The 568,079-nt window shown below is 51.7% G+C and overlaps 6 protein-coding genes and 4 long non-coding RNA genes across 25 annotated transcripts; 3 read left to right on the top strand and 7 right to left on the bottom strand.

Moving 5' to 3' along the window:
* Positions 1-28,172: 28,172 nt before the first annotated feature.
* Positions 28,173-30,135, bottom strand: LOC135329576 (uncharacterized). The gene is made up of 2 exons (XR_010391130.1): positions 29,136-30,135; positions 28,173-28,436 (listed from the first exon to the last, which is right to left on the bottom strand). It is a non-coding gene; the product is annotated as an uncharacterized LOC135329576 (long non-coding RNA).
* Positions 30,136-49,009: 18,874 nt separating this feature from the next.
* On the bottom strand, positions 49,010-50,632 carry LOC135329521 (uncharacterized). The gene is made up of 2 exons (XR_010390954.1): positions 50,522-50,632; positions 49,010-50,324 (listed from the first exon to the last, which is right to left on the bottom strand). It is a non-coding gene; the product is annotated as an uncharacterized LOC135329521 (long non-coding RNA).
* Positions 50,633-86,130: 35,498 nt separating this feature from the next.
* On the bottom strand, positions 86,131-93,454 carry LOC112980803 (uncharacterized). Its single transcript, XR_010391131.1, has 2 exons — positions 93,133-93,454; positions 86,131-93,053 (listed from the first exon to the last, which is right to left on the bottom strand). It is a non-coding gene; the product is annotated as an uncharacterized LOC112980803 (long non-coding RNA).
* A 136,338-nt stretch (positions 93,455-229,792) lies between these two features.
* On the top strand, positions 229,793-269,986 carry LOC112980813 (relaxin receptor 1-like). Of its 6 annotated transcripts, none has more exons than XM_064518485.1 (22): positions 229,793-229,890; positions 240,742-240,862; positions 241,082-241,257; positions 242,441-243,756; positions 245,320-245,590; positions 258,527-258,673; positions 259,550-259,639; positions 259,751-259,856; positions 260,524-260,595; positions 261,452-261,523; positions 261,926-261,997; positions 262,822-262,893; positions 263,046-263,120; positions 263,222-263,293; positions 264,245-264,316; positions 264,429-264,500; positions 264,647-264,718; positions 264,834-264,905; positions 266,267-266,496; positions 266,932-267,342; positions 268,038-268,253; positions 268,627-269,986. In XM_064518485.1, exons 5-22 carry the CDS (start codon positions 245,452-245,454, stop codon positions 268,812-268,814), a joined length of 2,250 nt encoding a protein of 749 aa, XP_064374555.1. In that variant the 5' UTR covers positions 229,793-229,890; positions 240,742-240,862; positions 241,082-241,257; positions 242,441-243,756; positions 245,320-245,451; the 3' UTR covers positions 268,815-269,986. The 6 variants fall into 6 exon arrangements, 4 of the variants coding, with proteins under 4 accessions (XP_064374555.1, XP_064374554.1, XP_064374556.1 ...); XM_064518484.1 differs by having other exon boundaries at positions 229,804-229,890; positions 239,983-240,862; XM_064518486.1 differs by having other exon boundaries at positions 229,804-229,890; positions 239,983-240,862; positions 243,535-243,756.
* Positions 269,857-376,252, bottom strand: STARD8 (StAR related lipid transfer domain containing 8). Of its 11 annotated transcripts, none has more exons than XM_064518479.1 (16): positions 376,080-376,252; positions 374,054-374,586; positions 349,450-349,483; positions 293,219-293,290; positions 289,323-289,404; positions 283,503-283,566; positions 279,139-280,520; positions 277,583-277,756; positions 276,885-277,044; positions 275,726-275,924; positions 275,208-275,421; positions 274,814-274,928; positions 274,030-274,245; positions 273,320-273,537; positions 272,786-272,962; positions 269,857-272,061 (listed from the first exon to the last, which is right to left on the bottom strand). In XM_064518479.1, exons 1-16 carry the CDS (start codon positions 376,180-376,182, stop codon positions 271,944-271,946), a joined length of 3,861 nt encoding a protein of 1,286 aa, XP_064374549.1. In that variant the 5' UTR covers positions 376,183-376,252; the 3' UTR covers positions 269,857-271,943. The 11 variants fall into 11 exon arrangements, with proteins under 11 accessions (XP_064374549.1, XP_064374550.1, XP_064374551.1 ...); XM_064518480.1 differs by having other exon boundaries at positions 275,208-275,418; positions 376,080-376,251; XM_064518481.1 differs by lacking the exon at positions 376,080-376,252 and having other exon boundaries at positions 374,054-374,667.
* Positions 333,461-337,538, top strand: LOC135329525 (uncharacterized). Its single transcript, XM_064517938.1, has 3 exons — positions 333,461-333,468; positions 333,900-337,046; positions 337,416-337,538. Exons 1-2 carry the CDS (start codon positions 333,461-333,463, stop codon positions 334,897-334,899), a joined length of 1,008 nt encoding a protein of 335 aa, XP_064374008.1. The 3' UTR covers positions 334,900-337,046; positions 337,416-337,538.
* A 5,548-nt stretch (positions 376,253-381,800) lies between the features above and the next one.
* Positions 381,801-389,782, bottom strand: YIPF6 (Yip1 domain family member 6). The gene is made up of 7 exons (XM_026096047.2): positions 389,660-389,782; positions 388,690-388,818; positions 388,099-388,177; positions 387,645-387,687; positions 385,409-385,534; positions 385,151-385,308; positions 381,801-384,549 (listed from the first exon to the last, which is right to left on the bottom strand). Exons 1-7 carry the CDS (start codon positions 389,705-389,707, stop codon positions 384,431-384,433), a joined length of 702 nt encoding a protein of 233 aa, XP_025951832.1. The 5' UTR covers positions 389,708-389,782; the 3' UTR covers positions 381,801-384,430.
* Positions 389,783-392,570: 2,788 nt separating this feature from the next.
* Positions 392,571-479,664, top strand: OPHN1 (oligophrenin 1). Its single transcript, XM_064518487.1, has 24 exons — positions 392,571-393,023; positions 426,106-426,201; positions 431,464-431,525; positions 434,539-434,610; positions 442,553-442,654; positions 443,662-443,772; positions 444,529-444,633; positions 445,430-445,559; positions 447,855-447,955; positions 450,127-450,218; positions 452,427-452,505; positions 453,831-453,864; positions 456,325-456,387; positions 457,646-457,720; positions 461,057-461,141; positions 461,506-461,564; positions 463,515-463,620; positions 465,199-465,358; positions 470,707-470,854; positions 472,232-472,540; positions 474,778-474,943; positions 475,983-476,033; positions 476,875-476,925; positions 477,334-479,664. The coding sequence occupies exons 1-23, from the start codon at positions 392,870-392,872 to the stop codon at positions 476,915-476,917; spliced, it is 2,403 nt and encodes an 800-aa protein (XP_064374557.1). The 5' UTR covers positions 392,571-392,869; the 3' UTR covers positions 476,918-476,925; positions 477,334-479,664.
* Positions 396,933-402,727, bottom strand: LOC135329577 (uncharacterized). The gene is made up of 2 exons (XR_010391133.1): positions 402,428-402,727; positions 396,933-399,790 (listed from the first exon to the last, which is right to left on the bottom strand). It is a non-coding gene; the product is annotated as an uncharacterized LOC135329577 (long non-coding RNA).
* Positions 479,665-485,812: 6,148 nt separating the features above from the next.
* On the bottom strand, positions 485,813-552,125 carry AR (androgen receptor). The gene is made up of 8 exons (XM_064518488.1): positions 550,947-552,125; positions 525,748-525,899; positions 515,875-515,991; positions 507,392-507,679; positions 496,530-496,674; positions 494,534-494,664; positions 493,822-493,979; positions 485,813-492,283 (listed from the first exon to the last, which is right to left on the bottom strand). Exons 1-8 carry the CDS (start codon positions 551,864-551,866, stop codon positions 492,128-492,130), a joined length of 2,067 nt encoding a protein of 688 aa, XP_064374558.1. The 5' UTR covers positions 551,867-552,125; the 3' UTR covers positions 485,813-492,127.
* Between the last annotated feature and the right edge of the window lie 15,954 nt (positions 552,126-568,079).

Here is a 568,079-nt window from a genome sequence, read left to right on the forward strand (position 1 = left end):
GCGACGTTCACGAGCTGGCGCGGGCGGCAGGAAAGGATTCCCGTTCCTGAGGAAGCTGATGAGGCCCTGGGGGCTTGCCGTAAAAAAGGGAGAGGAGGAAAGAGGGGGAAAAAAGAAAAATCCCCTCCTCTCAACTCTTTTTTTCCCTTTTTCCCCCCAAGTCAGAGCTTTCTAATTGCCCCGAGCTCTGCAGGCGCCTCAGACCCCTGCCAGGCCCCCGGCCCCGGTGCGCAGCCCCGCGCGGTCCCAGCCCGGTGCCCCACGCGTCATCCGCGGGAGCCGTGGCAGCGCGAGCCGGAGGAGCCGGCGCCTGCTCCGCCGCTGCCTTCCCGTGCCGACACACCGGGCCCGACCCGCAGCAGGGCTGGAGGTGCCCGGGCTCGGCCACGGCGTGCGACAAGCCAGGATGGCCCCCGAGCCCCCGCTCCGCCGCCCCGGGACGTGTCTGCAGCACCGCTCCTCTCCTTTCATCTCCTGCCTCGCTCCCACCGGAGACATTTACTTCTGCACAGATATGACAGAAAAGGTGGAATAAATAATTGCAAAGGTCTGAAAAACATTTTTGTGGTGGGAAATACATTCAGGGAAAGAGTGAAAAAATAAATACGAAGGAAAGGTTTTGAACTGATGAAGAAAACAGGGTCTCGTCAGAGTATCCCAGAGAGACCCCGTTTCCCATTAATGGAGAAAGCAAATTGGAGGCTAATTGCTGGATTTGTAGAGGGTTTTTTTACGATATATGAAACAGGATCTGTGTTATGATTCATGTGTTCTGTGGAATAGGCGAGCGACTTAAAGAGACAAGCTGCTTTAGCAATCATGCGTTATTGGGATTATTAATGCTAACAATGTCTTCGGTGGTTCATTACCGTGGCACCAGGAGCGTGCTGAGGGGTGGCTGGGAGGAGGGTGGACCAGCTTTGCTTTTCCTTTCCCGGGGAAACAGGTTCCAAGACCCACGAGCAGGGAAAAGAGGGAACGAACGCGAACGCAGCCAGCGGCATGGCTGTGCCTGGCGGCCCCGGCGCCTCTCCGCCTCTCCCGGCCCTCAGCCCGGTCCTCCCGGGCCCTTTCGCCCCAGCGCGGTTTTGCTGTCCTGCAGGTCAGGGCTCACGTAAATACAGGTGGGGTGGAAGGATACTCAGGGTCTAATTCTGGTGCTCATTCACCAAATCTGGCCAGATCTCTTCCCCACCCTGCACATCCGTACCCTTTCCGGGAAGCTGGGCTAATCGCAGTCGCCTGCTCCTCCTGCAAGGGCGCTTTGAGGCGTCGGTGATGCCTGACGAGCGATCCGCGATCGCGTCTGGAAGCGCCGCGGGAGACCTGCTCCCTCCGCGGCGGGAGCGAACCGCGGACGCGGGGCAAGCGCTGCGAGGGGCAGCGACCTCGGCTGGGTGAACGGGTGTGAGGTGGGATTTCTTCCTTTGCCACCGCTCCTGGGTTCCTGCGGTGCCTGTGGCAGGGAACGGTCTCCATAGGAACGGCTGAGGGAAGGGAAAGGGGATACGGCAGCGCCGAGGGGAGCTGCGAGGCAACGCGGGGAGGATGCGTCCCGGCATATTTATTGCTCTTTCTCTTTGAAGAGAGAAAGAGTTAAAAGAACATCGAGGGCAGAAAGGGATGGAAAAAGGAAAGGTGGATTCCGCTTGCCTGGTGGCTGAGTGTACTTTAGTTCTGGAGGCTGCTTTTCACCCGGTGACATCTCTTGCATAAACGGCTCCTGGGAAGCAGCCCCAGGGCACCCGGTGGCTCTCTCTGTGGCTATTGCTTGAGCATCGTGCTCGCGCGCGCGGTTATCTGCAAGGCCGAGCAGGAGGCCGATCATCTTCGCGGGGGAGCCGTTCCAGAGCCTGCGTTTTGCATGCTCGCCTCTCCACGCTCTTCTGCCCAGAAACCGCTGAGCGAATTCCAAGGCTCCGGAAAGTGAGGCCGAGGTCGGTGTCAGATGGCAGGTGTCCTGCAGACTGCCCCGCCGAAGGCTTCTGGAGCAATTCCCGCCCGGGAGCTGTTCCCGTCGGGCACGCAGCTGCAACCCTCCGGCACACGTGGCCCCCCAGCCCCCGGGGCCGGCCATCCCGCACGGCTCCGCGCTCAGCAGCAGCGCCGGGGTCTCGGCAGCCGCCCGGCTCGGCCGCCCCAGCTCGCCCTGCTCCCGGCGGGGACGGTCACGGCACGGGCGTCCGCGGAGGGCCGGGCTGCCGCAGCCCCAGCCGGCAGCACCGACCCCCCCGCAGCCGCCTGAGGTGCAGACTCGGGAGTGCTGTTGTGTTAAATGGGAACGGGAAAATATTTTATGCATCAACAATATGTTGGCAGGAGCCTTCGAATGCCCTTGTTAGTGCTTATCTTCGTGCAGGAGGCTGGATGCGATTGGCCTTTGGACTCGGAGGCTTTTTGTTCGGCGTACCAGGCCCACCGCAACGAATCTACAGCCCACTGCTAGGTGCTGCCGCACAGGAAAAAAATATAAATACTAAAAGAGGAATAAAACCCCGTGTTGTCTGCTACACCCACCAAACAGTTTCTGTTCTTAAAATAATTGTATGTATGTTAAATGCTGACTAATAAATGTGCACATATTTAGAGAAGGATTAACAGCAATGTAATCAATGCAGCTCTATTATGGCTAATTATGTATGTGTATCTATTACATACATCCTAATCTTCTATAAATATGGTTTTTATAATCACTTCGTTAGCAGGTATCTAAAGTAATGCAAAGAATTTGCAATACGAGTGAGATCCTGGCTCAGTTCCAGCTCAGGTAATTACAGTCTGGCCTCACTCAATCCCCCTGCAGCTTCCATTGGGAATATATTTATTTTTAACTTCCTATCCTAAAATGTCTAATAGCATCACTGATAAACATGTGTCGTGTTGCACCCCAAAGGGCGCTTTGGCATCTCAGCAGAGGATGGAGTGAGTGATCTCTCTAGAGTAAAGCTCAGAACACGTTGTGTATGTTTAGTCCATCAAAAATTGAGATTAGGTTATTATTAGTCCCCACAGTATATCAGTAACAGCTTTTTAGTCTGGGGAAAAAGATACAGTTAAATAACGAGAAGGATCTGAGAAGCTCATTGGATTAAATCTATCAATCTGTCTGTCTAGGCTTGTACACCACACTCATCGCTACACTCCACCAGCTCCGCTTTCCTCTGGAGGCCAAAGCTCAAATCCCGGTTACGTTACAGCTTGTGCTTGGTCTGATCCACACCAACATCACAGGAACACTTAGGGAAGGACAAGGTTCGATGGTTTTGGGGCATTTGGGCCCAGCTGAAGCCGTGGTCAGGAGGACATTCAGCTGATCTGCTGAGGAGCGGTGGGGCAGCCCCGGAGCCGGAGGGAGGCTGGGGCACAGCAGCTTTGCAGAGCTCCAGGAGGGTTCATGGGACTGGGCTCACGGCAACGCTGGCCGAGGCACGTGGAAGACGGGTCCTGACAAGCGCGGCAGCCGCATGTCAAGAATTTTCTTTCCACCTCCTTCCTGGCTGTGATGTTGGCTCTGGGTTTTGCAAGCACCAGTCTCTGTTGCTTTTTTTCTTTCTTTCTTTCTTTTTTTTTTGAGAAAATGACCTTGGGAAGAACGTGATGGGGTGAGATCTGTCACGCACGGTAAATGATAAAGAGGTGGCAGCTGCATAAACGTCAGGCTGTCCAGAGGGCTCAGGAAGCAGAAAACAACATACATGTTTCACCACAATTCCAATTACATTGGGGTTAAGTTTGGCACTTCGGTAGTCAAAACATCTTTCAAATGTCTCCCCAGGCTGGAAATCCCCCTCCAATAGCCACAGAAAGAAGGAAGCGTAATCCAATCTGCTGCTCCAGATTATTCAATGTTCAACCATGTAATTGAGATTAATCACTTCTTCTTGCGATGCCCAGAAACACCTTTCATGTCTGGAGCACTCTTCCCCGGTCTGAGAGACTTGAACTTCGGTAGTTGCAGGGCCGTGCAGATGGAGGGAGGGAGGGAGGTCAGAGTGGGCATCCATCAGCCTGGGAGTCACAAGCGCGTGCACAAGCAAAGCAAGCCCTTGCCAAGCGTCTCGTGCTGGCCTCATAAAAGAAAAGAGTGCTCACGCAAAAGCCTCGAGCAAACAGCTTCTCCGCTGCCACCTTTCCCCCTGCTCACGTTGTGTCACATCATCCCAGAGGTCCACATTGTGACAGTCAGGGGTGAAATGTCCTCCAGTGCACAAGCCAGGATGTTGGGGAGAGCTGGGATCGGAGATGAGGTTGTGACTGAAACTCTCCATCATGGGGCTTATCCTTGGGGCCTGGGCATTTCCGTGCCCCAGGCAGGCGCAGGGAGGGGAGGGAACTCAGGTATCTACCTCGCCGTGGTAGTTCTCCAGGTCAGGGTCAGGTGGGAGCCAGGTGTTCTCATGCATTTCCCAAAGACACCGTCATAGCTTCTTCTCTGGCTCTGTTCATACACAGATCCATAGTGACCATCACAGATCTGTTTAATTGACCTTCCCTGTGCCATTATCCCCCCCGGGAATTACTTGGCTGCCCAGCTGGCAAGCCCATCTCATGCAAGCCTTCCAAGTACTGCAGGAGCTCCAAGCCAGGCACGGACCATCCCTCTCTCTGCTCCAGCACGGGGGATCATACAATTAAAGTAAGTTCTGCTTTTTGGCATCCACTGGGCAGCTCTGTGAAGCTGAGGAACCCTGTCAAAGGCAAGAGGAAAATAAGGCCACCTCCAAGAGAAGTAGTGCAAAGGAAGTGCCAGGCTGCAGATAGGTAGCTTTTCTCTTATAACCCTCTAGGATCTGGTAACGTTAATGTGCAATAGTCTGAAAAGCTGTCGTGGTTTCCCAGCTTGAAAGAGGTGGGAAATTTTCTTTATTCTTCATAAAAAAAGTATGCATGACCTTGTTTCTCTTTTCCCTTTTATTGCCGCCTAGGGGGTCTAATAGGGTTAAATCATGTCCAATAGGGGCCGAATAGAAGGATGCCATTCATATAGACAATTTGGGCTTGATATTAAGAACATGCCAGCCCTCTGAATGGTGTCACCTCGGGGATATGGTGGAAGGCCAAAAGGCAGAACCACTGAAAGCAACCTGACGAGGAACGAAGAGCCGAGGTGTCACAGCGCTGTGATATGAGCTCGTATTCCTGGTGCAAAAGGGTTATGGACCTGCTGGGCCTGTGAGGTGGGCTGTGCTGCCAGCACGGACATGTGTGCAAGCTTTGCTTTTCCATTTTAACCTAAAGACCCTAAAATATTGTGTTCCAGCTGACAACTAATAAAAGCTGTCGTGTCCTGTATCAGAGCAAACATCTGCCAGCGGCATGGCTCCCAATGGGATAAAGGCTCCAACAGGAGTTCAAGGGCTTTTTGGGGGGCTTGCTGAAAGAGAGCACAGGGAGAAACAGGAGCGTGCAAGCCAGAGCTTCGTCTCCGAACAGAGGGGCTCGAGTGCCCTCGGCCAGCCGTGCAGGAAGGAAGCTTCAGACAAAGAGGGGTCAGACCCCAGAGAGACTGCCCAAAGGTCAGCAGCATCCCGACCGCGGGAGATGCGTGACACCCGCTGACGGAGTAACTTGAGAAGGAGTTAGCTTAGCTGTTGTAAGACGCAGATCTAGCAGCATTTCTTCCCCGGCATTAGGTAGGCCGCTATGTGTTTATTGGTTCTGCTCCCAGGATGGGATAAGCTTGCGCATTACTCCGGCTTGCACAGAGCCTCAGAGCCCCTCCTTGGCATGGGCAGCGCTCGCTCTTTAGTGTGCTTTAAAGCTAGGCATATGTGTGTTTACACGAGAAAAGCCTCAGAAGACAAGCACCATAAGTGATACGAGGGACGAAGACAATCCTCTGTTTAGACATACGCCCCTTATGTTTTATAAATAAACACTGGTAGCGCAAATCACCGCCCCTCCCTCAGCCTGGCCCTCCCCTTGCCACCCTCCCGGCTGGTTTCCCAGCAGCCGCAGCAGCACGGGGCCCTGGAGGAGAGTCCAGCGGGGGAGAGCACAGCCGCGCGGCTTGGGAAGTGGCTTCCCGAGGCAGAAGAGCAAAGGTGGCTGTGGCGGGAGCAAGCCGGCGGCTGTCGAGCCTCCTCGCGCAGCGGCCGCAGGGAACGCTGAGCAATCCCCACCTGGCAGCACCACTGGGCACCGCGAAACGGAGACCCGGTGTCCAGCGCGGAGGTGGCTCCCCTTCGTTGTCGACTGTGTTTTAGAGCATGTAGCACGGTTATGGGGCAGGGGCGCTGGAAAAAGGCAGTTTTGAGAGTACCAAAAGCTTCCTGCCAGAGCTGAGAAGTCGCGCGGGAGACGGTGCATTTCACAAGTGTCACCTTGCGGCATTCGTCTCCAGCCGGACGCCGCAGTCCCCAGCTGCGCGGTGGCTGCCTGCGATGCTCCGTCCCGCTGGGGCAGGGCTGGCACGAGACGCTGCAGCGAAAGGCGGCCCGGCCACCGGTGCAGAGCTCCAAACGCAGCCTTCAGCTGCAGCTGCCACGGGGAAAAACACACAGTACCGGGCTAATAAGGAAAACCCAAACAAAAGCAGTGTGTGGCAGCACCACAACTGTGTGTGAAGGAAATGAGTAAAGACCCTGCAGGACTCACTAATGGCTTCCACCGCGTGCCTCTGTCTCTTACGAGGTCTTCTCCATGCTAGTTTGGACACATCCCGTATCCCACAGACCCTCATTATCCTACTCGTGTTCACCGCAGTTCGCCATAAATATTTTATAAGCATCCTCTTTGCAAGCCTTTCTTTGGATTTGCCCAGTGAAACCAGCTGCACTGAAAGGAAAAGAGAAGAGAGGGGAAATGAATAGGAAGAATGATCATGGTAAGGAGTGGGGGGAGTGGAGGGGGTGGAAGGCAAGAGAAACCCCTTATCTCGCCTCGATAACTGGGTTGTCTTGCTGATGCTGTTGTTCGATAATGGCGAGTGCAGCTGGCTCCCTTCATCACAACGTCCCTGCGGAGGGTTGTGTTCGGCACGGCTTGGCCTCCTCCCCGCTCTCTCGCGCACACCACCCGGGGGGACACGTCCCAGCCATGCCACGGCTTCCTGGCGCGGGGTAACCGAGAGCGAGAAAAGGAAATTCAGCCCTGGTGTTGCCTCTCCTCCGCCGTGAAGGCTTGTCCAGCTGCCGAGCAGCATGTGGCTGCAAGGCTTTTCTGGCCGGGAGCTGCTCCACAGACCCCAAGGAGCCCTGAGAGATGGGAGTGTTTCAGCACACCTCACAGTGCAAAGGCCAGCTTTGGTGCGAGCCCCAGCTGCACGGTCCCTTGGGAGCGCTCGGCACGCAGCGTCCTCGCAGCCGTCGCCCCGGGGCAGCGGTGCAGCCAGCGGCTCCTCTCCCAGCCGGCTTGCGGACGAAGCCTTCCCTCCCCGGGATGGGGTTTGCTGCTCCCGCCGCGGTCCTGGCGCCCTGCCCGCCTCCCTCTCCCCGCTGCTGGGGCACCATCGCGGCCCTGGCTTCCTCCTCCGCGGTCTGCAAGGAGCAGCGCACGGCGAGGGCTGAGAGCCCTTTTCACCACTGCTTCTGACAAGGGAGTACCTCTTGCAACATGCCTATCCTTCTACTTGATGCGTTTCGGACCAGGGCTGGCTGGGAAACAAGAATTCCATTTAGAGAAAAAAAAACGGAGGTTTTGATATTTGTTTTCATCATAATTTTGAAGGGAGAGCGGGCTGTTGATGACTACAAGGCAGCGAGGGAGCCGTCGGCGCTGCCCTCCGCACACCTCTCACGGCCGAGCAGCCGCGGTCCTGCGCTGCTGCCGGATGCCCAGGGCCAGAGGGACACGAGCTCTGAGGCCGGTCTTGGGTCTGGAGCAGGTTCAAGACCTCAGGCAGGTCTCTAACGGTTCCTGGGCTCTTTCCTGAGAAGTCCCATTGTGGACCCCATAAATCTTCTCAGCTGAGGCGCTATCAAGTTTGATAACATTGCTGTCCCAGGTGAGAAGCTGTAGTGCAAAATCCCAGATCTGGTGAAACATTTCCCAGGAAGAGGTGAGCTCAGGCTAAAGCCGGACGGTGTGAAGGGTTATAGGAAGGCTGGAGTTGCCCCATCGGATCAGACCAGTGATGTCTTTCATCCAGAATCCCAAATCTAAGAGCAGCTTGCGGCTTTTTACAAAAGGCGGCACCTTGCTGGAGGCACAGGACCGTACTGCAAAACAGCCGGGGAAATCCTGCGCTTCCCTTTCCAGCTGACAGACCAGCTTTGCAGCTTCCCCCGGAAAAGGGACTCGGGTCACTTGGCCATTGGCATACCACGTCCGTGGACAAGTCCCAGGGCTCAAGGCTAGCCGAGGCCTCCCTGCAGCCGAATGCCTGCTCTAGTGGAGGAGGTAATCAGAACAGGAGCCCCGCAGAAAAGCAATACAGGGACTGTTATCTGTGATCCTTAGCGGTCAGCCTTTCCCCCCTATGGCCGTGGAGGCCACACACTCACACAGACTCCTAAGGAGACCTTTACTTCCCAGCTTCTCATCTGTAAGAAGCTTTGCTGAGGTATGTGTTTAATGAATCAGGAGCTGGGCTTCCACCGTTTCCTTTGCAAGACATTCAACAGCCCGCTGGAGCTTGCTGTTGGGGAATTTTTCCTGCTGAGGTACATTCCTAAATAAATAAATAAAGCCGTTAAATAATTTCCTGTCTAATTGGTTAGAGGACGAAATAAATGACCTAATCAGCCTTTTCTGTCTCTGATTTCAGTCTATCTAATTCTGATGTTACTTGCCCCAGCTGTACAGTACAGTAACTCCAGTGTTTGTGATGGACTTACTCCCAGTTTACACTGGAGCAATCAAGAGGAGCATCAGGCCCTCAGAATATAAATTTTCCTCAGCTCATTTTAATCCCATTAAACCTTGGACCTTACCTGGAACTGCAAAGGCCATAAAGCATTTCTATGCATCCTTGTTCTGCCTGCTACGACGCTGCTACAGCTGTCAGGAAACATGCCAATCCAGGATTCTTGTAAAGGTGCCCACAAAGCTAAAAAGGCATCAGACTACCCAAAAAAAACCTTGTCCCATGTGACCCACTGCAGTTTACACTTGCTGCCAAACGACATGGTCAGAATCCAATCCAGGCCAGAGAGAAGAAAACCACTCCAATATTTATTTGTTACTAAGAGGCATGAAAAATTAGTAACGCCTTCCGGAGGAGTCGGATGGATCCCGTTGCCCGGTAAATCTCAATGGGCAGAACTAGAACCAGAATGAGATTTCTGCCCCACTTGGAATGAATTTGTTATTTTACAGCTTGCTGCACTGAGAGTCCCTGCCCTTGTGCCTGGCCCAAGGCTGCAGAATACCTCTGCCCGCCGGTGCGCCGGTCTCGTGGCAGTCCGGTGAGGAGGTCGCTTTCCTGGTGGGCCTTACTGAGCTGCGCTGAGCAAGAACGACGCATCTGCTCTGGGACTGGACTGGCACCAAGCAGCAGGAGCAGTCTCCCAGGGAAAGACCCTCCTCAGCGAGCGACGGGCAGGGCAAGGCAGCGTGCTTTTTACAGCCGGCTGGAAGACTGAATACCCCTCGCTGCCCCAAGCACTTGTATTGCACGATGTCATGGAGAAGTGCACTTTTCCTGTCCAAAGGATACAGCTTGGGACAAGCCCTCCATCTTTGAGCTGCTGCCGTATTTTGTGATTTCTTTGTTGAGTTTTGCAAGAGGGCTTCCTCCATAAAATATAAACAATGGTTTTGTGGACTTTTTTTTGCAGAACCTGGTACCTGAGTGGGGGAGGAGGACACAACTGCGTGTCCGTGTAGAAGAAGCTTCAAAAGAAAACAGGCACAGGTGCATTGCTCACCTTGCATTTGGCGGAGCAGGGCAGCCTGGCCACAGAACAAGTGCACATGAAAAATGCCTGCAATAAAGTAAGGAAGCAACATGCAGGAAAGAAAATGGATGCACCTCCAAACTGAGGCTAAGGCTGTGTCGCCTGTAAATGAAAACAGCTGTGTCAGTGTGGCACAAAGCAAATGTGGGATTTTCTTTGAAACAGAATAGGTGGGCTTTTGATTTGAAGGAGGTTCAAAAGCACTCTCTAGATCTAAATGCTGCCTAGGTGAGGTAATTCTTGTATAGAAGCTGCTTGAGATTCAGTGAATTTGAAGTATTGTTTCAATCAGTCTGGCTCTGCATTTCCTGACTTACAGTTCAACGTGGATGTTATCCGTCCACCTCTCCACTTGGGCAGGGACATACAGGGTTTATCTGAACTGTGTGACGGCTAATACACACTGACCTTTTTGGGGAAACCTCTGCTGATGGACACCTCCACTCTCCTTCAATGGCCAATGCTTGACATACACGCTTTGGCATGGCAACTCCTTCAGCTTGGTGTAGACCGACCAGGCTGGCCAGGTCTAGGCAGAGTGCTGAGGTTGCTACGTTTCCCCGAGTATCTGCTTCTTAATGCAATTCTAAATTATCCTTAGTTTCCATGTTGCTCCCTGGATTTCCTGCCTCGCTCCCAGTTCTCCTTCGATCCCTCTGCCCATGCCTGCACACGCTCCTCCTTCTGCAGTGCTCCCCACGAGCTCCACTGGCGAGTGCGGGGAAGGAGCCTTTCCACGTCCCTCCGTGGTGGGGGGACGAGGCGGGTGGGCACAGCCGCGGGGGAGCACCGCAGCCAAGGCAGGGGTGCAAACCGGATCTGAGCAGAGACCGCGGCAGGGTGGCAATGAATCCTGGCTGACCTTCCCGGGAGGGTAGGAGAAGGAGAGGTGGGAGGAGATGGAAGTTCAGAGTCAAGAATATCTCCCAGATTTTTTGGCATAGGGAGTGAAGAAATGATCTGAGTTAAGGAGACAGAGATAGCAAAGCCAGAAATAGATTCTCTGGGGAAAAGACCCTGAGATAATTCATGCATCAGGTCATGCCACCCGTTCCCCGTGCCGTCTCCCACCATGACCAGTGAACGGCTGCAAGTTTACAGTCCATTTTTTAACATTTTAAGATTATTCCATAGTCCCATAGAAAAAATGTTCTCAACTCCTTGATGACAATTCTCACTACTGTGCCTCTCTCTATTGGATTATTTCCCTGAAATTTATCATCTATTTTTCTTTCCTTAATCCCATCCTCCTAATTGCACATTCCTGTACCTTTCTAAATCATTCCCTCCCTTCTGTTTGCTGACACCCTTTAAGCTATTTGAAGGTCAATGGTAGTATATTTCTCCCTTGCTTTTCAGTCTTCACCACCCCAATATAGGTAAGTTGTGGTCTTTAGAATTTCCTCATGGTATGTTCTCACCCCAAAGCTGATTTTTCCCTCCTGATTTCACGCCCCAAGAATTGTCTTTCTAGCAACCGGTTGGCAGGCATCAACTGAAAAAGCCATCAAATGAGTTGCTCCTCCACACAGCCCCTGAGGTTTCTCAAAACAAGGGGACAGCAGATTCTCTTGGTTCCTGTCTTACGCTCGCACTTAGGTGCAGGATTTGGGATAATCCTACACCTTTCTCAGCACTGTTCTAGGAAAGATATTTTCATTCTAGCTTTAATGTCTCCTTGTCAGATGGATGACGTGATAGGCCTCAGGGCATCCCATGAAGATCCAGAGAAAGGCCTAGTAGCATGGTTACCTCCTTGGAGAAGAGATGTCCCTCCTGGACCCGTGTTATGCTGTCTTGGAGGGTGACCACCCGTGTGAGCATGTCCCCTGTGGCGCAGCTCTGCCGGATGCAAGCACGAAGCCCAGAACAGGTCCTTCTTGCTACACACCTTGTCCACTGTGCAACTGCAGCTCGGGAGGCTGCGACACTCCCTGTTGCTGCGGCAGCTGCACAAGGGCAGGTCTCGGAGCTCAGGGTCTCCACACTGAATCAGCTGGAGAATTTCCTCTAATGCTCAAACCTCTGCACTTTGCAAATGCAGCTGTCAATACTTGGAGGTGTTCAGTGAGGAAGGCAGGGAGGATAATTTGGGACACTGCATGGATTATTCACGTTAAGGTGTTGTCCCTGGACAATCCCAGCAAGTTAGAACATCTGCCAAGGGATCCAGATGGTCTTCCTCTTCCTCCTCTCCAACCCTGCTCATGCAAGACTTCTTGGGCTCTCTGCTGTCTCATGTCTCTGAACCAATTCTTGGATTTTAGTGGCCTATCTCTCTCACTCTCCTTATGTTGAAAGGCTAAATTCTTCTGTGCCTGTTTGTTTTTTGTGGTGTGTTAACTGTTGTGCTTAAAAACAGAAAGGTCTGGTTACTAGCGGATCACATGCAGAAATGAATTTGTGCTCAGGAAGGAAGCGTGCTCCATCATGGCTGCAGGCTACACTGCCTCGGCTTCAACGCCCACTGAAACTCATCAAGTTAATCCAATTAGGACATTTCTTACTTCTACCTTCTCTTTCCACCACTGCCCTTTCCCTCTTTTGGTGCCTAATGCCGTGACTCCCCCAGACGGTTGGCTTATCTACATGTCATTTGTTATTCGTCGTGCATCCACAGTCTGTTTGTTGCTGCGTGAGACAGGAAAATAAAGTCAGTTCTGGCCTCGGGGGACCTTGCACTCTGAAATGAGAGGTATACAGCAGAAGAGAGAGGCTGGGAACTCAGGAACGGGGATAACTTGGGACTTTTTAACAATGGTTTATTTATTACTAGCTCATTTCCTATGGATTTGATGGAAGGAATAAAAGACTAAGAACAACTTGCATGAGTCTAGAGGATGCAGAGGAGGACATCTGCAAGGGGCAGCACTGGAAAAGTCGGTCCATCAGCTGCCCGGTGCCAGGCTCGTGGTGCCTGGGGGCCAGCAGATGAAGCAAGTGGCAGGTTTTGTCTGCAAGTTTCTGTTGAGATGTTTCTGGTCTCTCCACCGCAGGGCGATGGGCCTCCCAGACCCCAGTCACACCTCGGGACACCCTCCTTCCTGGCAAAGTGTCTCCTCCTTCCTGGCAAAGTGTCTCTGGCCTACGGCTTCTCAGGCTGGGGGTCTGTTTTCAAGGGCAGAGGCAGCATGCCAAAAAGAGAACTGGTACTGAAAAACAAATTCCTGAGTCTTATGAGGTAGCACAGAAGAATCTAGCTGAATAATTCAGAGGCACAAACCTATGACAAGAACGTTTTTGGCTCTGGATACTTTATTACTTTGATTAAAACTTTCCCAGGATGAGACTACTGAGACTTCCTAAAACAGATTACTCTGCCTCTTCCAATAACCTTCCCAAACAACTCCAACCACCAGCTTTCTCAGTGGCTGGACATCAGTGCGAAACCAGTGCTAGGAGAGGTTCTTCTCTGATCCACACCAGAGACAAAAGGTCATGCTGCTTATTTTCTGCCATCTGCATAGCAGGACTCACGAAGAAGAAGCTGTTATGAAAGCTCCCCAAAGCCAGGCTCAGCCACCTTCATTTTTGTCCTACTGTGGCTCTAAGAACGGAGCCCTCCGTGTGACGGAGAGCGAGTGCGAGACATGGCAGCAAGCGCCACTGAGCAGCTGGTGCTTGGAAGAGTTTTCAGACGGGAGAGTCAAGTTTTCCCCAATATTTAGAGCTAACTGGTGACATGCTAACCAGTCTCGTTGCATGTGGAGAAGGATGATGCAAGGGAGGAGCATGCGGGGAGTACCTGCCCCGGTACTACTGGGTGCAACAGGAGAGGGGTACAACGAGCCCTCTGTAGAGATCACACACATTTTATCAGCCAGACCCTCTTTTCCCAGAGGAAACGGTCTCCCTGTGCTGTTCAGCCCCACTAGAGCACAAGAAAAAGCAGCTCGTGCTGGAGACAACGCGCCGTGGCAGGTTGCTGTTATGACATTTCCCTCCACTCCTGAGCAGAGGCTGCACAAGCTCCTCGTGGCTGCTCGGCTGCTTGTGAGTTTATGTCTCTCATGAAGATGAATTTCAGAGGAGGGACCATTCATCACACATTATACATATATTTATTTTGGTTTGGTCTTTAAGCATTTTTGCTTTTGACAATTTGCTTTGCGCTGGGGAAAGATCAGAGGGGGAATGAAAGTGCAGGGCCAGGCTGAGGGACCAATCTGTCAGAGTGCACAGCACGCTTCCAGCCTCGCAAGGTGTACGGGGAAAAAAAGGAAAAAAGAAGAAAATAACCACCCCGAACTGTGCCATTCTCCGCTGCCGAGCTGTTACACCGAGAGGCAGCCGTGGAGAGGAGCAGAGAAGGGGCCAGAGGGCAGCCTGAGTTTAGAAAACACTCTCCTTACACAAACTATGGGATAGGAATTTGAGAATCCAGACCTCGTAGGAGCAGAGCTAGAATGCAGAGCCGAGGAAGCGGCCTGGGAGCGCGTGCAGCGTCCGCAGTGCGGAGCCGGAGCCCCAGGGCAGAGCAGAGCTGGGACATGGTGGTGCAGGCAGGCAGCGCCGAGCGAGGTGTCCCACCGGCGCGAGGCTGGGGAGCTTTCTTCAGGGCAGCCCATTCGCGGTCAGACTGCGAATTGAAAAACGAATTCCACAAAAATAGGACAAGCCACAAAGACAAAATAAGCAGGTCCATTTTTTTTTCTTTAAGAAGTTCACATTCTTTTCGACAAAAACAAAGCAAACAAGTTTTGAGGCTTTTGTTCGTTCAGGTTTTGTTATGGCTGGTGTTGTGTGCGTGAATGTGTGTGCGTGTGTGTGTGTGCGCGTGTGTGTGTGGAATCTCGCTCTCTCCTGCTTTTTTCCCAAGGGAAGACAAAGTAGGGAAATAAAACCTAAAGTGATTTTTTATCGTTGCTGTTGAGAAACTAAACAATTTCAGCTATGCAAGAATCCTTACATAAAAAAAGGTAATTGTGATCACAGAGGCTTTTTCACTGCACAGACGTTTTGATGAATATTTTTCGATTCACCACTTTAGGAACTTTCTTTTAATTATTTTTTAGCTCTGTAGCAGAAGAGTTTCTCCAGAAACAGGGTTTTAGGATGCCCATTCCCAGCTGCCCAGCCTCTCCTCCCAGGCGGTGAGGACGTGGTGAGCCGGATTTGCTCAGCCTGACCCCGGCACGGCGTCGGTGCTCCGCGGCGGTGTGAAGGCTTTAGCTGCCGTAGGCTGAGCGCGAAGGGAAGCTCTGCTCCAGCGCCGGGAGAAGCCGCAACAAGAGAGGATGCATCAAAGCTACTGATTAAAGTGGCATCGTGTGGCTTGTGATCTGACTGCCGGAGGAGAGAAAAAGAAAGCGAGCTTGGCCAAAAAGTGTAAATAAACAATGACATATGGTTCCCGGGACCCAGGCAGGGAAACCTCTAATCAGCTTCTATTTGACAAATTTTCCAAGTAACACCATGAGCTCATCGGCTGCAGGAGGCCGATCAAGCCGCTCATAAACGCGCGGCGAGGCCTGGGAGCCCGCGCGGTCGCTTGCGAGAGCGTCCCGAGGCGCCGCGGGCCGCGCGAGCCCGGCGAGCTGGGGGTGATGGAGGTGGCTCCGCGCGGTGAAAATTCATCCATGGTGGAAAAGAAAAAAAGAAGGCAATTCTAACAGCATGCGGCCACGCAAGCCTGTGCTCGCGTAGGGAAAGGGCCCAGCGCGTACTCTACACACAGAGTGGAGGCTGGAATACCCTTTTTCTGACATTCAGGCCAATTTAAGATTGAGAAGTTTTTAGGAAACTTTAATATCAAGAAACCATAGACTCAAACCAGCCCCACCATGCTCTACAGACCAAGGATGAAATGAGCTCAGTCTGCACGGCCACTTTCTCTTTGGTTCACTCCTCTGCCGGGCCAGGAGCAGCACGTTCTCAGCTCCGAGGATCGTTGCTTCTTGAGACCCGCGTGGGCAAGGCCAGCTCCAAAGAAACCTCCCTGAGCCCAAGCGTGTGCGTATGTGTTGCTGTGGATGATCTGCGAGAGGCTAATCCACCGCAGTCTTGTACCCATTTTCTGTGAAACCAGCATTGATTTTCAGGCGTTTTCCTGCCACCCAACCTCCCCAGCGTGCGAATACGCTGTGCCTCCGTGCAGCCCCGGCCTGGCGCTTGCACGTGGGTTGCCGCAGCACCACAGCCCCATGCTGCGAAAGCAGCCCGGTTCCCGCAGCCCCTTCCCATGACAGGAATTGCCTTTCCGAAAGCACCCCGTTCCAGCAGCACGGGGGGACGCAGTCATCCACCCAGGCTGGGTGCCCACAGAAGCCCCATCCCCACCCCGCTGCAGCCCTGGACATCTCCTAGCATCTGTGGACTGCAGTCTGTTTCTGTCCATGCCAAGGACTGGCCAAGGCTGACCAGCCCGTTTCCACACTAAGCGAAGCAGGATTGGAGCCTTTCACGGAGAGGGGACGGGGGGAGAAGCCAGAGCCCTAATCCCTCCACGCCATCCAGCTCCTGACACTTTTTTTATGTATCCTGCTTATACCTGGGACAGGAGTTGCAGACTGGCCACTTGACACGACTGGAGATAAGGGTCTTCTCACGTTACCTGAAACTGCCTTTCTGCGACTTGATAGCATTAATTATGACTTTTTCTAATATAAAAGAAACCCTTCAGAAAGTTTTTCCCCGCTTTGCCTCTATGCCCTAGTCCACCATGAATATACCCCCACCCCTCCCAGGCTCCCCTTCCCTAAGCCCACAGGACTTCCCAGTTTTCAGCAATATGAGATACAGGAGTTTCTTTGAAAACACTGCACGCTGGCAAGTTTCCCACCACAGTCTCAAATCTCACTGGATAATATTCTCCATATTCCTTTATGGCAACCAGAAATTCTATCTTTTCTACGGGCTTGACATAACATTGTGCACCAACGTGCAGCATCAGTGCGCTTACAAGGAACCGAGGCCAGGGTGGCTTCTTCAGCGGGCACAGTCGTTGCTAGCAGTCATAACGTAAAGAAGCTTGTTGTAGTGATGAGTGAAACTTTTTTGACAAGTATTTTGTTTGCCAGAAAGTGCACTTTCAGGTCAACCAAGACGATTTGCTAAATGGCAAGTCATATTGTGAAAAAAAAGAAAAAAACAGATAAAATCAGTGGAGTTGAAACATTTTGTTATGATGGTTTTGCAGGAAAGCATTTTGACTTTTTTTGTTTTGCTCTGAAATGATGCTTTCAGTCACAATTTGCCTATGTTTAATTCAAACCCACTTAAGAAGCTTAGAAAAAAGGAAAGCTTGCGAAAGCAAATAGACTATTTGTTTTACGACTGAACAAAACATTTTGCTTGACTTGAAACAGGTTTGAGAGGGATTTTTTAATTTTGTTTTTCCTTTTTCTGAGTGCAAGCTTGTTTTTGTCACATCTCCAAAGTTTCCTATTACCGCTGTGGAAAGAGGGGCTGGCAAGGGCTGTTGAAGCCACATGCTTCACCCCTGGCATGATTATTGAAATCATACAGTCCCTAGAATGGACATGTGACAGCAAATAATCAGACAAGTTCTCCAGCTCTTAGGAATTTCCAGCTTAAGTAATAAAGGATTATCCTAAAAAGACGTGCTGTCGAGAAGGGATGTGTTGAGGCAGGAAGGGAACAATCCTTGGCTCTCTGGTCTCGGGATCCTTGGAGAAGGCACTTGGTCTGTCTCGGTTACAGACACGGTGACAATGTGATGTTCTCCCAGGATGTCAGTGAAGCTTTGGGCAGGCTGGGATAGTATAAGTACGGGGATAACACAAGCCTGGTCTAAACTGGTGTCACTGGCTGCACCACAGGTAGCTCCCCGCAGTTACTGGGATCACCATGCCGTCTTCGGAAAAGCGGGTGGAAGGACGGGGCCGCCGCTGCAATCCCGAGGGAAACCATGGCGCAGTGTCTTCTGCAGGGATGGGGTGCAGGTAGGTGCCCCCCGTCTGCAAGCCCTCCCTTTCGAGCAGTTACCATCGCTCTGAGCCAGGCACGAGACGACTTTGGCCCCTGCTCCATTTCTCTGTTAAGGCCACTTTCCGCCTTCCTTGCGACTAGGACAAGCAACGCTTGATCGAGCTGAGCAACGGAAGAAGAAACAACCTCTTACAGTGGGAAAGTGGGTGTCACGGCCTCTGCACCCATCCTCCGAAGGCAGGGGAGGGGAGTACGCAATATTTATCCCTTAATGGAGCAGTTTAAGACTGCGCTGCTCGTTTATGTGCCAGCAATAAAAGCGAAAAGCCAGTCGCAGGGCTGCTGCCTGGCTGAGCATGACATGAGGTCTTTCGTTTCCATATAATTTATCAACAGTGTGTGTGCATGTGTACAGATAAGCAGGGCTGGTGCTCCGCAGCCCCCCCGCAGCGGGGGGGGGGGGGGGGAGCTGCCCTGCCCTTGGGGAGACGCCGAGGGGAGAGCGAGGGGAGCGGAGCGGTGCTGAGCTCGGGGGAGACGAGAGGGTAACGTGCCCTGAAACGTGGGTGTGACGGCAAGGCTGGGTGCCCCTGGGCTGGACGAGAGCTGGCCCACCCTCAGTGAGGTCGCCCTCGGGGACGGGGGGAAGGAATGACAGAGGGAGGGAGGGAAGGAGCTGCATAACCCAGAGCAAATTGGCTTAAAGAGCCCTTAAAAACCTTCAGACCATCATTACCTGAGTCTTGTTCACACAATAGCTGTTTTGCAACAGCCAAAACTCACTCGCTTGAAGGCTCCTGTCCACAGCCAGGAGGGGAAAGATAACCCTGGGGGGAAAGAAGGGTCGGGGTCTCCGGCGGGCCGGGGCCGAGGTGCTCGCGAGACAGGTGCGTGCAAAGCCGGAGTCAGCCCAGCTAAATGAACATGTTCCCTCCCAGCCCTCCGAAGTGTAACTGCCAGGCTTCCTGCTGCTCTTAATCTATATCACATTGAGTAGCTAAATATATTCGCCGTATAATACAGCAGGGCCTTGCTAATCTGCCCTTCATCATTTGGACACACAAAAATGGCTCTCTCCGCATCTCAGCACAGGTTTAATAGCAGAGCCATCATACTCAAGGTCTCCTATTACCAAGACTTCATCGTTTTGGCAGGGGTGACTAGAGCATGCTCGCTAGGACATTACAGAGGATGCAGATCAGTAATTGAAACAAAACTGCAGTTGTCAAAATGAATGAGCAAAGTGTGTTTCCTGCTGTCCTAACCTTGCCCTTTTCTGATTGTGTTTGTTTGAGAAACAAATTACATTTGTTAATTTGCAAAACAATTCTCCCCGTCATTAGTGCGATCAGCTCCTAATCCCTGGTGTATTTTTGCTGCAGCTAACTTGAGCACCAGGCACGTGGGTCTGACCCCCCTTCCCGCTGCCCGCTGCCCAGCTCCGTGTGCGGGACCGTCCCGGCTCTTTCCGCGCGGGCTCGGGGCTGTCGGGGACCCATCCCGAGCGAGCTCCCTTGGGCCAAGTCTTCTGAATCAATTACGGGGCAGCGTTTCTGTCCTTTTGTGTGGGAAACCACAGGATGTCCATCAGCCACTGAGTGATTTTGCCCGAATCCCTGCTATAAAAGGGATGTTTTCCAGGCTCAAAGGCAGCTGTCTCTAACCCACACACCATGACTGGGCCAGATAACTGGCTTCAAACAGCAAATCTGGGCAAGAAATTTTCTTCTTTGTGGAGGGTAGGAGTAAGCTTGAGAGCCTGGCGTTGCGTGTGGTGGAAACCTCCCCTCATTCGGTGTCGGTCTCTGAGCACAGCCCCAGCCCTGCTGCCAGGTCTTTCAGGCAAAAACCCAGCAACGCCAGGCCCAAAGGTGCCGGCGGGGCTCAGCGTGGGGCAGCCGAGGCTCTCGGTTGCGCTTTGCCGTGCGTAGCCAGCCCGCCCCCGCCTCCCACTCCCTGTCCCTGCATTAGCATTCCCCAAATCCTTTTAATGCAGTGAATCTGATAAGGGATCTGCCTGTATTGGATTTTTTTTCCCTTTGACACATAACCCAGCTGGCTGGGTGGCAGTTCAAGGAAGAATCAAACGTGCAGTAACAAATGAGTAAATCAAGTTACCATTTTACATCTCTTTAAGTTGTTTCCCTCTAAAAGCTCCCCAGATTTTATCTCAGGTAGCTATAGTTCGAAGAGGACAGGGTGGGCTTCTCAGCGTTCGCGAGTCTTTCCAAGTGACGGGAAGCCCCCACCAGGTAGGAGCAAGCTTTGCTGGAGAAAGCTAGCGAAAGGGAAGGGGGAAAGGCACACACAATTTATTGCATCTTGTGGGAAGGTCCAGTAAACAGCCAGGAGTCCCTGAGTCACAGGGACCGGGTAGGAGATGGCCTGGGAGCGTTTCCAGCCCCGTCGCTCTTGGGGGAAGCTGAGCCTCAGCATGAGGACGGAGGAAGCTGCGTTTGGTGGTGGGCGAGCGCGGCGATGGCACAGCAAACGCTCGTGCGGGTGACCGGTTTGCACTTTCCCCATTCACCAGCTTCTCCTGTGCATCTTACAGTGCCCACCCTGTGCTCAGATTTTGCTAAGGGGCTTTTGTTCCTCTGTCTCTGGAGCTCAGAGAGGCGAAAAGGTAACTTTTTCCAGGATTGCGCCTTATTCGTTCCCATCTCAGACTCCTTTGCTCCGCAGCACCAGCCCTCTCTAAACTGCAAAGCTGTGATGGACCAGGATTTGCCTCTTGGAAGCGGGAAGTTGCTCATCCAGGCAAGGGCTGACCAGCTGTCACCACTAAATAAGGACAAATGGGCATGTGGCCGTTCCTGGTGTCCCGTCCTAAGCTCCATGCCTGCCACAGCGGGGGGAGAAGCTCCCGTCCTTTCTCTTGGGCTATGAACTGCACATCCTTCAGGCAGGGGACCCAAGAGGCCTGTTTGCACGTGCCAGTCTGTGCACAGAAACGGGCCTTCCCCTTGCGTGTGGGCAGTGGGCAGAGGTGCCCGTTTCGGCTGGGTGTTTCTTCGGAGGGAAGACTGGGGAGCTGTTACTGAGCTTTGCCATTTTCTTCTCCTGAAGTCTCTTTTTGTAGAAATTCACCAAGATTTCCCTAATCTAAGAGATAATAACCTGAGGAATTTCTAGTCAGGCTTCATTGGCCATGGCATTTCATTGCTCTTTCAAAAATCCCTGATGTTTTCCTATCCCGAAACACAGAAGAAACAGAAAACAAATCAATCCACGTAACAACAGCATGATCAGCTTTTCTCCAGCACTGGAGAGGGGGAGAAAGACAGGGAGGAGAGGAGAGATGGAGCGATAGGGAGAGAAGGGAGAGAAAGCACAGGGATAAGGAGGGGCAGCATTTATGGACTCATTGGAAACCATCAATCATTGTTAGAGCAATAGGCTATTTAGAGCTGGTGAGTATTAAATTCCAGAAGAATTTGATGAATAACAGGAGGAAAAACATTCCCACTGTAGAAGAATAAAAACAAGAGTTCCCTCTACCCCCGTACTGCAACCCCAAGCCAAACATTCCCAACCTGAGAGAAAGTACTATGGGAAATGCCGTGTCTGAGAGGGAAGCCGAGGAGGAGGAGTGCTGAAGAAAGTGTGAGCAGATAGCATGGCGAGGGAAAGCAAAGCGGCCGGGAGGGAGGGAGCTCAGGGCGCTCAGACGCACTGTAATGGGAACCTTAAGGACCTCATTTTCACAACCCAAACTTCCACCCGGGGCGGGAGGCAAGGGGGATGGTTCATTTTGCCTTAATTATAACTCCAGCCCCTTGCTAATTATTAGCAACTGGAGCAAGTCTGCTCAGATAAGATAAGGCTACAGACTTCCTCGGAGCCTCAGACCCTTCGGAGGTTCGAGCGCATTCCACGCAGCCGCGCTTGCTGCAGGGCCGCGTCCGCAGGCGTCCGCAGAGGCCCGGCTTGGCGGCGGTGCTCCCGGAGCATCCTCCCCGCGCCGAGCCCGGCCCCGGCTCTGCCCGCGAGCGATGCGGTGCCTCGCGTAGGCACCGGCCGAGTGTCCCCGGCCTGAGCCGCAGCGCCGCGTGCAGCAACACGAGCGGTGCCGAGGGACGCCCTTGCACTCTGCCGTGCTGTGCGTGCCGTGCCTGCGGCTGCTCCGAGGACCCAGATCCGACCCTAAAAGGACAGAGCTTGGTCCTTTCCAGCGGATGACGGAGATTTGCATTTGTTGTATTCCTTCCACTGCTCACCAAAAGAAGTCAGCAACCGCATCTCGCCTTAATTAGACAGGCTGGTAATAAGGGCTGAGGGCCCTAGAGGCTTGTCTGACATCACCAGGTATTGCTGTCAAGCAGATGCAGAAAAATGTGCTGAGATTCAGCCAGAACATCCCCAGAATTAAGGAATTTGTCCTAAAAGCGAGGTCTGAATGCAAAAGCTGGTGGTTTTTTTCTTTTTTTTTTTATTTGATGTCTCTCAATAATGGAAGAGAGAGATGGGAAAGGAGAAAGGGAGGCATCTTAAACTAGGCATATTCAGAAAAGATCAAATAATTGCATTTGGGGTATTCGGTTTTATGATGAAGAATTAATTTGGCATGAGTGTAAATTTGAAAGGGAAAGGCTGATACAGCTCAGGTGACCTTTTCCTGGAGCTGTGTGGGTTGTCGCAATGATGAATGGGATGCGTGAGCGCTGGCACAAAAGGGAGTCACCCAAAGGTCACCTCAGTTTGCTGAACAAAAAGGGGGCTGCCCTGAGCAGCGAAAGCCCACAGAGTCCTGAGCTGGCCCAGGAGGAAGGACCACGGTGTCCCCTGGCTCTGAGGATGCTCTGGGATGGGCCTTTCTGGAGCTGGCCAGAATCCCTCTTCCCACATTTATTAGCTCCCTTCCTCAAGAGACGGAGGGACAGCAGGCACAGCCAGAACTGCAGGTCTAGAGAAGGAGTCCTCAGTTGGTCAGTCGTGTTGTTGAGTCCCAGGCTCTGACCCACATGTCCCTCCTGTCCCCAGAGGAACCTTTGCTGCTGCGGGAGCGGGTTGCAAAGGAGCGGGTCTCTGTGACGACGTTGTCCCACAAGGCATGCAGCACCCGTGGGAGAGGCCAGGGCTCTCCGTGCACCACGTGGCACCGTGTCTCGCTGCTTTGGAGCCGTTTCCACAGCAGGAAGCTGGAAGCGGGGTCTCTCCAGAGCCTGGTCCTGTGGCCCTCCCGGAGCAATGAGGCGGTGTGCAGAAGACGTCCCTGGCACGTGGCAGCCGGCCGAGGACCACTCGGCGATGGGAGAATGACTCACACGGACTCCGCTGCGGGCGTGTTTCCTATTAGGGCCGTTAGAGTCTCCACAATTAGGAATGTAGCTCAAGCAGAGTGTGAATCCTTAATAGGAAACATCCCCCAGATGCGCATGAGAGGGCCCTGAGGAAGATGCCAGCCCTCGGAAAGGGCCCTCTCCGCTCGTGCGAGCGGCCGGGATGGCTCCCACATGACGCAGCATCGAAGGGGGAGGCTGCAGTCCCGAGGTCTCTACGGCCAGTTCTGCCAACTTTGATCAGGGTTTGTCTTCTGACTCTGAAACATTTTTTTCACACTTATTTCCCAAGTGCGAAGAGTCTGAAGCCATGCTGGAAACTCTGAGACAATTTCGGATTCCGTTACAACAAAGCCAAGACCAGGACAATAGGACTTTGAAGTTATTGACATATTGGTTCAGAGTTTCCTTGTTTCCATTTCCCAGCATTAGGACAGAGCATAGGGCTGCTTCTTTGCTCTGTTTAATTAGTTAATGTTTGTACAGTGCTTGGAGAATATAAAGTGCTCAGTAAGTGGAAAGCGTTATCCTTATTATTATGCCTTCCCATATTCACTGGCTGCATTCAGTGGAGCTGCAAAAGCTTTAAAAGGAAAAAAAAAAGGTCAAATGAGTTTATTTTATTTTATTTAAATGTGAAATAAAATTTTAGTGCTAAGCAGAGGTAATGGACTGACAGCCCTGGGGGGTGAAGTCTGCTCTTTATCTCCAGAGCAGGGACAGAAAAGATTGTGCCAAGCTATGTCTCCTTCATATTGTCACCCACTGCCCCATCACTTCATGTCTCAAGTCTGACTGGGACAGATCCTTCCTTGGAGGCAGAAGGACCCTATTCAGCTCTTGGCCTCTCCACTGAAAACTACTAACAGCAGTTAATTGGTGCCATTCAGGACGCTCATTTGTCATGTGGACATCTGTTAGCTATGAACTGGACTGAAACCCACTAACTCATTCCATACAGGGGCCACCAGGCCACCACTGAACGGAAACCTCAGTCAGCCGCCGTTAAGCTGGGCTGAAAACCTATGGGCATGGTCCAAGCACCTGCCACTTCCACAGACCGACTCCCCGTGACGTTGCTTGGACCTCGCTGCTTGGGGCCCTGCAGCTCTCATCGCACGTGGCGGGGGCAGCCAACGCATGAAGCAGCATCCCTCATGGACGGCAGAAACTGTGCAAGCCAGGAAAACATCCGAGACTTGTGTTTGATTGCTTTTTAATTTCTTATTACCTGCTTATAAGGAGTTTAAAGACGTCCTTTAAAACATTCTGAACGTATAAGCACAGGAAACCTTCCGTATTTGCAGCAACATCAAGACATTGCCCCAGCCCCACATCCTGAAAAAAGACTGGCAGATGCTCCGGACGAGGACAGGTCTGTGTGTGGGCAGTGCCCCAGCTCAGGGCCACCCCCTGATGTCAGATTGCCAAGGGAGACCTAGAGCGAGGAGATGTCGCTGCTGGCCTAGGCCTGGGAAGTCTCCTTCTTCAGCCAGCCCTGAGGAGAGCCGCTGGGCTGGAGCAGCAAGACGTCCCGGGGAAGGGTTGGATTTTGCACGGCCTCTCCCGAGGGGCTGGATGGTCTCTCGCGGGGGCTGGCGAGCTCTGCCTCGCCGCGCTGGGAGAGCCCTGCAGAGGGGACGCAGCTACCCGCGAGGGCTGGAGGAAAGGCTGCCCAGCGTGACCTGCTGCTGCTGCGCTCTCTCGCCCGGGTTGTTATTCCTTTTCCTTTTTCCTTGAGTGAGATTTACTCTCATTGTGATTTCATTCCTTGCTGGTGATAAAATGTTTGATGAGATACACTAAAGGCCCAGACTCCAGCAGCCCATATCGTCCCTCCCACCCCAGTCTCTCCCCTGCCAAATATGTTTGTATTTTTAACATTTTAGGCAACAATCTTAAACCAAAACAGATGTGACAATGAATATTTATCTGCAGCATCTCAGTATGGGATTTTCTCTTAAACTCGATAAAATAAACTGCTCATGATACAGAACAACATTTCCCCTAATATACAATACACAAGGGGCAGGAGGGGAATTAGCAGATGAACTCAGCATTAAAGCTGTTCAAAATCAAAAGAGCAGCAACATTTACATGCGAGGAGAACAGTTGGTTGCTTTCAGTGAGATCCTGGGGTTTTTTCTTTTTTAATTCCTTGAGGCACGCAAACTCTAGGCAGAGAGGTTACTGCGAATGTTGAGCAGGGCAGACAGGACGGGGTCTCTCTGCAGGTGGGGAGAGTGGGATCATCCGGTCCTGCGTGGAGCAGGGTATCACGTGCAGCCAGGAGAGGGGAGCAAGGCTCGGGCAGGCCAGGAACATCCAGCAAGAGAAGGAGCTGAACAAGGAGGAAGGGGGAAGACTGAGGCAAGGCACGAGAGAGGAGGAGGTTGCCGTGTCTGGGTTTCCTCCTCGTCCCTTTTCTAAGGGCTGTGCTGAGTGAACACTGCTCCCTCCATTACTCCACCTATCTTTGGCCACGCTGCTTTAGAGCCAAGTCAGCTTCATCTGAGCTCTCAGTATTGACTTTATTTGCTTTTATTGCCACTCATCAGGCAAGTGGAAGCCGGACTGCAATATTTCCACCCCGCCGGTTTCTGCCACTGACGTGTGTGTGATGTGTCTCGTTGGCCCTAAAGCATGCAGGATCCCTCGTGCCACCCGGGCCAGGACCTCCTGGCTTCCAGGAGGGGCGAGGCTGGGTGCCACCAGCCTGGCGCGCTGGGGCCTGGGCTGCCGTGACCGTGTCACCAGGGGCCTGGCACCCCGCGAGGGCCCTCCCGGTGCTGTGCTCCCGAGGGGGCAGCTGGGCCTCCAGCTCTGTGCAGCAACAGCAGCAAAATGCACCATGTGCTCTGTCACCGTGAGCACACTTCACCTCTACTCTGCTCTTCCACGAGCTTTCCGCCAAGGCCTTGTCCTGGTGTTTGAGCTCTAAGTGGAAAGTGCTTAAAAACTGCCTGAAGCAACAGGATGAAGGCTAACAGCTCTTCTCCCCACCCTGCTAGACGCAGCGGGACTCTGCCATAGGGCAAGAGTGAAACCATGCTGGAGGCAGCATGTTCTCCCCCAGGAGCCGAGGCCATTTCCAACCTTGACACATTTTGCTCAAAAAGCCAGGCACATTTCTCCAACCTGCTGTCTCTGACGCAAATCCAGAACAATATGCGGATTAAAAATAACAACAACAACAAAAAAGCACAACTACCAAAACAAAGCACTCCACCGCACACGTACCTCTCCCCTGAGGAGCGAACAAGAGAACAAACAACACGTGGCAGATGTTAGCCCAGACACTTAACGCACTGATGGAAAGCGCTCAGCCTGCTGCGAGGAGGGCAGGGTAAGGATCCTCAGCCTAGATCCTGTCCTAGCTCTAGGATCGAGGCCAATAAAACACCTTGAGCTGATTCACTCCTTTGCCACGCCACCAGATGAGCCATTTGGTGTGAACCAAGAGAGTTGTGTGGTGGCAGCTACTCTTTACGAGCTGCCCAAGAGCCATGGCAGAGGACTGAAAGCAAGGTCTACCCATAGTACACGACCCATTCATAAGCAGCATCCCCTAGTCCATATGCTGCGCTTTGATGTGTATATGGGACAGAGAAAAGTGAGTGTCAGGGAGTTACTGTGGTGTAGGAAATTGTGCCTTTAAGGCCTCAGCTTTCTGGACTCAGCATTTGGGCAGGATGCAGTGAAATGCGTGTGATTCTCATGACCACCCAGCTGGAGCTGCGGAGGAAAATGCCAAGCTGCTGCAAGCGCCTTGGGCGCTGAACAGTCCCTGAGCATCAGCGCTAAAAATGAGCTCAGAAAACACTCTGAGCAGAGAAACATCCCACCAGCATCGAAACGCCCTGGAAATGTGCAGAGCAGCCAGAAAACACACAGACATGCTGTGTCTTCATCAGTGAGAGGCAGCATACAGGGAGGAGCAAGGCCATGCCCAGGAGGAATCTGCAGTAGGTCCCTTGGTGACCCAAGCAACCACCCACACCACCACTCACTGTCGCTTCTTGTTCTTCGTCCCTTTGGGACTAGATGCCCTCCTGGTTCTCTCCTGGAAAGGGAGGGCTCTGCGAGGCATCCACCACGGTTAGAAGTGATTGCTAAATGACAAGTCCAAGGGACAAGAGCTCTTTTGTTCTGGGGAGACCACAAATAGGAGCCAAAAGCACTGCCTACCAAAAAAAAATGGTGACTTCCAAAGGAGAGAGGAGAATGACCATCATTGGTGGCAGTTATATAATGCCAGTGAATAGGATATAGACCGTTTCTATCCCAGTGAAGACACAACAAGCACTAGCAATATTTAAGTAGAAAGACTATAGAGTTTGATGGACACGAGTAAGGTGACAGGTCATGCAAGGATGGTACATGCGGATATACGAGTCTGAGACACAGGGTTGGGCTGCTTCGCCAGACCCCGCAGGAGATGCCAGCACGCATGAAACGGCTCCCAGGCTGCTGCTTCTCAGAGCCCGAGCCTACGGCAGAAGCTGCCCTCTGCCTGGGGTCTGGGTCCTGCAGGGACCTCGTGTATTTTTAACCTCGGCAGCCCAGCACACTTCAACCTCATGCGGGAGCTGTTTTGTCAGCTTGAGCACCTGCTCTTGCGTAGGGCACAGAGGGGCGTGCAGAGGCCCTGGGCTTGGGGCGTTTTAAAGCAAAGCATGAAAGGGCTCCTGGGAGCCTTGCAAGATCCCCTTGCCAAACCCTCTCAGGACCCTGAGGTCCTCTTGCTCCTGCTGGCATGCCGGGCTCCACGCCGCCCTCAGCTCCTCCCCACCACGCATGCCATATCGACCACCACCGCCTTAATCCGCGCGGCTTCCAACCCGGAGTTTTGCCAGGTCCAGCCTCCTGCTCGCCCTTTGGGTTTGCTCAGCCTCCGGCTTGGAGCTCCTGAGCCCATCCACGGCAGGGAATGACGTGCCGTTACCAGGCCACAAGCTGTCCGGCATCCCAAGATAAGCTTGTTTCATTCCCCAAACTACATAAAAGTTGCCTGATGTTATGCCGTAGCCACATAGCATTCCTTTGTAAGGAAATACAGTGTCAGTGCCACAGCTGTGAAATATATGCGCAGCGCTCTCTAATTCAGTAGCATGAACCGGGCAGAGCGAAGCAGCGGGTTCCTGTTTAGGTTTTCGGTTACTGTGTTTGTAAAATATTTATTTTTCTTGGTGTTTCTATCCTAGCCTTTTTAGAATCTAAATATTTGGACGATGGAGGAGTTGTGGCCGGATCCAGCGAGCGGCCGTGGCATTGCGCTGCTCGCGGAGTTACAGCATGTGTCAGGCATGCCGATGGTCTTGCCTGCACTTTCTACCAACGCTCCCTTCGGTCCTTGCCTGCAGATCAGGCGGTGTTTAAATGCAGTCTCCAGGGGTAGAGAGGGTGGTATGAGGCACTGAAAGGCCTGGTAGGGAAAAAAAAAAAAGAGAGAGAGAGAGGGAGAGAGAAAAAAAAGAAAAGCAGCAGTGTATAAATGAATAAATAATAGTAATAAAAAAGATCATTGGGAAGCAAAGACATTCTTTATGTTGCATTAATGTGTTTTCTCAGCTGCTCTCTTGACTCTCTACCAGTTCTCTCAGTTCCTGTCCTCAGGACACTTTCTGCGGTCAGCGGTGGGCGCAGGAAGATCTGCAGCCCCCGCTGCGCCCCGGCCCCGTCTCCCTTTGCCCTGGAAACTCCCGGTTCACACGGCTTGCACCGCGGTGGCTGAAGAAGGCCGAGTCTCGTGGTGAACAGGGACCCTTTGCCTCCCTCTTTTCCCCATGGCCTTCGCCCCACGCGTGTCTCGCAGGCCAGGCTCTGCAGAGCTGCTGGCACACAAGGCACATCTTAAAACGGGGCCCGCTCGGGCCACATGCTGCAGGAGCGAGGCCTCAGGCAGTGGCAGGACCGGACCCAAGGACTCTGCTGGACAGGAAAGCACAGCAACAGCATCTGAAGACCTGCTCCCTGGGGAAACGCGGTCCTCTGGCTCTGCACGGCCTTCCGTGCCTCTTACGAGCCGGAACAATTCACTTCACCCCCCTCTTTGTCTGCATTTATTCATGAAACAGGGATAACAGGACTGGCTTTGCTCTTTGGGAGAACCTGCCATTTGCACCTGAAAAGGCCTTCGGGTGGGCATGCAGCGGGGAACACGGCATGTCGCAGCTCCTCCGTTCCCGTCCTGGCTCTGCCGCAGCCGCTTCTCCTGCGGGTTCCTTGTGCAGCAGCTCTCCTGCCTCCGCCACCGCAGCCAGCCTTGTGGGAAGGGATCTGGGCCAGAAGCGCATGCTGGAGTATCAGTCACACAAGGAAGAGCTGCTTATCTGTCTGCTGACAGCAGTGTCACCACGCTGTGATGAGTGACGTGGGTGTTGTCCCACCTGCTCCTAGCACTGATCATGGGGTGTTGCTGCTACTTCAGAAACTCCCAAGCTCTTACACTCACCTCCTTTTTCCTTTCTTCCTTCCTTTCTTTTCCTTCAGATCCTCAAAAGCACTTCTGAATTCCCTTACATTATGAGCCAGGAGCCAATGGGCCCTTCACTGCAGCCAAGTTCCTGCCAAACCCAGTGCTCTGCGGCGATGCACTCCCGCCTTGCAGAGGGTGAGCTGGGGAAACCTGCTGCCTGGGGCCAAGTCCTGTCCTGTTCGTGACAGAGGGAGCAGGATTTGTCCCCCAGTGTTTGCAATGCGCTACGAGCTTATCAGCTGCTCCAGCAAAGCAGGACAAAGCACTATGGTGATTTTGTTTTGCTGGCTGCTCATCACCCATCTGCTTATTTCCTTGAGATTTTCTTCTCCTAACCCATTTTGACACCTGCAGCTCTGCTGATGAATTGACTTAAAAGCTAAGCTAACTTTGCAAATCTCTTTTATGCATGACCACAGGGAGAGCAGATGCTTCTCACTTCACAGGGGCTGCTGGGTCCCACACGAGGAGGGCAGAATCAGCCTTGTTTCTCTTTTGCAAAGCAGAGGCATCCAAACCGGGAAACAGTGAGTCCTCAGCTCACAGGGGTCTGGCCTCTTCCAGCAGCATCATGATAGATGAACACTTGGCCTGCTCCGGTGGAGCATCCTGGGAGAGGGACGATAGAGCTGGCAGGACTTCCTCTGCCTCCCTCTCAGCCAGTTAGGATCCATTTGCATCACTATGTCTCATTGCAAGCCACCGCAAAGCCTGCGCTGGCACAGATTGCACTGTCCTGGGGCCGCTCGGGGCCTGCACGGTGCTCCTGTCCTGCCCGTCCCGCTTTCCCTGCCAGCTGCTGAGCGTGTGCTGGCACACGCAGGCTGCCAGGGCTCTGCGAGCTGGGCTTGCAGCTCTTCCCTCCTCTCGAAATGCTGGCCGCCGAGAGCAGGACACAGGGCAGCTCCATCCCGGCTCTCCAGGCCTCCTCTCGCCTGCCGTGCTGGGGAACCTCGCTCCGAACTGCAGCGGCCTCTGCCCGCGCTCACCCCAGCTTGGGTGAGGAAGAAGAGGAACCAGACCCAGGGACCAGAAGAGGAAGGGCAGCTGCAGTGGTGGTGGCTGCGTAGCAGGGACCTCAGCTTGACGGGATCAGGGCACGCTGTGGAAGAAACGCTTTTTGATGTGCAGCACAGAGCTGGCGACCCGCAGGGAGCCACGGGGAGCCCGGCTGGCCGCGGGCAGCAGCCGAGCGGCAGGGACAGGGGACGGTGGAGGCAGGGCACAGTCTGCTCCCGCCCTGCTTCTGGGTATGCACCAGAGTGCAGAGAAAATCACCTCCCGCTGGTCCCCTCCCCATAACGCCTGTCCCAGGGGAGGTGGCAATGGGAAACGCTCTCCAGCAGTGCCAGCCCAGGCTCTCAGAAACGCTTTTGTTCTCTGTGAGGCTGAACCGAAGCTCCTGTGAGGCTTTCTGTGAGGAACGAGTCTGATCCTCCTCCAGGGCACAAGTGCCAGTAATCTGCTGATGAAGGACATGCACATGGAGCCACGAGACCCACGTCCAAGGCTTTTAACCTCCATTTACAGAGATCTTCCTTTTCCATAGCCCTACATGCAACACAGTCCTGCATCTTAACGATATCTTGTTTCCCTCCTGACTTTGTTCTATTGCCTTTATGAGCTCCATGTGCAAAAACAATGCCCAGTCCCTTGCTTGCAAGGCTCAGCTTTGCAAAACTGGGGCACTGTTTGCCAGAGCACGACAGCCCCGGGGTGTTGCAGCAGCGGCAGCCGCCGGGACAAGCTGCCGTGCAGCTGCGGGAGCCCAGCACGCGCCTGGCACCGGGGCTCGCGGCACCGTTGGCCTCTGCCCTGCCCAGGGAAAACGCCCTCCCCAGCGCTTGCCTACGAGCAGCGAGCAGGTCGGCCGCGACACCCGCGCAGGCTGCCTGTGAAGTGCCCACGAGGGCATTTTTTGTGGGGCCGTCCAGCTACTCTTCTGTATACACTCTGCAGATCAAATCAGCTCAACGTAAGAACCAAGGAGACATTTATTAATGGGATTTGAACTGAAAGTCAACCCTTTCCCCAAAATATATATATATATATTCCTTGAAATTGAAAAGTTCTAAACAAACCTGACTTGAGAGTCATTTAATGCCCTGTCAGCTTCCCTTTGCACTGCTTCTGGGCTCCGGCGGCCGCGGAGGTGTGCCGTGTCCCTGGGCGCAGGCCCTCAGCCGGCCTCGCACGGACAGAGTCCTTCACTCCCACTTTACCTGCTTTGAAAAGTGCAAACACAATCTGAACTGCAGATGCCAGAGTTGCTGACCCAGAAACATCCTTCTGGAGCGCAGTTTTGTCTCGAATCCCAATTGAATGCCAACCCAGGTCATGTCACAATTCACTCGCTTTGATTTCCATTGGCTCTGTTATGTTTTTCGCTTCCTGTCTTAAATTGCACAGCAGCTGTGCAGTAGATGCCACCTTCCACCCCAGAGGTAGCTGCATTTCAGTGGGGCGTGAAAGCTCCTGGATGGAAATCGGAGTGGAGCAGCCTTTTCAGCATCGAGAGAACTCAAAGCTGGGCTGTTCTGGTTGTTGGTGCTTCTCCAGCCCCGTGGTCCATGAGTAACCTTCCAGCTACCCTTCCTCTCTGCTGTAACCTCTCCATCGTGTTAGGAGTCAGTTCGGAAAGGCTCCTGAGCTTCACTGAGCTAGCACTGACGCTGAGCTCTCCTCCCAGTTTTGACTTGACCCCTAAGGGAGAACGTGTGGAGGGTCACCCTTGCTCGTCTGGAGTCCCTACAGAGCCATCCTCGTCCTGCTCTCCCTGGGGACATCACACATCAGCACAGACCAGGCTGCTGTTAACTTGGGCCAAGCCTCTGCCCTGCTCGGTGCCCCTGTGTCCTCGTCTCTAACATAGGGCTGGTTTTAGTCATCTACTGATGACTCAGTTGCTAAGGTTGAGGGAACTACTTGAGCGATGACCCATGCAAAGTGCTTCGTCTGGTTACACATTCCCTAGTAAATGCCCGTTCTCACCCCTGCTCCCACGACACAGAATAAGACACGTCAGACAGGCTGGGTTCCCAAAACGCCAGCCGTCCCAGGCCCTCCCACTGCCTCTCTTCTCCTCTTTCCTGCCTGGTGCCTCTTCTTCCTACTGGGCCCAGCATTACAAGGAAATCAGGGGTGAAGGGGGGAAATCTTTCCCTCAGTCCTACGATTTCTTACACCTTTGACAAGTGTATTTGGAATGAGCCCTCTGAAATCCAGATTTTTGCACAAGGTTGGGGAAATGACTTTCCCTCTTTCTGTCCTTGTACCAGTGGGGACAGGCGGAGGGTTGCTGGGTCGGGAGGAGCAGACCGGGCCTGGGCGCTGGCTGGAGGAGGCAGGGCCCCGCTGGTGAATGCAGCCTTGCTGCGGGGCCTGGACCACGGGGACATGAGCACACACCACTCCTGCACTTCAGAGGTGGTGAGATTACACCTCCAGCTGCCGTGTCACCCTGCGCTGGCTGAGAGCCAGCGCCCTGACATGAAGTCCCCATGGTCCCGTGGCCCCACAACCACCTCCCCACCTTCCCCCTTTCCCTACCTCCGAGAAGACATGCTGGGGCAGCAGGCATCTCGGCGGCCAGAGCAGGTCTGCACCACCAGCTTCCCCTGGGCACAGCAGCCCTGCCTTGCCCGCCGGTTCCTCGGGCGCAGACACCGCTGCTCCGGCTCGCTGAGGGCTCTCCAGCCAGCCCCTGCTCCCGCTGCTGCTGTCACAGCTCACCCGGCAGCAAAGTGGCCGTTTCCCCACCCCACTGTGTCACCTCCGGCAGCTGGGGATCAGCTCAGGCAGGAAAACCCTTGGGAAGATGTGAGGGTGGAGGTCTCTTCTGCATGTGTTTTATCCCAGGTGAAATTAAGTTCCTATATGATCGCTCTTATAAAGAAAGACCCATGGTGTCTTTCTTTCCTTCCTTCCTTCCTTTTTTCCTTTCCTTTCCTTTCCTTTCCTTTCCTTTCCTTTCCTTTCCTTTCCTTTCCTTTCCTTTCCTTTCCTTTCCTTTCCTTTCCTTTCCTTTCCTTTCCTTTCCTTTCCTTTCCTCTCCATTCCTCTCCTTTCCTCTCCTTTCCTCTCCTCTCCTCTCCTCTCCTCTCCTCTCCTCTCCTCCCCTCTCCTCTCCTCTCCTCTCCTCTCCTCTCCTTTCCCTCTTCCTCTCCTTTCCCTCATCCTTTCCCTTCTTCCTTCCTTCCTCTCTTCCAGGACAATAACCAGGCGCTCTGGACGCGCAGTCTTCTTAGGCTCGATCTACACCTAGTGGCTGCGCCGCGCTATGGGCTGCGTCGTGTCCAGCCCGGCGCGGGCTCGGGCCGCGCTCGCCGCGGGTGGATGGTTTCCTGCCTCTGCTCCCTCCGTCCGGGCCCTGGCCCCTGAGCCGTCCCGACTGGTCCGCTCGCTCCCTTCGCATCCTTCCTGCTCCAGCTTCACAGCCCTCGATGGACCAGCTCCAGATTCCAGCTCTCCTCGTCCCCAGGTCTATGCTCTGGTCTGCCCTGCTCTTTTCTTTTCTGTTTTTTCCCTGGAGCATGAGTTAAAGATATCAGCCTGGGTGAACTCTCGGTGAAACTTCACGGAAAAGCAACTGGCTGTTAAAATTTTTGCCTTTTCCAAGTGCAAACAAAGAAACACCACGGATCTTTCACCCCGTAAGTGATTTTCAGCTATGAAGACGCGTCTCGAAAGCCCTTACTGCTCAGCGTGGTCTCAGCCATCCCAACCGCAGGCAGGGGAGCCTGGAGCTAACGGCTTCCATGCTTCACGGGTGTCTGTGCGGACCGCCCAGGGACCTCGAGCTGGTGGTGTGCGTGGCACCCAGCGACGTGCTGTCTGTCACCACGGCCGGGCAGACCCAGCCGCCACCTGCAACACCAGCGCTGTGAGCAGCTCCGGGCACTGGAGCCTCCTCCTGCCCCGTCGTGTCCCCTGCGCTAGGAGCCGTGGGGGGGCCGGCATGGGGGGATGCAGAGGGGTGCCTAGAGAGCAGGGCACAGGCAGGCTTGGCCCCAGCTCAGCGCACAGGGAATAACCAGGTAATAACATAACCCCACGACATAACAGAGAAGAAACTTCCCATTTGCGCCGTTCTCCTCGGAGTTTACCAGTGACACCAGCTGACGAGGAAGCACTCGCAAAAAAACCCACCGCAAGAGCAGTTCTCCTGGACGCACCGTGCACTGCTGCAGCAGGCTGTGGACTCTGCGCAAGGGGAAGGGGAGCTGGGCTGGCTGAGGGTCTTCCCAGCCCGTGAGTGAAAGAAGGGAGAGGGAGAGGGAGGGGAAGAGAGAAGAGGGCAGAGCCAAAGGCAAATAGGGAGAAGGATTTAAAAAGAAATGTTTTAAATGATGAAAAACACCCTAGCAGTGTTTCCCTTCAGGTTTTATTTTGCTCTTCAGGAGCTTGAAAGGCATCTAACTCCCAAGCCCTTGTAGAGCAAGCATAGATTTCACACTATTAAATATAAATAACCTGATTTTGCTGCTTGGTCCAAGCCATTGAAATCTCTTAAGTTTTCTCTCTGTGGTGATTTGTTACAAGCCAGTCCGTAATACATGGCTTAATAAACCCCAAACTCCAGCGCAAGTGAGGTGGGGACGCAGGTCCCAGATGCTTGGTCAGCAGGGGACAAGGAGATGGGAAATAGGAGGGAGCAGCTGCAGACGCCGATTGAGCTCCTCTCCTCGTTACCGCCAGCAGAAGGGCTGCCGAGGGGCCTGCTGCACCGTTCGGGGGCTGATAGCAGGCAAGAGGGTCACGGGAACCGCCACTGCCCGGCTCTCGGGAGCGTGCAGGCGGCTGGCCTGGGAGGAAACACTCGAAATTCCTGCACTTTCATGAACTTTGGGCTGCAGGATTTTCCATCCTGAACATTCGCAGGAGGAAGTCCATTATCTCCTGGTCGATACTCATCTGTTTTATGATGCTTCAGCTCCCCAGGAAAGGAGCAGAAGCAATATCATGTAACCAATTATGCAACACGTGCTTGAGGACATCTGTATTCAGAACTAGAATGAAACACGGATTACAAGCAACAATTCATAATGAGTCAGGCTGAGGCTAGATTTTCCAAACAGCCTTGTCTTCCCATCGTAACTTCTGCCCTAAAACACAGGGGATTTTACTCCTGCTGGGTTTTCACATGCATGCACAGTGCGTCAGACTTCAGGTTTCTACCCATAATTCAGAGAAACCATAAGATGATACCCAGTGCGAGCAAATGAAGAGGTAGCTGGCATCAAGGGCTAGATGCAGAGAGCGGGGGGCAGGCAATGCTTGCGGGGCCGCGGGCAGCGTGCGACGCACGCGACATGGCACGTTTGCACCGCAGCGCGGGAGCTGCTCGTCTGGGCTGGGCCAGCCCCGTCTCCCCTCTCCCTCCAGCCTCCTGCCCATGGCAGCCTCCTCTCTCTGTCAGCAATGAGCAGTTAGAAGTATTAAAAAGCACTTGAAGGAAGTATTATGGGAAGTCCTTAAGGACTGTTTTATCTTAACCCCATAGGTTAGTGGTTGGCTTATGTCCTGAAGCAGCAGGGCTTGCATGCGGGAGGTGTTTATTCCTGTCTAGTGCCACTGTGGCTTTCTCATTATTTATAGAAATCTCCAGTGGCTTTTTACATGTTGCTGTTCCCTGGGCTGGAACAGGCTGGTCTGGACTGGGTGCATTTTCCGAACCCCAAGGGCCCACCCAGAGCCCTGGCATGGTGCAGACGGGCCCCAAGGCAGCAATGGCTCCGGCCTGGTGCAGCCGGGGTTGCTCTGAGCACTGCTCTGTGCCAGCACCCCCGATCCGCGCGGGATGTGGCAGAGCACAACAGCGTCTTGGCTGAGGTCTCACCCATTTCCCTGCCCCAGCTTTTTGTGCCTGCTCATCAGCACGGGTGGGAGGCGGCAGGAAAGCAGCAGAGCCTACCCCCAGGCTGCCAGCATCGGTCACCTGCAAGCGTTGCAGGCACCCCGTGGTAGAGGCAATGACAAGGCAGCCCCCTTCCAGCAGAAACGACAGGCTCCTCCGAGGAGAACCGCCTTTTAGAGACTGGCCTGCCCGAAAATGGGAGTTACAGTCTCCATCCTGCTGCCTGCCTGCCGGGAGGTCCTGCACGCAGCCGCATGCGCTCTCCTGGTCATGGATGCTCCTCCTTTCCATGCCCTCTTTTCCGTATCCCAGCGATGGCTCAGTCTCAGCATCTCAGTGCTGCCCTGCAGCTCCCCTGGGCATACCAGTCTCTTGATTTTTCCGAGTGCGCTCACAAGACTGCCTGTGCCCGTGCCAGGCAGCGAGGCCACATCTCTGCAGGCGGAGAGCCGCTGTCACAAGCCTCTGCGGCGGGTTGCGGCTGCCGGGCCCCTCTGCACAGGTGCCAGTACATGGCTCTAGCTTGCATAACACAGGTCTGTCAAGTTTGTGTATTATTAGTAGCTGAATGTCTGGACCAAACTCTACACAGGGATAAAAATAAAAAAAAGAAAGGAAAAACAACACAATTGCATGTGTCGCGGAAGCAGCCTGGAGAACAGTCCGTGCTGCTGAGTGAGGTGAATTAGAGTCACCATGAAAAAGAAAGAACAGAAGCACTGTTACTATATCGGGAACTCAGCTGGAAGCTTTTTCTCCATTTTGCAAGAGACCAGATCTCCTACAGCATTGTCTTAAAGCACCAAGTGCCTTGCAAGGTGTCCGGTCGCCCGGGCTGTGCCGCAGGCCCTCACCCCGCCGTGGGGACGGCTCAGGGTATCCCTCCTCCCCAGGAGGTCGCAGTGCCGAGGGCAGCTGCTGGTCTGCGGCTCTGCAAGGACGTGGCTACCAGCCGGTGCTCGATGGCTAGTGCCGTCAGCAAGGGGTGCAGCCGTGGGAGATGCTGGGGAGCAGCAGATCCAAAGGCCGCCTGCGCGTCCTCCAAAGTCCAGAGGCTCTGCCAGAGGCAACAGACAAAAGTGAGCTCAGAAGAGGAAAATCTTGGCTTTCCTTTCACCATGGGGACAAAGGAAGGTAGAGATGTTGTGACAGAGCAAATAAACCCTGTTCATCGCCTGGGCTAATGCGCTTGGGCATGGTGCCATGCAAAGACACCCTGCTGCCGCTGCCGCTGCCAGGGCTCACGTGGTTACCGCTGCCCGGGGAGGAGGAAGGGGCTGGTGCTGTCCTCTGCTTCTCCGCAGGGCGAGACCTTCCCTGGAGACCACCACGCCTGCAGGCACAGGGGCCCCAATTAAAGACCCCTCTCTTGTCCCTCGTTGCTGCCCGAGTGCTCGCTGCTGCCCGTTAGCGATGCTGGGGACAAGGGACAGACCTGCCTGAGGAGGATGAAGACATTAGATGTGCTTTGGAGGGAAAAGGAGGGAAGGACAAAGAGGAGCAGAGAAAAGGCTGTCCCCGGGTGCATTTCGATAGAAAACAGCCTTGTTTTTTTTTTTTTTTTCCAGACCCTGTTTTTCATTTCAAATCAGCCCTGACACTTTAGCTAAGTTTTTTTTAATAAACCAGGTTTGTTCATTAAAATCCATTCATCTGAAGTGTCACAACCAATTTCAAAGAAAAATAACACTTGAGGGAGAAGGAACCCCCCCGTGCCGTGGTGCCCATCAGCCTGCTCGGTGACAGAGGCAGGAGAGCAGCGCGAGGGGACGTCCCAGCAGCTGCCCCCCCCTCCGAAACGCTGCGGGGTGATGGGGGTTTGCAAGCCTCAGACGAGGCATGTGCAGCTTCCGCGTTCGCCTCGCGGGCCCTGCGACGGAGCAGGGCTGCCAGCCCCACCCGCGAGGGGCGGCTGCGGGGAGCGGGGCCGGGAGGTTGTCCCCGGGGCTGGGAGGTTGTCCCCAGGGCTGGGAGGTTGTCCCCGGGGCTGGGGGGTTGTCCCCAGGGCCACCAGCCGCCCCCGCTGCCCCCAGCCCCAGCCGGAGCCGGGGAGCCGACCCGACCGGCAAGGCCGCCCTCCTGGGGCAGCGCCGGGGACTTCCAGCTGCAGCCTCCTCCCGTCTGGTGCCAGCGCGGGGTCCCCTAGGTGCTGTTGGGACCCCTTCGCCCGGGCCGGGATGGTCCCACATGGGAGCCCGTGGGCACCGCAGCCCCCAGGTCCCACGCAGGTACTGCCAGTGGGGCTGCGGCGATGAGCACCCCCTAACACCCCGTGCGGTGCCCACCCGCCCGTGCCGGCCCCTCGCCCACCCGCCTCGAGGGGATGGAAAAGGGAGGAAGGCGGGTGGAGGGGAGAGCGAAAGGTACAGGAGGGTAAAATCCACCCAGGGAGGAAGGCTAAATCTGCAAGTTTCTTGAAGGAAGAAAGTCACAACCAGAAACGCTGAAAAAAGGATGAAATGTGACAGAAAAGTTGGCCTGAGGGAAACAGAGGGAGCTAAAAATAACCATCCAAAGTCTGCAAGAAGAAAGAGAAGGGGAAGTGCTGCTAACAAGGAGAAAAGGGGTTGCACTGGGCTCTTGCATCGCGGATGCTCCTGCGGAGCCTCCCGGCTTGGCCCGGCGAGAAGCAAGCCAAGGGGCCCGAGCGGGGAGCCAGGAGGCAGCGGGACGGCAGGGCCACGGCAGTGCCCAGCAGCACAGTTTCCGCTCCGCCACGCTGAAAGGTGCCGGGGGGGTGTCCCGAGCCCCCGGCAGCCTCACGGCTGGAGCCCACGCTGCCCTGGCTGCATCGCGTTCGGCCGGTGCCTGCACCGGGGAGCTCCCTGCCCGCCCAGCGACACGCGTGCCTCCCCGCCTGCCTCCTCCACAGCTCTGCTGTCTTCCCGACTTGAGCACAGAAATCCTCTTTGCCTTTCGTTTACCCAGGGACTTCACTGGTATTTAATAAACTCAATTAAGCAGCTGCCTTAATTTGCTTTTGCAATGAAAACATAATTGTTTCTGCCGTTAAAATGCAGGGACTCTCCACTGCAAGTGGTGGGTGCTGAGGAGCAGGGTAATAAAACGCAGAAGAGCCCAGGACTCGGGGAAGTGATGTGTGCTTCCCCCTAGGAAATACCCGCGTTATCCTCGCCCAGGGCCGGCTGGCGCGGGGGAAGAGCGGGGACGGCGGAGCGGCCGCTGCAGGCTGCTGCGTGACTTCACAGCCCTGCTCCCCTCTCCCTGCTCGCTCGGGCTGTCGCACATTCAGTCCCTCCCCATGGAGACACACGATCACCGTGCGGCTCCGTCAGGCATCCCGCGTAGAAATGCACACGTGGAAATACGTGTGCACACGCTGGTGCCCTCTCACAGGCATATGTGTACATCTGTGCATGCACACGCACACACGCACACACGCACACACACACACCACACACACACACACATACACCAGGATCTGGCCGGCATCCGCAGGCACCCGGGGCTCTTCGTGCGTGCACACGCACCCCTTCGCACTCAGCATCCCGAAGAGCTGTGTACCTCAGCACCCAGGCACACGTCTCACAGCAGCCTTGCTACAAATACATGGGAAAAGAGGTTATTTTGCAAACAGTGGGTGTCATGGTTACTCCCCCCCACGCACCCTGCCCAGGTGAGAAAAGCCCTGGGGAGAAGGGGAGAGACAAATTATCAGCTGTGCTGTCTGTATGTCGTATGAAGTCTCTACAGAGAGCTCCAAAGAGGAAAAAAGATGGCACTTTTATAAGGTTTATGCTGAGATATTTGTTATGATTGATGATTTGGAAAGTACCACAGCCACTTTGAACCGACGTGACTGGCCCAGAGGTCGCTGCAGCCAGGAGCTGGGTGAAGACCACGGTCCGGCCGCGCGCGCTGAGGAGGACTGAGCGGAGAAACGACCCTGCGTCTGCACAAGCGGCAGGATAACTTGTGCAGAGAGCAAAAACGGGAGAGAGGAAGAGACAGATGGTCCTATTTTATACAAAAAGGCAAAAAGGGAAGATGTAACTGGGGAATCTCCCCAGAACAAAGCCATCTGTGAGGTATAAGGCCTAGACTGCTGCCGGTATAGCAAGGTAGCCAAAATACTACAGCAGCAAAACGTGCTTTGCTACAGAATTGCATTTCATTACTTTCTTCTCCTTATTTTTGACTTTGAGGTTGCAGATATTTTAATGAAGAATTTAACCTTTTCTCTTTTTTTTAACTGGAATAGATTTGCACTCATTGTCACACTTGTCAGATGCTAAGCAGGCTGTGTGGGAACTCCTGTGGGTCCAGGGTGATTCCTTCTGCAAATATAGGGAACCCAAATAAATGGGTGTTGTGGACAAATGCTCTAAACCCCTAGAAATTAGGCACCGATTTGGAAATCTCCTGAGCCAGCCTGTGTTTCACGCTGGAGCTCCAGCAGTCAATTTAGGAGCTGGTGGCATCAAGTGCAAGGAGATCTTGTTCTTCCAGAAGGGAAGTGGCACCATCCGTCTCTTCTCCAGTAACCGCGGCTGATCCAGCACCGCTCTGGGGATGGACTGCCCCGCTCAGGTCTCTCCACCGCAAAGTGCACCGCAGGCCAGGGATGTCCCCGCTGGGGAATGCTGGATCGTCCACATGGCAGAAGTGCCCCACAGCCTGGATTGTCCCCTGCTAATGCTAACAGCGAGAGAGGGCAAACGAGATCGTCAGTCCTTGACACCTCGACCTTCCTGCTGCGGCTCTGCCTCTTCAAAGACATCCTCCCCTCGGACCGCTTCCAGCGCTGACAGATAAACAGGGGCATAAATCTGGGCAGGGTCACGCTCTAATTGAGAGCCCACCCATGCGCAGGAATGCGAGAGACCGAGGAGGTGGGAAGGGACCTGCTGATAACGCTCGGGCTGCCTCGCTGCGGGTAGTGCCCCGTTATTTGATGTCACTGACGTTTCATTAATCACGCTGCAGATCAGACGGGCCCCGGCGCTCCGGCTTGGCGAGAGGCTCCCCACCACCGCGTAGGACCGGGGGGCCGTGCCGCCACTCCCATCAGCACCCCGAGTTCGGGCAAGTCCCACCACGGCAAAGCTGCAACAACACGGTCAAGGCAGGGATCTTCTTTTTCGAGAGGTGGCTGGAGGAGAGAGAGGATGGAAAATGAAAGAAGGTCAAAAAATAAAAGAAGCCACCCCTATAAATCACTACTATTAAAACAGCCTGAAAGGGCTGGTGCCTTCAAGCGCCAGTAAGGGCCGGGTGGGAGTGCGGGGGCGTTTGCTGGCCCGGCCGCTCGGCTCTGGAGATACAGAGCAGGTCGTCCCGACACCTCGTTACTGGCTTTCCTACGCCGACTTGCGCGGGGATAAACTTGGGGCTGGGAGAAAAACCACAGCGATTCCTGCCAGCCCTCGTGCTGCCGCGTGCCGCCCCCCCCCATGGACCAGGAGCACAGGGGAAATTCATTGCATCGCTGCTGCTACCGCCGTCGGAGGCCTCGCCGGGCTCGGAAGAGGAGCGGGAGTCAGAGGGCTCATCCCGACGGTGGGATGCGGGAGGGAGCGAGGAGCAGAGGGAAGGGGGGCGATGGGGGAGGCGTCAGATGAGGCTGAGAGCAGCTGATCTGAGTAAAATGATAGTTTGATGCATTGGTAGGGGGAAAAAAAGAAACTTCAATAAAACAAATTGAATTTAAATCCTCCAGTAGAGCCAGTTCCCAGCGAATCAGCGTGGGGAATGGACAGCTTATGTTACACTTGCACAACCACGCGGCTTCGAACGCGCCGCTCGCTAACGAGGGCCTCGGCGGGGGGGGAGAGACGAGCCGCCCGCGGTTTGGGGCAGCGAGGGCGGCCGCTGTCACCCGCTCAGCCCCGTTGTCACCCCAGGGCTGGCTGCCGCGGCGGCCCTGCCCCAGCCCGGCGGCTCACCTGGGGCACCGGCGCCGGCCCAGCCCGCGGCTGCTCCCGCGCAGAGCCGGGCGGCCCGTCAAGGCTGATTACGTGATGATCCGTGGAGGTCAATGGACTAAGAGGAGAAACCACCAGGCTCATTTTCACTTGTCATAAATAGGGTTTGATGTCAGGTCTCTGGAGAGGTGAAAGCCTCCTGCATTATCTCCACTACTGCCAAGTTAACTACCCATAACATTAAAGATACAATCAGCAATAAAGCCTAAAAATAGCCCAAAGCAATTGTCAGCAGTGTAAATAAAGATTGCTGAGCATTGTGGAAAAGGGATAAATACATGGGATTCACGGTTCATCTCTCTCTCATGGTCAGATGCTCCTGCTTACAGGGCGGCTGTTTAGCAGCAGTGATCACTTCTGCTTTGGAGAGCTGTCCAGAGACCTTGTGCGGGACCTGCGGTAGGCACAGGGGCATCGTGCGGCATTTCTACAGCATCTCGCTGTTTTATGTGAACAACCAAGCAACTCTTGAGCAGAGAATGGCTTGTCTAAGAACAGCTGCAAAAAGAGCATGTGCTGCTCGCTCTGGGCCTGTGCAAATGCTAAGTAGCCTCTGCAGGATAATTTCCCTAGCAACTTCTAAGCACTTTGCGAAGGGGCTGCTTCTCTGGGCAGCAGGATGAGAGCATGTAGCTTTAGCTCCTGGTAGCAGGGATTTAAGATCTTGGTCAAGGCTACCCTCAGTGTATTGCCCGGGAAAGCCGCGGCTTTCGCAGGCTGCATCCGCTTGCTGCATGTTGCTATAGAACGAGGCAGATCGATACGCTGCCCCAGCACCTCTCAACGCGGCATGTGGAAAGCGCTCCGGGAGAATGTACGAGTTGTGACAGCGAATTGCGTATTACCCCCCAAACCAGGAGACAGCAATAGTGGGGGCTCTGGGGGCAGGGGGGCAGCCAAGGGGTGAGGGCAGGCGGCTCGTCGGGTCCCACAGCCACGCGTGCCAACCCAAAGCGAAGGGCCCCAAGGGTATCTGGTGGGGAGGAGAGGACACGGGGCAACGGAGCAGGACCAGGAGAGAAGGGAGGCTGCTGATGGAGGGCCAAGCTGCAGGCAGCCCACGTGTGAAACAGGATTTTGCATCTGCCGAACACTTGTTTGCTTCTGATCTCGGTGTGCCCAGGACAAGGCTGAGGCTGCGAGCGAAAGACCCCGCGCTCATTCTCCTGTGCCGCAGCCGGGTGCGTTTGGCACCGCCGACCCGCCGGGACGACCCCGCTCCCGGGCGACTGACCCAGGCACCCAGCAAGGACCTGGCCCAGCTCCCAGCCTCAGCGGCTCCAGCTGCAGGACTCGTCCCCGGGGTTTGTCCGGGCACGAAGGACCCCTCCGATGCCTTTGGAGCTCACTGCGAGGAGCGTGTGTGGAACACGCCGTATGCGCAGCACGGCACGGCACGCTCCTCCCCTCCCTCCGCCTCGGCCGGGCCGCTCGCACACTGAGAGCTTCGGGGTTTTAGTGGCATGAAGAAAAATCTGGAAGCTATTGCGCTGGTGCGTTTCTCAGATGGGAATGCCATGCCCAGTTCATTTCCTTTAAGGAAACACAACCCGAGGGGATAATTAGAGCTTCTTTGCGTACACAATCCCATATTGTTTATCCAACACAAATTAAAAAACGTGGTCCTCAAGAGCGCGGGGCTGGGGAGATAAAGACGTGATCGGCTCCCAGCCGGGTTTCATTACTGCCTGACACGCTGGGCCCCCGGACCTGCCTTTGCGTTTCGGCACGACGACGCAGGCAAGGCAGGGCCGCGAGCACCCGCGCGCGCGGGGCCGTCAGCGATGTCCCTGCGGTGGCACAAGCAAACAAGCGCCGGAAGATCGGATGGGTCTCTGCAGCAGCAAACATCTCCGGTGTCTTTGCGCCTGCCGGCTTGTGCTCTCAGGTCCCAGCCACGCAGAAACCATATGAAAGCCTTGTTATAGACCAGGAATTGCTGAGGACGTCACTGTGATTTGGGAAGTGCTGAGGGCAGGATAAACTAGGGGTCTGTATCAACCCCTCTGTTCTCCGGCGGGTGGAATCGGGGTGCCTCGGCCCGGGATTGGCAGCCGCTCGGCCCTGGTAGCAATGAGGAGGCTCTGCTGGGCCCGGAGATGCGGCTTGCAGGGAAGTGAGGAGGGAGCTGGGAAAGGAGCTGAGCCCCATCCTTGCTGGGCGCCTCGCCGGTGCCACAGCTCAATCACAGTAGTTTTCGCTCTGTCAATATGTTGGGGGAAGGCTAAACAGGGAAAAAATGCCATCTCGGGTCTCACTTAAAAACGCTTTTACAAGCAATCAGATTTTATGACAAGCAATCTCGTAACGATGTGATTTCTGCATTGATTTATGGTGGAAGGGCACAAGCCTGGAGCAGCTAAGCAGCCAGGGTGGCAGAGCGCCTGCACCAGCCTGGGCGGCAGACGGTGCAGAGCCATTGGGATCCCAGTGCCAGCATGAGGGGAAATCTTTTGCCCCTACTTGAAATCTCTACTAGTAAAACTTGCATCTCTTCGAGGGACACAGGATCCATATAAACATTTTGCCCTGCACTAAAACAATGGGAATGTGAGAGACCAAAACCTCTGGGATCACATGGGAAGTTGCGTGCAGCATCTCCAACATCCATGAACCATGTTCGAGGGCTGAAACCAGATGAATCTGCCACGGGGAAGGAGCTGGGAGCAGGGCATGGGCACAGGCTGCTTGCAGGGCATGGGGCCCTGGCCCGAACGCAGAAACACGTGGCAGCGGTGGCATCCTGTTCCAATCACTCCTCCCGCCTGCTCCAAGCCGGAGCTCATTATGGGCAATGCTGTTTGTTTGTTTTGTTAATCGACACCGAGGGGCCCCGTTTCAGTTTGCAATGCTTAACGTTGCTCTTCGGAGTCGGAGTCCCGTCTCCGTCCCTGACAGCAAGTAATTCGAAGCAAATTTTCCAGTGTGGTTTCTGTGGCCTGGAAATGTATTTCAGGATCCTTATTTAAAGACCTCTATCAAACCTCTTCCATCTCCCTCTTCTCTCTCTGCCTCTTCTCCCCCCTTATTGACTGTGACAGGACTGATCTCCTTCAGATACGGTCTCCTCCCAAACACCCACTGGGCCGGTACCACCACGAGGAGGAAAGACAGCACCCGCTGAAGACCTGACGGCACTTGCGGGACGACGCTACGTATCCCTGATCATGACCGTGGGGTGGGCACTTACCGAAGGCCCCAAGCAGAAGCCATTCTGCTGTCTTGCTTTATGCTGCCCTTGCTCTGGCAAGGCAAAAACTTATCCTTGTCCTGGAGCACCACACAAACCCCACACCTCTCACCGGCCACAGTGATGCATTTGCTGGAGTTACCTGAGGAATAGGGCAATATTGGGAGCTTAGATAGATGCTCACCAGCCATCTCATAGATAGCCCTTATCATCTGGAGATTTCTTGCAGGGACCAGTGGGAAATCATTCCTGAAGTCATCATATTGGTGATTTTACAGTCTTGTTTGGGGCAGAATGGACACATCTGAACTCTGTCAGCAAGGCAATAATGGACAAAACAGAAAGCAATGTGCTGAAGTAGAGGACAGGCGGCTGAAGCAGAGGACAGGCAGCTGAAGCAGAGGATAGGCGGCTGAAGCAGACATCTACAGCAGGGCCTACGTGCAGCAGGGACATCAGCAGGTGACCTAGCGTGGGAGCACTCCTCTCCCATGAGCATTTGTCACACGGGGAACTGAGAATGAATTTGATAAGAAGCCAAAGTAAAACTGAGACTCTCATTTGCCACCCTAAGCCAGCACTGCTGTGGAAAGAAGCTGGATTGCTCCCATCTCCAACCCCTCATTTCTTCCCCCATAACACCTCCTTCCTTGCGCTGGCACAAACGTTTTTTTGTAGCCAAGAGATGAACAAATTTGGCTGAGAAAAACATGTTTTAAACAAAAGCCACTACTGCTTCTTTTGGCTGGTTTATCCTTGCTCCAAATGTGTGTCAAGCAACTGGTCCTCCTGACCATGTCTGCATATAACTCTGCACTCTTCCACATGTGGATGCTGTGGGAAGAAAAATAAAGGCCAATGAAATCTATCAGGTGAGAAAATCTTTTTGGAGTATGAGAGTGGAAAGAAAAAGCTTTACTCAGCACCCCCCAGCCTCCCTCCACATGCACAGCCGGAGGAGCATCTGTCCCGCTCTACATGATTTAGCAAGTGAGATGGAAAAAGCAAACATGCCACATGAAGGAGGAAAAGCCATTGGCATGTTTAGCATTCTTTCCATTTTAATAACCTTGGCTGGAATTGGAAACACAGGTAAAGGGCAGCAGGGGTCTGGCTGTGGCCACTCATCCAGATGCGTTGGCGTCCATCAGTGACCAGAGCCAACCTGCAGCAGGGAGATAGATCCACAGCCCGAACGTGTCTGCAACAGCTCGAGACCTGGCCCTGAAGGCGATGCTCCTGCCAGGTCAAGAAGTGCCCCCATGGCTTTGGAGGACGATGTTCTCCCCGTTTGGAGCGATGGGGAGCTCAGCGAGCCTAGAACACATTTCCGCTCTGTCCTAAGGCTCCGTAAAGCCACTGCTTGGCTCTCCCTTTCCTGGTCTGTGAGCTCAGGGAACATGTGTCTAGCAGATTTTTATTAACTGCGTAGCCTTCCCTTGCTCGCTTTCCATCTCTTTTTTTTCCTCTGCCTGCTTGCTTGACAGAATTTAGATTAGACAAAACATGAGATCATTTCTGCCTGCAAAATCAAAATGGAAAAAACAAGAAGAAATTGCCTCTCCTTCTCTGCACCCCCATTCTACCTCCACCCCACCATCACCCCCACCCCAGCCCTGTCCCTCTTGCTCAGCGGGCACCTTTCGACTTTCCGGCCGTCATTGAGATTAACGGCAGACCTGCTGCTCGCAGCCACCTCATCCTCAAACCGTCCCTCTCCCTGCGCTAACGGAGCCGCTTGCTCACCTTCCCGGCTGCGGGCTGGCCCGGATGGCTCCACGCCCGGTGCTGCGGGGAGCCGCGCTGGCGAGGGCCGCGGAGAGCGGCCAGGCTGCAGGTTCCTGCTCGGAGCCAGGCCGTGCCGAGGCAGAGGCACTACGGAGGCATCGCGAGGGTTGCTGGCCGTCATGCCACGGGGGTCCTGGGCAGCACTGCACCTCCTGCCTTCCGCTGCAGCTTTCCTCCTGCTCCCATCTCCCACGGGAAAGACGGGAGCGAGAGCCAGCCTGGAGCGCACCGGAGAGGGATTCGCAGCAGCAAACACCCTGCGGTGCCTGGGGGACACTGGCCACCTGTAGCTGCCCCGAGGGTCCCCGGCCAGAGCGAGGAGCCAGGACGGTCTGGGGGTGCTTCGCTCGGCCATGGTGATCACCCACCCCAGGGCTCCTCTGCTCCGGCCTGCCACCGTCTCCAGGCTCTTCTCCGGAAAAGGCACAGGCCAGGGAGGCGCCCGTGATAGCTGCAAGTCTCTGCCCCACCACTGCTCCCTTCTCCATGCAGGGATCTGCGGTCAGTTTTATGGGCACCTGGAGAAGCTGCAAAAATGATGAGACATCTCCAAGGGCCTTGCAGAGATGGAGGGAGGCGTGAGAGAGGGGGCGGCAAGGCAGCTCCTCCGCTCAAGCCATGTGGGCAGCTGGGAGGTGGGCGGATTTTCCGCTGTTCCCTGGTTTCCAGAGGAACTTGCCTTCTGGGCGGCGGGAGAGGTCTGCAGCTCCTGCTCGCACGGCACAGTCCAAAAGCCCTGCGATACCGAGCTCATGGCACCCGCATGCTCGGATGGGCCGTTTCTGTCACCGCGGGCCCCGCTGCCGCCCCGGCTGGGTCGCTCCCTGTCCCTGGGCCCAGGGCGGCTCTTCCTCCGCAACCACCAGCCCCGGATCCCAGCTCCCGGGGACGCGCGCCCTGTCCGAGGGGAAGCGTTGAGGGCTGTGGGGCAAAGCACAGCACCTGGAAATGCTGCCCTCCTCCCCCGGCCACGGCCGCGGAGGTGCCCTCCCGCCGCTCCTGTCCAGCCCCCACGGCTCGGGAGGGGGAAGGTGGGTTTTTCCTTTAACGGAGAAACGGCCTCCTCCAGCCCCAGAAGCCGCGCGGCCGCTGAGGCTGGTGCGCTGCCCGCAGCCCTTGTCCACCCGTCTCCGGAGGGCCGTGTTCTGCAAGCAGCGAGGCTGCAACATTTTGTCTCCAGTCCCTGATAAAGACGAGACAACGGCCGCGTTTTGTCTTCGGCGGCACCGGGAGCTCTTTGCAGCACTAAGCAGCGCGGCGGGGAGCCGGGCTGGCAGGGCCCTGGCAGTCAGGTTCGGTTATTGAGAGATCCTGCTCTTGGCAAGCCCGAAAGTCGCTCAGCGTGTGCAGCTACGGCGGGTCTCAGCCGCTCCGCCAGGGAAAAGGGATGAGCCGGTGCTAATCTGCCGCTTCGGGGCCAGGTGAGCTCTTCTGGCCTCAAGTTCAAGTTGTCAGTGAAATAATCGGTTCAAGCTCTCAGGTTTTTATCCAAAGAGCTTGGCTTACACATTACTGTCCTTTTTCAGTGATGGTCCTGCTCTTGGCAGCGTGTGCACACATGCACACACGCACGCACGCACACACACACACACTGCATTCGTTAAGCCTGTGGGTAACCAGGACAAACGTGTTTGCGTCCCTGGGTGCAGCAAAGGCTGCACCTGTGTGTCTAACGGGCTTGCTTGTGCTTCTCTTCCACTTCCTTCCCTCTCCCTGACCTTCCTCTCGGACAGGACACCCGTACGAGTAACTGAAATTTAATAAAGACCCTGAGTAGATAAACGCAAGCCCAGATTACTGTACTGCCATCAGGACAGAACGCGTTTGTGCCTCTCGAGCCCAGGCAACGTCCAGGGGCAGTGCTGAGGACTCTGCGTGAACGTCATTTGTGTGCTGGAAGAAAGAAAAGGTCCTGCAGAATTAATTGGGAAGTTCACAAATTTAGCAGCACTGAAGTTCAATGAGCAATGTCTGATTGACTTGTGGTCGTATTTCTAGCACAGGTGACCTCAGAAGGAGGAAATCAAACGTTTGGCCCAGCCTGCAATAACACTCTTGAGGAAGAAGGGAGGCTCTCGTTTGGGTTAAGGGGATTTTGTTCAATAACACCACAAGTACAAAAGTGCAACGCCAGCAACCCCAAGAGTTTAGAAGTCAGGGCTAACCCAAAAACAGTTTGAAGGAAATCTTAACTTGCAACTCATGAGACGCAGCAGGAATGACAGGTTTCTTCCCTTTGCCTTTCAGAGTGTTTTCAGTAAACCTTGCTCATATTTCTCAGGTTTTTTTCCTGTGGTCAAGAGGATGTTTTTAAATCCAAGCCTTCTTTTCAGACTCCTGCTCTACCCCAGGATCTGGAGCTTTAAGAAACAAAGCAAAACCTGTGAAGTACCTCAAGATGTTACATGACCAATGAAAATCAGCTCAGTGTCCACTTCAGATAATTCTGATCCTTTGGCAGCCACTAACTATCATTTGAATCTCCCTCTTCCACTCTTCCTGATGGATTTGTGTGCTGTTCAGAGGGCGGCATGGTGTCGGCCCCGTGGGGTCAGCTGGGGAAAGCGTAGGCTGCACTAAACCGCTCGCTAGATGCTTCCAAAAGGCACCGAGTGCTGCTGGTGTATTTGCTGTTATTGCAACAGAGAAACATCCTCGTTACAGAGACGGAGACATCCCGAATCCCGGGGGAGCTGGCGGGACGCGCAGTCAGGTCACACGTGGAAGCGCAGCCCGATGAGTTATGTCCCACCATGACGTCAGAGCACCGTGAAATGCCAAGTGCCTGGTACATCGCTTCACCAATATAGCTCAGCGCCAGCTACTCGTGACAGGAGCAGAACGTCTTGAATCCTGGAGTTCCTGATACGTTCCAGCTCTTTGGAAGCCCAGTAACATGTCATGTGCTTGTCTGCAATATAAAGGGACATCGCTGAATGGAAACCAGCCCAAGTCCTGGTGAAAGCTGGTAGATTCATTCTGCAGCTGATGTTTGGGGGGATGTTACAGCAATGGTAGGTGTTTTGTGAAGAAGTGACATGTGTTGACATGTTGGCCTGGTGGAAAAGAAAAACAATCTGAATGATTTTCAAGGCACCAAATCCAGCTGGAACAAAACTGCAGCACCCCACTGCACGAGCACACCCCTTTCAGCCCCACAGTGGGTGGTGGCCTCGAGTCATCCCCGGCAATGAGATCTTCCCACAGAGATGCAGCAGGGAATTGTGGAGAAACTCCCAAGAGCCTGACTCACCAAAAGCTGCGGAGAAACACAGGCATGTGCGGAGAACAGCGAGCACCCAGAGCTTTTTACTGGTATATTTTATTTCCTCCTCCTCCTCCCTGCTGGGCTGCTGTGCCTCGGCGTATGCTGCTGGAATAAAGAGAAAAAAATCCCCTCCTGCCCAAAACAACACAACAAGCTCAGCCCTTTGTGGTAGCTTGGCCTCCTTACCAAAACCTGAAGCCCAGTTCTCCACACATACATTTTCTGGAGGGTTTGCTTCTTAAAAGAGCTTTGAAACGCATTTATTGCAGGCTGCTCATTTCCTCTTCCCTCGTGCTCGCTGGCCAGGGCAACTCTCTTGCCCCAGGCTGACTCCCAGCCCTGCTCGGCGGCTGCTGCACCCGGGTCCAGCCGCCGCGGCCCGGGGTGGGGAGGCCTCCTCCCAGCCCCGGCAGCCCGGCAGCACACAAGTCTCCCATTATAGCTTATTAGAGGCCTATAATAGACTCACTCATTTAGAGAATTACTCATTTTTTAGGCCTTTCAGGAACTTTAATGAGTTGTTTTAAACACATGCAGCAGCAGCAGCAGATGTGGCCTTGGGATGAGCTCCTTTGAAACCCTCCCTCCCCCAACTATTCGGGCAGAAGCAGGCAAAACGGCTGTGATGCTTCCTCGCCAGGCAGGGAGCAGGGCTGGCAAGGCCTTTGCGCGGGCCCCTGGTCCCCGCCACGGCAGGGCACCCCCCGGGAGCACCCCGCTTTTCACAGGGAAAACAGAAAGGTGGGGAAGGATGTGGGTGCTCGGGCTGCTTGGGGCGGCGAAGCCTTTCAGCCCTCCTGGGGCTTCTGCCTTAGGGGACCTTCTTTCAGGGAGGGAAGTGAGTGGTCCCCGGTGTGTCAGGGTCAAGCATCAAACGCTGCTCCAGAAAAACCAGGAAGGCTCAGAAGAAAACGGGGGTTTGGCATGCCCATTGGCTGATCGTAGGTGCAAAAAGCTCACATGGCTTCTTGTTCCCATCCTTCTCCCTTCTCAACCTCACCCCTTCCCAGAAGCCACCACAGAGGATTAGCCTGTAATTTGCTGAGCTGGCGGATGATGCAAGGCACTTCCCCGTGAGAAAAGCAGCCTCCAGGAGCATGCAGATACTCTGCTCTGCTCTCTCCCTCCCCTGAGAAAACTCTCTAGGTTTTTTTTTTTTCCTTTTGGATATTCAATGACATATTTGCAAAACCTGGACCAAATTATAGCCCATTACCCAATCCAGCCCGTTCCAAATCCCCTGCATTACTGCAATCAATAAAGGGGAAGCAAGCTCGTATCGCAGCTGTGACCACGAGCCAAGCGAGCCGTTCCCAGCCCCGCTACAGGTTCCCCCCTCGCACACTCACCCGCGTTCTCTCTTCTTCCAGCGCAGGACGTTTCGCTCCTGCCAACCCGCAGGCTGCAGAAATCAAGATGGAGTTTAACAAGGGGGGGCAGGAAAAAAAGAAAGAGAGAGAGGGAGAGGAGAAAGAAAAAGGAAACCAGGAGCTTTGGGTGCAGGGAAAGCTCCAGACTGCGCTGGAATGCAGCCTCTAAATGGAATTTATTTTAACTCCTATAGATTACAGGTTGCACACGCAAACCAGCTTCATGTGCACGAGGCACTCCCAAAAAGAGATAGCAAGGGAAAGGCAGAGATGGGAAAACACACTCGGCTCCAACGCACGTAACCGAGGTCGTGAGACGGAGCCTGGCTGCGAGGCCGCTCTGCCGAGGCGGGACGGGCCCCGGGCTGCCCGCGAGGCCCCGCGGTGCCGCTCGGTGCCCCCCTGCCCTCCCCCTCCGAGGAAGCCTCCACCGAGGCCTTGCGTTTTGCACATGCAACCAGGTCGGAGGAAGGCGAAAACGAGCTGGCCCAGGGCCAGGTAAATATTTACTCGCAACTAGCAACTTTGTTGCAAAAGCAGAACTCGAGGAGTTACAATGTAGCAGCCCCGACGTGGGGGGTCTGCGCGGCCTGGGCGGAGGTGTCGGTCCAAACCGCCTTGACCCACAGCCGCCCTCGGAGCTTCCCTGCGGGATCTGCTCCGGTCCAAGCACAAGTCATGGAGCGTGGAAGTGACGGGCCAAGGGAGCCCGGCGCTCCCACCCGGCCGGGGAGCCGGAGCCCCGTCTTCGGCAGCGCTCGCGCCCCGCGGTCACCGGCAGCACCGGCACCGCGCTGCCCAGGCAGGCGTGGGGCTTAAATAGTCCCCAGACGTTCTTCCCTGCTGCAAGCGAAGGAGGAGGCGCAGTGCAAACGGGCCGGCTGCAGCTCAGCCGGGAAGGGGTCCGTCTCCTCCCGCCGTTGCAGCACACTTCACCTCTGCACCGAGTTGCCGTGAGCTGGCAAAGCACAAGGACAAAACAGCGAGCAAAAAATAAATAACTATTGTGCACGGCTGCTAGCCTAGAGAGGATCAGTAGGGAGAAAACGACCCATCGCAGAGCCCCGTGGCGAGGTGGGAGGGTCGGGGAGGGAAGGGTCGTTATCCCAGTCGCTTCCACAGCCAAAAGAAGTTAAGGGGGAGGAAGAGCTGTAACTCCAGGCTACAGTTCAGAGCTGCCTCGCCATTTCCCTCTCTGCCCTTGGGAAGGCACAGCCCCCGTCTCCCAAGCTGAAAGTGGTGCAGAAGCCGGTGGCCAAGGCGGGCCGGCTGCGAGTGGTCCCTGCGGGTGCTCGGACCCGCGCTGGGTGCAGGTGGCCCCGGGCAGCCCAGCATGGGGCCCGCTGTGCTGCGGCCACCTGGGAAGCTAACGCAAGACAAGCGTTTTGCAGGAACCTCATTTAATGAAGTGCCCTGCTTCACCTGTTCCTGCAGCCTCCAGGTTAGGTAACAGCAGCGCAGGCTTGGCCAGTCAGCTCTAAAAATACATGCCCCATTAACCCAGTTACATGCCAGCGGTAACCGTGAGCAGCAATCTGACTCAATTTCCCTCAGCAACGATGTTCTCCCATCCCCTCCCGCTCCCCCTCCCCAGGAGCTCACGCGCAGAGAGTACCCAGTGCCCTGGGACGTCTGCCAGGAAAACATAATAAAATGTACACCAAAACTCGCTCCCTAAAAGCACAGCTTAGCCTGGTTTCTCTTACATCTCCTTTTCTACACTGTCTTTTGCTTGTTTTTCCCTTTCCCTGTGGCTCAGGCAGAGGTGCTAGAGACCCGTCCAGTGGCTATTCGATATTTTGCTCTCCCCCAAAGCTGCGTCTGCCCCCTCTTTTCACACCACCTCCTGCACTGGGGTGATTATTTCTCCATCTTCCTTCCCCTCCCTGGAGCCTTTCCCACTTCTTTGGACTAGTGGAATAGCTTGAATTAAATAGGCCCTGACCCAGCTGAACGTGGCCTGACCTGAACTCCGAAGCCTTCACAAGCGCTGTAAAATGTATTTCACACGCGTTTTACCCAGTCGGGGGCTGGACGGGGCTTGTGTCGGCGATGTCAGACCCTGCAGGGACGGACCACGAGCCCGGAGCAGCCGGGGCAGGAGCAGGGTGCCTCGGAGAGCACGAGGCCATCGCCGCCACCGCAGAGCTGCTGCCTGGGAGCGGGACGCGGTCCTCAGGCCTGGGGGAGGAGCCACGTAAAGCACCTTCCCTGGAAAGAGGAGAAAAACTCGGATTTCAGTGCTCAACCTGCGATGCCGTGCGCCAGCCCGGGAGGCGAGGCGGCTGCGGGTGGTCTCTCTCGTTTCTCCCACAGGTTAATTTAACCAGCTCTAAGGTTCATCAGCCGATGAGAGAGGCAGGGTAGCACGGTGATGAGACTGCCAGTTTAAGATTAGAGGGACCAAGGGTCCAAAGCCCTGCCCCTGCCGAGGCCTCCTGGGTGACCTCAGACCCCAGCTCCTCTCCGAAACCGGCCTCTCTCGGTTACCACCTCATCTCTAAACAGGGATAACGTGGCCCCACGTCCGCAGGCGCCGAGATGGGGACGGCGTTCAGCGTGTAATGGGCACTCGGACACCGTGGCTTTGATTGCGCTTGGTAAAACACCTGAAAGAAGGAAGGAAACCCTTCAGCTGGAGAAGGGCTCGGCAGCGGTGAAGGGGGCCGGGGCGAGGGGCGAGGGTGGGTCCCGCCCGGTCCCGGGGGCAGGAGCTGCTTGTTTGGTGGGAACGGCTCCGGGGCAGTCGCTGGCTCCGGCTCCCTGCGGAGAGCGGCCGGCAGTGTCCGACCCGCTGCCGCCCGTCCCCGAGCCGAAGGAGCCCTGCGCCTGCTTTCGGCGTGAAAACCCGCAGGCGAGAAGGCGTCGGTGCCGCGGAGGCTGCGCAGGCTCAGCCAGGTCCCCTTCCCCGGCCGGGGCTGAGGCGGCTCCCGCACGTGCCCCGTCCTCCGCCAGAGCTGCACGTGGCCATCCAGGGAGAGGAAACGATTTCCAGGAGGGCAGCGATCTCGGCACTCAGCTGCGACTCCCTATCTGCCCCCATACCCCCCCGGCACCCCCCACGCGCATTTTTGCAGCCCCCCCATGTAGGCGAGGGCCCCCCCGGCCGCCGCGACCTGTCAGACCTCGTCCCGGGAGACGGAGGCGCAGCGGGGAGACGCGATGGGAGCCGAAGCCTTGCTGGGAGCACCAGGGCCTGGGAGGAGCCGGTGGGGAGGGGGGACACGTGGCCCGGGTCTCTGCTCCGCTCACACGCCAGTTCTGCGTCGTGGGTGTCTGGGACTGAACAGAGCTAAATCGGGTTCAGACTGAGTTACATACCGGGCTCCAGCGAGGACATGAAATGCTCAGCTGCTCAGCAGCGTTTTCCTCCTGCCTGTGGGAGCCGAGTTCAACCTCTCCACAAGAGCAATGCAAAAAAGGCTGTGGACGTTTCCTCTCCCTGCTCGCAGAGCTGGCAGCTCTCCTGGCTCTCTTGTCTTGCACCAGGGCGCAGAAGGGTTTTTTTTCCAGCATGAGGGTTGCAGCTGGAGGCCTATGCGTAAATAATAAATGCATAAACAGCGAAGGAGCAAAGCAGGAGTCTGTGGAAGAAACCCCACGCAATTGGGAAGATGTTCAGCGAGCAGGAGGGGGAAGTCCGAGAGTGTCATTTTAAATAGAATACAAATATACGAAGTTGTACAAATACATAGAGTGGCCTCATCGTCTCCTTGTCCTGGGGAATGCAATTCACCTCGTGAGGCTCACTACTGAACTCAGAATAATTTGCCTTTTGTACAGGGCACTGAGCAATTTCTGGATGTGCTGAGGAATTGTTCTGCTTTTCCCACAAGCCTTGGATATTGTCTGCAGCCAATATATGGGCCCTGATTTGTGACTATAGCTCTTTTTTCAGAAGGGACTTTATTCTGTCACTTCATCTTCCAGGAGATGAAGCTTTTAGTGAGAGTGGGTAGTCTTATTTTATATCAATAGCTGCAAAGATAACCTCCTATTTTTAATATAGTAAACTAATAAAAATTGACAATAGCATCTGTTCCCAGGGTCTGATATGCATATAGATCAGGAATGCGGTGATTCCAGCCGGAGGAAACGAGAACTTTGATGAGAAAAGATAAGATGGAAAAAATACCATCCGGAAAATGAAGGCAGGAAAGGTTGAGGCCATGACAGTAATGGGAGATTTAAAAAATTACAAACCCTAAATCAGACCAGTCTGGGATCTTACCTGGGCTCTTTGCCCATCACATGAGACACAAAGAGTTTCCTTACGGGCTGTTTGGAGGAGGTTTCTCAGCCCTGCGCAATGCCTGCTTAAGGTCTGTTTCAGTTTCTGCTCTCCAGTTATGTCCGTTATGTGAACGCAGGGGAGGGGAGAGATCATTATGTTTTGCATTTGCTCCAGCTATGGGTTTTTTTCTCCTTCTGAGCAGCAAGTTCAAGGAGAGACGCAGTATTTGAGGGCCTGTCCAAGGCTCAAGTGGGGACTTCACAATAAAAAATGACTTGTGAAAGTGCTGCCTTGAAGAGAGGAGAAGCAGTAGGCAGAGGAAGGGAACAGAAATTGAGACAGAAGCTGCCCACAGATGTTAAAAGGCGTGGAGCAGCTTTCTATTTCAGACAGTCTCTTTGCACCAGGCAATTTTGTGAGAGGTTTCTTTACCTCTTATTTCATTCTGAAAGGGTTTGGATCTCTGGGAGGGCAGGGTAGGAATTTCAAGAGGAGTTTTCTGCCTGTAACTGCTGTGCGGATGGTGCGTTGTAGGAATGCTGGGGTTTAGTCAAGTTTTTGACCCCCCGTTGTGCATCACAGACATCCTTGGCCTCCCAGCATGGCCAGTGCAATGAGGCAAGTCCCAGGAACGAGGCTTTGCTGCAGACGGAGGGACCTCTAGGAATAGCCGGGCATGGGAGAGTGCTTCAGTGAGAACCGCGGCGAGGTTTGGACGCCTTGCAAGCAGCTAGACTAGCTGATCAAAACAGTCCTTGCTGCCCGGTAAGATCCATGGCTGATTTCCCTGATCTTTAACCCCATCTCGACAGCGTCCTGAGCTGCGCGGCTCTGAGCCTCCGGCTGAGCTGCCCCGGCCACCAGCCTGGGCCAGGCTTGGTGGGGAGCTGGGGCCGCTCCCAGTGCGCAGGGCTGCTTCGCGCCGTGCAGCGAAGCGGGGTGCGATGGTGCAAGGTGCTTCCTTCAGAGGCCACCGCGCATCGCAAGCAGGAGCCGGCGAAGCCGCTCGCAGCCTCACGTGCTGGGACTGACCTCGCGGCGGGGCACCAGCAGCGCGAGATGCCAGATGAGAGCTTCAGAAATACTGTGGTCATTTGCATGCAAATATCCCTAATGACAAGGAGTGAGGGGGGAGCGGAAAAGACAGAGAAAACTGATGTGTCAACAGAACTGTTTCTATACAGAATATTTTTCAAAGACTTCAACAAGGCAACAGCAGCATTTGAAAAAGGGACTACCAACAAAGAAAACACAGCTGCGTCTTCATTCACGAGGGAAAGGAGGTTGGGCATGGGGCTATCAATCTTGGCTGGGTGCAGGGTGAAACATCAGGGACAGACTGGGATAGATAATGTAAGTATTTTTCTGCAAATATTTGAAGGTTCAGATTAGTTTGCTTTAGCTGCTTCTCCCCCCCTTTGTGTTCTCGCTCCACAAACATTAGCACTATCAACTTTTGCTGGCCAAAGTGCTCTCGGCGGGAGATTTCAGCAGCTGATTCACGGAGGATTTGCAGGAAGCAGAGTTTAAAGTGAGGTTCGCATCGCGAGTGCTTCTCACGTTCAGCTAATCAGGGAACACAAACAATAGCAGGGGACTTTTATGGCCAATTACAGCATAGCTCAAATAGTAGCGACCAAGCCAAGGGGTAGAAGTTTTCGGAAAGGCGTTCATCGACCAGATCGGGATCGCGGACGAGCCCGTGGCTCTCGTGCGGTGCTCTCGCAGGGACACCCGCCCGCCGGTGCAGGTACCGCGGGGGCCTTCCTGGGCCTGCTGCAGCCCGGACGGCGCTGGGGGGGCGGTTATATCGGGGTGAATTTGGCTGACCGTGAATGCATTGCCAAGGAGAGAAGTACAAAGAGCTGTCGAAGCGCCGTGCCTTGGCATTTATTGGTGTCCTGCGAGCAGATACCCCGTAACGCCGTAACGGCCTTGGAAACGCTGACAAGCTAACTCTGAGGAAGCGCTGACTTGAGACAAGACAAAAGTGTTCACAGAAGCATCCTGCAGCTCAGATGACTATCCTGAACCTTTCTGATCTTGCATTCACTCTGAAACCACTGCACAGAAGTTTTCCCCTGGCGTTTGCATCGCACCGTGATTTCTGTTTGGGCTGCAGACCCCAAGAACTGTTCCTGGCTTCCTCGCACAGTATTTTCACTTCTCATTCTGCGCAAAACCAAGAGGAACAGAGAAGCCTGGGGGAAGAATATTAATCAGGATTGACAGCCTCCTAAAAACATCCTGAAGTTAAGGTTTATGTCTTAAGCAGTGGCTCAAGTTAAGGCCGGGGAGGAAGTCACGGATCTGACGTTAGGCTTCCCCATCCTTTCTGGCTTGCATCACTTAGTGATTATCCAGGAAGAAACTTAGAGTATTTTGCATCTTGAATTTCTGGAATAACTTCAAGGTTCTGTATCGCGCACGGCCGCAGCGCAGCAGGGCACCGCTCCGAGGCGCAGCACTCCTCCTCCGCGTTCCTGCGACTGCACCTGCGTCCCGGCCCCCGCGGCGGGAGGTGGGGGACCGTCTCCGAGGGGCCGATGCCGCCACGCGAGGCGGGAGCATCCTCTGAGCCAGCACCGTGCTTCCCCTGTTTGTCCTCCCAAGTCTTCCTCAGTTCTTCTGTTTTTCTGCTCCTACTGCATTTTCTTTATATTCCTCTATCCCCCACAAACTTTTCTTCTTTGGAGCTGTTTAAGGCTGAGTTCCACAGGGTCTGTACTATTTCTTTCAATTAACCTTCATATCAAAGCGATCGCACAGTGTGCAGCAAATGTTTTTGGAGTAAATGCTGAAAAACCACTATCCTGATTTTTTCTCTTTTTCTGTTATGCCTGGTGGCATCAACACACGCCTGTCACAGCTCTTTCATTCCTATAACAGCTCCATCTCTAACGCGTATTTCTTTTCTCTCTCTTTTCTTTAATTTTAATTTTATTGTGCAGCCACTTATATTCCTCTGCCTCCTTTTTCTGATTTCTTAAAAATATTTTCCCTTTCTAACTTCCTACCTGACAGCAACAGGAACCTCTCCGCGCTCGGGGGAAATTCTATCGAATCCTCGTCTGCTGCCCTGGAAGCATCACGCTCCCTTTGAAGCCACGGCACAAATTCTGGTAGATATTGTGAAATGTTTTCTTTTCCATGTGAGTCCAGTGCTGGTCTATCGAAGTCCCGCACAGCGCCCGGAAGGCCGCCCCGAAGGCCCCGCGGACGGGACGGCAGCGCGGCTGGGGGAGGCGGCGGGGGGGGGGAGAGGCACCAGCCCCGGGGGGAGCAGGGGCCGCGGAGGGAAAAGCCCAGGAGCAAATCCCCAAAACGCCCAGTGCTCCGGGGGCAGCAGGTCACTGCAAAGAGCAACTTCAGAGCTTTTAGATGAGTAAAACTTAAAAAAAAATTTTTTTTAAGGAAACCAGTGTATCTGTGACGACGAGAAGCTGCTGAGCACCTTGGGAAACGTGGGCATGGCCGCGGGCACAGAGGAGAAATTGTTTACCTGGGTATTTTCCCCCCTTTTAATTAAAGCTGAACTAAAATACAGGCTATTCTGCAGTGGAGATAATGCACATAAACCCCCCCACACCCTTTGCGTACCTGACGCCTGGCCTGTGCTCCCCTGCAGCGGGGACCGAGCGGGGCCGGCATGCCGTGGGGGGGACAGCGGCAGCCCCGGTCCCGCGTGTCCCCACCTCCCTTCCCTGCCCGCGGGATGAGTCCCCGAGTGCTGCTTCCCCGCCGGCGCCCGGCGCGGCCCCGGGAGGACCCTGCCTCCAGGCTCTGGGTCCCAGTGGGGAGCAAACGCGTCGGTTCACCTAACAGATGCATTTACTGGTGAGTCCAGCCCTGCGTTCTGCCAACCATGCGGGATCCCAGACAGCTTTAGTAAAAGTAATTACCTCGTTTGGGGTAAAAGCGCACGTGAAAAACGCGCCAGAAGAAGGGAGCGCGTTTCCGCCAGACTCGTGCCCCCCCCGCACACAGAGCCCATCAGCAGCTCCTCTTATTTGCAGCTCTGATCCCGGCGCTTGTGGGAATTAATGGCTGTAGGTTTTGAAATGCAATTATAGGCTTTGCAGTGGTAATTTTGTTTTTATTTCCCACTGCGTTTGCTGTTGCTCCGTGGAGAGGAGAGGCTTTAGTTAAAACTCATGTAACACAAGCGTACCTACGATCTGTTTGCTTTTTCTGGAACTTTTTTCCTTGCCTTTGTGGACCGCTGGTCCGCGGGATGTTTTGCTTCTGTCTCAACACAAATAAATGTGCAGGACCTAGATGGTTTGTGCTGGTAATAGGATATAGAAGCTTTCACCTCTAGGTCATTCGCTCAAGTCCAGCGCAGACCAGTGCAGAGCAGCAGCTCTTGCGCTCTGCCAGCTCTGGAGAGGCCAGCGACGGCGCGAGGTGGGTTGGGTGGCTCGGGCAGGCTCGCTGGGGCTGGGGCCAGGGCTGGGGCCAGGGCTGGGGCCGATTTCTGTGCAATGAGCTGGCGGTGTCTCATGGGTCTGATCTTTGCTCTCGAGCATCCGGCGGTGGTGGAGCCCGACGCCAGCCCAGCCAGCGCCCGGCCGGGGCCGCAGAGGAGCGCTGGGACACGGGTGACCAGCAGCTCCTGCCCCGCCATCCCCTCCCTGCCTGGCCCCACCAGCTCCACGCAGACCCGGCCCGTCTGCTCCACCAGCCTAACCCCGGTGTGACGCCATCCGGGACAGGGATGCTGAGCACGGCTGCACCGGCAACGACACCAGCCCTGCTAGGACGGGCAGGTGCAAAGGGTTGTCGCCTAAAGCTGCCAGAGGGAGAAAACAGAAATCAGTTGCCCGTAATGGGCTTCCTCTGTAGAGCTGATCAGGTTGTTTGATTTTTGGACAAAATCAATCAAAACTAAAACTGTTTGGGAGAACAGATTGGTTTCAGCACTTGTCATAATTTATTTACTTGATCCATGTCATAATTAATTTACTTGCTCCATTTTACCATTTGAAAGGAAAGGTTTTTGTTTATGATTTTTCACTCATCTATCCTGGAGAAAAACAGAGAGAATCAACACCAAAAATGCAATGAAAACCCAGAACATGATGACAAACCTGAAGTAAAGCCCTTTGCCATTCTTGAAAGATTTCAAAATCCACTGAGATGTTTTCTTTTGAGAAATCGAAGAAACAGTTGTTTTAGGTCCAAGAAATAGCTTGAGATTTATTAGGTCCAAACTTTGTGGTTGGTTACGATTTCTACTTTTTCATCCTTCTGAAGGATGGGAAATATCTTCAACATTTTCTCCAAAATGTGGTTGCAGTGAAGTAACCCTTGCCTGCCCAGTTTGGCGTCTGCTAAGCCAAGAGCCCTTTGATGATGAGCGTTGGCCTCAATGTCTAAATGCACTAAATGTCTTCAGTGCAAGTTGAGTGAGACTTGAAGGCCATCAGTGACAGTCTAGCATGTCACTGGCTCAAAAGAATCATCAAAAATATCCATTAGGGTTTAGTAGATCAAAAACCAATAGCTCTACACTCAGAAATTTCACTTGTATTTAAGCAAAAGGCTTAGCACGGCCTGTCACTCAAAGTACGTATCACTTTCCGCCAATATGTTTCTTTTCAGTGGGTTCTCACAGTCTCTCTAAGTCAGCAAGAACTAGCAGTGCTGGAAACGTGCCGCAAGAAAGCCCTGTTCTCCCAGGGACCCCGTTACGCCACGCGAGGAGAAGGGAAGACCTGCCCCTCCACCCCGCACTTTGCCCACCGAGCGCTGCTCCCCGTCGCCCACCCCGGGGCCTTTCCCCCCGCGCCTGGGGAGCGTGGCGGCCCCGCTCCCCTACCTGGTCGGCTTTCGTTGTGCCGCTGTCAGGATCCGAGTCTTCCCCCCTTGTTAACACGCCACATCACTGCTGGCACCGCTCCGCGGAGCCCCGCCGACTGGCAGGTACTTTGTGCTGGATTAATCATGCATTACCCAAGCAGCAATTTGTGATGGCATTGAACATGTCACAGCCCTGGGAGGCATCAGGAGCACAGTAACTTCATTATGTATCTCACTGAGTCGAGCGACACATGCTGAATAAGAAAATGTCTCCCACATCTTTGCATATGGCTGTTCTTCCTTCCTGAGGTGGGGGGACCAAGGAGAGGGGGAGCACAGCAGGGCTCCGGGACCACGGAGGAGCAATAATAGTCAAGGTCTGCCTGGAGGAAGAGCTTGAGCTTTTGTTTTTAAATTCCGTCATTTTTGTCTTTCCTTCTTTCAAGCGCCAGACAGCCCCGAGATCCCGTTCTCAGCCTTCGCCTTCGCGGCTTTCCGAAGGCAGCAGTGCTGAGGGTGAGCGGCCAAGCAGCCAGCAGCTCCCGTCGCAGCCGCGGCCGCGTGCACCAGCCCTGCTGCAAAGCCCCTGTCAGACCGCGGGTCTGTCTCCACCGCACTCTCCTCCTTTCCAAGGAAGAACATTAAAACCTGTTATCAAATGGATCTGAGAAAGGCCTGAAGAAAAACCTTCAAAGCTCTGGCTACTCCAGCAGATCTTCCGCTGCTCCTTTTCTGGCATGCTTTAAAAAATGCCTTGGGATGAGATGACCAGTTTAAGTGAAGTTAATCCAGACAGTGTCTAGACAGCTGCGGTTCAAAAGCAACACACCAGCCATCCTGTTGCTCTAAGAAATTGCCCTTCTTTAGCTGTCCTCAGCTTTTGCTCTAGATCCCCTCGGACATCCTTGGATCCTGCCTGGCTCTGGTGCCCGCTCGGTCCCAGCTCAGTGCGGAGCCCCTGGAGCACCGCAGCATCGGTGCCGGGCAGGACGGCCGCCCACGGCCCGGGACCACCACGCACCGCAGCACCGCTCTCCTGCCCGGCTCCGGTGCTGCTGGGTGGGACGCGCTTGCCTAGGTCAGGCCTAGGACGCGCTTGCCTAGGTCAGGCCTAGCAGCTCTTGCCAAGCCAGAGCACATCTCTTAACAAACAAAAGTCTGGAAGCCAAAAAGAAAAAAGAAAACAGGAAAAGAGGAGACCAAGAAGAAAGAGCCAGGAGCAAGAGCCAGGTGAAGCAACGCGGCTCCACGCCGCCGTTCGCAGTCGGTAGGTGCTCACGTGCCGCGTGCTCCGAGAAGAGCTGCTCATCTGACATTCCCAGCACAGGGCTCATTAAACGGACCCCGCGGTGCACTTCCCTTAATAGCTAAACAAAACACAGCAATGTCAGTCACAGCTGTTGGCAAAAGTCTTTCAGAAATGTCCTTCTGGGGGAGCAGAGGGTGTCAGCAAGCCCGGGGACCCAGTGCCGAGCACCGAGCACTTCACAGGCGCGCGGGGCTGATGGGCGCCAGGCTGCAGCTGCACCAGGCTGCGGACGGAAGCTCATTGCATCTCCTGGATGTGCTGTGGCATCGCGTGTGCCTTGCTCCTCTCGACTAGGGAAAGGTGCTGTTCCAGCATTCAAGCCGAATACCGGAGGAGTGAATTAAGCCAAGAAAAGCATGTCCTTGGGAGGCAGAGAGCAGGAGAAATGCAAGTTCTCGGCACTTGGTCAGACACCACAGTATGCATGGGAATAATCAGAGCCAAGCCGTCTCTGCCATTTGCTCGGAGTGCAGTAAAACACTGACAGCAGAAAGCCGCTGCACAGGTGTGGACTGAAACTCCTTCTCTGGGAACTTTTAAACACATCATTCATCCAGTCCGATCCCAACAAGGCTCTTACCGCGGCCAGTCAAAGGCCAGCAGCTCGTCAGCCGCTCGCCACGTCAACGTGTCACTGCGCGCGTTTTAAAACAGCAGAGAAAGAGGCTTCAGGGCAGGTGAAACTTTTTTTCCCCTTTTCTCTGTTACTCAACCTGCTGATCCCCAGCGTTGTCTCCCAGCGTTTTAACGCCCGTCCGTCAGTGCGTCGGACAGGCCTGGTGCTCCGGAAGCCTCTCGTTCGGAGCCCACGATCGTCCCAGATGCCGGGCGGGAGCAGCGCGCGCAAGCTGCTGCCGTCGCCCCCTCTCCTGCCCCACTCCCTGCTGCCACCGCGGTCCCACCTCCGCTATTCCCCATTCCCATCGGATCTGGGAGAGGACGCGTTTCTCCCGCAGCTGCTGGCGCTGCCCGGGGCACGGCTGGGCTCTCCCCGCTGAGAGCAGTCGCTCGCCCTGGGGCCGCTTTGCGTCAAAAGCAGGAGCAGCGCTTAGCTTGGGGACAGCGCGGTCTGTCCCCAGCAGAAGTTGAGCAACCTTGACAAAACCTTTCCTTGTTCTGCCTCAGCGGCAGCAGAACGCAGTGGATGTGCAAGGGATCAATACTGTACAAAAAAAATGGGGACAGTATAGATCATTCATTATCGAGGCAATACTGACGAGATGAGAATATTTAGTTTTTATACACTGGAAAATGAAAAATTGGTGATCACGTTGTAAAGAGCCTGGCAACACCCTCCTGCAAGCCCTTTGTCGTGCTCAGCCTGAGCTGCCACATGTCCATCCCTGCAAGCTTGGGGATAGCTGGCGAAACCTCACGGAGAAGTCCTGAGCACGTGCATGGATGCACGAGCCCCTCTGCAGCACGTCTAAGCATTAGTAAAAAAATATCTATCTCTACAGAAACTCATTACAGCATGCAGCAAGCTGCAACTTGTTTAAAGATGTAACAAGTTTCTGGGTTTTTTGGTTTTTTTGTTTTTTCTGCCACAAATGCACAGCGAGGCAATGCTGCGCGTTGGTGTGCCGGCGCCTAGCCCTCAGCGGGGATTTCGCCGGTGACCCCCAGGGCCGCAGAAACCAGCTGCTGGCAACTGGGATCAATGCGAGAGGGGACGCGTAGGAGAGACCCCCCAAGACCCTTCGCAGGTAACGGCCTCCTTTGTTTTCCAACTCCCGGCCACTTAATACTCTTGTCTTGTTCGTATTGCCTCGATAATGGAAAACCAATACCAGCCGTGTTCTCTGAAACCTCCGCTGCGTTACATGCCCGCGTGTGCTAACACGCCTGCTAGAGAGCCTTCCGCTTAGATGCACCGGGTGAAAAATCACCAGAGCCGCCGCTGCTCTGGGGACGGGGACAACTCCTGTCCCTGCCGCGGAGGGAGGTGGCATCGTGGGGACGACGGAGCGACCGAGCCCTGCCCGTGGCTCCGCAAGGCCGCTTGTCCTCGGCTGGAGCGCAGAAACGACACGTGCACCTTCCTGCAGCCGGTGCGCTGCCTTCGACTGGTGTTTTTTTAAGGTTCAAAGGCTTTTTCTTTTCCTCTCTGCTGCTTAAAATAACAGGGTCAATGTATACACACTCCTCATAATAACGGTAATGGGGGCTGCCGGAGAAACGCAGCCTCCAGATGAACTCGAGACACAGACAATCAACTGGAACTCAGGGGTAATTTTGGTTTCTGATCAATCTAAAATCATTTTGACCCAAGGTATAATTTAAAATGTTCCTACCTCGGTTATTATAGCCCCGGGGCACTGTTGATTGTTTTCGCTCACTTGCCCGCTTGTTCTCTCTCTCTGCTTATAAGATCCAAGGAACAGTTTAATGAAAAATGAGTGTGTGGCTGGAGGGGTCAGTGGTTAGTCATTCTGGATCCTTTACAAAAATTGGGTCGGATTTGGTTGTGGGCTTTTAAACAGGGGTTTTCACACCGGAACGCACTTGCAGAAAGAGAAGAGCGTTTATTCCCCAGTCAGCTCTTCTGGCTTTTTTTTTTCCCCTCTCTCGCCGTGTTCTTCTTTTCTCCCTGTCACCACGGAGCACGGTGCCCGTGTCCCATCACCCGGCGGTCCCTCGGTGGGCCGTGGTCACCGCCGCAGGTCGGGGTGCTGCGGGCGCCTGGCGAGGCGAGAGACGGGGGGCAGCACCCCCCCCCACCATCCAGCCCAGAGGCCTCCGGATAACCGGGAAAGGCACCAAAGCATGGAATCAGCCTTAGTGCTCGCTGCAGAGCCGGACGGGCCGGCTCGGTCCTGCTGCCGTGCCCTGGGCCGTGTCCTCGAGATGTCCTCGCGGGACAGCCCGTCCCCGGCCGCCTCGGGCAAGCAGCGGTCCAGCGCGAGCCCTGCCGGCAGCGGGCCCCGTCCCGGGGGGCCTCCCTGTCGGGTCGGACCGGACCGGCTGTCGGGCTGGCCCGGCCTTGCCCTCTTTCGGCACCAAACGTTGCAATCCTTTACGCGGAGTCGTCAAACCTTGGGGTCTTGCCCAAGAATCGGCTGCTCTTCCATCCCTCCCCTAACGCGCGCCAGCCCTGATTTTCCAGGCCTTTTTTCCGAAGAAAAGACGCAGCTTGGTGGGAAACGGGAAGAAACGTTAACAAGGACGTGGCTGACAGAGAAGCCAATAAAAAATGAATCAGCACAAAGTCCCTGACAGGCTGGAGCGCGGAGCAGTGCTGGAGGCTCGGCGCAGGCTCCAGGGGTGCAGGGATGTCAGAGCGAGCGGTTGGCAGGATAATTATTGCAGGCAGAAAACAAAAGAGAGTGACAATTTTCCTGTGGATGGATTCAGCCCTCACGCTTCTTAATTCCCATCGAACAAAGAGCTATAATTGTTCTCAATAGCGAGGAGGGGAAGAACCTAATTTCCAATGTGAGTCAGAGAAGCTTTCAAGCAGAGGGTGGGTGGAAACTATTTATAAAGGACCATTAGGGAAAATCAGATTTCTACGCACAGTAAACAGAACACACACAAAAAATCCCTATTTATATTTGAGTCTAGAAAGCATGTCCCAAGCAGCAAAATATAACAAAGTTCACAATGAAACCCTTAACACCAACACTGAGGTTTCACCCCTTGGTGATGCTGAAGGTTGTGGCGTATCTCCATCCTTCGGCGGAGCTGGCAGAACAACGCCTTCTTCCCCGCATGCATTTCAAGCAGGCAAACAAACAAAAGTGAATTTGCTGGGTCCTTTTTGTGTTGCCTTCGGAGAGGGAGAAAAAAATGAACAACTGGTTTCATTTGGCCAAAAAACTGTGGAAAGCAAATACCAAAATGATGTGCCAAAGTAGTTGTAGGAGATGAGCTCCCGATTTATGCAACATTTGCTTGTGCAGGTAAATTTGCGCCCTTGTGCAGTCAGTATACACGCAGTATTCACAATTCTTTATTCCCAATGTAGACAAAAAACCTCACTCTAAAAATAAATACCAGTAATGCTGGAGAAATTGCGGTTGGCTCATTGGCTTTTCAGGGCAGAGGGTTTTAATCCACACAGAATGTTTTCCTTGTAATTAGTTGACTACCTGAGCGTATGGGTTAAGGAGCCTTAGTGACGTGGCAAGAGCTCCGTAGCAAGAAGGGAATCGGCTCAAGAGCAGGCAGAAGGTCCTTGCTGCGAGTCCACGACATGGCGAGCACGTGTTTTGCTCCCAGAAGAAACACGATGATGCTTGTGGCCCCAGGGAGGCCCTTCAGCCCCGTGTGCTCAGCGGGAGTCGGTAGACTTCCCTTAGGCGAAACACCGGTTCTGGTGTAGGGCAAGCTGTCAGGTCGGCTTCTGGAGAGGAGAGCTGGGGACCAAAGGCTTGGACCAGCGAGTGTCAAGGAGCCCTTTGCTCCTTGTAGGGCCACTCTCCAGGTGATTTTCCAGCGACAAAGCAGCACTGCAGCCTCTCTGAAGGCAGAGAGATGGGGGGGTCACGTCGATACTACAGCAGCTCCGGCCTCTCCGTAAAAGATGCCTTCCAGCCAGTGGGAAGCACATCAAGCCTGGGATATTTATCTGACATGACCCCACTGGGTCTCATTAAGCCATGTGTGCAAATTTCTGCACTGGACTGGAAAAATATCGCTGTCCAACAGCCCACCAGAAGCAAAAGTATAGGAAAGAAAAATAGTTATGTCACAGATGAGTAATTTGGGCTTCCTCCTCCTAATGTCTCCAAGCTGGAATTCTCTTCTAGGGCCTGAATCCGGCCTGAGTAGAAGTCTGAGGAAGGTGTACAGGCTTGGCCTGGATGATAAGGACACAAGATAATCTAGGTGATAGCCTACTGATTGGTACTGGCTGATACTTAACAGGTATCCGGCGTGTTCCAGCTGTTACTGTCAGAGCACTGCACCAACTGCCTTAGTGGATTTTTTTCCTATTTTATGGGGCAGTAACTGGAAACAAGTGGACGGAGGTGACCCACACAGTTATCCCATGAATGTCTCTCCACAGAGCCCTTACTTGCCTGCAACCCACCCCTGCACGCTGCCTTTTCCTTCACTAATGCTCATGACTGGATGATATGGACTTTGCCTTTGGAGCAAAACCCAGTCAAACGGGATGTGTGCTTTAACCGTGGAGCTGGTGCTCCCCAGGCTTGGACCATGAAGGAGAGAAGAAGTGTTCCCTACGAGATGTACTTTGCGTGCGTGCAAACCTGATTTATATCTCTTCCAACAAGCCGTTCGCTGCTATCATGAGCCAACAGGACCCACAGGGTGTTACAAGACATATTACATGCAGCCAAGAGCTTTAATCCCCCTGGGGGAGTGATTACAAACAACTACACACGTCCCAGCGTTGCTTAATCACTGTTAAGATATTTCTTTATAATCTGAGTAAATTACTTTAATTACTTGCAACTACCAATTAGTGTTTGAATGCTTCCACTGAGAAGTTTGCAGGCATTAATCTGCTCCCTTGGAATGCTAAATCGCCGGCTGGAAGGCGGCTTTCGTCGATGCAGCACGTCGCAAGCCGCCGGCCGGCCGGCAGCAGGCAGCCCTGCCCAGCATGCCCCTCCGCAGCTGCCTTTCCTTGGGCTTTATTTATTTATTAGCTTGAAAGGAAAGTTCAGTCCTTCAGTGAGTTTTAGCAGCTGGAGATATTTGCCAGATCGCCAGCCCCGGGAAAGGAAGGTCTCCCTTTAACCCCGTGGTGGGTGCAGACGGCCCTCAGCACCGGCCTGCTCCGAGCCACCCCGTCCGGTGCCGGTGGGACCAGACCCTGGGAATGGGAGCACGGACACCCGCGGCATGCAGTTCTCGCCTCCCAGGTGCCTCTGCCCGCCCGAGCCGGGTTTGGAGGGCTCCAGCCCACCTCTGCAGTCTCGTCGCAGGGCCTTGGAGATGCCGGTTGTCTCTGGGCCGCGGATCCTCCTCCACCGCCTCGCGGAGATGAGGTCTGCTGCCCGCAGGCACCTGCACAAGTGCGGTGCAAAGCTTCCCACCCGGGAGCCTACGGACACCGAGGCGCCCAACAGCCTCTTAACCGACACGCGTGTGTTTGTGGTCCCAGCTCATCTCCCGACACAGACCCCGCAGCACAGACACTTCTTCTCCAGCATCGCGCGCTGGAGGCCGTGGCTTTCGCTAGCTGCCGGGTCTGGGCTGGACCTGCTGTTCAGCTGCGAACACCAGTGAGGTCTGGACAAGCACAACTCCATTTCTAACTTTCCCACTAGTCACGACTTACCATAACTCTCAGGCTTTGAAAGGTTAGTGTCGAGGTCTGAACTTGCTTTTCTGGCTGCTTTCTAGTCTTTACTAGCATGGCTTGGATTCAAACCATCTTTTTCTTTGATATTTAGGCCTGGGGTGGCTGCACTCATCTTATTTCTGGTTGCTCGTCATTAGGAGTGTGCTGGTGTGAGGAGTCTGGGCAGGAAACCAAAATGCCCTCGACTGCCCTCGGCGCGGCGGAGAGGCTGCTGCCGCCACGGCAGCCGGGTTGGTGCGGGCAGAGCCGCCCCGCAGAGCAGCGCGGGGGTCCCCGCAGGCTGCCCGCCTTGGCACCGTGGCTGTAGCTCTGCGTCGAGCGCGAATAGCCAGGTCCAGGAGCCAGCAGGGCCAGGAAACTCTGCAACCCGTGGGGAGGAGAGGCCGGGAGAAAGGGAGACTGCGGCGCTGCAAGGGCTGGGGAAGAGCGTCAAGAGGGAAGACTCTAAGTTAGGAAAGTGCTGCAGCATGGGAAGGAAGGGAGGCGGCAAAGAGGAAGGGGACAGATTCTATCCTCCTTGGCCTTGGATCAGCTGTCCTCTGGGAAATTTCCATCGGATTTCCCCTGGAATCAATGAGATTAGCTTCACCTCATAAAAAAAGACCCATTATGTCAGATACGGGAGAGCTGGGAGACTCCATAGTTCCCACGGTTTGACCTGGGACGTGCAGAGGACGTTTCAGTCTGGGCATAATTTTAATCTTGTAGAAAGCACTAGGGATCTTGATAACTGCAGTATCTGTGACACTGGTACGTGTTAGTCTTGGTACCAAAACAACGTCTTGGTCCCTCCCTTTTGCAAAAGTACACCTGGCACAGGAGGGGAACATGTAGGTCCACAGGAAGTGACAAAGTCTAATTTTCTGCAGTTTTGGGTTCTGTCATCATTTTTTTAGATTGGCCAATAGCTTCCAAAATTGCTGGGGAAAGGAACAAGGTGGGAGGCAGTAGATGGTATCAACATAGCATGATTGCCTAAGACGCCTTTTCCTGGGAACCCAAGCTGAAAACTGGAGTTCAGTGTCTAGAGTGGGGGACTGGGAGTCACAGTGGTGTTTTTCTCTTCTTCCATCTCCCATGACTCATGGTGTGCTTTGAACACATTGTTTTGCGTTTGTGTGTTTCAGTTTCTCCATGCGTAAACTAAGCATAACGTCTGCCCATGTAACGAGCCATTTTAGACTCTAGTATTGGAGCACTCTAGTATTGGAGCAAGCCACACCAAAGCTATAGGCTGTGACCACTCGTGGTAGCTCATGACAAGCACGCCTTTTCCGTACAGACCAGCTTCTATTTAGGAATAGGAATTCTTTTTTTCCTATACAGAGGCACACTGACATATATATATATATATATATATGTATATATTCCAAATGTATTCATTTTATAGGTGATAAATAAAAAAATATTGCCAACCCCTGAGTAGGGAAGCTTGCTTTGCTTGTTTGGATTTAAAGAAAGCTTTGCAGGAATGCTCCATCTGCATGTTTTTGTTACAAATCCCTTTCTCTGCCAGTCCCTGGGCTAAATCCATTGAACAGTGACTCTTCATCCTGCAAAGCATTTAAACGTAGGCTGGGGTACGTCTGTGAACTGCCGTCCAGGCTGCGCGGGCAGGGCTGAGTAGTCTGTTCCTGGCTGTGGATGGAGGCGAGGCAGCTGGTCCTGCTGAGGCCAGCAGCGGTGGGGTGCCCTGGGACCCAGCTGCGCTTTCTGCCCAGCCCCACCTCTGCCTCGCTGGTGCCTCTTGGAGCTACCGTCCCCCTCTACCCGCAAACTGTTCTTGGGAGCTCCCCCCTTCGTTGTCAGAGGCACGTGGAGCACGTCTCGTGGTTGACCGAAGGGAGATTTTGGGAAGCAGCTCGTAAGGCCAGCAAGGTTCTCCCTACGCCCTGGAAGACATGAGCTGTTGCACAGGGTTTTCTCTCGAGCTCCAAAAGGCAGTCATCCACCCTCTGGCTCCATAGGCACCTTGCTCAGCTCCCAAGAGGCGTTTCCCACACGAGCACCCATGCAGCGTTCTGGGCACTGCTGGGGACCTCAGGGGACACCACACCATGTCATCTACAGCCGCTCACCAAAGAGCTCCATACATGCAGGGAGGTTTGGACGAGGCGCTTGTGTTTGTCTCTGCTGGGCAGCAATGGTAGTCTGTCTCTGTGGAGGAAAAGCTCTGTGGTGTATTGATAATCACTTCCCTTGGCTTCAGAGAAACGTTTACATTGCCAAGCAATTCCAGGCCACTAAAACCGGGAAAGCTTACAATCAGACTGTAGGAAATGAACAGCTTCTTAAGGCAACGGCTAAAATAATAGCATACGCAAGCAGAAATCTAGCTTGAGGCCTTAGATGTTTGTTTGCACCTGGGAAGCACTAATATTATGGGTTTTTTTTTTTTCTTTAGGGAGACCACTAGTTGTTCTGTGAAATTCAGGTGGGAACAGTAGTGGCTAAAAGTTTGTTAGCGTAAGAAGCAATCCGACCCTGGTGCCTTCCCCTGGCTTCCTAATATCCTCACTAGATCATGGCTGAGCTGCTACATCTGCTGCTTGTGCCTATGGCTTCCACTCCTCCGGACCACGCGCCTGGTTACAAACCGAGTCGTTATCGTTTGAATGTTCAGCTAGAGACAACGATGAGCCCCAGCTCATTCCACTGATAACCTCAACTAAGGCCCGTAGAAAAATCATGTTCCTCCATCAGCAAAATAAGGCAGCTTCCTAGCTCCAAAACAGTCTGCACTGGAGAAAGGACTGTTTGTAAAATAATAAAGCGAGTGGGGACCCTAATGCAGGATCTATTGATATACAGCGGCAAGTAGATTATACTGGAGTGCCTAAATGAGATGTATTAAAATCCCACTTGGAGACAAAGCACTGCGGCTGGGAGCTCCGCAGCTGGCAGAAGTGTGAGAGAGCAGCTGCAGAGGTGGAAGAGCTGAGATGGCAGATCCAAGGCTCCTTTTCTCCCAGGAGGAACCAAGGTCTCATGGCTCTGGGCATGTGCTCACAGAATAGGGTGTGCAGTGGGAGTGGGAAGAGCTATTATCTGATTACACAGATTCCCTGCCTTAATCTCCATACCCCAAGCTAGGTAATGAAAGCCAAACTGGAGATAAGGGAGGAAACGAGAGGCCCAGGATGACTCATGCTCACTGGAGCCCAGTGACCAGGACAGAGATCCAGTTTCCTAAAGCCTGAGGAGCTCCGGCTGGAAGACAGGGTCCCTCGCCGTCCAGGTGTTCGCGTCCCACCTCCACTTCACTCCTCCGCCTGCATCCGCAGCAGGCCGCCCAGCAAAGTCCTGCTGGCTAAGGGCTGGGGACAGCTGCTCTGGATCTTGCAAAGGAGGCAAAAAGGGCAAAACAGCAGCACAGGAGAAATCCAGTCCTTGGCCCTGGCCCCCGAGGGAGCAAGAGCTGGGGGATGGCGGAGGAACAGCCTTGTGCCATGCAAAGGAGTCTGCTGCCCGGTCCGTCTCCCAGCCCTGTTCCCCACTGCTCTCCAAGGACCGGGCAAGGTGCCTGGGTCACCTTCCCGGGCCGTGTGCGGGCCGGCAGCAGGCTGGTGACAAAGCACCGGCTCCTTTGTCACCAGGGGTCATACAGCGGCATTGGTCCCGTGCTGCCTCCTCTTCTTCCTCCTCAGGAACACGGGGCAGACGGGCGCTGAGGCAGGCTCACGGTCCGCATTCCCGCTGCCGAGCCTGGGCGAGCTCCGCGCCGGGACCGCAGGGCAGCAGCGCGGGGCTGACGGCCGCTTCCAGGGCTGCGCTGAGGACTTTGACACGACACGTGGTGAATTCCCCCTCCCTGCCTCCGCGGCACCGTCCATCCCCCCGCGCAGGAGTGCCCTGTGCGTCCCCCCTACGCCAGGCCACGCAGCTCCGCTCTCTGCCACTCAAATCCACATCGCTCACAAACCGATATTCCTATTTCCTCAGATACATCCCTCGGGGAGATGTCAGCTTTATACAAGGCTACGAAGCAGCATGGATGCAAGCATCGAGGCGCACAGCCACGTACTGTCTGTCAGTGTTTCTCTCCCTGACACACACACACACACACACACACACACACACGCACGCACGCACGCACGCACGCACGCACAGAGCTGAGTTTCCCCCGGTGTCTTCCCGAGGAAGGCTGCAGCAGCTCAGACACGATCAGGTCAAATCCCCCTGTGCCCAGCCAGCCTGCACGCACGCACGCACGCACGCACGCACGCAGCCCGTGCATCTCGGGGTGCAGCGGGGGCTCACTGCCCCTGGAAACGCCGCGGATGTGAAACCTGTGTCGGGAGGAGCTGGGTGGAAGGAGGCGGGTGGCCGCGTCCGCTGGCCGTGCCCCAGCTGGCACCTCGTCCCCGCTGGCCTCTCCGGCGTCTCCCCTGCACCCCGGAATGATTTTCCACTCCCACATCGGCCACTGCAGCGCGCGTGGGCGGGGGACAGACCTCCGATGGCCTCCTCCCCGCAGGGGGATGGCGGGTGGCTGCCGGCACGTCTGACACCAGCGGCTTCACTGCGCCTGGCTGCGTCTTGGACGCGTTGCAGCCGCCTGGGCGGGGACCGGGCTGCCCGGACGGCCACGGGGGTCCCGGTCCCGCGGGGATGGGATGCACCAGTCTCCCCGGCACCGCCCCAGTGTCCACCACCGCGGCCGGAGGCACAGCGTGGAACCGGGCAGAGCTTTGGCTCCGGCCTTTTCCCCTGCCCTTGGCACCTCGCTCCCCAGCGCGGACGGTCCTTACGGAGCGATGCTCCGATCTGGGAAAGCCAGCTCCCGGAGCAAACAAAACACCTGCAAAGCACGGGAGGGATGGGGAGGGTTGGTGGCTGCAGGCCGGGCTGAGGGGAGACCGGTATCGGTGACAGCGGCGCGGGGTCCCGGCACGGCCCCGGTGGCACTGGGGACCTGCTGTCCACGCAGGCTCGCTGGGGCCATCGCCGGTGATGGGCACTGCGCTGTCAACACGGGCCGATACCGTCTGCACATCGGTGCCCGCACGTGGACTCACCAAAGCTTGTTACCCTTCCCACCATAACGAGCAGAACCTGCGTACATGTCCCAGATTTCCTCGCCGAGGCGGTTAGTCCCCGTGACACCGCTGCCCTGGCCCGGGCCACGGGGCCGCTGGGCCAAGCTTAGCCGAGCAGGAGCGGAGCTGGTCTCGCCACGGCGCGCCCGGCACAGTCCGCTCCCAGCTCGTGTTTACCCGTTGTGATACTTTCACATGAGAAACAAATAAAGGCTGATGATATCTGCTGGAAGAAAGAGCTGAGGTTACTCCCCTGACCTGATTAATGCAAATAAACTGAAAGGAATCCTGTCGCCTGGGGCCTGCAAATTTAATATCTGTTAAACTGATTCATTTCATGCTGTTTTAGCCTCTCGCCCTGTGACTGCAATTACCTCCGATGCTCTGTCTAGCCTGTCGGTGCTGACCCCCCCCACCCTCCTCACGTGATGCAGTTGGGGTTGGTTTTGTTTGTTTTTTTGTTTTGATATTTTTCTTCTTGTGGTTTAATTTCCTTTGAGTTTATTAATTATGGCTTGGGGGCGGGGGCAGGAGCGCTGGGATAACGTTCCTCCTTTGCATGGTGTGGCACTTCAGCCATATAATTCCCCGTTTATTGGCTGCCCCGGGACGGGATTAGAGGAAGTGGATCCAGGCCAGACGGTGGGAGGACGATGGGAACCGCTTTCTTCTTTTCTGCCTCTGAGCCCGGCCTATCTCCCCTGCATCTCTCACCGTTTCGCCCTGCGCTTCCCGGCTGTCTTCAATCACACGAAGCGATTGCTTTGTGGGAGGCTCAGACAACATGTTTCAAACTATTTAATCGCAGCAGGAGCTGCCGTGCCTCGGCTGGGTCCCTGGAGAAGGCAGCCGCGATGCCGCGTGTCCCCCGGGCCCGAGCGCGCGGCTGCCGCTCCCGAACACGCCGAGATGCTCTGGACCCGGGACCAGGTGCTCCGGCACCGCCCCGCGCAACGCAGGGATCCCGCTTTTATTCAAACCCCAATTGCAACAATTAGGACCTGAACCCGTAACGAATCGTGACGGCAAAGGTCCGGCGAGAGCGGCAGGTCTGCTTGCTCTGGGGAGACAGGGCTTCTCCCCCCTGCGCCCCGCAGCCGGAGCGAGGAGCCCCGCGGGAACGAACCCGGAGCCCGGCCGCCCCGGCCCCCCCGCGCAGCCCCGGCCCCGCGTCCGCCCTGCGCACAGCCCGCTGCTGCCCGGCTCGGCGCGGGGGCCACGGCGGCATTGGGGCAGCGGGTTGCAGCGCAGGAGCCCCGCGGGGCGCGGGGGGTACCCGGGCTGCGGCAGCGGGGCGAAGGGGGGGCACCCGAAGGGAGGGTGCCCTTCGGTAAGGGTGGCGTAGGAGACGGATGAGGCTGAGCCCGTCAGCCGGGTCCCAGCTCGCTCCTCGTCCCACCCAGGCGTCAGGGAGCACTCGCTGAAATTAAACGGGAGGCCGCTTCAGGCGGGTGAAGGACGCGGTATTTGCAACACCGCGGAGGAAGCTCGTCCCCGCGGGGTATTTCTGGAGCAAAGAGCAGGTTGAATTGGGCAAGGCCGAGCGGCTGGGGCCCAGGCGTGCCCCGCGGAGGGGTGTCCACGCGAGGCGTAGCGGGGGCCACGGGCGAGGGGCCTGGCCGGGAAGGAGCACTCGGTGCTGCGTGCTCCGGACCCCCGCGCTCCCCCGCGACGTCTTGCTCCCCGGCAGCAGCGAGGCGACCAGAGAGCCTCGACTTCTGTCCTTCCACCCCAGCAAGTTTCCAGGCTGCAACAGCACAGGTGAAAGCTGAAACACGAGGTGCGAGCAAAGGCTGGGAAAGCAGAATACACAGAAAAGGAATTCATTTATCTCCCGAAACAAATAACAATAACCTCATTGCCAAACCGCTCTCCCAGCAGCCTCGCTCAGGACTGCGTTGGCTCTCGGGGGGAGGCGGCAGCGGCGCGGGGAGGGACGTGGTGCCTTCGCCTGCGCTCTGCCTGCGCGGGGGGAACAGGGGGCTTCCACGCCGCTGTCAGCCCATCTTTCACCAGCCCAAATCCATTTCAAAGAGAATAAAAGAGCGCCTGTGAATGGCCCTTTATAATGCACGAGCAGGACGAGCAGGGAGGCTGGCGCGCCCTGTTTGCTTACATCTTACTTGGGGTTGGGAGCTGTCAGAGGAGGTGCGAACAGAGGGAAAGCGTGAACACGCACACACACACATGCACACACACACACACATGCACACGCCCAGCCGGGCAGGCTCGCACACACCGCCACACGCTCCAGAGTTTATTTTGCATTTCTTATTCCGTTGCAGGCACCAGAGGTGCCAATCTCGCCGTGTTTCCAGTGCCTCTGTGCTGAGCCCGTCACGCTGCCTCAATGGCTGCATCCCCTCGTGCAGCGCTCCGACACCCTCGGCTCCTTCCGTCGGCGGTGGAAGCCCGCCAGCCCCTGACAGCTTCCTCCAAACAGATCACGGCGCGGCTGCGACCTGGAGATGTGACCGGCGAGCTGGCGAGCGGCCACGCTCGCGGGATACCCGGCTCTTCTCTCCTTCTCCAGGCCTGGCTGCATTTGCGCAGTGGCCTTGCAGAGCGGCTTGCTGGAGCCGAGCAGCCGCCGCCGGGCCCTTGGGGCCGAAGCCCACGGCAGTGCAACGCGCTCAGAGCGGCTCTGCACGAATCTGGGCTCAAACCCCCGGCAGCTTCGGGCCCTTGCTCATGCACCGACCCCCGGAGACCGCCCGGGGCAGGAGCAGGGCGAGCGCAGCTCTCCCAGCAATAGGGAATGACGTGGTATTTCATCATTCTGGGGCCCAGGCTCTCTCCTGCACCGACAAGGGAACAGTTTGTGTGATTCAAAGACTTATTCATTCTGTTGGCCTGTTTTTTTTTTTTCCCCTCCAAACCACCCACTTTAAGTTTTGGGTGAAGGTTCATTTTCATTTTTGTTATTCCCAGCTCATTTGCCCATCCCTAAAACAAACATATGAGAGCAAGTACATGGGAGGGAGGGTGCGTTAACCAAACCAGAGGGTAGGTGAACCTCGCACACACAGAAAATGACAATATACCACGTATTTGCATAATCCGACGAGAAAGCTTTCTTGCTGAAAAGCCAAAGCTACCGGCACAGAAAAGCGTATGCCAAACAGGAGCTCTGGTTCTGGACAGCTGCAGACGCTGGGGGTAATAAATCCAGGATCTGGGTAAAAACACAGCGGTTCCAGCATGCTTTCCAGACTTTGCATTTGGTTTGCTTTGAGAGAGGGCCCTATGCTGCGCGCTTTGAAGTCGATGGCCAAGCTCCCTTTGACGGCAGCAGGAACAAGCCTCGACCTGCAGAGCAGGTGCTCGAGTCGGCGCTGCTCTGGAGTCGAAACCCGCCAGCGATCAGCGCAGGCCTCAAGCAAATGCTTCCAGACGAGGAGAGCTGTCTTGCCAGCCGATACAACCAGAACAAAGCCCCGAGCACCGGTGGAGGGTAACATATGCAATTTCAGGGCTAAGAAGTCCAGGGAGGGATTTAATAGCGGTTGGCGTTTTACAAAGGAAATAGCTATTCCTGTAAAAGAATGATTAGAGTTACATATTAAAGCACACGCTTTTTAGGCGTGCACTGGCTGGCGTTCCCCACTTCTCCTGGTTGACCTTGGTCAGGTTGTTTCACCTTGCTGTGCTTGGTTTTCTGCTGAACTTCTTCCCCAGAGGGAGAATTTTCCCTGCTTCACAGATTCGATGTGGCTGCATTTGCTGATATTTATGCATAGTCTGAGATCCTCTGATGGGATGTGTTAGAGGAAGGGAAGGGGAATGAAGATCCAAATGGGATCCGTTCCTGTCCGGGGGGGATGCAGAGGCAAAAAGGAGCTTTAAGGACATGTGCCAGCTGCCTGCTGGGATGAGAAGGATGCAGATAGTGTCGAGGGCAGCAGCAAGAACCATCGGGAGGTCTCAAAAACATGACCTGTGTTGAAAGATTTGGGTCTGTTTAGTCTAGAGAACAGAAGTCTGAGCAGAGAGGAGACAATGGTCTTTAAATATGTACGAGGAAGCTGAAGAAGGGGATAAATTGTTCTATGTATTATGGACATGTAAATAATGGGCTTAAATGGCAGCAAGGGAACGTCAGGCTGGAAACCGGGAAAACCTTTGTACCAATAAGGCCGGCGACGCATGGAGAGGATTGCCTGGGAAGAGGTGGCATTGCCAGAGCCGAGCAAGCACAGCAAGGCGTCGCAGCCCGCTTCCAAGTCCCGTGTCATTCCCCATCCAAAAATGGACCAAGAAACCATGCTAAACTAGACTGCCGGCTCTGCAGAGGTCCCAGCTGCGAAGCCGGGGTCTGCAGCGGCCGCGGGGCAGGCGTTGCCGTGCTCTGCCCCCTTCGCTGCTGCACGGACCCGGGTGACCCGACCCCGCTCCCAGCACTTGCTCCGCTTTCTGCGGGTGAACCAAGGGCTGCGCATGCGAATAAGCCCAAGCGCACGCCTAAGCGCTTGCAGAGCCGGAGCCTGACTGCCCATCCTGCGCACGAGTGGGTACCGCCATATGTTTCCTTCCCCTGCAATTTTATGGCTGAAGGTATTTGATCAGCCCAGTCATTCACTAACCATCTGTCCCTTGCACAAATACAGCTGATTCTTGTTACGACTCTCTGATGGCAAATGCCCTTCTCCGGCGCGGTGGGAATGTGCTCAGGTTAACAGCGTTTCAGCCGTTTCGGAAAATGCCGCTCTTGTAAGAGCCGGTGCTGTCAGGCGTCCGCGTGAATGGCAGCCGATGTCTGCGCTGATTACGGGGGAGGATATTTAAAGCCCATTCTGCAAATCAGTGCCTTGGATACTAATATAAGTAACTTTAAAAAATAGAAAGAAAGGAAAGCGAGGAGATAAAAACCCTGTCATTTACATTTCTAAGGAATATGAAATTGTGCTTTGAAAAAAAGCAATTTGTAAACTTTAGATAGCAGCAAATTCCTTGTTTTTTGGATACAATACCAGCTTTGCATATGCACTGAAAGAAAGAGGGAGAGAAAATAACCCTGAAGCATCCTGCCCACTGCATTAGCTTTTAAAATAAAATCCATTTATATATAAATGTTGGCTTTTTTCCCAGTCTCTGTAGAAAAGCTTTTCTATATTAAATGCTACAATGAATTAAATTAACCATAATGATTTCTTTGTGAATGGAAACCCTTTTTCCTGTGTGACATGTTTTTGATCATTTTTTTTCCCGGTTACAACAACCCGTACTCCTATCACGTTGAGGATTTTGTTTGTTCTGCTATTTGCACAATGCAATACAATTATTATTTGCACCTTTTGTTCTTAAGAAAAATAAATCACAGCTACTTCATGTGCCGCCTCTCTGTGCGGAAAGGCAGGAGCCTCTCGCCAGAGCCGCTCTCACCTGCGGGCAGCACGGGCGAGACCGGTCCATCGGCTCCGGCACGCAGGCGCTGGGAACGAGCAGTCCCGGGGGGGTGACGGGGAGCTGCGGCCCCTCTGCCCCCCCCCCGACAGCAGGGCCGACGGTGCAGATCGTTCCCCCGTGATCCAGGGGGGATCATGTGCCATGAAGGGGCTCGGCATGGTTCATTTTTCACATGTATATGTTTTTTTTAAATGCCCTTTTCACTCCTGGCGCCAGGCGGGGAGGGGGATCCTGCCCCGAGGAGCGCTGAGAGTCGCTGGAAAGGAAAACTAGGTCACGGGTTTGATTTGAGCGATCTGGACGGCATCCCACTTTCTCTGGATTTCCCCTAACAAGTGACTAGCTCGCGTTTTCCTCCCAGCTCACTTCCCTGTCTTCTTCTTTGCTTTCCACCGTTTCGGGAAGAGCCTTTCCCGCGCCCAGGCCAGCGGCAGCCGTGGCCCCTCGTCCCGGCTCGTCCCGCGGGGCGTCGGGAAGCACCGTGGCTGGGCTGCGTGGGGCAGAGCCCTGCAAAACTCGGTGCAGAGCAGCGGGGGAAAAAGGAAAAAACCCCTTGCGCGTCTGTCTGTCCATCCCTCCTGGCACAAGCTGCCTTCTGCCCCCCATGGCAAAGCAATTACGCTAACGAAGGCAGAGAGCGAGCAGCAGTGCTGCGTGTGCGGTGCTGGAAGCCTGAGCGCCCAGGCAGCGTCTCCTTGAAGACATTAAGGTTTCAGCAAGTCCGGTCAGATCGTCACATCCAGACCAGGGGCCTCTTGGGGGTGCTTTTACCGAAACTCCGTCATTTTGGAGAGCAGGAGGTCTGCTTTCCTCCTCCTGCGGTTTCTGGGCATCCGGGGGCTCAGCTGGGACGTGCTGTCGGGGCAGACAAACGTCCTCCGCAGCGACACAGGGGCTTGCCGTGCCTTCCTTCGGCACCGCCCGCTCCTCCCGGCCTCTCCTGGAGAAACCGGCGGATCTCGTGGCTTTAACCAGGCCAAGCCTGAAGCCACTTATAAATTGTTCCCTAGTGTCCAACGGCCCCGTTGGCACAGTCTGCGTCCAGCTCACTTGGGAAGCTGTTTCGGTCCGACAAGAAACATCGGAAGGATTTTTTTTCCCCTGACATTCAGTCCTAATTTACTTTGGCTGGATTTAATCTCATCGCTCGTCTCCACGTCCCTTGAGCAATGCCCCTCTTCTCTCACTTCATGTCATCGCATGTTCTTGGGCAGCTGTGAAACCCTTGTCCCCCAAACCTCCCTCCTCCCCATCTTCTGAGACACTTGAGTCCAAGAGACTGTTAGGGCAACTGCATTTCTCTAGGATAGAGCATTGCCAAGGGCTCAGTACCTAATAACCCAAGCCCTATATTACAAATGCTAAGCAAAAATCAGTCAGCTGGAGGTATTTTAATTGTTTGCTTTACAGCTGGCACTTACAGACAAGTGCAGAAGTCTCTTACTGGAGAAGAAAAAAATGTTGCTGCAAAGGCATCGCTGTCTCCATGCGTGCCACATGTGCCTGGTTCCTGCGCGAGCACCAGCCTCTCCACAGAAATGTGTGAGCTCGACTGTCTGATATGTCACTGCAAGCTCTGTGTTTCCTAGGTAATATTGTATCTCTCATCTCGGTGATCAGCATAATGAACATTTTTGTTCCTGCATAAATAGCACCTGAAAGAAACCCCATTTAGTAGAGAATTACCAAACTGAGAGAAAATGCCTGACACTGAGAATCCCCTCAGGACTTTCCCTCAGGACGGAGATTGGCTGATGTTCCTGAAAGGACAGATTTTTCAGCTCTTGCTGGAGTGATAAAGTAATTGCGGAGTGAGTAAGAGATGGTTGCATCAGTTCCTTGTGGGAGTTGTGGATTGCAGAGACGGGAATAATTTCATTGAGGGTCAGAGTTCCCGCTGCCATTCACAAAATCTGTGCGCGCGTTCAGAAGCGGGTAAGGGTTGTCCCTGGGAGGGGGAAATCAATTCTCCTGGATTTGAAGTATGTTTGAAAGGAGGGTTAGATTTGTTATTAGCTGCTGCCCCTTGAAATTATTCCTGATCTCCCTGCCGGAGGCGGCCTGGCTGCAGGCTGCCAGGAGCACCAGGGCCACCAAGGAGCTTGGCGACGGCGGTGCCCAAGGCAGGGCCGACGGCTCTGCTGACCGTGTCTGCGGAGGGGCATCTGCAGAGTTCGCTCCCTTGCCATTTCTCTTCTTTCCATGTATGACCCGGTGCTCACTGGCGCATGCCCTCATTGCACGTAGGATGTGGCTTAACGCTGCTGGCTTGTCTTGCAGGAGCGCCCGTGTGTATCGGAAGCGGATCCGCGCCCGCCGTAGCATCGCCCCGGCGTATTGCAGGTTACGGCAATAGCAGTTCACCCTTCTCTGGCCACGTCTGCACAGTAAAGGATGGCAAATTCCCCAAGGGGAAAAAGCTCAGCTCCATCGCAGTCACTTCTGGAGGCAAACGCGTTGCAGACAGCCAGCTGCAGGCAGGTGATGTGCCCTGCCGTGGCTCACCGAATGAGCCCGCCGCGGAGACGGGGACGGGCAAGGCCTGTCACCAGGGTTTTGGCAACGGCCAGTTGCGAGGCCCTCTGCACCCCGGGATGTGAGCCGCGAACTCCAGCAGTGTGGTGTGTCAGGGCAGGGATGGCAGAGTGATTGATATATGCTGTTGGCAGTCGCATTGCACCAGCAAAGTTAGAACAAGAAGGTGTAAATGAAACATTTCAGCATCATCAGGATGAGAGGAGAAAGTCAGACCACGCTTATTTTTCTTGAAACTGATGCTCTTGGAGCAGCAGGATTTCCATACATCTGCCCTTTCCAGCGACAGGGCGGTCACTGGGTGCAGGCTCAGCCTGCCCTTGTTGTAATGCACGTCCCTCCACACACCGCCACAGCGAAAATGGGAGTTTTCCAACTGTCTCGTAAAATAAAAACAAGGCAGAAGGAGGCCTGTACCTGCAGACCAGTGATAACCTTGAGGACAGAAACCCAAAGTCAGAGAATAAAGCAGGACCAAGAGCCTGCATTTCAGGCATGCCAAGGAAGTCATCTAACCAATAGGTTGTTGGCTATTCTGGTGCATCAGTCACTCTCTCCATCCTCCTCCCTGGTCCCGAACCCGGGACAGTTTTGGCAATTGAACTCTGCTCCTCGCTGAGCCTCTGTGATGCCTCGTACGGGCTCCCTCCTTGCAGCCATCAGACTTCGTCCACCAGCGTTCCCCATCCGCGCAGCCCAGAGAGGGAAAGGTGAACGGATGGTTGTCACCACAACATCACCGGCTCCTTCTCCAGCTGACCCAGAGGGAGGGCGTGGAGCCAGCTCGGGCTGGAAGCAGCCTCCGTTGTCGAGCTCCCGCGTACAACGTTCAGGGAGATTCCTGCAGCTCCCTAAAACCCACCCACCGCCTGAGCTAACGCAAAGAAATAGATCCCTGCTTAAGTTCAGTCTCAGGACTGTAAAAAACCAGGGGTGTTATGATTATTTGCTATGAGACAGCGGCACCGCACTGTCCTCAGAGTTTTAATTTAGATGATTTAGGGTCTTTTTATTTAGTTTTAGCCCATTTACAATTGTAAAGAGGCTGTGAACCAAGGAGCTGGTCTCTGCGTGTATCAACAGGGCTGATCAATTGCCTATTTCTAGGGGTATGATGTGGTTAGGCAGGAAAAAACCATCTTTTTTCCCTCCTAATTAGGTGCCTCGTTTGGCTCTGCAGGCACATGTGTTTTCAGTGGCAGGGGTGACATTTTCAGCTCGCCAGGGCGATGACGGGGGGAAGCAGAGCGTACCGAGAGCTGGGGGGAGACACAGGAGCTGAAAAAAACACCTCCCTATCACCTCAGCGTGTTAATCTAAGACCCCGTTTAGCCGCAGCCTCGCATCGCCGAGGAACCCTGTTGCAAGCGCTCGCTGCTCTAGCAGCAGCCCGCGTTGCGGCCGCGCGTCAGCCCGGCAAGCGCCGGGAGCCGGAGGCTGGCGTGGGCCACCGGGGCAGGGGGCTGCGCGGGGAGGATGGATCGTGCGGGAAGGGTGGAGAGCTCCCTGTGCTCTGGGACCTGACCTGGAAACCAGAAGAAGGAATTTGTGCATCAGCAACCAGAGAGAAAAATAATCATGCAAACAGGGAAAGCTGGAGCAGTAAGAATGAAAAGTGCTTCAAATGTGAAGATTAGAGGCAAAAATACCAACATCAGCGAGTCGGTTCCATTATCGTCCCCTCCAGACTACCTTAATATTGCCTGTGTGTCTTTAATTAACTCAGCCGCTTTTAAAGGCAGGATATAGACTCCCCATCCATTAGTCTGTGCAAGCTGCACCCCAGCCCGGGGTACGGCGATGCCGAGCAGCCTCACAGGCGGGCTGCGGTGCAGGCGGCTCTGGGAAGGACTTTCTGCTCCCCTTCCACTTCCCCGGTGCCGTTTGTCTGATCTATCCACTATTTGCCCAAATGATCTGTAAGAAAGCCAGGCCAAGGCATCAGCTGCATCTGCTGAGGTTCTGAGGCAAATCCAGCGCCTTTAGGTACCTCTGTTACAGCACAAGCTGGGAATGCTGATGTCAGCCTCTGACTCAGGTTTCACATTTGGAATAGTTTTATTCATTCATTTCTGTGCTAAATTTTAAATACTGCAGTAGATCTGAGAGCAGTGCTAACATTCTTACTGTCACTAGTTTGGAAAAACTTTCTGCAATTTGGACAAACTTCAGGGATCTGTTTTCATCTACTCTTTAGCTCCTTCTTCCATGCAAACAGACCATTGCCCAGAGCTTCCTGCATTTTTACCTTGGGAGAAAACAAAACATTTTGCCATGTGCGCACGTAACTGCTTCTCAAATGCTCTGTGTAACGGGAATGAAGCACCCAGCTCCTAATGAGAACCACGGGTTGCAATCTGGGCAGGAGACAAGCAGAAGTATACCCAGTCTTTGGGAGTCTGAACCAGGACGTGCGAGAGCTGGAATTTGGCTGCAATACCCTGTTGAACTACAGTTAGATCTGGTTTGTAACCGGGGCAGAACCACTCGGCGTGAAGGTTGCTGTCCTGGATACGGACCCCCGAGCCTCTCGAGCCGACTGCTCGAGGGCTGAGTTAGCAGCACAGCTTTTTAAGACAACTCACATTTGGTAACTGGTTCTTTAATGCTGTGCACTGTGAACTGAGGGACACGGTGGAGAGCCGGAGGCTGTAATGTCTTCAGACATCCCAAATTAAGCTGGCCTTGCAGGCAAATCTTAGCGGCTATGACCCAGTATAGCAGAGCGCAAAGAGCTAGTGTTGGAAAGTGTTCGAGTCAGCAGAGAGCCTAAGTGTTATCTGTCTTGTGCAAAAATCTCCCTCATGATTATTCTGGCTTAATGCAATAACAGGAGCTTTTAGTTAAGTAGTACCAAATGCACCAGATTGTCTCAGCCTCGCTGTGGACCCCTGTCAGGCTTGGCTTCTGGCACCAGCATGGGAAAATGTGTGGGGTCAAGGCAAGGAGAGCATGATTATCTCTCTGACTGCAATCCGGCGGTGAGATACGCTGAAAGGTAGCACACAAGAAGCTGCTGGTGTTGTTGTTCTTGGTTTCCTCTGTTTTTTTTCTTACCATCTTCCAGATGCTGCAGAATCCCCAGATGCAGCCACAACAAAGTTCTTGCATTTTTAACTTTAAGAAACATAATTGGGTAACTGAGAATAATGACTAAACAACGCAATAAATCATGTCTACACCTGGCTTGGAAACGGGGGGAAGGCAGTTCAGGGAGAAGTGCTTCTTCCCTCATTAACGAACAGAGCTGAAACATAGACACAAAATGCTCCCAGAGTCAGCAAATCTGCTCCAATTTCCGCCCGGGAGCCCCTCGCGGCTCTCCGCGCGCTCAGGCTGCAGGAATCCGGGAGCGGGAGCGTCGCCGCCGCCCCGGGGCCGAGAAGGGGCTTCTGGCGGTAAAACTCCCCGAGCTTTTCCTCAGGCCCGGGGAAAATGGCAAATTTAGAGGAAAATGTTACCACCTTAATAGCTGAAGACATTTTTACGCCCCAGCAATAATTTTCGACTGCATGCTGCCACTCTCACCTTTTCTGCTGTGTAAACACAGCGAATAACAATTGCTACACTGCAGTGTTTAAGACGCTGTAATTATCTAGGACAGGAAACTGTGATAACTATGTAGAAGTTGTTAATGTTCATTTTATTTGCTCATTTATATAGCTAGCAAGACTTGCAAACCTGCCTTCAATGCAAACTGCCCCTGTCAGCAGAACAGGCACATGCGGGCACGGCAGACCCACAGCTCTGCTGGGTCCGGGGGATCTGCTGACCCGAGGTGCAGGCACCTCTCCCGGTCGCTGGACCCGCTGCCCCATGTGCAGAAGCCCACCCTCGGCTTGGGCCGGAGCAGCAGAACGGCGTTTGGCTTCCTCGGGCTCTTCCTCCTCCTTGGATTATGCAGAAATTGCCAGCCGGGGTGCAGATTAGGGAATCCCAGTCTCCTCTTCATGGAGTCCCAAATGACCACGTAGACCTGAGCAGAGCAAGCAAATGTGGAGTCTTTAGAGACGCCCGGGGCTTTCTCTGTGCCCCAGTTTGCGCTGGCCTAAAAAGGGGTATCTAGATGCATCCTCTCCCTCTGGGACCCCCTGCCCAGCTGCAATTAAGCGAGGTGAAAGAAATGCAGCATTGCACCGTCCGTGCCAGTCCGCCAGGGCTCTTGCAGGTCCTTTCCTTGCCCTCCTCCTCCTCTTCCTCCTCTCGTCGTGGTGGGAGGCGAAGGGTGACTCCGCCGGGCGCCGGGCACCCAGGAAGCCTCGCCAGGGGCAGAGCACCGGGTGCTGCCCGAAGCAGTGCGGGAGCCGGCCGGGCAGGCGCCGGGAATACTAATTTTGTGGCATTTTCTGCGTCCTGGTCCCGGGCGCAGCAGCCGGCGGTCTCGGGACAACGGCTCCCTCCCCTCGGGCATGCAGGGCACACGCTGCCTCAATTAAAATGGCATAACGAGGAGGCGCGGGGGAGACGGGGGATGGAGGCAGCCAAGGGGGAGCGGAGCAAGGGTGCCTCTCGCTATCAAGAGCAAAACAGGGCCACAGCCCGCTGGGTTTTCTAATTTTATTTCAAATATACTTTAAATCCAGTTAGCAAACTTTGTGGCTGGAGAATCTCCCTGTTGACAGTTCAGGATGGGTCCTTCAGCACAATTTTTGGTGACGTTTTGCAGCCCATCCTTGGTGCCCTGAGGCTTTGGGTGGCAAGCAGGGCAGGGTGGCCGTCAGGTCTCAGAAAGAAGGGTCTCAGATGCAGCTGTCCAGGCTAAGAAAGTCCTTCTGAAGCTCTCCTGGTCTCCCCATCCTGTGGTTTGGCCCTCAGCCCTGAACCCCGCTGGGCACAGGAGTCCCAAGACATGCTGAATCCCCGGGGCTCCTCTTTCGGGCTGCAGCTCCCAGCAGTCTCTCAGGAAAGGTGCACAAAGCCACCCCAGCTGCCTCCGTGGCCCATGGTCACGGACCCCACACAGTGAAACAACACTGTATAAACCCGACAGGTGATGGGGGAATAACTGACAGACCTGTGTACACTGCTGTCCACGTGTATAACCTCACCCTCCTTCAGCAGCCTGAGTGTCACCATCGTTACAGGCGTTATAGTCATGTCCGTGGGAAGGTACGTGGGCCTACAGTGACGGTATAGCTAAATATATATTAAATAATAAAATTTTAAAAAGAAAGGAATTTTTGTCAGGTTTTCCCCAGCGACTTGCAAAAGGCAGTGGAGGGAGGGTGGTAGAGGCCTTCTGCCACAGGACGAGTCGGTCTTCTGGCTGTTGAAGTCCCAGACTGACCAGCTTCAGACACAGAAGGATGGAAAGAATATCAGTGCTGTAGTTTGCTTTGTCTCCTAAACTCGTCTTTGCCTTTTTCAGGAGAAACTGGTGGTAATGCAGGAAAGCGGAGGGAGGCTGCAGCTGGAGGAGAGATTGCCTGGGACAAGTGGGGGAAATCGTGACAGCCTTTCGTGGGGGCAACAAGCCTGTCTTCTTCACTGCTGTTTGACTCACCATTTTCCTCCTACTCAGTCGAGATAGTGAATCATGCGACATGTTAAAGGAAGCTGTGGGAATGATGTTACAGCAAGATGGAAGATGGCTCGCACTGGTTATCGGCACAGGATGCTGAGGGATAGCCCATGTGCACGTCTCCAAAGAGATGTCTGTACGCCCAGACTCAGGGTCATACTTGCTAAAACGCTTTGGTGATACATTCTTCCCATCAGGGAAGTTTATCTGCTGGTTCAAAATGAGATTCTTGTCTACTCAAGCCTCTTCAGACTGACAGATGGGTCTTATCTCTGCTGCTTTTTGAGTGCTGCCGAGGCTAGGAAGTTTGTGGCAAAAGCGCAAGAAAGTTTTGCTTTTGGAAGCCTAGGCCTGAGGTTTCATTTTGAGTCCTTAACTTGGTCTTAATTGTTTAGACTTTCCTTGACAACACTATCAGCCCAAAGCCTTCAAGGACTCCACAGCCATTTCTATATTGCGTGGGAATGGGAGCAGTTCCCCTTTTCCAAAAGCCTTACCCACTCTTGAGCACGCTAATTCATGTTCCAGCCAAGACAGAGAAGTGGCATGTGGGCACATGAATGCCGCAAGTCCAGCTACGGTTGTTTCCTTCAAAAAGCCAGGGCTCGCCCGAGCGTGCGAGGGGAGATCCAGCCCTGCGACGGGTGTCACTCAGCTCCCACCCTGCCTGCTGCATCAGCCACCACGTCCTGATGGAACCAGGGGCCTTGGCAATGCCAACAAATGGCTGATATAGTCAACCACTTTCGGAGGGAAGCGCTTGAAGACCTCACAGTGAGACCCCAAGGACATAGGCTACTGCTGGGTCAGAGCATTTGCTCCACATCCCTTGGAGCACGGCCCGCTCTGTGCCAGCCTCTCTCCTCAGGGGCAGCGCAGAGGTGCTTCCCAGGCGGACGGTCCTTCTCATCAACAGCCAAACTAAGGCAGGGGGTCCATGGGCTGCCTACCCCAGGGGAGAAACTCCATCAGCAGGCAGTCAGAGGGTTTGCTCTCAGGAGCTCTCCACAGCGAGTAAGGCCATTTAGAGACATTGTTAAAAAAAACGCAATGGAAGCTCAAAGTTTCACTGATGGTCGTTTAAAGGCCCCTCCATCCATCTTTACAATTGGATATTTTGTTCTTTGTATCCTCCCAGGTTATCCTCAGCTCTGTGACTTCCGTGGCTTTTTTTCATGGCCTTCTCTGTCCGCAGGCAAATAGCAAAGGGTATTTGAGAGGATGCATGTATGTGCTCACGTGCAGCCCCTCAAAGCTGCAAGGAAGAAAAATAAACACATGACTGAAAAAAATAATTGAAACTTATAATAGCACTAATGAGAGTGTTTTCTTCTTGGCCAGCCATTAAACCTCAGGAAACACCCCTAAGGCCTCTGTAATTATGGCCTAGACACAACTGAGGGAAAATTTCTACCATCAAACGTACCCTTAAAGAGTTCATGCTTCCACCTGCTTCCCTTAAAACACCACTTACCCAGACTTTGCCCACCCAGCAGATGCAGATACAACTTTCCAAGACCCAGAGAGTACCGCCTAACCTCAAATAAGAAAAAATTTTCAGATTTCCTCAGAAGAGCTTCGTCCCATTAACTCAGCCTCATATTGCTCTGCTGCCCCAAAGCAGCCTTCATGTCAGAGCAGGCCACAGCCCCAATCTACCTGACGAGGCCTGTGCCATCGCTTGGTCTCAACTATTTTGTGTATCCTGGAGCATGCCACAGGAGACTGTGCTAATTACATGGCTGCAATCCTCTAGACGCTTCTCCTTCTCCCCTTCCCGGTCAGTCCACACCTGCTTCAAACCGCCTTTCGGGTTGGGAAGTTTTCCAGGGGATAGGGAATTTCCCAGGCAGCATAAAACTGCCCCACGTGCTAATTGCTGGAGCAGAGAACATGCCCTGGGCACTGCTGATGCTAAGCTGTATTAAATATCGTGGCTCCCCTCAGTGGCTCTTCGGGTGCTATCTGCAGCCAGGAGAGGCTTCTGGTAGCTCTGAGACTGCTCTACGAGGCCCCGGAGACCAATAATCCCAGACAGCCGCTGTCGGACGAATCGAGCACTGCTCTGGTGCACCAGGGACGCTGAGCCCCTGGCTTTCCTGCAGCACCTAGATGCAGGGTCTCTTCCTCCTCCTGCCCCTCTTGGAGGAAGACAAGGGCAATGTGCAGCAGAACTATACGGGCCACATGCTGCCTGTGATCCTTTTCAGGGGTTGAGCAGGTGTCGACAAATTCATCTGTCCTTCCCAGGGCAGCAAATTATGGACTGGAGTTCGAGACCGGGCTGTGAGCCCCACTCTGCTGTTTCTTCTATCCAAGTCCTGCATGCCGTGATGCTCAAACTCGATGAGAAAGCTTTTTAATCACGTCTTTGAACATCGTAGTCTTACCCAGTTCTCCCTGCTGTAAAAAGGGGACCCGCAGGTTCACCTATCCACAGAAGCACTGAGAGCCGCAGCTAATATGACATTTTCTGAAATGACTTGAGATCCTTTAGCAACAGAGCTTCTGAGAGCAAAGCATTGCTGCATCTATTGTATTTATAAGCTTGTTAGTTGATTAACCACACTCAGATGCTGGCAGACCAATTGTTTCACTGAGTGCCTTCAATAGCAGTCTGGAACAATGAGATACACACAGACAAAGGTTTTAATGGATAATTAATTGTTCCAGTGTGTAAAGTTTCTGTGCAAGGATCCTGGTGAATCAGAGTTTCCAATTTCCACCCCCTTGTACAATGTGACTAAACAGTGATACAGAAATCATGGACTGGATCAGAAGTGTTTTTAAAGGAGAGGACCAGAAATGGAGGAAACTGTAATGTCTGAATGCAAGCAGTTCTTGCAAAGAAGCTGGGGATGGTGGCAGCAGCAAGACCGGTCCGTGGAAGGCCTGCCATTATTTTTTTCTGTTGTCAGGACTGGAAGAGTACATTTTCCTGTGCTTGTCTCCTCTAAATCTTTATAGCCAGTTAGTTTACACTCCCACCTCCAGCTTCCTAATTAAAGGAACTTCCAGCAGTGTTCAGCTCCGAGACTCGAGCTGAGAGTGTAGGATGGTGGTAAAAGAGGATTTATAGAGCGCCTTGGGACAGGTTCTGTGTAATGCGAGACATTTCAGCATTTATAGTCTTTGGGGGACTTCTCCGTGCGTCTTGTGGGCAGTCTCAGGCAGCCAGGCGCTGGGGAGAAGCCAGTTAATCGGTTTGCACCCCGGGCAGGTACAGCGGCGATCAGCTGCATTCGGGGAGCGAGGACGGTGCTGCGAAGGCGCGGAGCAGCGAAATGGCCCGGCCTGCGGGAAGAACAACCCTCCACGCTTCCGTCCCGCAAGGCTGACACCGCAGCCCAAACCTGGCTCTGTTCCCTTTGGGAGCAGACCAAAGCAAAGGGAGGAGCTCCGCGAATCCGCAGTGCCGGCCGGAAAGCGAGGGGCCGCAGCCGCTGGGGGTGCGAGGGCAGGCTGGCAGCAGCCACGCGCACGCCTCTGCCGCCACCGGATCTCATCGCAGCTCCGGCCGTGACCAGACAAGTAGATTTGGGTTGGATTTGTCTTGCTGTTATCCCGGCCTTGTAATCATTTTCCAAGACAATTCAGGATTCCACTGCAGGACCGGGAGGCAGGTGTCTCCGAGAGCGTGGAGACCAGCTGCCGCCACCTTCCCGGGGAGAGCGGAGGGACCGCGGGGCCCCACAGCTCCTGCAAGCTCCGACTTGCTGGCTGTCGGCCAGGATTTACCTCTGAGGGAGGGGACAGGGCCGTTTGCTGTCGGTGGCAGTAGGAAAGGTGAAGCAGTAACAGCCATCACGGCGAGTGCTTGGGATGAGTTTGCACAGACCAGTTTGCTTCCTGCTCTCCGAGGATAAAAAGGGGGAGCAAAGTAGGCAAATGGTGAGCCTGCGGGTTGCCACACAGCAGCCATTAGGCTCTGATATCTGCCTGGGAAAAGCCTCCTCGCAGAAGGTGGGAGCTGATAGCATGGCATCTTCGGAAGTGTCTGGAGTCAGCGCTGGAAGTGTAATTGACCCTGTGAGCTTATTCGGTGCTCGGCGTCCTGGTGCGTGCCGCTGCATCTCTGTAATCGCCTCTTAATCCAAAAGCGGTCTCCGGGCTTTGCACGCTTGGGGAAGGTGCCTCTTCAAGGAAGATTAATAAAGCAAGATGAGAGAAAGCAAAGGGGCAGTCAGGGCTGTGCATCCCTGCAGAGGACACGCTGCTGGCTGCCGTAAAGCCCCAGCGGGGTCGGCCACTGTTACCGTCCCGCTGATTCACCCTGCACCATGCAAACCACGCTCATGTACCCTAAACACGCAGACAAGCGACGCAAGCACCTCGCGTTCACATCCACACACACATCCACAGAGTGCTGATCTTCAAACAAATGCACATTTCTGCCCATTTGCTAGATGCATTTTGACACCTAACAAATGCATAACTTGAGCACAAGTGAATGCACCCATGCAACACGCTCAGCATGGGCAAACACATAGCCCCCGAGTCACTGGTACGAATACACATGCTCACACATATATTAAAGGCAGACACATACTAAGCACACGCACATGCATATTAATCACTTTTATCTGTCTGTCTCCCTCTCTCTCTTTTCTAAGCTGTGCTTAAAGCCAAAGAGATTAGCTGATCATAGCCAAATGCATGCTACAAAGCAGACTTCAATGGAGTCTGAGTACAATGGTAGATTACATTAGAGAGAACAGACAGACGTGTCCTTGTCATCCCAGGTTAATATGACTATAGATTAAATGCTGTAGCTGTTGATTGTTATGGAAATCCCTCCATTTAGCTCGTTCCTAAAGCACTGACAGTTCTATCCTTGAATTCGGAGCAGGGGTGGAACTTGTTAATGGATTTCGTTTTACTGCAGGAAGCCAAAGCATTTAAAGGGAGAGAGAACGCAAATTTGCTGACTTTCTGGAAGTGTTCCAGCATGCATCCAGGCCGTGTGGACATTTAATCCCTTGTTCAGATGCAAAGCAATGCAAAGAGCCATGTTGGTCTTGTCTCTGCAGGAAAAAGGAGGAATTCAGGTTCAGGGAAGTAAGCCTTCCTGAGGTTCTGGCTCTTCTGAAAGCATCTCCTTACCCGGTACCAAATGTCTCAGGCACGTCCCCTCTCTCCTTGCGCAGACGTGCCCGTCGCTGCACCCGCAGCCGGGTGTTCCTGCCGTGGCTGGCTGACGGATGCCAACTCGGGGCTCTGCTGCGTTGTCCCTCTGCTTTGTTGTCAACTTGTCGTTTCTGTGTCTGTTTGCTTTCCTCCCCCGAGCGAGAGGGACTGCTCCAAATCCCAGCAGTGCGGCTCAGCCGTGAAGCGCTCTCCCTTTACAGCATTCCTCCTCTTTCATCGCTTTGTTGCTGTTCCCCAAGCAATAGGAAAATATTTAACTATTCCTGAGCGAACCCAGAATCTCTCAGTACATCCCTGCCCTGATGAATTATTTAGTTCTCAGACTGCGACTCGCGGGGCAGTGGACATGCACGCTCCAAAACGGAGCGGTGAAGAGCTCTTCAGCATGCGTGCAGCGAGCAGAGGGATTGCAGAGGCAGGGCCACCCTGATCTGAGCTTTGCCTCCCAGATATTTCTGGGGTTTTATTAGCAGTGTCATCTTCCCCTTCCTCTCTCTGCTCCCATTCACTAGCAGGGTTAATTAGTCCTTGCAAGTTTGTCGGAGGAGCAGAAAGTTGCTCTTTGGCACTTTCAGCATCACTTTTACTGCCTGCTGGGGAAGTTCAGTGATGTTTCGTGACAGACCAAAAGGTCACCGCTGCCTGCGATAAATGATGAAGTCCCACCACTCCCCCCCACCCCCTTCACAGCAGCAAACCAAACGAAATCAAAATAAAACCGTAACAAGGGCCATTTTTTTTACGTGGTGAAAGTGGTCATTTTCAGTGACGGCACAAATTTTAATACCAACCTTGGTGAGGGGTTAGAGCAGCTTTTGGGGGTGACTATGAGCCCCAGTATCAAGGATAATTGTGTGCTCTCCACTTTCTGCAATACCCCATGTTTTAGGGGAGATTGCCATAAATTAGAGTAAACCCCTCGGAGACAAGGACCCTTTTTTTTACAGTATTTTTATACATTCCCAGCGTACAGGACACCTGCATTTGATTGGAGCTTTGGGATACTCCTGCAGCACACGCAGGGAATGATAACAATGCTCGTGAGTTCCCCCTACCCTAGTTGGTGCCTATCCCGAGGGGTCACAAGTACTCCCTGTCCCCAGCCCTGCTCGGTCCTCTCAGACTTGCTCCTCCATAGGAATTCTCCCTCCTCTCTGCCCCATGGCCTGGAGCACAAGCGGTCGCTGTGGAGATGCCTGTGGTGCCCCACACGGGACCGTGACTTCAGGTGGAGCAAGAAGCAGCAGGAACAGACGAGAAGCCGGAGAAACAAAGCTCCCCTTCTCATGCAAATGTCTCTCCTAGTGACGGAGAATGAGAGGGAGAGAAACCCAGGGGCTCCAACAGCGGCTAGAGATGCTGCATTGTTTCTGATTAATTAGCATGTTTTTCAAAGCTTTCCACAAGGCCTCAGCAGCCTTTTAAGGGCATTTTGCCAGCGAGCATTTAAATGGAAATCCCCCTGAGATACAGTATACTCTTTGCAGGGTCTCACTAGAAGGTAGATTCTTCCCAGGGGAAACCGTCCCCTACCTCCTTGTTTAATTTGTGGACTTATTTAGATCTCAAATCTGGGGAGATTATTGTGTGCTCCAGTGTGGGACCAGCATTCCTGACTGACAGCTTCTCCCCTGAGGCTCTCCCTTTCCTCCCTTCTAAAATCCTCCTCCCACGTGAAAGCAAGGAGAGGCTTATGGGTCGCCTCTGTTCACCTCCATTCTCTCACACACAAACTTTCACACCCAGGCAGGCTCTCCGACGCGTGCATGGACACACACGTTGACTTTCTGCTAGAGAAAATGCACCTGCCCTTGGCAGATCCCAACAGACAGACCCAGCACATCCCCATAACAATATCTCACAGCAGTTTTTTCCAGCTCTCTGGTGGAGGCTGCTGTCACTTGCTAGGTGTTCCTCAGACACCTTGCACCCTGCCACAAGCTGGAGCGAAAGGCAGATGCTATCGTCTGGATGGTATCATGTGCCTCCCAGTAGATTTGTCAGATTTATTCCTCATCTCTTCCCATCTCCTAGGCTTTGGAGTCTAAGCAGGCATTTGCAGTAGATCAGTGTCCCAAAAGGAAATGTGTTTGAAACTGCAAGTTTTAAGAGCGTAACCATTCCAGGCTCATCTTCTCCAGTTGTGATTGTGAATTAAGCCTCCCAATGGATGAGTGAGAGCAAACACTAGCAAAGGAGATTTTTGAGGCTGAGCTTATTGTCCCATGCACGCAAAGTGAAAGAGCTCTTGCTTTAGGCACTAAATAGATGGGTGTATTCGTCACCCACACTCTTTAATTTGCCTGTAATCACTATGATGCCAAATGTGTGAAATCAGCTAAGGTGGAAAGAGAGGTCCCAAGTCTGAAGAGGCTGCACGAACTTAACAAGTGCAAATGACAGCAACGCTTTCTTCTGTGGTGGATGAAAAGAATACAAGAAACAGTGCAAGATCTTGTGTTGCTGAGAGGTTAAAAATGAATGTACAATTCAGCAGGTCAGCCATGAGAGTTCCTGATGATTTACAGGTTGAAACCATGCGCTAACATTTGATAGTCAAGGTTATCAAAGCCAGGCTCCTAAATCAGCATTTAGACATGCAAATAATGCGGCCTGATTTTTCAGAAGCGATAAAGATTCTCGATTCTTATTGACCTCCCTGGGAAGGCTGCACGTTCTCCAGCTGGGCAGCTTGCAACCACACCTCTCCCAAACCCAAAGGCAAATTTACCTTTTCATATACAGCTTTAAAAAGTTTGGCCAGTGACTACAGATCCTGGCATCAGTCTCAGTGATGGCAAAGCAAGATACTCTTTTAATAGATGAAGGTAGTTCTGGAGTTTCACTTTGCCCTTGCCACTTTCTTTCCCTACCACGTGGCAAGTCAAACGTGCCTTTCCAGATGAGATGATAACTTTCCAAGCTGAAGGTCTCAATGGCATGCCTGAGACCAAATTGCCACATCTGACTTGAACACACACGTTTCCCTATACAAAGGAAGTTGCAATTTGCTATTTTCACCAAGGACGTGGAATTTCAGATTGGTTTATTGTGCGGGCATGCATTTGTGAGATTTTCATGGCCCTGTGATTTATGCTGGGGCCTGAGTTATAACTCACATTTCTGTTTAAAAGCTAAACACTCTAATGGTGGTGGCTATTACTGTTATCACGTACGAGCCGCACTTCTGAGATTCAATCTAGCCAAAGCTGGCCTACATGATATTATCTGTGTATTTGACTGCTTGATGGAGCCTCCTTTATTTTTTCTTTCATATATTGCTGTCTCAAGGACTGTTTTCCAAGCAGCAATTCATGTCCCCTTCAGTCATCAGTGAAAACAATCAAGCTCAATTTTATTTTTGCCAGAAATCAAATGCTAAATGAGATCTTAGAATCATAAACAAGAAAGATGTAGACAAATAGGAGGGAATTCAGAGAAGAACAGCATAGATGATTAAGGGGCAGGAGGGACTGACTGATGGGGACAGATTAAAAGAAGTAAATACAGCTAGGCTAGGAGAAGACTAATGGGGAACATAATAGCTGTCTAGGAATATCTGAAGGGTGTAAATACTGAAGAGGCAGAAATATTGTCTAGGGTGTAGCTAAGAATAAAGGTGATGAAACTCAACAAAGCAAAATTCAGACTGAACACGAGGAGAGATTTTCTCTATTTCTGCTGCTACACAGTACCATGGACTTTCCCAAGGAAAGTGGTATGAACACTGCCGCTCAAGTCTTTTGAGCCTACAGAAGAGAACATCCCTTAAATAAATAATTGGTACTGGAACATTTTCAGCTTTATGCTATCTTTCTTCGTAACTAGTCGAGATGAATGAATAATCCATGATGGATAGCTTACTCAAAGAATTTTGCTGCTGACATTGCTCACAGTTTGTCAGTGAATACATCACACTTTCCTTCAATTCATCTATTACTTCAGGTTTTCTGATTAATTTTTTTTTGGCGAGCAGTTTCATTGTATGGACTGACTGCCCACAGTGAGCTGCCGGTGTTCAGTGCGCGGCATTAGAAACTCGGGTTGTGCTGGACAGTAATGGTTGCTCACACAAATCGCGCTCCTGCTTTGTGTTTACACACAGCTCTTCTCATCAGAAAGAGGGCTTGAAGGAGGCCACTGGAGGTTTAACTCTGTAAGGAAGAGATTCCTTTAGGGAAGGAGAGTAGATAAGCAGAAATAAAGTATTTTACAAAATGAAAGACCTTTCCCTTCTGGGTGATGCAGAGCTTATTGAGTAAGGAAAGAAAAAAAAAAACAACCTAAAGGTATTGGTTAAAAAGTTGAATTGCATTGTTTCTCTCTGCACTCACAGAAAGACAAATGGTCCTCTTTTTGCGGTATGGCAGGTCTTGCTCTGACTTACACAAATAGTCTCTGGTGAGACCATTCATTCCTCCTTCATTAGAAGGCAACAGCCCACCTACACAATCTGCATGTGATGGCCCATCATTTCTTATTGTCAGTGGGAGCGAGTAGGTGCCTGTCAGTAGAGTGTCCATCCCCGGTTCTGTAAGGGGCTATTGCTCCCTTTCTGGTTTGCTTGCTCGGTTCTCTCTTGCGGGCTCTGGAAGCAAGGCTTGGAGAATGCTGCTTCTGAGCTCCGTTAATCAGTGTCCTGTAAAATACTGACAGCTTTAATTGCCTGGTAAAGCATGCGACATAAATAAGAGTAGTTGTAAAGGCAAGAGGCTGAGGAGCATGGCAAGCCTCAGGTGTGTTAGGGCCCAAGGTGTTGCCTGATTGCTGCTTCCAGTGGTTCTTATTTCCAAATGGGTTTTCGCTGGTGCAGAACCCACCAGCCACAGCGGGAGACAAATCTGGACAGAGCAGATTGAGGATTAAATTTGGTTCCAGTTTCACAGACTCTTCCTCCCCGGCTTTGGCTGGTTGGTGTAGCTGATCACCCTGCACGCGCATGAGCTCGTTAGTGGCTGCTCTCTGAGGGCCGCCGAGAAGCAGCGCTCTGCCTGTCAGTGCCATGCAGCCATCCCCGGGTTAAGTCTGAAGCTGTCACAAACATCTCAGCAACCACAAAATGGTTTGGGACGGGAAGTGAAGAACGTTTTGTCCTATGGCAGGATGGATTTAGGAGGGCCTGAAGCTGAGCTCGGCCGTGTCGGTGGTACCAGGCAGTCTGGCGAAGGGCAGGAAATACTGACCATCTCTGAGGCAGTAGCACATACCCCATCCGTGACTGCTTCCCAGCGCCTGTCCTTCCTCTTTGCCCTGCCTCCTTCCTCTGTTCCTTCTCCTCTTCTCAGAAAGAGAAAATAGTGTGTGTGTGTGTGGGGGGGGGGGGGGGGGGGTTTAAACACAAGCTGGCAGAAGTAGCTCTGAGCTAGGCACTAAAACATCCCGGAGAAATGCTTGTCTAGGGCATTTCACTAGACCATTTCAAAGGAAACCGTAAGTTGCTGAGCTGTGGAAAGACGCTGCTTTGGAGAGAACGGGTCATGATCTACTCTCCTGTACACAGCTGTAAATCTGGAGTACCGCGTCTGAAGTGAATGTAGTTCACTGGGATTTACAGCAGCGTGACAGCGAGCAGGATGTTGCCCCGGCGCTCACTGAACTAAACCCACAAGGTCAATTCTCTCTTGGCAAATCTGGAGGATTTTCAGCAAAGCCACCAGCAGCAGAACCACCGCTGTCCTTAAAAAAGGAAATGTCCCCTGTCCTTTGCACCTCCAACGCCTCTTCCAGGACGCAAGGATGCAGAGGGGAGATTTAGCTTCTGAAGGAGTGTTAGTCCCTGCCCCAGCTCACGTTGCGTCACGAGACCCTGGATGTAAGGTCTGAATGAGATGTGCAATCTATAGTGGCAGCTGTTTGGATGATTTAAAAAACTTAGACGTGGGATGGCTCCCTGGCACTGCTAATCAGCAGGCAGCCAAAAACCCCTGCGCCAAATAAACACTAGCCAGGACCCATCTGGAGCCCAGCTAAGATGTGCAGAGACCTTTGGGGCCAGTTGCTCCAGACAGCAACGAAACAGGTCTCTGGCGTGTCTCTCCTCCAAGCCCTGCAGCCTGTTCCAGGCTGGGGTGCCAGGAGCCTCCCCGTATCACTGTGGGCCTCGTAAATGAGCTTCTTCCCCCCCTTCACACTCCTGCCCCATCCCTTTCCTTTCCCCCGCCAGCAGCAGCCTCGCCACTGGTGCTCCTCAGCTCTGTCTCACGCTCCCCTGATGCTCCCGCTTTACTTTGAGTCAGGAACCGAGCTCAGGAACCGGGACGCTCCACGGTACCGGTGGCAGACGGAGAAGGGCATGCCTGGAGCGGAAAGGAAGGGGTCGACTGCCCCTCACAAGGTGCACAAACCACTGGAGAATTCAGGTTTCCGTCGCACTGAAACTCGGTACACGCTGTGGGGAGGACAGATGACAAAATCAGCAAAGTGCTGAGAGAGAAGGTGGCAGTGGGAAGGACAGCGAGCTGGACAGACCAGGAAGGAGAAGGACAGAAATCCAACCAACCTGGTCCCTAACGTAGCGCAGGGGACCAGGACAGCCCTGACCTGGGGTCTGGCCAGGCAGCACGTTTCAGGAGCAAGTACCGGGCGCTGCTGTCTTGTGCATCGCTGAACCTGCTTCAACCCGTTCTTGCGTTGCAGGTTTGCCATGTTCCTCGCTGCGCTGCTCCGCTGCCCAGGGAGCCGCGGTGAGCAGGGAAAGGGCAACAAAGAGGGAAGAGCGAAAACGAGACCTGCCGGTGGGAGGGTGTCCGTCCCCGCCGAGCTCCGGGCCGGGGAGGGGAAGGTGGTGGAGACCCCGAGCAAACACAAATAGAAAACACATTGGGGACCGGCGGTGCAGATAACAGCAGCGGACGGGGCCCGGCCTGGCCTTGATTACGGCCGAATCACTGCAATCGCGGCTGCTCGCGATTCCGGCAGACGTAATCTTTTTCCTTCTCGGCGTGTTTTCTCCTTGTTTGTGTCTGGGGTTTTCGCCCCCGTCATCGTGTCGCTAAGGGGCCTGGACGGGCAGCGCGGGACCGCGCTGGGGCCCGGGGGGTCGCCGTGGCCTGACCTCAGGGCAGGGTCCCCCAGACCTGGGGCCTGGGTCTGCTTCAACTCCCAAAACCGCACGCATTTATTTTGGTTAAACAAACAGAAACGTCTCGTTTGGTCTAATGTATCCCGGATGATTGCTAGCGAGATGAGGGCAGTGGCCGTGCTGCTGCCCCGGGAGCATCTCACAGCAGAAGGCTCCTCAAATAACCCCTCCTCCGGTACGGTGGCAACTTCTTCCAGGGCCAAGAGGTCCCACCGGGTTGGCAAGGGTCGCCAGCAGGGTTGCATCCTGCGCAGTACCTGCTCTCGTGCCATTTCTTTTACCATCGTGCTGAAGTAAACTGGGTGAAAAAGCAGCAGCTGCTTTTTCCCAGTTCCAAGTAAGATTTTCATCTGCAGCATGAGGAGACAAGGCATACGTGTGCTCATGTTTTCCTTTTTTTCCGAGTAAACACTAAACACCACTTGGGGAATCTGGTAATTTCTCGAAGGAGTTAAAAAGCTCCTAGCAATTAAGACACCTCCCAGACAGCCTGGTGTCCATGCAAAGAGCGTCTTCAGGGCCGGTTCCAGTCAAGTGGCTTTGCAGGGGCAGAGCTCACCCATCTGCCGCGCCGCAGCGATCGCAAGGGCGGGGGCTCGGTGATCGGCTGAGGGTCTCCTTCATTCGGCAAGCTGGCAGAGAGCAGGCTTTGAAGGTGGAAGCTACCAGCTGGACTGATAATCCCAAATGCAGCTGTGCCACTTGCAAACATACCAAAGTATTACAGGATGGTGAGCGTAGGGGCTCTTAGATCGTTTTAGTTGCAGGATGGCTGTTTACATCTGAAGATAGAAATAATGAGCACTATCCTTCCAGCATAGGGTAGAAGAAACAACCATTAACTTTGCATGAGGGTCAAGCAGGAAAAAAAAGAGGACCCCCCAGCTTTCTGGGCAAGAGTTCGGCCTGAAAAACAGAGCCTTCCCCCATTACCTCTCCAGCCATCCCTCCCTCCCCTTTTGTTTGTCTAGATCTATTTTGTTTTTCTATTCATTTGTCTCTGCAATCTTTTCTCTCTCCCTCCCTGTCTGTCAAATTCCCCTCTCCCTTCATACCTGGAAAGACTGAATTAAAGGGTTTTGAAAAGCACTTTAAAAGACAGCCATCACCCATTGTTTTTCCAATGGCATATGGTGATAATAACAGTGCAGCAGCCCCAGACCTCCTGGCTTCAATTACTTTACAGGATCAGCTAATCCCAGTTAAAATTACCTATGTAACTGAAGAATAATTGTAAACTAGGCTCTCTCCTGGACTCTGGTTTTCTGAAAAATCGTTATTGAGTTGCTCCCTGTGCCAAGGCTGCAGAGGGATCAGTGGATGAGGAACAGGTTCTGGGAGGGAGATGTTGTCCGAGAAGATTGGTTTCTTTTTCTTTTCAAAGCAAACTCTAAACAGATGGCCTTCTCTTTTTTTTTTCATTTGCTACAGCTCTATGGAATGGATGGGCTTGAAGTAACAGAGGGAAAGGAGAGATTTTAGAGGTTTGTTTATCTGGGTAGAGCTCAAAGGATTGAACTTCTCTTGGGATAGTCGTAGCTTGACAGACCTCTGATGAGGAGACTGATGTGGAAGTTTGCTTAGAAGAACTCTGCCAAAGCAACTTCTTGATGTAATGCGGGCACAAAGCAATGTTCTCCAAAAGCCAGGTGTGCTCCCCAGAGTTGAGACAGGTGGCTGGCTCAGATCAGATAGGAGACAAACAAAAGCATGGACCCAGGTCTAAGTAAACACTGCGTGAGGCTTCGAGTTCAATGGTGGGATTATTCCTGTCAGTCATCAATTCTAACTTCCTTTGTAGTTCTCAGTTACAGGCAGAAACAGGGGTAGAAATTAATAGAAACTTATTTATAAATAGATACTGCATATTCTTGCCTATGACATGTTTACTTGTGATAGACGGGGACTGGATGTAGCATCCCCAGGAGATCTCTTCTCTTGCTAGAGTCTCACTGGGATTTTTACCCGGGTTTGCAGTCTCAGAAAGTCTCTTTGGTACTTCCACCAACTAAATCCACTGGCTACCATGACAAGACATGATTCTCTTTAGATGGGAGATGTGTTTTATTTTGATTGTTTTTGTCCTTATGATAACTCTTGTGAACGTTTGCTGCAAATGGACCTATTTTAAATCTAAAATTTCCTGGATTTAACCCAGCTCTCAAAGAAGTCATCTCCTCATAACCCCACCCCTACTGCCAGCTTTGCCCAGGTATTTGGCACCCTACATTATCTCACAAGCTGCCTTTGATAAGCAAATGTGTTTTCCCTGGCAGTTTTGTTGTAGGCCTTGATGAAGGATCAGGCAGACACTGATGGCTGAAAGACTCGATAAACTTTATTAACTCCTTGACAGACTGCTTAAAACACTCCTTGGAAGGCTCCATTATAGCCCCAGGTTTCAGGCATTGCTTGGAGTAGCCAGCAGAGAACCCCAGTCCTGACATCATTTGGTAAAACTTGTCATCAGCTGTAGATCAGATCACTACAAAAAAATTGAGTCAGGTGTATTCCAAGAGATATCATCGGTTCAGGTACCGCCAAGAATAGCATGCATTTAATCCTAAGCAGTGCGCATAATTCTTACAGCCTGTTGTAGTCGACATTAGTCACTCCAGAATAACAAGTTGCTGTGGAGCTGTGTCACCTTTGTAATGTAGATACTATCAAAGCAGTTCTGGCTGCCCTCTGGCTTCCCAGCCAAATGACTGAGAATATCTTGACATGCTTGAACATGCCTTCATCTCTGCATGGATAGCTACACTGTTCTGTCAGAATATCAGCTCTGCCTACCTGTTCTCATAGTGAGGGCAGAGCTGCAAAATTTAAGGCTATTCTTAAGTACCGTGGCAGGATCAGTACCGGAGCCTTACTGTAAGCATCCCCTACAGGTACATTTTCCCCTCTGGGGCTCCCTGACTCCAGATTTTTTTCGGTTTCATGGCCCAGTGCTCGTAGAGCATCAGCAGTGTGCCACATGTCCTTGGAGCATCGCGGCGTGTGTCGGTATCCAAGCGCATTCTCCAGGGTCTACAGCACCAGCCCGGGCAGACTTTGCGCAGTGTCCAAGGCTGCATAGCACTAAGACGAGTCCCACAGCTGACGCAGGGATTGTTCTTGGAGCTGACTCCCGGGTTTGTTCAGCAAGCAGCCTTCAGGCCCTCTGCTGCAAACGTGAGCGAAGAGGAGAGCATCTTTGCACCTCTTCTGGTAGGAGCTTTCTCACCCTGCACATCCCCAGGCCCACTGCTTGTTAGAGCCACACTTCTCCCTTCCAAAACAATGATTTATCAGTGCAGAGGAGAGGAAGGGGGCTGCCAGTACGATTTAGCTAACTGAAACAAGGTTTATCTCTAAGTAGCATAAGCCCACTTGAAATGCAAAGAACAACAGAACAGTGTTCAGCATCTAACTGCACTGCAGCTTAAGTAGAGGTTTGTATAGTTCGGAGTTAGCTGAATACTTTTGCAAAGAGAAATAAAAATGGGAAGATAGTGGCATGATCAATGTCACTATTTGGTCCTCCTCAAATTGTTTTTCTTCTGTAAGTGTAGCCCGGCGTTTCTGTTACCATTATTACTCTCCCTATTTTTCAGTCTGGTTTATGAAAGCTATTGATCCATCAGATGCTTGAGGATCCTGCTTCCCTGGCTGGGATGTCTCATCTGAGGCCATTATAGACTCTACACACTGCAGTGGTTTAAGATCAATATAGTTATACGGGCACTCGCACGCTAGCTGAAGTGTAACTTAATTGATATGTTGGTTAGAATACGCTCAAGGATACTCGTACTGCAACCAGCATATCTGAGGAGAAGGAGAAAGTATGTCTGCTGGCTTGAACTGCATTGTGCGGGCGTGTAATTCTGACAACCAGCATCCGGTTCTTAGTTGTTAGACTTACCTTAATGATGTTTGATTTGCTGGTAACCAGCAGATAAATAATTGTACGAGGCCTGGAGCTTACTCAAAGGGAGAATGAGGGGAAAGGCAGAAAAATTTTCCAATTTCCAGTTGCAAATTTGTGACGTTCTTTAGGGAGAAAAGTAAAGCCATGTCCCCACTGGGGACTGTCTGACTTCCAGTCTGACAATCTTTCCTTCTTTCTCAGCACCCATCACGGAGTAACTAAGATGTGTTGATAATTGTTTTGGGGGACTGAGGGGATTTAGAAGACATTTACAAGTTACCTGGTATGGATTTATGTGAGTTTGTTTTATACACAAATCCCAGTGTGTTTTAGCTAATTCTGGGCCATGCTTTTGGGTCTGAACAAGCTGCAGTCAGTAAGGAGCTCAGGAGGGAGGAGAAGGTGGCTTCAAGCCATCTTTGCATTCCAATTCGTATGGAATGACTGGGTACCATTCAGATTGCTCTTCATTGCACGTATCAGAATAGCCCCAGCAAGACTGCTGCCAGGATCCCTGGCGATCTGTCCCTCTCCCGCCCTCAGCCACACGCTCTCATCCTCCTAGGAATGTCCCTTGCCCCTTGGGAGGAGCAGGTGCCCTAGATCTGATGATGCCAAATCCATACCACCCAGAGATTTTACATTATAGGCTGTATCTCCACCTGTTCGGGGTTAGGTCCCTGTCTTCATGCAGACATAATTTTGCACATGTGGAATAATTTATCATGAAAGGGCACATGGCTCCTCTCCAAGTCCTGGACCACTGTTGTACAAGATGAACAGTCCTTCTCTCTTCCCTGTACGTCTTCAGATGTTTAGGATTCTTTGACATTTTTACAGATATTTCCTGTGAACATTTCTGCATTTTAAACTGATCTCTCTCCAGGCTCTTGGCCAAGACTTTGGAATAAACAAAGCCAAACTTACCCAGAAAATGCATCTTAGATTTTCATTTGGTCTTACTGTGCTGGGACAGGAGACTGTGAGGTGCTTTACTTCAGAAAGGGATAGATAGCCCAATCTGAGTCTGTGTGAGTAGCGAAGTGCACATCAGTCTACATTCATTTTGGAATTAATATTAATTCCAAGCAGATGAGACCAAACAGAAGCTAAACACTGGGGTTATTTGCAAAGTAGATTGAAGACTTGGTGACATGAGGACACTTTTGAGCTTTAATTGCCTTTGCTACTGCTTCCTCAGAAGAGGACATTGTCATTTGTGGGTCAAATGAAGGCAACATAAATCTGTGATATTGTCCCTCTTTCGGTATCTGGGAGAGCTGAATGGCATCTTGAGAAGGACAGGGAGAAGGGGCTTGCATTGGCTGGAAGAAATATTAAGAGCTCGGAAAGGAAGGCACTTCCCCCCACCCCCAGAATTTAGGAAACCTAGTAGCTTTTTGAACATAAATGATCTTTCATCTGCAGTGCCGTGCTGGTGCTTAGAGGACCATGGCATAAATACGAAGGCAGAGAGCTAGAATGACTTGTCGAGACCTCAGTAACTCTTTGCTGGCTCGGAGGAGCTAATGCGTTTTTTGCCTGTGGACTGGCAATATTCTATTCACTGCTGGGGGTTTCTAATGGGATCCCCCTCAGTTCTGCTCCCAGCCTTTCAAACCAGCAGCGTCCTTTTGTCTGCAGAAAAAGACAAGTGCCTCTGGAGAGAATGCACATTTGTAAGGATTTTTATCCTCCTATTGTGTGTGCTCAGGGAGCCAGCGGGAAAAGTTGAAGAGTTTATGGAATTGCGTTTTCGAGAGGATATATGCCAAGTGGTGGCACCATATTTAGCCTCGCTGCCTAGAGGAAAGGGGGCAGAGGCAAGGCAGGGACCTCCCTCCCGTAGCTTGCGCAGAAGTCATTTGAAATCTCCGTGCGTTTAGAGGGAGAAGAAAAGGACGGGCCAATCGCCGTAGGTATGTTACTGCTGCTGCAGGCAAGCAGTGGTATTAGCACGCTCATTAGCAAACAAATAGATAAGGGAAAACAGAGTCCATGAAGGGATCTGGAGCTCCCAGGGATATTTCCTTTAGCTTTAGGAGCTAATGGCACAGAGAGCTCCATATAAGAAGTATATTTTGATGCCAAATATATATCCTTTTCTCTCTTTCACTCATACACACAAAATACATACATTTTAGTTTTGTTTGGTATGTATATACAAAAATTCCCTCTTGCTGGCAACGCAGCAGCAGCTCATTTAAGAGACTCCTGTGACAGCAGAGCTCGGATCCTGGTGTGAACGCTGGGGCAACGCGCTCGGCAGCGGCAGAGCTGGGCTGCCCAGGGACGGGCGGCGAGACGCTGTCAGACTGCACAGACGCATTTCACACGGGCACATGATGCTATGTTCCTGTTGGCGTTGGATTGTTCTTTCAGATATCTTGAATTTTGTGATTATAAGAATATTCAAAGCCAAACCAAGGGTCTGATGTATTTTTGGCTGCAGCAGAAATAATTTTCTCCTGTTCAGCCCGGCTTCTGAAGTCGGTAGCTTGTAACAGCTGTCTGAAGAATTAGTTCCAAATGCAGAAAGCTGTATGGAGGGAGAATAGATATGTTGCTCACCCAAACTGCAGTGGTATCCACCCACCAAAGGAGCAAGAAGAACCTCTTTTGCACAGAGAAGGTGTCCTGGCGTGGGATCGAGCTGGCAGCGTCCCAGATCAGAAGCATCTATTAGCAGAGCCTGAAATGATGTCAGGCAGGGGCCAGGCCAATTTCACTTTCCGAAACCTTGCTGGGTTTCTGCCTAAAATTCCTACCTTAGATAATCGGAAGAGAATGTCAAACTTTATCCACAAATATGAGAGCATACTTGCAGAAAGCGTAATCTGATCGCATTAAAAAAGGGAGAAAAATGGGGGGGGGGGGGGGGGAAGCCTTGCAGCGAAGTAACGCGATCCACGCGGGTCACCACGCACCGTGACACGAACGCTTCCAGCGCAAACCCTCCTCGTGCCGAGCAGGGGGACACCGGGCGTGCTGCCGTCTGGGCATGACGGACCCCTGGAAACGAGCCCGTGCAGCCGAGGGGCAGGAACAGGGCCTGCGGCTTGTGTGCCCCAGCATAGCCAGCCCGTGCCCCCCCCAGCCTTCGTGGTCAGCATTTGATATTCACACTGCTCAGGAACAGGCCACAGGCCCGGAATTATTTTATTTTATGTTTTTAATTACATCATGAAAATTGAAAGCTGTTCATAGGAAATTTTCAATCTGAAACCAGGTAGAATTATTCTATTAAATAGGTTACTATGAATAATTCACTCAACTCCAGAGGTGAAGGTGGCATCTATTATAAATATCGCAAGGGTTTTGCTAAAGAGGCAGAAGTTTGAACTGTGATGGGAGAATAGTGCCCAGAGTGCCCAACCCAGCGGCCACCACAGGTCTCAGAGGTGACACGTTTTTCCTAAATTGCTTGTGTACGTCAGAATCATACCGCACCTACAGCAGCTGACCGACAGCTTTCCTCACCCCTCCCTTCGCCACGGGCAGACCAGCGAGGATCGCGTCTCTGATCCAGACTGACAGAAAAATCTGACTTGACTAACTCGGGGAGAACCTTGTTGCACAAGGTGGCAATTAAAATTTTATGCGCTGAGTTTTCCCTGAATGATTTTTAAAACATCTTTTCTGATTACTTCTTAGCAGCAAGTTGAGTAAATTAGAATCTGAGTGCAATCAACATCCTTAATTCAGACGCCGGTCCAGAATCCAACTGGGAGGCTGCATCTTAGCAAGTTCTGGCTTCCTAAGAAGGTCAAGGGCTGGGTATCCTCGGAGGCTTTGCCCTTGGAGTACAGTCAGTAAGAAAAAAGAAATACCAGAAAGTAGGACACAGTCCCCCAAGTAGCACAAAAATCCCACCCTGCTCAGCAAACTTTACTTTTTTCCCTCATATGTATGTTTTCTGTCACATCTTAGGAGATGTGACTTTGATGATATATGAATAAAGAAGCTTCAGATACCAGCTGTAACAGGAGCAGCCAGCTCCCCTCTGCATGGCTCCAGGGAGCGGGATGGGATAAGTGTTGCTCATCCCCCAGCGATGGAGCTAAGGATGGCTTTGGGTCATTCCTGCCTGCCGTCAGCACCTGACGGTCGCTTGGCGCGGAGAGCAGGTCCCTCCCTCTCCTCCTCCGCAGACGGCCACGGGATGAAGGTGCCTGTCGCTCCAGCTTGCTCCGTGCTCCCATATCCATCTTTCTGCGTCAGGTGACACCAGGGTCACAGGGAAACGATACGGGCTGGGTTTCAGCCTCCGTGTCTTTCGTACTAACCCTGTGCACCGCAAGGAAGCACCTGGCAGCAGGGCTGGTCCTTGGGTTTGTGCTGCGAGACAAGACTCGATCAGCAGCCCGGGCTCTGCCCCGGTGCCAGACCGTGAAGTCCTCAGCCGAGAAGAAACCAAGCCGTGTTCACGGGCCTGAGGGAGTCTTTCCCGGACGCCTTTGGCTAGCGGAGGCCACCGGCTCCGATACGGCCACGGTTCCAGCTCGCGCCTGCTCCTGCCCGTGCAGTGTCCCCATCTGCCCTTGTCCTCAGACGGGAAGCAGTTGCGAAGCTCCCCGGAGCACAGCCCCGGAGGCAAACCTTTGGACAGGGACGGCCCCACTGTAAAAGCAGAAGGGTGGGAGAGTTTGTCTTTCCAATTACAAGCTCCCAGGTGCTGATACGCTGCAGCTGCAGAGAAGCTGGGTTTCCCTGCCCTGGCGTGTGCACACGCGGGGCTGTGACGGGCTCAGCCTCTAGCAAACGACGCAGCGGGAGCGCGCGGAGGTCAGGCCGGTGGCTTTCAACAGGCCGCGCTCCTCAAAGCAAGTTCTTGTGTGCTGTCAATAAAACTCAGCTTTACAACCTGCGCTGCCCTGCAATAACGTGGATGAAACCCATCCGCAGCAGCTCAGGGGCCAGCGCCAGCCCCACGTCTGGCCACGCGTTACCTCGGACCATCGGCCGGGCCGTAAATTCCCCCAGCAGCGTGGGGACCCGTCCCGGGAAGGGGCTGGCCGAGGGGGCTGGGGGCTGCCCGGTCCCAGGTGCTGCCCCGACTTGCCGAGGGGCAGCGGAACAAGCACCGGCCCCGGGAAGGGGCACGCGAGGGACGTGCAGCGGCACCGCCGCATCCATCCGGCTGCGGGAGGGGACAGGGGAGGAGTGGGGAGAGGAGGGTCTGCAGCCCCTGGGCCTGGGGGTGAGATGCTCTCCCAGATTATCCCCGTTCGGTGTGCACTTAGGCCGGTGTTAAAGTATGGGGTGGATTCCTGCACGGTGACCTTGGGCCATGCTGCACACGGGGTCAGGCAGAGAGCAGCGCGCCGGGGCCATCCGAGGAGCGGCAGGGACGGGGGGCACGGCCCAGGGCAGCCCCCCGCCCGCCCCCCAGGCTCGGCCAGCCCGGCACCGCGGGAGCCCCAGGTGGGAGCCGGCGGGAGATGGGCACGCAGCTGGGCAAGGCGACACGGCTGCCATCAGAGCCTGGGACTGTTCCAGCTCCCACTCCTTCTCCTCCGCTGAATGAAAGCTGGTTTTGTTCCCCCTCCCGTCTGGAGCCCAGAGGTGTGTAAACAGGAAGAGGCACTCCCCGCACACCGGGAGAAAGGGGGGAAAACGAGGTGTTGAAAGGATGACAACTCGCTCTGCCGGGGAAGTCACCTTGTCAGGGAGACGGGAGCGGGAGGGGGGACGGGGAGAAAGCGGAGGCGAAAGGAGGGGACGGTGGGGAGGGCTGAAAGAGAGGAGGAGACACTTCAAAAATTTTATCTTTTGTTTTGGGGTGGGGGAGAAAACATTCTCCACAACTTCCTGCCATCAAAGGTCTTTCACTTTCTTCCACCTTGAAAAAATAAAGCCAGGGCCGTCTGTCTGATGAGAGATGGAGGGGCAGCGGCAGAGCCGGGGCGGGCGGGAGGACGGGGCAGGATGTAGCGTATGAAAAGCTCTCTATGCAGCTCGGCTCTCCTGGGGGCAATAAGGGCTGTTGAAAAGCCCAGAAAGAAGCTTTATCATGGAGTGTTTATCGCTGAGGTCATTTCTGTCCTCCCCGCTTTGCAGCCTCCTCCTCCTCCCTTCCCCTCCGCCCTGGACGCGGCGGCGGGTGTCCTGGGAGAGCAGAGCATCGCCGGCCCCTCGCCCATGGCCGCGCGCGAGCGGCCGGGGAGGCCAGAGCTGGCCGTGGCCCGGCTCCGTCCAGGGCCACCGCTGTCTGCCAGGGCTTCCTGCCGATGCCCCTTCAGGGAGGACCCACTCGGGGCACCGTCACCTCCACGGAGTGGGGTCGGTCCCGCGTGGCGTGGTCAAAGCTCCCGCGTCGGACCGCTGCAACCTGGTGCTAGTGCAACGGCCTTTTTCCCCTACGGCCTCTCATTCATTCCACCGTGAAATTTATGATCAGTGGCAGGATGAGATCCTTCCATCCTTAAAAAAAATCTGCTGTTTCCATGTCATAATTCCGGGAGAATTCACACTCTTTTGCAACACTCTGGAGTTGGATGCTCTGACACATGGCAGGACGGGTGCTTAAAAGCGGCCATCCAAGGTACCGTGACGTCGGGGACAGGCAGTCTGCGATGGCACAGCTGAGATACGTGTCGTTACCACCTGGTGGCACCAAAAAAAGTCGTCTGAGGAGGAACTAATTAATACCAGTTGCGTTACTTGGCTTGGGAATTTCAGTGCAGTTTTAGTATCTCTGTGGTTCTCTGTGCGGTTGTTAAACACCAAGTCATGTTTTATAGCTAGAGGGTTAATGTCTGTGGGTTTGAGTCTCGCAGCAGGGGAGGGGTTTAGGCTCGAGCTGCGCAGCACAAATAAAAGGTGGGGCAGTGCTCTGCCCGGGGAGAGGAACCGAATTCCTCCGTGCCCTCCCTGTGCACGGCCCGTGCGGATGCTGATATTTAAATGGCGATGCCTTTTCTCGGGGGTGCAGTACGCCTGCCCAGGTGCTGGGCTCGCTGCCTGCGAACGGCAGACGCGTTGTCCTGCCTGGTTACAGAGCTGCCGGGATCGGCCCGGGCCTATGGTTTGCGTGCGCGGAAGAGTCAAATGCAAACCAAATGCTCTCCTCCTGTCCTACTGCAGATAGGGCTTTAATTTTCCGAGTTCAAAGCCTGACTTGAAAAGTTGTGCGATCTCTCCAGACTTCATTTATGGTAATCTAAAATCCGCCGCAGCTTGGTCTGATTTGTCATCCCTCGTTTGGGAAAGGCCCAGAAACAGAAGCCGTGCGGGAGGCGGGTCAGCTGCAGGGGGGCTGCGCGGGGCAGAGGCACCGGGGCAGGGAGCCGAGGAGCACGCGGGCCCGCTCTGCAGGGCCGCAAAGTGCAGGGGGGCCAAACCCCCCCACGATCTCGAGGGGAAAGCTCGGCGACGCAAGAGGGCCAAGTGGCTGCTGCCTCCCCGTCCTGGCGCGTGCCTCCTGGGTCCCAGCCTTCCCGGGTGGACGGTGCTTGGCGGCTCCCGTCAGCACCTTGTGCCGAGAAACCCCTCGCTCTGAATCAGCGAAACCCTTCTCTCCTGGCTGTGTCACTGACAGACCTTGGAAAAATACACCAGGATACAGTGGCAGACCCGGAGTGATGTTGACAAAGCAGCGGAGATTTAGAGCCCCCCTTCCATATTTAGACCCGGCTGCCATCAGCAAGACAGATGGATGCAGGCTGAAATTTTTCTTCAGGTCACTTGAAGATTGATCCGTCAGCCGTCCTCCGCCTCCAGCGCTAGCCTCAGCCTGGGGAGACAGCGGAGGTAAATTAATGTCAAAGCGAAGGCAGCGCTTTCCTCCTGCTCCCGGAGCCTTTCCCTGCCACAGCACCTTCTTTCTCAGCTCTATTGCTCCATGATACAGTCACCTCTGTGCAGACAAATTCAATAATCAGCCTTGGGAGCCGTTTAAAGGGAAAACAAATAGCAAAGGCAGCCTCAGCCCTGCTCAGGGAGATAAAGGCCTCTGCTTCACCCAGAGCGTTTTTTTCACCAAGGCTATTCTTTTCCTGAAAGAAGCAGCTGTGGTTCATTTGTGACGACCGGAGTTTTCCTGGCAAGAAATCAGACCGTTGTGAGCCCTGTTTGCGAATGCACGTGTGGCGGGGGTCTGCGGGAGCCCGCGTGCACGCGTGACCGCCTGCGTGGGGAAGCACGGAGGTGCCCGGGTCAACACGCGGGGCGAACGTACAGGCTTGCACTGTTCTTCGCGACAACGTGCATCGGCATGGCAGCACGTGGCGAGGAAGCGCTTTGGTGTGCGTTGCAACCGCGGCGTCTGACTCGTGATGCACCCGTCCAGACGTCACGTCAGGAAGCACCTTGCACCGAGGCAGGACTGTCGCGAGGAGAAGAGCCACGCAGGGAGCTGGCGAGGGGCCGGAGCCTGGCTGGGCCTCCCCCGTGCTGTCCCCCCGTGCTTCCCCAGCACATGCTTCCCATCTGCAGCTTCTCAGAAAAATCCCAGACCCGAGCGCCTTCCCTCAAAGTCCAGCGCTCCGGCAGCGTTTCGTGCCAGGGAGACTCAGCTGCATGGCCGGGGGGATTGGCGAGGACCCCCCGCAAGCAGAAGGCAGCAGGCCCCGAGCACCAGCTTGGGAACACGTAACAGCAGCTCCCCGGTGGTTTCCAGCGGGAGAACATCAGGCGCCAGGGTGGATCCGTGGGTGGGAAAAAGCAGAGGAAATTCCTCTCTAGCCGGGAGGAAGGCTTCAAAACTCCGGCCTCCTGGGGTGGAGACCTCCAGGAGAAGAGGCCCGTTCCCTTTGGTGGGCTGTGCTCGTGGCTTTGCTGATAGCAGCTGGCTCTCATGGATTCTCGAAGCGACCCTTAAACTGTCCAAACAAACTCTGATCTCGCAGCTTTCCCGGCCGATGTATAATCTATCACTGGGTCTGCTTTATTGCAGGCTGGAAAGTGGTGTGTGTGTCGCATGAGCCGAGCACAGCTGCGGTGTTCCCTGTCCTCCAGGGAAGACCCTGAACGCAACGCCGGGAGCAGCAACATTCATGGCAAGGGCCTCCGAGGAGCGTGCCGGGCACGGAGCGAGTGCCTGGGAAGTGCCAGGAGGGCTCAGGCTCTCCCACGTCAACGCCCTCGTCCCTCTCTGCACAAGCCGTCCCCTCCGGAGGCTTGTTCCTTGTCGCTGAACACGGGTGGGAAGCCACACGGGAGATGGGTCCTTGTCTGTTCCTGTGAGCATCGCCAGCCTTCATCCCCTCTGCTTTTGTCTGTAAATGCGCTTTACTTTCTGTGCAACCTTGCTTCCCTCCTCCTTACTGTGTCAAACTTACATTGCATGAAAGCCACCAGTTTTCAGGGCACTTTTCCAGCTTTTTTACTAGCAGCCAGTTTTTCTCCAAACCGTGAGGCTACAGTGAGGGCTCCAGGAAAGACCGGCTCAGGAGGACTCTGCTGGGCCGTATTTATGAATTGTGGTACGCCCAGGCCAGCCCGGTACAAGCCTGCAGAAGCCTCCCATGTCCTTCCTTTCCCTGCAATATTGCTACGCAGGAGGTAAATTCAAGGCAGGAGACCTGACAAAAGAGAATTTAATTGCTTCAGGTTTCATTCATAAACATAGCTTAAATAAAGTGTGGCGGGATTGGAGGAGAGAAGCTCTTGGTAGTCTGGGAGATTTATGTGTTTCAGCTGCTCCTGATCAGCCCCTGCCACCTCCAGCTCCCCCTCGCCTGGTCTCCACCCTCCCAGGGTTGCCCCGTGTGTTGAAATGTCTGGGTGTCTCAGGAGGACTGAGCCTTGGCCCCCGTTAATCCCTGCTTGCTAACCCGACAACAGGGAGGAAATTGGCTTCAATTAGCTGTGTAAGGTTTCATTTCCCTTTGAAGTGCAGAGCAGCACAAGAGCCTGCTCTGAGCAAGTCCAGAGAAAAACCAGATTGAACGGGGCCCAAAGCCTTAAAACTAGCAGAGCTGCAGAGTAGAGATGGGCTTATCATCGGAACCAATCCTTAGTCCATGGATCTTTATGACTGTTGGGGGGGAGGGAGGAGGGCAGTTCCTGTCTGCTTTTTGTTTTGTTTTCCTGAGCAGATTGCCTACATTTCCAAAGCAGCACCTAAGCAAGGAATGCACCTCAGAACAAAACAGTGGAGAAGGGGAGAGATGCAAAGATGTGCAACCAATATGTAGGCACTAGAGTCATTCCAGAGAAGGGCTGTGCCATGAAGGGGCTTTGCAGAATGGTCCTTCCATGGTGACTTTAGCCTGAGCTTCCTTCTCATCTGTTCAGTGGGAATATAAACATCCTATGCTTGGGGATGCTCGAGTTTGTGCTCACTTCCTTCAAAGACGTAGAGATGGTATCTGGGCGTGGATTTCTCCAGAGAGTGGGAGTGATGAATTCTGTGCTCAGGTCCCTCTCCACCTTGAAGGGTTTCTCTCACCCTCATCAGGGTGAAACCAGGCCCTCAGCTTGCACAGCATCCTTGCAAGCCATGTGGGAAGGAGCTCAAATCTGCTTTGCAGCCCCTGTCCTTATGAGCTAGCAATTTCCTGCTGAGGGAAGATTTCATCCAACCCACAGACACCGGCTGTGAGCTTAGTGAAATGAGATCTAGAAGCACCCAGCCGCATTTTCTTCAACTTCTGGCACACTGTGGGAATAACAGATCACAAGCTACTGCTTGTCATCCATCCTGCTTATTTCCTGCGCGAGACCTGATTTATGCTTGCATCTCTTTCCTTTATGCCATCAGTGCATGCTGATAGATGGCCCCTTTCTCTGCTCTTGCTGTCCCCTCGTGCTACACCAAACCATTAATTCTTTGCCAATGTAAACCTGTCTTGCCTTCAAGACTTTAATTTTGCAAAAGCATAAACACCTTATAATCTGTCTGTCTTTATCTAGCTAGCTCTGGAGCTCCTTCGCTCCTCGTCCATCTTAGGTTATCCGGGGTAACAACAGGGCTGCGAATGTGAGAGGACAGTGGCAGCCCTGGCAGCAGACATGGCCAGCAGGCCTCGTGGATCTCAACGGCACGGGTCATTTGGGAAGGAATAGTGAGTCACGATCCCCTTAGTTTGTCTGAAACATAAAACAGCCTGTGCGTCTTTCTGGAGAGATACGGAAGGTTCAAGTAGGTCCAATAAGCCATTAGATCCAGGGGTGAAGTGCTTCTCCACGAGGCAGGCCAGTAAGGGGTCTGAACCCAACTTCGAGGGCTCTGAACATTGCCCAGACCTTCTGTGCAGGGAGAGTTTTCATCCTGAATGAACAGATTGACCTTTCTTGGGCTTATTGAGACAAGATGAGTTTTGAAGAGTGCTCAAAGACCTGCACCAAATGATAGGAGTCAGGTTCTCCATCCAGCCCACTTCCTCGTTGTCCCAGACTGTTTCTCCCCCATTCTGCTCTCCTCAAAGCTTGGCTTGATGGTGTCAAGCTCATGAACAGATCTGTGGGTGGGAGCTGCACATCTCTGGTCCAGACTCATGCTCACAGCTTATTTCAGGGTAAATGAAGCTGCCCTGAGGTTCCTTCCATCAGTGGCAGTTTTAGCATGCCCGGAGAGAAAAAGCAAAGTCCAATAAAGTTAGAAAAAGACGTTGCATTAGTCTTGGGGTTGTGCTAAGAGACATATGTGTCACTTCCCTTTTGCACAATGAAGAGTGTGTTTGCTTTTAAAAAGAGGTATATAACAAACAGGGCGTCTGTGGCAAATCTACTCAGATACTACAGTGCAGACAGCAGAGCGAGCACAGGAGCAGAGGGACGAGGAGGGTTTCTCTTGAGGGGACAGGGAAGGAGACTGCAGCAGCCGAAGTCCCTAAACAAGTCTCATGCTAAAGCTCAGACACGTAGGGTTCACAGGGGCTGCCGCAGCAGGAGAGGTGGGCAGGCCAGACGCCGCTAAGCAAGCAGCTAACAGGCAGCTGTGAACGCCCCTACCCTTGGCACTCAGACAGCTCCAGAGATGCACTTCGGTCCTGCAGCCCAGGCCTGGTGTCTCCTATACAAGCGGTTTAGCCTGACAACTTCGCTTCTTATCATCACGTTTTCCAGAGACATCTCTCTTCACTTCGTCTCGCCCTGCACAGTAGTTGCAGCGGTTGCATTCAGGGTGCACCTGTACTCAGGGGGTGGGAGAGCCCAAAAGCGTGTGAATCTTGCCTACCAGGCAGGCCAAGTCCATTGCAAACCTCCCTCGCACCCAAAGCCCTAACTAAGGCTCCAGTCAGCCCTGCAGGGTTTTGCCCTTCCTTCCCTCTCTTTTCTCTTTCCCCTTTTTGGTTCTTGTTTGAATCATTTGTCCTGATCTTTGGTGACTCCTACAGCACATAAATGATGTGCCATTTCTCCCTTTGGGGAACGATGTGAATTTGGTTTCACGGCTGTAATCCATTTAGTGCCAGGTTATTAAAATGAAGATATCTTTCAGGACTACAGACCTGTTAATCAGGGGAATGGCTTCAGAGGGCTTTTGCGGGCTCTGTTAATTTGTGCTGCGTTGAGCCACATAGAGCTGAGAGGAGCATTAGGGACGGGACTGAAGGGAATAAATCAATAAAGTGGATTGAAGAGTGCTCGGCTGGCTTGCAGCTCTGCGGCTGCTGCGTTCTGACTTAAACACTCCGCATCCATCACAGCCCTCAGATGCAACGCAGCCTCACAGGCAACAGGCTTGGCCCTATAAGGTGTGTGTCGTGCAGGTTCACATGCCTGCGAAGTGGCCCTGCGCCACGACCTCCTGCCCAGTCCAGCGGCTGTGACTCCGTAGCGTCCTTTGCCCAGTCTGGTGAGGTCTTCCTTGGAGGCTTCAGCCAGCGAAGCACACCGAAAGTGCAATTTGAAACAGTGAATGTAGTGTGGGAATGGACTGAGGCACCTTCCACTTTTTGCCTGCTGCTATTTGATGTATGAACCAATGAGTTGCTACTGAAGGCTGTCAAGTAGTTTATGCCGTATCGAGCTTCCTATCTAGATTCTTAAACTGTATTTCTGGTATCTGGGCACTTTGCATTATACCATTAAACCATGCAGCTATACATCTCTCATGTGCTCTTTGTTTTCTCAACTACTTTCTAGGACGGTGCTGTCCAAGTTAGAGATTCCCAGATGCTGATGGCTTCCTGCCCAGATATATCATTTTGCTGTATTTTAGTAGAAATAGTTAAGACCAGCTAGCAGGATAGTCAGTAACAGTCTGCAAATGAATATGAAACTCTGTGTTCCTGCCCCGTGCATCCAAACTGGGCATCTATGCTGGAGTTTGGTCTCCTTCATAGCCACTTGTAGAACATTGGAAGGGCTGCTCTGCTGGGTGCAGCTCCTGGCTTCCAGGTTAAGACCCAGTGCTGGGGAGATGAGGCTTGTAATTCGTCTGCTCTTTCAGCTCAGCTGTGGTGAGTGTAAACAGAAAACTTGGGTCCTCTCATCTTTCTGTTTGGCACTGTTCACCAGCACTTAGAAAATGAAAACCTTGAGCACAGTCCGCGGGAACCTCTATTGCTCTGTGAAAGGAGAATAAAGTCACACCTTTCCACTGCAGTGCCTCGTCGGCTCCACGCTTGTGAGCGGCTTTAAGGGAATTTGGGGGAGTTTGATGACGGAAGTTAGGCACCAAAGAGGTGGATCAGGATTGTTATCAAGTCAATAGCGCTGCTTAGAATAAATGTTATATACAGTTTTGATCTGCCTTTAGCAGTGGAGCTAGAGATTTCCTACCCAGTGGCAAGAAGTTTGGAGTGAACGTGTCAAAGGCCAGATGCAGAAAACCCTGGAAAGTGATGAGACTCTAGGAGTGAGCTCAGGTGACAAGGAGAGAGCATCTGGGAATGAAGTCTTTTGCTTTAGGGATGCAGCTGGCACATCTAGAGAGCCAACTCACAACATTAGGTGCTTTCTTGATAACCGATGGAGTTTGCAAGTCTCAAAGTTTTGCAACAGTAATGTATAATTAACAATTTCATTTTAAAATGTACTCACTGGCACTTGCTCACACTGCAAACAACTGAAAAATGTATTTCCATTACCCAGATTGAACTGGTTGACATGTGGCATTTCAAAACACTGTTAGAAGACTTTTCCTAGAGGAAAAAATCTCTCAGCTTTCAGACCCAAAAGTCTCGAAGTTGTCTTTATCTATTTAATCTCAAACTTTGAAGCAAAACTATCCCAGCTGGAGGACATTACTGAGAAGTTTCAGGTTGGAAATTAGGTTTGCCAAGAAAGTTTGGAAGATGCTTCAGCCAGGTTCACGCTGAGAAGTTAGTTCTTACTTAGCCTCTTAGGAAGGCACCGTGACCGTTCTCACATAAGGACAGAATTATTTACCGGCTGGAATGCCTGGATAGCTCGGGGGATAACAGGCTGCTGAACAGCCTTTCACCAACGATATTTTTGCTTCTCACCTGCTCCTGGTATCTCGTATGTTCAAATACCATCATATCATCAGATGTTGCGATGGCTGTCCAGTGGCCTCAGACATGGAGAAATGGGTAGAAAAGAAGGGATTTGGCCTTCTTACTTGAAATGAGTTGAATGATGCTCACTACGTACTGAGAAGTCAAGTCTTTACTTTTTGGACACAAAAAGTTGTCCCAGGCTCAAACCTTGCTGTGGGCATACCCAGAGAGACCCCCCAGAGAGGAGGTAGGGCTGGGCATGGGGGAGGAACAGAAAGGGGCCTGGGGAGGAAAGGGCTGCCCAGCTGCGGGTCTCGGGCAGAGGCAAAGGCAGCCGGCTCCGCCGGGACACGTTGCTGCCGCGGCTCGGGGCACCGGGGCCTCGCACCCGCCGCCAAATTGTGCCACTGATTTGCAGGAGGCCACGGGGGACGGGGTGGGGGGTCGGGGTGGTGGTCATTCCCTTCTGGGAGGGTCCTGCTTTGTTTTGCGTTGACTGAGGATGTGATGAGCAAACCTATGAAATTTGATTTGGGGTTTTAAGTGGTGAAGAAAGCTTGTGGCGCCTTGGAAAAGACATCAATAGCTGGCATGCCTGCAGTCCTGCCCTCTGCCCCCCTCCCCCCAGCCACAAGAGAGCAAACGCATGAAGCAGCGAAGCTGAGGTTATGGAAAATGTTCTTTGTCAGAGGAGGAGAAGAGATTTTCATGCATTCTGTGTACATTCCTCCTGGGCTGGCTCTTGCTTTGTATTTAAAAATCTCCCGGTAACTCTCTTTCTCTGTACTGTGTCTGCCTTTCGGCTTTTGGCTTTTTCTTCCGTGTTTTCTTTTTTCTCTAGGTCAGTTTATCTCACTGGTTCTCTTCTCTCCCTCCCCGTACCCTCCCCAGCCCCTCCTCGCGCTCTTCACTGTGTCAGGAATGCCATCAGCCATTGCAGCGATGCAGCAAGACGCGGCTCAGGTGCGGCACTCCACCCCGTTCACCTGGGAAGTGGGATATCTCTGCCTGAAAGCAACAACAGGAGGTTCAGAGCCATCAAAAAATTGGAGAAATGCTCTTCGTTTCAGTTTCCAGAGGAGCCCGTGGGGTGTGGATCAGAACAGCAGCTCCAGGAGCCCCAGCCAAGAGAGGAGTGTGGTTGGGGCAGGTGATAGGGAAGGAGAAAGGGTCCCTGCCGTAAGCGTGGAGACGGGGTTGAATGTGTGAGCCTGAGGCACGCAGGGCTGACGGGACGTTGTCAAGGCCACATAGCAAGGCAGTGACAGAAAAATAAGCAGAGCAGAGCAATCCTTAAGCACAAGGCTAAAATACCTCCCCTGGAATGATAAATCTTTCAGTCCCAGTTGCAGGGCCCCTGGGCTCTTCTCCGTGACTTTGTTGACGTGTAGGAAGTCAGGAATCCAGCACGGTCTGTCTCCTATCCCATTCTGAATTCAGTTTGACAAATATTTTGAAGTTAAGAGCCATCATGGGATTAAAAAAATCAATATGCTACATTTCAGCCAGGTTATCAAAATGATTCTTTCTTTCTTCCAAAGAAAACGGCAGTAACATATTTCTGTGGAAAGGAATATTCCTATTTTCAATGAAATAGTGTTGGGAAGTCATTTTGATATAAAAACTTACTGATCAACTCCATCTGAGAACAAAAAAAAAGAAAAGAAACAGGGGCCTAAACGTTCTAGTCAGGGAAGCATTAGAAATACCCAAATCAGAGACTGCCAGAGGGTCAGTGCAGTGTTTTGAGTTTCTGCAGGCTTTGGGGTCTGTCATTTTTCCGACTCAAGGTGTCTCTTGCTCTTCCTCATATTCTATCCCAACACTTTCTCATTCCTGGCTTTATTAGCAGAATTCAGATCCATATGATGTTGCTACCACCAGAAAAGGTGCCTTTCTCTTGAAAATACATCTTCTGCATTATTTTCAGTGTCACTGTAGTAGTCTTTCATTTAGGGCTCTCTTTGAGCAAACTTCCAGCACGGCTTGTGTCTCCTAAGATACTGCTCTCCATCTCACTGAGGAACCTCGGTCCTTCCTAACCTGTGGATGAAGAAGAAAAAGTTGATTTTCCCTTCTCTCCATAGCATTTTGTAGATTTGATTTGTGGGCCCTTGCCTCATCCATCCAGACTCTGTTGCCTTATTTTTTTAGCAGGCTCTCTTCATATATATGATAAACGCCACCCAAGACTTGGCCATTCTCTTCATGCCATTCACTAGACCGTGACACCAGGCTTGAGCTGCAAAATCCTGTCTGGGTGGCAACCTAGAATTAGCCGTGATGTATGAGAGTCTCCAAAGTGTGATACTGAAAGATAAGTTGCTGAAGAGGTTTAAAAAATGAGCTGTGAGGATTCACAGTAAAGAACAAGCCAGTGTCTGTCAGAAGAGAGGCAAAAACCATGCTGATCTTAAGAAAGCCCTCTTCATGCAGCCATTTGCTTGAGCAACATTAGTCCTGGTGTCTGCACAGGTCCGAAAAGAAATTTTTATCAATTTGGTCTTCTTTAAGGACTGCACACAGTGCACTTAATTTGTAGGCCCCATATAAATCACAACCACAGTTTATTTGTTTTTAAATTCTCATCAGTTGAGTGATATGTTGTTTTGTTTTTAAACAAAGAAAGCCTAGTGTCTGAACATTGTTTCTCACTGTATTATAACTTATTGTGTGGGACAGACCAGAAAGGGCAGGTTCTCTTTGAGTTAAGACAATATTTAAGAGTACTCTCGTTTTAATAAAGCTGAACGCTGCTCAGTGCCAGCTCCTAATCTGCAAAAGCATAGTAAATATTTCAGCATTTAACAGTCTCTTTTCCATGCTTCAAAGCTTGGGGGGGAGAATACATTTTCATAATTGTACTTCATAATAATGAATTTGAATACATTTTGGGAAATACAAAAAAGCAGATTCTGGAACGAGCACTCAGCTGAAGTACCCCCTGGTACCACATGGAAACTAAGGAATGCATCGCCAGCTGAACTGCTTGTGAGGACTGCTAACCCCGAGCCTGCACCGCCCTACTGCCCCTCTCTCTCCCTGCAGACACCAGCATTATAGCTCTTTAATTTCATTCTTCTTCTTCTTCTAGGCTTGCTTCCTGGGTCAGCATAGGCCTGTAGGCAGCTCTTCTGTCTCTGGGAGAGAATTGGTAGTTCAAGTGAAGAGTAGGAATTCGGACGTTTTGCATTGCAGATGCTTCTGCCACGCACTGCTCTGTGCTGGGAGGAGTGGAGACCGGCCTGGAGTTAACTGCGTCATTCATGGCCCTGCATGTAGAGACGGTACCAGCGGTTGCAAAGCAGTCCCAGCTCTTTTCACCAGTCCTAGTGCTCATTTCTTCTCCTGACACCAGTGTTACCCCTGTGCCCCAGGGATGCACATACCCAGAGTCACTCCGGCTGGGTCCCTGGTGAGCGGAAAATCCGTGGGGTTTTATTGACATACAAACATTCAACTTGGCTGACAAGAAGCGGTCAAAGAGGATGCGTAATCTCTTGCCAACACAAACATCCAGTTCCCAACAGGCAAGACAGTCACAGCCAAATGCCCTCCTTCAAGCTCAAGGCAGAACACAAATTCTGATACTAATCCAGCTCCCTATCTCCTAAATGCAACTGTACAGAGACCTTTGCTGAATCCTAAACCAATATGAAAGGAGGGTGGCTCAACACATGCTTGCATCTTAAGAGAATGATTCGAAAAAATGTTTCTTGTCAGGACACAACGTGACGTTTCACAACTTGTTTTCTCCTCAGGGAAGGTTTATGAGACGCTGTATGAAAAATAAACTAGGTGGCTGTGTGCAGAAGGTGTTGCTGACAAATGGTGGGGAGGGAGGTGGAGAGGGAGCTGGCATGCGAATGTCTGCAGATGACTCCAGGCAGCGGTCTCCATAGCAAATGGGGAGGTTATCAAGTCAGAGTCCATCACAGCAACAAGATGACGTTTCCAGGGCATGGTCTGCGAAATCCTCAATGTGAGACAAGTCACATGAAAAAAAAAAGTCTCCTAGCACTCAAGGACAATCTGCCATCTTTTCGGTTCTAGTATCTGGAATGGGAGTGACCTTGACAGGGCTCAAGCTAGGTAAGATGACATGGTTACTTCCAGGACACTCCAACAGCAGGAACATTGACTGATTTGAAGACAGGAAGGCTCAGCCCCTTTCTTTGTCTGTGTGTCACATTTTTAGGGGCTCGTTCAGCAGCCTGACTGCTTCTGCTGTCCTTGGGAATGCCGAGAGCCAGGAGATCATCTCCATCAGGAGGCTTCTGATGGTTGAGGTACATCCTCCTTAGCGTAGGCATGAGCTCAGCTGATTTTCCTAGAGTACCTTGACCATGGATGTCAGTCTATAAACCAAGAATCTCTAGACCTCAAAACATTTTTTTACCACTGAAAACTTGACTCTAAAGCTAAGTTTTCCATTAGATATTGTTGAGTGCAGTTCTTGGCTCTACAGTTGTTGACTTGTAGGCCTAATATGAAACTCATTAGTTGCCTGGGGTCTTTGTCGTAAACTTTGAAGGCAAGGGAACAGTTCCATTAAATAATATGACATAGTCTTAGCACATAAGCTTTGCAATTGACTCCAATTAACAAATGAGATACTGCTTTTAGCTGCTGTCTATGGCCCAGAGACAGTGGGATAGGCATACACTGTATGGCCTGAAAAATCAGTTCTCTATTTTATGTATTTAGAAAGGACTGGTAAATAACTAGAATAGATCTTTATATATTGGGAAGATTTTGAAGAACCACGGAAGCGCCAAACGCAGAGGAGTGGGTGGCTGTGATGGAGGACAGCCTTCAGGGGAAAAGGGAGTGCTGGCTTGCAGGATATCCTGGGCAGATTCAGAAATAGGGAAGAGTGAAGCAGCTATTGCCGGTCTGATGGCCTCTGCTGGAAATTATTATAAAATCTTTAAAGCAAATAAAGTTCCTTTAAATTGAGAAAGGAATTTTGGGGGTGCTTTCTCAAAGAAAAGATTTAAACAGCATGATCTAGTCTGTCTCAAAAATGTCACGAAACGTTTATACAGCTGCTCACTTGGCACTAAAATTTTGGTCTTCTAGAGGAGCATGGCAAATAGGTCTGGGTCACTGGGATAAGTCCAAGACCCCAGGCAAGGAGTGACTGGGGATCTCTAGCATGCGACAACTGCTGCATGGGAAGCGGGTTAGTGGTGTCAGGGCAGCTCCTCGGGAGCAGGTGAGCATGGTGCAAAAGGCAGCCGGCACAAACAGCACCCTGACCACCATTCTCCATTTCAGCAGAAGAGCTGGAGACCAGCTTCCCTATAAAATGCTAAGGACTGCTTCAAAAATTGTGGTGTCCAGCAGCACAGGCACTGGAAAGGATGGAGAAAAGAAGCAAAATAGGAGAGAGGTCCAAACACGCTCAGAAATATCCTCAGCTGTGAGAGTGGTAGAGCAGGGCAGGAGCTCCTGGGAGCAGGGCCAGCCCTGAGGAGGGCACAGCCTCTTCTCGTGGTGGAAGTTAGAAAAACGGATAGCAGCAAGTTATTTTCAGAGAGCTGGTTACATCACTAGAAGTGTAGACACTCTCATTATCTGCTGATTAACTCCTCTGTCCTCACTTCGCTTGTCCTCCTCTAAGCAGCCTGTCTGACCTTCCTTGTCTCTCAAAGCCCTTTTCTCTCTTCTTAGCATCCTGAGATGCCAAATCTTGCTTCCAAACACTCTCATCGCTACCCCAGCACCTCATGCTGTGCTCTGCTCTGCCACCAAGCAATCGCTTCAGATGCACAGAGGCAGAGGTTGCTACACTGCAAGCATCACTGCTATCTAAATAATAATCAAGAGGAGGTGCACGCAGAGATGCGAGGGTGACTGCATGTGTTTATGTCTTCCGTCCCCACAGGAGTTGTCCCAAACACTCATTAGCAGCCCACTGCTTTCTCCCAGCACAGGCAGTTTTTCTTCTGCCCGAGTGGAGGAGGCCTGTGGCTTTTGGTGAATATCCGGTCTTTGATCCCTGCTCATGGCTGTGGTTCTCTATTTACACAGGCAACCACAGCTCTTTGTATTTGCATTCATTAACTCTTCTGAGGCATTTTTTGACTGCCGTGATAAGGGTCCCAGTGTCTAAGCAGGGACCGAACCCAAATCTCAGCATTTCCTATCTTCCCCTGACAGATCCCTCCAAGATTCTCACAAGTGATTTGGATATGTTGATCGTGGCTGCCATCCCAGGCAAATCCAGCGGGGGAATGGATTTTTCCTTCCAGGGCAAGCAAGCCTTTTGTTCTCCAGCAGGCAGACTTGCAAGGAGACCTACCTCGAGAAGGCTGTGCAACAACGAGCTGCGGGCCGCGGGCAAGAACCCTGCAGGTAGAGCTCCCCCGTGGAGGACATGCCTCAGTTACAGTAGTTCTCCTTTACGTCCATTAGGGGTTTTGGGGGGTTTTTTGGGTTTTTTTTTTTTTTTTTTTTGCTTGCTTTTATCCTCCTCGCTTTTCTGGCAAGCTTTTGAACATACATAATGACTTGGAAGGTACAGCAAAGGTTCTGGCATCGGCAGAGTGCGGCGGGAGCAGAGCCAAGACACTGGGCCGCACAGTGGTTTCATCCCATTTGCAAACTATAAGGCTGCCTTTGAGCAGAGGGGGGCAGTGCGAAAGAACATGTGCTAAACATCATGTCGGGAAGCTTAGCGCATTAAGGGGAACAGCGTGCTGGCTACGGACAAATGGAAATGGTTTGCTATTTGTTATAGGAAAAGGGGAGGCAAGGAACAGTCTCTTTTGATTTAGGGTTTAGAGAACAGCTCTGGCAGGGCAGGTATGATGGTCTTCTCCAGATATTTTAGCCAAGCAAGTGTCAGAGTGGCATAAATCAGAGTATTTTACCAAGCCTCTCAACCGTTTGAGAAGAACTCCTTGGTATTTGAGAGCTCCCATACAAAGAGGGGTACAGACATAAGGTAACGAGACGGAAAGAGAGTCTTTGGGAAAATAAAACCCAGACACCAACCTGCACCATGTGCTTCAAGCTTGGACTCTGAAGGGCTTCTCTCAGCCACCTGGGATGGCACAGAGTTGAAGCTGAACTGTTTATGCTGAACATTATTGTGTCCTTAATGACGTTGCAAGCAAGTGAGACAACTCCAAAGTCAATGACCAGCTTGTCAGGCATTAATTTACCCATAGTATTTCTGTAGTTTCCTTCTTGCTATAAGAGCCACAGCATTTGACAACCTATGGCAAATCTAGGCTCACCATTTAGGCTGCTCTAAAAACCAAAATACCTGCAAGGCTGAAAGAGCCAATCCGTCATCATGCTCCTTGGGATGGTGGTACGGACGGAAGAGTAAGCTTCAGAGCTGGCACTGTGGGCGCTGACTGATGGGATCAATTGGTCAGGTGCCCTGGGATTTGGGAGGAAGGTTCAAAGCTGCCGCTAAAAACCAAAATCTACCCTTCAAAGAAATTCCTAGCTGTCCCTTACTTTCTCCCCCCCAGTCCTGCAGGATACTGTCTTGTCAATGCTGGGACAGTGGGCAGGACCCTGATGACAGCTGCAGTGAGGTCCTGCAGAAACAGAACTGCTTTTCCAGACCTTTTAAACTCTAAGCACCCAGAAAATGAAGTAGCTAGGTATCAGTTTTGGGGGAAAAAAATGTTGAAAGGCTTAAAAGAAAGAAAGCTCAAAGTTTTTCAACAGATAGAGAAGGGATGTTTGCATTGCCAGGCTTAGGGCAAGCACAAGCACAAAAAGCTCCCTTGCACACCTCATTGCTGAATGCAGCCCCTATGTAGCTTTGCCTTGAAGTATCCTCAGTGCCGTTTGGAAGGGCCAGCTGAGGATATCTGCCAGGTCTCTGGGCTATGGCGTGTTGGACAAAGCCAGGCAGTTTCTCTCCACCCCATGCAAGTGAGAGAGAAGCTGATGAGAAAGCACCAAGTATGCAGGGGCTCTGCTCCTCCACCACCAACTCCAGAGATCCGCCACACTTAGAGGGATCTGGATCTAGGACTGGACTTGGATCCTGGCTGTGCTGGCACTGTAGATGTCCCGGGGTCCCCCGGGTGCTCCATGTCGTGGTGCAGAGAGGTGTACATGTTCCTGGCTGTGGGGCAGTGAAGGGTCTTCAACAGCATCTTCATGGCAGGTCCAATCCCCCGCCGCAGCCTCCCTGGCAGAGGGGACAGTGCGTGCAGCGCTGGCAAGCAAGGGTTGCACAGCACCCCCGGGACACCTTAAAAATACGCATCCTCTGGGTGCCCAACAGTCCTGCTTTTGAGAAGATAGATTAAAAATGGATAAAGATTGCCTTCAGAAATGAGCCTAGCCAAATTTCTTTGAAGTCTAAGTAGCTTCTTATCTGTTGTCCCAGTCTGACCCCGTCCCCATTCACAACTGTCTGACAGATATCTTGAGAGAGCATCCCTTCATCACAGCTTCATCCATCAGCCCGACTAGCAGAAGTGACACTGCACGTCTCCCATCTTGTTCTGCCGTGTTGCTGATAAAATGGCCAGCAGTATCTGGTTGGCTGTCAGACAACCCAAATCGCCTCCACGGCTGCTCCGACGGGAACTGCTGCGGGACAACCATACTCCCTTTGCTTAAAAACTACTCCGGTAATGACAGATGCAAAATCCCAGCTCACACTTTTACACAGCATTGCCAAAATAGTACCAGTCCTCTGTGATGCTGCATCACTGGGGGCTGAGGAGATGTTTGTTCTGGAGTGTGCATTCGAGTGGAGTCACTCGAACGAAGGAAGGTAACAATTAACTGCGAAGCAAAAGAGCTGCTTCTTTTTTTGTGTGTAGTATCCAGCACAATGGCTCACCAGCCTGCTTTGCTGCTTTGCAGCGCTGCAGATATAAATGTTTAATAACCAGTAATACAACACTGGCTAGGTGGTGACATACATCAAAATATGAGGCATACACCAGACTATTCCTGAGAGGGGAAAAGCTTCTTCCCTCTGCATCTCTTCCAGCTTTAATGGATATAGCAAATAAGTCACACCCGACAAGTATAAAAATCGCGTTTCCCCTCTGTGATCTCACTGGGAGGCCAGAGCTTGCCGTTCTGACATCACCGCTAGTGAAATTAATGTTGCATTGTGAGAAGGAGCTGGCACTGCTTTAGCATGATTCCACCCAACAGGACTTGCCTGTGTAAAAGGAGTGGTAGTCAAACGCTAGAGATGGTGAACGGGACACTGCTGAAGGCTGCACCAATCCCATCTGATCCCCTTTCCACCAGCAGCTTAAACGCTTTGCTCCACCAATTTCTACCCCCCCCCTTTTTTTCCATTTGTTTGTTCATTCTTTCTTTATTCTCTGCAATTGTCCTTAATGGAAACAGCATCTCAGCAGAAGTCACCCTGCAGGAAAGCTACAGCAGAGAGGGATTTTTGTAGATGGCTTTAATAAAAACATTGAAGGTCTGTTGTTGTTACAGTGCTGTGTGATCCATTAAGTCTATTAAATACAACACAGGGAAACTGTGAAAAAAGCCAGAGGAAGCCATGATGTCACGAAAAACAGATGAGCTGGGCTGCTTCCCTGGTCTTCTTCAGTCAGAGCGCACCAGAGCTCTGCGCTGAGCTTCCCGGTGTCCTCGGGAAAAGAGCATCAGACCCGCATTCGCTTGCCTTTCACGCGCCACGCGTGCAGGCGTGTGGGTATTTGGACACCCATAAATGCGTAGTTTGTAGATGTGAAAGCTGGAGGATAGTAAAGCCAAGGACCCCAGGAAGGAGATCTCCTGCTCTTCCCTCCCGTATGTAGCCTCCCGTACAACACACGTGTGCTGCATAGCTGTTAGCTTGTGCGCACGTGTGTGCACAGGTGTCTCTCGATGTGAGCACGCTAACGTTTTTGGGTGGCCCACATCAGAAACAGGGACCCCGTGTGTTCTTTCCTCCTCATAAAACACTCATCAGTTGCAGATAGAGATGGACCTGAAGATCTATGTTCCCTCTTTCGCCTGCCAAAGCTCGGATGTGACGCCAGGCTTCAACCTGGAGCCTCATCCAGGCTGAAATCCAGCCTTAAGCTTAAGGATATATTTTCCAGCTCGCTCAGTACAAAGTGGCCATAAAAGGGTCAAAGGAAGATACACATAGAAGAAAGGTTTCTCTGCTGGAGAGTTCCAGAGTTGGCTGCCCTGCGTGAAATGTCTTCCACAAAGGAGAGAGGCAGAAGGTCTAAGTAAAGGCATGGCTAGCAGCAGAAGTTGGAGTCACTAAGTCCTGTTTCCCTGGTTCAGCATGCAGAGCAAGGCACAGAGGGAACAGGCTCTCCCATTGCACATCTTCCCTCACTCCTCTGCTCTGATGTGACCATGGCAAGTTGCTCCCAGGCTTTCTGAAACACCGCATCTCTGCAAAGTGCTCAGCAAATGTAAAGGCTGGACCTCCTGAGTTCAGGGTGGACGTATGTGATAGAAGAGGGTCCTCAGTCCTATGCTATGTGTAATCACCAGATCTCACTTGCTGATTGCAATGATTCATTATTGTCTGGAAAGTGCTTGGAGATCCTCAGATTGAAGAGTACATGGATTATGTTTGTATGTAGGTCTTTATCTTTCATATGTCTGCACATTTCCTGGCTAGACTCTGTTCTTATTCATAGGGAAGGGATTTAATGAAAGCCAAAGGTATGAGGAAGCCTGGAGACCGTAGGTCTGTGTTGTGCTGTTTATCCATAAGGTAGGTAGGAGAAGCTTCTTGCAGGTACATGCATGATGTGAATGACTGAACGTCCCCACTTGCTTTAGCATGTAGCCAGCATGCAAGCAACCAGCTCACAGCCTGGGAAAATGATCTGGAGGCGGCTTGCTCCGAGAGCCCAAGGCAAACAGCGGGGCGGGCTGGAGCCAGCCCCCCGTGGAAACAAGCACGGACTCCCAGCAGCGCCGGGGAGTGCCCTGCACCAGGCAGGCATTCCAGCAATTCCCTGAGCAAACAACTCTTCCTCTCGGAGAGCAAACACGGGATAATCCATCTATTCTGTTTATTTGCACAAGATAATTTTTTTGTTGACATTCGAGAACCTTTTTCCTCTATTCCCCCCTTCCCTGGTGTTGCTATAAAACATTAACCCCCTGGTCTCACGGCAGCACACCACAGCCCTTGGAGTATCGGATCAGGGAAGCTGATGAGACCTGGACAGGCAACATCCAGGAGCTGCTGCGGTTGTGGCCCCGCTGGGCAGCCCGGGCACACACCCGGGGCTGGGGCTCAGGCACAGGTCTCGCTACGTGCGCCTGGCGGCAAATCCTCGTCTGCTCCTCCAGGACTGGCACTGGGCGAGGCGAGAAGCGGAGACCTCACCCTCTTTCCCCTCCCCACTGCCGTGGCCAGAGACCTGCTGGGGCAGTGCCACGCTCACCCTCCCGTCACCTGCTCAGCGTGCTGCACGCTCTCTCCCTTGCTCCCTCCCGTTTCTGACTTCGTCTTGCCTTCTTTCCGTGAAAGACCTCAGTTATCACGGATGCTGACAGCTGCTGACAAAATACTGGGTCTCACCAAGGCGTACCTAGTCCGACGTCGTCTTCTCAGCCCTAGCCAGACCTGGCTTCTCGAGGAAGCGCACAAGAAATAAGTCATACACGGAGTGGTTGCATCCCCTGTACATCCTCCCACGGTCTGCCAGTCCGTGGTTTGTACTGCCAGAGCTGCTTAATAACCCCTCTTCGACCTGCCTCCAAAGAAGTAATCTAAACCCTTTTTGAAACCCTGTAATACCTTCGGTTACTACAATATTTTGTGGCAATGAATTACCATGTGACTGACCAGTCCTTTCTGGCTTTCTGGCCATTTTCAGTGCATGATGATTTTAAATGGATATGCATGCTAAAAAAGAAAAAAAACCTGTTAGCCCTGTGCATTCACTGTTCCAATCACTAGCTATTATAATTAAATTCACTGACTGTGGCACTCAGGTAGCTATAGACAATATTTGGGAACAAAGATAGCAACAGAGAAAAAAGTCTCTGTACACAGACTCCAGCATAGAAACAATTTGTAATTCTTCTGCTGTTGTTGTCTTGGCACACAAGGGAAACACCGTTTTCTTAGGAAGTTGTGCTAAAACATGTTCAAAAATATCAGCTCTGGCTTTTCAGGTAAAAAACAAGTAAAAGGAGATATTTCAAAACGCAGACACCCGCAATGCAAGTTTGGATGGCTACTGACCAGACTATGATTTCAAATACCCGAACACAAGGAATTAGACCTTCTTGTGTTTATTTCTTGTGCTTTCTATGCTGTTTATTTCCTTACATAGTTTTTTTATAGTCTTGCTTTCATCAGTACCGTGACAGACCATGGGACACCCAGGATGTGCAATGTGGCTCAGCTGATGTTAGCATGAAACGTTCTCCACGAACCTAAACTTATTCGCTTCCTGACTTCTCATGGCTTCAGTTGTTAATCATAGCATGAAATGAATGTCAGTGTTTTTGTTTGAACATGGCACAGAAAGCTTTGCTAGCTCTCCAGGTCTGGCTGAATGATGGCTGCAGACAGATATATCACTCACTGTACGAGCACTTCAAGGAAATGCTGGTCAGCCTGTTTTTATTCAACAAAGCGAAAGGCTGGAGTGTCTAATTTTGTGCTAAATATACCGCTGAATAGAGCGCGGGATGTGCAGGGGCAGGTTTGTGCTACCAAGCACCGGCCCAACACCAGGCCATGATCTTGCCTCGCTGCAGCCTGCGGTCAACACGCACAAGGAACGAGCTCTCTTAGGAGGGCTACTAACCGCCCCCAGGCACCGAGAGGCCTGGCAGAGGTCCCCAGGGCTTTCCCGTCTGGTGAATAACAGCAATGACAGGTAGGAAAAAAAAAAATCCACTCCTTCTCTCTAGGCTGATGATGCAGACGAGTTACTAGTCTGAACATTTCTTATGTGGCACCTCTTCCCATGCGGTTTGCTGTCCTTCGCTCAGGTGAAACACACTCTGATTGCACTGAGGGAAGAAACTCAGAATCAGCATCCTCAACCCACCCAGCTGAAGCAGCCCTAAATATCCACTGAAAATCCATTTTCAGTAGAAATATTGGTGTTTCCTATTTGTTTCTGACATTATCCTCAAAACATGTTTGGCTGGTTCTTGTCCATGTCCAAAGATTAGGATTGCATAAAGCTATGAAGGCTTTTTTTTCCTTAAGCTCACTCCAGTGGACTAAATGCAAGTCCATCTTCACAGTTCTTGCTCAGACCTAACTCAAGCAGGAGATTCCCTTGATTGCCAAAGACTATTGTCAGAATTGGGTCTGAATAAAGAAGTCTGGTCTTGGAACAATAATATTCACAGCAATAGACTATATTATATAATGTACCATAAAAGAAGATATTACGATATTACCAAGAGACAGGAATGCAGAGGGAAGGAAGGAACAGACATGACAATGATAAATAAATCTGGAGAAGAAATACCAAATGTAATATATTTTTTGCCTCTTTATGCATGAGACGCTGATAGATGTTTCCAGGTTCAAATAATAGAGCTCACAGGAACATTCTTCTGCTCCTACTTTCCTACTTACGCATTAAGCTGATTTTATTAAACCACTCAGTAAACAATCATTCCAATGTATCTTTCCAATTTCCCCCTGACATTTCGCTGGCAGCTGTTGTACAGATGTCCACCATTGTTTAATAGAAGTCGCTGCACTTATAGGTAAGATAATTCATCCTAAAATTACTCTTGATGACGATAATGTGGGACTTAAGGAAGCTGATAATAAAATTGGTTCTAAAGATAGTCAATTAGAGACCAAATGTTAAAGGAGGTGAAAAGGGACAGAGTCTTCCTGACACTGAGCATCAGACCCCAGCTGAAAGACTGCAGTTTCATTTGGTCAGGACAGGCGGCAGATCTGGAATGCAAACTTCTATACTTGCCATATTGCCCCCAAATTTTAGAGTGGCATTTTCTGCGATAAGAGAAAACATTACCTATCCCAGAGATTGTTTTACTGTGATGGCTATAGGGTGATTTAACTTTTGATGCCTGCATTCAGCAAGGGGCTTAATCACCTGTCTAATTTTAAACATTTAAGTAAATCCATTGACTTCAATGATTTTCTTCAAAGGAATAACCCAGAAATGTAAAGTGGCAAGCCCTGCTGAATCAGGACCTTGGCTATTTTCCCAAGTCTTTTCAGTTGGTCTTCAAACTGACCAGTCTCTTTTATGTAGTTGTTTTTTAAAAAAATCTTTGATGCTGTTAATTTACTTTTGCTATGACTTTTAACCAGTGGAAACAAGAGCACTGTATTTTTTTTTAACTGTGGAAATTAAGAGGAAAAAATGGCAACCTGTGACTTCATCAAAAGGTATTAGGCTGTCATTTCGTATCACATCTGCCAGAGTTTCACTTCTTCTGCCATACTGCTCTGACCGTGCATTTTAATATGAGAGCTAAGGAAAAGAGGATATAACTACTACTGACTGGAACTGCTATGTTAGAGAATATTAATCCAGCGTTACTAAACTATTTCAGTTGGATTTCAGGCTTCCTCACGTTGCTTTACGGTGCGGCAAGGCGCGAGGAGCGCAGGGATGCTGCTGGGGAGGGAAAACCTGGACGCGGCACAGCAGCAGCGGCCTCTGCGCGAGCGCTCGGCGGCCTGGCAGCTCCGTCGCTCGTCCTCGTAGCTGCTGGCTCTGCAGATTCTCTTCTTTATTGCATAAATACGCGTTTTGGGGACAGCCGATCAATGGCAAACCGACACGGACAATGAAGGCAGGTTAGCATAGACAGCCCTAATTTCTTTGATGGTCCTTGACCCCTGAAGGCTCTGGTGGGTAATTATGATTAACAACCAGGAGAAAGATGACTTTAACGGGCTCCGACTTTTCCTTTTCCTTATTTATCTTTACCCAAAAAGCGACATTTATTTTCTTCTTCTTTTTTTAATGAGCCAGGGAAAATATGAGTGATTGCGCTGGCACCTCTCAGCTGGTCCCCAGTGGTGATCAATTCAGCAAGACAAGAGCCAAAAGCGAGAGAATCAGGTCACTGCTGTTTACACAGGCTGTGTCTAATGCAGTGGCTCTTGCTGCCTGCATAACGCGTCCTTTGCTACCGGGTAGGAAGAGCAGCAGCAAGAAGGAGGGAAGGGGGAGAGGAGATGATGAAGGGAGAGCTGCAGGGCTCAGGACGGGTTTCACCCCGTGTCTCCTCGATGGGTCACTGTTGTCCGCAGACTGACCCTAGGTGCTCTTTGCAAGCTCAGATACTTCACATCCCTCCTCGGATATCTACCCTTACCTGGATCTCCAGCTTTTGTCCTCCTCTTATAGGGAGGAAAATAAATGCACAGAAACACATGCCGTGAAGGCCCCTTGCTTCTCTCTTTCCCTCTCACTTCTGCTGTTCGGAGTCTCTCTCAGCTTCCCTTCCCCTCTCTCTGCTGTTTTCTCTTTCTCTTCTATTTTTTCCATCATGACTTTCCCTCCCCGTCATCTCCACACATGCCCCCCCTTTTTTATCTCTGGATACCAAAGAAGATTAGACTTTCTTTAATTATATATCTGTTTGTTGGTTGTGTCTCCAAGCTTTGCCTAACAGCCGAGCTGGCTCAGATGTTACTGCGTGCAGGCTTTCTGCTTGGTTACACTTGTTTATTACTCGTTCATTAGCTTTTTTACATTGCTGGAGATCTGAGCCACTCACACAGCAAAGGAGGCTCGAACTGACAGCAGGAAAAGCCTCTGCTAGTGAGATTATAGCTGCTTGCTGGCTCGGTTGGGAGAGATGGAGAGGGCAAGGGGAGAGCATTGCCTTTGTGCTCGGCTGAAAGGCCCCTGTCACAGTGTGTCAGGCAGCCTCCTGGAAACAGGAATTCTCCAAAACCCCATGAGAACTAGTTAAATTAACCCTTTCCCCGACAGTCACCCCGGGAAGCACCTAGCAGAGGCGGGGGAGCTGCCCGTGCCCGGCCCCGGGCCCCGGCCTTGCTGCGGGAGCAGGCGCACGGTGTCGGGGGGGAAGGTGGGACCGGCCGGCGTACCTTCACCCCTGTGCTCAGCACAAACCTGGTCCCTGCATTTAGAAAGGGACAATTTTTCACATCAAAAAAAGAAACTTCAAAAGCTTGAAATGAGCCAAGTAGAAAAACTGAACAAAGAAAACCAGCTCCATCTTGTCCTTATAAAGCTCCACCAATTTTTTGGCTGCACCTGAAACAAACCCCCCCAGGGCTGAGCCCAGCTGGCCAGCTTATCCACACTTCTGCAGCCACACCATACTGCCATTTAATTCTTTTATGCCCTCGTTCCTCCAAGAACAGGGCAGGGGAGGGGTGCTGAGAGGACTTCTAGCCTTGCCCCATGCCCATGTGCATGTGCTTGCTGGAGCTTAGTGGATAGCAACGGAGCATGTTTTGATTAAAAACAAATTCTATTTAATTGCAGAGGAATCCTGAATTAATGGAGCACAGTGAACTGGCTGGGGAAGAGGCTGAGTCGTCCTAATTGGCTCTTCCATGACAGACTGCACCAGCTCTCTGTGGACAGCCCAAGGACGGCTGGCTCCTGAGTGGAGGAATAGCACTCACGAAGGAGAAATGCACCTCTGTTTCCATCCTGGGACCAAGGTCCCCCCAGACTCCACCACTGGACACAGCCACGCAAAGCCAAGGATATCTGGGAAGGCGACGCTGGTTGTCCTGTGAGTGGCATGAACACACTCTGCCTGCAACGAAGCTCAAGAGGGCTTGTCTGCAGCTCTTCTGGGGAGCTATATCCTAACTGCCTCCCGAGACGGAGAGCTGCGGGGATGTGACACCAGCGGCGCGGACTTTCTTCTGCCTCGCTCTTCCCGGGACAGGGGAGCAGGCCCGCGGCGTGGCTGCCGGGCTGCAGCAGCCCTCTCGGCGGAGAGCACCCGGGTTTCCAGCGCTCGCTGGGCCGCCTCGCGTTGCATCCTAGGGTGTTTTGCAGCGGCGTAATTCATCGTGACAGTCAGTTTATTTCTAGGCAATTCCAGCAATCCTCCGGGCCTGCTGTAAGGCACCAGGGCGAAGAGCCCCAAACTACCCGAGAAGTGTTACAATTACCCTGAACTATGCTCCCAGGAAAGGGGCTCACTGCTACTGCGACGTGGGTGTTTATGTTTAAACCTAACAGATCGGCCTGATCTGCTACTGTTTATACAACATCTCCGAGAGGCAACCAGAAGGCCCCAGCCAGCCCGCAGCAACTTCCAGAGAGAGCTCGCCTCTTCCCTTTGAGTATCGCTTCCAAAGCCAAATCTTTTGGGGCTGGTGAATTTTGTGATGAGACTCGGGCTGCCCTTCAGGTGCATTTGCAATTCATTCCTCTTCGTCAAACACAGACTCTTCCAGATGGCAGCTTTGTTGGGAGCTTTGCGGGATTTTCAGAAGTTGTCGTTATTTGCAGAAGCCCTCAATAATTACCAGCCATTCTTCAATAACGAGAGCCTGCGGTGCAGCAAGCCCACCTAGAGCTCTGACCACCCGCCTACACGCGGTGCAGGCTGTGACTTTCCAGCCAGCTTTCACCGTTTCATGATGAAGGTTAGCGATCAGTCACGGCCATCCATGAGCATGAGAGCTCTGTGCCCTGTTCGCTACCTACCCCGTATTCCCAGGGATCAGTTACTGCACATGATCTGTACCTTCCCGTCATGAACATTTCATACTGAAAAACTGTGAGGCCGGTCAGTCTTCACAGCACAGACAATTTGCCTAGGAGGTGAGGTGGGAACCTTGGCGGAGGGAGAGGAAGTTTCAAGGAAAAGCCTCTTTTTCACAGCATACATCATGTCGGACAGTCGAGGAGGGAGGAGTAGAGAAAATGCTGAGGTTTCAGGTAGCAGAACCGGCAGGCAGAGCCATCACCCGTGATCCCACGAAGGCAGGATACAGCTCAGGGAACAGAGCAGGCAGGAGAGGGAAGGGAAAACAATTCTGGAGGACACGGATCAAAGCAAATTGTGTCAAATCATGCACAGTGGATTAAATACCCTAGACATTAACCAAAGCTAGACAAATCCCCTCCCGTCCCTTGGCGGCGGCGGCGTGATGGGTACGCGGGGCAGCACGGCCGCCTCCATCAGCCCAGTCGTTCGCTGCTGCCAGGCTGGTAGGGCTTCGAGAGCCACGGACCAGCCCGGGACACGCCATCGGCCATCATCGCGGCCTCCAGGGATGAGCGGTGCCGTCTCCACCATGCCATCCCTTCTCACACTAGCACTAGGGTGGGGAGCTGAACCTCGGACCGCGCCTGCTGCCCCAGGCTTGGTGTCTACCGTGTGAAAGGAGGAAGCAAATACACTACCATACCCATGGGAGCAAGCGACCCTGAATAGTTTTTCAGGAATTACTCAGAGCAGTGGACAGCTAGTGGTTAATTAAGATATCGATGCCAAAAGGCAGTTTACCTTTTATTTTCAGACTGAAAGAACACTTGCCTGCACCGCCCTGAGGTGCCTTATCCCAGAACTTGGCCCCCAGAAACTAAGAAGACGGAGTGCGAATGTCTCTTAAATACCCGCTGAAAGCCAAAAACACTCTGAACCTGTTCAAGCCTTCGCCTGAGTGTTACTGGGTGTCCCTGAGGGATGGACAAGGCAAGGCTCCGCGGACGTCCTCTCGCGTGCAGCCCCGCGGGAGCTTAGGAAGGGCGAGCGGGCTTGTGCAGCCGCTGGGGCGCGAGACTCCCAGAAGCCAGGGCTGCGCACGCAGCAGGGCACGGGTCGTCTCGGCAGGAGACCGGGCAATTTTTATTAAAACTTCTCTCATGCCTCCCTGCTTCATTCTTTTTGACATTCATTTTGGAAATGGAAGTCACGTCTGCCAAGCTTTCTGCAGAGACTACGGGGGAAAGCCAAGGTCAAGCCGACCCATATATACAGACACATATACAAAAATACACGCGCACACACATACATATATATATATGTGTGTGTGTGTATATAAATATGCATATAGAGAGAGAGATACATACATATCTATATAGAATATAGATATGTATATATATTAAAAAATGCATGTGTGTACATTATATAAAAGCAAAAAAGCCAGAGGCCCAGGGTCGGAGCATGGAAGAAACGGTGCCAAGGGGGAGCGACGCGCGCGCCCCGTCCCCGCACACCGCGGGAGGTCCGCCTGGGGCCACCCCACGAGGCCGCTGCCGCGGAGGCCGTGCCATCCCCGGGCACGCGGTGCGCAGGGCAGCGGTCCCAAGCTGCAAAATAATTAATATTAGAGTTATTCTTCAGCTAATCGAGCCGTGGCCAGAGCAGGCCCCGGGCGGGTGCGATGGGCTCCTGCCGGTCCCGCAGCTCCGTCGAGGCGCGTGCTGGTGCCCCACGGGCCGGTGCAGCCGTGGCCACGGCCACTAGCTCTAAAACGTTGGCTGCCGTTAAACACTTTACCATCAAATACGTTGCATCGCTTATTCCCAGCGACGAGCCCCGTGCGGGAAGGCACCGCGCTCTGCGCCCCACCGCAGCAGCCGGGGAAGTTTCCCCTAAGTAAAAGAACAGCAATATGTCAGGAGCAGCAGAAGACAGACCCTGACGCTCTGTTTCTGCAGCAGCGCTTTGTGCCGCCTCCCTGCTCTCCGCCGGTGCCCTCCGCGCCTTCCCCAGAAACAGCAGCTTCTAATGAGCGGAGCCACTAATGGGCTAGAACATTTTTAATTGCTTCCCCGCCGCCGCCACGGCCGCAGCCGGAGCTTCGGGGCTCGGAGCGAGGAAGGTTTCCTTTCAGCAGTTGCATTGTTCCAAAGGAAGCACTTTTTTTTTTCCATCTCCTAATGAATATTGCAAATTCCAAGGGCTTGAGGAGATAAATACTGCCAGGCCCAATCGTGCTCTGCAGAAACACTTTGTCACTAGCTGTTCTCGTCATGCGCGCTTTAAAAGCCTGATAAATTCTAACTCATGATTATGGACAGCTAATGTCTTCAAAGCCTGCACCGACAGAGTCTCTGGTTTCAGGTCATGGAAATGCCACTGTCACTTTAATGTCTGAATGTCCCAAACACGTTGTCAATAGGGATGTGAAATGCCCCAAGTCGAGGGAAGGGGGGACAAAGGGGAGCGGGTCAGCGGGCTGCTGCGCCGAGCCGCTGCAAAGCCCTCGCTGCCGTCGCGGGCGCTCGGCCTCCCTCTCCCCAAGTCGGGACGTTTGCGGAGGGTCGCTCAGGCACCTGATCCTCGGCACTGGAAAAAAACAATGAGCCTCGAGAAATCTCGGGTTTGATTTAACCCCTTCCGCCTCAGTTTCCCCTTCCTTGCGCCTTCGGGGGCTCCTGCAGGAGAAGGTTAGGGGGTCGTCCCACCTTGGGGCCTGATTTGTATAAAAATGGCATAAAAACTAGAGGTTTCAATGTAATGCGTTTTTTTCTCAGAGCTGAGTGGTTTTATTTTGTTTTCCTCTGCTGCCGTGTGGCGTCTATAAAACATAGGAAATAGCAATCTGGGTGAAGAGTGCAGCCGGCGGAGGGGACTTCTGCACAGCTCGGTAGGAATTTGCTTCCTATGTGCTTTATTTGTCCAGGACCAGACGGGTGTCACGCTATAGAAAAGGGGAAAAAATACAAATGCAGCATCTCCCTCGTGAATATTTGTGTGCGTGCAGTTGTGTGTGTGCACAGGTGTGTGCACATGTGTCTGTCTGCACATGGTCAGCACAGTGCAGCCACTCATCGAGGCTTGGAAATGTTTCTCTGCTCCAGTCTGTGCACAGTGATACTCAGAAATTAAGGCGACGGGCACCATCCCCAAAAGCTGTTCAATCTTCATGGGCGCAGGCATGCTAATTGCATGGACAGAATACAAACACCAACCCAGAGGACAAGCGCTTTAGAAATAATGGTAATAATGATGATACCTTTGGAAGTGGAAGAACAGCTCCTTCCCAAGTTAGCAAGACTTTAAGCAAAGCCAAAACGGACTTGACAGTGCATCGGAGTTCTTTTAAATTAATCACTATCTGCCTTTGCTGCCTCTTTTTCAGCTGAGCCAAATAATAATATCACTTAATCTCCAGAGGTAAAATGTTTCTCTAAAGAGAAGAGATGTGAGGGAAAGGGCCTATTGTACCTTACTTAAAGGTCAGGATTTATATTAATAGCATCCTGGTATCACCGGGTCGCTATAGGCTTGTAGGTAATGAAAGACCTGCTGATGAAAAGGCAACTCGGGCGCGTTGTCTCTGAGAGAGTTAATTTGTGAAGAACTATTTTTAAATGTCAAGGGGGGGGTTAAAGTGAAAAGAGTCCTATTCCCCGAGCTGCTCTATCGGGGAAACGTCGCGGCTGAGCAGGCTGGTTTCGGAGGGAGAGACCTGGGCGCAGCCAGGCCGGCGGGGCTCGGTCCGAAAATGGGACTTCTGCTTCGTGGGGAGCGTCGGCATTTCCACATCTGCTCCGGCTCTGCTGGAGCAAAGCCCCAGATTCCTGCAGGAGGAGGATTTAAAAACTCGAGACTGGAATTACTGCCATGTTCCGTTCAGATAATGTTGATATTACCTAGACAGCATCTACTGATAAGAGCTAGATAATATTTTCTCTTTCATAGTGTCAAGATGTCACATTTTACGATAAACCATTATAATTTATTTTTGGTAATATGTATTATATATTGTACTCTTTACTATTCATTTAAAAGTCAATATATTTAAACATATCAATCGGGCATTAAAGCACACAGAAATGTACTTCACGTTTTTGGAGTATACTTGTATATTGCCATTGATATTTATTAAAAATTCCTAAAAACACTACAACAAGCAAGTAAAAACCAACTGCTTCGGCTTAGTTGAACCAAAATGTTTTGTCATTTTTGGAGCAAACAAGGGAGAATAAACAATTCGGTTAAACCTGTTTCCCTGCCAACAGGTTTACGGAAGTGAATTTCTCTCTTCGAAACCTTCGGATTTTGTCAAATCATCATTTTTCCTGGGAGAGCTGCTCGATCGAGGAGCCCCTTCACTTTTCCCCAGCCGCTGCAGCTGCGGGATGGAGACCCATCCGGGCGCTCCGGCCCATCCCGCCGCTCCCGCGGCGGATTTGTTATTCACCAGGAATAATTATCTCCTCATCAAGTTGGCAAGAGCAAGGAGTTAAATTCTCCCAGGATTTTACCAACGGGGCAAGGGCCAGGAAATTCGGGGGAAAGCAGCCGAGGGCCTTTCCCGCGGCGCTTAGAAAATAGGTCCAAGCTGAGCCAGGCTGGCGACGGTTTCAGACACCTTTGGATAAGTCCAGCCTTTGTCACTGTTGTTTCTGTGCGCTTTCTACCACCAGCCATCCGGGTTTAGTAAAAAACACATGTTAAGAATAATGCTCATTTTTGACCTCGTGCATTTTTCGTTGTGCTTTACGCTGCCGTTTGGGATCTCTCCTCTCCGTTTCATGCTGATCTCCTCGCAGATAGTTCAAACGCTTCCAGCCTGCAGACGCTCTCCCGGGGTAGCAGCAGCCAGGCAAGTCGGTGTAAAACCCTCCGCATCCTTCACTTCCTTCTTTTATTTAATTAAATGTTTTTGCTTTAAAGCTGTCAGTGCAAAATGAACTGCAAAGCAGAGTAGCTGCAATGCCAAGAAGTAAATAATTATAAACAAAAAAAGGGGCTTCCACGTTTTGCAGCAAAACCGGGCAAGAGCAGGAGCAGAGGGGCAGCGGCAGCGGCAGCGCCCCGCAACCCGCCCCGCTGCGGGACACGGTCCCTCTCCAAACACCCAGCACCAGCGAGCTTGCGTTGTTGTTAACCAAAAGGAAAATAATTTAAGTGAAAAATTGCTCATGGAAAGAAATCCTCGGGCAGCTCCTCTTTGCGAGGCGGCGGAGCTGGGGCCGGGCAGCACCGCGCGGCAGGCGAGGAGCGCGCAGGGAGCCCCACTGCCGGTGCGGAAAACGTTTCTTTGGGGAATTCTGATTTTTATGTGGGGAGATTCGCAGTGAAATCATTTGTTTCAATCCTGGTAAAATCAAGTTTTAAGGAAGGAACACAAATATTGGTTTTCTGTTTCACTTTTTTCCCTAATGAAGTGAAAATGCAATAGACAAAGGGCAAGAACCATACAAAGCCTTATATTAAAAAAATGCTTTGAGTCAATTGCCTTTGAAATTAAAACAAAGTATTTCAGACCACACCAGTAGTGATCGTACGGAAATGCAGCTCTGGGGGTGTGTTGTTGGAAAAAACCCACGTGGCGTCCAAACATGAGGGGTATTTTCATCTTGGTCCATATTTTCGGAGGAAATAATTCCACATTTTCCTTCACCTCTAGGGCTCAGGTTAAGCCGCCTGGAGCACGAAGGGAACCCGCTTCGATCACGTCCCTCCCCGGCGCAGCCCCGCGAGGCACCGCGTGTGCCGGACCGCAGGCAGCGCCGGGGGAACCTGGGCGGTGACGGCTGCCGCTGCTGCAAGCAGCACGCGGATGCAGAGCACAGGCATTTGCAGGGCTGCGAGCGGCATAGTTATTCGTAGCGGTCTGGAGGCCAACCGGGGAAAATAACAATTTCATTTTAGCAAGAGCTGAAATTTGCGGCATTTCCCAGCCGACACGGGGGTGTTTCCGTGGACCGCTCCACCAGCTCCCCGCCTGTCCTGGGGAAGGTGTCCCAGCTCGGCGGCAGTGGGGACACTCCCGCAGGCCAGTCCCGCGCAGCCGCTGCTCCTTTAAGGCCGTAACTGGGTCACGGCGGCGGTGACATTCCCGCGGTGACATTCCCGCGGCGCCGCGAGCGGGGGGCGGTGGGCGCAATGAGGTCGCTTTCACACGGCTCGGCTCCCGCGGCGAGCTTGTCAGGAGCCATCGCTTCCGAGCGAGGAGGCAGCGGTCCCCGGCGCGGGGTCCCGCCGGCACCGCTCGCACGCCGCAGCCCCCGGTGCCCCAAAAAGCGGGTCGCCCCCGATGCGCAGCCGTCGGAAGCTGGGGCTGGGTTACAGGGCATGGACCGAGTTAGGATGCTTAACGGAGCAAATTTGGGCAAGCAAGGCTTGGCGGTCTTGGCTGGGCTCAGTTGACAAAGTGGAGTTGCTCCTGTCGATGGGATGATCAGCGAGCGATGGTGGGTCTCAGCTCGGTTCTTTAATAGCAGCCCCCCAGGCGTAATCCTGCTGCAATGGCCCTGATTAGCTCCCGCTGACCGTGAGGCATCGGGAGCTTAACTGGCTCCTGGGATTAAGTTCCTCTCATCCCCAGAGATGGTCTCTCCGATCAGGTCAAAGGCGGACTGGCTGGCAGCACACTTTGTGGGAAGGAGCCTGCAGATTTGCTGCTAATGATGGGCTTGTTCCGAGATTTCCTTTAGAGCAGCTCAGGTCACCCCGAAACGTCAGGCGGTGATGCAGCAGGAGCCACGCGCACGGCCGCGCATGCCCACGCCGTAACGCACGGCGGAGAGCTTTCAGATGGAAACCCTGCGCGTCGGCACCCACGCACCACCCCACCCTAGCACAGCCCGGGGCCTTCTCCTTCCACACACGTCCCGGAACTCACAAATTCTCTGCATGGAAACAAGGCTTTACTGACTGACACATCTGGATTATTAGTGGGACACACAATTCTGCATTCACAGGGTGGAGAAGGGGGCAGCACCCACATGCTAGAAATAAACGGAGTTTTGGAGATGTCTCCCAAAGTTTGGTCAATTCTCCTCATACATCCCCTTCTCCTTGACGTGCAAATCAGGGTGGGATTTCAGGAGAATAATCTTTCAGGGAACATTTCAGGTATTTCCAGGAGCCGCCTGTACTGCTGTCCCTGCCTGGATATTTTTCAGTGCTGTCACCGCAACGCAGAGGGAGTGAAACCTCCGCAGCCGCAGCCGCAGCTCCTCGGCTCAGGTGCCCGTGCAGACGACTCCCCGCGAGCCGGCGCCTCTGCGCTCCCCGGCACCAGCACCGGCACCAGCACCAGCACCAGCACCAGCACCAGCACCGGCACCAGCACCGGCACCAGCACCAGCACCGGCACCAGCACCAGCACCAGCATCGCTGCCGCGGCCTCGATAACGCGCGCTGCGGCGTAGCACCGCCTCGGAAAGGCAGCTGCCCTAGTTGCTCAGCCCTAAAAATGAGTTTTGACTTTGCAGACAGATTAAGTTTGAGTCCTGGAGCTGAGGGTCGGGATAGTTGTTTGAACACAACACGATTCATTTTCTCTGTTTTCCCTCCTCTCCCGGGAAGATCGCTGCTGCTTGCTGGAGCCGTCCTTGGTGACAGCACCCAAAGGGACCACAGGGAACGAGCGCAGGTGGAGTTCAAAGACACAAGACTTTCTCCTGCTTCCATGCAACTGCTGCAGGCAATAATACACTAGGGAGGAAGGCCAACGCCTGACCTCCGTGGCGGAGGAGCCGGTCGTCCCTAACGAGCCCTCGCGGTTCTCCGAGGTACCCGCCGCAGCACCCTCCAGCCGGACCTCCCTCCGGCACCGGCACCATCCCGGCTCCCTCCGGAGAGAGGCCGTGTTCGGGTCGGGGCCGCAGCGGGGGGCCCGGGGGGTGCGTATGCGCGGAGGCATCTCCGGACAGTGCCGGTGAGGAGAGAGGAGCATTTTGCAGCACAAAAGCCAGCGTTTCTGCAGTGCCTGGCGCAGAGGGACGTCTTACACCGTGCTGCCGGGTGCAAACCTGCATCACTTGGCCTCTATATTATCCAGGTTATTTCTGGAGCACGCAGCCAGTAACGCAGCGTGTGATGAACGGGCTTGTGCGTTGCGCCCGCGCCGCGAGCCGGCACAGCCCCAGGCTCCCCGGCAGCCAGGCCACGGCGTCGCACGCGCTGCCTTCGCCAGCCCCGCAGGTGCAGGCAGAGAGGGGTGAGGACGTGGATGCAAGGCCCTGCGAGGCCCCGCGCGCAGCGACGCCTCCGTAAGTGGAAATGGCATGTGCCAGACTCGGTAACTCTCGCTGGCTGCACCTCTCAGTCACTCCGACACTCGTTGCCCCGGCTTGTATTTTAAAGGAATACGTTCCTCCAGCCAGCACAGCCTTCGCGTGGGCTGGAAATGATGAGAAACCTGGTGTTTAGACTTGCCGGCACGGGAGGACTGTCCCCTCTCCCTGCAAGCCCCGAGCTGCTGCCCCGGCCCCTTCCCCTGCGCAGGACCACCAGCACCCCCCCCCCAGGACCAGTGCCGGAGGGGACGGTCTCCAAGCGCCAAAGCACGGGGCATCCGCGCCGAGCCCCTTCGCCCGGTGATGCTGCAGGGAGGGTCGGGGAGCTCCCCACGGCCCGCGCGGTCTGGAAACCGGGCACCCAGGGCAGCCCCTTCCCCCCGCTCCCGGTGCACCGCCTGAGTGTTTAGCATGCGCGAGCCGGGAGCCGGGAGCGGGTCCCACCGTCTGCAGGCGGGTGCAGCGGCTTCCAGCACGTGTTTGCGGACTCGCGCACTCGCTGCACGCTCGTGAACTTTTCCCTCTCCCCGGCGCTGCCATCCTTCCCCCCCCCCCCCCCCCCCGGTCTCTCCGCCATACGGACACAGCTGAGCAGCTACTAGATATTCAGAGCCGTGAAGGTTGATAAACAAAAGTGAGATAGGACATGGCACCAGAAAGACCTCGGCTAATGGAATTTTTAAGCTACTTAATTTGGGGGCTTGTCAACCCTGACAGCAGCCTTTTAATAAATGATGTGTTGCAATTTGCACCGCGTTCGCTAGGTGCGGGACCAGGGTGCCGCGGCGGGAAACCCACGGAGTGGAAACGCTGCCGAGGGCTCGCCGCACCCACGCTCCCACGCCGACGGGGTCCCAGCTCCCCGCGGGGTCCGGCCCAAGTCGCTGCGCTGCAGCCGAACCCCCCCCAGCGCTGCCGCCCGTGCGCAGCCTTTGGCAACGCCTTAGCGCTGCGGAGGAGCCCCTAAGGCCGCCCGCGTGGAGCAGGATCCGCGCTAATCCCACGGCCCCGCTGAGACCTCGCACGCTCATCGCAGCTCCCGCCTGCCGCCTCCCCGAGGGGATCGCGACGCCCCGTGCCGAGGAGCGCGAGCGCCACCCAGCGCCGAGCACCCGCCAGCGCCGAGCACCCGCAGCGCCGAGCACCCGCAGCGCCGAGCACCCGCCAGCGCTGCCCGGGGTCCCGGGTGGACGGCGCGGTGCCACAGGCCCTGGTGCCCGGCGCTGGACCGGAGCATCCCCAGAGCCCGTCCCGCAGCATCCGACCGGCTGCAAAACCCAGCTAAACCCCCCAGGCCGGCAAGGACCTGCGAGCCCCCATGTCCCCCCCAGCGCCTGGGGGACCTGCTCAGGGACGTCCTTGGAGGAGGCTGCGTGGAAGCTGCTCTAACCAGCGTCTTGGCTGCCTCCAGCCCTGGAAGCCTGTTCCCTCTTTCGCGACTGGCTGCGTCGGGCCGGGTGCTGCGCTCGCTCGGACTTTCCTTCTGCTCCGTCACTTCTGCGAGGCGGAGGCCGCGTGTGGCACACCTCGGTCGTGGGCTCCAGGCAGGCGGAGCTGAGCGAGGGAAGCAGTGGCGCAAGGCTGTGAAGCCCTGACACCCGCCACCTCCCAGCTCCGCCGGCCCTTCCGAAAGCCTCGCCCTCGTTTTGGGTCCCGAGGGCCACCTTCCCTTCTTCCCTGCCCCGAGGGAGTGACTCGGAGCAGCCTAACGAAAGCCAAGCGGCGAGGTCTGGAAAGCCGCCGGGAATCGCCTATGGGCTTCCCAGGGGGAGAAATTACAGAGGAAAGAGAGGGGTAGAGAGCTGCACCTTCCCGTTGTGAGGGCACCCAGGGCAGCACCCCAGCAGGGGCCCGGAGACTGGCGCTGGTCCGCTGATGGTTCGGAAGTGGCATCAGCCAGGCCTCGACCTTCGCTGACCACACTGAAATTAGGAGAGAAGCAAATCGCTAGGGAGAAAGTGTCCAGGCTCCAAAAGAGCCAGATGGCAGAGGTGGCCGGGAAGCAGATGGGAGATGTAAAACGTCCTGCGCATCTGAGCGCTCTGTGCCGTAGGGCCCTCCGGCTGCGCTGGGCCACGTGGAAGGAGAGTCCTGCAGCCCGGAGAGAGCCCCGGGCCTCCGGAGAGCCTTGGGCATCACCGGGCCAGCGAGGACGTCACGAAGGGACCGCGATGCCACCTCTGCATCGGCTGCGGGGTCCCACGCGTGCTGGAGCGCTGACTGGGAACCAACGCTGGGCGACGAGCAAGGAAACCGGGCAGAGCCTGGCTCTTTTCCTTGGGAAGGTGCTGGATCCACCTGCACGGGGACGTTGGTGGCAGAAACACTAACGAGGCTCCGCTGCCGGGGCAGGGGGAGGAGGAAAGACCCAGCAGGACGGTGCAAAGCCTCTGGCGGCCAGGGCTTGAGAGGCCCGGGCCTCTCCTCCCCGCCGCTCACTAAATCTGCCCCTCCTTGCAGCAGCAGCAGCAGGACTACAAGCTGCCGAAGGAGGGACGCTCCTGGGGTCTGCTTTTAGCTGATCGCTCCGAGGTGAGGCCGCTCCCAGAAGACGTTGAGGCGGGGCTGGAAGAGGGTCCCCTCTGTCTCTGGGGACACCCGAGCCCCCGGGCTCCAGGACGCAGCGCAGCCTGTCCTGCAGCTCCAGCCCTGGGGTGAACATTGCTCCGACAAGAGCTGTTCAGCAAAACGAGCTGCAAATCCGGCAGAGGTGTGAGGCGACTGAAATCACATTTTAAAACAAATTTACTATTTGCCAAATCACTTCTGCCTGCCTCTGGAAGCGTGTGCAGGAGGCCCGGGCTGGCTGCCGGGGCGCGGGGGTGCGATGGGAGCCGGAGGATCCGCTGGGATCAGCAGCGCGGGGGCCGGGGCGCTGGGCAACGATGCGCCTGGGCTCTCGGGCTTGGGCTGCTGGGCCAGACGTCGCCGAACGGCTCGTGCGCACGTATCGCCGCGGCAGAGCCTGCCCTGAACAGAAGCGGCCGGCCGAGCGCCGAACTGCCCACTCCGGAGCCCTAGAGCCAGCGAAACTGATTTTTCAGCAGTCCCTCTATGGCCTCCGGTAGCTGGCATTTGGCTGAGAAGCCGGATGGTCTCGAGCCGCCCGTCCCTGCTTGCAGATGGCAGGATGCAGCCGTTGCGCAGAAAACGCTGGGAAATCGGCGTTCCCTGCGGGCAGGGGAGGGCGAGCGGGGGGCTCGGGGCATGGGATGGAGGAACTGCGGTGTGCACGGGAGTGGGTGGATGCACCGCGGGAGATCCCACAGTGCCGGGCGCTCCCGGCTCCCGCCGGCGGACGGGGAGCAGAGCGAGGGCAGCTCCCGCAGCACGGAAACGCCGGCGCCAGGTTATGAACAGAAGTCCAAACCCCTCATTACCAGCCGCCTCCAGCATCCGACTGGGCATTTGCAAACACTCGGGACCAGGGTGGCTTGGTGATCGCGTCTCAGCTCCGCACCGGCCGCGGCTCGCTGGGAAACCCCGGCGTCCGCTTTCCCAGCCACAGCGGGTCACGGCACGGGGGGCAGCAAAACCCTGCCAGTCCCAGCAATTACTCCAGGTTTTATCATTCGAAACTAAAACCAGAGCCCGTAAATAACTAGCGTTTCTGCCTTAATAGCTGCATTTCAGCGTATTTTTAATTATCATTTTATGAATGGGTGCATTAGAGTATATTTAAATACTAACTTAGCAGTGCTGTTAATGAGGCAGGATTGTTACCGGCCAAGTCTAGCTATATATTTCACTGGTATATACATATGCCTCGACATTGCATTTAAAAATTAGCTATTTCAAGCGTAAAATTATAATTGGTTTGTCTAATAAAAGGATAAATAAATATCTATTTAACTTCATTACTGTCAAAGGCAGGAGGCTTTTCTCCATTGTCTCCTTGGGGTTTTACGGCACAAAAGCTAATTAGCCGTAATTGGGTGGATTGGTGGTGGCGGCGGGGAGCGGGGCGGCCGCGCGCAGCCCCGGCGCCGGGAAGGAGCCGTGGGAAGGAGCCGGGAGCGGGGAGGCTCGGGATGGACCCCGGCTCCCGGCATCGCCGACCCGAGCCCGGACTTGCCGGCGGCGGCGCCGAGACCCGGCGTGAGCCCGCCTGCGAGAGAGGGCGAAGACGGCCGCGTCCTCAGCGTGGAGGATGTTGTTTGGGTTTTGCTTATCAGTTCTGCTTGTTGGGTGCATTCCAGCGACGGAGGAAACTCCGGCAGACAGCGTGGAAAATTAATTTTTAATGCCTTTTATCAGTGCTTGAGCCATCCTGAGAGGCTGAAATAAGCCGTGTTTCGGTGGCGTGGCAAAGGTCCCGGAGCACTGTCGGAGGCTCGGGCCCACGCAGCCCGGCTGGGATCCGTCCCCTGCCTTTATTAATCATGCCGCCGTCGAGGACGACTGAAATGCCGCTTCCCATTCCCTCGAAAGCCTGGGAGCACGAGGCTCCACGCACACGGGGGTGCGGATCCTCCCCTGCCTTACAACATATCTTACTATCTCATATAGTTATAAGTTATATAGTGTATATTATATAGTTATATAGATATATCTTGTATAGATATATCTATATATAGTATATAGTTATATAGATATATAGTTATATAGTTATATAGATATATCTATATATAGTTCTATAGATTTATCTTATATATATCCCAAACAGGCCCACGATGAGCACCGCTGCCCCGGCAGGCCCAGCGCTAGGAGCCCGGCAGGGCAGGGATGCCGGGACGGCACCGAACACGCGCACGTGCCACGTCCCAGTGGGACCTGGTGGGCTCCGTGTTCGGGTCCGGCTCACGCACGTGGTGAACACGGAGCTGCCCTGCCTAGGCTGCAATTTCCCCTGCAAGCCGCCTGCCCGCGGCTGCACCGCCGCAGGAAAACTTCAGCCAGAACGGTCCAGCCTTTTCCCAGAGCGAGAGCACGATGCTTTTTTTTCTTTCCCTCTCTGCATGTTTAAAGTCATCCTGTGACTTCGTGGAGGAATTACTATGCCTGACACTGCGGAGCGGCAGACCTGCCTGGCCGAGGGCTGCCCCGGTGTCGGAGGGGCGATCCCGGGGGAGGACAGCACAGGTTCGGGTAATTAAATACTGCAGCGCGACACATGCTTGCAAGAGGGCTGCTTCAAACTGGTACAAATGACCCTTTCTGTTCTTGTAATGTATGCTTTCCTTCGGCGCGCTTCTCTTTCGGTGCATGCATTAAGCGCTGTTAATATATAGTCTGCTCTCCTTTGGTGAATTTTAGCTCCGTGCGTGCACGCGGGTGTCTGTGCTTGCACACTGGTGTGGGGGTGCAGCAGGCCCCTCGCACGGTGAATTTTAAGGTTTCTCTCCACATTCAGCCCAAGCACAAATCCCTTCAAAGCATCCGCCCAGCGCAGCAGAACTGGTTTGCAATGTCACCGAGGTCAAGCCCGGCTTCCCCAGCCGCTAACCTGCCTCTCCAGCTCCGCGCTCCGTGTTTATTTACCCAGGCACATGCTTATTTAAGCCTCGGATCCCGCTCCGGGATGGGACGCGGGGTCTGCGGAAGGGCGGAAACGTGCCGCTCGCAGGGCCCGGAGCGGCGAGGGACGACCCCGCCGAGGGGCTTCGCCTTCAAAGGTGCCGGGAGGAAGAGGAAGAGGAGGAGGAGACCTCAGAGTGCCGGCTGTCCCACCCCGCTCTCCTTTCTAGTTTTTCTCATGTGGTTCCTGTCCTGCCTTTCCTGTTAGGACAAGAACGGCTTTTCCTCTCCGAGTTAGATCTTTGGCTGGCTTAAATCAGCGTGAGCTTACACTGGTCCATGAGGCTGATCTGCAGGAGCTGTGAATCCCCCTGTATTTGTCAGCTTTGGCTTCTGCTCCCCGATGGATGAAAGTTTAGGGACTCGGGGGATGTTTCTGCACGTGCATTTCTGACAGCGCGTGCTCGTTTGCCCATTTTGTGTTCTGCCCCAGCCACCCTGGAGGAACGTGAGGCTTTGGGAACATCTGGAGCCAAATCCCACCAAGCACCACCTAACCTCCGTTCCTGCCCTTAGCTTACCGCTTTCCTTAGCATTACTCTAGCTTTGAGCTAGTCCTAGATAAAATAAAAATCCAGTTTTCCCTGTTCGCCTTCGCTATGTGTTTGGAGATCCCAAGCCTGAGCCTCCAACCAGCCCCTCGAGTGCTCCTGTGCCCAGAGACAGCAGCCACCCTTCCCTCCCAGACGGGGTGGACCAGCCTCATCTGCGCGGCGTGGAATAGCTCAGTCCCTGCAAAGAAACCCACCATAGGAAACCATGCTGGGGCTGAAAAAGCCCCTGAGGTCGCCAGTGTCTTTTAAATGTTTTTCTTTTTCTACGAGGAGGTGTCGATTAGAAGATTAAAACCTCCTGCTGGGACATGCCTGGGCCCAGCTGGGGCTGTCTCTGTGTTAGTGGGTCTCCTAGAAAGGGGAGCCCCAGAGATGTGCTCAGGTCCCTCTGAGGGGGAAATTTGGGCTGTGGGGGGGTTGGGAGGGGCTGACTGCTCCCACACGGGTCAAACCAGAGCTTCTCCAGCTCTGAGGAGCTGCAGCCAGCAGAGCTGTGTCTGCTCTGTCCTGTCGTGCTCTGGCACCACTCGGATGGCAGCACGCTGGAGAGGGGAGGTGGGATGGATGTTGTGTCCTCTGCTCCTTGTGCAGCCCCGGTCCTGTCTCCCGCGGTGCCTGGAGGAAGGTGCAAGGATCCTGGAGCAGGTAGGAGGGAAACATCCTCGGAGAGCAATGTCTCCTGCTGACTGGTAGCTTGTACACACTGTGCAACAGGAACTGACTTTTATTTTTATCCTCTTTATTTTTATCCTTATTGCTCATTTACATGTTTTATCCAGGGTTGTGGAACTGGCTAGTTTGTGATTTTAAAAAAAAAAAAATCTGGCAGGGTATTAAGAGTTCATAGTGACTTCAAACTAGCAGGAAGAGCTGAGACATATGTTGTGGATGAGGGAAGAGGAACTTATTTGCTGTGTCTTCTGTCTGCCGTTTTTTAAAAGATGTTTTTTTGTTTTTTCCTCCTCCAAAGCAAGCACCTCTAGGCCAGGGCAATGCCAGCCCTTTTCTCTCCTGTGATATTCCTTCTTTTGAAATGCACCCTGTTTTGTGATCTACTGTGCCAGGAGTGCGGATGGGACCAGGCTGGGAGCTGACCCTAGCAGGCTGGAGGCTCTGCGTGGCTCGTCCCCGCTGCCCGGCACGGCCTCCCTGCTCCCTTTTTCCTCACATTGCCACTCGCCCGGGGCCGGCAGCACCGTTCCTGTAACTGCCGCGTTGTCACGAGCTCTGCTGCACTCGGTGCCCCTCGGTCTGGCTGCGCTTTTGCTTGCAGCCAGGAGGATGCAACCACGGGAGAAGCTTGCTTCATCGCTAAACTAGTAACAGCAGCATGCACAGAGGGTGAAGGAGGAAAAAAAGCAGGGGGAAGTGGGGCAATCTCCATTTCCAGGCGAGCATCCCTCTGTGTCCGGTGCGGCCGGGAGGATGGAGGGATGTGGTGGAAGGACCCTCCCCAGGGACACCAATGCTCTGGCTGCTCTTCTGCAGCAGCAGCTTTGGGACTTCTGCACCAGGGAGGCACTGGCTGCACGGGGACCGCTGTCTGCTTTGCCGGGGGTGCTGGCTGCCTTTGCAGGGTGCCTGTGATCATCACGGGGCTGCGGAGGGAGGTGTGTGGCTCTCGCTGGGGTTAACGTGCTGCTGCTCCCGGTGAAGGAGGCTCGGAGAAGCCGGGAGCGGCAGTGACAGCGGGAGCGTGCTATCAAACCGTGCCAGGAACAAAAGACAAGACAAAAGGTTTTGAGGAAAAACACCTCATGTCAGCAAAGCTGTCGGTGGTGAGATGAGAGCACCTGCCCTGCTCCCCGGGGGCTGCGCTACGGCTCCGCGAGGCAGGAGGTCCTGCAGAGACGCGGCGGGGAGAAGCGAAAATAGATGTACCGGCTGGTCTCCTGTAAAGGACCAAAGCGGTGATGTTCTGCCCGTGTCCTTCTGCATAACTTGCAACGGCTTTGTCTAAGTCAGGCCTGTGCTGTGTGTCGTGCCCTGCTGATGCCCTCCTGGTCTGGCCTGTGAAACCCCCTCTAGCTTGGGCTTTGCAGCCTTGAGCTGCGGCACCTCGGCCTCCAGCCCCGGCGGGTGCTGTTAGGCAGGCTTGGAGGTGGCAAACACCAGAAGTGGCTCGTGCAAAGAAACCCGCGTTGTCGCGGGCATCGCACGGAGCAGCGTGGGGCCCGGCCTCCGGCTGCCGCCTGCCCTGCCGGGGCTCCACGGGGCGCCGGGACCCCTCGTCCGCGTCGCGCTTGGCACAGCGCGGCTGCCCGTGTGCGCCGGTATCCAAAGGCATTTTACCCATTACCTCATCACACAAAACACTACAGCATGTCCAGAAAGGTCATTCCTCGCAGATCCTCCGCCAGCTGCGCGAAAGCTCAGCGTGACGCGGTTAGGAGGACAGCTGGTCCTGCCGACCGCCGGCGCCGGCTGTTAGGGAGGAATCGTTTCCTGAGGAGCAGAAAGAGCGAGTCCTCCTCACCTCCTAGCCCGTGCCGCGAGCGGGGCAGGGAGAGGGCAGGGCGGTGGGAGCGATGGCACCGAGGGGGTCTGCAACGCCGCGGAGCCGCGCGGACCTGCTCCAGGGGCCGGGCGCTCCGGTGGGAGCCGGCGCGGATGGGTCCGACTCCCTGAGTAGCCTCCACTCTGGTAACGCTGCATATTGCAGAGTGAACAGGGGCTGGAGAGCACCCAGGTCACCGGCTGGAAATGTGCAGAAGATAATCCAAAAAGGCAGGTGGCTGCCAGCCGCTCAGGTGTTAGCAAAAGTTAATGAGAGTCTCGGTGTCTGATCTCCTGCAATCAATTCCACTTGCTCTCGTTCTGGGAGAGGGGAATATCCACGCAGCAGTGATGTTGTTAACTCCGGGTGACGAGCCCGCTTTCAGCTTTGATGCCAAAGGAAATTGCTGGATAACAGTTCTGCGGCACTGGAAGCAGGGTTTAGGGGGTAAGATTATTCTTCTGGATAGCCCAGCTCAATGGGAAGGTTTCTATTTGAGGCAAAATCACCTCAGAAAACCACTCCCTTGCCCTCTACAAAATCAAATCTCTCCTTGGTTAGGAGAAAATGTGCGAGATGCTCGGGGAAGATGGATGGAGGAAGGAGCGCGTACGGGGGGAGAGGCGGTGAGCTCAGCGCTTGTTTACTGAAAGCAGGAGTCCTGCCAATTTTTCTTCTCTGAGTGCAGACTTGTTTACAGAGCTCTAACCACGGCGAGAGATCCTTAAACCTGCTCCGTGCCGCTGCTCCCCCAGTGCCGCGGCACCGTCTGGGTTGAGGACCGGGAGCCGAGCTCGCCGGGATCCTGCTGGAGAAGGAGCTGCTGGGAGGCTGGGGAAGCCCTGGCAGAAGGGTCCCTTCCCGAGGGCACTAAAGCCTGCAGAAACCCCCCTCGCAGAGGGCAAGGGAAGACGCATCCCTCGGTTTGGGCACTGATGACTTTGCTAAAACAAACCCTGGGATGGGGCGTTGTGGTGCTTAGCGTTGGTCGTTGCTTCGCCAGGCTGGAAACGGGACCTGCGGGCGCTTGATAGATGGGCTGAATGTGTCGTGCTGCATCCAGCCCTGGCCACCTGCTCTCCCAGGCAAACCCCAGCGAGTCAGATTGCTGCAGGTCGCCTTGGTGTGCCGCAAGAGCCGCGGAGCGGCTGCTTTGCTCCTGCACCAAGGGAAGGCCGCCGGGTCCCACAGAGCCGCGCATGTCCCAGCACTGCCGCTCTGCCGGGGTGCTGGAGATGCCCAGCCCTGGGGCCGGGAAGGCACCGGTATGGCACATCGAGGGAGGAGACAAAACCCAACACAGACAAAACCCCGTGCCTGCCCGTGCGCTGTGTGCGGGTGCAACAGCGGCGCGGAGGAGCGATGCAAAATGGGGCACACTGGCTCCTTCAGAAATGCAAACCCGACCCGGCTGCACCGTGCTGATGGCAGCAGTGAACGTCTCCTGGTACAAGACAGCCATTCTGTACACAAACCAGCACCAATTTGCTCCTGGTTAACACTGCGGGTGACATCTTTGATGAGGTCTGAGGAGAGCAGAGCAGCAGGCAGCTCCCAAAGTGCAACCGGGGGCTTTGCTAACGAGCCAGCTGCCCCCACTGCCACCTTGCTGCAGCAGGGCGGAGCTGGGAGGCTGCTGGTGTAAGGGACAGGTGACAGAGACCATCACAAGATGAGAATAACATGTACAGAGAAGCTAGACGTCCATTTGCTCTTTGGGTCCTCCCCGTAATGTAAAACCCTTGCTCTGAAAGAGGCAGAGGGACAAGCGTGTTCCTGGTGTCACTGCAGAGATACCAGTGTCTCCAGTGTCACCCACTGCCTGGTGATGTTCTCGCCTAACCAAAGGGCACTGTTTATCTCCCACGTGAATAAAGAGATCCGTGTGATCTTCTCATCTCCAGTCCCCAAGGGCATCTTCCTGCTGAGCTGGGGAGGAAAGAGGAGGAGGACAAGCCCAGGGCTTTTCTTCCGGGCCCCAAAGTCTGCCCTGGACGTTGTGGGGCTGGTGCTTTCGCTTCCCTGCAACGCTGGTGAGAGCAGCAAGGGTTCGCGGTGGACGCGGGCAGCCTGGGGCCGTCCCCGGCTTTTCCCGGCACTGTGGGCATCTGATGGACGCTGCCGGAGCAAGAGGCCGGACAGCACGGCAGCTGCGGCGAGCAGCCGCGGAGGTGACCGAGCGGAGACTGCCTGGGAGATGCCTTTTCCCACAGCAGTGAGTGGCCGAAGGAGCGGCAGCGGGTGCCGCGTCCCCTCTCTAACCTCAGCAAAGCCGGAGGTCCTGGAGGGAGGCAGCGATTTGCGCTTGCTCTGGCAAGTGCTGCGGAGCACCGTCGTGATGGAGAGAGGCAGGGAATGACGGAGCAAAAACCAGTGTTTGGGGGTTTTAATTAAACAATAATAAATGCAGGGCAGGGCGTCTGCTGGGGATTAATGGGAGGAGCTGATGGTACCGCAGAGGGACCTGAGCACTCATTAATCCCCAGGATAGGCCCTGTGCTGAGGTTATTACCGTTATAATCTGGAAATGAGAGAGAGCACACACAAGTGTGTGGATTTGTTAAGGGTGAAGCTGTCTCTGTTGGTCTATGCAATGCATTTTTGGAGGATTATCATCCTGTCCCTAGCCGATTTTCTTACCTGAGTCATCATCCTATGGCCCAGTCAGTTTTTGACTGCCTTTTTTTGAGTAAAGTGTTTTTACTTTAGCCTTTATAAAGTATTTTTCTCCTGGGAAACCAGATGAAGAGAGAAGTCGCGTCTGAACGCAGATGTCTTGGACATGTTTGTGCTAGTGGTGCTTAACACTTCATCAAGGGCATCTCAAGGACCTGGACCAGTGAAGGGCTGCTCCCCACCTCTAAGAGGGAGGGACACCAGCAAGCTCACCCCCATTGGAGAGGGACCCTCCGGTTGCCTGGGACGCACATCGCACACTGGTTAATGCAAGCTGCAGCCAAGACTGACCTCTGGGGACAGAGGGACCACAGTGTCCAGACATTAAATCCTTCAGACCTGGTGACAGTTTCCAGCCTGGACTTTGCTACTCCTTGGCCTTAGCCTCAGACGCCTGCTTGGGCACAGGCCTGGGTCAGTCTGTAGAGATGCTGAGTTGCTATTGCAATCTTTTCCCTTCATAGAGAATAAATTCTCAAAAATCTGTCCTTTAGGTAATCTGGAGTGCTCAGGGGCTGAGACACCCTTCCGAGAAGCCCATCCCACGTAAGAGTCTGCTTCACCTCCTCCCGTTTTGTACTTGAGAGATTGTTGAGAGGTTGTTTAAGCCTTGAGAGACTGTTTAAACCAAACTGCTCTGGTGAAAACCTCAGGAATGCCGTAAAGACAGGTCCTGGCTGAGCTTGAGCTCCCCGCGGCCGGCCTCTGCCGGGGCTGCCCAGCTTGGGGCCTCATCTGCTGTCCCTAGTGCAGGCGATGAGGAGGCTGTCCCTGCCCTCGGCATCGTGCTCCCCCCGCCAACGGCTGCTGCCGTGCTGCAGCCCCTCTCCCCCGCCGTGGCAGGACCTCTTCCCGCAGGTCCCGGCCAGGCACGTCCACGACGGCCCCGCCACGGTGCTCGGAGGAGCTCAGCCCTTGCATGGCTCCAGGTTATTCCCAATACTGACTGGAGGGATGGGGGCGGTTAACCCAGGTGGGTTCTGGGAATTACTGCATTTCGATGCCTTCAGACTCTGTTCCTGCAAATCCTGCTCCATGTGACAGAGGAGCTCCAGAGACAGCGACCCGTCGTTCCCAGGGCTGCATGGCAAAAGGGACCGGTCTGTGCAGTGGAGCAGAAGGGGAAGCGGCCGTGCAGCCTGAGCCGTCTGCTGCTTTAGGTTACGCTCCTGCTGTCCTTGCTTTCCAGCTGCCCGAAGCCTTTTGTCTCAGGCTGTCGCCCTCCCTCCCACCTCTGCCCTGGGAGGAGGTAGGTCAGTCTTCTGCAAGTCTTACACCTCTGCGGTTTTGCTGCGGGGAGCACGGGGCGGCGAAGAGGGCATTGCCCAGTTTGCGCATTGCCTCCTGGGAGCCTGAGGCTTGCTGCTTTTTCTTTTCCCTGCAAGGTCTTGTTCCTCTCCTAACTGCATGTCCTTCTCCTGAGGTGCCTGAGGCCTCCCGGCTTGGATGCTATGGTGTCTCGTGCTGCTGTGGTCTCCTGCAATGAAAGCAGGGAGGTTCGGTTTGGAGACAGGTGACAGTGAGCTTTATTTCGCACCCACTGCTGCGAAGGCACGTCCGTGCCAGGGCTGATCTCGGCGGGCTGCCCCGCACCTCTTGGCTGCTGTAGCGGAAGAGGCTGCAAAGTCCTCTTCTCCCCTTGATGAGTCCTTGCAGGCCTGCTCTGCACAGCCGGACTGAGCTCCCAAAGCCCTGTGATCATCTCTGGGTGTCCCCAAATCGCTCACTCTTACAAGCTGAACGGTTTAACGAAATCCAGCCAGGATCAGCTTTTCCCTAGCCGCAGGGTACGGGATAGTACCGTCGATGGCCCAGTTAGTTTCTGCAGCATCCGGTGCAGCCAAGCAGCTCTCTGTCGCCTTCTGGAATCTGAGACCTTTCTGTGCCTTGGGGTCTCGGGCCAAACCGACACAAGAGCAAGGGCCAAATGGTAGAAATTGCCATTAGTTCCACCAGCTCTGTTTTTACTAGCAGAGAAACCAGCCCCTCGTCTCTGTGCTCTTCCCACTGTTCACAGCTGAGCAGTACGTGGGTCCCCAGAGCACCGGTTATAATTTGGCCCCATGTTGCACCATAAAGAAAGTCTGGGAAGAGGCGGGGGGAAAGCATCTTTATATATGTACATATATGCACATATAGATGTGTGTGTGTATAAAAATGTTTAGCAGAAGCCAGTGCTTCATCCAGCACAACCCCCAAGGGTTAATCACAATAAACAGAAAAGGGAAATAATTTCTGCTAATGTGGGTGGAGGCGTTGCTGTGATGGAGGATGAGGCCGACGAAGGCCAGAGCTCAGTCTCGTGCCATCTTTCCCCCAGCCCAAAGCTGGGCTCTGCCAGGGGCGTGGAGAGCCCCAATGACTTGTAAAGACTCGTCGGGGACCTGGCGAGGAGCGCTCAGCCCTCAGTGCCTCGGCCGCCTGCCAGCACCAGCCCGGGACCTCGAGGCATCGCTCCGACTGCGTGGCAAGAGCCGGGGAAGGGCACGATGCTCCCGTGCTGGGATGGGAGGGCGGCAAGGCTCGGCACTGCGAGGACGGGCTCGGGGACAGACGGACAGATGGATGGACACACTGCTTCGTTAGCGGGATATAGGCGTGCGTTGCAAATGAAAGGGAACCTTTCGCTTTCTCCCATTTTGGGCCCGTAAAAGAGGCGCTGGCAGAGTTATTTGGCAGGTTGTAGCCGGGAACCCGGGGCTGAGCACGTGGCCCTTTGCCGGCCGGGCTGCGCCGTCCCGGCCCCACGGCCTCTCCCAGGTCCCCAGGGCGGGAAGAGGAGGAGCGAGAATAAAGCGCGCCTTGCTTTCCGATAGCAGGATGTGCAATTTTATCACATTTTACTGCATTTTGCCCTGGCAGCTTGTCACCAGCCAGGCTGTTAAAATTCCCTTGAAAAATGAGGGATCCATGGCAAATTACTGATTGCAGGATAGGGGAGGTAATCCTGCCGCGGACGATGGACGGCTCCGACGCTGCAGCGCCGGGTGCCCCGGGAAGCCCAGCGAGCGGTGCGGGCGGCACCGTGCTGCGGGACCCGCGCGGCAGTGGGGCTCTTAGGGGCACGCGGACAGACAGACGGACAGTCAGGCTGCATCGGGTGCGGGACGAAAGGACGGACAGGAGCGGCAGCAGTCCCCATCGCGGTCATGTCCGGAGCGTGGATTACGCAGCACGCGGGCAGTCACGGTGTCCCCCGGTGCCAGGGTGCCCTCGGCTCGTCCCCAGCTGGATGAGGCCACCGGGGACAGGAGGGACTGGGGCAGCGATGCTGGTGGGAACCGCATGCGGGTCCCAGCCCTGACCCATCCCCAAGCCAGGGGAGTGAGGACAGCGGACGAGGGGGCAGATGCTGCTGGGGCCATAATGCCGCACCTGGGCATTGAATTGCATCCCTCCCCACCAGCGAAGGCCGTTAGGAAGGTGGCCAGATAAAACGGCATCGAAAGGAAGGGCAGACCTCTTGGAAAAGTTAAAATAAACCAGGAATAAAGGCACTTGTGGCAATTCAAAGTGCTGCTTCATATATTTGACCACACCGATCCTTAACAAAAGAAAACCCAGGCTCATTACATAGAAACATCAAACCAGCCAAGATAATTATCTCTAATTAGTGCTAATTTAAAAGTGAAGTCTTTTCTATGGCTGGATTGTTGCATATTTCATTAGTTCATTAGATGCCGAACAGACAATGCAGATAAGAGAATCAGTTCAGCGGGACGATACGAATTTCATCCTCGCTTCAGCAGAAGCAGCTCGGGGGTCTTCGCAGCACAGACCGTGCGCTGGGCAGCGCGGCCCAGGCGGGCAAGCCCGGGTGGCTCAGCGGTTCATCCGCTGCGGAAAGTCCATTGAACACTGTGTTAGCTTGGTGGAAACAAAAAAAGGGGGGGGTGAAGGGGAGAACAAGCAGTTTGTCAGCCCGCTCTATTATCCTGCTGTCTCTGCAAATATCCATCAGCTCCGGGCGTCTCTCAGTGCCTGGCTGGGGAAGCAAAGGGCAGCGCACCGCAGCTTCACCCCCGTGAAAGTGGAAAGTCACCCAGCCGGGGAAGAGGCACCAGGCGAGAACATGCGTTGGGCCGTTATTGATCCTCCTGCAAGCTGGGAGGAGCAGGAGCAGATGCAGCCGCTGTGCCAACGGGGGCTTGTGTCGCCTTCCCAGAGCCCGCTGCCCAGCTTAGCCTCCTTAGGCCGGACCCTCCAGCGGGGTGGGCGAGCGCAGCTCCCAAGGCTTTTTGCCTGTACGAGCCAGCAGAGAATCTCACCCAGGCGTGTCAGCAGTGCGGGACGCGCTGACCCTGCCACCGCGCCGCTTCCCAGAAGCAGCCTCTGGCTCTAGCGCGGCCCCGGGGCAGATCGACCCTTGGAGCAGGGGTCCCCCGGGGAACCGCTGTGCCGTTGGGAGACCCTCTCCTGGCCTGCTGCTAGTCAGTGGGGAAGAACTGCCCGACCCGTGCGCATGTCCTCCGCTTTGTGCTCCCTCTTTCTTCCCCAGGTCTGGATGAAATAGGGGACAGATGATGGTCCTACCTTCCTCCAGCTGCCCCAGGTCTATCTGATCTGGCCCTTTGGGTTTTATCCGTAGGAGCAGTCTTCTCCATCACCTTTTCCGTGTCTTGGCAGACCTGCTGGCTCTGCAGCAAGCCCTTCCTCCGAGCACCACCAGCGCACGGCCCTCGGCTCTGCCGCGTGCCACGGCGGGGAACGTCACGGTGCCTGGGGAAGGCACTCTCGTGTCAGAGGAGCCAAAAAGCGGGGAAGGCGAGAGGCCAATGTTATTGGGGAAACAAACAGCTGGTTTGTAAAATGCTGAATTTTCAAAACCTCGCTCAGGCTCGCGCCGGAGCTGGGTGCTGCGGGGCTTGCGGTGAGCCCAGAGGGGGAATTGTGGAGGATACACGAAATCACACCAACAAAAAGGGCCCTGTGACCGTGGGGCTTCCCAGCGCAACAGCACTGTGCCTCTCACAGATCAGAAGTGTTTACTTTGGTAATAAACATAACTGCTGACTCTTCTCTGCAGAGCTGTCTGGGGATGAGCGTGCTGCGGCTCGGACTCGCCGCGCACATCTGCCACGACGGACTCCAGATGCAGAGTCCCTGGGCCCGACCCACACATTCGTCACACCATCTGCACGGCTGCAATCCTGCCAGGCCCCGGGCAGCCGTCACTTAGGAGACAAAGATCGAAAATCGGCACTTCGGGGATGATGTGTGAGCAGGAAAAAAGCTTTTGACTTTCAGATCCACTTCAAGATCACAGGAAAATAATCCTTTCCACTTGTAAACTATACATGAGCTGGAATCCTTGTGAGACAGTAAAATACCCCTTTTCTCCACATTACAGGTTTCTAATCATATTACCCTCACTTTAGGATGCTTTCAGGTGTGACTGCTGGTGGAGTGGGGGCCTGGCTCCATGCAAGACATTTTCAAGCAGGGGAACTTTTAATCCTCAAAAAGTTACTGAGTAGGAATACAGTAATTGAAGAAAGTTACTGCAAGTGTTTGAAGCTATAATTAATCTTTGAGGAAGAGGGGAAAGCTTCAAGTTCTTTGAAGGAGCAAACTTCGGAGCTTTAAAGCATTTCAGAAGAGTAAATTGAATGAGGATGAAATATGCAGAGGGAGAAATGATGCTGAGAAGTGCCGTTACAGGCAGTGGCTTTGTGAAAAATGAAACGGAGAAACGTTGCAACTGGGAGAAAGGTGGGGGAAACCCCTCCTGGTCCCCTGAAATGGAGGAGACCAAGCAAACAGGCGCAGGGACGGGAAGGTGCCTTAATGCCTCGGCAGCGGGGACGGCTAACCGAATTACCCGAAAGCAGCATTTATCAGCGTGCTCCCGAAGTGGGAACCAAATCCCAGCATTGATTAGCTGTGAGGCCCTTGATGCTGAAATGCTATATGTTTTCAGGATTGCCGCTGGAGAGGCTAGACATGGCTAAATCAGTAAATCCCGGACAGGAAACATGAGACAGCAAGGGTTTTACTGGAAGCAGCACCAGAAGAGGACCAGGTAGAGAACCAAGAAGAATCAATTAGTTAATTGCTGCCATTATGGACAGACAAGGCTTGTGGAGATTTAATGAACAGTAATTTAACTTATTGATTAATCAGAAAGCCTTCCACTCTCGCTAGCATTCCTCTTGTTAGGCATTAGGAAGGGCATCCCCTTCCCAACAGGTCCCTGCTTCCCCTCGCATCGGCCTGACACAAAGAGCAGGAATTTCGGGAGCCAAATCCCCGCTGCTCAGGGATTGGGTGCAGCACCAGCGACTGGTGTTCGGTCCAAGACCCCTTTCAGTCCCCCTCCTCGAACACCCTCGCCAGGGCTGCTGTGTTCTTCCTACCCCCGCATTTCCCCTCCCTCCGCAGTGAGTTACCCAGAAAACCTCTGCCTCCTCGCTAAGACCCTTCTTGACACCATTGAGCCCTGTGCAGGGTCCTGCCTTTGCCCTCCTGCCTAGGAGATTGCCAGTAGCTCATGGACTGAAGCTCTTCAGGTTTTCTCACCCTCACCTTGTGAGAAGGGGGTGTTCATGCTAAAACATCTTGATTTTGTAGTATTATGCTTTAAATATTTGTATTCTGAGGTTTTAGCTGCAGAAGTTGCAGTGCAGGAAGCAACTGGAGGTTGAGAATGTGCCCAGGCTTGTGATGATCGCTTAGATTTGGGGGAACAGGCTTGAAACCAGTCTCTAAAACTGTGCTGGTTCCCATGCACGACTCCTACCCTTTCTGTAGGGAGCTACGTGTTGATTTTGGAATTTTAAACTTCTCAATATCTTGGTCTGAAGCCACCAGAAAGAACCGAGAAGGTGTGTCAAGGGCAAGTCCAAGTAGCAAGCAGAGGCTAAGGCTGATACAGCAACACAAGCGGTCGTGGCCTGGAGGTGATAGTGCTGTGCCTTGCTCTGAGCTTTGGTACCGATCTGAAATTTAGCTGCATTCGCAGCCCTGATGTAAGAAGCAGAAACACCAGGAATGTTTGAAACGCGAATTTGTTTCATGCCCTGTCCCGCTCGAAGTGAGGCACCCGCCGCTCCACGCCTGCCTGGTCCCAGCCATCGCTCTTCTCCAAGCATCCCTGCTCTCCTGGGGGTACGAGATTGTCCCGCTCCGCCTCCTCTGATAGCCTTCGTTTTATCTCTTCATCAGCTGTCACCAGACACCAGAAATAATGTTTAGATTTCATGCTCAATATTCTTGATGAAAGTCTAACATCAAAACCTCAGCAGGGTGCCTGGGAAAATCTAAGGGAGGATATCAGGTAAGCTGTTTCTACAAAGAAAAAGAAATCAACAAAGACTGTTTTTGGCGATTTTTTTTTCATCCTGGATCATAAGTACAAATAATAAGTTTAGTCTTGTGTTTTTTTTATTATTATCGCCCTTCTTGATACCAATCTCTCCTTTTCATTATAATAAATATTGATTTGCGCTGTTAGAAAACGACTTCTCCTATCTGCTACTTATCTTTTCTCAGGCGCACCAGTGAGGACGTTAGACAGCAAGATTTTATTATCTCTGGGAACACCTGTTCTGCCACTTCACCACCTCCAACCACAGAAATCTGTGTTCCCACAGCAAGAAAACTGCCCTTCTTGTAGTATTTTTCCTTTTTCTGGTGGTATACCACCTCTTTTTTCTTTCCTGGTCCACATTACAACAAGGCCTGGTACCATCCCAGAGAGGTTTAGCTGACTTCTTTGTTGATCCTAGACCCAAGGACTAGTAATTCTCACCTGCAATTCTTGAAAGAGTTAGGAGTTTTAAGAAACATCAAGTTAGTGTTGATTTCTTCCTGATGGATCCAGCCTGTTAAATCATGGATGACATCCTATGTGTCTGGAGGGCAGACTGAAATAGTCCCCTGCAGTATAGCTTCTTCTCTTAACCATCCTGCCCTGTGGCAGGACAAACACCCTTGCAGACTGCCGATGAGGGGTTTTCTTGTTGGTGAACGTTTTCCTACAGTGACGTCCCCAGGGCAATGGCCTCGTTCTTCCGATGAGCCCGTGCACTTCCAGGCACAGCTCTTGCACTGCATTAGTTACCGTCCACACGGAATTTGTTTCATGCCAGCAGAAATGTGCTCAGGTTAGTACAAGAAGTGAAATAAAAATAGCTCCTTTCCCCAGAAGAGCGCTCTGGTTATACAAGATGGATCAGCAAAGCCCAGAGCGCAGGGAAGGGTAACGCCAAGGGCGGGTTTGTAATGTCAGCTCCTCGTGAGCATCACAGCAGCAACCAAGCTGTAACGTGGAGGTAGATTTGGAAAAGGAGGCAGCTGGGAGAGCCAGGAGACAAGAGTGCTGCTTGGGAGAAGAGAGTCACACGGTTGGGAAGAGGAGGAGGATATAACTGATAATACTTAGCGGTTTCTATCGCTGAACAGGGGCCTCGATCGGCAGCCAGGAGGGATCGGTGTTCCATCCCCATGGGAGAGCCGAGGCACTGCTGGCTGCTTGTCGCCTTCCTGCCTTCCCAAAAGCAATGGCCCCTCCGAGCTCGTCTGAATGGGGACGCGGCAGACAAGGTCCCCGTCACCAGGGGAGGGTGAGCGGAGGATACGGACAAGGTCCCCATGACCAGGGAGGGTGCTGAGGATATGGACAAGGTCCCCATCACCTGGAGAGGTGTCTGGAGAACACTTGAATTTCCTTTGCTGGACCACTGCGGAGGAAAGGGAGCTCAGAAAATTTTTAGCAAAGTGAAGATTTCCAGTGTTGGCTTGGAAAATGCCATGAGAAAAGTATTTACCCTCATATCTCAGTGCTTACAGGCTTGTTCATGAATACAGCCAAAATCATTTTCATGAGATATCAACAAGATCTACATGAATAAAGTATAACAATGTTTTCTTAAAATCCAGGGAGTCTTTTTTTAAAGCCAGAGCCTTAGTTCAGAGCACCTGCCAGCCTCAGAGCAAACCACAGGCAATTTCTGCTAGGGGAAAAAAAGCAATCCTGCTTGTTCCGTTGCCTATCTTTGCCCTGAGGTGCTCTCAGGCTGCACCCAAGCCTGGGGGGCCAGTTGGGAGGGAGGGAAACCAATTGTGCTGCATTTAAAGATGTGATTTTTATCAAAAACCGCCTTCTATTTATCAGGTTTTTTAAAGTGCCTTCTCCCAGAGTCATGGGGTCATGAGTTAATCTCAGCATTCAATTAAATAAAAACATACATCTCCCACCTTCGCAGTTGAGAGGTTAACAGAAATGAGAAGAATCCCACAGTGTTTTCTGTGCTTAGGGCCGGGGTCTGGGGGAGGTTAACTCCTTGCTTTTCACAGCTCGTAGTGGCGAGACCAAAGCCAGGCTGTTTGCTCGTGTTCCTGACATGGCTTGATGGCTTTTGCTCACTATTCTGGATGCGGGTTTGTGCTTGCTCTCACGTTAGCCAGACCAGATCATCGTCCTTTCCCGCAGCAATGCACATGAACGTATCCGTGCATCCCCGTCCCCGACCCTGTGCAATGCCGACTGCTGCCGGATGCACTCGAAGTTTCCAGAACGGATTGGGCTGCGTATAAAGTTTATCAAAAAAGGGGGGTTTTTTTTGTTTTTTTTCCCCAAAGGACTCCTCCACCAGCTCCCTACTAGCAAACGCCCCAGGAGGGACACGAAGCGCTCGGCAGCGCGGCCCCGCACCCCCCTCCACCCCCACGGCCCCCCGCTGAGCCCGGCCCCCCCAGGGCCGCGCGGGTGCCGATGGGCTGTCGGCACGGACATCCTGCACGGGCGGTGGGGGCTTCCCTCCCCGAGAGCGGCACCTCCAGCAGACGCCTTCGCCAGCAGGTTTATTATCACTGGGGAGGAAAAGGAAACCATGTGGAGCCCGCGCGCGGAGCCCGGGAAAGGAGCCGGCCACTTGGAGGCAGACGGGAATTTCCTGAAAGGTGAATATGGCACAGCATTAAAAGACAAATAAATAAAAACACCATACTTTATTCCTCCGTCTCAGCCGTGCTCCAGCTTGCCTTAAAGCCCAGATAACACAGGAGCGGAGGAGCTGCGGTCACGGGCGGGAGCGGAGCACCGCTGCCTCTGAGCACCCATCGGTCCCGTGCCGCTGCCGGGCGCTGCGGGCGGCCCAGGACGCCCCATAAAAGCACTGACAGGGCAGCTGCACCCATGAGATATTTTCATCTCGCTCCAGGGAGCTGCAGGATGCTTCAGGAGCTGAGGCAGAAGGGTTTATACCCCCTTATTTTTCTCCCGTTTGCCTACGCGGCGGCACTGAGCGGTCCTCGCGGATCCATAACAGTGCTGCTCGTAAGCGCTCGTACAGCTTTTTATTTCTGACGTGTCCCTGCCCAGCAACCGGTCGCACCTCAGCTCACATCCCGGAGGTGGCAGCCATCCCGCGGTCCCTGCGGACAAGGACCCCCAGGTCCCACCGGGTGCCCCGCGCCGGCCCCGTGACCGAAGCACCCTGCCAGGGCGCACCCAAAATCTGAGCATCTGGAAGGGCAGAGCTGCAAAACGTCCCAACAGCGAAGGGCTGCTGGGACTCTCGTAACTCCTCCGCTTTTATACACCGCGGCCGCTTTCGCCCTGATGCATCCTTGAACACCGCCGTGCTCCTCCCGCGGTCTCGCCCGGCAGTCGCGGGTGGTCGTCGCGCTGTGAAACACCCGTGGGGTTGCCGTCCACGTCGCCCTGAGGACTCACTCGCTGCCCTGGGGTGGTTTTACCCTCCAGCAGCAAGCAGAAATGCTGCCACCGGAGACGGGACCAGCCAGCACCCTTCCCGGGACGTTAAGAGCGGTGAAGATCACTCTACTAGCGAAGCACAGCGGTCGGGCGCTGGCTATTGACTCCCCATAGCTCCTGTGTTTTCCCTGTCCGTGTTTCTCTGCAGGATCATCTCTGCTCCCACTGCCTCTTCCCGGCCTGCCACATTGAGCCCAGATGTCTCCTTTAAAGGGGAACTGCAAAGTTTTGTTTAAAATAACACTATTTAAAAAAAAAACAACCCTTCCAAGATTGCTAGTAATTAATCACCTCTACGTGCAGGCTCCAAGCTTGCAAACACATTTGAAAGCAAACTACTCGAAGCTCAGCTTCCCCCCTGCTCACCTGCCAAGCCCCAGCACTAAGCGTTTGTGCATTCGCTGCCAGGAGCTGGTTTTACCTCCACCAGAAGCGGTGAGTTAGATCCCAGCGTCCGAACCCAGGCAAAGCTGCGAGGGATGCAGCGCGAGGGCTGCAAGACTGGGGCTGGCCTGGTCCTGCACTCCTGCTGCACAGAGCTTTAGACGTTAAGCTGAGCAACCAGGAGGAGCCGAATGTCAGCAGTGGCCTAAACCAGAGCCCTGGCCCCACGCTGCTGCTGCGCTCCACCGTAGGATCAGTTTTAGGCCCAAAGGGTGAGAACCGGGTCTGCTTCCCTGATGCAGCCTCAAGTCTGAAGAGAATTGGCCGAGACGCGGTGGGACCAGCTCGCTGGTCCGCAGGCACGAATCAGGTCACGGGTCTGCTCTCCTCAGCGCTGCACTCGGCTGACTGCTGCCAAGCCGTCCCGACGCGCGGCTCTGCCCAGGGCTGCTCTGCGCCCGCTCGGCGCGGCCTCGTTAGCACCAGCCTCGCAGAGCTGCCGCGCGCCGGGCTCCTTCCCCCCGCCGCCGCAGGGACCCGGCCCCGGCCCCGACTCCCCCCTTCCCCGGCCGCCGTCGCCGGCACCGCCATCTCCGAACATCCCCCCCCCCCCTGCCCCCCTCCCCGCCCCCCCGCCCCAAGCTTTAATTTATCAGGAGAATTATTAAAACAGCCATTTCTCAGCTGTCTGATGTTTCAAACCCCTGCGCTCATTCATCTGGTAAATATTTACAGAGCTTGACATTGTCTTCAGCTCATTCGCTTTTGCGCCAAACAATCCCAAACGCTCGTTTCCCTTCTCCCACCGCTCCCAGCAGCGAGCTCGGGGCCGGCACTCGCCGCACGCTGCCCGATGCCAGGCGGAGGCACCGCCGGCGTCTCCATCCGCTCCTGCTCCCGCTTTCCGGAGGTGGCCTGCGCCTATTAAGCAAGCGGGATGCAGAGTTTCTGCTTGCAGAAGCAGAGCCCGTCACAGCATGTTCTTCCACATCTTTTTTCCACATTTCGCCGCCCCCTTTCTCAAGCAGCAGCTGGGGCCGAGGTCCCTCCTTCCGGGACTGCGGAGCCCTGGGAACGTGGGGCCGTGCGGAGCAATGCAGAGCGTCCGCGGAGACGCAGGGAAGAGGGCAGCAAATCCTCCCTCCAGCTTCCCTGACCTCCTCCAGCTCGCTCCACACCCAGCTCCGAGACTTTCGCGGGTGCTCCTGGAGCGCCCGGCGCTCCCAGCCCGTGGCCTCCGTCACAGCCGATTCCCGCTGGAGCACGAAGCCCTGGGAACAAGCAGATACGGGCACCACTTCTCCTGCTCGCTAAAGCCAGGCTGGTAAACCCCGCGGGGCTGAGCCCTGCCTACTGCTGCCGCCGAAAAAATGGCAGTCGAAACCATCACCTCCCCGAGAAGCCTTTCGCGATGAGGTTTCGTGCTCTTGCTCTTCTGTAATCAGTCATTCGCCTCTGCCGTGCTAGAGCAGCGAGGATGAACTGGTTGGAATGTTTCTTGACCAAGTCTATTTTTGTCTAAATACAGTATTTCATCAAAAGTGGAGACTCTTGTGGAGATGCATTGATTTTGATGACATTTCAACAGGTTAGATGGAGGACTCTGTGGTCACTTCTGAACACAGAGAGAGAGACAAATCAAAACCCCAATTCTTCTGATTTGGCAATGGATGTTTCAACACCATCCCATTTTGCAAAGCCATGCAGGAGGTCAGATTTTGTTTCCAGCCAAAAGAAACAATCAATTTTGAGCTCTTGAAATTGTCGGGAAGCAGAATTGCCATCCCCTGCCAGTTTGATGATAACATAATAACTTCATTCCACCTATTTTTCACGTTAAAGAGATGAAGTCCCTTCTTCTACTTCTTCCTGAAGCATTTTCGGGGGGCTGCATCACAGGCGGGCAATGCTGAGGGGCTGTTCAAGGAGTCGGAGGTTCCTGAGTCAGTGTCTAGTGCACGTTAATATGAATTCCTCCATCCCCAGTCCGTCCTTCGGCCCATTCTTGGCCATTCAAGAACATGCCCCCATGAGACGCCGTGGGATGGCTGCTTTCCTGTGGAGAAGCTGGAGTCCTAGATTACCCGACACCTAGACGGAGACCTGTGGGGTTTCTCCTTCAAGCCACACAAGGATGTCTTTAGCGGGCCTCAAAGTAATAAGACCGCTAAGACCAGTCCTACTGCTGCTCTCCAAGAATCCCACCAAAACAATAAGTGGTTTTTAAAAAAATGCACTCATTGTTTAGTGAGGGTTTTTTTGTTTTTTGGTTTTATTTCTTGCAAACAAGCTTGCTGAAATTCCACTCCCTCTTTCATTCCTGGGACTGTGCGGTGACATTGCTATGGAATTAGCAATAAATCACTCCCAGCACTGACAAATGGAAGTGCCAGCCTGGAGCTGCACCAGCGGCTGGGACCTGCCAAGTTGCCGGCAGAATAGCTGCTCCAACGCGTGGGAGCCGGGGAGGCAAGAGGCACCGTCCGGGCCCGGCTGAGCCTGGCCGTCCCCTTGCACCGGTGCGTGAGAGCCTGAGCGAGGACACAGAGGCTGGAGCACGTGTCCCGTCGCACGCGCTCTCCTCTGCAAACGCTCCGTCTGGCCGCCTGGCAGATGCGGCCGTTCCCGCACAGCAGACCCTTGCAGCTCTCCTCAGAAGGGCACCAGCAGCTCATCCACGGGATTTCCCGACCATCCACCAGTGCTCCTTCCTAGGGGGTCAGGGAGCGAGAAAAGGAGGGACCACGTCTGGGGAAGACCCGATGGTGCAAGCACACCGCGAGCCTCCGTTGTCCCAGCCTGGCGCTGAACGGACCTGCCTGGGTATTGCTGAGCGGCGCAGAAGCCTTGGCCGTCCCACACGTGTCTGCGAGCACCCGAGGGAAGGCCCGGGTGTCCCTCAGCTGCAGGGTGCCCTCCCCAGCGCTAACCCTGCCCCATCGCTCCCTGCCCTGGGCAGGGATAGCTGCTGTTACGCCAGTGCCAATGCTTTCGGCAGCGCCTGGGCAAGGCACAAAATGCCCCTTGGTGGCCACGTACCGTGAAACCTGAAGGTCTTTGGACTTAAAGGAAGAAAAATCTAGTTTGTCATCCGAAGACCCTTTGCCAAGCAGCGTGGGACATGCGTGCCAGTGACAGAGCACGGGTGTCCCTAGCATCCATCTCCCAAACATCCAGCGTTAGCCTGGCCCCTCCGGCCCGAGGGAAAAGCAGATGTTTGGCCCACGTTTGCTCTCGGGGATCATGTACGCAGGTGGCACAGCGTGCGGCTCTGAGGCCGGCATCCAGCAATTCCTCATGCGCCAAAATGCTTCCTACCCGCACAAGCTCCATCTCTGACACAGATGATGAACTAAAGTCTGCTTAGATGGTAATTCATCTCAGTGCTTAATCCCCATCCAGGTTTATTATAGATTTTCTGTGCTATTGAATGAGGCTTATGGCTGCATCCCACGAGACCGCCACTCACACAGAGCCAGCGCCGAGGCGGCAGCGGGTCCCCGCCGCTGGCAGCCTGCACGGGCTCCGCGGCGGCTTTGCAGGCGATTTCCACCCCGCTCCCGGGATTCGGCCCCCTCCCCACCCGCGCGCATCCCTCCAGAAGTCAGTCAGGATTTGCAGCTGTAATAGGGCTGTGACAGCGGGAGACAAAGCGCGTAACCAGGGCACTTATGGGAGATTTTCTTTTAAATACGGAGCACTTCAGGAGCGCGTCTGACTGACAGGCCCCGAGAAACGCAGTTCAAACTCCTGGGGATGCCTTGGGTGGTGTCTGCACTGGGTGCCCGGTCGCTGCCCGCCTGAACCCAGGCCGTGACCACCACACTGCATTTTCCAGACTTCTTCGCAGGAAGCCGGGCTGGATTTTGTCTTTTCCCCCAAGCATTCATGCATGGTGAATTGCTAGCAGCACGCCTTATATTTTCTGCCTTACAATAACTAAATAAATGCCACATGCATGCCGCTCGCCGCAGCCCGGCCCTTACGTGCGTGTTTGCTATAGATTCCCGGCATTGCTGAGTCGCTGAGCGAGCGGGAGCGGGGAGGAAACTGCGGCGCTGCGCCGGGTGCCCGCGCCGAGCCGGGGCCTGGGGCTGCCATTCGGGAAGCAGGGCACGTCCCGCGGGAACCGAGCCCCTGCTGAGCCCGTTTTCGGGGGAGGCTCCCGTGTTCCCCCAGGGCAAGCGGCAGCATTTGGGGGGGAGGCGGAGGGGGAGCCCTTTGCGGGGGGGAAGTGGGTGCATTTTGGGGGGACAGAGGGGTCCCTGCGGGGCAAAGCAGCTCTGTAATCTGGGGATCCGGGGGGGGGGTCACAGCTCTCATCCCAAGGCGGGGGGGGGGGGGAGGAAGGGGGGATGGTGGGAAAATTAAAAATGAAACATATTTGTTACTGGGAGCGGAGCTCTGACCTTATAATAAACGGATTAGAGGGGTTTCCAGGCGGAAACGAGCCCGCGGCTGCCGGCGGGTGCAGAGCCCCCACGGCTCCATGCAGTGCCACTGCCCCCGCGCGGCCCCGGCTCCCCGGCTGGCCCGCATCCCGGCCTCTCCCGCATCCCGGCCTCTCCCGCATCCCGGCCTTGCCCGCATCCCGGCCTCTCCCAGCCTGGAGAGCAGGCAGCGCTGCCAGGACCGCACCTCTGCCGGCTGCTGCTGCCGGCCCGGGGGAGAAAATGCACTGCGGCTGCGCACGGGGAACGCCAGCGAGGCACAATTTGAAGGCGATTAGTGTGCAGGGTTTGAGCTGTTTTTATAGGTTTTTAGATAAATATAAATTAGTTTTTAATGGGATGCTATTAAAAGCGCCGCCACCATTGCCGGCTGTGACACTGGCCGGGTGTTGGGGTGGGGGCCCCCCACCCCCAGCAGCCTTTCCCAGGACTGGTGTTCCGGCAGGCGAGGGAGGGGGAAAGGGCAGAGAGGGGCTGGTCCCTGCCCTGCTTGTCCCGGCCAGTCCCCACCTGACGGCCTCCGCACACCGGGTCCTGTCCCGGCCAGCCCCCATCCCACGTCTGCACACCCGGGTCCCCTGGCTTCCTACTTTCCCTGCAAGCTTCACTCCAAAACTCGTTGTCTGACACTCAGCGCCGTCATTGCTCCTCTGTAATTAACTGCAGCTAGCGCCCATAACCACGCGCTTACACGTGCATCCTCCACCCCGACCCCGCCTGCTCGGGAGGCCGGCTCAGCCCCGTGGGTGACACCTAACAAGACACCTGTGGAAACAGGGCCATCAGTCGACGCACACTTTCTAGCCGCAGATTGGTATTTGCAGCACTGAAGTGATGTCTCATCACTTTGCTGTAGTGATCTTGTTAAATGCCAATTTAAAACCTGATCACAAAAGACCGGTGTGCAGGATTGCACCCGGAGAACAATATATCGTCGGAAAGCGATAGCCGAAGGCTGCTCCGTGGTCCTTCACTGCAATGCCACAGGGAGAAGTGAAAAAGGCCTTTTTTATCGTCTAGCCTATCCTCCACGGGCCAATACAGCCCTGTGCATTAACCCCCAGGGCTTCTTTCAGTGTAAATTTAAATGGCTCAGGGTTTCCATCACTCCCCTTAGGAGACCGCTCTGAAGTCTGCTGTGAAGTTTCCGTGGGAGGCAGCCTAAACACTTAATTTCTTTCCTCTTTGTCCTAATTGCAGCTAGAAAAAATAATGAGAAAGTTATTTACAAACCATTCAAAGCTAAAATGTGCACACACAGATTATGCCCTGATAGCACGTCCGTGGGGCGTGCACGTGTGACACACACATACATGACCCACGTCAGTGCACGGTTCAGCTGCCCTTGCTCATGTCCCCTCGCCAAGGACCTTCCCAAGCCGCCCAGCGTTCGCACCTCCCAGCGCTTGGACGAGCCCTTCGGATCCACCTCCAAGCCCTCCGGAGGCTGGTACCCGGGCACGGTGCGCGGTGAAACCTGGTGCCCACCAGCCCCTCCGCTGCCTTTAGGCTGGTGCGAAGGTGGGAAAGGGTCTTGGCCATCCCAATTGCTGAGGAGCTCCTGCAGCAGCGGCTGGAGCGAGAGCGGCCCGACTGGGCTGGTGGGCACTGCTGGGGCTGGGCGAGGACGGGGCCAGGCTGGAGGGACTGGGCCAGGCTGGAGGGACCGGGCCAGGCAAGACATAGACCAACAGGCAAATCCCCAGGAGCCGGGGGGACGGTGCCGGTGCCTCGACGGCCGCAGAGCCACGTGCGGGTTGCACGGGGACTTGCACGGGGACTTGCAGGGCAGCTGCGAGGTGCTTTTCTCGCCGCGGTTTGGAGCACCGGCCTCATCGCGAAGGGGGTCGCGGAGCTGGGTTTGGGTGTGCCAGCAGCACTGGGACACCGCTGGCCTCAGAGCCCCCAGGTGCACATCTACGGGTGACGGGGCCGACCCTGCCCCTCTCTCAGGGCCCCGCTCACCCCAGCGGCGTTCCCCCCTTTGGAGACCGTCCCTGGAGCCGGGGAGCGTGCCCCGCGCCTCGGGGAGGTGACCGCGACGCCTCTTAGCAGGAGCACCAGCCAAGCCCCCGCTGCAGCCGCGCAGGGGGTCGTGCCCCTGTCTGGGGGTTAATTATGTCCCTGTCACGGCAAAACACCTCCCGAAGAAGACAGCGGGCAGGATATGAACGCGCTGCAATCCCCCCGCGCATAGCAGCACCATGTGCTGCCCTTGAGTGGAGCGGGTCTGCGGAGACTTCTGCTGCAAGCCCCGCTTTCAAAGGGTTTTATTACATACTTAGTCATAAAACTTTGCCTGGGGCTGACTTGGCAAACGGGGCCTCGGCCCGGAAGCCAAACCCTTTTCATTTTTTAATAACATTTCATGAAAATCCATTTGGCCCTTTGTAACTCAGACAGGTGGGAAAACAATAGAGCTTTCTATTTCCAGCTCCGCCGCCGTGCCGGGCTGCTCGCGCCGGCGGCCGCGCGTCTGCGGCTCGAGCGGGACAGCAAGGCGCTCGCTGCGCAAGAGCCCTCGCGGTCGCAGCTGGTGATGTTGCCGTGCTGGGCTCCGAGGACCAGGGCTGTTTTGGCAAAGCCCCGTGTTATTAAGGAGACTACGAGAAATTAAATGCTAAATCCAAAGCTTCCAAGTCAGTCTGCTGGGAGGTTGTTTTTTCCCCACCCCAGAGCTGACTGCATGGGGCAGAGCGGCTTTGGCCAGCCCAGGTGCTCCCCGCGCCAGCTCTCCGCCGGCTCCACGCTCCTGGTCGTCTCCAGCACCTGCCCGTGAATCCACATTTCCCACCTCACCTCTCCAAGCAGCGGGCTGGGAGCTCCCGTCGGCTGTTCTCCCGCAGGGTCGTGGTCCCGGATGGAAGCGGTGCCGTGAGGACGGCCCGGGCCCCTGCCAGGGCCAGAGCAGGCAGGATAGATAAGAGGAGGGGAGCAGGCAGCGGGACACCTTGTCTCAGCCCCGGTCTTCCGGCCGCTATCCCTCCCCAGAGCTGGGATTAGCCCCTGCCTGCGGCAGCTTTCCCCTCCCGAGGTGCCCGTCTGTGCTGGGACCGGTGGCTCGGAACGGCTGTCCCCACGGCTGGGGGTCTCCTGGCGCGGTGAAAGCCGGCTGTTCGCTGGGGCACCGCACAGCCAGGTCCCCGGCTCCGGGCTTCAGGGGCCACCTCCCGCCCTTCCAGGCCACGGAGACCTCTGGTCCGCTCCTCGCCCACCTCATGTCCACCTTTCCCAGACATCCTCCCTCCTCTGCTGACCAAGATTCAGCCTTCCAGCCACGCGAAGCAGAGGGGGACGATGTCCTAGCGCCAAACGTCCCGGTGCTACGGGGACGCGGGCTCTGCCCGGGAGCTCGCACCGCCGGCGGACACGGGACACGTCCGGACGGGACCAGGCTCAGGAGGGCCAGGAGGTGCCGTGACTCCGTCTCCCCTGGGCTGCACGGAGCGACCAGGAGCATTTTTTTGCAGAAAACCGTTTCTCTCTGCCCTCCTTGGATGGCAGCACCGTCCTCGCATCCCCTACCACCGCTCCCACCGCGGTGCCGGGTCCCGCCGGCGCGTCCCCATGCTCCTTCCTGCCCTCGGGGGTTCGGAGGCGCGAAAGCCGGCTCGGCACCCGGGATGAAGCCGTCCCGGGAGCCGCGGGGAGAGCCTGCAGCTGCCAGGAGGCTGACATAAAGTTCAAAGACGTGTTAGATGGGGCTCTTGGCATCAGGCTCTGTTTTTACAGCTTGTGCGTTAATGCTACCAAAGTTTAAACAATTGCAAGGGACCGAAAGCCGCGAAGGGAAGCTGCGTGCCGGGTTTGGGGCGGCGGGATGGCCGAGCGCCCGCGAGCCGAGGCTGCAGCCGCCGGCGGAGATGGGCCGGGCGGGGAAGCGGTGTGTGCACGGGTACCAGCCGCAAACACGCACCCGGGGAGAGGGCTGCTTGAAAGGGTTCCTGTCACCCCTGCAAGGTCAATGGAAGGGCAGCCGGGTGCTCTTTTAACTGAAAATATTTTAAAAAATCACATGGCTAAATCTCAGCCTGGGTCAGTCCTGTCATTGCTGGAACCGACATGCTTTTTCCATCTATGAAAGCTTTGGTTTTGACCGAAAAGCATCCCAACAAAACGTGCAGGTTTTTCCCAAGCCGCATGATCCCGGCGGGATTCCCGCGGGCCGGGGATGCCACGGCCGGAGCTGGCGCTGGAGCAGCCGTGCTCGGCGCTGGGCAGGAGCGTGGCACGTCTCCTTGGAGCTCCTCTGCCTCCCGCCCGCGTCGCCTGTGCTCGGCAGGTCTCAGCCACCTCCAGCACCCGCGGCGTGAAGCCCAGCGCGGTGTCTATTTTGTGTCTATTTTACATCTATTTTGGCATAAAATACCCGGCAGGACCGGCGCAGCCAGCACGCAGCACTGTCCCCGGCGCGCGGCGGGTTCGGGGCTCGGCGTCGCGGGCCACCGTGCCGTTTTCTGCCTGTGCTGCGCTGATGCTTTTAAAATGATGTCACTCGAGCGCCACTTTTTAGAGGGCTTTAGGAGCAGTTTAATGCCAGATCTGTGTTTGAAAGGTCGGAGTTATGAGTCTGTCAGCATTTCCATTACAGGGCCTGATTAATCTGGGGGTACGGGGCAGGGTTAGGAGTTGTCATTCCAGATGTGAATTTTTGTTTTAATTCCTCTTAAAAAAATAAAAAGGTTTAAATCCTCTAACTTTGTGTTTTCCCTTTCAAAGCAAAGAAAATATGTGCTGCCCGGGTCTGTTTTGCTTTCGCTGCATAGCTGCAAATGCACTTTGCCAGGTTCACGGCCAAAGGTGCTTTCGCTCGAACCGGGCTGGCTCGGCAGGATCCCCCCGCTCCCGGCCTGCGGATCCCGCCGCGGGCTCCAGAGGTGCCGGGAAACCCGCCGGGCTCCGGCGCGGAGCAGCGCAGCGCTGCAGCGGAGCGGGGGGACCTTTTCCCTGGAACAATCTGCAGCCCCGGACTCCCAGGTCCGGCAGCCCCGGTGCTGGATGCCTCAGCCAAGACGCAGCAAATCCCGCGGCAAAGACGCACAGGACATGGGAGAACTTTCTTCCTAACCCCATGTAGCCACTGCTCCTTTTAAATCTTGCACAAGGGGAGAGTTTTTCCAAGACGTGGCCAGGGGGATCCTGTGAGAACGACTTCCTTGGAAAACGCAGGTGTCACAGTTTTCCATGGAGAAGCTTCCCGTGGGAAAGCACCCACACGAAGCGCTGTGCTTCGAGGCGGCTGCGCTCCCGATCGCAGCACAGCGAGGTCCTGCTGGAGGTGAAACACGTGCTGGGACCCGGCCGGGGACGTGGATGGCGGCTGCCGGAGCATCCCGGCGGATCTCGGGCCAGGCCACAGGTGCCGGCGCTGGGGCCGCGGGAAGAGCACGGGATGGCCGGGGCAGAGCCAAACCGAGCCAACCTTCCTGCCGGGGCGGGGCGAGGGGAAACGTCGCGGTTCCCACCGATGGTTTAGCCTTGCTGAAAAGCAAATTCTCAACGCATCGTGTTCAAGATAAAAACAGGAGCTAAAATAACGGACTTTCCCCAGGAGGGAGGTTCTGGTGTCCCATGTTGTCTGCTCATGTCAAGGGGGGGGGATGCTCCTGCCCCCCGGCACCCCGCCGAGTCCTCTGCAGCTCCGCTCCGTCTCACTCGCATGGAAAGTCCCTCGTGTTAATTGTGTCCTCTGTAAAACGCATTTTCTGTTAACATTTATGTCTTTCATCTTCCTAAATGCTCCCCCGACGCCTTTCTCTTGTGTTTCACATCACAAGAGCAGACAGGCGCTGGTACACCTCGTTTATATCTGTGCACTGTCTACCCCCCGCCCCAACGCGGTGCGTTTCCGCTGCATCCCCGGCAGCAACCGTGCTGCGGCGGCCGGCGAGTGGAAAAGGACGGCGCTCGCAGGCCCAGCCCGGACCCCAGCCGGTATTTTGGGTGTTTGGGAGCGCTGCTGAGATGCGTCCTCCCTCCGCGCGGGGATGCTCGGGTTGCCTGTTGATCCCGTTCTCCCGGGGCAGCGGGAGGCGAAGGGACTTGCCCAGGGCCGGGCAGCGGTGTCGGAGCTGGGGCCACGCCGAGGTCTCGCCCCGCGGCCGCAGCACCGCCGGCCCAGGGACCTCCTTCAGCGGGAGGCCTGCTGGTTTGCATGACCTCATCGTTACAGGGAACTCAATGTGCAATGAAAGCAAGGTGCGAGAGAGACGAAAATACGTTTCTTGTCTTTAATAGCAAAACAGGCGACGCTTCCAACCCACCGGCCGGAGGGCCTGAGCCCACGCGCACCCGCTCCCCACCGCATCCCTGCGTCCCAGCCATGCACCACCGCGGCCCCGGGAGAAAGCCGCTATCGCTGCCCGTGGCCTGGGACTCGGATGGAGAGGTGACGGACTCGGGGTGCGAGAGGCGGGCGCAGAGCTCGGCGCAGGTGGATGCAAAAGCACCAGGGTCGCTGCAGCTGCCTGGGAGCTCAGGGAGGGGCTGAGGGATGCTGAACTTCCTTTCATCGCCATCTTCTCGCTCCAAAATCTGCCTGGCGGCTTTTCAGCTCTTTGCACGGAGATTGTTGTTGTTGTTGCTGCCGCCGCTGTTGTTGCCAGGGAAAAAGTTGCAAATAATCCTCCGATAAAGGCTGGCTGGGTACCGAGCGCGGCGTCAGCGGTTTCCTGCGCAGCCCCGTGCACGGGCTGGAGGTCCTGTGTGCGGGCTGGAGGACCCGGGTGTGGGCTGGAGGACCCGTGCACGGGCTGGAGGTCCTGTGTGCGGGCTGGAGGACCCATTTGCAGGCTGGAGGACCCGTGCACGGGCTGGGGTCCACAGTCAGAGGTGGAAAACCCAGCTACCTGCAGGGGAGGCAAGACAAGCTGGAGGCAGCAGTAAACGTGCCCCACCGCGCACCACCCCACCGACAGCGATGGCCTCCGCGGCCTCGGCACCTGCCTGTGTTTCTGGGGGAAAAAAGAGCATCTCAAGGACTTGGCTGGGGTCAGAGGGAGAGAAGAGGATGGTGAAGGTTCACCGCGAGGCAGACAGGAAAACTGCTGGTGCAGAGACAGCAGGGCCAGCTGGGGAGCCGCATCCCCCACGCGCTCTTTTTACATGGCCGTGGGCTGCCCATGCAGCCGGATCCATCCCTGGAGCGGTGCCAGCGCTCCCGGGAGCCGCCGGGATCGGGGAGCATCTGCCTGGGAACGTGGTGGCCCATCACCCCTCCATCCGCCGGCAGGGTCACCCGAGATGGGCGCCCGGACCTCCTTCCCTGGAAATTCGTGCTCCCTTGTTCGGGGAACTGGAGGAATTGCTGACACCAAGGAAAACTGCAGGGAAATGCGGTTAAGATATCAAGGCAAGAGCAAGGAAAGGGAAAGGGTTTCCCAGCGCTGGGTGTCGTTGCAGGATCTGACAGTGCCCAGCGGGGTGACGGCTGCTGCCTGCTGCTGCCCACCCAAAGTCACCCAAAGTCTCCCAAAGTGGCCGTTTCGCCAAGGTGATGGTTGATAAATCGCCGGAGCCGCCTCGGGGGTGGGAGGGGAGCTCGCCCGCCGGCCCCCGCCGCTAATCCCAGCTTAGTGGAGGCGAGCTCGTGTGCCGAGGTGACGGGTCCCCAGATAGAAAATGAAATTTCCAACTCGTGTCACACGTTTTTTCCACAGCTCTTGTGCATTTTCCCGTCTCCCTTTTTCTGCCGGTTTCCTCCCCGAGGAGCACGGGGAGCAGATGTGGGGGGAAAGGGCGGGGAGGGGGCTCCGGTCGCCGATGGAGCCGGCCGTGGAAACCCAAGGGAGGGCGCGGGAGCAGCAGGGGATCCGGCCGGCGAGAGAAAACGGGTCGTTTTTCAAAGTGATGAATGGGAGGAAAAGAAAGTGGAAAGGCGAACAAGGGAAGGAGAAGGGAACCGATCTGCAGATAAAGTTTTCGGGACACTTAAATAAACATCTCAGGCAGTGGCGCAAGGGGCGGGAGACGGAGGGGGGAGACGTGCGAGCCGGGCGATGCTGGGAGCGTTTCAGCAGGACACTTCAAATAAACAGCGTTTACAGAAATGCACGCCGGCCGGGAGAGGGGCTTTCCTCCGGGATCCCACCGCGTGATTCCCACCGTGTCTCCAGCCCGGCCCGCGGTCCGCAGCCTTTGCAGCGCCGGGACGAGCCGGTCCCCGCCGCGCAGCCCCGGTCCCCGGTCCCCGGTCCCCGGCAGAGGAGCGGAGGTGACGGAGCGGCCCGGCCCGTCGCACGCCGCTGCCTCCTGCCACGTCTGCTGCCTTCAGAGAACAAAAGAGCAAAGGGGGAAAGGAGAAATTGCCGAGCCATTAAAAACAAAAATGAAAGCCCATCAGTGAATTAATACAGCATTAAATGTTAATAATTAGGGGACTGCAAACATTTATGGGAACAGATTAAAGCCAAGTTCTGCTCCATTAAATTGCTCACGTGGCCTGGGCTCTGCACCCACCTCCAGAGAGGAAGACGGGGGAGCAGAGCCGGTTTGGCCACGGGGGCTCTCGAGCCTCCCCCCTGCACCCCCAGCCCGGCCAGCGCCCAGCAGCTTCGGCTCTGCCCTGGGACCCTCCCGCTGCTCCGGCCGGGAGCCCCCGGCTGAGGAGCTGCTTCCCCCTCGGAGACGGCCCCGGTGGCTCCGCTCACGGTGCTCTCAGCTGCAGGAATAGGTGGTAAAGCGAGAAAATTATTAAAATTATTTAAAAGGCAGAAATCCTCGAGTCGCCCAGTGTGGGATGAGGGCCCAGGCGTCCGGCCCCAGCGCCCCTCCGCTGAGCTGTGCTTTGCAAGGCGCTCACCTTCCCTGCCTCCCGTATCCTCTGCTCCCTGTCGCACCCCGGGCTGTATTAGTTCATTTTGGGGCTTTCATTTTTGTTTTTAATGGCTCGGCAGCTTCTGCAAGGTGCTGCGCGGCGGCGGCGAGGGCAGGCTGGATTTTAAGGAGACCTGACCGGGCTCCATCAGCTCCGGAGCAGGCGCGTGGATGCAGCGAGAGGCCCCGCTCGGCGATAAACCCGTCAGGATGCGACAACCACCCCTTTCCACAGGGGCGGCGGGGAGCCGGGGTCGGAAATGTCGTATTTTGAGCGTCTGAGCAGCAATAATGCCACAATTAATCACCCAAACCAACCCAGCGATCCTTTTTATTTATTTGTGTTATTTAGGCAGCGTTTGAAGCCAGGCAATGTGAGAACATGTGTTTCAGCATGCCAAACGCAGTTAGCATATCTCCCGAACATCTAAATTACCTTTCCATGTGTCCACGCATTGCTGTTCTGTACTCGGGGTTAATTAGCGCACCAAGAAAACTTTATTAGAAATACGCGGAGGACATATTATAAAGCGTTGTGCTGCAAGAACCATGTTCTGCATCCTGCAGCAGCATTTATACATGGCTTTTTTCACATTGGCACGGGTTGGGAAAAACTTTGGAAAAGGTAGTTTTCAGAGAAAGAAAAAAAAGAAAACCTTGCCCACGGTTTTCCTCTCCTGTTTTTCCATTACTTTCACCCCCATTTTCCGAGGGGAGCAGAGGGGCCGAGGCGATCTACCCCTCTCCGCTCGGCGAGCGCGGGCAGCAGCGGCTCGGCTCAGGCAGCAAACAGCCCTCGCCTGCCCTCGCCGCGCGTCGGGGAGCAGCCCTGGTCCCTCGCAGCCCCGCGAACGCGAGCTGCTACGCTGCAAGCTTGGCAGAGACGGTGGGTGCTTCTTCCTGCTCACACAGGATAGAAAATGTTTTATTTTTATCATTTTAATCAACATTTCTCAGGAGACAGTCTCTATTTTTTCAGTGAAACTGTTCTTAACAGATGCATTCTTCTTTTAACCAGAAGCTCTTTAGTTTTTTTATGCCAAACCTTTTCTGAAAATGTGATTTTTCGGGAACATGTCTTCATTTACCAAAAAGCACCCTGAAAACTCTGCACCAAAATTTTTCCTGTTTCAGTGAATTACTTTTTGAATAAACAAATGTAAGTTAACCTTAGGCCTCTGCCTCGGCACCACCTGGCCCTGGGCCTCCTTGCTTCGCTCCGGAGCTGGCTTCTCTACCCATTGCTCATGGTTTCTCCTACAAACAATCATTTTTTTCAAGTCCATGACCAAATCACCCATGGAATTGGAGGAATTTGTCAGGAATTCATGCTTTGTTATGAAGATCTTTGTCTTCAGACTAATTCCCACCGGCAACTGCTATCAGTCCTTCATCTGACAGGCAGAACAGCCACGTCCCGTAGCCATCGCTCTTGCTCCCCAACTAAATCCCTTAAGCCTCATCAAATGCTTGCATTTCCACCCAAAAAGCAGCTTCTTTTCTCATAAAGGCGAGACAAGGGGCATGCCTCGTGCAGACCTGCTGCGGAGGGCGTTAACCTGGCATGGAAAAACCTTAGTTTGATGCTACCAAAGTCCCCGTCTGGGTATCCGGGTGCTTCGGTCATGGATCTGGAGCGGATCATGTAGGAACAGGACAGCTCCTTCCCAGACAGCAGTGCACAGCCCGGACACGGCCCGGACACGAGCAGCCTGCCAGCACAGCAGACCTGCAAAACGCCGAGCTGTGCAGTAAGAAACGCACCCAGGACATAACACGTTAACGTCACCTTCCCACCAGCTCCCGCCTGGCCTGGACCCGGGTCTGCGTCCTGCAGGGCCGTTGCAGCCACGGGGAAATACTGCCGGCGATGTAACACCAATAACGTCGTGTATCTGCTTGGGGTCACTGCTATTGCCAGCAGCATCCGTCCATCCGCTGATACACCGCAGCTGCAGAAGCGGTGGTGGTAGGCACCTGCTTCTCCTCCTTTAACGGGGAGTAAATCTGCGCCTGTGGTCACCTCCCGCCAGCAGCAGCCTGTGCACGAGCTTCGCGCGGCCCCTCCGTTCCTCCGGGCTGATTTAAAGCTCGCCTCACCTACGGACGGTGCTTTTCCTCCACGGTAGCTTAAGCTTTAGCGAGAAAACCGCCCTGTTGCTGGCTGCAGCCAGTGCCGCCCTCCTGCCCGGGCACCGCGGCTTGCTGCTGCGATGGGGTGGGGTGGGGTGGGACGGGGCGGCTCTGCCCCTTCCCGCGGGATGGGCGCACGGCGCTGCCGCCCCGCCGGAATACCCCGTCTCCTGCTGGGATCTCGCGCCGCGGGCGGCCGGCGGAACAAGGCCGGTCTGTGCGGCCGGCGGGAGCGGGGGGCACGTGGGCCCCACGGCTGCCCGCGGCCCATCCGCGCCGGGCCGTGTTGTTCTTGGCCGCGCCGTGCCGCGGGATGCGGCGCGGGGTGCGCGGCGGCGGGGGCCCTCTGCCATCGCAAGCTTCCTGCTGAGGACCGTTCAAGGGCAGCCCTTGTAGCAGATCTAATTATACAAACAATTTTGTTCTGCTTCTCCAAATAAACACAGCGAGGTCTGCGGGACACGGCACGATGGGAAATTAGAAACGAGAATGCCTGCTAATGGGCTCCTTAGCTGCAGGGGTAAACAGACGATCTGAAAAGGCCCCGGCCGCCCCTCCGACATATCCACCCGCTCCTCTCCCCTCTTTCCTCTCCACCTCCTTGCTCCCCCCCGTTGCACCAAATATTAACAAAGCTTGCAATTTAATCAAATCCCTGAACTGTGAAAGGAGACTTCTGTAGATTTGATTTCAAGGTTTTTTCCCCGTTAAGATTTACATTGAGAAAATTAGATTAAAATCCTGCATGTGAAAGGAAGGGGGGTGGGAACAGGCATGGACGGGAGGGGGAGGAGGAGGAGGGGGCGAAGAGGCGGCCGACGTCCACCCGGCCGAGGGGAGCGGCGGTGGGTGCGGGGCGAGAGCGGGGTGCCCCCCCCCGCCGCCCCACGCAGCCCCGCTCTGCCCCGGGGTGCAGCGCCCAGGGTCCCCGTCGGAGCCGGATGGACACTGGGGTGATACTGGTGGCACTGGTCAGCAGCCCCGCAGACCCACCCACGTTAGCACCGAAGAGGGGTGCGATGTGACCCCAGCCCTCCGCAACGCCGTGCTGCGGCCCCGCTGCCCGGAGGCTTCGGTGCCTGCTCCCAGCCTGGCATCCCACCGTCCCCACCGGAGAGGGGCTGGCGCTGGCATCGGGAAGGGATATCCAGGCTGCTCCTGGGCATGCCTGGCTGAGGACAGACACACTCATGGCTGAAATGAAGCGGCTCCATCTTCATCCCCGTCCTTACGCAGCCATTGCAGTCCCTCGTGCAAAAACAAACCCAGGGTTGGTCTCGTATTGACCACGCTTCATTCACGGTTAGGAGACAAGGTACAAAACACGTACCCAAAGAGGGTGGTCCGTTTACATAGGGTCCTAAACTGTCCACAGCCTAGAAGGTCCTAGGGGTTTGTCACCGCACGAAGGGCTTGATCCTGCCTTCCTTGTGCACAGCGAGCCTTTGCCATGAGCGGGGCCGCAACATCAGGGCGGGATGCTCTCTCTGCTCCTCCCGCAAAGCAAGCGTCCCACCTGACGGCACTGCCAGGCCAGGCCACCACGTCGACCAGGGCCGTTTATGGAGGCCTCGCACGCATTTTATCAACCATTTCCTACAGCTGAGAAGCCCCGACCTGTAACAGTGAAAGCGTTGTTAGAAAGCGCTAAGGCAAAGCTCCTCCAGCTGCGGTGAGAAATCAGGCTCCAGCTGCTGCTGCGGTGCAGCCATCCCGGGGTGGCACACAGCCCCCTTAACGACACGCTGCAGCACAGGACTTTGGGACACCTGAAGTAAATGAAGCTCTGAGGAGGGGGCGGCTTTGGCAGAGGAACGGAGCTCATTCGTTCCTGAAATGGGAGAATCTTTTCCTTGTGCGATCCTTGCACGGATGCCGGGGGCTAACGATGCTCCCCGACGGCAGCTGCTGCTGGGGGAAGCGGTGCTCGAGCCAAGCCCTTCGGCACGACGTCGCGTCTCGAGAATCCCCAGCGCTGCTGGATGCTCGTGCCTGGAACAGCGTGGCTGAGACCCCGGCGCAATCCCGCGCCAGGTCCATCTCGCGCACGTTGTCCGCAGCGCTCCCATCGCGTACACACACAAACGGCTTCTATCAACACCCCTTCGCGAAAGGAAATCTAATTCAAGGCAGGCTCCCTCGATGGCGTCTTGGCAGGAGCACGCTGTTGGCCAAGGCTTTGTTTTCATTACTACTCCGTGTAATTTGTAATTGTATCAAAACCAAAGACCTAATTGCAGTTGCCGTCCTGCTCCGAGCCTCAGCGCCGCTCCAGCACGGCTGCACCGGGAGCCCCCGAGCCGCTGTCTGACAGCACCGAGCAGCGGAAAGGCTCGTCCCAGGCGGAGGGACGGCGTCCACGTGCTCCTGCCTCCGCGGGAGCCTTGCAGCCGGGGAGGCCCCTGACCCCCCCAGGCACCACCGTCCTCCGTGCTCCGGAGCGGAGGGTCACCGAGCATCCCACGAGCTACCCGAGCCCTGCCGGCGCGTGGAGAAGGGAGGTATCGGCCTCTTCATCCCACCCAAGGGGAACAACAGCGCAGAAGGGTGCTTAAGGTCAGAAGTTTTAAACTCAGTTACCTGAAGCTAAGCCTCTATATCCAGCTTTAAAGAATCTCAATAACTATCTTACTTGGGGAATTATTTAACCGTTGGGAAATGACTCCGATCAAAAGTTTTTCCTCTGCAAACTGCACCAATTCTGCACTTCCTGCATTCATTTTGGTCATACTGAGATTTTTAATTAACATTTCCTTTTCCAAATTAAGAGTCTTTATTCGACACGTTAACAATGAAACATGTCAGTTTTTCCATTCAAAATCCTTTGCTTTTAAAGTGTCCTTCAATCCTACTTTTGGAAAATAATACTCCAGAACAAAGAAAAATATTTCACTGCAAGTCAAATGAAACATTTAATTTAATCTAAATCAATTCCTTTTTTCGTTTTTGATTCTCTAAGACCGGATTTTTGTCCTCTGCAGCTCACACCGAGGCCCTGCACTGCCTCAGCAGCACAGCGTGGGGAACTTCCAGGGAGCAATGAGTATTTGGCACCTCTGAAAATGCGGCTTCCTATTTAAGAGCCTAAATACATGTTTAGGAGCCAAACTTTGAGTAGCCATGTTTGATATTTTAAGATAAAGTCGCACACTGAAATGACAGACTGAGGACTGCAAGACCGAAGTGGGATCGACACGCAAGCTGTCCAAGCGACCAGCTCTGCCGGGAGCCCTCGGCGGGGCACCCACCTCCTGCCCTGTCTGGAGACGGACCTGGGCGATGCGGTGGGACTTGCTTACTAAACACAGCCACACTGCGAAACTGTCCTCACGGTCCGGCTCTGCCGCGGGCGAGGAGGGACCGCTGCCACCGGCCGCCTCGGGAAGAGGCATCGCAGCGGCCAGCACAGGAGCGAACGCTGCAGCTGCAGCACGGGGCAACGCGTCCTGCTCCAGCTAGGTCGGAGCCGGGACTCACGGAGCTTTATGTCCCCTGCATAGGCGGCCTGTGTTTAAAGTTTTAACTCTCTTGTCAAGTTAGTTCATTTTTGCTTCGCTTCTTGGCCGTTATTGCAGCTAATGCAGCTTCTCCCAGCCATTTTGCAGCGCCTCAGATTACACCGAAGCCTGTTCGCCACCACGCTGCTGTCATGTCCAGTCTGGTCCACGGTGACTTGCTGAAGACTGGTTTGTCTGCTGAAGGCTCCTGCGACTGCAGAGCCCCAGCGGCGGGTGGGAGGGGTGAGGTCCATGGGCCCTGCCACGCTCGTCACACTTGTGCAGGCACGTAGGTTTGACCATCAGGATTCGGCAGAGTCTAAAGCATCCAAGGGAATGATGTTCCCCAAAATGCAGTGCGGCCTCTTTGATGAGAGGATGTGGCTTTCTCCTTCATGACCCAAGCCGGCACTTTCGGCTTGCAGCCCCCCACCCCTGACTCGTGCTGCTGTCTGCAGCCCCTTCCCAAGGTTTCCCCACCGGCTCTCCCTGCCAGAGATCCCGCCGGGCTCCCGGGGTGTTACAGGTCTCGGCACCTCTCAGCATCGGGCATCGGGGCCCGGCCATGAAGGACAGCCCAGGGAAAGCCATCCGTGCCCCAGGCACGCTCTGCGTAGGCTTTAATCCCGGGCTCACGTCCTGGGGGAGGACTGGGGACCCGGCCCGCGGGACCCTGCCCGCTGCCAGCCATGAGCGCTTGCTGCCACCAGCCCCTCGGCCGCCTGCTCCCCAGCTCCCCAGCCCAGACGGCAACTGGTGGAAAGCCGAGATTTAGCACCGCCACCCTGGCACCCCCCCCCCGCACACACGCTTCGCCGGGGGGGGTTCGCGCTCCCCAGAAGGCCGGGTTTCTGCTCTCCGCCGCTGGCAGCCCCCCAAACGCACCTCCGTTCGACAGCAGCCGGGGAAGCGCAGGGCACGCCGAGCCCACGAGCCAGCAAAATTCAGCGTGAAAAAAAGCCCGACGGAGGGAAAGAGGAGCTTTTAGAGGAAATCCAATCTGCCGATCAGGCGAGGCTGGACGGCTGAGCCCCGTCTGGGTCCGGGGCTATTGAATCACGGAGCTAAGTGGTTTCCTCTCTGCCTCGCAGGGGAGCTGCTTTTATGTTCCCCTGAAAAGGTATCCTCCTCAAACAAGCCGAGACATAATGGGGAGAGCATCCATTAAACAGGAGGAAACGAGGGCATGTTAAACATGAAATATTCATGGGGGCTCTTGCCAGCTTGTTAATGCATCTGTGTTTGCAAAATACCTCTCGCTCAAGAGGCAGGCGAGGGAGGGATGTCGGTCTGAGGGGATCCTGGGTGCGGTCTGGGGATGAAGAAATTGCAGAGAGGGAGAGGAAAAGAGAGGACAAAGGCGATTTTTGCCTGGTATGAGAATGATTTGTTCTCAAAAGACCTGCTTAAAATTTCAGAGGTAAATAAAGGCAGGGAGCAGCTCCTATTCACCGCGCTCTCGGCCCTGGTAGCAGGTCCCTCGCTGTCGGGTGCTCGGGTCCCAGCACATACCCGGCTCTGGAGGCTCCGGCAGCATCTCTGCTCTCACAGCGTTTCCCGAGCGGCTTCGCCTGGGCTCAGCCGGGCGCCGGGGCCCCTTAGGGCACCCTTGCCGGGAAAGCTGCCAGCTGAGACTCCTCGCTAGCCAGGCTGATGCCACCGGACCTCGCCAGCAAGCCAGGAGCAGCACAGACCCAGGGCGCGGAGGGTGCACGGCTCCGGTCCTGCACCAGGGCCAGCAGCGAAGGACCCTCACTCCAGGGGCTGTGGGGAAAGCGGAGAAGGCTGGAAGTGGCCTTCCTCCAGCTGTAAGATCAGGCCCCTGCTAGCAGCACCCAGGAGAGCTGTCCAGGAGCCATCTCCTCACTAAGGTGTGCAGCAGAGCCGTTCAGACATGCACAACCCTCACGGCTCCCAGGAGAACCACCCTTGGTCACCACCTTACACCCAGTGGCCCTAGAGCTGTGGGACCTCGGTAGGGAAAGGATGGATACGGGAAAATTTTTTATGGTGTGTATTTCACAGTCCTTAGCACTGCCGCAGGTGAGCAGGCGATGGTGGAGGGCAGACGCTAGCATCCCCACGGAGGGCTCTTCCCTAAACCGCTGAGCACACCAAGCCCGGGAGCAAGCCCGCAGCATCCCGGTTCAGCTTCAGCGTGGATTAACACCACGTGCACCAGCCGCCAGCCTCCACGGTCAAATGCCTCCACTCCACTTCGCCGCGACACGGCTGCTCCTGCTGCGCTCCTCGGCCGCCTGCCTCCCGGCCCGGCCCGTCGCGGGCCACCGCCGCAGGCCACCGTGTCCCTGCTGCCATGGCAGTGGCCCAGGGGCACGGCGTCCCGTGGCACGGATGCACGTGCTCTGGAGCGTGGGGCAGAGCAGGGCGAGTCCTCGCCGTAGCGCCTCGCCAATCCGCACACCGTATAACCCGTGCTGAAAAACGCCTGTCTCCCCCGTCCGCCACGACGGCTTCAGTGCATTTCTCATTGATGTCCTCGGGCCTCATATTACAAAGACCTCATTGCTTTTACAAAATGTACTTCCATATATTTACTGGGACATTATGAGATAGCATCAATAATTAAAAATAAACTACAATTGTCAAAATGAGCGAACAAAGTGCATCTGGTGATGGATTACCCTCCCTATGTAAAATGGTATTTGCTCTGTTGCTTGCTAATCTGTAGAATTCATTAACTCACAATGGGTCTCCCAGTCATTTAGCGCAAATTAGGGGAGCTCTATTTTATTATTACTGTTATTATTATTATTATTGTTTTGTAACAGAATCTCATGGGTGAGTGTCACTAGCAGGAGCTGCACTCATTCATCTTGAGAAAAGAATTGACCAAATAAGGCATGGTGCTATCAGAGGATGGAAAAGGTCTTCAGAGTGAGAGCTCAGATGTTTCCGAGGGAGGCAGCTGAGTTATCCCGGTGCCTCTCCGCGGCTCGGGCAGCGCTTCCAGGGCACGGAGACGGCCCACGCTGCCTTAGCGCTTCCTTCCCCCTTCCTCCTATTTCCATCCCGCTTGCCTCTCTTTCTGAGGAGGCTTTTACTATCCAACCGCAGAGGACACACCGCGAGGCTGAGGGCAGCTGCTTTCTGGGCTAAACCAGGGCCAGAGCAGCTCGGTCACTCGGTAAGGCCGGACTTCCAGCGCCCTCGAGGGCTCTGCAGATCCCACCCCAGAGGTGCCGGGCTGGTGCTGCCGTCTCGCTCCGAGCGCCGCAGCTCCCCGTCGTTTCTGCCCGCTGCCCCGCGTTAGTCGGGCGAAGCCCTGACGCAGGAGAGCGTCGGGAGCCTCTGTGCCGGGCTGGGTGCTCGTGAGCACCTTTCTGGAGGGAAGAGGAACGACACAGAGAGATGCAGAGGAGGAGGAAAAAGGCGTCTGAACGGGCTCTTCACGCAGAGCAGAATAATCGGATGCAGCGCCAACAGACAAGAAGGGCAGGAGAAAGAGAGCATATTTTAATGAAAAACGATTTTTAATGATAGCTATTTTTCATTCCTGATTAATGAAAAAAGGCATGGGACAGACAAGCAGGAGCAAGACAGAAAGAAGGATTAAAGGCACTTTGTTATACGCATTACTGACATTGGTTGGTTTCTGAGAGCCTAATGGTGGAGGGGGGAGAAAAATCAGATAGACTCTGCACCCAGATGAGTGTTTTACAGAGGGAAAAGTCAGCGTGCAATAGAACTGTAAAAATGTCCTTAATGCATTTGTTTGTAAAAATCACTCCCACTCAGAGGAAGAGGTTGGGGAGAGAAGGAGTCTCATCAAAAGAGAAGAGAGGATGAAGAATCCAGTTTCTAGAATCGAGGACTGGGAGGCAAAGCAACAGAGATTTTGCCCAGCATGATAACGAACCATTCACAAGTGTGAACTTCTAAAGCCCTGAGTCCTGGGGAAACTTAACCAAAGTGCAAAGGCGAAACTGTTTATACAGACCAGATTTATGCTGTGCAAATACATGCTTTTTCTGAAGGGGAAAGGATTTGATTATTTCAAACTGATGCTCGGGGTCATCATCTGAGCTCCTTCCCGTAGATGTAGCTCCAGCCAGGTTCCTCTCCCCAGCTCTCAGCATGATCCCGAATCCCATCAATACACTGGGACCATATTTAGATATTTAACTGCATCAGGATGGTTTATCCTGCCCACAGTGATTTTGCACAGCTCACTAAGGTACAAATGAAGCTTATTGGAATATTTATTTCCAGTATCTCCTTCTTCATTTCCACTTTCAGCTAAATCTACTTCTGAGTACATTGCACACAGCTGTCTTAAGCCACTGTCTGACCGAGCAGCCGCCTTGCCCCGCGCCGCTCTGCCAGGCCCAGCACTGCCCACGGCCGAGCGCAGCCCTCGCACAAGGCTCTCCGGAGCAAGGAGTGAGCTTGGCAGCACCGAAGCATCTGCGGGATTTGCTTTAGCTATTCCTCATTCTTCATGGGAGAGACAAGATGAAATATTCTCTCCCAGTGTTTTTAAGAGAATCAATTCATTATTTTTCCATTTTTAATTACAATGCATTTTCCTCTCCCCTCTGTTTTATTTTATCCTTGAAATGAAGAACAATAAGGACAATAAATTCAAAAGGAACCTTTTGTTTGCTGTGGAAATAATGTTTCAGTTGTGCCCGAATGGCTCAAATACCTGCCTTCTCCGTAGGCACTGCCCCAGTCATTAACTTCTCGGAAAGGCTGAAAAGCATTAATTACATCAGGGAGCACAACAAGCCAAGCTGCAGGAAGAGCAGACGGAGCAGGAGAGGGAAATATTCAGTGCGACTTCAAATAGCAGCAGCGGGCTCTGGGGCAGGGCCCTTGCAGCAGGTCCGTCCAGCCGGGCGACGGGTCCGACTGCTCCGGCCGGGAACCGCTGCCCTGAGGTCCGTCAGGTTAAACCGCTGCCGAAGCGCCGGGCTGGCTCCCCGGCCTGCAGAAAGCAGGGGAGAGCTGCGTCTGCTCCCCCCCGGCACGGTGTTTCCCACCAGCTTGCTTTCACGAGCGGGAGCCCTCCAAAAGCCCCCCGAGAAGAAGGCCAGGCATCCCGCCCGGGCCAGGCGGCTGCGGTGTCCCCGGGATGCCGGGACCGTGCAGCGGACGGGGAGGCCGGGACGCCCGGCCGGTCTCCCAGCGCCGTGCTCGCACCCCGCCAGCCCCCCACGCAGACCCCCCTGGTGCCACTACAGCGCTCCGTGCCTCAGTTTCCCCATTACCCCGTCACAGGCCAAGCGCCTCGGCGGCCACCGGGGCAAAGCAAAATGCCATTTTTACACCACTGTTTGCTCTCTAATGGTGGCACTTTGAACGTTTCCATCAGCAACAGGAGGCCAACTCAACTGCTGCCAACAAAACCATCTTCTACAGACAGCCGAGTGGGAAGAGCACAACTTTGAGGGGTGCCGGGGACGGCGGCGGCGGGGCTGGAGGGGCAGCCGGAGCCTCGCTGACATCCAAGCACCGCCGCCAGCCGCTTCCCTGCCGGCTCCGGAGAGGGAGCGCGCCGGGTTTAGACCAGGTCACGGAGTCTGTTCAAACAGGAGGCAATCCCACACTGGAGTGAGATGTTAATTTGTACTAATTATCTCTGGCTCATTAGCACCAGGGCAAAGGCAGGGAGGTTTCTCCAGCAAATCGCGCTGCATTGGGACCTCGCTGCGATGGCTCTCTCTCTCCCTGGAAGTCCCTTGTTTTTTCTGACTCGTGTCTCTCCGAAGAAAACCAGCCCTGGGGCCCCCCCCTGCTGCAGCGGCTCATCTGCCATGGGGATGTCAGGCCCCGACCCAAGGAAAAAACATGGAAAACAGAGGGCAGCAATGGGGAAGATTTATTGGTTCATAGGATCTAAGCTAACCCCCCCCAGACGTGGAGTAAGAAGTTGGAAATGCGATGAGGTCTGTTGCTTCTGCCAAGCCAGGTCCAAATTTGGCTTAAACGGCAGTGGGAGTACCCTGACGTGGCCAGGTCCCCGCCAAGGGGAAGCCCTGGAATAGCAAAGGCCCCGGGAACGGGGATGGGGACACCTGGACTGGCATGATGGGCGGCACGAGCCAGCCAAGCTGGGAGGAGAGGGCAGGACAGGCAGAACGGTGCCGGCTGGCGTGACAGCGTGTCCTGTGAACCCCTACGTCTGGTGGCTGCACGTTTAGGGACCTATTCGTTTAAGTAGCCTCTGGCCTCACCACTGAGCTTGAAACCTTGCCTGATGCTTTTGCATAATCTTATCAGCTGAAAACCCCCCTGCACCTCTGTCCCAGCCCAGAGACACGTCCCAAGCCCTCCCCTGGGAGAGGCACCCGTTAAAAGCGGGTGCCCCACGACCCGCGGTGTGCTCCACACAGCCCTCACACCACCGACAAGCACCCGCCGTCTCCACGGCTTTTCCCAGCCGCTGGGCTATGCCCGGCCGGGGAGACCCGGCTGCACCTCCCCATCGCAGCCCGGCCGGTCCAGGGGTCCCCTCGCCCTCGGCCCCAGCCCCTCCCGGACCCGCTTGTTTACTGCAGGGCTTAAGTGTTCTTCTTTCTTTCCCTTTTTTTTCCTGCCAGTGGTATTAAGAGTCTAAAAATAGCTGTGCTTTCCATCTCAGCCTGTAATGTAAAACCAGGTTAACATAACTGCACAATGGAGCAGCAGCCATCTCCTTTGCTCCGAAATCAAATTTATTAAAGCATTTGTCTCTCTCTCGCTCTTCCCCCCCCCCCCCCATCACAATAAACACACATTTTCCTGCAGTCATTGCTGCCACCTTACTCTGAGCAGAGCCCAAAGGAGGCAATTTCAGGGCGACAGGGCTGTGACTCGACAAGGGGCAGCCCAGCTGCAGCAGCCCCATCCCGGTTCCGCCGTCTGCAACGGGTGAACGTCGCGGCCACGGGAAAACCGAGCCTCGTCGCTAACGCGGAGGAGCCCGGGGCAACGTCTTGGCACGTGGGCTGTGCCGTGGCCGGCACCCTTGAGCAGATGCAGAAGGATCCCCGGAGCCTCCTCGTCCGGCTCTGTGCTCAGGAGAGGAACCGCTGCAGTCCTCGGGCCCGCGGCGTGCAAGTGACGGGCAGGGGTTTACCAAAACGGCTGAAACGGTGTCCATGTTCTCGGCCCTCCCGCTTCCTTTGCCGGCTCCTCCAGGATGGGACGCTGGTAACCCCAGCACTCCCCACGCTCCCCACCCTGCACCTCTGGAAGTTTAAAAAATAGACGTTCTTGCCCCAGAAACAGCAACACGCTGCTCCTTCTCCCCCGAGGCAGACCTCCGCACTCTGACCAGCTGGATTAATACTTATTTCCCCTTCTCTTTCTCACCCTTCCTCCCCCACCACCACCACCCCGGTTGCATTAAGTGGCAGGTTAGAGCCACCACGAGAAGTTCGAAGACAGGGGAGGGCAGGAATGGGGCTGAGGAAGGGGAGACAGCTCAAACCCCTGCAGTAGGACTAACTACAGCACGGAAAACACTCCTCGCTGAGAGTCGGGGCCAGCCAGGGCTACGCCTGTCCTGCCGAGCCCGAAACGCTGGTCTTAGGGAGCGAAAGGGAACGGCATCCAGGGAAGGAGATGAGGAGGAAGCTGGGGCGTCACGAGCACGAAGGGCAAAGCCTGGTACGTATCTGAGCGGCTGGGATTAGAGAGCCTCTCCATGGCTGTCAGACGGAGGGATTTGCTGGGAGAGTCGGGGAGCCCCGAACAGCAGAGATCCAGCAGCTCGAGTCCAAGGCTCTAAATCACAACTGCCCTCAAGGAGGGGAGGGAATTGAGGAGAAATCTGCAGAAAACTTGCTTTGGTTTAAAGGTGAATAACGGGGGAGAGAGGAGCCTGTCTTGCTCTGTGTCTCCTGGTAGCAGAGGAAAGAGCCATAAGCACGCAGGGAAAAAACCAAAATCCAGAGTGATGCTGTGAAGCCTGAAACGCAGCAACCCCAGCAGAGACCCCCGGGAGAGCAGCCGCAGGGCTCGGAGCTGGGGGCGATGCGGCTGCCGGAGGAGCCGCTCCGGTTCCCGGGAGGATGCGGGAGGCTCTGCCCGGGGGCACGAGGACACCCTGGAAGCCGTTCCCGCGGTGGGGGGACCTCACCGGTATCGATGGGTTTGAAATCACTTCTGAGGGTGGGAGGGGGCCCGCGAGCCCTGCCCACGGCCCTGCCGCGGCTGGGAGCGACCCCGCCACGGGCACCCCCGTCCCGCAGCCGGGCCCGTCTGCACCAGCACCAGGGGCCCCGAGCGGAGCGCCGGCCCGTCCGCGCACAGCATCCCACCCATCCTGCTCTCACGGCAGAGGGACGAGGCGGTGCCCTAAAATAAGGTGACTCAGGCAGAAGTCAAGGCTGGACCCTCGCACTGATTACAGAGGCTGTGTGCGAAACTTTGTGTGTGCTCAGACTGCAGGTCATTACAGACCAGCGGGATCCCTTATAAATAATGAACCAATATTGATTGCCTTTGCCAGTAAACACATGGTGACCTTTATTAAAAATACACGAAAAGCGCACTTAGGAAAACTCACTGACTTGTTGCTAGAGACAGATTTACACAAAAAGCTAATTTATCTGGAAATGTGGCAAAGGAGAGGGGCCAATGGAGCAAGCCACGGGCGAAGCAGGCGCTGCTCCCCTGCGCCGGTCCCACGAGCTCAGGACCCCTGCGCCGTCGCCCCGCGGCACGGCTGCTCTGCAGAGCTGGCCGTCACCGCAGCGGGGACCGGGGCGCGGGACACGCAGGTCTCTTCCCTGCAGGCAGCAGCAGGACACAAGAGCTTAGAACCGATGCAGTTATTGGGGACGGGCGAGAGCTCAACAGAGAAGGGGGGAGGACGAGTCTTTAAACTCCATTTTAGACTGTATTTCACAATAATCCATTCAGGCACTTCTGATTTAGTGGTTTTTGAACTTGCCTTTGGATTCTGCAATTTGCTTTAAATTGCCCATTCAGCACCCACCATTGTGCTTGTTAAATGCTGAGCGCTGGACATCACTTACTCAGCCGAGGGTGGTGGAAGTGGCTTAAGGCACTGTATAAATCTGGGAATTTGCCTCATAGCTGCCCTCCGTTTGTCTGATCTCTTGGGGATTTTGCAACAATTAATTATCTGCTATACAATAGAAAGATCATTCCTTCTGGCCAAGGTTAAACATCCCAGCGCTGCAAAACAGCATTCATTTAGCTTGAAATAAATCTTATTTATTCCCTAGGCAATGCTGTTGCTTCTGATTCTTTGTCCATAGATTAGAGAACTGGGCAACAGAGTGGCTCCAGACACTGAAAGGGAGATTAAGAGCTTCTCACCTCGTGGTCACCACTCAGGCTATGAATTACTGCTTGGGTCCATCCTGTCTGCAAACTGCTTATGGCCCCACAGCAGTTTTTACAAACATGTGACTCCGCTGGTAACGCTCAACAAATACTGGAGCTCATAAGCTCTGCCACTGGTGGCCTTTTGAGCACTGTGTATGCATTGGTCAGTGTAACCGGCCAGGCACGCTGCATGGCACAGACGCGCGTCTCTGGATGGGTGGCACGAAACTCATGACAGGCAGGAGAATGACCTGGCAGAGCCCTGAATCTCTCGGGCAGGCTGTCCTTCGTTAGGAGGAGAACAATCCTGGCACCAGGATAAAATGGGCCTCTAAGGTCTAGAGGCTGCACAAAGAAAAACAAGTACAAATGCCACTAGATACTTGGATTTCCAGATTTGAAAGCATCTGGTTCTCTTCTAAAAGAGAGGAGGAAATCAGATGTACTCACTGTCTAGCAGACTTTACATCTAGTTTTCTCTTCTCGCACAGTAATAGCCTGCACATGCAAAGCGACCGGGAGATATTTCACTCTTTGAGAGCCATTTTGCACAGCACTTATTTACATGGGAATGTGTCTGCGTGTGCACAAATACAGACATTGCCATGAGTAAAAGCATTTCCCCAAACTCTGAGCAAAACATTTTTTTCAAGAAATGCATATGGAAAACTGTACAAAGGCAGGGAAAAACACACTCCAGTTCAGATTCAGGGAGTCCACTGCAGGATTTGCCCAGAAACGGTTATGGGTTCTCACCAGCCTTAGCCGGTAAAAGCAACTGGGGGGAAAAACCCTCCACCTACCCCATCCTGACCCTGTCACACAAAGGACCACAGGAGCTGATACTCTGGAAGGTCAAGACTTGAATAAGCTAAAGAGACCAAGCGGTTCTCCTGGGCCTTGTGTCCAGGAACATTAGCTCCCCTGGGGTCAAACAGAAGCAGAAGAAAGTCTCTCTATGTCCCATTTTGGTCTCAGTGAAGGGTCTGTAAAGTTTGCAGGCTGTTCTGGCCACTTTGCTGGGGAACAGTAAGTGAAACTGTGCAGTGTAGGCTCCTCCAGAAGATGTATGATGCTAAAAAGCCAACATGGGTCAGGGCCAAGCGAACAAAGGTTTTATTAATTGGAGTGCATGTGGGTAAGTAGCATTGATCACTAAAGTCAAGGGAAATATATTACGTACAGCTTTTGAACAAATGCTCCTGGAGCAAATATGTCTGGCTACTTAATTGATTTGGGATATTATTTTATTTATTTTTCCCTCCACTGTTTTGACAGAGACATGGCTAGGTGCATAGCATCAGACACCTATACTGCGCCGTACAGGTTCTTCACATTCAAGTATCCCATTTCACACTCTCATTTCTTCCTCCCTTATCACCTCTTAAGTCCCAGGAGGAAAAGTGCAAGCGAAAGCCAGTCTGGTGTCACGTTCCATCCCAGGACTGTGCTGGTACTTCGAAGAGCTGGGGCAGACATGAGAGGTGCCCTGAAAAGGGCCTGTCTTGATATGATGTGCCGAGTTGTTGGACTTTCAGGCTCTGACTCCCTTACTGTGGGTTTGACCTGTTCTGACAGACGGTTGCCAGTTTGGGAGGCATTTTCACACAGTCAGCCCTGAGCGGTTCACGAAGCAGAGCTGGAAAGAGCTGGGAAAGGATCACTACACATCCTGGGAAAGGAGCAACAGCTTTGCTTTCTGATGACTGCGATCGCCAGCTCATTTGCTAGACTCCAGCGACCAACCCATCAGACACCACTTTCGCCCTCTGATATGTTACATTAGCTTGGAAGGGTAACAGATCCTCAAGACCTCCTACATCACTCAGTTAAGGAACATATTCTAGCTGAGATGAGGCACAGTAGCACAGCAGCTTTCCCCCACACAACCCTCTTAGCCTCTACTACTTTATACTTAATGTCAGCGCCGCCCAAACAACACGGACATCCAAGAGCTAAGTGCTGGAGCGTGTTTCTACAAGGCCAGGCTGAACTGAATCTTGGTGTCCAGCCAGGACCTGCCAGGAGTCAACTGCACTTTTCCCTGGGAGGTTGGGGTGGAAGAGCTTATTCCCTGAACTGTTCAATAGTCCATCAGCCTGACAAGCACCACACCACCTTCCATTACTGCTGTACACAAGGGACACCCTAAACCCTGCTCGTAACTGAATCCGGGAGTCCTGACAGTAACAAAATCCATAGCACTGCCAATAAATAATTCACATCAGCAAACTGGCTCTGCTCACTGCCCCTGGATTCAGCAGCAGCTCGATGGGTGCCAGGATTGCCCCAGAAGGGCAAGAGGCACACGCTCCCTTGCTCTGCCAAGTCGAGCAAGCAGTGTCTCTCTGCAGCTCATCTCCGGGCACGAGGGGGTGCAGAACTGAGGCTCTGAATGGAAAATGCTTTGTAATGTTGGGGAAGAAAGGTCTCTACTGGAAATGAACAAAGCGGATATGGGAAGGAGAAGCTCTGGGGATTTCAGTCTCTTGCTAACCACAAAAAGGGACGTTTTGGACGTCTGCTCCACCCTGAGTTGTGGATCCTTCTGTGGGAGAGCTGCACGCAGAGAGAATTTGTTGCACTCAATGTGCGTGCCTCCTCAGCAACCTAACCTCACGGCTCACGGGGGAAAGGGCAAAGCAGTGTTGGTCTGTGCAATATGAGAACCCATTTACTGGGATTTGGACTGGCGATGCATTACCACTCTGCAAATTTTATTTCCTGTGGCTGCGGATTTACCTTTGTTATCAGTATAGGTCCAGGTATCGGCGATGCCCTACGCTGAAAAAGCTCTGTGTCCCAGCATTGCTACATCAGCGTTAGTAACTCCATCGTGCTTGGGTCGGGTTTTACACATAATTTCAGCTGGATCAAAGTGTGAAGGAGTGGCTGGGTCATGAGCGTGCCCCTGAAGACACTGCACTGCTTTCTCCACACAAGAGCTTCTCCGGGGATTCAAGCAGAGGATCTCCAAGCGGGCAGCCTGCTCCAGGGTCCTACCCTGGAACGACGCGGGGGAGCAGAGACGGCGTGCCCCGCCTGGACGGCTGCGCACCACCTCACATCGCCAAGCAGACGGGACAGACCGCATCAGGCTCTCTCTGTGCACTCATCCTCGGTCCGGTCAGGCTCCCCGATCTTGCTCAAAGCTCCAGGATTACTCGGACGGTGCTCCTTTAACGTCTGCCTTTTCCTGCAGGACTCCTGTTTCAAACAGCAGCTCTGCCTTCAGCCGGAGCCATGGAGAGCAAGCGCGCTGCTCTCCACAGGTGATTCGTGCTGTTACCCTGGAGAAGCCAGTTAACAAACTGGATGAGGATATTATTGCACCAAATAAAAAAGGCTGGGGTTTTTCAGCGGCTTGTTTTTCAGCTTGCTGTAGTAAGGCACTGTCTAACTAAGGTTGCCCTAAGGAGAGCCCCATGCTCGGTGTTACACTAAAAATAGAGTTCTGAAGAGAGGGGGGCATGGCTCATATCTTACGGTCCAGGTAGCCTTCAAATAGCTCTTTCTGTTAACCTGGTCACTCGAAAGATACATTATCTGAAAGCCAATGTTGACACAATCTAAACTGGGTCTCTTTCTCTCTATATATATTCATACATTTACATGACTGAAAAGTTGGAAGGTTTCTAACCAGCAGAGAAGTGGTGCCTTGGGACAGCTTCCCCAGAGAAGCAGCGAGCGCAGAATATTCTCAAGTGGATCTAATATGAAATTTAATTAGTTTTATAAATGGAAACACATGACACCATCGCCTGAAGTGAGGGAGGGCTGCAGCTGAAGGAGGCCTCCTGGGCCATCCTTCCTCCGGCCGGCGCAGAGGAACATCCTTTCCCATTCCCGGACGCAGTTTTGCCGGTGGGATTTCAGGAGAGACCCTGACAGCACCAGCGCCCGACTGGGAGAGGAGGAGCAGGGACCAGCCCTATAGAGAAGATCTTCAAGTTTTGCTTTGGTTTTTTTTATTCTTCTTTCCAGACACCAGAGAGAAGAAGATTGTTTTAAGGGCTTGTGCTTATTCATGTATACAAATGTAAAATGAAAGGTAAACAGGCGCATGGCTCTAATGGTCAATAATTCTCTTAATTTGTATTGCTTTTATACCCAACACTCTTAAGAGAGATGAGCTTAATAAATATCTAGCAAAATGATCAGCCTATTCTCAAAACACCTCAGATATTTGGGAAGATTTGGATCCCTGGGGTCATATTTGCCCCTCACCTATCTGACTTGCATTACAGTGATATTAAAAGTAGAGATGGCAGAAAAATGATACACGCATTTTCAGAAAATGTTGCAACTTCATAGGTTTTCCTCGACTTCCTGCAGAAATCTTTTGACAGAATGGAAATCAAGAAAAAAAGCTTTTTCTCTAGAATCTTCAAAATGTTCAATTTTGGAGTAGTCAAAGCACATTAGGAAACAAAATACACTCACCAATCAAAATCCAGGCAGGAAGGCTTGAAACAAACGGATGTGAGCATAAAATGTGATGTGCAATAAGATGATATGAAGTCCCTATCTTATTTTCGCCCATTATGGCAAATTATTCATCAAAACACTTCGCTGAAATCAGCTAGCTCAATTTTTTGTTAATTTTCTCCGCTTCAAAAAAATCAGACTTTGGGGGGAAATGACAAAAATAGATGTTTAACTAGCTCTAGCTAAATGGTCCTTGAGTTTAGCCTGTCATCTTCAGTTATTATTTCGCTTATATCCCCAAGATAATTTGGGAACAGTTTCTCTGAGCTGAGAGGGGAGGGATGGGGGAAGCAGATAACATCCTGCCTGTTAAAACATTCTGGATATTTTCCTGGATGGCAAGTAGCAGCCCGGATTAAGTTCTTATCCTGTGAAGAGGGTTATTAAAATATGACTGAGCAAATTCTTTTCACGGACACAAGATTATTTGTGTGTGCTGCATAAGGGGTTCATGTGCTTGGGATCCTTCTCCTTGCCCCCAGCCTCTGAAGCAGTCCTGCCCTTCTTCTGAGCTGCCAGGAAATAAATAAATGAATAAATAAAAATAAAAATGAACAAATCTCAGTTTTCTATGAATACTAAGTTCTCTTCATTTAGCAAAAGGAAGATCGACTTCCAAGTGAAACCTGCTCAGGGCCTGCCAGCCGCTGTCCCGCGGCGTGACGGGGGCACAGAGCGGCTTCGGCAGTGCAGGTCCCGGAGGCCCCGCCGGCCTCAGCAGCACGGCCCTCCACGGGGCCCGGGAGCCTTTCTGGAAAAGCCAGCACATTTTCAATATGCAATCAGGGGGCAAAGAAATGAGAGCGATGTTTGAAGACGCTGTTGATTTTCAAGTATCAATCGCAGCCTTGTTTTGTTTGACTAAGTTGGGTGCTAGCTCTTGTTTCTTAGCAACCCTAATAAGCTAATGCTTTTCATTTCCCCGGGAACTGCGCAAGACAAATTAAGCCAGAGTATTTCTGCCAGACTGTCCTTTGCACATCTGTCCAGGTGCATGAGAGAGGAGCAGCTCCTGTTCTGCAACCGTGGGACGCCCAAGCCCTGTACCCCCGGGCATCGCATGTGAACCTCTGCCTGTCCCTTCTGCCTCCCAGGGCTGGCAACAGCAGCCCGCAGGGGCCAGGAACGCCAAAAGGAGCCTGCATTCTTCAACGGTGACTTTATTTTTCTTGCCTATGCTTGAGCTTTACCAATGCTGGAATATTTGTCATCCTGATAACTCCCTGGGTTTGCAAAAGAGTCTGTTCAGAGTTGATTTCCAGTGGGCCAAGTGCAAACTTGCAACCTCCCTGCTGTCTCCTTGCCTTTGGCACACCGTAACCGGGACCTGCACATGGTACCGCTGCTAGTGCTCTTCTCACCCCTCGTTCATGGCTCTTCTCCTTGCCCCCTTCTCACAACCATCTCTGCCCCGCTAAGTTGAGGACTTGTATTGCTTGACCATAATTTCCCCAGTCCTTCTTTCCTGCGCTTCCTGTTACTTCCAGGCTTGGCCTCTTCAGAGCAAAGACAACCAACCAGGCAGAACTGCTGGGCAGGGTCGTGTTTTATTTTCCACGTTGTAAAATGTCCCTGAAAGGTTGCATTGGTCTCGCTTCCCCTGCACGGTCTGCAAGCACGGGACGGCAGGTGCTGTGCAGAAGTCTCAGAGCAGCCACCTCTCCCTGCAAGCGGGAGGAGAACGGCTCTGACGACCCAGCCCGAGGAAAGCGTTTGCAAGACGGCTACGCAGAAAGTGGGCATTCGCTCAGGAGCATCTTTGCTTTAGCAAAGAGACTTCAGAAGTGTGCCTTGCCCCACAGAAGCAGGCCAGGGCAGCTCCCCCTCACAGCCCATCCGGGCTATTTTACTTATTTAAATTTCAAAAATCAGTCAAAGCCAAACCTGCTGCCGTACACATCTCTTGGTGACTCTGGATCCGCCTCAGAGCAAGAGAGGGCTGCTCAGAAGTCCCCTAAAGCAGCTTAGGATGTTTTACCACCACAGTGAAGCCAGAAAAGACAATCAGCGAAGGATTGTAACTTGAGCCAATTAAAGGAATTATTGAAATTATGAAGGAGAGCCCGTGCTCATCTTGGTGCAATTCTGGACTTCAGAGCGCTTGCACAAAATCATGGCTTGCCTTTGTATAGTTTAATTCTCTTTAACTAACATTTTAAAACAAAAGTATATACATTGCTTAATCTCCTTTCTGCCATTTCAGATGGTTGGTATTTTGCTCTTCTCTCCTTTAGGACAGTGACTCCAGGCCAGTTGGTTTCATGTTCCACTTATTTTTCATGTTTTCATATTTTCATGTTCCACATTATTTTTATTCTCCATTTCTCCCCTCTGCTAAGGTCAGTCAAATCTATTTTGAAAACAAGCACCTAGACATGATCTTTAAAATGAAGTGGAATTTCTTCTCCCCCAATGTCTACACCGGGCCCTGCTTGCATGGCATTAAAAAGGAGCCTGTCATGGCTGGAGAACGTTATCCAGTTGTCCACCCCCCAGGCCCTCGTGCCAAGCCCCTGCCCATGCATTTTGGATCACCTGGATGTCAGGTACCTCTTAAATCAAAAAGGCAGCTTGGCAACCTTTAAGCACAAGGCCAGTGAGTCTGCTCCTCCGGCCCTTCGGGGCCACATCTGGTCACAGCAGCCATTTGCTCTGTTAGCAGACCCGGGGTAAAGCAGGCCCAATGTTTGCAGACGTGTTTCTATTTACGACGACTGCCCAAACATTTATATAAGTAGATGCTCACCTGTGAATGGGAGGAGAGGGGGAGGTTTAAGACCTGCCCACTGAAAGTAAATGTCACATAACGATTTGCCACTTGTATACCTTGGACGTGTTTTATCTTCTTGACTGGATGAGTGAAATACGTGAAACCTGAGAACAACTCATGTCTTTTCCATTAAGCCTTTCCAGCAGCACCATTAACTGTGCTGCAAGGTGCGGGAGCCCGTGAAACTCATTAAGCCTCCGTGATGAAACACTAATGTTCTTTGTTAGTTCCCCAACGCTTAGTCAGTCAACTTACTCCAAAGGGTCCAAAACCACGAGGCTTTGCAATATCCCTAACAGAAATGCATTTCTGTCTCTTTGTCCTCTTTCAGCCCGGTGATGTTCTGATGATGAATGTGTCGCTAGGTGCAACCACAGTGCAGACAAGTATTTCCAGGCATGATATAGTCGTTTTTGTCAGTTTTATTCAGGAAGTCACTGTGGACCAGTTTTAATTGTGACTTTCAGCTTAAACCGGGGCTCCCACTTCCACCGAAGGATCAGGACATGGCTGCGGGCTAAGAGGATGAAGGGCCTTGCTGCCGGCCAAAGCGGGTGGTGGTTGCTGCCTCCCGGGTCCCCAAAAACTAACTGCCCTTCCCCAGCCCAGGCTTGGAAATTTCAGGGAAGGGGTCCAGGATGTGCCTAACGTTGCTGCCTTTCTGGCAGCTCCAGGGAACACACACCGATGATATTGGCTGATTTACTGTGATTCTCAGCTATTCTTGATTATAGAAACCACAGCTGTGAGCAAAGCCTGGACTTGCTGCCTGGGAGGCTGGGACTAGCTCAGGACTTTCATGCTCAAATCTTTGATGCTAATGATGACAGGGGAACTGGAACAGGCAGAGGCCAGCATGTAAGCAGCAGGCCAGGGGTAGTCTCTGTGCAAATTTGCATGTTTCTGGATACCACGCCGCAGGAAAAAAGGAGATGCTGGCCCCATTCTTTGCAAATAAGGCAGCTGGAGAGGTATAAGAGGAAAAGAGCACCTGGAATGTTACAGGGAGAAGGAGAAGCCAAAGAGTAAAAGCAAGGCAGGCAGGACTTCCTGGGAGCTGTACAGGCTCTAAGAGTCTCTCCAGTTCTTGGCAATCTAGATCCACTCTTCTTGAAAACATATGTGTACGTGCTGTAAGCGTGGGCAATGCTGCGACTGGGGAGTTCAGCGCGCCTGCATCTTTTCTGTCATCTTCTTTGCTCCCCTTGCAGTTCTGGGCCAGCTCCCGAGGGCCACTAGACGTGACGAACCGGCTGAAGCAACGATTGCAAGACGAAGCAGGCGATCTGGTTTCAATAAAATTAGTGAATTGTTTCATGGCTGGATGGGAAAGCTGTGAGGCTCCAGGATTTGCTCCTCTCGCAGCTGGATTCTGTTTGTCCATCACTGTTTCCCTCGACTGCGGCTCCCGCCCCACCTATGTCTGTGTACTTTGGTGCGGGTACCAAGCCCCAGCGCTGGATGACAGCTCCGAGAGCGCTGCAGCCCTCGCGAGGGACCCAGCCGGGGCAGCGGGAGAGGCAGCGCCATGTCGCACACCGCGTCTGCAGCGACCGCCCGGTCCTGGAGCACAGCTGCGGGCACCGGGCTGGGAGTCAGGGGGCCGAAGCTGCTTCCACCTCTGCCTCTGCCTCCGCACCAGACTTCGGCCAATTCACTGCTCCCTAGCCCGGTCCAAGGCTCTCCATCTTCAGCAGCTCTCCGTTCATACCTCTGAAAGGACCTAGCACGCCGGGGGCCCCGATCTCCTCTGGGAACTCCAGACAGCAGTATAAAGCAGACAGTGATAGTCAGGTCTGAGTGCTAAAGGCTCCTGTTATTTATCAGCTTTCTAAATGTCAGAAAGTCCATAAAGGTTGGACAGAAAAAGGGTTCTCCCCTGTGTGTGAGTTTATGGGGAGAATCTGGGCTGCCCTCTTGGAGTCACCAACAAAGTCCTCGCAGAGAGATTCAGCGAGGGCCGGTACTCGGCAATTTCCAACCTGCAATTTCCAGCGTGCAAATTAAACCTGCACGTAGGCTTTAACAGCAAATGTGCTAACAAATCGTGCAAATTAAACCTGCACGTAGGCTTTAACAGCAAATGTGCTAACAAATCCTCTTGCTTACTTAACAGGAGGGCATCTAACACATAGTTTTAAGTTACAAATGATGTGGAGAGCTGGACTTTGGGATAAACTCTGCTGTCATCTCCAAAAAAAGTGTAGATGCCCCAGAGCTCAGGCGTATTTATGGAGTACAGCAGCCAGAGATGCGGGAGCATCTCCTGGCTTTGACTCAGCAAAGCACTTAAGTGCATAGTTTTGATGGGAACACTAAGCATATGCTTAAAGCTGAGCCTGCGCTCAAACGCTCTGCTCAGCTGGGGTCCCAGAGAGTTAATGCAAACCAAGGTAGCTGAGTACTTTGAAATATCAGGCAGTTTTCTAGATTACATTTAGCCTTTCTCTGTATCTTTAAATTCCAAAAGCAATGTGACTTCTCAGGAAAAAAACAAGCCTTTAAAGCAGTAAACAGCTGTTTTCCCTCTTTCTATATAAGAGCAATTTTAAAAAGCACTAAAAAATTTAACAGCCTTATTTTTTTCAGAGTTCTTTGTGAAGCAGGGCCATTTCAGGGGTCTGTCAAGCATACCCAGTAACAACGTGACATAGCCAGTAACTACATCACCAATAACCATCTTGGCCTTCCTCCCTAGCTCGCCTTTATTACAGTCCCTAAACTACCCCAATAGGAATTTCTGCTGCGTATTTAAATGAACTTGTAGGCAGTAAAGGAATATGTATAAAGAAAGGGGTGAGCGTTATGTCAGTTTTGCATATTGTAACCCTGTTACTTACAGGCTTTATGTCTTCTAGATTCTGTCAGGGGCAAAAGCACTAATTTATTCACTCCCACTGTCTCTGTTCCCTAAATATGCGGTTAATCCCAAATCTGAGGCTGCAATATCAGCTTTCTGTTCTAACCAGGACAAAAAAGCAGAGCAGGACAGACCATCTGCATTTAGTGCCCCATCAGCTAAATTTCAATGAAATCATTTTGATTAATTGTTTAGGAAGGGAAAAAAGCCCCATTAACTGTACATTTGCTGTTAATTAATAGCCTGCTTTTTTTCCTCGTCTGCACAGCACTTCAGCACTGTTACACGCTCCGCAAGCCCAGTCCCGCCCGCGTGAGCACAGCTCCTCTGATCGGCATCTGAAGAGCGCGTCGGGGATACGCAGGGAATTCATTACAGACGTCAGCTGCAAAAAGAGACAAGTGGTATCAGATAAGACCCAAGAAAGCAGACTCCTCCAAGCCAAAGGCCCTGCTCTGAAGAGATGATGGCAAAGCCGTGCAGACATGTGAGCGGTGGGAATGCCAGAGCAGTGTTAAAAGCTAATGGCCTCTCTAGCACTTTCCTCCGCTGCCAGCAATTTCCCCCTCCAGGGATCGGTGCCGAGCTCTTCTTGCTCCACTCCCTTACTTGGATGCAAGGAGCATCTGTAGGTGGCTACGCAGTGTCAGTGGGGCAGGCAAGACATTCCTCAGATCCTTAGTTTTATTATTTTTAATAAATTCTCTTTTCTTGTATTTATTTTCTGTACATATCTTGTAAATATCTCTGGAATGTTATTTTAGAGGAATGTTGGCCAATATCCCCCAGAAAACAGATGTAAAAGTTACTCTACGAGATCCTCATCCCTCCACTGACCTGACCAGTATAACCCTGTGCACATCAGGTCAGTGCTGGGTTTATACAAGTATGTTATATATCTGCTCACCCACACTACGTACCCTGTCAGCCCTGACCAGAGTTTAAATACTTGAGTAGCAATATAGACAGTAGACAACTTTAATGAAGGAAAATATTTGGTAAATCATTTTCATTCAAAATTAAAATTTTGATGTGCCCACAGGACATTTCAAGAAACAAAATATAGGGCAGAGAACTGAACACTTGCAAGACAGAGTTTTTGCCTGTGTCCTACATTATCTTTCTCAATAACATAGCTGAGTCAATCCGTGCGAGTCCCTGCCAGAAAAGCATTTTGCTACGCTGCCCTTCTCCCACAGCGGGGAAACATGCTGCCCTATATGGCTAATTTACTCTGTCACTGATTCATGGAGCAGAAGAGGCAGATTTTACCTGGAACCCTGTTTCCAAGTCTCCACAATCATATTTAAGGTCTCCGCAAATATCTTTAATTTTGTATAAAACTCTTCTTCACATATTCACTGTGTTCTTCGGTAGGCTATTCTCTGAGATGCATCCTTGTGTTGCCCAGCTTTGTTTTAGTTAAGATATTCTTTTTCCATTGAGACCTTCTAGGATAATATATTAATGAAGCAAAGTCTGGAAAGTATATGTAAAAGCAATGGTACCGAGGCTGGACACGCAGTCCTAACTAATCTGTGCAGTTCCACGCACAAGTTCCTTATGTGATTCTCTGTTTTTTCTATATTTATAGTATGGCATCAAGCACAAGCTAATTAATCCAGAAACTTTAATTCAATTTCAGTTCAAATTTACAAGAAACTAAAAGCTGCAAATATGGGTACTTCCAACACACCTGTGCAAGCTTAACTCTGCCCTGCTAGAGGACACGTGGAAAACTGTAGGAGTTTGGATAAGGTGTTACAGTAATTGCTTTACCCATTTTTCACAGAGAAAAATGCCAGCTCCAGCACCTCCAGAGCTGGACACCTTGTGACAGAAAAAGACCAGATACGTAACATCATCATTAGAATAACTCCTGGGTATTAATCTCTGAAAACCAATGTGCAGTAGCAGTTCGAACACTTCTCCTTTCCAAACATACAGATCTAACTGACACCAAGGATGCAAAACCAACGAGCAGAAGCAGTGACGCCTCCCACAGAAGAGAACTAGGAAGGTACTGGACCCACTTGTGAACCTCTGAAAGCTCATTATCTCATCCCCAGCCCACCGCAAACCCGGTGCTGCAGAAGGGGGACCTGCCAGATCAAAGCGCTGCACACAGTTAAAAAGAGCCAAGTGCCTGCAAGCCTGAAGTTTCTCTTCTCCTTTTTCCAGCCATGTTAGCTCTTCTAATAAAAGAGATTACCTCTACCCACAAACTTTGTCTCACGGCTGTCCTCGGGAGATTGTAGCTACAACAGCACTACCATTGCAACATGGAAAGTATTGAAATTTGCTGCTTGAAATGGCAGCTCCAGCACAAGGAGGAAAAAGCCCAAACTCCCCTTTGATATATAACTTCCTAAACTTATGCAAGAAATACAGCCCCACAGAACTCACCAGCCATAACCCTTTAATCATAACTCCCAATATGTTAAGCCCTGAAGAAAGACTCCTGCTCTTCTTTATTTTCCACCTCCTCTAAGTGCTCTGCTGCCAGGTACTACCCCTGCCAGGCGAGCTCACCTCCCTTAGCGTCTGCGCCCATCACAGCCACAGCAGCTCTCCCTCCGGAACGGGCACCCTCCGGGGCAGCCCAGTGAGGAAGATGAGCACGGGTATAAATGGTGTCTGAAATGTGCCAGCCAAGTGGGTCTGCCCACATCCAGGCCTGGAAGGAACTGGGGGGAGCTTTTCACTCTTGGTGGGTTATTGCTTTTCAAACCTGTCCACTCTTCACAGTTTTTGCCCCCTGCAAATGCTTTACTTCGTGAAGTGTCTGCACATGGGCTAGCGCCTCTGCAGTGCCAGCGGCAAATGCATCCAGCTGGCCAGGCCAGATCAGGTCTGCTAAGGGCTACACCCGGGATGGTGGCCCAGGACAGATGCTGGGCTATCACCTGGAAAGAGCTCTTGGCCCAGGACCAAGAAGGGGGGAAGGCACTTAGGGAGGGGAGACAGTGGAGGGTGCAGGACACCTGTGACCGGTCCAAGGAGCACCAGCCCCTCGCCATCCTCGGCCCTCCTCGAAGACATGGGCCAATGAGGGGCTTCATGCAGGACGTCATCCCTTCACAGGACCACGTTTTGTGACTCCCAGAGCCACCAGCTACTCGGGTACCTCTGCAAATGATGCTGGTCCATCAGAAACTTCCAGGGACTAGGCATAAACCCACCGGACCTACATCCCAAAATTAGTGTGTATGCTGGAAAAGAGCAAAAGCCTGTGTAGGGGCAAGGTGGTATGCTCTGGGCTAGACACACGTACAAACACAGCCAATGCTCCACAGTTCACATCCTTCAACGGTTCAGGCAAAATGGAGAAAAGGAGGGAGTGGTACGTAGGTGGATTGAAGGCAGCTTGCTTACTTTCGGCTGTGACTTTCCATTCTTTCAAGTGTTTGGGTTTCCTGTAAATAAGCTGTGGATTTCCTGGGGCTTTTTTATGCTCCTCAAACTACCACAGCCTCCAGCTTGTGCTGGCAGATCTTTATGCGTGTACAAAACACCACTGATGTCAGCCAGAGCTCCAAGTCTGTGCAGGGATCATTATAGGTTTGGGTCTAAGAACTTCCCTGGGGGATTTCTGCCCTTGATTTTTGATGTGTACGCTCAGTTTATGCTTCACCTTCAGGAAGTATGTTCTCTGGGTACCCCCAACAACAGTAAGCCTTTGTCCTGGCATCCAGAGGCCGTGTACCACCCCGTTTTCTGTATCTGGGCCACAGATGTTGGGGCCATGAGATATCTATGTAATAAGTTCCTATAAAAAACAGGCTCTGTGTCCCTCTGAGTCACCACCTCAGCCCAGAGGAAGAAGCTAATCTGAGTCTTTGTAAAAAGAAGGAGTCATTCACTGCTGTGCCACATGCTTAATTATCCTGACTAGAAAGAAGAGCCCTAGTAACATTTGGTCCAAATTAATGATGGTTTGTTTTGAAATGCAAATAGTTTTTAATCAGAAGGGGAAAGGTGGAAATAGACACTACTTAGCTTCTACATTTTAATTTTTTTAATGAAGGCGTGCATCTGTGTTTTTTTTTTAATATATATTTCTTTTAATATGGAGAATAACTTTTGTGTGGGCTGAGTTAGCTCTAAATGAAAGCAAACACGGCATAATTAGAAACTGGTTTACTTTTTTCTTCTGTTTCTTTTCCCCCGTAACGGCAGTATTATAATAAGGTGTGCATCTGGGAGTGAAGGAAAATCACCCAAGACGAGGGCGTGCTGGTTTTCAGGGGAGGCCTGTGTTTGAGGCTAGCAAGGAGAAGGATGGGAAATGTGCTGTAGAAACATGATTTGAAAGGGGAGTTGGGCTGAACTGAGAGCTGGACAAAAGCCTGGCTTCATCCCAACTACTTTCAGGCACCCGACTGAGGTACCTAGATTAAAAAAGAGGGGCACAGCCAGAGGGAAGGACTCAGACCTCGGTGTGTGCCTCTCTTCTCATTGACTACAGGTAGACTCTAAGGTGGCTGGATCCCCAACACAACACCCGAACACAACACCCCTACCTCAGGTATACAAAACAGACGGGCTGAACCCGGGCCAGAGAGTGTCTGTGGGGTGGGCTAAGCCAGCCTGAACAGTTTCTGGAGCTGGAGATATCCCACAGAAGGCCAGTGCCCAGGGCGCTCGCGCGGAGCAGCTCCATCTCTGCCCACGTGGAGTGAGGATTACCTCCTTCTCCGTCTGCTTCTCCCGGTCACCCTGGAGATACAAACTGCTCTGCACACCCACATATACCCCTCTTCCATGTTTTTACTAGGGTAAAATGGGAGTAAAGGAGCCCCATCTTCCCTTGCCCTCAATAGTGTGCTTTGCCAAGGCCATGGACTTCTGTCCTGCCATGGGCTGCTTCCTGCTGCCCCCAGCCCTGCATTAACCTACCCACACTTTATTAGAGATAAAGCCCTTCCAGGGAGGCCTCCCAGGGCTGCCGCTCCTGAGCCTGCCCTCGGTCTTTGCCATCTGTGCTGCAGGTGCCTGCGGGGTCACTGGATCTCCCGATTTTCACATTCAGACACCTCTGACCCCTGGAAGTTGCTCTATGAAATGGCACTGTGGAATAAGAGGATTCACTTTTCCAAATATGGCTCTGTGTGTCAATTTGTAAAGCTCTAATTTTGTTACTGCATGAGTTTCCCTTTAATATGGTACCATGCTACATTCTTTCTCTATAAAGAGACCTCATTTAACTCTAGGCGTGTTTATACATCTAATTAAAAATTGGCCATATTTAATTGATTGCATATATCATTACTGCCGCCTCACTGCAAACGAGAGCACGGTCTAGCAGGAAGGCAGCAGCTTGGAGTCACAGAGCTGCTTTCCATGTTGTAGCACTGGCACAAAAATGCCTGCGAGGTCCCAAATAGTTTCTCTCTGTTTTGTCCCAGTTCTGCTAGCAGCGTCCCTATACCATACGGTGTTGCCTCATCCTCTGTGCTCCCGCTGCCTGACACACCTCACTGGCACAGTGGTTTGCTTTGCTTTCATTTTTTTCCTTCCAGTCACATCAGTCTTCCCTCTCTTAATGCTGTTCATCCGACTGTCCCCTCGTCGCAAACACACAAAGCATCTCACCGATGCCATTCCCAAATGCGGTCTCTTCCGAGGTGTCCTCTTCCCTCCTGACAGACCCTTCAGCAGGCCAGACCGCTCACGAGGGCAGTGCTGCTGAAAACACTCTCCAGGGAGCATCTGGCCGGAATAGGAAGACCTGGGAGGAAAGCACCTTGCCAGAACAGTTTGTGGCTTTCCTACAGCATAATAGTGCACACAGAAAATACCACTTGGGGCTGGTGGTTTCAAAATCCCTCGGGGCTGAGGAGGAGAAAGCTATTTTCAAGACAAGACAAAACCTGGAGAGCCCTCTTCTGTGTATCTGCCACTATTGCACCGTGCCTCGAGCTGAGCCCAGCGCTGAGGTCGGGCTGGAGCAGGGCCGTGCTGCCCTGACCCCCCCGGCCCTGCCTGCTCCGCTCCGCTTGCCAGGGAGCAGCGTCACAGCAACTGCAGTCCCGCTCTGATGTAAGAGCCTGGCTTTAAAGGACACACCAGCTCAGTTAGGCATGCCTCTGTCTAGCTGCAGGAATAAGGAGGGAGCACAGACAAACAAGAGGGCACTTGTCTGTGTTTGGGGGACAGCTGCTACCCCAGAAGTGACAGAGAGGTCTGACTTCTTGCATTGCACATACACACCCTTCCCTCCCCACTCTGTCCTCCTTCCACCCCTCCTCAGCCCCGGGAGGGTTGCTGACCACCTCGCCCGCACCAGCCTTCTGCCCAGACGAAGGGCCGCCCTCCCATCGCCGAGGGTGCAATGTCGCAGACGGACTGGGCACCCGCTCATCCCCCTCCCTGTCACACCTCTGCTGGGTAATTGAATAAAATTGTCAGCAAAGAGGGGATGATGATTCAGCTCCCACCAAAGGCTAGGCTATTACCTAGCAGCTTAATAATGAAAACTGTCATCATTCCTGCAATAAGGAAAGATAAATAAGTTATTAAATGCAAGAGCCCGCCACCCTCCCCGGGCAGGGCACCATGCCAGAGGAATATTAACTTCTGGCCACAGCCTATCTGTTATGGGAACGGAGAGGAATACCCGAATGCTCAGAGAAAGAGCTCTTTCTCCTCCAGACGGCTTTTAAAGGGCGTCTGATTGCTTTGTGTTCCTACTGTGTGCTTAGGAAATGAAGGGCCATCGCTTCCCTACTTGCCCTCAAAGGGCAACGGACAAACACAGTCCCAGAAACATGGAGAGAAGTGGGGAAGACTGAGGTTGAGGGAGGGGTAGAGATGGGTCTGAAGATGCATGCTATTCACGCAGATGTGATAACCCCTAGTTTGGAGTAACTGAAGCTTTACTGAGCAGCGTCAGTGAGGACCCTGTTACAAAATGGCTAAAGAGTGATCGACACCATGCGTCTCTAGGCAGCTGTTGTGCATCGCTGAGCAGGGCAAGGTCCGAGTTCATGCTGGACCCAGATTTGCTTAGCCCTCAAAATTGGTTTCCTCCTCCTGACAGGCCTGGCCAAGTTAACCTGGTTGTTGCTCAACTATAGCACAAGTCAATAGGTTACAAAATGAAATGCACATCTGATGTGGAAAGAAAAAGGTGAGAAACAGGAAGGAAAGGAGGAAAGAAGGAGTGACCTTTTTTCACAGCTGTATTTTACTGGGAGAAAACCCACGAGCTATTACGTGATCCACGAGGAATTACATGGAGCAAGTCCTGGTCCTGCTCAAACTGTAAGCGCTCCTGCAGCAGCTGTGCACTGTGGAGACCTGTAGATGCTATTCTGCACAGCCAGCCATAATAAATGACCTTCATAACACCTTCTCTCTAAAATTCTCAAACTTTCCTGCTAATAAACGACGTGGTTGTCTAGGCAGTCCAAGCCTTTTATCTAAGAATTGCTCCTTTCCTTCCCTGCAGAACAGTCATAGGATCTTCCACAGAGCCTACAGCTACATGTTCTCCTCTCCAGCCTTCTTCTAGAGGTGAGTTCCTCTCTTTTGCCCTTCACCTTCTCCTGTTTCCCAAGCTCTGATCCCTTCCCCATTGCTGTCAGCTCCTAGAGGATTAAAAAGAAAAATATTTGCTGATGTGGAATTTCTCTCTCCCTGGGGTATCTCAGTGTCATGTTTAGTCTTAGCACAGCCCCTGGAACCATTTTTTGTTTTAATCATTGTGTTTACATGCACTTTCTGGAGGCTGCTAAAGTGTCCTGACAAGTTTCTGAAATCAAAGGCTTGGAGCTGCCCCAGAGGCAGGGACCAAAAAGAAATCATTACCTGAGCTGCTGCTGGAATTGCCCTGGAAAGTATGCAGGAACATGCCCTGTGGAGCAGGGTGGGCCCTCTTCCCTGCAACCTGCAGCTATCCTCTGCTCTAATTATCGAGCCACCCACAGCGGCTGCAAGTCCTAACATGCTATGTCCCATTTTCACCCAAGCAACCCAAGCCCAGAGATGCCATCAGAGACCACAGGCAAGTTTCCATGTTTGGCCATAAAAGAATCCATAAAGCTAGTGAACATCTTAAAAATTAAGCATCTAACAAGCACCATCTTGAAGCCAAGGGCTTGGTTCCAATTTGGCACTGGCTTAGTATCATGCCCTTCCCATAACGGTAGACGGCTCTACTCGACTTGTCTGCTGAATCCCACAAAAGCCTCTTAGTACCTTCTCCCAGGGTCCCAGGGGGCCAGTGAACAGTAGGCAGGCCCTGAGGGTGCCATCGGTTAGGTGGTGGATGAAGGCAGACAGGAGGAAAGCTGGGAAAAGCAAAGTGGAGGTCTGATGTGACCTGAGTTCTCACGCTTTGAATTATCTCTGCATTCAGAGACCCTTGCTCTGTGAATCCCTGAAACATTTTACTCCCTGAATATCCATTTTCAGATCCTGTACTATTGATGGCTTCATCCCACTGCTTGCAAGAACAGGTAGCTCTCAATAGAAGTGCATTCACCGGCACTCTCAGACTGAAACTAAGGGCTTGTCCGTGTTATGAGTACATTCATGTCATGCATCAGCATTGCCACAGAGCAAAGCCAGCCCTTTTCAGAAAAGCAGCATCAGTGAAATCTGCAGGCAGCCAGGAGGGTACCTGAAAGCCAGACTGACGACAGTTTGTTAGAATGCTCCATAGCCCTGCACTTTTCTGCTGTTAATAATGCAGCACGCAGTGAGTGGACAAAGAGGACATCAGATATATTGGCCTTGTAGCACAGGGGCCATGAAAGCTCTGTGCTTTCACAGCTTTCAGAAAGGCTGCAACATGCCAGCAGCTTTTGCAGACCCTCTGTGATGAACATTACCATGGGCCAGGCGGGGAGTGTTTTTGTGCCGGTTTCCCCCAGACTTGAAAGAAGTCATTCTGTATTGCGCTCTCTGATTCAAAAACCAGAAGAAGCAACTGGCATTTTTCCTCTTGGGCCTTGAAGCAGATCCTTCAAAAATTAGCTCACAGGAAAGGGCTGGTTCTCTCCTACCCAAGCTTGGGTGTAACTTAACAGGAGGGGACAGCCTCTTCCCCAACCTACAATATGGTGTTTTCCCTCATCTATCCTCACCAGGCAAAGCTAACAGGCAAGATGCCTCCACTTCAACCATCCCTCCTTTCCCCCCATGAATCTGCCTCTCCTACTACACCCAAAGTCATCCTCACCTTCCACATAACCCCACTAGTCTCAAAATCGTCCTTCTTGCTTACACCTTGGAGTCTCATCCCACTGTTAGAAAGGAGTCTCTCCTCTCCTACAGCTTCCCTGCTGCTGGCCAGCCTTCCACCATTAACTGCCCTCTACTGCTCTCTTGTCTACCATTAAAATATATATAATATATAACATTGTTTTATGACGTACTATAAAAAAAAAATCCTGGAACTACAAGACACGTGCCAAACCTCAGCAGCACATGTAGGAATGCCTTTGTTCCAGCTGTTTCCGTGTTGCCTGAGCTCTTCCCAACAGCCTCCAAAAGCTCTTAGGGACAGGGACCTTGCTTTCTTGACTTTTTGTTTTCTGGAATGGGGCAGTAGCAGCAGTTGTGGCTATACATAGGTAACACTGTCTGTCCTTTACATAAAGGCCCTTAGTGTCCCATTTCCCGAATCACTGCCCAGGACTCAAGCCAAATCAGAGGTACACATAGGTTTTAAAGTGTGAGTATATCCTGAGCTTGAAAGTGCGAGTATAGGTGTGGGCGTGAAGGAGAGATCTCTGATTTCTTACTGAGGATGCTGTGTATGTTTATTGCTCCTTAGATCTTGTCACTTCCTTTGGTAGTAAACCTCTCCCTCTCCCCCTTGCCATGAGCTTCCCTCCATCCGAGGAGAGCTCGTGCGCTGGTTCTGGGGAGTTTCGCTCACAGCTCTGAGCCTGTCAGTGCAAGGAAATCGCCGAGCTCTTTCTAGGGTTTCACTAACGTGCTGCCTCTTGCGTGGCCACTCTAGAGGAACCCGGTGCTCAGGGAACTGTCTGTGTTTCTTATCAGAGCGCAGGCCAGACCAATAAATCACCGGGGGATGCGGTCCAGCCAGGCCGCAGGGCTCACCGCTCCGGCAGCCTTTGTGTCGGGGCCAGCTCCAGTGGCGAGCAGACCTGATGCCAGCAAAGCGTGGGGAAGCGGGGCAGGAAAACCTGCCCTTCCCAGGGAATGGGGGTCAGCGATGACAGGAAATGTGCCTGGAAACCTTCTCGGGAGCATCATCTGCCGGTGCGCTCGCAGACGAGCCGCAGAGGACGCTCCACACATCCACGCCCTCGCAGCCTGCACACTCACCAGTGCACATGCACCTTCGCATCCCATGGGGTGGTCACAGCAAGGGACAGATGCCCACTCAGGGAGACCCTCCTCTGCAATATTTCCAGAGTCATGCTGCACTTGGCCCCTCACTCATGTCCCCCCTACAGCTCTCAGGAGCAGGCTGTTCTTAAAACGAAGACATTCAAGTCTTTCTTTGAGCTTAATGACACAGACCCATCTTGTCTCTTTGACAACGCTTCTCACCCTTAACACACTGCACCTCCAAATACCTTCTGCTTCTCCTGAGTGCCTCAGAAAAAACACAGTGCCTCATATCCTCCGTGTACTGCACCCAGGGAAAAACCTCCCACCTCCTGCTCCCCCCCACCCCCAGCATAGCCTCATTTTACCCTTCAGCGGGAAGTTTCTATCCTAGTCCCCCTCCTCATACCCACGCCCCAAAGTGCCAGCCCCCTGGCCCTCGTTTCCCTCCCTCTCCTGGGCTGGTGGAACTTTCTTATAAAAACTGCAAACCAAGCTCCATAAAATTCCCGATTCATTCTGCAGATATTTCCTGCACTGGGGCTTTCAGCAGCATCTGCTGGTTTGAAGTGTGCTTTTTATTCATCCTGGGGGCACCATTACTTTCAGCTTTAGCAGTTTTGCCTGCTCTGTAGTCTCTGCCAGGCTCCATCCACGGAAGAGAAAATTGGTGAAAGAATAATAATTATGATTGTTATAAATATATATTTCATTGTGGTGGCCTTTTGTGCATGTGTTCATCACTGATGAGGAGACCAGAGCGGAGAACTGGTGAAGCTAAACTCCTAACAGACTCCCGGCTGGCAGATGCCGTGTCCTTTGCCAGCACGGGCCCTGACCCAGCCCAGCAGACACGCAGAGGACTTCCCTCCCTCCTGCAGAGGCACCTGCTAGGGGACCCCATGCCTTTCACCCCCAAAAGGTCCCTGGTGGATCACAGGGCACAGCTCCAGAAGGGCTACAAATCACTGGAGGTGTTTATCTTGCCTTCGCTGCTAGGGAGGTATGTTACGGCAAAGTTTGGGGTCGGGTCACGTTCGAGTTCTTCCAACCTTCCGGATGGAAGGAGGATGAGGAGAGGAGATAGCAGTGGGGCTGGGAGGGGGAGCCTGCACTCCATACTGGGGCAGAAGCCTTGCAAAATGGGGCACAGGGGAAAAGTGCATAATCATCTCATCTGGAGTCTGCCTCAGTTTCTCAGTAGATGTCTGCTGTCTTCCAGCTGAATGCAAAAACAAGGGACTGGCAATTTAGCCTGTAAAGGATTCACACAGAAGGCTGGTAGTAAACACGATTTCCTCTCATCAGGGAAGTATCTGAACATGGATTTTGCAGGTGAGTTTATAGGATCAGCCTGGAACTTCCATCCTCAGCTTCTGCAGCTCACGTCCCTCTCTTTCTTCCTCTGCCATTCGCCATCCCAAATCCAGTGCTCCTGATAAGCCAGGGCCTTCTCTCCCTGTGAGAGGGACTCTAGATACCCCAAGGAAACTAAAGAATCCTAATGAATGATTTAAATTCTCTTGGATACAAGGAAATATTTTTTTCCTTCTTTCATTAGCTAGGGATGACTGCCTTCTCTCTATATTCCTGACCATACAGACAGATGGGCCTGAGGATGCTCCCTGTGCAAATGTCCAGGCCCCTCACAGCCACTGAACCGTCTCAGCCTTCATTTCCTGTTGCAGAGCACTTTCGAGGTATTTCCTGTATCCATTGCAAATTTCCATGGGGATTTCTTCATTTTATCCTCAATGGGTTGGCCACTCCCCTCTGAAAGCCGGACTGCTAGTTTTGCAGAACGTGTTATAAGATTTTGTACAAATAAGCAGATCCTGGCTAACTTTTTCACTGTCCTTTCCACCCTAAGTAGCCCTCCCCTCCTTGTATCAGACTAGATAATCATAAATGGTCTCTCCTGGTTTCGAAAATGAGTATATATATGCAATTCCATTTGTGAGTGAATCTAATATCACTTTTTTCAGATCTTCCCTACTCCTAGACTGCAGCTCCTGCCAGAGACTCTCCATACTATGGCAGCTGCCACTGGGACTTCATTCGAACATATAGAGAGAAAGAGCCTACGGTGGATACTTCTAGCTATATATGAAAATTCATCTCTGAGCTACTTACTCTTCGATAAATTCATTTGCTGTAACTCCTCCAGGGGACCTGGAGCACAGTGCTGTCTTTTGCCTTCATAGCAAAATGGAGAGGAGATGGGAAGAAATTCTCCCCCACCCATTTTATCCTTGCTCTGTTTCTACCCATGAGGAGCACACACAAGCTCCCGTCTGATCTCGCAGGAGCCCCACGCAAGAGCAGTAGGAAAGCACGGCCTCGGAGCACCCAAAGGCTGCCGGCAACATCCCCCTCTGAAAGACAAGCAATGCCAGCTGCACAGCCTGCGTTTAGCCTCTCTAACAGGTGATGGTGGGTGAAGAAGGGAACAGATGACACTCAAGGTGAGGTGATAAATTTGACAGATATTAAAATCATTTTTGGAAACTGGATTGCCACAGCTGGGATATGAATGCAGAGGAGCCCAAGTCCAGTTGGGATTTGGCGTAAAACTCATGCCATTTGGTTTCAATGACTCAGAAAACAGCCATGGGCTTGGGTCCTTGAGTATTAGCAAAACCTTTAAGACTTTGTATTTAAACTCCTGTCTTGGAAGATTCTCCGGAGTAGATGTCAGATTGTCCCTCAACACCCACCCCCTCATGCACAAATAAGCATCCCAGACAGAGAGCCTCGGGGAGACATCGGCAGGCAGGTCCTCCTCCAGCCAGAGTAAGAGCAGGCTCCCTCGTGGACCTGCCATTGACCTGTTCCACGGTGTGCGCTCCCAGCCTGCCTGGGATGGACTCCAGCCAAGCTTTCAGCACAGCACTCCAGTCAAACCACAAATGCCTTTCTAGTAACAGCAGTTAATATTCCCAGGAACTCTCTGTAAACAGGGCCAGCCTGATGGGAACCGGAGATAGAGATGCTGGAGCAGCTGGTCTGCGGCAGTTCATACTCCTCCTCTGGAGCTGAGGTCTCATCACCCTCCAGATAAAAATCAAACCCCCTCTCCACACCACGTATGTTTCTTAGGTTTTCTACAGCACCTACCACTAAGGTGCTGGGACTCTAGATGTTAGTGAGCTACAAAGAAATAGAGATAGACGAAAGTTTCAGCACATTTCAGTTGTGCTCATGTGGGAAGAGACTGGTGTGAGAAGCAATTTGATTTTTGTCAAACCAGCTGGTGTTTAGAAGAACGAGCAAACAGGCAAAATGAAATTCCTGGCAACGCTACCAGCTCCCAGAGTACAAGAGAAAATGGGAGAATTCAAGTCCAGAAGGCCGAGACTTGTACGACAGCTGGAGTTTAGCGAGGGACTCTGCTACCACAACAATCCTTGGTAAACATACCAAGCAAGAGAGACAGTGAAGCACTGGGGAATAATTAGCAAGAGCCCTGGGGACATTAATTCCTATTGAAAACAAGTGTAATGAGCTAGAAATGTTGGCTTAAGCTAAGGTAAAAGAATAGAGAATTTGGCCATTTGCTAACACGCACGCAGATTGTCCCCTTCAGAGCAGACTGTTGCTCATCCATGTGCCCGACCCGAGCCCAGTGATTCATGCTGGGGTTAACTTTTCACACTCAGTCAGCTCATCAGGTAGTGCTGGGATGTCCTGGGGCTCCTCCGAACCTTCTCCGAAGCCAGGCTGGAAAGCTCCTGTGACTCTGCAGTGATTCATCAGAGCTGTGGCAGCTGGAGCAGGGGAAGAAAGGAGTCTCTTAAACCCGATGTATTCTGGCCCTTATTGACTGAGGTCAGGAAAGAAAAAAACCAAAAATCCAATGAAAATACACTAACAACCAGAGCTTGTTCAAATGCAGCACTTCATGCTGGATGCAAAATCTGGGACTTGTTCTTCTGGGACTTTATCTTCTGTGAGGTCAGTCACAACCTTTGGTCATATCCCAGCTTGGTCAGAGGAGAAAGACCTGAGTCACTGGCCTCCTTCCCCACTTCGTATGCTGGTCTCGTGCGCGCATCCCAGAGAAGGGAAGCCAATACTATGCAAAGTCAGTGCGTCCTACTGTGGACATTTCAGCACCAGGCCTGCCAAGACAGCCTTCCCAAACACTCCGATATCTATCTTCAAATGTAAACATACATTTCTATAGAAAACTAGCAGCTCAGATCAAACAGTGGGTCAGGAATGTTTGCTGAAAGCCTCTTTTCTGAACCCACAGAGATCCCATGCAGCCCAAAAGGTCTCAGTTTCCCTTGTTTGCACACAAGGAAACTGTTTCTTATGGTAATTTGTGTTTCAATAAATGTAAAATAAAATTAATTCTGCCCTTTCCCAGCTGGCGTCATCACCATTTCCCTCTGTTTATCACATCATAATCATCACCCAGGCAACCACCGGCCACGTCACAGGCGGGGAATTTGGGCTGCAGGTGGGGGGAAAGCAGCGGATTCACTCTTCATAAACAAAGATCCCCTTTTCACACAAATGTCTCTAGTGGCACGAATGGGAGGGGGAAAGGGATAGCGAAAACCAAACACAAGATGGGGGCAAACGGCTTCTACAGAGGATGCTCCCAGCAGTGGGCAGGCACCGTCCCCGGACAGGCACCCACAAGCTTCGGTCTTCATTAGATGCCCGTGTCTTTCGGAGGCGTCTGCCCAGGCGAAGCAGGAGGCACGGACATCTCCCCTGCCCAGCTCGGCCGCCTGGGATGAGGCCAACTCGGAGCCCATCCCGCGGGGTACCCCGCTCCCAGCGCGGGCCATTGCGGCTGCCCTGCTTCTGCTCTCCTCCCCACCAAGCCCTAGTTCATCCCTCTGAAACCACGCCCAGAACTTCATTTTCCAGGGGTCTTTTTTTTCTTTTAACTGTGTATTGATCTGATTGCTGAACTTCCTTCACAAATGAGGCAATGATTTCGGCGAGCCCTCCAAAGTACTCCTGCTGGACAATGCACAGCCGGCACGTGTCCTTCTGGGCCATCCCATGCTCCTGCCAAACTGGGGGAAAACGCCTCGTCGCCGTAACTGACACCCGCCACCGCCACCGCCACCCCACCGCTCCCGCCGCCCCCTTCTCCCGCCAGGCGCCGGCGCCGCCTCACGCCCGCCCCCACCCCGCCCCGCGGGCCCCGCCCCGCCCCGCCCCGCCCCGCCGGCGCCGCGCGCTGCGCAGTCCCCGCCTGCCCCCTGCCGGCGGGAGCCGGTTTGGACCGGCCCCAGCCGGCTCCGCCCGCGGCCCGCAGCGGGGAGGGAGGCCCCGCGGGCGGGGGCCTGGTGCCGTCCTGCCGGGCCGTGTCCCTGCCGGGCCGCGGAGGTGCCGCCCGGGCTGCCCGCCCCAGAGGCGGCCTAGACTGGCCAGCAAAGGGAAGAACTCGTTAGACAATATAGATATTTTCAAATCAGCTGGTTTTCATGAAATTCACCCCCAGGTGTGCGAGCGGTTCCAGTATTCCTGGTAGTTCTCCTTGAGGGCCTGCTGGTGATGAGGAGAGATGAAAGAGGGCTGCAGAAAGGCAAAATCTCACAGGTGGGGAGGGAGGAGTCAGGCAAGTGTGCGCCAGGCAGCTTAACTCTGATCGCTGGAAAAATACTGGGACAGATTCTCCAAAGAGCTTGTAAGCAGTTAGGAGATAAGGCAATCAGAGCGGTCAACGTGGGTTTTTCAAGAACAAATCATGTCAAACCAATCTAATGTTTCTTTTTATGACAGCAACAGCCACATGGATAGAGAGAAGCAGGTGCTGTCCTATATTTTGTCTGTTAATGCTTTTTGGTGCTCTCTGTCACAGCACACTCATAAGCAAGTGAGAGAGAAATTGAAATGGTGAAGAACGACTGGGTGCTCCCTGCTTGAAACCTGTGCTGATGGAGAGGTTACCACCGCTCGCTGCCAGGCTGCTGGCGCGCACCGAGCAGCGTTTCGGAGGGGCGCTCTGGGCTCATGCATTCGTTAACGGCGTGCTCGGTGGAATAGAGAGCATGCCTGTTTATTTTGCGTATGTGATTGAGCAAGAAGGACACAGGAATAGCATTAGAAATTGAGATGATCTTGAGAAATAGGAGAAATGGTCTTGAGGGAAAAGTGAAACACAGTTCAGCAGGAATAGATGCAAAGTTCTACCCTTAGGAATAATCAAATGCACAAAAACGGAATAGGAAATGACTGGCAAGGCAGGGTCTGAGAGTTACAGTGCATCTCAGACTGAACTTGAGTCCACAATGCCTCGCTGCAAGAGAAAGTCAAATATTGTCTGGGGTGCATAGACAGCAGCAGCATTTCTGAGATGCAAGGAGTGCTGGCTCTGCTCCACTCTGCCCTGGAGTGGTGCCAGGTCAGGAGCAGTTTAGGGCATAGCAATTCAAGAAAGATGTGGGAAAAGGCCAGAGAAAAGAATGATCAGAAGGAAATGCTGAACTAATGAAGATAATTTATTCAAAAGAGGAGAAGGCTGGAGAGGGGACATACCAATCTCTAAAGACATAAACTTTCGGGCTCATACCAACCCGACATCAGTCCAGCTCCTTTAACTTCAGCTACTTTTGCTGGTGTAAGAGAGATGGGTCCCACACACACTGAGAACAGAACTGTCTGGAGGCCTGCAGACCTGGCCTCAGCTGAGCCTGGACCTCTGCAGACAGTTATACCCTTTCCCTGCGTCTCACTCTAAGAAGCCTGCAGGCAGCAGACCCCCACCATGATGTGCCGAGGCAAGATGCTGGCACTCTACCAGGATGCTGGCAGCCGGGGGAGAGGTTTGAATGCCGGGATCCCCAGGGGACCCTTGTGCAAGGCTCTTAGCTGGCACAGACAGTGAATGAAGATTAAATAGCCACATAAAGTTGCTGTGCCTCTTATCAAAGAGCTGTTACTCTCCCCTCTACTTGGAATGACTCATGCTCTGCTAGAACACTTTCCCCAGCCTCATCTGGGATATATTATTGCCTTGGACCCCACTCTGTTTCCTTGCAGATGTGGATTCTCTTGGAATGTCTGCCTCTCCCTCTCTCTTTTCTAGCTATTTTGCTCCTTAAATGTCCCCCTCCACAGTTAACACGTTTGCCTAAGCACAGCCCCCTTTGCTTGCACCCAGCTCTCAGAAACCTCTTGACACGTGTCCTGGAGCCAGTGCTGGCTCCCCTGATCCCTACTGACCAGGCTGTGGGCACTCAGTCCTATCACAGACCCTGGCATATTTCCATGGGGGAGCTGCGAAACTGTGGCCTGAAGCTGCACATCACCAGAGACAGATTTGGAAAAACCATCTGGGCAGACAGAATGGGCCTGCACAGGTGACAGCAATGCCAGGAGCATCTCTCCTGGCCTGCACATGCAGGAAGGGATGCTGAGGAACCACAGTCCCATCCAAGCCCTCTGCTGAGCTACTGGGGCTCTCCCTGGTCAGTGTGGTGGCCTAAGTGGCCAGGAGGGCCCTTCCCTCCACAGTGCCCTGCCTTGTTCTGCCCTGATAGATGTTAACTGGGAGACCTTGTGGCTGAGCTCAGCTGGGGTGCGAGGGGCTGGGTGGGCTGTGCAGAGGAGGAGGAAGATGCTCTAGCTGGGACGGCGTATGTGAGCAGCTGGCCTCACCTCTGCCCTTAGCGGTGTGCTGGTACTGGGAGCTCCATCCTGAAGTGCTCCTAGAAATCTGGATGAGCGCACCAGGCAAACTGGCACCCTGCTATGGGAAAGGGTGGGTGGGCAGCGGGGTGCACCACGCTGGCAGCCCTTCTGCAGGCTGCCCCTGAAGCAGGAGAGGAGTCGTGGCTGTAATTAGCAGTGGATGTTCATCCCATGAACAACAGAGCTAGAGTGGAAAAGTCAAACAATCCTGGCAACAGTGAGAAGCAGCCAGGAGACAGTCTGGGATGTGACAAGCTTCAGTCATCATAAGCACAAAAGGAGAGAGAATTTTTGCCACAAGGTATGACACTCAGATAGATCAGATCTGAGGGATTATCTTCAGTCCCATCTGGAGGTGACTTGGTCTGAGGTTTCCCCAGCAGGCAGCTATAAAAAATAACCCCTCCCTGCAGAGAAGTGGTCATCCACTGCAGTAATTTTTGCCTTGCCAAAACAGTACAGCCTTTTGGAAAGAGGATGCTTGCCCAACACTCCCCCTTGTTTGGAGGCCAAAGACTGGGAGTGCAAAGAGGAGTGTATGTACTTGTGTACTGGCCTGCAGGTCTGCTTGCGTGGGGCTTGCTGCAGATTCCAGAGCCATGATGCTCTCCTGGGGCCAGTTCAGTTCTGACCTATATAGGGGAGAGAGGAAGATATTCACAGTCAAGATAGTAAGCAAAGATTCATTAGATCTTCCTTATAACCTGCCAGCTGACATTTCGGAGGGGGGTGATAGTGGTACCCTTCCTTTTGGTAAGGTTTAATTTAACTGCCTCAGAAGCCTATACATCTTTCAGTGCCTGGGACAGTGGTGACTCAAGGAGGCAGCAGAGCTAAATCAGATGCCAGACACTGATTCTTCTGCACATCCCCAGGGACTGACAACTAGAGTTACTCTCACCATCTGTCTTCCCACATGCAGCCCCTGGAGAAGGTGCACTAACTCCAACTAACAGGGAAGACAGCAAAAGGACAAATGCTTTAATTTCCAAGTGCATGGATTTTATGTTCAGGTATTTCTGGAATGCACTGCATTAGGGGAATGTTCCTCTCTGTAACGGGACGTAGCTGTTGCACTTTTCTTGTAACAGGTGTTACGCTATGCCCATGGCTTACTGCATGTCACTGATGGATTGACTGACTCCCACATTCCTTACCCAGGACATCTCTTCGAGGAGGTGTATTTGCGCTTTGAGATCGTCTGAGGAAAAATGTCACTGAAGTGCAGAAATTGTATTTATTGTTCCTCATGGTCTTGCAATTACACCAAGCAAACTTAGAGACCAAATGGGTTGGGCAGAGACCTGGGACATAAGATGAAAGCATTTTGTTTCTAGATAGGATATGTCTTCATGGGAATGAGTTTGGTATTAATAAACCATAACCTGGCAGCCAGGTTTGTTGTGTTAACTCAAAAGCAATGAGGTGGTTGTGAATCACCAGGAGTCTGGGAGTCAGGAGGGAGTCAGTCTGGGACCAGCTTAGAAAAGTACTAGATTGGACCAAAACCTGGAACTGAACCATTTTTATTAAAGGTTGAAACTATTTAATAGTTGACATTCTTCAGATTAGTTTTCTGTTTTACACTTCCAAGAAAACAGGAGGGAAAACCCCAAGTACCACAGAAACCCTCTTAGCCCAACTGGTTTGACTGATCCTTCTGGCTCCTTGAGGAATCTCAGCGTGGGCTGAAGACACCCAAGTGCTCATGGGCCTGAGCTGTGCTCCCGCAAGCAAAGTGTCCTCCCAAGGTCTTCCAAAAGCAGCATCGTTGTCCCAGCTCTGAAATGAACTGGCCCAAATTGTCTGCGACTGGAGTTATTTATGATTCATGCTGCTCTGCCAGAGGTCTCTGGGATTGACTGGGGAAGGTGATCTGTGGCCTCTGCTGTCCTGTTGACCTCCTGTGGCCTGATCCTGGAAACCAGAGCGGGGAGGCTGGAGCCGGGCTGGGTCCAGGTGCCATGCGGGTACATACAGGAGCTGGGGGTGTGCTGCCAGGCTGTTCGGATGAGGTCAAATCTGTAGCTGGGCCCCAGAAGAAGCAGAATTGCAGCAAGGATGGAGAATTTTTTTCTGAGGCCCCCAACGAGCATGGTTCTGCTGGCACACACGGGGCCACGTCACATCTAGTGACCCCAATTAATTGGGGTGCCTGAATCCTTTAATGTCCAGTCATCACTTGTTTCTTGCATGCAGATATCTGCAGGTCAGAGCAAAACCAGACAGGCTTTGTGCCCCAGCTGTCAGATGGGATTAATTCACCCCCCCCAGCCACATTGGTGACATCTTCTCTGCCAGAGCTGCCTGGCTTTCACGTCTCGTTGATGCCAGGATGACATTTGAATCAGAGAGGAATTCTCACGGAGAGAGGGAGCTTTGGTGGGAAACCCATTCTCTCTAGCTTTGCATATTCATTTATTATGATTAACAAGCTAATCCAGTGCCTCTCCCTCCCGTCTGACAACCTCAATACTCATCTGCACTTCAAATTATCTTTTTTCCTGCAAAATCTGGCTGTAAAGACCACCCACAGCATTGCCAAAAACTCCTTCCTCCTGCCCCGCTCCTGCTGTCTCCCCAGAGAACTCCCCTCCCTCCCCACATCGACCTGGGGTGCCAGGTCTGGCTGGAGGCAAAATCCCAGCTCCAGACACTCCTGTGCTTTGGGGGAACTCATATCCAAATCCAGACAGCTCGGCTTGGCCTCTTCTCTGCTTTTATGGCTTCACGCAGTTCTGCCCCTCGACACTCTTGATCTAAGCTCATGTTTTCTTCCCGTGCTCCACCCAAAACTAATTTTCTGGCAGGTTGTCCTCATCTTCCTCGTTCAGTGACCCCTCAACGTCTCTTCCTCAGCACCCCTCAGATGTGCCAGTCTTTCCATTCGCACCATCTATGTAGGACAAGGTGGCACGGTGTTGCTAGCCCTCGCAGGAGGAGAATGCCACCTTGCAGAGCTTGTCGCATCCAGCTGTGAGATTTTCTTCCCTTCCTCCCTGTGGACGAGTCTCTTTCTTGCAGCGCTGCACTGACATCAAACTCCTGCTCTTCCCCCGTTGCAAGGTGAACTGAGGGTTACTGACCTTCTCCTGAACCGGTTCCCTGTGATTCTGCTTGGTCTGCCAGCTTTTCCACAAGCTCTAAAATACGAGCTGCTTGTCTCATTTTAAACAGCAGACCTGCTTTTATCCACGCTGGTACAGGTCTGAATAAAGGATCATTTTCCCTCAGCTGGTCATCTGCATACACGCACACACGTACCCACTTATTTAGCTGTGAGGTCAAAACTGCAGCCACTAATCACATAGGCAACACCCAAATTCACCAAAAGTATGCAGCCGTGAACATCCCAAGGGTTTGGTTTAAAGCTCACGAAAGTTGGTGGAAAGGTATAGCCTCACTGCCTTTAAACTCGTGAAGCCCTTGTGTTTGCTTCAGAGATGCTCTCTGGGAGCTGTTAATCCCAGAGCAATGGAGGTTAATCCAGCTTCTTGTGGGTGAGCAGTTAAACAACCAGGAGAAAGAATATATAAGCTCTTCCAAGTTGTGAAACATAGCAAACCCACTGGATCAAGCATTTAAAATGCACCATTCTGACCAACAATGTTTTATTCAGTGCTAATTTGCAAGTCTTTGCATTCAAGAATGATATTGAAATTACTCTAGTTTCCAACAACAGTAAAACCAGGGTTTATGCAGACCTGGACAAAGCTCATCTACTTTCCTGCCAGCTTGGCTCCCATGGCATTTCTCAGAAAAGCGGAGAACAATTCTGCAACTATGAAGTGAAAAGCGGCATATTCTCCCTCCTTTGTTTTCACTTCCATCAGTTGAAATCTTCTTCTCTAATTCCTGAAAGACTCTCATTGTAATTAACTTTACCAGGAACATGTGAGCAACACGATGCTCTAAGTTCCTCAGCAGTGGAGGCAGCCAAGCAGACAAATTTGCAGGAAGCCAAGATTGTGTTTTAGTAATAATCATCCTCATGGCTCTCATTTGTCTTGTGCATTTCATCACGACGTGTTTCGGCACTTTGCAGGAGCGTCCGCGCGGCAGCGGCGTGCAGAGCCGCTGGAGTCGGCCGATACAGCTGCTCAGCAGCACAGAGCGATGCGGCAAAGCGGCGGGAGGGAGCCGGGGCACGGGGCACTGCCGCGGGGACGTCGGGGCAGAACGACCCCTCCGACCCGCAGACCCTGGCGCGAGCTGCTTGATGGCAGTGCCAGATGAGGCACCGAGAGCCAGAGCCCTGCCTGAACGTTTAACGCTCCAGACAGCCTGGGCCACAGCTCGCGGCTGCACCGGGGCTATTGTCACTCCTCCAGGTCCTATCTCTCGCTGTCCTCCATGGTATTGTTAATTGCCTGTACAATTTTTATTGGATTTTGTTAAATTAAACATATGATTTTGTATTATCTGACCCAAGGTCTGAAATCTCCCAGGCACAAGTAAGCTCTGCTGTCTCAGCTCTCCATTTACATGTTTATTTACTGCCTTTTAGATCACTGGGTTTGCACTGTGCAGCCTCTGATGAATAAATAACCAGTGCCCTTGTAGGCCAGATTGATTAAATGTATTTAATTAATGAGCCCAGCTTCCCTTGAGGACTTCCCCAGCTAAAATACTGAAACCAGCCTTTTCTATATGACACCACCAGGACCCATTGATTTGAAACAATATGAAAGAGGAATAATTTAGTAACTTCATTGATTCCATAAAAAGTATATCCCAGAAGGACCGGGAAAAGCTGCAGGTGGGCTGGTCCCAGGCCATTTACACGGGGCTTGCTCCCCCACGCCCCTCAGCTGGGCAGTTCCTGCAAACATCTTTGTTTCCAGTGGACAGTGGCTCTCATCCTCTGCTTTCCCCCTCTCCCACTGTACCTGCACAGATGGAGGGAACAGGCAGTGGAGCATCAGCACTTTCTGCTTGCCCTAAAGGGCTTCCGGGGGTACACGTATGTACTGAAAACAGTGGGGAGAGAGGAATTGTCCTCAAAGGGAAAAAATCTGCTAGAGTTCAGAAGCTGTTTATTCTGTCACTCAATCCACAGGTCAATAAATGGTGATTCAGGGAAACAGACAATAGAGAAATACTTTATAAAAGGAATACAGAAAAATTGCTCCAAGCCCTGGGAGATGTGCTGGAGGAAGACTCACAGGCCATCTAAGGACCACGGGACAAAGTCTAGAGGACTGTGGCCCCGGCTCTGGCAGAAAACCCAGGCTGGAGATGAGCGCTACACAGAGCTGTAATTCAGGCTAAAACAGTGCTAGTTTCAAGGACAGTGGGGTTTAAGGACGCTGCGTTGTCTGCAGCCTGAGTGATGAGGCAGCCTGCGTGCAGGGCCTACGGGCACGGAGGAGAGGGAGGCTAACAGCAGGTAGCTGGCAGGATGAGGAAGGGGGTGCAGAGAGGGTTTCTGGCCCTGCTCTTCCTCACTGACAAACGCCTGACCTGCAGAGCCTCGTGAGCAGCCTCTCTAAAAGCAGCCCACAAGAATCTTCTGCCCTAATTCTCCATTAGCAAATGCAATGACAGGCAGATGTTATAAGAGCTCCCCTGGGCCACTCCTCGCCATGCAGGTTGCTGAGACATCATGATCCAGGGCTCGAAAGTGGCTCTGAGCAACTCTGAGCACGGACCCGCAGCAATTTATTCCCAGGCATAGGCTTGCTGAGTTGCTCCCAAGGGAAGCAGGGCCAAGGTGGCTGGGACGGGGGGCTGTGGGGAGCTGTGGGGCAGGGGCTGGGCTCGGGGGCAGCTCAGGAACTGCTGGAGTGCTGGGGTGAGGGCAGAGAGGCTTTGCTAGCGTGCAGGAGGTCACCCCGCGTGGACCTGGGTTCCCCAGGTACCGCTGAAATTACCCTGGGGCTGCTCCGTATCGAGGTCAAACCTAGAGCTTTCTAGGACGAGGGAAGCTGTAGAGCAGGACTGAGGAGTCCACACAGAGCTGATGCAGGGGAAACTGTACAGAGCTGATCTGAAACAGCCTTGCCCTGGAGATCACGTAGCTAAAGGCATCTGCTCGCAGACGAGCAGTCAGGATGTCAGAGCAAGCTGCCTCCCCGCTTCCCAGCTTTTCCCGTTCAAAGGAAGGAAGATGGCAGGTCCTCTCGATGCCTTCACTGCACTCCCTCACTCGGCCTCAGACCTTGCCGAGACTTAGCGGTGTCCTAGAGAAGTTGCCTCGTGGGTTTATTAATTAATTCATTAAATTATTGCTGGAGCTAATTGAGACCCGCATGTTCCTCTCCAGCTCCCTCCCCACTGGCCTGCAGCTCAGGCGGGGAGACACGGCGTTACAAAGGATCACTAGCGTGCAGCTAATTAGCTGCCGTTCAGTGCCCATGGGAGCATCCAACGCCAAGCTTGCCGCGTGTCCTCCTTGCCGTCTGACACAGACGTCTGCCAGGCTCGTCTCAGTGACGAGCATCAGGTTTTAATTAGTCTCAAGCATGCTTCCTGTCGCAAACACTCTGCTGGGGGCTGTTTGTTTTAATTTGATCAGGGACAGGCAAAGAAAGGGGGAGAAGGAAGGTAATTAAATTCGACTAAAAATCTCGGCATGCCATTAAAGCCGGCGCCCTCATTTGCATAACCCTCTACCTGCAGCACAGGAAACTTCGGCGCTTTCAGATGCCTCTGCGTGCGCGTGCGCTTAGGGGCGCGGAGCCCAGGGGAGCAGCGTCTCCGCGTGCCCCTAGGTGGCGCTGCGGGCGCGGGGAGCCGCGGGCCCTGCGCGCTGCCTGCGCGGCCGGGTGGCCTCGGCGGTGGCGGGTCCGCGGCGGGTGCTGCAGCAGGAGCCGCGAGAGCCTGGGGGCGGTGACTGCCCGGTAAGTGCAGGCTGCTCCCTGCTGGGGGAAGGGGGTGTGAAGGGGCAGCAGCGCTAGAGGAGGTGGTTCGGTGCTGCAGGGCAAGGGCTGCTCGCTGTTTCGAGCTATTTTGTGTGGGGGTCGTGAAGGGCTGCTGCTAGCAGGACTGTCGAGCCCTGGAGGTGGAAAGGTGCCGCTTAGGTGCAGCAGTCCTCTTGCAATAGAAGAGGAAGATGGGAATTTGAGGGAATTCCGTCTCTGGAGGTTTCTAAGCAGTGTGTCTGTGCTGATTCTTATACCAGGTGGGAAAAAAAAAAAGGAGGAAAAAAAAAAAAAAAAAAAAAAAAAAAAGGAAGTCCTTGCTTGCTTTCAGCAAGTTCAGGCTACCAGGTGAGCTGCTTCCCCTCCTAAACTCAGGGCCCCTCCTGTGTCATGACTCAGGGCTGTGTTCGAGCTCAGCGTACCCGGAGCTGTGTGGAGGCAGGACGTGCTGCAGTCGGGCTCCCTGTCGGAAAGACCCCCTTTCCCCAGCTTCCTAGTCGCATCTTTTCTCCTGCCGCCCTTTCCTTCAAATGCTGGCTCTGCTTTCCTAGCGCTGCTGTGTGGGCACGTGGTGGGATGCTGCTGCAGGAGGGGCCTGTGATAGCCCCTGTCACCGCAGGTTGCAAGCGTTTGGCTATGTAAGCATTAAACTATGTCTGAATGTCTTTGTAAGGATTAGACTACGTCTGAAAGAGAGACAAAGACCCTGTAGGACCAAATTCCTGCAACCAGTAAACTGGAGGAGAGTTTTTTAAAATGCTGTTTTTACGTCCTTGCCTGTTCAGCATAGGAAGAAACGAGAGTGGTTTGTTTTTAAAGAATGCTGCAGGAGACAAATCGGTGTCAAATTATCCCTGGGAACAGCGATGGTAAGAGGGGCAATATCCCGGGAAGGTTGCCTGGGGATGGTTGCAGAGGTGCTCTGCCTTAGCCCTGGAACTTGGGCAATGAACAAGTATTTGCCTCGTACTGTGAATTTTTGCTGGAGCAAAGTGCACCAGAGATCTTTCGAGCGCTTGGGCAGAGCCTGGCAGAAACGCCAGAGCCCCAGCAAAGGGTCATGGGGAGCAGAGTGGTGCCAGCTCATGCAGTGGGCAAGACACCAGAACAAGAGGCAAAGAGACAAGCCAAAGTTGTCTGTGAACCCAGATTCCCAAGGTCAGGAAAGGCTGAGTCTAGTCAGAGCTGGGATTGTGGTTCCCAAGCAAGTGGTGGGTCAGTGTGGGATCAGGCTGGGGGGTTCTACAGCCAGCCCTCCCATTGTGTGGCCTTAAACAAGTCCTTTTGGCTCATGGTGCTTCTGTTTTCCTGCTTGTGTTTCCTTGTTTAACCTGGAGAAAATACTATTCCTAATTTCCCTGCTGGGCTGTCCATAAAGCAATTATCTGCTAATTATTTCTGCTCACTGGCAAGATAGTTCTAATGATATTTGCTAAACATTTGATTATTATTGCAAACACCACTTTTGGATTTGCAGTCAGAGCCATGATTGCTAAAGAGAGTTTCTGGGAGAGCTAGTCATTACAGAAAATTGGGAGGTTTTTTTGCTTTGGTTCGGGGTTTTTTTAGGGATATCACAGTCCGAGCTAGAATTTGTGATGCTCTTAGGTCTTTTGCTTATTTAGGTAAAATAATTAAGGTGATATGCTTGATGATTTATAGAATTAGTAAAAATCCTGGACAGTGTGAGAGGAAACATGGGGAGAGAAAACAGGAAAAGGGAAGCATGATGTTGGGAGAAAAGGAAGGGGGGCTCTTGCCTGTCTGTCCCTGGGATACACATTTGCAGCCAGACGAAATCCTGTGGCAGTTTAGAGCAGGAATACCTGCTGCTACCCGTTCCCCAAAATCCCTCAGCCTGCAGCAAAGGGAACTTCTTGAAGTCCTACTGAGGGAAGACGTTTAATTTAGAAAAAATGGATTCATTAGCCAAATGTTACTTCAAAGCAGGGAACCAAGTTGCAGGGAAGGCAGTGAGTGTCGGGTGGAGGAATGCAAGCCCCTGGGGACCTTCTCCTAGCAAGCGGCAGGTGAAAAGGGAGAAGGAGGTTTGTGTAGAAACCCAGGCTCTTAAAAGCTCGGGTCCGTTGAGCAGCGTGACAAGGGCCCCCGCTGCAGGCATGAGGCAGGTTTCCCGGGCCGGCAGCACGCTCAGCACCCGGGAGACAGGAGCCCTTGTTCTGCTCACGAGTGGTAGGGGTTAGGCACCTGCAAACTGCGCCTGACGCTGGAGAAAACAGCCTCATTTCCGAATCCGTAATTAAAGCGGTAGAGTGGGAAGTGCTGGGAATAGCCTATGGCCCTCCCCTATTCCAGCAGGGCTGCGCGTAAATCTCGGCGTGGGAAGTCTGCCGAGGACGTGCCTGGACGGTGCCTTTGGAGGGGGCCCTCCGTGCACCCCCCGGTGCGCTGGGAGGGCTCCTGCTAGCCCAGCCCCCTGCAAGTGCCCCCAGCAGCAAAACTGCCACCACCGTGGCCTGGAAGGGGAGGCTGTCACGAAACGTACAGAGGGAGCTGGGACTCCAGCCAGCCCAGCCAAGGCACAAGGACCTCATATGAAGCAGCTCAGAACGGTCCTTGCTGCCTAAGCCTGCAATTTTGGACATTTCTTGGAACAGATTGATTCATCTCCCAGCACAGATCTTTTTTCAAGCCCTGGTTTTGCCTGGAGACCATTGTGCAGAGCTTATGAAATTCTATTAAAGGCCTTTCTGGATGATTTTCTGTAATCAGCGACTTACACCAGGAGCCGTCAGAAGAGGAGAGGAATCATCCTTAAGCCAAGCAGTGCTTTTCCACGGGGGTTTTGCCCATGGCTGTTAGCCGTTTAAAGGAACACAAGCTTTTCTCACATTGCTGCCTCTTACTGTACAAGCACTGATGGCAAGAAGATCCCAGGAGACATTGCAGGGTGGGTTAGAGTGCTAAACATCCAGGCAGCTGCTGAGGATAACAGAGAAAACTGAAGAAATGCTTCGCTCCAGCCTCCAGATGGGCTCTATGGGGAGGAGAAAACATCCATAGAGGGACGTAGCTACCCAAATGGCCCTGGCTCCTGCTTGCCTGGAAGATGGAGTCCCCCCTAGCACTATTTGGCATTGCACCTTCCCCACAGGCTTGCTGGGAGTAAAAACTCGGAGTGAAGGAAGGAGACAAACGGTGCAAAGAGATGGAGCTCCAACCACGCTGGGAAAGCCAGGGATTACCAAGGCAGCAGTTTGGAGGCGTGGTTAGGCAGAAAAGGCCCTTACAGTACAACCAGCATGTAAAAAAGAGGATAGTGGAGGGAGACAGAGCTGTGTAAAGAAGTTAAACTATTACAGAGCCAGTGGGGAGAGAGAAAGTGATCTGTGCAAAATGTAGGAGGCTTCTAGCAGCGGAGGACAGTCTGTACGAGTCTGTACCACCTCCAGAGGGGTAAAGGGGATATGATGGAGGGGCATCATGGTTGCACTTTGCAGCATGTGCAAGGATGTAAGAAAGCTAAAACCACACCTGCTCTCAGCTGGTCTCCACGGGCAGCAGACACCTCTGGGTACAGCACACAGGGAAGAATTACCTCTTTTAGTGGCGCTGTGGAAATTGGTCCTCTTCTTGCAACACGATAAAGCTGCCAGTGCCCGAGATGAAAGACCAGGCTCACACCAAGCAGCACATTAGGGTCTTGTGTGCTGTCGTAAGAACTGTCAGACAACATCACCTTTACGAGGTGACTTGGTGGCGTTCCTTTTTTATAAAAGTAATGGATTGCATTTATCCTGGGCTTCAGCAAAAATAGAATGTCATAAAAATAAATTGCATTTGAGAGCACAGTAACATCTGTCATTACTATTGACGTGCTGCTGGAACTTTCTCGGAAACAGTGCCAGTTACGACTTCAGCAGTCACGCACATCGATTATGGATCAGCCAAAGGTACTGAGAGGATATGATCCTCTTTTATGCCTCTGCAAAGATATCATAGGATCTGCAAGACGTTGTCCTCCTGTCTCAGAAAACAAGCAACTACTGACACATGGGCTGTCGCCAAGAGGAGAGCTGCTACATCCTCTGAGCACTTCTGAAACACCTCTCTGCAGCCCCTGTACCATATCTTACTTTCTCTACTGCCATGTGCCTGAAGCATGAGGTATTTGCCACATGGCTGGAGAAGCATTTGCATCATCCAAAATAAGCTGCTGTTGCTATTTCCTCTTTTCCCTCAGTATTCAGCCATATATTTTGCATCGTTTAGCTTATTTCTTGCATCTTGCTACCTTCCTTGGATCATGCAGTTAGAGGGGGCTCCTCAAGTGCTTTCCCTGCCCTGCTGCTGTGGGATTTTCCACAAATGAGCCACCTAAGTATATGCAGCTCCTTAGAGTGCTGTAAAACAGGCATAATGTGCACAGGATTGGGAAGGGGGATTAGCATAAGAATTTGCAATCGTTCAATTAAAGGCAGCCCAGTAGTTCACATTCTCCCTGCTTTTGGGTCCTCTGCAGGCCTTCTCCTCCTGCAGATTTCACATTTGATGATCTGTCCTTGCATATTCAAATCCAAGAGTTTCAGGCTGCACAGAGCAGCCAAGGGGGCAGATGTCCGAGGATGCTCTTTGATGGTATTCATCAGAACCAGAGAAATTTCAAGAGAAATCCTAGTATCGCAAGAAAAATCCAGACCTGCAAGGGTAAAGCTATCAAGGATAGGGAAGGATGTGTTTTTCAGTAGCAATAGGAAACAGTCTCTTAAAAGTCATGCATAGCACTTAACAAGTGGCTGGTCCCGCCCAGTAAAGCCCAGAGTTGGCTGAGTTCCCCCACACCTCGTGAGCTTTGGGGAGCCAGTTATTCTCCGGATGTGAAAATCAGGGTGTCCTTGCTGGAATCGCTCCCAAAAATCCTCCTACGTGGTATTTAGTGAGCTATATCTTTCAAGATGCCTTAAGCAATAGAGAATATGAACCCTAAAAAGCAGCATAGCTCAGTATTCATGCCTAAATATCCAACATCAGAATAAGGTGTTCTTGTCAACCTTCATGTCTGCTTTAAGGTTGGCAATTTCACACAATTTCAGCATGACTTCTAAAAAGCAAAGGCCTTGATAGCCCAAATATTTTCATGTGATTTTTTCTGCAACGATCTGCAGAAGTAAGAAGCATCAACGTTTGCAGAATATGGAAGAAACTGCAGAGTGTGCCAGTTTAAATAGCTTTAGCAATTCGTTCCACTTCTTCCCAAAAATTGCATAGCCCAGATCAGTTATGGGCTGTACCAGCTCTGCCCTGGTTAATCACTGGGGAAACAATTTCTGTTTCTCTGGCAGAGTTCAAAACATGAATGAGTGGGCTAATTATTTTACTTCAGTACTTACGGCGTTATCGCCTGCAGCCGTATTTCTGTTCAGTCCTCGGAACTGTCGGGAGGTGCTGCGTCTCCCCTTTCTTTCCTGGTCTGAGCACTTCTGCATGGTAACGTTGCTAGAAGCTCATGAAAGTTCGGGGGTCAGAGCTGCTTTATAACGTGAATGCCAGCTCAGGTCAGGTTGCTCTCTAGCTTCCACCGTGCATTTCCTTTTTAGAATTCTTGTATCTTCCTGGAGTCCAGTTTTTATAACGTTTCTGTTATTCCTCTCAGCGGTTGTCCCACTAAGGTAACGTTATGCTTTCGTGGGAACTGCCCACGTGGCAGAGGCGATCTCTGACAGTGAGGATTAACTTCACCAAGGGGCTCGAGTTTCATTACAGAGGTCTTGAACTGGGTCCTGCTAGACTCTCCGCTCGGAGCGGTCCAGCAAATGGGCAGCATGGGACGTGCTGCATCCCGGTCAGGTGTGGGGGTGTGTGTGTGTGTGTGTGTGTGCGCGTGTGTGCACACCCGCGCTCGTGCAACACCCGCTGTAATGATCAGGCCTGCGGGTAGCAGCTGCAGCAGCTGCTGGGGCCGGCGTGGGGCCGCACAGGAGGCTTCACGTCTTCGCGCTTCAGCTCCTGTGCTGACACGGGCTGCTCTGTCTGTAGAAATCTGTCTGTTTGTTTATGCCAGGGCCCCCAGAACAGAGGAAAGGACCGTTTGCCGTTGTTCCCGAATGTGGGCTTCCAGAGCCTGGCCTGACGCGGACGGTGCTACCCCGTCGGGTTAGCGAGCCGTTACAGCAGGCGATGAGCAGGCAAAGCGGGTGGGATGGGAGCTCCAGGCAGCTCCCGTGAAGTGCCATCGCTTCCTAGCACTGTAAAGAGCACGTCGCGATCATCCAGTACAACGCTGATTTCCCGAGTATTCGTGGACTGTAGGAGTTTGACCGTGTAGGTCTGCATCAGGGTCAGTTCTTCCTCCTGGTTAACTAGAGCACGTGTTTGATTTTAAACGTACTGAGTGAGAGGTTTCCCCACTGCTGCATAGGTGGTTCTGGTTGTTAATTAGCCTTGCTATTGAAAACACTAGCTTTATTTCCAGCCTGAATTGGTCTCATTTCCCCTCCAACCACTGTATTTTCTTCTTGTTTGTCTGCTGAATTAAAGAGCTGACCTGCGGCAGCTGCTTTCCTTCCCAGGTGTATCCTTGCTCCCTTTCCTGTGGCAGAGGGCAGCACTCGGGCTTGCCTGGAAGAGAAGTGCCCAGGAGGGAGGTGGGAGCGGCTGGGGCGAAGGCAGCAACCGCTCTGCACGAATAATTACAGAAAACATTTGTAATTTTTGCCAGCTGTAGCATAACAAACCCTGTTGGTACCTGAGACCAGCTTGATAGGTGAGAGCAAGCCAGAAGGGTCCCGTTTCATTCCTGGGCTAAACGGCGAAACTGTTTCTCCCGGCAGTTCTGCTTGGGACAGTCTGAGCCGCTGCCGTGTCGCTCCTGCGTTTGTGCATTGCCAGCGCGGGGTCAGGCCCTGGCCCTCTGGTTTCAGGAATTAGAGGGCGGCTTCTCTGTCCTGCCCCTCTGCCCCTGCCCGCTCCCCGGCCGGCCCCCCCGGTCGCAGCTCCAGCGCGTGCAGCCGAGTCCCAGGGAAGTCGGGCTGTTCCTGGCCAACGCCAGCGCAACTGCTGGAAACGGGGCTGGGAGTTTCCACGGCTGCTGGAAACGGGGCTGGGAGTTTCCACGGCGCTTTTGCTTTCCAGGCGTCAGCTGCGCGGGCAGACGCGGCCCTGGCGCGGGGGGCAGGCGTGCTGCATCAGCGGTCACTGAAATGGGAGCGGCGTGGTAAGAGACATATATTGGTTCTTAACACAGGCCGGCCGTGCGCTAGCGTTTACCGTGTTTCACAGCTCATGTGCTGCAGACAGCAGCCTTTGTGCAGCAAGGAAATGTTCTTTGGTCCTGTTTTGTAGTGGTAATAGCTAAAATTTCCATCAATGTTCGGGGTTTTCAACCTCAGATTGCTTAGCAGTCCCCAGAATGAAATGAAGAGCAATCTTGGGGAGCGCGGCGCAGGAGCCGTGCAAGTGCCTGCAAAGGAAAAGGCGCAGGCAGAGCACCGTTCCCAGCTGGAACTGACACCAGAACTAACCCCTTTACTCCACCAAGGCTGAAGTTTATTAAAGACCATGAGTCAGCCAAACCTTGAGTCTGAATCTCATTAAACCAGACAGCGCTAGCATACCTTTGTTCCCAGGGAATGACCTCGTCTCCTTTTAAATGCCATGCTTCTTCCAATTCCCTGGTGTTTCCCCTTCACATGGGGACCTGTCTGACTTCCCTTAGCTCTAGGTTTTGGGCAGCTTTGTGCGATCTCCTTTCCCAGTATGATAAAACGGGATAACGCACAGAAGCGCAGAACAGTGTGCAATGCCGGAGGGATTCACACGTGCAGGGCGAGGCTCCCGCTGGCTCTGCGGCGTCTGAGCAGCACAGCGGGGAGGCAGCCTGCCCCGTGGTGGGTGGTTGCACGGTGGGACTGGGCACCCGGGGAGGGAGGCCGTGCCCCCCCGGGCTGCACGAGCTGCTGCCGCAGGCATGGCCGAGCCGCGGCACGGGGTGGTAACGCCCAGGCTTGCGGTTCGCCCCTGCTCTGGGCCGTGGCAGCGAGGTCCCCAAGCCCTCCTTCTCCGGGCTTCAGGCTCCCAGCCTAGAAAACGTGCAACGGGAATTGCTCCTTACCCAGCAATAGAAGCATGAGGTTTAAATGAGCCTTTGTTGCTGCTCTTCAACCCCCGGCTGGAAAGGGCTGCAAATGAGAAACGCCTTATTCCAAGTCATCCAGCAGCAAACAGCGTTTCAGGGCTCTACGTTTACGGGCTGCTCCCTCACAGGGACTCAGTTCTCAGCCGCTCTAGCAAGGACCGGCAGAAATTGTCTTCCATTTGTCCAGGGCAAAAAACACCCTGCCCAGCACGTGCCTACGCCTCCCTCAGCACTTCCAGTAAAATCATCCGTTGTTCGCAACTTGCTTCCTTAGAAAAAGGAGCAGATCCGAATAGGTGCGAGCTGTGCAGCACCCTCAGGGCTCGTGCAGGGGCCTGGGCAGAGCAGCAGCAGGGAGGCAGCAGTGACCGAGTTCGTTTTTTCTGCAGCTTTCTGAAGCAGCAGCGGGTGCGAAAGTGCCGCTGCTCAGTGCGGAGAGGACTTGGCAGAGCCGAGACGCGGCTGCCGTGGGAGCCCACGCTGCCTGGCTGGATGAGGTCCCCCGTTGCTGCGAGCAGCGCTGGCAGGGCAGGGAAAGATAGCGTTACGTCTGTGTACTGCGCTGCCGCTCCACTCCCGCTTCTCGTCTGTGCTTTCAAAGAATGTAAAGAAGAGGAAAATGAAAAAAATCTAATTAGCACCACAAACAGCGTGCGAGCCCGGGGCGCAGACTGCAGCACGGCAGCGGCCGGCGGGATAAACCCAGACTCCAGGCGCGGGGCAGGCCGCGAGACGCGAGGCAGTGGGACGCGCTGTGCTGCCCGGAGCTGGAGGCGGTGGGAGTCAGCCGCGGCGAAATGGAGCTACCGCAGGTTGCAGTGTTTCATCGTGGGCTGAGTCCAGATGGAAGAGCCCAGTCCAGCCGGAAAGGAAGGGAGCCTGCAAAACCACGTGGGAAGCGGGGTTGGGGGCCGGAGTTGGTGGGGGCTCGGCTGCGCGGCGCGGTAGCTCCCCAGGGCTGAGCTGCTCCTCTGCTGATGGCTATTCGCGGTGTGCTGGGATGCTCTGCGGAGGAAGGAGTGGTGCTTTCCCTCCTCACCCTCTTCCGCACGGGGTGTTCAGACTCTGCCTCTGATTCTCCTTTTTCAGTTTCACATGAACTCATTAATTTCCACTTAACCAACAAAAAGTTGTTCCTGGGAGCTGTTAAGTGGTCCATATTAGAGAAGCAGATAAAGTGATTTGTGTGTAGAGGGACTCTCCAGGGGGAAGATACTGCAGAAATGTGTGATTTGTTTATTATTACTCTGCTTTTCTTGCAGTTCAGCAGGGAATTGTTTCTCTTGCCCATTCACTTGTAACTTGGCAGACTCTCAAACCTGTGACCTTTCTCCCTGTCCTCTCCTGCTAGTTAATGAATGAAATTTTTGGAGGAAGGTATTTTCAAGTTCAGTGCCTGACTCCTTTCCATTTTTAATACAGCTGATAATGGGACCGAGCTTGGCCCAGTTAAAGTTCTCTTCTCCCAGCTGCCCTCTTTTCTGTTGCTTTTGTGGCTGGAGGGCGAGATGTGAGGGTGGAAGAGGAGCACTGGGGTCTTGCTGGGTCGGTGGAGGATGCAGCTTAGCAGGAGCTACTGAGCGACCCAAGTCTGGGCAGAGAGAGGCAGGTCGCGAGCAGGGCTGGCGAGGGGCTGGGATTTTCCTGCGCGTGTTAAAACGGGTGCTGGCTTCCTCCGTGAAACTGCGAATGCCAGAGCACGGCTGGGGTGCACGAAGCGCTGGGCGAGGTGTCTCGTGGGCTCCCCTCGCTGGCGGCGGCCGCGGACCGACCGTCCCTGCGTCCAAGCGGGCTGCTGGCCCTGGCGCCCCGCGGGTCGGTCCTGCTGCCGCCCGGGCTCGTGGCAGACCCCCCCCAGGCTGTGCCCCGTGCGGCCCGCACGTGCCGTCGGTGAGGGCACAGGCTTCCCTCGGAGAGCTAGCGCGTGATTTAATCGGAACTGAAGTAGATGCTTTTAACATCTTTTCTGGCCACAGACATCGTCCTGGTCTGGTTTACCTCCTTCACGTCTCCTGAGCACTGCCTCATTCCCACACATCTTTTTGGTCCGTCTGAAACGGAGTGCAGAGAAAGGCCAGCAACGCAGGCTGCCTGCACGGAGAATTAATCCCCCACCTCCTCCGAAGACAGAAATTGAGTCTGTACCTGGCCGTGGCTGATGAAGCGTTTGTAGCAGAGGGAAAGAGGGAGATGCTAGGGAACACCAGAGACTGCAGACCCACATTTGTCATTGCTTTAAGTTAATTAACGACACCCCAGTTGGACTGGCGCGCGTGGGACTGCAGAAGGTAAATGGCTTCAGGAACCAGGTTTCTGAAGGGAATCCGGCACTTGCTGAAAAGAGCTAAATGGTGTGTAAGAATATGACCGTTTCTCCTGAACCCTGTGAAAGGCACCTGAGTCAGTCCTGCGCGGGGGTGTCTGCAGGGACATCTGCTCCGGGTCTCAGCTGCGGCTGCCGGTGGGGGAAGGAAGCTGCCGGAGCATGCGGCTCCCGCGGGGACCGTGGGGCTTTGGTGGCTGTGTCCCGTCCTCTGGAGGCGGTGGGAGATCAGAGCAGATGTCCCAGACCTTGATCCAGATTGAGCAGGGACTCAAGGCCAAGGCTCAAGAAGGCGACGAGTTTTCAGCACACTGTGATGTTTAAGAGGCAGGTTGCTGTGCTTCATCCTGGCTCAAGCGCCACGAGCATCTCCCAAGGGAAGGTACGGGACTGACCGTGGAGCCTTTCCCAGGAGACGCGCCGGAGCCAGGCGATGGAGGCTTCAAAGGCTGGGCTGAACTTAGCTTTGCGTGGAAGCACCTACCACCCAGGCACAGCGCTGCGCGCCGAGCTTCTGGCACGGATGCGCCCAGGTGAGTGAGGGGGAAGGTGCCGTCTCGTTTGGTGGGAGGAAGCGGGCGGACGGGCGGGAGGGACCAGGCTGCTGACACGGGAAGCCAGATCAGCTTAGCATCTGCCTCCCCTGCCCCAGCCCTGTCCTCGCCCAGCGGTTTCTCCAGCTAAAGAGCATATTTCTGTATTACAGTATTGCACCATGGGTGCTCTGCTGAACTTGGCATTTAATTCCGCAGGCTGAGAGCATGGCAGCAGCCTCTGTGCCTGTTGATGGCTGAAGAAACCCGGTAATGACCCAGACTAACCATCACTTCCAGCTGGTCGAGTCCTGCGGATGCCAGATACGCTGTCTCGCCAAAGCAGGAGCTCCCCGCAGCTGTGCACGCTCCGCAGGCCCTGTCCCTGCTGCAAGGTAGGCTGCCTTCGGCGGTGTTTCGGGAGCAGCGTGCCAGGCACCGTGGGGGGACGCTGGTGTCCTCGCGGGGGGCAGACGCGCACTGCAGCCCTCCCCGGCACGCACGGGTCCCGGCTCTCCCCAGCTGCCCAAACCGGGCACCAGCCTCCTCAGTTAATCGTGCTGCTGCTTAAAGTACCCAGGGGCAATTTAGTACCAAAATATGTGCAAAAACCTCATAGAAAGGTGCTTTTAAGTACAAGTGCTTCCACCAGCATTTTTAAGTGTTGCAGTCAGCACATTTACTCTTAAGCCTGGTTATGGTTTCACTCAGTCTCCAAATAAAACTGCAGTTTTTCTGTATGTATGTGCACATATATAAACCACATGCTTTTTCATTGCCTTTGTGCCCCAGCTTAATTCATTCCACTAATTAGTTCATCACTGGTGTTCCCTAAGACATAGTACTACAATAAGGCCCCCCTTCCTTCCCCCCGAGTGTAGCGTAGCTATTGCCAGTGCCTAGCATGTGCATGGAGAAAATCCAATTACAGCAGCAATTACATGTGGGGAGCATGGCCAGGCTGGAATCCACAGAAGGTGAATTTCAGGAGATGCAATTTTCCTCTAAATTTGAAATAAGATAAAATAACTTGTTGGTGGTTGGCCTGTGGTTTCCCCAGTACTCAGTCTTTCTGCGCTCAGCTGCTTATTCATTCTTTGGGTGAGGAAATTCACCAAGAAAAATGATTTACAGACTTTCTGCTTGGTAAAGAGAATTGTCCTTCCAGGCCAGTGAAGAATTTACCACCACTCTGAAGGAGAGGGAGGATTTTAAGAGTCTGGTTACAGATAATATATCAGTGACTGAAGGAAGTGGCAGGGAGGACTAGTCATGGATATGCAACATTTCCTCTGCCAATTAACCTAAATTGCTGACCAGAATTGTGATGGCTGAAAAAATCAGTGCATGAGTGGGGGAAACCTGCAGGAACCTGAGAAACAGCAGGAAGAGTCCAAAAGCCGGAGCAGCCTGTCCCCTCGCCCCTCTTGCCTTCAAGCCACCCTGCACAAAAGCACTGAAAAGGGAGGACAAAAGCTAGAAGTGGGGAATGTGCCAGTAAGGGATTAATTGGCAGTTAAATTATAAACAGCAAAACTGACCTTTACCAAAAATTGGCCACTGTCTGTTTCCCTACAGCCCTCACACGTATCCGACACGGACAGAGGAATAGGAAGGTCAACACGGAGTTTCGGTGTGTCATGTCTGTGTTGTAAGAACTGTGGCGTTTGCATGCTGGCCTGCAACTCCGCTTTATTATGTCTCATAAAACCCTATTCCATGAACAGTGTCCTGTGGAAGCAAAGACACAAATAACAGTCATTGCGATATGACCACATGTTGTCCAAAGCCCGTAGCGGGGTGCCGTGTGGCGGCCCTCAGCCGCTGAGTGGCTGTGGCTGGACCGGTAAAGCACTGGCATGAGAGGGCTGCAGGCCCATCCTCATCCTCCTGAGCACGCGAGGCAGGGCCAGGCAGCCTGGGTGCCAGCCCCCTGCCACCACCTCTGCAGGGACGTCATGGGCCCGTGCCAGACGTCTCTGGAGACTCCCTAAGGCAGGGTGGGGACGTGTTTCTGGGCAGGATGCTGCACACTCAACTTAAGGACTCGGATCAATTCCTCCTTGAAAGCCTCTCTCCATCTTCTTCTCCGTAACTTACGTTCCCTTATAGAAGAAACTCGTGGAAAGCTGCGGGTTCAGCTCTCCGTGTGTTAACGGCTACCTTGCTAAGCTCCTTACAGCAAGGGTAGGATGCAGGTCAGCGTTGCCGCCTCTTGAGCGCAAAGTGTTGTGGTGGAGCTCAGAAATGCGCGGTCCCACTGCTGAAAACCCTGTGCCCCCAAGGTCGTCCTCAGGATCCGCCTGGCCCCTCTCCCGCTGGCCGTACGCTCACAAGCAGGGCCGCGGCTTGGCGGAGCAGGCTGTAGCTGGTAGCTTACAGGCAGACGGAGTCAAGCTGGACGCGTGGAGCAGCGCCCTGAGAAAAGAGCCCTTAAACGCCATGCGGGGAGATGCAATGTGTCATCTGCTGCTCAGGCTGGAGACGGAGCAAAGGGCGTCCGGCAGCGATGGAAGATGCTGGGGCAGGCGGAGGCGAGGGCTAGCAGAGAGCCAGCTACGCCGAGCCCCGCCATGAACTGCTGCTGACGCTGCAGCACCGGAGCTGGAGGGGTGAGTAAATCTCGGTGGTTACGTAGCAGAGCCTGAAAGTTTCTGCTGTCTTTGCTTCAGGGACTGCTGCTGAAAGGATGTATCGGGATAGCGGGACAGCCACGCGTTTGCAGCCTGCCTGCTAAGCCCTTCGCCGCACATTAAGCCGGGACCAGTGGTGTTGTCCTTCAGCCACCTCTGAGAGCCGCAGCCAGAGGCGACTGGCCCCCGAGCTCACCCCTCTGCACCAGGTGAAGACGAGTGTTCCCACTTGTCCTGGCCCACTGCCACGGAACACACACGGTAACGTTTTTATCATGAAAAATCTAAAAATACCATTTCTTTCCCAGACTCTTCTCTTTCTTTATCAGAAACAATTTTTTCTTTCTGCTCTGATGCAGTTGAGCAGGGATATGAATTAAGTCTTTTTTTTTTTTTAAGTCTCTCATCTGCTGTCCCATTTGCTACCCCTTCCAGCCTAGGAATATTATCTAGCTATTCTAGTTATTCACCGAGTTATCCTACATTCCTTTTGCGGGGAATACATGCCAAGTGGCAATAGGGATGGCTATTAATTGTAATCAAGGATTTAGACTTGATATTTAGTTGAACTTTGGTTGTCACTTTCTGTTAATTTAAAATAAACTTTAGGTAGGTCAGATTTTGGAACTGGAGTGCTCAGCTGTGTCCCTTTGAGAACATAGGGCCCTCAGGAGCTGAGGGAAGTCCCAACACAATCTGCAGGACACTCCTCCTGGTCCTTGGCTGCACTTTAAGTGATGCACTGATCCCACCTTCAACATGAAGTCCACGTTTGCATTGCTGCAATCCAGATTTTGGCAACAAATCAAGCAGTGACTCAGTTACCCCATAATTTCAAACACATAAACATCTGCTCCAGAGCAGAATAATTAACTTTCTGGTTCATCCACTGAGCAGAAAAGCTTGGGCTTGCAGCTCCAAGTGTAGACTTTTTAAACGACTTCCCATCAGAAGTGTTTAGCTTCTTTTAATTGCTATGTGATTGACAAGCATTTTAGCTAGCACAAAACACGCATAACCAGCACCGGAAACACGGCGTAAACACAGACAACAGCATGGAAAGTCACCAAATGTTGTTGCTGGCATGTGTTCTTCAGGAAGCTCAAGGTAGAGCCCTAATCAGCTTCCAAACGTGATTACAGAGCATGAAGGAAAGTTATAGTTTGGACAGCACATTGATTATATAAGGTTTAAACATTGGTGTGATTACAGCAGAGCACGAAGCCTTCATTCAAAAACTTTACTACATTTTTCCTCGGGCAAATTGTCCAATGAATTCTTGACCTTTTGACACTCTACCTCCATTGGGTTCACAGTCGGCAGCCCTCAGCCGCGGAGAGAGGCTGGCTGGCTAAACACCAGCAGACAAGGCTGTCCAGCTGATGGTGAAGTATTCTGGGATTTCCTAACCTCCAAGACCTCACGGAATCCCCAGGGAAGCTGTTTTCTTCCAGCTACCTGCTTAGGAGCAACTATCTGAAGGGAAAATGCCTTACCTCAATGCTCCAGGATGTTCCTAAACTTCATCTTGTAGTAAAGTCAAGTGAAGGGGGAGGGAGGGAGGATACATTTGCCCAGCTTATCCCAGAAACACCTGAAGATGTCACTCCAGTCAGGCCTGTGATCTCAGCTCCCTATCTCCCTACCTTCTGTGTCAAAAGCAAGGGTATAAAACTTACTCAAGAGAGTTTGGGGGAAAAAAGCAAGAAAAACACTTATTTTGGATTAAATTTTAAAGCAAGGTCTACCCAGCCCATCTCCTGTGACTTGACCCCATAGCACTAGTAGGGGCCACATCACAACCTCTAACTCTTGTTTTCCCAGCCAAGATCACATGTGTGCAGCATGTCTTCCCACTTCATTGACGTTTTGCTACTTGAGAGCACTCTTCTGTGAGAGGGAGAAATCTGGAGGACCCAACCCAAAATCAGGTCGTCAATATGGAGATGAGCCCAAATGGAATTAGCGGAAATGCAACATTTTACCTTTTCCTGGCTCTCTGGTGTGAAGTCACGCGACGTGGTCGAGGTGCTGGAGTATAACCTTTCAGCGGGGGTTTACAGCGACGGCGTGGAAAGCTTCAGAAATCCTGCAGGTCAGTGGGTTGCGGGTCCCAGTATGAGAGCGCAGAGCCTGCCAGAGGGCTTCTGCAGTGGTGGGAAGGGCACTGGGGGACACACATGCCATCCCTTTGGGCTTGCATCTGCTGCACCTTTTCTTGTTACGTCTGCCAGCTTGCTCTTTTTTTTTTTGAGTACTCCAAATACTGCATCCTGTTTGCGTTCCGATTCCTCCGTCGCCCCTTGGGAGATGCAGCGAGCTCGGGGTCTGCCCAAGCGCGGCTGAGGGCAGAACTTGGCGCGCGGAGTCATTTCACATGCTGTTAATATCAATCTACTGAAAGCCCATAGGAGAGGGGAATCAGTCCATAATGTGGTACAGCTGATGACCTCAGAGGTAGACAGAGACTTATCTCGAATAAAGGGGGAAAAAAACATGGGAGAAGTCAGAACTGAGCAAGAACTAAGGGATTTGGCATGAGAAATTATCTCAGTGAAAACAAAGTAAAAGGGAAAAGCTGGCTTGATTTGTTCAAAACTAGCGTTATCCAGGGAGGTGACAAAGAAAACTCCTGGCAGGAAAATCTCTCTTTTGCGTGACTGGGCTGGAGTGAAGGCCTCCTGCAAAACGGCTGTGAAGCTCTGTGAAGAGCTTATGCTTTGAAAATCCTGGAATATAAATTTGTGCCATGCAATTGCACAAGTCCTCTCTTAACCACTCGGGGCTCCGTATCATAATGTATTGCTGGGCTTTATAGCCCGGAGATTTAATGCCTGCGGTTCAGTGTCCAGTGCCCATTCATCATTTTGGTAGTTAGTGGGAGGCGCGTTCCCAAGAGCTGGATGACGATTGCTGCCAAAGGGTATGAGGTGAAATTTTTTGCCCATTAATAACACTCACATTAAAAAATACAAACTTCGTGTAAAGATGCTGACAGCCTGGAGGAACACTGGAGAAGAAAGCTGAAAAATACTGCAATAGGAGGAGAGTTCTAGGAAAAAACAGCAGAACTATGGCATGTGGGAGGCACTGCTGTCTGCAGCTATTCAAGGGTGAGGACGAAGAATGGGACTTTGAGTTGCCCAGGAAAAGTGCAAGAACAACAAACTGCATGGAGTAAAGAAGAGTGAAATTTGGGGTGTGTAAAAGAGAAGATAGGTGCCCCTTGGCTCCTGCTGGGTTTTCTGAGGGGAGGAAGCTCAATTGCTTGTGGTTTCAAATTATCCTGTCGGAAGCACTAGTGAATGCAAGGCAGGATGTGTTTCTGCACCAGGTGGAACTTAACCAGGTAGGTTCCTCCCTCGCGTTTCCAATTCCACATGTCCAGCCAGATCTGGCTTCAGACTGAAGTCCTGCCACTGCATCTTCAAGTCTTTGCAAAATTGTACTATCCAGAACTCCTAGTTTTGCCTGCAACCGAACCAAAATCCCATTCCAGACATCCGTGCCAGGAGGAGGTGCCTGAAGTTAGGTTTCTCAGCTGGGGTCCATCATTTCATGTCACGTTGTTATAACTTTCAGGAAATTGTTCTTCCTTGGTGCATATATACAGCTTCATACAAGGACCTGAGAGAGCTGCTCCTGAAGAGTCTGCAGAAGAAACTATTTGCCATCATTTTTCCAAATTATGGCTTTTTTGCCTTTGCCTGATTTCACTGGCTGTTGCTTTCTCGGACTCGGAAGGGCCTCCTCTGTTCGGATCCCTTCTATACATAGGAGGACAGCCTTCACCCCAACCTATAGTCAGCAAAGCATGGAGGAATTTTGACAGTTCTTGAAATACGTTTTAATTTTAGAGCTTTTTTTTTTTTTCCTAGCTGCAGGTTTGAAGGTTTTGCAGTCAGTACCATGTGTCATCCCGGCATCCAGGAACAAATGCCCAAGTCCAAGAACTATGGCTGTAAAGTGGGCTTGTCTCATGATCCCAAGCCCCATCCTGTCTTTCAAGACCAAAGTCAATGCTTTAAACTTTAGCAGTGGCATTGCAAAGTCTCTGCAGAGTCTAAGATTTGCACACACAAAAACTGTTTTCACAACAGCTTATTTCCAGCTTTGAAAAAATGAATTATTTTGCTTCCCTTTGATTTCCTCTTCCCCCCACCACCCTCACCCTATCTGGCTTTTAGCTTCAAAGTACCCTTAGATCTTAAATAAATTTATTTAGAACCAAAGATATTTCATGTCATTTTCTTTTGAAAGCTGTTCTCTGCTTCGTTGTGCAGCTGCCAGAAATCAGCCAAGTCATAGCTGGAGGGATGAAGATGATGAGAGAGAAGGCTGCTTTTCTGGGATCCCATTTCCTTAGAATTCCTTAAAATTGGAGGAAAGGTACCTTAGTACCAATGACAATCGGTAATAAGGTGGGCTGCCTTGGAAAGAGACTGGGGTACTGCTATCTCAGCCAGGCTTTTTTTCCTATAACTAGTGACCCGTAAAGCATGAAAGTATAGCCTGTGCTTTGATCGCATGGCATCCACAGAACAAGTGTCAAAATGGTGTCATTTGATGGTTATTTCTCTTTTTGAGCTCATCTTGACAGGAGTAGGCACGATAGCTCACAAGGCTACTGCAATACTGTGTATTTTCTTCTTCCTCCTCATGTGGCTGTTTCTTGGAAGTTTAGTACAGCAGGGTCGAAGTAATGCCTTTTACCTGCATTTGCCGTATATCAGTTTTGATAGGAGTATTTGTTCAGTCATTTAAAATGTGTTAATAGGAGTTTTGATAAGTTAATTGATAATTTTTAGATGTATTAATAGAAATCTTCAAGCAAAAAGGGGAATATGTATATTATTTAATCCCACACACTTATGTCATGAGGTTTTGAGGAGAGGACGGGACAGTAGGTCTTGTATTCTGAGTAAAAATTTGTTTTCCAGTAGGAGGGGAGGAGTTCAATTTGCATAGATCTTGTGGACCCATAACAAACATTTGAAAATGATGGGGAAAGGAGATTCCCAGAAGACTTTTATTAACAACACAGATGGTCCAGGAACTTAACATAGAGATCAAAGCCACGGTGGGAGTTTGCTCTTTAATTGGGACTACCCTGTTTCCGTGCAATTAACCCACCTGGGAAATGCTGATGACACTTATCTCTCTTCTTAGGGATCTTTGCAAATTCGAGCCTATTCGTCTCTGTGCAGCGCACTGGGATCTGAAACAGAGGATGCAGAGATGATTGAATTACAAACTCAATTAATACTGGCTTAGCGACTAGGAAGATAAAAATTAATACAAGGCGCTAATTGGTCAAACTGGGCTTCTTAAAGCTCCCCCTGCACAGAGGAGCTGTTCAGAGAAGCTGCCAGCGCTGGGCCCGTGTCCCGGAGGGGCACAAGGCAGCGGTGACACGCTCCGCAGCTCAGCAATAACCCCCGCAGACGCTGCAGTAGCGGGCAGCTGATTTCATCGCCTGTTTAAAGGCATCTGCCTGCTGTGGAGTGATGGAATAAGGTGCTGACCGAGACGGGTCACGCAGGAACCAAAGCTTTCAGCTGTGCCCTGCACCATGTGGGCCGTTAAATGTTTGGGGAATACGCTCAGCCCTGTTTGCAGGCCTTCTGCAGAGCTGGAGCTGCTGCTGCTGCTGCTGCCGCCGCCTCGCTCCGGGACAAGCCGCTCCGTCCAGCTGTGCCCCCCCGTCCCCGGCGTCGTTCTGCTCCGCGGGTTTCACGACCCGGCGGCAAGCCAGGCCGTTAGCAGCCCCGTTAGCTGCGGGGCCGGGGAGCACCTGGGCCCGCAGCCAGCAGCCTGCGAGCGGCAGAGCGGCGGCACCCGTCCCCGGCCGCCCCGGACCCGGCCGGGCTCCTCCGGCGCCGAGCGGGCGGCACCGGCACGGGCGGCGGCGGCGGCTGCTCGTCGGTCTCCGGAGGTTTTAAGCAGCCTCTTAGGCTCCGTTTCGTGACCGCCGAGCCGGGAGCTCCTGCCCGCAGCGCCTTGCGGGGGCCCCCGCCGCCCCCGGCCCAGGTGAGGGGCTCCCGCCCGGGCGCCGCGGAGCGGGGGAGGCCGCCGGGCCCCGGCTCTCGGCTCCCGGCTCCCGGCTCTCGGCTCCGGGCCGGGGCTCCGCGGCGATGCTGCCGCCGGGCAGCTCCGGGCCGGGCTGGTGCCGAGACCCGTCTGGGCCCTGCAGGGAGCCACCTCGGGGAGGAAGCAGCCCCCCGCCCCTCCTCCTCCTCCTCCTCCTCCTCCTCCTCCTCCTCTCCCCGCGGCCAGGGTCCCCGCCGGGCTCCCGGGGAAGGCGGGAGCGCGCCCGAGGCTGCGGCGGACCGGGTGGCTCCTGCCTCCGCCCTCCCCGGCCCGACACCGCCCCGGCCCCGGCCCTGGCTCCGGCCCCGCACGGGCAGCGGCTCCGGGCTCCGGGCGCAGCATCCCGCCCCTGCGAGCCGGCGGTGCGGCGGTGCCTGCAGCAGCAGGGGCTCGGCAGCATCTTCACACCCCCCCTTCCCCCCTCCCTCTGGGCTTACAGCAGCGCGGAAGACTCCTCAGCCTCCCCCGCCCGGGGCTGTAGCCACGAAGGCTCCTGACATGAAGCTGCTCCTGAGCCTTCTGCCATCCCTCTTCTTCGCTGCTACAAGTAAGTGGCTCTTTGCAGGTCACTGAATGCAAAAAGCGGGGGAAAATCAGGGCGTTTGGTTGTGCTGCTGGGAGTGGGGGCTTGCGGGGGACTTTTTTTATTAGGATTTTGATCAAAATGTTTGGTCTGTCGGGTCTGTAATCCCAGCACGTGTCGCCAGTGATGCTGCTTGTCTGAAAATAGCCCTGCTGCATCCCGAAGAAATGTTACCGCTTGAGGAGAGTTTGTCTGCGTGTCTGTGTGCTGCTTTCTCTGCGCTGTGCTTTTTCTGGACTTTCATGTTACCTGTAAAAAACAGAGAGAGAACTGCAAATTGCAATTCTGTGCCTTATCCAAGAGAACAGAAAGCGGCGTGAGAGCGGAGCGAGGGCAAACGCAGGAGCTGCGCTGAGGTTGTGGTCTGGAAGGGGAAGAGAGCCGTGGACAAAAAGCAGACAGAAAAGAGATCCTGTTTGCTGGAGGTTAGAAGAGGGTGCAGGGAAAGCCGGCAGCTCTGGTATTTCCGTCCGATGTGTTGTGTTTCCCTTGTGTCAATGACAGCTCAAACCGGCCCTGTCCCTGCCCATCCCGGGGGGCGAGGGGCGCCCCGGAGCCCTGCCACGAAGGGGGTTAAAACTCTCTCTCAAGCTGAACAGCTCTTTACTCGTGTTTCCTTCAAAGTGTTTTGCTTTAGCGGCAGCTCATCCCATCTCAGTGGAGGAAATTCAGTAGGTGACTTAGACTGTGTGCAGGGGGTTTGTGGTCCTGGGCAGGGAGCTGTGGCCGGACAGCGAGGATGTGTCGCGCGTGGGAAAGGTGGGGTGGGAGAAGCGTCGCCTCTGGGCCTCGTCCTGCCGTTCTAGGGCTTCACTAGCAGAAATGCATCTTCTCTGAGGACAGAGATCGTGTGGAATTAAGGGATGTTTCGTTAAGCATGTTAGGGAATTCATTTTCTGGAGATGAACTTATTGAACTGACTCGTAAAATTAGCCTCGTGTATGAGAAAAGCAGATCTCATTTTTGGTGTCTCAGGAGAGGCCTTTGTAATGGAAAAAAGACGTGTCTCAAAAAGGCGAGATCTCGCCGGTGTCATTTTGAGTCTTCCTCACGTTTGTTCTGAAGCCTGAGAAAAACTGGATAGAAGAGCCCCAAAACACGGTTGCAGATCTGGGATGGCGATGCCTTGGGGTCTGCCGGGTGTGCTTCGCGAGGACGAGCCTTTGGGGAGAGCTGCCCTCGGCTGTGCCCGGCCGGGCTGCCGGCTCTCCCCGCCGCCCCGCGGCAAAACTGCTTTCTGGCCCTGGGCTTTGGTTTGCACTTTTGGCCACAGATGTTTTATTGGAGATGTGCAGGTTTCGTTTATAATCTTGGGTGGCCCTTGTGAAGAGTCAGCAGATGCCAAACTCAAATCCGGGCTAAATTTGGCCACTTTTTTATTTTTGTCAATGCGAACCCGAAGCGCGGTACGAGATGCCCTTCCCTCCTCCGGCCTGACGCTGCTGGCGTGCGCAGCCGGCGAGCACCCGCAAAACCCTCCCGGGAGGCAATAAAATTCGCAATTCTGCAAATTAACTGAACCTCCAGGCAACCAGTCTGCATCTTAAGAGACCTTGGGGGAGGTCGGTTTTTCTAAAAAGCTACATAATCCAAAAATCAACTCTGTTCTGGGCCTTTTACCTTACCTGAAACGTAGACTTTTCCTCTAGGTTTCTTATTTCACCTGCTCCTTTAGCATTTCTCCTGGCACCTCTCCAGCGTATTTTAGGAGGTTTCCTGCCTGGAAGGTTTGCACTGAAACTCTTACTTGTGCTTTGTGCATGCTCTGACTCCCGTGTTCGCTGTGCGACGTGCCGGGATCCCGCGGCTCCTGGCAGAGCAGGGGTGGGCAGGGGGTGGGCAGCCGGCGGCGGCAGCAGACAGCGGCAGGGCTGTGGCGGGCGTGCTTAGAAATACACAGGCACCTCAAATAGGTGAATAAATGTGTTTTCTGGTGCCTTGGCTCGACCCCGGGGTGCGGGCCGAGGGCTGTTGTCGGAGGAGGAGCTGGGGAATCGCTGTGCCTAGCGCGGCTCTCTGCCGGGGTTTCGGGCGCAGGGGGCCGTGCGGGAGCCGCTCCATCCCCGAGCACGTGCTACTGGCAGCCCTGGAGACGATCCCGGCACGAGCGGGGCCAAAACCTTGGCCTGCCTTGCACAGGGCGGCCAAAAATGCAGCCCCAGCGGGCGGGTGCTGAAGCCGCGCGGCCCCAAGCAGCGGCTGCGTTGGAGGCGCCTGCAGAGGACCGGGCTGAGGAGCAGCATCCGGCTTCTCCCAGGTACTTTGCAATGATATACAGCATAAGCTTGGACTGTTTTGACACAAATGTCATTTTATTTAGGGTTTTTTTGCACACTTTATTGTTGGGTGTGATCTGCCAGCAGAAAGTATTTTTAGGAAACATGATAAAACTTTTTTTGAAGTGTTAACGCTCAACAGCTCTGTTGGAAGCAAACTTATACTTCAGCTTGGCTGAAGTTTTTATTGTGTTCACCGTCTCAAAGAAGCAGGTGCTCAGGAAAATCAAAGGAACCGGTCACACATTACGACTTTGCTTTCGTCCATCTTGTAGCACATTAGTTCGTTAAAGCAATTGCTCGCGCCTGCCCTGTATAAGATATATATGTCACAGAGCTTTTTACTGGCCATTATTTGCTTCTTGAAGTCCTGGCTCTGCTGATGATGCACATCTGCCTCAAGCCCCCAGCGACTGGTGTTTGTTGGAAGAAGCTTTCCTGGCACCGGCCCTGCTCCCTTTAAAGGCTTTTTGTGTGCTGCTGCGGTGCTGTAAACGTTCAAAGTAAAACCTTGCACGTAGTTCCTCATTGCTCACACCTGCGTGCTCAGCTTCCACTTCCAGCTCCGTTATAGTGAACAGGTGCCAGTAAAACATGGTTTTTCCTTTTTTCCCCCAAAAATGCTTTTTTTGGCAGCAGCCCAGCCTTCCAGCAGTATGAAGACTGTTAAACTTGACCTGCTCGTGCAAGTACCATCTGGGAATCAGGGAGCGAGTCACGTCGTTAACAGGACGATGCCTCTGTGTGAGATACTGTCCCAGGCAAGGTCTCCGCTCCGCGTGAACCAGTTCATGCTCATAGAGATGTTCTTGTCGCTTCCCAGCAGGCAGAAAGCCGGCACCTAAAGAGCTCTGCTCGTTTTGGAGCCGTGCAAGAAGGGAACGGCATTACCAAAACCTGCCCGCGCAAACAGGACGCCGCGGCGCGGAGCACCTTGCCCGTCCCCGGGCAGCGGGTCTGCCTCCGCTCTGCCGGGGCGACGTAGATCGTGGCCTCATAAAGCAGAATCACATCCAGAAGCATTTAAAGTCGTTGAAACTACTTGCTGTAGTAAGAGCACTTGGACTAAGCCCTGCGGTAACAAGCACGTCCCTCTGAATCCCCCCGCTGTATTTAAAGGCAGGAAGCTTCTCGAGGAAGCTGGATTTTAAACGTTACCAATTGTTGGATACAGGAATGGGAGGGAGAGAGACTTCCCAGCTGCCTTCATAGCTCACAGGAGAGACGTGGCCATATGGCAGCTTGGATCTTTGCTGCTTTTATATATATTACATATTTTCATAGTATTTGCAGAGGAAAAAAAGAAAACCTTTAGCATATGCAGCACCCCTCACCCACATCTCTGCAGATTTAACCGCCGTGGTCTTGGCTTCTGTTTGTTGTATTATCAGAAGAAAGATGTTCTTGCCCCCAGCTAAAGGAGCAAAAGATCATGCATAAATAAATTTTCAATGATGAAATTTTGCCACATTTACTAGAAGATTGTATTTCTTTAAAGTTCCAGGCAAACATTAATTCCATTTGATATTTGTCAGGCATTTTAATGTTCTGCAGTTGAATGCGTAATACCGCCATACATTTAGATATGTATATTGCAGAAAAATAGCCACGAGCATTTATAAAATTACTTACTCCCTCAGCTTTTGACTAGCCTTTCTGCAAATTGAGGCACTTCCAAAGCAGGGTGCTATGGAAGCTCAATGTACTACGCAAAGCTGAATGGAGACATTTTGGTGAAAGATGTTGAATTTTGAGGAGTGCCGGGTGACTTTGCACATCCGTAACTTTATCTGCCGATTAGGGAGCTCTAATGGCAATATCTGTCTCTATTTTCGAAGCTCGTCATGTCTTGCCCTGCCGGTAGCTCTGTCCTGTGCCGTGCACGGGAATCGGGCGGCAGGAGCCCAGCAACGGTGAACGTGGCTGCGCAGGGGCTCGCTGCTCCCCCGTGCTCCGCGGCCGCTGCACAACCAGCGGGGCCCAGCCCGCCCCGCGTGCAGACGCCTGCAGCATCTTCCAAATTCCCCTCTTATCCCAGATCCGCTTCCCCCTTTTCTGCATCGTTTTCCACCTTCCTTGTTCCGTGCGGCCGACGTTTATGGATGAGTCAGTGAGCGCGGGTGCTGAGGCTGCTTTCAGCTCCTGTATCTCTCACATACACTTTTGTACCAAAAAGGCTCTGTCTCTCTGAGAAAGGGGATGTTTTACAACCTGTAATCGGGTCGGCACACTCAGCAGTGAAACTGAGGTGCAGAAATGGAGAAAGAAGGAAAATGCTTTCTGGGCTAACGCCGCACCGCTGGGCTGACTGGAAGCATCGCAGGGAGCTGCGCTTCCCGGGAGACGACCCTCTTCCCGGCTGTGCTCCGGGGAGCCGCCTCGAAGCTCTTCTCGCGTTTCTGTTCCCTGGAGGCTTCTGCCGGCTCGGAGGAGGTAGCACGGGCACCCGGTGCACGTGGCGGGAGAAAGCCGGTCCCGCTCCCGCCGCGTCCCTGGCGCGCGGGGCTCCCTGCAGCCGTGCTCCAAGCCGGAGGGAAATACCGGGAGAGAAACCGCGTCCCGTCGCTTCTGGCACGCAAAGGCCTCGGTTGTCACAGCGTTTGCAATCTCCCCGGCAGCGGGAAACTTCTGTCTCTCTCTCGTGCTGCGGTGCAGGCGCAAGCCCAGCTGCGGCAAGGTGTGCGGATCCGTAAGCTCGGAGCATTCCTGGCGCGGGGGAGGTTCGGCCGAGCTGGTCCAGAAGCATCGCTGGCAGCAGCCTCGCGCCTGCTCTCGGACGCCGGCGTCTCCTGAGCGTTGCTCTCGCTGCCGTGAGCAGATCCCGCGGTTCTGCGGGAAAACGCGGCTCCCCGTGACAAAAGCATCGAAGGTGGTGGCAGCCGGCACCAAGGCTTCTGGCCCTGGGCACAAGCACGTAGGACATCTCTGAGCTCGCTGTTGCCTGATTTCCTCTGGATTTGAGAAGAGTTTGAGTCAGTGAGCATGTCAAGAGCCCTGGTTATGGCAAATTAAGCTAGAAGTGAGTCTGAGCTAACGGGCTCTGCTGTCCTCAGCCTCATCTTCAGACACGAGAAGAGCAGAGCATTTAACGGCACAAGCACGTGGGCCCGTGACTTCAGGAGCACGTTGACTGTAGCCGTGAGCCAAACGCCTTCTCGTTGGTGTCGTTATTAAGCTCCTCTGTGCACACAGACGATCAAGCTGACAGCGCATCACGTGAGGCCCCGGTGCATTAGGGACCCTCATCCCCCATATTTTAAAAGTGAAGAAAAGCTGGTATGAAGGATAGAAGTAAACTGCTCGCAGCTACCTCAGAAGTCTGCTGCCAGATTAAGGCCAGAACTCAGAGTTTACATCTCGGCACAAGCCGCCGCTGCGAGGGGACAAGGCTTTTTCTGGTGGAGGGAGGCGTTTCATGCCACGCGTTGTCCCCTTGCCTTCCAGGTTAGCAAATGCCAGCCCGGTGCAGCACCGGTGCTGGAGCCGCCCGGGTCGGGGCCCGCGTGCTGCAAGGGAGCTCGCTGGCCTGACGCCTGGCTCTGCTGGCTGAGGAGGAGGGAACCGGGGCAGAGCCCTGCCGCGAGGAGCCCAGCCTCGGGTGCACTGCCCTGGGGCAGGGGCTGGCTTGGAGAGGGCGTGTTTACCCAGGCTGTGGGAGTCAGGAGGTGCTCAGGCTTCCAGACAGGCATTTCTTTGCGTCTCTTTTAAACCAAATTAATAGCTGTGTTTGAAGTAAGACCAAGATATCCCCGGAGCCCCCCAGTACCAGCGTCCTCCTCTGGACCCTGGTCAGCCCAAGCGGTTCAGCACTGCCGAACAGAGCCAGAGCAGAGGCTGGAGCTGGCCCCAGCCCGGCTGCCAGGGAAACCCTCGCGTTAGCCCCCAGCGTGGCTCTTCCCCAGGTAATCCATCAGGTTCGGCCTTCAAAGTGCAGAAGAAGCCGCTCTCGGTTCCCCTTCCCGCCAGGCACCCCTGGGCGGCAGCGAGCCCGGCATCGCGTCCGGAGGAGCCGCCAGGGTCCCGGCCAGCGTTGCAGACGGCAGCCGGAGGCACGGGAGAGGATGAGCGATGGTGCAGGGCTGCTGAAAATGTCACTTGGGTCTGTTTTATGGCTTGAAGTGGGTGTAGATCTCTTCCAGAGGGTTTTGGGATAGCTCCAGCTTTTAGGAAGGATTCATGGACTCTGCTCCAAATCTTAAACACTTTGAATCATGTTGATTAAATCCAGCCAGTTTTGTATGGATTTAGAGCCCTTATTTCCCCCAGAACAAACACCCCCAGATGCATCCGTAAATCTCCGGGAAGGCTGGTGGGTCTCCAAGGCCCATTCAGAAGATATACAGCTGGGGAATCGGCCAGTGCGCGCTGTTTACTTCTCGCTCCAAACAGCCATCTCGGAGAGAGGGGATATTTCTAGTCTAATGTGGAAAATTACTTCAGATCCAGACGCAGCCAGTCGGCAGGGAAATGCCATTCATGCGGCCGCGGCCCCGGGCAGCCGGTGGCCGGGCTGAGACCTGTCGGGCGCGGGGAGCACCTCTGCCTGGGCTCAGGGCATCCCGCGTCGGGAATCGTGCCCCTGCCACGCTCCTCGGGGCCACGTCCCGTCCTTGAGCACCGGTTTGGGGTCAGAGGTAGCTTCTGGCAGCAGTCCAGAGACCAGCACCCTGCATCCAGGGTGATGTAGCGTTAACTCACGGCAAAAATGCATCGAGTCCCACCCGTTCCTTTGCTTTGTCCTTTGTAAGAACTTCCCTAGAAAAGGCCTTTGAGAGATGCCTTAAATCTCACAGAAGGACCCTTCTGCTTTGAGCTGGCATAGCTGTTCCTCATGTGCTTTCTGCGTTTCTCCAGCCATGGGGAATTGTGGCAAAAACTTTGCTTAAGAGCTTGGTTGCTCCTCTGGCAAGTCATTGCAGGGGGATGGCTTGAGGAATACTGTTGGACCCCAGTAGAGGAGACTCACATTTAACAACAGGGGGAAAAAAATCCCCTGGGCATTCCCTCGGTGCGTGACCACGAGGCTGAGGGTAACAAGACTTGGGAGGGGGGAGGACCGTGAGAGTCACTCCATCCTCCACCCAGCTACGCTCAACAGACTCCCAAGGCCGAAGCCCACCCTCGGCATTTCTGCTGCATCGCCTCAGGCTGCTCTGCTAGGAAAGTCTGCAGCTTCATCTCCGCTTTTCTGAAATCCTTTGCTTTTCACCATGGACCATGACTGCTGCTACCCCCGGCCGTTGCATGGCTGCACCGAGCTGTTGGAGCCTCAGCTCACCCCACGTGTAGCTGCCCCCGCCGCCCGTCCTCACCTCCAAGCTCTTCACCCTGTAACGAACCTGTCTGAAGCATCAGTCTGACGTGGGCCAGGAGGTGGATGAACGACTGGGGGTTCCCTGCTCGCGGTCCCAGCTATGGCCATTCCCACGTTATGCTGCAGGGCTTCCTCACAGGCTGGTTAATGGCATGTGCGTGTAAGCAAGGCAAAGTGCTCTTAATTGCAGCACGCACCATTAGCCATTAATAGCCTGGCAGTTAAAGCAAACCTTGAGCGACAAGCTGGGCCCCTCCACGCCGTCACCTTCCCCCCGGGGACTGATTGCCACCACCGCCAGGGCCGTGATCAAAGGGGGGACGTGACAGCATTTGGCTGGACCTGAAGCGTGTGTTTGCCGTGGCTAATTGCAGGCTATTAACGGACAGGGCCTGTAGCTGGGTATCTCTGATTGCCCTGGTGGAAAGGGCTCAGCGAAGGGGAGCTGGAGTTACCGGGACAGTTTTGCACCCTGCCATCGAACCGCACCTCGGAGGCGGTGGCGGCTTCGGCGGCTGGGGAGGCTGCGGGCGAGCAGCGTTTCGGGGCTCTCCCATCCGCCTTGCGCTCCGGGCAGGGAGCTGTCTCTGCCCACGGTCTGGGGCACCGTCCCCGTGTCTCGCTGGGGAACCGCGGTCGGAGTCGCTGGAGGTGGTCCGGGTGGACGGGGCCCGCGTGCAGCCCGGCGCGGGGACGGAGGCGGTGCGCGGGAGCGGGTCGCAGCGACGTCTCGCCGCAGCGCTGAGCGCGTCCCCGTTCCCTCGGCAGGGCCGGCCCCGCTGCACCCCTGGCCGGACGGGCACGCGTGTCCCCTGGGACAGTTCCCCTGCGGCAACCTCTCCGTCTGCCTGCCCCAGGCCCTGCACTGCAACGGGGCGGAGGACTGCGACAACGGCGCTGACGAGGAGAACTGCGGTAATTAGCAAGCCCCTAGCAAGGATCGACGCCCTAGGAGCTAACGAACCTCCTGGGCCCGGAGGTGCAGGATCCGGCCCCGCGAGCGCGCTGCAGGAGAGCCTGCTCCTCCCGCGAAAGCAGCAACCGCGGGGAATCCCGGCTCCTGCGTTATCTGGCCAGATTTCTGCCGTCCCCGCGGCTGCGAGCCAGGCGCAGCAGCCGGGCAGGCCTCCAGGCAGGAACTCGTCTGCCGAGGGTTGTCCAGGCTTGGGTGAAAGAAAACCCGCACTATCCAAGACCTAGTTATTCCGGGCTGCGGCAGAAAGGCGGCGGAGCAGCGGGATCCTGCGCTATCCGCCGGGACGTGAGGGTGCCGCAGGTCTAAGCAAACAAAATGCACGCCGCTTTGCACGGCACGCGGTGCTGCCGTGGGGCTCTTTGCCCGGGGTGCTGCGGTGGCCAGGAGCACAGACGCGTTAGGAAGGGACGGGATGAAAACAGCTCCCAGAGGGTGCGAGTAGCTCAGTGGTTTGGATGCTGCCTGTCTCAGGAAACCCTTAAACTGGGCTTAGCGGGATGGGAGAAACAGAGGGAAGAGAACTGCATACTGGGAGCGCTGGAGAGGGGATACTGGGCTGGATGGAGCTTTGCTCTGCCCCGGCGCGGCTGCCGGGCCGGACCCGCTTTCGGGTGGGCTGAGGTTTCGTGGCAGCCTCTCCCCAGGGGTTTGGTCCTGGGTGCTGGTGGCACCAAGCAGCAGGGACTTCCCAGCGCTGGGTTCAGAGCGGCCGTGGGGGAGAAGGGCACGGGACGGGCTGAAGGAGGGCCGGCTGGGAGGAGAAGGTGCCGGCCAGCGTCCCGCGGCTCTGACCTGTCCTCGCCGGGGCGGCGCAGTGGACGACAGCGGCTGGCTGCAGATCCTGGGCGACATGCTGTCCGCGAGGACCGGCAGGGCGACGGCAGACGCCGAGGCGGACGCCTGCTGTAAGCCCGTCCTTCCCGGGGCCGCCGCGTCCCTCCCCAGCCCGCCGCGGCCCAGCGCGGCCCGGCCCCGCGCCGGCCCCTTCCCCAGCGGGTCCCCCCGCTTCTCCGCAGGGCTGGAGCTGGTCCCGGAGCGGTGCCGCTGCCGCGGAAGCACGGTGGACTGCACGGCGCGGGACCTCGGCGCTGTCCCGCCGGCCTCCTCCAACGTGACGAAGATGTGAGTAGCACTGGGCAGATGCACCCTTTCCCCCCCAAAAGAGGCACGAGCAAGGACCTTGCTGGCCGTGCTGCTGGCACGGCGGTGTCCCCGAGGGGCTGCGGTGGCAGGGGACCGCCGGGCACGGCGGGGGAGAGGCCGGACGCCCCAGGCGCTCCCGCCAGCACGGGCCTCCCCAGCCTCGCTGCCTCCGAAGGACCAAAGAGCCCTTTCAGCATCGGCCGGCCCCTCTCTGCAGCGCTGCGCCGTCCTGCTGCAGCTCCCTGCGGACAGCCGGGGACAGGGACAGGGACTGGGAGCAGCACGTAGCTGCCTGGGACCAGGGCCTGGGAGCCTCCATGATTCCCAGGCCTGCAGCTGGGACGTGCAGGGTCGGAGACAGGCTGGGGCCCACGAGCCCTTTGCACAGGTGGGGAAAGAGCTGGGCAGGGAGGAGAGTGTGAAAGACTCACCTGCAGCAACTAACGCTCCCAAATTAAGAGAGCAGCTAGCAGGGCAGTGCAGCGAGCAGCAGCTGATGTGCATTTCACTTGGATTGATCAGGAGGAGGAGCAGCGTGGGGGTCAGTGCCTGCCTTTGCCAAAGGCCTCCTGGATTTCTAATGCTCTCCATGTCCTGATCTGCTGTCCCCAAGTTTGACTTTTTTCCTCCCCTATCTTTCTGCTAGGGACCTCAAGAAAAATAAAATTCGTTCACTGCTGGACCATCAGTTTGCTGCGTACAAGAGCCTGGAGAAGCTGTGAGTATCCCCTTCCCTCGCGCCACTGTCGGCTGCCCCTGGTAGAGGGGCAAATGAGCCCTGCTGGCTCTGGCACAGTCTGTTGTTCCTCCCGGAGCCGGACCCGATGCCTGCTGCACTCGGCAAGGGCCTTTTATAAACATCGCTGGCTCTTTATGCACTGCCACCGCTGTACCGCTTGCAGCGAGGCGGAGAGCGGGTCATGAACCTGGCGCTGGCTCGTGTTTGCTCACGGCCGCGCCGTGCGTGTGAGGTATGGTGAGAGATCTCGCCAGCCGTGCGGGGAGCAGCAAACAGCCCTCTGCTCCGGAGCCTTTCCTATGAGTCACTGTGCTTCGGCAAACACTGCCTTTCCAGGCTGCTGCACCTGGAGCCGGGAAGGGAAACCTGGGTGCGCGGGAGGGGAGGGGTGCACAGGGGAGGTGCGCGCAGGAGAGGGGTGTCTTCTCACGGGTGGGAGGCAGCTCAGGGCAGTAACGATGGTGGAGCAGCTGCTTGTGATCGCCAAGCGTTTGTACTTGCAACTTTCCTTCGTGTGCTGTAAATGAGGCAGAGAGGGAAAACGACCTCTCCGGAGTCGCTCGAGACAGGGCGCCCGTGGCAGCACGAGGGCTGCAGCTTTGCTCTCCCATCCGCGAGCCTGTGCATTGCTCGGAGGCGCCGTCCCCGCTCGATGCAGCACCCGCGGGTGGCCCTGGCCGCGGCACGGAGGCTCTCGCCGTGCTGGGACGGTGCTGTGCTGCCGGCATCCCCGGGCGCTTGCACACAGCTGCCTTCCCAGGACACGCAGCACCCGGGAGTCCTGGAGAAACCATCTTTCCTTTTCTGTTTGTTTTCTGTTCTGTTTTCTAAACAGCTTTTTGCAAAACAACAAGATCCGATCAATCTCTCCCAAGGCCTTTGCTGGGCTTTTTCAGCTTAAAATGCTGTAAGTAGAGGTTTCTGTGTTGCACGACCCCAGGGAGGAGAGCGTGCGGACGGACATGGTCCTCTGCCCCTCTTGGTACGGGAGGTTCATAACGCAGCTGCTGTGAGTCCAGTCTCGACACCTTTCTCCTCTGCTTTTTCTTGCTGCTGCAAGAGTCGGTACCAAACGTGCTTAACTGGGAGGCCTGTGCGTTCTGGGTGGAGACGGGGAAGAGCAGGGACGCTTAGCGCTTGCAGACCCAGCTGCTCGTTCCCCTCCCCACCGTCCTCAGCCTGCATCAGGCTTCTACCTTAGTGGTGACAACAAGGGTCAGGGGAGCAACAGGGAAAGAAGAGCTTTAGAAAAGGCAGTTTAATTAACACCGTCATCTGAAGATCAGTGTTCTCCTCTTTCCCGGTTCAGGTTCCTCAGCCACAACAAGATCGCCCAGCTGAAGCCCAGGGTTTTTGAGGACCTCCATCGCCTCGAGTGGCTGTGAGTTGCTTTGTCTGGTCTGAGCAGCCTTAGGAACGAGCCTTAGGGTCCAGCCAGCCGAGCCCCTAATTTCCGAGGCAGCCCGGGAAGGTGCTGGGGATGCTCGGGGTGCCGCGCGCTCGGCTCGATGCAGCCCCGCGGTGCAGGGCAGGACAAGCGCTTTGAGCCCCCAGACCCGGGTAGCAGAGGGGAGCACGCAAAGGGCCATCAGTGAGTTGTTAAACACGGAGACTTGCAGCACCACCACCTCAAAAGTGTATGCCGAAATTAAAAATATCGCTCATGTTCTCCCCTTCTGCTTATCCTCAAAGGCTCTGTTTGATCGGGGCCCTCGTGGTGTGGCGTTGTACATAGGGAGCTGGTAAAGATATCGCTGCAGAACAGCAACCATGCAGGCTGCTGTACAAGATGCTCCCTTTTGAGTTTGAGGGAGCAACTTTAAGCATCGGAGATGGTCTGCCTTCCCCCATGCTTCCTCCTTGCTACCTGCCCTGGGATCCCCTAGCTTATTCCTTTCCGAGGGGGACCAGGGCGATGGGCAGCTCATGGGGCGGGGGGCAGGCGGGGGGGGGTCTGTGGTGCAAACAAGCTGGAGAACTTCGGAGAAGCCAAGCACGGCCCCAGATTCCCCAAAGGGTTTCTAATCTACCGCTGTGTCCCAGCAGAAGAGAGGAGCAATCCCGCGGGCTGTGAGGGGCTCCAGGCCGGGCAGCGGGGAAGTGGGGCTGGCCGTGGGGTGGCAGAGGGGAGAGCAGAGCAGGCTCCCCATCCCGGGGGTGGCCTGTGCCGCCAGCTCAGCCCGGCTGTGCCCCTTCGCCTTGCAGGATGCTGGACAACAACCGGATCGCCCGGGTGGCCCCGGCCGCCTTCGCAGGGCTGAGGTCGCTGTATTTCCTGTGAGTGCGGGGACGGCGCTGGGGCGTGCGCGAGGGCGTGAGCGTGCACACGAGCGTGCACACGTGCACCTTCGGCCGCCGGCCCGGGCGGGTTTGCAGCCTGGGCAAACGCGGCGTGCGCTGACCCCGCTCCTCGCTGCCGCTTCCCCCAGGTACCTGCTGAACAACTCGCTGAGCAGGATGCCCAGTGCCTCCCTGTGCGCCGAGGCGCCGAAGCTCAGCTGGCTGTGAGTACCGCTGTGCCGTGCCGTGCCGTGCCGTGGCATGCTGCATCGTGCAGCAGAGCTGCGTGGCCGGGAGGCCGCGGCGGTGACCGTCCCCTCCGCAGGGAGCTGGAGGGCAACCGGATCCGCGCGGTGCGCAGGGCCGCGCTGCAGGAGTGCCGCCACTTCACGGTGCTGTGAGTACCGCGCGCCGGCCGCCCGGGATGCCCCTGCCCGCCGGGTGCCCCATCGAGGGGGCGGGTATTTTCCTGCCCATCCGCAGCTGGGAATCCGGCAGAATGCGGGGTGTGGAAATGCCGCCTCCAGCCGCCCCGGCGATGCGCGAGCAGCGGGGCTCGCAGCCGGTCCAGGCCCTGCCGCTGGCGGCTGCATCCCCTTGAAACAGCTCCGAGGAGCACCATAAAGCTCGGGGGAGGCTCTCGGCGTGTCAAACACCCGCCTGCTCTGTCTGCTCACCTCCTCCCTGGAGCTATTTTTGCGCAGTCCTGGGATGGCCCCAGGGGCCAGGCGTGGTTTCAGGCCGCTGCTGGGGGCAAAGATGCCTCCAGGGTGAGATGCAGACCCCAACCCCGGGGACTGTCCCGCTGCCCTTCCCAGCCCGGAGACCACACCACCGCGCTGCCCACCCTCTTCGGGAAGAGGCGCGGGGTGGCCGAGCGGCCCCACGGCTGAGCGCTTTGCAAAGCTCTCCCAGGGGTCTCTGGCAGCGGGAGCTGCACGACATCCCTCCGCGCCCGCCCGGCCGTTCGTGGGGAGCCAGCGAGGTGCCTCCACCCTCGCCTGTGCCTGGGCTTCGATCAGCAGCCTGTTTCCGCGGGTGTTGTGGCAGCACCATGGAAACCGAAGTCAGGGCAGGATGGGAGCCGTAAACACGCCGTGCCGCCGGCGCAGCAGACGGATTTACGAGGATGTGTGGGACGAGCTGAGCCGGCCCGGCTGCCCCATGGCTGCGCTCCGGGTCTCGCCTTTCCCGGCGGGAGCGCAGGGAGGGGGCACGGGGGCATCCCTCGCACGAGCCCCAGCGCATCCTTCCCGGCCCCATTTGGAGGCAATCAGCCCAAAAAGCTTGGGGGCGGGGGGGCCTGGTTTCCGACAGCATCGCTCCGTCTCGCTCTCGTGTCATCCAGGATCCTGCGTAGGAACAAGATCAGGTGGATCCAGGACGGGACCTTCTCCAAGCTGCACAGGCTGGTGGAGCTGTGAGTTTCTGGCCCTCGCTGCTGGGGACGGGGCAGGATGGGGACCAAGGCGGGGGGAGAGGGACCCCAGACCGGCCGCAGCCCCCCTCCAGCACCGCTCTCCTCCGCGCAGGGACCTGTCGGCCAACAGCCTGGGCGAGCTGCCGCCGTCCTTGTTCCGGGGGCTGGTGGGTCTCCAGCAGCTGTGAGTAGGCGGCGAAGCCGGTGGCCCCGCTCCGACCCATCCCGGAGCAATGGGCAGTGCCGGAAAGATGCTCCTCTGCCCCCGCTCCCCACTGCTGGGGCGGCTTCTGGATGGAAGAAAATACAGAAGGCGCCTCTCTTTTCCAGGAATATTTCCTACAACCCCTTGAAACAGATCCTCCCCGGCCAGTTTGAAAGCCTGCCCCAGCTGCGGTCGCTGTGAGTGCCACCGTCCCTCGGCCCGGCTCTGCCCAGCCCCGCCGCCTGCGGCAGCCTCCCCCCCCCGGGGCAGCCGGCGCGGCTCAGCCTCCGGCGCGCTGGTCTCCTTCCGCAGGAGCTTGGAAGGGCTGGAGATCCCCAACATCCACAGCGTGACCCTGCGGAAGCTCGCCAACCTCTCCCACATGTGAGTGCTGGGCCCGGCCGCTCTCCTGGGCGCGGGGGGCCAGGGGGGACACGGGCTCCGTCCGTCCATCTGTACTGCTTAAATCGCGCCCTGGCAAAACGTCCTCGCCCAGCTGGGACTGACTTAGAGCAATGGGAACGTTCAACCTACGCTAAGAGATAAGTTTGCAGAGCCATAAACACCCCATCCAGATGCACTTGTGCGCTGAAGAGCGACCTGTGTTCTTGAACAGGGATGTTGCATAGGTGATGCGGAAAAGGTGGATTGGTCCAGGCCAAGGCTTGCACAGGTGCTGGGCAACGTGCTGAGAACTGTGGTCAAATAACCTCATTAGAGGTTAGTCCTTTTGCTTGTGCTCGGAGATAATGACCTACAGCCACCACCGATGCGTAGATAAACGGGCTGGACAGGCGTCACGGGCACGATGAAAACACAGCCAGGGAGCCAGCTGCAAGTGCTTCAGCTTTTCTTTGGAAAGGAAGAAAAAAAAAAAAAACCTCCAGATGTGCATTTTAGAGTACCTGTAATGAAAGATGACTGTACATCTTCCTCTCTGTAATTGGGCTGTTTGGACTACAAATATGGTACATTTTCTACCTGACTTGCTAATAAGCAATCATTTTCTCTCCTTTTATCTATAATTAAGCAGAAATGAGCCTTGCATTGCAGTTCTGTAGTCATTTTCTAATGTAGAGTTTTGCTAAGCTTATACAGGATTGCTTTTATAAGGCTTGAAAAGATTAATCTAAAATAATACGCATGGAATTCCTGTTAATGGAACTTGAAAGATTTGAAAAATGGATTCTTTTTTTGAATTTTTTTGTGGTAATCACAGGTCAGAGGAAAACACCCTTGCATTTATTAGTTCAGAGTGCTGAATAGTGACAGACCTAAGTACGTTGCTATGCTGTACTCGACTGAAGGAAGCAGGCGTTGGGTTGCCTCCTGCCTGTTTTGCAGATGCTTCAGGGTGTTGCTGACTTAGTGTCTGAAACCAGTTGCAACACCGCACAACGACCACTCACCACGGTTGCTCTCCGTGTCCTGTGCAAAGCCCTCCCTGTCCCCGGGGTCGTCACAGCAAACGGTGCTTGCGGCACGCAGGGCTGCACCGGGCTGGGCTCTCCCCCGCATCCTCGGTGCCCCACGTGGATCTCTGCCTCTCTCCTCCCTTTAACCTTCCCCCCGTCCCTGGGCTTTGCAAGTCACCAGGCTTTTGGCTGGTGCTGCTGGGGTTCAGCTGGCGCTTCTCCATGGAGGTGCGGCAGCACGGGGCCTGGGACTGCGCCTGGGCTCAGCCGTGGCCCCAGGTGCCCTCTCCTGGCACTGACCCGCAGCGGTGAAACCTTCCTCCCTGGCAGCTACTTCAAGAAGTTCCAGTACTGCAGCTACGCGCCCCACGTGCGCAGCTGCAAGCCCAACACGGACGGCATCTCCTCCTTCGAGAACCTCCTCGCCAACATCATCCTGCGAGTCTTCGTCTGGGTCATCGCCTGCATAACCTGCTTCGGGAACCTCTTCGTCATCTGCATGCGGTCCTTCATTGTCACCGAGAACAGCCAACACACCATGGCCATCAAGTCCCTGTGCTGTGAGTCGGGCGGATGGGGAGCAGCCGGGGAGACATGAGGGAACGGATGCAGATGTGCCGTCCAGCACACACCAGCCTGCCCCACCGGGCCACCCTCTTCCCAGGGCAAGGACTGTCACGGCTGTCTAGCTCGTATCAGCCCCTCCAAACGCATCTAGGGCCCCTGTGCTGCCTGCCTGCCTTCCTATGCTGAGGTCATGTGTGTTTCTTGCTATTCGTCTCTGCCTCGTGCGTGCGGGCACCTGCCTTCAGGGCCACGTTTATAGATACCAGTGCCATCAGTAGGCAACTCTTATAAATATATAGATGCACAGTCAAAGGTTATCCATCTTTTCACAACAGCTCTATGATGGCTTTATGGCCATGGCACTCATGCAAAGGGCTGAATTTGGACACTGGTGCTTTTTCTCTTACTGTGCCTTGCCTCCATCCCAGGTGCAGACTGCCTCATGGGCATCTACCTCTTCGTCATTGGAGCTTTTGACCTCAAGTACTCGGGTGAATACAACAAGCACGCCCAGGCGTGGATGGGCAGCCTCCAGTGCCAGCTCGTGGGTAGCCTGGCCATGCTGTCCTCCGAGGTGTCCGTCTTGCTGCTGACTTACGTGACCCTGGAGAAATACTTCTCCATTGTTTTCCCGTTCAGCCACTACAGAGCTGGCAGGAAACAGACCATCTCTATGCTGGTAATCATCTGGCTTCTGGGCTTCTCCCTCAGCATCATCCCCTTGTGGTGCAAGGACTCCTTTGGAAACTATTATGGGAGGAACGGGGTGTGTTTCCCGCTGCAGTCTGACGTGAGCGAGAGGCCCAGCGCCAGAGGCTACTCTACTGGGATCTACCTGGGTGAGGCTGCGTCTGGACCGGGCACCCAGTGACTGGGGACAGTGACGCTGTAGAGCAGAGCGGGCTTCCTCGGTGGGAGCGGGGCTTCTCGGTCCCATCAGTACCAGCCTGGATACCTTCACCATCCCCTTCCCTTCCAGCAACAAGTCAGCGTTGCCTGCGTTACTGACTCCGTCGAAGGGCGTCAGGCCCCGCAGTCCTGCTGGGACCCCGGCACGCGCCTGTGTCCGGGCCTCCGTCCTGGCAGCTCCCCTCTGTAAAAGGAGGGTGCCGGCTCTGCCCTCCTCCTCAGGCCACGCTGATGGTGCTGACGCAAAGCAGGGCTCGGGGGCCACCACGGCATGCGAGGCACTAGCACAGCTTGGGTAGGAGACGGAGACACGGGGTGAGGAGGAGACACGCAAAACAACAGCTGGAGATGGCCCTTGTACAGAGGGCAGCGAGGCTCCTCGCGCCAACCCAGGTGCTGTGCGTGGTCCCTCACCCACCCAGTCCCCCGGCCACGGGACGCGAGCATCACTGTGTTAGGGCAATACCACGCCTGACTCTAGACTAGCTACAGCTGCTGAGATGTCTCTGCCCCCTCTAGTGATAGACAGTGGGCATAGCCCCTGGGACAGCCAGGGATGCCACTGCTAAGAGCACGCACCCTTTACACTTCGGACGTGCTCAGATCAAGGCTTTTTCCTGTCCAGGCTTGAATCTCGTGGCGTTCATCACCATAGTCTTTGCCTACACCAGCATGTTCTACTCCATCCACGTCACTGCATCCAAAACAGCAGAAAGAAGTGTCTGCTCCCGGGAAGTGGCCATTGCAAAGCGGTTCTTCTTCATTGTCTTCACTGATGCTCTCTGCTGGATACCCATCTTCCTCCTCAAGCTGCTTTCCCTGCTGCAGGTGGAAATACCAGGTGACCCCCCCCCCTCCCCAGGAAAGGTCTTGCAGTAGGGCCCACTGCCAGCTGGCTGCTGCCTGCCAGAAGTCCCTGGGTTGGGACCCAGGTGACTCGACATAGCTGCTGCTGAATTTGGATCTCTGCTCAGCCATGGGGTCGGAGTGGAGATAGGGAGCTCTATCCATTCCCCACGCCAAGCCCGGGGCCCCTGCCTCTCCCCATATAATGGCATTCCTGACTTTCCTTGGGGGGCCAGGCTCCGAGGCTGCACGCCTGAGGAGAGCAGCCCCCACTTCACCGCATAGGCTAAAGCGGCTTGGCGAGTTATTCCCTGAGCGGGGGGTGGCCACCCACCAGGCTTCCTAATGTCATTTCCTTCTTGGAACAGGTACCATCACCTCCTGGGTGGTCATTTTCATCCTGCCCATCAACAGCGCCCTCAATCCCATCCTCTACACCATCACCACCACCTCCTTCCAGGAAAAAGTCAAGGGGTGTTTGCAGACAAAGCAGCTGGAGCTGCAGGAGTCCCGGAAGAGCTTTACCCTGGTGACAACACAGGTCAGCAGTGCCTGACCGTACCCAGCAGCAAGCCGGCAGCACAAGGACATACAGGGCTCTCCAGACCACAGCGGTCCCACCCCAGGGGCACTGGCTGGCTTTACCCACCATCGCTACCTTGGAAAGAAACAGCGTCTCTCCTTCAGCATCTTTTCTTGAGCTCAAACAGCCCTTTACCAGGTGGGAGGCACTGAGCCAAGGTACAGCAGCAATGACGCATGAGGTAGTTCTTGAAGAAGGGGTGTAGAGGAGGGCTGTCTCCCTTCCCCTCTTGCATGGTTTCTGCAGATCTTGGTGGCTTTAGCCTGGCAGCCTGGCGTGGGGACAGCTGCTGCAATGGTCTTGGGAAGAACTGCAAGCCCCTTCAAGGGGAAGAGTTGTTGCAAGGGGTTGGGAGCCTCATGGGAGCAAGTCTGGCTGCTGGGAACCTAGTGAAGATTTTTTTTTTCCCCCCTCTCCTTGATGAGGAGGAGGCAAAAACCTGGAACAGGCTAGCAGCTGCCTGCCTCCCTTGAGAGCTGCAGCAGGGGACAAGCGCAGTGTTGCAAAGCCCCGGGTAAGGCCCCGTGTGAGCTGCTTGTGGAGTCCCTCTGCTTGGTGGTCGCTGCTGTGCCTACGGCTGAGCTGGGCAGCGAGAGGAGAGCCCGGCGCTGCCTCCAGCCTGCACGTGGACTGCTGGAATAACGTGGAGGGATAACGTGAGCGAGGCAGACTTTGCGTACCTGCACGCGTCTCCTGCTGCCTCCAGGGACGGGGGGATATTTAATCCCACTGCTGGGCAGCACCAGGCAAGTGTCCCACCCCCTTCCACCGCGGCTGCTGCCTGGATCCTTCTGCAAGGCTCAGCTCCTGTTTTGCCTTGTGCTTTACAGTTGCTGTCAAATCCCCTCCTTGGGCTCATTCTGCGACACCAGAGACATGGCCAGATGGCTTCAGATAACCATCCCCCAGCGCCACAAAAAAAAAGTACATTACCCTCTTCTGTAGTGTTTCTGTGTTGGAAGGAATCAGACAGCAGCAGTCACTAACCATGAAGGCTGCCTCGTCAGCCAGCAGATATCGTTAGTACTTTATTAATTACACGGATGGGAAGAGCAGCCCCAGTCCAAGTCAAACAATCTGTTGCAGTTGCATATGATACAAAACAAAAAGACCCTTAAATACAAAATACATGTTTTTTAAGTGAACATCACCTGGCGCTGAGCTCTACCGCCTGAGTTATATATTAATATTCCAACTGTACAAGTATTTATAGATAGAAAAAAAGAAATATTTAAAAAAATATTAGGAGAAAAATCACTCCCCCTAAAAGTTAGTTATATTTTTTTATATATATATATAAAATATATATATAAAAACACAGAAGAGAGGCTGGGTTGGTTTTTTTTCCACCATAAATGAGAGAGATGATTTGTTACAGCGAAACTGCCATTGTGAATTGCTCCTGCGCGTGGGTCGTTTTGCCTTCCAGTTGGAACAACGTCTAGTAAGTTGGGTCCCTGCCTAAAAGGAGAAACCAGGTCAGTTCCTGGATGCTATTAGTTAAGGGAGGGAAGGGGGAACTGAACTCTGCAGAGAGCACTGGGGTCATGGGCTGGTTAGGGAGACAGCTCTGCACCCAGGAGGGGCAAGAGCTCTGCTCTGTAGTTGCCCGGAAAGGGGAGAATCCAGGGCAAATCTTGCATCCACATCATCTCACTGCAGTGAGCAGAAACTGGATTAAGTTTGTCACTACTCTCTGGCAGGTACTCGGCCTGGCTTGGGTTATCATGCTTTGCTAGCTTAATAGAAGCAGGTGCTGCACATTTAGATGGGACAAGAACAAACCTTCCGTGTGCTCACGGCCTTGGCCAAGCTTTGAGCCCTCCTGCAACAGGACAGGGCACTTCGCTGTGGTGCAGCTCGAACCCTCAACTTCAGTCAGGAGCTGAGACGCTGCAGCCATTGGTCTCATTGCTCTTCCCCTGCAATGCACTCCTCCTCATTACCCCCTTCGTCAGCTTACAGGCAGCTTTAAGGGCAATTGCTCTGGATTTCTAGCCTAGTCCTGGCCTCCCATTTAAAAGACTGATAGGCTGGTTTCAAGGGCTGGGACTTGGCCCCCACGTAGCCATGGCTTGGAACATCATCCGTGCAGCCCACCACTAAAACCTAGGGCACAAGGGAGGCCTTTAGCTGAGTAAGAACAAGGCACTAAATTGCAGTGCTGCTGCTGCTTCTCCTATGAAATTCAGCACCAAAGATAACAGCAGTAGGTTCCTTCTGCCACTCAACAGTGGCTGTCATTAAATGGATATATAGCTATCTACATATAGCCCCTCTTCTCCAATAATAGCATCCTATAGCAAGTCCTTAGTCTAAGTGATTTCCTGCATGTCCCAGGGCCAGGGTGACACCCCCAGCACGCACACAACGCGCCTGCGCACACTCCACCCCCTCTCTGCCCACCCTTCACGTCCCCACACCATGCTGCGACCCACGGCCACGGCGCTGTGCTTCCCTCACTCGCTTCTCCTACACCTCCGCTTCATCCTGGTTTGCTTCAAGCACCTTCATCTTTGCAACTGCTTCTGAACTGGGTGAGCGCCTGGTAATAGCTGGCGGAGTGAGGAATGCAGCTACACCTGGTCTAGCTGCTTCACAGGCTGCCTTCCCTGGGGGGTTTCACCCCCAAATCCCCCTCTCTTTCCCCTTGGCAAGCAAACTGCTGCTCGCACGAGCCCTCCTGCGAGACCAAGCTGTGCACGGCTTTGCCTCTGCAGAGAACCTGCTCTTCAGAGAGCGTGAGGAAGAGACATCTTAAGCAGCAACAGGTATTCTGGGAATGGGCATGATGACTGGGGATGGCTTCTCCGGCCCCCCCTTGAAGGGGATGGCTCCCAGGGATGACAGTAACGAGCCCTGGACTAGGAGAAGAAAGGGACTGTGCACAGCTAGACACCCACTGGCTCCTTCAGAGGGGGGTGGCCAGGCCTGGGTAAAAAGGAAGCTTATAAACATGTGCCTGAGAGCACACCGTCCTCTGTCTCCCCCTCCACAAGCGGATGCCAACAGGTCGCCAACTCCTCGCTTCCCTCTGAACGGTCCAGCCCAAATCGACTGGCAAGTCCATGATCAAACAGGACAGTCCATCTTCCAGGCTCCTCAGATCTTTGTCTCGGGGCCATTCGGACTCAATGCTGGGAAAGAATCTCGGATCCTTGCCAGCTCCATAGCACAAAGATGTCCAAAGACCTTGTTGTACCACTCTGGAGACCGTCCCCTGGACAAGGGAATAATGCAAAAGGAGGGATGAGCAGGCAGAAGAAACTGCTGGCAAGTACCGAAGATCAGCACATCATTTCTGGCTCAGGGACAGTCAGCTTAGTTCCTAATGGGATGGACTAGGAGATGATGAATATGCAATGTATGATAGGAAAGGCAACATGCTTTTCCCCACTCCTCACTGCATGCATGCAGCAAAATAAAGGAACGTCCAAGAAACAACCCGGCTTACTCCAACCCACAGTCATGAACAGACCCTCCCTTGCATCAGCCTGCCCTTCCTTACACTGTTACACCGCTGCACAGTTTGACACAGAAAAGAAAGAGCTAATGCCATGTTTCAGACCTGTGGAGGACCTCACATTTTCTGGAGAAACATTAAAGGACTTAGTGCCACACAGAGAGAGTTGTGCCTGATGCAGGGAACTGCCAGCAGTAGCAACAAGGGCTAAAACTGAGTAGATGGCTCCCTTCCAAGTAACTAGCTGGCAGCCCTAAAAACTGGCCTCAGAGCAGCAACTTCTTCGATATGGGCAATCAGGCCGAAACGCCAGCGGGCAGAGCAGGCAGAGAGCCTCCCCGAGCTGTGTCACCTGCCCGTCCTGCCAGGGTAAGCGTGCAGAGGAACAAGCATCTTCTGTGTCCCCCCCATCACTACTTGGTACACCAGCAAACTCACAGGGTGTGGAGGAACTGCAAATGAGCAAAGAGCCTCCCATTACCTGAGATCAGCTCTGCAGATGTGCGTCACTTTGGAGCGGCCCATCCCACTCGGCTCAATAAGATACTGAGACGTCAACACGACGGCTTTGACGCCTCCTTCCACTTGCAGCTTATCGTGTTCCACCGACATGGAGATGAGCAGGCAGGCTCCTCGGGGCAGGTCCGTGCACCAGCGCCTGCCCAAGAGAACAGACCAACCTCAGCTTCCAGTCCCAGTGGAGAGACACCGAACATGGACACTCTTGGATAAGCCCTGCAGGGGCCTCCGAGTCTGCACAACATGGAGTGCACGGGGAATGCGGAGGTGGGAGAGACCAAGAGCCTGTATGAAGCCACCAAAACGAGACCAAGTGGCTACAGAAACCCTTAACGCAGAGGTATAGCTCACGGGGGGAGAATAAGACATCTCCTCTGCCCACATACTTGTTACCAGGACTGCTGGCCGCACACTCTCTCTCTCCACCAGTAACAACCACAAGATAGGGATAAACGGGACTGGGGATCCTCCAGATCTGGTCTCTCTTTGCCCTCACCTGAGCACGATGCAGTCCCTGCGCGGGTGAGGTGCCATGCTGTCCGTGATGTAGTGATAAACCTCCATGTTCTTATCCAGGGCCTCCACCACTTTGCTCTGCAGCAGGTCCTCATCCCAGAGGTGACGTTCCCGAAGCACCCGGTGCAGCACCGTGGAGGGAGGGGCCTCAACGTCCGTGGAGACCTTCCATAAACGCAGAGGGTGTCCGTCCCCAACCTGCCAGGACAACAGAGCAGGGTCAGGCAGGCTGCCCAGCTGGGAACCCCGTAACACTGAGCCTTTAGCGGCTTTACTGATGGCTCCCGCTGCCGTGGAGCGGTACCGTGACATCTGCAGGTTAGTGAGCAGCACCTTCTAGACAGACCTGGGATGAGATGGGAGAACTATCCGTGCAGAGGGGCTGGGAGAGCTGATCCGGCTCCCTGGAGAAAGGGCCGAGTGCAGGATGCCAGCTCACCTTGTAGCGACAACACAGCAGGTTCTCTGAGACTGCTGGGCACCGGGCACCCTCCCACCCTCACAGCTATCTAGCTCTCAGTTCCCCTCTCTTTGGGGAACTGGTTGCTGACTTTCCCACCTTGCTGAAGGGAACAAGTACCAGGATGCTTAGCAGATTAGCAAGTGCCTGCAGCACCTATGGTTCACTGTGGTAACAGAATATATATTTTCCCAGGTGATCTCAAACACTCCCTCCACACTGGCAATTACCTTTTTGCAAGAGAGCTCTGTGTTCAGGGGTCCCGGAGTGCTCAGCCAGCCTTTGAATTTCTCTGATGACTCTTTGAGCAGGTTCTGGACACTCTGCTCAAAATAGGAGTGGAGATCCTTGCCCTCTCCTCGACACATGACTTCAGTCAGGGGATGTGGATAAGCATCTGCTGCCATATAGGAGCTGCTCAGCTGGAGCAAGATGTCATGGGAGACCTACAAAGCAAACACATACAGGTCTTCAAAAACCCAGGCAGATCTGCTGCCTGATCCAGATCTGCAGACCTGAACTCCGAAGCCACAGGAAGTGGGAGGCAGTGGCTCTGCTGCGGGGGTGCAAGGCCACCTTTAAGTGAGGAAGTTCAAACAGAAATACTCCTAAGAGCAGGTCAGTGCTTATCTGCCCAGTTAGGCATTTCCCTGGTGCTGGGCACCATTGGGTATCCTCGCTGAGATGGACTTTTATCACCAGTCCTGCATAGCTAGAATACTACAACTCCTATCTGGCCAAGGAGGGTGGTGTGGGATGGACACAAACTTTCTGAACGTACATCCTGTAGTTTGTGACCTGCATCGCCACGAGACACTGTGAAGCTGGGCTTTGGTGACCCCTCATTGCTCCTGGGGCTGACTGACCTGTGGTAGATGCCTGCCTGAGGATGGGGTGCCATTAGGTCACCCCACACTGACCCCACAAGACCAGCAATCTCACAGTGAGATCACATCTGCTGCTGGCAGTGCCCACGGGGAGCAATGCCAGGCTGGAAGAGCTGCAGCCACCCACCTGGAAGAGCTTCTTGCAATCTGTGATCATGTGGGAGAGCCCCTGAGTAGCAGCCATGTTCTCATTCAGGTCTTTCTGGTCAGGCTTCCCCATAGTGCCTCTCTTGTGTATCACCCTGTGAAAGACAATGTACATTGCTAGGACCAAGCAACAGGGTGTTAAATTCTGACACGCTGCCCCCCCTTCCTTCCCCCTCTTCTCCCCAGCCCCTTGCTTTGCTAAGCAGAGAAAGAGAGGGTTGTGCTGAGAACAGGCACGTTCCCACCATGCCTTAGCACCTGGTACGGATGGCCTGCTGTTCCCAGGACAGGGAAGCGGCAACGGAGAAAGCTTCAACAGGAGAAGACAGGGGATGTAGGAAGGCTGTGAAGGCCGGAGCTAGTCTAATCATTACCTTGGCGAGGTGCTTTCCTTCTTGGACACGTTGAGGTGGAAGATGGATGGGGCCAGACACACCGCAAGGTTTCCGGCAGTCATCTGGTTCTCCTCCGCGGAGGCAATATCGCTGAGGAAGTACAGTAGTGTCTGCAGCACCTCCCGGTTCTCGTCGGGCATGAGGATGATGGCAGCCTGCACAGCCTGCAGTCGCTGCTCTTTGGATACGACTGCTGGCACAGAGGAGAAACATGAGGTCAGTCAGCTCTCTCCCAACCGGGAATCACCTGGTGTTAACGAATAAATTAGCCTGTTCCCTACATCCTCTGTCCGAATGCAGCAGGGAGCCAAGAACAGAGATTCCTCTTCCCTGGGAGACCCTGGTCTTCACCCCAAGCCTGGCAGCCCTGTGGCCGACCTGCCCTATATCAGCATCTGCTGCTTTAGAGCGGCTCGCTTTTGACCTGGGCCCTCTCGTGAGCCCTGGGAGACCGGCGTGGTTCTGCCCCGGGAGGACGCTCTGCGGGAAGCACTTACACTGGTAGATTTGCAAGAAGGTGTCTGTGAGCTTGCTGGTGAAGATGGGCTCTGGCAGGTCACGGAAATACTGTTTCAGCAGGTCAGCCACATCGTAGGCTGACTGCCCGTCGTAGTTGACGTTGTCAGGGCTGGTTTCATTCATGTGTCTGAGTGCCTGAATCCGGGACTTCACCCCCGACTTCCGGAAAATGCCAACCTGCCCGAGGAAGAAGAGGTCATCGTTCAAAAGCAAAGCGGATGCTGGACCCCTGGCAGAAGGCCACAATACCCAGCTGTCTGGGCTCATTCCCCTAGGTCACATGAGGAAGCCCCTTCCCCAGAAAGCCTCAGTTCTCAGCAACCCTGGGAGGAGAGCCTGGCCGAGAAAACGCTGGTGGGACGTGGAGTTCCCTGTGAAAATCTCACCCTCCCCTTTCACCACGACTTAACACTGTTGCACCTTTCTCCAACACGCCCTACACCACCACCACCTTGCCAACTTTGCTACCACCTCCGAATCAGCTGGATGTCCTCTCTGCCCTGGGACACAACACGAACAGAAAGAGTCAAATGTCCAGCAGGGAAGGAAAGGGGCTCCCTATCCAAGGGGCTGCATGGGCAGGGAGGTGAGGACAGGGACGATGGACGGAGGCAAAGGAGACCTCCCGGTCTGAGCACTGCAGGAGTCTCCAGTGGCAAACAACCCCCCGTGGCAGGTAGGAGCTGCACAGCGTGAAGAATTTGCAGCCCGAACATTAAACCTGCAGAGCAGAGGCAAGCGGGAGGTCTCCTCCCCCCGGCACCCACAGGAAGCCAATACTCCAACCACCAGGGCAGCAGTATCTGCCACGGCCTGGCAGCACCAAGGGTGCATTACACTGTTTTGGGGACAAATCAGTTCCCCTCCTCCTCTCAGCCTCGGGGCTGAGCCAGTGCAGTCTGGGCTAAACACAGCACGGCAGAAAACAGTCACTTTACTCGTACGGCTTACAGCACAGATCTAGACATGGCTGTACAGATACACCTACGAGAGGTGAACAAAAAGCACTCTTTAAAGCTAGTTTTGTTCCAAAAATCACGGTGCTATCTCTCAGCAGCTTCCCGAGAGCACCCACTGCCTGGGAGAAGGGTCAGCCAAGGCCGCGCGTGCCCCTGTACGGCAGACGCAGCCCCTCACCTGGTCCAGGCACTGGCTGCGGATGTAGCGCATGGCCTGCTGGATGCTCTGGGGCAGCGGCTGCCCCGTCCTCTGCACGTTGATGATTGGCGGCACCCCAAAGACCATTTTGTCCCTGTAGTCGGGGACTTTACTCCGCTTCATAAACTTGGGCACCGTCCTGTGAGGGTGGGACAGACAGACCGTCAGTACAGTGAACAACCCCCTCAGCATCGCTGCACAGAAGCGAGGAGGACACCAGGCAAAACACGCACGCACACCCACCCAGACGCCTCTGCTTTGTTTGGAATACAAGCAAGGCAACATCTGAACGGGAAGTGCTCCATCTTTTTTTAAGCCAACATGTTTTAATACTTAGCTACAGTAGGAAACCACTGCCCTGCTTTTTTACATTGCTGCAGCCCTTTTAATGCTCTACAGATATCTGCACCCAACCCTCCTGGATGCAGGCAATGCTGGGAGCTCAGGCTGCAGCCCCCAGCCCGCACTTGCAAGGACATCCACAGCCATGCACAGCAAAGAGCGTCTCTGTTCAGCTACTTCCCCTCCCTCTCCCTCGCCTCCACGCACGGAGCTCGCTTCTGCCCGGGCTGAGGAACCTGGGCTGGATACGGCTCCACGCGCGCCGCGGGCAGAGTCGAAGCCCGGTGCCTGTCACTCACCCACACGGTCTAGGTTTCTCCCTCCCATTAGCTCACCACGTCCAGGCTTGCTTGTGGGGCACGGAGTACTTCTCCATGATGGCGGTGAGGCGGAGCAGGGAGCACTTCTGGAGCAGGTTGAGCTGAGCCGACGACTGGCGGTTGATCTCCAGGGAGGCCGAGTTGAGGCTGGGCCTGTGGGAGTTCTGGAAGCTGTGCCAGCGGAGCTTCCTGCGGGGAGACAGGGCACGCTGGTGGCACGGCCGTGGCCCAGGAAGAGCCTCTCCCTCCTCCCTGGCCGCTGCCCAGCCCGGAGCAGCCCCAAGGCCCCTCCTGCGAGAGGGAAGGTGGGGGGGCTCCAGCAGCCGGGCTAAACCAAGCCCGAAGGGAGCAATTCCAGCGCAGACCCTAGTGCTGTGCGTGCTCTTTTCTAATCCTGGTACTTACAAACTGAGGGTTGGAAGGGGCTAGGGAGGAGCACAGAGATACAAGAAGCTGACTGACATTTTCTTTTGCCTTAAAGGAGGGCTCCCGCTGCCTCGGTGCCCTTGAAGCAACCACCATCCTCTCTGTGTGCCACCCCGGGCTGCACGGGCTCGCCAGGCTCCACATCAAAACGCAAAGACTAGCCCGGCACATCCCGGAGCCGGGGAGCATCAGAGAGATGCAAGCCCGCAGGACCACCACCCAGAGCAGTGCCAAGGCAAAAGGGACATCCCCGACTCAAAAATTCCTTTCTGAAGAACAAATGACACCCCAGTGAGGCAGTGCTCCCTTGGAAGCCTGCTACAAATCCTTCCCAAATCCAGGCTGTTCCAGAAAGGCTCCTGCCCAGCTGCTCCTGTGTTTCCTCAACCCCAGAGAGGCACAAGGGACATTCCCAAGGGACATTCCCACCTAAGGAACAAGCGCTCCACTACAGCCCTGCACACCCTGCCAGCAGGCACGGTACCCTCCAGGGTCTGCCTAGCAGGGGCTAGAGAATTCACAAAATTTGGCAATGGCTGGAGTTTTTAAAGGAAGGAAAAGGGAGAACGAGCACAGTGAAAGCGTCTCCATTTCAGACCTGTTCTTAATAAATTAATCCAATGAAAAAGCATTTATTTACGGGTACATATGGGCAGACAGACCCCAGGCTGTAGGTAAGAGGGTCAGCGGCAGGGAGAACGAGTGTCCCTCTGCGTGTGCTGGCAGTGGTGGCTTCTGGCCACCAGAGCGCACCAGCAACCCGCGCTGAGCTCTCCTCGCTGCCCAGCTCCTCGGGCACCCTGCGGGCTTTCTTTTACATCAGCAGCTTCGCTAGCTCCACATCTTTTCGGTCACAAGGGAAAGGGTGACACAAGCAGGCTGCCAAGCCAGAGCCTGCATGGCACCAAGGAAAGGCTACAGTGCCATTCCCCTAAATCAAGGACCCTGAATCCTAAGTGCAGAAAAGCCACAGGAAAGGCTCGCAGTGCCCGAGGCCAGCAGCACGCTCCATCAGCTCCAGGAGCGACCTCTACAAAACGCTGCCGTTAGAGGAACGAGCTCTTCCCACCCGCCCGCTGCTCCTGGAGCACCTTCCCTCGGCACAGAGATGCTGCAGGAGTGACGCGCCCCAGAGCCCCGCTTACCTACACGGCCTGGTAAGCGACGCTCCCACGCCGGAGTCCCGGCGCTCCCGCATCTCCATCTCCTCGGCCTCATTCAAAGAGTTGCCCGTGCTGTCAAAGTCGCTGGCAGACGTGCCGACATCAGACATGGACTGCTCTTCCAAGTGCAGGTTTGAAGGGAAAGTGGGTTCCCCTCCTGAGTCTGTCTCTTCCTCCTCTTCATCCTCCTCACCCCCTTCCTCCCCAGCCAGGTCTGGGGAAATGGCTTTATACCAAAGCTCCACTTTTTGCTGCAGGCCCCACATGTGTTGCAATATGTCGTCAAGGTTCTCGTAGGTCATCTCCCCATCCACCTTGGAGAAATCCTCACCGCTGCCAAACTCTGGCACGTTGTCGTACACGCTCACCCGGCTGCCCAAGGAGCTGCAGGAACCCCTCCGCTGCCGGTACTCGAAGCCCCGCGGGGAGGATGAGTCCTCCATGCTGCTGCTGCTGCCGCCCCCTCCACCTCCCACCAGCCCAACAGGTTTGTTCCCAGATTTCCAGTTGGTCAAGGAGCTGTCACCCAAAGGACACAAGCTCTCAATGGAGAGGGATTTGGGGAAAGTGCCCGGCTTGTGGTCCCTGGGAATGTAGACCAAGCAGTCCCCTTTGCACGCCTGCCGGTGCGGGTGTTCTCCAGCAGACCAGTTGTTGCTGTTTTTCATGGCTGCTTCAAAGTCCTCTAGGTAAACTCCACTGCGTTTCGGATCAGAGCTCACCTTGTTCCCTCGTGAGCCTAACAAGCGGTTAGTCCTGTATGAAACTGAGAAGAAGTGTTTTTTGCCATGGAAAGAAGCAGATATTCCTCTTTTAGGGCAGTTGGCCTTGGTGGCTGTAAGGTCCCCATTATGCTTCACAGAGTCCCATCCCGGTTTGGTCGTGACACCGTTGTTTGGGGCATCCTTCTCTTCCGAGCTGGCTTTCTCTTTGTCCTTCCTTCGGAGAGACTCAATCCTCTTTAAGAAGCTGCGAGACCTTCGCTTCCTAGGTTTCTCCTTAGGGCCCTCGCTCTGGTTTGAGGGTTGCTCTGTCAAGGAATGGTCACTTAAACTTTGGCTGGATTTGGCAATGGTGGCAGTGTCCCGTAGAGGGGCCGGATCAGGTGGTGTGACCACGATGCCGAGAGTGCCACCGGTGCTGCCTGTGCTGGCATTGCTGTGGAGGGACACGGCCTCCAGGTTGGTGCTCAGGTCTGTGAGGACACTCTCGCGGCTGGATGTCTGCCTCATGGTGGAATTCAGGACTTCCGAGCCTTGGGAGAGGACATCGACAGACCCCACTCTGGACCACCTCTTACTTTCCCTCTGAAAAGCCCATCGGTCACTGATGGCACACAGATCTTCCTCCTCGGAGTCTTCATTCTGAGGGTGACCAAGAACAGAGAAGAATCAGACCAACGGAGTGAGCCAAAACGTCCTCCCTCCCCACTTGTCAGGGATATATACTCAAGCTGAAGGCACAGCCCTCAGCACAGCTCCGGATGGAGAAAGTGAGTTGCGTGCATGACCCGTTAAATGACCCAGCAATTCCACTCTGATTACTTTCCATAATGGAGAGGTGAAGTAGCCAAGTATTTTGCCCACACTCCAAGGGCTATATTGTACTGGGGAAGGGAAGATGCTATTTCCATGCTAACTCTAAATGTCTCATAGGAACGGAGAAGCAGTAACACCATGTATTTATAACAGCATGACATGTCTTGCTGTTGGACCTGGACAGAGGGCCCGCTGGCCACGTGAGCCAGCAGAAATATTTGAGGCTCATGAGCCAGTCCGGTCACCTCTGTGCAGCCGGGCTCCAGGGCTGCCCAGAGAGAAAGGTGGTGTCCAGAGGAACAGACCCAGCTAGGAGATGATGGGCAGACAGGGACGCTTTTGCTTCCGATAGATCTGTTCATATCAAAAGCGTTCCTGAATGATGATTCAAGCCCATGGACTCCAAGCCCCAAGAGGGAACTCCCAGGTCCAGCCAAGCCGTCCTTCTAGAGGGTGAGACTGACTCGGTTTTGCATCCACTGCTATGTCCTAGCAGCAATAAGGAAGGAGTGGACAGAGTTAAGCAGACCAACTAGATCTTTCCTGAGATGATGCTTTCCATGGACAGAGAAGAAACAACAGATAAGGGAAAGCTGGGATACTGTCTGCATTCATCTAACGGGGATGCTCACCTTGACACCTAGCAATGACACATTAAACATATGCTATGGTTAGCTATTTCTCTTCTGATCCCTTCCTCAGAAACATCCAGCTATGAACTGAAGGAGAGTGAGGGATCTGGGCATTCAATACAGCATTTTACATGTACATTTTACATGTATTATTCATTAAGGGAAATATGAAAATTTGTTATTAATATGCCAAAAGATTTTTTAGGCCAAAACAGAGTCCATCAGCTTCCCACTAAGGAATCTCCACAGAACAGTTTCTTTCTTCAGGGAAGTAGTATGGTCATGAGAAGGTATCCAAAATATCGGGCTACTTGCTTCAGTCAATCTAAATGTCACAGCCATTTATCTAATGTTTCCCTGGATTTGGATGGTAAGACCTGCTAGAACAGGAAAATGGTTGTTAGAGCTGATCCAAACTGGAAGGGTAGGGTGAAAGAAGAGGACGCAGACACCAAAAACTCAGAACACAAATGCTCTTTCCCCTCCACAGTCACAATTTCCTGAAAACAGTGACAAAGAAAAATGGTGAAAAAGAAGAGTGGAATAGTGACTAAGTAGCTTCACCTGTGGTGAAAGACATTGCCTGGCGTTAAAAGCTTCAATGCCTTCCAAAGAAGAAATGAAAAGCAATAAACTGCTGCTAAAATCTATGGCTTTGAGTTTGGAGCTCATTCCACCTCGTGCCCACCGGAAAGTGCCACGCTCTCAGCTACTGATGGTGACCTGATAACTTGCAGAGCATTCTGCCTGACTCACGGCATCAGCTAGATCTGCCCCAAACAACCCTCCTAGCAACTATCTCTTCTATCTGCGGCATTTCTATTTTAAACCCCACTACCTTGGAGCTGTTGCAATAGCTGAAGCATAAACAGCTTCACATTCAGCCAGCGCGCCATGGTCCCCTTCCCCCTTTGCTTGTTTGTGCTCTGGAGAAGGGATCCGGACGCAGGAACAATATCCCCACATGGTGCCTTCCTGCAATTTTGCCGGACAGGTGGGAGCCTTTGGCTTGGAGGTCCTGGTCCTCCAGCTGCCACGGTGCACAGGTGGGACACGGGGCATGCGAAGCCCACAGTAAACAACACAGACTTGTGCTTTATTGTTCGCAACACATGGGCTGGTTTTATTTCTCCCTGTGGAGCAGCCCCCTTTGGGGTTAGGTTTCCGCATTAATCCATCCTGCCAGAGCTCTGCTTAAGGAAATCCCCTTGCAGCTCGTGTTTAACTGCGCGGCACAGCAGTCACTGCAGCAGCTGCAGACCCCCGCCCTGCAGCACGGGAGCTCTGCAATGCCCGTCACGGGGACGGGAGCTCACCTGGGACCACGGGCCAGGGACAGCCCTACCGAGCTCCTGCTGAAGCATCCCTTCACCCCTACGGTATTCACCAGCTCATGTGGCTTTCGCAACGTTGCATTCAAACATGACAAATGGGACCTCTGACATGAAGCACTTTCTACCAGGGATGCACAGTGCTAAGCAAAAGCAGGAAAAGGTCTAAACATGACAGAAGGCACCCAAACCCAAAGAAACGTCCCACAGACACCGTGAGTGTGATGGTGAAGGAGGAGCAAGAGCCACCAGGGCTTCACATCCCTGGAGACCTGCCGGAGCAGGGGTCTCAGCAATCCCGACTCAATAGAGACCTACAGCTTACAGTCTGGCCACCCGGCAGCCTCCAGGACAGCTCCCACCCACCCGATGCCTCCAGCCGTGCCTCTCGGGAGCCAGCTCCCCTACGGCTGCTGAGCTTTTCCTCTCCAGCACCCTGCCTACCCCACCTTGCAGGCTGTTCATCATCCCACCTCCTCGTGGAGGCTATCGTCACTGCTTTAGCCAGAGCAAACTAGCTGGCTCTTCTACCTGCCCCTGGCCAGGCAGCACCCAGCGGGTACGGTGCCACGGGGCACCAAGGCACGCGACAGGAGGACATGGGCTCCTGATCCGACCAGGCACTCCCTGGGTCATGTCTCTCCTGGATGATGATGAAAAAAAATAAACCAGCAGCAGTGCCTGGGGCAGAGAGAACTGGGTGTTGTTACATGCACCGGCACAGGGTCAGCCCTAGAATATTACTGATGTTATTAATGAAAACAAGTTTGCTGCTCCACCAGTCTGCACACATTCCCCCCCATGCCTCTCAGTCCCCAGGCTGCCCTTGAAAGCCCAGGACTTACCTGTTTACGCTGAAAGTGGACTTCCAGCTTCATGGAGGCACATGTGTTCAGGGTCATCAGCCTCCTGCAAAAACACAAGAGAAGCTTTACCCTGGTTCTGGCTTCCTACTCTAGCTGCAAATTTTTTTGCTGTCTAAGAGCTCTTGTTGCACATTGTCACCTGCCACCAAACAGCTGGGGATCAAGGCATCAAATGGACATGTGGAGCCTGGGGCAGCTCCAAGTTTATTCCCGGCGGAGCACACAGTCCTGGGGCAGGTTCACAAAGCTGGACCCTCCGGCTGGAGAAAAGGTCTGATGGACACCTCGCGTCTCCTTTACCCAAGCACGAGAACGTGATCATATGAGGCTTTGGCATCGCGACCAAGGAGTTTAAACGGCTCTAGCACACTAGTGGCACATGCGTTTGATTGCATGCCAGAGGGGATTTTGCAAGTGTGTAAATCAGAAAGACACTCCACTCCTTCAGTACAGGTACTGGGACATTCTGGCCAAACCTACATACTTGCAGCTACTCCAGCAATCTATGTTTACTCTCCCACAACAGCGGCCACAGCATCAAAGAGGGCCTGTCTCCCGCCACTCGCGGCACCCCTGCACGCTGCTGCCATCCACTTGGATGCCGGTGACTTTCAAGTCTCATTTGCCATGCGTTCCAGAGGGCACTTCCTCTGCTTTTTGAAGTTTTTGTCCTTGGCTGTAAGTCAGCCCCATTCATGGTGCTGGAAGGCAGCTGTGACCTCTGCAGCTGCCTCCGCAGAGCAGCAGCTTGGGCCCAGCTCTTCCGGCCGTGCTGGGGCGTGCTGTTAACCCTCTCTGGTACTGACAGGGCTCTCCAGCATACAGACAAAGCAATCCTCTTTCCTCCTTGAGCTAGAACAAGCTCAGCCTTTTATTCTCAAGAGCCTCGCTCCAAAGTCACCATCAAACACTAAGATCATTTCGACTTCAGATTATAAATGCCAAGCAATAAGAACACTACAAGTATCTCCAGGCAATTAGATCAAAGGCAGTATGACTTAGTGACCCAGTGGGTTTAAAGCCAAGGCTGTTTTTGGCTCCAGAGGCCTGACTGCAAGTCCGGTTCATTTTGTATCTGAGCACGTGCTCAGCCCAGCTTGTGATGCCTCTGCTCCGGCAAGACGCAGCACGGGCAGAGCACGGGGCGCACGCGTGCCGGGGAGGTGGAGTGCGGGGACGGAGGGTGCAACGTGGTGGCGAAGGCTCGAAGCCCAGCTACGGTCCGGCGTGAAACCAGCCCCAGCGAACCAAAGCAAGGGGCTGGGAAAGGAGACGGCCCCGCTCGGGCGTGTATGCAGAGGGCAGAATCCACTGCTGCGCCAGGGTCCTGGAGGGCACGGCAAGAGGGAGCGAAGCAAGAGCGGCCTCTCTCCCAGCCCCAGGCTGTAAAGAAGCTCCTAGCGCAGCGGTGGAGATCTGCTAGAGGGGAAAGGAAGCCAGAGCAGCTCCCACCCGCAACCAAGCTGGGCCCAGGCCGCACTGTGACCTTGTCTCACTTTTTCGCATACCTCGTTTCTTTGCAGATACTTCCTTAAATCTGTCTGCTCCAACCCCTTCGAAACATCATCCTGGGATTCCCTCAGGATTACCCAGGTAGTTTCTGCTATTTCCAAGGCTCTCGGACAAATGCCATAAATCTCTTAAAAACAGCAACCTGCCATCACCAGTGAATGCCTGGGAGCTGGTTCGCCTGCTCGCCCTGGGGTGAAAGCACGCGGCTTTGGAGGTGGTCAGCAATGTCCCGTCCCTCCGTCTGCTGCGTGTGTTAGCGCCGGGTCTGCGCAAGGCTGCAGGGGTGTGTGGTGCTTTCTGGAGCACGTCCTCGCTAAAGCGCAGTGCCTGGGCTCCTGCAGAGGCCACAGGCATCAGCCACGGGCGAGAAGCCCCTCCGCGGGGCTGCAGAGGCCGAGCACCGCCACCGCAGCCACCACCGCCGCCCTGGGCGCTGCCGGGCTGGCGCGGCACGGCGTGCTGGAGAACGCCAGGGAAAATAAAAATTGCGGCTCACAAAGACATGGGAAGAAAAGCAAGCAGCAGGCGGTGAAAAGAAGGAGGAGCGAGCTGCTTTACGCTGGGTGTTTTAATGAAACGCTCCGAGGTGGGAAGGGAAGGCACGAGCCCCGGACATGAGGCACCCACCTCCCTGCCTATTATTAGGCCACTCCGGGAAGCCAGCTAAGCTGTGCTGACACGGAGCTGACAGCAGATTAAGTCTTGCTTGCTTTATCCATTGTTTAATTTCTGATCAATTTAGTAACGGTTTCCACAAGGAAGCCAGCAATACAACGGCTAGTGAACAAGCAGGGAGGTAGAGAGAGATCCCACCGGGCAAGATGGCAAATCCCCAGCATGAATTTAATTAAATCTGCAGTGTGCTTAGAGAAACGCCTCTCCTCTGCACTTGCACAGAGCCCGGCGGAAGGCAGACAGCTCCCGAACAGAGATTGGGGAAGGCTTCCAGAGCTCCCCAGAGGAAACGGTCGGTTGGCAGAGGACGCGGTGAGGACAGTCTCACCGACATCCCCCGGACCGTTCCCACGAGGCTGACGTACACAGGCCAGGTCACCTGCCTGACTGTGGGCTCTGCGCAGGGCAGCAAGGCGCGTGGAAAAAAAAACACAATCAAATTCTGAATATACAGTTTTACGTGCAAATTCTGCAGGAATCCAAGAGAGACTGCCCCAAAAGCGTGACCACAAAAAGGGGAAGGTTCCTCAGGCCAAGCTAGAGGGATGTGAGTCAGCCACGTCCACGCAGAGCATCAGCGCCAGAGCCAGGAAGAGACCCTGGGAACCGGTGGCTGCTGGCCCTTCTCTGAACCTGCTAGACTTGCCCCTTCAAGTTCTCTAGGCTAGAGTTTAAGGTCCTTTTTTTTTTTTTTTTTTTTTTAACAGAAATGAATGAATCTCCAATTAACTCAGTTTAATTAGCAGCTTCATAAATGCTACTACAAGCACAATACAGGTTTTGTTCCAGCATGCAAATATCAAGTCTGCACAGTCAAAAAAAAAAAAATTTCAGGTACATTTTACCAAAAATTTGACTAATGCCCCTTTTCCAACCCTACCGAAAACTCCCGAACAAGAGCACCACGGTTTGCCAGTGTGCACTCTGAGCCAGACAGGCAGAGTCAACCACGCAGGCACAGAAGCCCAACGCTGATCACGTCCCTCTACTTCATTGCTAAAATTCACAGTGCCCAGCTGGTTCTAGGATGCTGCTTAAGGAGAGCTGCTGTAAGTCACTTTTTGTGGGGGAGAAAAAAATAACTAGTAATAATAAGTAATAACTAGTAATACTAGTAATAACTAGTAATAATAAGTAATGACAACCGTGAGCCAAAAGTTGATGACTGACAGTCAGAATCAAGCTGGTGTTCAGCTGAAGTGAGTAAGCTTGGAGTAAAGGTCACGTAGGTTTATCTGAAGGTCACCTGAGAAAGGCCTAGCATTTACGTAAGCATCATGGCTTTGGAGAGAAAATTCGTCTGATTAACAAGAGCAGAGAGACTGAGTTGGAAGCAAAGAATTGACTTTATCCAGTCCAAGCAACTGCAGTATCAAACATGTGCCCTGCCTGTCACCCATCTGGAGCTCAGCCAAGCAGCCTCCCGTTCTGCTCCTTGCTGGCTGGAGAAGTTCAACAGCAAAGGGATTAAATGCATGAACTTTTGGCAGAGAGCAAGATGGAAACACGCCTGTGTCAGTGACAAAGAATATATGTACAAGGGAATTCATTTTCTTGGAAGAGCTACGTGTTTAATTTCCCTTTTTGGCCTTTTTGTTAGCCAAATGCTGCCCATGGCCACCTCGAGGACCCTAGAGATTATCCAACAGCTTTGGAAAGTGGCTCCGGACATTTCTTTTCCAAGAATCTTGGTCCTTCGTGTCCCACCCAGAGCACACGCTTCCCAGGGGCACCAGCTCTGACACAGACTGCTTGAAGTGATCATACGAGCAGGTAGAGATGACCCGTTCCAAGTTACTGGAGCAAAACAACCTCAGCAACTCCTCCAGCCAGACAGACAAAGGCAAAAGGACATCAAAGCTGAGGCAGGAATGGACTGTTATCCCGGCACTTCAGAAACTACTCCTCTGCCTCCCCACCCTGCTATGACTGCAGTAAGGAAAGAAAACAAGAACTTGCAATGCACCCAGAGGAACTGAAACAGGGGATCCCCTCCCTGCCCATCAGAGCAGCCTCCGTATTGGAAAAGTAAATAAATAACAGATAAAGTTCCTATCTCTTGTCCTTTCTGTTGCACAAAAGAGTGTGTGGGAAGGAAAGCAAGGAGTGTTAGTCGTGCTGAGGACCACTCGGTTTCTCACCGCGGAGTCAGCGTGGGGTCGCAGACATAATGACGTGTTCCAAAAAACGAAAGTAGGGACCTGAGTCATTCACACCACCGGACCGATGCACAGCCTAACTGGACAGTCAGAGATCACGGAGGATATGAAGTCTCCCCTCTTTTAGATATTTTTGCTTGGTGATGACAACAGCACCATTTACAGAGTTCATCTCTGAAATACCATAATACATTCTCTGCCAAAAAAAATATACGGTGGCATCTCTTGAAGCTATTTTCAACCCTGTTGTTGCAAAGAGTAGAGTGTCTTTGTGGAAAACATATCACGTAGATTTTGTTGCCAGGCACTTGGGATGACTAATGTTACTCACACAAACTAAGCGAAGGCCTTTAGCCACGCACTTCATTAAAAGAGAAATCCTTAGTCAGAACAACCAACAAAACGTTTATTCCAGGAAAAGAGAATGAATCTACCAAAACAGACTTCAGCCATACAAAGTGATTGAACAGTCCAAAACTGACAGTGGAGACGCTCCTGAACAAGCCTACCACCACTGAACACCCACAACCCAGCTCCTAAAACCTGCTCAAAGGGCTAATTAACAGCATGTAATTTGCACGTAGCACTTCTCATTGCACGAAAGCTCAGCAAATCCCTCGCTACATATTTTCTTTTATTTGCAGATGGCAAGCACCAGATGACCCAGGGAAATTCTGTCCACAGGTAGAATTTCAGCCACAGGCACCTTGACCTGAATTTGGCTTATGCAAACAACTGAGAAAAACCCCTTCACTGTTTCCCAGAGATGTGGTTTCCAAAAACTGTTTTATTCTCAGAGGCATTATTGAGCATCTCTGCAAAATAAAGCTATACAAAATAGATTTGGGGGGAGCATGCCTCATTCCCCTCAGGATCACGTGTATATGAGGTATGATCCAGAGCAGCTAGCAGTAAAAGAACAGAGCGTGGGTAGCTGGAACAGTAAAATGTGTCTCTCTTTGCACCTCTGCTCAGTTTTAGAGTTTACCTCTGACTAATTCATTTCTGAATAGAGCTCTACAGGCTGGAGTTACCCATACATAAGATTAAAATACAGCTCAAAAGTTTAAAAAAGAGGAAAAGAAATCCTGGTAAATGCTCCTGTTCTTTGTATGTTCAAAACACTGCAGTTTCTCTAGCACCATACTCCATCCAACAAGTTAGCAGCTTTTCCAGATTTGCAAGAATAAAGCATCCAAACCCCTCACTGCAGAGATGTAGCCCCTTTCAGATGCCACTTCTCCAAACCACAACACCTCGCTGCTAGCCTAGGCAGGAGGCAACCTACCTGCCGTGCCCACTGCGCTGGTGAGGCCCCCCAGGGAACTTCAGGGCCAGCCCAGCACTGGCCCAGCACAGCGACAAAGTGGCTGTGGCGAGTCTTTGCCCGAGGCAAGTCCTTGTTTTTCTTCAATTTTTTGCAAACATTAATTTAGCTCGAAGGAAGCTTTACCTGCACAGAGATTTGAGCGAGTCCTGGTCCAGGAAACTGTGGTCTTTCTTCACAGCAACGATGTCAAGCGGGAACAACGAGTCTGAGGAGAAGAGCAAGACAAAAATTAGTCACTGTTTCTGAGCTAGTCCTTCCACCAGGTGCAACAACAAAACGCGAGCGTGGGAGAAGGAAGATACTGAAAGGAATAAGAGGAGGAGAGACACAGAGGATGGACAGCAAAGGAGGAAAACAGGAGAGCAGTACAGAGGAAAGGCGTGGGAGGCTTCTGGACTGTAAGAGCCAAAGGAAGCCGGTCAGGCTCGGGTATCGTATTGCCACTGGGAGCAGCTACCCAAGACAGCCGTGGCAGTGGGAGGGGAAGCAATGCCATCCTTAGAGGGCTGCGTATAAACGGGGGACAACCTCATCCAGCTTGCTGAGAGGCAGCTCTTCACAGGTAGGACTCAACCTGCAAACTCCAAACACACAAGGAGGAGGTCTGCCAGCAACACTTCCTCCTGAAGGGACATTTTTTGCCTCCCAGAGTGCAGCCCTAGAAGGCAGCTAGCATAGAATAAAAGAAAGATAAATAAGGGGATGGAGAGAAGAGACTCAGCGATGCTCCGGTACCGTGGAGATGACAGCAAGCGAAACGCAGAGGTCCAAGTGATGAGTTTGACAAACAGGGAGAGACGTAGAAACGAACCGCTCTTGACTGGGAGCAGACGGCTTGTGACACAAGCCACAAAACTGAGAAGGGAACATCCATTACGCAACAGACAGCTGTCTCATCTGCTCATTTTCAGGCAATTTTCCCCTTGCAGGACAACTAATCCCAGGTTATTGTGCGCAGGGACCTGGGCATACCTGGAACAAGCACACCTCATGCAAAAACATTTTTGCTGGGGCAGAGGTGCTGGCCCAGTTTTAGCACTCTGAGAGATTAGCTGATCCAGAAATAAAACCCAGCCCTTCACAGTGCTTTCACACACCCACGCAGGTACCAGCGAGCAGCTCTGTTCCCAAGCTGAACACATCTGGAGCCCAGGCTGTGGCCTGTTTCAGGGAGTCCTGAGCTGCGAGCAGCGCAGCGAGGATAAATACAGAGGCTGACTTTCCTCTTGGCACCTGGATGAAAGGATGAGAGCGGAGGAGAGGAGGTGTGGATTACTGCACTGTCTTCTCCCCTCTGAATAACAGAGGCTCCTTGCTCATGCCCACATGTCTCTGAAGGCACTAGTTTACACTGGGAGCTTTTAATTAGCAGGTTTGTGGTATGTGTAGAAGTGGAGGAAGTGACCATCTCCCACAGGCTGCTCAAAGGAGAGCCTCAAGACAATAAGCCATTGCAGCTCCATTCCAGGAGATTATTTTGTCTCTGAAGTTAGCTTTCACAGAGCAGCCGCCACCACCCCTCTATGCTCTTCTCTCGTCTGCCATGCAAGGATCAGACCTCGCTTTACCAAAGGCGTGACCACAATAATTTATTGCCCAGAGTCCCCCAGCACATCTGGCAGCAGCGGGCACAAAACCTGGAGGCTATGCCCAGTTGCCCAAAGCACACGAGAGAAAAACCTGAAGGAAGACATTGCTGATGTCAGGTGTGGAGGAAAACTACGGCCTCAACCCATGGCGTTTTTTGGAGAGTGGCCGCTGCCCAAATGCTGCCCAAGAGATATCTTAGTGCCCCATAAAACAATACATTATACATACACTGAGGTCTCTTGAACTCTCCACGACTCCCTTCCCTCACTAATCCCCCAAGGTCAAGAAAACCATATGGGGTATGGCAGTACGGTAGTTCCAGCCTCTCATTCAAGTCCTCCCCCCACCTCAAAGGCTGTGGGTTGGGTCTACAAAGGCAGATACACTTGTGGCCTCAGGACAGAGGTCAGAGGACCAGCCGAAGGCGGTACATGCCCAGAGTCTTTGGGCAACGCATCCACCTTGGGGTTTTTCACTTACTGCTGTAGTGACAAAGGTGAAGCGTTTTTCAGGTAAGTTGGAGCAGGGTGGAAAAGTGCCGTAGGGCCTCCATCAAATTCCCTGCTCATGTCTTTCTCCTTGGAGAAAGCTCTGCTGGGACCAGCTACATAGGACTTCGACAATTAACCACAAGTGTCTAAGTCTGGTTGTTGATGAAGCTACCGACTACAATTATCAAGGGAAAACTGAGCCCTGCCAGCTGTGGAGAAAAACAGAATGAAACAGTTGTAGGATGTGGAAATTTTTGCTCAGTGAGACTGGAAAAAGGGTTGGTTTATTCATAGACTGCAGCATCTAGCACCTGATTCTTGTGTCCCTGAGTTACAAGCATTATTCGGGGCAGACACCTGGAGCTGGGGTCTCACCTACAGGAATCGGGGTAGTCCTTGCACATGGCTGTGCCAGGAGGCTGCCCTCAAAATAGAAACCAGAAGCAAACAGGCAGCCTGCAAAGAACCATCAAGGGGGCAAGAGCATGCTTTTTGTGCATGTGTTACAGGGAAGGGGGGGTGCAGTGGAAGCGTCCAAGCCGAACAATAGCTGGCTCCACACCGCGCCCGGAGGCCAAGCTTCCAGCTATTGTTCTAGCCGGGCCTCGGCTGAGCCGGAGCTGTGGTTCTCCGCACTCGTCCTCCCCCAGCAGGGACCAGCAGCCTTCACCATGTGCTTGAAGTAAACACAGCTGAGCCAGAGAAGAGATTCATCAGAACAGTTAATCTGTAAACTCTGTGTGTGTGTGCATGCATGTGTGTGTGTACGTAGCAGAAAACTTGTGAGAAAGTCTATAGACTACATCTACCCATCCCTTCCAAGCATCATCTTCCCTTTGGGAACCTTGCAGTACAGAGATCCAGCCGGCTCCAGGCAAGGTTTTGCCGCATTTTCGGAAAGCACAGACCTTCCTGCCAAATAATATATTCGGGCAGGGCACTAGTATCCAGGACATGGAAGTAGGGAGGGAGGAAAGAAATGTTCATTCTCTGCATTACCTACATTGGCTGCCTGTGCATTAACACCCACTGCAAACACTTATTAAACTACTTAGAGACATGATCAGCTTCCCAAAACCTGTCTTCCCTTGGCCTGACCAGGTGTCTTGGGAACCTTCTAGCAGCCCTGCCTGAAGGGGAAAAGTTCAGGAATGCAGAAAAGTTAATAGCACGGCTAGTTCTCCAGACCACAATCAACTCTGAAGGCTTAAAGTTTTAACAAATAATCATGTATTAGTAAACAATCCTCTTCATCCTCTCCTCTCCCCAGTGCTCTGTAATCTCTCCCTGCAGTCACCCTCGGTATTTAGTTAAGATATACAATATAGGACCATGTACAGGCCAGGAACTTCTTGGTCATCCACACTGGGGGTAATAGGGAAGCCTTGAAATAAAGGGCATCGTGAGGAGCATCAGAAGACCTCCCTGTGCCTCCAGGAACCTGCCTACGGCTGATCAGAGCACGCCCGTGATCAGAGCACCACTGCCAGAGACCCATGGGCAGAGCCGCCTCCGTTCCTCCTCCCGGCGTTTGACACTCGTACGCGCACATCCCTGAGCGTCCCGCTCTCGCTGACAGGACTCAGGCCAATAAGCAGCTGGAGGCTGTGCTCAGTTTGTTGTATTCTTTCTCTGCAGTCATTAGGGGGAAATGGGTTCCGAACGCTTCCCGCTGCAGAAGAGGAGCACTGCCTTGTGCGCAAGGCTCTTTCCTTCTTCCCAGGAGCTAAGCGCTTTCCAGACCCTCAGCCCTCGAGTGCCCTCAGCTCCCCAGGCCTCGGGGGGACTGGGATCGGGAACCACTGAATGGCAGCACGGCAGCGGAGGGCTGTCTGCTCCTCACACGCAGCAGCATGTTCAGCTTTCAAGACACGTTACTGTGGAGAAAAACACATCTAACCCTTTCCCCACACAGAGAACTGAAGAAATAGTCCTCACCTTCATAAAGCTGGGCATACTGAGGAAATCCTGCTGCTCGCAGCCAGTCACAGGCTTTCTTGGCTTCGACTTCTGAAACAGAGCAAGCAAACAGCCTGAGTATCCCACCTGGGAAGAGCGATGCTCCGAAGAACAGCGGCAGGCGCTGGAGCTTGGTCCCGTCTCTGCTCCCCAGCATCAGACCCGCTCCAGCATGGCCGGAGCGGATATTTGATAGCACTAACAGCGGCAATGACTGATTGCGACAAACGGAGCACGGGAACCCAGCGTGCGCCTGCCGCTGGCATTAATGTCTTCTGCACAGGAGAGGCTCTTTGCCAAAGACAGGGCTTCACAGCAGAAACCGTTTGGCTTTAGAGCCTCTGTGAACAAAAAAAGGGGGAGGTAGACTAAAGTGTTATGTCCACAAGAAACAATTTTAACCTCCTAATGAAACATTTTGTTTCTAAACCCACCAAACCAAATAAAGCATTTTGCCAGGCAAGACAGGAACATTGTTATTTTTAATAATTAATTTAAAGCTCATCAGAGTTTAGGGCTGGTCACTTCACAGACCTTTTGCAAACATCCTCCACAGAAGTCTGCCAAAGAAACGTTTCCCCCCACCACTTCCCAACATCTTGGACAAACCCTCCTTTTCCTTCAAGCTTGCTTTCATCCTGATACACAGTACACCCTATCTAAACAGTCTTCTTCTTAACGGAGGGAAATCATAATACAATGTCAGATATGAACAAATGGCTGTGAAAGATTATGGGCCTCGATCCATGACACATCACTTCCTCCTTATTCATTACTAACATATCGAGACTAAAGATGCTAGAACCGGGTCTAAAATACAGACGACCCTAACCTTGGGCCAAAGTTTGCTCTGGGTGCAGCGAGGCTGTACAGTGGGCGACCCCAGCGCCGGCCAGGGAACGAGAGCCCAGCAGGGAGGAGGGCTGATGGAAGGGGGCTCGTGACCTGCACGACCAGGTTTGGGGTGCGACCTCCAGGCTCTGCTCTGGGGTGCTGCCCGCTGGCCTGGACTCCAGAAGTCACCCCACTGCACCGGGAGGTGCAGCATGAACGTGGCCAGGCAGCAACAACCAGAGACCCGCTCCCTGCTCGCAGCCGGTCCCCGAGAAACAGAAACCCTGACAGGGAAGGGTTTCCTACGAACCCACCGTCTGGACTATTCCAGTTTCTTCACACATTGTTCGACTATTCCCTGGATGAGTCCACCCAACAGCCAGCACTATTTTCTGGGAAATTTCTCAGATTTATAGGACTTGAGGAAAAACAGCCCAAAGCTAAAGCAGCCAAAGCAAGCTGCCGTCTGGTGTCAGCATTTTGCTGCCTACCGAGATTTATATTTCTAATTGTGACAAACATTTGCCCTAAAATGTAGAAAACATGACTGAAATTTCAGACTCTTTCTCGTCGCTCTCACAGAAGCTCCACTTAATGAAGATGGGAATCAGGCTCATTCACCAAAAGCATGTGAAACACCCCTAAATCATCAGCATGCACCAACAGCCTCAGCTGAGAGCTCTAGTTGCATTTACAATTATAAAGCTACAGCAGAAATTTAAAAAGCACAAAATAAGAAGTTAAACTAAAAAAAGCCAAAACCATGAACCCAAAAACTTCAGAATTTTGGGGAAAAAAATTCAGAAAAAGAATTTGAATCCGGGTCCAGACATCACAGCGGTCCTTAACTTTGTCTTGAGCCCCACTGAAACTCCGACTCTGAACCCACCCGACCTCCACGGGACTCAGAACCCAGTAATTCTAACCGAGACCTAAATCCTGGAGACTGACTCCGGCTGCCGTTTTCAATCGGGACAACGTTGTTTTGGAAAGCGTGTCTGCGGTCTCCCCGCTCTCCAGGCCGCGGAGCACACGACGGAGCGGGCTCGGAGCAGCAGTAAAGCGCGTTGCACAGGCAGCAGCTCCGACGGAGCGTGCCGGAGCGGGGCCCTTCCACGTGCCGCCCAGCCCGGGCTTCCCGCATTTCCAGAGCACCGGGAACACCGTCGGGTCGGGCCGGTTACGTGCTCATAAAAGGAGAAAGCGCGTGTTGGCAGCGCAAGGGCTCAGCCGAGCAGGCGGCTCGGAGGAAAGCGTCCGCGTCGGCCCTTCCCAACGCGGGGCTGCTCCGGACGCCGTGGCAGCCCGCGGACGCATCCCGCTCGCAGCCGCGAGGTGAAGGCACCTCGCACCTTTGCTCCACTGGGTGGGGAACGCGGCACTACCGGGGCTGCTGTGACCCGGGAGGACCAAAACACTCATTTTCCATTTTAATCATCTTCTGTCCTGACAGCCCTGGAGAACACATTCCTCTCTTATCCGCAGGAGGGGCAGGGCCCAAGCGAGAGCGGGCTCCCGCATACCGGCCCTGCCAGACGTGCCTCGCCCCGACCCGCAGCAGCCGTCCCGCGCCGCGGCGGTGCCCTCGCGTCCGGGCCCCTCCGGCCCGCAGCTCCAACGGGATCCCCCGGCCCTCCTTCACGGCTGCGGCCACCAGACCCCTCCGCTGCCCGCTGCCCCAGGAAGGGAAGGGCAGGGCAGGGCAGGGCAGGGCGTCGTATCTGGTCCCCCAAAGGGCCCAGCGACGGCTCGGCGGCACGCCCCGGCGCTCCGCTTACCCCTCCAGGTGCACGGGCGGAGCTGATCAAACAGCATGGCCGGGCTGGGGCGGAGCGGGCCTGGTCACCCATCACCGCCCGCGCAGCCTCGGGGACGCGCAGCAGCCATCGACGCCCAGCGCGGCGGCGCGGCCTCCGGGCTGCAGAGCGGCGTGGGGAAGCGGGGAGCCCGGCCGGCAGGGAATGGCGTGCGCTCCCCAGGCGCTGGGATCCGAGCGGGCTCGGCGTCGCGCCGCGCCAACGGAAACGCGAAGTCGGCGAGCGGCGTTTCCTTCCCCTCCGCGCCGGGCCGGGGAGGGGGAGCGTCCCACCTTTCCTCCCCCGCTTGGCAGCCAGGCTCCCAGGCTCTGCCAGGCCGCCCCTGCGGCGGCGAGTCCTCCCGGCGCCCGGGGGGTCGGGGGCACGAGGGGGGCAGCGGCAGAGCCCCCCGGCCATGGCGGCAGAGCCCCCCGGCCCGCTCACGGCCAGCCCCCCCCGCCGCAGAGCTGGCACTGGAAAGGTTTCCAAGTGTCTCCGTCCAGGTCAGAGCCGACAGTCAGCTTCCTCCTTCCCACCCGCCCTTTCCACAAAAGTACTTTCCCAAGGAAATCCAGGAAACGATCTTTCCGAGCCCTGATAAGAACGGGCAGAAAATATTTACGCTGATCCCCCACCAGCTCGTTCCTTCCCCACGAGGGAGGGTGCCCACCCCCAGAGGACACGGCGAGGAGCCGGGCACCCAGGCGCACGGCCACCAAACTCGATGAGTGAGCCCCAAATCCTCCGTCTAAGAGGCGGCCGCCGCGTTTCTGCAACGCCTGCTGCAAACCCAGGGCGCTCCTCACGACTCCCAGAAAGACCCTGGATCTGCGGGAACGCCGCCCTCGGCCCCCGCTCCCCGCGCCCGCCTGCTTCCCTCGCTTCCCCTCAAAGCCTCGTTTTTCCTTCAGAGCTCAGAAGGAACGAGCTGATCGTTAGGAGCTATGAGCAGAAGTAATGAAGACAGGTTTCCTACGGAGCTGTGTCCCGGCACGGGCACGCCTGTGTGGCTTCTCTGATGTCTAGTAAGGCTCATCTCGTACCATTCCCTTTCCCTCAGCGGGGTCCCTAAGAGGGTCTCTTCCACTCCTCTAGCCAGCAAACTATTCTCACAAGCTTGTAGCAACTCACTATCGTGGAGATCTCTGTTTTAAATGTGACGGAAATGATCACATCCAAACTGTATTTGGGGAGGAGCAGGCACACAGATACAGACCAACACACGCACAAACACACTCAGAGCTCTCTTTCCTTAAGAAATGAGTTAAAAAGATAAGCCACGCAAAGCCCTGTACATGCCACCCAGTGAGTCCAGCGGCGGAGGAGCCCGTAGGCGTCCCGTGCACTTGGGGAGCCCCTGCTCCAGAGCAGGTCTGCAGCACGGCGAGCTACACGTGGTGACCAAGCTGCGGCGTCCCGAGACAGACCAGGCGCATCCCTGCTCCCTTATGACTCCTGGGCAAATAACGAACAACAGATAAAGCTGGAATAAAAAGGATGACAGTGTTTGCATCTAGGCTTTCGCAGATACTTGGAGGAGGGGAAGAGGGCCTGGCTGGTTTCTGTTATTTTTAGCCGGGTTTCCTAAGAAGACTTCTGTAATCCTTCTCTGTCTGTGTGTTTGTATTATTCCAGCTGCCAATACCACCCCTAACTGCTGGGCAATTTCAGCCAGATTTGACAGAGGAGTAAAGATCTCAGCAAATACAAAGCTCCCAGCAAGTTTCAAGACTGCAGAGGGGCAGGCAGATAAGAAGACCTGTTACTGCTGCCACTTCTGAGAAAGTTCTCAGTGTGAGATGACCCCTTTAGCAGATATCTAGACATCTTCATGGAAGGAAACCAACATGAACACGTTCACTGCATAAAGCGTCTGTTGGGGCATTACGCCTTACTAGCCACCAGAGAATCCCCACCAGGCAAAGCCTCTCCCCTTCTCTGGGGGCTGCTGAGGCTGGATGCCTTTTCCCATGGGTAACACACCCGTAATCACGCTCCCCCATCCTGATTCTCTTGCATCTGATAATGCGGGAGCCCAAGATACAGCCAAAGCTTAATCAAGTTACAACAGAAGTGCCCAGCACGAGTTCATTAAGAAAAAGGCTTCATTAGTTCAGCAGCTCAGGGAACTGTTCTTTTTCTTGTAAATTGATGCAAAGGACAGAGGTTACTCCATTGCTGATTTTTCCCCTAACAGATCGGGAAGTCAGACCCAACAGCATGTCACAGCATGTCACAGCAAGATTCAGAAAGCAAAAACAGAAAGAAGAAAGAGAAACAGGCTCTCATTTCGCAAGTGCAAGTGGAAAAAAATGATAAATGGCTGACACCCCCCCACGCACACATCTTTCCCTACGATCACGGTGGCAGTCCCTGACGCGGACCCCTGGACCGTGGTGCGACCACAGAGGCATTTTCTACTGACGCAGCCCACCGGTGAGGGAGCACCCGAGACCTCGTGCCCGGTCTGCAGCGGCTCCAGAGGAAACGGCTCCTGGTTTTGGCTCTGCTGTCAGCTCCGAAGGGTGGGAGACAAGACGGTGGGGACCCCACGCCGCCCACCCCGGCCCCAGGGGCCCGCAGCTCCCGGACGGGGCCGGCCATGGGTGCTCTCCTCCGGCAGCTGTCCGGGGCTGCTCTCCCTGGCACAGGGATGTCTTCAGGGGGGCAGAAAGGGATGTTTGGAGACTTAGATCTGTCCCTCAAGTGCTTTTAGGGATAACAGGTAATCCGTCCGGACTTAACTGTTCAGTGAGGTCCTGAAACAGAGATGGATTGAAAAAGCCTGGGAGATACAATAAAACAACAGGTCTAAAACCAGTGAGCTGGAACACTGGAGGCAAACTTAATTACAGTCAGGAAAACCACTTCCCAGGACCCCGGCTCTGCACTTTCCCTTTAAAAAAAACAGCAGTAACACCCCAGGATCCCAGCTTCTCAGAGCAAGTTTCCAAAATCCCCATAAAAAGTCCCACACAGCCAATTAGTGTGTGAAAAGAAAACCACATCATAAAATTGCCCATACATTACACAATGGAAAGCTATGAAATCAGATGCCAGGCAGATGCGAGTGGGAGTGCAGCCTCTTCCTATTAGACTCAGCTCAGCTCCAGCATTAGTGTGGGTAACCTTTTATTTTTGGTGTTTTTTCTTTCCATCATGCTTTAAAATAAACCATTGCCTAAAACATTTAATATGCAGAAGTGGAGCTTAGCTTCCCTTCCCAGTCCGTAAACAGAAATACTTTCCTACATTTTTAAGGAAATGACAGAAAGCCCTGACACATCTCCCAGATCAGGGGACGTATCTATTAACTACTTTAAAAAGGGAGGATCTGAAATAGCCATTTCACTAGGGAAACTCATTACATTTCCGCGAAAGGTATAGGGGCCAGAGGCATGCCAAGTGTAAATGAAATTAGAGGAATTAATTTTGCCTGTAACACCTGCTTCTTCTCTCACTGAAATCAGTGTAGCCTCTTTGGATGTGGCATCACTGAAACAGATCTAAGGGCCAAATCTGGACCACTCACTACTGAATGAAGCCAACTCTCTCCCTGTGTTTTGAAGATGCACACGCTCATACACACGTATAAAACCTGGGCTCTAAGGCACTGAAGATCACAGCATTTGAACCCTTCTGACACGACCCAGGTAGGAAGTAATGCAGCTGAGAAAGGCCTCTTCGGACCCTGCAAAGCCTGGGCACGGCTCCGCAGGCCCGGTTGCCCCCTCCTTCACCCCGGTACAACCTTCTCGCACCACCGTCGTCGGCCCTCCCCGACTGGGCTCCCGGTAAGGGAGGGAGAAGCAGATCTGCGTGTCCCAGCCACGCCGAAAAAAGCACAAAGGAAGCCAAAGAAATGCGATCATCCTACACACCCCTTCCCTACAGACACTTCACAGCGAGGAAGGGACTAATGACTCCAGCTTCCAGCACCAGCGTCATCCCTCCACGAACAAGCCTGTCCCCGCGTGGCCTCCCACTCCTGCCCCGGCTCTGCAAAGCCAGGCCTGGGCTTTGCACACCGGACTCCCCTCGTGCACAGACCTGTCCTTCCAGGGCTGGGGAGGGCTGCCGCGTTTCGCACCGCGAAGCACAGTGACGTTCATTCCCTGCCCACGCTCAGTTCGGCTTGTTTGGCTGATAAATACTAACTGATCTGCTCCTAGCCCTGCTGGCCCCCAGGACACCCCGAAGACACCGACTAACAGCCACAGGCATGGAGAGGGCACGGAGATAGCAATGAGAGGCTCTGCTGGACCCGGTCCCAGACGCAGCGCGTTTCCATAATTAACCTTCGCAGAGCAAATAGGTCTCACAAGTTTTGGGAACTGCTCCTTGTTGTACCGCCAACAAGGGATTGCTCACATGCCTCCGTCACGCTCCAGCCCTGAAATACCCCATCGGCCTTGAGCAACACGGACTCGTCGCGATGGAGGAACCGGTGGGAGCCCGAACGCCGCCGCGCAGAGCCGCCGCTCCCGAGGTGCAGCGGAGCAAGGGAGCAGGGTCACAACGCGACCGCACGCCAGCCCAGGCTGCTGCCCAGAGCACGCGGACCGGACCACTTTCCTGTTTATATCCCGGTTTATGTCATCTCCCGTATGATGCAAGATAAACACAAGGGAAAATCTGGGGACAAAAATGCTCCTGGAGGCAGCTGGGGACAGAGGCAACGCAAAAATTGGTGCATAGCGCGCTGTGTCGGCGCGAGCGTGCCGAAGCACGGCGGGACGAACACGCTTTCGGCGCCCTGCCTGTCCCCAGAGTTTCCGTACCTGAGCACGGCCGGTACCAACCTTCACACGCAGCGGTGTGGCCACGTCCTCCACCAAGGCAGGGAGAGGGACCACTGCAGCTGGGTTTCCCAGCTGCTCTTACACACCACCTTCAAGCGTCATGCCAAATTCTTCCACTCCCAATTACGCTCCAGCCGCTGGCCCCGGATCCAGGAGAACCTCCCTTCCTTCCCCACCTGCGCCGGCAGCGCTTTCCAGCACGTACTCCGTTTCACTACACACTCCCTCACCATCCTTCCCAGTCCAGCAAGGGCTCTGCCCAGCAGCGGCTAGACCAGAAGCTGCAGCTAGACCAGAAGCTGCAGCTAGACCAGAAGCTGCAGCTAGACCAGAAGCTGCAGCGAAGCAGCAAGGTCCTCTCAGAAGGACAGAGGAGAGGAATGAAGGCCCCAGAGAGCTAAACAAATTGCTGTTCTATTGTCAAAACAAACTTTCCAGATAGCAAAACATGCTTTACTGCTCCTGGGTATCCCACCGCCCAGGGCAGAGGTGGTATCTAGACTTGACGTGCTCAGAGGACTTCCCTCAGGGCAGCAGTTGAATAGTTACTTCCAAGACAGCTCCCCAGACGGCCTTATTTTTGCCCATCTCACATCTCATCTTAGCTCCAGGGTTATCTCTCTGAAACACCTCTGTCCTACGTGAGTCTTCGCGGCTCCTCACCGCGCGCGCACTCCATTGAGCACAGCACAGAGCACATCTGGCAGCGCTGCCGAGTCACCTCCAAAGCGGTGATCCTGCTTCCCACTTCCCAGCAGGGCCGGGATTATGCAACTGGGGACACAAAATGCTCGGAGGAAAAAGGTGTTTATGTCATTGCTTGAAGAAATTCAGTTTAGAAATTGAATTTTTCATATGCACAGAAATCATATTTCATTCTAAAAAGACGGAAGTGCTAAACATGCAACTGCAATCATTAACTGAATGTGACAGCTTATATTTCCTTTGCTGTAAATGAGCTTAATACTAGTCTTGATTCTGTCTTCTTTTGTTTTAAAGAAAGTTAAAATGCAGTCCTTCCCACTCAAAATCTGTACAACCTTAATGCTTTGCATTTTAGAAACAGCACTATAAGAAAAAAAGCTAAGAGGTCTCAAACAGTACTATGAACTCAGCTCTGCACCATACATATCCAAAAAGCAACATCTCCCCTTGCAGGTTTGCAGCTTAGACAGATAGCTGCACTTGATCTTTACCAACATGTGAACAACTGCATGGAGGGAACATAACTACTTCTACAAACTTTACTGACCAATCTGAAATGCCTGCAGCTTTTGGTGCCTTAAATAAAAATTGCAAGAAAGAACGGAAGTAGCCAATTTAGCCCCAACTCAATAATGCTTTGTCATACCTTTGTGAAATGCAAATATGTTATATTCTTTATTTTAAAAAGGGGGAGAAAACTTCTCTCCTTTCGTTATTTACTTCACTGGGACAATAAAGCTTAACATTCATCTCTAGAGAAGCCAATATTAATCTTACGTAGCAGTGAAGAGTCCCTTCTTCTCTAAGAGTGCCTCAACATGGCAAGGGGGAAAAAATCACGCACGGGCTCAGGAGGCATGGGGCGTATGAACTGCTGGAGGAAGAAATCACTGAACTGCTTGGACAACAAGATCCAACAGATGTGCCTGCGAGGCGTGGTGGGGCGACAGAGGTGGACCAAGCCGGGGTCCACCTGCACCACCGTTCACTGGCTTTGCTTGTACTGCAGCACGGTCCTCTGCTATCTCCAGTCTGTTTCTTGCTAACAAGCTAGGGAAGGAGGACGTAGCCGGTCCTCTGGGGTTCATGGCTGCTTCTCCCTGGGGTTTTAGCTTGCAGCCAGCATGGTAGACTAGACAAAGATAGGTATCTGCGTAGGAGCGGTGGAGCACTCACCACGGGGGTGGGACTTCCTCTGCCCAGGTAATTGTAGATGCACGTTCCCCAGAAACATTTCCGCTCCTCAGTGTCTCTCAGCACCTTTAACCACCTCAGGTTACCTCCTCACAGCCTCCTGCTTCGGACTGCACCTGGGAACGAGCCTGCTGTGGAGCTCAGGGGTTAACCGCGCCGTGTTTAAACTCCGCAGCTGCAGAACAGATGTCTGGTGGGAACGAGGGAATAGAAAGGGCACTAATAGGAAAAGAAACAAAGGGCCAGCAAGGGTGAAGGCCCTTATCTGTCCTTCTCACCTCCCCCACACGCCTTTTTCCAGCTGCTCCAGCCCCAGAGAAACGACAGGTAAGGCAGAAACTCATCCTCCTCCACCCAACCTGGGGGCACAGCAGCAAACCCCCCCTCGCTTTGCTGAAGGAGGAGGCCGCAGCGGACCGGGAGGAAGCTCTCTATTCCGGTGCTTCGGAAAAGGCAAGGCAAACTCAGGACAGCGGGGCTCTGACTCCAGACCATCCCATGCGCCATCCCGAGAAGATGAGTCAGTGCTGGCATGGTTGACTGATTGCAGCTATCTAGATCTAGACTTGGGGTTGAAAAGTTGCTGTCTTCTCTTTGGCACCAGTTAGGTTATTCCCTTCCTGAGTTTAAGGATAATGTATTTACTCTGCTTAGCTGCCCACATCCACGCAAATGCACATATATCCACACAGAGAGAGAGAAAAGCTTTCCAGTAAAAAGAAGAGTTAAAAAACACATTTGCATGGCTAAAGCATCCAGCAGGAACATAAACGATGCTTGTAAAAACGACTGCACTGCAACAGAAGTATCTGTTTTCAGTTCATTACCCTTTGCAAGCTAAGAACACCAAGACACTCCAGTACAATTCAAAACAGAGATTTTAAAGAAAAATATGGCACACAACTGGCTAGAATAAAAGAGGAACAGCTAATCTAAACTTCGCTCTCTCACACACACGCGCTGACACAACTCTGCACCTGCAGTCAGCGAGCAAGCCGGGCACGGGTACAAATGGCAGCAAGCCGGTGCCCAACAGTATATCATTGTGTTCACAGGGAGCCTGGCATTGCTTAAACAGCCTTCCCAAAGAGTGGAAATTATATCAGATACGGTGGTTTCTGCTCAAAAAGGTGCCTAAGCACCTATCCATTTTCTGCAGCAGCATATGCACCATCCGAGAAGACAGTAGACTTGTACCTCCACCTAATTAAGGTTCCTGACAATCCAACTGTTAATTGATTAAACATATGATGTCTTAATTACATACATTTCTGCTGTTCAAGGGGCTGTGGTGGCCGAGCGCTTTAGTTTCTGATATTGAAAACCCAGACAAGAAACAAGATGAAAACAGCTACTCAGATTAACAAAATTAACACTCCTTGCCCATCCTGTATCCCACCCTTTCTAAAACTGCACTGTTGTTTTCCTGTTGATCATCCCGGTATCTCGAAGGCTCTTTGTCTGGACTAAGGGACGCCGTCCCTCGAGCCCGTCAGCTGCGTGCCAGGCTCCCCCCGCCCGCTCCGACAACGCGCCGAGGGGTGACCGCAGCCGCGTGCCCCGGCGAGCAGGAGCCGTTCAATGCGCTCCTCGACAAAAACGAGACCCCATTTTCCCCTGCTTGAAAAGCATCAGAACCAGCGCTGGCAAAAAGATGCAATTCCAGCCTAACCCTGTCTCCAACATGCTTAAAATCCAGAGAGCTGCATCGCAGTGCGTTACAGGTGCTGCTTTCACCACAGCACGTCCAGCGTGAAAGGGGACACGAGCCGTCAGGTAAGGCTACCTGTCAAAGCAGAGGAAAAGGGCAATAGTTTTGCTAAAAAGTCAGAGTATGTGGCAGCTCACCTCTTTGCAGAGAGCTCTCAACTCCGTAACGAGGTGTCTCCAGCTGATGCAGATTCACATCTCCAATCAGCGCTGCCGGCTGAGGTGTCTCTCCTGTACTACATACTTGGGAGCTATTCCCAGCTCCTCCGTCTTTTAAATCCAGATACTAAAAAAAATAATCACTTGCTTAACACAGGAGGGAATTTCGCCCTGCTTTTATGTACTCATTTAGAAGAAACTCCAGTGCTTGTCAGCAGAGGAACATCACGGAGAAGCGCTGCACCACGGTCTCTCTGCAGCTCTGTCTGTGTTGCACAGAACTACAGAACAAACCAATTCCCAACTGAGGAATGCAAAGAGTCCTATCGACTCCAGCGGGAGTTTTACGCAGTCTCTGGAGAACTGTGAAGCCAGATCCAGACCTGCCATAGCCACGAGCAAAGCAGCCTACACGCGGTGTGCAGGCTGGCAGAGCTGAGGGCCAGGCAAGGCAGTGCTGTAAGCCCCTGCACAAAAGTGCTTCCCTGCAGGAAAAAACGGGCACTAAATTCTCAGAGGCACAAAGGGTTACTTTAGGGCTCCTTTTTTCCTTTTTTAAACATCACAGTACAAAGATAGCCAGAATCAAGTATTCCTCCAGCTCTCTGCAATAATTTGCCTCCTTTTTCTGCCTCACCCATCGCCGCACTTCAGACGCTGAAACGTGATTCCAAAGTCACCTCCGCTCCCCTGTCCACTCGCAGAGTGCGACCAACTAGCAGCCCACCGGCTATCTCCTTCAGTCAAACTCCATTTACCTACTAGTCCCTGCATCTTCATACTGTGTCTGGTCCACAGAGAGCTCTGAGAGCAACGGAGGTCTGCAGCTCTACACAGATACCTGCACATGCTCATTTCTAAACTTGTGCACAATCCTACCAAATGCAAGAAAGATCTCTGCAAAATTAAGGTTTTTAACAATCCAAAATCCTGCAGGTGCAGGTGAACACAATACTGCAGCTTAGGCTGCAAACTGCACGCTTCAGGAGCTTCATTTACAAAATACGGCATCAATGGTATCTTCTACTGCAACACCCTGTGCAGCCTGTGGTGCCTTTCCCTCCAGCAATCCTGCCTGCACCACTGGAGCAGGAGGAGCTCGAGGAAGCCTTAGCCTGTCGGAGGTGGGATTGTCACAGCTGTCACAACCAGTGGATGCTTTAAAGATGCTCTAGAAGAGATTTCCTGTCCAAAACTGCACAATTCAGCCCTTCGGCCATGGACAGCAAAGCCTGCACTGAGCTCCCACCGCACTTCCAGCCTGCATCTCAGTGCCTTGGGGCTAACCTCCCAGACAGAGAGACCTCCCTATAGCTGTCTGGGAGAGAACTACAAATCAAGCCATAAAACCAAAAGAAAAAAAAAAAAGCTCATTATAAAAAGTAGCCAAATAACATTTCTCATGCAAATGTGCAGGTCTGCATATGCTGGGGCAGGACTTTCAGTACGCCCATAGGATCTACTCTGTCTGGAGTATTAAGGAATTAATAACAAGCTACAGATCCCCTTTCGCTATCCAAAAAACACAAGCCCTCCGCTGGGACGCTAGCAGCATTGCTGTTGCATTGGTCACTAATACAGCTGCACGGTAATGCCTGGAGAGGAATTTCCATTTGCTACGAACATGTCTGAGTCCCTTCCCCACCCCAGAGCTCGCCCTTCCTAACTGCGAAGCTCCCTCCCTCTCCTCCCCGTCCTCCTTCCCTCTATCTAAAAACTGCGTTTGTGCAAATACAGGTTCAGAGGCCGTGAAGTGTAACCTTGGCACGGCTGGCATTTCAGCGCGTCTCCAGGCGTCCCGCCAACGGCAGCTCTCGTGGCGGCCGCTCTCGGGGGCCGGCGGCAGGCGGGGGTCAGCGCACAGAGCCGTGTTGGCATGGGCGCAGGAAGCAATGAGAGGCTCGGGCGCGCTGGCATGCAGCAGCCACAGCGTCTTTACCAGCCTGGCCGACTGTGAGAAATGAGCCCAAATACCAAAAAGGCTACGGTGCTATTACGTCTGCCGACTCTTCAGCAGGGAGCAGAGGGGTTGAAGCAAAAGCCACCCACCGAATAACTGAAACCAGCCTATACTTTGTCGCATCCATTTCCCCCCTCCTTCCTTTGCACGCACAACTACACCCCCAATGTTAGTGCCTTCGTCTTATCAGGGCTTCTCAGGGCTCACGTCCGCCGGAGCAGCGGAGCCTGACTGCAGCCCCTCTCCGAGCAGCAGCGGAAAGCTCTTCTCAACGCAGAAGCTACAGATCGTTCCAAGAACAAAAAGGTGAAAGAAAAACTGGTCTGTTTTCCAAGAAAAAAACCTGTAACAACAGAGAAGAATTGCATCTCCCACCCCTTCCCTCACCCTGCAGCCCAACAGCCAAAGCAAACTAACTAGACGCAGAGGAAACTCTGTTTTCAAGAAATCTCTAACAAAAACCATCATTTTGCAAACTGTTTCCACCGCCCCCCTGAAAGCATGTTCGCTGGCTGAAACCTTCCACAGGGTGAAAATGCAAAGCAGGGACACGAGCAGACTCACCATGACATAAGCTGCTAATCCTGGCTTTGTTCATTGGAAACCGTGGATTAAATGCCAGAGGGGGGGAAAAAAAAATCAGCATGACCACTGGCCTCCTTCACCCCCCAGCTTCAGCCACCCCGAGCACCCTCCACTGGCAACGGGAGGATTTCCAGCCCAGGGCAGCAAACTGGAGTCTCGGGTCCTCTCCATGCAGGCCTACGGTACCGAGCTAATCACGCCTGCCCGTCCCGACCCCGCGTGCACGGAAAGCATCTCATTTCTCTTTAGAGACACACAGGACATCTGCGGCTGTGCAGTCAACAGGCTGAGCGGCTTAAATAGCGGGGTGGGAGCAGGAGGGGGAGAGCGCGAGAAAGCGATAGTGCACACGCACGCACGCACGCAGCTTAACTATTTCGAGCTCTTCTTGCACGCTGCCTGGCCGGGCACGTTCACCTCCCTCTGCCGCAGCAGCTCGCCCGGGCGCGGGGGGACAGCCCGGGCTTGCCGGCTCGGGGGCGGTACGGTCCCACGCCGAAGCTGGGCGTGAAACGTTCGGGAGCTGAAACAGCGAGGTCTGCTCGTGCACCGCAGTCTGGGTGCCGCTCCAACCAGCCGAAGTGCTGAAGTTTGCAGTGCTGGTGCTCCTCTCCATCCCCAGCGCAGAGAAGCGGGACTGACGGGGAGCACAGGGCACGACCCACCTAAGGAGGCGGGGGAGGACGGAGGAGGACGATGGGGTGCCAGCAAAACCACTTCTCCCATCTCATCAGATGCTGACTAGTCATATCACTGGCCTTAAATCTCAACGGAGTGGCTTTTCGTAGTCAGCCATTCGTATTAAAAAACAGGTATGCGTAAGCCATTCTCGTAGCCAGTGACAGGAGCGTGTTTTGACTGTGCAGAATAAGGGCAAAGGCTGACAAAATGTAACGTAACGACTGGTGCCATCACAAATTTCCCCGTCCCTCAAGAGTCTTAAGAGGACCTGAAGCTATGGAAAAAAGTGGTTTAGAGGCAGGATCAGGAGCACCTGCTGTTGAAAATACATAGCCCTGAATTCCCTAATTTGCTACAGACTTGGTGGTCTGCTCGGCCCACCTGCGCGTCCTCTTCCCGGGAGCGCTCCTTCCCTTCGCACGGGAAGGGCTCACGTCTCCCTTCCAGACAGACTAAAGCGAAGGGAAACAACACAGTCCAAAGAGAAGCTTTGGTCGACGTGATCTAATTAAAAGCACATTCTCTATAACTTTCCTGATTTGGTGTTTTTGGCATAAATACTCTACAGAACGAGCTGTGAGATCCCCTAGTTTGAATGGGACCCGGCAGGGGAGATTTTAGGTCCAAAGTGCAGAAGGGGACAGTTTAGAGAGTAACAGGCTGGTAAATACATCTGTGACCGAAACCTTGGAAAGGAGAAGGACGAACCCACCCAGCGCACGTGACAGCAGAGCGCGTCCAGCTGACAGCTCTGAGTTGCCTTGCAGATGTGAAGGCGTCTGAGTGGCCATCCAAATTACCAGCGACCATGTGTAAAATTTCCACCAACACAGGAGGAGTCAAAAGTTGCTTCCAAATGTGATCTCATGTACTAGCGATGTAAGAAAGTACCGGGCCTCAAGACAGCAGTGCTGCTGCCCTCCAGTCTGCTTTAAAGGAAGATGCCGTGGCCGCTGCCCGGTCCAGCTCACGGTGCACACTCCACCAAGGCCGCTTAAAGATCCCACAAAACTATTTTGACACAGCAGGTTACTTAAATGCCCAAACTGAGTGTTCTCGACCCTCTTGGGGCTGAAGGCAAGTGTTCCCCTTGCAAAAGTACTGCTAAAAACAAGCCAACACCAGAAGTCAGCCAACTGATAATAAATAACAACCATATTTACAGTAAAAAAGGCCTTTGTATACATATAGCAAAAGAAACCCAACCTAGCTGACACTGCAGGTCCAAGTGGGAGATGAAGAACGGTTTTACCCAAAGCAGGCTTCCTGCAGGACACACAAGCCCAGGACAGTCCCGGCTGCACGTGGGTCGGCTCCCACCAGCACCCCGGGGACGCCCGCGGGGAGGGCAGGCGTGTGGGGCAACGGCGGGTGCCGGCACGCTTGTGCTGCCCTCCCCACTCCAAGGGCATTTGGGTCCAGTTCCCCTTGGGAAAAGCCTTGTCCATGATTAACCCTGGCTGCATTAATGCTACCATGGCACCACAGAAGGAAACCAGACCATAATTTCCAGTTGCAGCAGAACAGAAAAACTAGGGAATGGGGCCCCAGCATGGGGAAAATAAATGATACGGGCACCTACGGGTTGGCTTTTTAGTTCACACTTCCCCTTCTCAACCTGTTCTTCTCCTTGTCCCTGCGCAGCCCAGCTGCGGGAGGCACAAAGGGATGAAGTTTTTACCTGATACATCCTAATACAGTTGATAACAAGCAATTATTCAAGTCAAACTCTTGTGTCTCGAGCCCACTAGGTCACGCTGCTGGCTCCAACACCAAGTTCTTTCTCACCTTGTTTCTGCGGGAGTATACACGGATTCCCAGGGGGAAACAACACAGGTCTCTCAGCCCCAAGGAATACAGCGCTGCAGAAGCATCCCAGCCCTTTCGGTTAGCTTCCTTCCACCCTGGGACGAGACAGAGCCCAGTGCTAGATGCGGGATACTGACCCAAGCACCGCTGTGACGGCTTCTGCATTCTCAATCATCGCTGTCCAGACAAAATCCTCCTCCAAAAACAGAACCATCCAGACCGCATTATGGAGAGAGGCTGCGGTAGCAAAGGAAGCACCGCTACAAACCTGCCGGGCTCCAAGTCCATCATCATCACGAAAATGTGGAAATCAGAGTGAAACCTTAGAACAAGGTTAGAACCCACATAACATGGACCTGAGTTTTATAGAGGTGACCTGAGCCAAATATGAGCCTATAACCCTTTCTTTCTTTTTCTCCCCCTTTCCCCATTGGAAGGAGACAGCGTTGTGGCAGCAGTCCAAGCCCAGTACTTCCTTTTCATTATGGAGCTAACAGGAGCTGCTGGAGTGAGCAGGCAAAAAGGCTTTTTGAGAAGTAGTTTTAAAGGATGTCACAGTTTTGCAAAGAGACAAAGGAACATTAAAAAAAAAAAAAAATACAGAAGTCTCCTTGCCAGGAATGTGGGGAATGTCAGGGAATATTACAAAACAGGATGCAAAAGCTGGCCTCAAGCAATGTTATAGACTCATATGCTGGCCTGACAGTCAAGATGTTAAATCCTGATGGAAGGCTAACCAAGCAGCTACCCTGGGAATTAAAGACTTGGCTTATCTTGTTGGGTCCCATCTGTCTGTCTGCCACCAAAGGAGTCAGCGCAGCGACCTCTGCTTGGGTCAGCTCTTTTCCCCTTTCCCCCAGACATGCCTACCCACAACCAGGATACAGTCTAAAATACGGCATTTTCTGTGTATCATAACATTTTCTGAGGAACTAAAGCAAACAAAGCTTCTTGGGACACAGCTGAGGACACTGCTAACTTTATTGCACATGGAGAATCTGAGGATCCACGGAGGGAACTGGACTCATCTATAGTTGAAGAGTTAGGCCTGAATCCCAGCCATTTGCTTTAAGCACTAGGAAATACTTCTCAGAGATGGTTTAAATGGCTCTCTTCAACACTTTTATTAGTTAACCAAGTATATCCCTGCCTTTGAAGGGTTTTACACACACGTACGCTCACGCCTCCTTCCACAGCTATTCAGGCTCAAGGGAAGTTATGACACTGAATGCATTAAACTCACTTCTGCGGCTGCAGACAGCAAGGTCAGAAGTACAGGAAGACCTCTGTAGGGTCAGGCCTAAGGAGAAGCTGATGAATGAGAAGCAAGCAGGAAGCCCTAATTCAACACACCAACCGTTTGCAATAGCAGCACAGAAAACAGAGGCCAGTTACTGGCAAAGTAAGTGTCTCCTGGCGGGAATGAACATGTTTTTCCAGATTCCCTTCCATGTGAAAGTCCTGTTTAAGTAAAAGATTTGTCACACCAAGATCTACTTGGGGTTTTTTGCCTGGCTGAGTGTTGACCCGACTGAACACAATGATCTTACTTATGCTCGTAGCCGGAAGGGCCACGGCCCACAAACGAGAGGGAGAAGGAGTCCGCAGCTGATGGAAGGCAAATTCCTCGCTGGATGAAGAACCTGCATGTGGGAACTAGAGTGACAAAGACTCCAGCCCGTGTGTGATGCCTTTGAGGGGTTTTCTTAGGAAAATCTTGCTCTAAAAGCAGTCATACTGGAATCTTCACCTAAAATCACACACAGAAAAAACTCTCTGACAAAAACCCTGCAGCCAGTGGCTAAGTATGCAACACAGCAGTGCAACTGTCTACGCTCTGCATCACTCTGGGACATCGCACCTTCCAGAGCGGGCACCTCCAGGGCTAACGAGCTTTAACACTGCATTTGGTGTAAGAGCAGGAAGGCCAAAGGAAAGGCTTTTAAGGTGCTCACTCAGGTCTCCTTGGTTAGTGGGGAACTAGCTAGGAAGAACCTTCAGGCGAGGGTCAAAGTCTGCCCGTATTACTGCGTACTGCAGAGCGACGGAGCTAAGCAGCAACGTCCAACACTCTCACACCCCAGAACGCAGCTCGCATGCCTTGGAGCATCTCACTTCTGCTTCATTCTCATATACAGATGGTTTCCACAGAAGTGTTTTCCATGTGTAAATTCCCACTGCATTCACTTTTTTCATCTTTCAGAACAATGTTTTAAAAAGCTCTTTTCTTCCAAAGACAGGTTTATTTTTCAGGCTCAGTAGCGTGCAGTAATTCTCCTGTTGACACTTCTGAGGAAAGCCTTTGCCCCAGAAAACCTCTACTTCAGAACTGCAAGCTAACGTCATTTGTGGTAAATCAATCAGCTCATATCCTTCCAAAACTCATCTGTGTCTATTTTTATGAGTTACTAATTTTTGACTCGCACACTAACGTTTTCTGAAGAGACTCAGAGCCCTTGGTTAACACTCAGTTTTCAAAAGCAATTACAAAACCAAGTGCTGAGCTTCTCTGAAATGGCTGGTTAGAGAAGTGTCAAACCAGAAGCTGTCTGGCCCTGTTCTTCCGTGTAAAGCTGCCCCTGCTTCTCCAGCAAGTACGCAGCCTCGATGTCTTCGCAGGGTGAGAAGCACTAGCACATTAACCACAGCGACTGCTCAGGGAACAAGGCTGCCCACCGCCTGGCACAGTCTGAGAGAAGCTGTATCTTGCCTTTATTGGAAAAAACGCAGGTTACAGTGTGGTCCTGACCAAGACACTGGTCAGCCACGTGCACACAAATACGCGTGCACAAACACCCTGGCCCTGCACCCGGGCTCACGTGCACAGATACACACGCACACGCGGGAATACCGAACCATCAACGTTACACCGAGGGACTCTGTTGCTCTTGCCTGCTGGCTGGTTACTGGACGTTTTGTTCCTATTTGCCAACAACCTACTTGCAAAACTAAGCAGAGGGTCACAAGATTCCATCTGGCTAAAATCACTAAGCTGGCATGGAAGAGCTAATTCTCGCTTTCCATTACGTTGCTCTCCAGTGAAAGGCTTGGGATCCTGCATTTCCACGTGCTTCTACTGCAGAACTCCCCTTTGCCCAATTCCACTTCAGGTTATGAAGTCTGACACTGGAAACTGGAGTACAGGACTGCTTAGCTTAGAGTGATACGATTTCCTTTCCAGTTCACATTTGCAACTACTGGGAAGAAGTATGTGACATTTCTCCACTGCTGCGACTCTTCACTTCGGGCCTGCCAAGGTGGATAAGTGGCTGACGCTGAGCAGAGCTCATTTCTGCCATTTCATTTTCCTCCACACGGCCTATAACTTTTCGCCCCGTGCTAGTCCCTTCTGCCCCAGGAAAGGTGCTAGCGTGTATCGAGCACTGGTCCAGGCTACCCACCAAAAAACCCAGCTGAGAAGTGTGGCTGCTTCATTCAGGCTGTGGTTGCAACCAGAAGTATGGTTGCAACAGCCATCTGTCCATCCCCATTAGAGGATACCATCAAAAGGCAAGAGAATAAACTTAGCTAAATAGTCTCCTGTCCTCTGGCACAACCTTGACTGTTGATTCACTCCACCAGCATCATCAGGGAGGTCCAGCAGAGCTTACCCATGCTCATTGTCGCTTAGTTGCTCTCCTTCTTTTCAAGCTCTGTCCACTGTTACTATTTTCTCCTTCTGGATAAGGAGCCATTACTGGATAAATTACATGTGCCAACTTGCTGGGCCAAGAGATAAGAAAACAGTAACCAGCTTTGCTGGAGACATTGGCAGCCCTACAGCATGCAGAAAATTCCCCCCCATTTCCCAAGCAGCTCTGAGACACAGCAGGTCCGTTGCACTAACCCTCAGTGCCTGCCTCAATGAGGGAAGCAAATTTCAGAGCAGTTACGATAAGCCCAGCACATGGTCCTGAGCTCTGCGTGCTGGTTCGTCTGAGCGCATGCCCCTCAGTTACCCACCTCCAAAGCAAAGCTCGCGATGGACAAAAGCGGAATGACTCGCATTAGAAAACTGGAAAAGAAATTACAAAGCCACTATTGTAACATTCAATATCCCAATCGGCTTAGAAGCCTGGCAGAGAAACAAAAGTCCCTCAATAATCCGCAAAACATAGAATTGCACAACATCTAGTTATATTTATCTGTGCCTGTCTTCACATTGCCAAGAGCCATTAACAAACACAGCTCCTGTTCAAGGAGGGACAAATCAGACTGTAAAGCAGGTAATTTCATCAAACAAAGTGGTTGGGCAGGTGAGCAACTCTGCCAGCACAGCCAGAGAGATCCCCAAGGAAACCTGTAATCACTGCATTTATTCTTCATAAGAAGACTGGGATCACAGAGACTTCAAGTCTCATGAGACAGGACTCCAGCCTGACCTAGAGCCAAGTAATCAGGGAGGGCTGTCACTGCCAAGACAGATGTTCTTAATTCACCATGTTTTCCGCCCCTCTACGGAGACAAAAGATAAAATTTCAGTGAACCTTATCAAATACTAATCATTTAAACTTTTGACCTTATTATGCTCTACCTTCTCTGAAGGGTTCTGACCAAAGAAACACAGAAGTGAGATATGAACTCCTTTCACATGTCCACCACCTCTGAACGAGACCTGCCACCCCAAAGCACAGCTGCGATGGTGGAGGGAGGAGGCAGAGGTACCAGGGGTACCATCGGTACAAGCAAACAGCTAACTCCGGGTCTGCAGCGCTCAAACGAGGGCAGGAAGGAAGAGCGTCAAACCACAGAGCTCTGCCAAGTGCTTGGTGCTGCTTCTGGAGCAGCAGTTCTGCAGAACTGAATTAATGAATAAACATGTGCAGCACAGCTTCAGCTCCCGTAACGAACATTCACAAAAAACACATTCTCATGGAAAAAAAACTGACACCATTCCCTTTAAGAAGGTAAGCGTTAGGAAACGAGTGAGAGAGGCACAGCACTACGGCCGCTGGCTGCAGCGAGCGAAGGGTTCAGCGTGACCTTCCTGCACAGCAGCCAGGCGCTGGAGGAAGAGGTCTGAGGCACACCCAGCTCCTCTGAGAGCTCTTCTGACAGCGAAATACAGTCCATTGAAAATTCACCTAATCTGTCAGCTTCCACCAAGTCCCAGCCTGCCTTCATCTCTCTGCTGCCCAGAATCCTTCAGCCACCAGCGGCTTGCCCGCTCAAGTTATTGCCTACATACCGCTTGCTTGTGAGCACAAGGTCACAGCTAGCAGTAACAGCATGCCTTGGTAATGGAGCATGAGTCACAGATGCTTTAACTTTCCAGCAAAATCCCATCAAAAAAACTTCTTTCTTGATCTTGTCGTTAATCCTATGCTACATGTCCCACAGCCACTGCAGAGATCTCCAGCCCATGTCTGGGTATGGATCAGGCAGGACAGCACTGGGAATTACGTATGGCACCTCAGCCGCCTCTTTTAATCCAGGTGCTGGAGCAGAAGTGCTTTTTCCACCGTGCATGAATAAATCCTCATCCAAGTCCTCTGCAACAGAAACCCCCAGTAACCATCCAGCTTCACCTTATTGTCAGTGGGATTCACCAGTGCACTAACTATCCTCTGGCTCTGCTCAGAAAATCTCTGAATGTTCCTGGAGGTGAGGCGCCCAGACGAGAAGAAAAGAGCAAATGCAGACCCGTATTCCGTCCCAGCGGTGGCCAAGAGCAGACACCCGGGGAAGAGCACAAGAACCGGACTCGCAGGTGTCCTTCCCCAAACACCCTCAGAGGTGGCTCGGAGCGGGGAGCCCACGGCCTTCCCGCGGGGAAGGGGAACGCGTCGCCGGCCAGGGCACGTCGAACCCACCAGCCTCCCTCTCCTGCCTCGGCGGCATCCTCCCGGGAAGGCCAGCGCCCGCTTCGGAGAATATCTGTAATCCCTCTCTTTTCTTCCCAAGCAAGCTGGGGCTCAAAGTCATTACGCTCAAGGTGACCTTCAGAGGTCAACTATCAAATCCCTGCAGCTTTACCCGTATGTGTTGATTGTTCCCAATTGCCAAGCAAAGTGGAATTTCCAGCTTTTTACTATCAAAACACAGATTTTGCCCACCATCCATTCTAGCAGGCAATCATGAGAGGAGATAAGACCAGCCCCCTGTTCACTGATAGTCACATCTGTCACATTTGCAATAGTCCAGGAGCAGACCACTGTTTTCTTAAGTCACCTTTGCTGTTCAACTGTCCTACAGGAAAATCAATTCACACCTTTTTGCTTTCTGGATCAAATGCTTAAGGCAGGAGAAAATGGACAAATTCTGTCAGATGGTACTTTCCAATTACCTAACAGAGATAATTATGGTGTGAATGACTGTATGCTTAAAAATCTAAGCACAGTTTACGAATTTTTTAGCCAGAGAAACTTAACAGATGCAAAACAAAAAGGGGAAAGGAACAGGGCACAAATACATCCAAAGCCAAAGAATTTTGAGATTGAAATATGTAATTTTTTGGCATTACTCACGCCGCTCCACATGAAACAGTTCTGTTGCATGAATAGTACACGCTGAGCAAACAAGGTGCAGCATGCACGTCTAAAGCCTTTTCTTCCTCCATGCTCTTTTATGACAGGTAATCCTGATTTAGGGCTCAATGGCTTTCAAGTCTTCAATTCTGAGAGTGATAACAAAACTGTAAGAAACCCTCAATAATTTCATTCTCTCTTCAAAGACACGGAAGGACAGTACAGGTTACTCGGCTTCTCCCAGCCCTGCGCTTTTTTCCACCGCACTGAGAAAGACGCTGGCTTCAGCTGAAGCAAGGTGACTTTCTCCATGTGTCAGGAAAGGTGCCGGCTCCCAGGAGACACGGCCGGGCTCCCTCAGGAGGCCTCCCCTGCGGCACCGATGGCTCCTTCCTCAGCTGGACTTCATGCCTTGCACCACCAGAGGTTTCAAGAGGTGCTGCAGGAGCCAGTGCTCCTTCTGTACAACGAGCAGGAGAACGGAGGGGACTGCGTTCCTCCCACGCAGCTGAGCATCTGGATTCAGGTACGAGCAGCCAGGAGGAGCGGCTGTTGGCCCCCTACCCAACAGCACAATCAGAGAAGAGGATCTGCATGTCCTGGGGGGTTTCCATGCTGGACCTGTCCTCTCTCCATGCCCTAGGCTGAGAAGGGTCCACGGGACTTCAGCAAGTTGTAGTCGGAAAAAGCTTCACCCCAAAATAGCCCTAACTTTAATATAAAACCAGTTCTGTTCTTGAAAAGGGAGGGAACCACAAAACATCTTTAAACAAAATCAGAATTTGATGATTTAAATGTCATATTTGGCATAAATATCTTGAACCAGTAAAAGAAACTCCCATGGCTGCAACTATATGCACTTCCCATGCTTGCTGTTTAACAAGTAAGCAGTTCCAGTGGGAAGAGTCTGACTCACTAATACGGGCCTTCAGGTACCTTCAAAATGCTTCTTCATGATCTCCTCTTCTGCAGTACAAGAGATTCGGCAATGATGTGGTGCCTTTTCTGCCTGGGAATAATCCCCATCCCACTGAACAATATCACATTATTTTATTTATCTTCTCCTCTGGTTTCTTCCTGTTTTACAATTTGAATCTAAACCATTAGACCAGACGCTGTCTTTGTACAGGGCCCGGCACAAGATGATCCTGTTTGCACCCAAGACTTGAAAGAACAGCACTGATAGCAATGCAGTTTTTTGTAACTGGTCTCTGTGCTGCTTCTTGTCTCCATTTCAACGGCAGGTATCGGTCATAGCCCAAAGGTCTGAATCCCATTCAAACACATAGGATCCCTCAAGCAATATGATGCGCGCAAGGCTAATATTTGGAGCATTTTGATTTGATGTATTTCATGTGTATTAGAGAAGAAATGGCATCACCTGACCCTCTAGATACGGTCTTGTTTGAAGAGTAGACAAGCATAATGGAAAACCTGATAGTCTCTTGAAGAAGCAGCCAAATCAGAGTCAGCACCCTAATAGCCCCAAATCAGGCACGCTGCCTTCCTAATCCAGGGAAAGAGGCAGCTTCTAAAACGTTTTCCAAAGATACCTACAAAATACCAGTGCTCCCAGTCCAGCCTTTTTAGGCAGCCTCATGGTCGGTGGTACTCCACGGCTGAGACCGCCACTCCTCGGGTTGCCAGGGCTCAGCTACGCTGCCGCTGACCCTAACAGACACGGGGCTGGGAGCCAAAGCGAAACAATGAAAACCATTTACAGGGCAGGAAGCTGCATCTGCTGGATGAAACGCTATCTTCAAACAAGACGTGTTTGGATAACTCCAGTTTCATAACTCGCCTCTTCCGATGTTAGGAAATCACAGTAATAAAAAGAAAACAAAATGGGGGAGAACAAACTTGGCATGTGGAACAATGGGAGAACTGCTTGAAGCGCTGAGTCTCCTTCTGAGGTTAACTCAACCCGCTACACCTTACCGACGGGGCAGCAAGGACTCCTGCAGAAAGCTCCAAGGATTCTGCACAAGAGCAAATGCCTGATCAAGTACCAATGGGAAAAGAGTTAAATCTGCACTACAAACATCAAGAGCAAAGTAAATTTTGATGGTCTTCATGTTTGCTTGCTTGCTTGTTTTAACAGAAACCAAAGTTATCTTGGGGGGAAAAAGCAGAATTAGATAGAGGTGATCAATGATGAGCCTCAGAATTTGGGGTCTAACAGGACCTGCCTCCATCTTCTTAAAGGTGGTGGGTGGAAACCTGGATGGGAAGGGAGGGCACCCTTTTTTGATCACCTTTCCTTGGCACTGACCATTTCCTGGGCAAGGGAACATAACTAATTTCTGCTGTGAACAGTGGTGAATTATGGAGGAGATAAACTCACATGCCCCGTAAATTCCTAATGCTAACCTAAAAACCACTGCAGATATTATAGAGAAAGATCCTTAACGATGACTTAGCAGGTCACTATTTAGTAGGCAGAAATAACCAGACGACAGACAGAAGCACGTACTAGTTCCTCACCTCGCAGCACCGGCAGGAGCTCTCTGTGGCCAGCGCAATGTGAATTTCCACCAGAGCTACTGCACGAACAGGGAGGCTGACTTGAGTCTTTATCCCAAATCAAATTCCCTTGCTAAAGTCAGCTTGATTTTCCGAAACACACGATTCCTCTCTGATCTTTCTGCGAGACAGAGGAATAAATAATCAATGCCAGCGGTCGCAAGCTCTCTGCCATCCCAGCAGGCAGAGAGCACTAACAACCAAGCAGCTGCAAGGTGACGCAAAGCAACCAGCCAGCGCGGGCAGCTCACTCTGCATTTCAGTCACCCTGTGAAGACGAGCAAGCGCAAAAGCCACCCCAAGTACATGCACGAGAAGCTAATTCTCCTACACAGCAGCACTGCTTGCAGAGAAACAAAGTGCACGCAGTCAGCCCTGTGGTTTGTACAGGTCCTACCACAGCGGGTCCTGGTCCACGACTCCTCAACACGGTGAACAAAGGCAAATTAACAATACCAAGAACAATGGAGTTTAAAACCGGGGGGAAGTATTACAAAGGCACAGCTTGGTAACGGGATTCTGTTCCTATTTTTAAACACTGACGGTTTAATGTAAATCAGGGCTTGCTCTTCCACAGACGGTTTCACTCTGTGTTGTTTGGTCTGATCCATCTGTGCAAATGTGTATTTTGGACCTCTAACGTCCCAGTGTGAACTGCTGCGCATTCAGACCCACACCAGATTTCACCGGGCTGGGACGAAGTGCTCTGGAGGACGCGGGGAAGCAGGCGGGGGACTTCCGAGCCCTGCTTCTTCCTTCCAGGAGGTCCCAGGCAAAGGGCCGAGCCCCAAACCACTGCTCCTGCCGCTGCCACCTTGAACGCTTCAGAAACGGGAGCCAAAAGCTTAGGTCACTCAGCTCCGGCCTCCAGATCCCCCTCCCCACCACCGACCTCCTTTCCCCACCCCTCTCACCAATCCAAATATAAACTTGCTTACAGGAAATGCCTTAAAGAAAAGGCACCTCCCTGAGTCCCGGAGAATGCCCAGAAAATAAACTGTCTCTGGACATGAAGGAAACAGCTTCTTTTTTTTAAAAAAAAAAAATCACACTGCAAAGCCACTTTAACCCCTTCAGTCCCTGCTGCAAAGTCAGCAGCCCCCCCGTCTCAGCTCCTTTGGGAATTTCTAGATGTCTACACTAAAGGCTCAGTTGGCCGGATGAGAGGATCCTCTTGCCAGGGGTCCCCATGTCCCTACACAATCACCGTGTCTTCAGGAAAAACGATCCAAAATCCACAACCAAGACCCAAACTCTCCTTTTGGTAAGGAAAGCACCAGACCCTCAAGCCAGGCTCACAGCATGGGGGACCCACTTTTAATCTAAGCCTCCATTCCCCAAGTCCGCAGGCAGAGGACAACCTTAGACAGTTGCTTGCATTACTCTAAATCCTGCATCGCCACAGAGCGCGACTGGGGAAGCAGGGGAGAAGGGGGGCTGCACCTGCATCTTCCGCCTGCCTACCCTTGACTTCTGTTGGAATAGCCCACCCCAAAAACACCGCTCCTGCCTCCAGGAACCGTTCCCATTCCGAGGCCATCTGCGTTGAAAACAGAACCTGGGACCAGCTGTGCTCCCTTCTGTCGCAGCTGCAGCCGGAGCCCCACTGCGAGACAGTCCACAATCCACAGCAAACCTCTGTGATGTCCCAGGGGACGGAGGCTTCCAAGCTTTACATCCCCAAAGCATTTGATGAGCTTTAACTAACCCTCACACCTCCCCTGTGAGGTGCGTTAGTCCATGTCATGTAAGAGGCTCCCTAAAGAGGTGCGTTACATCATTCTGCAACTACAAACGCAATTCCAGAGATTGCTGCAGACCGCAGGGATGGGGTTCCAGCATAAAAACTGGAATTAGAAAGCAGCAATGAGAAAGGTAAAAGCGTGTGTGCTAGATCAGACTGCAAACCACTGTCTGCAATAATGGGATTGCAATATCCAGAATCCAAGCCCAGTAATTCCTAGCTTGCGATGACTACATAGCACCGCATTCATTCTAGATGGGCTGCGGACTAAAGCAGCCCATATGGAGGAAGCATAGATACTGTTTTCATGCCAATGTCCCTACAAAAGAAAAGAAAAACAAGAAAGAAAAAAGAAAGGTAAAAGAAATCCAGGAAATCCAGTATACACAGAGGCAGCTGTCTCAAAATAGAAGCTGTTCAAGGTTTTGCAGGAGGCGCTAAAGAAAGCGGCTCGGCGCGGAGAGAGGGAAGGTCAGCCCGGCTTCCTGGCTTCCTCCCGCCGGGCCAGGCCGCCGATGCTGGCTAGCCCCGGAGCTCAGCCGGGGCTTCAGGCACGCCGGGTCTCACCCAGGAGGACGCAGAAGTGACGAGCGCTCGCTCTGACGGCAACCCGCGAGTACCGCTGGCTTGGTCGCTGTCACAGGGATCCAGTATTCCCAGGCCTGCAGAAGAGGAGTGGTGAATAGGACAAAAGGACCCATAAAAACGTGGTGGTAGGGTTCAGCAGTGTCCCAGGGCACTCACAGGTCACAGGCTCTTTACAGAGAAGAGAATTCTCTGTTATCCCCCTTTCACAGAGGGGAACACTGAGGCAAAGCCCCTCCTAAGCCACGCAGTGAGTCGGGGCAAAGCCAGGAGTACAACCCAACTCCTTGTACTCACAAAGCTGCTTCCCTTGTCACCGGACTGTACCACCTCCTTAAACGCGCCCCTTAAAAACTGTGTACTCAGGGCTTTAAGTCTCAGATGCACAAAGTAGTTTGATGTGATTCAGCTGCTGCTGCAAAATGCCTAATTTTTTTTTTTTCTTTAAACACACCAGCAGCACTGGAACAATCATGTTGCAGAGGTGTGTACAGTCACCGAGTGTGGGAAAGGAAAGGGATGGGGTCAGCTTCAGCTTGGCTGGAAAGCAAAGTGTCCTTCCAGGGCATGGGCGCGAAGGTTCAGAAGGAGATCATGCCGATCTCCCGAGAAGAGAGACAATTTCTGTTCACTATATGCTTCTTGCCTTGTCTGTTAAGGTCCTTGGAGTAAACAGCTCTGATGCCTGCAGAAGAAGTCTGCACAAGCTGGCCGTTACTTTGGAGAGCAGTAACAAGGGCTTTGGAGAGCTCTGAGGGAGAAGGATGACTTTAAGATGTCCAAGCAGGGTCCAAGAGATCAGAGTTGCTCCTTTGGTTCTACTGAGACAAATTCACATGTAAATCAAGTGACCGGGTAGGAACCTCAGTGTCTAAAGCCTCTGGAGATGCCCAGGAAAGAGCAGCAAACCACACAGCAGATGCCGGAATTGAGCAGACCTCTTCTGTCTGGCTGATGCTGGACGGTTTAAAGGATGGACATCTCTAAGCCAGGACACTACTGCTGTGATAGAAAAAGAAAACTAATGGCGCAGAGCTTCATTTCCCAGTAAATACCCATCTGATAAGTGCCACAGAAGACTGCCAGGACACAACAGGGAGGGTTGGACAGCAATGTAAACTGCCTGGAAACCCGCGCCTATTTTACTACCCTCGCCTAATGTATCGGCAAAAGCTCCCTACTGCAAGTACTATTATACTGTGTTGGACACACATTTTACTGGGACAATAAAAACACCTCTCAAGTATCAAGTATGTATTTGGATTTCAGGTTAGTTTCTGCAACCTGTTGTCACACTATCAATTATGTTACAAGATTGCCACAACACAGAATGCATTAATTTTTGTAACAGGATGAGACCCTGGGAAGACAAAACGACAGACACACAGCTGCTTTGCTCTGCCTTTACGAGACAATCACTGCCGAGGTAACCTGTAGGCAAGGAAGACTTACAGGTCACAGAATCCAACGAGACCACACAACTGTCCACCAAGAAATGTTCTCCGCTCCAAATCAGCCACGAAAGATCAGAATCAGACATACTTATTACTAAAGACAAAAAGCAGAGGTGAACTTAAAGCCAAGCTCAGTTACTGACAATTGTTACTCTGCCCACCAGATTCTGATGGATGGACATATCGTTATGAGTGAAATAAAAAGGACAGGATAAGGCATTGTTAAGGACACGCTGCATTTAATGTGGCCCATAAACTGAACACTCAGTCTTGCATCTGCCAGGAAAATACTCTCTGGGCCAGAGAAGAAATGGGAGGGAGAAGAGAGGAGCAGAGCAGGGCACTGAAAGAAACTCCAGCACAGTGAAGTTACTGACCTATTTCCTTGTATTTACTATCTCAGGCATGCTAAGTCCTTTAAACTTTTCTTTAACTGGGGGAAACTGCTGTTTCCCAAATTCTTGCTTCTTCTGAGGTGCTGGCATAACCCTCAGGACTTCATTCCAGGAGCAAAACTACGGACTCCATCGGTAGCTCCAGGCAGCAGGCTTAGGTGAGAGGGAGCGTTAACCCTTGGAACACGCAGTTCATGTTCAGCCCCCCCACGTAAGCAGGACACCGACAGGTTCGTGCTCCGCAAGGCTCGTAGCAGTGGTTCTCACTAAGGGACAGTCCTCCACGGGAGGAAAGACACCTTGCTCTGAGCTGTGGAACCAGAGACACCGGTCCCTTAAAGACAGAGCTGAGCGGAGGCTCTGCTGGGAAAAGGGGCAGCACTAGACAACAGGAGGAGACGGGACGTGGCAATCGTTAAGGCAGCCCTTACAGTGAGATTCTGCTGGGGCAATTAATCGTCTGGGAAAATGAAGCTCAAATGCTGGCTCTGACTGCCCGCATGTCCTGCTCTTACCCAATTACACTGATGAAAGAAGATCAAGTGAGCTCTGAGTCACCAGAGAGCATCAGTGTCCCAGCAGTCTTGTGACACGCCTGTTTGCGACTGCCCTTGAGCGTTTACCGTTTAGTTGGGGTGCAATAAAGGAAATCCCCTCTCCCAGCCGCCCCTTCGCTAATGTCCCCTGAACAAACCTCAGCCTGCAACCCCCACAAGCAGCCACTTCACCTGCTTTACCCAGCCTAACCGGCTGCTCTGCCAACCAGAGGTTTTTTCCCAGCTTTTGCAGCAAAGCCTCATCCTCTCCAGCTCCTCCTTTCTATTCAGCTTTGTTTTGTTTTCCTTTCCAAATGCTGTCTTGTCCTCCATACCTTTACTTCCTTCCCCACCACCCTGACTGAACTGGTACCAGGAGGTACTGCGGGATGCCAGCCACAGGCCGGTGCAAAGCCCTGACCCCTTAGTGGGAGACAAGAGGGGTGGGAGGAAGGTGGAGGGCAGAAGTCCCTACAGCCCTGCTTCATCCTTTTCCCACCTGCAGCCCACACCAGGGTTTGGCAGCTAAGAGACAGGACCCGCCAGGTCTGCAGATCTACTGGCCTAGCTCCGCAAAATAACCAGTTTCCACCTCACAGCTTGCAGTAGGTGCCTTTAGTTTGCAAGACAAACTCATCCCTCTAAAACAAAGGGTGGCACACGCACCCGGAGCACTGCTCCCACTTGGGAGGGGTGCGGAGGGGGTATGTTTTGTTGCCATTCCTAGAAGAAATGGGAAGAGAATGCGACTGTCTTGTGTTGCACAAGACAAAAGAGCATTCAGAAACAGAACCTGTGCTCCTGACAAGAGTGAAAATATTCTTGTAAAATTCATGCAAAAAGAAAAAAGGAAAGGAGAGAGAATGAGAGAGAACAGAAATCCCATCATCTACCTTTGCAGATAAATTACACTTGAGAGGTGACAATCTTGCAGGTTAGAAAGATCCTCTCCCACTTCGACCTCATACGTCTGCATTAGCAGTTCTGGAAGTAACAAGCACATAGAGAGGGGGGGGAATACGCTGCTGAGAGCCCCAGCACTCTTCTTAAGCACTAAACGCTTTTGTCCTAGCAAGCTTTGAACATAAGCATCAAAGACTGCTCCAAAAGGGTGCAGCAAGATTATGATTAAATCAGAATGAGCAGGCTCTTTCCAGACCCCATACGCACATGCTGCAGTCAGATGCCTTTCACTCACCCAGATAAACGGCAGGAAATCCCCAGGCACACCCGGGCTCGAGCACACGTTGGGCCCCTTCAGCTCGGCTCCGTGGCATGCCATCCTGGGAGGAGCCGCGGAGTTCCTGCTCCCAGTCAAGCAAAGGGAGGCCCAGAACTTTCCTGCAGGGTACCCAGAGATCCAGACCAGATGCTCACCTCTGGGAACCGGGGAAGGGGGGCCGAGATGCTCAAGGTACCTCAGCGTCCTTGATTCCGCTGGGAGTTTGGTTTCTTGGGAGGAGTTATCCTGTCTTGGAAGGTCTGGACGTGAGGGCCATGACCTCATGAAAATCCCTGATCAGTCCCATTAGATAATCAAATTTGGATAGACTGGAGGAAAAGAAATGGGAGGACACGAGAGGGAAACACACTGATAATTACCTTCCTGCTAGTAACGTAGGGACATTAAGGGCACTACTCACAGCTCTGGCTCCGCTGAAGGTTCACCCCGTCCTGCAACACCTGGGCTTTGACAGTCGGGGTGAACACTGAGCACCTCTATCCGAGTCCACGCAAGCCAGACAGCACAGCTAGACCAGACCAGGCTTTAGACGAGGCCGAGAAAGACTCCCCCACACTGTGCTGCTGAGGAGACTCAGCTTTGACCTGCAGCTCTTCCTACTGCTCCAGGGCTTTCATGCAAACCATCAGAGCCAAGGGTGCAGTTTGATGTTACATCTAATCCAGTTGTCTGCCACGTGCTCCTGCTGCTTTATTTGCACTGAAAGCAGCAATCCTGATTGCACCGATGAATGTTTTCCAGTCGGATTAGCTCCCCAAACCCACGCAATCTCTAGATCCAACGCAAAGGGAGAGACTGTCTCTTTCAGCAGCTACATCTTAAGCACACAAGGTGTAATATCAAACCACACCCTGGCCCAGCGCTGCCACGACGTTTTGCTGGTCCCAAGCTTCCTCCCAACTGGCAGCAGCAATCTGTGACACAAACCTGGTGCTCCAGTTGGATCTGCAAGGTGGACACTGACAAGGCAGGAGAAAAGATCTGCTAAACTTGGCTGACGATGTAACAACATAAGAATTTAAGATGACGATGTGCCTTTTCGTAGTGAGATATGATATAGCCAAGCCCCCTGGGGCCCTTTCTCATTAAGAAAGGACCTCCGAGCTGTTGTGTTTATGAAGGTCCCTTCCCACAGCTAGCCGTTAACACTCGCTCAGCCTGTAACTGGCACTGGATGACAAGTGCCCCGCTCTGATAAGGAATCCTTCAAACGACTAGACAAACAGCTCCGCTGCTGTGCCTTCGGCGAGCGTGCAAGGCCCACGTGGCACGGGTAACACGTCAATTATTAACTGGGACAGGTCAGGCAAGGCCTGGAGATCGAGAAGAGGAAGAGCAGTGGGCTGAAGAGACATCTGCCTGGTTATGTGCAGGACTGAACAGCAGCAGAGTGGTGAGCAGCCCCGGAGAGGCAGCAGGACTCTCCTCTCGTTGACCCAGGGCTCGAATTCAGGCTCACTGTTGACTCCCACAGACTAGCTCAGGCCTGAATTCAGAGCAGCCCTGATTAGAAAACATGGTCAACCGAGGAAAGAATGATTCACTGCTGTAAGGGAACGAATGTGTGGTCCCCAACAGTAAGGCAGAGAAGTCACTGTACCAGCCAAGCACACTGGGGAGCCCTCCTCGAGCAGGAGCAAGAGCAGCAATACGAGCAGACGGCAGACAAGCAGCACGACGTGGGGCAGCGCGAGCTCTTGGCACACAAGGCCAGCACAGCTCCAGATGTCTGACGATCCAGTCCACAAAACTGTGTAAATAATGCACCAAATCAATCAAAAAGAAAACAGAGAAAATCTCTGCTCGCACATGAAAAAGAAAAAATTTCTTGACAAAACTATAGAAAGAGATCCTGTCTCTTTAAACTTCTGCACACCGCCTCTGCAGCCTGGAAAAGTTAATATAATTATCTGGAGGTGACTTTCAGAAAGCTCCGCACAAGGAGGGTTATTGTGGCTCAATCATTAACCGGGGCGGGAGACCCCGGCTTTGCTGGAATGTGGCCGCACTCCGCTGCCGACGTTCGTTCCTCACCAGAGATCGGGCCGGAGCTCAGCACAAAGGTTAACGAATGCCTCCGCAGCTCCCGCGGTAGCCGCTGGCCATCGGGCCCTCGGGAAGACTCCTGCCGCTTTCAACACATCCTTTATTCCACCTCTAAACCCAACCAAACACAACCCTCCTGCCTCCCGCTAGGGATGAGAAAGAGAGCTTGCAGAGAAAGAAAAGCTGAAAAAAGAAAAAAATTAAAGAAAAGAGAAGACTTGAATTGAAAAAAGAGAAGACTTGGCATCTAGCTCTGTCCCTGTAAGCTGCAGATGTTCTGCTGCCATATGTACCTCCTCTCACACCTCACTGCACCCACACGTAAAAGGAACAGCGTCAACAGCTTCACGTATTTCTACTTGTAGAGTTAATCTGAGAGATCTACAGTCCAAGATCTACCCACCTCCGTTGCGCATGCCGCACTTGCAAACAGAGGACAGCCACATCCAAAGACTCTGAGCCTCCCTCCCTCCAATGCTGGGATCCTTCCAGGACTCTGCTCTAATCCTGCCCGTCCGCTTTGCCTTGCTGCCCTGTTCCCAAGGAAGTCCAGGGCCAAGCGGATGGTTTCCGGCACTCTGGATGCTTTCTCCATTTTCAGTCAGGGTCTCTCCTATTAGTTCCATCAGAGAAGGGGGGAAAAATGCTTCGGGCCAAATTTCACATTCACCTTTGGCTTTGCTCAAAAGATGCAGAACGGTGACGCTGTTACCATAGGACCTGCCCGGGGCACAACACGGAACCGGGAGGTTCTGGCAAGAGCCGGGAAGAGCCACATCGGCTGGACTTCTCATGCCTCTGCAACGGTATCTCAGCCTTTGCGGCTCTCGTGCTGCTACAAGAACGCCTTTCATACCCTCTGCCACTAGCTTAGCTTTCATTCCCGGGATCTGGTGATATGTTTTACCAAATCTGATGGGCAAAGTGATGGAACAATGTCCTTCTTTATCAGGCTGGTGGAGATGAAAGGGAGATACCCTTGTTATCCGATGCACCAGTGAACACAGGGAGATAAATCTCTGGAACAACACACATCCTCTCTTTCATGGAGGATCCATCTAAAGTTCTCCACAGAGCACGCATTCAGGCACAGCGACTGATTGCTCTCGGAGTCATTTCCTGCCTTAGCAGCCTCGCTGCTGATACATCGCCTATATTTGGAGGATTCACCTCCCACATACATCTGAATGCAAAAACACTTCCAAAATCATGCAAACTGCAAACGCAAGCTGGCAAACCTCTGCTTACGGTCACACTCTCTGATACTCTTCAAGGAATAAACAGCTCAAGGAAAGAGACCAGCTCTGTTCTCCTACCTACCAGGTGATAATTTATTCTGTTCTGATACCTGAATTCTATCTATTCTGATAATTTTCTGATGCAACACCTGGCTTTCAGCACCACTTCTGATTTCCACCTAGGCTCCCACCTGGCTTGACTAAGCCACAAAGAGGTCAGGCAACCCGGCCCAAAACGTCACCCAGCGATGCCTGCGCGTCTCAGTCCGGACCAACTCCTCGGCTTGTTCCTTCAGGGCAAAGCCACACAGCAATCCCTGGCAGACCTGCACTTCACCTCTCAGGCAAAAGGCACCTTTTTTCTCCCTAATGAGAGCTTTTACTCTCCTTAAACTGATTTTGAGAACCTTCAAATCCTTTGAAATTAGTACAGAAATCCAGGGAAACACTGAAGGGCCCTTACTGCATAACCGTATTTTGTTCTCTTATGGAACTAAACTGCCGGCACTCTGTCCCATACATATGTTTAGGTTTGGACATTGGAGGCAACACAGGCAAGGAATGCTTAACAGATACATGATAAGATTTATTCAGTTGTCTTTCATTAGAAAAGTATTTCCCAAAGAAAGTGAAGGGACCTCCCCGTAAGCTAGGTTTTGTACCTGCTTTGCATTGAGATTTTATGCTTTGTCACATAAGAAAATTACTGATGAGAATCTGGTATTAGGATTTGATCTGATTTTCCCCAAAAACGATGGAGAAAAACTTAGTGGTTTGAACTGCCCCCATATTCCCTGCACAGCTCACGGTGCAAAGAGCAGTCCCCGACGGCATATCCACGCAGAGAACAGCGAGGAGCTGCTCAGCCGGCCTCAGCGACACTTCTGCATTTCTTAACTACATTTCAGTTAAAATGCAAACAAAAAAAGCACATTCATTGATAAGAATTCAAGTATGCACATGGAAAAGAATGCAAACTACTGCCAATAACATCATGATATATGCTCTGACATCTTGTGACTTATGATGATCTTTAAAAGAAAAAGCTTCTCTCTCCCTCCTCCCTATGCACCAAACAGGCACTCTAAAAAATAAATCACAAAATCGAACACACACAGAATTGATGTTTAAACTAGCCACGAATAAATACTCACTGAGAAAAACAGCCACCCTCCTTGGCAACGTGCTATGACAGATGAGTATTAGCTCACTACATGATAAACTACATATGGCCAACCGATACGCTTCTGCTAAGCACAAAGATCTCCAAACAGCAGAATCAGCTGGAAATAAATGCACAGTTTGGAAAGTCCTAAGGCAGAGCTCGTTCTCCCCCTTCCCCCTGGCTAAGGCCCTGATCCAAAGCCCTGCAAACCTGGTGCATCTTTTTCCATTAACTCACCGGTCTCTGGATCAGAGGTCAAACATGCGCTTTCCTAGCCACCAATTTAGTCTTCACTAATCCCAGACATAGAAGGGGCAAAGAGGAGCCCTGAGAAAATCTGTGCAGTCCAAAAACAGTAACCAGACTTTCACTTCATCTCATCAGTTTAGAGATCGGTTTGTCGGGAGCGAGAAGGTCGACGGCGTAAGGAGCCAAAGAGCCTCCCGCACCGAACCCGCGAGTCACAACTTAAACCGTCTCGGGGAGCGAGGAAGCGAGCGCGGGTCCTGGCCCCGCGCGCCGTGACTCAGCCCGGGATGACAGGGGCCGAGTAACAGCTCGGGTGTGTCGGGAAACGTGTACCAGCGCCGAGATCCTCCTCCTCCTCCCCGGCTGCAGAACAGCCCAGCGCGGATACGGTCGGTCGGTTCAGCCGGACACGCGACGCCGCGGTGGAACAGCGGCTCCCCGACCCGGCCCGGCCGCGGGAAGCGGCTGCGCGGGGCTGCGCTCCCCCCACGGCACTCGGAGCCGCAGGCAACCGACCGCCGGCCGCTGCCTCCCGAAACCGCTCACAGCTCCTCTCCGCCGCCTCCCTCCTCTTCCTCCCCTGCACGCACACGCGCAGAGGCACGAAAGCAGCAGGCACCCGAAGAAACCACAACCGGTTGCTGAAATCGAAGCTGCATTTACCTTCGGGCTGCACCGCGTCTCCGTGAAAACCACCCTTCCCGCGGGGAAGCGCTGCCCAACGTCGGCTGGGAGGAAAAAGCAGGCGAGAGGGAAGGCAGACGGGATCCTTTAGCTCCTCAGCAACAGGAGGGCGGCGAAAATAAAGCTGGATAAAGCAGAGGTTTCCACATGGGGCTGTTGCTAGCTAAGGCTCTGCTGCTCCTCAGCTGTTGTCAGTGCGAGCGCGGCGCGCAGGTGGCCGGGCTGGAAGTGCGGAGCGATCCCCGTCCGACCGTCCTCCCCCGGCCCCGGCCAATCCCCGAGCGGCAGAGCCAGCTGGGGCTTCGGGAAAGCCTCCCGAAAGCCTCCCGAAAGCCTCCGTCCCTCCTGCCGCTAAGCCAATGGGAAAGCAAGCCCTCTTTGGCTGCGTTCGCTTGCAAATTGCACATGGTAAGGCATAAAAGAGAGAGAATTCATTTCCAAGAGGCACATTCCCACCGCCTCGAGCACCGAGGCGGGATCGGGGATCTCCGGCAGAGCGTTTCCCCTCCAAACCACAGGCCAGTTGGAGCAGCCGGAGGAGGAGGCGAACGGCCAGGTGTTCGCAATCCACTGGAGATGAAGAACCAGCCACGCAAACACCCCACGGGCTCCGCGAGCGCTGGCTGCCAGCACCCCGAGCCCTGCCGGCTCCCCTCCACGCCGCCCCGTCCACGGCAGCACCGGGACGCGCGCTAGCCCCGACGCACCTCCGTGCCGCCCAGCAGAACCCCCGGATCAGTTCAAACGCGCCGGGGCTCTGGGAGACTCCAGGAGCATCCAGGAGCACTCGAGATCCAGCCAAACTGACACGGCGGTCCCTAACCACGCACCTGAAAGCTGAAGGTAACGAGGGTAAGCCACACGCGCGGCCAAGCCGAAACCTGGAGCCACATCAGCTGTAGCGCAGGGAACGGCCGGCCCAGGACACGTGTGAACCACCAGCACTGCCCAGGCGCTGCCAGTGTCCCGCACTGCCCTTCGGACTGGCCCCGACTCCCAAGCAAGTCCTTCCCCCACCCGGCCATCCTCCCTCTCTCCATCCCACGACAGGCAGCAGCAACTGCTGGGCGCTGCGTCCCGATCCCGGCTCTGCTTCCAGCACGTGGGACATCGGGGTGGGAATGAGCACTCACGAACAGAGAGGCAGCAGGGCTCCAGGGCTCCAGGGAAACGAGCAGAGACAGAACAGCTGCAACCTTCCAGCCTCTCTGCCTAGCTGAAACACGAGTGGAGGCCCCTCACTTCTTCCCTCCCCAAAATGAGCCCCGGGACACTTGGATGGAAGCCAGGCTGTCCCTAACTCTCCCTTCCCATCAAACCAAACGAGTGGCAAAGGGATTCCAGCCTCAGCAAGGCGTCGGAAAGGACCACAGAAGCTGCACTTGCTGGATTTGTTTCCACCAAGGACACGCTCATATTGCAGGTGGAATTTATGTGCTCAATAATTATTTCTTTTGATGGGACAGGGTGAGGTTTGGCAGCAGCACTGTGGAAGATCCTTTCCATAGGACACACAGGTCTGACATGGAATTTTGGATCCCGGTTCCATGTCATATGTGATATAACTGGTCAGAGATTACTTGCCAGGGGATAATGAAGAAAATGGAGGATAGGGTCTAGGATACAAGGCTAAGATGAAAAAAATCAGTAGTTAAGGCAGACTTGAGGGAGGGAGTTTGCTCTGTAGGAAATGGGAGGCAAAAGGGCAGGAGGTGAGAAAGTGCAGGATGGACAGCGGATGGAAGTAGAGAGAAGCAAGCAAGCAGAGCATGAGAAAGGGATAAAGCAGAGGGGAAACTAGTAAGTTTGCATGTGAAAATACATCCCACAGATGCAACGCAAGGAGGGACAGGCACTGAAATGACTTGGCATGGGATGGTCGGAACAGGAACAAGGTACCTTGTGGGGAAGCCACAAACCAGCTTTCCTCTTGAAATGACTGAGGGGGCTGGAGCGTTACCCAAACACCTCAACAAGGGAGGATCAGAAAAAAGAACAAAACGTGAGCACTTTCCACTGTTTTCAGAGTCTGAGGTGCTTTCAACACACATCTCCTGTCCTTCCCCCAGCCACAGCCTCATCCCCAAACTCCTGCCAACCGCCCCAGCCGCTTTTGGGGCCCGTTCTCTTCGGCCTGCCCAGGTTGGAGGATGTCGCACGGCACTCGCTGCCTTTGAGAACAGCTCGGCTATCTGCCTGTGCTCTCCCCCGCCACGACCCGTCAATGAGAGGCCTGTATTCAGAGAGACCTTGTCCCGCAGAGGGAAGGGGCTCTTAGCAACTGGTCTTCTGAATGAGCCTGTTGTTGACTTGGAAGTCTTATTATAGCTTTGTGCGATGGAACGAACGTCTTGCCAGCCGGAGACCAGGCGAGGGGAAAGGAGGGACTGAGGGCTTCTGTTAGGGATGCGGTGGGTTCCTGGAGAGTAAGCAGTTAGTGCTACCTTCCCTGTAAACAGCGGCAAAGGAAGTGGCTATTTATCTGCACCAGTGGAGATCAGTGGACTATAATAAAACAAGATGTGAGGGAGGCTATAAGCACCCCAGCGCAGAGCCACAGCAGACAAAAGAGGGGTCAGAAGACGGTTCTGGACACCAGGAACCCAACTGAACCTTGACCCCCTCAGCAGTACTCCCCTCCCCGCTAAGCTCTCTACCTTATCTTCTCCATCACAAAACACTGCTCCCCCACCTCCTGATGAGAGTCATAAGAAGGGACAACCATCTGCCAAAGCTTGCAAAGGCCCAACCTGTTCCAAGAGAGAGATTTCTACCCCAGGCTGGGGCAGGACAGTAAAATCTCTTGAAGGATACTATGGATACAAAGCCTTGGGGTGCTGACAGCAAAGCAAGCGCTCCAAGCAGGACGTGCTGGAAAGACAAAGCACCACAATATGCCCCTACCGCATCGTATGCTCGTTCCTCTGAGGGCCCCGACAGCTCCATCTGCTTTCTGGAGGGGGCCAGCTCGGCTCTGCACTGTCAGCCCTAAACACACCGCAGTAATAGTCGGAGGTGTAAGGATTAATAGTTAGCATTCAGAGGATGAAACGTGTGATATATTGTTCAGGTTATTATTAACTCAAGTGGAATGACCCTGGGAGTGAAAAATATGAAGAAGCAGGGCTGAGAATGCAGAGCAGTCCAGCTGGCTCCTTTCCCTTCCTTCCCTCCGCTGGGTTCCCAGGCTGAGCACATGCACAGTCACAGCCAACCCACACCTGACCCGAAAGCAATCCGTCTGAACGCAAGGCAACTGAACGACATGACCCTATGGAGAGCTCCTGGGAACACCCCCTTCCTCTGCAACACCCCCCACGAAAGTCAGCTAGCTCGCTCAGGCCTTGCTGGTCTGTGCCTCCATAGTCCGGACCCAGTGCCACACTTACCGCCCTCACTGCTGCTAGCTGAGAATTGCAGTGAGAATTCAGTCGTCAGCTAGGGCAGGGGTGCCGCAGCTCTGCCCAAGACCAGGCCATCTCCCTCCCAGCAAACAAGGTTCTTACCTGGCCAAATGCAACAACACTTTCTCGCTAACACATCTCTACGGGGGTGTAACTACAGGCACAGGCGTCCGCCTGAGAGCAGCAACTTGCAGCAAGTCCTACTTAAGTGACAAAGGCCATCTCTGGAGTCGCCGAGAGCCACTGTGATACCATGCAGCGGTACGTGGAGAACGTGGACACCTCCACCTGTCTTTGGAGGGCAGCCCTACAGAAAAGCCATTCTCCGTGCCTTCTCCATCCATCCCCAGCTCAGACCACTCTGAAATGAGAAGATCCTCTTCTCAGAGAGTCCTCACTGGTACCTTCCGGCAGCCTAAAAAATAAATAAAAACACTGCACCTCTTATATCACCTTTCCTGAATCTCTGAGAGAGAAGTGAGAACCTTCAGGAAAAGGCTAAGAAGTGTCAATAAAATAAATACCTGTGAGTGTATGAGTCTGGGGGGGCTTTCAGCCTACCTGGGATAGAAATCTTATTCCAGTCATACAAGCGGGGAAGGGGGCAGAGACGGTGAGATGCCACATCATTGCTAGCGTGGGAGAACGCAACGGTTAAGGCGAGAGCTCACCGTGCGTTAACACCTCTGCAGCACTCGGCTGCATCTGTCCTCCCAGCATCTCTGCTCCAGGGCCCAGTCTGGAGGAGCTGGAACTGGTCAACCCCATAAGGACATTCCCAGTCAACACACGGGTCCAGGCTGTGTCTCACCCAGAGGAGAGGGGGCTCCCCGTGTTGTCCCACGGCCGACCCAGGCACTGGGAGACACCTGCAACACGAAGACCCTGCTTTCCTGTCCTGTGCATGGGCCCCGCTGCCCCCTCCTTTACGGGTGTGGAAGGGGCTGGGAATGTCCGTCCACATGGCCCCAGCAGCACAGCAGCTCCAGCACCCGGTGGAAAAAGGGCTCAGCTCAGAGGAGGATTTCAAGCATTTTCCACTCACTGCCTCATTTGAGGAGGAGAACGAGGAGGAGGGGTGGGGGCAGAGAGGCAGGAAATCTCTCGGAGACGCTGAACTACAAACCGGAGGCAAGGAGGGCAGGACGGCACCAGCCCGTCCCACACACCCCGCGCACGCTCAGCCCCGTCCCGCTGCGGTGCTACCGGGGCAAATGCCAGGAGGAGCAGAACACGCGCGCCGCGCGCTCCCCCCGCCACCAGCCCCGTCAATGGGCGGCATTCACGCTCGGGGATATTAATAGCCCGTGGCAGGCTGCTGAGGAGTGGCAGCAAGCCCAAGGGCTCCCCTCCGGCCAGCACGGCTGCCCGCACAAGGAGCGCAGTGTGCGTGTGCCTGTGCACGCGTGTGCACGTGCGTGTGCACGCGGGGGGCTCCCAGCAAGGAGGTTAACAGCGTCTGCGGCCGGCACGCTGTCCGGAGCGAGGAAGAGTCGCCAAGCACAGAAATGGGAACAGACGGGGAAGAAGAGGAGGACTCGGGCTGGAAACGCCGAGTTGGACGGGGAGCAAGAAAGCAGAAGAAGAGAGGAAAGCAAAGCTCAGTTGGTTAAAGCTCACCGGGATTTAACAACCCAGCCCAAAAGACAGCCTGCTGCCGGGGAGGGCGAGAGTCAACGCTGCCCCTCGTGAGCACGCCGCTTTTCCCAGCAGCGGCAGAGAGCGGGACCGGGGCTCCAGGCTGGAAGTGTCCGGGGCAGCAGGGCGACTGCCCCGGGAGCGCCTGCAGCCGGGACCGCGAGGAGACGGAGCAGGGCGCTGAAAAATAAACCCTGACCTGGGATCCAGGGGGGCTTAATTAGCAAGGAGGGAGGGACTGTTTAGGGTGGTCCAAAGGGTGTCACTGAGAAGGGATAGGAAAAATCAAACAAAGGCCCTTTTAGACCAGCTGAATACTAGGAAAAAATGTCAGGAAGGGTCAATAGCCTGTGGAGCTGTGTCTCCCTCCCAGCAGAGAGGGTGGGAGCCTTGCTGCTTGGGACACTGAAATCTAAATTGGCCAAACTTCTGCTAACAGGCTTGAAGAAACAAGCTTGGCCTGGCCTTTACAGGAGACCTTAAATGGGACCCTGAAGAGCTCTTCTGGTTCTTAACGCATGTGATGCTCTGGCAGGCTGAGAACAGGGCTAAGCAGCTGGATGAGCTAAGCTGCCGGAGGTCATTCAAAAGCAGTGAAACCCTGGTTAAATCCTGCACCTACCTGCAGACAGCAGCACGGACACGCAGGCCAGCCCAAGCCACAAACCTGAGGTCAAGCCGTTTTAGGGTAACTAGTTCACGCTGCCCACACTGCAGTCTAGCTCTGCCGCCTGCGCTGCCTCGTCTCCTGCCAGTGCTCGGGACGCTTCCCTCCCCGCGCTGGGTCCAGCAGGAACATCAGAACATACCCGGTGTTTTCAGACCTTGCACTGGCTGGGCCACATCAGTAGCATCATGCAGTCTCATTCTAAGGACAGATTACACTGACACGAGACAAAAAGATGAGCGATAAAACAGCTGCTTTTCCTTTTTTGACTTAATAATGAGAACAGAGCAATGGAAGTCAGGTCCTCACTCTTGGTTTTCAGTTTCTCTTCTCTGCAAAGTGAGGAGAGACATACTGAACACCTCCACCATGGTTGTGAGGCTTAGATAATATTTCTAGCATTTTGATGTCCCCTGAAAAAGGCTTCTGTAATCTGGCATGGGTCTCTTGGACCAGGATCCACACATCCCCAGATTCAACCATTCCTCCCCACTGCGGAGAGAGGGGACACACAGATCTGAACACCACACCACTGCACATGTCTAATCCCCACCAAAACGGGACAAGCGGGGAGGTGCTCTCCTCTCTGAGGGAACACTTCACACCAACAGGAGGTCCAGAAACAGCTGATAGGAACTTATAAAAGCAAAGACAACCTCAGAGAACCTTCCCTGCCATTCCACAATCTCTGATCAAGCCATCCGAGACCTGCAAAGCCTGCCAGGAGTTAGACCAGGGAGAAAGCTATGAGCATGTATGTTACTGGTAGCAACGTGCAATAAAGCATTTAAGAAGTCTCCACGCTGCAACGTCTCTTGTAATGAAGAAGTGACCCTCCTACACCCCGCACCAACCTACGCTGTTAGCGTTATCAGGCTATTTCCGTTCTCCTAGCTGGCTTTTGAAACATTCCTACACAGGATTAGCGAGAGAAACAGATGTCTGGTGAAAATCTACAGAATAACGTCCTCCACAGTGCATCTCAAAGCACTTTCAAAGAGTAACGGCATTCAAGGCTTCCACTTCCTCTAGGATTAAGACCACTACTGTCATCCCCATCGACTGGGAAGGGAAAGTCGTTAACCAAAGCCCAGCAACAAGTCCATAGGAGCCGAGGAGGAGCACAGACAGGATCTGCAGCTCTCTGGCCTGTGTTCTGAGATCCATCCAAACCTTCTGCACAAAGCTCTGATGCTGGGTTGCAGCAGCTTTTACAGATGACTACATTCCCCCTTCCAATCCACTTCAGGATCGGCACGCAAGCAGGACCACTGCTGCATCCTGCACACGTAGCCCCACTCTGCATTTTCCTTGCGGCTCCCACCACGCAACCAGACCATGAAAGGGCACCCTCTCCTGGCCAAGACACACAACAGTCTGCTCTAAATAGAAACAAGCTGAACAAGTCAAAACAAGCAAATCCACTAAAAAAAAGTGAATCCGTGGGAAATGCATCTTCACTCTATTTGACCACCCATCCTGAAAAGAAAAGCCATGCATCCACAGCAAACACATCCTGACTGGACCTGAGATAGTTAGTATCTGGTTTTCTTTTTTTCTACAACCAAAACAAACAGGAAAAATGTTAAAATTCTCATTCAGGTATCTAAATAAAAAATGGCTGTAGAAATGAACAAACAAGAAGTGGGGGTCCTGGGGTAAATTTATTCATGAGTTAATGCAAGTATTAACTATATTTCATAAATTTCCACCACTGCAGATGAAAGATCCGTGATATTTTCACATGCACTAACTGAGTTTAAAACATGTCAGTGCTGGACCCGGGCTGCATTCACTACTCTCTCTCCCTCCCACCTTAAGGTGCCCTATTTATTTCTTTGTCTGGCCACCTGACTGCAGAACATTTGTCAAGACGCTGCTTTATTCACTACTATAAATGTAGGTCATGGGAATTCCTGAGCTGGCCTTCGTCTGCGCAGGACATCTAGGTCAACCGCTGTCCCCGCGGTCCCTCAGACGTCTGCGTGTCCCCAGCAAAGCTCCAGCACAGAGCGCGAGACGCAGCAGAACGCACCTGGCAGCGGCGACGCCGCACGCGGCTCCGTCTGCTTGTTGTGGCCGCACTGCTGGGAATTTTGCCATGGCAGGACAGATGTGTTTGTTTTCCGAAGAACACGCAGATAAATGCAGGTGACTATCTATGGAGGTTAATGGAGTGTTATTCATACGTAAAGACGGCAAAAAAACCTGACCTGGCATCAGGCATTCTGCCCAAGAGCCTCGTAATGGAAAATCGGCCCTTCTGTTACACGCTGCCTTCCCCTCTCTGCAGCGCGGCTAACGGAGCAGCTCTCTCTTTGCCCCCTCCATCGTAACCCCAGCTCCATCCCGCGCTCCTCTGCACATTGCTTTTGAGGAGTTCAAACACAGCAGCATCACGGTAGGAGATCGAGCGAAAGGAAAGGGAGGCATTTCCTAACGCTGAGGCTTCCTAGATTTGAGAACGGGTTCTCGGGGGAAGCAAGGAAGCCCCAGCGTGTGAGTGACTGCGAACACAGAGGGGAAGCAGGAGCATTAGTGCAAAGTAAGAAAGCTGGTTCTGGCTGAGAGAAGGCGGATAGTTTCAATATCACTTTTATGGGAGGAAAAATCAGGGCAAAAAGTTAACTGGCATGTACAAAATCACAGATGGAGTGGGTATCGCCGGCTGCACTGGTACAGCAGGCAGGATTTAGTCAACACCGAATTCCCCAGTTTCCGAGGGAGGAGGGCGAGAAGGAAAAAGAGACAGGGAGAAACTCAGAGACACGCACACAACAGCATCATTCATAGGAGCTGATTTTATGTAACAAGGGTCCTGTGTCTGGCCCAGAGCTCTAGGCAATTAAAACAGCAGCCACAGATCTCAAAGAAACAGCAGGAATTTATCTGAGGAATCCGGATTATGTGGCCAACGCTGTACCAGAGCGAAAAGCCTCCAGCCCCTGGACGGTAAACAAGCGGGTGAGCAGAGAAGCAGGAGCGGCTCACACACCCCAGCTGGTTCGGCCCCACCACCCCACGCCTGAACCTCCGCCCATCAAAACCAGGGGGTGACGGCTGCGTTCGACAGGACCTGGTCCTCGCTGTGCGAAAGGGTAACACGAAGGAGAACCAGGTCCTCGCAACCCACACATCACCTCTGCTGTAACAGGATGCAAAAATAGCCTGACGGAGGAAACTGTCACGGTGTTTTGCAATCAGGTGGCCACAACAGAAGGGAACTACCCCGGGCTGTCACAGGGGGAGAGGCTGCCAGGGAGGAAAGCTGAGAACAGTTTATTCTTCCAGGGATAATGGTGGTGGTTTGCAAGTCTAAGACAGCGGTTTTCCATCCTGGTCTAGGGTTAGGAAACAAATACAGGGTTTACCAAGATAAATGAGAAGAAACAGCCGCAAAGCAGACAAGACGCTGATTAATCTCATGGAAATCCTGCTGTCAAGCCTGGCTCCCGGGAGCAACCGCAGCTTCCCTGCAGCAGGCTCTCAGAGAGGATTTCCACACCACGCGCTCAGCTCTGGCGCGGACCATCCCAAAACAACCTTCTGCCCCTCTCTGCCCTGAGCCCCCGGCCGGGCTGGCACTAACTTGCTAAGCGCAGCGGAGGGGCCGGCGAGGCCCAGGCAACGCCAGGAGCCCCCGGCCCGCGCGGGGCCCTGCAGAGCCGTGGGGAGGCTCCTCCGGGGACGCCGCGGCCACGGGAACGCCGCTCCGGGCCCTCGCGCGCCTCTGCCTGAGGCGGCAGAAACTGCTGAAATCAAGTCTGGTTTTGACAAAACACACCAGTTCCTTTAAGCCAGCGTCCCCACGAAGTGTCTTAATTCTTTGGAAAAACCCCTTTCACCCCACCGCTACGCACGACAAACGAAGACGACCTTCCAATCCCTGAGAGAGGAACTACAGCCGCCGGGCACGTCCTGGGCCGTTCCTGCAGGGATCCTTCGAAAGCAAGAGGTGCTTCTCCACGGAAACCTCAGGGCAGGTACCAGGTCTAATTCCCCACTGGGCGTTCGGCTGACTGAAAAGCCAAACTGTAACAGTTCCTCTTTCGCAGAACTCAAATTGCTTTCCAGATTGTGAGCTATGCAGTTAAATCATCTTCAAAAGCCGGATCAGGATTAATTTCCCCAAACCCAGTTTTAGTATTGAAGTTACAAATGAAGAACTCTTAAACATTTTTAAGTCTGAATAAAAAGATTGATAAAAATACTATTTTAAAAAATCCAAAAACAAAATAATGCAAATTTTTGTAATAAAAAGTGCAGTGTTCGTTTCCTCAGAGGGATGGTGGAGGGGAAGGGATTTTAAAAGCAGTTTTTAATGAAGAAGTTTTATATATCAAAAAGTCTAAACCATTCCACAAAGCATCACGTTACAAACTCCTAACGCCCTTGAGGGCGGGGAGGGAGAGATGTCTCATCTCTTGTTAACGCTGCTGAGTGATGCTCACTGCCAGGTAACCAGCCTGCCCCACACGAGAGGCCGGGACCGCAGATCTGACATCATTAGCGTTACAACAACATGCCCAAAGTACTAATCTGGTGAGGCCCAATGCAGGCACGCCATCTCACTGGTACCATCTCATTGGTACGGGATCGTCCAAGGCATCTAACGCGGAGCCGCTGCCTGCCAGAGCGCAGGTGAGGCTGATCTCGCCTAACGTCAAATCTGCTCAGGCACAGGGCAATGCACCTGAAGATGCAACATTAACACGTAAACTTGCTCCTGAACAAACCTGAGCCAGGACAGCAAGCTCTCACCAAGTCAGCGCTTTGCATCCTGCGCTGGAAGCCCCAGAGCCAGGCTTAGAGCATCAGAGGACCGCGGTCGGCGGGGAGACACTCCTGCTTCCGAGTGCGCAAAGGAAACGTACGGATTCGACACAACCCAAAGCACTCAACAAGGAGCAACAGGTACAGAGAAACGGGAGACTTGTTTTGCACGGGATAAAGAGCTACTGACAGTGCTTTTAAGAGGTACATACAGCTAAAACCCTTACAGGGAGGGGCCCAGCGGGTGGCCACTAACCCGCAGTCACTGGACCCAAGCTGCGACATTCCTGCAGTTTTTAACTAATCGGGGCAATTCACGGCCTGCTCTCGGCCACCCTCTCCCGACGGCCCCTCAGGCCGTGATGTGTTTTAGGAGCGATAATTGACTCAAGACAGCGTTTTGCCTTGGGACCCCCTGGCTCCTCCCCACCTTGAGGTGGGCTCAGTCAAGCCATCCACCCTCCAAGGTTCCCAGCATTTTAATCATCCTCCAACGTCTCCAGTGGCAAAAAGAGGCAGCTAGGGTTGCAATGACACTTGGACATCCCTACGCTGCTGTGTTAGGCTCTGAATGCACGCAGAAATAGTCCCCACCACAGAGCTCGCAAGTAACACAGTGTCAGTACTTGTAATATTAAAGTAACGGCGCGACGCAAGGCTCTACCCTGCAAGGCTCTATCCCTTACAAGTCATTATAAACACGCTAAACTTCAGCAGCACTACAGTTTTATCACAGATACCAGCAGACGTGACTTGTCCCCCTTGGTGTACCAGGAGCATCCCTTGGCCTGACCCAATTACACCAGCAAGCAGATACACCAGGCCAGGATGTCACCAAATTTGGACTATTTTAAATCAAAAGGGAAACAAAACCTCAGACCCCTTTCAGCACATCTGAACGCAGGCTACGCCCTGTCTTTTGTATTTCACCCCTATGCTGGCTCTTTCTTTAACCCCACCTTCTACCTAGCGCATACCCTCTCGGTGCCTCCCCGGCACTTCCAAGCTGCACGTCAAGCACTGCTTCTGCACGCCCTCAGCAGCCCTTCGCACCGCGCTGCAGACCCGTGCGTGGCTGGAGCACTCCACCGGCCTCCCCAAATTCCCGCCGGGCCGCTGACGCCTGGGAACGGCTCTCCCTGCCCCAGCACCGGGCTCCCCGCTGCCCTCGGCCCCCACTGCACTGCGCTGCGCAGCCCGCCGGAGCCGGCGCTCGGGAGGAAACGCTCGCACGTCCCATCGCCGGCCACCGACCGTCCACGCGCTGTTCTCGGGCGCACGACAGCGACGCGCGTCTCCCGCTCGCCTTTCAGCTGTTTCTGATACAAAGCAGGAAAAGAAATATCAGAAGAGTTATTATAGCGGTGTTGAGGTTTTTGAAAAGAGAGAGAGAAAAAAGAGAGAGAGAAAAAAGAGAGAGAGAAAAAAGAGAGAGAGAGAAAGAGAGAGAGAAAAAGAAGAACCAAGTTTCTGAGCGACTTCAGAAGCTCCCAAAACCGCCGCTTCGGCCCCGGGGTGGGTGCGGGTCGCAGCCGGCGGTGCCCTGCAGCGCTTCTTCGCCCTCCCCGCCGCCGCCGCCGCCGCCGCTTTGGGGCCGAGGGGGACGCGCAGGAGCCCCCGGAGCCGGGGCCGGGCCGGGGTCGCCACTCACCTGCTCGCCCGCGCTGCCGGCCCCAGCCGCAGGGAGCGGTGGCGGCTCGGCGGAGCCGCAGCCCCAGGGAGCGCCGGGGGCCGGGGCCGGGGCCGGGGCCGGGGCCGGGGCGGCGGGGGGGACCCATGGGTCGCGCCGCTGCGCTCCCGCCGCGCCAAGGCGAGCGGAGGCGGCTCCTCCCTCCTGCTCTGCCGCCGGGGCCGGGGCCGGGGCCGGGGCCGCGCTCCCCACCCCGGAGCAGCGGTACCGGCCGCTCCCGCCCCGCTCCTCCCCCCGGCGGGGACCGCGGGCAGCTGCTCCCGCAGCGAAGCCTCCTGCCCCCGGCGCGGGGCTTTGCAGACCCCCGCGCTGCTGCGCTGCAGCCGCTGCCCCGGCCCCCTGCGCACAGCCCTGCCCGCGGCTGCGGGGGCAGCGACGGGGCGGCCTCCTCACCGGGACGCGCTGCTTCTGAGCCACCCCGGCTCCCGCCGGGACCGAGCATCGGCCCGCCCTTCCCCGGCTGCTGGAGCTGTGCCCGGGGCAGCGCGGCGAGGGCTCGCACCCCGCCTCTCCCCTGCCCCCGTCCGAAGCCGCGGCCCGGGGCCGCTGGAAGCGCCGTCCGCTCACCGCCTCCCCGCAGAGCCGGGACGCCGCAGGCAGCGCTGGGTTTCCCTTCGTCAAGGGCAGTTTCGGACACGAGCGGACTGGCCTGCGACCACCTCACCTTTTTTTTTTCCCCCTTCCCTGGGACCTCTCGCGCTTTGCAAAGAGCCGCACGAACTACAGCGGTACAAAGCACCCAGAAACGCCTTGTTTGCGCGCACAGCCCGGTTCCTCCCTCGCCCCCAGCAAAGGTCTCCAGCAGTGCAAATGGACCATTACAGACAAAGGCAACGGCACCTTTCCTTGCGTTTTCAATGCAGGTTACTTTGAAAACTCCTACCGAAGAAAAACACTGTACAGCCAAACCGTTCTTTCGGTTTTCAGCGCATTTTCTCATTTTAATTTCAAGGAAGTAACCACACTCAAAACTTCCCTCCGCATCCTTTTGGTCTCATGCAAACCACGCAGAGGATGTGCACAAATGTACTTTCTAGACTGCAGTTTTTTTCCAGTCTGTCTCAATCGCTCCTTTGCTACCACGGAAAAAAGCCCTCAGTGCACTGAGGACGCGGTGGCCCTTCCACTGCAGTCAGAAGGGTCTTTTCCCCCTCACTCTCGGTATTTGCCAAACACTCTACAGGCTGGCCAACACAAGAACAAAAAAAGAAAAAAAACCTGAAATGGTGACTCTTCCTTTCTGTCCTTCAAAGAAAATCACCCAATTCCTGGTAGGACCCTGCTGTTAAGAGGGGGGGCAATCTGCATTTCGTTAGCTACAGGAAACAGAAAAACTTCCAGACCCTGAAATTAGACCCCAGAAGGACTTAGGAGCTGAAAGGGGGGACAGGACTCATCATTCACTGCAGCAGCCACTACATCTTAGAGCTACAGAAATTTTTATATGCAGAAAGGGAACTAGGACAAAAATGGCTTCATTTCATAGCCTCTTGACTCCGACAAATAGTTTCCCCATTACCATTTATTGGAAAAACTGAAGTGTGGCCAAGTGGGGTCTGGTTTTCTTTTGAAGTACTCTTTCTTGGTGCGTGTTTTAGGAGTGTTTCTCAGGAGCCAGCCACCGTGGCACGTGAGTTCAGCAGACTGCCCTTCGGTCTGGACGGGGGGATAAAAAAGGAATGGTTTATTCAGTGGCGTAGGCATTTTTGCCTAAAGAGCAAAAAGGCGAAATGAGAACAAACCGAAAATGTTTAAAATCACTGTAAGTCAAGAATTTAACACGAGTCCTTTGCATGCCCTCATCACTGCCATGATGGTTACTATTAATTAACCAAGAGTGTAATTACACCTACGTCTCCTTGAACTGATAAGGGGTGGCCTTTCCTGCAGCTAACTCTCTACAAGTCTGCAATTACTGCAGAGAAACAGCAGCATAAAGACAGCCGCTCCTGGAAAGCCATCGGGAATTATGGAGGCAGCAAGACGGGAAGGGGCAGTGCCTAGAACAGCACTGAAAGATGTATTTTATTAAAACAGTATATTTTATTAAAATAGTATTTATTTAAACTGTGTAGACCCACAGCAGACAAGCATGGTATGTCAGAGCTTGCAAACCTTGACTGTGCCAGCAGCCTATTTACAAAGGCTTTACCCCCCAACCTACCATCTGGAAATTAAACCAATACAGATAAATATGTGCAAAAGTGCTCAGCAGTTCAAAACCAGCCTCAAGAGTTCACTCAGGAGGCCAAAAAGGAAATGCTGGACATAGCATCTCCTCAGACGTGAGAGACTGTTCCCAGCTCCCGAAGAAAAATCTGACAAAAGGAAGCATAAACCAGTTATTTTCTCTCAAGTTGTCCTAGCAGGGCGTTTTTCAGCATATATATTCTTGTTTAGGAAGTATCTTTTTACTTTCCTATAGTACTACAACTAATCACAAGCTTTTTCACACTGTCCAGTGACAGGATCAATTTCCAATAACCAGAGAGTGCCCAGGAGGAAGGACGTGGAGGCTGTAACGCAAGGAAAATCAGCATATTTGAAAAACAATGATTTTCCTTCATGAAAAATAACCAAAAAATTCTCAGAGCCTTCGTTTCACTGATGAGTCAGATAATATTCATAGGTCAACACCTCCTCCTAGAAAGGTCTCACAACACTACGGATGCCAACTACCTCCCGAGCGGGTCTCGCTCCACGGCGAACCGAGGCATCGGGGCAGATCTGAAAGCTGCTTTCTAACAGAGATCAGTGTTTCAGCATGATTCACCAGCTGAGCCCAAGCCTGACCCCACGAGCAGGCGGAAGAGAGGAAGGAGAAACGAAGACTCCCTTTCATCACATGTCACATCAAAACCACTAATAATCACATTCAGTTCTGTTTTCTACTTCCTACCGCTGCAGTTGTAATCCAGGCTAATTACCATATTTTCCACCACGTACCAGGCAGCAATTCCTCAGAGTTCAAGAGTCCACGTGGAAACTGGTCACCGCATCCAAATCCAACACTCCCTCCTCCTCCTCCTCCGGCCGTGATTTACTCCGGAGTCTTCCTTTACGTCTATGCTGCAGCCGAACTGCTGCTTCAGCGTCCAGGTCAGTGGCACTTGGAAAGTCAACGCTCTGTGCACAAACACGCGCGTGGCCCCGTCACAGCGTACGTGATCCCAGCTACCGCTCTGATTCCGCCCATCAGAAAGACAAATTTTTCCCCTTCCTCTTCCTTTCGATTCAGTTCTCTCCTATTGAAGCAATGACAGAAGACCAGATCCCAGTCTCCTCCTCTCCCCTCCCGAAATACGACACTCAATGTGCTGCTACATGAGGGACAAACTACCGCTCCCCCCCAGACCCCACTGCTGATGGCAAGGCACAGAGGCGATTTGAACCCAGGAACGGGGAGGAACCGCGCGCAGGGGGGACGCGCAGCCCCCCCACCTCGCAGGACCCGCAGCGCTCGGGCCGGCAGACCACGGCAAAGCAGCACCGCTGGCTCCGCGTACGGCAGGGCGTGGGCACTCGCCGCACGGGAGCTAGAAGGCCTTTTCTCCAGGGAAAAAGCCATGAATGAATAGAACCTGCTCAAGATTTAAACAACTCATGTAAAGAAAGAAGAATAATTCAGCTGTGACAACATATCTAGGACAAATCAATTTATCTGGTTATTTTTAGAGCAGCAGATGCTGTGTGAATACAACCTTACTATTTCATAAAGGGGCAAAAATTCAGCAGAGTATCCAGTGGCCTCTTTTCCCTATTATTTCACCACGTCCACTGGAAGAAGTCCATTTTTGAAATATTATAGCATCAGCATTGCCTGATGCAGTTTTGAAGGCATCCAAGTAAGCGATCAAAGCAACTCAGTAAGTTACACTGCAGCCACTGTTTAATGACATTTGCAGAGTGCTCTGCAAAGCCCGATTCTGGAGAGGCCTGACGCTGCGATGGACAGGAATTTCTTTGGGGGATGCAATTCTAGCGTGTGGGGCTTGTGTGCAAGTCTTTCCTTTTTGCTTTGTCCAGAACAATACATGGAAAGTTTAGTTAATGTCAGAAAGGAAGTGGAGGGGTAGGAAATCCATGAAAACGCAGGCCGTGAATGGGATCTGTCCAAAGGGATGGGCCTGGCGCCAAGGAGCGCTCATTGTGTTCTGCAGCGGAGAAACAGCCCAGGGTTATCCTGCAAGATGGGAATCTTGCAAGAGAAACGTAAGGTGTTAGCCTGTCTGTGGGGAAGGAGATGAGATGGGGCAGCAGGGGCAGGAGGCTTACTGGCTAATACCAGGAGAAGGAAGGGTTCATTTCAAAGTCACTGGAAATTCCCTCTGTCCAGGTAATACACTGAATACTTTTGGCTGTTTTCATCTCAAAAAATCAAGGGCTTTAGGTGTTTTTTAATTCTCTGAGAGAGATATTAACAGCTCTACCTATCTAGACAGGTTAACAGCAGCGAATGCTGTAACAAGCATGTGCAGCTTCTTCAGCTCCAACAGACTAGCACCGTAATCATCAGTGATTTACATCATTTAGCAGTCAGCAGGATGATCTGGGAAGACCAAACACCCATTTGTTCCTGCAGAGAGATTACCTCTAAGAAAGCAGATGAAAACTCAGTTGTCTTTCATCATTACTGGTCTGATCACGTCATATCCAGCTATTTTAACGACAACGGGAAGCAACAGCAATTTTGTACAGCCAGAGTTCAGTAAAGGGGTCATGGCAGCACAGCTGCTGATCGCAGGTCCTGGATGTTCCCAGAGAAGGGACCTGGGAACCGGTTTTACTGTGTAGCCAGAAAGGGCTCAGGTAGTTTGCCAGGTATGATGGAGGGGAGCACTCCTGCAGGAGAGAATTAAGGACATGTGCCATAAAACGTTGGAAAAGCACGTTCCCAGCAGTTACCCAGTTACTGGGGATAAACACGGAACAGACTCAAGCCTGCCTCATGCAGCTGTCCCAGGAGCCGAGGTCCTCTTGGCACCCACTCTAAAGAGATTAAAAAATCCTCCGGGAAGGGAATGATGTCTCAAGACCACCAGTTTAATGTTTCCTTAGGTGACCCACATTTGTCAGAGCACCATCAAGGACGGTGAGCTAAGATGACAGCAAGCAACTGCATCAGCACATTTTCAGAACGTAAAAAGCCCAGCTGAGATGCATTAGCTGACTGCATGCTTGTGCCAAGTCCGGAGTAATTCCCAGGAGAACAGGGGAGCCTAAATCGCATTCCATTTTGCTTTTTGTTGCAAGGTACGACGCTGCTGTGTATTGCAGGGATGCTGAATAGCCCACTACGGCTCCAGTTAATACACAAAATCGTACACAACAAATACCGTGGTGTAAAACTGAACAGCCGCTCACGTACGTGAGGCTCCTGTTCCTCCTGCACTCAGACCTGAACAGAAAAGTGACGCTGTCCTCGACTGTGGTCCCCAAGCAGCCAACTCCCTGCCACCGCGCGGAGCCCGTCAGGCTGGAACGGGGAGATGGGGCAGGGAAGGTGTGGGCTGGGATCATCATGAAGTCCAAGGCAGTACTTAACTGAGTCTTTACCAGGACAGCCTTGGATTTCACAGGCAGTTTTAATCAAGGAAGGAAAAAAACAAATAAATAAAAAACCTATAAACATTCTTCCCCCCAAACTCTTAGTCATGGAGGTGATTTTTAAATCTTCCCTGCCCCTTCCCTTACACAGGGTCCTTCAACCCTTTTCAACAAGCTCTTCATATTCATGCTGTTAATCTCTGCTGTGAAAGGGCAAGAGAGACCACCCAGGATTACCTCTGCAGCTCCACGCACAAAGCACCTTTTGTTGCCAAGAGCTTTCCTGTGCTCCTGGGCTCTTGCACCAGCCAGGGCTCAGAGCTAAGCCTAACCCTTAAGTGGATGAAAAACAACAGGCAAGGTCATTGCCCTCTAGTTCAGAAAACTACCTTGGAGATCCCCAGGCACATCCCACGAGCTCCACGCAATAACGTTTCCCATTTCAAGTGAAGGAGACTCCAGTCAGCAGTACGGCGCGCTGCTTTGCCCTTCCCTTTTCTGCTGCTCACTGCTGATAATCATCTCAAGGGACCTGTTTTGGCCTCCGCACAGAGCAGGAGACAAGGTGCCTTCAGAGTGACCTAGGATTTCTCTATTTCCAGAGCTGCCAAAAGCAAACTCCCACAAGCTGAATGTGAGACCAGGCTGAGCTTACCTGCAGAGCTGCCTCTGAGCAAAGAGCTTCTACTAGACCAGCAATGAAATCACGAAATCCAGGACCTCTGCCCATCTTGCCCACTTGGCCAGAAGCTGGGAATGCATCTACTTGCGTCTCTACTGCACAGATCCAGCGTTCACCCCCACTGCAGCATACTGCCGGGGAGGAAAAGCAGAAGCACTAGCAAAGACCCCAGAACACTGCCTAACCCACAGTTTCTGCCTTTGCTCCCCTCCTTCCACGCACAGAGAATTTCAGCCTCAAGTTTCAGCAAGGCGATTGCAGCCAAACTACCTTATATCATGAAGAGGGCTATTTTTTCAAGCCTGGGGAGGGAGAAACCATGGTAAGAAACACAAAGCAACGCACATCTCTTGGCTGGTTCCTGACAACAGGGCTTCTTCAGGTTACAAACACACCGGGAGAAGAGGGCTCGTCCCTCGCCCGCTTCCTCCCAGGCAGGACCCACGAGCTCCCTGCTGTAGGGTGGCTCCTACCCCCAATCTCTTCCCTTTGCAGATGGATGATTAGGACAGAAGAAGCCTGCAGACACACACACAATAGCTGCAAATCACGAGGGAAGCTGCTAATGCAATTTTGTCCTGTCTGTTTGTTGTTGGTGAGAACTTTTTAACTGCAAAGCTGAGGGGGCTCCAAACTGGGAGGGATCATCCTTCATAAGACACAGTAATTTCAACACTTTGGAGCTCCTAATGAGCTTATCTGTGGAGCAAGAAGCTGCTCATAATAAAGAGAGGAGGAATTGAAAAGGAAATAGAAAGGAGCAGACGTGCTGCCAAGGCTGAGCTAGCCTGTTCAAACAGCTCACTGTATCAGTGCAGTTACTGCAATGCAAATATGAAGGGAAGGAGGACTTAACTCATCTCTGCAGGACTTCACACACACGGATTTCACTTCATTAGCAGATGAATATTGCAACTTCATTGCCAAACCACACTTCTAGCCAAGGTGGAGAACGGAGGGGAAGGGGCAAAGGAGGGGCTGGGCACAACTTGGAGTAAGTGGGAGGAGAGAGGGGGCCGGGGCAGGCTCCCTAGAGCAGTGGTCATTGGTGAGTCCAGCACGACACTACTTCAAAGCCAATTGCCTTTTCTGCTCCTTTGGGAAATAATAGTTTGGGGGAATTAAGAGCGGGGACAGAAGAAACCAGAGATTCAGCAAGACAATGGTCCCTTCTGTCCTTCACATAGCCCCTGCCCAAAACACAAGGAGTGCATTCCTGCTCAGAAAAACTTTGTCTCGGCTTACCTGCATCTTTTTTATCTTCTAGCAATGTGAAACACTGTAAAAAGAAAGAAAAAAGAACAGAAATCATTTTGTTATCTTTTTATTTTCACATACATGGACTCCTAGAACTTGTATTCCTCTCTCATTCAAGCCCAGTCCACACTCCAACCACTTCAGCAGCTGGGCCCACGTGCCAGGTCTGATGGGAACCTGGGAGCCGAGAGGGAGACAGGGGACACAAGGCCCTAGCGGGATCCCGGGGAAGCACTGCAGGGTCTCCTCACCTGGCTTCTGCCAGAGACGGCAGCAAACACGCACAAAATTGTTAGCGTAGCCAAGGCAAAGCAGCAGGTGAAGAAGGGGACAATCCCAGAGGACCACGTTCCACGCGGAGCACGACGATGGCCACGGGCAAAGCCACCGGCAAGAAAAATTCAGACGACAGACACAGAGCCTTGGAGGCAGAGACCACCTCCCCTCCCTGCTGCGAAGTCTTGAGAAAAGACTTGAGTAAAATCCTCCAACAGGAAGGCAGGCGGGCACGAACCGCCCGATCCGCAGCCAGGGATCAGAAATGAACGCAGGAAGGATGTGGTTCATTGCTCTGAGCTTTGAGACAGCCGCGATCTGCTCTGCGCCTCCCTGGCCACCGGGTGCCACTCGTGAGCCACCCCGCTCGCCGAGCAGGGGGAAACCTGCAGGCCACCTCCCTCTCCCTCCTCGCCCCTGGTTTTGGTGCCCAGAGCCCCGAGCGGGCGGTGCTGAAGGCCCGTTCCCTGCAGGCCAGCCCTGTCTGGCTGTCAGCAGCTCCGTCCCGCCGCCCCTTCTCTGGGCAGCCGAGGCTGGGGCTCCTCGCAGAAGTGCCACCAGCTGCTCACAGCTGCCTGCTCCGCCTGCAAGAGCGCGGGCTGCTCCAGCACCTCGCTGCAGAAGAAAGCCTGGGGGAAGAGCACTCACAGCGGGACAGGCGGTGAGCAGGGGCAGCACACCAGAGGAAGGGTCCCCAGCCTTCTCCTAGCCAGAACCCAGCACTGGCACCTTCGCTTTTTCATGCGCCCCTTGTTCTGCAGACGGCTGCCTCCTCCAGCGCCCGCAGCCACGCTCTGCCCTTCCCTGCCCTTCCCTGCGTGGCTGCCAGCTCCCACAGGACCCCCGGACACGCCGGCAAGGCCAGCGGAGCCGCAGCAAGGGAGGGCAGGGGCTCTGCTCCCCTCTCACCTCCTCTGCTGGGGCACCGCCAAGCTGCACCTCAAGCTCAGCATCGGCATATCAGGACACGACTGGAAGGCTTAGCCTCTGCGCACAGGAGGAAGCCAGAAGGAATAAAACATCCCTCAGGCCAAGATATCGGAGAGACCGTGCATGCCACGAAGCAGGGCTTGCGGGACATGCCAGGATCCCCACTGCAAGGGGTGCTATGCCAAGTTCCACATGCATCATAAGCACTTTAGGTGAAAAATATTTATCACGGTCCACGAAGCACAATTAGTTTTCCAAGACAAAGTTAGGAAGAAAGCCAGCCTCAACTACGATGGCTTGAGTGAGCATCTGTTTTAGGAATCAGCTGTTTTAGGTGTTTTCTCCAGAAAAAGAATGAAGTGGGAAGGGACCGTCATCCCAGAGGGGAGGAGTTGCAGCAATTCCTCTGAAAAAGTGCTCTGCTAATGGCATGAGAAACAGTGGGAGCAGAAGGAAGAGAGATCCCAGGATATCTGGACACTGCCTTGGAGTGAGCTACTGAAGGACCCCTTTTCCCTTGAAGTCACCACAAGGGAATTTCAGAGAGGTTTGCAGCCCCGCCACCCCCTAGCTCCCATGCCTCCAAGGCCCTGAGCGCGCTGGGGGAGTTCCTTCTTCTTTCTCCCACATCTAAGCTCACTACTTCTGCACCATTTCTCCACCTGCCCTCCTATTTCCACAATGAAGGAAAAAGGTACTGTAACCTGACGGCTGTCAAACAGTGTGGAAGAAAGTTTGCTTGGTCTCAGCCCATCTGCCTGTGATTATCTGTGCGCCGGACTGAGAAAAAACTGCTCATTCCCAGTAACCCCCTTCCCTCCTTCGGAGGCACAGCAGAAGCTCCACTTTGGCCCTAAGGGATAGTCCTTGAGGCTCAGGACTTGGCGTTAGCCCTTTCCTCATGAAGACTTATCATCTGCTGAGGACAAGCAGAGGCAGACAGCCTCCAGGACCGTCCAGCCAAACTCAGTGCTGAATAAAGCAGAAAATGACACCCTGACTCTTTCCAAAGCAACGTCACCAACACAAGGTAAGGCCTCTGCAGCGCAGCCCAACAGCTGGGAAAAGCAAGGAGAGGAAGGACGGACTTTGCCCCCTCCTCTTTTTCCACTGCTCTGTCCAGGACTGGCAGGGACTAGTCCTTGTCCCCCACGAGCCTCTGAACCACCCGACACCTTGCCTAGCCTTGAACCCAGTTCAGTGCATCTCTACACTCCAGCTTGAGCTGGCTTCAGAAGACGTTAGGAAAAGTCCTTGGTGCAAACAGACCCTCGCTGTCACAGAGGAAACGTTAGGGCTCTAGCTTTCCCCCAGCCACATCTCTTGTCACCTGTGCAGCTGCGCAGGGGAGAGTAAAGAAGATGCCCACGTTTTAATCTCATTAGCAGGCTCTGGGAGTGGGGAATACAATGGCATCTGCAGGCACGGAAAGCCAACGATAAAGAAAAGAAAGAAGAGAAGCTGAAAGCAGGCTGGCCTCCCTCGCTGGGCTCAGCTCCCGCACAGGCCCTGCTGGCACTTCATTTCCTTGGCCTCACCGCGAGCGAGTGCAGCGGCCCCGGGTGAGGAAGGGACCTGCACCCTGCCCTCACCCCTCCCGGGGTGCTGCGCCCGCGCTCCCGGCACCAGCACAGCACCTGCCCTTCTCTCGAGCCTGGATTTCTGCGGGAACACGGACAGCAGATCCCTGTCGGCACAGAAGAAATGCAGCGATTTGCGTGGAACTGCCGGCAGAGCCGTGCGAGCGGGGGGGTCCTGGCACTGCCCTGCCCCAGGTATCGCGGTGCACAGCAAAGCCCAGCCATCCTTCCTTCAGGACCTCTCCTAGGCTCAGAGGAGCCCCCTGCTCCCGCGCAGTAGGAGGGCCAGGCCCGGTCAGGCCAGATGTGCTCCCGGGGCCTCGGGGATCAGTTCAGGAATGCAGCGTTCTGGTGAGCCTGATTTTCCCACAAGTCAGCCGGGACCCTTCTTCCTGTCCGGGGCACTGGGGCTCGGGGACAGCACACAGGAAGATGCGCTTAACCGTGTCACTGCTGCTGCGTTCCCCGCGGGAGCTCCCGGCCTCGGACCGGCACCCAGCGGAGGCAGTCCGGGAGCCCGGGGTGATCGCTGGAATGCCACAGCGCGTGTGGCTGCAAAGGGTTACCGAGGTCCTCGGCCTTGTCTGGCGTTTCTCATTCTTTTTCCCACTGGAGGGAAACGCAAGGAAACTCTAATGGCTGTTGCTTGCTCACCTCTGTCCAGCCCAGAGCCTTCAGGAAAAGCCTCTGCAGAAGCCTGACCATTGCTGTAGCAGCACATTAGGAACTGGAGAGTGTCAGAGCTGAAAACGTTTGGACAGTTGGATTATCACTGGGATCTCTACAATATCTGTTATTGCAAAGCTCTGCAAACATCAGCCTTACCTCTTGCAAATTAGTTAGATACCCGTGGAGATGCAGCAAGGTCTGGTATGAGGTACTGCTAGTCTAATAAGCCATAGCAAGAAAGGGATAAGAAAACGCCCTTATCCTAAGGTAACTTCTGGAAGCTTCCTCTCCGCTTCCATCTGCATCCTGACCTTACTATCTTCTTTTTCCAGCAAAGTCTTCCACCCAGGCACAGCTTGACCTCATTTAATCTGGAGAGCTTTAATGCTGCCATCAGAACCCTGCACGTGCATTTCTACCCGTTCAAGAAATTCTTCTGCTCTTCATAGCGAGTAGCTGAGCAACACAAACACAGGGAGAGGGGGAAAAAAGAAAAAGAAAGAAAAGAAAAGGAAAAGAAAAAGAAAAAAGATGTCTTGGCCCCTATCCGAGACCGGTGCTTGTTGACAGAAGTAACGGGAGGCGTGATGTCCTCTCTCCCTTCTGCTTCCTGAAAGTACAGCTGTTCCCAGCACCGTCTACCACTTTCGGCCTTGGAAGCAGCTCTCACCTCTGGCTGACGCAGAGCCAGTGCAGGCTGCTCACCCGGTGCCATTTCCAGGAAAGCCTGGCTACTCCACTTAGGAGTTGGACAACACTTGTAGGCCCCAGCCTGTGACCTATCAAGTCTGATTTGTGGTTACTGTGGAAGTGATGGAAGTGGAAATATGGGGAACTGTAAGCTTTCGACAGAAGAGAAGACGACAGAAATGAAGAAGTCTCCACCAGAATATCTTCTGTTGCTGTAAGCAGAGCAACGGGAAGTTTAGAAACAGCAAAGAAACATATGCAAAGCACAAACAGTCCTGCAATTTGTGAATAAGGCACCTGTAACTCCTAGCAGGGAGCTCCTAATGTCCTCACTGGAGTTTTGCTACACCAGACTTGACAGAAGTCTTGCAGGCAGATCCAATAAGGAAGCGCAAAATGCAAAACCATCATTTTTGAGCTGAGGAGCTCAATGTGGTCCTCGTGTTTGGACATCAAGGAAACCCCATTCTAGATAGAATTCCCTCCCATCTCTTACTGCTGAACCTGCCATTCCAAAGGAATCATTACTTTGTTTACACCTATTTAAAGAGATTTTCTTTTCCCACAACATTTAAGCTGTGGGGTGTGAGTCTCAACATTATTCTCCAGGGCTCATTCTCCCTGGGCAAAGCCCATCCCTTTCGAACAAAAAAACCCAACTATCTCATTTCAAACCTCTTCTGGAGCCTCCCTCTGCACAGGTCCCACTGTGATGTTGCAAAGATGGCCAGCAACGAAGCTTTTCAGCGGCCAGATGAAGGTAGGGAAAAAATCTTGGAACAATAAGACAATTTTACTCCAGATCCTGTGAATGGCTTTTGCCCATATTTAGCCTGCAAAGCACTGTTTGCATGCTGCAAAAGCATTTTCAAAACAAGAGGCCGATACAAATATCTGCTTGATTAGTAAAACCAGGGGTTCACGTAGGGAAACATTCTCGACTGGGGGAGGTGCGAGGCAGGGAATGTATCCGGGGGTGAGGAGATGCTGAGGGTGCTGCCGAGCGCTGCCCGGGGAGCAGAGCCAGAAGAGCAGCCGCAGCAGGGGCAGGCAGCGAGCTGGCCATGGGCAGGGCTGGCCGGGCCACGCTCCTAGGAGCTTCACTGGCGCTTCTGAGACCCCCGCCCTGGCAACCCCCTTCAAGGTTAGATCCACCAGATCTAGACCATTATACCCTTCCTGCTCCCTCGCTGCAGCACTGCTTGGCTTAATGCTAACTTGGGGTGTCGATAGAAGCTGTAAGCTCGTATTTGTACGGGTGGATAGACATGCCGTGGATGCCAGGAAAGCTGTCTACACGCGTACTAGAGAAAGGTAATCAGAGATTCACCAAGCTACAAACAGGAGCGACGCAGGGTGAACCAGCCACCCGCCGAGTACCACTCGGGTAGCAAACGCTCAAAATCACAACTGCAGCAAAGGCTTAGCGTCATCGCGTGCTGCCAGTTCAGTGGGACCGTTCATCAGGTAAGGTTATAGGGTAAAGCCAGATGTCCCCAGATGGCCTTCCGTTCTGCTGAGGTCAGCAGGCGCTGGGGAGCCCAGCACAGTGCAGGATGGAGCCCTCCGATGCACCTCTGCTAACCAAGCCCTGCGAGAAAGGAGGAGGTGCCCCCACTCCGTACCTTAGCTTCTCCACGAGCAAGATGACAATAATAACACTTAGCTCACAGGGATGAGGAGAGTTAACGAGGCCTTGCAAAGCTCTCTGGAGACAGCAGGGACAAGACAGCTATTAATATTATTAATGAACTTCACAAATGTCATTTTTAGACTCAACTATTTTAAGCTCTGCATTGAAACCCTTAGGGAACAGCATACATTCCACATTCATTTCACCGCAGCAGATCCGCATGCTTGATACAATCTGGTGTGCAGTATTGATTGGAAAGGGATTTTAGCGTTTTTCCAACTTGAAGCTCTTGAAGCCCATGCTGACGATACCTCCGTTTATCGGTCACACCTACCACTACACCTTATCACAAGCTGCGATATGGTAAATCTAACACAACAAACAGGGTCAGTTTTAGAGAGACAGAGTTGCACATTATTAAAAAGGCAGATGAGGAATTAAACCCGAATGAAAAAATACCAGATGCCATAAGAACGACTGCTCCAGGAAATTAAAAACTCAGGGCTTCCGGTCTCAATTGTTCCATTGTCCTTCTATTTGCAGCCATTCTGTTATTCCAGATTGACACGAATGTAAGCAAAATCAGAATTGGCCCCAAGTGCTCTATCACAAACGACCTAACCCTCTAAACATACTTCAGTTCTGCAAACATGACCTTCTGAGAAAACAAAATTACAGAAAACTGCACCGTGCAAACAAACTGTGGCAGAATCCGGACTGCTGCACATGTTCTGCAGTGGGGTGGCCTGACCCACATACTGCCTTTTCACCTGTTCCAAGACAACATCTCAGGGTTTGCAGCATTAAGAGGTTCACAGATACCTGTGAACCACAGTTTTTGCACTGTTCAGGTTTACGTGCATGTTTGTATCTGCTCCGTTCACAAACTGTGTTCAGCCAACATCTTATAGAAGGTGTCAGCAACTGCAGCCAATGCAAGACAGAAGAGTGAGCAGGAAAGAGAAAAAGGGTTCTAACCGTGAACGGTCACATTAAGAAGAGGGAAGAGATTTATTCTACTTATCAAAAATAACTCGGAGGTAGTTTGCGGTTTATCAAAAAGCAAGGAGGAAACGCATGCCCAGGATAGAGGCAGAGATGGGACCATTCGTCGTAGCTCTGCCACTGATTAGAAATGGGCAATTTGCGTGGGGCCGGGAGGGGTGATGAACCCCAAGTTTTCCCTCTGCCATATCGTGCCCAGACCAGACCTATGACAAGTATGCAAGAACTATCTAATTCACTCCAGCAGCATACACACACACGCATACGCAGAGCTCATCAACAACTGCATTTCAGCTACCGGTTGTGTGTCCATATATGACCCCGCGTTTCTGGGCACACACGTCCATTTTGGGGCCGTGCCCGCAGAGGGGCCACACGCAGCCTTGACGCGTGCGTGTGCCTGCGAAACGCGTGTGTACCTGGCCACGTGCCAGCAGCTTTCCGCAGCAAGCAGCCGCCCTCCCTGTCCTCCGAAAGGAGCTGCTGGCTTCGGGACATTTGAATAACGTGACTAGTATATGGGGGTACACAGCGCGCACAGACATATGTATCTGCACGTGGGCCATCCAAAATCAACCTTTCCACATATATGTGCGGCACAGGCGTGACATCCCTCCGGATCAGGCACCGGACACAAACTCAAGCACCGCTTGAGACGCCTCCCCCAACCATCCCGCCTGGCTGCTTTTCTTGGAAATTAAAAGGGTGGCCGAAAGCCTGGACACAATTTAAATAGACAGTTTCTTACCTTGGCTCTTTTGAAGCAAGCCCAGAAAAAATCCAGTAGCGGCATGACGGACGGAGCGGCCGGGAGGACATGCGGACCAGCCTTCCTGCACGCCGGCTAGACAGCGGCGCTGGCCCCGGCCCCGGGGAGAGCCCACCCCACCAAGCCCACGAGCTGCTCCTTGCAGCACATCGCGGCTGGGCGAGACCGAGCGAGGACAGAGCTGCTGCGGCACAGAGGGAGGGAGGGAGGGAGGAGAGGAGGGCGCGCTGCCCGGGGAGGCGGGCCGGAGCATTCAAACCCTGCACCGTTATTCAGTTGGTTACGAACGGGCTTGGATTGCAGTCGGAATTCCCTGAAGACTGCGAGTTTTAAAAAGAGACAGGCTTTTCCTCCTGACTCTTTAATGCACCACGCAGCCTCGCCATCCCCGGGCAGCTGGGGAGAGCGGAGGGGAAGAAGGACCCACGCAGCAAAGGAACGGGAGTTTCACTGTCAAAGACACATGTAGGACACTGGAAATCCAAACCCCAGATGGTTTAGATTTTCGCTCCAACCCCTGCTCCAGCTCATCAGCACCAGTCACAGACGCACTCTCACAGAGCTCTCAGCACTTCTCTCTCCAAGGGATAAACAGTACCCGGAGCTGCTAACGTTTCCATCCCTGGATGCCCCCGCCGCAGCCCGCAAGCCCTTAGCGCTCAGGTGCAGCCACTTTCATTGCAGCCACAGCGCGAAACGAGTTCTGCAGGGCAGCTGGCAGCAGCTCTGCGAGCCCGCAATTGTGGCCATGGCTGGGAGAAAACCGTAGGGGGAAAAAAATCACAATCAAACGTGGCCCGGCCATTCATTTTGCCTCTATTCACAGCTCCTTATCTTCCTTCTGCAAACATTTGTGCAAGCTTAGCATTTGTTCACAAGAAAGACCATAATAAAAGGAAGTGCCACAAACTTTTGTGCAAGTAATAAGTACATAAGCCTTCAAGTTAGAAGTCTCTTGTAGACACATTAGAAAAGCACCAATTTGTGATTTAAGAGATCTATTCCAAAACAAGCTACAGCAAGCTGATCAGCAGTCACACCAGGGCTAAGCCACATTTCTGAGGACCAGTCAGTAAATAACCAGCCACTCCACAACGCACCTCCTGCTCACTCCTCATCCCCGGCTGCCGCGCGGCTCCCCGCACCAGCAAGCAACGAATCTGCAACTCGCCTCTAAAACCTCTGCCTTGCTACCTGTGACACCTGCAGCAAGGGCCCATGTGTCCTTTAACACCGAGTCCTCCCCAGCCTCACCGACACTCTCACTGCAAAGCGGAGACCGTGGTCACAGCACGTCAGAAAAGGGGGGACAGAACAGTGACAGCAGGGGACACGCAAGATCCTTACTGAGGCCCCTCTCCACCTTTTTTTTAATTAAAACAAGCACTGAACAAAGTACAAGCAAGTAAAGCGGTCAAAGTCATGGAAGGTGACAGAAGACCACAAAGCAGGAGCAGGGCTGGTGAAGCTGCACCTCCCTGCGAGAAGATGGCCCTGTCTCCAGCATGACAGCCACCTCCATACGTATCCCACGGACCCCTCCAGGACTGCCTGGTCTGCACAGCTACCGCTGAGGGATGGGAGCCCAGGGACTCGGGGGCACGCAGCGGGCGAGGGTCCCGCTGGACAGGACACCCTTCGGGCTGCCTCCCGCGGCATTCGCATTCCTCCCGCGGCAGGCACGCGGGCTATGTCATTCCCAGGCATCAGTTCCAGTTGCCTCCCTCCATCTCCCCCTTGCTCATTCCTCAGCTCGCATTTTGGCACCAGTCCCAGACTTGGCACTGACCACAGCTGCTTTATGGTCTTTCCTGGTTTACTGGGCCCAGCTCAGCCGGAGCTGGATAGATGCAAAGGCATGGCATAGCCTAAGCTTTGAGTGTTGTCCCCTTTCTTCTCCTTCAGACAATCAGGGCTGAGAAGACGGTTCATTGCTTGGGTACACCTCACCTGTGGTCATCTTTCTTGGCAACCATTTTACCTGTAAAAGGGTTTGCACACGAGTTACATCCACATACCACTGTCTGACAGTCACCAGTGCCCCAAAAGTTACCCCTCCCTGCCTCAAAGGCTACCCCTTTTCTTTCCTGCGGACTTGCAAATATTTCCCTGTGGCGGGTGAAGGCAGCTGGACAAAACGCCTATCTCCACACCACCCCCATCAGCTCACTCAGTACAGGTGCACTCGAGGGGTTTTTTAAACTCACAGGTGAATCCCATCACAGCAGAGCTGCTGCAAGGCATCACCACTGTTTGCTACGTGATCCCGCACAAGGCATTCGCCAGCCCTTCTTCCCTCCAGACCACCTCGAGTCACTTCTCAACATTTCTTGCAGTCGTTGCCTTGGCAGTAGGGGACCCAGCAGCGCAGAGCTCAGGCACAGGACCAGAGCCAGACGCAGAGCCCAGGCCTGGAACAGCAGGGCTTGGTGTGTGCAAAGTACGCGGACAGACCAGGAAGCGGGCGAGGGGATTTACGTGCATGACTGGCCGGGTGGGACCCAGACCCCCTGTCCTCCAGCACGGTCTCCGTACGGGAGGCACGTCCATTCGTCATTTCCTTTTTAACCAACGCCAGGGGTTAAGCTAATTTTCTAAAGGAAGGATTCCTTGCGAAGAGCAGAGACGATTCTGGGCCGGCTTCCATTCTCGTTTCCTCTCGGCCTTGTCACTTTTTCCATTCGGGGCTATCTGGTTAGCGGCTGCGCTGTGCTTCAGGAGGCAAAGTGCTAGCGAGGCAGGTAGCCACACTTTCCAGACAGCACATGCAACCCATCAGGTGGCAACAGGCATTCACAAATTGTGAAAGACTGATGGAGATATCTCTGTTCCTCCCAGAAAAGCCAGAAAAATCCTTGCTGAAAGGGTGAGAGCCACAAAACTTTAAGCACAACTATGCTGGCCCACTAGAAATGCACTGGAAGAGAAGTGACACAAACAAGCACCTAGTTTCATAGATTGCTCTCATAGGAATAAGTCCTATTCCCACTTCCTAATAAATAAATTAAATTATCAGTGCAAATAGAAGCAAGCTGTCTCCTTCCCAGGGCCTGGGAGACAAACCACAGAGACTTCTGCATATTTTTGCATCTTCTTCCTATCTAGTAATCCAAAAAGCATTCAGGTAGTTTTAAATCTAGGATCCATCTTCTGCATGCCAGGATATTATCCTCAGCAAGATTAGGTCTTGAGCACTGGATCCACTGCAGAGTGGCTGAAACATGTACACACAGTTTTCCAAAGTCGACATTTCCCGCAAAGTGATACCAAGACACCGGCTCCCTTGTTGCACATCTCTTCCCAACATTTCCAACATACCTGCTCTTTAGGTATCTACCCTACTGAAAAGACAAAAGCAATTTCTGTTAATTCTATATATATTCTGTACACACACCACTGTCACCTCCAGATTTACATAAGAGTCCATTTTAAGTGGGAGCTTCTAAAGGAAACGACATGCTATACAAGCTGAAGAGGGTTCACACGGCCAAATACCAGCTGTGCCCCATCTGCTGCCCACGCTGTCCAAGCTCAGTTTGGGCCACCGAGACACTCACCAACTGAACCTAACACTGCAAACTGACATCTTGCTTTCTCCTTTATCTACAGGACACAGCTGGTATTTCGGTCATCATCCAGAGGATCCGACGTCACCTTTGAACACGCCTGCGGCCAGTGAGCTATTTCTATCCCATTGATGAGCTATTAACATCACTGCTGCTGCTCAATAGCGCTCAGGCACCGTATTAATAACGATTACAGGCTGGCAGCCTTCCAGGTAATGTCCCTCTCTGGCAAGACAAGCAGTTGTCACTGCTGGTACTGCTCCCACGGGTCAGCCCCACTTCTGCTGGTAAACACGGGGTGTCTGAAGAGGTGTGAGCATTAGGCACGCTGTTCCTCAGAAGCAAACAGTTCCAGCAAATCATTAACATGCAGTGATTTTCCACTTTCTGCTGTGAACAGGCATTTCCCAGAGGTCAGGAAGAGAGCAGCTACTTGCAGAGCAAGCATTTGCCATATTAGCATAGCAGGAACACTAACCCTTTTATTTTAATAATGCCGAATTGATAGGCGGGTGCTGAAAGACTCCAGCGCTGGAAGCACAGAACATGAGGGTGTGACACGGGATGGCGAGAGAAGAAGGGGGTGGAGAAGTGTAAGACTCGCTGCCCACATGAAGCGTCACCCCATTGGGGTTGGTAGAGAACAGGCCTTTCCAACAACAGCGCTTAACTCTTGCTGTGCTGGGTGACCTGTCCCTCTGCCAGGGCAGAAGACGGGAGATGCTTTGCAGACCCTGCTCTCTGCAGCAGGAACACCAGGTGTGTGGGACACCTCGCTCCTTGCTAGTCCGGTGGCGAAGCCGATTTGGTTCGAGCCGCAGTGCCATTCCCAGCACCGACGTCAGTGCTGACCAGGTGATGCCGGGTCCCTGTCCAGGAAGGCCAGAGTTCTCCACTTAAACTCCACAACAGCAGTGCTGGTTTTCACTCAGATACACATACCCAGACAGAGATGTCTCTGGGGTCCATCGGCAGTTTGAACTGGTTTCTTATGACCTTGGCCTCTTCTCCGAGCCTGCAGACAAGGCAGTCAGCAGTGGTTTCTGCGATGAAGGCACTGGGAACACGACTGAGCTGCTCTTACTTTAAAACAGCAAAAGGCTTCTCAACGTTAAGGGGAGGGAGATAGCCCACCACTTCACACAACTCCCAGCTGGTCTCCCAGCCACACAAGCCGTCCAAGGAAAGGAACCGGCAGAGGAGGGGACTGGCACATCTTACAACCGGCCTTTCCAGGAGGGATCGTGCCGTGGCTCCTCCACGCCCAGAGGTGCTGCCGCAGGAGGTGGTGAGGCGCCGGGCAGCAAGCGGGGCAGGAGGTGCACCACCAGCACTGGCTCGCAGGGCAGAGCAGCTCTGTGCCAGCCTGCGAAGGTGAGCAGACAGAACGAGGCAGCAGCGGCTGGCAAGGACTGCTTGGTGCCGATGGCAGGAAACCACAAAGGCTGCTTACAAGGGACCGACGAGCCATGCTGGCACCTGGATCTCCACAGACTCCTGTCTAATTCTGAGTCCAAGCAAAAGAAAACCTCCAAACACTAAGCTTTGCACTCTAGTATCGAAGAAGCACAAGACACCACAAAAAGCCTGCTAAGATATGTGAAAGCTGAACAAAACCAAAAAAACACTCTCTTGTCCCCTGCCATCTCACAGCTCGGCACGCTCCATCTGGGCTTGCTGCAAGCGTTCCCGAACTCGGTGCTCCCTTCGCAGCCTGAGGATCCAGCCACCAGCCAGGCTCCTCGGCGAAGCGGCTGTCCCCACGGAGGGGAGGCAGGAGCAAGTGCCACGCTGCTCCATGAAGTGCCGGGCGCTGACTCACAGCCACCTACTGCCGATTTTCCAAATGACTTCTTGGAAGCAAACAGCCTCCCCGAGAGGCAGATCGTCTTGCCCAGTCCCCCAGCCCTGTCTGGCGAGCAGACCTGACTGCGCTCCCCATTCCCATACCTCGGGCTGTCCCGGGCTTTCCGCGACAGAGGTAGGGAGCTCTCCGACTTGTGAGCATTTTTGCAGATGATTCTTGGTCAAGAAAAGTTGAGCAGAGCATCAGAGAAACCTCAGCTCCTTTGGGACCCAGTGCCAGAGAGGAAGTGAACCACAGAGCGCATGCTTAGCATCTTCAACATTTATCTTAGTTCCTCCCTCTCCTGGTGACCCACAGGACCAAGTTTCATAACCACTCATCATGAAGGACTTGCTAGAAAGCCTGAATTGCTCCGGATGCTAGCGAGCCTTCCAGCAGGAATAAATCCAGGTGCAGGGCAACCACTCGAACAAGTAGCTCGATTCTGCACTTAACAGCTGCCCTTACGCACAGCGAGAGGCCAAGCAAGATGTCAGAGGAAACAGATGAGAGGAAAACAGCGGAGGAAAATTAAGTGCACAGCTCCACAAGGGTTTTTCCCTCAACTCCACTATGTACCACAGTCTTTCTGGATATTATTTTTATTAGTACGTACCATGGTAGGCAGGAAGTGAAGCAGATGAAACACACACCCAGCTCTTTCTGGCAGAGATTTCCAAAGCTGCTGACAAGATACAGCCCAAACGCTCCGGTTTCCTCAAGCCCCGTTCTAGCTGCTCGGGCACTTCACCAAGGTGTCTGGCCAGTTCAGCACGGCGGGCGCGAGGAGCACAGCTGCCTGGTACGCAGCACCGCCTCCAAATGCACAGTCTGCCCTCACCCACTGAGGGGGTTCACCCTTCCTCACATTCTCTTTTTTGTTTGGAAATGGGCACAAACCTCTTCTCCACAGAGGCCTCCTCACCTTCATGGATATGCACAGACATTTAGCATAGAATAAGAGGAGTTTAAGATCACGAATTTTAGATTCAGCCTTTACTAGGCTGATCTACCAAAACCATGCCTAACAAGCACTTTGCCCATCAGGTTTTCCACTTGGCTCTCTATTCCTCTTCTCTCAAAGCTGCTCATCAAAAATAATCCCAACATGCATGCTTGTCTCCAACACTGCATTTCAGGAACACAGATAAACCTCTTTTTTTTTGATCAGATGACAGTCTAAACTGTTTGGTTTTGATTACGAGAACAAACAATGACAATGAAAGTGTTATTTCTTGTCTATTTTTGCCATTTCTACCACTGTCGCTGGTTCCTTAACCCAAGCAAACTGTGCCTCCGTAGCTTTCTTCTTCTAGGACAATCATTCTTCTTGAGGAGCAGTTAAACCGCTGCTCACCAGTAAGCACCTCCCTGAAAGAGAACGTGCAGCATCAAAAGAGAAACTATAAAACGACGATAGTAAAGAAACAGCTTGGCAAATCCAGGTTCCATTATAAAAGATTATGATCCAACATAATCAAGCTTGACATACATACGTGTACAAACAAAAAGGCCATTTATTCATAAATGAGTTATTTCCAGCAGGGCAGTTACTGCTCCTCCTTTGAAGAATGATGGGCAAGCTATTAATATACCAAATGGGCTTGTGCCATGACCAAAACAAGGGAAAATATCCTGGCCTTTGTCCATAGGGCACATTGAATCCACCCGGCAAGCGACCCAGGCCTTTCTTCTGCAACTGCTGCACAAAACGGGCTTTTGTGCCAGACGACTGCAAGTGGAAACGGGGGAAGGAGCCTGGGCGTCGAAGGCGGCACGCTTCAGAGCCGGAGGAGCGGAGGGAGACGGGGCCCGGAGCAGAGGCCCTGCCGGGAACAAAACCACTGGGCTGAGCTTCCCTGGCACCCTTCCGCTCTCCCAAGAGCTGCCACCCCTGCAGCCTTTTGGGTGCTTTTCCCCCAAAGAAGCAAACCGGCCTCAGTGCCCCCCTGCTGCCGCCTGCCAGCCCGGTGCGTTGGACAGGGCCGGCGACTCGCGCTGCCCGCGGGCAGGTGGGGACGCGCTGGGCCCGGCGCTGCCGGCGCGGGAGGGTGCTCCGGGGGCTCGCGCCGCCCCGGCGGGAAGCCACGTGCCGCCCCGGCGAGCGGACACCGACCGCTCCAAGGAAGAGCGTCCCTTACCCACAATTACACAATTGCTTAATCGCCACGTGTCCGCCCCCGTGGCAAAAAGAAACACTCCTTTCACTAGGGCAATTTCACTTCGGCTTAACCCTTTGGAGGCAGAAGATGTAAAACCCCAAGTCCCAAGGCAACAGAGAAAATAGCTCCCGAAGGATTGTCCTCAATTAAATAAGCCTATTTTTAAAGGCTGAGGCAGATGAGCAAGACACAGGACATTACACTCTCACAATACTTATCTATAGCATTAACATTCCTCCGATATCTCCAGTTTTAAATGCTGATAACAACTTTTTTCTCAACTCTAAAATGCTGAATGCGAGATCAATGCTGAACTTCCTTGGAAAAGTCTATGCAGAGTCTACGGCCTCTTTTTGAATTCAAGACTGCAAAAAGACATCCCACACTGAACAGTCCCCACAAAGGCCCTGGTAAAGACTAAATCTGTATTTTTCTCCTCAAAAAGATTATAAATAAATACATTGGTATTTACAAACAAAACACTGCTTTATTTAGTATACACGCAAAAGCCAAAAACTTTGCAGATGACTAGTCCTCACTGAGGCCCTCAAAAATCCCCAATTTTGCTAAATTGAGACGACATCACTGAAAGCTTTAGTCAGTGATATTTCTGTGGGATTTAGGATGCACAAGTTGGGGTGAGCTCTCGCCCCATTTCGCTGAGATGTCTATGGAAATATTAGTCTGTACTCAGAAACTTGAGGACTCTAACAGCTTGAGTTTTGAATCAGTAAATTCTATTAAAATAAAAATTTTAGCCTTGTTAACGAGATCGTCCTGGCTTTCCCCCAGAAGGACCAGCCTTTCAGGTGCCTGTTTGCTGCAGCCCTTCTCCCTTGCCTTGGCTCTCCCCATTTCTGCGTCCACTGTACAGCAGAGAAGCAGAGTGACACCAGTGGCAAAAATAACATCCCTGGGCCGTCGGGTGAAGCAAAAAATAAACCGAATACAGTACATGCCGCCGGCCCTGCTCCCGTGGCAGGGTCAGAGGAAGGTCCAGGCTTTTTCTACCCCAGGGGTTTCGGTGCATCCGTCCGGGCGCAGGTCGGCCCGGGAAGCGGGAGCGCCTGCCACCATCGCCCAGGGAGCGGCCGCGACGACGCGGGCTGGGGGCCGCCGGCCAAGCGCGGTGCCTGGGGCACAGTTTCCAGAATGGTGCAATATCAGAAGCTTAAGATTCAGGACTGTCCTGGATAGATACAAATATAATGACCACATGTTCAATTTTTAAAGAGGAGAAGCTGAGCTCCCCCTCTTCCCTCATCCCACTGTGATGTCCTCAGAAGCATCTGCAGGAAAGCAAAGAGTCGCAGGCTTTAAGGGTTTGTTTTTCTTTTTAAAGTAATTTCAATGCATTTGCTCCAAAACCACTACTGTACTGAGCAGAATTAGATTTGTTCAGGAGCTAGGAGCTCAATGAAACAAGCATTTGAGGCAAAAAAACCTGTATTTGCAGGTTGAGAGCAAAGTCAGACAAATAAACTCACCGTCAGAACTGTTCCTTTGCTCTGAGTGAACGGGAGCAGCACTTACCCGGCATTCTGCCATAAACTTATTAGAAAGCACTGAATTACTGGGAGAAACGCCTCCTGAGAAGCATGCACGCGGTGCTGCCGCGGCAGACGCTGGCAGCTGCGACGCCAGCGCACACGGTAAGGAGGGCACCGCGTCTCTTACAGCCCTGAGAAGCGTGGCAGAAACATGGATATCTTACACGGTATTTAGTGGCAAAGGCTTTGCCAGCCTGATGCACAGGTACCATTGCCTTTAGAGCAACCGTACGAAGCAACCTGCTTCCATCATCTCCTTTCCCACCAAGGCGACGCACGCTTGACAACTGCAGCAGCTAACACTCACAGGAGGACTTTGGTTTGGAAATAACAGTTTAGAGGCTGAGACCAACTGGCTCACACACGACCTCAGGCAAACCATTCGTTTTTATACGTGCCTCAGTTTGCCTAAATTTGAAGTTGGCCAGTTTAAGTCTGTGATCTTGCAGTAACTCAAGGCTTTTGATCCGGGGGTGTGGGGGCATCATTATTTAAGTATATTTAAAAGAACATAACTGGTGTGGTGACCTTTTCAAGAAGTTACAGACAAGTTAAAAAAATTACAAAGAGAGCCAAGTGATACAGAAGGAAAAATGAAATACCTTTTAAGACTACTTAACAGGTATAGCCATAAGTGATTTTAAGCCTATTTAAATTCAAGCACCTAAGACTAAGTATCTGAGAAGAGTCTACAAAGATTTGTACACCAAAAAGACCTCCAGCAAAAACCTGCTATTGTAATTAGCATATAGGCATCTTTAACATAAGACAAATGCAAAATAGGTTGCCTTTTTATATATAAAAAAGTGACACCAGAGAACGCTTACAAGTGAGTTTTCTCCTTGTCATAGCAATATTACTAAAGCGCTAGACCTCGGCTGGGAGATTTCGTTAGTCTTCTTCCTCAGAAGACAGGCGCCAGACTAAGGCGAAGAATTATTAGCATCTCTTATTATTAGCAAGAGCAGGAAGGCTCACATGGCAAATGTATAGCGAAAACAAAGGCCTGTGCTATTAACAGCCAAATGACGGAGTGAGTCCTAGGGCACGGCTTAGCTCGGTCCTGTGATCTGGGCTCCGGAGCGACAGTCCCAAACGCCCACGCTCTAAATAAAAGCTCAGGCCCCAAAAAGCAGTTAATCTCGCAGGAGGCTCCCTTGGGGCCTTAGAGCTCACAGCTGGCCCTCCCGTTTCGCAGCCCCACTGCTGCGGCAAGGGAAGCAGCAACAGGGCAGAAGCAGCAGGTAAACCCTCACACTGCAGAAACAAAACACGGCCGCGGGGCAGGGCCATCCGGGGAGGGCAGAAACGATGCGGGGCACATGAACGCACACGTGCAGGCACACACGCAGCCTCCGCTCCGCGGCATTCAGGAGGGACTTGCTCCTGCTGGTGCCTGGCTACGTGCCTCCAACAGCCAAAACACACTCATCAGGGGGAAAAAAGCCCACAAAACAACCAAAAAACCCCTCACAGGCAGAGACATTTGTCTTTCAGGTTTTCATGACTAAATGCCATTCAATAAACTAAATTTGACCTACTCGTATATTTTAGCACATAGTTCTAGCGACAGCTGTCCTGTCTCGGGAAGATCCCAGCCACATTTCTGGCCGGGGTTTTGGCTTAATTAAGATGGCAGAGGAATCTGTGTCAGGTGCAGCACTCTGCTCCCTGTAAGTCAGGGCAGGTCTTTGCAAGTTTAACCCCCGCGTGATGAACTCGCATGCGGCCTCCTCTCACTTACTCAGAGCTGGACTACCTGCACAGAGAGTTTTCCACGCCCTGCACTGAGACACCCCACACCAGCACAGCTTTTAGGCAGAGGGCAGCGCGAAGCACAGGCACAGCGCTTGCAGGACGCTGCTCCTGGGAACAGCACCGTTGCTTTCGCATGGTACAAAGCCAGAAGTAAAATACCGTGGTGGCCCGAAGCTTCAGCGTGTGCATGCCCAGAGCCCAGAGCATGCGGAAGCACAGAGGGGACAGAGCCCAGGGCATCTCCAAGTGGCCTGTGCTCAGCCTGGCTTGCTGGCTGCTGCCTTGGTGCTCCAGGACTCGGTGGTCTCCGGAGGACTGTGACCACGAGCCAAGCACTGTGCCCGACGTGCTGTCTGACCAAACGAGCCTCCTCGCCAGCGCACCAAGGAACACGGCCCGGGGGCCAGAGCAGCGCGGTTGTCCCCAGGAACCCACTCCAGCTGTGCTGGGCCGGTGCTGATCGAGCCCAGCCGGAGCTGGGCCGACCTTGCAGGCACCGTGGCAGAGTTTCAGCCCCGTGCTTTTGTGCCACTTTGCGGAACAGCTCGTAAGTCATGCTGGGACTTGGAAACCGAGGAGGAGGGTAGAGCTAATCCCTGCGGCTTGGCAGGAGCCGGCTTGGGCACAGCTGGCCCGGCTCTAGCCACAGCAGGCCGGCAGCTGGCAGGGGTGCGGGCATGCCCCGACGCTGCCTTCCCAGGGCGTTCCCTGCCCAGGGCAGCGCATCAAGAGCAAAGCCACCGATGCCCAGAGAGGTGCCAGGATGGAGGCCTGCAAGTCCAGACCACGCGCTAAGGGCAAGGGGTGGGAATCCGAGGCTCACGTGGCGTCTGCTCTTTGCTCCTCCCTTTCAGAAGTATCACAGAAGACATTTAAAACAAACCAACATCTGGCACAGTTTCTCTTGGCACCATTTCAGTCAAAATCACTGCCATAAAGATGCCCCTTCCTAAGGCCATCGGCTGCATTAGTAAGGACAGGCACTTCTCACGGAGGGGAAAGAGCAGGACAGCAAGTGACAGGCCCGTGTCCACCGGCACAACGGCACAGGCTTCAGGAGGTATTTCCAGGGCTGGACGGGAGCCACTCGCACTGCTGCGAACCTTCTTTGGCAGTGCCAGAAAAACTCAAAGGAAACTTCAGAAAACACTTTATGCAAACACTCACACACACACACAAAAGCATTATTATTTAACAGCGAATTCTTTTCTTCCCCCAGCCCCCCGCCGCCCCGGGGCCTCCGGCTGCCAGGCTCACCCCGAGGGGAACGCGCTGCCCTTGGACCCACGCCGCCAGCAACGCGGCAGCTCCCAACGCCGTGCGGGATTTATGGATTCCAGCTCCCTCGTCAAAAATAAATCAAGAACTACAGGAGGGAAAGCAAAGGAATCAAAGATTTAAAGAGCAGAATTTCTATTCGGACTATTTAAAGACTGAAACAGCAACACAGCTTCAACCAGCAAAAAATGCTGAGCTCTGCAGTTCTGCATTTGTTATTTGCTCTTCTGCTCAGCAAGGGAAAGGACCCCAGTGACATTTACACGAAGAGTAACAGCAACATGAACTTGTTTCTCAGATTCAAACCACCAGCCTGGAAACATCCAAACCTGACTGTGAAGGTTTGGGTTACAAGTCTCTTAAAATACAACATCAAAACAAAAGCACCTTTCCTTTTCTAATTACAAAGATGCCTGGAGGCAGTTAGGGGTGAGCCATCTGCCAGGACGGAGCGAACTCCTGCCCCATCTCAGCGCTCCCGCCTGGTTCCCATTCCTGTCACAGCCTTTTTTCCCCGGGAACCTTCCACGCTGAGGGCACGATGCCAGACCACACTGGTTACAGTGCTGATTGCAGCTCTGCAGTGTTTGGGGCTTCTGTCGTCGTTGCCGTGAAGAATTCAGAAGCCCTGAGAAAAAAGAGGCAGCAGCCACAGCCCGGCTCTCAGATGCGTTTGTTTGTTTCTTTAAAGAGAGACTGAATTATGGGGAGAGGGAGGTTTTAAATAAGTGCATGGTATAAATAATTGCAACATCTGTTTATGATCCTGAGACAGCAATGCAACATGCCAGAATAAGACTTGAGAAGAACCAGAAAACACAAATCAAGTGAAATCCAGCAGTTCTTGCTGAGCTCTGAAATTTACTTCCTGCCTTGTCCTTAGAGAAGCTGATGAGATCATTACAGATTCCTGCCTTGCGCTGGGTGGCATCAGTTATTGCGGGAGAAACAGAGCAGACTGCTAACACCCTCCTCTCTTTCCTTTAAGCAGACACCGTCAGGCAGGAGTGGCAGCTGGGAGGAAGTCAAATATGGAGCATAATGTCAAGGAAAGGACTCTTCCCTCCTTGGGTTGCATGGAAAAAGCAAGCGCCCCGTCACTCGATAGGGGAAAGAGCCTGTCGCCGCTGCTGGGAGTCTCTCCAGAAAGGACAGCACAGCACCCAAAGGGACGGCCGCCTCTCGGCAGGGCCGCGCCGAGCCCGGCGTGGCGGCAGCTCGCCGGCACAGAGCTGTTTCGGCCCGGAGAGCCGCGAGGGACGTCTCCAGCCGCCCGCTGCCTCCCACCCAGGCTAGTCCCACCAGCAGCACCTTGCCGCGTGCGCTGTGCGGTACGCGGGGGAGACGACCTGCTTCCCACACCCTCCGCACGCACCTCCTCACACCCCGCTCTCTCAGCGCCTTCCCCCTCTCGAATCACCCCCCCGAGCATCTGGGCCAGCCCTCGTTACCGTCCTCGCCCAGGCGCAGGTCGCTCTGCGCTGCCCCTGCCTACGCGCAGCTCGTGGCGGCTTGGCTCCGCGGCAGCTCCACCCGGCACCAGCCTCCCCAGAACCAAACCCTTCCGAAAGCTCCCATCCGGGCCGGGCCAGGCCCCCCGCCACAGGGGAAGCTCTGGGATCCTCAGCGCAGGCCTTCACGGCCAGCTTGCCCGTGGCAAAAGGACAACACCCTGAACCCCTTCCCTTGCAACACGTCAGATCAGTATCAACGCGTACAGGGAAAAGGCACTGGATCCAAGCGTCTGCAGGCGAGTCTTCTAGGGCGCTGCTGCAGCCTTTGAGGCAAAGGGCACAGCCAAGGAAGAGGGCAGGAGAAAGGAAAGCAAACCCGGGGGAAACAGTCATCCTGCAGTCCTCAGAAATCAGCTCGAAACATACCTGCTCCTTCCAGCTCAGTCTGCACGCACATGAGTGGAACAAGTGTTATGAAAGCAGTCACCTGCCTCATACTGAGGAAACACTCACTAATAACATGGAAACCCATTAAGATCTCCCTGCAAAGGGTCTTCTACACCACGAGTACCAAAAGCGCGGTCACCTAGCGAGTGTGGAACGCAAGTAGCCAAGAATTACAGGTCCGGAGCTCAGAGCTCCCCACAGATTGTGTTTATTCCCCAGCGGAGATGTTTCTTCCGCCTAGAGATATGTTAATTCACGCACTGACAGCAAAGCTTCGCAGCCAGAGATGAAAGCCCAGTGCCTTGGTAGAACAGAGAAAATAAAATATTCAGTGGGCTGAGAAATTTCCACATGGGAAGGGGCGGGGGGAGAAGTTGGCTTCTGTAAGCAAGGCGGTTAAATATGTACCTTAGGATAACAAGAAAATGCTTGTTTAGGGAGACCAGCGTTCTCATTCCACACTCCCTCCTCAAAGGCGTAACAGAGCTTCAAAGAGCCGCCGGCTCCGGGAGAGGCTGGAGACACTGCAGGTGGATCAGATCAAGAAGATCCTGGATTCTTATCGGCCTCTTGCAGCCACTCCAGTTAGGGTAAGCTGCCCTTACTGGTTCCCTCAGCTGAACCGGCTGCCGCAGTAGTGAGCAGCAGGAATGGGAATGCTCTGCACGCTTTTCCAGCCCAGAGACTGAAAAGCCAGTTATTGTATTACGTTGCCAGTCACACACCGGCCTGAGCCCGTGTTCACCCCCAAATTCAGCTACCATCCATCACGAAGATGCAAACACACACACGCGCACGGACAAACTCCAAATTCCTCCTTGGGGAGGAAAGGACATATGTTCTCCCAGGACAAGACAGGACATACGCTTCTTAGCTTGGTCCGAGCGTTGGGGGCTTGGTGGGGAGATGCAGCCTGGACACACCAGAGCCTCGTGGGACTAAGCGTGACACAGCCGGGGCACTAGGTGACAATTCACGCACAATCTGTATGCTTTGAGCGCAGCCTACAAGCTTTGAGCCAGCAAATGCAATCAGGAGGGTTGCAGTGACTGGTACATTTAAAGCCGCACACCAGCTGAAGCCTAAGTGGCTTGCAGGGACCCCAGGAACCAGGCAAGGCACCACAGGCTGACACCCACTAGCAGGTGGAGAATGGGAATTGCTAGATACACTACTAGCAAGAACCCACAGCAAACAACCTCTCAGCAGCTAAACGCGTTTGATTTCTCCTGGCTATGTCGGAAAGCCACGCCGAGGCTGAAGGCAGCGCAACTCTAACATGAAGATTGATGGCGTGCGGTGCTAGCCCCAGGATTCGTGCTGCTATCCTCCACAGCATCGTTCTCGCAACAGCACGGTGTTCTTTTACAGGGGCTCTCAGGTCACTTCTAAAATCTCATTAAATCCTCTAACAGATAGCTATTTTTATTAATTTTCCCCTCTGTGAAATGAGAAAGTATGAACACTAATAAGTAATTTGTTCTGGGCAAGAAAAAGCAGCAGCAGCTCTAGAGATCTATAAATTCAAAGTGTCTTTACCTCGTAAGCTTTCCTTAGCAGCACCCATCTTGCTCGAGCAAAGAATGGAGCAGAGCATATATGCATACTTATTTTAATGGCAGCAAAAAGTGTTAGGTGCTAGAGAGCTCAGCCTGTTTTCAGAAATTACTTTTCTGCAAGTTGTTTAGCCAGTCTAAGGCTGGTTCACGTGAAGTCCACCACATCTGTACAAATAGAAAGATCAAGTGCCATGCTGATTCCTGGATGCCCACCGCAGCAGACCCAAACACAGGGAAGAGGAACAGACACAGTCTGTCAGAAAACTGGTGAAAATTAACTCCTGGCCATATACAAGGGAGGGGTGAAGCAATAACTAATTCCCTGACCACTGCTATAACCGATTGCTCAGCTCATGAACGGACACCTCTTAGCACAACCACATCACAGGAAGACACGCTGCTGCTTGACAATAAAGCTACGAAGGAGCAAAGGTGAAACAAGGGCTAGGCTGGGAAGAAAAACTGCACCGCGCTCGAGCAGAGCGGCTGGCTCAACAGCGAAAGAACAGTCCTAGAATCAGCAGAGTCCAACAATTTCATTGTAGTGTCTGTTACAAGAGAAACAAAAAAGTGGTTTTTTCATACCCAGAAAGCAAACCAAAACACCCAGTCTGGAATGCAGCTGAATCTGGTAATGACTGGGTTGGGAGCTCCCTTCCCAGAGGCCTTGGCCCTTTCCATGCAGCATCTACATAGTAGCTGGTTTTAGCTTGGAAAACAGCTATGGAAACAAGGCAGGGGGGTGTGCGCACCCATGTGCGTGGCTTTAAGAGCTTTGGAGCCCATCAATCACTTTCAAGCAAACAATAATCATGCTTATGAGAGTTTATTGTGAACAGGGATTTAAAGGGGGACAGAGATCTCATCAGGACCCCAACAGACAGAAATGCTGCAGCAGGAGCAAAAATGTTACTAGCCCGAGAGTCCACCCAAGAGTCTGCTGGTCCTACAACCCCAGGAAAAGCTTTAGGCAAAGCCAGAGACACAGATGTGTAGGAAGCCAGCCTTTGCTAAATCCACACTTCACAGAGCTACTCAAGGAGCACGCATTTTGCCACAGTCCCTTGATTCACCTCTGCTCCACTCTGACCACCTCCACCATGGTGAGCAGGAAGCTAATTCCTGCTTTGGTGGAAATCCTTCAGGGCTTAAGACAGACTATCAAAGGGTACAGAGTCAACTCCATATACTGGATTTGAACTGCACACCTTCACTGGCCTGAGACAGGTGTTGAGGATATAGAGAAGACAAAGACACTCAGAAGTCTGCCAGGAGTGCCCAAATTTCAGGAGCAACTGGACATCTCAAGTGAGCCTTTCAGACATTTGGAGGGCACAGTTAAGAGGCACCTGCAATCGCCAGCCCCTCTGGAATGCCTTGGTTCTAGTTGCAAATATGCCATAAAGACAGATAAACTTACCAGGCAGCCAGGCTGTGTCTCTGCTTCTCCAGCAGACAGGTAACAGGCGTTCACTTCTGCCTCCTCCCTGTCCAGGCTGCAGCGGTCTCTCCTCGGATCTGCCCTGTGTGACTCAAGCTGCCACCTTGGATCTGTTTCACCCTCCTCAAGCAGATGCCTATGTTTTGGCTGGGAGAGTTCATTAAGGACCAACACTTCATCACTGCCAAAAAGTCTGTTCTTGTTCGTGACATAGCACCTGTGCCACACACAGTCCTCTGCGAAGCTGATAACGCTGGGGTGGTGCTCCAAGACTCTCATGGGGAAACGTGAGGAGTCATCTTCTATTGATGCACAGTTGGGTTCGTCCTTGGGATTAGGCTCACTGCACCTTGGGCAGGAAAAGCCACAAGCAGCTTCGTCTTCATTGCTAACTGGAGAGTATAATGTCAGAAGCTCATCCTGCTGGCCTGGAATAAAAGGCAGCTTTCTTCCGTAGTCATCACTCTTGGTATCCATTGCCCATGAACAGAAATCACTGCCTGATGAAAAAACTGGCAACGCAAAAAACAACTTCAGTTAGTTCTTCCTTAGGTAGAACCATCTAGTAGAAGGCATTTATTTTGTTTTTCCCTATTTTCTTGCTCCCTGTTTCCATTCCATTCAATTGGAAAGGGATGTTTTTATTCAAGGTATGTCCATATTTTACTCACTGCAGCATCTGAACTCTTTTGTTTTTAACATTCCAGTACTCTATAAAGCATAGCTAGCCTAATTTTCAAAGAGGTCCACGGGTGCTTTAAAATACCTTGTATATATTGGAATAAAAAAAAAGTGGCTGTAAGTTCTATAGCAGTTCCCTGCATGTGTTCTACACCAACACTTCTTGCAAAAGATGATATGCATGCAATTTCACTAGGACCACTGTTTAGTCTATTCCCACATTTTCGCTTTACATTCCTTATTTTTCTCTTAAAACAGGGCACTCCTTTCACGACTTTAGAATGAGCTTGTGTTTCACAGTATACTCTTTATCCTGCCAGTATCATGGAGCTGGGGGAATAGATGGGGTTTGGAAAGGCCTCGTTGAGACATGTTTCATTTGGACTCTGAAGTTTTGTTTCATGCCAGTGCAGCATAGGAGAGGTTATCGTAGCACGTGACACGAGCAGCTGGGGCAATGCCTTCTACGCGTACAAGGGACAAGTTCAGCTGAGATAGGTATCGATTGCTCCATTTTCTCCTCTCCCACGTACAGGTAAGACTGGCAACGCTGTGTTGAGAACAGTCTCTCCCATCACAAGTCCTATGGCAAAAAGGAAGTATCAGTGCAGCAGAAGTTTGCCCAGCTGCTGTCCTCCTGCATCTGTCTTACTGAAAGACGACTTCAATCCCTAAGGCTCTTATTGACATTCAGTTCCCTTCCTTCATTGTAAAACACAAACAGCAGATTTATCAGAAACAGACGGCTTTGAAAGCCCAGATGTATAAATGTGCCAGGCACAGTAAGGCTGTAACAAACTGAACAAAACTCTCCCTATTCATTTTCCTGTACAACTGAATAGCTTTGAACTCTGAAATACATGCATGCAGAGGGTGACAAGGGTCAAGGAAAATAACCAAGGTGGGAATAATGAAGCCATACTTCCCACATTGGCAAGTACACTTTTATAGCTTCTTATTCTTTCTAGTACTGAGAACAAAACCTAGAATAAACCCTAGAAACAAGCGTTTCCTTTCTTCTGTCTCTCAAGGACATGTCCCTTGGCACGCACGCGCACACACACACACAGCCCCCAGCGCACACACACACACACACACACACACACACACACACACAGCCCCCAGCACAGCACTTCAAGTTCTGCCAAGCACTCCCTCCAAGACAAAGATGACAGCAAAGCAATGCAGCGTCCCTTAGTTCGGTCAAAAAGGGACAGCCACAGGTATATTAGCTCCCTATCACATTGTTCTCTTTTGCGATTTTATTTTATGTCTCCATTCAGATACCTGCTTTACTCAATGCAGTGTGCCAGGTCCAGCTTACCTTTGCTGCTCTGCAGAAAATTTCTCCCTGTCAACACTGTTTGGTGGTTTCTGAAGTGAACATGCCAACGCACACAAAACCTTTGCACGGAAGAGGAGGGCATGCAGTCTTTCCCCTAGGCTGAACAGGGACAGCATGAAGATTTAGCAATCTCAGGCTTTGCTTAAAGCTCCTGCAGCCATTTCATCAATCACCTGTCAAGGGAGCCAAAGGTCAGAAATTATGGGTTTGCTGTGACAACAGCCAGTGATCTTACCGGAAAAGTCACCTGACATTCCTCATTTTTCAATTGTTACTAAAGTCATTCATGTGCCCTAACATACAATCCAGCACACACAATATTAGCCTTAAAAGATTAGCTTTCAGAGGAAAAGAATGCTAAATTTAAGCTTTATCCAGACAGAGTGTAGTCACTAACCACTGAGCTGCATGCAAGAAGGCCTTCTTTTGGGAGGAAGAATTGCATTTTCAGTGCCGGGCTGCACTGCAGCATGCAGAAGGACCCAAAGGCTAGATCCACTATCCTGGACAAGAGCCACACCGCTATGCAGAGCTGTGGGCATGAAGAGCTGCCAGAGGCAAAACCGCACTCCTGTCTGCTTGCCTGTGAAGTGGGCTGCGACTGATTCACTACCACGAACCTGCATGAGGCACCCTGCGAGCACGGCATCCCCTCCCTGAACACAGCAGCAGCATCTCAGAGGGGATTGCAGCTTTGCCTCCTCCTGCCAGCCTGGAGCGCCCGGAGTTTCCTTTGCCCAGCTGCTTTCCCAAGGAAAGGTTCAAACTGGAACCTTTCAGCTTTGCCCGGGTTGTGAGCTAGCTCTGTCTGATACCAAGGGCTCCTCAGGGTTGGGGGCAGGGGGAATAAAAACACCTATGCACACACCCTTTATTTCTGGGCTGTGAATTTGCATTTCATAACATTTGGACACATCAGTTAGCAAAAAACAAAAATAATAAAAAAGACACACAAACAACTCCCCTCCCCTAAACCTCCTAAACATGCTGGTAAAAACCGAAGCCTCCAACTCCCAGGGCTGCAGAAGGTTCCCCAGATTTGCTGCTAAGAGACTTCAAGCACCACCACACACTGCCCCAGACGCTCACCACCCTTGGAGCAGCTGCCGAGCTCAGAGAAGCAGGATGTTTCCAGCCCTGCTCAGGCCCAGCTGCCCAAGCACCTTCAGCAGGTGGAGGTCCCCCCTTCCCTGCAGCACAGCTGGGGTCTCCTCCTCCTCCTCCTCCCCCCCACAGCAGCCCTGCCACGCACCACCCTCCCGGGCTCCGCAGCCTACCTGCAGGCAGGCTCACCCTTTCCCTGCCGAGCAGGGAAGTCACAGAGCCTCTGCCGCATGTCCCCAGAGACGAGGGCTTGGACTGCCTCGGTTTCCCTCTCTGCTGCAGCGTGTATGCAACGGGGAAGGTTTTCGGTGCACTCGTATTTCTGCTGCGCTGGAGGAGGGCAGAGTCATTCTCAAGCCTGGATCTCCAGGTGTAGGAGCGCAAAGTTGATTTCTTCCCAGCAGCAGGCAGTTAAGCACGCTTGAATGCTTCTGGCATCAGGCAGAAACTTATTTTCAGCTGCATTTTCCTCCACTGCTGTTTTGCAGGAAGATAAAGCTGGTTTTAGAAACAAAACATGATTCCTGTAAGGGGAAAGGTAGAAAAAAGAGGAAGGATTCATTATAGAACAGATTTCCCCTACCTTCCCAATCTATGTGCTGCCCTCAGAGCTTTTTGCTAGATACCTCCACTTTGGGCTAGGTCAAGGCCACCAGGAGAAAAGACCAATTTTGATGTGACAAGAGGAGCCTGAGAAAACGTCGACATACATCCTATTTGTAGCGAGAGAAATATATGAAGCTTCCTCCTTAATTGTCATCCTACCACTTTGCAAATACTGATGCTGTGAACCCATACACTCTAGTGCTCAGCACATCTACATTAGAGAGCAGTTTGATGCTGATGTCAACTGTATTTCTGTTCTCACAGCTGCAACTGCCATGGCTGACTGACGAGGATTTTGCCAACTTCAAAATCCATTTGCGTCTTCCTGTTGTCAGTGACACTTATGGGTTAACAGTTATCATCTCATTTCATTTGTTTGATCTCCAAAAAGATAAAACTCAATCCACACAAGACTAATGCTAACAGCTTTTAACCACTTTAGACTAAAGCTGAATTTGAAACAGTGACCTGGAGGCAAACTTTCAGCTTTGGGATAGGAGACAAATTCCTGATACATTCTTCGTTAAATTAGAGCAATGTATTCCTCTGTATAATGAAGGTCTCCTCAGAACAGTTTTTAGGTGCAATATTTTTGCTTCCAAAGGCAAAGCTACATAGATTGCAAACACTACTTTTGCAAAAAAATCAAGCTTTTTGACACTTTTGATACCCTTGATAACACCTCTTTTATTAATACGCAAGACAGACTGCTTGGATTACTCTAACATTGCTCCAGAAACAAAATTTACTAACTCCTGCCTCTGTGTACCTTAAAATTTTGCTAAGTTTGTCACCTAACAATAACTTGGGCAAGGGTAAAATCAGTTGCACTGAGCAATTGTTTCAAGATTTGCAGAAGTGTAACAGGCCACTACAATTTAGAGCATAAACACATCCAGTGACCAATAGATGGCAATAATGCAAAAAGTCTTAATGATTTCCTATACACAGTTCTAACTGAAGTTACTCGAATGCATATGTTGATAGTTATCATCCTGGGGAAAAAGACACATTTAATGATTTCCCCTTTGCCACAGTAAACAGTCCTTTTAAAAAAAACTCTGCCCCTTGTTAAATGAAAAGCAATATTCTTGCTAAAAATACAATAAATATTACAGAAAAGGCAAACTAGATAGAGACTCTATAGCATAAAACAAGTTAGATACTCACAATTTTTAGTCTGACAAGTTGGTTGTGCCCCAACTTGGAACTTCAGAATTCATTTCTTTGAGACTGACTACAAGCAATTATTCTCACTAAAAAGGAAAAATTAAAAAAAGCAAAAATTAAAAAAAGCAAGTCGTCACATCTTAAATCTCTTTCTATGGAAAAAGAAAATGCAAGAAAAAGGGGAAAAGAATCCCTTTTGTCTAGATCACAGTTAGCATTTTTAAGAGACTGCAAGGTCATGCTGCCCTCTTGTGACCATCAGGAGTTTGGGTTTTTTTTCTTTTAAACTGAAAAACTGACAGCATTTAAAGGTGTAGTTAGTTATGGACCTTTTGCTTCTAAGTGACAATTCATCTGTGACTACAGAATATTTTTGGCACAATTTAAGAAAAAAAAAAAAGCGAGTGAAGAGGGCCCCCCCAAAGTGCTGCCACCTTCCTCAAACAAAAAGTTCTCCAGCAAACATGCCAGGTTCCTGGAAAAAAAAATGCCCTTTGCAGCACGATGCAGCAGCGCAAGACCACAGACATACCTTTAGGTTATTGCCTCAGATTCCGGTACTAGTCAGTAATATTTTTAAATTGACATTTATTAGCCACCTTGCCATCAAGTTTCTGCTCCTTCCTTATCTGTACACCTTTAATTCAGTTCCCTCCCCTTTAATCACTGTGTACTTAATACCAGTAAGAGTCGCTCAGGTGCGTTTGTATCTTTGACGTGGTTACCGAGACCTTCCTCCCCGCGGCAGCAGGCAGCGATAGCGAGGGACTGCCTGCACAAACGCAGGGTTTAAGGGCAGGCCAGCGCAGCGGTTTATTCAGCCTAGCAGAGTCCGTGTAACCAGAGAGGTACAAAGGCAAGACTTAAGCACGAGCAAGCTGATGCCATTGCTCAGCCTCAAACAGTCCTGGAGTGCCTGCTTGTCGGACGTGCTCCGCTCTAGGCCTACACGTTGCTAGACACTGGAGCAGGAAGAAACGGTGGGCAGGGACTTGGGGATATTCTCACCCTTCTATCTTGTTGGGCTTACGGACGTAGCGCTCCTCTTCAGTCTTGTCTTCACAGAACCCAAGCATCACTGACGCTCAGGCATACCTTCTCATGGACCTGTAACAAGCATTTTAGGGTGGGATTTTTTCCACCCAGAACACCAAAACCCTGGATTCCCTACCGCACATCAAGGTGTACTGCAAAGGCCCAATATAGAGAGATCAAAATTCTGATCTTATTCCTAAAAACCATTACTACAACTGGGTGAAACATAAGAACATCAAATATTCGTATGTCTGTAACAGCAGCTATGTTCTAGCAGAGAGGGGAAATAAGGATTTGCACCTTACACTGGTGCTTCTAATAACAGCTACTAACGCACCAATGTGCCATACACACAATTTAAATGCTCAGAAGCACTCTGTGGGTAAAAGAGTAGAGAATTCAGCTGTTTTTCTGCCCCACCTTCCTTTAATTCACCCCATATTGCCCAAAAGGCACATGAAACACCTTCCTTTGGACCAAGTACTCACAGGAGTCCTTTCAGAGTGCCTCAACGCCTTCGGAGAGGGGCTCTGTGCCCCAACGGAGCTGCCTTCCACGCAACACAGCCAGACCCTGGTAGCTCAGGATACACAACGGACAACGCATTCCAAACCAATTTTAAAGATTAACACTAACACGGGCTGCCGGAAGTACAGCATACACAGTACTTTCAATCCGCACATAAGATCGTCCACATCCTTTTCAGAGTATTTTAATTTATCAATATTAAAGTTAAAACAAGTTATTTGCCTTTTCATTTCTTCAACAGATCAAAATGAAATTCGCATACAATTTATCACTTGCAGTTGCTGTATCAAAATATTAGTGGGAAAGAAAGCCTGGTTTATGTGTCATAAGATCATCTGCTTACCCTACAGAAAAGTTAAATACTTCACTAAGGCAAGAAGTCTGCTTTTCCCCTTGCTACTCTTCCCTCAGCCAGCTTTAAACCAAAAAGGTTTACCTTGAAAAGCATGACAATTGAATTATCACACGTATTTTCGTAACATAAATTAAAATATCGTTGTGGATGCATTTTTGGAGAAATACGAAAAAAAAAATCATACAGCGGATATGATTTACATTATATAACTGGCTGAACAAGATAAAGCACCATTCAGGGAACAGGCACTCTCAGCTCTTTCATACATTACTTTAAAGGAATATCATAAACATGAATTCTAAGCAGTCTGTGAATATCAAATAAGCTTGAGGTACTTCACCTGCCTAAACCTGAAGTTTTTCAATCATTCTTTAATGTGCCTATATCTAGTTTGCTTTGGGAACCACCTGTTTGCTAAGGGGCAAGGTGATTCAATAAAAGCAGTGGCTCTACGAAACATCAAAGTTTGGCTGAGGCACAAACTCTAGTTTTGGCTTCTCAAGTGACACAAGACAGTTAATCCTCAATCAATCAATTTACGCTCATTACCAGAGATGTTTGCTCTCTTAGCCTTTTTTAGTAGTAACACTTTACCTACAAGAAGGGCTGAAGTTTTAAATAAAAAGGTTATCTTCTTCTTCAAGTGGAAAGGCCAAGCCAGTTTTAGTGAAGCTTTACCAAAACTGGTTCTACCATTGCAATGGGGAAATTATTTTCAACAAGATATACTGCATACTTTTAACCTTCTTGGCATCAAGCACATTTCACACAATGCAAAGTTCAGAGAAGCAGGGTGAATCTGACAATGAACTACAGCAATGAGAATTCCTGGCTGAGAACAGAAGCATCCCTTACTCACTTTTCTAGAGAAAACAAGGAAGAAAAACAAATAAACAAAAAACTCCACACAAGACATGTAACTTTATTCCTCTGGAGGCATGAAGTCTCAGAAAAATCTAGTTCCCTATTTGCATCCTGCCAGCTAAAACTTTATGGCAAGTTATGTCTCTAGCAATATAAATCTATTTGAAGATTTTACTGCTTTAGAAAGTGATGGTTTCCAAACTAAAGGATTGCCTTGAGCCAAAAATCAAACCTTCACCATTCAACTGGCATATTTCTACCTACTCTTTCACATTAAAAACACCTCTCAACTAAAAACCTCAACAGCTGGTTTAAAAGTGAATCTAGTAAATACAAAAGTAACTCCCTCCCCCCAACATAAGCCAAGAGCAGTACATTACAGAAGAAGCCATCATGAGGCTTGGATATAAGTCAAACAAGTAAGGAAAAAGCTCTCATTATTTTTGTTAATGCCTCTTTCAAAATATTCTTCCTCCTTTTCAAAAGGATGCTGAATCAATTAAGTGTTACTCCAATTACATATTTCAGATATAGCATCAGCTTAAGCCACGAGACACACTGGAAATTACGTACTACAGAGATGGAATTCCAAGGGTGCCTACAGAAGCAGCATTCAATCCTTGTACTGCAGTAGAAAAGAAGAATTTGGCTCAAAGAATCCAACTGTATTAGCAAATAACTTTACTATCCTTCTTTTTCCCTTGACTATTTCTTTTCAGCTTCATAAAGCTAAACAAATGTTAAGATGAAGTGACAACTGCACGCTTGAAAATTCACATTCTATATCAGTAATAATTTATGCAACTTCGAAAATTCTCCATTTCCATTTTATATCTAAGTATATGAAAGGCTATAGCTCCTCTTGCAGCAACGAAGAACACATACACACCAAGGTGTAAGGAAGGTAGCAAAAACAGCTTTCAGCTTCACACACTCGCTGATGACAACTGTTCTGCATCAAACAACGGTCCCTGCAGAGATTAACTGATTTTCTCCCCTTCCCTCTTCTCCTCACTCCCAGAAATGCAAAATGTACTTAAAATCTACATATTTAGAAATTTCCATCACAGCTAAAGTATTTGTAGTGTTTACAGCAGAAATTCCACTTTTATATTTAAATAGAAATCAGGCATATTTACATCTCAACAGGATCCACTTAACCAATTTCAGGTCTATTTGCATTACTACAAGAGAAAGGAAATACGATGCTCATTTTCAGAAAAAGTGACATTTTAACAGCAGCTTTTTCACCCCCAGATGTTCCGAAGCTCTTTCCTTGTATTGCTTACTGAAAATAATAGGTGACAAAAAATTTCCGTACAATCTTTAAAGAGCAGTTCTCCAAGTCTTAATTTCTAGGTTTGAACATAAATGGCACAGCCGGACACAGTTCTCCAGGCAGGTTACATAAGTGTACCTACGGTATCACAGAAGAAAGCCTCCGTTCCTTTTATAAAAAAGTACTAGACAAAAAGTTCATAGAAAAGTTTCTTATTTCTCTTTAGAGGCAAGAAGAAACAATTTGCAAAATCATATGATTTATGTTGAAACACTGTCCATGTAAACAACCAAATGAAAGTCACATATAAGTAGTTAAGACCAGAATTTATATCCTACTTCATAGCAGCCACTGCCTTCATCAAATGAATTTATTTTCTGTCCTCAAGCCTGTTTTTAAAACTTTGGGCTTAAGTCCTTGTTTGGTATGTTAGCATCCAAAGACCTCATGTATCAAAACCTAAACTCCACAAAAAACTTTTTGTATATACATTACTTTGTACTCTCCAGATGCTCAATTTTCTGTTGTAAATACGCAGAGCGATAGCTACATCCCTGTTGCAAAACAGTCTTGAGTGTTCCTCCAGGACTGTGACTCTCTAATCTAGGGTCACAAGAAAAAAATCTGTAACTATCCAGTGTAAACACACTCCCTTCTCACAAGATATATGGATCAGTCAGTGTAACTATAGTGTTCAAGGCATTTGGTTAAAACACACTTTCTTGACATGTGAAGTGGCTGAAACATAAATATACATTAATATAAGCAAAGGCAGTTCCCTTCTGCCCAGCTCCAGTTAAGTGCAAAATGGACCCAACTTATTTTTTTTACTAAAATCCAATCTCGAAGTGAAAGTTTATGGTCCTATTACGTACTTAATATACATCCCACCATTCTGTACATGAATGAATTAAAAAGAACAGGAGTCAAACACACATCTTACCTACTCAACACATAACAGCAAATAAGTTCTATTATTTCATAAGGCATATTCATCTTCGGCGAGAATCCAAGCACAAGCAAGAATTCTGCTAAGTTATGTGATCCTATAACTTCATCTTCATCTATCAAACTTCAAGAAGTTCCAAGGTCTCCCCCTTCTATTCTTCAGGCAGAATAGTCCCTGTCATAGTGGGTATTTTTTTTATTTTTATTTAAAACTTAACTAAAGAACAGGGCTAAATAAAAATCTCAGTAGCTGGACTTCTGTATCTTTCAAGAAGAGGGACAAACAAATGACCAATTTTGCAGTTCTCAGGCTTTATCCCATAACCTGTCTTTTTACAATATCTATCTATACATACATATAAATTAGAGATAAAGCCACGATTAACTGCAGCATTCATGAAAATCTTCAGTCTGTTTTACAGAGTCTCTTTTGATCTGATGTCACTGAGGTGTAAAGGTGAGAATCATCCAGCTGATAACAAAGTAGAAGAGAAAGATGGGGTAAACAACAAGAGCTTTGCGGTTTGGAGGCTGACTGTCTGCCAGGAAAGCCGTAGATGCTGGTGACAAAGAAAAGGAAAAATACGTGAAATGTGAACAGCATAAAACTAGAAATATATGATTCATCGCAGATGCTAACAATTTTAAATTAGGATCTGCATTATAATGTTAAGTTTAAAGACAAAGAGTAAAATTGAATATTCCATTACTTAGTTCCAATGGTCTCCAATCACCAGTTAAAACTTCCTTTATCATATAAAAAGATAAATGCTGATTGACACTAACAAGATTCAGATTTACAGATTGAGAACAAGAAGAAATAACATAAAAGTACCTGTATGAACGTAGTGTTTTCTAATGGTATTTATAACATAGATCACCACTAGGCTCACACTGAGTTTAATATTAAATTGTTTTTCCTCCAAGGGCAATTTGCATATGACTCCCCACCCCACCCCCAAATATCAATGAAAGCAAAGGCTGAATCTCTGCCAATGCAAGAATTGGAAGAACTATTTCTACAGTACCTTGCCAACCTAGGAAACAGACCTTCAACTACGATACCCTCTGGCTTTATACAGCAGAATACATGCAGATCTACCTCTAATCATCACACTACTCAATGCACATCATAGTGTTATAATGCTAATAGGTACTTACCTAATGTTGACCAGCCAAACATAGCTATTACTACAATAAGACGTACAATGAAGCTGACAGTCCCAGAACCTGCCAGCAGTACCAGCCTGCACACCAGCATCGCTACTGTCAGGGGCAGGACACAGTAACCCAGAACACACAGGCTCTGAAAAAAAGATCTAGAAACAAGTGACAGAAATGGGAAAAAAGTCAGACCAAAGCACCACAAAAGTTCCAAAAATTGGAGCATTTTAACTGCTGCTATAAACCAGCACTCACATAGTTCCTCCAAGTAGCTTTGAGTTTAGTGTGATAACAACTGCACCAAACCAGATGATGACAAAGACCTCAGCAAACTGGGGGCCTCCATCATCTTTGCTATCTGCTGATCCATCCTGAAGCATCCTGTTGAAGGTAACAGAAACAAAAAGTCAACAGTTGATGACTTGGTTTTTGCAAACTAAGAATAGATGACAGATTAGGAGTCCAAGACATTGATTCCCAGGTAAGTTGCAGAACAGCTATTTTTGCAGAACACCTGTCTTCTGATTTTTGGTAGTATCCTCTATTTTGTATAGAAAAGAAAAAATGATTTTTGCTCAGTTGAAGGCATTTCAGTCCACTTGTTTTTGTGGACCATATAGGAATATAAAGGAAAATAAAGTCACAGATGACAGGCTAGACAATGAAAATTAAGTACAAAGAGTTTGATAAACTCTCAAAGCAGCCAGTGCACTGCATGATAAGACCAGTAAACCTTAAGGAAAGCTTAATATAACCCCAGAATACATACCACATGTATAACCTAGAAAAGTGAGCATGTGCTGATTTGAAGAAGATTTAAATTATGTTGTACAATGCAGATATAGCTACAACAACCTTTTGCTAAATGTTTTTTTGTATGCTGAGTATGTACATGGGACACAGATTTGTAGTCAGATGTAATACATTTATTACATGAAGTAGCACAGCTGAACTACTAAACATGCTTTTAAGCATGCCACCTCTAGAGCACATCCTTTTACAGCTTAGCAAAAGCAAGGCGTGAGAGACTAATTCCCCTGTGCTTCCCCCACCATCAGCAGGGAGCAGAGGGAGGGAGGGACAGATAAGCAGACACACCCCTTCAGAGGGCTATTCAGAATCCCTTAATTTGACCCCCCCTTCAGCTGGTCTCAGTCTTTCTTCCTCTCCATGAGGGTAACAGAAACTTTCCAGGAAGTACAAAGAGGAGTTAAAAACTTTGGACCTCATCCATGTATGAATAGGCTATCACAATTTATGCATTGGAAAAAAAAATTGTAGCTATCAGTTAAAAAAAAAACATTTCGTAGGATTAAAGTGCAACAGTAATACTAGTTTCACATCAAACTCCTCCATTCTCCATCCTGAACAAAACTACTGTGCAGGAAAAGTTATTTTAAACCCTTCCCCAGATGTTCAGTTTCTCCATATCTGAAGAAAGAATTCAAGGTATAGAAGAGGAATCTGCCTTGCGAGCTTCCAGATTTTGCTCCCCCCACCCCCAGGTCCTTACCATCTCCGTAACCATTTCACATACAAACATCGCCAATAACAAAGAACTCACAGCTCAATGCAATGAAAGAAGGAAGAAAGCAACATGCACCTTAAAAAAAAAAAAAAAAGTTTCTTCCTAAGGCAAAGTAAGTATTTACTCTTACATTCTAAGACCTGAACATACTCTACATCTCTGTTCTCTGGATGATGCAAGAGCTAAGTAAGCAGATAGGCTTACCTGAGTTAATTCAAGTTTTGAATATTTTATGATTGCAAAAGTATCAGACACATGCTTTTGCTTTTTTTTCCCCTGAATATTATTGCATACGAAGCACAAAACATTTCATCTGAATACAGTAAGGAACAAGTATTAGAATGTGATGTCCAATCTGCGGCTCTTTAGGAGTTCACACCCAGGTTACACCTCACGCTGGGCTGACACCAACGCAGCCTCGCCGCGCAGAGGCTGGTGGGTAACCCGAACCTCTGCTATGGCTGCAGTGATGCCACAGGTACCGAGACCAACGTTCCTGTGCTACCTCCACACACATCTGCACACATCTGCCCAGCAACCCCGGGGTCACAGTCATCTTCCACCTGTGAATTACTCCAACAGCTCTCCAGGGTACCTGGTACACACACTGCAGCTCCTCGTTATACAAAGGCTTTGGCGTGCAGCTCAGGACCAAGGAAGTTGGCCAAATGTGTTAGAACCAGACACAGCACGAATCAGGATAACTTTCAATAAAGTCATTCCTAAAACAGGGGATTAGGAAAAGTTCGCTCTTATATTCTAAATTTAAAGGAGGAAGGTCTTAATGGCATTTAAGTGTCAGAAATGCATTTTGTAAGAAAACCTGGAAAAAGCACTGTTTGTAGAAGACCAGACATGTATCAGAAAAACTTAACTTCAACAGATGTAATCAGGAATCGTTAAATTCTCATTTCCCCAATGTAAAAGACTAAAAGACCAAACCCATCCACTGCAGGTACTTACAGTGCAAGCGAGACACAAAGCACCAATGGGCCCCAAAGATCCCCTGTAGGTAAAGGAAAAAAAAAAAAGACATCATAGAATGATGTTCCGTTGTATTCTCCTTGGAGTGATAAAGCATCCTTTTCTAACTCCTGATACATCATTTTCCACATTAAGCTTCCTTATAATTTTCTTATTTAGCATCTTACATATATATATTATTGTATACAGAATACAATAATTTATGCAAAGGCTACTAACTCTTAAAGCTACTTGTTCTATATATTGACACATGTCCCGTTTTAAAAGATCCTTGACACCACTCCGATTTTCCATTATTCGGCACTCCAAAATAACAGAGAGAACATAAAATGGACACTTTATTTCCCATTCCAGTGAATTCTTCCCTCTCAGTAAAAGCAAAGTCTGTAGGCAATATGGTCTTTCAAGATTTTGAAAATCTTCTGATACGTACAGTCTCTAAGGAGTGCACTGCTCTTTTTCGGATACATGACATGCACAAATTTCTTCCCAACAGCCTTTAGATCTCTCATCTGAAATAAAGGAGACAGTTTTAGCATATCACTTAATAGAAATTACAGATCACACCCAAAACAAAGCAGAAAGAAGTCAAGCAGCATCAACTTTAAATCAAGATAGGATCTAACCCAAAAACTTCTGCAGCATCCCCTGCAGCAAACAATACCTACGTTTTCTACACTTCTTAACAACCACAATAATGTACTATCCTTTAATAACATCCAATTAAGAACAATAATTTGTTTGCTCCTCTGGGAAAAGAAAGTCACCAAAAAAATCCTATTAGGGCAGCTTTCTCCCAAGCATCATCTGAGACCTCTACATTTGCAAAGATTTTCAGATCACAGAGAAACTTGGCAGTTGTAATTCAGATTTTTTTTTACCCACAAGAATTTATTTTACAAAGGTATCCCCCCAAAAAAGTAAAAGTCAAGGGAAAAAAAGACAATTTTTGTGTAACACTTGGCACAAAAGATCTGTAAAACACACGAGTCATTATAGATACAGGCACAGAATATAAACTCACAATGGTATCCCTAACAGGTTCATCCAAAGTGGAGTAGTCTTCATCAGGAGATTGAGATCCAACAGGAACAGTAATTTCCCCTTCCACTGGAATATCTTCAGATATTGACACATCTGAGAGACCTGCAAACTAAATGTTTATGAAACCCTCAAAAAAAAAGAAATACAAACCAGCTCACGTTCACCTCAGGTGTTCTTCAACTAAGTTTAAGATAAAAATGACTGGTCAGAATTGTAAGATACAACATTCAAATAACAAGATCAACAATGAAGCCCAGCCAGGGTCTGGCTGATTAAGCAGCTCACAGTCTAAAAAGGTGCTCTATAAATGTGCAAAGCATTTCTGTTGTCCTCAGTAACTCCTCTGTCTCTGTGACTTGGATTTCCCTCATTTATTTAGATAGTAACAAATGAAAGCAATTACAGAGCTTGCATGTGCTTTATTATGATAAAAGCAACATAATGCCAGATAATTGTACAACAACGGCAACGCGTCTGAAAGCGCTCGGCACCTTCACGGACTCCAAGGGAAAACAGTTAAGGAAAAAGCGTACACACTCGCCTTCCCGGCATGAGGCCGAGATGCTGAGGCCGCGCACGCAAACAAAGCCGCTCCCCCCCACCAGCCCGGGGGAGGCGTTAGAGCCCTCGAGCGCCCGGAGACGGGGAGCGAGCAGGGGGCAGCGGCGCCGGCACCGCGCCCCTCCGAGCGGGGCGACGGAGAGGAGCGGAGCGGCGCGGGGCAGCACGGCCCCACCGCAGCCGCCGCCCCGGGCAGGGGGAGCGCGCCCAGCGCCGGGCGGCAGCGGGGGCCGCCCCGGCCTCTAGCCCGGCCTCCGGCCCGGCGCCCCCCACGCCACCGTGGCCCCGGGCCCCATCCCCCCACGCCCATGGCGGGCCCGGGCGCGCGGCCGCCCCGCCCGCTCCAGCCCGGCGCCCCCCGGAGCGCCCGGCCCGCCCGCGGCACTCACCAGCGGCTTCGCAGCCCCCCCGACCCCGCTCCCCTCCGCCGCCGCCATCTTGGCCCCGCCGCCACAGCTGTCGAGGCGACGTGGAGACGGGGGCTGACGTCATCAGCCGGCGCGCGGCGCGCGGCACTGGCGTCACCGGCGGGCTGAGCGTCCATGGCAACGCGCGGGCGCCGCCCCCGGCCTCGGGGAGCCGTGGGGGCCGGGCCGGGCTGGCGCTCACTGCCTCCCTCCGGCCGCGGGAGCCGGGGCTCTGCCCAGCGCCCTTCCCCGGGCGGCTGCAGGCAGCCGGAGCCTGCCGGGCCGGCAGAGAGCGCGGCAGAGCAAGGGGAGGCTGGGCGTTAGGTGGCACGGGGGGGACCCGCCGCCGCCCTAAGGCCTAACCGGGGCCGAGCGAGGGCCTGCGGGTGTCATCCTGCTCCCAAAGTAACGTCTGGGTGAAAGAGGGCTTTGCCGCTGTGCTGTGAACAGAAACCGGGTGGAAGATGATACAACACCTCACGGCAGCGCTGAAGGCCCTGAGGCACCGTGGTTTAAAGGCCCGCTGTGCACCTGGGGTCGCTCGACCCCCTGTGCGCGACTCGGCACTTACTGCTGGGGCGCGTGAGGTTTCTGTGGCCCCAGCCCTCAGTTCGCCAAGATCCCTCTGGACTGAAGCTCTGCCGTGTGCTGTGGCAGCCCCCCCTTAGCTCCCATCGCCCGCGGCTGCGGTGCGCTCTGCGACACCAGGCAGGTCCATAACGAAGTGCTCCCTGCGTTACTGACTACCAAGCACAGACTGAGTCATTTGCTAGTACCTTTCCGCTGGGAATCCTGCCATTTTTCAAGGCTGCTCTTCAAGCCCTTATTTCCTCAATTTAAAAATCAAAATTCTGTGGGAAATGGTGTGAAGAGACTTCAGAAGTGAAGCTGTATTGCCTCCGGCTCTAAAACGTCATCCTTAGTTACTGCATCATAAAAGGCAATCATGTTGGACAAGCAACATAACAGCGAAGAATGAAAAACGAGGAGAGTAACCCAGGCCATCGGTTCATTCGTTTTCATAACCAAAAGCCTACCCTCACGCTGAACACGAGGCTCGCGTGGCTTTTCCAGCTCTGAGCCTAATTGTTTAGTTGAAAGGCAAGAACACATCGGTTAACTGGGGAATAGTCCTGCCTCCAGCTTGGTAAGCAGGACAATTTATAAAAGTCTCCCAAGCACCACACTGTTTTCCCCACCCGTAACCCTGGCCTCTCCTAACAACCCCAGGTGGACCTAAAGATGGAGAACGGCTGGGTGGAGCTCCAAGGCAGACATTATCCACGACCAGCGCGAGGGCAGCCCTCATCCAACGCCTTGCAGCGGACTACGTACCCAAGTGCCCGGGTGCTGTACTCCTTGGCTCTCCCAGTCCCAGCCTAACCCCCATCACACAGACACCTCCGTTATCTCGCGGCTGTGCTCCTTTCAGCTCGTCTACAAGAATTTTTCTGTTGCTGTCGGAGCACATGACTACTGTTTGCATAGTTGCGATAAAAGGCCACAGCAGGGAGCAAAACTCAGGTGTATGAGGCAAAAATACATGTGACTAAGTTTCTTGGGAACAATCCACACTACTCCATTCCTTTTTTCCGAAAAGGAAGTTGATTAGGTTACAGCAATGTGTTATTTCCCGTTTCAAATTCTTCCAGCTTGAGCAAATCCTGCAGTTTCAAATATCATTTCTGCATCTCCAGACAGGCCGATAGCAGCTATATTTGATTCTGAGCTCAAAAGGGAACTTTCTTGTAAAGGCAGAGATGATTAAAGTTACTGTGGAGAAAGTTGATTTTGGAGATGTCTACTGCATTGGAAGGGATGGAGATGATGTTTTTCTTTACTAAAATTAACCCTTGGGAATAAGCGTTTTTGAGAAATTAATTCTTTTGTTTTTATTTTCTGCTATGTAGCGCACACCAACAATTACAAAACGCAAACCATTGACACTGTGTTTTCAATTTCCTTCCTTGGACGTATTTTGAGTTGAACTTTATGCAAAACTCTTCCACGTTTGATCCAAAAGTTTTTGTTCCTGACTGTATCTGGCAGAATTCAGGCCAAAAAACAGGCTTTGCCAGACTGTTTCCATGTGTTGAAATGAAGCAACCCGCGGGGCTGCTCCTTTCCAGAGCGGGCTGGGGAGCCGGTGGGGGAGGACGTCTTGGGGCGCCGCACAGAAACCGAGGGTGGAAAGGCGAGAGATGACAGGTGGTAGCAGATGAGGCGACAATGTTAATGACTTGATTGCTATCACATTACTTTAATGTACCTAAGACTCAGACTCTGGAGCGTCTCTTATCAAACATGCAAAAACGCAACACATATGTAAACTCTGTAGTGATAACTAAATAAAAACTGCCTTTTCATGACCGCTGAGAGCACTTTAAAGTAATCCCTTATCTACTAATGCACTTTATATAATAAAACCTTTAAGAAAGTCTCTGGCAGAAACTCTCCTGATTTTGCCTAAGAAAGAAGAAATTAAATAAATTTCCTTTTTTTTAATTTCTACATTAAACCTAAGTTACCTGCACCAGGGAGAAAGGCGGGGGTAAGTGGGGAGCTCCGTGCGGCGGCCGAGCCGGTGTGAGGGCTGGGAGAGCCGCCGTGAGGCGACGGGCGCGGTGGTCGGCTGCAGCAGGGCTCACGGGCGGCTAACGGCACCGGCAAAGCGCCGCGGCCAGGCGGGGGGCAGCTGCGGCGGCCGCGCGCCTCGCCTCAGGCCTGCGCGGGCGCGCCGGGACACGGCAGGCCGCGGCGGAAGGGGGTCGACCAGGCCGCCGAGGCCGCGGGGGCTCCCGGCGCCCCGCCCCGCGCGGCGGGCGGCGCTGTTGCCGGGCGACGGCGGCGCTGTTGCCGGGCGACGGCGGCGGCCCCGCCCGGGGAGCGCCGGGGCGGGGGCGGCGGCAGGGGGCGGCGCGGGGCCCGGCCCGGAGGGGCAGAGCTGAGCCGAGCCCGCCGGGAGGGGCCGCGTCGGCGTCCGCGCAGGCCGAGCCGAGCCGAGCCGAGCCGAGCCGAGCCGAACCGGGCGGAACCGAACCGGCCTGAGGGCGGCGGGCGGACGGGCGGAATGGGCGTGGCGCGGGGGCGCTGCAGCCGTCCGTAGCCCGCCCCGCCCCGCCGCCGCCGCCGCCTCGCCCCGCCGGGGCCGCCGGGGCCGCGGGCGGCAGCGCTGCGAGCGGCGGCGGCGCCATGGGGCACCCGCCGCTGGAGTTCAGCGACTGCTACCTGGACAGCCCCGACTTCCGCGAGCGCCTCAAGTGCTACGAGCAGGAGCTGGAGCGCACCAACAAGTTCATCAAGGAGGTCATCAAGGACGGCAACGCGCTCATCGCCGCCATCCGCGGTAAGCGCCGCCGCGGCCCCGGCGGGGGCGAGGGAGCCGCCCCGGGCACAGCGCGGGGCGGGGGGGGGGAGGCCGCGGTGGGCGCCGCTGAGGCGCCGCGCCCGGGAGCGGGGACAATGGGCCGGGGCGGCCCGAGCGGAGCCGCCGTCCCCGGGGAGCCGGCGTCGCGCTCCGCCCGGCTGGTCGCGGCTCTGGGAGCCGGAGCGGGCCGGGAGACCGCAAACGGTGCCGCCGGCGGGAGCGGAGCGGCGCCTGGGAGCCCCGGCGCCCCGCAGCAGGCCCTGCTCGGCCGCGGGGACGGGCGCTGCGGGCTCCTTGGGGCGCCGGCCGCGCCGCCCGCTACACCGGGCCCGGCCCCGCGCTCGTCCCGGGGGAGACCCGCGCCGCGGTCCGGGGGCAGGTGGAGCGAGCGGGGCAGCGCGCTGCTCCCGGCGGCCTGCGCTGCCTGGGCTGGACCGCTGCCCCGGTGAACCTTCCCGGTCCAGAAACACTGCCCAGTCCTTGCCTTGTAACTGTTACTCCCCTCTAATGGTGGGATTTGCCGGTTAAACGTAACGGCACGCACTTGTTCGGAGGTACCGACTGAGGCCGTCAGATGTTTCTGGACTGGATTCTGCTGTTATCTGAAACTGTGCCGTCCTATGTGTTCTAACAGTTTGCTGAAATTTCTGTTTAGATTTTTTTCCCCAAGAGCTGTAGGTACTCTTTCCCTGGGTCATTTCTCACATCTTTTCCACTTTTACAAACGTAGGTTAAAATATGGCCAAAAACGTTTGCTAGCACGCTAGCCTTAAATGCTACGATTGCATCAGACTAAGCAAAGACAATTAAAAAAAAAAACCCGTTCTGCAGAGGCTAATGATACATGCTGGTTTTGTTGGTAGCTGGTTGATTTGATTGGTATTAATGAGTTCAGCTGATGCCCTGTATTAAGAACAACTTAGAGATTCTTTGTCACCAAAGCTGGTGACTGGAATAGCCTCGTCTGGACGACTGCAATGACGAAAACTAGTATGAATGAAACAGTCGGCACTACGTACCTCTAAGGTGCTAACAGCCTACAAAAAGATGAAAAGCTCTAATACGTCTAGGGCAAAAATAAAAAACAAAGGGGATTTTAACAAGCCCCCTTGCTAACGTAAATGCTTTCTCTTTCTTCATCGCTTTGGTCAGAACCATTTCCCCTTTTTAATCTGTATAAATTCTCATGCAAGCCCTGCAAATACATGATGTAACAGGATTCTGCTGGTTCAGCAGACCCTTCCTGGCAAAACTGGCTGGCAAAGGAGGAAGGGGAGAAGCAACCAGAAACTGCATAAACTTCCAAAAGCACAGATAACCCCCCGAAAGCTAAGGAAACAGAGTGTCTTGTCTGCAGCGAAGGGTTTTCCTTTTGTTTTGATTAAGACCAAGGCTGTCGGCGTGATCCCGTAGGAGCGGACGAGAGCGGAGGCTGACGGGGCAGAGTGCTGCTGCCGGGCCCGGAGCCGTGCCGGGTGCCGCGCTGCCTCCCGAGTCCCGCTGCCGCTCCCCGAGGTGGCCGCTACGCTCCCGTGCGAGGTGGCTCTTGGTTCAGTTCTCGTGGACCTACCTGGCCCCTTTTTATTGCTGAGGAACCTAAAATTCTAGGCCTTCGTCTCTGAGTCATGTCCACGCAGGAATGTAGATATGAAACTGGGACAACTATGTATCTAGTTGCCTAAATACCTTTAATTCGTGGCCTCTACGCTGCCCTTTCCCAGCAGCGAGACGACGGTAGCTGATGGTTCGCTTCTGTGTTGCGGGATGTGTCCCGAAGCAGCTGACAAGCAAAGGAGATGGGGGCTTCACCAGGAGAGGGAGTTTCCTTCCTCCAGCGTAAAACATTAATTATGGTGACGGTCTGTTTGGATCTTGTCTGTTACCTGAGGCCCCCTGACAAGACTCAGCACAGACAGCAGGGCTCAGGCTTAGCTCTCAGCCGGGAAGCCGCTGGGCCTGGGTCTGTCCTCTTGTCCCGTGGGAATCGGAAGTGTTCCCATTCGTTTGCGCAGTATCGGCAAAGTGGGGTGCTAACCCTTGGTCAAGGTGAAAGTCAAAGAAGCGAGGGGTGGATATGCTGTTGCAAATGGTCTTTATTTGTGCCGTGTGACAGTTTCCTCAGCTGCAGTTTCCCTTCTGTCCTGTCGGAATAATCCCGTTTCAGAGCCCGTCTAATGCATCCTGTTTGGAGTGTTCCTGAAATGCCTCTGGAGCACGTCCAGGGATAGAGAGGATTAACGGCCAAGCAAGGCCACAGATATCTGGACGGTTTTGAACTGTCCCTATTGAAAATGCTCTGCTCAAGCTGGGATCAGCGTAAAGCTGAAGGAGAAGCTGTGGAACTGGAGCTCGCTGCTCTGACCTGCTCGCGCCGAGTGATGCTCCTGAAGCCGCTCAGCTGCTGCATTGCAGGAGTGCTGCTTTGCCACTGTGAAACCGGCTGCTCGCACTCCGGCACCGCACAGCGTCAATGTAAAATTTGCTAGCTGTGCTGGCTAGGAAAGTCAGGCTGGAACTGGAAAACCCAGTGTAATGATGCAGTGGCTCCAGAGAAAAACTGGAGTATTCTGACATTATTTCCTTTTACGTTAGAGTCTGAGTGGTGTAACTTCTGCAAACCAAAGTCAGCCAGTGTCAGCTAAGTAGCGCAGTTCTGTACACAGTCTTTTTCTGAATCTCTGCTGCCTTTTGTCATTTACCTTGTGTGAAAGTTTCCTGGACACATGGTAGAGAACTCTCCAATTCAGGAGCCTGGGTATAAATAACGACAGAAAAGGGAAGACCGTAGAGAATCCTAGGGTATCCTTCCTAGACTTAGCAAAATTAGGTTTAATGCTCTCAAGTTCTTGGCATTTTGAATTATTGAAATACGTGGAAGGCTGAAATTTAGGAGTTTATTGAATAGGTACAGTAATGTAAGTAGATACTACTTTTTCCAGCAGCAGGTAAAAATGGGAGAATAGTGCCTTTCGACTTTGGACCCATGGTGGTGATATTCAGTCCTTGACTTGTTACTTTGGCTTTATGCTGAAAAATAATTTGTGTCTGCATTATATGTATCCATTTTTATTCTTCAACCAAATTGTGGCATTTAGTGACTTTGGTAAGTGCAGATGTGAAAAACATGCAAGCAGACCTCCTGTTTATTTTGGTGTTTCGACCTTTGGCTAGATCGTTCCAAGATATTGATTCACTGATACTGAGTGTGGTATTATGGTGGCTTTAAATATTTTTATATTGGCTATGTGTTTGTTGATCTGTAATTAAGTAGTAACTAAACTGAAACATAAGATTTAAAGCAAATCAATTCAATTCTGTTTGCTCACAGACTACAGAAATGCCAAACACCTGCTTTCTCAAAATGACAGCATGTTCAGCCTGATGCAGCGGTGGGAAACTGCAGAAGACTTGGATGCTGCACAGTACATCTAGAAATAAATACATGCATCCTTTTAATTTGTGCAAGCGCAGCGTATCTGTGCAAACTACCAACAAAAGAAGTGCAGTTCCCTGTTAGGGGGAGATAGGATCTGCTAGGCTTCTACGTGATCTGCCATAAACAGGTTCCAGGTTTAGACTTAAAAACCTGGAACTACCCTGAAGTTGTCTTTTATTTTCCATTTACCAAGCACTAATAATAATAAAATATTGTAGAGCATAACTTTATGTATATAAAGTTTATGCGACTATCAATTCATGTATTGGGTGAAACCTTGTGGTTTTGAGCTAGTCTGATGCAAGGTGCACGTATGTTGTTTCTCTTTGTTGCTGATAGTGTTTTTTCGAATGTCCAGACAGTTTAAGTGGTCCAAACCTACCTGCTGGCCAATAAAATCTTGAGAGAATTCTAGCAGAGTCTCTAGAGCTCAAAACAAAACAACAACAAAACCCTTGGTATCACTTTATTGTGGTAGCAGCACAAGCTAGGCACTCAATCTTTGGTAAGTACCATTTCAATGACTTCCATTTGGAGATTTTTGGATGTCCTTTGAGCTTTTTATAGCCGGTTTATCAGTAGATCAGTTCACCGTTATCTATTTGTAGTGATTTAATATGCGAATTGGAGTGCAAATTTTTTCAGACAGTCATTCAAGTAAACAGAATTGTAAATGGATAATAGTGAATGCCAGCATTAACGTTGGTCTAGCTGGTGAGCGTGCTGTTTTAGTTCGAATGGATTGCTTGTTTTACAAATACACACGCTCCTTTTCATCTCCCTGCTGCATTATACACGTTACAATGGCTGTGGGACGTACAAGTGCCTCTTGCGTCGATACGACTCGTAGTGAGTTGTGAATTTGTGATCTGGCCGTAATGTGTTGCAACGAGCAGGATTTTAGCCACATGTTTACTCGAGACTTGTTGACTCACTTTTATATCCCACAGTGTCAAGGCTTTCTGTGATCTGAGTCTTCCCTGTTGGAATTCTTTTAGATCTGAACAAATTTTAGTTTAATCCAGTCCCTTAAATAATTCCCACGTGTGGCATGCAGGGCACGTGCCCGGGATTTTCTCTGGGATGTGAGTAACGGGCCAGAAGGGAGACAAGACTCAGGGCGATTCAACTGGTCGTTTCCCGCAGATTATCCGAGAGAGGAGGAGGAGGAGAGGGCCTCTGGCTGCAGCTCTGCCGGAGGTTGTCCCTGTCAGCCATTCGGTCTTTGACGCTAGCCGGAGCTCGCTCGGGCCGTCTGCTCCCGCGCTTCCCGATGCCGCGGCGAGGACGCGGGGAGCCCGCGGCGAGGCGAGCTTTGGCAGAGACCTCGCGCTCCCAAGCTGCGTGAGCTCTTCCGCGGTTCCCCGCTGCGGTCTCGTGCGGCTGGGGAGGAGGACGTGCGTCCCTTGCGCTGCCGCGCGCTCGGGGCGAGGGAAGAGGCGATGCGGGAGCCGGGCAGTGGCAAACCCCGACGGAGCCGGTTTCTTGCTGGGTGGGGTTAGACCTGGCTTGGAGCGTTAACTCAGTTGTGGGTTTTCTTGGCTTGTGATCGGTGGAAGACAGCTTGATAAATCGAACCTGAGAGCAGCTGAACAGGTTGATGAACGCAGATTTCAGCTTCCTTTCACTTTCCTAATGAAAAGCAGAATCCCCCCGCTCCCCTTCTCATCTCGTGCCTGTCCCTCGAGGGAGAGACTGCAAACTTTTAAGAGAGTCTGCAAGGATAAATGCTTCTCCAGGGTATCGGGGCTCCTCCCTTGCTTTTTGCTCCTTCACAGGGTGAAGCAGAAGAGAATATTAAACCCAGCACAGTTGTTTGGGGGCCAACGCTGGAAACCCTTCCTTGGAAAAATCCTGCCTCGCTTGGCTAAACTTGCACGTGGGAAGGCAGAGCGAGGAGGAGCTCCCTTGTGATTAGGGGTGGCTTGATGGTTTTGTAGCTAGTGTTACTTGTAATGGAGGGAGCTCTACTGAAAGATTGCTTTCAGCAGCTGTCGTGACCTGTGACTTTCCTGAAGGGCTTCTGCTGAGGAGGATCGGTTGGGGGCTAGAGAAGACCCTTGCTTCGGTGCTTTGCTTGAAGCACAGCGTGCCTGTTAACTGGATGCAGAGTGTTCTTAGGTGCTAAGTGCCTTAAACTCCTCTTACTTTTCAAGAGATTAAGAGATTAAATTGATTATTTTCCCCTACTGACTCTGAAATGTTACCAGCTGAAATAAATAAAACACAGACGGAAAAACCTGGTCTTGAGAACTGTGCGAGCCCTTGTCGCGATTTGTGGTGTTGTGCTCTTACGGTCACGTTGCTGCCTCTGCAAGTGGGATTTTCCTCTTGCTGCTTGAAGGGGGAAAAAAACCCCTTCCCTGGCTATACATAGGACACCATAAGATGACTAAGTATAAGACTGTGCCAAATGAGAAATAAAACTGACAAAAGCAAGGAAAAGTATTGTTCATTTGTAATAATCTTGGGCTTAAAAAACAATGATAGCAAAGAAGTTATTTTGGGACAGAAAAATGAGTTATTTTTGTTGTAAAGTTGGCTGTATCCTTTCCTTTTTGTGCCAAAAGTATTCAGAATCACTGAAAGTACCAAATTACTATTTTAGTTCTATATGTTGTACTGACATCACCAAAATATACTTGCAGCTTGACTCCGATTAGGGAAAGGGAGAGAGACTTAGAGGTTAAATTTCCTTCCCTGCCGAGTCCTTCCCCTCTCCCCCTCCTTCTCCCCTCACAAATCCGAGGTTTGGGGAGTCTGCCAGCTCAGCCACAGCCATATGGCCGGCATTTTCATCTGCTGCTCAGTTGTTCTTTCTCTCCGTAAGTCAGCAGTGTTCTGGAGCCGCTTTATTTTGCTCTGAAAAGCGCGATACCTTTGCTTCTCAGCTGTGAGGGCACAGGAGGATCTATAAAACATCTCGGAAGCATCCTGGTGCTCAGGGCCTTCAGGAGGCCCTTCGCGGTCGCGTCCTCCGTCGCCGTACGGCACCGGAGCGTCGTCTCCGGCCCTGCGAGGCCCCGGTGCGAGGTGCCGGGCAGTGCTGTGGCCGTGACTTCCCTCCCTGTGCTAGTCCCCGTTCTGCGTGACATCCTCCCGGCCTGGAGAGCTCAGGGAGGAGGGGCACAGGCTGGGCGAGAAGCTGGGTGGGTCACAGCTCCCAGGAGGTGTTTGGACCATCAAAGTGATGCTCTGGAGTAAGTCACGTGGAAGAAAAGCTCAGGTGCGCCGTGCCTTATTCTCACCTTCACCGAGGGGATTCGTCTGTTGTAATATCTGACAGGGCTGAAGTGTAATCCTTGCTCAGCTTAAAAAGGCAAAGAAACACGTGTTCAGGTTGTCTATATTACAGCACCACAATCAATGTCTGTCTTCTAGCGCCAGTCACTAATACCCAACTGATAACTTCATCTGTTCTTTTTGAAGTCTTCTACTTTCTCTAAACTCACAGATCAAAAAAAAACTAAATAAAATCTAGTCCTGTTTGTGCATGTCTCTAGGCTGAGATATGTGGAAAATTCTGCAATAAGAGGAATCAGGAGATTGCTCCTGAAACTAGGATGCAGTATCCATAAATGCATTCTGACCCGGAGGGGTTAGACACACGAGCATGTCACCGGGTGGTAAGTCTGCCCTGCACCCGCTGACCCACAGTAAATCTGTAGGCACATTCATAACCTAAACCAAAATATAAGGTAATTCTAGTTTTCATAGCCTGTGCTAAAAGCAGGCTGAGCTAATGTTCGTTATCTCAGATTGGGTGAGAGTTGCACACAGGCAGTTACCATGGATCGACCAGTGGGCAGTAACTTGTTTGTGTGTCTCAGCCCCGTGCTGCAGTGGCCTTTACGTTAGCATAATGTAGACAAGATTTGAAGCAGACAGCGTATTTCAGGCAATAAATGTCAGGAAGTGGGTGACTATGTAGCATCATAGTCATTATAAGAATGGTGTATTTATATCACTTTCTCTCTGTGCCTCAGTATTTTGATTTTTTTTTAATCTGATACTTGCTGCACTCTTTTGCATGTGTAATAATGCAAAAACATCTATTTTTTCCTCTGATCTTCTCTTGCAGTCATATATCAAACTTCAAGTTGATGTTCTTTTTACTAATTTGAGTGCTACAGTGGTGCAAACTGTCTCTTTTGAAGCTGGAAGAGTTTTGGGTTCTCATGCAAATATTGTGTATGTGGCTTTGAACTTGATTTCTGTACTCCTTAAAGTTTTGCGAATTGTTTCTGGATTTGCATGGCAGTTAACCAGCCTCTCCATGCAGCTCAAATGTTATCCTGGAAAGTTCTAATAGCACGTGTAGTGGTGTCTGTATCTGCAGAAAACAGTGAGAATCTGTAGCAAGAGAGACCAGATGAGCTTTTCTTCCTAGAATGCAGTTACTTGCCAGGAAAACCCTGCTTTCATTTGCCTCCCCCGTAGGTCAGGTGCAGAAGAGAACAGAATTACTACAGTGCTGTGCATGGAGGTTTTTGGAGCATTGCTTGTCAAACTGGGGGGCTCTGCAGGCGTCTGCACGGCCAGATCTGCTCTCCAAATTTCTATGCTATTGTCAGAGATGGTGTTTGAGGATTTAATGCTTTTGAGTGCAAGCAGAGAGTCAACAAAATCTAATATTGTAATGAGATTAAGGCAGCCCTGGAGTGACCTGTCCTGATTCCTGCAGAGAGCACATGTGCTATGTCATAAAAAGTCTGCAGAGACAAAGGCTCGACTGTACAGCATTAAGATTTGTGGCTGTTACTACAGCTCTTTAGATCCAGATATTGTTTTTGGTTATACCCAAACAAACATAAACAGAACTTAAATTTCTGTGGAAATGGGAGGAGGAGGAATGAGTCCTCCTCCCTGCTGGCGCACTAGATGCTGAAGTCCTCCGTGCAAACATTAGTTCTGCACCCCAACAGAATTTGGCATCGAGGCAGTTGCATTAAAAATATTCTGTCCTACAAAGACAGCTCAGCTGTGAGCCAGCATACTGTATATTAATGAAGATGTGCATGGAAGTCTTCCGTGGGGATACACAGAGGCCTTCTGTCTCAGGAAAAGGCACTCATTAAACTGCCCAGTATACTCAAGGAATCTGGTATCCAAATAAGAATTATATAAAAGCTCCTCTGATACCACTGGTTAAAGCAAGTGTGAAGAGACTACTCTTCTATCCAGGATCAGTCGTACAGCTAGTACTAAATTGATCTGACTTAAAAATTGGTCCATTTATTTTGTTTCTCCTCTGATTTTATCCTTGCACTTTGTTGATCTCATCCCTCAAGGAATAGGTGATACATGAGCCTTGACTTTGACAGATGCAGGATCAGACCACCTACCAATAGGCGCAGCTCTTAAAGCAAAGAATTGGCACTGGCTAGGTATAATCAACTGAATAAGGTCTCGGTGGCCTCGCTGGCTTGGCCAGTGTGCCATTCCTGCATTTGGAGATGGCGGTCTCCATCACGCCAGCTTAGTGATGTGTTAACAGGAAAACTTGTTACTTGTTATCTTGCCAGAATCTTTTCTTTAGCTGCAAAGCACCACAGGGATCCTGAGTTTGGAGTTACAGCCAGGACAAGGGACCCTCTGAACTGGCCTACCCAAAGAGGTGTTTGCTGAGTTCAGCCAAATAGAAATACCACTAACCTTTTAAATAAAGGATGTCTGGGAAGGTTTCACAGAAAATAAGCACACACACAAACCTGTTGCTCATCCCCTGACACACTTTCCCTCTGAAGCATTACTAAAGTCCTGGATTTCTCTGTGGAACTGGTTTTCTACCTGTGCTGGCAGCACTGAAATGCACTGTCTTGAGATGACCCTCAGGAGGGGAATGGCTCACTGCTACAAGGAAACTTCCCTCCTTTTTCCTAAAGCACGTTATGTTATAGCAGTTGTTAAGCTGTTTCTGGACTTTAACAGAGGAAAAATTACTTACTGGAAAATATGTTGCTCTCCTCTAGCAATAATATCTCCATGTATTTGTCCATTCCTTGCTGGTCTTCTCTATCCCTGCTGGGAGTGTCATCCAGAAGGGGCTCCAGGCTGGCAAGATGCTCGCTTAAGCATGCAACAACTTGCTTGCTTGCTGTAGCTGCTGCTTTGGAGCCCTTGTCCTAATTCTTCAAAACCGCAAGTAGTTACTATGGATAATTTCGAAAGTTTTGCCCGAACTGCTCAGCTCTATTTGTCTGAAAGGATAACAAACCTATATCCAGATTAAAAACAATCAATTGCTTTAAGGCAATGTTATTTAGACCACTTCCTAGACCTAAACCAATTACACTCTGCAAATATAAGGTGTGGAGCACGTGCTAACTCTGCCAGGAACCAGGATCCTTTGCACAAAAAGAAGCATGCAGTAACAGGATGAAAACTTCTTGTTAAGGACTTGAAGAGGCCTGTGGGCACCTAAGTACTGCTGTGCTACAGCACTAGGGATTGTGGTTTGCACCATCTTATTGCAAAGCTGATAATGGGAACACCTGGGAGCTCTGAGCTCAAAGACCCTGGTAATGCTTTGCTTTAGCAGATTAGCTCTGTGAGTATGTGTGTATGGGAGAGACCGCAGTATTCTGCAGTGATGGTATCACACTACCATTTACGGCAGTGATACTGCTTTGGCTTTAGGGTCCTTGCCATAATAGGCTGTGCATAAAGATGTCCGATAAATGTGATTCCTCTTACAAAAAAAGGATATGTTTTTTGTATGGGCTTGCCTCTGCTTTTCTGGGTGGGACGGGAATTTGAATTCCCCATCCCCTAGAGCAGTTCTGAAGCAATGCTCGGCTTGCAAGAAAGCTTTGTGCTTGCATGTAAATGCAGCAGACTTCATTTCTTGTGCCACTGACGTGCTTTTTCTCTGACAATTGTTTGCCTTATTGTGGACCATATTCAGGTCAGGCAGGAAGAAGGGAGTCTCCTCTACAGCAAGGTGGAGGATGGAAAAGCTCGTTTTCCAGGACTTTTAGGCAGTCTGCATAGAATCTAAAGCCCTAGGTCGCTGCAAATCTAAAACAGATGTGCCTTAGCCAGAAACTCTTTAAAAAGAAAGGCGGGGGGAGAAGGAAAAGAAAAAAACTGAAAAACCCCAAACCTTATCTTCAGATGCAGACAAAGACTAGGAACTTGCACAGTATCCGCATACTCCAGTTTCAGGGCGTATCTTCCTCCCCGTGTCAGGGCTCGCTGGGGTGTCTGCGTTAGGCTGAGCCCTTGCTAGACGCGGTTCCCTCGTCCTGCGCTTTGGCACTGCGGTGTTTGCTCCGCTTTGCGGCCGCAGTTAAAGACGCGTCGTTGTTGAGCCCCGTAGTAGGACGGCTTCCAAGAAGCGCCTCTGAGGTCATGGTCCCTGCGTGAACTGTGCTGTCCCAGACTCTGCTGACTTGGGAAATGCTGGAGTTGTTTCCCTCCCTCCCTCCCCGTCTGCTCGTGTGTGTGGCAGCCCTGGGAGCCATCCGCTAGCTCGGCGTGAGCCCGATCTGCCGCTCCAGCAGGGTCTGCGGGAATCCTCACATCCTCCTAGGGAACTGCCCGGTTTTTGCCGATTACACGGACTGCTTAGCTCATATCCTTGTCTTCTCCACAACAGGAATGCTCGGGGCATGGTTGCATGATAGGAAGCACTGAGCAGAAATATTGCCTTAAGCTAGTTCCTGCCTCTCCCCATCGCCAGTCGCTCGCTGCTGCAGCGCGGTGCCCCAGCCCCTGCTCTGTGCTCGGACAGATGCTGCTGGAGCGTGTTGTGGGCTCTAAAACACACCAATGCGCGATATTTTGTGGGGGTTTTCCCAACCAGAATCAGCTCCCTGGTCCGTTTCCTAGTGACCCCAAGAGCAGTTGTGCCTGGTCAGAGCAGAAGAGCAGTGCTCCTCGCGCCGGGGAGCGGAGCAAGGGCAGGTGAGAAGCCAGAGCTGCCCCTTCCCTTTAATGCGAAGCCACAGCTTCGCCGCAGGTGTGGTAGCGAGGTTGTCCTCTGGGAGCCCCCAGGACGTGACTGCATGCCTCATCACGAAGGACAAGGTCAAGAGATTAGATCATTTTGATGTGTTTAGTTATGTTTTTTCTCTTGTCATGCATGAGACATGCATGCAGCTTTTCATCCTCCTGTTGCCTTCCTTGGTTTCTTCCCTGAAAGAATGTGGGAGTTATCCATGTTTTGTGATGTATCTGAAAATCCACGGGCGTGCAGTAGTGCTGCTGCTGGCTGAAGTTTCCTCTTGACTCACCAGATGAAGACTCAGCTTTTCTGTCCTTTTTAATGAGAATTTTCTTAAATTATTTATTTACTTACTTAGTTGAGACGCTGTTAAATACAGCTCTCTCAGGTGTGGCTTCCTGCATTCACGGCCCAAGCTTTTCGTGAGCGACTTTCATACCGTCTGCGTCCCGTTTGGCTCGTGGATGTTAGCGTGGTCCCTTCTCGGCCCTTGTTGCACCGTGTCGGTGTCCCCTCGGCTGCCTGCCGCGTCGCAGCTGGCTGTGGGAAATGGCTTTGGTGGCGTGTGGCTCTAGCGGGTGCCTCGGGTCCCCGAGGCGTCGGAGCAGCCCAGGTCCCAGGAGCGCTGGCGGGAGCCGCCGGCCGCCCTCGCAGCCGCACGCCGGGGCTCCCGGGCAGCACTGAGAGTGCTGCCGATCAGCGTTGGTTTCGAGAAGTGTGACGTTTCTGTGTAGTTTGAAAAAGTATGATGTTTATAGGAAAAAATACAGATTTTTTTTTCCCCCCCCCCGTCAGCGGACAGTTGTATTTTACAGATGTTGACACTTTGGAATGAAAGCTGCTTTGAAGCTGCTGCTGAAATTCAACAGGCAGCAATTATTTTTCTTACTAAGCATTAAACAAAAGTTTCGACCCTCTATTGGAGTCCCTGATCATTATGAAGAAGCTTCTGGAAGCTTCTGATTTTTGTTTCAGCGATAGTGGACTTTTTAAAATTGTTTTTTCTTTTGGCTTACAGACTCCTCACTGCTCTCAGGCCGAACGTGTCTTGCAGAAAGTTAAGTCCTCTGCAGAGTGCTGGGTTTTCCTTTTTGGGGCATGTCCAAAAGGGTGTTTTGGAACTGGTGAAGTTCTTGTTTTGTCACTGAGTTATCCGTTGAGGTAAACACGCGTTCACAATCGCATTGCTGTGTTTAAGTGATCGTAAGAGCAGCTGAATGGCCTGAGACAGAGTTTACAAATACAAGTAGAAAGTAGTTCACACCATCCATCAAGTTGCTGTCCGTAGCCTGTGTTCTCTCTCCTTTTTTTTTAAATCAGGTTTCTGCTCCTCCAGCCAAGACTGATTATGAATTGCTGAGGCTAGATATTTTTAAAAATAATGATTTTATTAATCTTATTTAAACCTTGCAGCTGTGAAAATGAAGAACAATGAACACTGCTTGTTCCTGTAGCGTCAAATTATAACCTGGGGAGCTACAGGGCTAAAGGGGAACGTCTCTCCCTCTATCCTCGTGGTTCTCAGTGTCATTTATAGAATTGCTTAGAGAAAATTGTTGCTTTCCTAAGAAACATTGGGTGTTTCCCTGCTTTGTGAGGAGGTATCGCAATGTCAATGTGTTGGGGTTTTTTCAGTCCAGCATAGCAGGGGTGTAGGATCTGGAGACCCGTTTTAGATGTGGTATGCAGAGATACCCAGATAACTTTGGATGAGCACAGAAGTCGGCTTTGGGCAGAAAGCAGGGCTTTCTTCCTCTCCGTGAGAGACGGCTGCGGACAGGTAACTTCTGCTGCTGTGTCTCAGTTTGGCTGCAGGTTGTTAGCTCTTAGCAGGCAGCAGTTATACGTATGCTGTAAGTTGAGGAAAGAGAAGTCCTTGCTGTCTTGAGTCCCTCTCTGATGAGCCCCAGGATGCTGTGCGTCTTTAGCCTTAGGCGCGTCCAGCAATGCAGTTCTGAAATGCGCCTGACTGATGCTGGGCGACCACAAAATAAAGATTCTCTCTGTCTTGTAGATGGGGCCGGTTCTAGCAATGTGGTCCAAAATGTCTCTGCACCTTATTTTCCTCGTTCGAAGAACATTGGCCTCTCTAAATGCTGGTTAGGGATGGGGTAGCTCTCTGTGAAGCCTCGCGTAACAGTTCTTCTGCAGTGCGCTGGACTCCGGCTGTGCGCATACGAATCAATTAAACGTGCCCACGAAGGCCCCCGGGCGCTGCTGCCAGCTGGCACCGGACGGTTTGCGTCTCTGCTGGCAGGTTCCCTTGGCTCTGGAACGGGATGGGTGAATCCAGCCTGCGTGTTACGAACAGTTCTGGCATGTTCCAGCCCCCAAACCGGGCCAGAGAGTTGCCTGTCCCGTTCCAGCTAGTGCCGTACCAGAGAGGTCTAACAGCTCGTAGTGTGCACAGCAGCGGAGAGGATCCCGAGCGTGCAGCATTTACTGCCGCAGCTGCAGCTTTGGTGTTTTGTGGCCTGCGATAGCGGGGAACAGGACGTGATGCCAAGGAGCGCGGGGAAGGGCAGCTGACCGGGTCCATATTCCATCTGTCTCCGCTAACGTAATGCGCTTGGTGCATGTGGCACCTTGGCTTCGAACAGCCTTCCACCCGCACGTTTGAAGCCCAGCTTGATGGGCTCCAGCTGCTGCTGGCGGCGGGACAAGGCACCTCTGTGGTGTTGCAGGAGCGGTCTGGGGAAGCGAGGTGCTCGTGGCTGGCACGCCGCGACTTGCCTCTTGGCTTCAGACCTCAGCACCACGCGCGTGCGAACGGGAGGATGCCACGAGGGGGATTTCTTGACCGCTGGAAGGGGGCACGGATGGATGCTCCTCCCTTCAGGTTCCCTGCGCCGTGACTCAGGCGGGGCCAGCACAAGTTCTGGCTCCGCTGAAGCCAGCGACCGCCTGTGCTCCGGAGCTTGGCTCCCGCGACGGCGGGAGGGGGAGGGAGCCCGCGCAGCGAGAGATGCACGTTCTTTTCCAGCGCGGAGCTGCTCTAGATCACTCATAAACTGCTTGTAAGTTTTCCCCGCATGTCATGTGTGACTCATCTGGCCTCCTGCCTGGACTTCTCTGTGGTGTTATCGAAGGGAAACTCTGAAATCATCACATGCCAGGCAGCCTCGTCGAGGGATCGAGTTGCTTGCTCTGCTCGTTTTCTGAAGCATTCTGAAAAATGCGTTTGGCTTTTCCCTGTCTTAGTCTTTCTTTGGAGGACTAGTTTCTGAAGAGCTGAAAGGAGATGCACCTCACGATGCGCAGACTCGCCGGATGTCCCTGTAGGGATTGCTGGTGCTCCAGCCCGGACCAGGGTCTTCTCTGTCTGTTTCCCTGTGCTCGAGCAGCGGGGAGCCGAGGCTTGGAACACGCCCTCTCTCCGGCCGCTCGCTCCAGACCGGTCGTGCCAAAAGCTCGCTGGTCTCCGGTAAGAGCCGAGAGTCCCTAGATGGCTTGAAACACTACGACTTTAAGTAACCCTGTTGTGTTTCCCTGATTAGCTCCTTTGCATTAGGTTCTGCTGATGTCCCCAAGGGTCAGCTGGTCAGCTCCGTGTCTCGTGAGCTCTTTCTTCCCATGAGGAAAAAAAAAACCTGCTTTCCGTGTTTCATCAGTTCTTTGAATCAGAGAGACTGTCCTTTGCTCGGCGCCTTTAACCCCCGTCCCCAGGGTGAGGGAAGACTCTTAGAGGAGGAAATGCCCTTGCTGCGGCCTTTCAGGGTGCAGTAGCCAGAACCACCTCCTAGTCTCAGCTTACTTCCAGCTGATTGCTTGCTTGACTTGCAGCCCAGGTCACCAAACTGACACCTGGCTGTAGTAGCCGTGACTCACCCGGCATACCGGTCATTGCAAAACACACCACCGCGCTTCTGTCTGCAGCTGTATCACGTTCTGCTGCAGGGAGGAATCGGCTGGGACCCTGTGCTTTAAGCTACGGCAGAAGGAATCCCACCGCTGCCGCAGGCGTGCTCCGTCCTCGGAGCCCTCCCTTAACCTCTCCAGAACTTACTGCTTGCCTCGTTACAGAAATGCTGGCCCCACCTTGGTCGCTAATGCTCGTGCCTCTGCAGACTCGGAAAGCCAGGCCGCGCTCCTCTCGTGTTTAGGCTCTCGAAAGGCTTTCCATAGTTTACTCAAGTCTAATGTGCTCCAGGGAAGGGCTGAATATTTACAGTTGTAATGATGGTTTGATTTAGACACAAAATAGTCTGAAACTTATTCAAGTTTGGAGGCAGTCAGACCCAGCTGTTGGGTTTTGGTTGATGGTGTTGAACGGATGACTGTGGCAGTGTTTCCTTTCCAGTGAGTCTTTACCTGTGAAACCTTATCTCTAAGCAAGGCCTTGTTTATTTTTTCGGAGTAAAATAATAATCATTTGCTTAAAAATATTTAATTCTGTCAGAGCTTGTGTAACTGATTGAGTCTTGTATTGGAAATAGACTGTGTGGCACTTGTATTTAAATTGCAAAATATGAGGCACGTAGCTCTACCATTTGACACTAAATTTTTCCTGAAGCTGTGCTGTGCACAGTATTCAAACACATCATTTTCCTGATGCTCTTGTGTCCTGAGCTCAGATCTGTCTTTGTGAAACATCGGTCAAACCTGCTACCCTGTTCAGACAGAGAAACGCACAGGGACTTAAAAATACCAGGTCACCATTGCCAATTCTCAGTACAGCCATGCTATCTGCAGCATATCTGTTCGTTCCCTGGTTTGAGTCCTTTTGCCTCTTGCTTGGTAAACTTTTAACGCTCCGTGGGACTGAATGATGAATTTCCCAACTCTCCGGTCGCACAGCAGGTTAGCAGGCAGTGAATATAAAAAACATGCCATAGATTTGTCATGGAATTGAAATTACCATGAAGTCTGCTGGCTAAATTAGGTTGCAGCCTGTAGAGAGGAGCAGCTCTGCCTTCGGCACAAGTTTTGTGGACAAAGATGCCAAAGATGCAGCACGATGAATCTCTGTGTCTTGTTCATTACAGTAGTGCCAGTGCCTCGCTGGGTGCTGGGTATATCACAAGCTGGAAGTGAAGCAGCAGATACAAACTCTGTTCTTGTTTCACTGTGAGTCAAGCGCAGATAAAATAGTGAAAAGGTAAACCTCACGCCTCTCCAGTTTCTGATATAGTAGAGAAGAAGGTTGCTAGCAAGTGCAGAACTGAAAGTGCTCCATGAATTCTGGATTCAAAGCTCAGTGAGTCCATGCGGCCTGTTTATCTGCCAGGAAGTGCTTGGTATCGCTTCTGGCTGTCAAGACAGGGTGTCTGGGAAGTACTGCAATGTCAAAGGAGATCTGCAGAGGCTGCTGCTTTAAGTGAAGGGAATGTATGCTTCAGAGGGAATGGGGCTTTCTTCAGTGTAAATCCTGCTTTTCTGTTTCCATCAAAGATCTTACGTTGGGTGAACGGCTTCTCCAGCCAGATGCAGTGAGCCTGAGAAACAGTGCTGTGGGTTAAGGGCTCCATTTATGCTCTGCGCCTCTGCAGGCTGAGGAAGTACTTATAACGAGATCTTTGTTTTTAGGAATTTCCATTCTCCATCGATTCAGTATTGCTAATGGAAATTCAGATGTCTGCAAATAAAAATAAAAAAGCTTAGAAAAACCCTAAATACCTACACTGATGTCAAAGGCAGCATCAGGCATAGCTTCCTTCCATAGCTCCTCTGCTGTGGTGGAGAAAACTGGCAGGGAAGTAGGGGAAGACTTCTGGAAGCTGGGTGTTCCTTCACAGCATCTTAGCTGAATTTCATTTTGAAATTCAATTTAAAAAAAATACCCAAAATACTCATTTCTTGGGCTGTGAGGTTTTGCCAGGAGCAGAACTGTTAGCTTACGAATTGATGTTGTGGGAGTCTGGGATGAAATAATGTGTGAAGCAGTCTTGCTGCAGACGTGCTCCCAATTGAAGGCCCATTTGCTAGCTCCTTCCATCTTCTGGGGTTGTACAGTGTTTTCTCTATGCAACTTTCATATAAATCTAGGGTTAAAATCAATAGCGAAGACATGTATTTCCCCTCTGACCTACTGAATAAATGTCATGACAAACATGGTTGAAATAAATTATAGTTGTATTACTTCCTAATGTGTATTTCAGCAGTTTTGCTGATTTCTAATGCTGCTAATCTTTTTTTTTTTTTTTTTTTTTTTTTTTTTTTTTTTTAATTTCCATTTCAGTTACAAAGTAATGTTTTCTGTCCTGTCTGCCTGGTATCTTCTTTCCAGTTTTGCTGAAATAGGACTATAGGCCTATCAGTTTGAGAGGCCAGGAAAATGCCAGCGCGGAGTTGTTCTTTGAGGAGTTCAAGCCCCTGAGCTGTGGTTCTGCTTGCTCGTTGTGAGGAGCATTTGCGTTGGTGCCAGCAGTAATTTTGCAGTTTGGCTCTTTGCGGGGAAAGCGCATGCATGCCGCACGTGCGCAGCGTTCCAGCCCTCCGGGGAGCCCGGCCTGGGCAAGGGAAGGCTCTGCTGAAACGTGGGGCAGTTTATTTTAAGGTCACGTCTGTCCTGAAATTTCAGAAGCAAAATTATAAAAATAAATCTGTACCCTGTCCATTAAAAAACATTGAAATTCAAGTGTTGCTCTGCATGGAAACCAGTACAACTCATCTTGAGCCAGTGGGTGTCACTGGGAGCGTGGTGTGCTCCACACCTTTGTTTTAAAATGTGACTTTGCTCAATGCTTGTATTCCCGATTAACATTATCGGTCACTGTGGACAAAACTGGAGACCAAAAGTTGTGTTGAATAATTGGCATTCACTTAATCAGAGATAGAGGACCCCAGTATTTTTCCTCCCTCTCCGATTAAGCAGCTGCCGATTATCCGACGAGCAGACTCGCAGCGGTCCAGCGGCAGACCCGCAGAGCAGGACGAGCGTTCTAGGAAAAGACGAGTGCGGCAGAGCGCCCTGAGCCTCCGGGACGGGAGGAGAGGCAGGCGAGAGAAGGCACTTTCTCCCCAAACTGACACTGACTTAGAGGTTTTTTGGGTTTTTTTCCTTCTTCCTGAGCTGGTACGTCGCGTAGCTCCTGAGCTGGCGGAGGGGAGCCTGGAAGGAGGGGACGGGTGAGCGGGTGCCCGCCCGCGCTCGCCGCGGTTCGGCAGCCCCCGTGCCGCGGTGGGTCAGGCACAGCTTAGTGTCGCAGGGGACCCGCCGTCTGTCCTGGTCGTGCCGCCCTGCGTCGTCTGCAGCCGCGCTAAACCCGCTCTGTGCCTCTGACTTCCATGATCTTTGATCCAGCGTCATGAGGCTCGCCAGCCTGGAGCGCTTTGGTGGATGTAACAGGTACGATACAGCAAACTTCCTTCTGCTGATAAAGTAGATAAGCATAAGGAACATATGATGAATGCGAAGAATTGCTGTTGCTCTCTCTCTCTTTTTTTTTTTTTTTTTTTTTTTAATTAATCAGTAAACAGATAAGATAAACCTGTCAAACAAGCTTTCACACTTACCACACGGCTGCCTGGGCAGGAAGGGGAAATTTATGAGACTGAAAAATTAGATTCAGGATAGGAAAAAGAAACTAAAGAGAGGGGGAGAAAAAGAAAGGAGGGAGGGGGATGATATGTAAATTTAGGTAATAGTGCAGAGGGCAAATAAGCAGCCCGTAACGCAGAAGGCCCTTAGGCAGGAGGAGCCCCGCAAGGTGCGTTCCTACCTGAACCGCGGCAGTGCTCCCCTCCCCGAACCTGTGCTAGGTCACTGGAGGAGTGAGATGGCAGTTTAATGTTCAGTGAAGGACTGAATAAAGAATAAACGTGTAACACAGGTATTAGACATTCAACAAAATTCTTCACAAGAGATATGTAAAACGCAGCTAAATGTAGCAAGTTATTTTTAGAAGTTCATGCTCACTATTTGCTTCCAGCAAATGGAAAACCCGTTTCAGCCTGTGAAAAACGGCCTCTGTAAGACGATGTGTCAGTATTTCTGAATCTTCAAAGCACCCAGAGAGCCTTCATAGCACCTTGCAATCAGTTTGCTATGGATTAATGCAAAGCAGTGTCTACTCTGTAATGAGCCATTTTTTAATCACCCAGTGATAAGCATCTATCGTTTATGGACCAACAGGAATGCTGTTTTCCTCGCAAGATGCTCCTGTAGATTTGGGACTACCTAGAACATTAACCACAAGATTTCTTCTCCTCATCCAACAGAGTCGATATGTTTTTGTGTTTAAGCAGCTGTAGTGTATTTAGGACTGTGTTGTGAGTCAGGACTTATTACTCACTTTCTTAATGACACATCTGTGCTCATTCGGAGTAACTTCATTGATTTCAGAGTTGAGGTATTTTGGTGGGACGATGTTTGGGGACTTTGCGGAGTTAGTACATACTGCATAAATATGACAGCTCGGAACAGAATCTGGCCCATTGGCCAAATGCTTTGACTGTAGGCTCAACGCTTCACAGAAAATACGGAGAATCCTTTGGAAAGTGACAGGGTTGGGTACACGTATACAAAGCACGTCTCCTGGATAGCAACGTTGATGAGCTACGTCTCTTTTGTAATACAATTCCTTGTGAAGTTTTTAGTGGGAGCTGTTAACAATGGAGGCATTCTTGTTCCTTCAGGGATTACAACTCTCTCGTGCAGGAGATAAAAATAGTAAACCTCATGTTCTGCATCTCCCATTGCACAGCCCTGCACCAGCCAGTAGGAAATGTACTCTGAAGGGAGAAAGTTCTGAAATGACCAAGTGTCGGAAAGAAACCGAGGTGTCCCTGCTGCTGTAGCAGGGCCTTGCAACATTTCCCAGAGCAACTGGATTTCCAGAGTTCAGATCTTAACCCTAAAAGTTTGTTCTTGGCTTAAAATGCTCTTACTTAAGTGCAGAATGATTTTCTGATTGTTATTTTTTGAAAGAAAAAATTGTTTGGCTGGTTTTGTGTTTTTGTTTTTAAGCTGGAGAAGAGCAAAACAACGTACAAAAATAACGCTCCGTACGTGTTTGATCTGTTTATTTGCACTGCCATAGCTCAGAAATGTTTGGGGGTTTTGCTTTTTTTTTTTTTTATTTTTTCAGTAAAATATTAGCCATTGTGAATAGCAGTGGGGATGGGTTGTTTAAACTGTTGTGTTGTTGCTCCAAGCGCTGGTGTGTCATAGAGATGTTCCCCAACTACACAAGTACGACCGCGGTCTGCTGGAGGTCTTCCCGTCGCGATGAGCGGGGTGGCAGGAGGGTCGCCAGTGCCCTTCCCGCGTCTCGTTTTTCCGTGTGCACCACATGGACCCTGCAAGAGCATGCTGTGTGTGCGGGAGAAGCGGGGGAGAGCGGTGACGGTGTGCAGATGCTGGCGTGGAGCTCCGACCTGGGGCGGTGGAGGCGGCTGGCCCGGGGCCTCCAGGAACAGGGACGTTTCGTTTCCTGTGTCAATTTATGTATCTTGTGTTTTTGTCTTTTGCTATTCACCCCCGACTGGACTGGTGTTAAATAAAGACTGCGTTTCCTCCAGAAACACACTGTCCAGTGGCTGCTACAGGAATGGGGTGTGATTTTTTTTCTTTTTTTCCCCTTTAGCAGCTGGATTTCTGTTGCCGTGAGCATGGAGCCGTGCGTAACTGGAGCATTAGGCACAAGAATTCCCGACTCCTGGTGCCCCTTCAGCCCCGTAGCTCTTTGGGAATATGGGCACCTCCCGCGTGCCTTTCTCCTAGGGAAAAATAGATGGTCCTGGCTTCACCAAATGCCGTGCAACTAATGGATGTAGAATAATTGGACCACAAAGGGGATATTTATGTATTAATAAGTCTCTGTGAGGGCATTGGCAGTCTGGTCCCAACAGGTTTGCAGTGTATGTGCAGCAGCTACTTCTTTGCAAGGTAGATTGTTTTCTTTCTAATGTAATATTTAGTTCTAAAAATAACGCTGCTTTCTCGGTGTTGCACTCAGCATCGCGTTGTGCGCCTGTCTGCGTGGTGTTGCATGAGGCAGGCCAAAGAGGCCTTCGTCTTCCGGCAGGCAGGACGACACTGGTGTTCCCGCAGCTCTCGCTGGCTCCTTATCACTGGTATTGCTATTTTTATGTACTCAGGGAAGCGTTTCATTCTCTCAGCAGCGTTCTCAGTGTGGGGGTAGAAACTTAAATAAGGGTGACCTTCCTGCGAGGAATGCCACGTGAATTTAAAATCGGCAGCTGTCGCTTCTCGAGCATCGTCCCCGGTGGCAGGGTGTCTCTGGGATCCCCCGGCCTGGGGAGGGACTCGCCACGCGGGTCAGGACGTGCCCGGCGCTGGGTCGGCCGCTTCGGAGGGGCCCGGGAAGCGCCGGGTTTGCCCCCTCCGGAGTTGGGGAGTCGCTTCGTGGTGCGAGTGGCCGACGTTCCCCCTCGGAGCCTGCGTGCTGTTTCCTTCACCGGGTGTAAAGCGTAGCCTGGGGAGTGCTGGGTCGCAGGCTTTCTTGCCAACGAAAGATTGACCAAAAGCCAGGAAACCGAGTGCGTTATGGCTGAGGGTGTAAACACACGCATTGGGTCAGGAGGTTCTAAAGCACAGCCGCAGATCCGCAGGAGGGTTTGCGGTGGTCCGCGGGCGCCGGTGCACGTCGGTATGCAGCAGCGTGGGTCGCCTGTGCAGCACGTCCGCTGGCTGCCGCGGCAAAACAGTCAGTGACCAGAAAGTCCGACTTTTCTTAGCTTTATCCACTTATGCATAATGCTCCTCTCTTCTTTTATGGTGGTGGAAGCTGAATTGTGTCACTTTATCCCGCTCTGCAGAGCTGATATGTTCTGACAGTCGCTTCTGCTGAGCCGGCGCTTCCCCGTCGCCCCGGCCGGCGTGGCTGCAGCCGCGGCTCCAAGGGCAGGCGCGTCCCTGCTCCGCGGCCGGTGCCCGGGAGCTCTGCAGCCGCGGGGGAGCCAGGCCGGCTCCTTGAGCTGACCAAGAGTCATTTAACAGCAGCAACAAGAAAAGCCTTGTTTCCCATCGGGTCGGCCCGCTGATCAGGTTCCCCGTGTCGTTATCCTGCCGCGGGATCTGGTACGGAAACCTGGTGATGGAGAGCAGAGCTGCTCCTGTGGCCGGCGGTGCTTGCGTTTGTTGTGATGCGATTGCACGGTGCGTCTCCCGTTGCACGGTCACCGAGACACTGATACAGCTGTAAAAGCATAACTGAAATGGAGACTAATGTATTTGAGCCTGAAACACTTGTCTGTTTGGGTTGATTCTTATTAAATACTTCTTTTCCGGGGGGTGGAGGCAGGGCATAGATAAGTTGGAATCATCGTGTAGACTGCTGTGGTTTCCTTCTGTTTTAAATCCTAAGCGTTGGAAAAAAGCCCACAGCCTTTCTTAGAACTCCTGGCTATAATCTGGGCTCTTTCAGAAAGCCAGGGGTTTTGCAAAGATGGCAACGTTTTGTGTTCAAATTCTTAGGTCACCTTAGAGTTGCACTGAACCGAGAATCCACATTCGTTCCTCGCGTTGGAGGGTGCGTGACAGACACATCCTTGGATAGATACAATCTATGGAGGTGTTTTTATATATATAGATATAAACATAACTAGCAGGTTCTTCCTGTACCCTGTAGGACTGCATCTGGCACTCATTCCCTCCTTCTTCTCCGATGGAGTTCAGTTAAGATTATTCTGTGCAGAAAGATTGGACTTAATTTTTACTAAAAGACTATATTGTTGTGGCCCCAAATAGTGAAACAGTTTGCACCATGTTTTGAACACTGCAAGGAAAAGAGTCCTAAAGGATTCCTGAGCGAATTCATCTCGGTGTGAGCCTACTGAAACAGGCTGAGCCATACCGCGAATGACCTGGAGTCCTTTAAGGCTGAAAGCAAGCCATCGAACATTTCCTGCGTTAGGCAGTAATGAGACTCTGCGTGCTTTTAGAGGTAATATCCCTGGCTTGAAACAAGAATATTATTCCATCTGTGGCTGTTAGGCTCTCCACGTAAATTTATGGTATCATGTGAGCAAGGCAGAGATCCTGGCGTAGTCTTTTTCCAGCCTGCATCGTGTTTGTGCTGCCAGGCTGCTAGGGCGTGAAACGGGGGGGAGAGGGGAGGAACCACACGTTTGGCAACACTGCATTTATATCAAAGGGGAAAAAACCTTCCGAGTTTCTGTTAAAATGAAGAAAAATATGGACTTAGCTTTCCCAGTGTGGAGAAACAGCCTCGTTTTTTTTCCGCGCAGCTGCTTTCCTCCGTCAAGCTCCAGATGCTGTTTGCAGCAGCCCCTTCCTGCTCCAAAGCAGTTTTCCCGCAGTCGTGCTGTCCGTCCGACCTCCCGTGCGCGGGCTCCCACCTCCTCCCTTGGCTCCCGGGCCCCGGGCTCCCCGGGCCGTGCTGGCTGCCGCGGTGCAGCCACGGCTCGGCTGCGCTCCGGAGTCACCCGGCGCCGGTGGGACTCCCCACCGAGAGTCCCGTGAGAGCGTCTGGCGGTGCCGAGCATCGGGGCCGTTGTGAAATCCGCAGATACAGGCTCCCACGGCAGAAATCCCTCGAGACCCGGCCCTCCCGCGTAAATGCCTGCTGTCCTGCTTGTTGTCGTGGTGCTGGGGAGCGCTTCTGCAGCGGGGGAAGATGCCAAAATCACTCCTGTCTTAATTTGCCAGTAAACATCCTGATCATAATAATAAAACCCGTAATAGCATAGTAATACTCAATGCTGGTTTTTCTGTGCATGTATAGAATTTGTCAGAAATCAGTGTTCAGCCAAGGCTCGGTACGTGTGCAAAGACGAGTAGCACTGGTCTGCTGGGAATCCGCTTTCCATTAAGCGATCTCCAAGAGCCATGACAGGCATCAGCAGCAGTACTTCTTTCTCCAAATTGTTCATTTCTTTCCTAATCCTCTATCTCGTATAATTATTTTGCTATAAAGAACATGTTTTAAAGTACTGGATTGCACTTCCCACCCTGTTTTTTTGGCTATGTGGGTGGAATTTGTGGTAAGATGAGAGTTGTAGCCACCAAAGCTAGCCCTTCTCCTTCCTGCGTCTCCTTTCAGGAAAGTTTCTCCTGGAGCTTTTGCGTGCTGTCCTTGCTGGGTAGCGTCTTCCGAGCGCTCAGCAGTCGGCTGCTGCCCCGTCGATCGCTCCCCTTCGCTCGCGCGGCCCATCCGGCACAAAGCCGAAACGCCCGGCCTCGCTCCCTGCGCCTCCTCGTTCGCTTTCACTCCCTGCGTCCTGAGCAGTTTGAGGCAGCAACCTGACTTTAGTGCCATTTGGGAAGTTTTATGTAGAAATGGGAAACTACTGAGAGTTTGGGGTTTTTTAAAGGAAAATGGATGGAGCACTTCGAGGGGGATATACCGCTATCTGTATCTCAAAGAAAGGAAGAGGTAGGGAAGTACTTTGCTCATGGTCAACCAGAAGGACTGTGGCTGTGCTGAAAAGAGCTAAGGCCTTTGCAGGCACAGACTTTATGCTCTAGGCTGCACAAGCAAATAAAACATAGCGTATTTTCCTGTTTCCTTCCCTAAAGTCCCCTAAACCAATTGTGTCTTGGAGGAGTAACTGCTATCAGCCCTCTCAGCTGTAGTACACAGTTTTTCCTGCACTGCCAAGTATTGTTCAGGTAACCGGTTTAACACTCTGTGCTTTACTTTAGAAATAACCGGTAAATGCTGCTTGTAACATCAAGGATGGTTAATAAGCACCTGACTTCAGACTTTTACGGTATAGTCTGAGATAGTCACCTCATCTTTGTTTAGAGTCAATGGAGATAAATGGGCACTTCTAGACGGCACCTGATCTCACCTATTTTGACTGTGTTTTGGGGTGACGTCAATCAGGCCCCGCAAGCGCCGGCAGCCGTGAGCTGTCGGGGAGTCCAGCTCGCGCGTAGCCCTGCACACTGTGAGCATCTAAAATTGGAGCAGAAAGGCTTCACCCCACGACCCGCCCTCCGTGCTTGCTTTTGTTCTCTTTCCTATATGAATGTGCCCATAGGTCAGTCGTGTTTGAAAACCAGGATATCCTCACAACATAATGCAGTGTGGTGTTTTTTCTTGTTGCTTGTTACAAATGGCAAGTTTATAATCAATAGGCTTTTTCATCTGAGCGTTAAGAAAATATACCAAGGAGCTGAGACAGTCAGTGGTTCTTGAGATGTGTGATCTATTATTGCTCCCCTCACAAAAGAAAAGAATGAGCCATCGCTCAGTTAGAAGTCACTAAAAGCATTATGTACCCTAGCAGTTGCAAGAGTCACATTCACCCTTAGGCTGGTGCCAGTTACGTGAATGCAGCTAAAAGGTGAGAGCACACTTGGAAAGTCCTTACGAGTTACCGTGCAATGTTGGGAATACTTTTTAGAGCTTTTTGGTTTATAAGCAGTACATGAGAAGGGTCTGGTTCAGAGTTGTTCTGACATTCGTCCAAGGTCTAAATTAATGCACTCTAAAAATCACTGGAAAGAATGACTTCAGTGTGCTTGGGATCTGTGCATTAGTGCCAGGTGCTGTCCTTACCGCTGCAAGGGGTGCTGCCGGTAATTGTCACCCCGAGCATTATTTTCAGATTTCCGTCCGTTCTGCAATGACCATTAACTGCTGAGGAAAAGCTGGATTTCCAGCACCTACCGCGTTGACTCTATTTTTCTGATATAAATGTGGACATGCCCATAGTAATATTTGTACTCACCAAATTGAAAGAGATTAATGTTTTGGCTGACTACTCTTTATTACAATTTGTGAACGCTCTCGCAGTGTTACAGCAGGAATAGACCTAAGTTCACCTCCTGTCGAGTCTTTTCAAATGGTCGCAAGGTGATGTTTTAGAAAGCAGTGGAGGAGTCTTGACCAATTAATTAATGAGGAAGAGCCTCGCATTAAAGCAGTCTTACAGCCTGCTAACCAGGTATTTAGAGGATCTGTTGAGCATAAAAATGATGATAAAATTTTAACCATTGACTCAAAACGATGGGAGGAGGAGGCAGCAGCAGAGGTCCTTCTCCTGGTACCTCTGGCAGCAGTAAGAGTGAGTCTCTGCGGACTGAAAGCTGTGACGTTCCCCATAGCGTGCGGTGACAGGAGAGGACAGTGTCCAGAGCTGGTGCCCTCCAGAAAAAAGCTTTCCCTCTAAACCGATAGTGATTTTACAACAGTCCCTTTTATTAGCCTTTGTCCTTATTTTTCCACTGTTCGTTCTTCCACTTGCTAGAAATGAATTGAAGCTCGGGTTTTGGATAGCTGCTCCTAGACGACCCTTGCTTTTCCACCTGGGGTGCGAGGGAGACACGGCCACCGTGGGGGAACCCGCCCGAAAAATGAGAGGGAAAAATCTGCCTCAGCGGAGGTACCGCCGGCGTGGAACGTCTTCGTCTTACAAAAGCGGTATGGAGTGAGTGGCAGGTTGGGACAGCGGCTGTGCAAGCTCACTTCAAATTCCCACCAGGAAGGCCTGGGTTCCCCAGGCGCCAACTTGGCTAAAGTTAAGGGTGAGATTGTCTCTCCAAAAGGAAAAAAAAATCCTTTCTCTTGTCTCAAACAAAACAAAATCTAGTAGTGCTAGGCTAATTACAGGCTGTCTTCTTTTTCCTTTTTTTTCCACCATTAAGCTAACATATGATGTGGTTTATAGCATGTCCACCTGGATTAACTTCAGCTAAAAATTTGGCAAATAAAGTTTCAGGCCAGACAATTTTTTTAAAAGGAAAACAACTTAAATCAGTTATACTGTTTTCTCTTCTGGTAAAAAATATATTGTCTTTGGCTTTTTCAGATCCTTTTCCACTTTTGCCCTACCCCCTGCTTCTATAAAAAACAAAAAAAGGAAAGCAGCTAGCCAAGGACCATTCCTGATACTGGGACTAGATCCTGTGCTGACACACAAGATGGAAAAATGATGTCTGCAAGCTCTCAGTCCGTGCCAAGCTGTCATGAGTATGATTTCCATGTTCAACCAGTTTCCCCTGGCTCGTAGGAACGTGCTGGGAGCTGTACCTGGCTACGTGTCCCGGCCCTCTCCCTGGCCGGAGCACGTGGAGAGGGACTAACACGCTGAGCGTGGCCAGGGTACAGGGGAGTGTGGATGTGCAGAACAGCGCGATGCCTTGTTACCTGCCCACGCTGCTGGGGACACGCGCTGGGGAAGTCGGTGGAGACGTGCGTGGGAACTATCGGATTGAAGGTCACTCTGGAAAAAAAACCTAGGGATGATATGTGTTTGGTTAGGGAGAAGTAGCTGGATGATGTGGTGAAAACAGCAGCTGCATCTTAGGTTAAAGGTATGTGTCCAGCCAAGTTTGTTAAGTTGGCTATTTCGCAGTTGCTGAGAGAGGGCAGTGATGTCTGGGAAGTTGTTGCTGTTTCGGCTCAGCCAGGTGTCTGCAACCACTTCTTTCACAGGACAGTTTTGTTGCTGCTGCCGAGTTTGTTGCCTCCAGCACGGGTGGACCACTGAAACACCTCTGGAGCAGAGGGCCTCGGTACTTAAGGAGCATCATCAGATGTCTATTGACTTTCAAAAGGAATTCATCAAAGACAGGGCACTTGGTCAGGACAGGAGCACAGACCTGTTCGGCATTTAACCGAACTGATTTGAAATTCACCCACTAATAAACTTAATCAAGGTATGAAGACTGAGAGATTGAATAGCAGGCAATGAAGAGCTTGCAGCAAAGAAGACACAGTTTGCATGGGGAAGAACAAAGGTTTGCCTGAGTGAGAACTGAATAAGAGCCTCCGGGTTTAGCCTTAAGTATGTGAATAAAATGAATTATTTAGGGACTGAAAGTGAGTTATTTGCTGAGGTTTTCCATCAAATTAATGACATCATTCTGTGCTAGAGTTCACCCATTTATCCTCTCTCTCTCAGGCTTTCCTAGCAGCTGGTAGTTAAATAGCTACATTCAAGCGTTGAATCTATCCATTCAAGAACAAAGTTTTGACCCTTCCGAGGAAACTGCTGAACAAGGCTTTTCACTGGAGAGAAGAGATTCTGTGCATTTTTAGATGCCGCTTCTCTCATGGCTTGGGACTCTCTCTTGGCTATGTGAAGCAGGCCTTTCTTTTCCATCCTAGGTCATGTTTTCACTGTTGTCCCCAAATGCTGCAGCTTGCTCCGAGGTTTTGGGAAGCGTTTGGCGTGGTCCTTCGGCACTTGGAGCCTGGGGACAGGTTTCTTAGGAATCCGCCAGCGAACCCCCACAGGTCACTTTCTTTTTTTCTTTTCCAAACTTCCAGCCCTTTTACTCATCCTCTGAAGATATTAGAGCTGCAACACCCTGTTGGAAATAGTTATTTTACTGGCCTCTGCCCTCTTGTTTTGAATGTGGAGGGTGGGAATTTTCCAGGGAAGAGTGAGTTCTTCTCATGACTGCTGTTATCCGAGAGGCTATTGTGGCCCAGAGGGCTCCGGTTAGAAGTCGAGGGGAATAAGAACAATTAAGTAACTGCTTTGGCCTCTAAGCATAGAAAAGGCTTATGAGAAACATAGTCAAATACCAAGAATTTCTACTACTCTGTGACACTGCCATATTATCATCCCCTCGGTACTTTTTAATTTCACAGTGAGGTAAAATCCCTTTCACTTTACCAAAATTAACAAAACGTCAAAACTGATAAAAATGTTCTCCATGTCCTGGAGAGGCTTGTTTTGGCTGTGTTTTTGTCAAGGTCTCCCTTGCATGTCCCTCAAAAAATCTGCATGTGCAACTTAAGGCTGCAATAGCCTTGCTCCCTGCGTTGCATCTTTTTTAAGTTCAAAACTGGGCTTTCTCACGAAGGGAAAGTGTGTTTTGCTTTCAGAGGGAACTGCAGTCTGTTAGCAGAGGTGCACTGCTGGCTCGTCAGGCCTCCGCTGCTGCTTCCTCCTGCCTCGCTTTGCCGTGAGTAAGTACGTGTGAATTTTCGCTTTGGAGAGCGAGGCACCGCTCTGGCCAGCCCGCGTGAAGAGCAGCCGAGGGGACGCACGTCCCCGCCGTCCCTGTGCTGCCTGCATCACGCCTAGGAGGGAGCGGGCTCGCTTTACCGCTTGGTCTTTGGGAAGACTCGTTTCCAACTGATTTTATTCAGTTCAGTGTCATCCCATTTTTCTCTCATCTTCATAGCAGCAGCGTTTCAGAAAATCCTATGTTTGTAGCTATGGTGATGAATTCTTTTGTCACTGACATTGCAATAGAAAAGAACAAATAAAAATATGCCCAAATCACTTATCTTCTTCGTGAAAGGGCCTAGGTTTCTTGGAAAAAGCGAAGGAAAAACTGTTGGAAAGTCAGCTGTCTAGAAGAGAGAGTCCTGGAGTCGCGCGAAGGCCTCGCGCTCTGCCCGCAGCGACGCTGCACATCCGAGCCGTGTCCGTGGCCCGCTGAGGAGCGGGGCTGGCTGGGGGCCAAGGGATCGTGCCCGTCCTCCGCCAGCGGAGAGCCGGCGTGGCCCCGCCAGCTCCGAGGGCTGAACGGGGGCAGGACCCGTGGAGCCGCTGGAGAGGATCGCCCAGGGGAAATCACGTGGAGGGAGACAGGCCAAGAGCTCCTCAAAACCCCTCATCCTTCGCACTGGTCACGTAAAGTTTCACAGTAAATTTGCTGCCACTGGCAAATGCAGCCTGCTGTCTTTGGTGCAGCAGTGTCGCGCTCCTCCTCTCGCAGGTGGGTAAACAGAAGATAAAGGGATGGTACAGTCCACCTGCACGCTAACCAGCCTGCAGCAGTGCCGGCTCCCGAGTCCCGCGGCATCGCACCAGGGAGGTTGGAGTTTGGTCTCCTGCTGTTGCACTCCAGGATTTTTAGAGGATCGGGATCCTAATTCACGAGATCACTGCGCCCAGTTTGCTGGGAGAAGTAACGTACAGCATGCAGCACAAAGCTGAGGTGGAGGAAGTGGAGGTGTTTTACAACAAGCACACTCTAAACGTTTCTGAGATATGCTTTACTCCTAAGAAAAACATTTCCTTTGCATCTAGTTCTTGGTGACTGTAGACTAAACAGAAACAACGCGAGCTAGCACCGCAGCGAAGGCTGAATCTCCAGCTAAGCAGCTGGCTCGCGGGACGGCCCCGGGGAGGGAGCTGGGCAGGTGGTAACCAGCCTCTCATCGAAGCCCCTGACGGCTGGGCAGGAGGGTGGTCCTGTCTCCAGCTCGCGAAGGGTCTGGGGGAGATGGGAAAGCAAATAGGGTGCTTTGATCTGGATCCCTGACAAGGACCATAGGGAGGTGATTGTGTCAGCCAGGCAGCTCAGGCCAGCGTAGCCAAGGAGCCGGGCTCTGCTTTAATTACTGCATCCTCCTCACTTTCTGCAAATTCCACATACGGTTAAAGCCAAGTGAAGTGGATGTCCCTGGCAAAGCCGCGTAGGGGGAACCGAGGGTGTCTGCTGAGCTCTGTTCTCTTTCCCCTCATCGGTTAGGGTGCTGCTGGCTTGTGAAGCTGCAGGCAGCGTTTTCTTCTGATTATAGACGTGGGAAATTTCTTAATCTTTTGCTTTCTGATGAAACATAAAGAGAAGCAGGTCGGATGAACATACTCAGCGTGTTCCCTGCTGGCTCCTGTTCAGAGTGAAACACGTGTCCGGGGCAGACGGCAGGGCAAAGGACGTGCCCTTCTTCACTGAAGGGTTTCGGAGCAGGAGGTTTGTCTTTTTACTGCCCCTGGATCCTCCATCCCAAATGAGAGATGCTTTGGAGACCGTAATTCTTTGCACAAAGAAAAATATTTAAAAATTGATCATCTTGTTCTCTTTTCAGGCTAGAAATGCATCTGTTGGCCTGCATTTGTGCAGACAAAATTCCTCACTGTCAGGTCACTTTTTATGCAGACCCCTCATTTTTTGGCCATTATTTTCCCCCAGATTTTAACAACTGGTAGAACTGCAAAGTGATTTTTCTTGTCTCACAATATACATACAGGTGCTGTCCTAGAGTTTTTTCCTTTGGTTTTGCAGAGTAGGGGAGCAGGATCTAGCTGCCTGTTATGATCTGGTCCTTCACATCATGCACATCTGCAGCTTCCAGCCTTTCAGAGAGCTTAAACTCCAGCGCACCGCCACAAGGGATCCAGTCTGGGACTCTGACTGTAGTTGCAGCCCAAAATTAGGGAAAATGGCAAAGTAAATCGAAGTCTAAAATTGCTCTTTAGCTTTGTTTTACTGTCCGCATCCTATCCGCTGTAGGTCAGGAAAGTTCAGTCTTTCTGTTTCTGTCTTGCATATTTGCTGTTGGAGAAAGACTACCATCCAAAACAAGGTTGTGACTTTGTATAGGAAGATGTGATTGATTTGGGGCTGTCACACATGCTTTATATTTTATTTTTTCATCCCGTGGAACAGTACCAAGGCCTGTTACAGAGCCCTGTCTTTCTCAAACTTCTCCTGTCCCTTGCTCATTTTATGGCTTGATGGCATGAAAGACAAAACACAGAAGTAGTTGTGCTCCTATGCAGATACATGGTCTTTCCTTAGGTTCCCACATTGCCAGGCTGTGTCTTTAGCAAAACATTTGTACATTTTGCTTTGTTTCTCATTCCCCTGCTGCCGTCCCAGTACCTCCTATAGCCACACAAAGTGCAGGGTTTTCTGTCATCTTCCTCCTCCTCCTCCTCCTCCTCCATCGCTCCTGGAGCCTGGTGCGCACGGTAAGTCTGACCTGGGCATTTCCAGTGCATAGCACCGGGGAGCCCCGGCACGTTGCACCCCAGCCGGGACGGTGGCGGGGACGGCAGGTCTCGCGCCCCGGCAGTGCCGTGGAGGTCGGACGTCTGCGTTCTCTTCTTTGCCGGTGGGAGCAGGATTTGATCTTTCTTGAAACCAGGCGTTACCTGTAGCTGTCACAGCTGTGAGTGAGCTAGGTTAATTTGCTGTTTGGTTCTGTTCTGTGTTTTTACTGCCCCGTCTCTGTTTAAAGTCCTCTGCCAATGTAATCAGACAAATTTACAACAAAGGAGCCACTGACGGAGAGATAAAGCAGCCACACAGGATGCAAAGAGACAAAGGAGTCTTTTGGCTAGAAAATTCTCTGGAAAGTCCAAAAATAATTTGGGCTGAGCTACCAACCACCATCAGGAAGCTTCTTTGCTTCAAGACTAAAAGTTTCTTCACCAGTGGGACAGAAACAGGTCCAAGGACCATCTGCAAATGCTCCAAAGAGCACAGCTTGAGCCCTCAGGCTTATTACATTCAGCTGTTTCACTGTCTTTCCTTAAGGCCTGTTGCTTGTGTCTGTGACCCCCTTGAAGAGGGACGGTTATTCTGAATCTTGATTTTTGTCACATGCTTTCTGACTCTACAGATTTTTCTCCTATATAATCAAAAAAAAAATACTGAGAACACCAATAAGCCTGTCTGACAGTCTCCGTGCTGAAAGGAGACTTGCTAAGGCCTGAGCGATGTTCAGTTTATTTACTTCTCCAAAAATGTCCCAAAAGTGCTGCTGAATGCTCCATTAGAAAGTGGAGGTTTTCTCGCGGGGAAGGTCCGTCCCTCCCTGCGTTTAGCAGGACGTGAGGTGATTTGATCCGTTGCTTGTAGGATATGGTGCATCCATCAGTATTGCAGAAGCGATTTCAGCAGCACTGAGGAAAAAGCCCTCTCTGCGTCCTCTGTTGGTTATTGACATTGCACCATTTGCTGAAGTCCTTGAAATTAATGATGACTCTGGATTTTTTTCTTTAACCACGTCAGTATATTTTTTTTCTATTCAAGCTATATTTCCTAAAACTTGCCACTTCTTTATAACAGTTGCAAAAATACACAGCCTTTTTGCTCTGTCCTTTTCCAGGTTACTCATCGGCAGTGCAGAAATTCTCCCAGACTTTGCAGTCCTTTCAGTTTGACTTTATTGGTGACACACTAACAGATGATGAGATTAATATTGGTAAGTGTTCTTCTTTTTGATGTAAACGTTCAGTTACTGCGAAAACTTCTCCTCCCTAGGAGTTTGCCTGTGTTGATGTGTCTTAAACAGAATCAGGAGCCGGGTTTCTTATGCATCATATGTTGCATGCAGTAAAAAATGCTATTTTGTAGCATGTTTTACAAAGCTGAGGCTTTCATGGGTAGAATGTAACATATGCAGTTCCGCACTTAATTTTGCTGAGCTTTTCCATGCTCCGACCCTCCTCCGTGCTGCCAGGCGCTGGGAAGGATGTGCAGTGTCGGCAGTGAGCTGCCCGCTTGCCCTGTCCCCTGGGTGCCCTCCTCTCCCGGTCGCTTCGCTCCTCTCTGCCGCAGGTAGAGTGGGAGTAAGGATGAGTCAGAGCGTTTGGCCACGTGTCCTGAGCCAGATGGACAACGCTCCCAAAGCTGAACTTGCTGCACTCAAAATGTATTATGTATAAAAACAAAGCAGCCCCCACACTATCCTGAAAAAGACACCAGGCTGCAAACTGCTGTGAAAAACAAGTTGCTGGATGTATCATTATATGGAAAATAACTCTAAATCTCCGGCTTCGTATATGGGGAAGTCTGTGGCTCATGGATCTTTCCTGCTCTCCACGCACGTTGCAGGGTTAGAAATTCATGTATTTTACTGCCCTGCCAGCCCAATAGATTCTGCATGGGTTAAACATCTGCCAGCTGCATCCAGGGAGTGAAAACTGATGGACAAAACAGCCTAAGCCCAGCATTTTTCAAGTTAATCCTCCTTTTGGATTAACTATTGCTGTTAAACTATCAGCTTGAAGGGTGAGAACTGTCACTGTAGTGACACTGATGGAAGAAGGCTTTGGAAAACGTGCAGGAATTCCCTCGCTCTGCTGGGCAAAAAGCAGGCTCTGGCGAGCAGGACCACAGCTGCCCCGCAGTCCGCGTGAGTCATGCCGGAAAGCAGGATAACCTCTTTGGCTTCGGAAATGGTGTGACCAAGGCTGATTTTGCAAAATACTGGGAGGCTTCTGCTCTGGGCTGAGGATGATTGAGGCCCCGCTGTTCGGCCGTGCAGATGGGACGTCGGCTGTATTGTTCCTGCAGAATGAAAGGAGAAGAAAATTTTTCAGTCCTTTGTTCAGCAGTGGCCAGAAGTGTAGCTTTGCTGATGTCAGTTTTGTTAGCCGTAGTTGAAAGGGGAAGGAAGAAAAGCTTGTTCTTTTGGTTATTTTATTTAAAGCAATTTAAAGCAGCTTGAGGCTTCCCCTTCAAAAACTGATTTCCTTTATGGAAAACTTATGGGTGAAACCTACTGGAAATGAGTCAGTCTCCAATTCTAATGGAAACAGAGGTATTGAATTTCCAAACTGCTCTGAATAATGGAGGGGAAAAACATAGCATTATGAATTAGCTCTACTGGGAAGGGAAGGATCTGAAGCAAATAGCCACCCAAAGAAGTGAGCATCTCTTCTGTGAGCTGAAAAGGACAAAGCTCCACTTAACGGTCCCGCGTGAACGTGCAGCCTGTTTGCCACACCGCTGCAGTGGTTGCAGAGGAAAGGAAAAGGAGTCCCTCGGCCGGCCAGGAGGCTCGTGCCGCTGCTGCCTCCGCTCCACGGATCCCCTCGCGTGGCCAGAGAGCCTCCGTCGCCTGCGAGGCCGGAGGGCTCCTTCCCCAGCGCTCCCCCGCCGTGGAAGTGGACTTCGTTTGCAGGGAAGGACTGCTAAAAATGACGGGTTTGATACGAGGGGATCGCAGGTGGAGCAAGGACAGGTTACAGCAAATGTGAAACTGGTGAAACAAGTGTGTCCCCACTTCTGCTTTTGTTTGGGCATATTTGTTTTGCTTTTTTGAGAACAGATCCCTGATCACCCAGTATGAAAACGTCAGAGTTGTGTTCCTCCTCCTACATCAAATCCTGTAGTATCTCCTAGGGCCTCAGCTGCTCGGGAAGTCTCTTTTATTCCTAAAATAGGAGCAGGGCACTGACATCTCAGTAGCAGCTTTCATCTCTGAGAAGACTTCTAAAAAAAAAGGTGCTTGAAATCCGTGTGTGAGCGTAGGAGCTGATCTGATGCACAGGATATGGAACGAAGCACAGACATCTACAGAGCACTTCTCACCATACCTCAGGGAATGTGTTTGATCTGTAAATATAACTAAGAGCACGCCTTTTTACGTAGGCAGACAGCAAACTGACGCTCCCGCACATAATGTGACTCCGAATGCTCCAAGTGTGAGTCGGGAAGCCAACGCTCCTTGATGTCTCTCGCAAACAGCACTTTCCCGTGGGGACATTTGAATGTTTGAGACACATCCGTGTTGCATAATAGTATGTGCAGCGTAGGTAAATGATCCGCTGCCGTGGGGCTCCCAAGCAGACTGCTGCGGGCGGAGTGGAAACGCAGCAGCTGCCTCCCAACTTTCCGTTTTGGAGCGTGTCCCCGCGTGCTGAGCAGAAACGGCCTCTGCGCCGCGCGCACGTCTGCATCGGCTGGCGGCTGTCACCTCTCCTTGGGTCGCTCATGCAGGATCCAGATAAGCAGTTCTTTAAGAGGGGAGCTGAGAAAGGAAATCAAATAGCATGTCTGTCTCTCCCAGGCGCCGGAACGTGACAGCCTGTGGTTGGGGCCTGCCAGCGCTCCTCGCTGCCCGGCCAGCGCGGTGGGGCGGGCAGGCGGGCTGCCTGCAGGGAGCAGCTCCCGTGCAGCCTCCCTTTCCCAGGCACGCGCTCGCTGCTGCAGACACGGCCCATCCTGCGCTGGTCGGCCCCAGCGCTCCCGGACACCTCTGATTTGTAGCACAGGTAGAGCCTGCGCAGCCCGTTTGCAGTGGGAGGAGATATTCAGGCTGTATTTTGGTGATGGCAGCCGAGTGGCTGTATCACGAGCTTGTGGGTTTTCCCTTTCGTGTCTGCCTCAGCAACCGCGGAGTGAATCCTGCAGCCCTGAGAGCTCGCACTCGCTAGCCGTGCGGCTGCCGTCACAGCTGGCTTGTAGCAGGAGGACAGGTAGTGAGCTTGCAGCTAGGACAAAAAAAGCATTCTGTGTGCTGTACCTGTGGCACAAGCTGTTGCTGTATCCGCCTCTGTATGCATGATTTCTTCCCTTCTGTATCATCCCTGCCAAACCACATTAATCAGAGCTCTTGATCCTGCCCTTTTAAGAGCTTTGGTGTGAGCCAGGCTCTTCTGAACATTCTTTAGTTAATTCTCAAATGTTCTTTAAATTGCTCAAGAATGGATCGAGCGCTGCCGCATACTTTGCTGGGAGTGTGGAGTCTGAACCTGAACGCAAACAGAAGAGAGAGCAGGAATGCCTGCAGGTCTTACGAAGAAAGCCCGCGGTATTTTATATATGGAAGTGTAAGGCTGAGAGACCCTTAGGATCGAGGCTACGCTGCCGCTCTCAACAGGGCCAGGTTGCCCGTTCCCAGGAGCTGGAACGTGTTAATTTATACTGCTAAACTGTGAGAACATTTCCTGGGAAACTTGTGGCTTGTGCCAACTACGTCTCTCCCAGATAGTTCCCAGCACCCTTAGGCAATTAGATTATGCCTGGTAGGTGTTTTGTACCCAGCCACGTTATATGCGTAGACGGATGTTTGTCCAGCGTGTTTTTCAAATGTCACGGAGAACTGTGATTTCTGCAGTTCTCTTAAATACTGTGTTTCAGTGCTGTTAGTGCTCTTATGGTGAGGAAGGTTGTCTCCTGATGGCAAACCTAAATCTCCTTTGCCACAAATTCAGCCTGTTTTTCTGTGTTCTGTCCTTTGATGGGCAGAGAGAGCAGCTGATCATTCCCTTTATGTATTAATCCTTTTTTGTATGGGAAGATTATCAACTGCACCTATTTAGTCTCTTATTTTTTTTTCAGGCTAAACAAACCTTATTGTTTCAGTTTGTTTAAGGAAAGGTTTCATAAATTTATTTTTTGTTGCTGTCTTCTGGACTCCAAGAGCAATGTAGACAAATGAGATTTTTGTATTTTGGTTTTTAACCTTACCGGAGTGCTGTCAATGTCTGTAACCTTTTCTGTGGCTGCTGCTTTTCCTTCCTATTTACAGCATTTCACACTTCTTATTACTGAATGTAACGTTTATCATTCCAAGCTGTTTTCTCATTTTGCATTTTGTCCAGGCCCTAAAACCAGCTGTGACTCCCAGCTTGCTGCCGCCCGCAGAGTTTGGAGGTCTCTCCTGCACTCATTGCGGTTGCTGGTGGCAGCTCCGCGTAGAAGCGGGCAGCCCCGAGCTCCGGCTGCTCCGGTGCCGTCTCAGCACAGCTCTAGGACAGCTGGGCACTTCCAGTGACCGCTGAGGTTGTGTCCAAACACAGGATTGTTTCAAATCTTTCTGGAGGTTTTTTTTTTTTTTTTTAGCACTGTAATAATAATTCAGACCAAGAATCCAAGCTGAAGGGCAAATCTGGACCAACAGGATTTTGAAAGCTTTTCAAGTATCGCTGCATTTGTGCTGATTGCCAGAATAATCTGCCCTGGAGACTTGGCTGCCGCCTCTCCTCCCGCGCTGCCCTGCCTGTCTCCCCGCCTCGGCCCTGCAGAGGCCTGGGAAGGACGAGGCGCCCCGCGGCCTGGGCCTCTCGGCAGCTCCCTCCCAAATCCCGGGAAGCTCCAGTGGCCCGAGGCGGCGGCAGGAGATGACGGGGACGGAGCCCTGCTTCTGCACCCCCAAACGCTACCTGCCCCTCTCCTGCTCTTCCCCAGCCCCTTTTCCCCTTGCTTTGCTGCTGTTTTGATAACTCCCCTGCCAGGCATAGCCATTTAAAAGATCAGACTTGTGCTGCTTTTCCAGAGGCTGGTGAAGTCAGTGCTTTCTAACTCAGTTTCTGCCAAAAGATGCCACTCACTCCCCTTTTTTGGCAGGTCTTTAAAGCAGAATTCCCGTGGTTAGCAATCCGACAGGGATAATTCCGCGTGCCGATCTTGCGTTGGGGTGAGCAGAGGGCCTACAAAGTGTGGCGCAGTTGCTGTGAGGTTTTATAGTTTATTAAGCTCCTTTCATGAGCGTATCAATCTTTCAGCGTTCTGCCTAAGCCAAAAATACGGATTTCAAATATGGTTTTGTTTTGTACAGGGGATGAAAACAAGGGAAAGCCTGCTGAAGACAGGTTGTGGAAATATCTAGCCCGGTTGCAGCAGAAACACATGGCTCTCGAATAGCTGTACTTGGAAGCTGTTCTTAATGTGTCAGCCAGGTTCAATGCTGAACTGTTAAGTTCCTCGCTGATTTAACTTTTTCTTCTCTTTATAGCTGAATCCTTTAAGGAATTTGCAGAGTTGCTCCACGAGGTAGAACTTGAGAGATCAATGATGGTAAGATGGTCTTAACCGTGCTCTGGTCATGCCTAGTTATACAGTTTAAATGCTAAATCATAGACAGAATGTACCAAGTAACTTCATAACATGATTTTCATCACCTGGAAGCTGGGAGCACTGCAGACATTGTGCTTTATATCATACCTGACCTACAGCCCCGGTGAAGGTGCTGGAAGGGGAAGGGGAGGGATTGTCCCGTGCAAGTGTCCAAGGCCTCTCCCGCGTGTCAGGTGTCATTTCACTAGCAGGGTCCCGGTAACGGTGGGGCTCCCTCGAGGTGCCCCCACGGTCTGCAACGGATTTCCGCAGCGGTCGGTTTGATCTGCAGAGTCAAGTGTGTGTTAGCTGGTAACAAACTGCTTTTGTAGGGAAACAAAATGTTGAAAAATCTGAAGTAACATGTGTTTTTATCTTCATTTTTTTTCCGTGCGAGTGAGCAGTTGTTCCTCTGTGTTCCTGCCCTTCCTGGCATGCAGTTCCTGCAGAGCGATTCGCTCCCTTCTGTCTCCCATTACATTGTGCCCTCTTTGTCTCCAAAACTCCTCGATACATAGTGAATGTTGGCTTCCCGCTTCACTCTTAATTCCAGGAAAAACATGAAGGTTAGACTCGGTGGAGACCTTTTACAGCATGCCAGGAATTTGCTGCTTGGCTCTGCTTTCTTCTGCCTTAGCACAGCATTGAAAGAGCCCCTGCTAGGCTGTTTGGCTGAGCCGGAGCAGCGGGGACAGCTACACCTGGCAGGAGCCAGCGTTGTGCTCCCCGTGGGTCCACACGCACAAGCCGGGCAGTGCGGGGAAACCAGTCAGAGGCTGAAGGAAAGCAATAAGATATTTCTGTATTAATTACATTCCAGGTACAATAGCGCCTTTCATGATGGCTCAGTGGGTGGAAGGGATGTGGAGAGCTGCTAAGACTCTTCATTTCAGGGATCATGGGTGCTTAGGGATGCTGTCTGACTTTTCTTAATCTTTTCTTCTGCCCTCCATTTGCAAGGCCAATCTCTTTACAGTAAATCTTCCATTAAAATAAGCAAGCCGTGCATAAATTCTAGGCTATTTTCTTCTGTCAGACAGTTTCATGCTCTGAACATGTTCATCAGCTTTAAATTACCTGCTATTCTGAAAGGACTGTGGCAGTGCAGTGTGCATCTGCACTACACGGTGTATCTCCCCTTCTCTTCCCCTTTTCTAACGCATCGAGAGAGCCCTGTTGTAATGGAAATTGGGATGGGGAGAGACAGCAAGGTCGAGTCCCAGGCCAGGGTTGAGCTGGAGCCAGCGAGGGAAACGGAGGGGAAGGATTGCCTGTGGGGCCTTGGAGAAGGAGCACGGAGCATGTCTGAGGAAAAGGTCTTTCAGGCATCCTATGACATTGGAAGAGGCAAGGACAGACTTTGCTTTTTCGTTAGCTGTTATGTGCAGCAGCCCTGGTTCACAGCAGTTTTGCTGCACCAATGGCCTGCTATCATTCCTCTTCTGACTTATCTCTGTAAAAGGGAAGTCTTTCATTTATTTTAGAGCCATCAAGCGCACGGCTTTCTGTTGTCAGAAATGCCAGATTCTGAGACTGAGGTTATGAAAGTCACGCCAAAGAGACCAGCCTCCCGCCTTCCCCCAGCCCACGCTTTACGTGCACGGGCTTGCGATGGTCGTGTTGCTTCATCTCTGAGAAACAGCTCACGCATACTGGGGCCTTGGTGAATCGAGGTCCTAGGCGTGAATTCTTGTGGGTTGTTTAGCTTTGAAAAGCAGCTCGTTTCAGGACTACTGCAGTCGCTTTCTAGGAGCGCATTCACTAAACATGAGGGTCTGCTCTCCTCACTTGGAAATGTCAAGAACTGATCCCGTTCCTGGCTCTGGGAACTCTTTTGCCTGTTACAGCTTTGCATTAAAGGAAGGATGGGGGCTATCGTGGAAAGCAGGACCAGCGCAGCCCCAGCCGAGTGGCAGTGCAGGGAGCACAGCAGAGCTGGCCTGAGCAGAGGCAGAAGGGAAACAGCTGCTGAAATGCATCTTTCTGCTGCTCTGTTCCTTCCTGTTGGATCAGGCAGGATAATTATAATTCTCTGTAGGCTGGGACCCAACTGAGGTAAAAAGTAAGTAGCAGTGTCCAGAGCATTTCTAAAATAACTCTTCTACTCTGTGCTTCTCGGAGAGATAAACAGAGCCCTGCCTCCCTGGGGACACTTCTAATTAGTACTCACACAGCAGCCTGCGTACTTTGAATATCCTATTCCTGTTAGCCCTCCCCACGTCAGTTATGGTGACAGTCCTCCTAGGACAGGATGAACGACAGATGCATTCAGTGTAGGCGACAGCTAAGGGAACTGAATTCTCCAGCCAGCCCCCAGGCCGGGGTGTAGCACAGCGGTGATGAGCAGTGTAGCGCAGCAGCCGTGTCATCTGTCCTTGCAAGAGGGCTAACTCCGGAGTGCTAATGGCAACGCAAGCACTGCAGCTCAGATACCAGCCCTGCGCAGCGAAAGCGCTTAGCGCAAGCCTGCGAGGGTTTGCCACTAGCTTTGTTGTAGTGCCTCAGCCGGCAAGGTCCAGCGGAGGCAGAGCCTTCCTTGGCCGTGTGCATGCTGTGTGACGTGACGCGACGCGACGCAGGCAGGAACCGCGCGTGGGGCTGCTGGTTGCATAGCTCGGTACCAGGGACTTTAGGGAAGAAACACCGCATTTTAGGCAGAGAGATTTGCCTCACCTTGCAATTGTACAAATGAAGATGGTGGGTTGGGGGAAGTCCACCAGTAACTCTGACCGTTCTGTTACTTACAAGATGTCCTCAAAGCCTCATATAATGGCGGTTCATGTTTTCCCTGTATTGCAAATGGGGAAAAGAGGATACAAAAAGTTAAGTGACTTAATCTAATGAGAGAGCATAAATTTGCAGCTAAAATGACATTACAATTTAAGATTCTTGGCTTCTAGTCCTAGTCAGCCGCTATTTAGGAGAAAATGATTGTGTGTCCTGTACTTAAACTGATTCCTTCTCTGTGCTGCAGGTGCAAAACGCTAGTGATTTGCTGATCAAACCTTTGGAAAGTTTTCGGAAGGAGCAAATAGGGTTCACCAAGGTAAACATATTTTTAATTTTTTTTTATTCTATTACTGTGTATGGATTTTCTCCTGTGTTTTTATTGTTTTTAAAAGGTACACAAGTGTTGTACTGCATTTAGACTTCATGCTTTCAAAACCTTCCCCATCCAATGCTAGCATTCAGCCACTAGAGTGAAAGAGTCTGTGCTGTGACTTTTAGTCTGATTTTTCAATCATGAGGCGCTCCAAAACCTTTTCCTTAGTTCTTTGGGTTCTGTTCTGGTATAGTTCCAGCTCTGTCTCTTCCCCAAAAAGTAACGCTTGTTTCTGCAAGTGATCAAGAAATACTCCTTGCTTCTTTCTCTCTTTTCTCCCTTGTTCATTCAACATTATACATATCTAACTTGAGAATAAAATACTTTTCCAAGACAAACGTATGTGGGAGGGAGAAAGAATTGTAGAGGCCAGTAATCAGGACTTGATTATAGTCATAGGGCTTGTGTTATGAAATATCTAAATAAAGTCTCTAGTAAGCCTTTCAGATGGAACTTCTAAAGCAACAAACTATAAAAAGCAAGTCCTGCACATGTTGAGCAGAAAAGATTATTTTTTCCCTTGCCTGCTATCAAAAAGTCAAGGTTCCACGTTACTCAGTGGCAGCTTGAAATGGGCCTGGCTCTGAACCAGCTCGGAAATGGAGATGTTTTGGAGAACACTTAGAGCTTGGATTCAGCCCAGCCCATCTGGAGTCTTTGACGTTTAATAAATCCTCGATTGAAGAAGTGATATTTGATCACCATCTCTCCCTTCAAAATTCCACTATACAATTATGATGCAAAATGTATCTCTGAAAAACCATAGCTCTGTGAATGTTGTGACGGCAGTGGTCCGCTGTAAATGGTTTTGCATTTGCAAAGCACTGACTGTGTGTTTCCTGAACCAGGCACAGAGTGAAAGCAGCCTCCCTAGTGAGCCAGCGGGTTTGCAGGCATCTGCAAACATGCACACATGCCCAGGGCAGAAACAAAACTCCTTCCTGATTGATCTGTCTGTATTAACAATAGAACCAACAAATATTTAGGTAAGAGTCATGGGGACAAGGTCAAGCATTTTTTTCCCCCGCTCTGTGTTTATAGAACACTTAAGTCAAGAGCACAACGATCTGCAGTTGTTAAGGTGACAACATGCAAATGTCCTTCAGGCTGTTTTCTTCTTGAACTAGCCCTTAAAGTCTGTCAGGGTTAATTTTTCTGCAAACTAGATCTCTCTCCTCAGAAAGCCATGCCCACCTCCTGTCCTTGGGTGGAATAACAAGCCACCCGCGTTAGAGCCTGCTGCTGATGCCCCAGCTTCTAGACATGTTTCTTAGCACCGTTGGTATCTGTAGCTCTGAGCGCTGACTTGATTGCAAAGACATGGATTCACTTGGAAACATACAGTCCTTCCTCAGTATCTGTTGACAGGATAAGGTACTTCTGGTGGAAGTTATTAGTCAATGAATTTGCAGCCTGCTTTTCAGAAGCAGTTAAAACAGGTAGTGGAGAGTAGGACTTGACTGTAGGCTTCTTGGAGATCTTTTCTTTTTTTTTCCCCTTATGAGGAACGTGAATTACAAAGGTGTTGGGGAGCACCTCAGTGAGCAGAGGGCTCCAACATGGATTAACAAAAGCACTCATACCTAGGAGAATGCAGAAAAGTGTTTTGCACTCCGCCACGTTTACAGGTGCACACACACTGGAATGAGATAGGAGATAACTGATACAATGGGATAGGAGATTGCACAGTGAATGTAACGCTTTCTCTCCAATGCTGTTCTGAGACGTTGAATGGGCGTGAATGTTTCCAGGTGAGTTTGAGCCAGTTCCAAACCCTTGCCTTTGCTTCCGATGCTTTCCTGACTAAAGCCTGTATTTTCACCGCTGGCCCAAATCCTGCAAGCTGGGCTGGGTTCTCTGAGTATTGACTCAGCCACAAAGACATTCATTCATTTGCCAGCTCACAGAATTCCTCCAGGTCATTTGCATCCATGATAGCAGAAGGCATGAAATACAAATGAGGACTTGTCACAGCAACACACAGTTAACAAGGGGGCTGACTGACTCCATTTCTGCCTTGCCTCTGTTGATTCGCATGACCTGAGTAAAGTTCTTCCCGATTTACACCAGTGTGAGAGGGGCCAGGGCCAGGCTGTCATGCAGACCAGAAACATGGCATAGAGAATTTGTGCTCTCTGATTTCTTTCCCGTATTTTGCCAGAGTTGCCTTCTGTAACGTTTTCTGTTCTTTTCTTCTGCAAGTTGCTGAAGCCAGATAGGAAGAGCATTTCAATTGGGTCTTTGTGATGATTCTGGCTGGAAAGAAGCCAGATAGTCTGAGTAAGACATCTGAGTCTGCATTGACCCGTTTTCCTGGGCGATGAATGGAGTCTCTTCTGTGACGTGGTGCATACCAACACAGGGAGCCTCTGCAGGGCATCGCTGGGATCCGCCGGAGGCCTCCTCCTTCAGCTACCATCCTCTGCTAGCAACGTGTCCTTTGGATTTTTGCTGTTTTCTGTGACTTGTCCAAATCTCTGCAATATGCTTGGAGTCTGGAGAGGCTCCTGGCAGGCAAAATATGTTTTGTTTTGTTTTGTCTTTTCCTTCAGAAGAAAAATAGCCACTTGAGCTAGACTCCTCACTGGGTCTCTCTGCCTTTTCTAGGATGGGAATTTCAGAGGATCCTAATTAAAAATTAAGAGAAAGTTTTGTGCAAGTCAGTTTGCACCCTCCCACCCCCCAGGCCTTGACTGCTTCATCTCTCAGCTCAAACTGGGAACTGAGCCACTTCCCGAGGGGCACCAGCTTCTGTTCCAGCTCTCACCAGTGGCAGGTGATATGCAAGGGAAGGCTGAGCACGTTGTAGACTTTTAGCTGCAGTTATCCAGAGTTGCTGCTGGATTGACAGCTAGACTAGGCAGTTTACGCTGTTTCTAGGACTCCTGCTCCTTTCTGGTTAAACTGGCATCTGCTGAAGCTTAGAGAGCGAAGCTTTCGAAGAGCACCGTCCTTTGTCAGCATGTATAAACGTATGCTGGCTGTGCTGCCCTGTTTGCATTTGGTTACCATCCCCTTGGTTTCTCTTTGTGAACGAGTAAACAAGAGTTGGGTGGCTTCTTGGACTTGAACGCTGGCAGATCTTAATGGAAAGGTAATGCTGTCCTTTGCTGAATATTCATGAGGAACTAATTTGTGCTTGTGTTTGCAGATCGTGCTTCAGTCTGTTTTTCTTTTCTTCTCCCCCTCCCCCCCATCTTGCTCTGTTCTGCAGCCAACAAGCTCTTAGAAACCTTGGCTCCAAAATCACGAGGAATTTGTAGTTCATCCTTCTGCTTTTCAGCTATATGTTAATGAGGCAGAGTGCAAAATGATTGGCAGACCCCCTTCTTAGTTGCCAAAAATTCAGTTTTGTGCTGCGTTCCTTTTCACGTGGCACCAATTATTTTGTACGAGCGAGCTGTGCTCTGTATATATGATGTTTGTGTCAGTAGTTGTTCCTGATCCTCTCAAGCCGCTGTGAAGAGCTCATCCTCTTCCCTTCCCTGCGTCCCATGGAGCATCCCCAGGCTGCACGCTGGGTGCTCTGCCAGAGAAGAAAGCTGTTTCTGAAGGATTTCCTGTCTCCAGCCTCCGAGTTCCTGGTAAAGAAGTTCTTCCATTGCTCCCTCAAGCTTTTTCTTTTTTTCAGACTATATATTTAGTTATAGAGCTGATGCTGTACCACAAAAAGGACAAGCCATGCTCTCTGGGAGAGGGCTGCCCACCTGTGAGCTGTGGGGTCAGTAGCTCGTGGTGTCCCCCGCAGCCCCGGGCATCGTGGTTTCGCAGCATCTGCAACGGTGTCGTTGCTGTCCAGACCCGTGTCTGCTTCTCCTGAGGACGAGATGTGCTTAGCTCCTTGCGAGCCAAACGGGAGGGAGCCACGTTATTCCGGACTGCCTTGGCTGTCGTCTCTCTCTCACATGTAAGCGCAGGCTCTGCAGATGTTTCACCGTGGGCAGTTGCAGTGAGTTGGCAGGTCGGGCAGCTGCCTCATGTTCCTCAGTTTTCCCTTTCCACCCAGCTTTCCAGGAAAAAACACAGTATTCCGGCATGAGAATAGATAGCACGGAGCTGAGGAGATTCATCTCTGTCCCGGGCTCGTGTGGCAAACGTCCTTGTGACGGCTTCACGGCGTGGGACGGCTGAGTCCCCTGCGGCTTGCTTCTGGCGGGACGAGGGGCTCCCCGCTTGTTCCTGCGTGCGGCACTTAGAAAGGCAGGACTTTCTGAAACTGCACCACGAGCGCGGGGAGATCTTGAGTCCGAGCTCTTCCTGAGCCTTAGCTGCTAGTCTGTATTTTGCTAAGGAGCAGGGCTGGGGCCTTCTCGTGTCGTGTCGAAAGAAACCAACTTGGCGCGTCATTTCCGTGGGGATGGTTGGGCTTTTGTTTGTTTGTTTTCGGAGCTAGCTTTTCCTCCCCAGAGGATTTCAGGACTTGCTGACATGCTGTAAGCATCCTCTTTTGTGTGACAAACAGGCAACAAGAAAGATGTAAGCTGCAAACCCCTAATGCTGCTTTAGTCATAGCTGGCTCCCCATGCAGCTTTGTTTTAATACACTTGTGTGGCACGTAGTACAAAAAGCCTTGTGGTTTTGCGACTCCTTGTTGTAAAAGTGAAACTATGATTAGGTTCCTCACTTTGTTGCATATGGCATCTGATGGCACAGAGAGGCAATTCAAAGTGTGACTTTATAAAAATGATAATTGCTCCTTTGTAAATGCTTTTTGCTTCTCTGGATGTGGATTTGCTCATCACTGGTAATAGTCACAAGGGTTTTGTTTTGTTTTGACAGTTCTTCCTGGCATCAGTTCTTCAGCTTCTTAAATTAGGTTCGACTCTCAGAGGACTCTCTTCTCTTCTGGATCTGATGACTGGGTCTCTTTATTCTGAGGCATGAATTTGCTAACATGGAGTTACAGCAGCCCTGATGCTGCAAAGGATGACGCCAGAAAGTATACTTACTTATTCATGTTCAGGGAACTTACCATTACAGCATTTCTGGAGCTCAGTAATTGTAATTAACAGGGTAAATAGGTTTGCTGGTCTAAGCCTGCCCTGCTCTCGACAGTTAAATACAAGCAGCTGAACAGAAGGGTTATTAGAGTGCCTCTGCAAGCGTTATGGCGTTTCTCTAAAGTAATTGTCCTCTGACAATAGCAGTGGGCAAGGATTACAGAAACAGCTTTTTTGTGGGGTCAGAAATACTTTTCACAGGGAGGCAGCTAGTAGTGACACTAGTCTGCCGTTTGTCAAAGGTTCTTCTAAGGAACTAGTGTCCAGCGACGGGAGCCAGAGTGCTAGGGATCAGCTGCTCCTCCAGAGGAGGCTGAAGCAGCTATTGCCAGGTGGAGATCTGATCTAGCTGTTAAATTTGAGTTCGTCTGCCCTTTTCTGATGGATGCTGTCCAAGATGGATAACACGGGGAACTGTGTGTGTTGGCCATCCCAAAATGTACAAACTTTGTGTACCACAAGTGTCTCCCTGTGTGTGCCCGCTGGAGAATAACCTTTCTTCTTCCTACAGCAGCAGCCACTATGAATATGCTTTCTGAGAGTACTGAAAAGCTATTGATATTTGAAGAAGAGAGCATCTTTCTCAAAATCTTCATCCTTAGTTATCAAACTGTCCTCAGTGGCCTCTGTTTCTTTATGCCCCATAACTGAACCTCTGAAGCTGCTGGGACCAGCTGGGTATCCTCTGCACCCTTCATTGCCTACTCCTATCTCTCAGAGCTGAGAAGAAAAATGAAGGCTAGCAAGCACAAACTTTGCTGAGCCAGACTGCAAGTTCTGAGAGCTCCTCCACGTCCTGCTGTGTGGAACATCCTGTTAGACAGACTAAATAATCTGTGGAAGTGGAACAGGGAAATGAAACTTTACAGAAAGAGAACTGACTGAAGAAACAGAAAAGACCTTATTTAAGAAACACAGGCTCAAACTTTGCAGGCACTGTTGAATTAATTATCAAATTAACCAGTATCTAACAGTGTACTGATTCCATCTGGTCTGTTGCTTTTAGTGTTTCTGGTGTGTGTTTGCTTATTTGGAAATTGCTCTGATGTTTAGTGGTGTTGGCAGCTCCATGCAAGATAGGTTTTTAGGTTACCTGTTACATTTGTTGTTAAGTTTGTTTTGGTAACGTGCAGAAATGTGAAGGCTTACACCATCAGTAGGAACGGAGCTGCCTTCCACCCCTTGGTGTCAGGAGGTGGATACCCTCAGCCTTCTTCACTGAACATTGAGAACAAGGATTTCTTATCTACAGGCTTCTCCGGCTTCACCTCTGCCTCTTCACGAAGACGTTCAGCTGTTGGTGTTCCCTCACTTCACCCTGCAGCTTACTGCTGCGTGGCAGGTTCAAGATGGCAGTCACGTTGCAAGGGCAGACAGGGAAGAGTGGCTTCTACATTTTTCATGCACTGATCATGGCAGCAGCGAAATCCTTGCGTTGGACAACTAGCCTATCATTTGATATGAATAATCCACTCTTAGAGGCCTCAGGTCAATGTCAAATGTTCTTCGGTGAAAACAAGCAATAGGCTAGTGTTTTCTTGAGAAGGAGTGGGAGCAAGAGAACAGGGTTGCAGGGCTTTTAGGAGATATTTCTTACAAGATGTCATTAATTCCACAGTATCTTGGGACTTCTTAGCTCTGTGTTCCACTTGCTTGAGCCTTCAAAAGCTAGACACTGGGGATTTTGGCATCCTATACATACCCTGTAATATGTATGCACCCATCCTCAGCTGCTTGGAGCCGGTATGGAGGCTGCTCTCTGGCTGGAATTTTCCTTACTCTGTTAATAGAACCAACTCTCAGCAATCACTGATGGCTCAGTTACCCTCTGTTAGGAGTATTTGCCTACTTGGCTTCTGTAGATGATAGTTTCTTGATTGCCATAGTCCTCTGTGGTTTCACAGCCATTGTAAGGATAAGCAAAATGGGAAAGTTCTGAGCTCAGCTTCTCCCTGGGTTTTCCCTTAATGTTTCATTCTCAAATGTAGTTTTTTGCTCTCATTCAGGACATTTTCCCTTTTAGAATTGCCAAGACAAACAAATATTTTTGCTGGAGTGATTCCTTCACAGAGTCGGTCTTTCTTAACAAATCAGTCCGTATATCATGTTTGTGTGCCTGTCTTAGGCATGTTTGAGGTGTAGAATGGATCAGTGTGAACCAGACCGTCTACAGGGGACCTCCAAGATCTGAGGACTTCACTGTTGTCTATTGTCTAAGAAATACTGTTATGTCTGATGAAGCATTTTGCTGGGCCATATTCAGACTGAGCACTACACAGTGTAATTTATACATATTTTGACTGCAAGGTTTGTGGTCTCTGTTTTCACCACTGCTAATAAAGAGGTGATGAGTTCCTTCCCATCTATCACCATTATAGTCTTTTGATTTCATTCCAGTACAGTTCAGAAACAAATGATAAAAGCTTCAAAACAGAAAAATTGCCAGACTCTTAGTAAATCTTTTCTTATCCTGCACATATCTTTGGCATTAAATTACTTACCCAGTTATATTTGAACTATGTGAACAGCACATTAGCAAATGGTGAATATTTTATTCATGCTTTAGCATATGTCAAGTTTACTTGACATTGAAGAGGTTGAGAGGCAGAAGAACACTTCTTCTGTGGGGCTTATGCCACAGTGGTGATAGGAGGAAATATTTAGAGTTCCTGTGCCCTGAAGTTCCTGTGCTCTCTAAGAGTAACTGAATCCCAGTGTGAGAAACTGACTGGTGCAAGCGGAGCAAATGAAAAACAGTCTCCTGTTTTGATGGCTCCACCATAATTTTTCCATGAGAATACTGAATTACACAAGATCTTGGCATTGCTACATTGTTATCTTGAAGAAGCCAATAGTTGGTTCTGTTTCAACTGGTTCATCTACAGGAAAGGAAGAAAAAGTTTGAGAAGGATGGTGAGAAGTTTTATTCCATGTTGGATCGCCATTTGCATTTGTCTTCTAAAAAGAAGGAATCCCAACTACAAGAGGTATGTATGGAATTTTCTTCGGAGTGGGGTCTAGGAGCAACAATACTGGCTGCTCTAGCTTTTAAAAAACAGCAGGGAAAGTCAGTCTTTTCAGTTATCAGTTGAAAGTGGTAAGCAGTTACCTCTACTTAAAGCCTGTTCACATGGCTGAGACCAGGGATACAGAGGTGGTAGTTCATGCTACAGCGTTGAGTAGCAGTTTGGACGTAATGTATTGTCTTCCTCTCCCGCAGCACCTTTTCTCATCCTTACAGTATAGAAGGACAGTGCCAGTTTTACTGGCTTACCTCAGGGCTGGCCACGCTGAGAACTGACTTGGGGAACTGATCTGTTTGAAAAATAAGTGGTTGTTGTTATTTAGCCACCGCACTTTCCTGCCTGGCTCCCAGTGCTTGCAAGGGTGGCTGTGGCAGCAGGTCCGAGGTCGTTGTGCATGGCAGGGAGGGGGAATGGAGCCCTTTGAGCGCATACTGCCACCGGACATTTGCAACTGCCAGGGAGAGCCCCAGCCATTCAAGTCCATGTCAGAGAGGAGCTGGATCAAAGCAAATCCGGCAAATCAGTAGTCAGATCAAGTTAGAAGCATCTTTGCAAGACAAAATTGGTGTAACTTGTGGTAACACAGCATGCCACCTTGTCCTGCTTAGCCATGTGGATCTGGAAGTGCTGGTGTCAGGTCACAGCAGGGCCGGGCGAGAGGATGGTGACACTGGCCTTGTCTTCACCTGTGCAGGGCTGTTGGGAGAAGCTAGGGAGAAGCTTAAGTTTTTGGTTGATACCTTTTTAATTAAAAAAAATTACAAATATGTTTAAGGAAAGCCTTGTCCTTGCAGAGCAGCATGAAGTTCTGAATTCAAGGGAGTTCAAAACCTGTGTTGACAGATTTGGCAAGCTTTTTCTGAAGTGAGGACAAAACTATTTTTGGGCTGACAGACAGGTCCTACTCCAATATTGTCAAGCTAGATGTGATTTTTTTTTTTTTTTTCATCAATCCCTTTTTTTCCCAGGCTGACCTCCAGGTTGACAAAGAGAGACACAATTTCTTTGAGTCCTCCCTTGAGTATGTGTACCAGATCCAGGAAGTACAAGAAAGCAAGAAATTCAGTATTGTTGAACCGGTAGGAGCTCCTTTCCTTTCAGTTCTTATTGTTTCATACTCAGATATATTGACTTGCTGACAGTAGCAGGAAGGGATGAGTTATCAGGTTGGATTCAGTGCTGAGAGGGATTCTTGAATTCCGGTGAAGTGGAAGCTAACCTTGCATACTTGGATCGCTGCTATTTGAACAACCTTTAGTGGTGCTTCACGGAGCACCACGAAGCCGCAGACTTGTTTCTCATCTCTAAGTTGATCCTGAGGAACAGGTCAGGCACTGTAGGTAGCTCCAGGTCTTGTTATGCATTATCCTGGACACTTTGCATTTGGTATGCAATAGCTGTCTTCAAAGGGAGAGGGCTGTTATCTGGTCCGCTCACCTGTCTCAGCACAGGTTGTAGTGGTTCCAGTTCATGACGGTATGAAAGAAGCCTGTGAATCTCTGCACTGCACTGGTGAGTGAATGGCTCTGCCCTGGCATTGTACGCAGTTAAGCGTGGGGAGCAAAAACGGGTCCTGGATAAGCTATCCAGAAGTCTGCCCTTGTTTCCCCACTAGGGCCTTTCATCTCAGGTAGTGCTTGTGGGAGATAGACCAGGGCTTTATGGGGCATTATGAGCAATAAGTCATACTAAAACTCGTATCACTCGCCTCCAAAATTGTAAGGAAAAAAAAGATAGTTTTATATGTAATTTTTGAAACTCTACTTCATGCCTGTCTTTTTCTCTGATTATAAATTTAGAAGAAGAGTTTAATCCATAGCTTCCCTCCTTTGCAGGTGTTGGCTTTTCTCCATAGCCTCTTTACTTATAACAACCTGACAGTTGAACTCACACAGGATTTCCTTCCTTATAAACAGCAGCTTCAGCTCAGCCTGCAGAATGTAAGTTCCTGCTCAGCTCAAAGATTTTTTTGCGTGTGATTTCTATTCCCTTTTGTATATAAATGCCTCTGGTGGAAAGGCTTTTCCATGCAAAATGGACTGATCATGTCTGTTGTGGGAGATGAAGAGGAAGTTATTTTTTTCTTAATTCGCGCATACATTTTCTTTTCTCCAGCAGAGGAGAGGTTTTTAAACCTTCACTGTCTTTCAAGGCTGGCCTTCATTTCTGTGGAGCAGCAGCTATAAATCTGTGCTAAGCCAAGTTTGCTGCTGATTCATTAGTTGGTCTAAGCAGTGTTCCACAAAAAATGCCTTGACTTTATACTGCGTGTTGACATGACTCCGTTTAAAAATGATTCCATGCCAATCATTGTAGCATGATTTTTAGAGGAATCGACGCCCTAAGTTTGTAGGAGAATATACCTGTTATCTAAATAATAATGCAAACAGGAATTCAGGTGCTTCCTCCTCCACCTAGCCTTAAAAGTGTTATATTTCTGTTATTTAAAGAACAAAGGTCTCTTCCCAGTCATAACTCCTCAACATCATTTCTGTATGCAGTATGTTAAACCTTGTCTCTTCAATGATCTTTAAAAGCCTAGTTTTCTTACAGCTTGAATTTTCATGTGAATTTGTGGAACAGCTTCCAGATTTTGTACACTGGGGATTGATGCATTTCTGCCAGAGCACCTAAAACCTGAGGCTGAAATTTTCACTAGGAATATTCGAAGCTCACTCTTTGCTCATGTTCAGATGTGTTTCTTCTTTTTTTTTTTTTTTTTTTTTCTCCTAACAGACAAGGAATCACTTTTCCAGCACAAGAGAGGAGTTGGAAGACCTGAAGAAAAGGATGAAAGAAGCCCCCCTAACCTGCAAACTACCTGGGCAGCCAACCATAGAGGGTTATCTGTACACTCAAGAGAAATGTAATGGCTTTTGTATGCACTGAATGTGTTACCGAAGCACAAGCCTCAGCTGCAGGCTGTAGGTTTGCAGAGCTCATTAGCCCTGATCAGACTGTGCCCAGCTTTCAGTTAGAAATGGTCAGACCTGCCTAGACGAGGCATGGCTGTGGGCTGTAGATACAGTGGGCACTTACCTCCTGTCAGCCCCGTGCCTCTAGCCATACGCAGGGGGGTTCTCATGAATTACTGGTAGCTTTAAATGTAATGCAGCTAACAGCTTTCTGCGTGGTGGGACAAAGTATTCTCGAGGTTATGTGAGCCATATAAGCAAGGAGGTAGTTGCCCTGTGTTTGAATTAGATGAGATTTATTACTCTGTTTTAGAGATGGAGAGACCAGAACTCTGACAAATTGCACCTTGGCTGCATTTTTTCAGGATAAATTTGGTGTCCTGCCCAATGTTTCTGTCTTTGATAAGGGTTTGATTTTTGGCTCGCCTCTGTATATACAGATGATTGCAGCACTGCTATTTGTACTTCTTGCTTCATCCAGTGCCAGGAGTTTCCTTCAGGATGAAGTGCTGGGTGCCAAATCTTCACCATCTATTTATTTTTGTGTAGCTAGTTCACTTCTGGTTAAAGGCACATTTTGTTCAGCAAGGCAATGTTCCTGCTGCTGGTTTCAGAGAGGGACTGTGGGTGTTCAGCCCCCATGTTCACTCCAAATATCCTTTCTCCCCACTTCTGGCAAAGATGAGGGACTGAGTAAGTGTTGGTATTTGAGATTGCCCAAGTAAATAAATTTTATATTAGAAAGATTCTAAGAGCGAATGTCCATGGCAGGTCCGTAAATGAAAAAAACTAACTGTATCTTGCCTGCGACGTTAGCTATCTCAAGTCACTATGTAGAGAACTACAGTTTGGTTCCAAAAACCTCCTCAGGCAAAAATAAGTCAGAAAAGCTGTTCTTTGTCCTCCTGTGAAACTGTGGCATTTTGTGTCCTAAAAACGATGATTCTTACACTCGTACTCTCACCGGCTGGGAGCTATTACAGCTGTCATGCTAAGTTCAGCGTGTTTCTGCCTTTTGTTCTAAGAGATGCTCTTCCTTCGAGCTTTCCAGTCACCAGTTACACGTTGCCACATACGGCACAGGCAGCTCACTCTTCTGGCTACTGCATAGCTTGGCAAAGAAAATTATTCTTTACGTTATTTCTTTCGTTACTTTCACATCTCCCGTAAGAGACTCTGTAAGAGTCTCTGATGCTCCTGGGCTCTGTGCACATGAGCACAGGCCAAGTTTTAACCGATGATGAAAGCCTACTGATAGCAAAAGTCATTATGATTCCGTGCTGGATCAAATGAAATCAAATTCAATCTCTTACAAATACTGTTTGTAGTTTTACATTAGTTTCAACATGGAATGTTGAAGGGACAAAAGCCTGTATACAGAGGATAAAGCCAGAGCTCTCGCCTCTGAGTCTACAGACAACTTTATGAGCAGTTAATTTTTGGATTACATATACGTATGTATGTATACGTATATTTGTATGTCTGTTTATCTTGTGTTTAAAAAGAAAACACACATATGCCGTAATTTTAGATTACAAATAAATGTTGCATGCTCCTGCATGATAATGACTGTATTTCCTGCCTTTAGTTATGTTTCCCCTATGAATCAAATAAGGAAAAGAATTATTCCTGACAAGTGCAACTTAAAAAAAAATTACCCGAAAGGTATCAGTTGGAGTGTTTCATACAAAGTGGTTCAGAGAAGACAACAAAGAAAAGTGAAAATAAATCCTAGTGTGATGTATATATGCACTTTAGGGTGTTTAAAAGGTGCTGCTGTCTTTCCTGCCAACTTTTCGTTGACAGGAAAAAAAAATAGTGGCAACCATTTGAAACAAACATTCGAGACACGTAGGATCCTGCTGGTGTATTTCTTGACTAGACTTTGCCAAACTGGTCTGGCTTGCAACCAGCGTCTCACAAATGCCTTTTCATCGGCAGCCTTTTCTGAGGGTGCTGGATGTGGCTGCTACCCTGTGCTCGTTTTCCTCACTTCTCCTCCTCGCTTTTGCAAAAATGTACGTAGACGTTGGCTATGTCTGTGCAGACCGCTGAGACCTCTCCGCGTACCCCGCTACTGTTGCTGTTCGTGGTGGGTCACAGCGGAGATCCCCAGTCGGGATCAGGCGGCCTGTGTTCCCAGAGAAATACAACCTTGCAGGACAATGCAGCCTCCGCTCCTGCAAGCTTCCCGTCCAACCAATGCTCTGCCTCTGTTGACTCCAGCTCTCCTTGTGTTTCTGCAGGGGCACTGGGCATCTCTTGGGTGAAATACTATTGTCAATATGAAAAAGAGGCAAAAACGTTAAGGATGACCCCCATCGACCAGAAGCCTGGAGCTAAGCAAGTGAGTTGGTTTCGTGAAGGGGTGTCTGCAAAGATTGATCCCGTCAGCAGTTCTCAGCTTCCCTCATTCTGGTTTTCTCCTTGTATAAGCGAATACCATGTCCGGAGCAGATGTAGGCCGCTCCCACTGCAGGGACCATGATTTGAACAGTGCTTGTTTGTGAAGGGTGTTGACAGTGAACTGAATACTGAATTGGCAGCCGCGGGTGGAGAAGGGCTCTTGCTAGCCACAGAGCAGACAGATGGGCGGTGTGTCCCCTCTTCCTGACAGCCCACACGCCTCTGTGGTGCCAGCGTGAACGTAACGTTTCTGCGAGGAAGAAGTTTCGTCTCTCCCTGTTCCACAGAAACTTAAGTTCTTCCGCACTTGCCAGTGGAGATTCCAGTTAATATCGCTTGGCCGTGGTTCAGTCAGCGCTGGCTGGCACGTTTGGCCTCGTGCCTGTAAATTATCTAACAAATTTCTGGCTCGAGGCAAGCTAACCTGTACGTTTCTCCCTGCAAACGAGGGGTGAACCTACAGCCTGATTTGCACGTGTGCCTCTGGGAATCATTGCAAGTATTTGAATCACTGCAGTTATTTGAATGCTTTCATTAATGCTGTCTCTTTCTTTGCCTTGGCCTGCTCATACAGTCACTGGTTTGTGATTTTGATTTCTCTTCTTCAGAAATGTTTACTTGTAAGTGGGAGCAGTGCTAGGAAAGGAGGCGAGGGAAGAAGTTGCAGCTTTAAACTGTGCAGTAAAGCAACAATTTGGGGACCTGGTTCTTTTACAAAATGCTTTGTTTTTTTCCAGCAAGTGATCTTACTGGATTTGAGAGTTCCTATTGTTCCTCAGTTTAATAGAAAAGGGGCAGGATACTGGGTTAGATGACTGACTGTGGCTCAAAATACAGCAAGCGAGTCCAGCTGAGTCCACCCGTCCTCCTCTCTGCCATGGAGCGACATCCCCTGGGGGCTTCCAAGTCATGCATGCTGTTGTCCAATTTGTGATCTCATGATCTCTGTTCTTTGGCAGTCCCTGCATATTGCAGCAATAAAATAAAATGTATTTTTTGGAAGCCCTTGGCAGCGTCCTTGGCAGAGCAGTGACCAAAATATTGACTAGAGAGATCTATTGTCATCTACTTTGTAAAGATGTCTAGTAAAACACATTAATGCAGGTAGGGGCTTGTAAAAATATAATTAATATCCTTCCCAAACTTTTGCAATCTGGTAATGTGCACCTTCGGGCCACAAAGGGCCACACAACTTGAAATGTAACGATTATAGAGAGTGCTCTTAAGGAAAAAAAAAACCCACAACCAGGAAATTGTCATCACAGTGTGTTAATCAGACATTCATCTTGGAGAAGGCTGTCCATACTGCTGGCCTGTCCCGGATCTGCTTGATCCAGTCTTGTCAAGAGTCTTGCAGACTACAGCAGCAATGAGGGTCAGAGTGTTTAATGCGTTGCAGGTTGTACATTCAAGGCTAAGGCCTGGTTGGTTTGTAAAATTTCCTGGAGTGTCTCTTCAGTTTCTGCAAAGTAATGGAGACCGTACAAACATGTTATAAATTGACTACTGTTCACCTTTATTGTAAAATAAAGGTCCATTAAAACATAGGGCCAAACCTCAGCCCTGCAATATAGGCATTTTTGTCAGTATGTATCTGCTCTGGTCAGCTAACATTCTTCTTTTTAACAAGGTTTGGTCCATGAATGCTGTGGATAATTGGTAGCACCGATTAACCCCAATAAGAAATAGGACCCAGCTATGTCATATGTTAGACAAGTCTGATCCTCGTCCCTGGTCTCAGAGAATAAGTGATTTCTAAAACGTTTGTTTTAAGCAATCTTTCTGCTCTGGGGAGGCATATTGCTTGTTGCTGAGATATTTAGCACTTGTTTGCAGGGTAAGCCCATGAAATCTAGAATATTTTGTTACCGTGGAGAGGAAGCCTGATTTACAAAGCCTTTGATTTCTGTCTTAATTGCAGCTTTGCTGAATAGTGAGAAGGACCATCTGTGGTCGCCTTACAAATGCGATCTGATTAGCAGGACACCTGCTGAGAGCATGCAGTCAGGGCTGACGTCTCTGTGGACAGTGCCATGCTTGTCTGCAGCCTAAGGGTGCTGAGAAACCTTAAACCTTGACTCTAATCTTGACTTTAAACTTTTTCTTTTCTAGGGCACCTTAGACTTGACATTGAAATCCTGTGTAAGGAGAAAGACTGATTCTATAGACAAAAGGTTTTGCTTCGACATTGAAACTAATGAAAGGTGAGTCGGCAGGATAACTGCATTGTGGCTGTAGTAGCAACACAGTGGTGTCCGAGGATGAGATTCATCTCACGACATCTTTTAGACACCTCCCTCTGTTAGACTTTCACCTTAGGATACGTGAATCAGTGTTGAAGTGCGCTTTTCTCTGCATGAACTGCAAAAGGATAGTAGATCATCTTGCTCGGAGGAAGATGTCTGAATTTGAACAAATGAATCCTGCTATAGGGATCTGTGCAAGGGATGTTCTCCCTGAGTAGCCAGTACTCACTCCTGCACGGGCAGCAGTACTGTGCCGGGGTGGAGGCAGCGTTCTCTCCCCCTCTGCACTCCAGGTTCCCTGTCTGTGGGCTGTTTTATCATGCTTTTCCAGTCCTCTGAGAGCATAAATAGCCTCTATGAGGCATCAAGAAACTTGCAGTACCGTTGCCAGCACTGGATGGCATCCTTGCCCACGTATCTTTAACCATGCATGTGTGTGTGGATAACCGTATTGTGAAAGATTCTCCGTGTAGGTTAGTTTTGCCTTCCAGACTAGCAATATGATTCTGTTCCCACTGAATTTGGTCTTTTAGCTACTATGGGACCACAATAAGAGTCACAAGAGAATGAATGTCATTAAATACATGCACTGTGAAACCTTGTTATGTGCTGAAATCATGGAAAAGTAGCAGGAGATAAATTGTGGATAATCAGACCCTGCTTTGCCATAAAAGGACTCACCACACAAACACTGCTTAGTTTCTTACTGCCTTGGACACCTCACTGACTTCTGCAGTTTATCCTGTATTTTCTCCTTTCTTTTCTGTACCCACTTTTCTTGCACCAGCCTATGGTTCAGTGTCAGGGCATTTCTTACTTTGGACTAGCAGACTTAAAATGATCCTGGATTTTTAAAAGTTATCTTTAAGCACTAGAATGAGGATAGACATGACTCAGAAGTAAGTTTCAGCAGTTTTTGTCCGTTTCTAATGGCATTAATTTGCAGTGTTTTGAATTATAAAACAGTGCATCAGAACACGCCTTATGCAGTGTCTTAAAGACACTTGCATGTGTAAGACTGGTGGAAGGGAGAAGAATTAGCCCCCTAATAGCAGCCCAGTATGATTATTGACAGTAGGAAGGGTCTCTATCAGATGTATGCTAAACTGACAGTGTCATATCCTCATAGTTTGCCAGGCTCCTTGAATCTCTAGCCAATTTCTTTACTTGAAGTGAGATTGTGTGGCCAGACCAGCGCAGAAAACGGAAGTCCAGCTGAGTACATAAATGTGTAGAGCTGCAGTTCATTAGCATGGAATGGCATTCGATATAATCCCAGCCTTAGGTTTCACTTATCAGCCCTTTCTCTTACTATATTAGGTGTCTTCACCTGCTGCTAGAATCTTTGGTCTGCAAATCTACAAAAAAAGCAGTAGGGTTTGGTCTGTTCAGTCATATTTAATTGTCTCCAATGGTGTCGACTCTAGTGGGTTACTGGAGCAGAGCTGGATGTAATGTGGCTGTCTGCTTTGCACAGACATCTCTCGCCATTTGATTCCCACATCGCTTATTTGACTGGACTGCACATCATGATCTCTCGAGGTACATGCTGTGGTGGATCTGATCCCATTACCAGGCCACATGATCCTGCTACTTGCTGCATTTCTTTCCTTTGGCTTTATCTGTCACTCGGGAGCATCATTCTGCTTACAAGTAATGGGAATTCCTCACTTGAGGTTGTAAAGGTCTCCAGAGTGCTTGGAGCAAACGAGAGAAGCAGCCAGTCCAATATTCTGTCGCTAAGGCCTTTAATTGCGTAGAAGATAGCAGATTGCATTTCTGCCTTGTGGTGAGCAGAACAAGGTGGGGCAACTGTGGGCACTGTGACTGATTTGCTGAAGATTACATGTGCGAAGACGAAGTGTGGATTTCTTGGGGATTTCTTCTGGCAAGAACGGAAGTATGTGTGCAACCCGTTTGCCTGTGTTGTCTCAGCGTTTCCTCGATAGGACTGTGACAGGAGCTTTCTTTGAGATACTGCTGATAATTGGAGTAACGGGTGTGTATTGACTTCTGCTAGTATTACCATCATTTCTCAGCCTTGCTTAGTATTAAAATGGCCTCCAGAAAGGTGAACCCTGTAAGCTTGGATGAAATTGCTCTCTGCCTGTTTAAAAATAACCTTTGCTTTATTTTCCCGTCTCGCCATGGACAAACTCTACACAGATCTGGTACCATCACACTGCAAGCACTTTCCGAAGCTAATCGAAGGCTATGGATGGAAGCCATGGATGGAAAAGAGCCAGTAAGTATTCAAGGAATTGTTATACTCCCCATGTTTATGCTGTCAGGCAGTGTCCTCTGCTGGTGGGTTTTGAGAAAGGTAAGTAATACAACTGCTGGCAAGCTCATTTTTCCCAATTTTCACTTCACTGCCATTGCTTACCCATAATTCGGGGCATCAGTTCAGCTACTACATGTTGGAAAACTGGATTTCAGACGATTTTGTTCTAGGCAAATGTAATGGGGGGATTGTTTTGTCCCGTTTTAAGCTTTGGTACATTTCTGGAGTTGTACTGACCGTGACTGGCAGACTTCCTAGAAACCATGATCTAAATGGGTCTGAAACAATCAATATTTCTGTTACTCGCAGCTTACTCTCAAGTCTGCCTGACATGATTTTCTTGTTTATACCTGCCTTGACTCGTGTTTGGGAAGTCTGGTCCGTGGACCTGGTCACCCTGCACGAGTGTTTGTCTGCCAAGTTGCTGTTATTAATTTCCTTCCTTTAATCGGAGCAAAGCACAAGCTCCTCTGTTTCACAGAATTTCCTGTGAGTGGGCAGCATGATGTGCAATGTGGGAAATATGGTTTTTGCTGCTTGCGCTTGTCTTTCGAGAGCTTCGCGTCCCTAAGCAGCATCTGCGGAGAGGGCGGATGGTGCCTGCGCCTGCAGAGCTGCTGCTAATGGAGCAGCTCCGGGCTGTGCGTCCCGGGGCTGCGGGTGGGGGGCGGCCGATGGGGCGCGGGACCCTCAGCGGGGCCTTTCCAGTGGTCGGAACAGGGAGCAATTTGGAAAAATGTGGAGGGCCAATATGTTCAGGCTGGAGAGCCATTCACTTGTGCAGTGTCTGCTGTTCACTGGATGTTACATAATGTGTTATTATCCATAAAGGATTTTGGATTTTTCTATCAAGAATGGCAGCCACCATTTATTATTAATAAAAAATACAAGAAGTATTTTTGGTATTGGGTGAAGAAAGAATTTTTTGATATTTTGTGTTTAAACTAAAGAAAACACCCTTGGGCTCGATTGTCCTGCTTCCAGCAACCATTTTTACAGGATAACTATAAAACAAACAGAGGTTCTTGTTCAGCTTTTGGAAGACCCCTTTTCTAGAAACAGGTATACCAATTAAATTTAGGAAGTCAGCAACCTCACTTGTTATATAGACAATGATATCTTGCTTATATTATAAGCCAGCTTTCTTTGGGACATTGTTTTACTGACTGTGTATGACTGGTGTTGGGTGATTTATGAGGTGCTGCATTTTCTTTGGAAAATAAATATCAAACCATATTGCATTATGTTTTTGTTTCTTCCTCCTCCATTCCCTCCCCCTTTTTTAGATCTACCACAGTCCCATCACGAAACAGGAGGAAAGTGAGTCCTTTAAGTTTCTGTTCCTCTGAAATGTTGAAGCTGTGCTGAAGTGGGGTAATACATTTGCTCGTAGTATACTCATCTTCGGCTCTGCTGAATGGGCTGCGTGTTGCCTCCCTGGGGCTGACAGGGAGCTACAGATACCATTAAAAACTTGTGCAAATCCTGGGGGTGCTGGTTGGACTACGGAAAGGGTGTTCATCACCTTGCAGGGATGACCTGTAACTCCCTGACAGGGAAGGGCTATTTGAGCAGGTGTGAGGGACCTTATCCGAAAATCTACCTCCTCAGCATCTAGAAGACAAGTTGATTGTGGCTTTTAAACTCAAGACCTTTGAGATTAAGGTGATTGCTGGTCCTTCTCAAACGAGGGCTGGTGGTGACAGTGTAACTTGTCTCCTTTTTATTGCAGTGGCTGATACCGAGGCCAGATAAGAATGAGCTGCCAGCTGTAAAAGTTGCTGACTGTGATGTGCAGCTTTTAGGTAGCAAAAACCAGAGAGATACAAGGTTAAATTTGCAGCTAAACCCAAAAATAGCAAAGGGAAAAAAGGTCAATGAGCGATTGTGAGGACATTTCACAAAGCAAACATTAAGGTAAAGAAGGAGAGGTGGCATTTAGTTTCCAGGAGCTCCAAATCCCACCGCGTTGCTCCATGCCTCTCTCCAGCTGCCGCCCCGCAGGCGGGACGCGACCTCCCCGCCGCCCCTCGCGGCTCTGCGCTGCGACTGACCCCTCTCAGCTTTTCGCCCTTTTACAGTCAATTGCTTGCGGTATCCGAGTGTCAGATCACTGTGATCAGAAAACTGTGGATTTATCAGCTGGATGGAGCTTTACATTCTGCATCATGGGATTGACTGGCCGGTCAGCACTGTAATTAGCTCACTTTAATTAGCCTCCAGGCACCATTACCAGATGCATAAGCCTAAAAGGGGTTTTTGACTGTTTGTATTACATGCCTGGAAAGAATGTGACTAAACATTTCTCAAAAGTAAATACACTCTATTTTTAATAGATTAGAGCTGGAAAGACTTCAGGTCGTGTTATACAACTCAGTGTCAAGTATCAAGTGGATCTGTGCTTAAGGATGCCTTTACTTATTCCTATTTTAAAGCCAAGATACATTTGAGCTTTGCATCACCGTTGTTCAGAGGAGAGAGAATCTGTATAAATGATTTGCAGAAAATGTGATTTTGTAGGATTCACCAGCAGAGCCTCTGCTGTGACTGGAGATGGTCCAGACATGTCCTGTGGATTGTTTCTTCCAGGAAAACGTTGTGGTTTTTTTTTTTTTTTAGTTGGAATAAATACTGAGTTTTCCACAGGAGTTTTAAAATAAAAATGTTACTATGTTTTAAAGTGGAAAAAAAAGAAATGATACTAAAGTCTGAATTTAAGAAATCTTTTACTTTGTTTACAAAATGTTAACTCAAAGTCAACATTTTCAGCCAAAATTCAATTTGAAACCCAAATAAAGTCGTACTGACTTATGAAACACAAATGTTTAAATGCAAAGTTTTCAACTAAAATTTCATATTCTAGTAGACCGTTTTCCCAGTCAAATAGATTACACAAATAAGAGTCTTTGAAAAAGTCTGTCTCTTATTCACAGTGGCCTTCAGATGAGATTAAAAAGATTGCAGAAATCTGTTCCTCTCTGAAATAAAAACATATTTAGCATTGTCATTTAGGAGAAGTTCAATATAAATATTTGCACTGAACAGGAAGTTATTTCATGGTATAAGTTACATCTGTAAATTACAGTGCAATCCTCTACTATCCCCAATCCTGCAATACTTTGTTATACCAGATATCCTGGAAAAAGCATGAGAACAAGTAGTGTGAGTAAAGAAGTTGAAATATGTATTAAAAAAAATTCCTAAGTTTCTACCTACTTCATGATGCCTCTAAGACAGGCACAGTGATAGTCTGCAGTTAATTAGCTGGAACAAAAACGTGTGTTCTGCTTTGTTTATGCAGCATATAAATCTGTATTTTTAAACTTTTTTAATCTAGTCAAGTAGACAGACAGAATTTATATGAGCCTGTGATGTGGAAGAGCTCTAACTGCCGATTTTGCAGTGTTCTGGAAATGATTAATTAATTCCTTATCAGACACACATTCACATGTGACTAAACTCTGATTTCCATTTTTATTATTAAAGACAGAAGGGGGCGGGGAGCCCATAACTCGAAACAAATTCAAGAAAAAACAAAGAGCATATGGAACTAATAATTCCTTACCATGTGTTTAAAAATGCATGTGTTTTCTGAGAGACCTGTACATAACCTGTACAAAATAAATACCCAGATGCGTATGCAAACCCTGCTGTGCACTTAGTCACTGAGGTTTTTGTGCGCTGAGCAGTGTCTGTGTATGTGGCCTTCGTAGTGGTTTTCCATAGCAGCTGCACGTTGATGCTCAGGTAGCTAACGCTGCTTCCCTTTGTTTGAAACAGTGGAGTTGAACGAGGTCGGCTTCAAGTTTGTAAGGAAGTGCATCAACGCAGTAGAAACGAAAGGTAAGATGCTAGCGGTGGCATCCAGAAATTACCGCCTTCCTGGCATTCATTTGTTCAAATCGCCTTGAATTACATTGTATTTCCCTTAATACAACATTGCTAGTTAGAAGTCAAAGTCTTGTTTCATGGACTAAAGAATGCATGTCAAAAGAGCAGAAGTCATGTGCTGTTTAGGATATCCGTTATGTCAGACTCTAGTTAGGATTGAATTTTCCCTTGTATGCTGTTTTCATTCATCAATTTTTCATCTTTGGCTTAGAAAAAAACTCATTATTAGGCAGGTGGACAGTTTTGGAAATACTTTCTGTGTTGGAGGAAGAGGCAGAGGTTAACTTAAGTGAAGAATTATTCAGACCCATTTTGTGAAAAACACCAGGATAAAAGCATGCTAGTGGATGATGCTTCACCATTCTGGCTTTTCCATGAAGTATCCAGCTGGTACCAGCTGGTATCATCTGTACGGGCCACAGGACAAAGAGATGCTGCTTCGTAACATCTGAATTTCCCAGTTGGCCACGGGAAAAAGATACAAGTGCTTTCATTTTCAAAGCCTGTCAGAGGACATAGCCACCCGAGTGCCGCTGAAATGGAGGGGAGCAGGCTAATGAGATCCTTCACACGGTGGAGACAGAGCTGGGCAAATAAAGCAGTTCTGTTTTTCCTAATATTGGTTAATATTTTCAAAGAATCTGCTTTAAGGTGTTTGCTTTCTGTCATAATTTGAAAAATTCATTTTAAAGCCGTAACATTTCTGGATATGGTCTATTTAAGTGGATATTGCATGCCAGCTCTGACACATATTCCACATGTTGGCTTTAACTGTCCAACAGTGACACAATTTAGGCAAAAAGTACATTTCAAAGTAGCGATTGTGGGTAGTCAGCCCTTAATGCTAGCTGTTTCATGTTTTTAGTCAAAGAGTAGAACTTCTGTCTCAATAATTGCATTTAGACTACTGTACGGTTGCCACCAAATGCCATTTATTAGCAGAATAAGAGTAACTTGCAGATGTTATTTGAAGAATAAACCTGCCCAGCAGTTTTATTCAGAGGTAGCATGATGTATTGGGGGACAAATTTGTAGACTGTTTGGATTCAGAATAAATCAGTGCTTCCTATAGTAGAAATACTTACAGTGAGCACTTTGACACATGTGAGATTTTTCGATGAATAGTGCGGTTCCACTAGATGGTGCTTTCGAACTTCCAATAAACTTGAAAAAACACTTAGCTAACGCTTTTTGGTTTCATTATGCATAGGGATTACTACAGAGGGCATCTACCGAACTGTTGGCAGCAATATTCAGGTGCAGAAGTTGCTGAATGCCTTTTTTGGTAAGTGTGACTGGTCCGTCTTATTTTTATATTTTTAAAGAAGGACGAAGAGGATCAGATTTCAAAATGAGATGAATCTGTCAAGCACAAAATTCCCCCAGGCAGCTGTTCATCTCTAAGAGTCCATCTGAGGCACATCTGCCCCTTCTTTTCTGAATTGTTTCTGCAACCTGTTCTTTTATCTTTCTCTTCAAGCCACATTTTGTTGCTGGTGCAACTTGTATTTTACATGAGGTGAGAAGTTTTGACAGAAAGGAAAGCAAGGACACTAGAGCAATGGGGACAAGCCTTTTCTCATCGTGTGCTAAAAACGCTTAGGCATTTTGGAGTCACGTGCTGGGGACGTGCTCCTGCCACAGGCCCAAAGTTTGGGACATCCACCGAGGAGAGATGAGCCCTTACCCACTGATAAGCCCTTATCTTCCGCTGTCTCAGAAAGCACTGCAGCTCCCCAACTTTTGATGTATGGCTTGAGGACCTGGCGACAGGCTCAAGTGTGGTGTCGGGGGTGCAGGAGTTCCTCGTCAAGCCAAGGCAGTAGGAGATGTCCCATGGGTAACAGCATTGCTTGCTAATTCTGGTGCACACGTCACATATTTGTCTTATTGCCTGGTAGTCAAGCAAGGTTTATTTCTCATGTGGCTATCTCAACTCTTTGTCCTCCACAGAACCATACGTCCTGATTTTTATCTAGACAGTGCAAACGAGGACCTAACATGAAGGCTCATACTCACTGATATGCTTTCTCCAGAGTATCTTGGCATGCAGACAGTCTGTCTCCTAACATGCTGCTGCCAGTGAACTTGCCAGGCTAATGACATTCACGAGAAGATGCTCTTTCCCACGGGTCCCCACCTCTTAAATCAGCCCACACAAAGAAGTTCAGGAGGACCCTTTCCCCCTTTGGGGTTTCATACTAGGAAACTGCCCTCAGCAAAGATATGCCATTACCCTGGTTTAAGGTGTGCCCCTCAGAAGGACTGGGATACCTTGCTGTTAAACTGAAATCAGCCTTCATAAATGTCAGATTAAGGCAAAAGTCAGTGAAAGTATTTGCAAAATCTAAACAGGCAGGTAGTTGTGAAGGCTAAAGAGGACTGGAAGTGGTAGAAATGTAAAAGAAGCAGTATGTCTATCTGCACAATGCATCCGTAAAGCCCGTAGGCGTGTATCCCTCCAGTGCTGCCAAAGCACAGAGCTCAGCCTGCGTCCACAGCCTGCTTTTGTCAGGGAGAGCTTTTCTTGGGTTTTTTTTTCCCTGAACCTTCACTTTCCCAAGGATGTCTGTTCCCAGGTCCAGTAGGAGATAGTCTTGATGTTCCTGTTCGAGGACCATGTCCCTCCTTCTCTGCCACTGCTGCTCAGAAACACACTCGGGGGGGTCAGGTGTAGGTATCTCCTGTGCTTTCTGAATGATTGCGAATTTTTAATCCACTGAGGGGAAGGAGTATGTTCTTTCTACAGAGAAGGCAACGTATACATCTCTGTTTTCTTATAGCCTTTCTATACAGTGGATCTCGTGTTTCATACGAACATGTAAATTTGTAGGTAGTCATACAAAACACAGGTTAGTGCTGATGAGCGATATGGCTCATTATTGACTGAGAGCATAACAATAATGGGCCATTTGGGGGTTCAGAGTGGGTTTGAGAGGGGTCTGCAGTCTGGTATTTGATAGTTCTGTTGTTTCCAGTGGTGGTGTTCAGTGTAACTTCACTGACTTCAGTGCAGTGGCTCCTCAGTTTACACCAGAATTACAAAGAAAAGGAAAATGTGCCCTTCAGAAAAAATTCTAACACTGTCTGACCTAACACTGTCTAACACTATGGTTCAGTGTTGTTTCCATTTATAAGACACATCTGTTGTCAGCTTCTCAGGTCATGTCCAGGAAAGGGCAGTCACCCAGTACCTGCACTTACCCGTTGGTGGGACAAACACAGCAACCGCCCACAAGTGGAGCATCATCCGCAGCCGCGCACGGGAAAGGGGTTTCGGGCCAACCCTCTGCGCGACGCGCTGCGGAGGTCGGAGCGTTGCTCCTCGGCTGGAGATGCCCGCGAGGGCTGGGCTTCGCCGGGCGGCTGCCGTGCTCCCGCACCGCGGCGTGTGGGCAAGGGGCGGCTGCGCGATCAGCCGCGGAGCCCGCGGCGGGGACAGGCCTGTCACATCCCCAGAGGTCAGACCGTGCTCCGTGTCTTGGCCGGGAGGACTGGAGCACAGGGCAGAAAGTATGTTCATATGGGTATCTGCATGGCTTGGGCGTAAGCCAGCTTCCTTCAGCTCCCTGTGTGGACATCTGATATTGATGTACCATTCAAAGGCTGTTACAGCTTTTACTATTGTTGTTGTTTATTAAAACGGTCGATTTGCGCTGACATATAGCTGTACCAGATTCCCATGGAGTCACAGCTTCAGACAGCTATCCAGTTACGCTTGCCTGATGACTAATTACTTAGCCTGAGTTTTTATTGCTTCTTGATTCTCACCCTCCTGTGAGTAGCTCTGTGTTTTCTCTTCTGAACCCCAGCAGTGGGTGGCCTTTCATTTATTAATATGCACTGGTTTGGTTGACCACTTGCCATCCCACTGTGTACAAATTCCTCACGATGGAAAGTCCAGCAACACTGAGTAGAATTATCTGATGCAGAAGAATTCCTTTCTGAACTTCAGTGAGGAGCTAGATTTTTGTGTCTAGCCCTACTTCTATTTTAAAATAAATCATGCAGTTTGTTTCCTTAGTCCAGCTGCCCCCACAAACCACGTCCTTTACTTCATTGTACCACAAAAATGATGTGGTTACTCAGTGAGGGTAAATGTCAGCAAAGTATTATTCCATATTGCTTTGCCTTCTCCGTGCTCCTGCCTTTCCTTGCACTAAGAAGGAATACTTCTAGCATAGCCTTAAAGGGAGTAACCGAGAATAAGGGATTAGAGCTGGACAGTTAAAAATTATTTTGAGTATCAGAAAGCTTATCTTGTCTCTGTTGGAATGTGTGGTTTCCACCACTTCCCCTGAGAACAGTCCTGAGTATGCTGGGGAAAAACAAACTGCAGAGAGTATGCCTGCACTGATTTTTCACCGCTACTTAAATATTATGTTCTGCTTCTTCCTTTGCCCTTAGTTAGCATTGCTGTCCTCATCCCCAAGTATTAGCCCTTCTGAAATATTAATGCTGTTGCTGTTACTCTGCTTTTCCTGACCATGAGGAATGATCAGCTGTTTTCAGGTACTGCTGTAGCTTCTTTTGCCACCAGAAGATAACCTGCCCGTTGAGTTTGCTATTTATAACAACCTCAAAATGGACCTATTTTAAAGCCATTTTGTTCTTCCTCGAGATCCAAAATGTCCAGGGGACGTAGATCTCCAAAGCAGTGACTGGGACATCAAGACAATTACCAGCTCACTGAAGTTTTATCTCAGGTAATGTGTTGGATTGCACCTGCTCCGAGTGGGCAAAGGGGCTTGGGACTGATGGTGAAGAGCTGAGTAAACTGCTGGATTTTAATATCTAGCTGTTGGAAATGGAAAAGAAGTGACAAAACACTTTAGGAAGGGATATGGTTTTGTTTTTTGGGGGGAGAGGGTGCGGGAGTTATATACCTGTTGTAGAAACCCTGCGTCTCATGGGGAAAGCCATTATTTAATCTGATTTGGGAGGAGATGCCACTTGGAATCGCTAAACTGGAGGGCAAGCACATTTCCTTTCAGTTCTTCTTCAAGAGTAATCACGCGCAGTCATGGCTGCACCTTCCAGCACTCACTATTTGCACTTTGTTTCTTGCAGGAACCTGTCTGAGCCCGTCATGACGTACAAACTCCACAAGGAGCTGGTCTTGGCTGCCAGTAAGTCGCATTTTCTCGGCTGATAGCCCCTCACCCTGCCCTTCCTTGCCCACACATGAGTTACATGAGTTTTGTTTCCTTTTGTCTGGTGCCAGCGGCTCATAGAGCACAGAGGAGGTCTTGGAGGTGGCATCTGGGTCCACCCAAGCTGTGAGTGTGGCAGGGGATGTGATCTTCCCTGGCACGCATCTCCTCTTCGTGCGGAGGCAGTCAGGCCAGCTGGAGCCCCTAAGGGAGCTGCAGGCTGTTCTGCCGCTTGGGATTCCCAAAGCTCGCTCAGGAGCTCGTGGGGAAGGAAGACGATGAGATTCACCCACAGGGAGGGAGGAAGAATAGCAAGAATGTAATTAGAAAGGCCAGGAGGCAGAGTGGCACCGCAGAAGTCACTTGTGCCCGGAGCCACGGGACTTGAAGCACGGCTGGCCAGTGCTGCTGTGCACGGAGCAAGCGTCCGCTGAAGTCACCTGCCAGCAGCCCTGCCAGCCTGCCCGGGGTATCCGGCTGCTTGCCACCATCGGAACAGAAGAGACCCTCTCTTCTGGTTTCTTAATTTTGAAAGGAAGGTGATGATCTTTCTTCCCTTCTTCTCTGTGACATTCCAGTGCACTTCCCTGTAACAGGGCTCCATGCTCTGAGAGGTTTCAGACACCATGGGGATATTAATTAACATAAAAGCAAATCAGCCCAAGAATCCTAGAAGAATCATTTCTCAATAGTATCAGTGTATTTATTTTTAAACCTATGAGGTAATGTGATGTAATGTCATCGAGCAGATAGTTAGGTGCTCCCTTTAAGCTGTGAAATTTGTCCTGGGATGTTGAATCCAAAGCATCTACTGGTACATGAAATGCATTTTTCTGCTGCAGCTCTTAGGACTGAGTCACAGCCAGTGTGAATAAGCAAAGTAACATGGCTGTACTAACAGGGCGTGATCAGTGCTAAATTAGCCAGTCTTCAGCTGTCCTGTTATTATGGCTCTTTGTGAATAAGCCATAATAATTTTAAACTGGCTGCATCTTCAGACTGTGTTGAGAGTCAGCAGGCTAAGATGGAGACTAGGATGATACAGGGAGTTAGTAATCTTCCTCAGTATGAGAGTGCTGATATTTTGAAATTTGTGGCACACACTGCCATAAACTGTTTTGGATGAAAACATCCTTCATACCCCCATGTCTCCTTGAAGTCAGTGGAAGGGTAGGAAAGAACTCAGCCTCTCTTTCAGTCGGAGCCTTGGAAAATTAACACTTGTTCTTTCTTGTAAAGGGAATTTTCCACCACCCTATGATTGTGCTCAAGACCAAGATTTATTAGTTTCAGGACTGATTAAACCAATGATGGCTGAGTTATGTGTAAAACCATAATCCCTTCCTTACCTTCCCTCAGAAACTTGCACCTTTAAGTTTCCCAGCTACCAGGATCCCACACTATTCTTTTCACACTGAGTATTTTATTGTTTCTTGATTATTTATGCTTCTTAGGGTGACCTCTTTGGGTCAGGGACTCCATTTTTTTCAGGCAGTATATTTTACCATGTTCTCCAGTATTATGGCTATCTGGGCTGATAAGAGATTCAACAAACAGGCCAGAGAGAATGAACTGGTCTTGTTCCCCTGGAACTGCCCTGGGCATGTTACAGCTGAGGTGTGGATGGGAAGTGCAGACCCGTGCCTAGCGTGTCTCCCTAGCCCTACACTCAGAGGAAGAATCCAGCCCTGAGCTCCCTTTCAAGCGTGATTTCTGCCTCTTTCCACTTCATTTTGTTTTTCACAATGCTTACCCTGTTGCTATGTAATATCATGTTCCTTCTGCTTCCCATCACTGGGTTTGGCAAGCCAACCCCATGTTCTTGAACGAACAGCACTCACAGATTTCCTTCATTTTTACCTTTCTTTTAGGTATTTATTTTAAAAGTGACAGGCACAAACTTTTCTTTGTGTTACTTCTTTCCAGAATCCGAGAACCTGGATTACAGGCTGGGAGCCATTCATGCTCTGGTCTATAAACTACCTGATAAAAACAGAGAGATGTTAGAGCTCCTCATACGACACCTAGTCAAGTAAGCAGAGAATTTTCTCTAAAGCCAAACTAAGAGCAATAATGGAGTCAGCAAAACAAGCCTATCTTTTTTTGTAGTAGGTTTGTAAAATTCTATCCTACACTGTCCTCCTAGGAATTTGTATTTAGACTGCACAAATGGTATGATTGCCCTTGCCATCCACTGCATTAACTGATGTTTCTCTTTCTACCTGCCAATTTCATCCCCTTTCTGACAAGTGCCAAGCATGAAATAATGCTGAAATGAAAATACAATCTGGCAGAGCAGAGCTATAAACATGTCACCCCTCAGTCCAGTTAACAAGAACATTTGGGTCTGGGGTTTGGAAACAGTTGCAAGACCTGTGCCCTTGGGCTGAACATGAAGCATATTTTGGTTTCATCTCCAGCTCTGTAGATTCAGTGTTGAGTCCCTACAGTAGCATGAAAGACTGAGCATTTCGGGTCTTCAGAGCTTTCTTACTGGCCTGGTAGGGGTGGGCTCCCAGTGGCACTGTGCAACTGCGCATCCACTGGCTTCTGCTTGTGAGTCACCGAAAAAATCACTTACTTGATGACTATGGCACCAGCACTGCTCTGGGAAATAGTATCTTCCTGCCTTCTTGTCCTGCCAGTTGTGAAGGCTCAGTGCGGAGAATCTGCTCTTCCCACCCCGCTGAGGGGAGGGAGGGGGGAGGCAGAGAGAGAAGCTTGTTGTCGTTCGCTGTCCTGAAGATCCTGGCTGGGATCCATTTCTAGCCGTTGCATGTTATGTATTTTCTTAAATTTTTTCTGCCAAGTGGCAGAATTGAGAGTGTCTGGCTTACAGTTTGATGAAACTAACACTGTTCCTGTAGTTATGATATTTATTCCTTAAAGTGTTTACACTTAAATTCTGTCCATGGCCTCCTTTATGCTAAGAGAAGCTACAGGGCAAACCAAGAATTCATTAGATTTCCGCAGCAGAGTCTCTCTCCCCTGGTCCCAGAGCGCAGATTTTGTTCCACTTTTGAAAACATGCAGTGTCCATGTAATTAACTAATGCTTCAGTCAACAGTTGGTGCTGCTCCATGGGTCTGCATATTACTCCAAAACTTGAAGTCTGCTGAATAAAGACTTCTCTGTTCACTGAAAACTATGGATCTTTCAGAAAGAAGATGGTGCAGAGATTTTTTTGAAATCCTTCAAAGGTGTCCTCCTTATATTTGGTTCTCCTCCTTAAAAGAGAGGAAAAATTAAAGCCAAAAGTCAGTTTGGGGTAAATAGGATATTCCGAATTAAATGATTCCTTTTGCATATGTTGCACAGATGGCTTTTGTTTGCGGAGTTAAAAGAGGAGTTAGAAGTTTGAAGGGATAAAATAACAACACTGTCAGCATGTTGCACTCTTAGACTGTTGTCCCAGCCAAAAAAGGTGCATGTCGTAGTCAGAGACATGTTTTATCTCTGGGGGGCTGGGAAACAAATTCTGCTGGAACAAAATGAAGAAAATTGAATGAATGACTCTCATTGTCTCTTTTAAATTGCTTAGAACAAGATATATCTTAAAAAAAAAAAAACAAAAAACAAAAACTATTCCTTCTTTCCCTCCTCTCCACAGTATATGTGAGCACAGCCGAGAGAACCTGATGTCACCATCTAACATGGGGGTAATATTTGGACCTACCCTCATGCGAGCACAGGAGGACACCGTAGCAGCAATGATGAACATCAAGTTTCAAAACATTGTAGTTGAGATCCTCATCGAGCATTTTGCAAAGGTATAAAAGGCAGTCTGGAGGACATCCACATCCACAGAGCTCATAGCTGCTCTGTCGTGTTCATGCAAATTGTTGCTCTGGCACCAATTAAAGAGATTTGGCTCCTTTTTCTGGATTCTCCTTAGGAGGTTGGATTTTTTTTTTTTTTTTTTTTTTTTGGTAATATACTGTAATATAATGAAATGCATCAGAAGGAAACAAAAAGTATAACAGATACCTGTTCCTTACTGTTTCCGTTAGTTAGTTTCAAAGGAAACCCTGGGTCTAAGGTTTTTTTGCTTTTTTTTTTAAAGAGGAGAAGAAAGTTTTTTATTGGAAAACTTATTTTATGCTTGGGCATTACAAGAGTTTACGCTTTACTTTGTTGAAGGGTAGAAACCAAACTAGAGAGTAACTGTTCTCATCTGGCGTGATCCAAGATGAGACACTAGAACTATTAATGCAGGAGAAAACCCAACGCAGACAGGTGTTGATAGATTGATGAAAATAATTCAGCTTTGCATAAGATCTGATAAAATAGAAGGTATTAAGTAGGGGGATGGCTTAGATAAGTCTGTGGGGAGAGGGGTGGCTATTTGGGGTTGAGCTGATAGAGAAGACTTTAGCATATAGCTGGCATTGTCTTTTCTGTCTAGAGTAGTGCTCTGCCATGTGGCAGTGTAGGACTACATCAGAATTTTTCTTTCATGGGATCTGTGTTGAATATTTTTGTATGAGAGCAGTGTACAGTTGGGCCTAGGTCTGTTGTGGTCAGTGCTGAACATACATTTATTTATGTGTAGACAGTAGATTCTGTGTTGTGGCCTGTTGTGTCCTGATGGAATGCAGAATACTCCACCATCACCTCTATTAGTTTCTGCTAGTGATATCTGACACAGTTGCTTAGATTTTGAGGAGTGACTAGAGAATGATGGAGTTTTATGATAATATTTAAAAACGTGATAACAGTTTGCATTCAGTTTTAAATTACAGAATGTTTGAAGGATCTTTTATGTCTTAGAGGAAAGGAAAGTTTGAAGACATCCTTTAAGGCGGGAGTTACTCGCTGTCAGGGAGGTGGGCTGGAGTTCCAAGCAGACAGGGCAGCACAAGTGAAAAAGTGGACCTCCCTTGTAGGAAAGGAAGAGGAGGCCGAAGCCAGAAGAGCAGGGTATTGCAAAAGTGGATGTGTAGAGAGAACAACTCTACAGACGCCGGACGGGTGGCGTGAGCAGTAGCTTGTGGTGTTGAGGGTTGAAACCAGAGAAGCAGGAGGAAAGAGCTCTGAGGGGCTTTTGAGTATCCACACAAGGAGCTCATGAAAATAATATGCCCGTTTCTTTGTAAGTCGGTGTGAACACTTTTACGTAAGTTCTCACAGCAAAACAGCTCGTTTGTGCGTTGGGCTCTCAGAGAACATGCTCTAGAACAGGATCTTTTTCCTCCCGTATTGTGAAGCCTACAGTTCAGGTTGTGGCCAGCAGAGAGAAGCCGGAGTAAACATGTAATTTACACTGCCGCCTCTAAGATCTGGAATTAAATCTTTAATTAAGCCAGACATCTCTTTGCTTGCTTTTAATTTCTTCAGTGATAAGGTTAAGTTGGTAACATTTATTAGATTGAGCTTGTAAGTTCAGCTTCAGAGTTTGAAGTGCCTTCAGCTCACACATAAGCAAACACTTGAAATGAGTCTGAAGGAAGAGAATGATATTATTTATCTGGTGCAATATGAAGAATCTAAAGACGAAGTAATGGTTCATGAAGTCTTTGGATAATTACTGTTTCCACAACTTATATTTCAGTGCCGTGGTTAAATTAAATACCTTGATCCCTCTGGAAATACCTTCTTCGCTGTATAAACCTTCTAAATAGGAGATTTGGTCAATATCTTTGTACCTTCAAATTGTGTAACTTGGATTTTCATTTAAAAGGTAGAACAAAAGCAGAGGCTGCTCCCACATCTTAAAAACAGCAGTATGATTTTCAAATGTTGTTGAAAGGCATCTTATGCAAACAACATTCTGTGGTACCTGTATAAGAATTAATGGGGAACTTTACACTTTTTCTTTCTCATTAAAAAACAATATTGGACTTCTGTCAATATATGTGAATGAGGTTGATGTTTCAAAAAAATTGCCCTGCTACAGATAATGCATTGCTATTTTAATTATCCATAAGCTGCTGGTTTTAAATCATGGGCTGTTCATGTCACAGCAAATTCCTCTGAACCCAGGCACAAGGAACACACTGGACTTTTGTATTCCAGGATGGAGAAAATGTACTTGCCCTGCAAAGGACAGAACCGCTGGTGCCATTAAGCATCAACAGCCAGTCTGGGTCAGAGGATCCTGCAAGAAAAGGAGCTGAAACGATCAGATCAGAGTTTGGAGCTGGTCCTGAATCTTTTCCTTAAGCTCTCCAAGGGGAGCCACAGGCGCAGCGGCAGACCATGTTGTTCCTTGTCTCTTGAAGCGGAACAAGGGGGCAAAGTCAGGAGCAAAGGCTGAGTACCAGCAGACAGCATTTATACCAAGCTTGCCGAGTTAGAAACCTGGAAAAATTAGTTTAGGTAGAGTCCAGATCCTTCCTTGCCCATGTGCTGGCCTGGTAAATCAGGTTTTGGGGAGTCTGGCTGCAGAAATGACTAGCACCCGTTCTCACTTTCATACCTTCTACCTAGTCTTTATGATCAAGAAGTTAAAAGAAGTTGCGGTGTGCTTTTCTCTCTCCCATCTTGATTTCACAGAATTTCTCTTAGCTAGGAGAAGAAAGAACATACTCTTTTTTAATTACAAAAATCACATATGTAATCAAATCAAAATGTTTCTTACTTTTAAAATATATCTGGGTGACGCTATAGAACTGCTCTTATAACAAAACATGTACCAGAGGAGCAGTGACCCTTCAAGTCAGTTATCTATGTAGCACAATCTCTTATTCTCTGGGGTTGGGTCGTTTTCTGTGTTTTTTGCAGATATCCCCCATGAAGGTACCAGTTCTGCCGTTCTCTCGGGACTGGGATTCCAGCCCCCGGCCTCAGCGGCCCATCCCACATGGTCCGTAGTAATGTACTGCTTAAAGCCTGACACACCTTCAGTTAGTATCCAGGGGAAGAATACAAAAGCATTTGAATTGGGGCCTTAATGTGGTGTTTCAGATCTTCAAAAACCTGCCCAAACATTTAATTCTTTTTCAGCTATTAAAGAAGCACTGACATAAATAAGAACATAAACCCAACCAAATAGGGGCCATATGACCAATATGAAGGGGAGATGGAACTCCAACCAGCAATTGTTTTTATGCCAGTGTTTTATCCAAAATAATTTTATAATGCCACAGACTCCAGTGTAAGCCAAGACCTGAAGGGTTTTTTTAGTGTTACGTCTAAAACAATGCGATGTTTTGTTTTGGTGCTTTCTTTAGATTAAATTCCCTCACTAGTGCGGAAAACTTGATGTTTCCCAGAAACCGTCAGCTTCAAAGCATGCTTAGGCTGCGCTGAGATAAGTTGCTCCTGCAGATTTTGTCTATATTTGTAATTTTGTTGTGTTAATTGGTTTAACGCTTGAGTTGTTCACGTGGACGTGCAGGGGTGCGTAGCAGCCCATAAAAAAGCCCGTGCGAAGACGCGCAGCAGCCCACGGCAGGCAGATGTAGGGCTTCTGTGATGACCGTAAATAAATCCTTTGGCAGAAGATCAGCTCTGCTCCAGCTCCTTCCCGTGGCCGTACCAGGGCAAGGGGCAGGCAGCTGGGGGTTTCCTGCATGCTGCCAACCTCCGGTTAGTGGCTCGCGCACCGTCCTCATCCTCTCCCAGCGGGGCAGGGGTTTTGGCCCATGCTGAAAGAGGCCCTGACCGCGGCGTTACTGAGGGCGAATGCCTGCGAGGTCCCCAGAACTGCAGAGCCACAGACAGCTTCGGGGCAGTCCCCCGTCCCCTGTCCCCCGCCAGCCATCGCCCCGTCTAGGCGAGTCCCTCGTGCCCCTCTGGGAGCAGCAGGAACCTCTGCCCTGGGGACCCTGCGGCTGCAGGGACGTAGCCATGAGATTGTTAATTAACCTGCTGGAAGCCGGTGAAGCGCCTTTCACTTAACGCATTAGGAGAGCCGGGCGGGGTGAGCTGGGAGTCCCGTTTCTGCCCCTCAGCTCACAAATGAAGGCTGTGGTCCCCAAGGGGCTATGCCCTTTCCGGGGGGGGTTAGTGATTCCAAGCCCCGTGGAAGAGCCGGCCCGGCTGTGCATGCAGCCACTGCTGAACGGCTGTAAAGGTGCTGCCTCTGGAGAGAGGACAGCCAAATTCGGCTTCTGAAGCTGCTGTTTGGGTACCGTGCAGGCACCTTAAACAAGCTCTAGCTACCTGCAGTGAGAGCTGTGAGATGCCCCTCTTCTGCTGGGGAACTTGGCGCGGGAGGACCAGGCTTCCCAGCGGCAGCACGATGAGCAAGTGGGACGGGCCAGTCCCTTGCAAAGGGAGCAGATGGCTCCTCAGCTCAGCAGAAGCTTCGCAGTGATCTCGAAGCTGCTGCTGAGCTGAAGTGATAACAGCAGGTATCGTTGGTGATGCCTGCACGAGCATCTCTCCCTCCCTGTGCAGTACCGCTCAGCTGGGCCTTGCAGTGTGCCGGCAGGGCTTAGAAAAGGGGCAGGACAGGGCACTGCAAACTCAGGACTGGCATGGAAGGAGCAAACAGAGATCAGGTGCTCACTGCTGCTTCCAGTGCGAGAAGTTGGGGGTGACTTTAATAGAAGGCACGTTCAGAACAAACGTGGGAGGTGGTTCTTCACTCACTGCGTGGCTGAACTGCCAGACTCCTTTCCAGAGTCAAAGAAGCAAATGGATTCAAGCATGGGTTTGACATGCTATCGGAAGAGACATCTTTGGAGAGTTAGTGAACGCACAGACACTGCCTCTGGCACCGGACGGTTTCTGAGCCACAAGCTCTTGGAGCCTGGGAAGGGTGATCAGGGAAGGTGCCGTCTGTGCTGGCCCCCACCCACTTTTGCCTGTTTTCAGAGATAGGTTGCAGCCTGGATGGAGCTTTGGCTAGACTTGAGGCAGCAGCTTGTTCGTGTTCTGGTGGTAAGGGAGAAAATAACACCGCTGATTCTCTGCAGATGGAGGATCTCGTGCAGAGCAGAGGGAGAGGAGTCTCCCACAGTGTGTTCATCGCAGCCCGAGAAGTGGGACCTGGTTCTGCTGCTGCGCTTAGTCATCCTTCCTGTTCTGAGCTCTTTGTGTTTTTAAGTGCAAACATATTCTGTTATAAAGATGTCTTTTAGTGGAACCAGATTAATGAGAAAAGTCTTTGAAAATGTCATTTGGTCTGGTAACACATGTTTTCAGTTGATTCCTCTGTATGTCTCTGCAGATCTACTCTGGACCCCCAGAAGACAGCACTGCCCCACCAGTCCCTCCTCCGAGGGTGACTGCCCGGCGACACAAACCAATCACCATTTCCAAACGTCCTCTGAGGGAAAGGCCTGTCTTTTTCGGTGCTTCTGTGGGAGAAAGCGAAGGTCAGTTCAGCTGTTCACTGACACCTTACCCATCTCTCACCCCACCTGTTTTTCTTACCGCCTTTCCAGGAGCAATGGAAAGCAGTAATAGCGGCATTGCGTTTCCAAGGGCATGAACACGTTAGACAGTAAGGTCTCTTGTTCATAGTGAGAAAAGCAAAGACATACTCATGCTTAGGCTGCATCATCTCACAGCTCAGACCCCATGGGGAGTTCTTTTTTGTCACTTGCAGCATTCTCAGTTAGCTAAACTAAAATATCTGGTTCTTGCATATGAAAAGCCCATAGAAAAGGTTTTACAGCTTCAGAGGTAGAAGTGCAAAGTAATACAAACAGAGCTGAGAAACAGAGGATGAGATGGGGGCAAACATCTGTGCACTAGAGGTATGCTACGTGCTGCTGAGTTTTGTCCAGCAAAAGAGCCTTAGTCCTGAGAGAATCTGCAAAGGTGACTGAGCCATTAGTAATTTTACATTCCAAGTAAGAACACTGAAGCACTGTTTTTCAGGACCTTGCAGCAGTATTTCCTAGACCAAGTACAAATCTGCTGTTAAATTCATTCAATCATAAAGAAATGGTAGGGCCCTTATTATCACGTCGAAGGACACATCAGTATAAAATCATGTTTCTCCCTGCACCTGGTTTGCTCTAATTGTCGTTGCAGACTGTGCCCTCGAGCACGTCATCTCTGAAAGAGATTAGAAGTCTTTTTCTCTGTTTTTTTTTTTTTAGAGCTTTGATGATGTTTTAGGCTTAATCCTGCAAGTGTACCTTTTGGCATTGGCGCAACATAAATGACACGTACATAGCTCTTTAAAATCACAAGATTGCTCATGTAGTTAAAGATGACCTTGCATTGAAATGTTTTTCTGAACTGGGAGCAGAAGTGTTAGCATTTGGCGGCACTGAGTATGCAGGGTACAATCAATCGCGTAGCAGTGGTTGTGCATATGGGACCTGAGCACAGCAAAAAGGATGAGACGAGTGCTTTTTGGAGGAACACAAATGCGTGGTACTAAACTGCAGTGTGAGACTTTTGAGCGAGAGTACTGGAGTTTAAAAATATATATCTAAAGTGAATGTCCTTTCCTTTCTTGCTGACTGTCACTGTGTTATAGTCAGTGTTGTTTCAGCTTTGTTTGTTCCTCAGCACTGGTGTAAGCCACTTACTGTTGGTATCTTGCTCAGCGGGAGGACCTGTCACTGGCAGAATAGCCAGTTCTTATCGCTGCGCACGCTGTGAGCCTGCTCTTGGGACTAGAGCGTGAAGGCTGGGGCAGCTCGAGCAAAGCCAGGGGCCCTGTTAGCCTGCGGGAGGTCAGGACCCTTCTGCACTTGTTTCATCTGGAGCTCTGTCCCCCTCCGTCGCTTCCGCAGGGGACGGCCGTATCCAGACGCTGAACGGCACCGCCGTCTCCGCGGGCGCCGAGGCTCCCAGGCCGCTGCACCGGAGCCGGGTGCCGGCGCCGCGGGCCGGGGAGGCGGATGCCGCCAGGCCGCCCGCCGAGAGCCCGCCGGAGCCGCGGGCCGAGGGCGACGTGGGCAAGCTGCTGTCCCGGCTGCAGGACGCGGGGGTGAAGCTGGCCGGCAGGTCCGCCAACGGGGTGGTGTCCGGCCCCGCTCCGAAGACCTCCACGCTGCACGCCAAGCGGCCGGCGCCTCGGCCTGCCATTTACGGCAGGGAGGGTAAGTTTGCTCCGCGGCGAAGGTGGTAGGTAGCTCAGGTGACAGCTCAATTCGGCCCGTTGCTTTCCCGCGGAGCGCAGGGCTGGGCCAGGTTTCCGGGCGGCAAGCAGCGTCTGATGTTGTACCCTCGTCTTCTGAAGTCGCATAGCTGCCCCGGGCATCAGATAAAGTAGGTTTTAAATGCAGGAGCTAAGCCTCTGGATCTACAGAACTCGACCTCTCTCAGTGGATTCATCAAGTTAAAATTCAGGCTTGAGTAATCTGTGCCCGGTCTAAACGGAAAAAAGGGCTCTGATTTTTCCATACGTTTGGCTCTTTCTTCAGCAGAGACAGGGAAAATGGCAAAAGTCACTTTCACATTTTAATTTCTGATCAGTTTGTCTGTCGGGTCCTTTAGACCAACAGACACAATGTCTGGCTTTTTAAGGCTCTCAAGGGAACATTTATTTCAATGGTTCGTCCTTTTGTATTAGATATAAATAATGATTATTATTTTCATTTTAATCTTCATACAGAAATTGATTATATGTAAAAATAATTAGTTAGGAACCAAATTTGAGTTGGCATCCTCCACTTCAATGGAGGAATGCACATATGTATTTGTGTGTTTATAGAAATTCTCCTTTGCAAGGCTAGGAAACCGTTTGCTAGATCGCATGCATTGCTGTAACATCATGTGTTTGGTGCTGAGTTTTATAAAATACTGAAGACAATGGTCATAAAGAAGATGTATTATTTTCTGGAATTTGCCAGCTTTTCCTGTGCTCTTTCCAGTGCTTTTTATGTGCTTTTATACTCTTAACAGACTTCATGGTCCTGTGTTTAGAAAATAAAAACTGGGCTGCCTTCTTAACAAATGACTCTTGAGTACAATAAAGAGAAAGAATAAAAGGCCTGGCTAAGTAGCACAAACATAAAATTCGTAGAATTCTGACTAATACTACTGGCTTTATTTAAATTTTTCACATAAATGGTAAGTAGAAATTTTCTTTTGGAATGGTAAGATAGCTTTTAAAGTTGGCTTATACATCAACTGCATTTAGCACTTAAAATTTTATGTTTTTGCATTATAATGTGCTAACTACATGTCCTGGAGACATCTTGTAATAAAATTGGCTATGATGATGTTGGACATAAATAAGTGAACACTGAATTAGTAGTAAGGTTATATTACGTCTGTATTGATAGTTATAAATCAGTGCTAGAACACTGTATTGCGCTCTAGCATCCACAATTTGGGAATAATTTTGAAAAACTGGAGAAACCAAGAAAATCCGTAGGCCGAAGGATTAGAAAACAGGCCTTTTACTGAGAAATTCAAGGCGCAGCATATCAAAGAGAAAATTTAGGGTCCAAATTTATAAATACAACAATTGAAGAGATTTAGTTAAGGACTGCTCTTTAAGCTAACAGATCAAAGTACAGTAAGGTTCAGTAACTAAAGGGTTGGCATGGTCTTGCTTAAGTCATTGTAACAATTAATTATCTTACTACTTAAAACAATTTTTGACTTATTTTTATCAGACATTTCCACTGCTAGGGAGTCCCGTTTCTAAGTCAGAATGGAAGTAACCCAAGCCTTAAGATGTTTCTGGATTATATAAAGGTTCATATATAAAGGTTCACAATAATTGCTCTCATATGGAAACACTCTCTGGAGTACTGGGCAGTGGAGGAAAAGTGAGGTCATTAGACATGTCAGAGCTTGAATGATCAAAGTCATCAAGAGTTAAGAGGATAATGAGGTCAGCTGGATCTTGGGGAGGAAAGGCAGCCAAGCCACGTACTCCTGCGAGAAGAGCCAAAAGCCAGGAAAGGACAGGGAAAAAGTGCAGTCCTACTCTCTGAAATAAAAGCTTAGAGAAGCAGAGGTTCAGGCACTGCAGTAATCTCTAATTCGTGCCATTTCTCTTGCTTTTGAAGAGTAGTAATGCCCAGGTTTTGATTACGAAAACTATAATATCTTTACAATCAGTAAATATAGCAAGTTTTTCATTAATAGGATCCAACATCAGCCTCTTTTTCTGCTGTTAGGAAGGGCTGTGCTGGGATAGGTAGAAGGAGAACTGCCTTCTTCCTCTGTCTCTTTCCCTGAATTTTGGCTAGTGGCCGCTGTCAGGAAGAAGATATTGGAGTGGCAGGCGTCCGAGTCCACTGACTTGTTTAATGCATTCTCGCAAACCTTTAGTCCTCTAACAAAGCTTCAGACATAGCGTTTGTGATCTTCGACCCTGCAGGTGAGTATGATGGTGTTCCTAAACCACGATCCCACGGCGACAAGCCTGTGATAACACGTCCCCCGGTGAGACCTCCGGACCCACCGTGCAGGACTCCTGCCCCGCAGAAGCTGGAGCAGAAGCCAGACCTGACAGCAGCAGCAGCAGAGGAGATGCCTTCGTCCGTGTAAGAGAGCGGGCAGTGCGGGTACCCGGGGCGAGAGTCCAGCACGAGGGAGCTGCTAGTAGCCGAGGGCTTCGGAGAGTGAGCGGTGGGAGGGAAGGTCAGCCTGGGAGACGGTAGTGGGGGCAAGAATGTTAGGAAGAGGAGAAGCCGAAATGCTGAGTTTGTTTCCAGAGCTGTCAGCTTGCGTGGCTGGAGCCTGTGAACTGGTTTGAAAGCAACTGCAGAAGAGATGTGTACCAGCTACATGCTAGCTCTTCCCAGGGGACAAAGCCTGAGCGAGAAGGGCAGCCACAGCACAAGCAGACACACTTTGAAACAGACACACTGCAGGAAAAATGGAATTCTCAGTTTTTTCTAGTATAGCCCTGGGGCTCAGTTTTGTTCCCATCACTCTGTTGTTTCCAGTGTCAGTGAAGTTGAAAAGTCCCTCAGTGCCTGGCTCTGAACAAGCCTCTCAAATGAAATGCTTCCCAAGAAAGGCCTGATCCAGCTTGGATCTCTTTTAAGGAAGTTGGATGGAAATCAGCTTCATCATCAGATTCTTTTCAGTTCTTAACACACACAAAATTCTGCTGGCTGCAATGGGAGTAAAAAAAAGGGGACTAAATATACCAGGTGATCCGCCACAGAGTCTAGGACAGGTTTGGGAGGCCGAAACCTGGGTCTCATCACAGAGCTCGCTGCTCAGTGCCTTAACCGCAGGTAGGATTTTCGATCCCGTGTCATTCAGGTGGGGCTGCTGAAGGCTCTAGCTGCCGGTTGTGTGATATGGTCACCGCAAACTTCTGCTAGCGTTCCTCCCTCGGTCAGCAGTCAAGTGCCGGCTCTGGTCTGAATTAGGTGAGGGAAGAGTAAAATGGAATTGAGAGTAAGAGGAGCATGGTAGCTGCATCAGACAGGAAACATCGTTAGGAGTGATGGGCAGTTGTTTTCCGTGTCTTCTAATGGTACTGCTCTTTTCCTCAGCCCAAATAATGTCTAATTAGCAAACTACCTCATCATCAGACACCTGAAATGACTTTCCTGATTCTGTTTACAGAGTTGCCTCTAGGACAAAGTTCTTTGAGACCGCTTCCCGAAGAAGCAGCAGGTAAGAAGCCTCAAACCAAGAAGCTGGCACGTAAATAAAAGCAGGCCCTCTGTATGGGACAGTCCTTCCTCTAAAGCAGAACTAGTCATTTCAGGAAGCCCCGCACTCTTCCTTTCTTGCCTGTAGCATTCTTGGGTAGAAGTTAGGGCTCAGCTAAAACCCTGGAGCTAAACAAAGAGCACACAGTAGAAAATATAAATTCAGATACAGATTTTGTAATTTGAATGTGAATCTGCTAAGTAATAAACATATCTATGGATTCATCTTATCATGTGTGTGGATCCAAATTAGCGTGGTGCATATTGTACTTATTTCTCAGCCTTTGTGAAGGGCAGAGATGAGAAAGATCATAGGAGAGATGAGAAAGGCTGGTTAGATCACAGCAGTTTCCTTCTTGCAAGTGCAAGGTAGTCTCCAGACACAAGAACAGACTTACACGTACTGTATTTGCAAGACACAGCTCCACCACAGATAGATTTGGTGTAACAGGGTGATAGCTTCAGCATCAGTGTCAGCCCTTCTGGCTAGGCTGGGATGACATGCGCTGTGGTAGCAACTTTCATTTATGATAGTATCTGCTTAAATAAGCTTCAGTGTCCTGCTCTCAAAGATCACTGACCTCTGCCAAAAGTGCAAGCAGGTTTGCAGTCAGGTCTTTGAAGAGCTGATGAATACTGAGTATCTCCTAGTGCCAGCAGTGATTTCTTCTCCTGACATACTGAAAAACATATCGCTGCCCTGACTGGTTACCCCTCCCTCTATTTAGATTCTCAGATCTGAGTTTAGGTTTGCTTTTCATATTAATTTCTTTTTCTCTCTTCTTCTGCTACCTTTTGCATAGTTCTTCATCACCACAAGGCAGGCTCCCAGGTGATGACAGCTGAGGTTAAAGGTAAGTGTTGAAGACCAAAATCAACCAAAAGCACACATTTAGCACAAGTTCAACAATTTGGGGGGTGGGAGTTGAGTGGCGACACTGTGCATCTCAGAAAAGAGAGCAGGAGAAATGTTCTTCCTGTAGGAAATCCTTGCAGAAGGAGAGATGCTGGCCAGAAGTGGTCCATTCTGTCCATGTGTGGGTGATGGTCTGGCAGGGCAGAATAAATCAGCCTGTTCTCCTGCCAGCTTGCACCATTCTGCTGTTCTCGGAGCCGCCTCGCGGTGGAACTACGACAGCCAGGGCTAAACATGAGCCCTATGAAAATGCAGGTGCTGAAATCTGGTTTTGCTCTGGCTGTGGTTTTGCTGTCACTGAGGAATGTCACTGTTGCATGCTACCATCCTTGTTCACTTCTTTCAGACTTTTTAACCACCGAAGCCCGCCTGGACCCAGGAGACTTTCTGTGCTTGTGAAATGGACATCTCACAGCTAAGATCTTTCCAGTTCATATGACCCTGGAGAGCAGCTATCTTACAGGACGATAATTTCAGAGCATGCTGTCATAAGTGGCTGAAGAAATTAGAAGAGAGGGAGATAAAAATGGAGAGAAGACCCTACCTACTTGTTTGTTTTGAATTGTTCACGGTCCTTCCATCATTCTTCTCTACACAGGCCATGTGTAAAGGATGCTTGTTGTTTGCCCTCTCAGGTGACCAGCCGGACTTGCACTGTTGGGTGAAAGCCAACAGAGGACATCCGATGGGAAGGAAGCGCAGAGGATGAGAGCAGCTATTGACCTGCTCACGTTTTGTGAAATCCGCCTGGCAAGGGGGATCTTGGAGAGAGACTGCAGTCAAAATGCAAGGAACTGATTCCCGGTGTTTGGATGCAGGGACAGAAGAGACTGAAGTTTGGGTTGGCCCTCTTTGTCATGAGAAGCTCCTTCCAATATGTTATGTTTTCCTTGCTAAGTGAGCTATAATGTGTTTTTCAGTGTTTAAGAGAGTAGTATGTATTACTGAGAATACTGCTTGTGCTAAGGCAGGCAGGGGAGGAGCTGGGGGAAGGGGGGTGGGGTTGTCGTGCTTAGCTTTATGGGAATTCTCTTCGTCCCGTTACTTCATCAGCATGCCTCTGTGCTGAGGAACAGGCATCCTGTGCGCTGGGAAACCTGGTCGTCCAAGGGGTTGTGTGTGAATTACAAACTGGGAGCCCCCCTGCCCGAGGCGAGTGTTCGGGGAGGCACCGGGGAGGTCGGCCGCCTTCGGTGAGCGGGACCGAGAGGAGCGGGCCAGCCGCTCTGCCCCCGGGGCCGGTCCCTCGCGAGACCCACGGGGAGCACGGCCAGCGTGGGGAGTGGGGAGCAACGGGAACTCGCCCGACGTGGGTCAAAACCCACTTTTTCTCAGACGCACCCACTTTCTCACTTGCTGTGATCCCTCTTCCTTAACAGCAGTCTTCTAGATGATGCTCCTCATGGTCTGGAAGGGATGTGTGTGTCCCTTCGCCAGGACCATTCCTCATGCCTCTGTTAGCAGAGGAGAATTGTGTGGTGGTTCCCATTAACAGCAGGGTCAGTGTCTGAGCTGTCGTGTTTACCTGTAAATAGGCAACGAGCTGCTTCCCTGCTTTCTGTCAAGCAGCTTCCCTGCTTTGCTTTTCCTCGGCACTGGGAGCATTCCTGGCTCCTTCCCGGAGCCGGTGCTCCGAGCATCCCCGGCGCTTCCTCCCGCTGCAACGCCACGCTTTGCCGGTGCCGCTTTGCCGGCCGGACGCCGCGGCGGTGCTTTCCGTGCCGTCTCCTGGCGCCCGCTCGCATGGGCATCTGCTGGGCGTCTGCTTCGTTACCCAACGTCCTGCTGCCGCCCCCCCATTCCAGCTGTGCCCCAGCTGTTCACCCCTGTACTCGCACTTTGAGCAGCGGCACCTAAAGGCGGATTTAAAATAAAAGAGTAAGTGATGTCGACATCTAGACTTCTATAGCGACTGGCGTGTTGGAGCTTTTCGGAGCTAAGCTCAGCCGCTGCGGTTGCGCTGCTGCACCGTCTGCTAAGGAGCAGGGAGGTGCACGCGGCGTCAGACCCCTAAAACAGCGTAGAGGGGGTAGAGCTGCAACATGACGCGTCTGACAGAGACGGGGAGGTTCGGAACTGCTGTATCCTGCTGGGGCATCGCCGCCGCCGGGAGCCGGGTTCAGCTGAGCTAGGGCGGCCGCCTTTCCCCCCCCAGACTGGGATCCAGCCCTGCGTCTCCCGCGCGGGAGGGACCAGGGACCCCCCCCGCCCCCAGGCCGAGCGCGGTCCAAAGGTGTGTCAACCACTGGCTTTTCCAGAAGGCTGAAACTCCCCAAAACGCCTTCTCATTTTAGGGGTGGACTTTGAGGGCCTTTGGCTGTACATTTTCGGAAGCGCCGAGCATCTGGGTGCTCGCTGAAACGCAGAGGTGGGACTGGTACGTGGCTGCCTTCGTCGTGGGCCTCATCTCGGACTGCAGACGTTCGGCCGTGGAGGCACCAGAATTACTGGCCTTGTGTGAAATCGTGTCTGTTCGATGTTTTCTGTCCCCGCCTCCCCCAAATGCTGCTCACTGCTCGTGAACAGTCGGTCTCATGTTTTCTGCTGGCTCCGATGCCTGTGGGATAGAGCTGAGTCAGTGCGGAAAAAAAGGGGAGAGATTTCGGTTTTCAAGTCTGGCGTCGTAAACAATGGAAGGAAGCAGCTTATTAAAAACACGTGTCGTTACGTCCTTTTACATTTGTTTGCTCCGTGTGTGCCTGTGCTGGTTCTTCCTCCTCCGGGAGCCCGTCCAGCGCTGGGGCTGGCGGTGGAAGGGCGGCGCTGGGGGGGGCCGGGACGCGTTCCCACCGCGGGGACACGGGACCGCGCTGCTCAGCATGGCCGGGCCGGGGGGGACCAGCCGCCAGAGCCGTTCTGCTGAGCGAAAACGCAGGTAACATAAAGCAATTATAAACTTTCCAAGAAGTTTAAAAAAAGGGCAAAGGGTCCGTGTGCTTTTTTCTGCTCTGAACGAGGGCTGAAAGTTGCCTGAATTCCCATTGCATGCGGGGTGCTGCCGGCGCTGCCGAGCTGATCCCCGACCCCGGGCGCGGGGGGGCCACGCGGCACCTCTGTGCGCTGGACGCCGCGGTCCCTTCTCCCGGGCGGATCCGGGTGGCCGGCGGGAGCAGACCGTCCCCCAGAGCACCCCGAGCCCCCACGGCCGGGCCTGGGCTCCGGGTTTCCAGCCGCTGCCCGTCCGGAGGAGACGGCGGCAGGACAGGGCGTCCGCAGCGCCCCGGGGCTGCCCCAGCCCAAGGTGGTGAAAGGGTTTCTGGCTCAAGCAGCGTCCTCAGAAGGGAGAAGTTTTCCCTTCGCACAGCTCACTGGTGGGATCTCAGTCTGAGATTGATGCTTCATACCAGAAGAGCCTCTTGCACCCAGAAAAACGTGTGTTAGGACGGACCGCAACCAGTCCTGAGTGCTGCGGGCGCCCAGAGCCCGAACGCTGCTCCGAGCAGGAGCCTGGGAGCCTCCTGCAGCCTTTCCCCCCCCCGCCAACCTTTCAGACACGACCACTTTTTTATAGTATTTTCCCGAATGCACCAGCCATCTTTTTGCCTAGGCTCTCTGTGCCCTTCGGCCCCGCGGCAGGGCCCCGCGCCGTGCCGGGTTCCTGCGGTGGCAGTTGCTGCTGCTCCGTCCTGCACGGCAGCCCTGGCCTCGCCGCTGCTCCGCGCAGGGGAGGATCGCGCTCCTGGCCGGGAGCAGGGAGCAGAGCGCGGATTTCTTCACGGCCAGGCGAGCACCGGCGGAGCAGCGCGCTTCTGCCCGGGTTCGATGTTTTCTCTGGGGCAGGCAAGGCGCAACGCTGTCCTCGCCCTTCGCACGCAGCTGCCGGGCTGCCGCCGGGCACCGAGCGGGCCAGGGCCCCGCACCCCGTCCCGTCCTGCCTGCACGGTGCCGGCCCGGAGCACTGCCGGGGCTCTGCCCCTCTCCCGGTGCCGCGGGTCTCGGCATCACCGCAGCAGGTCTCGGCATCACCGTCACCGAGAGCCCGGCTCGCAGGGCTGCGGATGGACGGAGCACACCAGAAGCCGCGTTAGCCTCTGCCCTGATAGAAGAATCCCATGAAAAACCAAAGAAACGAAACAACCCAGAGCTCAGGTGCAGCCGGGGCCGCGGGGCTGCGGGTCCGGACACGGGGCCACGACCGGCGTCGCTTCCCACGGCGCTCGGGTGCCCCGGGAACGGGAGCGCGGCGCAGGACAGCGCTGGGTGTCACGGATTTCCTGGCAGCACAAGCTGAAGCAAGTTAATTTTTTTTTCTAGCCCCTTGTTTTTACCTTCTCATTTTGGCTGGAAAAGTTAACCTTTCGAGCTGTAATTTTTCCATGGATGCCCTCAAACCAATATTGTTTTGGGGAAGGAAGCTGCCTTCTCTCTGTATTAGCCCTCGTATCAGCTGACGCACCCTCGCACCGGCTTCGGTGTCCCAGCCCACGGACGTGGCGGTTTGCTCTCCTAAGGAATGGTTTCATTTAATCTGAGCAAGAAAAATATTTTCCAGAATAAGTAAAAACCTGCAGGCTCTTAGGCAAAGCAAAACGTGTCACGAGCTTTCCCAGTCTGGTGCTGGGCCTCAGCGAGGGCTTCCCGGAGTTGCAGCCTGGAGAGGTCGGTGACATCCCTCAGCAGACACAGCTACATGACAAATTTAGAACTGAGATTTGCTTAGTGGAGGCCTGAGACCTGAAACTCCGTGCTGCACAGAGACCTGGAAAGGCACAGGACTGCGCCGCCCCGCAAGGCTTAGTGCAAGGTCAGGCTTAGTTTAAGTGACATCATTCTTCCCGGCCAAACTCGCTGCACAATTCACCAGCCGAATGCTCTGACCCAGGAGCAGCATCCTACCACCGACGTCTCCTTCGGCGACGCCAGCAGCATTGGCCGGCCCAGGCAGGCCTAAATCAAGAGCTGGTCCACCAGAAAAGCTCTTGCTGTTGGCTTAAAAAAATCAGGAGATGCTTTGACTCAGTAAAATCTGTGATGGTTTTTATTTTTCCTTATGTTTTCAGAAGTTCGTGGAAGAAGTTCTCAGGGTCCGTGGGAGCCGCCCCTAAGCGGCACCGCTGCTGGCAACGCGGGGAAGTGCTCCAGCGGCAGCCGAGCCCTGGCGCGTGGTGGCACACAGCCCCTCGCCCTCCTCCCCGGCCCGTGGTGCCGCCGCCCCATGGCACGAGGAGCCCTTGCTTGCGGCTGCGGGGCTGCACCGGCGCCGAGCTCAGTCCCCAGCGGGGCCGCAGAGGTTTTGGACGCGGGCCGAGCTGAGGGCTGGCCGCCGTGTCACGGTCACCGGGAGCAGCGTGACCCCGTGGAAGCCGGTGGTCCCACTGGCACTGCTCAAACGCGGCGGGCAGGTCCTGTGGCCTGGGCTGTGCGTGCAATTAGCTGCTAAGGCAACCGGTGGCTTAAGATGTGCCGGGAAGCCAGGTCCAACAGCCCGCGAGGAAGAGGCACGCTCATGAGCTGACCGGTCACGTTCACGAGGCTTTAGCACCTTTCCTGGACCCCAGTGCCTGGACTGCTCTCTCCCAGTGGATCCCACACTCCGCACAGCCCCTGCCCCCCCATAACCCCTGCCCCAGGCACGCAGGGGCTCAGGTCTTGCTCAGCAGCGATCCTGGGGAGACGGGACACGTGCAACGGGGCCGAGCCGGGGCCTCCTGTTCCGCGCCCCGTCCTCAGGCGGGCTGTTACCTGTTTACACTGCTCTCCCTGCAGCGGGACGTCTGTGGGGACCTGAAGACTTTGCAGTGTCTTAGTAATGCGTGTTGTTCACCTCATCCTTCAGCTTCGAGCTTTTCTTGATAATAAGTATGGTGTTTGTGCAAAGCATGCACGTGCACGCGCGCGCGCACACACACACACACACACACACACACACACACGTGCACGCATGCACACATGTGTGCACACACATGCATGCACACACGCACCCCAAAAGCCTCTCGCCGGCGTGTGGCTCTGCTTGGCCGGCCCAGCGCAGCTGCAGACCTGCTGCGGGGCAGGCAGCCAGGAGGCAGGTGGCACCCCGGCCAGTCGCAGCAGCACACGAGGCAAAGCGCTCCCGCGGGGCTCCAGGTGAAGCTCACGGGTTTAGTTAATCTCTCCTCGAAGGAGTTGCAAAAAGTTTTGCTGGCAAAATGGAAACCTTCAGCAAAGTGAACAGGCTGTTACGCTCCCATCGCTGCTCTGGGGACGAGGGGGCTGCGACCACTCCCAGGTTGGGCTGTGGGGCCCCTGCGCAGGGCTGAGACACGGGCACAGCCGCATGGAGAGTCGCATAGGAACGTGTGTGTGTGTGTGTGTGTGTGTGTGTGTGTGTGTGTGTGTGTGTGTGTGTGTGTGTGTGTGTGCCCGTGCACACGTGCGAGAGCATGCACACCTGTGCACACATGCCTCAGCTGTTTCTGTGGCACAGTGGGGCGTGTTGGAGCCCCAGGACCCCCCCCCCCCCCCCCCCCCCCAGTCCCTGGTGCCGGTGGCCCCTGGCAGCTACTGGGGCCGCAGCAATGAGCGATTCTGCTGGTTTCAGCTGCAGCGAGGGCAGCACTGCCGAGGGCATGAGCTGCGTCAGCACGGGGGGGCTCCTGGTGGGCTGCTCTTGGTGACGGGAGCTGGGGCTGCTGCGCAGATGGCCTGGGCCGGTTACACGGCCGGTGGAGTTCGACACGCAGGAACCGTCCCTGCGACAGCTCCCGCTAACGCACTCTCGAGCGCGGCCGCGCAGGCCCAGCTCTGGGCGAAGCTGGCGGGCGCAGGGAGCGCGGGGCCAGCACAGCTGTGCCAGCAGCGCCGGGGGGGGGGAACCCGTCGGGGGAGCGTGTGCAGACCAGGGCATCAGCACGTCGGGAAACGGGAAGATGGGTTTTGTTTTTTGTTTATGTTTTTTGTTGTTGTTGTTTTTTTTAAACCCTCCGCGGGCTGTTCTAAGCACAGCTATTAGCAAACTGCTTCAAAGCATGGGGCTGTTTTAGGACTAGCTGACCAGCGATGCTTCCAGCAGCCGCCAAGGTCAGCTCCTCGCTCACGTCCCCTGTTGCACCCTGCAAGGGTGGCAGACCCCGGCTCAGCAGCGCAGGGTGCAAGACCTCCCTTGGGGGGGGGGGGGGTGGTCTGCTGTCCTGCCCCGGACGGGGGGCTGAGCCGGTCCCTGGACCCTGGGGCAGCCTGGGCCAGACGGAGAAGGGCAGCGCGGCCCAAGGACACACTGGTCGTAGACAAAAGGCGTAATTATGCTCAAATTAGTTCCCAGGCAGAAACCCAGTGGCCGCCGGCGGGGCTGCCTTCGCCTCGGCGCTCGCTGCCCGCAGCCGGGACATCCCGCCCTGGCCTGGTCGGGCACCCGGGGCCGCTGGGGCTCGGTGCTGCTCCGCCGGAGGCCGGAGAGCGAGATGGTGCCCCGCTGCCCTGCCCCCCCCCCCCCCCCCCAAGCTGGGACCCCCCCGGCCGCAGCTGCCCTGGCAGGGACCTGGGGTGGGTGCTGCACTAGTTCTCCCTGCCTAGATGGGCGTCTCGGAGGCTCCGTTTGTGCCTGGTGTTTCTCCTCTACCTCTGCTGTTTAACGCACAGAAACGTATTTTGCAAGGACGCGCCTTACCGGCACGACCGTGGCGGGGCTGCAGCTGCCCCTGCCACCCCGGGACCTGCCTACCGATGAGCTCGGCAATGAGAAGATCAGCTCCGGCGATCTGTACAGCGTGGGGGGGGGGGGGGGGGGGGGGGTTTGAGAGCTTCATACATGACAAACAAGACCTGAATCCTTTGCTCCACATCCCTGTGTGTCTACGGGCAATTGCACGGACTCTCCCAAAGGCAGGCCGAACCTGGCCCGCGGCTGTGCTTGGAGACCTGCGCTCGGCGCAGGGTGAAGAGCTGGATGAGTCTGTAGCTGTTATCACGGGTGGCCGGTTGTGCCAGGCGTTCACTGGTTGGGTCTTACGTGGCTTTAGGTCAGCGCGGGAGCAAAGGCAGACGTTGGCCGGATCAGTTTTAGACTTAATTGCACCCCGAAATCCCCTTCCCGGCGCGGTGCGGGGACGACCTGGCGCCCGCTCTGCCCTTCCCACGAGCGCGTCCGGGGCGCCCCGGCACCCGCCGGCCCCGCGGCCTCGGGGGTCCTGCCCGGCTTGTGTGCGACACCGCGTTAGACACTACCACGAGAGCAGCAGTCTGGGTGCAGTCAGTAGCTCTTGATGGCTGAAAGTGCAGCACCATCGGCTAGAGCGAAACAGCCCCAGATTAGCCCAGGTAACGTGAATCCACCCGTCCGACCTGGCCAGGCAACGCAGTGCGGAGCCGGAGGGTCCCGGGGGACATTGGTGGCAACCGGTGGCCGAGAGAGTCAGCAGGTACCTGGACTGCCAATACAGCCCCTGACCAGCTGCATTTTCAATGTAGAAATATCAACTAAGGATGAGTTTTGAAAATATCGTCTTTATTTTTAGCTGTGACTCAAATGTCTGGGAGCAGATTTCTGCAGATGACTAAAGATGATACTGCCTCACATGGACAAGTTTTTATTTGCACTGTTAGGTACATTTTGCTTTCAGTTTGCAAGGTATTGGTACATGTACTGCTGCCGTGCAATTAGACACTAGGCATTTCCAGTTACTGGTGGACTGATGAGTTCCCCCCCCCACAAGCTCTTTGGTTTGTCTCATTCAAGAGTGAGCAAATCTTGACCGTGTGCAGTATTCACATCTGTGCTTTGCATTAAAACGTGAGCTGATAAGCACAGTCTTTTTAATTACTTGTAGAGCATAGGTCAACTTGATAACAAAGCTACAGCAGAACAGATTTACAATTGCTCATAAAGACACTGAACAGCAACAGCAAGAGGAGGAGGACACTGGCCTTTATTAGCTCCTTGCTTTGAGAAATACATTAATCAAATGGAATTCAACTTCAAAAGACTCAGAGAGGCATATTTGAAAGGATTAGTCAATTGACGTATAAATGAATTAACAGTTCAGATATAGGTGATTAATAGCAAAATCTGACTGTGAAAAATAGCTTATGAATAACCCAACATACAGCCTTGTCCACTGAAAGACGAACCAATCATTCCCAGCATCTCCAATAGCTAGTATTTGTCACACTGGATAACATTTCTCATGCATGTAACTGAAAGAAAAGCCAAATACTCGCACACAGCAGCATCCCAACGAACGAGATTCGGCCCTTTATTGTACTGGAACAACAACAGATTGCGATTACAAAAAGAGCTGAACACCAAGCATGAAGGAAGGTCTGTCCCGCACGCAGGGCAAGTGCCTGCGTGGGACCCAAGCATGGACTAAAATAGTCAAAAGCGAAGTACTTAACTTCCCGAAGTGCAGCACGACTGGTTTTCCCTTCAGCCCGGGTGCCGGGTAGGCGGCTTTTTGGTTAATTACAAGAATAGCTGCAGAGTGATTTCTGAAGTCACGGTCCTCTCCAGGGCACGTTCAGCCAGGTCCCCTTGGCCGAGGCAGCAGGATGCCACTTGCTCTCCAGTCTCAACAGTATTTTAACATTTAGGTTATTTTCCCTATTGACTGCATTTCAGGCCAGAACACAGTTCCAAAAGAAAAGCAAAGTCTGTGCCATAATCCACCTAATGTCAGGCTCTGGAAGCAGAATTTGGCCTCAGATGCTATTAATTTGGGCAAAACACTGCCATTTTTGAAAAGTGTCTGAAAAGACTACAACATCGCAGCTGTAACAGAAGACTAGGTGTGCGCTTCAGCATAACCGCAAACCTCGCAGAGGATAAAGGCTAACAAAGCAGCAAGGTCCCACCGGGACGGGGCGAAGGCTCATCAATGCCACGCGTGGGAAGCCGCAGGCTTAGCCCTCGCCTTGGACTCGCTGGGCTTGGAAACTGGCCCGGGGAAGCCCACGTCGTCCCCCGCCAGCCTCTGCCCGGCCAGCACCGCTCTCCTCCTCCGGCATCTGCTCCTGGGGTCTACGCGGCGATGCCAACCAGCGCCTGGGCATCACGCTTTGCTACCTGCGTGACTGTAGCTGTGGGCTGGGAGCCCTCCCCGCCAAAAAGGCACCAGCAATGAGCTTTTTGGCTTGTTACAAAGAAAATAAAGTATCGATATAGAGAACTCTTTTATTACAGAGACGTGAACAAATAAAAACAGCTTTAACTTGCCACAGAACACAAAATACCTGGCACACAGAGCAGCTTGTCACACATTTGCCGTGGTTTCACATGTGGTGCAGATATTCTTCACTTTTTGAACTGTAAAGGTAGGTTCCCGTGCCGTTGTCCAAGGGCAAGGACGGGACGGTGCCTTCCCCCCGCCGCCCCGGTGCATCGTCCCCCCGCACGCATCTCCCGCGGCCCCCGGCTCCGCTCACCCGGCTCCCCACCACGGCGGTGCAGAGGGATTCGGCCGGTCGGTACGGCATGAAGCAGCACTCCTGTAGCCCTGCCAGCCTGCTCCGAACCACGGCCGGAGAGCAGCTATCGCTCTGTAAAACCAGGGTTCTGCCCTGCAGCACGAGGACGCGCCGGGCAGGCAAAGGGGGCAGATACGCGGGATGCTCTGCTGCCCCTCGAGTGCAAACATATCCCCGTCTAACCAGAACCGGGTAAAAGCAAGATGCACAAACAGTTACTGACACCTGCCTGCAAGCTGCCAGCGTGTGCGCCGGTCAGGACCTTTGAAACCTGGTCAGAATCTAACAAAAACCAAGTTTAAATCAAAAGCTTCTATCAACAGTGCCAAGTACTGACCCATCTCCTGAAGAATAGTTGCACTGAGTGTCCTCTTGCAGCATTACATCAAATAGGTATCTTCAGCAATACAAAACGGGATGCACCTTATATACACGTCTTGAACAGATACATATGCTATTGAAACATCTAAGGAGAGAGATCAATATACGGTGTGACAGCTGCACATACCGAGGAGCTGCCGAGGTACTCTGTGGTTAGCAGGTGACCATGCGAGGGACACCAGCTCCTCCCCGGGGTCCTGCTGGCATCTCTGGGTGGGAGCAGGTAACACCTCAGGTATCATCTCAGCTCCCTATGGACCATGGGACCGACCCCAACCAGCAGCGACAGGCCAGGGCAGCGAGTGTTAAGCTATGATGGTGATCAGCATCCTCACTCTCCTCCTCAGGTCTGACTTGTTCTGTGTTTACCCTCCTGTGCAGGGTGTACAGATCTCTCTTTCTTTTGAAGCCAAGCATAAAGCTGCCCTTCACTTCTATGGGAATGAAATTAAAATGGTGACAGGCACGTCAGAAACCCCACGCTCCATCTCCAACCTGAGTGCCAGTGGCCTAGTTTTGACATTTTGATTAAACGAAACTCCCTGAAACCTGCAGCTGGGTGTTGGTACGTGGAACTTGCTGAGCCACGGTCTCGTTTTGTTGGCCCAGAGGAATCTTGCCTGCCCATGCATGCAATCTGAAAAGAAACCGCATCATTTTATCACGCTGTCTTCTTCTGGCATTGCACACTATTGAGGAGAAATTCCTTCCGTGCCAGCTACGTGCTACCTCATTTTGTACCCTGTATCTCATGAGACTGTACCCTTCCTTGTGAAAATGCTGCTCCTGGGCCAATATCCGTGCGCGTGTTCCTTGACTTCATCTGCTGCCTTTGAAGGGAGCTGCTGAGCTGAGCGGGGACCCGAATTAACCCAGCACAAAGCCCGTCCGCTGCTGAGAGCAGAGCAGATTCGATGAAGCTGAAGTGAGACCTGGAAGCGGTTTGCTCCCGAGGTCACGCTCGTCACAAAGCGATCGGCCTCCTCGGTTCCCGGAGCTAAACAAAACCCTACGAGCTAAACTGTCCGTATGGAAGTCTTAGAGACAACTTCTAGGTGATTACATAGATGGTGAGACGCTCTTTGCTTTATTAAAGCAAAAGTAGGCATGAAAATGCAAAAGATAACACAAAGTACAAAGAAACATGGCAGGATCTGGACTTTGGTGTTTCTTACGCCTTTTTTCCAGGTCCTGCAGAAGCCAATGAAAATGAACAGAAAAAGAGTGTTAACCTCCCCGCAGCAAATACACACAGAGATGCTACTGATCCTGGCCCCCACATCTGCCAGTAATTCCTCTAATAATACCATAAAAAGCCAGCATTTGCATAAAAAAAAAATAATGCAAGAATTCACTTCGATACTGAAGAGATACAGAACATAACCCCAGTTCCCCACTACAGTCTCCACGGCACAGAAGCTTTGGGGTGGGCTACACCGCTGCGCGGGTGGCACTCCAGAGAACGTGCGTCCTTCCCAACGCATCCATGGCTGCAGAGGCACCATACACGAGCTGCACGCACCAGGCGGATGACACAGAGGCAGCATCCTCCTCCTAAACCATTCTTCTTCTGCACTATGCTTTCACCAGCAAATGAGTGTTTGCAGACCTCTAGGAAATTTGATTTCTTCCCAGTCTCCCAGCAGAGGGGCACCCAGCAGGTTACTTCCACTCTCATGAACTACTGGAAACTTCATGGACGTGAGCTCGTGCAAAATACGAAGCTCTCCAAAGGAGCTATTCAGACCGATCATAAACGTCCTCCTGTTGATGGCAGACATCCGGGCATTATCAACCGCTTTTTCATTGCACTCTTCTGCTAACAGCCAGGAAATCCTCAAGAAGAGAGGAATGTATGTTGGCACTGCCAGGTCTTTTAACCGATTCATTTGCAAGTATTAGTAGATCGTATCAACACTAAAGTGCTTGCAGTCCTCTAAACAGGAAAAGCTATTGAGAACAGTGGCGTGTTGGCTGGCATTCAAGAAAGTTATCTGCTGATTCTGTTGACACTTGCAGGAAGGGATTTCAGGAGGAGGAGCATGATCAGAGCCACATACAGCAGGAGGGGAAAAGTCGTAACTGTAAAGAGATTTCCCCTTCAATTTTTTTTGTTTGCCCTCCCCACACCCCTCCTTTTAATGAAATGCCCATAGCATCATTGAAAAACATCAAGAAAATTAAATGCTCGCACTCTTACTGAGACTTTGCACAGAACCCAAATGTACCACATGGCCTTTGCCCCAAGAGCTGGACTGCTATGCTCAACTCACGAAAGGTCCCCGAAGCAGAAGAGCTCGCAGTTTCCTGCACGGCAGCGAGGGGAGACTACGTATGTGGTGATCAGCTGGCTTAAACGTCCAGATTCGCCTCATTTTTAAAGACATTTGACAAATACGATTAGTTGGGATTACACAAAAGGGATACAACGCAACGTTAAGCATTTGTCCAATTAGGGTCACCTCTCCAAATGCTGAATTTGGCGTGCGTTTTTAGCGCTTCCGTGCTGGAGGACCACACCAGCCTAGTGCCCCGGCACCGAGCTCCGGCCCAGCGCAGCGGCACCCGCACCCGGCGCTTCGCCGCGCCACGGCGAGCCAGAGCGACCAGCGCCGTGCGGGGGGGCTCGCAGCACCGGGGACGGGGAGACCGAAACACCGGGGGGCAAAGGTTGCATCACTCCCTGCCAAGTGGAGCCTACGAAATAAATGCAACCAAATGCAACTGTTGTCTCCTGAGTTCCCTTGTGGCCTTGAGGTAAAAAATGGAGCCAAGCCAACGTTTACTTGCCTTGAAAAATGAAGCTCCCTCTCTCTAAAGTTCCTGACCACTGAGAGCGATCAGCAGCTGAAGAAGAATTAGCCTTTGATTTTTTCTGTTTTAACTGAATGCCGGTGTTTGCAGAGCATGTTCGTCCTTCCTCGTTCGGGCACCGCCACGGCGCTCAGCTGGCCGCGTGAGGCCTGCGGGGACACCGAGCAGCAGTGAGGCGTCTGCGGGCCGGGCCTTGCCCCGTGTTGCCAACGATGACTAATGTTAATGGGAGCCGTGTGCACCACAAAGAAGGGGAAGAAGTCTCTGAAGCACTTCCTTTACAATTCCCTGAAACGCCATGGAAACACGATGCCATTTACCACAACGATCTCCCAAAGGATGAGATTAATGAAGTCCCACGGCCTCACGGATCCTGAAGAGCCAGTCCCGGCGGCTCTGCTCCTGGGACGCTTGTGCGCCGGCATCGGAAAGACTCTGCGGAACGGTTCGGACACGTGGAAAGAAAGTTGCCTACCTGGAAAGTCTGGATCTTCAGCCGCCCGACGTGAACGGAGCAGGTGAGGGGCACAAAGGGGGGGATGCCCGGGTGCCCAAAGGGAGCAGGGGGGAGCCGGCGGTTCGAGCGACTTCAGGCACTTGTGAGAGGGGGGTACCGTGGTGTCTGAGGAGAGAAGCGGTCCAGAACTGGAATGTGATGGCTGAGCACCCCGACCCCGCGGGCGGGCTGTGGCCCGGGGCGCCTGACGGTCCTCGGGAAAGCACCCCGGATGGGAAACAGCCAGCGGCAATCTTCGGGGGCTCCCAAAGGTCGTACTCCTCTCCAGTCCCTCTCCTGACACAGCAACGCTCCAGATGCTCCTGTGCATCAGGCTTTCCTTGGGTAAGCTAGTACCTACTGCTCCTCCAAGCTGCCGAGGGCACGCAGGTCTGCAGAGCCGTGCACGCAGGCAGGGCGGGCGGCGAGCAGCACGCTCCCGGAGCAGACCTGCACGATGACTACGAGGTGGCTGTCTGACTCAGAAGCAGATTTTGTACATTCATCAGGCTGTAAATTCATCTCTTTCCCCGACTCATCTCTATTTCTCTGCCACAATATTGAGACTCATCTGCTTCCCAGCACCATAATGCAAATAAAAAGTCCTGAAGGAGGCCAGAAAAGTAACCCACTCCCAAACTTAGAGGTTCAACCTGCTTCTTGCCTTGTTCTGTTTTACAGAAAAAAAAAAATATGACAGCTGGTGGCATTTCTCCTAATCCGTCATTCCCTGTGGCACTGGGCCACTAAAAGTCACTGTGGGAAACACACAAACCGGAGCGTGTAAACATGGTGCCACTGACACTGTGTCACATCGTCATGTGTCACAACATACCGAGCCAGCCACATCTAGGCAGAAGCCATGGCAGATAGTTCAGTTCAGAGGTACCACAGGAAAAATAGAAATCAAAGGAATCCCAGCAGGTAGTAGCTCGTTACTGTCTATCTTCTCGGCATATAGTCTCTTTAAAGGGGATTCCCCAAGGCACTGCAGTACAGTAGTGCAGAAATAATAGGCAGGAGACGGCTGAAATGGGGGTGGCAGAACTGGGAGGTCCCCTCCGGCACATCACTGCGCGTGGAAGTAGATGGGTTTGACTTTTCCCGACAGGATCTTGGGAACCTGCACAGAGATGATCTCGGCCATCATTTCCGGGTAGTCCACGCTGACCATGTGTGCCTTAATCAAAAGGTCAAATGTAAACTGATGCAGATCCTTAGCAATCTAGGAAAGAAAGAAGGTCTGTTAAGTGAAAATCCTCCGTTAAGTGATTTCTCTGTGGAGGTAGTGGGAAGACATTAGCAGACACAACATATCAGGGCTGGACTTAGCTGTTACATGGGCAGTGACGTCCAGAGAGCAAAACCAGATCTCCCTGCAACAGCTGGATGGCAAGGAGTCATCCCAAGGGTAAACAAGGGAGCTACCCAGCCTGGGAGCATGCCGCATCTTTTGTTGTGTTCTTTTACACTCAGAAATTACTAAGGTGTACTTCCCGCAAAAACGAGAGTTTATAAAAATGGCACTTTCTCACTCCTACAGAAACTTGCCATAATGTGTATGCAGATGCTGCCAACTTCACTTATTACGAATTACTTTTTGCCTGTAGACATAAAACTGCATAGGCATGGAGCTGACCCCCAGGAAACAGTAAGGTCACGCCTCTCCAATAATATTATACGTCACAACAGAGAATTTGCTTTTAAAGATGTAATCAGAGAAAATTCACAGAATCACAAAACGGCTGAGGTTGGAAGGGATCTTTAAAGATCATCTAATCCAACCCTCCTGCTCAAGCAGGGTTGCCCAGGACCCTGTCCAGATGGCTTCTGAGTATTTCCAAGCATGGAGACTCCACAATCTCTCTGGGCAACCTGTTCCAGTGCTCAGTCACCTTCGCAGTAAGGAAGTTTCTCTTCTTGTTCATTAGGATGCACTGAGATTTTGGGCTACTCTGCTGGACTGACAATAGAAAAGAATTATCTATAAGGGAGCTTTTACATTACCAAAAGGGAAACCCATAAACCAAAGCACAAGCAGGGTTACTGCAGGGAGTGAGACACATTCAACATTTGCGTCCTGAGTAGAGTTAGTTGCTGGCTTTTCTTTGTTACTTAATCTTGGAGCATCCTGTGACACTGTCCTTGCAAATGTGTGTTAAGCAGCAAACCACCGCGCAGAAGGAGTCTGTGCAACCTCTGTGGGCCTCTTCTGTTTCTGCTGCGGAAACTTGCAAGGTGCATCAGCAATAAGTAAGCTTATCTTAATAGAAATCAATCACTCATAAATCAATCAAATCAGTCTGGTGTGCTTCCCTCTATGCACAGAAACGCCCTCACGGTCACACAAGCTGATGCTCTTGACTCCTGCTCAGCTATTCCCAAACAGCGACATGACGCTGGAAAACAGTACTGTCATTTTCGCTGTCTCCTGCACATTTGTCTCCTTTGTTCTTTTAATAACAAGAGCATCTGGACATAATCAGGACAAAATCTGCCTCTAGGCTTTCACTTAGGGTGATGAGCAGGACATATGTACCATTAAAACAAGAAAGCTATTAAAGAAATAATTACAGATAAGAATGTCATAAACACAGTGTTTATACGTTTAAGAGTTACAACACTATCTCCTGATGTTCTTGTTTCGGCAAGATTCCTGCTCTGCTATACTCCCAAATTCCTCAGTTCCAATGAACTCTTCCAACCCCCAGCTAAGGTGATTTGTGGCTGTGTACAGTCAGACATTTCTCTGCCCTCTCTTACCGGATGCACGGAGTCCAGCACCTTGGTGAGCTGGTAAAATCGCCGAGAGCAGGAGGTAGGATTCTTCCTCTTGCAAGCGATGATACGGTCAAGTTCCTTAATATAATTCATTCGAAGCTCATCAAAGAGCTTCTGGTTCTTCAGGCCATCCACTGGAACTTAATGGAACAAGGAGAGGAAACAGTTATAGTTGCCGAGAGAGTGGAGGAAAGAGAAAAGAAAGGAATAACAAGAAAACTGAGGAACTGGTCAGTGCAGACCTAACAGAACAGATTTCCCCATCAGCTCCGCTTCCACTACGGACCTCAGTCTGATCGGCTTGGTGGACCGCTGCTAGCCCCTTTAGCATGTGATAGAGACAGAAGCAACACAGAAATGCCAGTATGATTTTGCAGCTCAGCAGCTCGCGCTCGGAGGTCCACACCGCGCTAGCAGTCAGGCTGGGGAGCAACCTCCCTCCCGCAGGAGCTGCACGGGGAGAAATGCTGCAGTCTGCAGCGGTGGGGTGGGTGGCTGCAGGGGGTCTGCCTGGCCTCCTTGTGCTGGGCAGCTTGTTTTCTCTGAGCAGCTCAGCTTGAAACAGAGAGAAAACACTCAGAGCCATGCCTTCAGGTGTATGAGCGCGTGCACTGGCATAGGGAAAGCACCAGATGCTGTGGGATATAGCATATAGCAACTGATAATTTGTTGAAGGAAGGACGCTAGCACTTACTAATACTGAAGAAGAGTAGAGCCTTCATACAGAGAAACTCCTGGGGTGTGATCTGAAGCCACCCAAACTCCTGAGAGAGGTGCCGCATCCTGACACATTGGCTGTACATTCTGGATTTGTGCATCCGGTATCTGGCGGGGGAAGACACAAAATGCATTGGCAAGAAGATTAAAGCCTTGCTTGCGTGACGTGTGCGGCTTGACATTTTCTGCCTGACCCAGCAACACCCAGCCTCGCCTGGCACACGCCAGCTGCAGGGGAACCGAACTCCCTCTCCGGGGGAATGCCGACAGCAACAGGCCTGAGTGCGGGAGAGGAAAGTTTTCCAAAATAACCCATGTGTAATCCTGTTTGTCTGGAAAGAGATAACTACCTGGGATTTGCAAGGTTCATTTGATCCTCTGCCTTCTTGAAAAAACACTGCAACGATTCACTAAACTGGGCTGTCCAGAAGGGATGTGAAATCCTGCCTGAGCTCTCAGAGAGATGTATTTTTGCTTACTTCTGTGCTTCTTTATTTACTGCGTTTAAACTTTGCTACCTTCGTGTCAAGAAAACCTCCCCAACTCTAAGCTGATGGCAAATCAGAGCGTAACCATCAGGAACTTACGATATGCATTTACTGCTGTTTCAAAATGGCAGGTCAGTATCCTGGCAATTACTCTGATGCTAATCCGTAAAAAGAAGAAGATTTTCTTTTCAAGGCCATGACTCAATAGTGCATTTCAGGATTATCCAGAAACCACAAAAACATTTCCTACAGACATCGTCTTTGGGTCAGCAACAACAGGACCGATCTGCAGAGATCACTGCACCGATCTACGGCACAGGGAGGCCCTAAATGTCTGGGAGGATAAGTTACTACCCCAAAAACCTAATGCTAATACTAATGCTTGGCAGGCGTAGAGATCAGCACAGCTCCAGGTGAGCTGCGCTCCTGAGCAAGAGCCACTTTTAGGACAGGATCAGCAGCAGCCTCTCTGCAGCCCATCACACAGGAACCACCGAAAGACCAGGGGGCCACAGCGCTGTTCGCTGGCACTGCTGCCCTCGTCCAGCGGCAGCGGCCAGGCGTTACACTGTCCACCTGCGATTTGCTCGTGCCCAATCCTCACGACGACAGCTGGAATTGAACGCCCTGGGGTAAGACAGAGATCGGGACGCGCAAGAAAGGGGAAAGAGTCGGGAGACGTGGCGAACGGAGAAAATGCAGAGTGAGAAGGTGGTGGCTGCCCTGGGGAAAACAGGGGAAGCATGAGGAAGTGACTGGTGAAAGGAGGGTGATAAAGCATCTAGGGAGCCATGCTGAGCCTTGATATCAGCACCAGGCTGCTCTCAACCTCTCCTGCCCTGTTCTTCAGTAATACTGCAAAGGCTGGGGAAAAAAAAAAAAAAAGGTGGGGGACCCTGACACCCCTGCTCCTTTGGGGGGGGATGGAGTTGAGGGGAGCCGAGTGCCCCGGCAGAGCACTCAGGCGTGGTAAGATTTCCCATTTTGGCTTCTCAAACAATGCAGCTGGGAACAGGATCGTGTTTTTAATTTCCAGTTGCAGAAACAGAAGCCAGTTTCAGTGTCCCCTAGATAAAACATTTCTCCCCCAACTCTTTGTTTGCTCACTGTAACAACCAACCAAGCTGAAAACAGGAAACCAAATCCCTGAAAGAAAGAGGCAGGTCTATGTGAACTGGTTCTTTATACCTGGCACCGAGGCTTTTTGCAGCCTGGATGGGAGTCTAACTGAAGGCAAAGATAAGGGAAAGGCAGAAGGTCCAGGAGAGGCATTGCAACTCCCCGGATTACTGCTGGAGATTGCTTCAGAGCAGCTAGAGGGAAAAAGCAGGACCCTCTTAAGCTTTCTTGGTCAGCTCTCAAAGCAAGATTACTCAAGCTGTACATTGCACAGGCGGCCTGCAAAGAAACTTCCCTGACATCTTCTCCATTTCTCATCTAGTCTGACCCAGACAAAACCTTCGACTGTTGTTATGTAGCACTTACTCATTGAAGACCAAATCTGGAGCAAAGTAAAGCATCCTGGAGTTGACGTTGGTGAAAGATCTCCAACCCATGGCAAAAACCATAAGACCCATCCAAGAGTACTGGATTATAGACATCTGGTCATCCACATGCAGGTTACGAAATCCTGTAAGAAAGCGAGAGAGCAATGTTACAAATTCCCATCAGGTCCAGCAGCTGCCAGGACTGTCTTCACGCAGCACGGACTCTCCGGCAGTGCTCCGGACACCGGACACCCGGCTGCCACAGCTGAGGCTGTCCTGCACCGCTAGCACCAGGCACTGATGCGCCGAGAGGAACTCAGAAACCCTCCAAGCCACACGACCACACTCCAAGGGGGGAGAGGATCCCCCAAACACAGGGAGGAGATAAAGACCAGGTGAAAAAGGAGCAAAGGGCTTTAAAGGAAAGGGATGACAAGTTGTAGAAAGTGATATCCTCCTCCCAAAGTCTCAAGGAATTTCACAAATTGTGTTTGAAGATTGTGCAAGTCCCAGTGAGATGAGCAAACCTCATTCTGCTACAGAACGGACCCAAAAGATACAGCAGGATGCGGTTAAACAAATTCCAAAAGCCATGGAGAAACAGGGCAAGTGAGGGTCCCAAGCACTTCCAGCCCCGACAGCACCGAGCTGCTATTTTACATCATTCATTGCTAACAGGCGCTGATTAGAAACCCAAGACTGACCGCTGTGCTGTGTGCCTTGCGCTATACAGTCAGAATGTAAACTCCCAAGCCTCTGCTCCGAAACATTTACAATCATAGTGTGAGATGGTACGTCAAAAGCAAGCGAAATAAACAGCTGAAGAGAATTTGTTCGCTTTGTTCTGTTAATGCAAATAAACCGGCTGATTGGGAGCGAGAGCCCCAGACAGCAGTACAATTCACCCTACCAAACTCCCCAGGCACTGCGGCAGAAGCCAGCCTCCGTTAAGCAATTATCTCCTTCGGGTGAAATTCTGGAACTCCATGAAATCAACTGAAAAATTTCCATTTTTGTCAACAGCTAAGGACTTCACCAAAAGTAAACGGATTTTAATGTATAATGCTGAAAGTCATCACCGCAAGTACCCCAAAGCCTTGTCATAATGTGAACTTCTTTGGATTGTCTATCATATACATAATACATTTATCTAATGAATAATTAAAATCTCTGCTGCATTGCAAGCTAAACAAAAATATCAGTTCAATTCAAACTAGTATTTCCAGATGACGGTTCACAGTTAAAGCACAGGCACATTTACAATACGCACACAAACATGCCCTCAAACATTGTACTTCATTAGTGTACTGAAAGAAATTTTTCCATATATGTAGCCAAATGTAATCTGGTTTACAAGAAAAATTCTGTGCTACTTCAATCAAAAGTTAAAACAATTCTAACACCGTCAGTGTATAATTACCAGTTATTGACGCAGGCGTCTGTCCCTTGCTTGGGAAGCTGTCAACTTCAAATGAGCAAAAGTCATGTTTTATTGCTGACTAACATTACTTTAAGTTTGCACATTTTCCTTTCAGCTTTCATGTCACTGGATTGAAAAAATAAAAGCTTCTCTGCAATGTCCTACTGAACTTGTATAGGTAATTTTCCATTCCAAGGACTCTCAGCTACCTATTGACCATATATGAACCTTCAGGCAGCCAGAGTGAAACACAGCTATAGACTAGGCATTCGGATTACTCAAAGGCTTCATGAATTAGTTGCACTCATTTCTAGGACCTGTCCAAGGTAGAATTCCATATTTAATTACAGTACCGCAGCACAGTACCTGCAATAAAAATCCTTTGTTACTCAGCCAGGAAATCCGGTCAAAGAGGAATCCACCGTCTAGTAAAATTTAAACCACTCACAAATGACTGGCCTTTTGAATTTTCTCCTGCTCAGTACTTGCTACTGTTATTTTTCCTCACCTAGACTTTCTGAAATGATGGGGAAAACCTGACATACTTGAAAGGGAGCCATATAGTTGGCCCCCATACCAGAAACTTCAGAGTGAGAAAGAAGTGATATGCGATGCTGGGAATGCTCCTAGACTGGCACTCGAGTGATGAAGATAAACATTTACTCAGTCTGCTATACACTTACATATATATATGTATATACACACACACTGACAAATCCAGATCTGGCACAGCATTCGGAGTTGGCCCGACAGACAGGCGCTGCGAGGACACAGACACGCCAGCGTCTTCGGGCAAAAGGTGGTCCCCAGGAAAGGCGCTCGTAACCCCAGAGAAGAGTATCCCGCGAATATGGCCATTCTCACGGCAGCAGATGCTCTGTCTTCCAAAGAGACGCAAGAACTTCCCCATCACCCACTGGGCCCAAGAGCTGCCGCAGGGTCGGGAATTAATTGCAGTGGGCAGGATCAGGTGAGGGAGGAAGAAGGCAGATGTGAGGTCTCCCTCCTGCCTACATTTTGGGAGTGAGGCCCTTAAATCCTACCACCAAAGAGGAAACCCATACTCTGCAAGCGAATTAGAGACAGAAAACATACCTGCACTGCTCACAGGGGGCTTCTAAACCTGCCCTGGCCGCGCCGCTGCTGTTACTTCTGGTGGTGATGGACCCGGCGGCCCCACTGACGCGAGGGGAAGGGAAGAAGCTGGAGAGGCCAAAACTGCGGCTGTGGTCTCGCTTTACGCGGGTGCCGTTTGGGTCTTCTACAGAGAGGTCAGAGCGCGGAAGGAGCTCTTCTGCCGAGCCACGGCGCTCCCGCTCCTCGCTTCGGCGGCCGGGCCCCTTCTCGGAGCGGCCGGGCCCCGCACAAGATGGCTCCCGCGGGAGGGCGGACTGCTCCCTCCGAGGGCCTCGCTGGCGCCTCAGTCCAGGGACAACCAGGAAACGTCCCGCGGAGTCGCGGTGACCGCAGGCCGTTATCAGGGACTTCTGCGCCCCGAAGCCAGGATCTGTCGCTCTTCCTGGGCAAAACACCCTGGGACGTCTTGCTCTGGGCCTGCCACACACCTCCAGAGCTTCCTCGGGACCGTCAGCTCGCGGTGACATCAGTTGGGCTGATTCTGCCTGTTGCTGTCGCTTCTCGCGGTGACACTTCTCTGCCAGTAACTTTGTTCTTTTCACAACCGTCCACGTTCAGGTTTTCCAGCTCATAGGCACAGTCCCGCTCTGTTTCACTGTGACCTTTCCAATTTCAATCAATCCAGCACTTTGTTCCGGAGCACCACAAAGGCCTTAATCAAAGTCCAATGAATTCAGTGAAATTTAATTCCTAATTCTCATAAATGATCTTTCTCCTTTGCTTGGTTCAGCATCAATAGGAAGAAGAGGTCTGAAACATCAACGTCTACGGCAGAACTTCTTAATTCTCCTGAACCCGATCGTGAGGTTATAATTGCTGGGTGTATTTAGGGAGCTCTGCGGTGTGTGTGCAAATCAAGGAGCAAAAAAGCCTCTGCGGGTTTCAGTTTTTACCTACACACTAAGTTTGGGCTTCCCTCGAATACTGAATATCAGCTTTTCAACAAATTTGTTGAAAGTTGCACCTAATCTTTGATATGAGAACGGTTTTGGTGCACTTGTTCATTAGCTTGTAATTATGTTCACTAAAAAAAAAAAATATTTGAGCACGTTTTATCAGTGTTTTAAGAATGGTATTTGAAGGCAACAGTCCTGTGGTTAGAGGACTTAAAGTTTGCTTTCTGCTCGTCCAAAAAAACAGGTTCTGGAATCAAAGTGGCTGACATTTCTAAAAGAGATCACTGATTTCAGTTTCCAAACTGAAATGCCTTTAAAGAAAAAGTTTCAAAACACAGATGCCTATCACTTCCTGGAAACCTATCCCTTTCAGGTATCTTAGATGTCCTATGGCCAAAATCACTGTAAAAGAAAATAAATAAAAATCTAATGCCATAATATCTAGTTAAGCTTTTAGTATAGACCCAAATAATAACTTCTACAGATATAAATCATAGCAAAATTAAAATTGAATTTACTGATGTTTTGAAAAAGCTGAAAGCATAATCATTTTCTTGCAAATAATTTTAAAGCAGTATAGTTTACAAAGAGGTTCTTTATCTTCTCTCCTGATGTGCAGCTTGCTTTGTTGGAATGACATATTCCTCGGAGGTCAGCAATTTAAAACCTCATGTGTTACCATAAAGTAACATTTCTAATATAAATGAATACTCCTTTTGTATTCTGGAAATTCTGTTATCCAGACAGTGGAAAAAGCTTCTCAGCTAATTGTATCCTTATAGTTAAAGTGTGACTGACATACACTATAAGGTAGCAAATTTCAGGCAGAAAACCAAGTAAACAAAAAATCCTTAAAGCCCTAATTTAAATGCAGAGTACACAGAGATTTTGCAGTACCTCTAATTACAGGAACACCTCTATTGATACTATCTTATTTACAGCGCAGCGGCAGCTTGCAGCATCCCTTCCACCGCTCTGCAGTGAAGCGGACAGAAGGACCCGAGCTGGTTTTCCCCATATACTTGCAATCCAATTTTTTTTTTTATAGACTGATTTCCTAGCATCTTCAGGAATGGACTGTAGACTTCTCATTTGCTGCCTTTTAAAATGATTTTTATACAAACGTGTTTGAAAGCTAAGCTTTTGATAGCTGATCTAAATTAACTGTAACTTCTGGTCTGAATTTCTCTACGTGGAACAAGGGGAACTCCCTCTGCTTACACTGAAATGGAGGTATTTTATGGATTTAAACAGGTTTTTCAATTCTGTACTGCAGCAGCTTTCTTGAAAGCTTCTCACTGAGAAAGCGCAGCAGCACCGTGCTGCACATTAATCATTCTCGTTATTCAGAGGAGGGTCAACGCAGAGGCAGCGTCGGTAACGGCCGAACACCCGACGGGAGCCTCCCGACCCTCGCGGCAGGCCGACACTGCCTCCACCACCAAGCGCAAACGCTTCCTCCCCTGCCGCTACCTTTAAAGCAAAACCTCTCGCCTGCACTATGTGCACCTTAACTAATCAGCAGGGTCACTTACGCTTAGCTTGGCCAACGCTCATGCTAGATGAGCTCTGTCCATGGAGAAGAAAAGTGGATAAAACCTGCACAGCAAGGAGGACCCTGCAGCACTGCCGCTGTGGCCCCGCGGCCGCTGTCCCCGTCCCGTCCTGTCCCCCACGCGCCACCAGCCCCTGCATCGCGCGAGCCCCGGGCACCGCGGTGCTCCCTGGTGCGTCTTCGGCAGTCCTACCCCTCAAAAAAGCTGCCGTTCTCTCAACAGCTTGTGCGAAAATCATTTAGCACTGACAAAAACGATTTAAAACAGCGAGATTCAGGTATTTGAGCTTGTTTCCATTCTTTTTCCCTATGCTCGGTTTTCACCCCAATCACCCTTCTCCTGAAGCTGCTGCGTGTCAGCTAGCTACAGACCCCAGAGCTGAAAATACTTCTGGTTTATTAATCAAAATATAATTTAAATAGGTTGCAGACAGCAGTTGAACTATGGCTATCAGGCAGCATTTTGCAAGTTTAAAGGAAGAGGTTTAGCAGCTAGCCGGTACGGCAATGCGGTCCCTGCCCTGAGCGGCCGTCTCTCCGCCAGCTGGACCAGTCACCGCGTCCAGGTCCCCAAGAGGCACCAGCATTAAAACGACGAGCAGCAGAAACGAAGAGCAGACTGGAGCCACCTCCTCGCAGCAGCCGAGTTTCGGCTAACGGGACTGCAGAACCGCTGCAGGGGCCATTTCTGCAGCGTGCATCCAGCGTAGCACCGTGAAGGATTCGGAGGCTGTAGATTGGTTTTAGTACAGAAGAGCAAAAGCCTCTGATGATGGGGTTGTTAGGAAGAAAAATGTTTTTCAAAGCACTTTTACTTTCCCATCAGCACTACCTCAGTTTTATAACCTCAGCCCTCAGCTTCCTATTTAGGTTGAGTGGTGGCTCAAGGTACTTCTCTGAAGAAATCTTCATGTCTGACATAGGCAAGCCAGAAGAGAAAGTATGATTTCTCCCTGGTTTCACAAGCTAACCGAACCTTTTCTTACTCAAGAATATAAGAAATAGAACGGGCTATTCTTCATTTAAGTATATTTAAACTGATAATCCTCCTGGAACACCTATACTTCTGTATAGATCACTAAGTTTCTGGGAAAGTAAAAGATCTGACTACAGTTCATCACCAGCTTTGGGCATGTCATAGAAAACTATTTTTTTTTCCTCAGTTTCCTCCTTTGGTCATATCACTTGCACATAGAGAGCAGGATCCCTGTTTTCTCTGACACTTCATCAAGAGCAGGACCAGGGTGAGGAAAGTAACTTCATATCATCCCCATGCCACAGTCTCAGGGATGCTGGAAGTTGAACTAGGTCCCACTACACCTAGTGTGATCTTGTTTCCTATAATTTCATTTAGTCAGTTGGCAGACTATGAAACGCAATGAGCATGGCAACCTCTGCTCAAAACTAAAAAAGACTGTATTTAATGAAACATACATCATGAGGGTGTTCTCACTTATACCCCAAACAACAATTCCCAGCTGGAAACTTTCCAATCCTAATATACTCCCATATCACAAATTTGAACACATTAGAAATATATTCCATCAGCCTGTAATGCAAGATCAGCTTGCCTGCCAAGAAAAAAGCCCTTGGGGATTTTGTATCTCATTTGCTATTTAAAGATTAATGGATTTGTGAAGTACAAATATAGTAAGGAAGGATTTCTTGAAAATATCAAGAATGAGTAGAAAAAGTTGGAAAAGAAATGGAATATAATCTTCTCATTTTCTTCCATATAATGCAAGGCTTAAAGTTTAGACTAGAAGAAACTAGTATGTCAGTGACCAAAGAGAGAGGAAGAAGCAAAGTCAAAGGATGAATTCTACTTTTCTTAAAAATGCACTCCCAGTAAAGTGCAATGAGGAAAGTGCAACACGCACTGCATCTTCCTGTGGAAGCAGGTTGCCTCACCCATGAGTTCTGCACCTGATTTGACCACAGAAACCAGGGACTGGGGAGCTCTCTGATCCAAGGGACAGGACTAATCATCAGGTTTCTTCTTCTAGAGGCGAATGCAGATTTCCAAAAATGAAAAGGTTTGTGTGGAGTCCTGCAGCTCCAAACTGGGAAGACCTTCCATACTGAGCATTTCAACATCTCAAAGAGGAAGACCTCTGCTGCACCTCGTACGTCCTGTGGGAATACTGAACCTTGCAGCCTTGACGTGGCCATAGAGGAGAAAACCACCTCTTCCATACCCAGGATGCCCAAGAGTGAGGTTCTGGGCCTTAACACAGCTGGATGTCTACAGACTTCCTGAGCTGGCTGTAGGACTGAAAGTCACAATGAGAGGCCAGAGCCTCTAAACTGCAGGCTTGGTTAAAGAGGATGCCTTCTTAACCAGTAGCGTTAGTCCCTCTAAGTGAATCCTGAAGGTCCTTAGCTTCTTCACTGGCTACAATAACCACTAGCAAAGACTGAATGGGTGAGAAGATTGATATTTTACTCTCAGAAGGGAAAGGTGCCATATCTTAACATCGCTGCAAGAGCAGGACTGCTAGTGAAGCTGGGGTCTGACATTCAGACCCAGACTGCCGTGTTCCTTAAAGAGACCATTGTGCCAACGGAGGCTGATGGAGAGCGCTCGCAAGACCCCAAGCGCTCTGTCAGCGGGATCTAGAGAGACTGAGTAGCTGAGCGCGTTAGATCTCGAAAGCCTGGATGTCACCCAGCAGAGGACACACAGGATCTCTTTGAAGGACAGAAAGTCTGCTTGCTGCCAATATTGGGACTGTAAGAAAGGAAATGTAAGAAAGAAACTGTAAGAAAGCATTTCCAGGGTGATGACATCATGCCGGTTATGAGGTGGAGGCAGATGAACTCACCTTCTTCGCTCTGGTGCTCCAGCAGCTGGAGTCCAGGTTGCCAGAGGCCACAAGCAGCCACTCTGGAAGGCTTTGGAGTCACCGACGCCTACCGAGAGACTTTGGGGGGACAGGATGGCGAGCTGTGAGCCACCTGGGTTGACGGCTGCTGATTCTTATGGGGAACATAGGATAAAGGCAACCAGGAGCAGCAGCAGGTGATTGTCTCACTAAGCAGCTTCCAAGACCCCAGAGCAGAGACGAGCCTCTGAAAACACTGCAGGTGCCGCGCGTCAGGAGCGGTGACACGAGGAGAGCTCGGCAGGGCAGCTGTGGCTCCCAAGGGAGCATCCCAGGCTGCGGAGACCATGAAATTGTAAATGGTACCCAGGGCTGTGGCGATGCAGGAAGGTGAATAACCAGAACTGAAAGCCAAGAATGTTGTGCTGCGATGAGGAGACGGGCTGTAGATTCACTAGGAGGTGAAGGAAGGATGGCTGATGAACGTTGAGAGCGCTTGTGTTTTATCTCCTTACAGAGTTGGCTGTGCCTACAGAAGGGAATTAGACTCTAAGACCAATGCTAAAGTCTTCCCAAGCTGAAGTGAGATTATCTTTCGGCTTCAGGGTCTTAAAGCAGACTGACTGGACTGACAAGACCAGTCCTCAACAGGTGCTCTAAAATGTGAATTTTCCGTCGGAATAAACCTGATCCTAGATTCTCTGCAGGTCTCTGAAGGTCACAAGCAGGGCAAAGGCACTCTGAGAGGCACGGGGTGGCCCCAGGGAAGCCCTGGCTTCCAAGGAACCAAATAATTTCTTTAGAAAATTTTTTTTTTCCTTTCCAGAAGATGAAAGACTGGCTAATCATACCTCTTCTGGGTATAGAAACTCTCAGAGATACTAAATAAAGACATTTAATATACTCTTTTCTAACAGGTGTGTCTGGCCCAGGACAACTTCTACTGCAAAACCTCAGGGGAGACAATCTTAGAGGAGGAGAAAAGGGGAAGTGGTTCTCGATGAGAAAATAAAAGAGCTAATATAGGAATTTCAAAATTAGAGTATAGGAAGACAAAAAACCCACAAAGGTCAGAAGAGTTTCCCAAAAAACCAGAGGATCTTCAGCATAAGTCTTGCAGGAAAAGTTATGCCAAAAAAAAAAAAAAACCAAAAAACAAAAAACCCACACCTCTCATCCCTCTCCTAAAAAGAACAAAAAATGTGGGATATGATAATTAAAATAGATATAAAAAAGATATAAAAAGGGGGAATCTACTGGGGAATTCAACAAAGAAAGAGGAACCCAAAAGGAGAAAGACAAAACCACAAGGCCAAACGCTAAGAAGAGGAGAAGATATTGTGCTTAGAGTGTCTGAAAGGAACTGAGGGAGGTGCGAACCCCTCCCGCCGCCCTCAGCGCAGAGCAGAAGGGCAGGCTCGCGGGGACGGGCAGGGCGGCACGGTGCAGGCGCACGTCGGAAAGCTGAGAAAGGAAGGAGAAGCTCCTGTGGCACATGTGCACCCCCAGGACAAGCACCATGTGCACGAGCACCCGATGGAGGGGGAGCGGAAGACACCTCGGGTGAGCATTAGCTTTCGCAAGCTAACAACCACTCAAGTAACGATAATTACAGTAGTAGTATTTCTGTATTGCAAATTGCACAGTGTGTCGCAATGCACAAAAGTACATTTACAAAGTGGTTAATTTGCATACTACGTGAAATCTTCACAATTCTCTAGTGTGGATTTCAGCAAAGTACATGCTAATGTTGGAGCAGCTGAAACGCACCTACTGCCAATGCGGAAATTTAGTAAGGTTATGCATACAGTCTTTATCCCATCTCCCTGCAAATAAGCAGCACTGAAAAAGATGAAGAGACTACGGAGATTACAGAAGGGAATACAGTAAATGGGGGTAAAAGAGAGGGGAAAGAAGAAAACAAGTTTATAATAGGATTAGCAAATCAACTGAAATATGAAGAAGTCGGTCAAGAAATGAGGATGAAATTAGCTTCTTTGAATAAATGCCCATTTGGAAAAGGCAATGTTAGAGGTCTCAGGTCAAACAGCAGCCAAAAGGGAGTATTCTTGCCATTTCTAGCACAGGCAAGAAACCCCCCAAAACCTCTCGGGCTGTACAGGTAGAAAGAGCAGGTGACATGGAGGTATTTTGCCAGTTTTTGCTCCTCTGATCAGATGCAAAGCAACGGGGCATATGCATCATACGCCTTTGGAAGTATTTCAAGAAAGTGCTTTCACTGCAGTTACGGTACACAGATGTAACTATTTAATAACAAACAGACTCACATGCCTTTGTCAAGATACATTTAAAGTGATTGTATAAGAACGAACTGACCTCAGATTTTAAGGATGGAAACTTTTGCTGAGTTTTTGCTAGCCTAATTAAGCTTTGTAGCAACTCAGACCCAAGCCTAAGCTACTTGCAGCTCAGTTTCCCAAATTTCAGTTTCGCCTCATGAAACACCATGCTTTTGATTCATATAGAGAATTCACCCTTTCCTCCAGGAGGAAAGATTAATACCATCACATAACTCCTCGCATGAGTTACACGATGGTGTTAATCTTTTGTTTAGACAAGAATTCTGCGGATTTAATTGAAACGGCGCTGGAAGTAGAGCAAAACCATTGCAGAGAGAAGAACGGAGAGAAATCAGGACCCTGAACTCTAATTAACAACAGCCATTTACAGGCAGAGAGGAAAAAGCAGCATGACTGTGTGATAGCACAAGCCAGGAGTCATCGGCAGGGAGAGAACCCAAAAGCGCAAGCTTCTGCACAGACTTTGTCCACCTCAATCACCCGTCCCATGAGCCAGCCACCATCGGGAGTCAACGCTGACGTTGTTGCAGTCCGGGTCACGGACCGACTCCACAGACAGGCACCTTGGGAAAACGCTCCCCCAAGGAACGTTGTGATTTTGAGACACAGATTACACCACTCCCCTTGAAATCCACCCCGAGGGATGTCAGCAGGAGAGATCTTTGGAACGCGACCGCAGAGGGAATTTGTTAATTTTCTTCCTCACCTGGCAAGGCCTTTGCCCATTTTACCACGTAGACCAGCTGCCTCTCCCCGAGCTCATTCAGACTGGTCAGCAGGTTGGAGAAGGAGTCAGGCTGGCTGTTGTCGTGGCCAGCGCACACCACACCGGGCTCGATGGCTTCCAGGACGTTGAGGAAGATGGGCTGGCACTCGTACCCATCGATGCGTGTCATCACCATCTTGGGGGCTTGCTCCTCTGCAGGGCTGGATGAGCTGCCTGCCTCAGGATCATCTTGTATCTTCAGGTTGCCCAGTTTCTTAAGCTTGCGGGCTGTGAAAAATGACACATCTTAGCATGACAGTTAAAAATTAAGCTTGAGGGTTCCTGGCTTCCAGCTCCATCACTTACATTTACAATGAAAGCAAAACTGATGAAGAGCAGCAGCTACTTACTCAGTAAACGCAGACATCATGTAAGGACAAAAGGGAGTATATACTACGCAAGGATATTCAGTTGTTCATTAATCTTATATGGAAAAAAACAAGCATGATTTACAGCCTCAACAGTGACTGGTTGCAGTTATGTGCAACTCTCTGTTATAAATGGAGAAAAGCCTGGGAAAAAGAGGAGAAGCAGAGTGATTCAGATAACTGCTCACATGCATTTAAAAAGGAGAGCAACACAACCAAATAAACTCAGCATACGATCACATTCTGCAGAAAACCTCATTGCACTTGAATGTTGTAAGCGGGATAGTCCCCCCCCACACCAGACTTCGGGCAGATGGGACAGGGACCCTGCTCTCACCTGCACTGCCCACACGGAAATGCTTCTGGCCTCACAAATTCACTGTAAGAGCAGGAAATAGGCTGCACCCAAAAGGAAGCTCTTATCTGAGTAGTGGCCTTCCCTCTGCATGAGATTCCTACTACACCTACTGCTGTGTAACCAGGGGTGTCCAACTTCATTACTACTCTACAAATATACTACAGAAAATCTATTTAAAAGGTTGGTAGGTGCTTCCATGGCTCTTTTCCTGGTATCTTCCCAGTCAACCATGAAAAAAGAGAAGACACAAGAAGCGGCGGTCTTGGTCCATTGCCAGCTCCCAAGGGAGCTGCAGAGCAGAGGACTCGAGGGGTTCAGGCTGCAGAGAGCAAATGAATGTGCCCACGTCACCCTAAGGAAGACTCTCTCCTGGGGGTGCACCGGTTTCTTAACTACAAACGCCAGCTGGCTAACAAAACATACCAGGGGCTTCAGACGCACAAAGTTCTTTGAGAGTTAGTGTTTACCTCATTTGATACCTACACGACAGTATTCAGCACAACACAGGTTGGCAGGCTGCAGTAGATAGTAACTGCTTTCATCCTGAATAGGCTCCAAACCCCCCTAATTAATTAGAGAAAAAAGCTGATCGCTTAATTCAAGCAAAGAATAGAACACCAAACCCATTGTCCTTGGGGTTTTGGCTCCTACATTACATGATACTTATCTGAAATTTCCTTTCAGCCGTAATTAGAAAAATAAGCAGTGAAACATAAAAATGTCAAGCTAAAGTGCAGCTTTGTAAATCAATTCGAAACACTGCTCTTTAAGTAATGTACTTTGGATGATCTACTGTAAGTGTAATTAAGGCAGGCTGCTCTATAAAAAAAGGAGGAGAAAACGGTAATAAAAATAAAAGAGCAACAGGAAAACAAGGCCATATGCAGTGAGACATACTTCAGCAGTTATTTGCCTGGGTCACAGGCCAAAGAGAAAACAAGAGCCTCTCCTCTCTCACTCCTCCAAAAATCTCAGATAGCACATCCATCACCGGGCTTTGGCAAACCATGGCGCTCTCCTTCGTAACCTTGAGATTCCCGTCGGACAGCAAGATCTCCTGGGAAAGGCATGGCACAGCTGTGCCCTGGAAGCTGCATTTCTTCTTTGTTTTGGACAAGCAACATGAAAAGACACAAGCGTGATATGCAGATTCCTCACTTCCAAAAACCTACTGTTAATCAAGGAAAGAGGCATCAGGGCTAACTCTGTAAGAGGTGAAAGCCATGCCTTATAGTTGTACCTGGCACTGGACTTCTAATGACAGGCGTGCTGGTAGGAAATAAGAGCTCCTAGGCTTAAAACAAGAAATAAAAACCAAACTGTAACTTCCAAGGATGAATAATCAGTGCTAATAAAGTCCTATGTACAAATGAAGTCATACCTACGCTGTATAAAACACATATATAGCTTGGTTTAAATGTTATAATGTTTTTAATTGAATTATCTACTGCTAAAAGAGATTCCATCAAGCAAGAAAAAATTGGCTTGCATGAGAGTACAGCCATAAACCAAAGCACCAGGTGTCAGAAAGCAGTGAAGCGAGACACTAACTATTCTTTTCAGAGGAACTTTATGTTTGTGTTTTACAGGAGCAGTTGTTCCACAGATCATTGAAATACTGATGTTATTAGTTGGAGGAAAGCTTCAGAGGTGAAGATTAGATTATATTCAGTATAAAAATCTATAGCTTTTAGGAGGATTTCTCCAGATTGTAAAAGTGTTGTATTTAAGCTATCCTGAAATTCAACTGCTGAAATGGCCCACCTGGCCTTACTGGAGTCTTACTTCACATTTATTTTAAATTTAAAACTATTGGGATCCAGATAGATATCTCAATCTTCTAACAAACACAGCTTCAAAGACACAATTCTCCCATAGCAAAGGCAAGTACTTTTGTCTTAATACTGCTTCACCCCTGCAACAGCCTTTTTGATGGCAGCTACTGCTCAGCATTTGATTGGGAACAAAGATACCTGGAATCAAGACTTACCATGTCAATATAAGGAGGAACTGATTCTTTCTACATATTTCTGAAATACTCTGACACCATTACAGACACCCAGCTTGGGATTCATCTCTTCTAATTTGACAGATCTGCAATGCTCATTAGCGAGACTCCCTTGATAACAGTGGACAGAAACAGATACTTGCAATGAATCTCCTCTTAAGAGAGACATCCATCACACTTTCATTCTAAGACAAGCTTAGCTAGGCAGAGGTCTAGACTGCAGATGTCTGAACTAAGGTGAAATGAACCCCAGAGGGTGCAACTGAAAGCAACAAAAAAATGAAGCTGCTTTTGCTGTTACTAGAGGAAAAAATAATTCAGAAAGCCTCATAATAGTGTGAAATGCACAGTACTGACAAGTCACACATGCAACACATCTGAAATTCTACTTTATTTTTGGTTTAGAAGGTACTTTTTGTATTTGGAAAAAGCTCAGATGATGAAATATACTATGATATCATGAGAAAATACTCAGCACTGCAAAAGCCACTAGGGAATACATTATAGAGCAACTGTAGAAGTTACACACATTTTAAGCAGCTTAACCTGGATGACTTGCAGGCAGGAGTTTCTGAAGAATTGGTCAAGGAATGCTCTGGGCTACTAATAGTGATTTTTAACAAGTCTGAGAACTCTGAGAAGTTCTGGGGAACTGGAATAAAACTACTTTTGTATTAGAAATCACAAAGAACCCTTGTCAACTGTAGGCATGTCAGTCTGATTTCAGCTTCAGGCAAAATGACAGAAGAGCTGAAACAGGACTTGACTTATATTCTGCTCTTCAAATTATTTTAATTGATAAAAACAACAGTGCTGGTATAGTAGAACTGTTTAAGACATCTTACTCAATTTGGTTTGCATGAATCAAAAAAGCAGAATGATACAAAATGAACATGATACTGCTGAAATGATTTTGTATCGCCTGGCTGATACATCTCAAAATGTAGCTATAAATGTTGAAACATTATCAAACAGGTTTGGTTCTTAGGAGGGCTGTTCTCAGCCCTCTGCTAATGAACATCCATATTCACTCAAAAAGGAAATTAAATATTTCTGCTAATGAAGTCTGTAGGACAATGCTAAGATGGGAATACAGGAATGAATGAAAAGGGCTGCTCACTGAACGGACTGATCAGGGTCTGCTGCGAAGCTCAGTCTACTCGGATGAATTGCATTTCACTGTAAACAGACACGTCCAGCAACTACGAACGTGAGCCATATTCAAGGAACGATGAACTCCATCCTAGGAAGCCTGAATTCTCAAAAAAAGCTGATGGGTAAACACAAAAGCCTGAGCTGGCAGTACGATTCAGAGGCTGTAGGACTAACAGGATCCCGTCACGTAAAGGAGGAAAATACTGAGCTGAAGAGTGTCTTAGCTCTGCTTTTAAGCCCTGATGCTGCTGATAGTGGAAAGCTGTGACTGGATGCTCATGCTCCAAGGGAGATGCTGGCAAACTGGAGAAGCCATAATAATAAAGACTAGAAAATACACTTTGGAGCAAGGAAGTAAAGAACTTAATCTAGGTGGCTACGAAGGAGAAGGCTAAGGGGTTATTTAGTCACAGCCAATGAATACTCACTGGGGAAACAGAATTTCATTAAGGGCAGCTCTTTAAATCTAGGAAGCAAAGCTGTAATCGTGATCCAGCTGGTGGAAATCAAGGACAGACAAGATGCAAAATAGGATACAACTATTGCAGCAGTGGAAGCAATTAACCACTGCAACAGCTTGGCAAAAAATGTGCTAGATTCTCCATTATTGGAAACTTTTACATCAATATCAAATGTTTTTGTAAGACATGAGCTCTATCTTAACCACAATAACTGGACTTGAGTTAGGAATATATACAGATATGACTCACGTCTTGGGCTTTCAGGGAGCTAAACAGTTATTGCAAAAGTCTTCTAGCCTGACAATCAACAAAACGAACTGAATCTTGCACGTTTGGGAGGTTTTGCTCACAGGAGAATCCGGACACGAACTGCACAGAGTGCTGCAATTAGGCAGAAGGTACACAGATGAAGCTATTGGCTGAGGAGCCAAGTCCAACAACACAGACAGTTGGGAATTCAGGCTGTTGGCAGACGTACGTTTAGTTTGCAGAACTGGAATAGCGTACGGGCCCCTGCATGCCAAGAATAAAATGCACTGGCAGCAAACGAAGAGGAGCTGCCTTAAATTCGGAGCTGTGCAGTTCAGTACTGGTGTGCACTGACTGAACGATGTGTATGGTCCAGACTGGAACAAGATAACGATGGCTGCATGCGTGTGTGCATAACGGGCAAGGTTTATGCACATCTGGACTGAAACGAATCAGTGGAACCGTGCAGGCATCTAAATTTGTAGCATGAAGAGGTACTGCAGGGCAGGGAGGAAAAAGCACTAGCAGAACTGAGCAAAGGAAACCAGCATTATCACTTTTTAAAATGTTTTTCCTCTCTTTGCCTTTATAGTGTTGATCAGGAGAGAAGATTCTGTTTAATGGATTTCAGCTTTCAGGTCAGGGTGATCTCAATCAATACTGAAGTGCTTCGAAATATTGCCATTCTGTGCCAACGCAGAGTCCTAAATAAGGCATTCACTATGTCACCTCCTCCTACCATTAAAAATACTCAGAGCTGCAGGTTTTCTGGTCACAGTCAGCTCTATTATACCTCCAAGTGACTAGTAATTAACAAGCAGTTAAGACCAACTGTCTGGAGCCTGGAAGCATTTTCAGATGCTGTGCCTTTCTGCTGTGGGAGAAATAGCTGTGGACAAACTCATAGCATACATGTTTTTAACAATTACTTTTAAACCAACATTAAAAACAAATGCAAAACAGACCAGGCAGAACAGGTCAGGGTGACCCAAAGAGCTTAAGAAAAAAAAAGGGAGAGGGGGTGGAATACGTATTAGCATTAATTTTGTCAGCGTGTCCTACAGAAGGGTTGCATTGATGGATGTCTGCTTTTATTTAAAGAAACTTCACCATGAAAAATAAGGGCATGCTTGTTTTGGATAGCATTACAAAGAGCCCTTCTGTCGGTTGAGGACCAGAGAGCTAGGTTTGATTCCTCATCTCTGTCGTTCCTGGCTCAAAGAAGTCCAGGAATCACATAAGCAATGCCATTTCAGCGTTCCTATAGTGACCCTGTGAGGCTGACAAAGGAAGTGTTGAGGCATTCCTGAAGGACTCGCCTTACTTTCCTAAGGACGATGACTAGGAGACCCAGGGCTACAGAACATCATCAGGTGCTATTAAAAAAAAAAAAGTTTCATCATGAACTCCAGTAAGAACGAATGCATTCAGTCAGGAAGACCCCAACAGCCAGGATGTCTCCAAGAAAACAGCCTCCTTTCCTCTCGCTCATTCCCAGTTGGGCTGGATGACACAGGACTAGATGGCAGGAGCAGAGAACCAGATACTGGAGAAATGAGATGGAGAGATACTCATTTGATAACATTTGCAAGCAAACTGGCTGCTTCGTCACATCATTAGACACTTTCCTAGTGCTTAGAAATCCCAATGTGCCTCTGCACAAGCACTGCACCTCATTTACAAAATACTACAGCAATTTCACTCTGTCAGTTGCCACAAAGCTCACATGTGATGGGATGGAGATCTGGGGAAGGAGGCCAGAAGTTTTTAGGGCAGCAAGGCCACGTATAGCAGCAACGACGGACTGACGGTACAATAATACAAGTCATCAGGGGTTGACAAGAATCTCCTCTGATCTGAAAATTGTCTAAACATGGTATTTTAACTTCATCCATCTGCTTCCTTGTCTGTGTTTGGTCACATTTGCCAGCTTTGCTGATTCTGACTTTGCTGAAAGTAAGTGCTCAGCGGTTTGCTGTAGCTTTCATCTCGCGAACGCTGCAGCTCGGTCTGTGGGAAGGAGAGCTGGGGTGAGCCGAGGGAGCAGCCCCCGGGCCCCCGGGAATCTCCCCTGCAGGCCACGCGCGGCCAGGAAGGTCCCCGCGGGACTCGCAGGCCGGGGAGACCCTGCCCAAAGAGCCAGAACAGAACAAACTCCACCCCAGTTTTACAGTACCTTTCAAAGCAGAACTGTGCTTGGAATGACAAATTAAAAGGAGAACAATGCTTCTCGCGTTCATGCATCTAGCTGCTGAACGAGTTCTTCGAGGCGCGCTTCCTTCCTGCAGCATCCTTGCACCACGCGGGGCAGAACAGACCACTCCAGCTTCAGGCCTACCTGTCCCCACCATGCCCATGCCACTGATGCTCCGCTGTTTAATGCAGATCACTAATACAGGAAAAGGTCTGTTTTTAGGATGTTCTACCGACCTCTCCCCAGCGTGGTATGCAGGGTAAGTGAGTAGCTAGCCAGACCCTGTTCGTTACCTCATTCACTAACTAGCCGAGTCGAGGTGCCTAGGTGCGCTTACGCTTCGGGCTTTTTGTGGATTTGTTTTTTCTACTTCTGATCAGGAGGAAACGAGAGAAGCTGCACATCTCTGCACGTCCCCCTCCTCCTCAGAGCCGTGTCACCATCCTTCTTTCAGCTTTATTACCTGCTGCTGCAAAGGCAGAAGGTGGGAGCAGGCCGGTTCCTGCTCTGCTAAGCATGAGTAACTTGTTGGGATCTGAGCAATAAGAATTGTTTGGGGGAAAAATAAAATTAAAATCATTGCTCCTCAATGAGCAGTAAAGCAGAACCTTTTCAGCAGCAAGCTCCTCAAGACGTCCTCACAGCACCTAATAGCTCTGTAAGGTATTACGCATCTCAGCAATGGTACAAGCATTTCAATTAAAATCCTTGCGTATCTAACTAGCAAAGACTCCTGCACCTCCCTCTGTGCTGTGCCTGATGCTACCAGTCGCTTTCGTTTTCCATATAATGTAGTTAGCACGTTGCTGCCAGAGGCCTTTCCATCACAGTCCAGGTCCATAACCTGGTTTTTCAGTGTATTTTGCTCCTCACTCCCACATCAAATAAACTAAACTTGCAGATGAGTCAACCAAAGTGAAAATAACTTATTTTAAAATTTTGTACAGTTTTGAGGTAGAGAGAAAGAAAGGCGGGTGCAGGGAATGTTGAAGCTTTTATATGGAAATTCAGAGGTTTCAGTCAGTAAAATACACCTGCTTGTAGGAAGATGAGAATAGTTTTGCATAATCTGGATTGTAGCTTTTATATTTTCAACAGAAAACCTCAGATTTTGGCAGTGGACATTCTTTCAGCTTTTGGTATAGGTACACATTTTCTAGCTTTTTATTTCTGAAAAAGAGCCATATTATAGCAAGGAGTTTTACCACTGGTACAGCAGCAACATCCATATAGAGAAGAAAAATATGGGGGCCATTTTTTTATGAAGAAAAATACCCCTTTGCCTAATTCTGCCAGTGAAAAACTATCTGAAAACGGGAGTGAGCTGTTCAAAGTGATTTTGGTGTGAGTGCGAATCCAGCTTACCTGGCTGTTGATATCTTTTTCCTGATTAACAAGGTTTTACATTAAGGAAGGGAATTTTTTCCCAAAACGCAAACAAAAGTTTAATGAAATTCACAGTTTTGGCAGCTGAAACCTGCAAAGCTTTCCTGAAGCTCCCTACGCTCCATCAGCCTCATTTACTCAGACATGTACTACTAATAGGCCAAGTACATTAATTATCTGCACGATTAGCCCTGGCTGCCCCAAGAACGTCGCGAGGAAGCAGAAGATGCTGTTCGTGCCCTACCTCCGAGAGTCATTCCTGCTTCGTAGCACTTTCGCAGGCGACAGGAAGGGCAGTTTTTCCTTCTGAATTTGTCGATGGTGCAGTCATTCCGGCTGGCACAGAGATACTTCTGTTTACCTAGAGAAATCAGAAGAAATGGCACATGGATGGTGGATACAAACCAGAGCAGGCTCATGAGCAGAAACGGGCTCATGTTTTCTCAGTATCGCTCAGCATCCCCCGAGCTCTTACCAAAGCCAATGGCACTGTTGCAGTTCACATTTCTGTGTTAGCTTTGTGGTGCCTTTCCAAAAAACACCCTTCAGCTTTCACAGCTCTGCAACCCTCAGCGGGGAGGCTGAGAGTCAAGACATATAGTTCAGACGTGGCTTTTCCTCAGCTGGGAACCAGATGGTGAGAGCTGTGAAAGCAGCTTCCAGGCACTGGAGGCCAGTAAACAGAAAGCCTTACTCTCACAAGCCCTCCTCCTCCTCCTCTTCCTCTGGCTGGGGACCAAGACCCGCGGGAGCCACGCCGGGCCGGTGCTGTTCGCTGCCCGCACGTCAGGATGAGGAACTGCATCGCTCCTCCGCGTTAAAGGTCAGCTGCCTTTCCAGCCTGAAGCACCGACATTTCCCGCAAGTTTCTAGAAAGGTGGACCTGCCTTCTGGTGAAGAACACAATAAAACAAAAAGCCGACTCCCCAGCTCATTCCCAGCAGAAAATTTATGTCAGGAGTCAGTATCTTTCGGAAAAACGACACAGTTCTTCATCTGCTGCTACAGAAGCAGTTCATTGCCAGATACGTATGCTGTGCATGACAGCTGCCTATCTGAAGTAGAGGAATATTCACCAAAATAGAGGAATATTCACCAAAATAGAGGAATATTCACCAAAACAGAGGAATATTCACTAACGCTTGGCTAACGTACAGCACCACTTCTCTCTGCTGTTCTCCCTGTCGACAAACATGTCCCTGTACCTCCTCACACGCACGTCTGAAAGAGGAGGCAGGCTGCTAGACCAAGGCATCCCAGGAAGCACCACCGCACCGGTGCCACCGCCCCAGGAGTTGCGGTCCCGACGGCTCTGCCGCGGGGGGCTCGCGCCTGGTGGCACGGACAGGCCTGTCCCCGACGGCACCCACGGCCAGCAGGGAGAAAACTGCAGCCGGTCCCTCCCCGCAAGCGAGACCCTGCGCGGCAGGGAGCCCGGGGCGCGGAGAGGAGTCGGAGGACGGTACCTGGCGTCAGGCATAATTGCTCTCAAAGACTCGCCTTTGCACTTGTTTACAGAGCAGGAGAGCAGCTGTCAGAGGTAATATTTACCCAGATTTCATCTTATTTTCTTTACCGCCTCATTCTCTAGACATGCCAAGAATGAACTTTCCTTCTTGACTCAAAATTTGTTTTCTTGTCAAGTCTAAACACGTTTACTGGATCGGGATTTATCTGATGTTCTTCTTACCGCCCCAGACCAGAACCAGCCCCACCAAGTACCAGCGCTGCACACATCTCCGACGCTGCCGAAGCAGACTGAACGGGAAAGCAGCCCGCATCCAGTTCAACCTGCGTCTGTCACCCTGCAGGCGCCTGCCTTCTGCGTCCCTCAAGGAATATCCTTCCGAGCCCATCAGAGGACAAGGTTTAATCTAACAACGTAATGTAGGCATTTTCACAGGAGATTAACCTCTGGTGCAGCGATTTAACAAGCCCCCACCTCCTGCACACACATCCGCAGTACCTTAAGACATTAGTGTCAGAAAAGTGGCAAATCTTTCAGCAGCGCAGGAATTATATATCATATCGGCACCATGTCTTGCTTCACCACTGCCCTCCAAGCTCCAGCAAAAAGCTATGTTTTCTGTGCTCCCGGCGACTGCGGAGGCCACAGACAGCCCCACCGCCCCTCTCCTCCCTGCCGACGGCCAACACGACGTGTCTCTGCCTTTGCACCGACACTGCTGCTCTCCACCTGGAAAATCGCAGAACTTCCCAGAATTATCCCCGTTAAGGGCTGATTACGACACCACCCCCGAGGCCGCGGCCGCCAGCGCCGGGAGCACAGCGGGGCCGGGGCACGCTGCCCGCCACGCGACGCCTCGCCGGGTCCTCTTCACACCGCGCTCGTCTGCGCCTCTTCTCACTCCCTCCCCGCTCATTAGCGGCGACAAGGACACTCAGAAATCCCTGGGAGCAGAGACCGCACAAAGCCCCGCGGCGCAGAGCACCTTCCCCCTCCCGGCAGGGCGTCGAGGCGGATGAGCAACGCCAGCTCCAGCCGGCACCGGGCACCTGCCGCTGCTCCTGCGCCGGGGACGGGCAGCGAGGCCCGCTTCTCCCTGCGGATTTCTTAAAAAGTCTGTTTTGTTTTACTTCCTTGCCCAGGGGATCCGATGAACGCGAGCTTTTAAGTGCCGGTCCACAACGTGCCCCACGGTCACGGTACGGCGGTTCTGCTGAAACGGCCAGGGCTCACTTCCTCGTTCGCAAAATAAACTCTTTCAGACAGAAAAGTTTTCTGTTAACTGCTCATACATCGTTTGGCACTGTGTATTTTTAGCTGTTAGCTATTAACCCAAAGGGGGGAAAAGGTAATACAAAAGTTATCCGTGCCTCTCCTTCTGCTCAGCGCGAGAGCAAGCCGTCTGCTCACCCGGCGCCGAACCCCAGGGAAACGGAGATTTCCCGTCCGATTGCCGGGAAACCCTGGCGTTCCCCCACCGTAACCCCGGCTGCGGACGGGGCTCCCGAAACGCGTCCCTGGACGAAGCACCCAGCGGCGCGGTGTCCCCTCCCCGCGCTGGGGACGGTGCCGCTGCACGTGGAAGCCCAGCGAGCGACCGAGCGCGGCCTGGACACAGAGCGGCTCCATCCAGCCCAGGGCCCTTCTCGCATGCAGAGCGGTTCTTACACTCCAGGATCATTTACTCCCTTCACGTAAGAACAAGCTGACAAATCTGAAATCAGCTGCTCTTTATTTAAAGAAAAATGTGCTATTTTTTGTTTTACTGGGTTTAACACAGGAATGATTTTTTTCTTCTTTTCCATCTGACAAAGAACAGAGGTGTTTAACATACTAGTCCTAACCAGAGACTGCAGCTTTGCAAACCCCTGGGTACAGGTCTACGCTTCAAACACATTCTCCTGTTGCAGCCAGCAGTCCGGCTCTTTGCAGAATCAACCAGTCACACGGTCTCTGCGACGTCCTTTCTCCAAAACCACTTCCTTACTGAAAGTAGCCCTAAAGACATTTTACAGTGTCTCCTTCTCTTCCCACACAGAAGAAACAAGATAAGTTATTTTTGATCAGGTTTCAGAATAAAAAAATCAGTTAGTCTAAACAGCCCTTACCTACTAATCTAATTCTGTTTCCTGGAATTTAGCAAACTACAGTAATTGATGCATATACCAAGAAAAGGCTTACACTCATTCTGAAACCACACAAAAGATAACCAGCAACAATAAGCAATACTTAAGCTAAATTACCTCCTATTCACAAAAACATCAATGTTCGCTATTTAAACTTTTACTGGTCTTTTGTTTGCTGCAACAGGGTGATAGAAATCTCGAGGAGCAGCAGAAGTGCTGGAGGCCGGTGCTCCCAGGTACCCTGCTCCAGGCTGATCTCCACCTGCCCCCAACGAAGCAGCACAGAGCGACCCATCCCGCCAGGCTCCGGAGACGGAATCACTCAAAAGCATCAGACCACCCCAAACCCCACCGCTTGCCTCCCCCGCTGCTGCAGTCCCCCAGACGGGGATGCTGGTAACCGGTCAGGATCAGATACGGGCACCCAGGTGACACCCTTCTCAGACGCACGCCTAGAGAAGACCCCTCTCCTCATCTGCTGCCCCAGACACTGTCTGGCATAAGTTAGGTGAGAAATCAAGCTGTAGAGCACTCAGTACTCCTCTGTTACGTCCAGCCCCAAGGAGCATCCCAGGAGACACCAGCCTGTGCAACCGAGGCTCTCGTGGGCTGCTTTAGTCCCCCACTTCGCTGCGCACCGAGACGTGCTGGTGCACTGCTGCCCTCCTTCGCTGGCAATGCCCTTTCCAATTGCTCTGGCTCCCTCCTTCTCGACTTTGCATCAGGCAGAAAGACGCTTCTGCCATCGCTGAGTTCTTCTAAGCTCATCACTGAGACGGCAATTAACATCAGGAGCAGAGGAAGAGGAAGAAAAGCAGTTCTCCACTCCTAACTAAAAATATTTACAGAGGACGACGGGTTGCTTAGTCTAGAGAAGTTATTTAACTAAAAGCCTGTTGCCACACGAAGTGTCGTGCCTAGTGCAGCATTCTCTTCCAGCAAGCAAAGTAACCTACGCCAACATCTGGAGTAAGATTTACAACTGTGGATGTGAAAAGCCACTAAATACCTTCTTGATGAGAGATTATATCCTTGTATTTCAGGGCATAAACCAAAATCTAACTGCTAGGGAATAAGACCGAGCTTTCTGAGAGCAAATCCCCCAGCCCAGAATCTCATGCAACTGCAGGTTTTCTAGCACTTTCCTTTAAAAATTCTGGTACCAGTTGCTATCATGAACTGGGATATGGCAACAGCTGAGTCTACCAGTTTGATACCAGGACTGCTTTAAAGTTCCTAGCGCATGCTCCCATTAGAAATAATCAAAGAGGACAAAGCTATTTAGCTGTCAGGATCCAGCAATAAGCTACTATTAATAAACTATCTTTGCAAAGCGGTTTTGTTAACAGTCACCCATAATTACTGAAAGACTGAGGAAAATAAAAGAAACATTTCTAGCACCATTTTGACACAGGGCAATGTCAGTCAGTGACATTTTTGGAGCAGGGATTTTAGCAGCCTGTGCCCTGCAGGCTCAACATGGGAGGCTGGCTGTCGGGAGAGCAAAAAGGAACCCGTCCAGGGAACCAAAAATGATGATCCGCAAGCGTAAACATTAGCTGGCCAGAGCAGGACAAGTACAGAAGCAGCTACCGATGCTGTCACACTAACAGCATGTATATACAATATGCACGCTAATAGCTGGCATACTAACAGCTCGGTATAGGCAGACAATCCAGCAATAAGAAGGCTGGAGCAAGCCAGGGGTAATCCACAAGCTGTAAAAGCAAGTACCTACAGGATGGTGCAAATTTAAGAAGCTACATTTTAAAGAAGCTTAAATCCAGTGAGCAAAAATGTTTTAACTGTTTGACCCTCTGGCGATGAGATAATACCACAATGTTTTAGCTCTCTAAACTGCTCAAAGTTAAAATGTCCACTTCAAACTCCAACCAATGCCATGCCTGACTATTCACAGACTGAAAAGCAGACGAGATAATTTGCTTGAGCGACAACTGAAGCAGCGAGTAGCTGCCAGTTACCAGAACAGCGCAGAGAGACGTCGTCACCGAATCACAGAATGGTTGGGGTTGGCAGGGACCTCTGGAGATCATCTGGCCCAACCACCCCGCTCAGGCAGGGTCACCGAGAGCAGGTTGCCCAGGAAATCCCTCAGGTCACACGGAGAAGCGGGTGTTGATGTACTGGGTCACCCCAAGGGAAGCACCACTGCGCTGGGCGGAAGGGAGCTTGTCCAAGGAAGGCAGAGGGCAGAAAAGCAGCTTCACCTGGCAGACAGAGCAGGTGACAAGCAACGGGCTGTGCTAGGAGTGCCTGAGGTTTGGCAGCTCTAGTTATTCCACCTTCTGCTCTTCACATGGACCTTTAAGGCCAAGAGAGCCCAAAGCGGACTGAGAAGCCATCCACCGAAGCAGGAACATCACGGTGCCGCATTACCGAGAAAGCATCCTGCACGCTCTTTTGTACACTGTCAGATCAGCCACGAGAAAGAGAAGGAAGAATTTTAAAACATGATGATGGTCTCTGAAAACAGTTCATTTAAACTTGTTGTCATTTTGAGAACTGGCAAGAAACTGTTGAGTTGGCCCTAATACACTGCTCCGGAGAAAGGCTAATCCATAGCATGTTAGATTGCATATGTAGGACTACAAAAATCAGGCTGTCCATCTTCCGAGTCCACATCAGAGCTGAAGAATCTGCATGGTGGGTCTTAGAGCTTGCCCATACTTAACCTGGTCTTATGTATGTCTCGGGACATTCACAAACCCAGACACCTGACAGACTGAGGACAAGTAAATATTCATGGCTTTCCTATTAACTGTTCCAGCATCTTGTTGGAAGAAGTGGTTAGTGGTTGGACTTGAACTTGCGGAAAAAAAAAAAAAAAAAGAACGAACTTTCCTGAATTACTGCCAGATAAACACAGTATTATATCAGCCAAAAATATGAAAAACAGAAAAACCATAGGTCTAGCTATTCTCCATTCCCTATGAGGTGATCTGTTTGTTCAGCTCTTCAGTTCAGAGCACACTGCTTCTCCTGCCCTTTGGAAGATGCTGGTTTACACTAGTAACAGGAAGGAAACAAAGGCAGAAGGAAGGTTTCTGTTCTTCTCTGTGAAGCTTTTGGAAACATTTTACTACTGCAGGTCAAAAGGTGCCCTAAGGTTTTCAGAGATACATTTTATGGACTTTAAAACCTAAGAACACACTGAAATAACCGCTTTCAAGATTGTTCCTCAACTTGAGGAAGGAAAGGTCTAGCTGGAAAATCACCAAGAGTAAGACAGAAATCATCACCTACCATTATCCTGTGTTCACTTTCTACAGATGAGCCTGATTTACTGTCTCCTCCCCCCAAAAAGCTATACCCATGCACCTCAGGGTAACATAAGATGTAACCCGATGCTCCCTCGCTCCAATTATTGAATACATAAAATACATTTACACTGCATTTTATTGCCAAAGGCTCAGAGGCACAAAACCATGAAGAGTCCTGCCTTTGCTTGCACCCCATGACTAGCTCAATTCCAAAGAAACTGCTTCCTATTAATTTCTTTGTAATACCCACATAAATCATTTCTGAACCCGCAAATTGCAAGAAGAACACAGCCAAGAAAGCAGAGAAGACAGATAAATAGAAACAAAGCTGCTGGAAGTTTAGTACAGAGGTGCGGCCCCCAGAATTAAGTCCTATTATCTAAAAGAGCTGGATGAGGAAGCCTCCCAGCTTTTCAGGCCACCAGCAACCTCCCCTTGCCAGATCACTTGCTTTCACTTGCACTTCATTGCTCTCCTCCCTCCTTTCCTCTCCGCGTTTGCAGCCGCGGTTCGTTCTGCTGCCTGCAAACCACGAGCACTTGTCGCCCGGTCAACGTCCTCTTCGGGCTGAGCAGGACCACCTTCCCCAGGCTTCCCGTGCTCCGTCAGACGAGACCTACTGCCCTTCCCATTTGTAAAGGGGGCACATGTCAGTTACCATCCTTAAATTAAAAAAAAATCCCAGAATAGCGATCTTTCTTCCAAGCAGAAATACCCGTCGGGCGTAAACGCAGTACAAACCCCTTCCCGAAGGCGCTGCGGACAGCGGTGCCGAGAGCAGGGCAGCTCGGCTCCCTGGCACAACGCCGGCCGGCGAGGCACCGAACCAGAGGACAGCACGTTTCTGCAGCCAGTCCCTCAGCCAAGAAGCTTTTTAACCAAAAGCCAGCAAATAGGCTTTTAACTATATGTGCTCCAGGGGTTTGTCAAACAAAGCGTATCCTGTGAAACAAAATGAACCGATACCTGAAACCTCAAAAGGAGGATGTCATTTACAGTTTCATCTTCTAAACAGAAAAGCCAGACCAATCTGACCAGAAAATTTCCCAGCAGGAGCCAGTTTCCTCCTCCCGACCTGTGCCAAGCTCCACAGCAGAGGCTCCAGGCCACCGTGTCATCCCGGGAGAAGAGGGCTGCTGCGAGCAGGCGTGCGCCCCGACAACCGCTATCAGATCCCGCACGACCAAAAACCTCTGACTCTCTGCTCTACCTTGAGGCTCAAAGATAAGAAGAGGAGTGAATACTGTTTAAATGCACGATCTATCACAATCGAGACAGGGAATGAGGACACGACATATGACTAAGAGCAGCACGAGCAGCCCAGGCTGCAACCTCTCCGTCTGCCCATCTCTCCGACCGAGCGACCCATGGCCCTTCTCCGCACGACTCTGCGCTACGCGGGACAGACCTGACCCTGATCTGAACGGAGGAGTGGTGCCCCGGCATCCACCAGCTGACGTGACATATTTCATCAACAACTTATCTGACAAGGAGAGCCAAGGCTCCGCTTACTATAAATCAACCATAACTTGCTGACTTAAACAGACCGGTGTTATTTACTCTGGCTGCAGCAACCCATCCGGCCTCACACAGAGCTGGTACATAGCAAAGAGACATACCTGTAAATGATTTACTGCGGAAAAACATGCCAAACCTACTATCTTTTAATATTATTAGTATGGCAAGTGGATGTTTTTGGTGTAAAAGTCCTCTGTGACACAGCCCTGATTCTTCTCTGAGCTAGTGCTGGCAGGCTCAGACGAGTCGCTCCTGGCACGCATGCTGCACGAAGGAGCACGAAGCTCTGAAAATGTCCTCGATAGTTCTGGAATCAGTCTAGAAGCAGCGTTCTGCCCAAGGCAGGTGAGAACCCACCAGTCTGCGGCAATGAATTAACTAGTCCATCAGACATCCACCCACCCAGACTGATTTTAACCCCCCCCCCGCCGCCCTTGCAAGCAGAATGCTGTTTCCTTGCTCCTACGAGCCGAGGCAACGTGGCAGCACGGCGCAGGCTCCACCTCGCTGCTTCTGCTCGTAATTATGACCTCCATTTTACGGACGGGTAAAGGGAGACACGGGGAAGTGAACGTTCACGGGGAGGTAAGTCAAGCACAGAGGCCACCGAGTGCTGATTCCTAGTGCTGGTCACCAGCTTGGTAACCGCACTGCCTCCCTCTTCCAGGGACATCCTAGCCTGTAAGACCGGTGTCTGGTGTGCTGGTGCTCTGAAAAAATTACTTTTACATTGAGGAAGAATTATGATTTGTATTGGTTGAACACTCCAGAAAACAAGCCAGAAGTGTGATTTATGGGCATATTATATCATTGGACAGTTAAGCTTTCAGAGCAAACAGTCTCACTCTGCTGCCAAAGAATCATTATTCTTAAGTGTAGTTATAAAACCTGAAATTACTGACCCACCAGCTTAAGAAAAGAGCTGGACTAGTTCCTTCTATGTTCTAATTACCGAGGAAAGATAGCATAAAGATTGTGTCTGTTGTGATGGAGTGTCTGGACTCTCACTTACCTCTGGAGAGCCCGGCACTACAGAGCTGGACATGGAGGAGAAGTTGCTTTCACAAAGGTTGACCTGGGACACAAAGGGCAGAGCACAAACCCTGGCAGACAGATGATTCTGCTGTACAAGAAGTGCTGCTGTTTTGCAGGTATTGAGAGAAACGATCCTCTGAAGGGGAGGCAAGAGAGGAATAGCCTCCAGTAAATTAGGACTTGTGGTCTAAGATCACAGGAGGGCTGACGGGAATTCAGAGAACCCTTGAGAGTCAAGGGGAAAAGGAGGAACTGACTACTCCGGAGCCTAAATAGGTCACTTAGATAATCAAATATTGAAAAGAACTGTGTTATGGCATACTGCTTTGGCTACTTTTTGAGGGCAATCTATAATGTGAACGACAAACACATGTCAAAGAAATCAGTTTATCAACAAAGTTTCTCCTTTAACATTTTAAGAGACCTTAGAGATCCACCACACTGTCTCTACCCCTCTGACCTTGGTCTCCTTGGCTTGGCAGGTTCCCCAAAGCAAGCAAGGCTGCTTAACTTCAACAGGAGGAAAACATATCATGATTCTGCAAATGCCTCCAGTGCTTATATGTTAAATAATTCACTGCTAATGAAGAACTCGCGTCAGTATTACTTGGCTCTTAGGCTACTTTGGTGGAGAAACCCAGCACTTAGGGGTGAGAGGGATTTTGCCCTCCTCTCTGTACATGCATTACCTTCAGCTGCCCGTTTGAAGAAGACTTTGCAGCTGCCACAAGTGAGGGCTCCATAGTGGCACCCAGAGGCTTCATCACCACAGATCAGGCAAGTCTTCTGAGGTGGAAAGTAATAGTCGATCGGCAAGACATGTTCACAGCCAGTATCCAACCTGCAGAGCAAAACGGAAAGAGAACAGGGAAGGGATTAGCAAGTAAGGTTAAGATGAGCTAGTGGTGAGCACAGTGGATGGTGCTTGGGAGAACATTCGTGGCAAAACCCCAGATTCGAGAGACGTGACAAACCAAGCATCGATCAGAAAGCAGGCAGGAAACGACTGAGCCAAGCCTGGCTCTGAGCCGCGGGAAGTCCACGCGGGGATCCCCCTCTCGGCACTGCCCCAGATACAGGGTGCGACCGGGAGAACGTACAGGCACGGTGCCTTCGACGGCCGCGGGACTGCACCGCCCGTAAAACGGAGACCGCTGGGACTGGCTGTGGCGCTGCTAATGTAACTTTGGCTTCAGTAGTGCGGCTGCTCACATCAAAAAAGGACTTTCCGTGCTCATTAAGCTATTTGCTCCAAATCCATTAAAGTCACTGTTGTCACTTCACTACAGATGAATTTATTATTTTGATTCTTAATTTAAACAAATGATTTTCTACCAAGCCATCAAACTCCCTTAAGGTATTCTCTTCTTTTTGCTTCTCTTCTTCTTTGAACACCCCGCAATGGCTAGACTGAACTCTCTTCTAGGACTCTGTCCATCCACATGACTACTAAATAAAGCCAGGAACCTCTGCTGAAAACACAGCGCATTTGCTGTGAATATGTTCATCCTCCTGTTTACACCCATCCCGTGACCAAAAGCGCTGTGCCTCTGCTTCCCGCCAGCCCCACGCAGCACGTTCGGAGCAACGTGGCTGGGGACCCTGCCGCAGACCGGCCCGGCGTCCAGAGCAGGGCACGGGCCAACCCACCAGTGAGTGGCAGGAACAAACTCCCAACCCAAAAATAACACGTGCAGGAGCTATCGTATAATAATTAGAATTAGCTGCTGGAAGTGGGTCACTGCGGATTATTTAGCTTCATATTTTCCATTCATCAGCTCAGTAGTCCAAAAGCCACATTTTGTGATTTTTGCTTTGGGCAGCTGGAAGCAAGGACTGGGGTGGAAAACAGCTCCTAACTGATGCAGAGCACCAGCTCCCGCGAAGACCTGGGTCTCCTCTGCCTGCTGCTGCAGCCCCCGACTTCCAGTCCCGACACCGTCTTGCGCAAGCCGTGCTGGGGAGGCACCAAGTGCCTCCTCTGGCCCCTGCACAGCCCAGAGGTGCCGAGCAAAATGCCAGGACGGAAACGGCACCGGAGAGCGCAGAGTCGGAGCCATCCCGCACCTCCTACCCGTCCCTGGCCAGCAAAGCCCGCGACTCCCATGGAGCAGCAAACGCGCAGGAGAGAAGCAGCAAATGTCCCAGGAATCTGGGAGGGATTTCACCTGCCAGGAGGCGGCACGGCACCTTTCTGCAGAGCAGAGCTGCTCCGCAGTGCCCTCTGTCCCAGGGCTTAAGTGAAGTAACCATCGATTACATTAAGAGCAGGACGGAGGGAGACACTCTGAAAACTTGCTCTCTCACCCGACCATGCATTTGTCACATTTCCCTGATTGTCACATTGCCCAGACCTCTTTTCTCACGGCTGGTACCAGGCCCCATCTGAAACACACTGGGCATTGCAATGTATTTGTTTGGTCAGATACCCTGAGAAGGTGCTTTTTTGGAAGACATGGCGGCAGCAGAAGTGCTTATCAGAACTGCAAGCCAACGCATGACCAGGCAGTTTGGAAAATAATAGTATTTTAAATTATTAGCTAAAACTGGATTTCTGTAAAAACTCTGGACTAGGCAATTAACTTCTAGTAATCAATAAGTCACCACAATTTTTTGCTTTAAATTATACCTGCTTTTGGTTTCTGGTATTGTTTGAATGTTTGAGTACACAACTGTAAGGAACGAGCTCACAGAAACCAAACTGCATTACGAGTGAACGTGACAGCGCCAGGACTTCTTTACCTGGGAAAAATCCTCCTACTTGGAAAAGCCCCTTTGGACCCCTGTTATGAATACACAACAGGGAGAACAAAAATCCTTGGAAACAGAAAAGGGCCCTGGAGGGGGGGCAGCCCGCGCCCCTTCTGCGACTGTCCTGGAGACTCGTCGCCTCCGGAGAGCGGCCGGACGCGGAGCCCCCCGCCCCGCCGCCCGCTCCGCCCCGCCGCCGCCAGCACCGTTTAATTACGGAAAGGCACGCGTGCTGCTTGCCTGTCCTCATCGCCGGTCCTTCCACTGGAGTGTGCATCTCCGTAGTAACCTATAACATGCGCTGAAAAGCACCTGATCCCGCAGACGGGACTTAAGAGACTCGCTGCCATCACATGAACAACTAATTGGGATGCTTAGCTTCAACCCAAAAACCTAATTCAATTAACAGAGCACCACTGCAGTTCGCCCCTGATGTAGGGATAAGGTCCATGTTTGCTGAAGTAAACATGTGTTTTCTAAAACTCTAACCGTGAAAGTGAAGTACGAAATGGTTCAATTATTGGTGAGATCAAAAATGAGGCTCATCTTCATCTTCTGATCTTGCTGCCAGTTGCATCCTCCAAGAGTGCTGCTATCTTATATTCCTCATCTCAGAGCTATGCAGATTCTGCCTAAATTGCAGGTTAATAACTGGAGCAACAATTTTATCCTCTGTTTTGAAGGCCAGAAATATTTCTGAGTGACTTTTCATCTTCTTAACAGTAGCAATCAGAATCAGTGACTCATCTGTAGAGGCTGCTGAACTATCTTTCCCTGGCAGTCTCCATTTCCAAGGCTTTTTTTGAATTGCTGATTAAATGGAGGAAATACCGTCTGCAGCAACATATCTGCCATAGTTTATGCATGTCCTGATGCAACAAACATCTCCCTATCTCGTCCTCCCACCCTTCCTCATCCCAGCAGTCCACTTTGTCCTCCCAGAATAATCCCACTGTCCTGCACATAATAAGGTCCCTAGGCACAACTTGTTTCCTTCTGACTATGTCTGTACAAGAATCTTGCACAACAGGGCCTTGATACTCAATTTGAGATGCTACTGTAAACACTACTAAAAAACAACGGGCAGCATGAAATAAAAAGTTTTGTTAAAAATCTTTTAATTATCCAGTAATTTTTAAGATTCCAGCCATACTGTATCTCTCCCCTAATGAAGTTAGCTTTTTTCTCCTTCATATGCTATTAGAAATTTGAAAAAGACAAATTTTTCTTTTTCTATAATATGCCTTCCCTATTCTTTGTACAAGATATTTCAGACAGCAAAAAAGCTAGAGTGACTCTCTCAACAGCGGCTGTTTTGACGGTATTAGCAGGAACCCCAAAAGATCATGGTGTATTTTTGTGGCTTAATTATTTAAAGCTGCAGAGCAGGTCAGCAGTTAAGGCTCGGGTGGCACCAGGCTGAAACTACATCTTCTAAGCAGCGATTTCTCCACGAGAAAAGCTGTGCAAGCGCACACACCCCTCCCCTGCACGCGCGTCGCGGGCCTCGGCAGAGGTGCACCCGTGGGGGCCGTGTGGCTGAGCCCCAGCGGGCACCGGGGCTGCTGCACACACCGGCGCGGTGAAGCGCTGGGCCGGTTGCGTTCCTAGCTGCCCACTTACAGACGGGATCGGGGAACTGGCGTGCGGGAAAGGTTAGCACTGGCCGCGGGACAGGTCCATCCCTGGCGTAACGCTGCTGCCCGCGGGGAGTTCGCCCAAGGGAAGCACGCAGCGTCGGGTGTCCCACCACGCCTGAGGGTTCACGTTACAGCAGCTGCTCTGCCGCCATCCCCGACAGACAACAGACCTCCCGAACCAGGAGCTGCACCAGGAGACCGCACCATCTCTGACCCATTCCGGCACCTTCACTGCTGGCGGTCACCGGGCAGGGCGTTGACAGATTTGCCCAATTGGCCCTGATTTCAAGGAGATACCAATTTGACTTTTTTTTTCCTCTTTTTTTTTTTTTTTTAATGACAGGCCTTGTAAAATAAAGATAACAGAAAGCGGAGGTGACAGACTGAGCCAGGACAAAGCTGCTTTTAATGATCTGCCTTCCTGCCAGCTTCCAAGAGAACACTTTAACGGAGCTCTCCAAACACACAGGAAACGACACCGCTAATGAGCCCAAAGGCGGCTCGCGGAGGCTGCAGGGACGAGTGGAACACGCGATCCACGGGCACGGTCCTCCGTGTCCCACCTCTGCCAGGGTCCTGAACGACCAGCAGTATCTGCAACTCCCGCAGCTGCGGACAAGCAGCAGCAAGGACTGCTAAGCAGAAAGTTCCTGATGCGCTGCTCAAAACGTTTCCTCTGCTGAAGCGGATGCTTCACTCGGTCAGCACCTGCCGACTGCACCCACCCATGGAGCTACAGAAGCACCGGGATCCGGCACGGAGGAGGGCTGGCAGCCTTGCGGGGCTCCAGGCCGCACGAACGCGGTCTGCACGATATATGGCAAGTGTCACACTAACTTGGAAACCCAAAGAACAGAGATAGCGCCGCGCAAGCAGACACAACTTGTGCAGCAGTGACGTCGGGCAGAGATTCCAGCCCTGGTTCACCACTTGAAGGCCAAGGTCAGAGCTGCTCACGGAGGAGCACAGCAACTTTCGGAGGGGAATAAAAACAACCTCAGTATCCTTCTTACTGTCACAGGAAGAATTTTACTGTCATGTCAGAAGTGTTCTTTGAGGAATTAATACAGCCCGTTTTAGCCCGTGACACACGCAAATCTTTCTGCAGAGTAGGAACTACACTTCTGCGATTCAAGCATTTGTTTGTCAATAGTTAATTTCACCAAACAGCCTGGATTTCACAACATACCCAGAAAACCAAGGGCAATCATGGATAAGGGAAAAGTCAACCACTTCTCATGACTCGCAAAGAAAGCTTCCACCTCAGCAATAAAAAGTACATCCTATCCAAAGGGAGCCAAGGCACAAGGATGTGCAACACAACACCCTTCCCGTCTGGTGCCCAGAGCTTCTGACTCTTAAGACAGACCACGAAAAAGTATGTTTGCTTCTTTATATGCATGGCTCCTGCAGTCTGTCCCTACCTGCTCCAGCAAGATTAATTAGTTAAGCAACTCGCCAGGCTAATACAAGGCTACGCATACTGGTTACACTCCCTGTTTTCCATCAGTCTGATATAACGGAACAAACACAATTACCACCCACTTCACTCTTAAATTTTTACAGAATCTTATGCTGCAACTATCACAGTAATTGTAGCACAGAATAACCCAGCAGACTGAAATGAAAAGCTACAGCATTGTTCTTCACACAGCTGTGCTTTGACTGCTAAGATCCCCCACCATTGCACCAGCTCGTTAACCGAACCGCACAGCATTAACGCTTGCACCAGCGGGCTTGGAATCAGCTCCAAGATTTAAGTGCATCCTGCAGAAACACGCCTGCTGCAGCGCAGCGGGAACAACGCCTGAACACCGGGAACCAGCTGGACTGGCCTTCAGAAAGTCTCCAACTCGGGATTTGCCTCCGCACCCGCGGCGGCCGCCACTCACCCCGCCGAGCCGCCGGCATCCCTGGAGCACAGCCCTCTTCTGCCCACCCGCCTCCTCGCTCCCCGGGGAGTCTGGCCGGTGCTTCTGCTCCTTTACCGTGCCACAGCTGCAAATCTCATCGTCTGGCAAAAACGCTCAGATGCCAACCCACGAACTGAAAATGCACTTGCACACAGGCTTAGATCACACAGAACCCTGTTCCAGTCATCTCAAGTACTGTCATATCTGAAATAACTGTGATGTTATCAGCAGTAAACATTACTTTTAAAACGTTATCTTCTGTACATGACATTTGCTAACAAAATATTAAAAATAACTGGCTTCATGTCAGTGGAATTGCATGGCTCATGCCTGAACAAAGATCCGTGACTCATATCTAAGTGCAAGAACCACATTTAGCTAAGAACACAATTGTGTATTCCAAGCATGAGCCTTATGTCCTTTCACACATAGCGGTTTTATGGCCATTGACTTCAACAGGAGTTGAATTGAATCTCAGATAACATGGCCTGCATGGAAACTTTAAAGCGTCCCATCTGTTAAATTGCTTTGAGCAGTTTAATCTATAAACATGCAGCCTTGTACACTGAATTTATTTCACTTTTTCTCAATAGCCTTGAGTATGTTTCTAAACTGACCATGCCTTGTTTTCGCGTGTAACTACTGGAGGCGGAGAGGCAAGATAGCATCTCTGAGCTGGCAGGGGACGGTGCACAGTGTGAACAACAGGGACGTGTCCACGGTAAACACACACGGGAACTTGATCTCCATCTGGATTCAAATAAACATCAGCAGATGACAACGGGTTTTCCAAACAACCCTGGCAACGGGAGGGCAGGCAGATCCCGCACGGCCCAGAATGAAGTCTCCTAACGAGGGCTCCTAGCAATAGCAGCACGGGCTTCCCGGCCGAGACAGCGGCACGCAGGCGATTAAACGGAGGCTCCCTCCCAGCTCAGGTAGGACCAGCAACTTCACGCAGCATGGCTGCACAAACCTGTTTACAAATGTCCTAAATTAAATTTTCTTTTTTATCCCAAAGGTTCTGTTTACATGCTTTGACTGTTTATTACCCATCCCGCAGGGGTCCCAGCTGCACGTGAAACCCTGCCGGCATGGGAACGAGGCCCCGGCGAGCCCGCAGCTCTGCTTCCAGCTGTCTGCCGGGTCAGAAGGGCTCAGCTCGGAGCTGCACCCGGAGCGCCCGCCGCGTCCCTGCGTCCCTGCCCGCGCCGGCGCACGGGGAGTCCCAGCAGGCTTCCTGGACCCCGGAGCCATCTCCATGCCTGCTTGCAGGGCAGAGGTCATCTCATCAACCCAAATAATGGGGGAGGCTCCCGATTTTAACTATGATTGTTGGCTCTGGCTTCCCAGGCATCACAGGAGGAGGCAAATGTGGAAAACGAGGCTAAAAAGGGAGCAAGGCAGGTAGGTTGTATCCGAAATGCGAAGCCTGGGCAAAGTCACGCTGCAGCCTTGCACCACGCAGGCGGCCTCCGCAGCAGGCAGCCACCTGCGCTTTGGATGCGGTACCGAGGACGAAACTCGTGTGTCAAAGTCTGACCTCGACCCAGGGAGCAGGTTAAATAAATCAGCTTGGAGGAGGAGTATGAAACACTGGATTTCACCAGGCAGAAAAGGTATCCACTGAACGAGTCGGTCACAAACACACAGCACAATTACTTAAGACTGGAACTGGCCTGATTACGAAGCATGAAGGGGACAAAAACAAAGCGAAACGAAAGAAGAGGACTGCGAGCAAGCTCCAGCCCTGACGAGCAGCCCCGAGGTCCTCGGAGCTGTGCACCACATCGTCCCGGTGACGAGAGTCACCTGGAGCCTCCAAGGACGAGACCTTGGTGTCCCTGGTGCTCAGAGCACCCTGCTTATTTCCCAAGGAAACAGACTCTCTTGTGTAATATTTTCCAAGTTAATTTAACCCACGCCGTAATCTTCCATTCTCAGATCTGATCCCTCTGGCAACAAAATGTGAATACAAAGAGCATCACAAATAACAACATAGTCTTAAGCCACATAATTCACGCTTAACGAGACACTGCCGTCAAGACAGAGGGAGCACTGGACTGAAGACCTAGAAAGCCTCCCGACTTATTTTAGCTTGCACAGTGCAGCGGGCTTGTATTACAAGGCACTAATGTTCTGCTTTTTTAGGCAGCAAGACATTTAGCCTTCACTCCCCAGCAATTAGGGCAGGCGATTAAACTCTTTGGCCAGATGATGCGAACTCCCCGGTGGGCTTTTCGCATCGCTCCAATCTGAAGCATGCAAACCTCCGGGGCAGCACGGCCTCGCGGTGCCGGAGCCGGCCCAGATCGCCCCGGCCCCAGCAGCCCGCTGCGGGCGGCAGACGGCACGGGACGCGGGCACGACCCTCCCCACCGGAGAAGGGGGTTGTCAGCAGAAACCTCTGGTCTCCTCCCTGCAAGCCCCGCAGGGCTCGTGCCGAGGGAGGCGTTCGTTGTTGGCACGCGACAAAAGACCGGAGCCAGTCTCTCCTCCAGCCCATCAGGTGCCTAATAGCGCTTCGTGTTTCCATGGCACGTGGATCCTAACGCCAGCGCTCGGTTCCTGGAGCAGACCAGCAGCCTTCGCTCGCGCTCACGCAATCTTTGCAGAGCGACACCGCGAGTCACGTCTGCTCACGGAGCCCGAAGCAGCACGGCCAAGGTCTCCAGCGCTACGGTGAAAACGGGGTGGCCTCAGCACCCGAGGCTCACGCTGAGACGGGGAGAGCGTGTCCAAGCTCGCCCAGCCTGCTGCTTCGAAATGCAGCCCGGCTGGCCGGTTCCCCACGGGGACCGGGGACCTGCTGCAACGGGTCAGCTGCGAGCACCAGCGCAGGAATAGGGAGAGGCCCCGCTCTCGTGGGGGACGGCAGACGGCGCGGCAAAGACCGTCCTGCGGCGAGTGCAGGGCAGGGACGTGCCCTCCGCGACGGCGGGGACCTGCCGGGCAGAGCACAACGGCCGCGGCGGCGGTGGAGGAGAGGCCGGCGCGGGGCACACGGAGCTGCCGGGCCCCGTCGAGCCGTGCAGCAAACGGCGACCAGGCAGCGCAGAGCCGTCATGCAGCTAAACCGCCCTACGTGGACCGGCCGCGCAGTCCCCGACACCGCTCCGCAGGTCGCCTGGCCACCGCCCACGCACTGCCAGGTCCCGACCGAGAGCGACGGCTGCGCGAGGCGACGGGCCGCGGGCCGAATGAGCCAGCACCGCGGCCGCCTTCGAACGCGGCACACGAAACGCGACGGTCCCGAACCCCCCCGGGTGCAGGGCGGCTGCTGCCAGCGCATCCTGCAGCAAGGCAGCCGCGGGGTCCACCCGAGGGCCCACCCGGGACGGGCGCACGGCCATGCCCAGCCCCTCCGCCAGGCAGGCGGGGGAACCCGAACCTCAGGAAGCAACAGCTAAACCAGCTGTAAGTTATCCAAGCTCAACATTACTCCTGGCTGCCCTGGTTTTGGAGGCAGAGCCTGGCTGACGCTCTCCCTCCCCGGCTCCCCTTGGGGAGCAGATGCTTTCCCTCGGCTCCCCCCGGCAAGGCAGCACACGCCGCGCTCGGGGTTTTTGCCCTTTTCCTTCCATGACCTTGAGAACTAACTTGGGAAAATCTGTTACGGTACCGCAGAAAGAAAACCGCTGTACGTGGATTTAAACCAACGTTATATAAAACTTCAAATGTAATCATAATTTATAATGGCAACACGGGATCCTCTGCCCAAATAACTGATTTTATTTTTTTCCACATCTGCTCTCCATAGCCGCTTTCCCTAAGGAACGCAATCAGCTATTTTCCCTAAAGAAATATTTTTGTTTGGCAACAATGTGCTGTGTCAAGACTGTGTTGATTTTTAAATAAGTGTTAATGGCCTTTACAGAAAATGTCAGCTCTTTTCATTAACGAGAGCCCTCTCCTGTTCAGGAAGTAGGTATTTAGTTACCGAAGCAATTACAGAGTTTAGCACGACTTCTGATTTTCCATTCTATAGCTCAGAGAACGGGGTATGACACATTTCTTATTAGAGCCTGGCAAATGTTTTAGTTGTGGCATGTGTCAAGCTGCATTCAAATGGAAATACAAATTCAATGGCAATGTAAACATTTTAAATTGCTTTTCTAATAAATCAAAACCAAATGTTTCAGAACAGACTGCGTTTCAAACCGGCTGATGAACCAAGCCGAGGGAGGCCTGTCTGCAAGCTGCGAAAAGCTGGTCCTGTCCTAAGGGTCCCCCAAGGTTTAGCAGCCATTAGAAACCGCTCTTTCTTTCTGTAGGCTGGAATACAAAACCCCACGTTTTCTGGCCTTTTCAGCTCGAGCAGGCCTCAGTTTTGACTGACAAGGCTTCTGACCGCACGTGCTGAACGAACGGGATCCCCTCGGCAGAAGTGGCTGCTCCCGAAAGCCGGTTCGGCCGTTGGGCGAGTCCCGGGTGCGGAGGAGCCGGCTCCTCCGGCCGGGGACCTGAGCTCCTCCAAGGCTTCAGAACCACCCACCATTATATCTTATTTACCTTCTGTGATTTTAATGGATCCTAGTAAATAAAGGCTTCCACATCCTTTTGTGATGAGAAAGGAGGAGTAAGGCTCCACGCCTCGCCCCACCCAGGACGTGTTTAACAGCCGCTCTCGCTCCTCGGTTCATGCAAGACAAAAAGCCCCATCAGCTCTGCAGCAGCAGGGAACATCTGCCACTCTTCCCGCGGGAACGCGTGGAAGTTTGTCTCTGCAATCCCCATTTGTGATCCCAGGGAGGCCCCAGCACGCGAGGGGCTGCAGGGCCGAGCCCCGAGCACCAAGTGCGGACACAGGGGCTCAGGACCCGCTTTGCCACCCGCACGTTTACAACACGAATCCCATCGTGGAGCAGCGCGGTATCGCCAGGGTTGCCAGTGCCGCAAACGCCACGTTTCCACCTCTTGTTTGGGGGAAGCGCGGTGGCAAACGGGCAGGTGGCAAAGCAGGGAGAGGTCCAGCATGGGTAACGGGGAGACCCGGCGACGCGGGGACACGCGGAGAGGTGGCACCACTGCCCGCCGCGGGCTGCTGCCCCTGCCTCCCGTCCCATCCCACGCCGTGCCCGCTCCTTGGCCATCCTCCTCGCCCGGGCACAGCCCCCAGCCAGAGCAAACCCCCCGCCCGGGGCTGCCTCCCCCCGCAGCTCCGCTGCTCCCCGTGATGCGATGCCGAGACCGGTGCCCGGAGCATCGGCGTCGCAGCCGAGCGCGGCTCTGCGGCAGCTGCCAAGCGCCCGCCCTGCGGGTTTTCGGTCTGGTCCCAGGTAGGACCCTCAGCCAGCGGTGCAACTTACGGGCACACTTGTTTTGTTTTCAGGCATGTTTACACCAGATAAAACCCTTGCAGAGGTACAGCTGCAGGGGCATAAAAATGCGCTTGCTTATTTTGTCTGGAAACGGGTCTATCTGAAAAGGTCCCACTCAGTTCTACTGGCAAAGCATTTCTTTTCTGGAGAAGCCTTTACAACTTACACAGCAACGTGATGTCCCTGTCCTCAAAGCAGATCACACTCTGAGTTGCCTCATGAAAAGTAAACACACAAATTATAACGAGCGTTTCACATCTCCGTGGTCTTGTTGGCACTGTTAGCCCCGATCTTAGCAATGAGCACAGTTATGTAGAGGCAAATTCCCCACAATCCCACAGCAAATGACTAGTTTTTAGCCAGATCCTTGCGTTTCACGGCCTTGCCTTTGCTCTCAGCTGCCCGTCCACAGTGCACAGCTGCAAACATCTGCGTGCTCATTCCAAGAATTTAACACTTTTAGCAGAGCGAGCTTACGGGGACAGACAAGCCAGCGTGCTCCTGTCAACCCTGGTGCCTGCTCGCGCCCTGACCGCGAGCACGCCCGCCCCAGCACGGACCCGTGACACCTTGGCTGGATGCTGATGTTTTTCAGCGGCACAAGCCACGGGGCGGCCTGCTGCCCGGCAGACCTCCAGCCCGGGGTCCGGGAGCGCTCCTCGGACAACGCGGCGGGCAGCACCCTGCGCCAGGGCGATTCCCTGAGTGCGCAAAACCACTCCGCAGCAGCGCCGGTGTAACTGGGAGTCAAACCGATAAACGCACACAAACCCGGAGGGTTTGCACACGCCGCGGGTCTGCCCAGGGGAGCGACGGCTTCTGGCAATCCTGCACGAGCAGAGCTGCCATCCGCTTCGCTCTGCTCCGCAACTCCACGCGGCCGAGGCACGACAGCAGCCAGGGACCGCTCGCTTTTAAGCCCGCCTGCAAACCAAAACACAGATGCCACAACTAATTTTAGGCCTCCTAGCCTTGAGAGCGTTCCCTCGGCTCTCTTGCAAGCCAGCAGCCAGATAGTCGTCTCGGGACAAAGCCGCCGAAAGCGGGGGGCCGACGCGGCGGCCGCGCTCCATCCCTGGCCGGACCCCGCGGGAGCGGAGGATGCCCACGTCGAGCCACGGCCGCGCCAACGCTCTGCCCGGGCTCGGATCACCCCCGCGCACAGGGACCCTCCGCTCGTCCCCTCGCAGCGGCACGAGGGCACGTCTGTGGTAAAATTAAAGGCCACATCTGCGAGCGGCCCGCCGGGGACCGAGCAAACTTTGCACCCCTCGAAGGGCTGAGCCACGTGGCCTCCGAAACAGCCAAGAATCAGGATCTGGAATTTGGCTCAGGCTGTTCTGTAAACAAGAAAGGGAAAAAATCCAAGCGTTGCTATATTTTTTCTAACCTTTTAAAGATGCAACTGTGGACTTAGGAGCAGATAGGAAGCAATGGTCTTCTCCGCAAGTGAAAGATGGCATCACCAGGGAAAGACTTTCTTCTCGCACCATATGGGAGGCATAAAAGCAGCAGCAAAGTGAATGGCTGAAAAACAGAAACCTAAGTCCAAGGGCCACGTAAAAGGGCTGAGCTAACTGGGATGACCTCACGTTTTCTGCAGGGTACGAGCACACTCACGGACAGAGCACGGACCAGCTCAGGCGTGGTGACCGCAGCACCGACGTCATCAGGCTCCTGACCCAGACGTGTCGAGCACCATCCGCAACCGTTCTTCTACCTGGAACCGACACTTCCAGACGTAAAGGGAAGGAGGTCATACAGTTATCTGGAGGCTTCGTTCTTGCCTTGGTGTCTTCCAGCGACCAGAACTGATGCTGACTTCATGACATCTCCAAAACCCGCAGGACCCAGTGACGGAGGCACACGAGACCCCGTCAAAGCACTTCTGTGTCTGCGCGGGACAAATGAATTCCCAAATCATGAGAAATTCTTGTGTCCTGGACATGGCAAATGAGTAGGACCCTCATGAAAGAGAAACCGTGTCCATCCTGGGCCCCAAGCTGAGACAAAAGCGGTGACTTCCCTTCCCAGCACAAGGCAGGATGCAGAAGAGGACAAGAAAGGGAGAAACTGGGAAAATACTGAGTCTTCATCAGGGAACTCACAAGTAAATTGGTGAAAAAGGCAGAAAGACAAGAGGCATAAGATCCGTTACAGGTATACCCTCACAGGGGCGTCACCGTTCAGCTGCAAAATTCCGTTTTTTTAGGTTTGCTCCGCAGCCCGCGGCTCACAGATAGATCTGGTAACGGATGCAGATCCTTCTTTGGTAGCCAGACACATTGGCAGATGTCGTTTGGACAAGAACAGAATAACAACAATACGTTTTGTGTCCACAGGTATAACACAACACATGCTCACGAACGCACACACCCCCGCACATGGGCAACCCGGGAAACACTGCGGACGGCCTCAAAGCTAGCTGCACGTACTGTTGTAACTTTCCCGTTAATTCACCTAGCTGCTGCCCAGATGAAAGCAATTACCTGACCCCCCCACAAATTACTTCTCTCCTCTCTTTCTAAAAAGGAAAGGGGAGCCGTGGAGACGTCCCTGCCCGTCCCCCCCGCAGCAGCTCGGGGCATGCGCGAGCTCCGACGCTCCCGTCCCGATACGGCGGGAGGGGGAGGAGGAAGGAATCCGCGGTGGTAAATTACTGATACAAAAACGCGTTCCTGCGCTGTTCTCAGCGCACGAGCCAAGGTCAAAGCATTTTTTCTGTCATTTCTAACCAGCAAAGAAGCCAATGCAGCTAAAATATGTAACACCAGTCAAACTGCTGAAAAGCAGAAAAAAATTACAGTATCATCTCTGGGAAGACGACAGCCACCACCGCCCTCCCGAGGCCTTCGCCGACAGGCGAGGACGGTGCAAGAAGGCGCAACGCGGTGGTTCCCACCCTGCCCAGGAGCCGCACGCGCCCCAGCGTGCATCCTTCTCCAGGGCTAAGGACGGCTCGCTGAGAAGCCCCGGGTGATGCAAGTCACTAGGCACGAGCCCCGCGGTGGCACCGGGGCCAGGATCCCGCGGGCCGAGGTCCCCGGCAGCCCGGCGCTCGCCGCGGCACCGTTCGCCCACGTCCACCGCGGTGACACGGAGGCGGGTGCCCATCCCGGCCAGCGCCCGGGGCGGCTGCCCCTCCGCGTTGCAGCACAGGAGCCTCTTGGAAACCGCACGCGGCCGCCGGAGATGCTGCTCCGATGTCCCTGGTCTGGTCTTTCCAAGCCCCGCTCGAGGCACCTTTGGCCCCGAGGCGTTCCCTTGCCGTGCGGTGGCAGAGCCGAGCGCGACCCGCAGCCCCACCGCCATCCCCGGCCCTGCCCCGGCCGTCACCACCGGGAGCCACCGCTCGCGCCGAGCTCTTCGCCGGGACCATCTTCGCTCTCCTCCGCCCCCCGCCCGGACCTGCCTCCGACGGTCACGGCTGGCAGGCAGCGGGACGTGCTCCGAGGGGTCTCTGCACAGCCACCTGCTCTCCAAAACCCTCCTTTCCCCTCGTCTATAAAAAAGCAGTAATAGCTACTTTGCACGGTTGCCTGGAGGCTGAACGAACGGCTGCCGGAAGGTGCTTCACCAGAAGAGCATGACAAGAGCACGGAGCACCACTACTACTGATAGTATTTTATTACCGTTAGAGGATACATCGAGCTTCACCTAGAAACGCTTGTGAAGAACAACCTGGGTTGCAATTGTCATTTCTAAAGCAGAATAACACACCAGCGTACGCTGCAACAACGGCCAACGCTACCGCTCACGTGACCCTTCCCAGGTAAGCAGGGCACCTCGTCCAGCGCGGGACACGGAGGAGACGGGCCCTCCGCCGAGCGTTCCCTTCCTCTGCAGGAAACCAAAACCGACCCCGTTTTCTCTGCGCTACTCGGCACTCGGACGCCAGGCCGAGGGCGGACGAGGTTACTGAAACCCAGAGGACCGGAGCGCTCGCTCATGTGGACGCGTGCGTCAGGTCGCAGCACGACACCGGCAAAACCACCCGCTTTCCGGTGCGGAAGATGCTTCCCCACTCGTGGGCGCCGGGCTGCCCCAGGACTCTACATCAGCCTCTGAAACGCTGCTGCAGACTTGCCGGTTTTGACAAACCGTGCTCTCCCAGACCGGAGCGCGAGCGGGGTTTTACCCCGATAACCAGCATCGCCGCGCAGAGACGCCGGGGCAGCGACGGGCCACGGCGAGGACACGGACTGGGCACAGCGCTGAACCGCGGCTTACTGCCCCCGTTTCCCCTCAGGTCCCCCTGTGCAACGCGTTCAGACCTGCGGGTAACTGATACCCAACTCACTGACCGCTCTTCACAGACCCCTAGCAGCAGCCCGAAGCTGCGGAGGGACCTGGTGACCACGGGGGACCTCGGCTCGCCCCTCCATGCCCGCGCAGCTGGGGCCCCGCGGAGCGGGACAGTCCCTGTCCCCGTCCCCAGCTCCGTCCCCGTCCCTGTGGCCTTGGCAGACCTGTCTGCATTCCCCGACTTTGCCCTCACCGGCAGCACAAAGCATTGGTGAGGTGGGATTTACTCCCCTCGTCCCATCCGAACTCCTAGTGCCGATTTCCCGAGGCCCTGCTTGTCATAACCAACGTCTTGAAGTGCCTACGCATCGCTTGAGAAACAAAACGTCTGTCATCTCTTTAAAACCCTTCCTTTCCCCTGCATCTATACTGCCCCATAGTCTGAAAATCCTGTGTCTTGAAAACACCAAAATCTAAGCACATTTTCACCTGGAACAGGGCAGCTCATAGATCCGATCAGACTAGTCTGGATGGCTGCCAGCTTCTTCGGGATCCAGATTTAATTCACTTTACGTGAACTGCAACTGCAGGACGAAACCTCCCACAGCCTCAGTCTCTGCTGCTCTTTTGATTTCCGCAGGGATCGGGGGAAACCGCGGGAATCCTTTGGCGTCAACGCATCAGCGCGGTGACGGATGAGGCTCCCTGCCTTGCTCATCGGCACAGCACCCGGCCAGGGACACCGCCGCTCTCGGCAGGACCGGCAGCCATGCGGAGTCGTGCTCATTTCTCCCAAAGGCTCTTTCTGCCTCTGAGCAGAATCTGCTTTCTGCTATGCAACACAAACCTGAAGTTCACAAGACAACTTCTTTCTTCCTCTTATCTTTTCCAAGTAAATAATGTTAACAACCAGACCTAATCCTGCTACAATTTCCTACCCCTAGATCCCAAAACACCTCACGGAGGACACCTCACTGTCCTGCCATCGATCGCAGGGTGTGAAACCGAGGCAGCGGATGGCGAGAGATGTCCTGCAGCCCCGTCACAAGGGAGGTCTGCAGACCCCCAACCCGAGATGCCGGCCACCGACTGCACCTAGATGCTAACTCAAAACTGAGAGTGACGGTGCCACTGAAAGTGTGCCACTGTCACCCTTAAGAAAAGTACTTACTTAAAACTTTAGATCTGCTTCTCATTATCTAAAATAAATCAGCATTTTTACTCAGCAGTATGCCAATGACCCAGAGCCAATCTCTCTGCAAGAGATCTGAAATACAAGGTATGTACAAAAAAAGTATGTACTTTTGTATGCTAGATAAGAGTCCTCTGTACCCTCCTACTGTTCATAGTCAAAATTTGCAGCTAAGTCACACTTTGTACTAACTGTAATTTACAGCTCTTACCCAGAGCAAAAAAGCTCCTGTAAGGATTCATATGGGCGCGCTGAAGGTCCCTGCTTCCCGACGCGTTGTGGTACCTTCTCCACCGCACGCGCCGGGCACCGAGCCGCCGTGACGACGCGCACACGTGGCCCAGGCTGCGGCACGGCACGCGACAGCCAGGGACACCAGCAGTGCGCCAGCCCCCGTGGACCGAGGACTCACCCCACCGTGCCGTGGACCCACGGCAGCAGTGGGGCAGGCGGGAATCGCTCCACGGGATGCTGCTGCCCGGGATCCCAGCACATGGAGAAGCTGCACTGCAGCATCCTGCAGCAGCATCCCGTGGCGGCTGGACCGCAGCAGCTGGACTGCAACATCCCGCGGCAGCTGGACCACAGCATCCCGCGGCAGCATCCCGCGGCGGCTGGACCACAGCAGCTGGACCACAGCATCCCGCGGCAGCATCCTGCCGGCAGGAGCAACCGTTTCTGCGCTACGGCATGTTCAACAGCCCGGCACTGGCTGCACGGCCCTAGTAACGCAACGTGTGTGGAGCTGAGAGCTTTCCCTTTCCTCAAGGGCTACTCAGAGAACACTGCTGAGATCCAGGCAGTTGCTCTGTGATCTCTCCCCACTCGTCACCTACTGCACTGTGAAATCTGGATGATAAAGAGGACTCCAAACAGGTTACTAGACCCCCTGAGTCTGTGAGGCTGCAGATGGTTCCCATGCAGAAGATTTTTACTGGAAAACAAGAGGTAGAGATAGGGTGGCACGCTTGCACAGGCCAGATATAAGGAGACGACATGCCTGTATCTGTTCCTTAATTGTGTGCCAGGCATAAATGCACTACTAAAATGGGAAATGAGACACCTGCCTCTCCTGCACACTGTCTCCCTGCTATTTCGGGGAAAAGAAAGAGCTGGAAAGGATCTGCTATTTACACAGAAAACTCTTCCTTTGCTGCATTCCCAGAAGTGCTGTGTACAAGCGTACAAATGGGTTCATCCACGGTGAGAGGAGATCACCTGCTGCACACACTTACGTTATAGCTAACGGTGATAATGAGGGAAGCTGTCCATGCCCTCGGTGTCATGTCCCCAACTCAACACAGAGTAAAGGCAGCTGCAGGACAGCGGCCTGTTCCCAGATGGGAACTTGGCAGGTTGACTTTGCTTTTGCCATTTTGCCTTGTGCCAGTGCAGGTGTCCGCTCCGCAAAACCGTCCCTCTGGCCCCGGCCCCGCCGCGGGAGCGAGCGAGCGGGCGATACCCACCGAGGGTCCCGCTCGCTGCCCCCCGAGGCAGCCGACGTCCCAGCGGCGAAGAAGCTGCACCCGCTACGCTTGTGCCGCAGTAGCGACCTGGAAATCCGCGACTGCTTATGCAGTGCTTTCAGAAACACAAAACTACCTTCAAATTGCAAAGAATATTTAAATTAGCTGAGCAAAACTAGAAAATGGCCATGTCTCATAAGGCAGCTAGCTTCACCTGACGCTTCCTTCCTAGCACTGCCTTCTGGCTCAGGGCGTCATGCTGCTTTTCTTCCTTGTTGACAAACGCATTCGAGACTGCAAACATCCTGCAAATGTAACGGGGGGAATGCCGGGGAGATAAAGCAGCACGGGCACAGCTGATACCTCTCAAGGACTGCAGATCGTCTCGCAATAGGCCAGACACTAAAATCCTCCTTGAAAAGAGTTCACAAGCGTACAGAGGTCTACAGCGCATGAGACTTCCAGCTGATATGCCCAGATTTTTTAAAGCTGTAATAGCACAGGCGGGTTGGAGGGGCCGTGCGAAGCAGGGGCAGGCAGCACCACGAGAGCTCGCGGGCAGACGTGCCGCGCAGGGACCGGTGCAAACGGCTGCGACACAGAGCAAACGCACTGCACGAACGAGCTGCTGCACATCAGCCGAGCTGCACCACCCTCCCCGGCGCGGCTGCAAAGCAGAATCCACCTTCCCAAACTGCCCTCGCCAAGCTGAGCCCTCCCGGCCCGGCGGGTTGAGCGAGCGCCCATCGGGCAGCGGCCGCCCCGGTCGCGAGGACGAGCCGCAGCTTTCCACGCGCTGCCCGTCTTCGAGAGCCACAACCACCGCGCAGGTCCTCGGGACCGACCAGAACAGCGCAGAGAAACAAAGGGCTTTTACTAGATGTATCCGAAAATTTCCCGCAGAACAATTTTCTTTGAGTTAATGCTCCTCTGATAAAGTCAGAATATTCCGGGGAATGATAAAATAATACATTTTTTTCTTTTTCTTTTCTTTTTCTTTTTTTTTTTTTAAACTGTGCAGTTTTAGAATACCATCACGAGAGGAAAGTATCCATTTCAAATCAAATACCCTGCTAGAGCAGCCGCCAGCAAGCGTGCTAAGCACGAGCTGCGAGCAAATCACAACACCAACTGCCAGTACAGACCAGCAAACTAAGCATTTAAAAAATCAGGGATTTATAAAATAAGAATAAAACTCAATAGTAAGGCAAGAATGAAATTAGTATGAATGATAGAAAGAATAAACCCCAGTACACCGTATCAAAAATAATTTTTTAACTCTGAAATTAAACTACTTTCATCATATAAAAACAAAATGTTTGCAAATGACCAAAAAAATTTTCTATTCTTAAACAAATTCTAGAACTTCTTGTTGCCAGAAACAGCAGCATTTCCAGTTTCCATTCCTGTTCAGGACTATGCTTCTGAGACGAGCGCTTTCCCACCAGACAGATCCTAAGATCTGATCGGCTCCAGTTCTCACTGCAGTTTTCCCTTGAGCTGCTCATCTGACACTCGCTCTTGAAGCACTGCGGGTTGTTATTTTTCTTTTCCTACCAGCCGGTCAGAGGTACCACCCTGGCGTGGATGTAGCACAAACTGTTTTTTCTCGCCTGGAATTAAGCGCGGCCTTGGGGTTACTGGGGGAGGCGGTGCACAGCCCGGGGCGCCCGGGGCAGCAGACAGCGATCCCAGGCTCCCGGCTGCTCCCCGCCCCTCACCGTGGCGTCCCGCCGCGATGCCCGCCGCGTCTGCACGAGCCCCGGGCCAGGAGGGCGCGAAGCCGCGCGGCCGCAGCCCCGGCCTCCCAAAGCAGCACGGGGAGCGCGCGGAAGGATGCGGGCGGCGCACGGGGCTGCTCGCTAGACGGGTTTTCTTTCACGCAGGGTGACAGCAGAGTTTCAGGTTCCTACGCATGTTGCAAAACACACTTCACCTCTCATTCGCAGCCAGCATTTTGAAATACATCGCCCTTCCTTACGGCGTGCCTTTAACCTCAGGAAAAGCACCAAATCACCACCAGTTTTAATTGGTTCTCTGGCCGGCACGGAAACGACGCCGGCACGGGCTGTGCAGAGGCACGCTGAGCACAGCCAGCGTCTGTGCAACGGAGGAAAACCGGGGAAAACTGCAAACAGAAGAAAAAACACAAAGCCACAGAAGCAGGAGAGCTGTCGCCGCTTGCTGCATGGAGGCTCCCGGCAACACCGGGCAGAGCACAAAGTGCCGTGTTGCTAATCCCACCACTGCTCTTACGACTTATTACACACTATTTTTTGGTGAACTTTTCTGAATACCCAGCGAGCACATGCTATGCAAGGCGCTGTGCACAGCTTGTCCCTCACTGCAGCAAGCACTTGAGAGAAACTCGGGGGGGGGGGGGGGGGGAAGAAAAAGGAAAAAAGAAAAATCACCATACAAATCAAGCGTGAGACTTTGGAACCGATTTCCAGGGGTGTAAGAGCTCAAAAATTCAAAAGATGTGGAGAGGAGGATGGGGGGGTGGGGGGGGGGGGAGGCTGCCCTTGAACATTTTTCTAACGAGTCAGTGAAACTGCAGATAGATGTTTGGGACTCCAAGAGCAACAGACGAGCAGGACCGACACGAGCGCAGCGTGTGCACGCACGGCCTGCCCCGCTCGTCCACGCGGCGATGCATCGCCCCGGTGTAACTGAGGAAGGGGGGGGAAAGGGAAGAAAGAGAGAAACAGAGAGAGAAGGGAGGAAAGAAAGAAAGTGGGAGGAGAGAAAGATAGGGGTAGGGAGGGAGACTTTTTTATAGCACTTGGTATCTACTGTGGAAATAAGAACCCAGGCGAGGTGCCCGGCGCCGACCCCCTCGGGCCTCGCGGCGGTCCCGGTGGCCTCCCCGCGCGGTCCCGGTGGCCTCCCCGCGCGGTCCCCGTGCCGTGCACGCAGCACCGCGGGCGCCGAGAGCCCTGCCGCGGCTCCGGAAACCGCCCGAGACCCGGCCGCGCCGCACGCGCCTGTGACTTTGCAGGGAAAGCGCGTCGCCGGTTGGGTGACGCCGGACGGACTCGGCTGCAGAAGACCTTAGCGCACGGTTGTGAAACCTGCGGGCGCCCAACGGGCCCGACCCGGCCGTTGCCGCAGCCTCTCCGCCGGTGGCCGGGGCCCCCGCGGCAGACGGGCGCTGCCCGTCCCAGGAGGCATCGTTTCACCGGCAGGCGGGTTGGGGTCGCCCGGGAATTGCCCCCCATGGTCACCAAGAGCGGGCCTGAACCAACCCGGCAAACCCACCCGCTGCCGGGACGGCCCCTGGGTAGTCACAGCGAGCTTCTTCAGGGAGGCAACCATCAGCAGGAAATAGTGAATGCACCAGAATATCTCGATAATTAGCAGGATCAAAGCAAATCACAGAAAGGCTTCCTTGGCCATAGCGTTTCTTGAGACGGGATTCAAGGAGACGACTTCTGCCCCTTCCCTTGCCTCCATCTCAGGTTCTTCCTTCGAGTACAAGGAGGCTTACGATTAGCAGCTACAGAAGACAGAGTTTGGCAAACGCTTGTGAGAATCTAGGACACCTTCCAGGTGTGTCCTAGGAGAGGTTTCTCCTGCTGTAAGTTTGCTATGATCCCTGTTGCAGTCTGGAGCACTTACTGCTAGTTTCGTGCGCGGTCACTCCTGATGACTAAGGTCACAACAAGGCAAACTGCCGGGGCACGTGGCATGAAAACACGGATAAACGTGCTGAGAATTAAGTGTGTACCTCCAAACTCACTGCTACCAACAACTTGCTCAAAATTCAGAAGTGATCTGGAAAAATACAAAAGCTGTGTTTTTCAAACAGAAAACGCCAAGAGATCAACCCGACTCCTCATTAACTAGAGATGAACGATGGAAATTGTATGTTGAACGTGACGCGCTCTGAAGACAGCGCTTGTCTGCTCCCCTGGAGACAGGGACCTGTACCTAACCAAGATCTCAGGACAGGAGAAGGTTGTGATCCCAGCCAAGACAATCAGTAACAGGATTGCCCAACGTGTAGATTTTTAAATGAAAAACAAGAAATAAAAGATGATGAAGATGATGCTTTTTTTTTTTTTTAATGCTTTTCACGTCCTCTGCTCAGGAACCACCACCAAGGTTCAGCAGCTCGGCCATTTCCTCGGCCCCGCGAGATCTGCACCGCCGCCTGCGGACGGCGAGAACGTCCCCAAAGCCAGCCAGAAGGACGGGTTCCAGGAACGGCCTTCCTCCACGCACGGCCCGTCTTCAAAAGAAGTATTTACACAGCGTTGCCGTCCACCTGAGCGGAACCAAAGGTCACGCTGACGGCGGAGCGGCGGGAGGGCCGGTCCCGCTTCCCCGGGAGCCTGCAAAGACGCCCCGGCGAGGGGCTGCGGGTTGGACTCCCCGACGCCTCCGCCGGGAGCGAGACCGAGCCCCGCAGGCAGGGGGGCAAGGCAGCGCGGCGCGGGGGCAAGGCAGAGCACGGCCCCGCACCTCGTCTCGTCTTTCACCATAATAATCTTCCCTCGATCTCTTAATCAGGAATGTCATCTCTTCCCTCGATAAGTAACACCTGCAACAATGCCTCCCTAAATCAGGAATCTCATCTCTTCCCTCGACAGGGAGGCATTCCTGCAGGTATTCCTTACCAGGTGTGTTACCATTACGTAGCCGACCACAGAGATTACAGGTCCGCCGTGCCAGACGACGCACAAACACGGCGCCTGCCCGAGCGGGTGAGAGCGGAACGCGAGAGCGGGAGCCGCAGGAGCGGGCAGCGGAAAGGGGGGATGAAGGAGGACGGCAGTAACGCGAACGCCATTATTAAAACCTCCGAAACCACATGCACAGAGGGATTTTTGAGCCAGTTATACCTTAAATTCCTTCACCCCCTTCGTTTCCACCACTTCAGTAACAGTTCCTCCTTTCAGTTCATTTAACTTAAACCAAATAAGCCCGAACCACGTACACACTTCTGCATTTCAATCTTAAAGCCATTTTGATCCTGCAGCCTCGAATTTACCATACATCCTGCTTCTCGTTAAAACAGCTCATTAGTCACCTCAGAGATGGCTGGTAATAATTATGCAATAAACAGAGCGTAAGGATAAACAGCTACAAGCCCACAGCGTACCAAAAGCCTGGATTAATTTGCTAATTATACATAAGCATTACCAGAACAATTAGGCACGCCACATCAAAAGCTTCATATTAAATGAAGCCGATCTGATGCCGGCTTTGCTGCCCGCGCAACGTCAAGAACCGAAAAGCACGGCCGGGCTTTACCGCCGCGCATGGGGGACGCGGTCTCCGGCTCCAGGCATCTCCCCGCGCGCCTCGCTGCCGGCGCCCGGCCGGGTGCCCCGGTGCGGAGCAGGGGTGCAGGCGACGGGGGTCCCGGCCTGGCTCCGGGCTGCTGCAGCGGGCAGCGAGCCGGGAGCAGGCGTGAGACGCTCTCCATCGCTCCCAAGAGGGGCTCGAGTGGGGGCCCCCGGCGGCAGGGCCACGAGCCCCCAGCGGCAGGGCCCTCCGGGGGGTCCCACGCGACGAGGGCGATGCTTTCTGCACCAAACCCGGCCTTGGGGAGCGGAGGTGCGGGACGACGCAGACCCCGCTCCAGCGAGGGAGCGAAGCGTCACGGCAGCGCCCAGCTCGACGCCTCCGGTCCCCCGCTGCGGCCGCGGGGCTGGTGCACGACCCGCACGCCCCAGCGTCGGCACGGCTGCCGTCCCACGGCCAGCAGTAAATTAAAAGCCGCTGCGGACAGCGATCGATGAGCAGCGTGCTGTGAAGTAATGGAGATCTCATCAGGACGATAAATAAACCTGACGGCGATTAAGCGGCACAACTTCAGCCGGACCACAGAGGAGCACTCCGCTCTCCTTGGAGTGTTTTAAAACCGCAGCCGAAGGCAGAAGGGAACATAAACACCGCTGGCTGCTCCCTCGCGGCAGCCGGGCAGCGCGGTACGGACACGGCGCTCAGAGGACGCGGTAATGGTATTTCTAAAACACCACGCCAGATCCCGCTGCTGTTTACTGCGGCCACCCGTGGGAGCCCAGACACGCCGGCCGGGCTCTGAGCACCGCTATTCCCGGGAAACGGGGGCACGAGCCCTGCTGCCGAGCCCGGACGGAGGAGGAACAGCCTTCCCCCGGGAGCAGGGGACACCCCGCATGCCCAGAGCGGGGCCCAGGCAAGGTCTGCCCGCTGCCCAAATCCAGCCCCCGCGGCTGCCTGCTGACCCCGCGAGCCCCGTCCCGCGTCCCCAGTAACGTGTCCCTCAGCCACGAGCACAGCTGCTGCGGGGACACTGCAGGACTGAGCCTCCTGCTACCAAAAACCCCTATCAGGGGTTGACAGTGTTTGGATAGTGGAACTCTCCCAGCTTTATTCCGTCCTGCCGCCTTTGCACTGCTTTCAGCAGCAGTTTATCCACACTCAAAACGACCACGACACACACAGTTCCTCCTGCTGCTGCAGCACTTGCAAATCGGATTCATTCCGACCTTTCTTTACTTTCGCCCCATTTTTTTCCAAGTCCTCCACTTCTGTACGTAACACCCCAGCTACTTATTGCATAGATGGCAATTCCCACACTGCACAAATAAAAGTGCAAGTATTTCTAAGCAGCAAAACAAGCACAGAAGCACAAGCGGGATCGGTCTGCCCTGTGCTAACTTCAAGGGAACCTAACTGTGCCCGTCAGTCCCTGGTCCCACCGCGCAGCACGTCGCAGGGACGCGAAACTCCGGCAACGCCGACCCGAGCCGAGGCGGAGGCCGTCCTCGCGGCCGGGGCTGCCTCTCGGCGCCCAGCCGGTCGCGGTTTTTACACACGGAAGAAAAAAACCCTTTTGCAGTCACGTTCTCGCTCCTGGCTTCTGCCAGCTGCAGCGGTTCTCCCAAACGGCAGCAACGCGTTTTGCCACGATGAACCGCGACGACGCGCACCCGTCGCCCCAGAGCCTGCGGGCCTGTGCACCCAGAGCCTCTTCGTTGGGGTCCATGTTATCTTGTGAGCCCACCAGTAAAAGTTACCTCCGAGTGTGTTTTCCGCAGACACTTAAACATCTCCTTCAAACTGATTTTCTCTTGAATCAGCACGGTCTCCACAGCACCGTGAGCAGACTGCCCGTCGGCCTAAATACCTCTGCCTGGGCTGCAAAGCCAGCTTCCACACGCACCCAGGAGACACAGCCACGACTGCTATTTCTGACTACAAACTCAGCGGTTTGGGCTTCTCCTGTGCAGCCCCCGCAGAAGCACCGTGCGGCCCCCGCGCAGCGCCCCGGCCCCGGCCCCGGCCCCAGCCCCAGCCCCGCGCAGCGCCGCGCACCTCGGGCCGCCGGGGCGGGGGGGGCCGCGGCCGGGGGCCGGTCACTCACCGCACGTCGGCGTAGGCGCCGGGGAAGGCGTCGGCCCAGGGCGCGAGCTCGCTCTTGACGCAGGCGGCGGCGAGCGGCGGCCGGCCCGGGGCGCCGCCCGGGTACCAGCCGTCGGCGGGGAAGTCGGCGGGCTCGGGGCCGGGCGGCGCGGCGTTGCGGCCGCAGGCGAAGGGGCCGGCGGGCGGCTCGGCGCAGGGCCCGTAGAGCTGCCCCTCGTCGGCGAAGAAGGCGGGCCAGGGCGGCGCGGGCCCCGGTGCTGGCCCCGGCGGTGGCCCCGGCGGTGGCCCCGGCGGTGGCCCCGGTCCCGGCGGCTCGGCGCCGTAGCGGCACGCCGCAGCCCAGGCGCCGCGCTCCAGCGCGCTCTCCAGCTTGACGCGGGCGGGCGGCACAGCGGCGCGGCACAGCGGCGGCCCCGGCGGCACGTCGAGCTCGGCGCCGCCGCCCTTGAAGGCGGCCGGGGCGGGCGGCGGCGGCGGCGGCTCCGGGGCGGCGCGGTCGGGGCGCGCGGCGAACATGCAGTCGTGCGGCGGCGGCGGCGGCGGCTCGGCGGGCGGCTCGGGCGCCTCCAGGGGCAGCCCCATGGAGGCGGACACGGCGCGGCACAGCTCCTTGGCGCTCTCGCCCAGCGGGTGCCCCCCGGCCGGCTCGGCCGCCGCCTCGGGCTGCAGCGGGACCCCGGGGGGCGGCAGCAGCGGCAGCGCGCCCGCCTCGCACAGCAGCTCCTTGAGGTCGCCGGGGAAGGGGCCGGCGGGCGGCTCGGCGGGCGCGCAGGGCGGCGGCTGGCTGGGGCCCGGCTCCTCGCGCGGCCCCGGCGCCTGGAAGGCCTCGCAGACGCTCTGGAAGAAGCTCTGGAAGGCGCCGCGGAAGGTCCTGCCCGCGGGGCGCGGGTAGACGCGCCCGACGCCGACCTGCACCTCCATGGCCGCGCGGTGCTGCAGGTGCCGCGGCGCCCGGCCCCGCCGGCGGCTGCTTTTAACGTTCGCCGCGGCCGGCGCAGACGGGGCGAGGCAGCGCCGCGGCGCGGGAGGAGCAGCGGGAGGAGCAGCGGGGGCTCCGCAGCCGCCCGCCCGGCAACTGCGGCCGCGCGGGGCAGCGCCGCCGCCGCGCTTCGCCTCCGCGGGGCACCGCGCGCCCGGCCCGCCGCTGCCGCCGCCCCTCGCCGGGGCGGAGCGGGGCGGAGCGGACTGCGCGCCCGCGGCCGCCCGGCAGCTCCGCGCGTGGGGCGGGGGCAGCGCCCCGGCGCCGCCTCCGCGCACCCGCCCCGGCCCCGGCCCCGGCCCCGGCCCCGCGCGGAGGAGCCAGGGCCGCTGCCCCGGGGCCGGCGGGGCGGGGGGGCTGCGTGCCCGAGCCCCCTCTCCTCACCCCCCCCCGACCCTCGCAGCGGGATTCGCACGGCTGGGGGCAGTTCGGGAGAAGCATCGCTTTCCGTTACCCGCTCGCGCAGTGCGGACGGCTCTTTTCCAGCGGCTCCATCTGCCCGTGCCCGGGCGCTCTCCAGCCTGCACGGCCTCCACGTGCCGCGTAAGGAGACCAGACCTCCGCTAGCGACCAGCCCACCGGCGCTCCGCTTCCACCTCCCTCTTCGCCGCGGCCGGGAGCAATCCCCGCGCTGCAGCGGCGGGAGGCCGCGGGTGGGCACGTCCTGCGCGCGCTGCTGCCCTGGCCACGCACGGAAAGGACAAATACCCACCAGAGACACTCTGTGTAGGACCTACCAAAAACAACGCTTGAGCTCCCCTTACTGGTTCTGCAACAGCCGCTCTAAAGCAACCCCTAACGTGCGCCATTCCCAGGCAACCTGACGGTGGAACTACGCTCGTTCGAGGTGCAGGGAAAAAGGCCCATTAATTTCAGCTCCTTTGGACACAAAAGGAAAAAAGTAATAATTTGTGCCAAATGGAGAAGTGCAGCCAGTCAGAAAAAAAGAAGAATCATGCTGAATCTTTTAAAGGTATTTTTACAAGCTATAGCAGATAAAAATAAAAACTGAAATACATCCAAGCAGAAGTTGGCACTGTCCTCCGCGCTGCCTGAGCGGCGAGGAAACCCTACCCCCTGCCAGCCGAGGAGACGGGGAGGCGAAGCCGTGGTGCGTACGGGACGGGCGGCGTTGGGCAAGCCCGCGTACCTCGCTGCTAGCGCAGGAGACCGCCGCTGCTCACGCGGTTGTGGTCCCGGGACTCTGCCTCGCTCCTCCCGACGCCCGGTGAGGAAGGCTCGCACGGAGACCTGAAGGCTTCGGGTAAGGATGGAACAGCGACGTTTTTTCATACCAAGTCATACAACCCTGAAAATCATAAAGAAGCACAGCTAAAAGCTCAAAAGGTAAAACCAGAGGGAGATACTGTAACATATATGCACTGTGTCTATTTAAATACTCCTAAATCTCAGCAATCCCACCTGAACCCTGGGGACGGGCCTGGCTCAGGCCCAGCGTGGGCTCCCGCTCCAGAGGGCCCTGGGACCGATGCCTGGCCGAGAGCCGCCGGCCCGGCGACTCACACGTAGCCCTGCGAACAAAAGGGAACCGCAGCTAAAAGTGCGGAAGGATGGCTCTACGGGAGGGGATCAGAGGTGCTTCGGAGGGCGCAAAGAAACCAGCAGAGACCAGGCGGCAGCCTCTGTGGTTGAGTCTTAACCACGTTACAAACTGTCCTTTGCCTGGGCACGTGAGAAAAAGCCCCTGTAAGACACCTGCCTGTGCAGTAGGCTTCAATACATCTGAGAGGTGTTTCCTGCAGAAATAAGTTCATATGCATTGCTTTTCAAAAAACTGATATAAAATGTTAATCACCTTTTTTTGAACGTTTAGTACCATTAGTTCAGCGAGCTTTTCTTTCCGCACACAAGGACTCATGAGCCCGCTCCGTGCAGCAGCTACGCAGCAGTGGTGGCCCACCTTCGAAGGCAGGAGCCTCGAGGCACGAAGCCCAGGTTCGCAGCTGAACCCTACGACGGTAGCCCCTGTAAACGATGCAGAAAACCGTCCTGAAAGATCTCCTGTTGCCGCAAGCCCATGCAGCTACCTGCCAAGTCGATCTGATTTACAGGGTCTTTACTCCTTCAGCCTCCAACAGCTGTCAAGGCTCAGGAGCAAAAACACTGACTGGAAAACACGAAGGGGAGGACTGTGACGATGAGCACCAGGAGATGTACCACAGAAAGCTGAGCATCAGAGATGCAGTACAGTATCGCTTAGGAAACAGATGGGTACGCATTTTAAACGACGACGGGATTATTCACACAAGCAGTGTAAGAACCTCACTCACCACCGTTCCCGCCAAGGAAGGAATATCCTTAATTTCTACATACCAGAACACTAAGAGCTATGAAGACCTAGGTACGAGTGAGGCTCTTTATGCCGAAATAGCCTTTTCTGTCTGGCGCTGGGTATTTCTGTGCCCTTCACGTGCATGCCTGGCTGGCTGTCTTTTGGTTTAGCACCCGTCCTGCTGCTCCTGGTGTTCCGGCTTTTTCCCGCGTTTGCAAAATCTGCGTGTGCGTGTGTTTCCCACAGTCGTGAGGCTGCTGCCCTTTGTGAGTTTTGTGAGTCTGTGAGATGCTAATCACAGAGACATCCATAAAGAAAGACTGCAAAATGGTTTATGTTCCTCTCGGTTTACAGAGCCAACACTTTAGTTTTGACTTATTGTCTATTTGGTTAAGATACATTATTTTAGAAGCAATTTTGTGATTAGATCTTCACATAAATTCAAAGAAGTCAGTCATTTTTCTTTTTACTTTTCTGAAACGACTTCTTGTGAGAGCTTTCTTTTCCTGGTATTTGCAGATTTCTTTCTAAAATTGTTAAAAGTTAATGGATTTTCTGGGTGTGTGTTAGTTTGGCTGTGCATGCTATTTTTTTTAAAGTCTTCAAACATTTTAATCGTAAATCTTAATACTTGGTTGAACAAGGAAAATATTTACCGCAAATGCACTTAAGATGGGTAGAGAGTATTTTATGTATTTTATGTGCAGTTAGTATCGTATAAATACTAAAATGTAACTTTCCTTAACTTTTCAAAGTTGTTTTACTAGTTTCATTAAAGCCGAGTTAAATCCTTTTCATAAAATTACCTTCCACAGTTTAGAAGTCAACCACAATATCGGCTTACATCTTAAATTCTGAGAGTTAAACTCTGACATAGGAAAATAGGCAGAGTTTATGGAAAAAACAGGCAGAAGCTACACAAATGTATAATTTTTCTGGATGTAAGCTAAGCTGTAGTTTTGATTATCAAATTAGTAGAAAATGAGCAGCAGAACGATCCCATGTATTTTTCAGATAAGTGCCTTTCCTTTAAACGAGCCTGTGCTTCACTGCAGAACAATGCTGAGAAACGCGTACGGGATTTTTCCCTCGGACCCTTTGTGTGGCCACGCCATGCTGCTTGAAACTAAGGTACTTGGGCATTTTATCGCCAAAATACTGAGGCAGGCTGAAAGTATTTTTTTCAGTTTACTGTCTATCAAATACTAAAGTCTTTGTAATGTTCCAGTATTTTGTGGGCTTTTTTCATTAAATCTGAGCTTAAGAATTATAATACATTATTTTTGGTCATGCAAAATAACATTAAAATACGTCATTGGTGTAGACATCTACTTGTAAAAGTGCTGCGATTTAATTTAGATAGATTTTGTAAGACGTACAGACAATATCAACTGTTTTTATAGAGCAAAGCTGAGACAAGATCTACGCTTATTCTCCTGACTAGATAATGAGTAATTTTCACAGAAAAATAGCTGTGAGGGAAAATCTGCTATTTTTTCACAAATCGGTTTCTTTCTGTGATATACATGACTTTCATTAGGAATAACGACTCCAAGAAAAATCCAGCACGATGGGCTTATCCGTACTTTTTGTAGCACACGTTCACTTAGGCTGTCGGAGCTTTGCGGAAGGAGAAGAAGGGAAGGGAAGGGAAGGGAAGGGAAGGGAAGGGAAGGGAAGGGAAGGGAAGGGAAGGGAAGGGAAGGGAAGGGAAGGGGCTGCCGCGCAGCAGGGAGGAGATGCCACCGAACGCGCCGCTGGCAGAGCAGCGGGGCCGGCAGCCTGGCTGCGCGCTGCGTGGAGGGGAAGCGGGAAGGTGCCTGCGCGGTCCCACAGGGACCTGCTGCCTCGCGGCGCCGTCGAAGGTCTCGGAGGTGACTCCAGCTGCTCCTGCCAGGCTCTGCTCCCGACTCTGCGACGTGTTAGAAATCTGCCTCCGTTTTCTTTTCTGTTGGACAACATGGAGGCACAACTTTCAGCACGTTTTGTTACTGCACGTTTGTATTTGTTACTCTGAATATGTTTGTCTGAGTAACAGATCTCATGACAATACATGGCACATTGAAATAGGTGGGGTTTATAGCGGGGGGAATAAGGAGACATAAATGAGATGTCAATAAAATGTTTAATATAACTTTAAGAGAAAGATTTTTTTTGTTGTATACAAAATGCATATTGATAAAAAAGATTAAAAACTGAGAATCTATTTTTATGTCTAAGCTTAATACACTTGCTAAAAATAAATTACACTTGAAAACATAGTATTATTCTTTGTATTTGCTCCCAGATTCATAGAGAAATTTTGGTTATTTGCCTGGAGGAAGTCAATACTTCAGCAGCTAAAATTAGAGTTACTGAAAAGCTAAATCATCTCTTCCAAGTGTCTTATTGTGGGTCAGACGGACTTTTTCATTTTAGTCCATTCAACTAGTCCAGTTCAGTAACTCATGAATTCAAAGCTGAGAAAGGCAGGAGAAACCTTCTGTTTCTACTCTGTGGTCAAAAACGAGATGCAGCTAGATGAGATCTACTGATTTTAAAATTGGGAAGGACATGGGAACCATGTGCAGTCAATGCAATATATGAAATGCGGATGCTGCTTAATTATTTAAGAAATCAATTGTTTTACATGTTAATAATAAACTTCTTTGTACATGCTCAGAATTTAATGGCATTTTCTTTAGCTATTTAAACATTCTTAAAATTCTGCACATATGTTTTAATTAATTGTGTTACAATTAAGAAACATATCATTCAGTTTTCCAATATAATAAACAAATAAAATAAAAAATGTGAAAAAATGTTAAACAAGATACAATTCAATGTTTGCATTATTGTTTCTTTTATCTAAATAGGGAATTAAAACTCTTGATATTAATTGACCTTCTATTAGCCTGACCTGTAGGGGTTTAGGTAACTGGCGAGTTGTGTGTGTACTGGATATAAAATCACACACGACCACATCAGGTAAGTCTGTGCTTAGCTATAAAACTGGGTGTTTGTTTACATGTTCATTTGTATGTTTTGGATGGGAAGAATGTTAATGCTATGCATTATGTACACTTGTATAATTTGCAACATGAAATAGAAATTTTAATAGAGGAACCCATTTACAAATTTTTAAAGATATTTTTCTCTATCCCCATATTAAAAAATCAGCTTGTCTGTCTTAGATTATTTCAGTTGTATGTATATCACAAGCAGTTTCTTCATTAAAAATATTTAAAAAGGACACATTTTGTTTTTGCTTTAAAGTTAGGCATATCTTAGGCATATCTAAGAAAATGGAAGCAAACTTATTTCATGTACTTCATGTTAGAAACTTTTGTGCTCACTGTACTGTATGTACACATCTGGATTTGTTACATATACCCAGTAGAGACTAAGCATATAATTAGAATCTCTTTGGCTGCATGGCTGTGTACCCTTTACGGTGCTAAAATTAGAGAGGACTTCATCTAACGAATAACTTATTACTAATATTAGATTAACAGAAAGATAGGCCAAATAGAATACATGAAAATTTGACATAAACATTTACAGCACTTTAAAACCAGTCGTGTGTTAGCTCTACTGTATTCCTACAGCTTCTGTTTCGATGATAACATAAGCTTGTTTACCAATAAAAATGTCTAATATTTGCTTTCGAATGACTTTCATACAGGACCAAATCATTTATATGTTAGGTTATCATAAAGAATATTAAAACATTCATTTATCACTCAGATATAGAGAAAAGCAATATGAGGGATTTTAGTTAACACTTGAAAGAATAAGCTTCCACTTTTCCTTCCCAAGCCCCTCTAGCTTTTCAGTGATTTTTTCTTCTAGCTCTCTGTTTTATCATTCCTCAGGATGCCACCTCCCAATTTCTGCCCATGTACTGCACCTCCTGGGTTCTCCCCATCCGTTGATGGCCCTTCTCATGAGGGACCAGCTGGTGACAGGAGTGAGGTCAGATCCTGGAAGAACAAATGTGTAAACATGAAATGAAACACAATTTTTTTGCATCTGTCTTGTCATTTGCAATTAAAGGGAGAACGCACTGTGCCGGCTCAGCACTGCCAGAGGGACAGACATGACTTCCAAAGACACGTTACCCCTTCAGTGCTCTGAAAAAGGGCAGCGTTTGCTTCCTAGTGCCTTCCAAGGAAACCCACATGCAGCCTGCATTCGCTCTGGCCCTGCTTCTGCATAAAGATATGATACAGATGGAAAGGATTAAATGTGTGTTTTAATCCCCAGCTTTTATGCATGCTTTATCTAAAATACCCATATATTTCCCAGTGTACATGTGGCTCCTAGCAGCACGTGCTGTCCAGGGTTAGCCTTAGACAACGTGGAGCCCCAAGCAGGAGTCAGATGAGCTGTCTAAACTGTTCTAAAACACAGATTTGTGAATCTCTCCCCTCCTCCTGAGGACCTATTTTGTAAGCCCATCCAACCATTCCCCACGTCCAAGCCCTCATGTCCTCCATCCTTCTGCCACACAACCCCCCCCCCCCCCCAAATACGAGTTTCACTTCTGGGCCTTCTTCCTTCTTCCCTCCTCTTTTTCCCCAATACGGTGCCTCCCATGAAAAAGAAGTACGCAAACAACTTCTCTCTTCCCATTTTCATGTATTTATTTAGTGCTACGGACCTCAAGAGGACAGTTAAAATTTTTTTTAAAGTTTTCAAAAAAGTATGACAATATTCATGCTAATATTATATATCATTGCCCTTCAGAATCCTGATCATACTCACATCTTAATGACTGACCTCAGTTTCCCATGAAAGGTGCTTTAAGAAGAAAATGTAAAACCTTAATCAGAAAAACCTGTTACTGAAGGTCAGTGAGATGAAATCCTTCCCAGTATTGATAACGCACCTGTGAGTCAGCATCAGACACAGCAGAAGGTCAGTCATTATCACCAATTAATGCTGGTGATAAAACTGCTCTCAGGACAGCTGTATACTGTTGCGTCCCTTAACGAAACAACCCCTTTACTTTTTCATTAACTGCTTCATCAGTGGAAGCCTCGTCTATTTTATTCCACTGAAGCTGTTACATAAACTTTTCCGATGTACTTTCTCTAGCTAATTTCTGTATTATTAGTACCAGAGGGGCTTTTGGCACTGGTTTCAGTAAGAGTATCTACATACTCACAAAGCTAAAAGCTTAACTCTTCCAGCTCTTACTAGCAGTTACTATTTCAAGTCTTTATTAAAAAGTCAGTTCTCTGAAATCCTGCTTTCTGTTGCACTGGCTAAAATCCTTCGCTGTTTTACCACGAGTAGCATCCCTAGGAGAAACCTCCCTAGGACCACACGCTCACCGTCAGGGCAAGAGGGACGGGAGGGACAGCTGCCCGTAGGGAGGCTGCCAGAGAGAGATTCTTGTCCCGTGGTGACAAATGCCAGTCAGACCCAATTATCTGCTACTTCTGCTGAGCGTGACAGTGAAAGTGGCTATGCAGAGACTTCATTTTATTCATCCGGAACTTCCACCTTCTCTTGGAGGTCAGAGGGGGTAACTCTCCAAGGAAGCTTTCCCTGGCAAGCAGCTGCATTAGATCAGGAGTTTTATAACAGATAAAAATGCTCTCTGCAGACATTATACAAATGCTTATCCCTAAAAAGATCAAGGAGGCACCGGCCTTTCAGAATGGGAGAGAGAACAGCACAGGGGTTTCCTGCATTAGCTGACACAGCTGTCAGGCGTGCCCGAGGAAATCCTTGCACTGACAGTTTATAGGTACAGCGACAGGCTTCAGTTGGCAGCTGCGATGCAAGCTCTGCAAATTCCAAATTGATCCTCATCTTTGTGCAGTATTTTAGCTGGCTCAGAGAGTTGGCTTAAAGTTAAAATTAAACACAGCGACCAGGAAACTCTGGTAATACCCCTCCTTAAAAGATGGTGTGCACGAGAGAGCTGAGGTTGGCTTCCACTGATGAAGGGGGTTCCCAATATGTAATCACATGTAAGGCTAACTATATAATGAAATTGCTTCAGTAATAAAATCCCTTGGGATTCTTTTTCTAATTCTATTAACTAAGAACCTCTCTCTTCTTAGGCTTTCCTTTTCACATGACTTAAACATGCCAGAGTAAGATTTGGCAGCAGAGGCTTAGCACCTGGACTCACAAGACTTCTATTCTAAATATCTTCTACCGCTGGCATTTATTCCAAGGAGTAACTTTTCATGATTGCAGGCCTATTCAGCATAAACAGGGATATTAGAATCTGGCTCAGATTGATCAGTGCTCTGTAAATATAATAGGAAAGCAGCTATAAATATGCCTCAGTTTGTGCCGAAGGCTAACAAACAGTAAATTGAGGATGGTTACCTATTCTTGAATGCAAACGCTGTGAGAAATTAGAACATTTCCTTTGCCACTCTGACCAAAAGCAGTACATTTTCTTGTATGTAATTTTTAGTTTCTTTCCAAAATGAAGTCATACATCTCCCTGAAACCATCTCCAGACACCTGATTGTGCCAGTCTACAGCATATGAAAATGCTTTTAAAACTTTTGCCTTTAAACTAACTACTGGAGAAAGTTTGTTCAAACCTCGTCTGCAAAATTGCTATTTGAGCTTAAGCACTGAAATTGTCATTGCTTTTTAAATATTTTAGATTTTATCATCAAGATTTCAGGACCTTAAAACTGCAGTAGCCATCTCATTTCAAATCATTTAGGCCTTGGTATAGGAAACAGTATCAGTACGGAGTTAACTTTAGGCAAAGGATTGTTGCGTTAAGTCTCTGAGGCTTTTATTCTTAAAATTCAGCAAGTGTCCATCATGCTTTATGGGATCAGAGCCTTGGGAAAGATGGAAAGCTCATTATATTCTGTGAAAAGACTTTTCTACATTTCAGTGATTTGCAGCGGGGCTCCCCGTAGCAGCAAACAGTGCAGAGGGCACGACGGGCATTTTCTGTTTGGGGTGCAAGTAACATGCACAGCAATCGGTGCTGACTTGTTTGGTCTTCAGCTGAGTCCTTCTACCCGGGAGCTCCGTCCTTGTCTGACCAGCGCGGTCACTTGCTGCACGCGGTTCCTCCACCGAGCCAAAACCTACCGCTGAAGCCGACGGTGCTGTTGTAACGCGTAGAGCTGTTTGGTTGAGTAGAACTATACTGGGCACTGGTTCAAGACTGTGACTTTTTAAAAACATAATTATACAGCTGTAAAGGGGAAACTTCTACACGTCACCTTAGGAGGTCTGAAGAAGCGCTTGCAAAAACCTCATGTTTTTTTCTTCCCTCTATCCTAGCAGTTTAAGAAATGAGATTCAGCTCTCCACAAACCCTGCCACATGTAAGCAGCAACACTCCAGTCGGAGTAGGAGCACATCTGAAACTTCAGTAAGCGTGTCCAGCTGAAAGCAATGGGGAAGACAGGAGAATAGTTATGAGTTAGGAGGATAGGAAGATAGGATTATAGTTACCATATAAATAAGTACAGCACGGTGCAGGCTTCCCGTGCACTCTCTCACATACGCTCGAGAGATCAGTCTTCTCTGAGAGCGAGCAATTTCACTCCTATTGTCACATTCGGCATTTTGCCTCTCATTGACACTGCCACCTAGAGATATCAGAAAACCTGTAAGAAGGTTTTAGCGATAAAAAAATCAAAATGGAGCAATTCTAATGAACACGGAACTTACCATCAACATTTACAACTTATTAATATCCCAGAAAACTGGACTGCCAAGAAGAATTTCAGATTAGGGTCAGCCATCAGTGGCATTTACTGGGATATTGTCGCTGGGAGGAAATGGATGGAAGTTCCCACCTTCTCTCAGAAAATCACCTATGCTCTCTTCTGCCTGCCCTCTGGATACCGGTCAGGTCGGATGTCTTTCTTTGGTTTGGCAGGTGGCACAGGGTAGGGTCCCTAAAAGCATGCGGGAGGTGGGGAAAGAAGGAGGTAGATTGTACCTCTGGATCACGGGGTAGCCGGCCCCATACTTGGGATCTCCAGCAATCTCACTTTCTCCCAAACCATCAACATTCAACCAGGTTAGTGGAGAGATCAGCGCTGATTTCTTTGTGTGCGGGACGGGGGCTCTCGCACCTCACCATAACGTCTCTCCATCAAGGGTTCGGTTTGCTCACCAGAACGCAGAGTGTCTCAGATGTTACGGGAACCTCTGACCTACCTCGGGGAGACACACACGGCAGACCATTACAGAGCAAAGTATTTTGAATCCAAAGTGTAGTCCCAAGATGTGAAAGAGAAACCAGTGCAAATACAGAGAGGCGAATCCATATTCAAGCCAGGTTCAGATCTGTAGCCTTCAGAGATTTCATCTCGTTGATCAAATGGGCAGAAAACTGTCAGACATCTTCTCTGCTTCTGCCATTCCTGTGGCTTCCCCATTCATGAGCTGCAAAACGCTTTATTACCTTTTTTCGAATTAAACCTTACTGCAGATGTGAAAAGAAGGAAGTAGTGATGCCACTAATTATTCCAGCTTTCCACGCAGGGAAATGTGAGGCACACAGGTAGCGGTATGACCTGCTACTGATCCCGTGGCGAGTCACTGGCAGAGCTGGGAACAGTCCTCGCATCTTTTCTCTGTCTTCCTTGTACTCTGACTCCGAGCTTTTTCCATTTATTGCTTATTTCAAATTGGTCATGTTTAGAAAAATTCTTACCTGGGTGTATCAGATTTCTTCTCCCTCAGTCAGTCCCAGAGATGGCTTGTTCAGTACACAGAGTAGGATTCTTCCGATTGATAGCTTGGCCAGGTCAAATAAATACAAAAAAATCCATCTCTGTTCTCTCCCATACTCCCCAACCATCACTGACAGTGAAGGAAAGCAGAACTCGGTCTGCTCTTCTCTAGCTGCGTTGGCCTCTTTGCTATCCAGAAGGCAGAAGAGAAACTTAGACTTGCCAGCAGAGCAAGAAACAAAATATCCCGAGAGAACAGTATTAAAACGAACTTATTCCCTGGCACTCCCTCTGCTTTAGGGATCATGCAATATTTTGGAGATGACCCACTCTCAACTTGAGTTTAATACTTTTTTCAATCTTTATTTTCCCACTCTCTCAATAGCATGTATTGAGGTAATTTTTATCTGTTTCTAATTTTTTTAAAGGGTGAATTTTTAAGTCCCCTATAGCTATTTGTAAGAGACTTTCACCATAGGCTTAGCTTTGATCTGTGGATGTCATTGAGATTTGCCCTGCAGTTCAGAGAAAGCCAAGGGATGAAAAAAATTACTGATGATGGACTTGATCCTGCATTAGTGAAACCAACAGGCACTTTGCGTGACTTCATCAAGAACAGAGTAAGATCCTGTTCAGGGTCGGGGGAGCTACTGAAGCGCCCTGATCCAGCAAGCGCTTCAATATGTTTTCATCTTTAAAACTATGAACAGTCCCACTGAACTCCAGGAGATGCTCATGGGCTTAAAGTTAAGTATACACTTAAGTGCTTTGCTGGATCAGTACCAAAATGATTGTTTACAAAGTGCTGTCAAATACGTCAGACGCCGAGAAAATACTTTTTCTGATAACATCCTTTGGCTCAGAGTATCCTCTGTTACTACTCAGAATGGCAGCAAATAACATTTTGAGATTGACAGGGGACATTCCATTAAACATCTTCTCTCTAGAGACTCAGGATTAACAAATCTTCCTTCCTTTGTTTCCCCAAAAAAATCAACATCTGTAAGAGTGCAAATCTACAGCCATTGAGAGCGTGAATGTTCTCGTAGTCCAGTGGAGTGTGCCAGGAGCAGAATCAATCATTTTTTGCCATTAATCTCCAGTAAAATAAGGCTGATAGCACGCAGTTTAACAGTTTTGCTTCCACTCATTTGAGGCAAGTTGCAGGCACACTCCATTAGCCAGTTGCACACAGCATTATCTTGATTGTGCTACTTCTTTTGTGCTGTGCCCAGCTGTGACGTGATTAAGCTATTTACGGTGTAGCTGCAGATGTGCTAGTGACTTGCCTCATTAATGTCCCATAAACGTTCAGATAATGAAGTCCTTGCCAACCCCGGTAACCTCTATATGAATATCAGGAATCGTTCTTACGGTGAATTTAAAATGATGGCAAATATTCAAGGAGAATTTAGAGCACAAACTGCACCTCTCTCTCTGCGTGGTGCAGATACAGCTTGCTTAGCCAAAGGCATTTTCATCCGTGGTGTGAGTGCCTGAATTTGAACTCATTACTGACTTCAGCCAATTATAACAGGGAGGTAAAAGATTCAGCGGTAATGAAGACCGTGTAGTTTTGGGGGAAATAAACATTTATTATACTCCAGAAGTTACTATACTCCAGAGGGCTGATACGGCAGAGAGGCCTTGTAGACCCCCAGCAGCAGGGGAGGCATCAGTCAAAACTCAGAGACAGTAACACGGCATAAGTCTGTGGGAAAACAGGCTTTGTTACCTCTGCCGTCCACAGTTCTTCCTTGCTATTTGACTCTGTCTTTCTTAGATTGCCTAGTGCTACACAGAAATAACACATCTCTTAAAATTTGAAATATTCTGGCCATTTGTATCAATCCTGGGTTGCTAACTTTGCTCCGTTTTGTAAGATAGACATGTGAGTGCATGCGGGTTGGTAAGTAGGCTTTAAAAAACTGTCTTTGCAGATGGGTAGCAAAAAACGTTTTCACTTTCATCTATTTTAATTCTGAAAGGTAATAGTGTCTTACATCTCTTTTTGCTCAATACGTTTTATCCGTCTGATTTAGGACTATAGGTTGTTTAACTCTCCCTTGTGCCTCTCCTTGGTGTCCTACACTCATACTGCTTTTACCCAAAGAAGCCCAAACCTTATGTGCTCCAGGGAATTTGAGCAGGGATTATTCGGCTTCTCGCCACTGCCTTCAGTGAGTTTTGATCAAGTTTACGGCACAGGTAACTGAGCGGATCCTGCTTTATTCATCAGCTGCCCTGCATGCTCTGTTCCACAGCGGAGAGGTGACTGTTTGAGCATCATTGCCTCTCAGGAAGAAAGCACTCAGGAGATGGCGAGTTTGATCACTTCCAGGCATACGACGAGACCCACTGGTCCCATGGTCTTTGCCCACTAGCAGCACCAGGCAAGTACCCGGTTGCTCAGCAACCAGGAGCAGGCTTAAACCCAAAACAGACAGAACAGCATGGTGGCCTTTAAATGCCTTCGTTAACACGTTTTGAAACAATTCTTGTTTTAAATAAAAGACTAAGCAGATATTTCAGGTATTTTTTTTCTGGAATAGTTACAGCTACCTGAAATTTTATTCTTCTGTTTGTCAAAATTCATCCCTGTCACCTCCAAAGAATTACTAAGATATTTTCCTTCTCTTACAAATTAGAGACGAATTTTCAGAAGAGCCTGTTCATGCACTTCCATGAAATGACTCAAGTGCGTGGTCCATTTGATCAATGGCAATCACCATGGTACCGAGAACTTCAAGAAGCCTAGCACCTCACTCCCAATGAAGCATGCATTTTTATCATTTATTGGATCTAAAACAATTGAATTTTGGGCAGATCTTTAAGTTTCTCAGGATCTGGGGAAGCAATATACAGAGCTGTGGCTTTTAAGTTACTATGTGAAATCTGGTCCAACTCAGAAATGCTGCCAGATCCGTATTCCCACTGTACGGCTGTTCTGTGGCTGCCTAGAGTAGCCTGGGATAATGGCAGGGACGGCAACCTAAGCTGAGACACCAAAGGCTGACGGAGACACACTGGCTTTTCTGGAGACCATGGGCGCTTTGCTGCTGCCTTCAGCAAGCCAGCGTTTCATCCAGGCTTAAGTAAATTGTAGATCTTAGGTTGTTATTCCTTGTCTGAATACTCTGAGGATCTCAAGGAAGCATCAGAACATTTTTCTTTATACTGAAGTTTCCAATTTTACCAGTCTTTGTCCCACGGTAGCAGGCAAAGCTCTTCCTCAGCACACGACAAAAGCCATTTTAAGTTCTTGTTTCCAATACTGGTATTTAGTGGTCCTGTAACATATATAAAGACTATCATAGAGGAAAGACATGTCATGGCTCAGCTGAGACTGTGACTGAGGGAATTAGATTGTGTTGACAGTAATATGAGCTGTTGTGGGAAGGAAACTGCCCTTCGGAAACTTCAGTAAAACTACACGTCGGTATCACATTATTACAGTACAGGTCACAAAAACTCTGATACAATGTCCTAATGGTGAAAGACACCATTTACTTTGTAAGCAGATTTTCACTGCTAATTGGACATGGAGGACTCTATTCTTTCATCAGGTAACTACATGGCATAATTGCAGAGGTGGTTTAAGGCATCCTTGATCTTTATTAAGGCCTGAGTCAGAGCACTGCACTTACTCCTGCACTAATATATTTTGCCTTTCATGCAACTAAACAACAGTGCTCATAGACTGGAGTACTGGAACCAAAATCCTACTCAGGAGAGAACTGATCGCTGTTCCAGACTGCTGGGATATTTCTAAGGAGGAGAGGAGGCTGAGGACAGCTACACGGATTCACTACCACAGTGAATTTGCAGTTACAGAACCGTCAGCCAGCAAGTGACTGGGAACCTACCAAACACTGTGAAAATGTATTTAAGTTGCATGTTAGGAGAACTGTTCTGATTTTTCCCATTATTCCCCTCATCCTCCTTTCTGGAAGAACTTTGTCCAAGCAATCTGTGATTCAGACATCAGTCAGCCAGAGTCCAGGTGTCCAAATGCAAACTGCCCAGTTATTTTATGTATCTACGCTCACAGCACCAAGATAACCTGCATAATCCCCATGCCGGTTTTAAGTCTTTCCTCTTGAACCTTGAGTCTTTCTGCAGTCTTCCCCCCTGCCACCTTTCTGAGCTCCTGCTTCCCTTCGCTGCGGAAACAGTTCTTTCTGCAGAACGCGGTGTAGACTCGTATGAAAGTACCCCTCATCCACCGCAGGGAGAGGCACGGTTTTGAAGCAGACACAGCTTCTGTCTCTCTCCTTCTGCTCTCCTCCACACGTGGTCCCCTCGCTGACTAACACATCCCCGGTGTGCCGATCGGGAGGCAGCGGCGGGGGGACGGAGAAGCCGAGCAGCTGCACGCGTGTTCCATGCCGGAGATCACGCACTACCCTGGCGTAAGGGGCGAGAAGGGACAGATTTGTCTTCGGGGTTGCACCAGCCACGCAAATCTGGGCCTGGTTGGTGTGTACGGCTTCTGTGCACTTTCTGATGAAGTGCCCTGACTCCGGGATAAGGAAGAAGCAAAGTGAGAACTAACATAGTTCATCCCCGAGAGAGAGAAGAGACGAAAAGTACTTGGCAAGGGAAATTTCACTTACATGACCTGGAAGGGAAAGCCATAAACAGCAAAACGACTGTAACACATAGGTGTGGTGGGCTGCATCTTTTTTTTTCCTTTTTCTTTTTGTAAAGTCAATAAGAATCAAGAAATTTAAGGATGGGAAACATCAATGAGTTCAGGTACAGGTATAGATAACTTGCCAGAAACAGATGGAATAGACTTTATCCTGCTAATAATGATGGCTTAAAATAACTATATGGGTAGTATAGTGTCTCCAAAGTATCTCCAAGGAATTGAAACAGAGAAACACTCTGCTGGAGGACTCGGAGGTGACTAGGACAAATGTAGTACAGTATCTCACCCTTAAAAGAGGTGAGAATAATTTAAAGAAAGCTCAGAAAGGCGAGATGTGTTTATATGCACTAAGCATTCTTCTGCAGTAGTAAAGTAGTCTTCTGGTGGAATATGTTTTCAGTGATATACCTCCTGCTGTCCTTCAGTTAGTGTTGAAAAGTTTTGGCTTATAGTGCAAAAACCATTAGTGACATCATTACAGGGCAGTAAATCTTGGCATAAGCGGGCAACAGACTTCTAGCTCTTTTACATCTTGGGCAGTA

Source organism: Dromaius novaehollandiae, chromosome 11 (assembly GCF_036370855.1).
Source record: "Dromaius novaehollandiae isolate bDroNov1 chromosome 11, bDroNov1.hap1, whole genome shotgun sequence".
In the NCBI taxonomy this organism is placed as follows: domain Eukaryota; kingdom Metazoa; phylum Chordata; class Aves; order Casuariiformes; family Dromaiidae; genus Dromaius; species Dromaius novaehollandiae.

What these genes read in the sequence shown, in the direction of transcription:
- AR (XM_064518488.1), bottom strand. Translation starts at nt 551,866, where the DNA reads ATGGAGGTGCAGGTCGGCGTCGGGCGCGTCTACCCGCGCCCCGCGGGC. An exon ending in GGCGCCTACGCCGACGTGCG is followed by an intron (nt 525,900 to 550,946) that starts GTGAGTGACCGG and finishes TTTGCTCTGCAG; the next exon opens with GTTGGATACTGGCTGTGAAC. An exon ending in TGCTGGACTCCGTGCATCCG is followed by an intron (nt 492,284 to 493,821) that starts GTAAGAGAGGGC and finishes TTTCTTTCCTAG; the next exon opens with ATTGCTAAGGATCTGCATCA.
- STARD8 (XM_064518479.1), bottom strand. Translation starts at nt 376,182, where the DNA reads ATGCCCTCCTCTTCCGTGCAAAGGTTTTGTGTGCGTTGGCATGTTCAC. An exon ending in TCGCTCAAATCTCTGTGCAG is followed by an intron (nt 283,567 to 289,322) that starts GTAAAGCTTCCT and finishes GTGTTTTTGCAG; the next exon opens with GAGGCTGATGACCCTGAACA. An exon ending in ATCTGCAGAGCTGATCTCAG is followed by an intron (nt 272,062 to 272,785) that starts GTAATGGGAGGC and finishes TCCCTTGTCCAG; the next exon opens with GGGACGGTCTCCAGAGTGGT.
- YIPF6 (XM_026096047.2), bottom strand. Translation starts at nt 389,707, where the DNA reads ATGGCGGCGGCGGAGGGGAGCGGGGTCGGGGGGGCTGCGAAGCCGCTG. An exon ending in GGGGGGCTGCGAAGCCGCTG is followed by an intron (nt 388,819 to 389,659) that starts GTGAGTGCCGCG and finishes ATAAACATTTAG; the next exon opens with TTTGCAGGTCTCTCAGATGT. An exon ending in AAGCTACTTGGAGGAACTAT is followed by an intron (nt 385,309 to 385,408) that starts GTGAGTGCTGGT and finishes ACTTGTTTCTAG; the next exon opens with ATCTTTTTTTCAGAGCCTGT.
- OPHN1 (XM_064518487.1), top strand. Translation starts at nt 392,870, where the DNA reads ATGGGGCACCCGCCGCTGGAGTTCAGCGACTGCTACCTGGACAGCCCC. An exon ending in GTTGCTGAATGCCTTTTTTG is followed by an intron (nt 457,721 to 461,056) that starts GTAAGTGTGACT and finishes TTCTTCCTCGAG; the next exon opens with ATCCAAAATGTCCAGGGGAC. An exon ending in GAGGAGATGCCTTCGTCCGT is followed by an intron (nt 474,944 to 475,982) that starts GTAAGAGAGCGG and finishes TTCTGTTTACAG; the next exon opens with AGTTGCCTCTAGGACAAAGT.
- LOC112980813 (XM_064518485.1), top strand. Translation starts at nt 245,452, where the DNA reads ATGGAATTAGCGGAAATGCAACATTTTACCTTTTCCTGGCTCTCTGGT. An exon ending in GCGCCGAAGCTCAGCTGGCT is followed by an intron (nt 263,121 to 263,221) that starts GTGAGTACCGCT and finishes TCCCCTCCGCAG; the next exon opens with GGAGCTGGAGGGCAACCGGA. An exon ending in CTGGTGGGTCTCCAGCAGCT is followed by an intron (nt 264,501 to 264,646) that starts GTGAGTAGGCGG and finishes TCTCTTTTCCAG; the next exon opens with GAATATTTCCTACAACCCCT.